The 576716-nt window shown below is 42.6% G+C and overlaps 1 protein-coding gene across 1 annotated transcript; it reads left to right on the top strand.

Moving 5' to 3' along the window:
• The first annotated feature begins 176820 nt into the window (after positions 1–176820).
• Positions 176821–459534, top strand: GLI3 (GLI family zinc finger 3). The gene is made up of 15 exons (XM_082662430.1): positions 176821–176913; positions 191165–191329; positions 271865–272107; positions 343415–343520; positions 371486–371691; positions 375442–375588; positions 380103–380304; positions 393509–393722; positions 394666–394779; positions 396839–396979; positions 444450–444599; positions 446044–446208; positions 451240–451530; positions 455946–456273; positions 457174–459534. Exons 2-15 carry the CDS (start codon positions 191206–191208, stop codon positions 459504–459506), a joined length of 4764 nt encoding a protein of 1587 aa, XP_082518556.1. The 5' UTR covers positions 176821–176913; positions 191165–191205; the 3' UTR covers positions 459507–459534.
• The last annotated feature ends 117182 nt before the right edge of the window (positions 459535–576716 follow it).

Here is a 576716-nt window from a genome sequence, read left to right as displayed (position 1 = left end):
CAATGGTAGTCATAGCTTCAAGTTCAAAGGAACCCTATACTTTGTGTTCTCGTGGAAGTGTCCACCCCACTCCCCAACCAGAGGATGTAGTATATCTAATCTAGCAATATAATATTCTGCAAGTGGGAAGAACCAATTCTATTTCTACCTCTCAGTTCCTGGACTCCTATGTTCTAACTAACAGGGTTGTAGCACCTTAGATCAACCATTTGTTTACTGCATACACTGCAACGTGGAGAAAAGTGTCCCATCTGCAGGCTCTTGTCCTCAAGCAGACCCATTAGCTGAGCTTTAACAGGCTACTCTAATATCCTATTATTCTTGCTGAATCTGGGTGATAATATGCCATGAGTGGATCCTGTGGTCATGTACTGGTTTTTGCAACTCTTTGGCATGAAATCAGTCTCTTGGTCCAGAGCATTGTGTGATCCCATGTTGACACATCTGGTATTCTGTAAGCCATTGGATTGCAGTGATGGCAGAGGCAGAAGACATACCCACAGGTGGGGTAGAAGACACAGTCACACCCTTGGTAGAAGGGATTTGATGGAATCAACCTTCCCCTAAGAGACGGGCTCATCTTGAGGGACCAGACCTCCCTTTGTGACGCCTCTGCCTCAGCTGAGGTCTTTTCAAGGAGAAAGTGGTCTTTTCCAGCAACAGGAAGAGGTCACATCCGTCAGCTGGCAGAGTTCAAGGGGGAGTTTGGGATTCAAGATTCTTAGGCTCATCCACTCAGCTGTTCCATCCCAGGTCTCCAAGTCCCACTCATTTCCTATCATGGTCCTGATTCTGACATGGCAACATATTGAACCTGTTCACATTTGTTGTTCTTAATTGCTGCATTTAAACAAATAACCTTGCTGTAGAACTCTTGTGCTTGAATTTTGTCTCTCTCTTTTTTTAATTAATTAATTAATTAATTTGTTTTTGGCTGGTTGGGTCTTCTTTGCTGCGTGCGGGCTTTCTCTAGTTGTGGCGAGCGGGGGCTACTCTCTGTGGCGGTGCGCAGGCTTCTCATTGCAGTGGCTTCTCTTATTGCGGAGCACGGGCTCTAGGCGTGCGGGCTTCAGTAGTTGTGGCACACGGGCTCAGTAGTTGTGGCTTGTGGGCTCTAGAGCGCAGGCTCAGTAGTTGTGGCACACGGGCTTAGTTGCTTTGCGGCATGTGGGATCTTCCCGGACCAGGGCTTGAACCCGTGTCCCCGGCATTGGCAGGCAGATTCTTAACCACTGTGTCACCAAGGAGGTCCAAATTTTGTCTCTTTTTAAACACATTTTAGTCTCCTATATTTGTTGCATTTGCCCTATATATTGTGATTTTTAGGTATAGGTTCTATATTTTCATTGTTGTAGTAATTATCTTTTCAAAAATACATATGGACATATATTTATCCAATCGGCCAAGTCAAAACCTAATGCATATTTTCATTCCCTCCTTAGTAAGATGAATAAATTTATGACACCTCTATTTCCTTATTCACTCACTTCATGGTGTTGCCGTAATTTGAAGTTTTAGAAGCAAAAATATTATTGTTTCCATCACATGATATTCACTTATCAAAAATTAATTGGTATCTAATTTGTAGGTTATTTAAAATAAATATTTTAAATTAAATTATTAAAATAAATAATTTAAAATAAATAAACTTTTAAATATGGTTAACAATTTCATTGCTCATTGTCACATTATTCATATATGATTTGTACATTTTGAATTCTTAATAATAATTTTCTTCTTAATTATATTGACATTGTTCTTAAGTAACAGTGTTTCTGCTTGTTTGTTCTTATACGCATTGTACACTTCCTAAAACTGCTAATCTCGTGTTACCGTGCTATCATTCAAACACCATAAGGCTTGGATTGAATATACAACATGGAGTACAAACTTTCCCCAATACACTGTAATCATTGTTTCCGTATGTTCTGGCATTCAGAGTTACAAATAAGTCTAAGACCAGCCTAACTATTATTCTTACATGAAAAAAGTAAATTGCTTTACGTTTTTCTTTGAAATTGAAGAATTTTTGCCAAGATTTGTCCAAATGCAAGTCCCTTTTTATCAGTTTTGCCTTATAATATAAGAAAAACACTTTAAATCTACATACGTACGTCTTTAGTTCAGAAAATTTTCTTCTATTATGCACATTTTTAGTCACTACATTTTTCCCATTTTTCTAGTTTCTTAAAGAATTACTACTATTTGTATGTTAAATATAACACACAGAAAAACTAAATCCATCATCCTCTCCCTTTTCTTCTACAGCCCAAGGGAACTCCAGTTTATCCTCAGAAATTGTCCTTTTTTTGTAGTGTCCACTTTTGTCTATATTGCTTCCAATCTTAATTTTCATTCTATGTCCTTTTTAGTTTCCCAGAAGTCTTTCCTCTTCTCTGCCAGCACCCTTTTCATCTTAGACTTAAAATTTCAGCCTTTTCCCAATCAGTCTGTTCTCCTTTAATTATTTTTCCTGTTTTCTACATTAAAAATTTTTTAGAAATCTACCATTCCTCTGAATCTCCAAGATAATTCTTTCTTTCCCTTTTAGACCACTGTTTTTACTCAGGACTCATTTTGGCTATAAAAGCTACATGCCCTGTATAATACAGGAATCAGAGAAGGAAGAGCTTACAGACATGAAGGGGCCTGGAAGGTGTTTCTGAAGGAAGAGGGTCTCTGCTGAGCTGGAAACTACGAGATTGAGTGGCCAGGGAAGGCAGAGGTGTTTTAAAAGAGACTGACTTGTTCTTACTATGTTTCAGATGGATAACTCTGGCAGTCAAGTGGAGGAAATGCTCAATTCGGGAACGCTGGTTAGGAAGTTCCCGAAATAGGCTGGTGAGCAAAGATGAGGCCCTCAACAAGGTCAATGAAAGCAAGGCTTACAAGAATAGAGCTTTCAAAAATACGTGAAAAGGTTAAGTCACAAAACGTGATGTCTCATTGTGTCACCGAGGAAGTGGGAAGATTCCACTATGACTGTAAAAAGAGCAGAGTTAGAGAGATGACATGCTGGGTTTTTATATACTGCGTGCGCCGTTTGTATGGGATTTCCCGGTGCAGATGTTCGTACCAAGCCTGAAGCCTAGGGGAGATGCAGGCCTAAAGAAATGTGAAATGCTTTTGACCATGATGAGGCAATAGGTCCTTCGTCTGCAAACGAGGCTAATACAGCTGCACTCACAGGATTTCTGTGAGACTTCCATGAGATGATGTATGCCCTGTCCCAGACTGATTCTGCCCATGGCCTTCTAGACATGATGTCTTAGGTCTTTTTCCTCCTTTAAGAATCTCTCTGTTCCTTGATGGACTCTGCCTTAGTCTGTGCCCTTGGGTTTCTGAATCTCTTGCTACCTTGGGTAGTAGAGACACCTGCCATGGTAATAGCTCCTTCCGTCCAAATTTCTGACTGTGCTCACTGGGTGGGCATTTGTGCAAGTCAAGCCTTGTTCCCCAGAAGGGACCTTTGAGTCCTGCCTGGCAGAGCTCTGCCCCACACCTCTGTTCATCAGAGCTGGACAGTGGGAGGAGGTGAAGAGAGATTAAGATGGACCAGAAAATCTGGCAGCTATGGAGGGTCAGGCGGCTGTCTGTGGGCAAAAGTGACTAAAGATGGAATATTATGTTACTGATGACCTCAGTGATTTGAACAGCTTTTGACTTTGCATCAGAAAAGGCTACTGGAGAAAAGGATACTGAGGCTCTAAGTTCTATGGCTTCCTCTGCTGCTCTGTGGAGTGCCTGGTTGGGGCTCCCCGGGTTGCACTGCAGAGTTTCTTAGCAGCCTCCAGAGCTCCTCAACCCTACGTGGCAGCAGGGAGATGCTGGGGCTCCAGAGTGCAGGGAGGGGGCAGCAGTGGAGGGCAGATTCTGGGCAAGGATGCAATGAGTTGTTGTGATGTTCAATGGTCAGAATCATGGCAGGATCAATAAAACTAGTAACAGAGACTATGAGATCCTTTTTTTTTTCCAGAGTAAATGCTTTTCTGTCAACCTTCTCCTGGGACCCAAGGAGTGTGAAAGGGATAAAAGGAATTACAAAAAATATAAGGAGTAAGACACTAAAAGCTGTCACCACAAATAATGATTATAGATTTTAGCATCATTGTAAGTCCTCATTCTAACCCAAAGTAGAATGACTGGACCCCAGTAAGCACCTGGATGCCTTCACCTGCACTAAAGTATTTTAGCACATGTAAGGTTTTTCCCTCTTTCTTTGCATATTAGTCATAAATTATCTCAGACTCCAAAAATTGAATATTGTCTGCAGAGGGGAAAGCAATCGCTTTCTTGAATATTGATTGATTTAGTTTAGTTGTTTAGAATATAGAATTCGGTGGGTATTATGATATACCCATCATACATATTATACACACAGTAGTATATGGTATTAAACCAATAATTATAAATATATATTATTACATGTAATTTTTTTCTATATTACCTTGGACAAATTATTTCACAACTTTAAGTCTTCATTGTAAAGCTTATCAATAAATCAATATTGCCTATCTCTTAAGTATATAATGAGAAAGTGTGTATAGATTTGCTGAAAGACAGTACGGTCTCAATAAAAGCTAAGTATTATTGGTATTATTGTTATCCTACAGGAAATGGCATGGAAATTGAATTAAGATGTCAGACTAACCAAAGTTTCCTCTCTTCTTTTTCTGTGTCCCTTCCTCCCCTTCTCTTTCTCTCTTTTTGTCCAAGATACTATAGAAAAAGTAATTTTTTTTAGAAAAATTATAACTGCTCTCAAAAAACAAAAAAAAGGGAAGCTCCCTACTTCCTTTCATATGACTATTTCTTAACCCCAACTCTTTTGACCAACTTTGTGCACATTTTGGAGTTAGTATGCTTTAACTTTTGCTAAAATATAATCAATTTTCTAAACTATAACTGAAACACAAAATGCCCATTAAGTAATTACGTTAGAATGTGAAGTGGTTAAAATATCACTTCCGGATAATCAAAAAATTAATGCTTGTTAATAAATAGCTGCTTCATATGCAATAAAATAGTACAGATGCCCTTTGTTGACATTTGGTTCACTTTCCAAAATTAGCCACATGTGATTCTGACATTCTACCTAATGTATTTAGAATATAACTTGAGAATTTTCCAATCCATCATTTTGTTTAAAATGTTACATTTGGGTTTGGGGAGGAACTGTAAATGTTTCCTACATTCATGTATTCTATGATTTGGGAATATGAAAAATGAAAAGAATTTCTACTGAGAAAGCAGTAACCAGAAAGATATTTTATAAATTCTAAACATGCAAAATAAACATTCTTTGGTGAAAAGCACAAACAATAGAGGAGTTAAACAGTAAAGATACAGCTTCAGATAGAATTAGTGAATGTGAAAATAGAGCTGAGTAATTCAAATACATGTAGTGAAGGGGTAAATCAGGAAACATGAAGGAAGTTAAATGATATGGAAGATGCAGAGAAGCACCACTATGTATCAAATAAGCATTCCAAAAAGAAAGAACAGCTAGAATAGAGGATGCGTGATATTGAAAGAAATGATTTTCTAAAAGTGAGGAAATCCATTAGTACTCAAACAAGCTAAATCCCATCTAGAAAAACTATAATAAAATTGTAGAAAGTCAAAGAGAAAATTCTTCAGTAATTAGAAGAAAAAAAGATTGTATAAAAAAGAATACAGAGCAGGAGAAGAATTCTCTGAGTAATCAGTAATAGCATAAGAAATTAGAGTATCTTCAAAGATATTATACAAAGCAATTATATCACTCAGTATTGAGAGTGAAATAAAGATATTAATAGACATATAAAAATGAAGGTATTATTTACTGTATAAACTACTAAGGAGTAGAATGGAGAGCAAAATAACAACAACAAAAGGTGAACAAACAAACCAATAAAGAGATGGTAAATCTTAAGAAGTATTGGCAAAGTTAATATTTCTCAGTTTTAAAAAAACTAAAACATCAGATATTAATAATAGAAATGGAATTTGGAGGAAAATTAAAGCGTACTAATTTCTTTGAGAAGAGAATAAAGATATTGAGCAATCTCAGACTTTGTTATAAAATTTAAAATTGATGTAAAAATTTTTCCAAAATTTAAGTCAATCTTAAAAAAAAAGAAGTAAAATATATAACCTTTAAGTTAGTAACAAATAATGAATAAAGAAAATCTCATCAATTTATAAGAAGGTAATGAAAGAAAAAGAAAGGTGCAAAGAGAAAGCACAATAAATAGTCAATGCATACTAATTGTATGGTGGAAATAATTTAAATACTGGCAAAAATAACAAAAAAAAGATGGACTATTTTAAGACTGATAAAATTAGATAAGATTAAAATAATAGCTACAGCAAAATCCAGCTATATTTTTACACAATAAAAACATCAACGTATAGAAACATTTAAAAAAGAGAGAGAACAGTTAAAAGAGATGGGTAAGCTATCTTCTAAAAGTCACAGGCTGTAACAATTGTATAAAAATATTAGCAAATCCAATCCAATCGTATGAAGAAAAATAATACATTAGAACCAAAAAGAGTTTATGCAAGGAATGCAAGTTAGGTTAAACATTAAACAATCTGTTAACATAATTTTCTCCATTAATAATTTTTTTAATTTATATGTTCATTTCAGTAGAAGTAAAATTTTAATTAATATAAACACTATTTTTTTTAATTTGCAAACTAGGAATAAAATAAAACTTCTAACCTAATATAGTAATCCATGACCAAATGTACTCCAGACCTGAGGACATAGTAGAAATAAAATGCTGAAGAATGTAACAAAATACTTAGAAGAACAAATTTCTTATATGGTAGGATATAGACGTTGGGCCTAGTGTGACCCCCTCTCCCATGCTATTTGTATAAAAAACACTGAACTGGTGATTCTGAGTTCCTTTGACAGATGGGTTTCTCGCTCCTCACAGCTGAAAGTAACCACCAATTTGGACATGGAACTCTGAGCAATAAAGGAGTCCTTGCAATCTGCATCCACTTAATTGGGCTACTTATTTCCTTAGAGGGCTTGTTTTATGGTTAGGAAACTAAAGTGAAAGCAAACCTGAACTAAGTCTGATCTAGTATTATTTTTGACCTTGGTGAAATGGTAGATTCAATCTCTCCAAATTGAGGAAACCTTACTATTGCAAGTACCAGTCAATGTGGTCAGACAAGAAATAGACATAAGGATTATGAGATTTGAAAGGGAGACACAAAGTTGTCATTATTGGCAGAAAACACGATTGTCTACATACAAGAGTTAAGAAGTATCAAATATAAATCTATTAAAAAACTATTAAATTTATTACATTAAAATTAAAATTGTTAAAACTATTAAAATTAAGATTTTTAAGGTTTCTTGTTTTAACAGCCGCATCACGCATCAGTAGCATCTTTACACGTCGGCAGTAACCACTTAAACTGTGGAAAAGGAAAAGAACCTTATTCACAACAGCAACAAATACTAAAGATACCTAGGGGAAAAGTCTTCTTAATTGTATAGAAGACCCATGTAACATCACACACAATTAAGGACATACACATTAAAACAACAGTGGCGTAGTACTTCACACACTGAGGTTTGGCAAAAGTAAAATGTTTGAAAACATCAATTACAAAGGATTTAGAGAACTGAGTAGTTATTCATTATTTGGCTGTACAACTACTGCTTAGGAGAGAACACACTAGCAATACCCATTTAAAATGAAAATGCATCTACTCTAATACCCAACACTGTGTATTTCTAGCTATACATGATAGAAAATTTTTTCACATAAATATTCAAGGAGATAGGTACAAGGATGTATAGCATTTTGTAAAAGTAAAAAATTATGAACAACCTAATGGAAATGGATAAATAAATAATGTCATATTCACACGTTGGACTCTATACAAAAGTTAAAATGAATGAACTAAACTATGTATATTAACATGCATTGACATAGTCTTTTATATTCATCTAAACTTAGAAAAAAAAAACAGGACTAGTTCAAATGACAGGAAAAAAGGAGATGCTTGAACAATAAATTGTTTAGAAAATTGGCTATTAAATTGAAAAAAATGAAAATCCCTAATTCCAACCACACAACAATAAATTACAAATTAATTTAAAAACTAAGTAGAAATATGTAATTTTGTATTTGTAAACAAAGTGGGTTTTTTTGTAATAGATATAGTCATGTGTTTATATTGTTTTATGTGATTTTAAATGAAACCTGTAAAGAAATTTCTATTCCATGGAGTAAAAAGGAAAAACAAAAACAAAAAAGTAACCTGTGGACTTAAAAGCAGAGAACAAAAAGCATTAAATTTTAAACACAACAACTATGACCAAATAATTTTTTCTAGGAAGCTTTCCAGAATACTTCTATCTAAAGATAATTTTTTCACGATTATCTAGATAATCTGGATAAAATTGTTTCTATTACCATATGTTTAATGCAATCCATTGCCTTTCCAATCTGTTTTATTTTTTCCTTCTAGTTTTATTGAGATATAATTGACATACAGCATTGTATAAGTTTAAAGTGTACAGCATAATGATAAAATCAAGAATGTCATTTTTACAACTATTTTAGTGGGGAAGGTTTTCTCGAGCCAATATTCAGAATCAAAGCAATATTGTTGGATTTGACAACGTGAAAATAAAAGTTTATGGACCCTTTTGTCATATAAAAATAAAGTACAAGTGGCCAAGAAATATTTACAACATAATATCAATTACATAGCGCTTCCATACTATAAAAGAACCACATACCCTAATGGAGAATATTATAAAACAGTAATGAAAGACAGAAAAGAACATTTGTGAGTAGAGAAAATTAATATTGCATGGATATTAATCTCTCCAACCTCATATAGGAATTCAATGCATAGCAGCATAAGAAAAAAATATGAACAACCCATTGAAAAATTTCTGAAAAAAATTTAAGAATATGAAATAGAAATGGTCAACAAACTCATGAAAATATATTCAAGTTCACTAACAAACTTCAGCAGTTTGTCACCTATCACATGGTCAAAAAATTTAAAAGACTGATACTATTCAGTGTTAGAGAAGACAAAGTTGAAACAGTTGTCCTCAGGCTTTGTTGTAGAGGTGAGAGAGTTGAACACACAATTGTGGAGGACGATTTTGCAGGATCATTTACATATTTAAATATGCATTCCTTTAGATACATTAAAAAATGTAATGGTGGTTTTTTCTGTTTGATTATACTCTGTAGGCCCCCATCACATGCAGAATGCATACTACTCCCACAGACTCTAATTAAAGTAGATAGTGTGAAAATGTATAAATGTTGCAGATCCTTTGGTTTTACTATGGGCTTAATATATGATGATTTAAGTGATATTTGGCACTAAGGTATTGTTCATGACTATCTTCCCTCAAGACCCTGAATGATATTTTCATTCTGTCAAAACCCAAAAAAAAGCAAAGCTTTCCTTCAGTATTCATTATTTTCCCACTGTTCTCCATCCACTCAAGAAATATGTTAAGATATTTAATCTAGAAATATAACAAGATAGAAGTAACAATAGTGACACAGAAGACAAACTAAATTATCAGGTGAAAACAGGAGTTCAGTCAGTGAGAAAAAAATACATATCATGCCATTTTATGTCCTTATAGAAATCTGACTTGATCACAATCAAGATAACATCAAGAGGCATGACCAGTTACATCATTCACAGTGTCTTAGGATAAGTACAGACCAGTCTCTCAGGAGATCCTCAGCCTGTCCTTACACTAAAGCTAGGACCAGAGTCCCCAGAAGAAGGATAGAAAGAAACACGGGATGTTTCACAGCAGCTTCACAATGAACAGAGTGACAGATTTTAGTGAGGCTCTTCTTGTAACTTCTCTTAATTTAGTAAATGCCACAATTCTTTAAAAATTATCAAATGGGGAGCCAATTCAATGCAAGCCAGGAACATGGCTCTCTAACAAACTGGCTTCCACCAAGAGAAGATTTTGCAGAGGTTGCAAACAGGCAACTAAAATTTGGCCTAAAATAAATTTGGTTTGGCCACAATAGTGGCTGGAGAGTTAATAAAAATTGGGCAACTGCATATAAAAATCCAGATTTTTCAGCATTCCTTGAAGAATTGTAAGATTTGGCAACACTGGACTCACATGGCCACAGTTAGTTGGCCCTGAGTATCAGTAGCCCCTTTTGGACAGGGGATAGGCAGTAGATTTTCCATAACCCTCACTAGTCTGCATAACTCATTTATGTTACCTCCTTGGTCCACTTAGGCATTTTGCTTGTGATCAATTTTCAGACTATCGTGCAGTAATTCTCAGCGCTGGCTCTACAACCAAAACACCCGTGGAGGTTTTTAACAATACAGATTTCTGGGTCTTACTATAGACCTGCTGAATGTGCAGTTGCCTGAGCCTCGCCCACTGAGTTCTGCAATGGATGAGACTCAGGCATCTGTGTATTTATGTCCCCATATCATCCAATACCCAGCCGAGGTTGAGAACTGTGAACCTAAAAAAAAGAATTTCCTGGGCTTCCCTGGTGGCGCAGTGGTTGAGAGTCCGCCTGCCGATGCAGGGGACGTGGGTTCGTGCCCCGGTCCGGGAAGATCCCACATGCCGCGGAGCGGCTGGGCCCGTGAGCCATGGCCGCTGAGCCTGCGCGTCTGGAGCCTGTGCTCTGCAACGGGAGAGGCCACAACAGTGAGAGGCCCGCGTACCGCAAAAAAAAAAAAAAAAAAAAAAAAAAGAAATGAATTTCCTGTTGGTGGGAATGTAAATTGGTACAGCTACTATGGAGAACAGTATGGAGGTTCCTTCAAAAGCTAAAAATAGAACTATCATATGACCCAGAAATCCCACTCCTGGGCATATACCCAGAGAAAACCATAATTTGAAAAGATACACACAACCCCAATGTTCACTGCAGAACTGTTTACAATAGCCAAGACATGGAAGCAACCTAAATGTCCATCAACAGATGAATAGATAAAGAAGATGTGGTGTACTAGTACAATGGAATATTACTCAGTCATAAAAAAAGAATGAAATAATGCCATTTGCAGCAACCTGGATGGACCTAGAGATTACCATACTAAGTGAAGTAAGCCAAACAGAGAAAGACAAATATCATATGATATAACAAATATATGTGGAATCTAAAAAATGATACAAATGAATTTATATACAAAACAGAAATAGACTCACAGCCATAGAAAACAAATTTATGGTTACCAAATGGGAAAGAGGGGAGATAAATTAGGAATTTGGGCTGAACATATACACACTACTACATATAAAATAGACAACCAACAATGACCTACTGTACAGCACAGGGAACTCCATAATTTATAATTACCTATAATGGAAAATAATCAGAAAAAAATACTTATGTAAGTACAACTGAATCAATTTGCTGTACACCTGAAACAACGTCAATAAAAATAAATTAATTAATTTTAAATAAATACATTTCTAAAACATTACTCCATAAACGTTTCTCTCAACTGAGCTTTGGAAAATTACTGAAAATCTATGAGTTTGAAAACCGCTGAGTCTGAGGTTAGGCTTCAAGAACAGTTCTTTTTTTCTTTTTTTGCGGTACGCGGGCCTCTCACTGCTGTGGCTTCTCCCGTTGAGGAGCACAGGCTCCGGACGCGCAGTCTCAGCGGCCGTCGCTCACGGGCCCAGCCGCTCCGCGGCACGTGGGATCTTCCCGGACCGGGGCACGAACCTGTGTCCCCTGCATCGGCAGGCGGACTCTCAACCACTGCGCCACCAGGGAACCCCGAACAGTTCTTTTTTGATGCCCTACCGACTGTAACAGTGAGCTAAGCATGGAGCAGGGTTAAAATCTGTCAATACATCTCTAAAAAGAATGTTATGCCATTTCTTCTTGGACCCTAGAAAGCACTTTTAAAGGTCAAATTTCTCTAAGACATAATCCATTGCTGCCCCAAAACAGGGACATGTAGAAATTATCTCGCCATCCTCCTTCCACAAGGAACATGAAGACATTCCACCATCAGCACCTGCTGGGCTGACAAGCATTTGTCACCAAGAGCCCTTTGTGAACCCGCACTTTCTCTGACCTTGTAGACACACACTGATGGACGGCCCAAGAAGAATCATAACTTGCAGAAGTTTCTAAGTGGAGTGATTTTAGCTCCTCTCCATCCTTGCACACCTTGTCCCCCTCCAGCTCCAATTTACTATGGAACTTGGACACATCAAAATGGTACAGGGACCAGAATGTTCTAGGTGGCACCTTCACACTCTGTCTTCTCCATTTCCTCTAAGACAAGAAAGGTAGAACTACACCATCCAGAAGAAATGATATCCTACTAGTAAGGTGTGATTTTATTCACTTACTCAGCACATCTGTTGAACATCTTCTAAGTGCTAGGCCGTATTTAGGCACTGGGAATACAACAGTGAACAAAAAGGGAGAAATCTCTGCCCTTCTTGGGGTGAACATTCTAGTGGGAGGGAAGATGATAAGTCAGATAAATGAAAAAATAGATCATATCCCATATGGTGATGAGTTACCAAGAAAAAATGAGGGGGAAAAGAACAAATAGAGTGTTGGAAAGGAGTCAATTTTAGGTGGTGTGGCCAGGCAGGTGAGGAGGCATTTTGTAGAGATCTGAGTGAGCATAGAGTGTTGAGGCCAGAAGAGCATTCCAGGCAGAAGAAATAGCAAGTAGAAAGGCCACAGGTAGCAGGTGTCCGGAATGTCCAAGGAAGATCAAGGAGGCCTTTGAAATCGGCAAGAGAATCAGTGTTGGAAAGAGGGTGTCTGGAGACAGAAGCACCTGCATGTGTGTGACCCAAACCTGGGCCACCCAGGTGTGGTGGGTTCTCGCCTTTCCATGTTCGCTTTTTTAAACCCCTTACACCTCCCACCCTCAGGACCAAGCTTCAAAAGTGATTTGGGGAAATCTTAGAAAAACTTTCAGGCAATCCTGCAAGGGTAGGCGTTTGTCAGTAAAACCCCTGGGTAAGCTTCTCCACCCCCTTATCCCAAAGTAACAGCAGTGATTTGAAACATATGTTCAAATTTGAGCATCTTTCAAAATTTCACGCTACCTGGAGTTTGCACCCAGAGACTAAAAACCTTAGTAACCCTTAGATCTGCTTATGTTCAGAGTCCCTAGTCCACATCATAGTAAATATATGGAAATACACACAAATCCCATGTTAAGTCTTTTGTCCCAAATTTGAACACATCTTTATGATTTGAATTTTCAGATTACTTTTTATTTTGATTTGGTCCTTTCCTTTTATATTTTCATATTTGGCACGACTCATCATTTTTCAGGTCTCAGCCATTGCCACACCCTTGAAAATCATCTTCACATAGACACTGTGTCTATAGGCACATGGCACCTGGTCTCACCCTGAGGGACTGCCCCATCTCAGAGCGACTGCTGCCTTCTCCCCTCTTGTGAGAATGTCCTAACCCAAGAGAGAGGTGCCCTGACAGCCAGAGAACAAAGCTTTTATAAGTCCCTTCAACTCGTGCAAGACTCTTGGTAACCCCAGGTCCTCGATAAGGTGATGTGGAATTTTACAGTCTATCAGACCTGGCTCTACACTGAGACTCGACCTCAGGAAGATGAGATCATTTGCAGTTTCTGACAACCCAACCACACTAATAGCACGGCAGTACTTTTCAAATGTCTTAGTCTCTGTCCCCCTTTACAAGCTTAAAAATGATTGAGGACCCCAAAGAGCTTTAGTTTACGTAGGTTATAGTTGTCAGTAGTGACTATACTAACAATTAAGACTGGGAAATTTTAAAATGTTTATTAACTCATTTACAAATAGAAATAATAGACCCATTACCTTTTAATAACATAAATAATATATTCCTATGAAAAATAACTATACAAATAAGATTGAGTGAGAAGATTGATGTTGCTTTATACATTGCTAATCTCTTTATGCCTGGGTTCTTAGAAAACAGACGGATTCTCATACGTGCTTCTGCGTCAATCTGTTGAGACATTGGTTTAGCTGATGTACATGAAGAAGATCCTGCCTCACAGACGTGTCCTTGGAAAAGCGAAGACCTCACAGCCCCTGTGAGATGCTCAGTGACCTCAGTGGGCTCACAGACCACACGATGAGCACTGTTGCTCTAGTGACAGGGATGAACAGGAAGCAGCACATTGTGTGTCGACATGCGCAGTTGTGGTTAAGTGAGAGAGGTGGAGAACAGTGGGGCAGCTAATACTACACCAACTCTCAAAAACAAAAAAGGAATGTTTAGCATTTGTCAATTTCTGTGGTGTAAATACCCCACACTCCAGCTCCCACGGCAATGGCTGTGTTTAACAACCAGCTCAGAGAAATTTCTGAGAATTCAACATCAACCCCAACGCATGGCTGAGAAGAACTAAGATCAAGAGAGTGCTGATAAAGAAATCATCCTCTATCTGATCATTTGAAATAACTGTGTAATTAAAATAAAAATAGTAACGAACCGTTAAAACTAAAATGGGGAAATGCTGCAGAGGGTTGATCTCCTAAGTTTCTCTCTTTGAAAGAACAAACTGGGCTTCATGTTAAGCAGGTGAGTCAGTCTGAGTCCTAATTGCAAGCAACAGAAATAAACGGTGTTGATCTTAAAGGAAAGGGAAGTTAGTGGAAGCATATTTGGTTTTATAGAATTGATAAAAGGCTGAAGAGCCAGGATTGAAAAAATGGACAGATCCAGAGGCAGAAAGTATAATTGTGCTTCAGAAAAAAATTGGTGCCAGGACAACATGATACAAGGAAAGAATTGTTTCCTTGAATGGAACAATACGGGACATAGTCAGATATGGAAAGTGGAAAGGGATTATCAAATGACACTGGGCCGGATAATGACAGAAGGAGAGAATTCAGCGGACAGAGGTATTTCCCAAGCCCCAACCGGCTAATGATTTCACTTACACTTTGGTGAGAAAGGACTTCGTATTAACACTAGAATTGCTCTTTGTTTTATGAGTTAATTATTTTTAGCTGGAAAAATATACAGATATAAAATATATATATGATATATATAAATATAAATTGTGTGCATATATATAAATATAAATGTGTGCATATATAAATGCATAAATGCATATATATGTATCTATATATTCAGTGCAAAGGTAAACGGCTTAGTAAACCGCATATAATGCATTCCACAGAATAGATTTAGTATTTCCCAAACCCTCCTTTTCTGTTGTTTTAGAAATCCAAGTTAACATATGTCTCTAAGGTATTGTTACAGAAATGTGTATTGACTACCGCATGAATATTGTTCATCCCTAATCATTAACACAGTCACACTGAGAATACGAAGTAGTAACAAATGTTTGGGTAGGGCCAAAAGTGAAAGTGAGAGTTTGGGGATATAATCGGAAAGACTTGTTTTTAGTCCCTGTCTATTAGGTCTTAGACTTTATCAATAATGAGAAAAAAAGGAACATTTTTCTATTGAGGACCAGTCACAGCGAAAGAATTAAACTACAGCTAGTCACTGAAGGCCATGTTAGGTTTTGTTGATAGAAATTTAATTAATTTCTTTTAAGGCTAAGAACGGATAATGCTGCTTTCTTCCATCAAAGAGTAGATATTGTGTTAAATACTTCCGTTTCGTATGTTTACCAGCAAGGGGAAAGGGAAAACCAAAGAAGCAGGGGCAAATTGAAGAGCAGATAAAGGAGATGGGAGAGCTCTGTGGAAAAGAAGAAAGGCGAGCATAATACTTGAGAGGGTGTGTTTCAGAACTTGCAACACAGAGTGGAGAGTGGTCTGGGGACCACACAGAAAAATCTCGAACAAACCTGTGCCATTACCCTTCTCTTCATTTCAGACTGTTCTTCCGCGGAGCTGCCTCTGAGGGGCTTTGCACTCCAGACTGAAAAGCAAATGTACTGTGAAAGAGCAATTCCTGTACGGAAGCGAAACTTACCAGGACTCTTTGTTTTTATATTCTTTAATTATTGGTCTTACCTGGAGAAAATGCTGTGCTTCCATCCGCATTTCTTTCTTTCTCAAAAACTTCTCTGTGAACAGAGGATTTGCAGTAATTTGTCAGGGAGGGCATTTTCTGAGTTTCTTGGAACTGTGGTCTTTTCTACACCTGCTCTGGGCTCTGGAGCCCTGCGTGGAAACTTCCCATAAAGTCTTTCCACAGAATAATCTATAAATCACCCTGTAGAGCAATACTAAACTTTAAAAATCAGCTTCCCACCTAGGAGTGCTGGTCGGATGAAACTTCTCCGTGTTCTCTCTTCAGCTGTGTGACTTCTCTCTTTGAAAAGTTAAACTAGAGCGAACGGATAAATGGTTCTTTTACAACTAACCCGAGTCTTCCACTTCATCACCACCACAGGTCAGATGAGGTTAGGACTTACTGTAAATATGCCCTTACAGCATCTTGGACCCCTTTGTATTTGCGGTCACCAGATTTAGCCATTAAATACATAGGGCGTGGAGTTAAATTTGATTTTCAGACAAATAACAAATAACTTCTTAGTATAAACAAGTTGGAAATATTTTTCTGAAATTTAGATTTAACTGGATACCCTGGATATTTTCTGACACTCTTATCCATCACACATGTTGCAATTGTCATGAATTAAACCTTTGTATAATTATGTGTTTAAGGTCTGTCTTCTCCGTAGAGTCTGTAAGTACCATGTGGTTAAGACTCTCTTGGTCTTAGTTGCAATCCTATTCTCAGCACCCACCCCAAGGTGGGCACAGGGTACAAGTTCACAAGGAATCTGTGGAGTGAATGAAGGTCAACTCTGAAAGGCATGGTCGTCACACACCACTGGGAAAACATTGTCCTGTCAACTTCTCTGCCAAGTGACCAGAGTAATATTACCTTAAGACTCAAGCCAAGTGGTAGATTTGACCACAGCCCGCTCTTACCCACCTCTGAAATAATTACCCGATTGCTATATAAAATATAAAGAAAAGAGATGCTGTGTGTATGCCCTTCCACACAAGTGCAAATAGCGAAAACAGCAGTAAACATGTCCAGGGAGGGAAGGAGGGACTCTCTAAATCCCAGTGCTAGGTGATAGCAGTAGGATAAAAGTGTCTGGATGCCTGACCCAGCCAAGAGAAACGATCTGTCTTCGGTTTGTCACAGCCAGCACCGAGTGGAATTTAGCTTCCAGACCCTCCCAGGGAAGAGTCCTGGTTTGCCCTTAGGACGGTCACCACATCCCTGTGCAGGGAGGGGAGACCTGATATGGAAGAGATAACAGGGCAAAAGCGGACTGATTCTTCCGCCGTCCATCCACCGTTTCACGAATAGATGTCACTTTGAAGTACCGTCTGAGTTAGGAGAAGTATAAAATAGTTGGATCAAGGCCACAGAAGGCAGCCCATAAATTACATATTTTGCTAACTTTCGCCTTTCCTCTTGGTTTAGCTAAGCAAAATAAGCTCCATGGTACTGAGACAGGCTGGGACCTGGGCACCTGGGACCCTTTGCTGCAATGTTTGCACCTGGACAAAGGTCAAATATAAGGGACTAAAAATAACTGTGTCTCTGTGCAGTTGGGGCAAATTATAGACAAGATACAGAGACCAAAAACCCAGCTGCCACTTCTGAAGAGCTGGGAGCAAAAGCAAGGGACTGTGCATGCCCCCTGCACACAACACCACTAAAGGGGTGGGCAAACTACCTAAGTCACCCCTCCAGCCTGACCCCTGGACCCATCCTACCCTCACCCCATGTAAGGAGCCAGCTCGCCCCCCATCGCGGAGCTAGCCAGCAAGCAGGGGAACCTGTGGTTAGTTCTCGCTCCCCCCTGCTGCAGCAGGGGCCCCAATAAAGCCTTGCCTGAATTTCTTGTGTGGCTTCTGATCAATTTCTATTGATTAAGGAGGTCAAGAACCCTGGTCAGTAACAGTATACTAATACCTTATGTTCTCCAAGGCCCCCAAGTGGTTTTATAACTGCTATTTGTATAAGTGCATTACAGTTTCCAGAACTATTTTGCATATATTCATCATCTCAATTAACCCCTCACAACAACCCTGGGAGAAAACTACTAGTTCCTTTCACAGATAAGGGCACTGAGGTTCATGGACATATTTGGTACTTAGTAAACACTACTGAAGGACTCAAACAACAGCACTCAGATTCCCAAATTAATGTCCTGCCACTCTGCAGTGCTCCTCAGCTGGTGGTCTTTCTGCTTCTTTCAGGCCCATGGGGCTGGACCCACCTCTCATGATCCAGGTCTAGGGTTCCTTTTCAGGCCCCAAGGTGCGGGCCTGAAAGCCAGTCTGCAGAATACTGGTGTGTTGAAGACATATTAAATCCCAACCATTATCATTTGAGTATGAATTAGTTCATAGTTTTACCAGGGAAGGATAAATGTCTTCCTGTTTTGCCTGTTTGCTTTCTGTGCATTTCCCATCTCCTCTTCCATCTGCCATTCCATAGGGAAAAAAACACAAACTTAAAGAAACAGCTCAGTTGAGGGGGGTCCTACAGATTCTCAGATGCACGTTTGCCTCCATGGACTAAACGACTGTGTATGCAGAGAAGAAGGAGGGGGGCACAGGGTTGAGAACAGAAGATGGGAGAGAAGCAGAGTCCTTGACGTGGGGAAAAAAGGCAGGTGCTAAAATCAAAAGGCCCAGGAAGCAGAAAGAAGGGACTTAGGGCCCAGCTACACTTTAGCTTTGGACGACATTCTGAGGAACTTGGTGAGGAATTTGAACAATCTGTTTGGAGATATAGATTTCAAGAGAAAGACCTTCATCTCCTGCCCAAGACATGGTTGAATAAAAGGAACGGGCTCGCTGTGCTGACACAGGCCACACAGGGATGAAAACTTTAAGGGTCAAGGCAGAACTATACTTCTATCTATGTGTTTGTAAGAAACTACCATATGACCCAGCAATTCCACTCCTGGGTATATGTCTGAAAAAAACAAAAACACTCATTCAAAAAGATACATGCACCCCAGTGTTCATGGCAACATTATTTACAGTTGGCAAGACATGGAAACAACCTAAGTACCCATCAACAGATGAATGGATAAAGAAGACATGTCTTATATATATATATATATATCTGAATCACTTTGCTGTATACCTGAAACATTATAAATCAAGTATACTTCAATAAAATAAACAAATAAATAAAAATAATAAAGGAAAGGAGAAAATATATGGAAAAAATTTTTAAAGTAGAGAGTATGTAACTACTCCCATAGACCAGTCACCCAGCTTCAGCTACCATCAGCTCAAGCTAGTCTTCTTTCACTTACGCCCCACCCAATACCTTCCCCTATTATGACTCCCTAGCGTTAGGTTGAACCAAGTCCCAGGCATAATTTTATTTTGTCTCTAAATAGTTCAGTCTTTATTTCTAAAGACAGACACCCCAGACTAACAATTTTTATTGGTCTGGACTGGACTGGACTCCATGGGATCTGCCTGAGGCGTACACGTAGAAAATGGAAAAGGGAATTCCCATGGCTAAAGGCCATGGTTAGAATATAATAAAACCATTTAATAATTTAATAACCCCACGAAGTTTTAGTCTGTTCAATAAAATTATTACAACTTGAGTACGAACAACTTTATGGGATTCACACAATGAGCTGATTCAGGAGCAGGAAGCTGGGAACAGGAGGCCCTGGACTAGGGCAACATGGCCTTGATCTCCAAGATGGCAGCACCCGCGCTGGAGGTGGAGGGGGTCTCAGAGCAGAGGGGGGCTTTTTAAGAGGACCATGCCCCCCTGTGGAGAGACAACAGCATATCTGGTTTAAGTTCTACTACATTTTACTTTCGATTCCAAATTGACATTCAATTTTTATACAGACTTATCAAAGTAGCACTGTTGTATTAGGGAGTGTATGTCATAGTCTAAATCAGAAAAGGAACATGGATCATTTCTTCCACTGTGTGTGGTGACCACTAAGGATGAAAAGTTTGCAGTGTCCAAAGGACTTCATAAGCAAGACGAAAAGACAACCCTCAGAATGGGGGAAAATATTTGCAAATGAAGCAACTGACAAGGCAGTAATCTGCAAAATACACAAACAGCACATGTAGCTCAATATCAAAAAAACAAACAACCCAATCCAAAAATAGACAGAAGACCTAAATAGACATTTCTCCAAAGAAGACATACAGATGGCCAACAAACACATGAGAAGATGCTCAGCGTCACTAATTATTAGAGAAACAAAGCAAATCAAAACTACAATGAGGTATCACCTCACACATGGCCATCATCAAAAAATCTAAAAACAATAAATGCTAGAGAGGGTATGCAGAAGAGGGAACCCTCCTACACTGTTGGTGGGAATGTAAATTGGTACAGCCACTATGGAGAACAGTATGGAAGTTCCTTAAAAAACTAAAAATAGAATTACCAAATGACCCAGCAATCCCACTACTGGGCATATACCTGGAGAAAACCATAATTCAAAAAGATACATGTACCCCAATGTTCATTGCAGCACTATTTACAATAGCCAGGACATGGAAGCAACCTAAATGTCCATCAACAAAGGAATGGATAAAGAAGACATGGTACATATAAACAATGGACTATTACTCAGCCATAAAAAGGAACAAAATTGTGCCATTTGCAGAGACATGGATGGACCTAAAGACTGTCATACAGAGTGAAGTAAGTCAGAACAAGAAAAACAAATATCGTATAATATAGCTTATATGTGGAATCTAGGAAAATGGTACAGATGAACTTATTTGCAAAGTAGAAATAACGAACAGATGTAGAGAATAAATGTATGGATACCAAGGGGGGAAGAGGGGGCAGGATGAATTGGGAGATTGGGATTGACATATACACTACTATGTATAAAATAGATAACTAATGAGAACCTACTCTATGGCACAGGGAAGTCTACTCAGTGCTCTGTGGTGACCTAAATGGGAAGGAAATCCAAAAAAGAGGGGATATATGTAAAAAACAAATTTAAATTCTAAGCTTGTGTCATGTAGCACTTATATAGCCCTTTCCCCTGCTCCCCACAGCTCAACTAATTATTGTGTGTAGAAGGGGAGGGTTGAGATTTTGATTGAAAAATCCTTCAGAATGGTAATTCTGAACCTCAGGGCCTTGGATAACTGAGAAATCTGTGAATTAGTGAATTGAGCCCTCCAAGCTATATCACACAAGCATCATCATTTTGGTTTTTATTTAAATCCAATAAAATATGTGATATGGAGAATGAGTTTTGAGCATAAAACAACACTGTCTATTTTATTCAGTAGATACACTAGTATCAGTAAGCAGCCATATGTTTTATAGATTGAATAAATGATATTTTCCCATACATACCCTCCTCTGCCAGTTCTAATGTATGTAGATAAATTTTTGATTCATTAAAAAAACCATTTATATAACATTAGTAGATTCATAGAACTTTCTCAATCAGTGTTTACTTACAGGACACTTGTACTATATTAGGGTCAACAAGACATTCTGATGTTTAAAGAGAATTCTCATATCAAAATCATGGAAAGTACAAGGTTACCATGGACTTCATGAATAAACACACAGGGAAAAATGCCTGTAATTCAAAGTCCTCCATCACCAGAAAGCTGGGAAGCAGAGGGAAAATAGAATATCTGTACATGTGTATTATGTGTGTACATATATACATATATATGCACATGAATATATACAGAAACATACATATATAACACATATATTCACGCACACACATCCCTATATACATATACATGCGCATACTTAGACACATATACAAGTATATGCACACATGTATATATACATGTATGTGTGCGCACATATACATACATGTACACATACATGCATGCGTATGTGGGTTAGGCACATGGTTCTAAAAGAAACATAAGCAAGGAAAGAACTGGCACAGTGCTGGCCTTTTCTGCACCTGGAACTCTATCAAAATGACATCTCTCCTCAGTTTCTTTTAGGTTCTCACAGCCTTAACAGTCCAGGGTCAGGTCAGGAAATAGACAGGCTAAGCAGTCCTACCAGGGATGAATGTCCTGTCTCCCTGTGTTGCAGGACTCTCTTTCTGAAGAGTTCCTGCCAAGTTTATGGGAGACAAATTGGCAACAACTTAAAGCCCATTCCCAATGCAAGGCTCTAGAGGAGAAAGTAAGCTCTCTTCCCAGGCTCAGCCTCTCCGCAATACCTCACTTCTCAAGGCCCCCCTTAGAGTAATGATGGGGAGTTGGTGGTAGGTCTCCCTCTCTCTCCTGCCAACTGTCTGGCAGCCTTCTGGTGAGATGGCTGGCCAAAACTGTTGGCAGAACTCTGAACTTAGAATTTAAGAACTTAGTACCATTTGCCTATAATTTGGGACTTTAACTGCAGTTCCCATCAACAGGGAAAATCCCATTCAAATGCTCTGATATGTTTTTTCTTTGTTATATTTGGGTTAGGTTGGTTTTCTTGTTGTTGTTCGCTTTGCCTTAGCAAATAACAAGGTACTTCTAGATATTAAAAAAAAAAAAAAAAACTCCCCCTGGAAAGCCCATCTTTGCTTTTCTAATCCCTTCTTGGCAAGTCCCCTGGATTGCATTCAATGACTGTGCTTTTTGTGTTTATCCTTGGGAAGAGCAAGGTTATAATTGCTTAGATGATAGACATCTTTCAAAGAAGCTTCTTCTTTCAAGATTGATTTTAAATTTAAAATCGGGTACTTGGGCATAAAGAAATAGAGTATTCCTTTTCAGATCTAACTTTCTTAGAATTACGCATTCTATATTACACTCCTGGAACCGGTCATTGCAGAAAGGCTTGTACGTACAGTTAGGGAGTCAGTCTCTAATATGAACCATAAGCAAATATCTACTAAATCCATGTCTATGTACACAGATTTGCACATACATGACTCCCATCCGTGTGTTCCCACTGTTACACTAATGTGCATTTTAGTAGGACCGGGCTGGAAGAGAGCTTCCGGTGGGACATCAATGCCTGTGGGGCAGAGGTGGAAGAGAGAAGAGCAACTCAGCTAGGTCGCTGGAGGCGCAGTTTCCCCAGAAGGGATATATAGATTCAGACACGCAAGATTCAAACTGCGCTTTGAACTTTGATGCAAGGGGGCCTCGTCGCATAGGAAGAGGAAGCCTGACTGGTGTGAGGATGAGAAGCAAAAGCAGAGAGCATCCTTCTTCACCGCAGCATGGGAAAAGGTGAGCGTTCAGTCCTTTCCTTCCCTCACCTCTTCATACCTATGCAGCACTGCAAAAGAGAATTTACATCCATGTTTAACTTTTTTGGAAAATTATTGTAAGTAGGCAGAGCACCGAGGATTTTTAAGGTAGTGAAACTACTCTGTATGATACTATGATGGTGGATACATGTCATTCTGTATTTGTCTAATCCCACAGGATGTATGACACCAAGACTGAGTCCCAAGATAAACTATGGACTCTGGGTGTTAGTAATGTGTCAGCGTAGGCTCATTCATTGTAACAAAGGTGCCACTGTGATGGGGGGGTAATAATAACGGGGAAGGCTGTGTGTGTATGGGGGCAGGGGATGTATGGGAAATCTCTGTACCTTCCACTCCATTTTGCTATGAATTTAAAACCACTCTAAAAAATAAAGTCTATTAAAAACTACTACACAGACCTGCCTTCTGTAACACTGGAAAAAGCAAAGCTGCATTTGACTCTGTCCAACCCACACTTAAAGCAAGAAGCACCAATTTACGTTCCCACCAACAGTGCAAGAGTGTCCCCTTTTCTCCACACCCTCTACTCCACTATGGAGAACAGTATGGAGGGTCCTTAAAAAACTAAAAATAGAACTACGATATGATCCTGCAGTCCCACTACTGGGCATATACCCTGAGAAAACCATAATTCAAAAAGAGTCATGTACTAAAATGTTCATTGCAGCTCTATTTACAATAGCCAGGACGTGGAAGCAACCTAAGTGTCTATCATCGGATGAATGGATAAAGAAGATGTGGCACAGGGCTTCCCTGTGGCGCAGTGGTTGAGAGTCCACCTGCCGATGCAGGGGATACGGGTTCGTGCCCCAGTCCGGGAAGATCCCACATGCCGCAGAGCGGCTGGGCCCGTGAGCCATAGCCGCTGAGCCTGCGCGTCTGGAACCTGTGCTCCGCAACGGGAGAGGCCACAAAAAGTGAGAGGCCCGCGTACCGCAAAAAAAAAAAAAAAAAAAAAAAAGAATATGTGGCACATATATACAATGGAATATTACTCAGCCATAAAAAGAAAGGAAATTGAGATATTTGTAGTGAGGTGGATGGACCTAGAGTCTGTCATACAGAGTGAAGTAAGTCAGAAAGAGAAAAACAAATACCGTATGCTAACACATATATATGGAATCTAAGGAAAAAAAAAAAAGGTCATGAAGAACCTAGGGGTAAGATGGGAATAAAGACACAGACCTACTAGGGAATGGACTTGAGGATATGGGGAGGGGGAAGCGTAAGGTGTGACAAAGTGAGAGAGTGGCATGGACATATATACACTACCAAACATAAAATAGATAGCTAGTGGGAAGCAGCCGCATAGCACAGGGAGATCAGCTCGGTGCTTTGTGACCACCTAGAGGGGTGGGATAGGGAGGGTGGGAGGGAGGGAGATGCAAGAGGGAAGAGATATGGGAACATATGTATATGTATAATTGATTCACTTTGTTATAAAGCAGAAACTAACACACCATTGTAAAGCAGTTATACTCCAATAAAGATGTTAAAAAAAAAAAAAAAAGCAAGAAGCACTATCACTTAAGACCTGTCTCAGGGTAGGCTTTTGCCAATAGCACCTGGCTGGGATCTCTCTAGAGGATTCTCTGCTTTGCTGTTGGATACCTGCCCCCATGCAATTGTAATCTAGCCCAGGTATCTAAGAAGATGCAGACACCAGCCCGGCAAAACAAGCAGGGGGCATGTTAATAAGTCATACCCCTTGGCTTTCTCCTGGAATAAGTCTGTTTCTCCGGCCACCATATGGAGTTGATTCACCCCCTGGAGAGGAAGGCTGCTGCTCCTGTCCTGCAACTGCTGGGAATTTTATGCCTAATAAAGGCTTCATTTAACACACAAGTATAATTACGGCTTGTATGTAATGGCTGGGAGGTCTAGAGGTTTGGTATATTTTATATTAAAATGTGCACATTCTTCCACCTGTATTTTTTAAGAAGTGGGGGAAAATAATGAAAACGTGTCCATCTCTAATGATGCGTCTACTTGCATCTTCTTGCAAATGAGATACAATATTGAGGGCCTCTCACACATAGATGTGAATTTATTTAATAAATAGGACTAAAATAGTTGTGTCAAATTCTGCTGGTATGGACCCCTTCTTCCTCTTTTCTCAAAATCTTTGACATTGAATGTGGGTTCCAGAAAGACAGGTTGCTCCAAAGACACAATTTGTGCATTCCTAGATGCACCTTAGCAAGGGCTGCAGGCGACTTTAAGAGATTTAAACAATGTAGAGATGGCCTCAACGATTACTTCATTCTTGGTCCCAGAGAGCACGTCCATTACCTCTGCTAATGCCTACATTTTGGTTTTCTTGAATGGTTTGCCTCTCAGGCTCAGAAAGAGGATTCTTTCCCATTAGTTTCCACTCCCACCTCCTCATTAACCCTTCAACTTGGAAAGAAAAGAAAAATTGGCAATCTCTGAAAACATTCTGTTTGGGCTTTTGTATGGTACTTACAGGATGCCTAAATTAGCTCAGAGGATTCTGGGCGGGCAATCCTTATTACATCTATTGTTAACTCATCAGTAGACCAAAACTGCCTAAACCAAGTTTTCCACTCAATAATTAGCCAATGGTTTCATTTGGTGGTTTCTTCCATCAACTAATTACAGCCTTCAAAAGAATGATATCACTGCCTGGCTAGAAGAAAAGTTAAGCTAATCAAAAGCCATTTTCAGAGTCTACTGAAAAGGGAGAAAATGAATTTAGGATATCAAAGAAATCATGCTGCCAGCTTTGGGGAGACAGTGAATTTACAGCTTGGACTTCTAAAACTCGTCTTTAACCCTGTGCTTCCCTAAGTTGTGAAAATATGAAGCCAGGGATATCAACAACCTATTAGGATTATTAGAAAGTCCTCAGGTCCCAAATAAAAAAGTGAGGTCAAAATCACTTCCTCAAAGTCTCAGAACAGAACTGAACTAAAACTTTGATGCCTCTAAGATTCCTTGAAACTTTTAGAATAAAGTTCTCTTTGAATAAAATGAAATAAAGTGTAGAGGAAGAATAATCTTACACTGATTTGAATATATTCACAATTTTTTTTTTATTTTTTATTTTTGGCTGTGCTGGGTCTTCACTGCTGCACACAGGCTTTCTCTAGTTGCAGCGAGTGGAGGCTACTCTTCATTGTGGTGCGCAGGCTTCTCATTGCGGTGGCTTCTCATTGCGGAGCACAGGCTCTAGGCGCGTGGGCTTCAGTAGTTGTGGCTCGCAGGCTCAGTAGTTGTGGTGCACGGGCTTAGTTACTCCGCGGCATGTGGGATCTTCCCGGACCAGGGCTCGAACCCATATCCCCTGCATTGGCAGGCAGATTCTCAACCACTGCACCACCAGGGAAGCCCCACAATAATTTTGAAGCATAGTAATTACTCATTAACGTACATTAGTTTGCAGAGGTAGCCCTGATTACTGTAAATTTCAAAGAGCCAAACCAGGATTTCTGTGTGTTCATTGGTTCCTGGGTGCCCAACAATGGTGTAAATGGACTGGTGGTTTGGAGCGTGTAGAATTTACAGACGCACATTCACTGTCACTCACTAGACCCTGACACCTCAAGGTGATGCTGCTCCGGCAACCCAGGCCTTTGCGCCTCAGATGAGCAGAGCTGTCTGCCAGAATTGAAGGAAGATGATCCAAAAACATACGTTTGTCATTTAAACCCAGAGTCTGGGGGTTATGTGATACCTGGTAAACATGTTCCAACTTTTCCTTTGTCTTTTTGCTCTTTGTACAAAGTTGAACGCATCACTTTTGGTTTCAATATCATTCAAATATTCTCCTATTCATTATTTTAAAAGTTTTGTTGTTTTGCTCAGTCTAGAATTTAGTTTTGCTTATGGAATGAGGAAGGATCTAATTTTATCTTTATTCCAAATGGGAAGTCCAATATTTTATTGGTTAATTCATTTTTTTTTTTTCCTCACTAGTTTACAATGCCACCTCCTGCATATCCTTTTCAAACATGCATATGTAAGGGTTTGTTCTGGGCTCCTTACTTTATTCCATTGGTCTATCCTAGAAACGGCCACTACACTGTCTATTACTATTATTTTAGAATAAATCTTCATACCTAGTAAAATGTGTCTTTCGTTATTTTTATTCTTGTCCAAAACTGTCCTAAATGTGCTTGACCACATAATATTTATATGAATTTCAGCATCTACTTGTAAAGTGAAAAATCACGTTGGGACATTATTTGGAATTACATTGAATGTATACATTTATTTGGGGAGAATTGCCATTGAGTCTTTCTTTCTCTGAAAATAAAACTTGGCATAGCTCTCCATCTATTTAGGTTTCCTTTAATTTTTTCCAAAATTGTCTTTTGTTCCTAGCTACCTTACAGTTTGTGGTACCATACTAATTATATCTTTTTTTATTTGCATTTGTGATTATTTGTTGCTCACATATAAGCATATAATCATTTTTACATGTAGAAACCTTGCTGAAATTTCATTATTTCAAATAATTTGTGAGAAAAGGAAAATTTATTTCTTTCTGTTTTTTTTTTAATTGATCTTAGTGCACTGCCTAGGACCCCAATTAAATGAGGGGAAAAGGCAGAGGTACCGGGTATTCTGATCTTTTTCCAGATATTTAAGCAATTGCGTCTAAGGTTGCATGTTTTTGTGTGCACCTGTTGTGGGTATCTGTGGGTTTTTTTAACTCTGTATCGAGTTAAGGAAGTTCCCTTCCCATCATAGTTGTTAGAAAAAAAGAGAAAATCTCATATAAACATTTCAGTTGAGCAAAATCTGGCTTTCCCAAAGCCCATTTCGAATCTCATGGACACTGAGTTACTAAAGAGTTTCTCTGAAGCGGTTTTGCATCTGCTTCTTCTTGGCACCCCAAGAGTATCCACTACTCTGAACCAATTCTTCTACTAATGCCTTGGCTTGTGATTTTTCACCCCTTGAGGGTTAGGATTCCAATTCAGGTGCAGGTCCAGTGATTCAATTTCTCAGAAGGATTTGGTTTCCCATGTCAGATTCATGGTATAGATGAGCTTCCTTGTCATCCCTCAATTCTGTAAAGGGAGTTTAATACTGAGACCAAGCAGGACCCTGTGGGACCTTTCTGGGGACAGACCCCTCCCATGTCCCCTGCCCCTTGCCTGTAGAAAAGCTTTAGCCTCCTAAATTCCTTCCCTGAGTTTGAAAGAGCCAATTTGATCAGAGAAGTGAGAAAATACAGAAACAAAGGAAAACAGTCAAGCGAGACAAAATAATATTAGTTGAGCCATAAAACAAAGTCAAAGCCCTTTAGTTCCTCCTCAAGGGCTGTAGATAATATCCTGAGGCATCTCCTTGACTCATTTTAGAGATACTAAAACCTCCACCAGGTGGAAGAAGGTAACTGCATGCTGACCACCAGCATGTAGACCCCAGACTGGTTTGAACCAGAAGGTTGATTATGTTAACTCTGGAATACTACCCTGTTACTTCACCGCCAACCAATCATAAGAATGTCCACAAGCTGATCATGTCCTCTGCGACCCTCTCCCTCATCTTGCCTTTAAAACTCTTTCGCTAAAAGTTTTCTGGGAGTTCAGGTCTTTTGAACATGAGCTACCTGTCCTCCTTACTTGATACCACATTGGGCATCTTGCAAAAACATTGTACTTTCCTTCACCACAACCCAGAGTCAGCAGATTGGCTTTGCTTTGCGTGGGTGGGTGGACTCAAGTTTGGTTCAGTAACAATATTCCCCTTTCTCCAGGATTATAGGTGTTCTGAAGTCCTGACTTCATACAGAGACCTCCCATTTATGCAGGAACAAGAAATAGGAACCCTCTATGGGCATTAAAACTCAAATCCATAGCCCTAACTGAGTCACTAGACCCTGGGGACAGTTGCTGCTTTGCTCATGGCTTCCTGTCCTAATGGTCAGCTCCTCTCTGCTTCAGACACACTTAATGTCAGTCGTTCTCAAACCTTTTGGTTTCAGGAAACCCTTTAAATTTGTAAAATTTATTGACAACTCCAAAAACCTTTATTTGGGTGGATTATATATGCTAATAGTTACTGTATTCGAAATTAAAACAAAAAATACTTATTTAATAATTCATTTAAAATACCAGTAACAAATCCATTAAACGTTAACACAAGTTATGTATTTTTATTTAAAAATACACTCTCCAGAAGAAACACATTTGTATAAAGAGTGGCACTGCTTTACATTTTTGCAAATATCTTTGTCTAACTTAATGAAAAACAGCTGAATTCTCATATCCGCTCCTGCATTTAATCTGTCATGATATACTGTTTTGGTTGAAATATATAAAGAAAATCCAGCCTCACACAGATCGGCAGTTGGAAAAGGGAGGAATATTTCAGCAGCTTTTTCAGATAACTATAGATATTCTCCTTTGATAACACACCTGAACTCAAGTGGTAGTTTTTAACAGATTGGTTACAGTGTGGAATCTGAAACCATGATGCTGTACCTGTCTACTCCGTAACAATAAAATATGTTTGGTCTATCTTACAATTGGGTTGGATCTTGCATTCATGGTTTTATACATTTAAAAAATATTGGTTCACTGTTTTTCAGATCTTCCAAACATTAATATATTTCATTCACAATATTAAAAAACCACCTTCATTAAAATCACCAGCTATCTCATAAGTATTATGAAAGTAGTTTTAATGTCACAGACCTCTACAAGGAGTCTTTAGGGGTCCCTAGATCACTTCGAGAACCATTGCCTTAAGTGATACAGTTATATTTGATTCACCACCTCTCAGGTTTCAGCTCTTCCATATCTGCTAATTTTCCTAAACCAGAGACAAGAAGTCTTTTCTGTCAACAAAGAAACATGCTACAGTGAGAGTTACAAAAAGCTGTCAATAATCTCAACAATGTCTTCAAGCATAAACTTTCTGCTTGCTCACCATGGGCCAGGCTCTGTTCCAGACAACAGTCTAGTGAGTAAGAGAACATGAATTAAATTTATGAATAAAACAGTTCTATTGGTTTCTACTGGAAATCCAACTTCATTTCTCTCACAATAGTCCAATAACTATCGTTCATCAAATAATTCATACTTGTGCCAAGGGTTATATGGGAACTCTCTGTGCTATCTTTATAACTTTTCTGTAAATCTAAAATTATCCAGAATAGAAGTTTGATTTTAAATTAATTAATATAGTGTGCTTCCACCAAGTTTTCTTGAGTCAAAAGTATTGCATTATGAATTCAGTTTGAGCTGGTAGCCTCTCTCTTATAAAGACATTGACTTTATTTAGAAACTTGAACTCCAAAACAGAATAATGATTTGATCACAAAGGAAGAGATGAGTTTGGAAGGAGTATAAAAATGAATTCAAACTATACTCCAATATAAAATTAAAAATTATGGGGCTTCCCTGGTGGCGCAGTGGTTGGGAGTCCGCCTGCCAGTACAGGGGACACGGGTTGGGGACACGGGTTCGTGCCCCGGTCCGGGAGGATCCCACATGCCGCGGAGCGGCTGGGCCCGTGAGCCATGGCCGCTGGGCCTGCGCGTCCGGAGCCTGTGCTCCGCAACGGGAGAGGCCACAGCGGTGAGAGGCCCACGTACCGCAAAAAAAAATAATAATAATAAAATAAAATTAAAAATTAAATTAAAAAATAAATAAAAATGAATTCAGAAACACTATAAATTATTAAAACACATATATTATTTTAGTATGTATCCTACTGCATTTCTCTCTTACTCTGTGTCAGTCTCTAAACTAAATGTACTTCTTTTAACTTTTACAGTAACCCTATGCATTAGGCACTATCAATCTCTACTCTTCACAGAGCTACTCAGAAAGTTCACTAACTTGTTTGTCAGTGACAGAGCCAGAGCAAAAGACAGTCTCTCTGGACCCAGAGCCCCTGCTTTTAGCCACTTGGCTCTACAGTTCTTATTGATGTGATTTCCAGAAATGGAAAAATTTACAGCCATTGAAGCCACCACAGTGAGCGGAGAAACGTTTTCATTGTTGTTGGACTCGGTCCCTCATTTTCATGCTACCTTTCTCCTGAAGCCACTTTTAAGGATGTGACTGTGGATGGTTGGGTTGGGTGTCTGGAGGGTGGCTTCATTGGGTGATAAATCAAGGTATCCAAGAGCAGAAGCCCAGAAATCCAAAGCAGTCCTCAGAGGAAGAAAAGAGGGATTTTAGATACTCTCCCTACCAGAAGGGAAATTAAACAAATGAATTTAATACAATTAATGTTTACTTTTTAAATTTATTTTTTTACTTTAAAAAAAAATGTTAAACATTTCATTGAAGTATAGTTGATTTACAATGTCATTTTAGTTTAGGTATACAGCACAGTGATTCAGATATATATATATACTCTTTTTCAGATTCTTTTCCCATGTAGGTTATTACAGAGTACTGAGTAGCGTTCCCTGTGTTATACAGTAGGTCCTTGTTGGTTATCTGTATTCATATATAGTAGTGTGTATCTGTTAATAATTTAATGTTTACTTTTGCTTACGTAACACCTGATAAGTTTTGTAAGCATTTTATTCTGGAGATTTTTAAAACATACTCAAAAACAGAGATAATAGACATGTAAGCCATAATCAGCTAAGTTAAACAATTATCAACATTAAAGCAATCTGGTTTAATCATTCACTCACGCACTTTTTTGGAAGGATGGCTAAAGCATTTTAAAGCAAGTCCCATATTTTTTAAAGATAACCGTGGTACAACAAAATGAACGATTCCTCAATATCATCTAATACCCAGTTTGGGTTTATATTCCCCTGATTGTCTCGAACATAACATTGTATGGTTAGTTTATTGAAATCAGGGTCCAAATAAGTTCCCTACATTGCATTTGATTGATCAGTCTCTAAGGATTCTTTTCATCTCTAACAGTCTCCCTGCCCCTCATTTTCTTTTATGTCATTTGTTTGTTAAAATAACCAGGACATTTGTCTCCTTGCATTTTCTACATTAGGTTCTTTGCTTCCTCGTGGTGTTATTTAACACATTCCCCTACTCTTTATATTTCCTCTAAACTGATAATCAGATGAAAAGTCTTGATTAGATGCTAGAGGTTTTCTTGTTTGTCCAAGAATGCGTCATGAGTGTCGCATTCTGAGTGATGCTAGATGTTAGTATTGAGTCAGTAGGCTCCAGTGCTGTCAGCCTGGTCCAGCTATTAGAGTTCCCATCGACCTTCACCTAATGATTTTAGCAGGCAGTTGCTAAGTGGTTGCCTATGTTCACTTTCTCATGAGGGGCTACAAAATGATCATCTAATTCCATCATTCCTTCTGCTTTTATTAGCTGGAATTCTTCTGCAAACTTCACTCTGAAATAGGGTTGGATTTTATTTTATTTCTCTGTAAATTCATCTAAGAGCTTTCATCTTTTAATAAGGAGTCTAGACCATTTATGTTCAGTGACCTATTTGATAAGAATCCTCTTTCTTTTTTTTCTTTCTTTCTTTTTTGCTCATTATATTTTTGTTTTCTTTTCCAATGTTTTGCTATATGGACTATACTTTGCATTTTTGTTATTCAGTGTCTTGGAGCATATATATGGTAGACAACCTATACGACTTCTTCTCAGGCCATGCCCCTTTGCCTAAGAATTCTTCTCACACCTCTGTGGGGGAGCCCTTGGCAACCGTATTCGTACAATATGACCCTAGAACACTGGCCTGACATGAATGAACTAAGGGTAGACGTTTGACTCTAACTGCGCTGATCAAAATCTCTCCCCTGGGGATTTGTAATTGGGACCTTACATGCACTAGTCAATTTGGGGTTCTTACTAGAAGTAAGAAAATCTGTAAGCTTGAGCTGTGTTTACATGTTTGCACCATTCATAGTGGAAACTGGGGAGAAGGAACAAAATGAAAAAGAGGTGCAAATATATGTAAATGTATGTATTCTAAAGCAAGAGAAGGCAAGGGGTGAGAGAAGGTGGGGTAGCAGGGAGAGGGAGAAGCCTGCCTGAGCCCCCAGGTAACCTGCAGCCCTTTGGTCCCTGAATCTCATCTTCCATGGCCCTGTGCACGTCCTGCCTTGGTTGCTGGGAGACATCCCAGCCACATATTAGGGGGACCAACCTGGTGTTGGCTTCTGGCCATGTCACATTTTAAGGTGGCTGTTTTCTCTCAGAGGTGACATGGGGCAACTTCCAAAAGGACTCATCATCGCCGACTCACTGACCCTCCACCTGGGCTCCTGGTTCTCTGGTGCCCGCACCCACTCGGATCCTCTCTGTTGAAGTCCCATCACCTCGCCTGGGGTAGAGTCATCCCCTTAAGAAGGTGGCTCTTTTTCTCACACACACCTGGCCCACATCTGATCGTAGGACACTTGTGCCTTCCACAAGGGAAGGGGTGTATCTGGGGAGGTGGTCCTTGAAGCTTCTCTCACTAGACTTGAGATTAAGAGAAGCACTTCCCTACAAATAGAACTACCATATGACTCAGCAATCCCACTACTGGGCATATACCCTGAGAAAACCATAATTCAAAAAGAGTCATGTACCACAATGTTCATTGCAGCTCTATTTACAGTAGCCTGGAGATGGAAACAACCTAAGTGTCCATCATCAGATGAATGGATAAAGAAGATGTGGCACATATATACAATGGAATATTACTCAGCCATAAAAAGAAACGAAATTGAGCTATTTGTAATGAGGTGGATGGACCTAGAGTCTGTCATACAGAGTGAAGTAAGTCAGAAAGAGAAAGACAAATACTGTACGCTAACACATATATATGGAATTTAAGAAAAAAAAATGTCATGAAGAACCTAGGGGTAAGATAGGAATAGAGACACAGACCTACTAGAGAATGGACTTGAGGATATGGGGAGGGGGAAGGGTAAGCTGTGACAAAGCGAGAGAGAGGCATGGACATATATACTCAACCAAACGTAAGGTAGATAGCTAGTGGGAAGCAGCCACATAGCACAGGGAGATCAGCTCGGTGCTTTGTGACCGCCTGGAGGGGTGGGATGGGGAGGGTGGGAGGGAGGGAGACGACGCAAGAGGGAAGAGATATGGGGACATATGTATATGTATAACTGATTCACTTTGTTATGAAGCAGAAACTAACACAGCATTGTAAAGCAATTATACTCCAATGAAGATGTTTAAAAAAAAAAAAAAAGAGAAGCACTTCCTCCATGGGTGGGGACAGAGGTCACAGCACCACCACCCTCTCTCCACCCCACACGACACACACACACCGGACAACATTTTGTATAGAAATCCACTCTGGAATTTCCAGCTTCAAACATTTATAAGCATCAGAAGGGTGTTGAGCTCAGGGTCACAAAATTAGCTCTTGGCCACCTCCTTTCCAGATCATGCTTAGATGATCAGCTCTTTACTGCCCTAGGGCTCCAGGCTAACTGGGCAGGTTTTCATTTCTACAAATGTAATACACACATACACATAGTATTTTCTAAGTCTCATCTGCTCATTCAGAACTAAGGGTTATTATTTATTCAAAATATACTAAATGAATGGGGTCAACTGGAAATCTCGCAAAACTTAAAATAATCTGAGTGTTTAATAGATTGATTCATTCTTTGATTTTTTTTCTCACTCATTTGGCTTAATATTTCTTTAAGTTTAAAACTAATACTTAATACCAACATCTTCTATTCGCCTATTCTTTAGCATTGACAACATGAGTTCAGGTGAATAATTTCATTCTACCTTCCTAGCAATCCTTTAGCGTTAACCTCATTACAGAGGCTAAGAGAACTTGATCCATTATACAGATCCAGATGCTCCTTATTCTATGCTGCTACTACAGCTTAAGTAAATACATAAATACAGTTAAAATAACACGCACGACACATGGACCCCTGCCTGAGAAAAGAGATTTTAATCACAAGTCATGTTTGTAGTGGAGTGAGCTATTACCTAGAGTGGAATCTCGGCCCCCAGAGTTGTGGCTCATGGCAGTCAGCAGGGAGGTCACCAGCTGGATGGATTAAATGACCTTCTTTATGCCAATGGCTCAATCTTCCTGGTGAGGTAGGAGTGGGACGTGGGGAGAATGTAAGAACTTTCTTGAGACCCCAAAACGGAAGCATCCCTATGTTATAAAGATGTCTGACCTCCAGTGCTCTGTAGGCCTGTGAAGTTAAGAAGATCACGTTCAGGTCAAAGTCATGTAAAAAGAATACAAACTGTGAGTACCTCCATTTCCCTGAGTTTCACATGCTGGCATTCCTCCTGAGCCGCAGATCGCACCCTGAAATGCCTTGGTCCACCAGGAATCAAAAGTGCTTACAACACACACCCAGCCTCTTATTTCACCCCATCACTGCCAGCTGGAGCTTCCCACCCAAGCCCTTTTTTGAGTTAAGATTAATAAATATATTTGACACTGAAATCATCTTTTCCCCTTCTCCCTTGCTCTGAATTCTGACTCCTTTCTCAAGGCATGATAAATACATACATAATTCATTATGGGATAGATTTGCCTTCTCCTTTTGCTGCACTTCTTCCATTTGCAACTTCCTAGCACCTTCCAGCTTTAAGAGGGAAATTCCTGCCCATTCCTACCCCCATCCAAGTCACAAACAGAATATTTTGTAAGTTCCTCCAAGTTGTCTGTATAATATTCTATTTTGCTGATATTCCAAAATACATTCAACTCTTCATTAGTTCATAACATCTCCAAGATTTTTGTTGTTGGAAACAGATCTGTAATCAGCATCTTCTGCTTCCCATACTGTTTACCATATTTATGCTTATATTTCTGGGGGATAGATTCCTAGCCATCAAGTACTGAGTCAAAAGGTACGCCTATTTTCAATTTTAATAGACGTTGTCAAATTGCTTTTCAAAATGTGCTGAAACAGTGTACGTTCCAAGTGTCATGGATGAAAATCCTCTTTCTTTCCCTGCCAGTATTACGTGTTATCACTCATGAATTTTTACCAATCTGGTGATTACGAATGATATCTGATTGTTATCTTAATTTGTAATTTCCCTGACTGTGAGGGATGTGAAGAATATTTTCCTATGTTTTTTGAATGTATCGTTTGGATTATTTGCTTGTTTGGGATTTACTTTTCTATGAAGTGTCTATTCATATTCTTTGTCCATTTTTAATTTGAGTTTTCTCTATTCATTATCAATATAAAAAGCTACTTTTTAAATACGGAGATTAAACTTTAATCTGTCATCAAAACACAAATATATCCCTATTTTACACTAATTTATAGATTTAATGTGTTTTTTCTATTAATTTTTGGGTTTTTTTTAAATTAAAGCATGCTCAACTCGCTTTGATAGTGTATTTCTTAACATTTACTTATTTTATCAACTGGAATTCATTTTTTGTATAAGGTGTTAAGTGAAAAATTACTTTCTTTTCTTCTGAAGCACTGAGAAACTTCTTAGCACCGTTTATTAAAACAGCTTTTGAATCAAGCATAATAGCACTTTAATTATATTCAAAATTCTTATGTTTTTTAGGGCCTACTAATGTCTCATTAGGATCCAGTGAGCCGGCTATTTTTATAACAAATTTTAATAATTTCAAATTGGTAGGGTAAGTTCTTCCTCTCTTCTCTCCTTTCATCTTTTAAAAAAGAAGATATAGGAAATTATATTGTGCTTATTGGGGTGAACTTTGGAATAACAGTTTCAAACTTCACAATTTTGATTACAGTGGTGTTACTCAGATAACATACTCTAACTTAGAGGCCATCACCATCTTTAGGCTTTAGGAACAAGGCTGATCTATTTAGACAAGTCTGAATTCAGATCTCAAGTTCTTATTTAGTTTTCTTTATATTTCTTATTAGAGCTGTTTTTACATATTTTATACTACTTGTTGTTTAGTGAATCAAATCCCCCTACTTATTAAAATACACTTAATTATACCTTAGCTTTCAGAGAAACTTTAAAAGTATTAATGATTCAATGCTATGAGTCTGTAGAAGGAAATATGACTCACAAGAGTTTGCGAAGATTTCAAAAATTAAATCCTTTGAAACCATAATAAATGATTCCAATGAGACATCTGTTTGAATAGGCAATTGGCTAGCAGCCACCAGTGTATTCTCTCTTGATGTCTCCCCAAAATACCCATGAAGACACAAGAAAAGTTGAAAACATAAAACAAAACTGAAAACTAAGACAGGCAGTTGACCTAATTTTAGAATTGACATTAATTATATGTCAGATAACACAGGATTGAGAAAAAAGACAACGAGGGCTTATCTCATGAAATATCTTGACTTTTCTTCATGAAATCAAAACCACCTGAGCAAAGGGAAGAGATGCTTTGCATCTCCCCAAACATGTATCCAAGGAAGCAAGGATTTAGGGTTTGTACCAAAAAGGAAATGGTATCATCATTCTTCTGCCTCCAACATGCTGATCTGGGAGTTGACCGCTCTAGTTCCTGTACTGTTTCTTTCCCTGTCTCTCTTACCTTAATGTATCTACTTATTCAAAGACCTAAAAAAAGATTCAATCAAACCACAGGGTATTTGTTCCTTGCTAACCCTCGGGGGCCACTTTGCAAAGCAAATTAAATGTCTATTACTGCCACCTGATCTCTTATGGTCATCCTTCTATGTCTCAGCCAACCGACTCAGGGCTAGATATAATCCTTAAAAAATGAGAAGCATGTGAAGTGAGTGCCACATTCACTAAGGCTTTCCCTCTCAAGGCATTTTCCAAACCATGGCAACCGGAAAATAGAGCCCAGGAAATGTGTAAAAATCTCACAGGTTGGGAGAAATGAAGATGGGGGTTTGGGATTGCTAAGGTGGCTGGTACTTGGGTGTCTGGACACCAGAGAAGAGGAAGCTGCAGAAAGGAAGTTCAAAAAGTCTGTTTAAAAGTATTGTTTTTTCCTAAGCCAACTTCTAAGCTGTGCATGCCCAAGATGGGAGTCTAGAAGGCTTGAATCAGTAGCTGCTGGGAGGCTAAAAGCTTAACAGGGATTTTAGGGGGTCACAGAGTGGGTATATATTAAAACAATTCCAGCTCAGTCAGAGTGGAAGGATCTTGGTGAACATCTCAGAGAGCACAGAAGGACCACACCCCAGGAGAAAGGACTATGCCCCAGGACTAAAACAAATGCTGAAACAGGGGTGAGGTGAGGTTCCCAGGGTGCAAACTTTCATGCCCCTGAGAGTGAATGGTTCATTTAATACTGTGCTCTGGGCAACTCACTTGCCTCATCCTAGTTTTGGCCGTGCAGACAAGGACTTCAACATCACTGTCATTAATATGCTTTAAAACACACACACACACACACACACACACAACAAAAGGATGTATAAAATGATTCAAAGGGAGGACATTTTAATACAGAATTTAAATTCTCATGAAAAAACAATATCAATATTTGAGAATTAAAATACCTAAATAAAATCATTAAAAATTAGTGAATGAACTAACAACTAGAGGGACAGAGCAGAAGTCATAATTAGTGAATTCAAAACCAGGTTGATATAAAGATAGCCAAATGGAAGTATAGAGAGGAAAAAAAGGAAAGAAAAAGAAAACCAAACTTAGAAGATAAGAGCCATATGGGACATAGTCAGAAATCTAACATAAGTGTAATTATGCTACACTTTGGAGTCACCAAAAAAGAAAAGAGAGAAACTGAGGAATTAAATTAGAACTAAAAAAAGAAAGATAAATAGAAAATCTCTTAGATATTAAAACACATATGCACACTTCTAAATGACTGCTAGGTCAAAGAAGCAATAATAATGGAAATTAATAAATATTCTGAGCTAAAAGATTATGAAATATATTCAGAAATTGTGAGATGCAGTTACTTAGCAGGAATTTAAAAGTTTAAATGCATGTATCTTTTAAAAAAGAAAGTCTTAAAAACAGTGACCTAAGCATTCAATCCAACAAGCTAGACAAGGAGAGCCAATTTAACCCAAAGAAAGTATAAGAAAAGGGATAATAAAATTAAGAGTAGAAATAAATGAGATAAAAAAACAGCATATAATAGAGAAAATCAACCAGGCCAAAAGTTGATTCTTTGAAAAAAATAAATTTGATAAATCACTAGTAAGACTGCTCAAGAAAAAAAGAGGAAAAACACAAATTATCTGTATCATTCATGAAAAGAGAAACATTACTACAGGTCCTACAGTTATTATTTATTTAAAGAATTTTGCAAAGATACTATAAACAACTTTGTGCTAATAAATTTGAAAATTTAGATGAGATGAACCGATTCTATGGGAAAAAACGTACAAAATAACATCAATCTTATATAACTTCATTCTGAAAATAAAAAGAAAAGTCATGGTAGGGGATTTCTTTTTTCCTGGGAAAGAGCAGAAGGGAACTTTCTGGGGTGAGGCAAATATCTATATTTTGATCTTTCTGGTGGTTACAAAGTTGCATACATGTGCAAAAATTCACCAAGATGTATACTTATGATTTTGCACTTTATATGAGTTACATCTCAAGAAATACAAAGCAAAAAATAAAAGTCTTTTATACTCAGATTTTTCTAATTTCATACTCTAAGGCAATTAATTTTTGACAATGTAAAAATAATTGTGATCTATTTAGGAAAGCACATAGAACGCCACTCAGCAGAAGCATACACAAAGAAAAAGACTTGATTCAATTGCACAATTGTGGCCAATGATTGTACACTTATAAATTCTAAGTACCAATCAGTGATATTAAAAAAAAAACTATTTTTCTATGCCTATGTCATGAAGATATTTTCTTATAACAATTTCTATTAGCATTTCAGTTTTGGTCTTTTATCTATCTGGAGGCTATGTTCCTATGCCATTTTTTAAAACTTTTTATTGGAGTATAGTTGCTTTACAATGTTGTGTTAGTTTCTTGCTGTACAGCAAAGTGAATCAGTCATACATATACATATATCCACTCTTTCTTAGATTTCCCTCCCATTTAGCTCACCACAGAGCATTGAGTAGAGTTTCCTGTGTGCTATACAGTAGGTTCTCATTAGTTACCTATTTTATACATAGCAGTGTATATATGTCAGTCCCAATCTCCCAGTTCATCCCACCCTCCTATACCATTTTAGGTAAGGATTCAGTTTCTTTCTTTTTTTTTTTTTTTGTATAGTGATCATCTTCTTTGCTTGTTGAAATAATTTTCTTCTTTTTTATGCATTAATTTCCACTCATACATGGATCTGAGTTCCCAAGTCTATTCTCTTTGTTTTCATGCCAGTCCTACACTCTTGCCATTCTGTGGCTTTGTCTTAATATCAGGGAGAGTGAGTTCTTCTCAAAGTTATCTCCTTGTTAACTTAGCTAGTCACAGATTTTTATCCCTCAAAGGATGTTTAGTAAATCAAGTTCTTTATAAAACTTCCAGTCAGAATTTTGTGTGGGATTGTGTTGAATTATGTTTATTATTTCAGCTCCCATATTTTATGAAATATGATACTTGGTTCTTTTTATGATTTTTTTCCTGCTTTATATTAATAATATCCCCCTTATATCTTGGACATATTATTATGCTTATTATAAATTTGTTGTTGACGTAATCTAATAATTCTCCTTTTTGCAATATGTTTTTCCCTTTTGTTGATGTTTTTTAAGTGGTTGTGTTTTTCTCTTGTCTGTTCTTTTGACCTGTGACTTTAAGTTTCCTTGGGAATATCAGCTACCTTATCCTGTAACGTGCATAGCGAAGGGTCAAAACACACACTCTAGTTCTCATCCTACTAGATAGTTTAGGGGAGAGTAGGGGTGAACCCATAGAACTCCACTGATCACCATCTCTTTGCTGTCATGCCACCAGGCAACTGTTGGGCCAGGAAGCCATCTATAAACTCATCCAAAGAAACAGCTCTGGGATTTAGGAGGGTGATGGGAGTGATGGATGTTAAAGGCCTGGGCTTGTTGCCACATCTGATTTCCTCAGCTCTGTGGGGCTTCTATGAAGCTCTGATATTTCCCTGTCAATGTGTGGTGTACTATGGCAACCTGCAACAATCTCCCAGCTGAATGGGACAGGCAACAGCCAAATGTAAAATCCTCTTGAGGTTCCATATCTTGATTGAAGTGTGGCTTACCTGGGGTGTACATCTGTCAAACACATTGAACTGTACACTTGAGATCTGTGCATCCCACTGTAAGAACACAATACCTAGGAAAGACGGGACATCTACTATCATCACCCTTATTTTACTGCTATTGAACACTGAGCTGGAAAACTAGCAATTAAAATAAGTTGTAAAACTAAATAAGAATTATAAATATTCAGAAAAAAGATATAATATTATATTTCATTGCTCTTATCGCATTTCCTCTGGAATCCCCAAAAACTCATTGAAAAAAATATTAGAACTACTGAAAGTTTAGTAAGATTGTCAGTTAATCAATAAACCCACACTGATCTATAACTGGGGGCACAGTTCAAATGCTTACAGCATTTTCACCTAATGAAAATGGATGAAAGAAAATAAACTGTTAGGAAGGTAATACAATTTTTTAAATTTTATTGATTGTGGTTTAAACAAGTGATATAAACATCTGTGATACTGAAGATTATATTTTAAATTTGAAGGAGAAAAACTATGAATGGAGAAATCAGAACAATTTTATTTTATATATATTTTTCTCACTTGGGGATGCTGTTTTAAGCCTGAAAAAATGACATATTTTGCATAAAAATATCAATATCAAGCTTTGTATTTCCATTGTAATGTGCAGAACAGAATTCAACCTTGAATTCTTTAACTGGGTGCAATATTTAATTTTATATGGTTTCATATTTCATGAGAGAAAACAGCTGCTCACAAATTTAGGAAGTTCCGCACCTAACAGAATCTTTGTACAATGCTTTTTTTATTTAGTGCAATCACATTCCGGATACTTGTAGAATTACGGAATTCTAGCGTAACGATGTAAATATGTACCACAATATTGTACTGAGTTCAGAAACTTTTCTTTGTAGCTGTTCATTCAGTCTTCTTCTGATAAAGAAGAAGTGATCACTATTGGTAATTTTTCTCAAAATATGAAGTCATCACAGTAGACTGTGTAGACTGGTTTAGAGGTTTAAGAGAATTGATTCTGCGGCCAGACCACCTGAATTCTATCCTTGCTTCAACACTCAGGAAGTGTGACCTGGGGCTAATTTCTCAGCATCTCTGGGACTCAGTACATAATTTGTAAAGTGATGAGGCTTATAGCACCTACATCAGCAAGAAGATTAAATTACCTAATATACACAAAGCTCTTAGATGATCCCAGGGCATAGAAAGTTCAGTTATTATTAAGAACCTGTTTTTGAATTCAGTCTTTTAACCCACTATTTAGAAAGTGAATATAGAAACTAAAAATGATAAAATCTTTTGGATGGCGGAATCCAAATATATATGGATGGCTGTGCATACATAAGTGTCGGTTGTGTATGTGTGTATATATATATGGATATACTCTTTATTAATGTTTGTATTCACTTGGATCCAGTAATTCTTCCTATGGGACTGTATCATGTGTCTAAATAATAATCATTTCAGTGTCAAAACAAACAAACACCAAAGAACAAATAAACAACCCAGAAACTTACTTGACTCAACAGGAGGGAGACATTATTAAGTCAGAACCTAAGAGAAACATTTGAGGTCAAGTTTGAGACAGACTCGTGAACCGGAGGCCTCAAGAACACAGGCAGCTCTCATCCCATCTTTCTCTTTACCCTAGGACAAACTCTCTGGGGAGGGGGTATGAGAAGAGCCTCTAAGAAGGGAAATAGAGGAGTAATGGGAAGCTTTTGTAGTAGGCTAAAGAAATAATCATGAATTGTACAAAGATGTACCCAAAAACTTGTTTATAAAAATAATATATGTCATACAATGTCTAAATGTATTGTCCAAATTATAGTAAAATATCTAGGCATTTAAATTACATTAGAGAAGACTATTTAATAATATGGAGAATCAGTTACTACATAATCTCTATTATTATGGAAAAATACGTATTTCAAAAAATGATAAATATGATGTGAATTACTTTTACATTTAAATTATAAATATAGCCTGCAAATGATCTGGTTTCACCAGCATGCAACTAAAAATTAAGGGGATACTGCTTTTTCATGTTCAGTAACGACAGAGAAGTGGTTCAAATGGACTACACAAAATACCTGGTCATTTCTGCCCTTTCCACAGGTCCTTTCACTCGGTGTTTCTGGGGACTCCTGGTGGTTGGTGCCGGCATCTCAGCCAGTGGTCTGGTTTCCTATATGGTTCTGTGGTCCCCTGGGACATCGCTTGCCCTCCTACAAGGGCCTTCAGCAGTCTCAAGGCTCCTTGCCTCATGCTTACTGCTCCCTGCTCTCGTCTGTGTCCCCATTGTGGGCACAGACTCTACTCCATTACCTAGATCAATAGAAAGGGTTAGGCTGTAACTTTCTATGAGACATTAGTTAAATTTCATGGATAAGTAAAGGTAATATCACAAAGGTTAAGGCTAGACATGGCCATGCAAAGAGCCCACCTACAAGGCTTGGTTGGGGGGTGGGTCCTCGAAGAGCATCCTCACTTTGTAACCTGATCACCTCCCCAGGCTGGGGACCCCTCTTGACCTGAGCCCTGGGAGAGCTTTGGGAGTCTCCTTGCCTCAGATCCTCAGCCCAACCTCCAGGAAACTCCTAAAGAGAGACTCCCCCTCCCCTTATCCCATTCCATGATTCACATTTAAAACATTTTTAAAATTAGTTTGTTTTTACTGAGAAAAAACTCACACACTAAAATTCACCATCTTGCGGGGGTGGGATGAATTGGGAGATTGGGATTGACGTATATACACTATTGATACAATGTATATAACAGGTAACTAACGAGAACATACTGTATAGCACAGGGAGCTCTACTCAATGCTCTGCGGTGACTTAAATGGGAAGGAGATCCAAAAAAGAGGAGATATATGTACATGCTTAGCTGATACACTTTGCTGTATAGCAGAAACTAACACAACATTGTAATGAAATTACACCGTCTTAAAGTGTACAATTTAGTGGGGTTGTTTTTAGCATATTCACAGAGTTCTGAAACCACCACCACCATCTAATTCCAGAATATTTTCTCTGATTCCCTTTTCAATCCTTATTTCCCATTCCTGGTATTTGAGAACAAGTTTGAGAACCTCACGTCTAAACTGGTGGTTCTCAAAGTTTAGCAATATCCAAATCCCCTGAAGGGCTTAACACACCACCTGCTGGTTTCTGATTCTGCAGAGCTGGGATGGTGCCTGAGAATCTGCATTTCTAACAAGTTCTCAGGTGATGCAGCTGCTGCTGGTCTGGGGACCACACTTGGAGAACCACTGACCTAGATATTTTAAAAACTTAGCTTTCAATCATTTTAATCTACCTTTGAGATTTAGTTTGCCCACTAGTCTTTCAGATTCCAGTCTTCTGCAGAAGGTGGGATTTTAGGATCTGTGCACTAGGGAGGGCTCTTCCCTCCACTGGGTCCCCGGGAGCTGTGACTACCACTCTGCTCCCATCACAGACTGTCTGCTGCTGTCACGCTTGTGTTACCAGTGTTGAACTTGGGATCTGTCCTGGGCTCACTTGGAGCCCGGTGGCCCTTCAGCTCTCACCGGTCCTACATACCCTGCCGGAACTGACCCTGCCTTTGCTTGCGGCCAGCCCATGGGGCTGACGGACTCAGCATCACAGCCTTTCTCTGTTGGACCACGCTGCTCTCCCCTTTTAGCTCTGCCTCTAACAGGAGGACAGCAAGGTCCCCGTGCCCCAAGGTCCCTCCAGGCTTTGCATCCTGGAGCAGAGGGATGAGAGCGCCCTCTGATGATAAAGAACCACTGGACGAGAGGGAAATGCCCTCAGCGACTCCAGGACTCTCAGATGGAGGAACCGGCAGAAGCCAGGGCTGGGAGGCGGGGTCCCAGTTTCTCAAGCACGACCTCCGCTCTCCCTTACAGCAATCATGCTCCTTCTCTGCTCTCTTTTCTGCTTAGCTGCCCTCCTTAGAGGTGGCTCCCTTTTTCTTTTCTTTTTTTTTTTTTTGATGATGTGGACCATTTTTAAAGTCTTTGTTGAATTTGTTACCATATTGCTTCTGTTTTATGTTTTGGTTTTTTGGCTGCGAAGCATGTGGGATCTTAGCTCCCTGACTGCTGCATTGGAAGGCGAAGTCTTAACCACTGGACCACCAGGGAATTTCCCAAGGTGGCTCACTTCTGACTTGCAGGTGTTATGGCATATTCCTGAACCCTTTCTGTGAAGTGCCTCTTGCCTGATCATCAGACCAGGGTGTGGTTGGGGGTGCGGGCAGCTGGATCACCTGCTGCTAGCTGAGCCACAGGCTCTCAGGCCACAACCCAGACTTACCGAATCAGAAACTCCAGGGATGGGACGCGAGAAGCTGCACTTGAACGGGCACCCCAGATAATTCTATGTACACTCAATTTGAGGTCGTCTGTACTAGGCTAATAGCCACAGAAACTGAGGGATAGAAACTGTGCTGTTGACCAGCGTATTTTCACCACATGGCACACAGCATGTGCAGGAGTCACTGTACAGAGGACTGGGTTCCACAGTGGGGATGGGGTGGGGGACAATCATAGGTATAGTGACATGATGCTTGCAAATTGTGCGTGTGTGCGCGCGCACGCGTGTCATCTCAGCACCACCTGAGTCCTCTTTGGCTCTGGAATAGACCCCTGCTTTTGCTTGGACACTGCTCACCAGAAGTGATGGGGTGCTTTAAACACCAAAGTCACAGCCTGTTGCTTGCATGAGAAGAGAGTCACAGAAACCAAGACCCACGTAAGGTCAGAGTCAGGGTACCCTTCTCTGGTTTTCCATTTTCTCTGGTTTTCCATTTTCTCTGGAGCAATTGCTGGTGGAGTGAGTGAGTGGCCAGGACTGTGCTGGCTAGATGTTCTCTCTCTGTCCTTGTGTGGTTACATTCACGGAAGCTAAAAGCACACATTACACGCCTCCACTGTGAACACAAATAAATGTTTGTTGGAGGAATGAAGGAACAACACGTGGCAGTTCATGGTCTGCAATGAACTTTCTATAATAAAGAAAAATAGCTGTCCTGTAGATCGTACTTTTCACGCACCAGGTCCTGTTCCAAACATTTTCCATATAAGACTCAATAAAATCTTTGATTTTATTATTTTTCTCTTTTAAATTAAATCTTAGATTTAAAAAAAAAAATTTCCCATTTGACAGAAGCACAGGCACAGAGATGAAGAAACTCACTCAAAGTCCCAGAGGCAGGGGCTGAGGCAGGCGCTGAACCTCAGCAGTCAGTTACAGCATCTGGGTGTTTGGCCACCTCCCCCTTGGCTCCCTGAACACATATACCAGGGGATTCGAGGGCGTTTCTGAAAGTCTTCCTCAGCCAGTCCCCCTTTCATGAGCACATATGGATGTCCCCCCGAATCAAACTGGAAAACCAGGTACAAATATTTCCAGAGACAGAAGCCACCTTCTACGCTAAGGCATGTTTCCTCCAGCATGTTTTGTGCTGGTGAGGAACTGGTGGTTGGCTGGATTGAGATAACTCTCTTTTTCTTTGAAAACCACACACACAAAAGAACCCCACAGCTCCTACTTAGTTTGCTTTTTCCTGCACTTTATATTATGTTGTATTCAGTGGAATTTTGATATTTCAAGTCATTGTAAATTTTATAGCTAAATAAACACCCCAATTGCAGGCTTTACTGTGTAGTCAGGGTTAGGTGTAAACATGAGAAGCTTTAGTGGAATTATTATAATACCTGTTTGTATTTCAAGATTATAAAAATTCTGCTTAAATAAAGTAGTACATATAACCTACATAACATTAAGTTATGCCATAATCATTATTCTACACACACAAAATTTGAAGGCATTATTCCACTGATAATGATGGAGAGTTTCAATAATTTGTACCTTTTCTAACAGAACTAGAGTCTGTTTTGCTTGTTAAAATGCACAGTGATTTACAATAGTCAAAACTGCATTTGGCAACAAGTTATGTTGAAGACAAGATAGTAGGAAATATTTTCTTGATTAGATAGCGGTTGGTGGAAATTCTTTCCAGCTTTGGCGAAACAAAAGTTAGCAATTGAAAGCATATCAGATGATGCATCAATTTCCCATAAACAGAAGACTGTGCAACCTACTTTATTGAAAAAACCTTTATGCGGAGCTAGATTTAATCTCTCAATTTGAGAAACAGTGCCATGGAATAAGACGTTTGCATGCAAAATCCACAGATTTCCAGTGGAAATATAAAACAAAGAAGCGCTCTGTTCCCTTGGGGACGGCACCTATCTTGGATTTGTTTTTTCTCTGATGTTCTTGCATGGTTTTATCAGTGGCTTCGGGGAAGCGAAACAGCAGTTTGCTTCCTTCAGAACAAAGGCTTGGAAAATTAGGAAAAACGAAGAAGATAATATATTAAAAGTAGTTCCCCTACTGTTCTTTATATTTGTTACGGATTTCCTGAGGAGTAATCATTGTTTCAGATAATTTGTCTTTGAATGATTTTAATATTTAATCTAGCAACTAAATATGACCTGACTTTATGCTTTGTTTTCTTGGTTTTTGTTTTTCTAAATCACACATGCAAATGTTTCTTGAGGAAGGCAAGTCTTAACTATGTAAAACTGAAAAGAGTGTGGACTTAAGCAAACTATCCATTTTTCCTAAGTGGCTAGTTACTTTACCAAAAATAAAAGCGAAACTTTACTAACATCTTTAAGTTTATTTGGTAATTAAAATATTTAGCACACGATATGTGTCTGATAAATGAATAAATGACAAATAGGACATGGTCCCATGGTCAAGGTCCACTAATGTAGTGGTGCATAATTGGTGTATATTATAAACATGGTGCCCAGGGAGAAAATACATCCTTTCCAGCACATGCACCTTTTTGGCTATATGGCAACCATATTGGTGTCTCCTCTTTGTTTCTGTAACAAGACAGTCATTTCATATGCTGTCAAATTTATTGATTTCTATTTTCAGTTGTTAAATGCTCCAAAGTTCTACCTACTTATTTAAAGCACTGCTGCAAAAATGTCTAGTGTTTCACAGTCCATTTTTATAAAGCCATTTCTGTCTACATATTTATTTGTGTCTTAATAGGTAATCTTAGGTAAAGTAAGCGTAATTTCTTACCAAAGCAATTTAGCCAAATTTAGTTAATTATCTGAAGCCATAATATCGTGATGTGCCTGGACGGTTTTCCCTAAATACTATTTCCCATGAAAGGGAACCAGGCAATCTTGGAGAAATCTCCAATGCCACATCTGATTCCTATAGCTGGAAATGTACAAGATAAGCCTGGATTATCTCAAGATTGTGTCAAAAAGACACAGAGCATTTGAAGAGGTTTCCCTGGCTAAAAGTGGGACAATTTCAGCATCAGAAAGCATTGATATCCTAAAACAAGTAAATACAGTGAGCCAAAGAAAAAAGTCAAGCACATATACAATACAAATACAAACAGCAATATAAAAGCCTGAGGTCAAAAATAATAATTCGGGGGACTTCCCTGGTGGTACAGTGGTTAAGAATCTGCCTGCCAATGCAGGGGACTCGGGTTCAAGCCCTGGTCCGGGAAGATCCCACATGTCGCGGAGCAACTAAGCCTGTGCGCCACAACTACTGAGCCTGCGCTCTACATCCTGTGAGCCACAACTACTGAGCCCACGTGCCACAACTACTGAAGCACCTGTGCTTAGAGCCAGTGCTCTGCAACAAGAGAAGCCACCGCAATGAGAAGCCTGCCCACCGCAATGAAGAGTAGCCCCCACTCGCCGCAAACAGAGAAAGCCCAGGTGCAGCAATGAAGACCCAATGCAGCCAAAAAAAATAAATAAAATCTTAAAAAAATAATAAGAATAATTCATGTTACAGGTAGTAATGAGACATAGGGGACATTTTAAGTTATTAAAAGTACAATTCACAATAAATATATATCAATCATAAAGATTCATGTGATAAACAATATGTCTGAATATTTAAATTAAAAATGAAACATGACAAAAACATAGTAGTAGAAGATGTGGACATATCTCCCAGCTTTTGTCAAGGGAGTAGACAAATGTTTTAAGAACGTATAAGAAATTTTATTAAGGCAATGAATAACTATTATTTTAAAAATGTTTTTAATATTTTTTTTTACCTTATAAGCAGAAAGTATCATTTTGTTTGCTGTATCCACGAATAGTTTTTAGAAAATGATCTTATTTTAAGCCACATATTAAATTTCAATTTATTTGGAAAAACACATTCTCTGTCTTCAATAAAATAAAATTAGAGGTAGTGGTAAGGGTTTAAATAAAGAATTCCTCCAATTAGAAATTTTACAATGGCATTCTAAATGACTTATAAGTTAAAGTGGAAATAAAAACAGCATATATAAAAATTTTGTAAAAATTAAAATGCCAATTCAAGAAACTTCAACAAGATGTTAAAGTTTTGCTCAGAAGGGATTGTGTATCGTGATGGCTTTATTAATCTCAATACATAATGATGTAAATGACTGTATTATTCAAAACTCAAGGACTAGAAAAAGAATAAACATTGAAAACTAAAGAAAGGATTCAGTAACTATAATTTCTACATTCATAAATTGACAAAATGCCATCATGTCTAATCAGGAAAATACAGAAAAATACAAAACTATATACAACATTAGGCACAAGAATGAGGATAGAGAGACATATAGATAAGAATTTTAAAATTATATTGACTTTAAAATGTTATAGCTATATCTCAAAAATATATCAATGTAAATTTCGGATGCAGTAAATACTTAAATATTTTTAAATCACTAAAATAAAAAAGGGAATATTAATGTTAACCTTGGATGGAGACAGATTTTCTGAGCATTACAACAAATGCAAAACGCAAAATGTTAAGCATTAGAAGACTTGAGAGTTTGTCTACAGCCAACTCTGGATCAGTGCAGACAGATTCAGTAAGTGAGTGGCAGTGAGAAGAGCAAGTGACCCAATAAAAGACCAATGAACATGTCTTTTTTGGATGCTCGAGGCCAACCATTCAATCCAGAGTGAGATGGGGCTCCCACACTGGCTTGGATTTGGTGGAAGATATTTCCAGCAATGCCACTTCCAACCATATTAAAAAAAATTTTTTTCAGTCAAGCAGGGTATATTTCCTATGAACCAGCCAGGTCAACTGGCTCAGACCCAGTGTTTTTGAGCAAATGCTTATTTGTTTTAATAGACCTTAGTTTTCAGAGCAGTTTTAGGTTCACAGCAAAACTGAGTGGGAAGTCCAGGGATCCAGGGACTCAAATGATGTCATCCAGACACGATCTGACTCCCTGCATCCTGTGTGTTGGCTTCATTTTCAGGTAAGCTTGTCTCGTGGATGGCAAAATTGGGCCCCCGGGAGCGTTAGGCCATGCTGTGCCAGTCCTTTCCCCCTGGAATTCTGTCGTGGTAAGAAAAAAAATGTTTAAAAAAAGCAGAAAGCTCCTTTTAGAGGAGAGAAAAGTCTTTGCTGAGCAGACCACCTTGAGGAGGATTTGTGGATATAGAAAGACGCACTGGGGTCATGGCCAGTTGGGCTAGAAGAAACACGTATTTTATTATCAAATCAGGACACTTTGGAGGGTAAGAGGGAGTACTATTCATCACTTCACTGGAAAACAGGTATCATCTGGCATCGTTCCCTATAAACTAAGCATATGCTCCCCTTCTGAAGAAATGAAGCCAAGAGGTAACTAAACTGTTGTGCAAAAAAAAAAAAAAGCACGATGAGATGACTAAATGACTGACCATACCAAATGTTGGTGAACCCACGGAGCATCTGAAACTCTCACACATTGCTAGCGGAAGTGAGATGGTACCTACTGGTATTTGCCAAAGAAAACTGAAGTCACAAAACCCAAAGATTTGTACGTGAATGTTCGTTGGAGCTCCATTTGTAATAGCCCCAAACCCAGAAAGAATCCAAGTCCATCAGCACACAAATGAATAAACACGCTGTGGTGTATCCATGCAATGGAATGCTACTCAGCAATAGAGACACATAGCTACTGACGTACACAACAATGTGAATTCATCTCAGAATCATTACACTGAGTGCAAGAAGCCAGGCTAAGAAAGAGGACAAACTGTATGATTCCACTCATATAAAACTCAAGAAAATACAAGCTAATTTATATACAGAAAGAATGTAGATCAGCAATTGCCTGGGGAGAGAGCTAGAAAAAAGAATGGATGAAAAGGGGACAAGGAAACTTTTGAGAATGAGGGAAATGTTTGAGAGGTGATAGTTTTGTGGGGTATGTATGTCAAACCTAATAGAATTGTACAGTTTAAATATGTGTAGTTTTGTGCACTTCAATTAGACCACAAAAAAGTTGGAAAACTTCTAAAAAATAAAAATAAGTGAGGTTTTTTTTTTTGGAGAGGAGGGGATTGGAGTAGTTTGAGCCAGGGTAGAGAGGAGGAGGTTGAAGGGGGAGTGAAGGGGCCCAAGAAGAAGCAGAGTCTGAAGCTAACCGAAGAGACCAGTGCCCATTCCCCAGTTGGGCTGGGGCCCCTGGAGAGAGGGTACCAAAATGCTGCCAGACGAATGATATCTGACAGTCTACTTTATCTGCTGCAGTATGCTCTGATGTAACCTTCATACGTACACCCTACGTCTTTAATACGAAATGGCCTTGGATGAGCGCCGTTTAGGGGATATAAGGAGCTGAATCCCTGATTCAGGATAGTGAGAAGGGACAGCTAAAATATGCAACATGAGAGAAAGATGCAGGATTCACTGGCAGCACAGAATCAGTCTGAAATGAACCAGTGAAATGTGACTTTCAAGACTCGTCACTGAGATTTGGAATTCGGCTTAAGGTCCCAGCACACAGGGAAGCGGGGGATTTGAGACAGTGTCATTGGACTTTTGAAGGCTGTTAGAGCCTGACTGACACCTGAGTTACATGACTATGTCAAAGGGCAGCGGTCCCGTCATTCCAACCAAGTGCTGCATTTTGGAGCCGCTGCTCTTTATAACCATTTTCACCTGGGGTCAAAGAGATCAAGGTCAATGGCCTTCTGCATCTCAGTCATCCGTTTCAAAGGTAAATTTCGATTCAGGGGGAGGGAGAGGTGGTGGAAGATGAGAAGGAAAAGCAGTTTTCAATTTTCAATTTCAATACCCACGGTGCCAACACTGGAAATGCCGTAATGAGCAAGACACTTGAGTCCTCTATTCCCAGAGCAGAGAAGCCAGCAGGAACATAGACGTTGAATCGGGAAGAGCGATGCATGCTAGCATAAAGAAGGGAGGAAGGGAATTCCAATGTGAATTAAAAATAACTGAGTCTAGGGGACTTCCCTGGGATGTAAAGGGTAGGATGGGATTTGAAACATGAATAGGGAATGTGCCCCACCCCCAAACACTCCCACCCCCTGTCCTTGCAGAGCAGTCCCCATTCCCCAGTCACTGAGGTTCAGCCAGGCTGCTGACAGCTACCCTGGCACCAACACTTGTGCACTGGCCAAGCTGAATATTAGTGTGACAAAGCAACATCTCCTACTGCTGTGGTCTCAACAGAAGGTTTGTCACTCTCTACCACAGTGGGCTCCTGTGTTCCCAAACTGATGAAACAACCAGGCATTGGCAGTACGGTAAGTCCCCTACGTACGAATGAGTTCTGTTCCGACAGCACATTCCTAAGTCCAATTTGTTTGTAAGTCCAGCAAAGTTAGTCTAGGTACCCAACAAACACAATGGGCTATATAGTACCTTAATATAATAGGTTTATAATACTCTTCACACAAATAATACATAAAAAAACAAACACAAAAAAATAAACATTTTTAATCTTACAGTACAGTACCTTGAAAAGCACATTAGTCCAGTACAACGGCTGGCATCCAGGGGCACGTTCACATCTTTGAAAATTCGCAACTTGAAGGTTCGTATGTAGGGAACTTACTGTACACTTGAATATTCTAAATCAGAGCCTGCCTTCCTGGGAGTCATGGCATGGGATGGCACAGAAGGGCCACAGATGGACACCGTGGGCGATGGTAATAGACATGCCTTCAGCCTCCACGTTTAGTCATGGAATGTTACTTCCTCTTCTGCTCTTGTATATAGACACTCAGCCATGAGTCCCACTGTCAGAAGCACTTTTATCTGGTTCTCTGAGTCCACTGCTCTACCACAGAGCAGCCTGTGCTGGACTGTTACATTGGTGACCCCCAGTGAATCATGCTTCCTGGTATCCTCATCCCTATGTAATTCCTTCTCCCATTGATTCTGGGCTTGACCATGTGACTTGCTTGGACCGGTGGGACATTAGCAAGAGTAAGGCAAGCACAGGTTTGATGAGCACCTGCCCACTGGGTCCTGTCCTCTCGAACTGTTCCCTGTTGGAATTCAGCTGCCATGTTATAGACAGGGAAGTTCTTGCTCTTCTGTTGGGAGAGAGGGGCCACGGGGAGAAGAACTAAGGCATCTCAACCCACAATCAGCACTGAGGCCTCAGGTGTGTGAGAGAGGCCTTCCAGAAACTTCCAGCCCAGCCCAGGCACCAGCTGGCTGAACCAGGAAGAATGGGAGAAGTCCAGCAGAAACCACAGAAGCAGAGAGACCACTTAGTGGAGGCCTGCCAACCCACAGGGCCATGAAAAAGAATACACCGCTATTGTTTTAGACTTACAAATACTGAAGTCCTTGCCTCACAACAACAGTTATCTTATAGATGTGTCCTCAGGCCTTGTTTTCCCAGACTTGTCCACACTGAGCCTCCACCAGTTCATCAATGACATCTCAGATTTTCCTACCCGGGTGCTGGTTCCCATGGGGGTTTCTGTTCATGGGTCCCCAGTCTAGTAAATTGTGTTTCTTTGTATCCACCTGTCTGGGTCTCCAATTTGGAGGCAGGGGTTTCGCCCTGTGACTCCAATTCTCCAGCAGATGTAGAAAGAGTCGTTGATTTTTAGTTTTTCAGCTTTTTACTTGATGCTATGATAGAGTGACAACTTCCAAGCTCTTTCCATGCCAGATTGGAAATTGGAAACTGGAAATCCAATGCTGGTTTTTTAATTGAGATTATATTGATAAGCAAAATTAAACTACTTGTTTAACATATTAATAGTTGGCTTTTTTCTGCTTTTATTCTTAGAACAATTTTCCTGTGGATGCTATGTTCTCTGGTACAAGTTTTTGAGTTGATCACTGAGGGCAGATACCTACCGATTTTCATTCTATGATTGCAATTTTCCCTTTCATGGGAAGCCACAGGGTAGGGTGCTCTTCTGACAGACGCGATATCCTCCAGGTTGGCAGGTAATGCCCTCAAGTGGAAGTGATCAAAGTGCTTCCCTGGTCACAGTACCTACACAGTCTCTCAAAAGGAAGCAGGCCTCCTTTGCAGGAGCAAAACGAAACTAAGTAGAGGGCTTCCCTGGTGGCGCAGTGGTTAAGAATCCGCCTGTCAAGGCAGGGGACACGGTTCGATCCCTGGTCCAGGAAAAGCCCGCGTGCCACAACTACTGAGCCTGTATGCCACAACTACTGAAGCCTACGCACCTCAAGCCTGTGCTCCACAACCATGAGAAGCCATGACAATGAGAAGCTCACGCACCACACCACAACTACAGAAAGCCCGCGCACAGCAATGAAGACACAACACAGCCAAAAATAAATAAATAAATTTATTTTTTTTTAAAAAAAAAACTAAGTAGAGGTGGATTCCACCCTCACTTTCCCCAGCTCCACTAGAGGCTGCACTAAGGAAGTGTGGGCAGATTCCGTCCATCCTCTGTTTCTTTATTTGCTCCACTTCTCCTGCAACTGATTCCATTGATGAAAAGTAGAAGCTCAGGATAACTGTAGAAATGGAGGTGCTGATGACAGCCATGGCTTGGGAGTGAAGGGTTAGGGTGACTCCCATTGCTTTGGAAAGCGGAATTTTCACGGTAAGAACAGGTACTGATTTTACAGAAGTGAGGATAAATACCCAGATGTATTCATTAGAGTCCTACCAGCTTCTTCAAGAGATAAACTGCAAATCAAATTAACACAGTAGAAGTGTGTTTCTCACTCACATTAAGTCCATTTGGCAGTTAACTGCTCCATGAAGCTCTGCTCCATGAGGTCATTCATGGAGCCAGGCTCCTCCGTCTCGTGGTTCTTCCATCCTCTGGAGCCTCAGAACCCTCTCCACTCAGTCAGAAGACAAAGTGGAGAATCATGCAGGAGGTTTTATGAGCCCGGCTGGTAAACAGGACCCACCATACCTGGTCGTATGGCCACAGCTAACTGAAAGGGATGCCGGGGAATGTAGTCTTGCAGTAAATGAGAAGATAAACATTGGGTTTGGTGAACACCTAGTCAACTTCTTTTATACCAAGATAAGGGTAGACAAGACTGACAAGTCTTTGCTTCCTACATTAGTGACTGTGTTTTAAAGGATTAATGTGCATTAGCCACAGATTGTGTTTTTCAGCATACTCTTCTGTTTTTTATTAATGTCCTAATATTTATTTATTTTTAACGTCTTTATTGGAGTATAATTGCTTTACAATGGTGTGTTAGTTTCTGCTGTATAGCAAAGTGAATCAGCTATATGTATACATATAGCCCCATATCCCCTCCCTCTGCTTCTCCCTCCCACCCTCCCTATCCCACCCCTATAGGTGGTCACAAAGCACCGAGCTGATCTCCCTGTGCTATGAGGCTGCTTCCCACTAGCTAGCTATTTTACATTTGGTAGTGTATATATGTCCATGCCACTCTCTCACTTCGTCCCAGCTTACCCTTCCCCCTCCCTGTGTCCTCAAGTCCATTCTCTACATCTGCGTCTTTATTCCTCTCCTGCCCCTAGGTTCTTCAGAACCTTTTTTTTTTTTTAGACTCCATATATATGTGTTAGCATATGGTATTTGTTTTTCTCTTTCTGACATACTTCACTCTGTATGACAGACTCTAGGTCCCTTCACCTCACTACAGATAACTCAGTTTCGTTCCTTTTTATGGCTGAGTAATATTCCATTGTATACATGTGCCACATCTTCTTTATCCATTCATCTATCGATGGACACTTAGGTCAGCATACTCTTCTTATCTAAGCCATAATTAGTCAAAACTTCCACCGAGAAAATAGTTGCAATTCATATGTATCTGACAAGAACTCGCATCTTGAATACATTAACAATTTCTAAAATCAATAAGAAAAAAAGAAAAACAACTTTTTAAATTTTTATTTTATTTTGGAATACAGTTGATTAACAATGTTGTGTTAGTCGCAGGTGTACAACAAAGCGATTCAGTTATGCATATACCTATAGGCATTCTTTTTCAAATTCTTTTCCCATTTAGGTTATTACAGAATATTGAATAGAGTTCCCTGTGCTATACAGTAGGTCCTTGTTGTTTCCCTATTTTAAATATAGTAGCGTGTATATGTTAATCCCAAACTCCTAAGTTATCCCTTGCCCCCCACCTTTCCCCTTTGGTAATCATAAGTTTGTTTTCTATGTCTGTGAGTCTGTTTCTGAAAAAACAACTTTTTTTTTTTTTAATGTTCAAAGGACAAGAAAAGGCATTTCACAGAAGTCATCCAAATGGTGCCTAACATCATCAGAGAAATCCATATTAAATGCCAAATGAGATCCAGCATAGAGCCATCAGAATGGTGATAGTTGAATTTTCAATTCTTATTTTTAAAAAACTGGAAATACCAACTATTGGAGAGAATATGGAGCAATGGGAATTCTCGTATGTGTTGGCAGGTCACAAAGCATTACAACCACTTTACAAAAATGTTTTGCCAGTCTCTACCAAACCTATATATCTAAACTGTAATCCACCAATGTCCAACTCAGGAATTGAGTGGATTCCAATTCCAAAAGAATCAAAGGTGTATATCCACTAAGAGCCTTGTTTCTGAGTTTCCATAGAGCTATATTTATAGCTGGGATTTTTAAAATGTACATTAGTAAGAGAATCGGCTAACTAAAATGGGCTAACTGATCTGGGTGGTACCTACACTGAAGTTTTGTGCATTTTCACTGTATGTAAGTATTTTTAGATCTGAATTTTTTAAACATCAGGTTTCTTGAGGAAGAATTGAGGTAAAATTTCCCCTTTTTGTTCAGTTTCATAAGTTTTGACAAATGTATATACCACCATAATCAATATATTTCCATCACTCCAAAAAGACTCTTAATGGCTATTTGTAGTCAGTTTCCTCCTTCCAGCCCCTAGCATCCACTGATCTGAGTTCTAAAGTTATGTGTTTTCTAGGTTGTCATATAAATGGAATCATACTTTATGTAGAATTTTTGTGTCTGGCATCTTTCACTCAGCGGAATTCTTTTCAGATTAATTTGGGATGCATATATCAGTACTTCATTCCTTTTCACTGTTTAGTACTAGTCCTTTGTTAACGGATTTAGCACTCTTTGTTTATCCATTCACTAGTTGATGGATGTTAGAGTTGTTTCTAGGTTGGGTCAATTACGAATAAAACTGCTGTAAACATTTACATAATTTAGCCTTTCCAAATGATGTGTAGTATCATTTTGATTTTAATTTGCCTTTACCTAAATAATGATATTGACCATCATCTACATGCTTATTTGCCATCTGTAAATCTTTTTTAGCAAAGTGACTGTTCAAATCTTTTGCCCATTATTCGTTGGGTTGTTGCATTTCTAGCAAACAGTATGTAAAAGTTACGTGTTTTGTAAACAAGCCCTTTTTCTGACATGTGTTTTGCAAGTAATCTTTCTCAATCTGCACTTACCTTTTTATTTCCTTACCAGGTGTCTTTCAAAGGACAAAGGATTTTAATTTCAATGAGGTCCAATTTATCATTATTTTAATGATTTCTGTTTTCTGTATCCTAAGAAATATTTGCTTAACCCAAAGTCACGCAAATTTCTTCTGTGAATGCAAATCAAAACTACAATGAGGTATCACCTCACACCAGTCAGAATGGCCATCATCAAAAAATCTACAAACAATAAATGCTGGAGAGGGTGTGGAGAAAAGGGAACCCTCTTGCACTGTTGGTGGGAATGTAAATTGATACAGCCACTATGGAGAACAGTATGGAGGTTCCTTAAAAAACTAAAAATAGAACTATCATATGACCCAGCAATCCCACTACTGGGCATATACCCTGAGAAAACCATAATTCAAAAAGAGTCATGTACCAAAATGTTCATTGCAGCTCTATTTACAATAGCCAGGACATGGAAGCAACCTAAGTGTCCATCAACAGATGAATGGATAAAGAAGATGTGGCACATATATACACTGGAATATTACTCAGCCATAAAAAGAAACGAAATTGAGTTATTTGTAGTGAGGTAGATGGACCTAGAGTCTGTCATACAGAGTGAAGTAAGTCAGAAAGAAAGACAAATACCCTATGCTAACACATGTATGTGGAATCTAAAAAAAAAAAAAAAAAAAAAAAAATTGTTCTGAAGCACCTAGAGGCAGGACAGGAATAAAGACACAGACGTAGAGAATGCCCTTGAGGACACGGGGAGGGGGGAGAATAAGCCTGGACTAAGTGAGAGAGTCATGGACATATATACACTACTAAATGTAAAATAGATAGCTAGTGGGAAGCAGCCGCATAGCACAGGGAGATCAGCTCAGTGCTTTGTGACCACCTAGAGGGGTGGGATGGGGAGGGTGGGAGGGAGACACAAGAGGAAGGAGATATGGGGATATATGTATATGTATAGCTGATTCACTTTCTTATAAAGCAGAAACTAACACACCATTGTAAAGCAATTATACTCCAATAAAGATGTTTAAAAATTTTTTTTCTTCTGTGTTTTCTTTTGGAGGTGATAACCAATTTTAGGTCTGTGCCTTTGCCAGTTAATTACCTCTCAGCTCCAGATTCATCCTCTTTGCCTGCTCTGTGAAAATGGATCTGGGCCCATTGCATATTTTTTCTTTGCCTTTTTGGCACTGAAGGCTTGTCAACAGAGGGTACTAGAGAGTATTTACTAGCTGTATTTATAATAGCAGGAGGCCAACGGGTGGAGATCGTGCTACTCCCCTTCATCTGCCTGGCACCAGGCTGGCTCCTTGCTCACTGGTCTCTTGACATTTTCTTCCCTCTGATATCCAGTAGGAAAGAAGAGTTTGCTTCCTGGTTCTAGAGTGCTCACACCACAGGCTCCTGCAACACACAAAACATCTCCAGGGCTAGCTCCTGCAGTGCTCTGTGGTCAGGGCACCCAGCAGCCAACAACATCCCCTGGCAACCCCTAGGGCCATTGTGTAGGTCAGTGCCTCCCTATGAACAGGTCCTAGAGGGCAGTTTTCCAGCATGTCCCACCAGCACAGCACACAGTGACTCTTTGTCATCAGGCACCCACAGCCATGTCCTAACAACATCTATATCTCAGCCCTGGAGACAGTGGCTGATCTTGATATCTGCTATGTCTCTATTGTTTAGTGTTTTTATTTCTCATGAGCCAATCCATTGTTACTTTAATCCCTGAATATAAAGAATATAAAGTCAATACTTCTTAATATTAACTTTTCCTTGTTTTGGTATGGTGTGAGTTATTAGTGAAAGATATTATATGGATATCCATTGTCCTAAAACCATTTGTTGAAAAGACTATTTCTTTCATTTAATTACCTTGGGGTCTTTGTCAAACATCAATTGACCGTACATGTGTAGGTCTATGTCTGGTATTTATGTTCTATCTCATTGATCTATTTGTCTATTAATTCATCAATACCATACTATCTTGATTATTGTGATTTTATATTAAATCTTGAAATTAGCTAGTATAAATCCTCCAACTTTATCCTTCTCTTTCAGTATGGTTTTGATCACATTTGGTCCTTTGCTTTTCTGTGTAGAATCAACTTACTGATTTCTACCAAAAAAAAGAAAAAAAAACCAATGTTGACTGAGATGACACTGAATCTATAGATCAATTTGTGATGAACCAACATCTTAGCAATACAGAGATTTACAATCCATGAACATGATATAGCCCCTCTTTTATTTAAATCTACTTTGACTTCTCTCATAAATGTTTTATAGCTTTAACATACATATCTTGCACGTATTTTGTATTAAGTATTAGGTATTTTAAGAGTTAAGGATTTTGTATTAAGTATTTCATGTTTTGTTATTATAAATAGTACTTTACATTTTTTTAATTTTAATTTTTAAAACACTTTTTTAATATTGGCTTTGTATCCTATGACCTTGCTAATGTTACCAGTTAATTTTAGGAGCTTTTTTTGGAGATGCTTCAGGATTTTCCACTGGCTTAGTCAGTTTGAGCTGCTATGACAAAGTACTATAGACTAGGTGGTTTATAAATAATAGAAACTTATTTCTCACAGTTCTGGAGGCTGGAAGTCCAAGATCAGAGTACCAGCATTGTCAGGTTTTGGTACAAGCCCTCTTCTGGGGTTGCATACAGCTGACATCTCATATTGTCACATGGTAGAAAGAGTGTTAGCTAGCTCTCTAGATTATTTTTATAAGGACTCTGATCCCATTCATGAGGGCTGCACCTTCATAACTTAATTACCTCCCAAAGGCCACATCTCTAAACACTGTCACATTGGGATTAGAGTTTGAACATATGAATTTGGGCAGGGGGGACACAAACATTCAGTCCATTGCATCTACGTAGACCGTCATTTGATCTGCAACTAAACACATATTTATTTCTTCCTTTCCAGTCTGTATGCTTCCCTCCTTTTTCTTCTCTTGTTGCATTGGCTAGTAACTCCACTAAAAAGGTTGAATAGGAGTGGTGAGAGCCAACAGCTTTGCTTTGTTTACAGTCTTAGAGTGAAAGCATTCAACCTTTCATTAAGACAAAATAATTAGAAATGTCAGCTATAAGTTTTTTTCCTACATGCCTTTCATCATGTTAGGAAAGTTCCTGTTTATTCCCAACTTGCTGAGAGTTTTATCATGAATGGATCTTAAAGTCTGTAAAATGCCTTTTGTGCATTTATTCAGATTATCATATGGATTTTCTCTTTTAGTCTGTTGATATGGTGAATTACATGGCTTGGTTTTCTAATGTTGAACCTTGCATATCAGGGATTCCCAGCGTGTTGCTTAAGCTAAAAAGCCTTGACATTCAAATTAGTTAGAACACATAATCAGTTATGATTAGTAATGATTTATCATACAAGCTTTGAGTTTTTTTTAAATAGATCTTTACTGGAGTATAATTGCTTCACAATACTGTGTTAGTTTCTGAAGATGTGGCACATATATACAAGCTTTGAGTATTATTCATTCAGTTCTTCAACAAGTATTTATTGAGACCTACTATTCTCCTGAATTAGGTGGTTAGGAAGATCTGTGCTTGGTTTTCTAATGAGATAGTCCTGACTCTATAAGTTTTTAGCTATATGACCTTCAGCAAGTCATTTCACTTTTCAAAGCTTCATTTTTTAAAAAAACAAAGCATCAAACAGAAACAATAATTATACTTGCCTTATCCTAGATTCCCACAGGGCTCATTTCTTTCAGTTCTATTCTCCTGGAACCATCTTACAGAAGGCTTCTTTGACCACCCATGAAATGAGGCTCTTCTCTCACTCCCTTACTCCCAGATTTTTTCCATGACACTTCAGGTATGAATTCATACTTTCTGAGCCTGTCCAGTACAATTTAATCTCCACAAGTTCAAAGTCTTCTGCTTTCAACACTAGTTCCCAAAGCCTAGAGGTATACCTGATAGGGAGATAGGATCAAATTGTATGTTGAATGAAGAATAAACTAAATGAGATTGTACATGAAAAGCATGTAAGCCTTATCTGGCACAAGATAGATGTTCATTAAAACTAACTATTAATATAAATATGTATTCTTCATTGTGCTTTCTCATATATGTTCCGATCACGAATTGTCAGGTCCCAGCAGATGGCACACTCAAACAGGGTATTTAAGGAGAGTAATAAATGGGTTTTTTTTACAAAAGGTGACTTTAGGTGGAGAAGTTTTAAGGGAAACCAGCGAAGGAAAGAGAGGGCTAGATAACAAGAGGGGCAGACTTTGGGGAATGGACCCCATCATAGGGCAAATGCATATAGACCCTAACATCACTCCTCTCCAACTACTGGCTGAGCCCAGAAACCAGAGGGCAAGGGAACCCCAGTGAGGTGCTCCATAACGGCCCACCTTTCAGGGAAAGAGACAGAGTGGAGAGGTGTAAAATAGATCTGGAGGGGAATATGCAAACTGTCCGGCACCCATAACACACGAACCAATTTTCCAAGTTTAAACGCTCAACCACCAGGACATTTTACAAAGTGCTACCCTTCTAGGCTACCTTTTGGCAACATCTTTTTGCCCAATCCTTTCCCTCCTTGACCTAGCTCTAGAAGGGTTGTTTGGCTGAATGTAATCCTTGGGTGAAATTGCTTTGTTCCTCTGAGATTCTAAGAAGAGCACATTCATAAGGACCACTGTAGTTCTCCCGGGCAGTTTCCTGGTTCTCTTCCTCCGATCTGTGTCTTTTGCCATCCAAAATAAAAGAGAGCTGCGAACCCGGCCGCCAATTGCATTCATGTAGCAGGCAGTATGTCTGTGCATTGTTAAGCAGCTGCTACAGTTTCCCCCAGAGGTTGCTACATTTCAGAGCTGGATGAGGTAATGGGGATATTTAGCCCAAATTAAGCTTGTAAAAGTGCTTTGGGAATCTTTGGAATGAAAAGGACCGTGCATACACAAAGTTTGCTATTAATTACACGATGTATGCCCAGGGTTGGGAAAAGATCTCTGCATGGGTGTCTCCCACTAGTAAATATGACTATTTCTTTGCTTGGACAAGATTAATCTGACAACTGAAATGCACTAAAATAAACTTTAGGCAGTATTAGTGGTAGAAAAATTTGAGATCATTCCCCTACCTACAAATTGCAAATACTGATAATTATTACATCATCGAGACTAGGGGAGGGTATAACGGCAGTAATATGTATGAATTCATTTATGAGGAGTTTTTTTGAGGTGTCAAATAACATTCTTGGAATGGTAGCTAGATCACGACAAGGTTCCTTGTCATGCAAGGCTGGTTACAGAACCATCCACCTGCAAATGAATTGCAACTTATCCCTCTGTCTGGGTTATATCTTGAAATACAGTCAGGCAGGACTCAATTTGTTGAGTGGACTGAGGGGCCTGAAGACAGTCAGACAGACTGAGGGCTGGGGCTTTAAAACCAGACCTTCCCTCCTGCAGTGGGACAGGTGGTAGGCAGCTTAGCCCAGTTACTGATGCTTGGAGGAAGTCCAGCCCAGCAGGCAGAGTTTAGCTTCTAAGAGAGAGGCAAGAGGCCAGGCCAATAGTCAATTTCAGAGAGTTTACCAGGAAGGTCCTCATGGGATAGAACAGTACAAGCAGGAATGGCAGATACATGGAAACCCAAACGGGCAAGGACCACCATGGATGTCCCTCAGCGAGCGGCTCCAGCTCAGATTTTTACTTTACAGAAGGAACACTGGCAACTGTAAGCCAGAGATGGGGGTAAGAGGCAGGAGGTCTATGGAGAAAGACACCCAGGTGCAGGGAACATCACTGCTCCAGAATTCCTATATAAAGTGCATTTGGGGAAGGCAATCTTTTTGGAAGGGGAAGTTTGAGGCTGTGTTTACTTAGAACTTTACATAAAGTTGATAAGATAACTGTTTTCCATATCACAGAACATAGTAATTATGGAAGAAAGGGGATTACAGCCCTACTCACCCACACATACTCATACACACTCTCACACACACATATACACACACACTCACAAACTACCTCCATGAACTACTAGTAGCCCAAAACTAGCCAACAGAATTAAAGTCCAGAGTTAGTGCTGGTAAGGAGACAGCAAGACTGAGGTCAGGATCTCAGCTCGGTCAGCTCTGCCAAGTACCAGGCGATGCCTAAAAGGTCCATCCTGATACCCTCCCTTTGTTTCTGACATTCACTCCCAATGGTCCTTTTCACCTGCACGTACAATACAAAGGAAAGGCTTGTGGAATGATCATCTCTGCAGCATTCTCTGAGCCATACATAGTAAGGGAAATTAGATACTTGAGCAGAAGGATGCATTCAAGACTCTTCACACCCAATATATCTCATCCACCTTCTCCCTTTATCACTTTCCCCAGTAATTAATGCCTAACATGTCCTGCTGGCCTGAGGATGTCTCTTCCAGGATTAAAAACCTCCCAACAAACAAAAGCCCAGGACCAGATGACTTCACAGGCGAATTCTGTCAAACATTTAGAGAAGAGTTAACACCTAAACTTCTGAAACTATTCTGAAAAATCGCAAAGGAACACTCCCAAGCTCATTCTACGAGGCCACTATCACCCTGATACCAAAACCAGACAAAGATATCTCAAAAACAGAAAATTACAGGCCCAGTATCACTGATGATCATAGATGCAAAAATCCTGAGGATGTTTCTTGAACCGCATCTAATTCAGGGGTGTTTGGACTCCAGAACACCTAAGCAAACTTTTTTTTTTAGTCTCTTTTTTCACAGGTTGTGTCAGTTTTATGCATAAGACTCTGGGCTGAGGACCCACACCCTGAGCCTCAAGAAGCGAGAAAACTCCAGCTTCCATTATAGAGCCGGTTCCTTGTGACAATGGCCCCTGGCATCACCTTCAACAGAATTTTCCTGACACCCAGTAAGACACCCCAGTACAGCCCCGAACCGTGGACTTGTGCTAATGGGTCAAGATTACCTATAAAGTTGGAAATAAATAGAGGTGCCCGGGCCCATCCACGGAGATCCAGTACTGTAGATTTGAGGTGGTATCTGGGCACTGAACCAGAGGCAAGAATGCAATCAGTCAAAATCCAAATGACAGCCATTATGGAATGAAAAAGATTTCTAAGAGTTCCCGGTGATATATTCTTCTGCGTGAAGGGATGAAGAGAATTTGAATTCAGGAAACACAGGTCTTTCGCACTGTATTCTGTTCTGCATGCAAAACTGTACAGCCCTCTACAGCATTGCATGTTCTCTGTGCATTTCTCCTTCGTTTGAAAACCAAGGGGGGAAAGTGGCAGGGGTGGTGGTGGTGAGATGAATTGGGAGGGGAGATTGGGATTGTCATGTATACACTCATTTGTAGAAAATGGATAACTCATAAGAACCTGCTGTATAAAAAAATAAATAAAATTCAAAAATTCAACGAAAAAGAAAACTCAGCAACCAGGAAGTGATTGCTGTCATTGCCGGCTGGGCAGGGGCACTATTCCACAGCCGCCCTAAACAGGGAGCCTCTGGCCCTGTGTTGTGTGTGGATTTCAGGGATCTGTCCTGAGTGTCAACTAAATTCGTCTTGACCTTAGAACAGATGTTTCCACTTAATTTTTCAGAGCCACAGACAGTAATCAACTTACAGCAAATCTTGGTCTCAAATACAGCCAGCCACCTGGCTTCCCAGAGCAAAACCGGCGGCATTTCAGCAAATCTCCGGATGGAGAGCTTGGAGGAGAGAAGAGAAATGTAATGCTTTGTAAATGCCAGGCGTGGTAGGTACACAGAAAGAAAACATGGATTTAGATCAGGAAGAATGCAAGATACATTCTATAATCAAGGACCTTGGTGTCCGAACAGGATCCCCTTAGGAGATGAAGCTCGGAGACGGTGTTCCTCCGATGTAATGTGCGTACAAACCACCTGGGTGCTTCTTAAGACGCAGATTCAGATTCAGTGTTTGGTCCTGAGACTCTGCATTTCTAAAAGCATCCCAGATAATACTGAGGCTCCGGTCCAACAGCCACGTTCTGGTCACAAGACCCAGGCCACAGGCCTCTGAACCACGTTCAGTAGACAGATCATCAGCTTTGGGGAATCATCAGCCAGAGACCACAGTGACCTGAAGGCCAAAGAGGAACTCGATCTTCACCAGGCTCTCCAAGGGACAGAGGCCTTCCCATCCATGGAGATGCAAAGTAATCTTGTATCCTCTCTCTCCCTCTCTTTCTGATCAGAGCCCCAAATAACCCGTCCTAGAGACTCCAATGTCTTGCAATTGTGAGTTAAGTAAAGAAGACACTAAGATGATTTCAAATTTCGAATAAAAATTGAGTCTGTTTCTTAGGCCATGTTTAATTCAAGCTCTTGCCATTGATTTTTTGGGGAGATGGGGGTTGGATTCAACTACATCATCACTTTCACCCTTTCTACACAAAGGAAGGGCTGATGAGTTGGATTTTAGGAGGAACTGGGTGAGTGTTCTGCTCAGTGCCTGCCATATTCAGTCCCCCAATCTCCTTGAGACAAATGGCAGCTGGCTTGGTTTCAGACTGCTGCCCCAGGTCCATGTGGGGACTGAATTCATGACTGGGATGCATTAGAACAACCATGGTAAAGCAACTGAGCAATGGACCCATGAATGTGACTAATGATGCCGAAAATTCAGCCTCTGTGCACTGGTGTGGAATTGAATCTCAGAGACAAAGTTTTGGGTGAAGTAGAAAAAATTAGCTTTATTGCTTTGCCAAGCAAAGGGGGACACAGCGGGCTCATGCCTCAAAAACTCTGTCTCAACCCGGGCGGGGGGTCGGGCGGGGGAGTGGGATTTGGTGAGGAGCTTTATAGCGAAGGTTCAAGGGCAGGGTTGCTGATGAGAATCAGGGTGCATGCAGGGCCTGCACTCCTGTAATCTGGCCCGAAGCGGTCTCGTGATGAGCTTCTGTGGTTATCAAACTGTGACCCCTGGAATGAAAAATGCTAACATCTTCCATTTGTTGGGGGTTTTAGTTCTGCAGAAGATCTCAAAGATATTGTTATGTGTAACCCTTGAGGTGGAGTCAGGACCCTGCCCCAAAGCTGTACTATTGTTTCCTGATTGCTCCTCCCTTGTGTCTGCATCCCCTCCCTTCTCTGATTAGCAACTGTTCAATCTGCCCTTTGAAACTCAGGGAAGCTCATTGAGGCTGGAGTCTATTCCTTACCAACAAGAAATGGGGGGCACAGAAAGGCTTCCATGACCAGGAGCTCCACAGGGTCCTGCTCAGTTTCACTAACAGGAAAAGCCAATTCTGGTAAGGCAGGGCCTCAGATCCCAGGGCTGAAAACATGATGTTTAATGCTACCCCAAGTACGATACACAATCACCTAACGCATTCACTAAAGGGCAGAACCGTGGCTGCCTGTTTGCTATGCCTATCTGAATCTTTCCCTCCTTCCACTCTGACAGCTCATGTAGCTGGCCTGATTCCCCTTATCATGGTATTTTTGTAAGTCAAAATTTAATACATATTTGTTGAACCATTTTTTCACTGTAGTCATAAAGAAGAAAAATGATTCTCTCCAAAAAAAGTCTTGCTAGGATTTATCAATGGAATATGGAATTTATCAGAGTCAAGCTGGTAGAACCCACCATGTTGCCCATCCCCCTGCTGTAGGCATGACTAATACTTAAACATCCCTGCTTATTAAGACCTTTTGTGTTATTTTATAATAAGCATTAGAGAAACAGATTCTATAACCTCTTAAAGAATGTCATTACGGTTAAGAGCATCAACAGTAAGGAGGTTCTTCTGCCACCTGATTGTATTGCTTTGCACTCTCAGTTTTAAAAGAAAAAAAGGAAACAAAGGATCACAATGCAACTACCATGAATTCTGCTTCCAATATCACACCTGTGAGTGGACATCTTTCTTAGCACATTCCCTTATAGGTCCTAGAACAGAATGACAAAACCACTATTCAGTTCCACAAATAAGCAAGTCCTAACGAGCAAGACCACCAAGTTCCTGGCACTAACAGTTTCCTGGCATTCCTTTTTGACCAATATAAATAAAATATGGTTTTTGAAAAATCTATGCTTATATTGAACATATCAGTTTGCATATTCAAAGAAAGACAAAGAGGAGCTTGGGATTCACGTACACACACTACGATATGTAAGATAGATAACTAACAAGGACCTACTGCATAGCACAGGGAACTCTACTCAACATTCTGTGATAACCTATATGAGAAAAAAATCTGCAAAAGAATAAATATACATCTATGTATAACTGAATCACTTTGCTGTACAGCTGAAACTAACACAACATTGTAAATCAACTATAATCCAATAAAAATTTTTAAAAATTAAAAGAAAAGACACAGACCACAGCAATATGGCAGCCACCAGCCATGTCCACATACATCTAAATTAATTCAAATCAGGTTATATTAAAAGTTTAATTCTTCAATCGCATTAGCCACATTTCAAGTGCTCAATATGGACAGCTAGTAACTATTTTGTATAAGTGCAGACATAGAACCTTTCCACATCAGAAGAAACTTTTGTTGGACAATGTTGGTCTAAAAGGATGCATAGCGGATAGTAACTATTACGGATATCCCAGAATATTAGTGGTGATTATCTCTAGAAATTGAGACTGGAGGGTGGTGGAAATGTTGTTTTCTAATTTATGTACTATTGGCTTCGGTTACTTTAAGGAGTCTTATTTACTTTTATTCTTTTTTTAACATGAAAATCCTCAAGGTTGGTGAGGAATCTAACTTTAGTTAAATGTATTGTGGAGCCACGTTGGGTCGATGTGTCCTGTTTCTTTATGTGCATTTAGGAATCGAGCTCTTTTTCAGTAGAGATGGAGTATGCCCATGTGAGCACTGCCCCATGATCAAAGCAGAATCATTCTCACTGTTTTTCCCATTTCTATTCTATGAATAAAGGAATGAAGGAACATAAGCTTGGAAGCACAATTCTAAGTTGAATTGAGTTTAACAAAAATGCATTGAGCTTCTGTTGTGGTCTGCCCTGTGTATCAGAGTATAAGCATGAATGTCACCCTTGAGGACCTTACAGTCTGGTGGGAAGACAGGTCTAGGAACAGATTATTCCAAGGTAGGGAGGCAGGTGTGATGACAGAGGTACATGTAGCAAGTGACAGGAATCCAAAAAGGGTCATTAGCCCCACCCTGAAGATCAGAAAAGTCATAGCTCAACTGACTTAGAAAAGGGGAGTACATATTAATGAGGAAAAGGAGGCATTTGGGGAAGGAGAAGAAATCCATGCTTGGAAAATGATATGAGCGAAGGAAGGGGTTAAAACAGAGGAGGGTAGTACACTCCCCAGGCAGGGTGGCCCCAGTGGGACAGGCCACCCTTTGGCCGAAAGGCTTATGCTCTGCCTGACTCTGGAAGGGATGGACACTGCAGTCTTGGTGAGAACAGCATGAGCTGTCACGTCCAACAGCCCTGGGTCTGAATCCCAGCCACTTTCCTTCGCAGTTAATTGAATGTGTAAGCCACCTCACTGATGCAAGCCTTCTTTCTCTCTGTGCAAAATGCCCAGTCATACCCAGCTGGCAGGATGGAGTGAGGACCAAGCAGGATAAGATGCGTAAAGCACAGCACACTGCCGGCCCTGATGCCCTGTGATGCTCTATCACTTTCTTCTTTTATCCCAATTGTACCATTTACTAAAGCATTTCATTCCTGGGACTCAGGGAAGAGGTAGAATCATGGTAACAACATCACCAGCATCATTATGCTGAGCATCCTTTCTGCTCATCGTCCCTGTGTCAAGGGCCATCACCGTACCCGTCTCTATCCTCCTAACAAATCCCTGCAGGAAGAATGATTCCCCTCCCTGCCACTTTGTAGCAGGGAAAGCTGAAGCTTGGAGTGGTAAAGTGACATTTCCAAGCTCCCACGTCCAAACAGAAGCCCCAGAACTTGCAGCACTGTCTGCCTGCGGGCAAGCCTGCCTGGGGACCTCTGCGCGCTGCGCTTCTGCAAGAGGAGTAGCTGAGCATCATTTTGAGGCAGCCGAGGATCCACTTTTCAGAAGAGATTTTGGAAATAGTTCGAACAACAAAGAATTATCATTCATGATCTCAGTTCCCTGAAGGACCGTGCACAGGACTCTGTTTTAAAAAGTACAGAGTTTCTCTTAGGATAATATGTCTGCATGATTTAATTTTGTCCCCAAGGCAGAAAGGGTAGCCTGATTGGAAAGCCAAGCTCTAGCAAGGCTCTAGCAAGCCTGGGCAGACTTCCGGCCACCCCCACCCCCCAGCCTCCAGGGGCTCTAGGTGGCTGCAGGGTGGGCTCTAGGAGACCCTAGACTCCAGCTGTTCAAATTCTGATCAAGGAGTCATTCAAATAACAATAATTGCAATGATAGCTGCAAGCAGTTTCTCCATCGACAGTAGGCAACACAGATACCTCTTCAAACCCCCGGAGCCCAGGCTCAGGTGCCGACCCAGCCTAGCTCCAAGCCAAGGAGCTGACGGGCTGGAGCCACTAGACGGGACCCTCTTAGTGTCGGCTGGAGCCCATCCACCACCCTCTCCCGCGCTGCCCTTTCCGGGCACCTCCCAGGGCCCTCTGCCTCTGGCCAGCGTCTTATTTCAAGAGAGAACAGAGGGAGCCACAAGCCCGGGAAGGACACTTTTAATCAGTTACCAGACGCCTTTGAACTTCAGCATGAGTCCCCCTCAAGGTGTGCTTCAAATTTAAAGTGGAAGCCGTGGAGAGAAGCAGTCTGAGATAATCGGAACCAGAGTGGCAAACGCCAGGCGTGCACGTGTGCATCAGCCAGGCCCCCAAGCCCCGTCCTGCAGACACAGACATTAGACACAGGACTCGGGAGCTCCAGCTCTGCTCTGAGGATCCCTCTGTAACTGCTGGGATGCGGCTACGGAACAAGAGGCCACCCCCCGCTGAGTCCCCGCTGGGACCAACATACCTCTAGGGCCCCAAACCCAGTGGGTTTGTCATCTGTGAGCAAGAGATGCTGATTATCATTCTGCTTTTTCAATTTATTTTTATTGAAGTTTAGTTGATTTACAACATTGTGTTAATTTCTGCTGCACAGCAAAGTGAGTCAGTTCTACGTATATATACAATCTTTTTCATATTCTTTTCCATTATGGTTTATCCCAGGATATTGAATATAGTTCCCTGTGCTCTACAGTAAAACATTGCTGTTTATCCATTCTCTATATAAGAGTTTGCATCTGCTCTGATTATCATTCTCAATATGGTTGTTTATTATTGGCATCCCGAGACTAAACAATTACTCTGAGGCAGTAAACATTGTCCAAAGCACTTTAGCAATAACCCCTCATTTAACCTTACCCAAAATCTTGCAAGGAAGGAAGCACCATCCCCTCTGTACAAATTAGGAAACCAAAGCTCAGAGAAGTTAAATAAACTGGCCCAGAAGACGCAGCACTGCGTGGTGGAATCGGGGTTACTAAGGACATATTGTGATGATTAGGAAAGAAGGGCTGGAGAGCAGAAAGCTGGCTTTAGAGCAAAGGATGTTTGTTAATTGGCTTTAAGTGACATCTGTGCAATTAGTCCTCATGTCGAACTGATCTTAATTTCCTCTGGGCCATGGATCTCCCATCAGGAAAATGGGACTCACGGCTCTGCCCGTTAAGACCTCCTCGCTAATTAATTGACTCACCTATAACCTCTACGTGCAAGGTCTCGACTCTTAATCGTGAAGCACTTACATCTCTCTGCTCTTTCAAAGAAAACTTCACAAAAGGCGTGCAGGCTGTGTGGTGTATGTGCACACATGGGTTAAGATGCAGTGTCTATTTAGCCAGTGATCCCCAATGCAGGCGGTGTATTGGATACTCTGGAAATCACGTTTTAAGTGATGGGGGGTGGGTGCTGAAGAGAACCTGTCCCTTTAGAAGAAATAATGAGGTCTTTGTCTAATTGCTCATTCATCACAGGATTTTATCTCAGTCTGCCAGCCCACGAAAAGGAAAAGGCAACCGCTGATTTAGCCTTAGTTCATCCACGACTTTAACCAGCATGTGCTTCTAATGAAGCGAAGACTTTCTGGGCTGGAGAATTTACTGGTCTAGAAGGTAACCGAGTGTTCCATCACCTCCTCTAATTGAACAGTAATAAAAATGTCACAAACGGTGTCAATTACCCATTGATGGGTTGCTTTCCTCCTATGTACCTTTTAAGACAGCAAGTGGTTCTGGAAAATACTCCAGGCTGCTTTTTTTTACCTCCAACTCTCCCCACACCCAGTAATATTTCTTTCACAAGTGACAAGGAGAGAGTGTCGCTTGTTGGTGTCTGGTCATTAAATATCTGTCGGAATCCCTGACTTAGGTTGGGTCCAGACACTCAATCACAGAATGGGGGCGGCGGTGGGGGGGGGGAGTCAAAATAAAAGCAAAAAGTGAGTGTTGGTTAATTATGATCTAAAAAGTCAATAAAGTCATCTGATGGCAGATTTAGGGGAACTCATTAGAGAGTGGAATTCCATTGTGGAGAAAAGCAAGCTGCTATAGCTCCAGAACCAGCGCGTTTCATTAGGGTCTTCAAATGGGATGAGAGAAATGCCTCCAGGGCCTGAGTCCCCCCCGCCCTCCATCCCAGCAGCCTACCAGTGGAGCATCTGTAAAGCATTTGCAGGAATAAGTCAAGAAGTAAGAAAAGAATAAGATAGCCACGTATCCAGCGCAAGCTGCTTTCTTCTCATTTCACAGAATGAAATCCCTTACTTAAGAAAGCCAGACAAACTTAAGGACCCTAAGGACTGCAGGGGCTGCGGCGGACACGGTGTTTTGCTCGGCCAGCATTAGGCATCTTAAAGCCATAGGCACCGGGGAGAGACGTGTGACACTTTCGTGTGTGTGACCATTTTGAGTGTGGCTATTAATAAGAAACCGAATAGTGCAAGGCTGCAGAAGATGACAGTGAAAACTCCTTGTGAACCATATAGTATATATTTGTTTAAGAGTGGAATTTGGTCTGGAACTTAAATCTCCCAAGGCAAAGCTATAAAACAGGCAGTGTTTATCTTTGGCTTCTTACTGCCAGAATCCTCTCCTTTTGGGGGCCCTCTGTTCCCCGCATGTTTGTCCTCATGGCTCAGGGTCCTGTTCCTCGGCCTCTTAAAACTTACCTATCCATCTTTTATGGATCAAGCGCCCAGCTTGTGACACCTTGCTAGGCTATGGGGGAATGATAAAAAGATGAGCAAACTGGAGTCTGTGTCTCCCGGGATCTGTTAATATTGTTGGAGAAACAAGAGATGAACATATGCCAAGCAACCATCCTACTCTGTCCGAGCCATTCCTTAAAAGAAAATGTCCGGTTCTCCCCATTTATCAGACAAGGTGATCTGATATGAGGCCGGCAAAATCTGTACCTGAACATATATACCCAGATCCCCATACTAAAAAAAAAGAAGCAAGGCAGTGAATTATAACAGTATGTTTATACTACTGGGTGTGCTTACATGGGTCCATTTCTATTGTCCAGCCCTTAGGAATCAGATTTTCTCTGCCTTCAAACATGGAAATAAAAAGCTGGCATGACATATTTCTCTGAAGATGGTGCCTTCCCTGGAAGGTAGGGATTTCACAAATCAATGTGAAATAGATGGGCCCCAAAATAGAAAAAGAAATGGGGGGGGGGGAAGAAAACATATCCATTAAAGGAGAAAAGAATTCAATTATATTAATGCTCAAGTACAAATTAAACAACTGTGAGTGTCATTTTTCACCTATGGTTAGTGTCCAAAATTGGTGAAGGGTTAGTGAAAAGGGGACAGCAGTTTGCTGCTTGGCGCAAGTGTAAACGGGGACAATTTTTTTATGGAGCAATTTTCTGATCAGTAATCGTCAAAATGTTCATAGCCTTGGGCCTGGTAATTCTCCTTCCAAGAATGTATCCTTAGAAAATAAGCTCAGATGCATTTGAGGATTTAAGCACAAAAGCATCCAGCACACATTCCCCGCCCCCAAGCATGGCTGCCTCGCCCGGGCTGGGCTGCCAGGAAGCCTCCTGCACCAACTTCCCCCCTGGGAGCAGCTTACACTTTTCAAACACACTGAAGGAATCCAGATGTGCTCCTGACCTCCCGATGGTCTAACGTCATGTCGGCCCTCGATCCTTTAACCTAAGGGCTATTAGCAGGTTTCTGCCTGTGTCTCTGCCACTTACTCTGTCTGCACACTGCCCCTCTTCCACTGAGGGTGAGTCATGAGCTTGCCTTTTCTTTCAATTCATCCTCCTTATGCAGAAATTCCTGGAGATTTTGTGTGCACATTTCAGTCCGACCAAGCATCAGCACTGGCTGCAGTTTTTCCTCTTCTTTTTCTATCAGTCATTTATTTTTTTTATTTATTTATTTTTGGCTGCGTTGGGTCTTCCTTGCTGTTCACGGGCTTTCTCTAGTTGTGGCGAGCGGGGGCTACTCTTCGTTGCGGTGCGCAGGCTTCTCATTGCAGTGGCTTCTCTTGTTGCGGAACACAGGCTCTAGGCGCGTGGGGTTCAGTACTTGTGGCTCGTGGGCTCAGCAGTTGTGGTGCATGGGCTTCGTTGCTCCACGGCGTGTGGGATCTTCCTGGATCAGGGCGCAAACCCGTGTCCCCTGCATTGGCAGGCGGATTCTTAACCACCGTGCCACCAGGGAAGCCCCTTTATCGGTTATTTTAATGGGGATCTGGAAGGAGAGGAATTAAGACACTTGTTCTGACATAACATTCTTACCCAGAAGTCCTGGGTTGCTTTTCTAAAACAAAAGAGCATCAGAGGGAGGCGAAGAGGGAGGAGAGAGGGGAGATCCATTTGCGTGGCTCCTCTTCATAATTGCAGATAAGTTGCTGCAAGTTTGTCTGTTGGTGTGAGTTATTTTAAACAGTTTGCCACTTGTCTGGATGTTACTGAGCAGGGATTTGCGGGGGAGGGGATTGGAACAGAAAGAAAAATAGCTGCAGACTTCTGGTGAAGAGTAGATTTAGATGGGACACCATGATGCAAGGGAAGGGATTGGTTTGCCAGGAAGGACCTTTAGAATCTGGAGTCAAGATAACTGGCATCCTGAGAAGTCACACAGAGTCAGTGAAGTGCACCAAAGAGCAAAAGGGAGAGAGGTTTCTAAAAGTCTTATTTTGTCCCCTCTTGCAAATTTTCCTACAGATCTGGTGGTAGCAGCCATCTCCTTTGCAATCCCTGAATCAAAGGTCCACCTTGATGAATGGCACGAAGATGTTCGGCTACACAAAATCGATTTCCTCAGAGAGCGATTAATTTTGTTGGCTATTTTGGAAAGTGAGAAGTGGATAGCCAAATGCTTTCGGCGTAAGTACAGATTTGACAGAATACAACCAGAGCTGTGCAGAAGCAGTGCTGGCTTTACAAAACCCTTTAGAACATACTAAACCATGCAGTTGTAGTTTCTTTGTCTTTTAATATTCATCTGAGGTCTACAGACTTCTTTTTTCCATCTTCAAATGACCCATAGTTGATCTTCTCTAGAGGGTCTTGCACTCTGTTACGGCGCCTCCTAGTAAAGATAGCCATGCAGATAGGGAAACTCCAGGCTTGATTTGGTGGTTATTACTTTTGAATCACTGAGAACCCTCACAAAATTGTCATTGAGTTCAACAAAATTTGTCATAACATCAGTGGTGTGCGTGTGTGTGTGTGTGTATAAAAATCTTTTTAAAACCAGGCTGATTATAACTGGAAAATGCTTGAGAAAAAAACAAAGCTGATCAAGGAAATTTGGGTGATGTTTAACAGCTGTTTCCTGGGTACATATCTGTTATATTTTTTCAACCACAATTAAATGTGATTTTAAGAATCATTTGGTATTTAAATAATATACTATGATTGTCATATGGAATTTTAATTAAATGCACATTTTCTTCTAAAATATGAAGCGTTACCACTGAGAGAAGACCTTTTCTCTCCTAAGAACATTTTTTAAGAGTAATGTTCCCTGTGATTCAGTAAAAACAAAAAAATTCTTTTCCAATATTATTTACCCTCCTCCACTAATCCAGCATTTGATGAGTCTTAAGGGACTAAAAGACAAGAATTTTAAACCAAGTAAGTGTTCTCATAATCTCCAAATGAGGATAATGAAAACAGTGCACAGAAGGATATGTTTAAGATAAAACATTCTTCAAGTAAATAGCACATAAGAAGCAGAAGTTACTTCCATTCTGTCTCTGTTCAAGGCATTTCCTATACGCCATGTTTGTAAAGCAGTCACATTCCATCTTCTTTACCTTTGTTCTCCTTCTCTTTGGGAAACTTTATATCTTATATATTTTCCCCCAGCTTTCAAAGGCTCTGAACTTCGATCTTAGTTAAAAGCGAGCTTGTAAATGGCACTGGTCAAATCAGCATCCATCCTTCCCAGACTCCAGAAAATCATTGTTTGGGTGCTCATCACGTTTGTGTGCTAAAAACCCGTTTACTTTCTATAATTTTATAGAATCATTTTTCAAGTATCATTTTTCTGGTGGTGTCCTTTTATGATTCCTGCCACCTGTTCACCTATTCTTACCTCTGGTTTCAGTGTGTGTACTGAACTATGAGCAGCCCAGGATCTAAGGATTGGTGTTGGAAATCAAACGCCTGATGCATTCAATGATAATTAAAAAATTAAAAAACTAAAATGTGCAATAATTCCCCTTCATAAAGCGGCAGGAGCTCCGGCAGCTGCCTTTTCTTTTTGTCCTTCTGTTTGCTCTTCATCTTCCTGGAAATCCAAGAACCCTTCCTGTTAGAAGCATGTAAACCAGATTTCAGCCCCATTTCAGAGTGAAAGACAGTTTGTCATGCAAGTAGTGAAAATCAGACAACTTCCAGTTATTTTTTAAAGCCAAGGGTTAGCATACGAAAGGGAAAACATTGAGCCTTGTGAGTAGCTACTGAATCTCTCTCCTATGGCTAGAAGGAGGGAGGAAATTATGAGAGGCAGGGGAGAGGCAGCAAGAAGCCTCACCTGGTCGAGAAGGATTCCTTGAACCTCAGGTTAGGTAATAAAATGTCTCTTCCCCTTGGCATAGGGAGCCTGACACCAGCTGAGCTGAGAGGCAAACAAGAAGTTGAAGTCTGTAAAACCTAGAAGGGATTCCATGTGAGCCACCAAATGCAGGGGGCAGAGCAGATATCATAGGGTAGAGTATGGAATCAAGGACTAGAGGACCAGAGAGGCAAGATCATGGCATCAAGTGCTAGAGCTCCCCAGAATGTCAACCAGTGTCCTTAGTGACATTCCCTAGAGTACCATCATGTTCACCAGGGCAGAGGGCCAGGATGAGGTGTGAAGGGCAGGGTCTGGGATGCAGCAACAAACACCAAAAGGTGGGGGTAAAGAGGTATCTCTGGTACCTGGAAAGACCACAAGAACCATATTTGAGAATTGGCAGGCGGTGCATAGATGTGAAAAGAGTGTAATCTCTCTCCTATTCCCATATACATCTCTACTGCTAAGGTAGGAAAATAAGCTTAGGATGAAAAATATGTGGAATAAAATCTAACACGTCCTTCTTCTTAGCCCACAGTGAGCACTGCTTATGGACTATGGGACTCTCTGCATAACCAAGTTTCAGAATTCTTTTTAATGCAGCCTTCTAAGTTCTTAAGGACCGCTAGGAGTTAACACTCAAGTTAAACCCACTTGCCCTCTCTACTTCATGCTGTTCTTTGATACAGACAGTCCCTGCATCTCTTCCTTCTCTAGTTACTTGTTGGCTGCTGGTGACATAGCATAGTCGTAGGGTTGGCTCACACCAGCTCACAGTGCCAAGTGTTAAATTTTCAGGAATCTTGCAAGACAGTTGTTAATCACAGCCATCTTTAAGAGTTAAATTATATAGGGAATCCCCTGGTGGTCCAGTGGTTAGGATTCCAGGCTTTCATTGCCAGGGGTCCGAGTTCAATCCCTTGTTGGGGAACTGAGATCCTACAAGCTGTGCAGTGCAGCCAAAAGACAAGAGTTAAATTATATTCAAAACAAATAAATACTCAAAACTCCCCACTTCCTAATTATTTTACTACTACCTGTGAGATTATTTACATCTATTGTATCTATATGACGGACATACAATTACCTGTGCTCTTGAAGTTATTTATTACATTTCTTGTATCTGTATGGTGGAGAGATCTGTTGTATCTTTTTTTTAATGCTCTTCCATGAGACATCTCTTCCTCACCTCACTGTTCAGTGGCAGTATTGGTCGTTCAAAATCGGCCAGGGTGTAAATACCACTGAAATAGGCAAACACTGTAAATCAGCCCTTTTTACTCCTCCAGGATAGCCTGTTATCCAACATTTATCAGCACACTACTGGAAACAGTATTGCTTGAAGTTGGGGAAAATGTTGGAGGAGTGGAAGCTAGACATTTGAGAAGACATCATCTGGTGAAAGAGTAGAGTGAGACTTGCTGTGAGGATTGGCTTTTGTGTGCTTATCTTGGTGTGCTCCATGGGCAAATCAGCACCATTTACAGGGTTAGTGAAAGGGTCAACAGTCAGTGCCTCTGAAGGCACCATTCAGCTTACCAAATGAAAAAGTGCATCACAAATGATGGATTTTTCTGTAAATTGTCATGGAGGACCCTTGAGATGATTCTCATGGGAGAAACGAATAGAGTACAGGTGGCCAGGAAAGGAATGGAAATTAATATAAATCAACAGAAAGAAACTACAAAACAAAAAGAGGAATTGGAGATAATAGTGATGATATAAAAAAATAGGTATGTGGAAGATGCCCCAAATAAATATTTTAGAGGAAATACTAATGCAGATGGAAGAACCAAAGCCATGGCATTGCTCCTTTTTTGATCATGCTTGACAGGGTAAGCCAGTGGATGTCAGTGGTGTTCCCTAGAGAATTCAGGATGTAGGTCAGAACCGAAAAGGAGGTTCAAGATCACAGAAGACCAGGTTCCCCTACCCTCTCACCGGGGCAGCTATTTTTCTCACTTCACATTGAGTTTTCTAATATGACTCCACTTGAAGAAGGGCTTCCTCTGATTTCAAAAAATGGGGGAAACATGAAAAAACTAAATATTGGGTTTCTAACTCTTTAATTGAAACATGAATTTATAATCAAAGTCATTACATGAATCCTATCCAGCATTATCATTAAAAATATTATTGAAAAACCCATTTTAAACGCAACAGCTCTAAATTATCTACCTATTCATGAACCCCTGAATGTGCTGTGCTGAATGTGGTGTGCTTCGTGCATAACTATTTTTAATGTCTTCACATTGAAACCCATAGTTTGATTAATACTTTTTTGCCATCTATTAAAACCTTCGCTAATTTTTTTAAAGTAGGAATCAGGTATGAAAGGCCGAACGAGCAGAAACGAGCCATCTCATGTAAGGTCTTTAAAATGCGGGTCTGTAATTTCAGTTGAGGGTGACGTGATTAGATTTGCATTTTGAAAATGGACCCTGATTCAATGTGGAAAACAGATTTGAAAGGGCTAAGGATGGATATGGGAAGATTAGTTAGGAGACAATTAAAATGGTCCAGATTTACTATTGTGGAGACGTGAAGATGTACAAAAGTGGATAAAAGAGATATCTGGGAAGTAAAATAAGCAAGACTTTTAAAAAGAAGGAAGTGTAAAGAATGACTCTTGGGTTGCTGAACTATGCAACCGAAAGAGAGAACTGAGTTATACAACTGAGATACGGAACTCTAAAAGAAGAACACGAGGGGAGGAGGAAAATTATGAATCCAATTTGGGTATACTGTCTTTGAGACATCTTTGAGGTTTTCAAAAGGAGATTTAAGGTGAGCAAGTGGATACTATGCCTCTGGAGCTCAGAAAGAGACATTATGCTCATAAATTTGTAATTCACATACCATAATTCACCCATTTAAAGTGTACCATTCAATGGTTTGTAGTATATTGACAGAGTTGGTAATCATTACCACAACCAATTTTAGAACATCTTTATCACCAAAAAAGAACCCTATTCCTATAAGAAGTCACACCCAATTTTTCCCTCACCCTATCCATAGGCAATTACTAACCTACTTTTGATATTGTGGACTTATATATTCTAAATATTTTATGTAAATGGAATCACAAAATATGTGGTCTTTTGTGTCTGGCTTCTTTCAGGTAGCATGTTTCCATGATTCATCCGTATTGTAACATGTATCATACTTTATTTTTTTTATAGCTGAATACTATTTCATTGTATGGGTATAACATAGATAGCACATTATGTTTACCCAATCATAGGCTCATAGACATTTAGGTTATTTCTACTTTGGGGTTATTATGATTAATGCTGATACAAACATTTGTTAATGAGTTTTTGTGCGGACATATATTTTCATTAACCTTGACTGTATACTTAGGAGTGAAATTGCTGGGTCACGTGAAAATTCCATGTTTCGCATTTTGGGGAAATGCCAAACTGTACTCTACAGTGGTTGTACCATTTTACTTCCCACCATCAGTGTATGAAATTTCCAATTTCTCCATATCCATGCCAACACTTGTTATTGTCCAGTTTTTAAAGTATAGCCATTCTTAAAGGTGTGAAGTGGCATCTCATGTGTTTTGATTTGCATTTCTCTAATGATTAATGATGGTGAGTATATTTTCATGTGCTTAGTGACCCATTGCATATCTTCTGTGGAGAAACATCTATTTAAATCCTTTACTCATTTTTAATTGGGTTATTTGGGTTTTTACTGTACATATTTTTATATATTCTAGATACAAGTCCTTTTATCAGATATATGATTTGCAAATATGTTCTCTCATTCTTTTCACTTCCTTGATAGTGTCCTCTGGTGCACAAAAATGTTTAGTTTTTTTGGAAATAAAATTCCTTTTTTCTATGGTTGTTTATGCTTTTGGAATCACATCCACCATTGCCTAATTCAAGATCACAAAGATTTAAATCTATGATTTCTTTTAAGAGTTTTATAGTTTTTGATGTTACATTTAAATGTTTGATCAATTTTGAATTAATTTTTGTATACAGAGTGAGGAAAGTGTCCAACTTTATCCCTTTGCATGTGGTTATTCAGTTACCCAGCACCATTTGTTAAAAGGACTGTTTTCCCCATTGAACTGTCTTAACATCCTTGATGAAAATCAATTGACCATAAATGTAAGGGTCTGTTTCTTGATTCTTAATTATATTCCATTGATATATGTCCATTAATATGCCAGTATCACATTGTCTTTCTGCAAAGCTGAATATTGCAACTCTGTAGTAAGTCTTGAAATCAGGAAATATGAGTACCCCAACTTTGTTCTTCTGTTTTCAAGATTGTTTTGGCTATACTGAGTCCCTTACATTTCCCTACAAGTTTAAGGATCAGCTTATTAACTTCTGGGGAAAAAACTGCAGCTGGGATTTTGATAAGGATTTCATTACTTCTGTAGACAAACTTGGGGGGTGCTTACACTTAACAATCTTGTCTTCCAATCCATAAACATGGAATGTCCTTTCATTAGGTCTTATCTAATTTCTTTCAAAAATGTTTAGTAGTTTAAAGTGTACAAGTCTTGCATTTTTTGTTAAATTTATTCCATTCCTCAATAGTTTATTCTTTGTATGTTATTTTAAATGAAATTTTTTGAATTTTATTTCTAGATTGTTCATTGATAGACATACAACTCATTTTGGTATTTAGATCTTGTATCCTGCAACACTGTTGAACTTGTTTAACAACTCTAAAAGGGTGTTTTTTTGTTTTTCTGAACTCCTTAGCATTTTCTGTATAAAAGATCAGATCATCTGAAAAATAGTAGCTCTCCTTTCCAGTTTGAATTTGTTTCTTTCTTTCTTCCTTTTTTTTTTTCTTGCTTACTTGCCCTGGCTAGGAACTTCAGTACAATGTTGAAGACAAATGGTGAGAGCAGACCTCCTTGTCCTTTTCCTTTCCTTAATTTTGAAGAATTCTTTTGCTGGATGTAGAATTCTCGGGTAACAGTCTTTTTCTTTCAACACATTGAATGCATTATCCCACTGCCTCTTGGCCTCCATGATTTCTTTTTTTTTTTTTTATAAATTTATTTATTTATTTATTTTTGGCTGAGTTGGGTCTTTGTTGCTGCGCGTGGGCTCTTCTCTAGTTGTGGCGAGCAGGGGCTACTCTTCGTTGCGGTGCGCGGGCTTCTCATTGCGATGGCTTCTCTTGTTGCGGAGCACGGGCTCTAGGCGTGCGGGGTTCAGTAGTTGTGGCGCATGGGCTTAATTGCTCTGCAGCATGTGGGATCTTCCCAGAGCAGGGCTCGAACCTGTGTCCCCTGCATTGGCAGGCGGATTGTTAACCACTGCACCACCAGGGAAGCCCTCCTCCATGATTTCTGATGAGAAATTAGCTGTGAATCTTATTGAGGCTTCTTTGTACGTGATGCTTTTCTCTCACTGCTTTCAAGATTCTCTCTTCGGCTCTGGCTTTTGACAGTTTGATTACAATGTGTCCAGCTGTGAATCTCTTTGATTTTGTCGTATTTGGAATTTGTTGAACTTCTTAGATCCACAGGTTAATGCTTTTCATCAAATTTGGGAAATTTGGGGTCTATTTGGTGAGACATTTTTTACACACTTTCCTTTAATTCTTTAAACATAGTTTTCTTTAGTGCTTTGAACATATTTTAAATAACTGACTTAAACTTTTTGTCTAGTGAGTCTAATGTCTGGGATTCCTCAGGACTCTTTCTATTGGCTGCTTCTTTCCTGTATATGGGCCATACTTTCTTTTTTATTTCCATATCTCACTTTTTGTGTTGAAAAACTGGACGATTTAACTAATACTATAGGGCAACTGTCAGATTCTTCTCCCTCCCCAGGGTTTGTTGTCATTGCTGTTTATTGTTATTGCTTTGCCACTGCTATTTTTTGGCAACTTCCCTGAACTCATTCTGTAAACTCTGAGTTGTTTGTTGTGTGTGCCATTGAAATCTCTTCCTGGTTAATTTAGCGGTCAGCTAATGATAAGACAAATATTTCCTTAAATGCCTGGAACCAATAATCTCCCAGTCTTTGCCAAGGGCCTCTGTGTAGGTGTTGGAGTATACCTTCTGCCTTTAAATGAGGACACTACTGTTCACAGGTGTTATGAAAAATGGCACAATTTCAGTAAATGCAAGTGGATGCAAGATAAGAACCAGGAATTTTTGACTTCATATGCTTCTGGGACACCACACATGTTTAAATTTTAATCTTCAAAAGTTAATGAAGAGGAGGAAGGAGTATCTACACTCATGGAGGCTCCATCATGCCACACACTAGCCAATACTTAAATAAATGTTATTTCACTTTACCTGTCCCAAAACACTGCAAGGAATCAGAAATATGGAGATGTTAAAAAATCTGATAAAGTCACACCTTTAGAAAATGCCCAGAACATAGATGTTTAATAACAGTTTATTAAAAAGATGAATACAAGTGGCAGAATCTGGCTCTAGTTCTGATGGATGACCCTCTTCTCTTCTATAATACTATCTAGCTATACTGACAGGCATGGAGCAACATATGTGATTCCTCATACACAACTGGGTTTTTTTTGTTTTTCCAGTCTATTAAAGAAGCAGACCCTGGAAGAATCAGATCCTTGCTTTGGTAGGGCAAGGAGATAAGAAAGTCAGGCTATTGCAGTGCCCAAAGCAACAGGCCAGTTTAAAAGCCTGGAGAATGCTACACGGTAAAGATAGGGCACCTGGCAAGCAAAGTCTTTGCTTTCCACCTACAACTAGGGCCGCCTAAAAGCCACTCTTCTGTTAGTCTTAAATTCGAACAATGATTTCACAACAATCTTTTCTATTTTCATCAACTGAAAAGATGAAAGATTCCAAAGAAGGTGGGAAGAGCACTTCAAAATTTCATCTCACAACTCTTTTGGATCACAGGAGTTTTATTTTCTTGGCAGTGAAGAACTGAAAGGTCAATAAAAAGGCACAATATTTTATAGGGTTCTTCACTGATGGGTTATTCTTTAAATGCCAAGGAAGGAAATAAATAACACGCCTATTTAATTAAAGCATGCCCAAAGCCTGTGCACAGCTGTGTCAGAGGCACCTCCGCAGAACTGTTAATGAGAGGGTCAGAGTTAACACATAAGGGCACTTCTACAAAAGTCTCAACAATTACTAGTCATCTGCTTCCAACTTCCTTGCCTTAATCTCCAGGATGTAAGTAGGGATGAAAATGCACAGTCACTTGATTTACCTACAAGATCAATTTGGGGGAAACAATGTGAGAATTTAAGACAAATGGTTGGAGAAGTGATGAGTTTCAATGAGTAAAAATAAAGGGTAGTCTGGTAAAGAAGGGCAAGAAATCAACGCAGGATCAAAGACAAGGCCCTGCAAAACCAGGCTCTGCCCACCAGTCTGGCCTGATCTCTGCCACCTACATACGCACTTTTCTCCATCCCTAAAATGAGCTACCTGGGTTCCCCAAGCCAGTGATAGCAGTTATAAAACACTGCCTTCACACCCAAAGCTGTTCCAGAATTCAAGGATGTGATTTCTTTCAGTTGATCTACTGTAGTTTGTTCTCCCACCTTCCCCTCCAAGAACCCTCTGCTGCTCAAACTGTGAACATACCTTGTTTCTCTGACCTTTGTGGACCAGACCCTCCATTTTTTTCTTTTTTATTTATTTTATTTTACTTATTTATTTGCCACACCATGCAGCATGCAGGATCTTAGTTCCCCAACCAGGGATCGAACCCATGCCCCCTGCAGTGGAAGTGGGGAGTCCTAGCCACTGGACCACCAGGGAATTCTCAACTCTCTACTCCTTTCAACCTCCTTGTCTGGCCTTGTCCCACACACTCATCAGAGCCCCGTCCAATAACACCTTCTTCCTGGAAGTCTTACCAAATAAATCCTGCTCATTTGCCTCAACCCATTAGCCTCTGGGGACACTCTGTGTTCACTCTCTGTCCCACTCATGTAGTCTCCGTTGACCCTTTTTATTCAACTTGCATGTTTCCTTCCTACAGGATTCAAGTACAAACACAGTACCCCGTGGATTTTTCTACTGATGCTTCCAGGGCCTTATGTTAATTCTCTGTGACTTGAAAACTGAAGGTCCTTTGACATACTGAGTCCACATTTATTTTCATAAGAGTGAATTGATTATGTGAATAAATAAAGTACTAATAAAGTACTCATTTTTGAATGATACGGTTTTGCTAATTTATAATTGTGGTTGAAATATTTGAGGTCACATTCTATTCCAGGTTAGAATGATCTGATTCTTCTTACAATATTTGGTTATGTCATTAACTTTATTAGGCCCATATTAAGTCATTTTGGTGAGTCGTTTTAAAAGCAAAGGGTTAAAACTTACAATAAGGTCTAGAACTAATAACTAATAGCTATACTGAGAACAAATTCTGACCCATGCCTACATTAGATGCTATGAGACTATAGGAGCATGACACACAGATCCAGCCAGAAGTGCATCTGTACAAAGCAGCTGGAGTTTTAGGAGGAGCCAATATCCAACACCTATCTGGGCTGAATTGTGCCCCCCTCCCAAATTAATATGTTGAAGTCTTAGCTCCTAGTACCTTGGAACGTGACCAAATTTGGAGATAGGGTCTTCAAAGAGGTAATTAAGTTAAAATGAGGTCATTAGGATGATTCCTAACCCAATAAGACTGGCATCCTTATAAAAAAAGAGAAGATTAGAACTCAGACAGGGACAGAGGGAAGATGAGGTGAGGACACAGGGAGAAGATGGTCTTCTACAAGACAAGGAGAGAGATGTCAGAAGAAACCGACACCTTGATCTTGGACTTCTAGCCTCCAGAACTGTGAGGAAACAAATTTCTGTTGTTTTAGCCACCCAATCTGCAGTACTTTGTTATGGCAGCCCTAACAAACTAACACAATACCTCTTCTCTTCTTCCAAGTTCAAAGTCCATTGAGAGAGAGACACAGGAGTCAGTCATATCAACAGGAAAACACTATGTTTATTCCTGACTGATCATGTTGAAGACCATGGCTTTAGTTCTATGACTCAAATGCCTTGGTAATACCCCTTTTTAAATTAGGCCAATTTTCCAACCAGTTTCAGGTATAGCCAGACAACCTCAGGCCCTGGAATTAGGTCCCTTACTATGTGGCACAGAACAGACCAGAATGTATGCCTCTTACAAAGACGAAGATCTGAAAGAGAAAGAAAGAAGGAGCTGAGTTCATTTTCTTCTAGAAAATTCACCAGCAACATAGGACTGAGGGTATAGAAGGAGGCCAGGAGTGTTACTACCAGAAGTTGCTAGTCATGGAAACAGAAAGAGTGGGGTTAAGTACCCCACACAACAATCCTCAGGGTTTTTGCTTTCTTGACTTGTTTGGGGTAAGTGCTAAGACTATGGTCAACCAGGGATATGACCATTTCTCCTAGGAGAGAGAAGATTTAACATCACAGAGCTGGTCTATGTGCGTACATCCCAAGCCCCATTGATTCCATCAAACATCATCAGGATTACCCGGAGAATGAGAGCAGCCAGTCAATGCCAATTGTCCACGATGGACAGTCAGGAGGTTAATTGTAGGACTGTGTTTATCATATCTGTGTCAGAGGGTGGAAGGTGGACCTCATCTATGCTGCCTTCCCAGAGAGAGGCAGCATTTGCATTTTATAATATAAAGTTTAATATTCTGATGGAAGAGGAAATGCTAAAAAGCTATTATATGGTTATTAAATTTAAGGAAAAACTGAACCATTTGTTTAATAAAATCCTGACCTTTAGAAGAGAAAAAATTATCCATAGCAAGTCAAGTTTAAGTTAAAACTATATTCACCAAAAAAGCAAGTTATTTATCTTTTATATTTGAAATTAGATGCACTTTCAATGTGCTTATTAAGTTCAGCCATAAGAGAGAATGCGTGATTATCTTCTTTTCTAAACTTTTACTGAAATAAGAGTGAAAGTGAATAAAGGTGAATTAGTCTATAGTAGCACTGAGAACAGGAGGGAAACCATCAAAACACAGATTTTTGATTAATTTCTTGAAGATACAGAGATAGGAGTGCTTTGAAAGAAAGCAGTAGCTATGAATGTGCTTAGGAAAGGCTGCAATAAAGGTGGGAAACATTGATTCTCCTCAGTGGAACCAGAGAACTTCCAAGCCCAAAGTCAGAAAGTACAGAATATAGATGTGAGCCATGTGGCATAAACCCTTGGGGTAGGTAATTAATTAAAAACTGCCCATAGAACAGCTGATCCCGTTCTCCCATTCATAGCGCTGAGAGACTGGAAATAATAGCCTCAGTCCTCATAGCAAAACTGGAAGTTTATCCTCCAAAGAGACTGAGCACTGTGCCCTGGAAAGGCTGAGACTCCAAATATTGGCACCCCAAAGAAGGGTGTTCCATGTTTGGCACCAAGGAGAATGGTCAGCCTGCTTATACTTTCTGCCCTTATACCCGAGAACAGGGTTGCTCAGCAGTGGCACTGTTGATATTTTAGGCTGGATACTTCTTTGGGAGCTCTCTTTGCCCTGTAGGATGCTTACCGGTATCCCTGGTCTCTACCCTAGTAACACAGTAGTAACCCCATTTGTGACCACCAAAAATATCTTTGGACATTGCCAAATATTTTGGGGGGGACAGAATCATCCCTGGTTGATACAGCTGCCCCTGAATGAATGTAAAGATGAGCCCTGCCCACAAACACAAAACTGGAAGTTGGAATTGAAGAGAAACAGCAGTTGGGGAAAAACATCTACACCTGTTCTTCATAAGTGTGAATGGACAATCAAGATCCTTAGATATTTGAGGAAAATCAAGTACAAAATTAAAAGGTAATCAAATACAATGATGGACCCTAAGAGAAACAGGTATTTATTATCCAAAGACAAAAAGAAAACTTTTCAAAAAATATAATTAATATGCTCAAGAAGTTTTGAAGATAATGGATCTGTAAAATTTTTTTAAAGATTTTAGTTTTAAAAATGACCTTCAGAGAATAAGGAAGATTTTGTGGGAATGAAAATATGATCCCTTCCCTCCGAAACAAATGTACACACTTAATAGAAGCTCTAAAAATTAAATTCAAAGAAAATAACTTGAAACTAGAACAAAAACATCAGAAATAGAAAATATAAAAGAAGAGTTTAAAAAGTATCAGGGATAAACTCAAAGCTTAACATCTGTTTAACAGGAGTTCTGGAAAAGAGAAAACTGAATGGAGGAAATAAAAAGGAGAAAGAGGAGATTTCCCAAAGCTTAAGAAAGATGCTAGTCTTCAAACTGAAAACAAATCCCACTCTTAGACTCATCTTAGAACAATGAGGATGGAAAAGTATCCTAAAATCTTCAGAAGGCAGAGGGATGTCAGTGTTTATTTACAAATAAACAGTAATCAGAATAGTAGAGTCCTTATGTGAATGATAGATGGAAATAGAGCAATGGTTCAAGTTCTGAGGGATGTGACTTTTTAACATAAAATTCTATGGTCAGCACAGCTGTCAGGTTTTTTTTCTACACACCTTTTCTGAAAGGGTGACTGAGGGTGTGCTGTAAAAAAATGAAACTGGGATCTAAAGAAGAAAAGGTAGGAGATCCAAGAAAAAGTGAGACTAAGCCAGAAGTGAAATGAAAATAAATTTCAGAGTGAGCTCTGTTCAGTCAAAACTGGAAATGAAGTCTAAAGTCTCTGAAAGAGCCGCTTCAAGAAGAAAGTGAATTCCACTCCATCCATAATTAAGAAATTGGGAGATTGAAGCAATATGCCAGAAGATTGTTTTTAACATGTAACCATTCATTGGCAAGGGCTACTTTGGCATCCTTACAGTGACAGTGACAAAACCACTTCTCAAAATTACAAAGGAATTCACAAAATGGGTCTGGGGTATCAGTATTAGGATTAGATTAATCTGCAAGTTTTATAACGTCTTGTCTTGGTTGTTTTGGACTTCTATGATGAAATACCACAAACTGGGTAGTTTATAAAAAACAGAAATTCATTTCTAAGAGTTCTGGAGGCTAGAAGTCCATGATCAAGGTGCAAGCCCAAGATCAAGGTGCAAGCATGGTCATGTGCTCATGAGGGCCCTCTTTCTGGTTCATAGCTGGGGTCTTCTTGTTGTATCCTCACTGGTAGAAGGGGCCAGGGGTGTCACCAGAGCCTCTTTTGTGAAGGCATTAATCCCATTCATGAAGGCTCTGCAGCTCCCAAAGGCCCCACCTCCTAATACCAACATCTTTGAGGGGGGAGTTAGGATTTTACATATGAGCTTAGAGGGGACACAAACATTCAGACCACAGCATATTCTATAAGAAGTGTAAAATTCTTAGGCCTAAAAATGGGTTTAAAGTGTTGAGAAGATGAAATAGCATAATAGCACACAAAAGCAACAAGTAAGAATGAAAGCTAGTAAGAATTCCATGTAGACACGTGGGAAAATATTATTCGTTGAGTAATCATAGCTTATTTTTAGTCACTTTGGAAGCTGTTTTTCAGTCATTATCAGCTTAATCCTCACAATAATATTAAGAGGTGGTTATGATTATCACAATTTTACTTATTAAGAGATTAAGTAACTTGCTCCAGGTCTCAAAACTGTAAGTAGCAGAATCAGCCTTCTCAATCAGGCCTGCTTGTTGTTATTATAAATTCTGGGCTTCGTTGTCTCCATTCCACCTGTATGAGGGATGTATAAACCTAACTGACCATATGCAAGGTATCAATTATGTCAGAGGAAAGACACAAAATTCATATCAAACACTTCTCTAAAAACCTGAAGCCCCATAGTTGGCTCATTCTGAGATATTATCAGGAAAAAGGAATATTTCCCTTCTTGGGTACACAACAATAAAAGGTCATCTACAATGCTTATCCATATACCTCAAGAACAACTTCATAAAATCAGAGAAAGTCCACAAAAAAGCAATTAAAATGACCAAAGGGCTAGATGCACTGTTTTATTAAGCTAGACTAAAAGGATTGTGAAATTATTGGTATAAAGAAAATCATAGACTGTAAACAAGAAAATACTGAATCCTGCCAGGACAGTAGATCAAGGAGACATCTCAAAAGTCTTTTCAAAAAGGAAAATTTAGGTAAAAGTAAAGGAAGAAGAGCAAATAACCCAATCTTAAAATAGACAAAAGATTTAAAGAAACATTTCTCCTAAAAAGATATACAAATGGCCAAAATCCTATGAAAAGATGTTCAACATCACTAGTTATTAGGGAAATGCAAATCAAACCATAATGAGATACTACTACACACCCACTAGGATGGCTATTATCAAAAGAAACAGACAATGACAAGTGTGGACAAGGATGTCAAGAAATATGAACACTCATACATTGCTGGTAGGAATGTATAATGATGAACCCAATCTGGAAAACAATTTGTCAGTTCCTCAAAAAAAAAAAAAAGGTACCATATGACCTAAGAGTTCCATTTTTAGATGTACACCAAAATGAAATGAAATATGTCCACACAGAAACTTACCCATGATTGTTCATGGCAGCTTTATTCACAGTAGCCAGAAAGTAGAAAAAAACACAATATCCATCAACTGCTGAATGGATAAACAAAATGTATTATAGCCATCCAGTAGAATATTATAAAAACAAATAAATAACTGACACATATTACAATATGGATAAAACCTGAAAAAATTATGCAAAATGAAAGAAGTCAGACACAAGACACTACATAGTATATGATTACATTTATATGAAATGTCCAGAATAGGCAAATCCGTAGAGACAGTAAGAAGATTAATAGTGGTTGCCTAGGGCTAGAGGGAAGAGGGAACATTGAATAAGAGCTCATGAGTACAGGGTATCTTTTGGGGGTGATTAAATATTCTAAAATTAGATGTGCACAATCTGTGAATGTAATAAAAAACATTGAATTGTAAAGTTTAAATGAACGAATTTTATGGTGTAAGAATTATATATTAATAAAGCTGTCTTACGAAAGAAGTAAAAGATGATTGACTATCCATTCATGATAAAACTCTCAGTAATAGAAATAGGGGGAAACTTCTTCAACTTGATCAACAATATCTACAAAAAACCTGCAAGTAGCATCATACTTAATGGTGAGAAACTTGATGCTTTCACATTATGACCAGGAACAAAGCAAGGATACCTTCTCACCACTCCTTTTCAACATGGTACTGGAAGTGCTAGCTAATGCAGTAAGTAAAGAAAAGATATACTGACTGGGAGGAAGAAATAAAATTGTCTTAGTTCACAGACTACATGATTGTCTATTTAGAAAATCTGAAAGGATTGACAAAAAAATTCCTGGACCTAATAAGTGATTACAGCAAGGTTTCAGGACACAAGGTTAATATATAAAAGTCAATTGCTTTCCCATATAACAGCAATCAACAACTGGAATTTGAAATTAAAAGCACAATACAGTCATGGACATATATACACTAACAAACGTAAGGTAGATAGCTAGTGGGAAGCAGTTGCATGGCACAGGGATATCGGCTCGGTGCTTTGTGACCGCCTGGAGGGGTGGGATAGGGAGGGTGGGAGGGAGGGAGATGCAAGAGGGAAGAGATATGGGAACATATGTATATGTATTTGTATAACTGATTCACTTTATTATAAAGCAGAAACTAACACACCATTGTAAAGCAATTATACCCCAATAAAGATGTTAAAAAAAAAGGCACAATACAATTTATACTAGCACCACCCAAAATAAAATTCTCATGTGTAAATCTAAAAAAAAAAAAAATTACAAGATCTATATGTGAAAAACTGCAAAATTCTGATGAACAAAATATAAAAAGAACTATATAAATGGAGAGATATTCCATGTTCATGGATAGGAAGACTCAATATTGTCAAGATGCCAGTTCTTCCCAGCTTGATCTATAGATCAATGCAATACAAATCAAAATCTCAGCAAGCTACTTAGTGGATATTGAAAAACTGATTGTAAAGTTTATATGAAGAGGCATAAGACCCAGAACAGCCAACACAATATTGAAGAATAAAGTTCTGACACCTCCCAGCTTCAAGACTTACTATAAAGCTACAGTAATCAAGACAGTGTGGTGTTGGCAAAAGAACAGACAACTAGATCAGTGGAATAGAACAGAAAGCCCAGAAATAGATTCCCATAAATATAGTCAACTGATCTTTGACAAAGAAAAAAAGGCCATACAATAGAGCAAAGAGAGTCTTTCCAACAAATGGTGCTAGAACAACTGGACATCCACTTGCAAAAAAAAGAATCTAGATGCAGACCTCACGCTCTTCGTGAAAATTAACTCAAAATGGATCACAGACCTAAATGTGAAAAAAAAACCCCAAAATACTATAAAACTCTTAGAAGATAACATAGGCAAAAACCTAGATGGCCTTGAGTTTGGCAGTGACTTTTTAGACACAATACCAAAGGTATGATCCATGAAATAAAGAATTGTTAAGTTAGACTTCATTAAGTTAAAAATTTCTGCTCCACAAAAGACACTATCAAGATGATGAAAAAAACCCACAGGATAGTAGAAAATATTTGCAAAAGACACATCTGATAAAGGACGGTTATCCAAAATACACCAAAAACAAACCAAAAAAAACCCCACTTAAAACTCAACAATAAGAAAGCAAACAAGCTAATCAAAACAGAATGGTATTGGCATAAAAACATATAGATCAATGAAACAAAAGAGAGTCCAGAAATAAACTCACACATATATGTCTATTAATTTACTACAAAGGAGGCAAAAATATACAATGGGGAAAAATAGTCTCCTCAATGAATGGTATAGGGAACATTGGATATTCACATGCAAAAGAATAAAACTGGACCACTATTTTACATCCACAAAGTTATCTTACATCTTAACTCAAAATGGATTAAAGACTTGAAAGTAAGACCTGAAACCTGAAACCATAGAACTCCTAAAAGAAAACATAGGCAGTAAGCTCCTTGACATTGGTCTTAGCAAAGATTTCTTGGACCCGACTCTAAAGGCAAGAGCAATAAAAGCAAAAATAAACTGAGAATACATCAAACTAAAAAGTTTCTGCACAGCGAAGGAAATCATCAACAAAACCAAAAGGCTACCTTTGGAATGGGAGAAAATATTTGCAAATCATATCTCTGATAAGGCGTTAAAATAAAAATACATAAATAATTCCTACAACTCAGTGACCAAAACAAATCTGAGTAAAAAATGGACAGGTGATCTGAATAGACATTTTTTCCAAAGAAGACATACAGATGGCCAACGGGCATATGGAAAGATGCTCAACATTGCTAATCATCAGGGAAATGCAAATCAAAACCACAATGAGATATCACCTCATGCCTGTTAGAATGGCTATTATCGAAAAGACAAAAAAAATAACAAGTGTTGGTGAGGATGTGGAGAAAAGGGAACGCTTGTGCACTGTTGAGGGGGAATGTAAATTAGTGCAGCCACTATGGAAAACAATATGGAGGGTCCTCAAAAAAATTAAAAATAGAACTCCACATGATCCAGCAATTCCACTTCTGGGTATTTATCCAAAGAAAACAAAAACACTAAGTCAAAAAGAGTTATACACCCCTGTATTCATTGCAGCATTATTTACAATAGCCAAGATATAGAAGCAACATAAGTGTCCATTGATAGGTGAATGCATAAAGATGTGTTACGTATATACAATGGACTACTACTGGGTCATAAAAAAGAATGAAACCTTGCCATTTGCAACAACATGGATGAACCTTGAGGGTATTATGCTAAGTGAAATAAGTCAGACATAGAAAAACAAACACCATATGATTTCACTTATACGTGGAATCTAAAAAACAAAACAAAACAAAAATCATAGATACAGAGAATAGATTGGTGATTGCCAGAGAAAGGGGGGTTTGGAGGGTGGGCAAAATTGGTGAAGGGAATTAAGAGGTACAAACTTTCATTTATAAAATAAATAAGTCATGGTGATGTACCGTACAGCTGATTATGATCACTATTGTACTGCATATTTGAAAGTTGCTTATAGAGTAGATTTTGAAGGTTCTCATCCCAAGGGGAAAAAAAATTGTAATTTTGTATGGTGATGGACGGTAACTAGACTTAATATTGTGATCATTTCACAATGTATACAAATATCAAATTATTTTCTTGTACACCTGAAACTGATGTACTATTATATGTCAATTATACTTCAATAATTTTATTTAAAAAAAACCAACAAGCTGATTAAAAAGCAAAAACTTGGGCTTCCCTGGTGGCGCAGTGGTTGACAGTCCGCCTGCCGGTGCAGGGGACACGGGTTCGTGCCCTGGTCCGGGAGGATCCCACATGCCGCGGAGCGGCTGGTCCCGTGAGCCATGGCCGCTGAGCCTGCGCGTCTGGAGCCTGTGCCCCGCAACGGGAGAGGCCACAATGGTGAGAGGCCCGTGTACCGCAAAAAAAAAAAAAAAGCCAAAGACTTTAACAGACACCTCACCGAAGAAGATATACAGATCTCAAATAAGCATATGAAAAGATGCTCCACATCATATGTCATCAGCAAAATGCAAATTAAAACAACAATGAGATACCACTACACACCTATTAGAATGGCCAAAATTCAGAACACTGACAACATCAAATAATGGTGAGGCTGTGGAGCAACAGGAGCTCTTATTTATTGCTGTTGAGAGTGCAAAATGCAAGTATTGCAGCTTTGAAAGACAGTCCGGCAGTTTCTTTGAAAGCTAAACATCTTTTACTATATGATCCAGCAATAGCACTCCTTGGTATCTACCCAAAGAAGCTGAAAACTTAATGTCCACCAAAATAACCTACTTGAGGATGTTTATAGCAGCCTTGTTCATAACTGCCAAAACTTGAAAGCAACCAAGATGTCCTTCAGTAGGTGAATGAATAATAAACCATAGTGCATCCAGACAATGGAATATTATTTAGCACTAAAAAGAAATGAGCTATCAAGCCATGAAAAGACATGGAGGAGCCCTAAATGCATATTTCTCAGTGAAAGAAGACAATTTGAAAAAGCTACATGCTATATGGTTCCAACTATATGACATTCTGGAAAAGGGAAAACTATGGAGATAATATAAAGATCAGTGGTTGCCAGGGGTTAGTGAGGAGGGAAGGATGAAAAGGCAGAGCACAGAGTTAGGTCAGTGAGACTACTCTGGTATGATATTATAATGACGGATACATGTCATTATACATTCTTCCAAACCCATAGAATGCACACCACCAAGAGTGAGCCCTAATGTAAACTATGGACTTTACGTGACAATTATGTGTCAACGTAGATTCATCGATTTTAACAACTGCACCACTCTGGTGGGCATGTTGTTAATAAGGGGGGCTATGCATGCGTGGGGACAGGGGATAAATGCAAAATCTCTGTACCTTCCATTCAATTTTGCTTTGAACCCAAAACCCCCCTAAAAAAATCAAAGTCTATATTTCTTTTAAAAAAGGAAAGAATCATTTTATACATTTATGGAATTCTTTTCCTCCAAGAAGTGATAGAGGCCAGAAATAAAGGTACGTCTACACACAGTGAGGTAACAAATGGCATATAATGTGTTCTGATGAAAAGTAAGGCTATTTTGAAGATTTCCATCTAAAGAGATCATAATGATCTCCCACAAAATGTTTCCTTTGTGTTAATTTTATGAGATAAAATATTGGGCAGAGTAAACCATTAGACTGATGTTGAATAATTCTTGCTCTCTTTCTCCTCACTAACCCCCCCCCCAAATTTTCCCAGCAGAATTAAGAAAGGTTACTAATTACAAGGATAGAAAAAAGAAAGAGTAACATTCCTCTTGTATGGTGGCCCTAAAAATAATAGAGTACAGAATAGCAAAGGGCCACAGGACACCTGAGAATTCTAAAAGTTTCTACATGAAGACTTTGAAGCAAAATGAAAAATATCACAGTGCAGGTAACACAATCAAAGGAAATGTTTTCTCCACACTGTTTACACTCTCACTCCCAAGGAAAACAAAACCCTCACAATCATGCACTCAAGACAAATTTTATGTGGACAGAAAATCAGTTGTTCAACTTTTTTTTAAAGAAGTCATTGCAATATTATTTCATGAAGGTTGGAAGATGATGAGCCATTGTTTGTGCAATGAATATTTAAGTGGTATAGTTTACCAGAGTCTCACCACAGCGCAGTTTTGTGTGTGCAGCACAGCTGGAAGCAAAAATGCACACAAAAGAGAAAAAACAAACCACTGAGTTATTAAGCTGAGACAGTAGAGTAACAATGAAACCAGTCTGGATTTTTTTTTTCCTTTTCCACATAAAGATACTATTTGTTTGAATAAACAGTGCATTCTTTGCATTTAAATAAACTTAATTTTAAACAGCAGAGGGAAGAGGACAGATGAAACTAAACCAAACATAAAACAAAACCAGAGATCATTAAAAAAGGGACTTCAAACCAAATTTTTATTCAATTAAGACAACACCCAACAACAGAAATCTGGGAAGGATGTTGATGCAAGGACCAAACTCTTTCTTTTTTTCCAAATCTAACTAATCAATTGAGGTGAATGGCCTCCAACTACCTATATAAATGGAAAAGATCATCATATGTCCCAGTGGAGCCATGTGACAAGAGAAACTTTAACTGCTTACAAGATGTGGTGGTTACTTACAGAAAACCTGAAAACAATGCGTGCTTCCCGGCTCTCTAACTCGTAACTGGAACCCAGGAGGTTACAAAAACAAATGCCACATTTTTCCGAGTCTAAACAAACTCCTTTGAAGTGTCATCAGCCATATGAAATGCACCTCTGTTCCCTTCTGCAAAGGGAGCATAGGGAGATTACAGAAAAAACTCCTCTGAGGAGAGAGAGACTTCCTTGCATATTTTAGAAATCCGTGGCTGCCTCAAGGGACATCCATTATCCTAATCTTACCCAAGTCTCAACTACTTCTCAAGCTCTGGCCGAAAGGCAAACCTTCTCCAACATGTTCTAATTATTGGATTAATTTTCATTCACTCAATCGTTGTTGACTCATCACCTTCTTTAGCACAGGATACAAGTACTACCCAGCGCAAACTACCACCACAATCTGCCTCTTTTACTTTAAGGAAATGTAACTTTCAGAAGGTAGACAGTAGGGGATAAACAGGAAATGTGACCCACTTGAAGCTAGGAGGTGAAGGGCTTCCAAGGAGATCCTAAGACCTTCATGACAGCCCCAATCCCTATGGCACTGAGAGGCTGGGGTTGGCCCAAGCAAAACAGTGATCAGATTTATCTTCTCTATCTTTGGCTGTAGGTGTTTCTTTGCAGCTTTGAGGACTGGCTAGAGCAAAATTTAATGGCTTTTAGAGGTGGAGCTCTTTCTGGCAACAGAAAGCCAGGACCTAAAAAATGGATGGATTTGTGAGTGATTTGATTTTGAGAAATATAGACTTAATTGTTCCTTCCTCAGTCTCCAGTTACCTTTCTCTTTTGCTTATGTAACACTAAAACCAGGAGGGGAGGTAAAGATTTTTCAAATTCACTAATGTGGTTTTGTTTTTTTTTTAAGAAATACAGAAATAGTGGAGGATTTAGTCATTTGAACCAACTTTCTTGCTAAAATAGTTAGAAAAGCAGTTCAGAATATCAGAAAATTTAAAAAAGTAGTTCAGAATATATTTGAAAGCATAGAGAGCTAATAAGTTAGTGAAAAACTACCATGCCAGGATCTGATCGAGGATAAAAACTCAGAAGAATTTTCCTTGGGGGTATTTGCTGAAAATGAAGGGAATGGCTCAAAAGCTAAGTAACATTTTAGTACCCTCATAAAATTATCAAAATAGAGATGGGAATCTAGGGCTCAACACAATGAGAAGGCCCTGGAAAACTCCTAGCACTCTTCTTAGGACCTCAAACATCTGGTCTTAGAATTAAGAATGAATTGAAATAGTCAGGTTCTTGCAGGGGATTCAGCTCAGCTTTGAATCATTGTTGGATTAAGGTGATCCCATTTTCCTAAAGTATCAGGCTTCCTAGAGTGATGGTGCCCTCACATCTCTGACAAAGACAAACATGAATTCTCTGTAGGGAAGGAGAATCTCATACTAGGCTTCAAATTATTTTTAGAAACTGCTGTGAAACTACATTGTCCAACAGAGAGTTAAAAGTAACCAGGCATACAAAGAAACAAGATACCATGAATGAAAGGCAGCAGGTAAAAAAGATAGGTGATAGAAATAGATGTTGGAGGTATACAATTCAGATTTTTAAATACTGCTCCTTACTATGTTTCAGAAGATAAAGTAATCAACACATCCCGATTTGTTTTAGTATTGAAAGTCCCATGTCCCAGGAAACCCCTCATTCCTGGCAAAATGAAGGTTTATCACCCTAGAAAAGACAACACTGAAAATTTTAGCAAAAGGACTGGAAACTATTTTAAAAATGTAAATTCTACTAATTAAAAATACAATAACTGAAATTAGGAACTCAATAAATAGGATTTATAGCACACACACACTAGAAGAGAGAAATAATAAACTAAAATTTGGTCAGAAAAAAATATCTAGAAAGAAAAAAATATCCAGGAAACAAAAATAGAAAAAGGAGACTGAGGAGTATAAAAAACAGAGAAGGGGCCTAAAATACTTTGATTTCCAAAAGAAGAGGGGAGACAAAGTGTGTTGAAATCAATATTTTAAAAGATAATGACTGAAAATATTTCTAAACTGAAGAAAGACATAAAGCCATAGAGTCAAAAAGCACTATGAACAACAGGCAGGAGGAAATCCTAGGCCCATCACAGTAAAAGTGCTAAAAACTACAGAAAAGAGAGAGTTTTTAAATTGTCAGAGGAAAGTGACAGGTGACTTACTGCCAATAGTGACAATCTGACATCTAGCTTCTAAATAGAAAAAAACTATCCAGAAAACAATGGAAATATACCTCTGAGGTAGTAAAGGAGAATGATTTCTAGGATATTGGATAATATCAAACACCTAAATCTGAATCTCTTAAAAAATACTTCAAAAACTATAAAGAACAACAAAGAAAGCAAATTAAGCCACCTATGCCTAGAACATGACTGAGAAACAAAGAAGACTACAAACATAAAATTCCATGTGGGTAAGAAAACAAACTGCAAAACCAGCAGAGCCAGCTCCAGAGCACATGCTGGAGCAGCAGCACAGGAAGCCTGAAAAAGTAAATAAAACAGGAAAGTGTATCCTGGTGTTAAAAGTGATGACTAAGGATTACATTGTATCACCACCCCCCTCAAAAATGAGTTCAACTGGGAATGGAGAAATATTTAGAATACGTCTAAGACCTAGCAGATTTCTCTGACATATGGGTAATTAAAAGAAAAAGAAAAGAGTGTAGGACCACATGTTGGGGTCTCAGGAAGATAGCACTTCTAGCACAGAGGGGGCTGATTTTAAAGTGGTGGTAGTATTTGGTGGTCATGAGAAAGGAGAGATTATAAGCAGTGAAAATTAAGGGCTTACAGAAAACAAATCACAAATTCAGAACGTATACCAACCTCTTTCCACCCCCCCCACAAAGAAAAGGGAACTATCATCTTTTAAAATTGCACATTATTATGCTAAAGAAAAGGGTGTTCTTGAACTAATAAATCAATTAAGCTACCCAAACCCATCATATCTTCCTTCAATTGTTTGTCCAGAAAAAAAAAAAGACATTTCAAAACAGCAAATAACATCCATACAAGCTAATAATAGGAGAAAACAGAAAATAAAAATCAAATATTTCAGCTGATGAAAATTCTCGCCACGAAACAACCACAAAATACACTACCCCAAACTAAAATAAATATCTTTAGGCAAGAAAATATATGTATTTTTCAGTTATACTGGGAAAATTTTTAAAACAAAAAGTAGAAGGACATAAAAACATGACCATGTGGAACAGGAGTTGACAGAACTCAGGAAAAAACTTCTTTTAAAAAAGACAAAATCCTCTAAAAAATAAAAACATAACTAGAATATGTCAGAGGGAGAATAGATTTGATTGAAAATATAACAATGGGAATTGAGAGGAATAAAAACAACTAAGAAAAAAATGACAAAAAGTCAGAGGTAAATAGGATCAGAGTGAAGAAAAATGGATGTAAAAAGACAGGCAAATATCCAACATACATATAACTGGAGTCCCAGGATGGGAATGGGGGTGGGGATAGGGGAGCAGATAAAAGAAAATGAAAGCAATGGAATTGAATACATATTTTAAACCATAATGAATAAAATTTCCTGAAATAAAAGAATCTGAATCTACAAAAGCTTCAGAAAAGAAAGAGCTCACCATGTACCTGAAAAAATTGGTTTTGAATTGTCATCTCCAATATATATTATAAATATTAGAAAAGTGTTTCTGTATCTGTAGGCAAAAAACCAAGTCACAAAGGAAAGACATGCAGGTTAGCAAAAGACATTGCCACAGAAATATGCAAGGTGAGACAGCAAAATATTCAAGGAACTTGAGGAAAAAAATTATGAATGAAGAATTTTATATCCAGCCAAGCTCTCCTTGTAATACCCATTTTACACATGCATAATCTCAGTAAATATGGTACTTACAAGCCATTCCTAAGGAAGCAAGTAGAGGATCAGTTTCATATGATTAAAAGACAACAAGATAAACTTCAGCAAAAGGGCTGTCAGTGACAATTGAATATATCAAATTGTAGATCTAAGACTAAAACAAAAGTGGGAAAAGGAAGGAAAAATAGTATGTAAATGTTATATGTTATAACAAACAACCAAAATAAATGGAAATATAGGGAGAAAAAAAGAGGAAAGTAGGAAAGAAATCTATTTTATTATTACATAGAAAATGGGGGGAGTCAAAGGATATGTTTTAAAACAGACTAAATAGTAGAAGCCCCACCCGCAAAAAAACTAAGTACTAAGGACATTATATAATGTAATAGTAATAAAGTAAGCAATAGAACAAAAATACAAACTTTCCTAAATATCAAAAGGAAGTATAACATGGAGCAAATAAAACAGATAACATAAAGAAAGAAACACAGTAAATATAACAAATGACACACAATAAATATAACATAAAATAATATGACGTACCAGTCTTACAAATAAACATAAAAGGACATAAAACACCTGTTAAAAGAAAAGACCCTCAGATTTCTTCCAATGGCAAAATTCAGCTCTATGCTGAATGCAATTAATACACCAAAAAATAAAGTGGTCCTGAGAGGCTAAAAATAAAGGGATAGGCAGGGAGGGGATATGGGGATATATGTATACATATAGCTGATTTACTTTGTTATACAGCAGAAACTAACACAACATTGTAAAGCAATTATACTCCAATAAAGATGTTAAAAAAAAGGAAAAAGATACACGCAAAAAAAAAAAAAAAAAAAGGATAGGCAAATGTACACCAGGCAAATGCAAATATTATGAAATCAAGGATAGAGAACCTGGGGCTTCCCTGGTGGCACAGTGGTTAAGAATCTGCCTGTCAATGCAGGGGACACAGGTTAGAGCCCTGGTCCAGGAAGATCCCACATGCCACGTAGCAACTAAGCCCGTGTGCCACAACTACTGAGCCTGTGCTCTAGGACCCATGTGCCATAACTACTGAGTCCATGTGCCACAGCTACTGAAGCCCATGTGCCACAGCTACTGAAGCCCATGGCCTAGAGCCCGTGCTCTGCAACAAGAGAAGACACCTCAATAAGAAGCCTGCGCACTGCAACAAAGAGTAGCTCCTGCTCGCCACAACTAGAGAAAGCCCACGTGCAGCAACGAAGACACAACGCAGCCAAAGTAATAAATAAATTAATTAAATTTAAAAAAAAGGATAGAGAGCCTGACAGCAGATAAGATTAAATTTACATGGTAAAGAAAAATATGTTCTAATGCTAATGTCAATAATTTACAATGAAGACACAACAGTTATAAATGCTTATGCAGAAAGTACAAATGACTCTTTAAAAAGCAGACTACAGTAGATGCAAAGAGAAATGAACAAAAATACATTCGGAATAGGAGATTTTGAAACAGTAGGCAAGTGGACAAAAAATAAATTATGCTATAAAAGTCCTAAACAATATCATCCATAAAATAATATTTGGGGCCATATATTGAAATTTTCATACATATATATAATTTTTGTAGTGATGTCTTCTCCAGATTTATCATATCTAATTAGATCACAAAGGAAATTTCAACAATTTCTATGCAAGTTCTAAGTAGAAATTAATACAAAATTTTAAATGTGTTGGAAATTTTTTTAAAGGAACACCTCTCTTCTAAAGGACTCATGTAAAAAATGAAAAAAGACTAAAATTGCAGAAGGTCTAACAAATGACAATACTACATATTGAAATAGATGGAATACAATTAAAGAATTGATTAGGGAAAAATAATAGCCTTAAATAGTGGCCTATCAGCAATCAAAATTGAAGAATAAAATTATAAGAATTAAATGATAGCCTCTACAAAACTAGAAAAATGTGTAACTAGACAAGGATGGAAATAATAATAAAAGCAGAATAAATACAGTATAAATTACAGAGATAAATACAACTAATGAATAAACCAAAATGCTGTTTCATTAAGGAAATAAATCGCCTACAGAAACAAACTACAAATTTCTACAGTAGAAATTTACTTAAGGAAAGGAAAGAAATGAAAAATATACAAAACAGGAAATGATAAGGCAGCAGTAACCATTAAAAGAGATGAAATTTTCAAAATAATAAAGGACTACTTTGAACAACTCTATGCAATTTGAAAACCAAGATCCAATGAAAAGAGTAATTTCCTTGGGGAAATACAATTTGCAAAAGTTTGCTCTAGTAGAGATAGAAAGTCTAAACCATCCAGTTTATGTAGAAGACCTTAAAAAGTTATCAGTAACAACCCCACAAAAAAGTCCCAAGTCAGAAAATTTCCTAGGAAGTTCTACCAAAAATCTAAACACCAGATAATCAAAATGCTACATATATTATTTCAGAAAATACGAGAGCAAAAATGAAAACCTCAAAACATTTATGAAGCTAGTATAATGATGATAACTAAAACTGATAAAGATAACATAAACAAAAGGATCTACAGATAAATTATTAGAAATAATACTTGATATAAACATATAAAATGTAATATTATTTCTATATATCAGCAATCAAATCTGTAATAACATCACTTGTGATATCAAACACACATCAACATATCTAACAAAGAATGCAAAAAATCCAAGCCAAAAAAGTATAGATATACATACATGTATATAATTATTGAGAGTTTAAGAGAATGAAAGGTAAATCACAGACTGGGAGAAAATATTTGCAGAACTGATCTGATAAAGGATGTGTATTCAAAATAACACAAAGAGCTCTGAAACTCCATAATAAGAAAACAAACGCTTCAATTAACAGTTGGTGAAAGATCGAAATGGACATCTCAACAAAGAAAATGTATATATGGCAAATAAGCACGTGAAAAGCATATCAACATTATATATAATTATGAAATTGCAAAATAAGAAAATGAGATATCACTACATATCTACTGGAATGGCAAAAAATCCAGAAAACAATATCAAATACTGGCAAAGATGTGGAAATATGGGAACTCTCATTGATTGCCGGTAGGAATGCAAAATGGTGCAGCCACTTTGGAAGACAGCATGGCAGTTTCCTACAAAGCTAAACACAGTCTTACCATAAGATTCAGCAATTAGGCTCCTAGTTGAGTTGAAAACTTATATTCACACACAAACTTTCTCATAAATGTTAACAGCAGCTTTATTCATAATCACCAAAATCTGAAATAACAAAGATGTACCTCAATAGGTGAATGGATAAACAAACTATAGTACATTGATTCAAAGGAACATGATTTAGCAATAAAAAGAAATGAACTATGAAGCCTCAGAAAGGCTTGGAGGAGCCTTAAATGAATATGGCTAAGTGAAAGAAGTCAGTCTGAAAAGGCAACATACTCTATGATTCCAACTGTGTGACATCTAGAAAAGGCAAAACTATAGAGACGGTAAAAAAAAAAATAAATCAGTGGTCGCCTGGGCTTCAGGAGGAGATGGGGAGTAATGAATAGGTGAAACACACAAGCTTCATAGAGCAATGAAACTATTCTGTACAATATTGTAATGGCAGATACACGATATTGTGCATTTGTCAGAAGTGATAGAACTGTACAAAACAAATCTTACTGAAAGTCTGGATTTTAGCTAACAATAATGTATCAGTAATAATTCTTTAATTGTAGCAAATGTACCACACTAATGTACGACGTTAATAATGGGAAACTTAGCGCGGGGCAGATGGTAATATAGCAATTCTCTGTAATATCTCATTACGTTACTAAAACTGTTGTAAAATACTGAATCTTTTTTTAAACTATACTAAGCAAACAATAAAGACCTAAATAAATATTCATGAATTAAGACTGAATAATAGATTCTATGTAATACCGGTCAAAGCCTAGCAGTTGTTACTGTTTTGGGGAGTTTGGTTTGGTTTGGTTTGGTTTTGGTGACACTTTACAATCTGGTTCTAAAACTTGTGTAAAAATGCAAAGTAGCTAAGGCAATGTTCAAGAGCAAAGGACAAGTTTGAGGACTTACTCTACAAGATATTAAGACTTGTTTTAAGCCTACAGTAATTAAGATAGTATGAAATTTTTGCAAAAATAAATAGAACAATGGAATGAAATATAGCATCCAAGCACAGACCCACATGCATAGGTATACTTGACTGATAACAAAGGTGGCACTATAGAGTAGTTGAAAAAAGATGTTCTTTTCAGTCAGGGGTGTTGAGAAAATTGAAAATCCATGTGGGGAAAAAAAAAATGAATCTTAATCCCTACCTCACTCTATAACAAATCTCAGTTCCAAACAGACTGTGGCGCCATATGCTGAAAGTAAAGCAAGAGAACTTCTAGAACAGTTCTTAGCCTGCGGTAAGAACAGGTTCCTGAAGAGTCTGCAGCTCAACTCCAGAAAGTTCAGAAACTTGAATGGGGGAAAAAATGCATGTTTAGTTTTACTAATTTATAACTCAATTTGTTATTTCCTTCGATTTATCAATATGGGCAAAAAACCACAGTAATGTTAACAGTAACCGTCAAAACGACACCAATAGCAATCACAGATATTTTCATATCAATATAGTAAGTATAGATATTACATATATCTTGATATGTCATTTACTTTTATCCCTACTTCAAAATTATTGAATATGTGTAGGTAAGTTTCTGGAGGAGACATTGCTCTGTCATAGGGCATGTTGTAGCTACTGATCTCCAAGATGTTGAATCCATTTACATCCCACCAACAGTGTGTGAGAACCTGTTTTTCAACTCTCACCAATACTCTGTATTACTTTGAGTTTTGATCTTTGCCAACTGAATATGTAAAAAATTGGCCTCTAATTTAAATTTACACTTTTTTATTTTTGCAGTACGCGGGCCTCTCACTGTTGTGGCCTCTCCCGTTGCGGAGCACAGGCTCCGGACGCGCAGGCTCAGCGGCCATGGCTCACGGGTCCAGCCGCTCCGCGGCATGTGGGATCTTCCCGGACCGGGGCACGAACCCGTGTCCCCTGCATCGGCAGGCAGACTCTCAACCACTGCGCCACCAGGGAAGCCCTACACTTATTATTAAAGGTAAGTTTGCACATCTTTTCATATCTTTATAAACTTGTTTTTCTGTGAACTATTCATCTAGATAACACAGTTCCTTGGTTCCAAAGTCAAAAGTTGTAAAATGAGATACATTAAAATTTTCCTCCTATCCCTTGTCTCCCCACTATCCAGTGGCCCGCTCTCTTAAGCAACAAATTTCATTACTCCTATATGTACCCTTCCCAAAAATATTCTATGTATAATGTGGGAGTGTGTGTTTCCCTTATTTTTCCCCAAATGGTGGTTTACCATACATAATCTTCTGCTTAAATCAAAGATTTCCAAAGACTTTTGGAGGCTTTCTCTCATCCCAGCTGACCAAGTAGAAGCATGTAATAGACACAATAATTCCTACCATCCAGATACAACAAAGGAGGCTTAAATGCGGATGGCAGGAAGAAACCAGGAGAAGGAGGTCTGTTTCTAAGAAGTGTTTTTCCTAAAGAGTCTGCCATGAAGCTGTTTCTGCCCACCAGAAACCACAGGGATAAACAGCCCCTCCCAAAGTGCTGAGAAAAAAACCCCAGCAGATGTACAGCCGTGACCTGAGCACATCGAGATGGGCACAGCACAGACGTGGGAGTCCTAGACAGCAAGGGGACATAGGATGGCCAGTCTGAGGCCAGACAGGTGAGAAAGTAGCTAGCAGGGGTGGGATGGCAGCACACCGCAAGCAGAATTCGGACTCATGAAGGCAGGCTTCTGCCCTCTGCCTGGGCACAGCGTGGTGCAAGGGCGAACTGCAGAGGCCCAGAGCTGCCAGGGTAACAGCAGCAGTGGGAGTCACAGACGCACAAAACGCCCTGTGACCAGGACTTGGCACTGAGAAAATGCAGAGCAGCACGAGATCCCGGAACAGACCACATGTGTCAGGCACCGGGGGTGGGGCTTAGTCCCACACCATTATTCCAACTGAGACGAGGCCTCCAGGCACTGTGGTCACCCAGGAGGGATGAGTGATTAAACAAGATCTTACCTGCACTCTGCCTATTGTAGTAACTAGTTATGTGCGGGTCTAAATTATTTAGGAGGTAGATTTTTATGTACTCACCCATAGGATTGTGTGATGTCGCTCAGCTTAGCTCCTTTTCTTGTTTTTCAGTATTCTTAACCAAAGAACTTCATCAGTTGTTGGAAAACTGAAATCCGTAAACTAGCGATAATTATCCAAACTGACCATCCACTTGTGCTATGAACGCCTCAATGGAGCTACCTTCACATCAGTTCGTTCTTTTGTCCTGCAGACATTGATTAGTGTTAAGTACCTACTATGTTCCAGGGAAAGTGATGGAAGCTGAGGGCATGACAAGTGAAGCAGACAGTCCCAACCCTCCAGGAATCCAATCTGTTATGGGTAAGAGAGACAAATGAAAGCAAACTGTTAAAATTCAGTACAAAAAGTTCTGCAATAAAAATATTAACTGAGTGCTTACAGAGGAAGGAGTCACCAATTCTGCCTGAAGTTTTCAGGAAAAGATTCCCAGAGGAAATGAAACATGAGCTAGGTCTTAAAAAGAGACTTTTAGGAGTTTATTAGGCAGAGAAGTGGGGGAAGGCATTCCTGGATGGGAGAAGAGTTAAGTATAAATGCAGAGTCATATCTGGGCGTTGCATCTCCAGGGAAGACTCAAAGTTCACTGTAGCTGATGCCATGGTACTCGGTGAGAGGAGAAGTTTTGGGAAAAGAGGGAAAAGTGCCAAACTGTTAAAGCATCCAGGAAACCAGCAAGACCCAGCCCAGATGGATTTGAACGAGAGGAACCAGTGGCCAAGTACCCACCTAGGCAGGAAATGCAATCAGTTGGAGAGAACACTGAGAACCACCAGTGATGCAGACCCTTGGGATGCACTGTCCAGCTAGGAACCACCTGGAATGGGATTTTGCAGGTCATCAAAATTTTGCACATTCGTGCTGAGCAGGAATTACCCCTCCCATCCTTACCCTACACCAGTGCTTTTCAACCAAGGCAGGTGGTTGAAAATGTCACAACTCAGGGAGCTATGCGTCTGTCTAGTAGGTAGAGGTCAGAGATGCTGTTAAACATCCTACCACACACAGGCCAGCCCCCAGAGCAGAGAATTATCTGGGCCTAATGTCAATCATGCCCATGTTGAGAAACCTGTGGTACACAGAAATATTTAACCACATATGGATCTCACATTAGAGGCACTACTGCACAATGGTGACATCCCTTTTCAAATCCAAGACATATAGCATAATTATTTACAGCAGCTTAAGTACTTCTTCTTCTATCTTCCTATCTTTTCCTCTTCCCCCGCCCTGAACTTTAACTTCCTGAACTGTTGGATCATCTGCTAACCACCTCCTTCTGCAATCCGACATCCTCTCTTCCATTCTTGGCTTCCTGCCCCTTTGCATCCGTAATAATACCCTGCACTATACTGTCTTCACAGCGTTCAGCATGCTCTCACCTGCATTTGGTACTTTTACCCGAACAACAATCCTGTGGGGATGAGACAGGCACCGTCAGAACATCTTGTCGGTGAGGAACCCAGATCACATAACAAGCAGAGGCAACAGTCAGACCTCCAATCTGGACTGACTCTGGCATTAATGCTCTCTTACCCACCCACCTACCCACTGCAGCAGGTTGCCTTCAAACTTTTTAATTTGAGGCTAAAAACTGCCATAAAGGGGGGAAGGATAAATTAAGAGGCTGGGATTAACGTGTACACACTACCGTGTATAAAATAGCTAACCAACAAGGACCTACTGCTTAGCACAGGGAACTCTACTCAATATTATGTAATAACCTATAATGGAAAAGAATCTGAAAAAGAATATCTATATATATATGTATATATGTACATATATACATATATATATGTATGTATATATAACTGAATTGCTATGCTGTACACCTGAAACTTACATGATATTGTAAATCAACTATGCTTCAAAATAAAAGTTTTTTAGAAAACTGCCATAAAATGCTGACCCCTGTGTAAGCAATTTTAATATTTAATGGATCTATGTGTTCAGTGATGTTTCAATTACACAGTGAGACTTAACAGTTCTGTTCGTTAGATGTCATATCTTTTTAAGGATTATTATAGATGAGAGTGACGCTCACTTTCTATTTCTTCCTTCTGTTTTTATTTTTTTAACATCTTTATTAGAGAATAATTGCTTGACAATGGTGTGTCAGTTTCTGCTTTATAACAAAGTGAATCCGTTATACCTATGTCCCCAGACCTCTTCCCTCTTGCAACTCCCTCCCTCCCACCCTCCCTATCTCACCCCTCTAGGTGGTCACAAAGCACCGAGCTGATCTCCCTGGGCTATGTGGCTACTTCCCACTAGCTATCTACCTTACGTTTCGTAGTGTATATATGTCCGTGCCACTCTCTCACTTTCTCCCAGCTTACCCTTCCCCCTCCCCGTGTCCCCAAGTCAATTCTCTAGTAGGTCTACATCTTTATTCCCATCTTGCCCCTAGGTTCTTCTGACCATTTTCATTTTTTTTGTTTGTTTTTTGTTTTTTTTTTAGATTCCATACATATGTGTTAGCATACAGTATTTGTTTTTCTCTTTCTGACTTACTTCACTCTGTATGACAGTCTCTAGGTCCATCCACCACACTACAAATAACTCAGTTTCGTTCCTTTTTATGGCTGAGTAATATTCCATTGTATATATGTGCCACATCTTCTTCATCCATTCATCTGTTGATGGACACTTAGGTTGCTTCCATGTCCTGGCTATTGTAAATAGAGCTGCAATGAACATTGTGGTATATGACTCTTTTTGAATTATGGGTTTCTCAGGGTATCTGCCCAGTAGTGAGATTGCTGAGTCGTATGGTAGTTCTATTTTTAATTTTTTTCAGGAACCCCCATACTGTTCTCCATAGTGGCTGTGTCAATTTATATTCCCACCAACAGTGCAAGAGGGTTCCCTTTTCTCCACACTCTCTCCAGCATTGTTTGTAGATATTTTGATGATGGCCATTCTGACCAGTATGAGATGACATCTCATTGTAGTTTGATTTGCATTTCTCTAACGATTAATGATGTTGAACATTCTTTCATGAGTTTGTTGGAAATCTATATATCTTCTTTGGAGAAATGTCTATTTAGGTCTTCTGCCCATTTTTGGATTGGGTTGTTTGTTTTTCAATATTGAGCTGCATGAGTGCTTGTATGTTTTGGAGATTAATCCTTTGTCAGTTGCTTCATTTGCAAATATTTTCTCCCATTCTGAGGGTTGTCTTTTGGTCTTTATGGTTTCCTTTGCTGTGCAAAAGCTTTGAAGTTTCATTAGGTCCCATTTGTTTATTTTTGTTTTTATTTCCATTTCTCTAGGAGGTGGGTCAAAAAGGATCTTGCTGTGATTTATGTCATAGAGTGTTCTGCCTATGTTTTCCCCTAAGAGTTTGATAGTGTCTGGCCTTACATTTAGGTCTTTAATCCATTTTGAGTTTCTTTTTGTGTATGGTGTTAGGGAGTGTTCTAATTTCATTCTGTTACATGTTGCTGTCCAGTTTTCGCAGCACACTTATTGAAGAAGCTGTCTTTTCTCCACTGTATATTCTTGCCTCCTTTATCAAAGATAAGGTGACCATATGTGCGTGGGTTTACCTCTGGGCTTTCTATTCTGTTCCATTGATCTATATTTCTGTTTTTGTGCCAGTACCATGCTGTCTTGATTACTGTAGTGTTGTAGTATAGTCTGAAGTCGGGGAGCCTGATTCCTCCAGCTCCGTTTTTCTTTCTCAAGATTGCTTTGCTATTCGGGGTCTTTTGTGTTTCCATATAAATTGTGAAATTTTTTGTTCCAGTTCTGTGAAAAATGCCAGTGGTAGTTTGATAGGGATTGCATTGAATCTGTAGATTGCTTTGTGTAGTAGAGTCATTTTCACAATGTTGATTTTTCCAATCCAAGAACATGGTATATCTCTCCATCTATTTGTATCATCTTAGTTTCTTTATCAGTGTCTTATAATTTTCTGCATACAGGTCTTTTGTCTCCTTAGGTAGGTTTATTCCTAGATATTTTATTCTTTTTGTTGCAATGGTAAATGGGAGTGTTTTCTTAATTTCACTTTCAGATTTTTCATCATTAGTGTATAGGAATGCAAGAGATTTCTGTGCATTACTTTTGTATCCTGCTACTTTACCAGATTCATTGATTAGCTCTAGTAGTTTTCTGGTAGCATCTTTAGGATTCTCTATGTATAGTATGATGTCATCTGCAAACAGTGACAGCTTTACTTCTTCTTTTCCAATTTGGATTCCTTTTATTTCTTTTTCTTCTATGATTGCTGTGGCTAAAACTTCCAAAATTATGTTGAATAATAGTGGTGAGAGTGGGCAACCTTGTGTTGTTCCTAATCTTAGTGGAAATGGTTTCAGTTTTTCACCATTGAGGACAAGGTTGGCTGTGGGTTTATCATATATGGCCTTTATTATGTTGAGGAAAGTTCCTTCTATGACTACTTTCTGGGGGGTTTTATCATAAATGGGTGTTGAATTTTGTCAAAAGCTTTCTCTGCAGCTATTGAGATGATCATATGGTTTTTCTCCTTCAATTTGTTAATATGGTGTATCACGTTGATTGATTTGCATATATTGAAGAATCCTTGCATTCCTGGGATAAACCCCACTTGATCATAGTGTATGATCCTTTTTTTCTTTTTTTTTGCGGTACGTGGGCCTCTCACTGTTGTGGCCTCTCCTGTTGCAGAGCACAGGCTCCAGACGTGCAGGCTCAGTGGCCATGGCTCACGGGCCCAGCCGCTCCGTGGCTTGTGGGATCTTCCCAGATCGGGGCATGAACCTGTGTCCCCTGCATCGGCAGGCGGACTCCCAACCACTGTGCCACCAGGGAAGCCCTATGATCCTTTTAATGTGCTGTTGGATTCTGTTTGCTAGTACTTTGTTGAGGATTTTTGCATCTATGTTCATCAGTGATATTGGCCTGTAGTTTTCTTTCTTTGTGATATCTTTGTCTGGTTTTGGTATCAGAGTGATGGTGGCCTCGTAGAATGAGTTTGGGAGTGTTCCTCCCTCTGCTATATTTTGGAGGAGTTTGAGAAGGATAGGTGTTAGCTCTTCTCTAAATGTTTGATAGAATTCACCTGTGAAGCCATCTGGTCCTGGGCTTTTGTTTGTTGGAAGATTTTTAATCACAGTTTCAATTTCAGTGCTTGTGATTGCTCTGTTCATATATTCTATTTTTTCCTGGTTCAGTCTCAGAAGGTTGTGCTTTTCTAAGAATTTGTCCAGCAAATTTTACAGCATACTGTAGACAGCATATATACGGGTCTTGTTTTTTTATCCATTCAGCCAGTCTATGTCTTTTGGTTGGAGCATTTAGTCCATTTACATTTAAGGTAATTATCGATATGTATGTTCCTATTACCATTTTCTTAATTGTTTTGGGTTTATTATTTAGGTCTTTTCCTTCTCTTGTGTTTCCTGCCTAGAGAAGTTCCTTTAGCATTTGTTGTAAAGCTGGTTTGGTGGTGCTGAATTCTCTTAGCTTTTGCTTATCTGTAAAGCTTTTAATTTCTCCATCAAATCTGAATGAGATCCTTACTGGGTAGAGTAATCCTGGTTGTAGGTTTTTCTCTTTCATCACTTTAAATATGTCCTGCCACTCCCTTCTGGCTTGCAGAGTTTCTGCTGAAAGGTCAGCTGTTAACCTTATGGGGATTCCCTTGTATGTTACTTGTTGTTTTTCCCTTGCTGCTTATAATATTTGTTCTTTGTATTTTATTTTTGACAGTTTGATTAATATGTGTCTTGGCGTGTTTCTCCTTGGATTTATCCTGTATGGGACTCTCTGTGCTTCCTGGACTTGACTATTTCCTTTCCATGTTAGTGAAGTTTTCAACTATAATCACTTCAAATATTTTCTCAGTCCCTTTCTTTTTCTCTTCTTCTGGAACCCCTATAATTCAAATGTTGGTGTGTTTAATGTTGTCCCAGAGGCCTCTGAGACTGTCCTCAGTTCTTTTCATTCTCTTTTCTTTATTCTGCTCTGCAGTAGTTATTTCCACTATTTTATCTTCCAGGTCACTTATCCGTTCTTCTGCCTCTGTTATTCTGCTATTGATCCCTTCTAGAGAATTTTTAATTTCATTTATTGTGTTGTTCATCTCTGTTTGTTTGCTCTTTAGTTCTTCTAGGTCCTTGTTAAATGTTTCTTGTATTTTCTCCATTCTATTTCCAAGATTTTGGATCATCTTTACTATCATTATTCTGAATTCTTTTTCAGGTAGACTGCCTATTTCCTCTTCATTTGTTAGGTCTGGTGGGTTTTTATCTTGCTCCTTCATCTGCTGTGTGTTTCTCTGTCTTCTCATTTTGCTTATCTTACTGTGTTTGGGGTCTCCTCTTTGCAGGCTGCAGGTTCGTAGTTCCCATTGTTTTTTGTGTCTGTCCCCAGTGGCTAAGGTTGGTTCAGTGGGTTGTGTAGGCTTCCTGGTGGAGGAGACTAGTGCCTGTGTTCTGGTGGATGAGGCTGGGTCTTGTCTTTCTGGTGGGCAGGTCCACGTCTGGTGGTGTGTTTTGTGGTGTCTGTGGCCTTATTATGATTTTAGGCAGCCTCTCTGCTAATGGATGGCGTTGTTTTCCTGTCTTGCTAATTGTTTGGCATAGGGTGTCCTGCAGTGTAGCTTGCTGGTCGTTGAGTGGATCTGGGTCTTGGCATTGAGATGGAGATCTCTGGGAGATCTTCGCCGTTTGATATTACGTCTCTTGTGGACCAGTGTCCTGAACCTGGCTCTCCCACCTCAGAGGCACAGCCCTGATGCCTGGCTGGAGCGCCAAGAGCCTGTCCTCCACACAGCTCAGAATAAAAGGGAGGAAAAAAAGAAAGAAAGAAGAAGATAAAATAAAATAAAGTAAAATAAAATAAATTTATTAAAATAAAAAATAATTATTAAGAAAAAAATTTTTTTTAAGTAATGAAAACAAAATGGACAGACAGAACCCTAGGACAAATGGTAAAAGCAAAGCTATACAGACAAAATCACACACAGAAGCATACACATACACACTCACAAAAAGAAAAAAAGGGAAAAATATATATACACCTTTGCTCCCAAAGTCCACCTCCTCAATTTGGAATGATCCATTGTCTATTCATGTATTCCGCAGATGCAGGTACATCAAGTTGATTGTGGAGCTTTAATCCGCTGCTTCTGAAGCAGCTGGGAGAGATTTCCCTTTCTCTTCTTTGTTCGCACAGCTTCTGGGGCTCAGCTTTGGATTTGGCCCCGCCTCTGCATGTAGGTCGCCGGAGGGCGTCTGTTCTCCGCTCGGACACGACGGGGTTAAAGGAGCCGCTGATTCGGGGGCTCTGGCTCACTCAGGCCGTGGGGAGGGAGGGGCACGGCGTGCGGGGCGGGCCTGCGGCGGCAGAGGCCTGCGTGACGTTGCACCAGCCTGAGGCGCACCGTGCGTTCTCCCGGGGAAGTTGTCCCTGGATCCCGGGACCCTGGCAGTGGCGGGCTGCACAGGCTCCCCGGAAGGGAGCTGTGGAGAGTGACCTGTGCTCGTACACAGGCTTCTTGGTGGCGGCAGCAGCAGCCTTAGCGTCTCATGCCCGTCTCCGGGGTCCGCGCTGATAGCCGTGGCTCGCGCCCGTCCCTGGAGCTCCTTTAAGCAGCGCTCAGAATCCCCTCTCCTCGCGCACCAGGAAACAAAGAGGTAAGAAAAAGTCTCTTGCTTCTTTGGCAGCTCCAGACTTTTCCCGGACTCCCTCCCGGCCAGCCGTGGTGCACAAACCCCTGCAGGCTGTGTTCGCGCCGCCAACCCCAGTCCTCTCCCTGCGCTCCGACGGAAGCCCGAGCCTCAGCTCCCAGCCCCGCCCGCCCCGGCGGGTGAGCAGACAAGCCTCGGGCTGGTGAGTGCCGGTCGGCACCGATCCTCTGTGCGGGAGTCTCTCCCCTTTGTCCTCCGCACCCCTGTTGCTGTGCTCTCCCCCGCGGCTCCGAAGCTTTCCCCCTCTGCCACCCGCAGTCTCCGCCCGCGAAGGGGCTTCCTAGTGTGTGGAAACTTTTCCTCCTTCACGGCTCCCTCCCACTGGTGCAGGTCCCGTCCGTGTTCGTCTCTGTTTTTTCTTTTTTCTTTTGCCCTACCCAGGTACGTGGGGAGTTTCTTGCCTTTTGGGAGGTCTGAGGTCTTCTGCCAGCGTTCAGTAGGTGTTCTGTAGGAGTTGTTCCCTGTGTAGATGTATTTCTGGTGTATCTGTGGGGAGGAAGGTGATCTCCGCGTCTTACTCTTCCGCCATCTTGAAGCTCCTCCCCTCCTTCTGTTTAATGACTCGATGCTTAATGAATAAACACAGTTATGCGTAGGATACCTGATGAGAGTCTTTCCAGTCCCAGCCACCTTTCTGCAAGTACTCCTTCCTTTCTTCCAGATCTGCACGGTTCAGAGGGAGCTGTTGGTACCCATGGTTGACTCCTTCGGGTACTGTCAGTGAGTCGAGGGCCTTAGAGCTGGACCAAATTGGGCCAGAGTCCTTTCCCTGAAAGTTGACATTGAGACCACAAGTAGCATTTAGCCTCTCCCCAGGTGGCTACAACACGTAACCTTGGGAGCTATCAGTTTTCATGTATTAAACATGTGGAGAAAAAAAATAAACTAGTTTGTAGAAACAGTATAATGAAGCAGATGACCAAACATAAAAAGAAATGGGTATTTATACACAAAAGAATGTAATTAGACCCCTTCCTTACACCATGCACAAAAATTAACTCAAAATGAATCATGGAATAAATGTAAGTGCTAAAATTATTGGAAGAAAACACGAGTAGTATACTTGAAAGTTGCTAAGAAAGTAATTCTTAAATGTTCTCAAAAAAATGGTAATTATGTGACACAATGATGGTGTTAGCTAATGCTATAGTGGTAATCATTTTGTAAGATATAAATGTATGAAATCAATATATTGTATACCTTAAACTTACGGTTATATGTCAATTATATCTCAGTAAAGCTGCAGGGAATATAAAAATTAAAGAAAAGAAAAAAATATAAGTAAATCTTCATGACCTTGGGGTAGGCAACAACTTTTTAGAAATCATACCAAAACCACAAGCAACAAAATAAAAATAGATAAACTGGACTTCATTAAGACTTTTGGGCTTCAAAGAACGTGAAAAAAAGTTAAAAGACAACCCATAGAATGATAGAAAATATTTGTAAATTGTATATCTGATAAGAGAATTGTATCCAGAAAATATCATGAACTCTTATAACTCAACAATAAAAAGATAACCCAGTTGAAAAGCAGGCAGACAGTCTGAAGAGCGATTTCTCCAAAGAAAATATACACATGAACAATAAGGACAGAAAAAGATACTCAATGCCATTAGTCATCAGGGGCTAATCAGAACCTCAAGAAGATACCACCTCATACCCACTAAGATGGTTATAATCAAAAAAGCAAAAAATAGCAAGCATTGACAAGGTTGTGGAGAAGTTGGAACACTTTCTTGTACGTTGTTGGTGGGAATGTAAAATGGTTCAGCCACTGTCTTTGTCAGTTCAGGCTGCTATAATAAAATAGTACAGAGTGGGTGGCTTAAACAAAAGACATTTACTTCCCACAGTTCTAGAGGCTGGGAAGTCCAAGGTTAAGGTGCTGGCAGATTTGGTTCCTGGTGAGAACCCACTTCTTGGCTTGCAGACAGATACCTCTGTCTACAACCATACATGCGGAGGAAAAAGGAGCTCTGGTCTTTCTTCCTCTTCTTACAAGGGCACTGATCCCATGCTGGGGTTCCACCTTCATGACCTTATCTAAACCTAATTACCTACCAAAAATCCCACCTCCAAATACCTTCTAGGCACTCATATTGGGAGTTGAGACTTCAACAGTTGCATTTAGGGGGGACATAAGCATTTAGTCCACAACAACCACTGTGGAAAACAGTTTGGCAATTCCTCAAAATATTAAGGGCAGAGTTACCATATGGTCCAGTAATTCCACTTCTGCTTATATATCCAAGAGAAATGAAAACATATGTCAGCATGGAAATTTGCTTACATATATTCATAATAGCCCCAAAGTGAAAACAACCCAAATATTCATCAACTGAAGAATGAATATTAACTGTGGCATATCAGTACAATGGAATATTATTTGGCAATAAAAAGAAATAAAATGCTGACACGTACTACAACACGGATGAACTTTGAAATCATTATGGTAAGTGAAAGAAGTAAGACAAAAAGGCCACAGAATTTATGATTCCATTTGTATGAAATGTCTAGAACAGGCAAATCGAGAGAGAGAGAGAACAGAGCAGTGGTCGCCATGAGCAAGGGGGGTTTAAAGGGAAATGTGGGGTAACTGCTATCGGGCATATGGGGCTTCTTTTGGGGGTGATGAAAAATCAATTCTAAAAATCTAAATCTAAAATCGCTTCTAAAATTGATTGTGGTGATGGTTGCACAACTCTGTGAATATACTAAATACCTTTGAACAGTAAACTTTAGATGGATGAATTTTATGACATGTGAATGACGTCTCGATAAAGCTGTTAGTAAATGAAAAGAGAAGAAAAGAGAACTCTAATGGTATTCCCAGGATTTCCCAATCCTGAAGTGCAGCTCTCAGGGTATGGAGACATCGCTGTATGCTAATAATGACATCGCCTTTTTTTTTTTTGAGTGCGTGGACTCAGATGGAGCTACAATATTTGCTACCAAAAGTGTGTGCCAGAATTGCACCACATGTCAAGAATGGATAGTTTTCACGTCAAAGGAACACAGTAAATATTAAAATTTGGTCTGTACTTGAGCTGATACTAACTCAGCCTTTATCTCCAGCTTTTGGTTTTATCTGCTAACCCCACAGAATTGTTGTAAAGTGCCAGTGAGGTGCTGGATATGAAAGCTTTCTGTAAACTTAGAGAAATAAGCAAATGTATGGTATCATCTAGCTTCTGAGCCTCTTAATTTTTAAAATTTATTTATTTAATTTTTGGCTGCATTGGGTCTTCACTGCTACACGTGGGCTCTCTCTAGTTGCGGTGAGCGGGGGCCACTCTTTTTTGCGGGGCACAGGCTCCTCATTGCGGTGGCTTCTCTTGTTGCAGAGCACAGGCTCTAGGAACGTGGGCTTCAGTAGTTGTGGCACACGGGCTTCAGTAGTTGTGGCTCGCGGGCTCTAGAGCGCAGGCTCAGTAGTTGTAGCATGTGGGCTCTAGAGGGCAGGCTCAGCAGTTGTGGCGCACAGGCTTAGCTGCTCCGCGGCATGTGGGATCTTCCCAGACCAGGGCTCGAACCCATGTCCCCTGCATTGGCAGGCGGACTCCCAACCACCGTGCCACCAGGGAAGCCCTGAGCCTCTTAATTTTGATAACTGATTTCTTTCCAGGTATGTTAATAGCAGGCAAAGAATGCTTTCATTTTACAGGCCAGATGTACGTTGTTTTGTACATAGGTTGATATTTAGTCTGTTAAAACCATATCCTAAGAATTGAGATAGAAGATCAGAGCCTGCTAACCTTAAAAGAACTGATAAAACTTCACTTCTGAACACACCAGCTTGGAGATCTTAGTAGAGAAGTAATTAGACAGTGGATTACATACGACCACACTGACCTAGGAGAGATCCCACTCTCGAGAGACCATCAGAGAGAATCAGCAACTGGTCTTGCCCAGAACTTCCATGTGTTCTGATGGGACAATCCAGGTCCACCACTGTCTTGCTTGAAGGTCTTTAGTCCTCTTCTATTTCTTCAGGATAAGTGTAGCATGCAACCTTCGTGGCATTGCACATACAAGACTTTACATCTGGCCCATCAATCAAGCCCTTCCCCCCACCACAGGTGCTCATGTCTCCTGCTCTCTCTCATGCTGACCTACTGGTCATTGCCTGACTGATCATGTTCCTTCACACCACCCTGCTTCTACCTAAGTCGTATCCTCCCCAACTCCTGAGTCGCACAGAGGAATGAAGCTTCTCATGTGTGAAGGTCACTTCAGTGTTATTTCTCATGTGAAAGTACTCTAATTTTCTCATGTGGGTGTAACCATCCTTTCTTCTAAGCTCTCGTCATTGTTTGTAAAGTTCTCCACTTAAACATCCATCATATTGGATTGGCATTTTCTGCAAGAAAACCGAAACTTCTAGATAATGAGACACTTTTTCCAAGTCTCTTTTACCAGGTGCCAAAGCTGGCAGGGATTCTAAACAAGTAGATAAATGCTAGGGTGTGGGTCTTTAGCAAGAGCTTGGTCAAAGGAGTAGCTCCTGGGCCAGCAGGTACCAGTGTGATGAATCAATCAGTATTCCTCGTGAACCACAGGTGCCCATGAAGTACTGGTTAAGTATTTTGAATGTCAGCCCTGGCATTGGTTACCCAAATCATCCTGCAGTAGGAAAAGCTATGTCCTTGGGCTTAGCAAAGTGTCAAAAAAGAAGTCACCTAGAGATTGTCATATCTCATTTAAAACGGTTAACCAATAAGGACCTACTGTATAGCACAGGGAGCTCTGCTCAATATTCTGTAACAACCTAATTGGGAAAAGAATTTGAAAAAGAATAGATACGTGTATACGTTTAACTGAATCACTTTGTTGTACACCGGAAACTAACACAACATTGTTCGTCAGCCGTACTCCAATATTAAATAAAAAGTTAACGATAAAAAAAAGTCAGAGCTTTAGAAATAGAAGAAGGTGAGGTCAGGAGCCAAAGAGACTTAAGAAGAGAAACCAAAGTGAGGGGAAGCACCAAAGGTACGGGGGTGGGAGTGGCGGATCTAAGTAAAGGGAACGTGATGGGCGAAAGAACGTGGGTTCTGCATTCCCAGTTCCACTCCCAAATGTTCTCCTTACTTGCTTTGAGATCTAACTACATAAGGTAACCTCTTTGGTTCCCATTTTCCAAATTAGTAAAATGGCGGTTTTATAACCTACTTTTCAGAATTGCTAAAAGAACTGGAGGAATGAACATTTCTCTTCTGTAATAAGATAATAAAGCCATATTAGGGCATGTCTACATGGGGTCCTAGAACATTTCAAAAAACACAGTAATTAGCTATTCAGCAAAAACTATTAATCGTTATCCTATGGTATCTCTATCCTGTATCTTCCTCTATCAGTATGTTTCTCAGGGTGCAGTATCATTAACTTGCTCTCAGTCTTTCTCTCCTCTGAGGCCCTGGGTTATTTGTGGGCAGGGACTTTATCCCAATTGTGTCGTACAATGCATGCCTTTCCCAAAGGAGGTGTTCCATAAGGATTTGGTGAATGATGTAAGTGAATTTACTGAATGGACCTTGGGTGAGACCAGGAGAAAACAACCTGAATAAAGTTGAGGCAGAACAATATAAGCAGATACAAAAGTCACAATTATATTTTCCATGCCCAGGATGCTATGGAAGGAATGGGAAGTGTCTGTGCTCTGCCTTTGGCTGAGTCATAAAGGATGAGTAGGAATTAGTCATGGAAACAAGATGTGGAAAGGAATTCCAGGCTGAAAGAGCAGGATGGAGGTGTGGAAATGTGAACAAATGCCAGCAGGTAGTTCGTGTGCATTCGAGGGAGGGAGGGGAGCAGAGTCTGTGGTCAGGAGTGAGGCTGTTAACCTTGCTAAGAACTTCAGATTGCATCCTAGGGTAAGGGAAAGCTGTTAATGAGGCTTAGACAGGAAAGTAAGTGATAGTATCGCCATGAAAGAAAAACAAATATGGAGCACAGATCAAAGACAACCTAGGGGAAAAAGGGAGACCAGTTTGAAGGCTGTTGCAATCCTCTTCTTGGGAGATGATGAGAGACTGAAGAGACAGAAGAGAGGACTAAAGGTGGAAAGTTCTCTGGGGTGCTTGGCTAAAGCAGGGCCATGTTTATAAGCCCAGAGCTTCACCAATGACCATGAAGTAAAGCATTAAGGGGAGACATTTTCTTAATTAATTAAGACCCTATCTTCTGAGTAATTGACATTAGTGTTGTTCTAATTGAGATATAATTTACATACAGTAAAATATACTCTTTCTAGTAGACAGTTCTATTAATTTAACAAATGGACACAGTAAACAACTACCACCACCATCAATACATAGCTAAATTCCATCACTGTAAGAAATTTCTTTAAAGCTTCTCCCCACTCCCAGCCCTACCCATCTTGTTTTCTGTTCCTACAGTTTTTCTTTTTCTATAATAGAATGCTTATAAATGGAATCATAGAGTATGTGACTTTTAAATCTGGCTTCTCTCACTTATCACAATGTACTTGACATGCTTCCATGATGCTGTGTGTATAAATTAGTTTGACTTTTTATTGCTGAGTAGTATTCCAATGTATGGATATACCATTGTTTGCTTATCTGTTTATCTGTTTAAGACTTCCAGTTTAGGGCCATTATGAATAAAGGCTTTATAAATATTTATGTACAGGCTTTCATGTGACCATAACTTTTAATTTCACTTGGCTAAGTAAATAAAAGTGGGTTTGCGGAGTACTATGGGAAATATTATGCTGACTTTAGTAGAAACTGTCAAACTGCTTTCCAAAGTGGCTCTAGCATTTTGCATCCCTGCCAGTATTGTATAAGGATTCCAGTTACCCCTGACCCTCTCCAGGGTTTGGAGTAAACATATTGTCGGTATGTTTGGTTCTGTGTTTTGTTTGGAGTAGTTGTTGCTATTGCGTTTAGCCATTCTAATAGGTGTATGCTAGTAACTCACTGTGGTTTTAATTTGCATTTCTCTAATGTTAACGATGTTGAGTATCTTTTCATGTGCTAACCTGCCATTCATATCTTTTCCTTGGTGAAGTGTCTATTTAAACCTCTGCTCATTTTTTTTGAGTTGTTTATTTTCTCATTATTGAGTTTTGAGAATTATCTGTATATTCCGGATACAAGACCTATGTCAGATGTTTGCTTTACAAATATTTCCTCTCTGTCTATGGCTTAGTTTTCATTCTCTTAATAGTGACTTTCAGAGAGCAGAAGTGTTTAATTTTGATGGAACCCTATTTATCTTTTTTTTTTTTTCTTTTATGGACTGTGCTCTGGGTATCATATCTAAGAAATCTTCTCTCAACCCAAGATTACAAAGATTTTGTTCTATGTTTTATTATGGATGTTTAATAGGTTTTTTCTTTTTTTTAATATCTTTATTGGAGTATAATTGCTTTACGATGTTGTGTTAGTTTCTGCTGCACAACAAAGTGAATCAGCTATATGTATACATACATCCCCATATCTCCTCCCTCTTGAGCCTCCCTCCCACCCTCCCTATGCCACCCCTCTAGGTGGTCACAAAGCACCGAGCTGATCTCCCAGTGCTATGCAGCTGCTTCCCACTAGCTATCTGTTTTACATTTGGTAGTGTCTATATGTCCATGCCACTCTCTCACTTCGTCCCAGCTTACCCTTCCCCCCCTGCCCCGTGTCTTCAAGTCCGTTCTCTAGGTCCGAGTCGTTAATCCTGCCCTACCACTAGGTTCATCAGTACCATTTGTTTAGATTCCATATATGTGCATTAGCACACGGTATTTATTTTTCTATTTCTGACTCACTAGTTTTAGATTTTATGTTTAGGTTTATGATCCATACTGAGTTAATTTTTGTATATGGTACCTGATAGTAGGTGTCGAACTACACTTTAGAAAATGGTAGTTTGTATTCCTCATCCTAGTCATTTTGCCTAAAAACTAAAGAAGGAATTTCCTTTTCTCCAAACTTCCTTCAATGCAGCTCAAAAGTGGAAGAGATAGGGCTTCCATGGGGTCTCAGTGGTTAGAAGTCCGGCTGCCAATGCAGGGGACACGGGTTCGATCCCTGGTCCGGGAAGATCTCACATGCCACGGAGCAACTGAGCCCGTGTGCCACAACTACTGAGCCCGTGCACCTAGAGCCCGTGCTCCACAACAAGAGAAGCCACCGCAATGAGAAGCCCATGCACCGCAACGAAGAGTAGCCCCTGCTCACTGCAACTGGAGAAAGCCTCCATGCAGCAACAAAGACCCAACGCAGCCAAAAATAAAATAAATAATTTTTTTTAAAAAGGTGGAAGAGATAACATTCGGTCCGATCCCAGATAACCTACAGATCTACTTAAAAGAATTCTAGTAGATGACTGGGTTTCCTAAACATTTCATTGTTTATCTAGAGTAAATAATCAGTGAGTCTAACTTTATCATTATAACTTGTTTTTTATGATTCCTATAAAACTATCGTAGAATAATACTAAGCTCAGGATGATTCTTTGATTTCTGCTTTTTGAATCTCCAGCTTAAGAGTTATACTCTTGTGGCAAGTTTATCTGTTGTAAGTCTCCCATGCTATTCCCTGATAAGTTATTGGGAATTAAATGAAAAGCCTAACATTCCCCACAAAGATCTAATGTGGTTTGCTCCTCTGACCCCAAGCTCTTAGCCCTGGTGATACATTAATTAAGAGGGCTGCCGGTCAGTTTTATAACTAAAATGTTGATATTTTGAGAAATAATTCTCACCACTTAAGCTAGATAGCAAAGCAGATAGCTGTAATAGGCTTATCTGTATGAGTCAACAATAACATCTGAGGTGGGTTTTTGGATTTTTTTAACAAGATAGAGAACTAAGTGCTTCCAACTAGAGGAGATGACATTTGAATTTCAAGCTACAGTGGTGTGTTTTGTATTTGGACAAGTATTTTGAGTTGAGGACTAGGTTAAACATGGGGCAGAATTTACTGGGCTGTTCATTGCAAAGGCTCTTAATTAGCATTGCCATTAGCAGAGCTAAACCTGATAAGGGGCAGGCCAGGAGGTAGCTAGTCTTCTAGTATAAAAGGAATAGGAAAATACTACTGTGACCACGAACTATCCTGGAAATAAAGAGAGGTGGGGAAAACCTTATTTTATAGAGTTCTCATGGAGAATATGACATGACTGTAAGAACTTTGGTGGACCACTCACAGGGTGCACTGGGCTAAAGCTTCCGGAGGGGAGGAAAAAAAGGTCCATGACAACACGAACCTGTAACTGCCCGCTAAGGTGTTGAGGTTCATCTTTTTTCCTGGGAGGAGTCTATGCATAAGACTCTAGGTCCTTGACAGTCCTTTCCCCGAAATGGATGTCAAATACTCAGTTTTTAAATATCATATTAAGGTCCCCCAAATTATTAGTCTGTGTGGAGGTTCCCATGTAGCCAGCTCTGCCCTTACCTTGAAGTAGTGAATGACATTGCCGAAACCTTAATCCAGATAGTTAACAGATTTCAAGAGAGATTAGTAAAGACAGATAGTATGCAATTCAAATTTGATGTTCAAGCTAAGTTCGTCCCTTGAGCTGCAACTATTTAGGCATTGGTTAGGAGAAATGTTGTATCTGGAACCAAAGGATGAGTTCGGTTTGTGGTTTGGTTGGATGGTTGGTTGGTTGGTTCGTTTGGGGGCTGTGTTGCACTTGGGGAAGGGGATGAGGGTGTCTATTTCCAGACATCTAAAATCTGATTAGATTTAAGAGGTAGGTGTGGATGCCATGGGAAGAGCTGTACACTCATGATCTAGGAGACCAACTAGAATGAAAAATGTACTCTTCACACCCTCCTATAAATGATGACTGAGAAGCTCTGGGATGTAGGTAGCAGTTGGCATTCGCCCACTTTATACGGTGGGCAGTGCTGTCGGGGGATGTGGAGCAGAGCTCAGCTGGATGGTGTCTCCCAAGTATCCCTGCTCAATCTCTGAGTCCCCCACAAGCCCCTGGGGGCGGGGGGAAGAGATGACCCACTCTTCCTTCTTACCCTATCTCTGCAGCACCTTAGGAAAAATGATTCCATCAGACATAATCAATGTCCGAAAGGGGAAGTTGAAAAGGCTGGAGGGTGAGGGCCATGCAGATCTACCCATGGCTGGTATTTGCTGGAACAATCCTGTAGTGGCTTCAGGACCTGGAGTTCACGTTAGCTTCCAATCTCCATTCTACAGTGTTTCCTTATTGGGGTAGAAGATTTGAAATGTTTCCTTTGATTTTAGGTTGGCTGCCTAAAATATAAGTTCTTCTGTAAGAAGAACTTATAGACAGACACATGACAATTTTAAGAATGACTATGACCCAAGCTGTTTGGTAAGCATGTCACCATTCTTAGAAGTAGAAGTCAGCTTCTATTTCTTTTAATTCTGTGAGGAAACATAAACCACGTACTCATAGCGTCTTGAGATGAATCATTCCTACGACAAGAATCTGAAAGCATCGCCATCCACTGGGCATCTAAACCTCCCTGGGATGCCAAGAAGAGCAGCTACTGACAGCCATTGATGTGAGCTTCAGCAAAGCACACACTCTCTGATGCTTCAGTTGCCCCAGTCTTAAAGTAGTGCCCTAACATTTGCAACTGCTACCCTCCATCCCCCAGCACACACACACACGCACACTCACAAAGCAGGCTAAATAACTAAAGATAAATAATATGCTGGTCGCTCAGTGGGGGTGAAGGGTACTAAAAGAACATAAAGGGACATTAGGAACCAAACTCCCACCCTGCACACTCAACCAGGAGAGAACTGAGCACCTATGATTATTAAATAATATTGTCTTGGACAGGAGCCAGGGCGCCCAAGACTCTCTTTCTGTAGCACCATTAAAGACGTGAGAATCAAAAGAAGGTAATTTCCCAGCTATAATCGGCCCTTCATTACAAGCCAGCTCTGGGTTTGGGGGGTGAGTAATTAGCCTCTTCCTCAGAATTACTTCCTCTCCTTACATCACCCCTACCTTATATCTTGGCTATAGCTTCCCCTCCAAGAAGCACGGAACTCCTGCAGTCACCCCCTCCATCCCTGAGAGGTCTCTGCATTTCTGTTTCTTTGCTGGCTCTAGAGCAGCTCTGATTTACTTCCATCTTTTTCCAACTAGTTCTCCTAGTGCCAGTTATTGAAGGATAGCCTTCTGCTTCTAAATACACATCCTAACAAGCATAAATCTGTAATCAGTTTGGGGACGTGATTAAAAAATGTATTTAAATTTGTTGCAGTAGTGATGGGGCAGAAGATAGGAGGCCTGGGGGGAGGATGTCCGGCCAGCTGCTCAGAGAGAGCCTTGTAAGAGCCGATACCACCGTAATGGAGTCCACATGTTCCAAGAGCTGGACCGCGGCAGGTGAGACACGCAAAGTGGATTTGGTCAGTTTTCCACAGTGTATAAAACTCAGGGAACAGAACCCGTATTAACCAAACTCACTAAAATAGTGGTTGTCAAAACCAGCATTTCTGCTCATCATTTTTTTTTTTTTTTTGCGGTACGTGGGCCTCTCACCGTTGTGGCCTCTCCCATTGCAGAGCACAGGCTCCGGATGCGCGGGCTCAGCGGCCGTGGCTCACGGGCCCAGCCGCTCCGCGGCATGTGGGATCTTCCCGGACCGGGGCACGAACCCGTGTCCCCTGCATCGGCAGGCGGACTCTCAACCACTGCGCCACCAGGGAAGCCCATCTGCTCATCATTTTTACAGGTTAACAGAGAACATGCAAGTAGACCCATGTTTCCGCCAGCTAACAGTACATTTTATCCTCCAAAACAAACCCTTCCAGGAAGACAACCAAGAGAAGGTTTGGCTAATGCCCTGCTTCTGGGAAGTGTGTCCACCGACAGGTGACATCAGCAGCTTTGGGGATGCTTGCTGAGCTCTCTGGGGAGACTGCCAGCAAATCTGTGCTTTATTGAACTCTCTCAGTGATTCTTATGCCTGCCGGTTCAAGCTCTGGCCAAAAGGCAAAGCTTCTCCAGCATGTTCTAATTATTGGATTAATTTTCATTCACTCAATCGTTGTTGACTCATCACCTTCTTTAGCACAGGATACAAGTACTACCCAGCGCAAACTCCCACCACAATCTGCCTCTTTTACCTTAAGGAAATGTAACTTTCAGAAGGTAGACAGTAGGGGATAAACAGGAAATGTGACCCGCTTGAAGCTAGGAGGTGAAGGGCTTCCAAGGAGATCCTAAGACCTTCATGACAGCCCCAATCTCTATGGCCCTGAGAGGCTGGGGTTGGCCCAAGCAAAACAGTGATCAGACTTCATCTTCTCTATCTTTGGCTGTAGGTATTTCTTTGCAGCTTTGAGGACTGGCTAGAGCAAAATTTGATGGCTTTTAGAGGTGGAGCTCTTTCTGGCAACAGAAAGCCAGGGCCTAAAGAATGGATGGATTTGTGAGTGATTTATTTTGAGAAATACAGACTTAATGATTCCCTGCGAGGTCTCCATCTGCCTTTCTTGGAGGAACTTGAACAAGAAGTTGCGCAGAAGATCCCTTAATCCTACAAACATTAGTGAGCCTCTCCTCTGTGGGAACATGGTGGTAAAGAAAGAAATCCTCTTCCTGAAGGCACTCATCATCTTATTCGGCAACAAAACATCTAGAGATGTTCAGTGCAACACAGGGCAGGATGCTAGAGCTACACACAGGCTTCTGTTAGAACACCTGGGAAGAAAATCCAGACTGGCATGAAAGAAAGTAAAAATAAACAAAGATTTCCCATCTAAGAGACTTTTCATGGAAGAATATGAACTAGCCAGATAGATACAATGGGGAAGGGTTTTATCATAAAAAAAAAACTTTGGATATTTTAATTCCCCAAAGTTAGGGAACTGGTTTACTCATCCAAATTGAAATTTGAAAGTCTCTTTTCTTTTCTTCTTTTTCTTTTATTGAAGCATAGTTGATTTTCAAATTTGTGTTAATTTCTACTGTACAGCAAAGTGATTCAGTTATATGCATATATATATTGTTTTTCATATTCTTTTCTCTTATGGTTTGTCCCACGATATTGAATATAGTTCCCTGTGCTATACAGTAGGACCTTGTTAGTTATCCATTCTCTATATAATAGTTTGCACCTGTTAATCCCAAACTCCCAATCCACCCCTCCCCCACCCCCATATTTTATTTCTTTTTAGGCTTTGGATTCTTCCTGACTTTAAACAAAACGTGAAGCGGATGTTATATGCGTAAAGCAGCTAAAAGCAAAGTTGCACTGAATGCGCTCCAAGTGGGGACCCTCAGCCCCTTGCCTGTTTCTCCCAGTACCATTTGCGGGGACCCTGGACAATGGCAGGTTAAGTAAGAACATGCAGCGCTGGGGAAAATTCTGGGAGGTCCGCTAGTAAGTGAAGGAGCAGATCACAACCCGGGCGGTCACTCTGCAAGGTCATCTTCCAAAGTGCACATTCCTAGCCTGATGGATGGACCTGGGGCAGGTGATGGGGTTTGGTGGGGGAGACATGCAGGCTGGGTGGTCACACACATGCCAGGCCCTCGTGGGACATGAAGAGGACAGGCCAGGGGACCACGATTTCTTGCCACTTTCCATCATGGAACATGGAGGAGCCCAAGAATTCTGTTTCCGTCCTTGGGCTTCCAATTTGTTTTGAAGGTTTATGTGTCAAAGTAGGAGAGAACATATTTTATTTAACAGTTGGTTGGCTTGACTTTTAACCTTGGAATATTGAGACATATGGTATGAGGATCTCTGTTTGTACTCTTGTTTCAGGCCCTGAAAATATTAGGGGTGACTTGTTTTTCTTAAATTGACAATGCCAACCCCATCATGTTTTATTTTGTGTTGTGCTTGCTGAATAAATATTTATTTAACCTTTTATTTTAAACTTTCTACATAATTACAGTTTAGGTGTGTCTTTTTAAAGCAGCATATAATTCCATATTTTTTTAGCCCAATCTGACAATTTTTTTTTATCTTACTTGGGACAATTATTTATTTAGTTTTATTATCTTCTTTTCTACTTTCTCAATATTTCTTGTGATTACTTGCTTTTTACACTTCCTTGTCTTTGTTTTGCTATATGTTTATTTATCTTCCCCAAAGATTCGAAAGGTATGCATCCTGTTGCAATTCTATTTCATATTACATTTAAGTTAAAAAAAACTCATTCCTCTATTGAAATAAAAAATGGAAAGTTATCTTTTTACTCCTCATTGTTGGAAAAAGAATCTTATTCCAGTTTTCTTTCCTTCACTTCCCATTCCTTACTAATATAAAATGAGATTTTCAAACCAGATTGTTATTAATTTTCTTCATTTTACAGAGTCCTTTTCAGAAATTATTTTTGACGAGAATTAGATCCTGTAATAATATTTATTTTTTTCTTCCAAATTTTCATCCTTGAGATCTTAATTTGATTCAACTTTCAGTAAGGAGAGCATACGTCAAGTAAGTTTTAATTGAAATTTTAGTTGAATAGCTGTAATTTCACATGCAGTTGTAAGAAATAATACAGAGCGATCCCACTTACGCTTTACTTGGTTACCCTAATGTCTTGTTGAAAAACTTCAATACAATATCATAACCGAGACATTGACATCAATACAATCGACAGATCTTATCCAGATTTCTCCAATCTTATTACTTGTACTCACTCATTTGTGTTTGTAAGTGTGTTTATTTCGACACAATTCTATCACATGTAAGTTTGTGTATCCACCACCACGGTCAAGGTGCAGAGCAGTTCCCTCGCCACAAAGATCTCTCTTGCTGCCCTTGATCACCACACCCACCTCCCCCCTACCTTCACCCTTATCCAGTCCCTAACCCCTGGCAATGACTAATCTGTCCTCCATCTCTTTTTTTTTCTTTTTCGTTTCAACAATGTTGTATAAATGGAATCGTACAGTACGTTACATTCGGGAGGTGGCTCTTTTCACTAAGCGTAATTCTCTAGAGATTAATCCCAGTCGTTGCAGGCATCCATGGTCTGTTCCTTTTGATTGCTGAGTAGTATTCTATGGTCTGTAGCACAGTTGAACCATTCATCTTTTGAAGGACATCTGGCTGCTTCCAGTTTGGGGTTATTACAAATAAAATTTCTATGAAAATTGGTGCTCAGGATTTGTGTGAACCTAAGTTTTTATTTCTCTGGGATAAATGCCAAAAGTGTAATTGCGAAATCATTTGGTAATTGCAAGTTTCATTTGATATCAAACTACCAGATTGTTTTTCAGAGTGGCTGTACCATTTGACTCAAGCAATTTTCAAAAGAAAGATCTGAATTTATATTTTCTGGGCTCTTATTTATCTCCAGATGTCTCTCTGTTGTCTTCACACATATGATAAATTGGCTGGGAAAATGTACTTGTTTCACAATAGTTTTTCCTTAAAGTTCTATAGAATTTGTTCCAACATCTTCTAATAGTCTATGTTTCAGAGAAACCTGTGTCTAGCTCAAATTTCTTTGAAGACAACCAGTTTTTCCTGTTTGGTTACTTCATATGATGCTTTTCTTTGCTTAAAAAAAACACATAAGGTATATAAAAAACGGTCTCTTTTTAACAATGTTACATGAAATATGGTGTTTTCTATCTCTATTTTTAGGCCTTTGTTTTAGCTCAGAAGAAGTTCCTCAATTGTGTTTTCGATCATCGATTCTGTTAGGTTCTGAGCTCCGCCGTTCTTTGCAGTGTTTATTACCTACACTGTCATCATTTTCTTATGTTTGTTCTTTCTTTTTACATTCTAAGAGAGCATTGCAACTTTGGGGTCTTTTTTCTCTTTTGCATCAATCATTCATTTTTGCATAGTGACAATTCACGTATTGAGCAGCTCCAACTGGATTTAACTTTTGCTCTGCAATCTTAATTATATTTCAAGCTTTCCGTATCACTCATAGCTTCCTTTTTACAACATTCTGCTGTCTTACAGCTCAGAAAATCCTCCCACTGGATTTCTCTGCACCTGCCTCAAGAAGTCGTAACTTCTCACTGTCAGTTGAAGTTACTGAGAATGCTCTTTTTTTTCCTGGTTTACATAATAAATTGTTTTCAAAGGCACATTTCCCCCTGCATTTTCAGAAGATGTTTCCTTCCCTTGTGCTGCAATATTTTTCTCATTTTTTAGTTGAAAATTTAAAATGTTTCTGAACTCACAAGAAGACAAAAGTCACCATTTGAACTATTTTAAAGCATGCAGTTCAATGGCTTTTAGTACATTCACAACGCTGTACAGTCGTCACCACTGTTTAATTCCAGAACATTTTCATCACCCCCAAAGGAAACCCAGCACTTAGGAAGTAATCACTTCCCATTCCCTCCTACCTTAGTCCTTGGCAACCACTTCTCTGTTTTCTATCTGTAGGGATTCACCCACTCTGGATAATTTATATAAACAGCATCATACACATTGTGGTCATTTATGTCTGGCTTTCTTTCACTTAGCATGTTGTTTTGCAGTATATTTTTAATTAGATTTTTGACTTTGATCATTATTCTGACCCACATAGATTAATCTGGCCACCACGTTTGTCAAGAGGTAACGTGGCTGAGTTGCTGCCCTGAGTTTTTCCTTGGTGGTTGGGATAAGCTCCTTCTCTACTCTCTATGTAGCAGGAGAGCACATAGATGTGCTGAGATTTTATCTCCATCCCCAGTGCCTGCTGGCTTTCATCAAGTGTAGTTCTGCAGGAATCAGACTGAATCATCTCTCATCTCCACTGGTTAATTTAAGAAAAGCCTGAACGATTTTTAGAAAAGGTAGTTTCTTTGACCAGTGTAAATAAATGTTTAACAATGATAGCTTTGAAAATTGGCTCCTTCTGGAAAGCTAGGGAGCAAAAGAAAAGATCTTTTCAAAACTTCAGTGTTCAGTGAATCCCAGGCCAGGAGAGCAGGGTAACTCCTGCTACCAGGTGTCCTCGAAAAAAGTTATGGACTTTTTTCTTAGAAAAGAGTAGCACATTTGTGGTTACTGATGAAATCACTGAGCTAGGCAGACTTTTCAATTTGGATGTTTCCTAATTGTAAACTTGATGTGTTGGTCTATATCTCCAAGTAGAGTATGACATGACGGCCTGGGTTTTAATTCCTTTTCTTGTTTGATATCTCTAATCAAGTTTAAATAAATAAATTTGCTCTTACGTAAAGTCAAAAAATAATTCAGTGTTCAAGATGGTTTATGTCATTGGAAGGCAGAATATCACAGGGCTGAAGAACTGAGGTTCAGAAGTCTGGCAGACTGGGTGGAAGGTTGCTCTGTGACTGATAGGAAGACAAGTTCCTTAACAATTCTGCACCTTGGTGGAGAGAAATAATAATACCTACATCAGAGTGTCTTTTGGGTAATTAAATGAGTTAAGACACAGCTGACTTATAGGAAAAAAAAATAGGTCGATGACAACTGTTAAATTAGAAAAAAAAAGGTTGATAATGTTAAATTAAAGCATACATTTTCAATCAAATCACAAGACAAATTATTCAGGTTTCATATTTGCTCTCATTTCAGAGACCCCATGATTTTTTCAGCTTTCTTTTGCATTCAGTGTTCAACTATGAAGGAAGCCAGTAGCAACTCAATATTTCTGATTTCTCTCTTCTAAACACAAAGTTTGCTCCTGATCTCTTGTTCTCTACTCCCAGAAATATCCTTGTCCAATATCGTCTACATTTTCTGGCAACTCATCATGAGCACACTGCACTTAGGCTATGATATCACCATGCTCGGTGAATGAAGTTGGAGCAGAGAAATGTGTTCCCGGTGGGGATCCATCTCTGCGTGGTCCAACTCTGCCACCTTCCTGGGGGTAGACAGGGAGCAACTGAATCATCCTCTGGAGGGGTGAGATTTTAGGTTCCCTGGGTAGTTCTGTCAAGCAGCCAAGGAGAAGAGTTACTTTCCTAACATCCATTCCTAAATTTCCTTCCAGGTGTACCATTCTATAAATCAAAGTAAATTTTTTTGTTCTTTTCCTTTTAGCCAGAGTCCTTGACTTCTAGCATTGCAGAAAAGGGCGTGTGATAGACATTTATTTATACTCAAGTTTAGACTCAGTCCCATCTGGGTAAGGACCTGGGCATATCTTCTTTTCAAGAAAGATCATTTTCCAGGAGAAAAGTTGATAATTCTTAGAAATCTAAGGCCTTCTGAAAAGACCTGTGCCTGGGAAAGCACAGCAGGGGAGACAGAGTCAGAGGATCCACATTTTAAAGAAGAGATGAAAAGGTCAGAGAGGCCTTTGGGTTTTGCACATTGGGAAGGAACCACCCACCCACCTTACTAGATAAAAGACTTCCATGCCTTCAAGAAAGTGACTGGGAAGGGATGTTTCTGCCTATTTGGGGTTTTCAGAGCTAAACATCGCAGAGGTTTTTTAAACGTCGTATGTAAGAGACAAGTACTGTACAGTGATTAGTCACATCCTGGCCGATGGTCGTATCCCATTAGTAGCCTAGTGGGCTGACCATCTTGGCTCTGATTTTATAAATGATGAAGGCTCTGAGCTTATGTGTGCCTTAATTATCTTTACATAAAAGTTTCCAATTCAGAAAATTAATATGGATGGTTAAATAATACAGTTACCCCTCACCTCCAAAGAATGCAACCATTTGGACCTCGTATTACATGGGAACAGAGTCCTACAATCAGAGCTAGCTTTGTTATCCACTGGGCATTTGCTTCGGTCATATTATAGAACTTTTCCAAGTCCTGATTTCCTCAATGCCTGGCCCACGGACCATCATAAATGAATATTAGTTACTTGTATGAATGAATGAATGAAGTATGATGATTAGCTCTGCCGACCTATAAGAATTTTGGTAAGCACCATTTGAGAAAAGATGGGTTACCATGTTTACAAACTGAAGAGTGTCATTTACAAAAGTAAGGTAGCTATTATTCAAATCAGTACTATCAGTACTAAAACTGATAAAGTATATAAGCAAATAAAAGACCTTTTTGTGACCAAAAGAATGCCTCCAAATCCAAGCACTTGATTTCTTGTATTATATTCATAGAAGAATAAAAGTGTTTTAAAACTATTACTTACTCAAAATCCAAGCACACTGAGAATATGTTTTAAAACATAACAGTTCTTTACAGGATGGTAGTTTCTGATTCTGATCAGAAGCAGCCAGCTCGAAGACTGGACAAGGTGAATGACAGGACAAACAGGAAGTAAGAACTGACAAGCTGACAGTAAGAACAGGGCCTGCAAAAAAACTATTAAAACTTCTGGATTCAAGGAGCAGATTATGATTATGTAATTTAGGTGCAAGTATCCCACTCTTAGACAACCCTATGAATATCATTTTATTACAGCATTTTGCAACAACTGACTTTATTTACAATGATGAAGACAACTTAATTGGCATGAGTATACTCTAGTTAAAAGGCAAAGAAACGATTAGGACACATCTTTGGGATAATTTCCGTTAAAAATGCTTCTTAAAATTTTGGCTGCTTTAAAGAGCAATTCTCAACATGTGGGAGAGGAGTGATTACCTAATTCTGTATCTCATTTCCTGGGACCTGGGTTTTGTCTGCTGTAAAGGTTCGTATTAAGTGAGCCTACTTACCCCAAGCAACACCTTGGTCTTCCCTCCTACATGCAGAATGTTCCAGCTCATAGTTTCTTTTTTTAATTTTCTTGTTTTATTGAAGTATAGTTGATTTACAATGTTGTGTTAATTTCTACTGTACAGCAAAGTGATTCAGTTATACATCTATATACATTCTTTTTAACATTATTTTCCATTATGGTTTATCACAGGATATTGAATATAGTTCCCTGTGCTATACAGTAGGACCTTGCTGTTCATCCATTCTCTGTATAATAGTTTGCATCTGCTAATCCCAAACTCCCAATCAGTCCCTCCCCCTTGGTAACCCCAAGGCTGTTCTCTATCTCTGTGAATCTGTTTGTGTTTTGTAGATAGGTTCATTTGTGTCACATTTTAGATTCCACCTATAAGTGATATCATATGGTATTTGTCTTTCTCTTTCTGACTTACTTCACTTAGTGTGATAATCTCTAGGTCCATCCATATTGCCGCAGAGGGCATTATTTCATTCTTTTTTAGGGCTGAGTACTATTCCATTGTATACATGTGCCACATCTTCTTTATCCATTCATCTGTCTATGGACATTTAGGTTGTTTCCATGTCTTGGCTATTGTAAATACTGCAATGAGCACTGGGTGCATGTATCTTTTCGAATTATAGTTTTCTCCGTATATATGTCCAGGAGTGGGATTGCAGGATCCTACAGCTCATAGTTTCTTTTTTTTTTTTTTTTAAAGAAGATGTTGGGGGTAGGAGTTTATTAATTAATTAATTTATTTTTGGCTGTGTTGGGTCTTCGTTTCCGTGTGAGGGCTTTCTCTAGTTGTGGCAAGCGGGGGCCACTCTTCATCGCGGTGCACGGGCCTCTCACTATCGCGGCCTCTCTTGTTGCGGAGCACAGGCTCCAGACATGCAGGCTCAGTAGTTGTGGCTCATGGGCCTAGTTACTCCGCAGCATGTGGGATCCTCCCAGACCAGGGCTCGAACCCGTGTCCCCTGCATTAGCAGGCAGATTCTCAACCACTGAGCCACCAGGGAAGCCCCAGCTCATAGTTTCTTGAAGTATAGTTCATAAAGGTCCTACTAACAAATCTGAAAGTCCATTTGTGAGTTCTTATGGGTAAGTAACATAATTTCATAGATCCTTACCACTTGGTGCTATTTATTTATAACTTACTAATGGAGATATTAAAGATAATGAAAATTTGGTGTTCAGAGACTAAAATCAGCAAGTTCCCTGAGTTTCTTGAAGATTCTAAATCAGTATTCTTCTAAATACATGACCATCACACAAGGCTCTGTGGCTTGGCAAAGATCCTACCATGCATGTACATGTAGGTTACAAAATGTCCAATTTGGGGAGAAATTTCCACTTTGTTATTAGTTGTGCTGTCTCGAGTCAGTTGTAATTTTTAATTGTTGCTCTTTTTGCTTTTTAAAATATAAATGATAATTTATCTTCTGCTAGTAGTTCATTGTGTTGTGGGTTGCTTGGTTAATGACAGCATGGTGAGACATAGTTGCATCAATAATATTCTGACATAAAACTTGCAGTTACTGAGCTTTAACACATGCGTGTCTTGGGTTTCACACATGACTCATTCTCTATAAAAACGTATACAAAAAATGCTCCCTTGTTTGGTTTTGCACAAGCCCTCTGCATTTGTGCTGTTTATACTATTAAAGTAACTATAATGAAATTACTGGGCTATTTTTTAAGTTTATAGAGTATAATATCATAATATAAAACTGTGATAGAAGCTAACCATTTTCTCCTGTAAAGTAAATAAGAAACAATTCACAGGTGCTTCTAGCAAGTTTACTTATGTAGTTTAGTCCTCTCTAATGCTTCCTTATCTCAAAGTTATTTTCTACTAAGACAGAAAGGGAGATAACGGAGCTGGGGGTAGGGAGGAAAGGAGTCTTCTAAAATCACTAAAACCATACGGCTCTCCAGAATGAATCATTCTGTGCGGATTCCAGATAACTAAAGTCCTGATGTACACGGAAAACTGTCCAAAATGTTTTTGCCCAAAAGCTTATAAACAAGCTGTAAACAAACACATGTGACTCTGTTGCCCTGCAGCTGGAATCTCCTGACTCTCCTGGCTGGTCCTCTGAACATGCAGAAGAGAATTTACTTCAGGATCGTTTTAATCAGCCTGAGGTTCTCTGCTGGTCAGAGGAGTGTAGAAATTTACATTCCCCAGAATGCACTGTCCGTCCTCAGCCCGGGATTCTCAGCTCAGATCCCTCCCCACCCCCAGGGTGCAGGCCTTTTCTAATCCCCTCCCTCTTCCTTCCAGATGGCAGGTCAGGCCCCTCAGACACCCTCGCTCCCTCCTGCAGCGTGATGTTTTGGGCCTAGTTTCTATCTCCCAGCCTTGTCTCTTTCCGTGGATATAAACAGAACAAAATCTTCTCTTTAATTTGTGACCTGAACTTCAGCCTTTATGCTGCCTTGAAGATTTTCCTTGGGTAGTCCGTGAAGGGGTGGTCTAATCACTTTTCACACCTGCCCCGGAAGGTCTGTGTCCTGGGCAGAGCTTCCAGAACATTCCTTGGAGGCGTTGTTTCTAGTTGGGCCTGGTGCTGCAGCTGATTGTCCCATGATGACAATGACAGACATACACAGAAGCTAATGCTGTTCATGAACTCTTCCCATCTCTGTCCTCAGCACACAACTTCATGGCCCTGACTATAAGATACAAAGGCAGTCTGCCCTGTACTCCTGTTGAGTTTCAGGAAGTGATGTAGAAAAATATGGCAGTGAACAGCCCCCATAAGTGATGACCGTCTAGCTTTCTGGTTGGGTCTGAGGCAGTGGTCACAGAGTAGGGAAGCCAGAAATGAAATGCTTTGTCTCCTTACTTCCATCAATTTTTTGAGCAAGAATGTTGTGTTTTAACAAGGTGATGGGTGGGTAAGCTACCAACCCTTGTTCTTAAATCCCTCTCCACTAGCCTTATAGTTTGGGAAAACTCCTCAAAGAGTAGAATTTTAACCTAATTAAAATTAGAATTTTAATTTAACCAGGCTAATTCCTTTTGTGAGGTATGTATGTGTGTGTCTGTACCATTTTAGAAATTTTAGTAAGTTAGAATAGACCAGACACTGTCATTTTTTTTAAAGTGTATTTAACAAAGTATTTAAATTGAAAGCAGGAACATCCAGTTTCAAAAGGCATTTTTGAGTGTCTTCTCCCATAGCTCTATTACAACGACTAGAAAAAAAAAAAATTAAAGCAGCTGTGAAAGCCAAGGATCACAGGCAATATTTTGGAAAAGTCTTGGAAGTATTGCTAAAATTACTACCAAGCAGATTTAGTGAGAGCTGGATAGAGAAACAGAACTTGTTTCTACGTGCTTTACCTTTTAAAATATAAGATCCCCTTTCCCAAAGTACGTAGGAAGAAGTTTAAAATTTCTCCCACTATCTACTTCTAACTGGGACATCCATGGTCTACAGCTTGTGGAGAAAAAGAAAATCTGTCCAGCCATCATTGCCAAGATACAAATGCTTCTGCTTCTACCATGTCCATTCCATGCCCCACTCCTACCAGCATTCTCTTTCTACATTTGTCTAGAGGTTCCAGTAATGGGAGAAGAAGGTCTGTTTCATGGACAGAGTTTCCTGTCCATTTGGAAGAGGCATTGTCTTAAATGGCTCTGGTACTAAATGGGAGAGACATGCAGTCCTAAGACCGATTTTCTGATCATTTGAATGACAGCCATATACAAAAACCTTTCCTGTTAAGTGGACTCTTCCCTTCTCTGTACTAAACCCAAGGGAAAACAGAAGAGAATACATTTTACTCACAGGTAGGTAGAGAGCAAGATCCCAAAGGCCATGTGCCCTGGACTGAGAGTTTTACATGCGTGTATCTGTTGAAGGAGCCTCTTTTTAGACAAAATGTAAAGGTTTCCCTAAGTCTAAGAGAACTAAGCAAAGAACAGGTAAATGAATATTCCCCTTGATTCTAGAAGAACAGAAGAAGATAAATGCCAGTAAGAAAGGAACTGACAGCATTGACCGCCCCTAAGGCTCTCCATCTGGGAGGAATCTACATGAACTCAAGTGCAAGTGCATGGGACCAAGGGTCTGGGTGGGTCTCATGTTATTAAAGGATAATTAAAGAGAAAACAAGCACACAGTGGCATGGAATGGAGAAAATGCACAAGGCACCACAAGGAAAAAGAGTTGTTTTTTGTTTTTTTTGCAGTACGCGGGCCTCTCGCTGTTGTGGCCTCTCCTGTTGCGGAGCACAGGCTCCGGACGCACAGGCTCAGCGACCATGGCTCCCGGGCCCAGCCGCTCCGCGGCATGTGGGATCTTCCCGGACCGGGGCACGAACCCGTGTCCCCTGCATCGGCAGGCGGACTCTCACCCACTGCGCCACCAGGGAAGCCCGAAAAAGAGTATTTTTATCTGCAAGTTTTGGAGGCACAGTTCACCTCTGAAAATGATTTTTGACAGGAAACACAAGGGCATTTCAAAAAAGGGCTTCTTGGTGTTCTCAGTAAAACAGGAATTTACAGCTCCTGAAAAAAGGGAGAATAGGCTTGTATGGAAAGATCAAAGATAAAGAAAAGATGCAAAAACAACAGCCCAAGAAATAGGCTGAGGGATAAATTGAAACTAAAGCAACGCTAATTTTGAAAAAGTACGAAGCAATGGAAATTAAAATACTAACAGCAGAATTAAGGGTAATTTTAATTTTATTATTCAGGATTTTTCTGCATTCTCTAAAGTAACTATCTTTTCATAAATAGGAAAAATAAAAGTAATAACGCTATTGTGTTTTAATTATAAAAAGCAATATAATAATGTAGTAGAAAAACTTAACAACAGGAAAGATGTATAAGTCACCCCTATTATCATTACATGAACTCTCTTCCTTATTTCTTTCACATTTATATTTTATATGTTTTAATCATGCTATAAATACATTGTTTCAATTTATGTTGTTTAGGGATTTCTGTTCATTTTATTTTGCTGCATAATCTTCATAAGTGTTCATTTAATGGCTGCAAAACATTCCACCCCAAAGCTATTCAGTAATATGCTTAATGTCTCTCTTATTGATGGATATTTAAGTGACTTTCAAAGTTTTAAAATATGAATGATGCTCAAATAAACACTTTTGTATATGCAATCTTTTACTTTTAGATTGGTTTCATAATTTAGATTCCCTGCAGTTATTATGGTTCTTCTTAGTCCTAACAATGACTCTTCTAAATTAGGTATTATTATCATCTTGATTTTAATGGAAGAGGAAATTCAGCCTTAGAGAAGGTGAGCACTTGCCCAAGTCCCACCGTTGATGTGTGGTAGAACCGTGTTCACACATGGCTATCTGCAGGGGCAGTTCACACTGCCACATTTCTTTCCAAAGTAGGTTCTCTGCAGATTAACATTGCTAATTGCCACGGCTGACAGTTCCCATTTCAGGGCACCTTTACCAGCAATTGGGTATTTATGTTACATTTTTGATGATTTAATAAGCCAGGGTGGGATGGAGGGGAAAATAACAAATTTTTGTCCTGATCTTGGCATGCTACACAATGGTACTCTTTGCTGATTATTAAGATCACTAAGAGGATTGTCTAAATGCAGAGCAGTGCCTTCAAATGATGAGAAACTAGACTCATTCTGACTCATAGTATAAGCGGGAGCTATTCAACACAAATCAGAAACAAAAACACAGAGCCCAAAAGAACTTAAATTGAAATTCTTGCAAGAATAAAATTAATGAACTAAAAGTAATCTATATGGCAGTGGATGCCATGCTCTAGATATAATGTATTAGACTAAAAAGCCTCTTCAAAAGTTTCCAGAGAAGAAATCCTGTGGATTCACTGAACAGGGGTTTTGGTATGAAAGCCATGACTCAAAACTGCAGATTTCTACATAACAAAATTCATAACAGCTCTAACAGTCTCTCAGATTGCCTTATATGAAAATTGTCTGTATTCCTAAGGGGAAAAGAACAGTTACCAAAATAAATTCTAAGGGAATAAGAAATAAAGTAACCTGCCTGTATCTCTATAACATTCAGATTGGAAAAAAATGTATTTCACCCCAAAGTACTCGATTCCTGATTGTAGAACACCATAGCCATCAGGTGACTACTTTATATTTACCACAAAGATGAGAGCTTTTCTACCATATGATCCTGCAATCCCACTCATGGGCATATATTGAGAGAAAAACATGGTCCAAAAGGAGACATCCACCCCAATGTTCACTGAAGCACTGTTTACAATAGCCAAGATATGGAAGCAACCTAAATGTCCATCGACAGATGCATGGATAAAGAAGATGTGGCATATAGACCACATGCACAGAAAGACAGACAAGATGAAAAGGCAGAGGGCTATGTACCAGATGAAGGAACAAGATAAAACCCCAGAAAAACAACTAAGTGAAGTGGAGATAGGCAACCTTCCAGAAAAAGAATCCAGATTAATGATAGTGAAGATGATCCAGGACCTCGGAAAAAGAATGGAGGCAAAGATCAAGAAGATGCAAGAAATGTTTAACAAAGACCTAGAAGAATTAAAGAACAAACAAACAGAGATGAACAATACAATAACTGAAATGAAAAATACACTAGAAGGGGGCTTCCCTGGTGGCACAGTGGTTGGGAGTCCACCTGCAGATGCAGAGGGCGCGGGTTCGTGCCCCAGTCCGGGAGGATCCCACGTGCTGTGGAGCGGCTGGGCCCGTGGGCCATGGCTGCTGGGCCTGCGTGTCCGGAGCCTGTGCTCCACAACAGGAGAGGCCACAACAGTGAGAGGCCCGCATACCGCAAAAAGAAAAAAAAAAAAATGAAGGTGTGACATGTATATACAATGGAATATTACTCAGCCATAAAAAAGAATGAAATAATGCCCTTTGCAGCAACATGGATGGACCTAGAGATTATCATACTAAGTGAAGTAAGTCAGACAGAGAAAGAAAAATAGTGTATGATATCACTTATATGTGGAATTTTAAAAAATAAAGGTACGAACTTATTTACAAAACAGAAATAGACTCACAGACATAGAAAACCAACTTATGGTTACCAAAGGGGAAAAGGGTGGAGAGGGATAAATGAGGGATTTGGGATTAACATATATTAATATATGGGGAAATGGGGAGTTATTGGTTAATAGGCATAATGTTTCAGTTTTGCAAGATGAAAAAGTCGTAGAGATTGGTTGCATGACAAAATGAATGTTCTTGATACTCCAGAACTATACACTTAAAAATAATTTGAATGGTAATAAATACATAATAATGAATAAATAAGTATACTGAGAACACGTATTGCACACGCACTGTATGCCAGGTTCTGTACCAGTGTATTTTAGATTCCATGTCAGAAAAGCATCTTGAAATACAAATGCCTGTGCTTTGCTTTTCTTCTCTTCCTTGTTCAGCTCCCACAAAACCTGAAGGAGAAAGAGGACAGTTTAAACAGAGAGAAAGAAATTGTCAGTGTTCGGTGTTTTAACTTCCAAAATAAGTTCTTGATCCCAGATCCAAAACAAAACTTTTGAGAGCCAAAGTTTTTGATATGCAAGAGGAAAGTTTTCAAGAGAAGAAAAGGCGATTAAGAAGCAAATAGAGAAGGCCTGAGAGTAAGGAGGGCAGAGGATTTGTGCCAGAAGCAGGGCTTGAAAAGAAGATGGCGGAAGACCAGGCTCCCACGCTCCACCCCCACCCCTCAGGCTGACAGAGTAGGTCAACCAGACTCCAAGGCTGGAACATTCCACCAGAGGAGTAGAACGGGGCTGGGCACCGAGAGCAGGTAACTCCTGCGGCCAGGTAGACTGAGCTCATCTAAGTTGCACACTTGTGACCTGGCCGGTACTGGGTCCCATTCCACCTGCCCCATTAACAGACTCTTTTCAGGAGGTGCTGCCCTGGAATGGTTGAGAGAGTGCTTAACCCCTTCACCTGTGTGTGACTGTGGGCAAGTTACAACCTGTGGGTCTTAGAAGCAGAGCTGCTTCTTGTGCACATGACTTACAGAGGAGTTGTTCCCTGGCAAAACCAGGAAGAAGTGAGGGAAGCAGAGGAGAAGGAGGAGAGGTTGGGGAAGATGAGCAAAAGAGGTGGGAGCAGCTGACATGTAGCCTTGAGAGACTTTATCTCACACCTGAGAGGAATTCCAGACGGGTACGACAAAGGAAATGGCAGCAAGGCAGGATTTAAAAACTAACTAGCTTAGAATTTACGAGAATTAAAGAAAGACATGAGTCATCCTAGAAAGTATGAATTGGGTGTCCAGAATATATACAACTCAACTGATCTGGGTGAACCTACAGAACTTTAAAGATAAAAATAGTGTCAAAATCTAACAGAGAGGAGAGACTGTTTACCCACCAAAAAAATAGCACTTATGGAGACAGCAGTTTTCTTGCAAGTAGCAAGTGAAGCCAAAGGTTTAGGAAGTCGTATCTTTAAAGTGCTGAGAAGGAGGAGGAGAAGGGACAGGGGGAGGAGGAGAAGGAGGAGAGTGGAGGAGGGGGAGGGGAGGCGAGGGGGAGGGAAGAAGAGGAAGGAGGGGGAGAGAAGGAGACGAAGAAGGAGGAGGAGGGGGAGGGGAGGGAGGAGGGGGAGGAAGGGGAAGGGGAGGGGAGGAGGAGGAGGAGGGAGAAGGAGGGGGAGGGGGAGGGGAGGGGGAGGGGAGGGGAGGGGGAGGGGAGGAAGGGGAGGGGAGAGGAGAAGGAGGAGGAGGGAGGAGGAGGGGAGGGGAGAAGAGGAAGGAGGGGGAGAGAAGGAGGAGGAGGGGAGGGGGAGGAGGGAGGAGGAGGGAGGAGGGGGAGGGAGGAGGGGGCAGGGGAGGAAGGGGAGGGGGAGGGGAGGAGGAGGGAGGAGGGGGAGAGAAGGAGGAGACGAAGAAGGAGGAGGAGGAGGGGGAGGGGAGGGAGGAGGGAAGGGGAGGAAGGGGAGGGGGAGGGGAGAAGGAGGAGGAGGGAGAAGGAGGGGGAGGGGAGGGAAGGGAGGAGGGGGAGGGGAGGAAGGGGAGGGGGAGGGGAGGAGGAGGGAGGAGGGGGAGAGAAGGAGGAGACGAAGAAGGAGGAGGAGGAGGGGGAGGGGAGGGAGGAGGGGAAGGAAGGGGAGGGGAGGGGAGAAGAGGAAGGACAGGGAGAGAAGGAGGAGACGAGGAAGGGGGAGGGGGAGGGGGAGGGGAGGGAGGAGCTATTGACCTAGAATCCTAAACTTCTCTAAACTACTATTAAGGATTGAGAACCAAATAAAGTCATGTTCAGTAGTTGAGAAACAAAAACAGATTATTACTCATGGACCTTCACCAGAAAAAAGTGCAAATGGATGAAACATAGCAAGGAGAAAAATAAATCAAAAGACCGGAATATGATGTAGGAAAGCATGAGAGTCCAGAAATATATCCTCAAATTTATGGTTATTCAGTGCTCAACAAAGGTGCCAAGACACTTCAAAAGGGAAAGTGTACTCTTTTCAACAATTGGTGCTGCAGTAATTAAATAGCCACATACAAAATGATGGACTTGGACCCTCACCTCACATTATATATAAAATTAATCCCAAATGGATTAAAAACCCAAATCTAAGAGCTAAATTATACAACTTGTCAAACCATAAGAAGTGATCTTCAAGGTACTGGGATGGACGAAGTGTTCTTAGATAGGACACCAAAGCATAGTATAAAAGAAAAAAAACTGATAAATTGGATTTCATCAACATTTAAAACTTTTGTGTTCCAACAGATAGAAAACACAAGCTACAGATTGAGAAAATATTTATAAATTGTATATTTCATAAAAGACTTGCATCCAGAATACATAAAGAACTCATAGCTCATTAAAAAGACAAATAATTCATTTAAAAATGGCCAAGAGATTTTAATAGACATTTCATTTAAAAAGATACGCAAATGGGTATAAAGCATATGAAAAGATGCTCACAGTCATTAGGGAAATGCAAATTAAAACCACATGGGACACCACTACCCACTCACTGGAAAAAAAGACAAGACAATATCAAGTGTTGGTGAAAAACTAGACCCCTCGTAAATTGCTGGTCATAATGTAAAATGGTCTGACCACTTTGGAAAAGAATTCATCAGTTTCTTAAAAAGTCAAATATGACTTACCATACAACCCTGCAATTTCACTTCTAGGAATCTACTCAAAAGAAATGAAAACATATATACACATGAAGACATGCCCGTGAATGCAGCATCATTCATCATAGCCCCAAACTGTAAACAAGATGAATGTCCATCAAGTGGCGAATGAATAAACAAAATGTGGGGCACCTATACAATGGAATGCTATTCAGCAATGAAAAAGAATAAACATGCTACAACACAGATGCATGTTCCCTATTGCTCTGTAAAAATGAGGAACAGAAATGCTGGTTTTGACAACCACTTTTTAGTGAGTTTGGTTAATACGAGTTCTTTCCCCTGAGTTTTATACACTGTGGAAAACTGACCAAATCCACTTTGCATGTCTCACCCACCGCAGTCCAGCTCTTGGAACATGTGGACCCCATTACGGTGGTATCGGCTCTTACAAGGCTCTCTCTGAGCAGCTGGCCAGACACCCTCCCCCCAGGCATCCTATCTTCTGCCCCAACACTACTGCAACAAATGAAGTACCTTTCTCTTTCTAATCACTTCCCAAACTGATTACAGATTTATGCTTGCTAGGATGTGTGTGTAGAAGCAGAAGACTATTCTTCAATAATTGACACTAGAGGAGAACTAGTGGGAAAAAAATGGAAGTAAATCAGAGCTGTTCTAGACCAAGCAAAGAAACAGAAATGCAGAGATCTCTCAGGTATGAAGGGGGTGACTGCAGGAGTTCCGTGCTTCCTGCAGGGGAAGTCACCAAGATGTAAGGTAGGGGTGATGTAAGGAGGGGACGTAATTCTGAGGAAAGTATCACATGTATAAAGATCTTCGATGCAAGAACGAGATCAGCAGGTTGTGAGGTAAACGAAGAACGCTAGTGCAGATGGAGTATAGTGAAGGCTGGAATGTAGCATGAGATCAGGATAGACCGATGATTTAGGTTTCATTATAGTAACTTTTTTGGGTTTTACTTTAAGAGCAATGAGAAATAATTGAAAAATTTTAAACTAAGCAGTAATGTGATTACATTATATGGATTTTTAGGAAAATCACTCATTACTATAGATCAAGGGTCAGCCAACTTTTTCTGTAAAGAGCCAGATAATGAATATTTTATGCTTCTGAGCAACACAGTCCTTGTCCAGCTATGCAGTGCTGTCTTTGTGGCACAAACGCTGCCAGAGATAAATGTAAACAAATGAGCTTGGCTGTGTACCAATAAACTTTATTTGCAAAAACAAGCAGCAGGCAGGACTTTTCCTTCAAATTCTAATTTGGCCACCCCTGCTACAGATGGATAATGGATTAGAGAAAAAGGCAAATCTGGAGTTAAAGAAACCAGGTTAGAAGATAAGTGAAAAATTTAAGTGAGATCATGCAATATTTATCTTTCTGTGTCTGTCTTATTTCACTTAACATAATGCCCTCCGGTTTTGTCCATGTGGTTGTAAATGGCAGGATCTCCTTTTGTTTTTAAAAGCTGAATAATATTCCATTGTATATTCATAGTAACAGAATGGTGGTAAGTAGAATGTGGTTGCTGGGGCTGGGGGGAGGGTGTCACGGGAAGTTATTATTTAATGGGTACAAAGTTTCAGTTTTGCAAGATGAAAAGGGTTCTGGAGATGGATGGTGGCGATGCACAACAATATGAACGTCTTAATACCATGGAACTATGCACTTAAAATGGTTAAGATGGTCAATTTCATGTTCTGTGTATTTTACCTGAATAAAATCTGGTGGGGGGGAAAGAAGGCAAGGGGAAAATGTCACATCTCACATTAGGGTTAGCAGTAGAATTGTAGAGTTGACTCCAGACAGAAATTACATTGTATACAATGAGGAGAGGTAGAGGGAGGGGTCAAGAATAACCCGTGGCGTCCGTCGCTGGGGAGACGGTGGTCCTCTCTGTATCTCGGTGGAGAAGTAAATGTGGGCCTGGGATGTGGAAGCACAATATTTGGAGGAAATGAGAATCATAGAATCTAAGTGTTATTGACATGTAGGTGAAATAGTCCAACAGTAAATGGTCATTTGCAGGATGCTTCAAAGCGTTCTGTGGGGAGAATTCCCCCCCAAAGACCAATAGAACGGAAAAAGGAATGCTCATATTCTCTCCGGCGTGCCTGAGGTTCCCTCCACTCTCTGGGACCATTTTAGGCTCTAGCAAATTTGCCCAGGTGGGTGGGGTCAGATGTATGGAATTTGGCCCTTATTCCATCAGCAGTGGAAAGCTGGTAGAAGGCTTCCCATCAATGGGAGGGAGCATGGGGACTTCCCTGGTGGTCCAGTGGTTAAGATTCTGTGATCCCAATGCAGGGGGCACGGGTTCGATCCCTGGTTGGGGAACTAAAATCCCGCATGCTGCACAGCGTGGCCAAAAATTAAATTAAATTTTAAAAAGGCGGGGGACGAGCATCTGACTGCCATTTTAGGACGCTGTGGCAGTGGTCGAGGCATAAACTTAGGTAGACTGTCAGTCAATCGATCAATCAATACTGAGGTCCTGCTACCAAGCACTGTGGTAAACGATGGAGTGCTAGAGGAGAAGAAAAGATGGATTTAAGAGCTAGTTTATAGAAAAAAAACAAAATGGAAGTGACTTGCTGACTGCTTAAGGGGAATTTTAGAAGAGGGATATAATTTTATATTAAAGCAAAGTTAGGAATTCGAGTGACCAGGAGAATTAGTACCCATGAGGGAAACAGGAAAATTTAGAAAGTTGGCTAGTATAAAGGCCAAGGTGAAAGATGTTACATTCTAATTGCTGTGCATTTGTGTTGACTTTGGACTTCCAGTAGGTTCCTTAGGAACCATCAGCACCAAGATGTAAGTTGATGCCAAGGGACCTGATGGATTTTTTTAAGGGGGCATAAAGAGAGAAAAGAAAGGACCAAAATGGAATTTCTCTGTCATGAACTTGTCTTGCTATGAACCAAAGGGCAAGAGAAAGATGTGAAGCAAAAAAAAAAAGGGGGCAGAGTGAGGCACTTTCCCAGGTGAAGAAGGATCACGTAGCTACGTGAAAACCATCAAGAGTTTTCATATATGAACCTTGTTTCTCTTCCAAATGTGTTCTTTCCTTCTCCACTGTCTCTCTTAGTTCAAGCCATCAGCACCTCCCTCCTGGATCACTACAATATTCTTTTAACCCACCTCCACGCTTCTGGTCCATTTAAGATAGGAAAAAAGAGAGAACCACTGTTCTTTGATTAGACAATGAAATACTCAGTGTTCCACCCATCGCAATGGTCCGACTTAATCATAGTTATTTATCTATCTATAGCTCCCACTGTTAGCTCACCCAGAGTGCACGCTTATGCCTTCTACCTCTGCATCTGATACCTGAGATGCCTAACAAAAACAGATGAGATTTTTTTCCCTCCTGTCAAATGAAGTCAGAAATGTTGGGGCTTCTCAGGAAGATGGCCAGTGATGCCTTCCAGAAGTGGGAAATACATTTCATGGGCTTGGCTGAGGATGGAGGAGGGAATGAGTAGTTAGGAAATGGAGACAGAAGATGCAGACAATCATTTCCATCATTTTGGCAATAAAAGGAAGGGGAAATACAGGGCAGTGCATAAAAGAGAAAATAGGTTCAAACCAACATTTTTTGGCTTCCTCACTTCCCATTTCCTCCAGTCTGGCTCTTCACTAACCATTTCACAGAAACTTCTCTAGCTAAAGTTACTAATAACTTTTACTGCTGAATCCACAGCACATTCAAATGCTTACCTTCCTTGACGTCGTTGATGAGCATATCCGCTTGCAACTCAGTAGGACGGCCTGTCTTCTAGAAGTACTCTCTTTCTTGTCCTCCTGTGTCATCATGCTAACTTACCTGTAAGATAGGATTTTCTTCCTGCCGTTTGGACCACCCCTTAGCTGATGCCTTATTCACCTGCATTCACTCTCCACATTGGAGATCAAAGCTTTGAACTGGGTCCCCTCGTCTTTCATGCTACATTCTTGCCCTGACTACCTCATCCATCCCAATGACTTTGAATCCCACCTATACATCAATGACTCTCTTCTCTTTAAAAAAAAAATTTTTTTTAGTCCACTATATATCCAGACATCATCACATAACTATCTCACAAATACCTGAATGTATGTTCACAATTCAGTTCTTTATACTTCTTCTCAAATCCCAGTAAAATGGTATCTACTTGCTCAAGAAAGACAACTGAGAACCGTAATTCTCTCCTCCCGCTTGTTCACCTTGCCTTCACATCCAGTTTTTAACCAGGGCCTGTCAATACTGCTTACAGAATACATAATCATCCACTTCCTTCCCTCTGTCTCCACTGCCACCGCCTGGTTTAAACCACCATCGTCTCTCACCTGGGGTGACTACAAGTAACACCTAGTGGGCTTTCAGCTTCCATTGCCTTTCAATTCATCTACCACACTTTGGATCATATTTCTACTTCACTCAAAACCCCTCATACCTTGGGTTAAAGATGAAATTCCCCCAGGTGGCCCATAGGGCCTTATAAGATCCGACCCCTGTTTGTTTCTCCAGCCCTACTTCAGGCCACTCCTATCCACACATGCTCATGACACAGCCCACGGGTTTCTCTATTACATACACCAAGTTCCCTCCTGACTGAAAACCTTGGAGATGTGATTTCCTAACACTAGAATCCATTCTCGGCTCCTGTCCACGTCCTTGCCAACTCCTAACTCAATTCACGTGCCCTCAGTTTAAATGTCCTTTGTTCAGAGCACAACCGTCTACCACTTTCCAAACAGAATTAAGCAATTTAATGCCGCCATTAAATTCTCTTCCGGTGTCCTGTGTCCTGTGTTTTCCTTCATAGCATTTAGCACAGTTAGTCTCTATACATATATTTATTTGTTTGTCATCTTTCTTCCCTACTAGCCTATAAGCTCCACGAATCCAGGAACTATATTTCATCTCTAATCAATAGCTCTTAGCCCAGGACTGGCATGTAGCAAGTACCATAAATAAATAAAAATAAATGTTTGTGAGATGAATAGATAAATAAGTGAATATTAAGTGATTGAGAATAAAAGAGAAAAAGCTTTCGAGCTTAAAGACAATTAAACCAATATCTAAATTCACACTACTCTATATAAAATAGATAACTAACAAGGCCCTACTGTATAGCAATATTCAATATTTTATAATAATCTATAAAGGAAAAGAATCTGAAAAAAATAGATATAGATGTATGTATAACTGAATCACTTTGCTGGACACCTGAAACTAACACAACATTATAAATCAATTATACTTCAGTAAAAAAAAAAAAAGATAATTTTTATTTTATTTATTTTTATTTATTTATTTGTTTATTTTTGGTTGCATTGGGTCTTTGTTGCTGCGCAGAAGCTTTCTCAAGTTGTGGTGAGCAGGGGCTTCTCATTGCGGTGGCTTCTCTTGCTGCGGAGCACGGGCTCTAGGCACGTGGGCTCAGTAGTTGTGGCTCGTGGGCTCCAGAGCACAGGCTCAGCAGTAGTGGTGTGTGGACTTAGTTGCTCCATGGCATGTGGGATCTTCCCGGACCAGGGCTCAAACCCGTGTCCCCTGCATTGGCAGGCAGATTCTTAATCACTGTGCCAGCAGGGAGGTCCCGATAATTTTTAAAAATAACAAAATAGTAAATTCAGTCACTAAGCAACTGATGTTGAACTCAAGGATTGGGGAGTCATAACCCTGAGGAACAGGTTCAGAGTACTTCACGTGCAAGGTCACTTAATTCACATAAAGCCTCTGAGCTTACAAATGAGGACGCTGGGAAACAGAAATGTTAATTAATTTACCCCAAAGACACAGAGCTGGGAAGAGGAGAAACTGGGATTCCAATCCAGGCCATCTGGCTCCAGAGCCTTCACGCTTAAGCACTATGTAATTCAGAACTTCCCAGATGGTGAGCCAGGAATGAGCTGCAGAGGTGCCAACAGAAATCGATTCGTTTAGCCATGGGGCAGCCAGGCTGGTGGGCTCGGGCGGTGAGCAGCTTTGTCCGGGGCTCCTCAGAGCATGGCAGAGGAAGTCTGATGTCATACCGCTGTCCCACGGCAGGAGTCAGGAGCACTGACTCAGGCCGGACCACGTGCGGACATCCTGATCCCCGGTGCAGCAGCTGCAGAGGGCGCCACTGTGCACCGCGGACAAGGCAGGTGCAGGCAGGTGCACCGGGGGCGTGGCCAGCAGCTCAAGATGCTGAGGGGAGAGGGGCAGAGGAGGAAGGCCGGAAACTCTGCCTGCGTCTAAGGGAATACACCTGTCCAGGCGTGGCTGCTGCCACCGTCCTTTCGGGCGCCTCAGCTGGCTGCATGGTGGCCCCCCTGACACCCCACGTGCCTTCTGCTGACTCAAGCTTCATCGGAAATGCTTTATTACTAACGGTTTGCCTGCTTTGGAAATCCATTCTCATTTCCGCCTCTGTCCATGAAAGAAAAAGAAGAGCTCTTAGATATCTTAATATAGTTTCAACTTTTCTACCTCTTTGCATGGTGGTAAAATAAAACATCTAAAACGTTTTATTACCTGCTGGTGTGAACAAATTTTCTGTTGACGGCCACCAACAGGACTTCGAAGAAATGAACATGGAGAACTCTTTGAGTGGAGTTCCTTGTGGACATTTAAAGCACCAAACCTGTTATTAAAAAGTTATCTTGGTGGAAGCAAGATCAAGTTTTTCACCAAAAATGTTGAAAAGATTTTAGAACTTTTACATAAATTTTATATTAATATCTTCTTAATACTTTTCATTTTATTTTTCTAGTCATGATTACATAATATAAAGAAAATGTAAGTAATTTTCGTCAAGCATCATATAGACACCCCCAAATTTTATCCAGTGGTCACTTTCTGTTTGTGTACAGTGAGAAAAAAGTTGAGGACTCCCTCTCTGCAGCGTTTTCTATGTGAAGGGTGTTCATTTTGTGATGCACTTACTTCATAGGTATGGTCCCAGTCAATCATACTAGATAAGCTGCAGTTACTTCTGAACCCACCATAATTTCTCTTGCTGTTTTCTCTGTGTAGAGGTTAAGAACTAAAGCTCTGGAACCAGGATGCCTGGTTTGAATCCCAGCTTTGCCACTTATTAGCTGTGTGACACTGAGATGGCAACCTAACCTCTCTGTTTTATCATGGGGAAAGGGCATCATAATAGTAACCACCACAGAATTGAGGTAATACAGATAAACAGGTCAGAATTATGTCCAGCATATAGTAAGCACCCCAAGAATGTCAGCTATGGTCATTGCTCTCTCCCACTTTCTCCTCTCTGCCCTTCCTTATCCTGCCTTTGCCTGCCTGAGTCGTACTCAACTGTATGACCTCAGCTGACATGTCATTTCCTCTCACTAGTCTTCCCTGTCCACCCTAGCCTAGGCTACCACTCCGTTAGGAGCTCATGGAGCCCATAGTATCGCCCCTGACATAGCACTTAGCGCAGTGCTTGGTAATTTTCATTTTCTTGTCTATTGCCCACCACGGCACCATTAGAGCAAGGTCCTTCAGAGCGGGAACTGTTGCATTAGCTTGTGAATTCCCAGCGCCTGTTATGGTGTCTGGTACTCAATAACCAGTCAATGAACGTTCCAAATGGAAGAACCCCATTCTGTGCTGTTTCTATAGCAATGACTCTGGAAGACAGGAAGAAGACAGGTGACTTTCCTAACAGGTGTTAGAAGTCTGATTACAGAAGTAAGTATCCATGATATTTTCTTACTCATTCTCTCAATCCCAACTTCCCATTGACCTTCATGTTGGGAAAAATAGCCTCCCTTTTTTTTCCCACGCAAATTCATTCAGCTGCCCTTTCGTGACTTTCTGTCTCCTAGCACTGTCTGTAGCTCAGAAGAAAGTCTGGGAACTTTGGTGTTAGCCATGGGCTGGGCTGTATGTCGGTAGAAGTTTCTTGATGCCCAGGCAATGGGTGGAGCATATGTCACGAGTGCGACTGCTCTGGCTGCGTGGAGGTCGGTTAAGCTGGGCTCTGAGCCAGTGCCTGAGAAAGGGTAGCAAGGGCTGGTCCACACCTCTCAGCATGGTGATGACTCCCGGATGACAGCTGCAGAAGGTTCTGGACTCTGATGTGGTCAGCAAATTGGAGTCCAGCTGCCTTAATGCAATATGTGTTTGTCAGAGCTTTCCTATTCTTGCCTCGAATTGCCTAAGTTCACATCATCTGTCGTTTCCTACACTTGGACTCCTGAAGATGTCAGGTTTATTTGTTTGTGGTTTGTTGGGACTGTTTTGTTTTCATTTTCAGGAGTAAAAATAGCAAAGGGAAAACAAGTGGTCCATCGTATGAATACTGATTTTCCAAACGGAACACTGATTTTCACAAGTGGGCCTTGTGTGATCCTTTACGTATTTCAGTGCCATGGGGTAACTGGGAAAGAGAAGAAGGAAATGAAAGGAAGGAAAGAAACTCACTTTTTTAAAGTAAAATATGTGTGTGCGTGTGTGTGTGCGCACATGTGTGTGTACTTGTATGGGGGTTAGAAGAGCAGAAAGCAAGACAGGGAGCTAACGTTTATTCAGCATCCGCTCTGCTCAGACGCCAAGCAGAGCCCTCCATGTGGTACCCCACTCAGGCCTAATGGCCACCCTGTGAGATAGGTGGTGGCCCCTGCATTTCCACACAAAGATGCAGAAAAGTTAAGTAACAACGTCAAGGTACATTTTGAAAGTAGGTCTTTTATTTATTTATTTATAGTTTGCATTAAAATTTTTAATACAGTTTTAAAGTTAATTTCCATCTACAGTTACTACAAAATATTGGCTATATTTCCCGTGTTGTACAATACATCCTTGAGCCTGTCTTACACCCAAAAGTTTGTACCTCCCATTTCCCCACCCCTACATTGCCCGCCCTTCCCTCGGCCCGCTGGTAACCACTAGTTGGTTCTCTATATCTGTGAGTCTGCTTTTTTTTGTATTCACTAGTTTGTTGTATTTTTTAGATTCCACATATAAGTGAGATCATAAGGTATCTGTCTTTCTGTGTCTGATTTATTTCACGGAGCATAATACCCTCGAAGTCCATCTATGTTGCTACAAGTGGCAAAATTTCATTCTTTTTTTATGGCTGAGTGATATTCCATTGTATATATATATACCACATTTTTTTTATCCATTAACCCGTTGATGGACACTAAGGTTGCTTCCATGTCTTGGCAACTGTAAATAGTGCTGCAATGAACATTGAGGTGCATGTATCTTTTCCAATTAGTTTTTTTTTTTTTTTTGGGGGGGTGGAGGGGATATATATACCTAAGAGTGGAATTGCCGGGCCCTATGGTAGTTCAACTTGTAGTTTTTTGAGAAACCTCCATACTGCTTTGCACAGTGGCCTCACCAATTTGAAAGTAGGTCTTTCAGACTTGAATCCCCAACCACTTTTTTCCCCACTAAGACAGGTTAGCACACACACAAGCAAGATTTGGCCCTCTACCTGTTTTGGTACAGCTGCAAGCTAAGAAGAGTTTTATCTTTTTAAATGGTTGGAAAAAAATATCAAAAGAAGAATAGCATTTTGTGACACATGAAAATAATGAAAACTATATGAGATTCAAATGTCAGTGTCCATAAATAGATTTACTGGAACACAGGCCCACCCATTCATTTACTGTTGTCTCTGGCTGCAGAGTGGAGAAGTTAAACAAACTGTGTGGCCTGAAAAGTCTAAAATATTTACTATCAGGTCTTTTACAGAAAAAGAGGTTTGCCAGCCCCTGTTGTCAGGGAATGATTTTGAAAGGCTGTAGTTGCTTCGGAAAGTTTATTAAGAAGGATAAAAAGGGCATTTCTCACTAGGCACTCTGATCTGAAGTGGAGGGTGTGAGGCCTCTGCATGAAGCATCCTGGGAACAAGTAAAACTAGACGAAGCACAAAGGAAAAGAAAAGAAAAAAAAAGCAAGCTGCAAACCCTCTGGAAAAAATACCTCTGCACCTCTAGCTCTTGCCGGGGTTGGCGTCTTCAGTGGCGTCTCCTATTGCAGGGGGACCTTCAAGATGGCAGAGAAGTAAGACGTGGAGATCCCTTCCTCCCAAAAAGTATGTTCCTACAGAACACCTACTGAACACTGGAAGAAGACCTCAGACTTCCCAAAAGGCAAGAAAATCCCCACGTACCTGGCCATGTGGCAGACAGGGTCTTGGTGCTCTGGCCTGGTGTCAGTCCTGAGCCTCTAAGGTAGGAGAGCCGAGTTCAGGACATTGTTCCACCAGAGACGTCCTGGCCCCACGTAATATCAATCGGCGAGAGCTCTCCTAGATATCTCCGTCTCAGTGCTAAGACCCAGCTCCACCCAACGACCAGCAAGCTGCAGTGCTGAATACCCTATGCCAAACAACTAGCAAGACAGGAACACAACCCCACCCATTAACAGGGAGGCTGCCTAAAATCATAATAAGGCCACAGACACCACAAAACACCCTGCCAGACAGGGCCCTGCTCACCAGAAAGACAAGATCCAGCCCCATGCACCAGAACACAGGCACCAGTCCCCTCCACAAGGAAGCCTACACAACCCACTGAACCAACCTCACCCACCGAGGGCAGACACCAAAAACAACGGGAACAACAAGCCTGCAGCCTGTGAAAAGGAGACCCCAAACACAGTAAGTTAAGCAAAATGAGAAGACAGAGAAATACGTAGCAGATGAAGGAGCAAAGTAAAAACCCACCAGACCAAACAAATGAAGAGGAAACAGGCAGTCTACCTGAAAAAGGATTCAGAGTAATGATAGTAAAGATGATCCAAAATCCTGGAAACAGAATGGAGAAAATACAAGAAACGTTTAACAAGGACCTAGAAGAACTAAAGAGCAAACAAACAGAGATGAACAACACAATAAATGACATTGAAAATACTCTAGAAGGAATCAATAGCAGTATAACTGAGGTAGAAGAACGGATAAGTGACCTGGAAGATAAAATAGTGGAACTAACTACCGCAGAGCAGAAAAAAGAAAAAAGAATGAAACGAATTGAAGACAGTCTCAGAGACCTCTGGGACAACATTAAATGCACTAACGTTCGAATTATAGGGGTCCCAGAAGAAGAAGAGAAAAAGAAAGGGCCTGAGAAAATATTTGAAGAGATTATAGTTGAAAACTTCCCTAACATGGAAAAGGAAATAGTCAATCAAGTCCAGGAAGCACAGAGAGTCCCATGCAGGGTAAATCCAAGGAGAAATATGCCAAGACATGTATTAATCAAACTATGAAAAATTAAATACAAAGAAAAAATATTAAAAGCAGCAAGGGAAAAACAACAAATAACATACAAGGGAATCCCCATAAGGTTAACAACTGATCTTTCAGCAGAAACTCTACAAGCCAGAAGGGAGTGGCAGGACATATTTAAAGCAATGAAAGGGAAAAACCTACAACCAAGATTACTCTACCCAGCAAGGATCTCATTCAGATTCGACAGAGAAATTAAAACCTTTACAGACAAGCAAAAGTTAAGAGAATTCAGCACCACAAAACCAGCTTTACGGCAAATGCTAAAGGAACTTCTCTAGGCAGAAAACACAAGAGAAGGAAAAGACCTACAATAACAAACCCCAAACAATTAAGAAAATGGTAATAGGAACATACATATCAATAATTACCTTAAATGTAAATGGATTAAATGCTGCAACCAAAAGACATAGACTAGCTGAATAGATACAAAAACAAGACCCATCCATATGCTGTCTATAAGAGACCCACTTCAGACCTAGGGACACATACAGACTGAAAGTGAGGGGATGGAAAAAGATATTTCATGCAAATGGAAATCAAAGGAAAGCTGGAGTAGCAATTCTCGTATCAGCAAAATAGACTTTAAAATAAAGACAATTACAAGAGACAAGGAAGGGCACTACATAATGATCAAGGGATCAATCCAAGAAGAAGATATAACAATTGTAAATATTTATGCACCCAACATAGGAGCACCTCAATACATAAGGGAAGTCCTAACAGCCGTAAAAGGGGAAATCGACAGTAACACAATAATAGTAGGTGACTTTAAAATCCCACTTTCACCAATGGACAGATCATCCAAAGTGAAAATAAATAAGGAAACACAAGCTTTAAATGATACATTAAACAAGATGGACTTAATTGATATTTATAGAACATTCCATCCAAAAACAACAGAATACACTTTCTTCTTAAGTGTTCATGGAACATTCTCCAGGACAGATCATATCTTGGGTCACAAATCAAACCTGGGTAAATTTAAGAAAATCGAAACTGTACCAAGTATCTTTTCTGAGCACAACACTAGGAGACTAGATATTAATTACAGGAAAAAAAACTGTAAAAAGTACAAACACATGGAGGCTAAACAATACACTTCTAAATAACCAAGAGATCACTGAAGAAATCAAAGTGGGAATCAAAAAATACCTGGAAAAAAATGACAATGAAAACACGATGACTCAAAACCTATGGGATGAAGGAAAAGCAGTTCTAAGAGGGAAGTTTATAGCTATAAAAGCCTACCTCAAGAAAGAAGAAACATCTCAAATAAACAACCTAACCTTACACCTAAAGCAATTAGAGGAACAAGAACAAAAAGACCCCAAAGTTAGCAGAAGGAAAGAAATCATAAAGATCAGATCAGAAATAAATGAAAAAGAAATGAAGGAAACAATAGCAAAGATCAACAGAACTAAAAGCTGGTTCTTTGAGAAGATAAACAAAATTGATAAACCATTAGCCAGACTCATCAGGAAAAAAAGGGAGAAGACTCAAATCAATAGAATTTGAAATGAAAAAGGGGAAGTAACAACTGACTGCAGAAATACAAAGGATCATGAGACATTACTACAAGCAACTATATGCCGATAAAATAGACGACCTGGAAGAAATGGACAAATTCTTAGAAAAACACAACCTTCTGAGACGGAACCAAGAAGAAATAGAAAATATAAACAGAGCAATCACGAGCACTGAAATTGAAACTGTGATTAAAAATCTTCCAACAAACAAAAGCCCAGGACCAGATGGCTTCACAGGTGAATTCTAGCAAACATTTAGAGAAGAGCTAACACCTATCCTTCTCAAACTCTGTCAAAATATAGTAAAGGGAGGAACACTCCCAAACTCATTCTATGAGGCCACCATCACCCTGATACCAAAACCAGAAAAAGATGTCACAAAAAAAGAAAACTACAGGCCAATATCACTGATAACATAGATGCAAAAATCCTCAACAAAATACTAGCAAACAGAATCCATCACACATTAAAAGGATCATACACCATGATCAAGTGGGGTTTATCTCAGGAATACAAGGATTCTTCAGTATATGCAAATCAATAAATGTGATACACCATATTAACAAATTGAAGGATAAAAACCATATGATCGGGTTTCCCTGGTGGCGCAGTGGTTGAGAGTCCGCCGCTGATGCAGGAGACACGGGTTCGTGCCCCGGTCCGGGAAGATCCCACATGCCACGGAACGGCTGGGCCCATGAGCCATGGCCGCTGAGCCTGTGCGTCCGGAGCCTGTGCTCCGCAACGGGAGAGGCCACAACAGTGAGAGGCCCGCGTAATGCAAAAAAGAAAAAAACCATATGATAATCTCAATAGATGCAGAAAAAGCTTTTGACAGAATTCAACACCCATTTATGATAAAAACCCTCCAGAAAGTAGGCACAGAGGGAATCTACCTCAACATAATGAAGGCCATATACGACAAACCCACAGCAAGCATCATTCTCAATGGTGAAAAACTGAAACCATTTCCACCAAGATCAGGAACAAGACAAGGTTGCCCACTCTCACCACTATTATTCAACATAGTTCTGGAAGTTTTAGCCATGGCACTCAGAGAAGAAAAAAAAAATAAAAGGAATCCAAATCAGAAAAGAAGTAAAACTGTCACTGTTTGCAGATGACTTGACACTATACCTAGAGAATCCTAAAGACGTTACTAGAAAATGATTAGAGCTAATCAATGAATTTGGTAAAGTAGCAGGATACAAAATTAATGTACAGAAATCTCTTGCATTCCTATACACTAACGATGAAAAATCTGAAAGAGAAATTAAGGAAACACTCCCATTTACCACCGCAACAAAAAGAATAAAGTATGTAGGAATAAACCTACCTAAGGAGACAAAAAACCTGTATGCAGAAAACCATAAGACACTGATGAGAGAACTTAAAGACATTACAAACAGATGGAGAGATATACCATGTTCTTGGACTGGAAGAATCAACACTGTGAAAATGATTATACTACCCAAAGCAATCTACAGATTCAATGCAATCCCTGTCAAGCTACCAATGGCATTTTTCACAGAAGTAGAACAAAAAAATTCACAATTTGTATGGAACACAAAAGACCCCAAATAGCCAAAGCAATCTTGAGAAAGGATAACGGAGCTGGAGGAATCAGGCTCCCTGACTTCAGACTATACTACAAAACTACAGTAATCAAGACAGCATGGTACTGGCACAAAAACAGAAATATAGATCAATGGAACAGGATAGAAAGCCCAGAGATAAACCCACACACATATGGTCACCTTATCTTTAATAAAGAAGGCAAGAATATACAATGGAGAAAAGACAGCCTCTTCAGTCACTAGTGCTGGGAAAACTGGACAGCTACATGTAAAGGAATGAAAGTAGAAAACTCCCTAACACCATACACAAAAATAAACTCAGAATGGATTAAAAAGTTAAATGTAAGGCCAGACACCATCAAACTCTTAGAGGAAAACATAGGCAGAACACTCTATGACATAAATCACAGCAAGATCCTTGTTGACCCACCTCCTAGAGAAATGGAAATAAAAACAAAAATAAACAAATGGGACCTAATGAAACTTAAAAGCTTTTGCACAGTAAAGGAAACCATAAACAAGACAAAAAGGCAACCCTCAGAATGGGAGAAAATATTTGCAAATGAAGCAACTGACAAAGGATTAATCTCCAAAACATAAAAGTAGTTCATGCAGCTCAATATCAAAAAACCAAACAACCCAATCCAAAAAGGGCAGAAGACCTAAATAGATATTCCTCCAAAGAAGATATACAGATTGCCAACAAACACATGAAAGGATGCTCAACATCACTAATCATTAGAGAAATGCAAATCAAAACTACAGTGAGGTATCACCTCACACCAGTCAGAATGGCCATTATCAAAAAATTTACAAACAGTAAATGCTGGAGAGGGTGTGGAGTAAAGGGAGCCATCTTGCACTGTTGGCGGGAATGTAAATTGATGCAGCCACTATGGAGAACAGTATGGAGGTTCCTTAAAAAACTAAAAATAGGGGCTTCCCTGGTGGCGCAGTTGTTGGGAGTCCGCCTGCCAATGCAGGGGACACGGGTTCGTGCCCCGGTCCGGGAGTATCCCACATGCCGTGGAGCGGCTAGGCCCGTGAGCCATGGCCACTGGGCCTGCGCGTCCGGAGCCTGTGCTCCGCGGCGGGAGGGGCCACAACAGTGAGAGGCCCGCGTACTGCAAAAACAAAACAAACAAAAAAACTAAAAATAGAACTACCATATGATCCAACAATCCCAATACTGCACATATACCCCGAGAAAACCATAATTCAAAAAGAAACATGTACCACAGTGTTCATTGAAGCACTATTTATAATAGCCAGGACATGGAATCAACCTAAGTGTCCATAGACAGATGAATGGATAAAGAAGATGTGGCACATATATGCAATGGAATATTACTCAGCCATAAAAAGACACACAATTGAGTTATTTGTAGTGAGGTGGTTGGACCTAGAGCCTGTCATACAGAGTGAAGTAAGTCAGAGAAAAACAAATACCGTATGCTAACACACATATATGGAATCTGAAAAAAAAGAAAAAAGGTTCTAATGAACCTAGGGGCAGGACAGGAATAAAGACGCAGATGTAGAGAATGGACTTGAGGACACGGGGCGGGGGAAGGGTAAGCTGGGATGAAGAGAGAGAGTGGCACTGACATATAGACACTACCAAATGTAAAATAACTAGCTAGTGGGAAGCAGCCGCATTGCACAGGGAGATCAGCTCGGTGTTTTGTGACCACCTAGAGGGGTGGGATAGGGAGGGTGGGAGGGAGACGCAAGAGGGAGGGGATATGGGGATATATGTATATGTATAGCTGATTCACTTTGTTATACAGCAGCAACTAACACAACATTGTAAAACAATTATACTCCAATAAAGATGTTAAAAAAAAAATAGCAGGAAAAGGAATCATTTTGTCCCCTAAAATATCCTCCTAAATGCTCAGAAGGATAACAGAATTATGAAATAGCTGTCGAATCAATATCTTATTGTAATAAAAATACTAATATTGGGTCACACGGATGATAAAATAACTTTTCCCTCTCCTCTATGCATATGTTTTCCCATTTCTCATAGGTATTTACATGTTTAATTTTGCAGGGTGTCGCCGGGGACGAACTTAGCAGAGAGGAAAGATGGAGCCGTGGTCCTGGCTTTGCTCCTAAGTACATTAAACTAATCACTTTGATTTAAATTTCCTTATCTCCAAATTGGGGGCTGGACAAGATAATCCCAAAGGTCCCCTACAGTCATAAAATGATAGGCCTCTGTGACTTAGAACATAATTTTAAAATGTTAAGTGATCACTGAGGTTTATAGCAGTTATGGCTTTGCATTTATGGTAGATCAGTGGCCATATTTATGATTTATTTGACTCCAAATCCTTAGTCAATATCTCAACTCCCAATTACGGCATTGTCCCTATAGGAAAATCTGAGCAAGTTTATGATGATTTGATTCTCAAGAAGATTTCCAGGGATGCATTGAGGGAAAAACTGTAGAAATTTTTATAGTTCTATAGTTTATTACCAATTTGAGATTTGAGGGTGTTTAGGAAAAGACAAAAAGTACACTGGTATGACTTTTAAATGGGCACTAATTATTTTTTCCATTAAATAATATACCTCTTATAATTGACAATGAAAATATTGAATCATTTTTTCCAGAGTGTTCCATCCATTGACCTATATGCGGATCCAGACATCGAAACAAATACTCATTGTGTTTCTTAGATGTACATATGTCTTTCAGAGCTCTGGGTCTGTTCTGATTGGTGGATCAGCTCGGAAGGTTGAGAAGTAGAACTGTAATTCTATCAAGGGCAAGTTCACATTTTATTCTGTACTGCCACTGCGTTGTTCCCTTCCTTCAGGCAGAGTTGCCGTGATTATCTGTAAAGAGAAACTCCTGCAGGGAGTCTGCCCAGAGCTGGGGCTCCAGGCCAGAACATGCAATGCCTATTTTCCCTGGGGAAACAGCTGAGCTGCAGGAATGGGTGGAAGTGTTCAGTAGCCCCTCTGCCCAATGCAATGTCAATGATTTCTACTTTGGGTTTCGTGTCAACCCATTATAAAATTAAGTACCAGGTCATGTGCAACAAATTTCAATGGAAACAGAATAAAGATGCAGAAACCTGGTAATGAATTGAAAAGAAATGGAATATTCTGCATTCTTTCTTTCTGTAACATTGTTTGCTTTGATCCCCCCTGAGATCTAAGGATGTTTGTAGCTGGATGAGCTGCTTGAAGCCTCTCAATACATTAGGTGATGACTGTACAGGATCGTGGTTAGAAGTTCTTTTTTTTTTTTTTATTTACTGGGGTATAGTTGCCTCACGATGTTATGCTAGTTTCTGCTGTACAGCAAAGTGAATCAGCCACATGTATACACTTATCTCCTCCCGTCTGGGTTTCCCTCCCATATAAGACACCACAGAACATCAAGTAGAGTTCCCTGCTCTATACAGCAGGCGCTCACTAGTTTCTCTTCCATACATAGCAGTGTATACATGTCAATCCCAATCTCCCAATTCATCCCACTCCCCTTCCCCCTCCTTGGTGTGCATAGTTTGTTCTCTACATCTGTGTCTCTATTTCTGCTTTGCAAATAGGTTCATCTGTACCATTTTTCTAGATTCCACATATATGCGTTAATATATATTTGATTTTCTCTTTCTGACTTACTTCACTCTGTATGACAGTCTCTAGGTCCTTCTATGTCTCTACAAATGACCCAATTTCATTCCTTTTTATGGCTGAGTAATATTCCATTGTATATATATACCACATCTTCTTTATCCATTCATCTGTTGATAGACATTTAGGTTGCTTCCAGATCCAGGCTATTGTAAATAGTGCTGCAATGAACATTGGGGTGCATGCATCTGTTTGAATTATGGTTTTTCTCAGGGTATATGCCCAGTAGTGGGATTGCTGGATCATATGGTAGTTCTTAATCAAGAAGTAGCCTGGAAATTCACACCAAGTTGTCTACATCAGTCCTGGGGAACCTTGTTTGCAAGCTAGAACTGACCCCAGCCCCATGCAGCTGGGGGATGGAGGAAAAACATCACGTTTTATTTCAGTGATTGCAGAATGCAGTTTAAGAAGAAGCGAGCATGGGGCTTCCCTGATGGTGCAGTGGTTGAGAGTCCACCTGCCGATGCAGGGGACGCGGGTTCGTGCCCCGGTCCGGGAAGATCCCACATGCCGTGGAGCGGCTGGGCCCATGAGCCATGGCCGCTGAGCCTGCGCGTCCGGAGCCTGTGCTCCGCAGCGGGAGAGGCCACAGCAGCGAGAGGCCCGCGTACTGCAAAAAAAAACAAAAGAAGAAGAAGAAGAAGCGAGCTCAAAGTCCTTCTACTACACCATCTTGTCCCGAGATGAGAACGCAGGTTACAATGTTCATCTTCTCCCGTCTACCAGCCACCTCTAAATACCTTGCCAATTCCCCCCTCAAAACAAAAGAAACAACGTTAGCCGCTGCATTGACCCCCAAGCTTTGAGAAAACAGACATTAGGTAGGCCTGCCCCCTGTAAAACCAGCTGAACAGAATCAGTCAAAATTTATGGTGCAAATAATTTTAGACTGTATTAGACTGTATTTAGACTATAGTAATGAAAACATTAACATGTAAGTCACTGGTCCAGAAATCAACATCCCAAATTCCCAAAGGAGTCTTTTTGTTAACATTTCAAGTACAACCTTTTTTTGATTTTGTTTTTACAGTTATATGCCTGGGATACACCAAATTTTAAGCAATATACCTGGTCAAGACTAGAGGGACCTCAAAAACGGTACATACCATGTTTTTAAAAAGGGAAGGAGGGAAGGTATGGCTGAGGGACAGAAGATGTTATCTGGAAAAATCTTCCTACTTGTTATGGTTGGTCAATCAAAATGGTACACATACAGCCAGAGGTTCCCAGGTCAGCTGCATTGCTACCAACCCAAACTTTCCTCTTCACAGTAATTCATCCCCACTCTCTGAACACCTATTGTCTACTGGATTCAATCCTCCACTCACCTGAAGCTGCTTTCCAAAGGCACCAATAGGTCCCACTTTTTCACTGAGGATCAAAGCTGACTTACTATGACCTATAATGTCATCGTGTCTAAACTCTTAGTGCTCAAAATGAGACCTTCAGGTAAACATTATCTCATCACCTGGGGCTTCTTAGAAAGGCAGGACCTCTGGTTCTACCCCAGGCCACTGAAGCAGATTGTACCTTGTACAGAGATCCCCAGGTAACTGAGATGCACACTAATGTTTGAGAGGCACCATAGCGCCTTCCTTCCTCACCTCCTCCCCAGCATCCGTGCCTGGCACATATTAGATGCTCATTAAATGCTGATTCAGGAAATCAAATTGCCAAATCTGATAGCTGCTTTTTCATGCTCATGTCATTTAACCTCTCCTTATATCTGAACAGTGGCCACTTCATTCTTTAACAGCCCTTCCTTCCTTTTTTTGGGGGGGGGGCGTGGTGTCTGGTTTATTCAAACAGTCAGGATTCCCACCAAGGAACAGAAACTGACTAGCTGGGAGCTGTGGGGGTGAACAGGGCAGGGATATCCAATGCTTCTTTTCTTGGTTTCCTTTCTACTGCTCCAGCTTCACCTTCTCAGTCTCACTTGCTGTATCATCATTAGTCAATCACTTAAGTGTCGTCATTGCCCAGGGTTGGATCACATTGTCTTATTTGGGTCTATCTGCTTCTCCTGTTGGATCCATCTTTTCCCATAATTTTCACTAATAGGTATTTAGGATTCCAAAGTATTTAGAATTTATCTCCAGCTCAAACCTGTCTGGCTTCTTTATCTCAACTCCATGTTTACGTATCTAGTATCCTCAGAATATTTCTAACTCGTTACCACACAGACTTCAAACTTGAAATATCAAAATGGTACATATTCACCCTGCCTTGCCTACTACAGTTCCCCTCATCTCTACCATCTCATGCTCTTCAATCCTGTACTTTACATGAGGTTGATGCCACCATCTCATCACCAACGTGAGGAAGTGGAAATTAGGCTACACTCTGAGACACTCCCTGCAAAGCAAACCGATCACCAAGTCCTAATTCCTACATCCAGGTTTATTGGATTCATCCCATGGGATTTTTGACATGAATCTGAGATAAGAGAGCCATCCCCTCTCCAGGGTCTGAAGCCACAAGTGGTAAACTTTCTTTTCTTCTCACCTGAGGTCATGTGTTCTACCATGTGGTTGGAGAAACCCAGTTCTCAGCAAGACACTCTAGCCAAAGCACAGAGAAATCTAGAGATAAGAGATGCTCTGAAGGTCATCTGCATCCTTTCTTCCTGGAACTTGCTCTTATATTATCTTCCTAATGATTTACCCTTTGTGACTCAAGCCATTGGATTTCTGTGACGTACAAGTAAAAAGAGACCCATGAACTTCAGATATCTGAGAGGCCACAGCAGGAGCCACCATGTTCAAAGGCCTGTGATTACAGACCAGCTTGCCTGGGGGGCTGGTGCATAACAGATCAGGTGCATATAAACCCACCCTCAGAAGGTGTCAGGGACATCATAAAATTTTGCCAGATAGTCCCAGCAGAAAGAAGATGGTCCCTTAAGAAAAAGATGATCCAATAAACCTTTAACTCCCAAAGGACTAAAACTGTATGAACTGTTGAAGATAACAGTTGTTTTGGGGGCCTTCAAAAATGTTGTTTAGAGAGGAGAACATAATATTGGGGATTCCTTTGGGTGCGAGTGTTGTAGGTCCAATGTGTTTCTATTTTTCACATCTGTACAGTGTGTTCTCTTAAAATCAATATGGCTCCATGATAAGACTCAGTTTCTCCTGTTTTACTCTTAGTAGGCTATGTATAGTGCTCAGAGACAGCCTTGTCCAGTAGAAAATATGCACTTGTTAGTAAATGAATAAATGAATGAATGAATTTTCACATGTGAGTTGATGCTGTTTTGACCATTCCTCTGCATATAGAGATAAGCTGGGAGAGAGTTAAAACTGAGGGCTGGAAAGCAGTGTTTGGGACCAGGAGGTGGGTTTGGTTGAACCCTGTGAAGATGTCAGTGGTGGGCTGATAGGACTCTCTATTCCCCTATTAAGAGGAATGGGTGTGGCGTGGGGACCCCTCTACTCGTGGCAGGGGTGGAAACAGATTCCAGGGATTCGGGTTTTATTAGATCTATGCATCAAGTCTTTGAATGAGCAATGGTAGATCTATACTAGGTGCAAGTTGGTGAGGGAGGAACAGAGGGTGTGGGGAAGGGGCCCAGCTCCAGAGAATGTGGTCTTTAAGAGTTTACTCTACGTGGGTCTCTGCCCAACCTAATTTCAATCAAGCTTGAGCTGAGGATGTTCCTTCTAGTCTCTGTGACCTTTATGGCACTCAAGCTCGCCAGCTCCTATTTGAGCAGAATACAACCAGCTTCATGTCTTTATAGTCTGTCTCTTCTCATGGCACTCCATCTATCTACCTGTCATTTGTCTATCATCTATCTATCTATCTATCTATCTTTCTATTATCTATCTACCTACCTATCATCTATCTGTTTACCTCTCATCTACCTATCTTTCTATCTATCTTTCTATTATCTATCTACCTACCTATCATCTATCTGTTTACCTCTCATCTACCTATCTTTCTATCTATCTTTCTATTATCTATCTACCTACCTATCATCTATCTGTTTACCTCTCATCTACCTATCTTTCTATCTATCTTTCTATTATCTACCTACCTATCATCTATCTGTTTACCTCTCATCTACCTATCTTTCTATTATCTATCTACCTACCTATCATCTATCTGTTTACCTCTCATCTACCTATCTTTCTATCTATCTTTCTATTATCTATCTACCTACCTATCATCTATCTGTTTACCTCTCATCTACCTATCTTTCTATCTATCTTTCTATTATCTATCTACCTACCTATCATCTATCTGTTTACCTCTCATCTACCTATCTTTCTATCTATCTTTCTATTATCTATCTACCTACCTATCATCTATCTGTTTACCTCTCATCTACCTATCTTTCTATCTATCTTTCTATTGTCTATCTACCTACCTATCATCTATCTGTTTACCTCTCATCTATCTATCTATCTATCTTTCTATTGTCTATCTACCTACCTATCATCTATCTGTTTACCTCTCATCTATCTATCTATCTATCTTTCTATTGTCTATCTACCTACCTATCATCTATCTGTTTACCTCTCATCTACCTATCTATCTATCTATCTTTCTATTGTCTATCTACCTACCTATCATCTATCTGTTTACCTCTCATCTACCTATCTTTCTATCTATCTTTCTATTGTCTATCTACCTACCTATCATCTATCTGTTTGCCTCTCATCTACCTATCTTTCTATCTATCTTTCTATTGTCTATCTACCTACCTATCATCTATCTGTTTACCTCTCATCTACCTATCTATCTATCTATCTTTCTATTGTCTATCTACCTACCTATCATCTATCTGTTTACCTCTCATCTACCTATCTATCTATCTATCTTTCTATTGTCTATCTACCTACCTATCATCTATCTGTTTACCTCTCATCTACCTATCTTTCTATCTATCTTTCTATTGTCTATCTACCTACCTATCATCTATCTGTTTACCTCTCATCTACCTATCTTTCTATCTATCTTTCTATTGTCTATCTACCTACCTATCATCTATCTGTTTACCTCTCATCTACCTATCTATCTATCTATCTTTCTATTGTCTATCTACCTACCTATCATCTATCTGTTTACCTCTCATCTATCTATCTATCTATCTATCTTTCTATTGTCTATCTACCTACCTATCATCTATCTGTTTACCTCTCATCTATCTATCTATCTATCTATCTTACTCATTTAAGACATGTTTATTGAGATCCTACCATGGATTTACTCTAAGTATCATTAAAAAGGGGGGGGGAAGAAATCAAGTTGAGTGTCTATGTGCCAGGCAGGGAATAAGTATTATCTTACTGAATTTTCTAAATCATTTTATAAACTAAGTCTTATGATTCGGCTTTACCTCTAGGGAACTGCAGCTCAGAGGGGTTGAGTAGTTTGCCCAGAAACTTATGGCCGAAAAGGGGCAGAACTAAGACTGACTTTGATTCTTTAATCCTAGGCTTCGTCACCAACACCAAACTGAATTTTAAGTGTAAGAGAGCTCCATGTTGACTCGATAGTAAGGGGATGGACTAAATCTTTTCCTTCCATTACTTCTGTAATTGGGATCTTGTGGAAATGAGGTAAGAATGGGAAAGCCCAGTCCACCATAAACCAGGAGACACTTTTGTGAAGACTCTTGGAAGGCATGCTGGAGCTGTCGGTTAGGATTCTGGGACATGAATCATTTCCCTTAGGAAACGTTGGTGTCTGTGCCCATTCCTGCTCCAGAGCATGGTATAATAGACAATACAAAATAAAGAGTTAGTCTCTAAAACCCCTAAAACCTGTTCTTAACAGAACCTTTATTGTGAAAGGTACCTTGTCCAAGCTGAGCACCCTCCCTTCCGTTTTGAGAAACATGCAGGAATTTAATTGCTGCCCAGATCTCTCTTATTTGTGCAAGCTTGAATAGAATCTTCATGGCCTGGCTTCTTCTCTGGGAGACTTTTTAACCTTGTTGACTATCTCCCTAGCACCTTTCCGACCAACACTGTGATTATTTTTTAAATGATCACATTTTTTAAAAGAAGGGTGTTTTATTCCAGCACAGCCTTCTGATAAGACCAGAATCTGGATAATCCAGGCTAACTAACCAAGTTTTGCCTTAACTACCTGGCCCATATAAAGATAATTTACTCAATTCTCCACTTCATTTTGCAAGTGCAGAGGAAATCTGACTGCAGAAGCTCAAGCACTGTTAATTCAAGTTAACAAGCAACTAAGACTGCGGTGCATTTGGTATTTCAGGCTCAACCTTGATTTTACTTTACTGCCTTCATACAAATGTGCTCATGGCGTGCCTCTCTTTGAAATGTGCTCCACAGATAGATACCACATGTAACCTTGTATATTTCTGTTCTAAAACATATCTAATATTGGTGGAGCTTAAGAAGTGGGCAGAAGGAATATTTTTTATTCGGTATGTCAAATGGTAAATAAGTGGAGCATATGTTTCTCTCCATGGTGTCTTGGGAACTGAAGCAACATGTAGAATCAACACTTTCAAATGTGATGTGAAACTTGAAGGAAAGAAAAATAAATGCAGTGTGCGGTTCTTAATTCACGCAGGAGTAAAATTATGAGCTAAGCATATACGGACACTTCATTATAATAATATGCCTTTAAAACCAGAATCTTGAAACCCTTTTTGACATCACCTAAGGCCGCGGGATTAATTTCCTGGGTCAAGTGGAATATAAGCAAAGCCAACACTGACCTTCTGTCCTGGAATCTGGCAGGCTCTGCCTATCTCCCAGCCTCTGGCCACGCTCCTTCCTCGGCTTCCCTCTGCCTGGACCACACCGCCAGACTCAGCACTGCTCTGCATCCTTGGGTCTCAGCCTCAGTCACCTCCTCAGGGAAGCCCTCCATGACTCCTCCATTTATGGCAGCCCCCCCCACCCTGAAATCTGTCACATACTGCCCTGTTCTTGTCCTCCATGGTGCCCTCTAGAGTCTAAGCTCTGTGAGGGCAAGGAATGTGACCACTGGCTCACCGCCATAGGCCCAGTGAACTTGGGCAGCCTGTCACATAGCACACGCTCCCTGCACGTTTGTTGAATGAATACATGATCGAACGGAGAATCAACCAGAGTCCCTTGGGTGTAAGCAACCCAAACTAGGAAGGAAACCTCACCTCTTCACTGAGCCTTGCCTACACAGTGATCCTGCAGGCCAGGCCTGTTGATGGTTTGTATAAAGAAAAATCTAGAGTAGCCAAGGGTCGGGTGCTGTGGACCTTTGTTGCTTTTGAAGGTTGTAGTGGTAAATGATTTCTAAACGATTGTGAGCATGGCAGAGTAACAGGTTATCTGGAATTGGCAGGTGGTTTCTTTGGGGGAGAAATTTTTCTCCCAAGAGCTCTTTGTGAGTAATAGACTCTTGAAATAGTTTTTGTGACTTTGACTATTTTGGAAAAAAAACAAAAACCAAAAAAACTGTTCCAAACAAGTCACACTTTTATAGGGGAAGTAGAACAGAGACTGGAAACCCTACCTCTCAAGTGTCTTCCTTACTGAGTGTGAAAAGGCTGTGACTGGTAACATGGAGCTCAGTTGGCATAAAAAGGAGAAAGAAGAAATCTGCTTTTCTTGGCATCTCTTAATCCATACAGCAGGCCCATCCCTTTCTAATCTGCCATCTCATTTCCTTCTCACAAAAACTCTGGGAGATGGATATCATTATTTCCAATGTACAGATGGGCAAACTGAGTGAGTTGACTTGGCAAAGTTACAAAGCTAGTGACGGTGGAGAAAGGATTTAAATCCAGGTCTGTTCTGTCTCGGAGGCTTCTGACTAATATGAAAGCCCCAAAGAAGTGAGACTGTTAGTTATTATCATAAAAAGCTGAACCATATGTTACAGGTTATGGATAGGTAGAGAAAGAGATGGAGATAGATAGAGACAAAGAGCTAGAGACAGAGAGATAGAGATGGGGAGAAAGAAAGAGAGAGAGAGAGGGTCCTATCTTCTACCTTCTGTATGTGACTGTGCTTCTCTACTCAGCCACAATGGACCCTGGAAGAGCCATGAAAGGAGTGTTACAATAACAAAGGTATAAAAGTAATCACTGGCTCGGAGCTCTCAGCTGTTGGGATAGTGGGACACAGAGGTCCTACATCCTTCCTGTCCCCCACTAGGTTCTCTGGCTGAGGAATGTTCTCCCATGGCCAAGATGAGCTCTGCTGGAACAGCTCTGCTGCTGCTGGCTGGCCTTGCTACTACTTGGGGGTTGCGACTCCATTTTTCTTCCCGTCACATTCATGTTAACCCCTCACTCTTGTCTCAGAGCTCCTCCTCTGAACCCCACGGTTATTGAGGTGGGGGAGGTCCCTCTTTCCATACAATGGTTCCCAAGCAAATGACCACTGCTTCTTGTCTTTTCCTGAAATATCCCAATTCTTCATTACATTCCCAGGTTCATGGCCTCAGTTTTGGCAGTTTCTTATGTAGCAAATACAGGAAGTTTCATTCACCAAAACTCCTCATAGGAATTCCTCCTGCTCCTTTGGAAAAGAAATACACTGATGAGTTGCCGGGTGTATGTGTGGAGGTTTAAGGGAGTAAGAGTCAAAAGATAAGATGAGCTCATGAGCTCCTATGGATGTCCTAAGCCATTTTCTAAGGAAGATGAGTCCTGGAATCTCTCAGAACACCCAATTTAGAGGCACAGAAGCAGATTGCTCTAAGAAAAGGGAAATCAGTGGGACTGGGTACCCATCAGGAGAAGATAAATTAATGTAGTAGGGGCACAGCCGGAGACAAATGAAGGACAGAAAGTTTAGAGGGAAATGTTGCCGATATCTGGTGTGATGTGTTTGATGTTACCTCCCCTCCTTTATAGCCTGTTTATAAAAACTCTCGGTAAAACCTACAGTATGTGTCAGTGGATTATTTAGGGCAAAACCAAGCAAACTCAAAATGTTTTCAGGAAGGAGACAGATGATGCAAACATGTGTAGCTGCAAGTAAGCTGTGGCGAAATGAAGAGTCCAGGGCAAAATGTACTCATGCACATGAAATCATAGACATCGGCAGACAACACGTGTCCCACGCGCCACTGCGTGTTACCTTAGCTTTATGGAAACTCAAAGAAGTACCGAGCACTGCTGCCAGGTGGCTGGGAGCTGATGACAAAGGCAGTGGGGCAGATCCTGGGCAAAGAGACACGGAAGAGGCAAGAGAAACCAGCGTGTCATGTGAATAAGCTCCTGGGGACGGAGGGTGAGACCTCAAGAAACAGATGCTGGCCACTCAACTGCTTTGTTTGAGACACAGAGAGAAAAACTAGTTTTATTTTTGAAAGAGAGGGATGGAGAAAAATCACCCTTGAGCTACCCAAATCATCACTAAAATGTACCAAGCTCCCTCCGTGCCTGCTGTAGGTGGGTTTCCTGTGGATTGGGCAAGGGGCAGTGTCATGCAGCATCCACAGGGGGGTCTGAACTTTGCTGCAATCCAAAGGGAGGGTTTTAGGTCTTCCCAACTTGTGGGATTGGCTGAGGTCCAAGCCAATTATAGCTACATCTCCAAGGTGAAGAGGGACACAGCCCACATCTGGGTTACATTTAGAATCCCAATGTTGTAGGAAGATGCAGGAATAAGTTATGCGGGTGCTGAGTGAGAGACCCTTGGAGGGCACCTGTGCGATGCACTTTACAGCATTCTCCCTCTTGGCAAGCGGCCAGTCAGCGTGGGGAAGCTTGGGCTGTCCACTCTGGGCCAACTCAGAGAGGGTTTCTTTCCCTGGGGCGCTTGCAAGACGTGTGTGTGTGTGTGTGTGTGTGTGTGTGTGTGTGTGTGTGTGTGTGTGTGTGTGTGTGTGTGTGTGTGTGTGTGTGTGTGTGTGTGTGTGTGTGTCTGGGGGTGTCTGCCTGGGTCCCCCAGTACTATCCCTACGTGCACACTGGTGGGTGCAGTGCATGCAGAAACACCACGTCCAGGAAATGAGAAGGGTGCAGCAGGAAACCTAAAGGGGCTGAGGTGCCTTCAGGACATCAGATCAGCTCAGTCTAGGAATCAGTGGTCTTGGCCCTGGGGGTGAATCGGAAGAGAGCACTTTAGGAAACTAGGAGTCAGAGGAGAGAGGGGGAGGGAGAGAGAACGATGAGTAGAGCGACACTGGGGTCTGGAACGCTGGCTCCTGCTGTATCTCCTTTGCACCCCTCCAAGGGCTGAATTCCCCTTCTCCTTGTACTGACATCCATGAGATAGCTCCAAAGTCAGGGCTTCCTGGCTGGGAGGGAGGTCTGCCTTTTCCAGCTGCTCCCACTCGTGGCGGGGGATAGGTCAGCTGGGGGGAGCATGGTTGGATGGAAGAAACCTTATTGTCTTTGGAGTCTAGTTCTCTAATGCAGCCCGGACGGTATTTCTATTCTCATCATTTCTCAAAGTGGTGAGACTCCTTAACTGGCACCTACAAACTTCCGAAAGACATACAGACAGACAGATGTTAAAGGTCCTAGTTTCAGCATTAAGCTATGTTCTCTACTGAATTCGGAAACATTTGGAAATTGGCTGGTTATGTTGTCTGTAAGGAGTCTATTTGCATGCCAGACTGAGAAGCCTCCCAGAAAATAACTCACCATAAGTGTAGACAGTATGTGGCAGGTAGGCTTGGTCCAACAGTAAACCATCACTGGTGAATGGGTGGGTGGATGGGGAGGTGGATGGATGGATGAATGGACGGATGAATGGACAGATGGACGGGTGAGTGAGTGGGTGGGTGGCTGGCTGGCTGGGTGGATGCACGGGGATAGGGATGTGAAGGTTTGCATTTTCATTATGAACATTTATTATCTTGAGTTTGTAGATGAAAAAGGTATGAATCCTTGAGCTATTTTCAGAAAAAGAAATTGGTGGGATATTCATACACGAGGACAAAATATTAAGAAAACTCGTGATCACGTGTAACTTCAAAGAACAAGAAAATCCTTCTCCCCACACAGATGTGGGCTGCACTGACTTCAGGGTGCTGAGGATGCCCCAGAACATGGTGGACTGAATGTGTCACCTCCCAGTAGGCAGCCCTACGTTGGGCAACTGAAGCAGAGGTGACAGTCCTGCATGTATGGGAGGGAAGCAGTGGAAAATGTGACAGTCTTGCATTTACAGGAAGGGAGGAAGAATATGGTGGCTATCATGTTGGGCTTTATAGAGGACTTATGCTAACTGTTCACCTGGCATGCAACTCTCCCCCTTGCCTGGCCAAGAGGAATATTGCATCCCTGGGAATGCAAACAGTAAGACGGACTGTGTAAAATGCAGCTGCCTCTGGCCACCATCCTTGGTTGCCTAAAAAACATTGGCATGAAGTGTGAATAAAGCCTAACTGAAAGATGGAAACAGGACTCGGCTGACACTGTTTGAGCCCCTGGATCCTACCTTGCCTGAAACCTACCTAGACACTTCTGGACTTTTCAGTCAACAAAACACCCATTCCCCACTTTAAATTTAACTTAAGGCAATTTGAGTTGGAATTTTGTCACTTGCAGCTGGGAGCTTATCAATACACATGAAATTGTACTTGGAATTTCCCAATAATTAATAGGGGGCTTATGTGAAGAGAGATGGAAGAGCTGTAATAGTAAGTGAGGGCAAGAAGAGTCATTATGGATAAGCACACAGGACAGGGCAAAACAATACAGAGGAGCGTGCAAAGTTTGTTCTCAGGTTCATCCTTTGTCCTCTCAGTTGCAGATCCTTCATCCTCTTCTGTCACTTTCAGTATTTTTATGGGTTGAATTGTGTCCCCCCCAAAAGATATGTTAAAGTTCTAACTCCTGTACTCTCTCAGAAAGTGATCTGATTTGGAAACAGGGTTGTGGAGATGCACTTAGTTAAGATGAGGTCATACTGGAGTAGGGTGGGCTTCTAATCTGACTGGTGTCCTTAGGAAGAGGAGAGAGAGAGAAACAAAGGGAGGACGCCATACGCCTATAGAGTCAGAGGTTGGAGTGAAGCAGTAGCAAGCCAAGAAACACCAGGGACTGACAGACATCACCAGAAGCTAGGAAGATGCAAGGAAAGACCTTCTCCTAGAGGTTTCAGAGGGAGCACGGCCTTGCTGAGACCTGGACTTCTAGCCTCAAGAACTGTGAGGCAATGGATATCTGTTGCTTTAAGCCACCCAGTTTGTGGTCCTTCGTTATAAGCAGCCCTAGGAAACTCATACTAAGATCTTCAAGTCTCCTGCTTCATCCAATTTGTTGCCAAAAGACATACAAACAAAAACTGTCTTATAAGCTTAATCATTTTGAAGATATATATATATATATATGTTTAACATATATATATATGTTAAAATGTATTAGGACATTTGCGTTTGAAAAGAGAACTGATGAAAGCTCTCAGTAAGTGACTCTATAATGGTGGAATTTTAGACATGGACGAAGGCCTGTAAATCTGTAAGGGCCTGTTTATCATTGCAAGGTTACACTATTGAGTGTCAGGGTGACTTTGGGGTTTTTAGAGCTGTCTCAGGAGCCATTGAAGAAAACAAGGCTAGAGGGCTGGGCCCTGAGATCCCACCCAACTGCAACCAGAGTAGCCTTCTTTTGTATTTTGGGATTCCATACAAGATTTCCTTTGGAAAAATAATTTTTGTGTTAATATAGATTGAAAGTCATTGCATTACGGCAGTATTTAACTCACACGAGGGCTAACCAAGTTTTTTATTTCCGCTACTATTTCTGCCAAATGTTCCCACTCACGTATATGTTTACCACTAAAGCAAAAAACTGTTCATTTCTGTCAAGAATCTAAGGTGAGGACACAGGAACACACAGGAGACACCAGCTTTATTTCTCCTCTTGTTTTTAGCTATTCTGATGGGCCTAAGGGAGAAAGATGGGCTGCTTTTTCTTTGTTCTTGTCTTTTTAAAACTGAGAATCAAGATCTTCACGATCCAAAATGTGCAAAAGACTTTTAAGTAAAAGTCAAAATATCTAGTTTATTCCAGTTGTTGATTTATTGGCTGTCTGTCTCCTTTTTATTTATTTATTTGCCATTGGGTGAACAGAGGAGGCTATCAGGATGTATTATTTGCATTCATGTGATTGAGGCAGAAGCAGTACTTGAATACAAAAAAATACTGTGACTGATGCTGGAGTATATACAGGAAGTATAATAATAATTCATTTGTGTCCCTTTCTACGTTCACACGCATTATCTCATTGGAAACCCTTACAAATCCTGGGAGGTATGTGGCCTGGTTTTCCTATCACTATCCCACAGATGGGCTCAGACAATCCTCCCGGGCCTAAGGCCAGTTAGTGGGGGGAAGCTGGGACCACCACCCATGTATCCTGAGACCCCTGCTCTGTATGATGAGTCAGTGGTGAGTTTTTTTTTTTTTCCAAGCATGGTGAGGTAGAGAGAGAAATCGTAAAATGAACGGCTAAAAAGGACCTTCAGCCCTCCTTTATCTTCACTGCTTCTACCATAAAAGCTTAAGTCAGGGTCTGCTTTTGTGGAGTCTTTGAGATAAGCAACAAGTCCCAGGAAACAAATAGTGAATACCACCATCAGTTCCCTTCAAAATTCTCCAGTTAAGCATTTGAATCTCAAAATGCTCTTCAGATCCTAATAGCTAATCGTTCATCCACCTACGGCTCTTCCTTCAGTCAAGATGCTCCTCGAGTCAACACAAGTGCACCCTGAGCTCCGAGGCGCTGCTGGCGGCCGGTGGGTGGGTGGAATCTCAGGTTACCCCACGAAGAACGGATTTAGGGATGCCACAGGGGTTTTCTTTCCTTTCTTTCTCCCCCCCCCTTTGTTTCCCCCCATGGGAACTCTCTTTTTTGGGTTACAGGTCCAGGTTGAGTACACTGAAAGGGAACAGTTGGATGCAGGCTGGCCGGTTGAGAATAGAGGGAAAATAATTTTTTTTCTGGTGTGGGCCGCTGAAAATCAATCAGGGACAGAGACACTTTGTAGCTCAGGGAAAAGCACCACGTTGGAGTCCAGGCTCCAAGCCCGGGGTCTTTGTTTTTGGGTCCTTTATAAAGTAGCCCATGGGGACAGCAGGCTGTGTAGTGGGAGCTCCCACTTCCCAGATTTGGCCCCAAAGGGCAGATGAGTCCGGTGGAGAGAAAAACCCTGAACTTTCAAAAGCATCCTTCGGCGAAAGGGGGAGTTTCAGGGTTGGCCTGGGGAAATGTACAAGGAGTGGGCGAGCCAAGGAGGGGGGGTTGTGATCTGAGAGGCCTTAAAAGAAGAAAAAGGGAGCCCAAACTGGGAGCAGGGAGAAAAGGGAGCGGGAGAACCGGGCTGGGAGGCGATGGGAGCTGGGAGCCGCCGCCGGGGCACGCGGGGCGCGGGCCGGCGGGGGCGTCCCGGCGGTGTGGCGAGCGCGGGCGGGGAGGGCGGCGGTGACCTCACGCCCGCGCCCCCTTCCCTTCGCCGGGTGGGTGGGGCCTCGGCGCGCCGAGCGGGCGCGGGGTCAAGGAGGGGGAAGAGGAGGGGCAGGCTTGAATGTGTCCGTGTGAGGATCGGGGAGGGGCGGAGGAGGCGGAGGGCGGGGAGGGAGCGCGCGCGTGGCTCGGGGCGCCCGGGCTCCCCCCCCGCCAGCCCCCGACCCCGGCCCGCGCCGCCTCTTCGCCACCGCCCGCGTCGCCGCTGGGACCCGCTGCGGGCGCGGGGACGCGGCGGGCGGGGAAGCGCGGGCACCCGGCGCGGCCTGCAGGGAGCAAGAAAGCAAAAGTAAGGCGAGCCGCACTCCTCCAAGTTTTCCCAACTTCGCCCCCTGCGGCGGCAGGCGTCCTGCTGCTCGGCGCGTCCCCACCGCGCCGCCGGAGAGGGGCCGAAAGAAAAGGGACGGGGCGGGGGCGGGGGCGGGGGAAGAGGGAGCACGAGCGAGAGCCGAGAGTCCGGCAACATCTGTTAAAACTTGGGGGAGGAGGAGCGCGGGGAGGAGGAGGAGGAAGAGGAGGGAAGGAGGGAGCGCGAGGGAGGGAAGCGCAGAGCCGAAGAGCAACTTTTCCACCCGTGAGTAGCGCAGGCTGCGCGGGTCCGGGCGGGGGGCGCCTCCAAGCCCGCGCGGGTTTCCAGGCCGGGATGGGACCTTATTCCAGAAAGTCGATTGGATGCCAGGAGGGGAGTGCGGTGGGGGCTTTCTTTCTTTCTCTTTCTCCTCCCTCCCGCGGGTGAACCAAATCAGAACTGTCACTCAGGGCCTGTGAGTCAGAAGGGATCGGATTACACGATCCCTGAAACCGATGCCGGAGCCGCACGAGCGGGCGGGAGCGGGCAGGGGCAGCGCCACCGCCACCGCCGCCGGCGCGCTCGCACCCTCGCCCTCGCGCCCCCTCGCCGCCCCGACCCGCCCTCCCCGCGCGCCCGGCGGCCGCCTGCGCCGCACCATGCCCGCCGCCGGCACCCCCCGCGCCCTGCCCGGCCGCTCGCCGTAGCCCGAGCCGCCCGCGGCCGCGCGGAGCCCGGAGCTGCCCGCCCGCGCCCCGGACGCGGGTCTATGGGAAGTTCGGGGACTTGACAGCCGCCGCCGCCGCAGGTACGTCCCGCCTGAAGTTCTTTGTTTCGCGGGGCTCCGCACCCGGGAGCCCGCTCCGGCGGCCGCGCCCGCGCCTCCGGGTCGACAGGGGGGGTCCCCGACGGGGGGCGCGGGAGGAACTGAATATGGCTGTCTCGAGGCGCCCAGATTTCGGGAGCGGCGGGTAAGGCGTCGGAGCGAGTGTTCACTTCGCCCCCTCCTGCTCGCCTTCCCAGCGTCTGACTCGGCGCGGCCATCCGGAGACGGACTGGAGAATTTCATCTCCCGAAGTTGGGGCAGGGCGGGGTGGGGGAAGAAGTTTGCAGCAGCCGCGGCGATGGGGCCCCAAGCCCCCACTCCCCACCCCGAGGGCTTAAAGGAACTCCGCTAGCCCCCGGGGCCCCGGCGCCCGCCTTCGCACTGTTGCATCCCCCCCGGGGGGCCGGGCGCGGAAGGCGGCGGGCGGCGAGGTGGGTGCGCGCGGGGAGCGCCGCGGCGGGGGCTTCCTCCAGCCTGCGCTTCCCATCCGAGGGAGGCGCGCCTCCGTCCTGAGAGAGGAAAAGTGAAAGCTGTACCATCTGTGGATGATTTGGGATTCTTTCATTTCTTTTCTTTTCCAGGGACAGCATTAAAAAAAAAAAAAGAATAAAAGAAAGAAAAAAAGAAAACAAAAGAAAGAAAAGCACTAGAAGCTGCAGGGAGTGAGCTGTGGAAGTTGGGCGGGGGGTAACCGTGGCCCCTGTAATAATCATTTAAGAGGCCGCGTTTTCACCGAGCAGAGTTGGGTATGAATCACTCTGCAGGGGACAGTTACTTTTTGCAGTTGCAGAGGGCACAGGGCCGGGAGGAGGTGGAGAGGGAATAAATATTTACCCAAACTTGGAGAGTTTGTGAAGCGACTTCTAAGCAGATTGCCAGATGCCGAAGCTCCACCGCACACCCAGGCCTTTTATCCTCCCCTGAACTTTGTGCTCACGTCCCTGATTACACCTCATTTGGGAGATGCCATCCCGAGAGCAGCTGGACCCACGCTTCCCTTGCAGACCCCGTGTAGACAGAGTATGAAGGAGGCATCCTCCCCGCAACTCCTCCCGCCCGCCCCCAGGGTCTCATCTCCCGGGTGTGCAGTCCCGAACAGACTCTGGCCTTGGGTACAGCGCTCGTGGCCCTCTGCCAGTTTATATGTACATATATTTATGTAAAACATTTTCTCCCAGCTCTCTGCCAGCTGTTCCACATTTTCCAGCTGCCATTTCAGTTTGAAATGATGGACTGTCCGCATCTCCAAGTAAAAGAGCCCTTTAGTCGGAGGTATGGAGGGTCGGCCGCTGTGCAGAGACCTGCGCAGTGCCATTTGCCGGACTGGTTCTAGAAAACACCTTCTGCTCTCCTTTATCTTCCTTCTTCTCCCCAGTTCGTCTCTGCAGAGCCGTTTGCTGGAAATTCGTGGTAATTAGGCTTTTCCCTCCCAATGTGATTTTGGACAGAATTGGGATGTTTTTGAGATCCCTGAAATAAGTGTCTGGTGGAAATCAGTTAACTTTTAAAAAGCGTTCCAGCTTGAGTGCCTTGGGCATGGCCGGTGTGGCCCTCTGCCATGGTCCTTTCTGTCTGTTTAAGGCAGGAACTATTCGTGGTCCCCATGTTACACTTTTTGTGTTGTTTGAAGTCTTAGCATATTATAGACGGAAATCTTCAAGAATTGGCCTAAAGTATTAATTTTGAGTATTTATGTATTGCTCTGTAATTTGAATAGGTGCCTTATTGATTGATTCCTGTAATTATTTCATTTAGGTTTTAAATTAAAAATTAATAATGGTCTGACAGTTTCTTAATTACATGTGTCAAGATTATTTTGAAGGAGGAAAATGCTATGTTTCAAAGTAGTGGAATAACCTCAAAATCGCTTCATCTTTCTGAAGCAGAACAGTATTTCAGTTGAGGGCCTTTATTAAAGCAGTGGTGATTGGCTTTACAATGTAAACTGTGTGAAGTATCTAAAGAATTTGTTTATGTTAGGAAATATTGGTGTTAACCTGGTACACAAACACTTTGGCCAGTTGGACTATAGTCAGACCTGAAACAAACATGAACTAACATTTAAATTAGTTGTAATAGCATACTTATAGGGAGCAGAGGTTTATTTTATACTAAAAGCTATTTAATTAGAAACTGCCTGCCTAAGGGAAGATCCTTTGAGGGTATATGATTCTTGAAGTCAGCCTAGGGAAGCTTTGGTTTCAGATGCCTGAGTAGGTCCAGTGTGAGAGGTGTCCAGTGAAATTTCACACACGCAGAAGCACTTTAAACGGTATAGATTGTATTCTTATGAAAGGCTAGTAGATTCAACTCAGATACCTATGACTTCCTGGTACCTTTAACATGTTTGTGTTCCTTGATCGAACCCTGACATAAACACATTTTTCCAGTATGTCGAAATTGCAAAGGACTACAGACAGAAATGAGAAAATTCAGTACTGATGAAGAATGACTCTGGTGAATTATTTCATTACTTATTTAATGAAAGAATCATTAATTTATCAGTTTGATGCCCAAGCCTAAAAGTTGAACTTTCCTTTGTTTCTTGGCCAGTTTTCTTAATTACCTGCATGCTGTAAGGGTTTCAGACTTCCTCTGTGCTTTGCCATTTAGGGGTCCTTACAATCTATGTGAGGTATCCTGCTTACTGAGATTCCCCTTGCCCCCCTTTTTTAAGGATAGGGTTTGGGAGTTTACGAAAGGAAACAATTTAATGATCATTGTGCCATGCACTCACTTATATGGAGACAGTAATGTACTAAGAAAAACCAGTCTTGAAGGAAAAGTGAATCAGTGAGTCATGAAATCCTCAAGAAAACCTTAGTAATGGAATGTTAATGCTTTTAGACTATAGTAGATTATCTTAAAAGTCAGCCTTTTCTTCTTTATGCAATTGTTGTAAATCCCCAGCTAAAGAATTCTTTGAAGGAGGTTTTAGTTTTGCTGGCATCCATATTCTATAGTCAGTCTGATTTGTTTTGGAAGATTCAAGAAATTTTCTGCCAACTTATATCATGAGAGTCAATTAAAATGCTGACATGACTGTAGAAGAAATTGTGCGTGCGTGTGTGTGTGTGTGTGTGTGTGTGTGTGTGTGTCTATTTCATTTGTTAAGCACAAGATTCCACTCTAATAATGACTTCAGGTTGTCTTTTCATTAAAGGCTACTAGAAGATGCTGCCCTTCACTTCCTGTTGTCATTTTTCCAGATGAAAATTGATTTGTTCTAGTTTCAAAGCAAATAAAGGGAGACAGAATAAACAACAACAGGGCAGGGGGAGCACCACAAACTTCTCTCCAGCACTTTCAGTGTATTTTTCATCTCTACTTGTATTTGATGGGCCTGTGAAATAGAGCTGTAGACTGGCGAAGACTTTAAATGAAATTTCACACTTTGATGATTTTTTTTTTAACTTTGATATATTGACAGCAAAAGGAGCTGCAAAGCTTTTTTAGAACTTGAGCGGTAACGCCAAGCAGCAGTCAAACGTCTCTGTGCATTTGTGTTTAACTGCAGAAGAAAAACATGTCCGTGGGCAGTAGAGGTTCTTATCAACCCCCTAATCCCAGATCCCAGCAAACCTTGAGGGCATGCCTCAGATCTTGCTGAAATCACTGTAGACTCGCACAGTTTGCAGATTAAATATGCTATGTGTTCCTGGCTCCAATAACAGGTTTAGGAGCTCACCAAGCTTCCTGTTTTAAGATCCTTTTCTTAAGTTTTTAGAAGCTGTTAAAGGCAATGCTCTAACAGTAAGTGGTACTTGCTAATTTAGAGACACTCTAGATATTTCATGCCCTCTTTCGAAATTGCCAAAGTTATGATTTTTCCATCTAAGGGCTGGTTTTACAGGGTTATAAGGGAGGGGAGCCGTTGGGAAGAAATTGGATGTTAACTGTGTTGGCAAGTGTATTCGATTGCAAACCTTACGTGGTGTCTCAATTGTTTCAAGGCACTTTTCCTTTGCCTCGCCCCTTAAACTTAGACTTTTTCCACTTGTAATTCTAAATGCACTATATTTTAGTGTCACACTTCTTAGCTACTCATGACCACTTTCGGGTTTTTTTTTTTCTTTAATGTGAAAGTGTTTTTTGTTCTGTGTGTGTATATTTCAGCCCAACAAAACGTCCCAGAAAATCTATGGCTCTCTAAAGAAACTGAATGAACAGGCCATTACCTAGTTAATAAGGTGGCATTGGAACATTCCAGTCCCCTCCTGAAAGGCAATATTGTGTTGAGCTCCACATGTGCATCTGCAGTATCTGGAGTTGTGTCCTCACATTAGGGTGCTTTTGCATTTTGCATACGGAGTCATAATTAAAAAAGGAAAATACTCACATCATCGTCCAAGACATGTCACATAATTCCCAAGAGAACTCGAGCCAATTTTGTGCTTAAAGGTTATTCAATGAATGAAATTGTGAAAGCCCATTTGTCAAAGTACTGCATGGTTTCTGTTAGTTTTCAAGCCCCAAATTCATTGTATGCCCGGCCAGCATCAGTCATCAGGGCATTAGCGCTGCCTCCAGGCCATGTGGCCCAGCACCTCTTCACACCATTATAGCCTTGAAAGTGTACTCTGTCGACTTGTAGAATTACTGCTCTGATTTCTGCTTGGCTGGGTTTGAGGTAAGTCCCCTCCCTACCTTCTAGCTGACTGTAATCCTTGCTTTCTTTTAAAGCTCCTTTCCAGAGATTGAGGCGAAAACTTTCTTAAGGGCCCTATTGGCATCACACTGTGGTTTCATTGCGGCGTGCAGTGTACATGTAAATTGTACCTGCAGTAAATTGGATTGATTGCTAGCCTTAAACCGCTAGTGGGCTTTTCTTTTCTTTTCTTTACTTTTTTCTTTGGGGGGGGGGTGTTGGCATGCGTGTGTTTGTGTGTGTGTGTGTGTGTGTGTGTGTATGTGACACAGGAGTATGTTTGAAACATCAGCATTTGTTGGTATATTTGGGTAATTTTTATGCTGCAAAATGAAATTAAATAATGGGAGATAAGTGGCCTTTTATTTACATCTCTGTCAGAAGGCAGTGTGACATCTTATTTGTTTATTTTCATGTGGAAATATGCAGCTTTAGCTACTTGAACTTTGGGGGGAGATTGCATAAAACACCTAACGGTATTCCAGAGTGCTGTACATTCCAAACTATGGATTTTTACGAAAAGAGACTGAAAACTCGCAGTTCAGATGAAAGCTAATTCTCCAATTGTCGTAATGAAGGAATGAAGCAGTTAAACCATATTCTCGATTTCAGCTTGTGGTATTTTAGAAAAGAATAATTCAGTCTCAGGGGAGTTACCTGTGTGTCGAGGAACCTCAGGCAGTAGCTCAAGAATGAAGCCTTCATGAACTAAGATGTCTGGAAATCTGAATGGAGCGTGGACCAGGCCACGCCACTTCAGGACAACATCTGCTGTTTGAACTGTGAGGTTCAAATGACATCCCACACCAGGGCATTTCACTGGGAGGGTGCATCGTTTGGTATAGTTTACATTGGCGGTTTTGTACATGATTGGTGGGCAGGGGCCAAAAAGTAAGACAGCTGTAGAATTCTGCAAAGTTGATAGGCTGAGTGGACCAGGGGGGAATTGTTACTGAATAAGCCCTGATTAAAAATCCTTAAGTCATGAAAGATGTGCTTTTCAAGTTGCAGTTAAGATTCAAGAATCCCCAGTTTAAAAATCGGGAGGATGAAGTATGATGAACAGTACCAGACAAAAAAAATAAGTGCCTTTGGGAGATCTCCAGCTGATTTTAACACCCAGCAGATATTGGTCTCCTATTTGTGATGGTTTAAAAGTATATTCCTATGCATAGAACATGTATTCTACTCTCTTAAGCTTGATTGTAAAGGCACACCTGATTCTAGGAGCCAAAAGTTATAGAAGTTCTCTAAGAAGGATTTTTAAATTTAGGGATTTTTTTCTTCTGAAAATGTATGAAAACTTTTAATACCTGTACACCCTAGGGAAGTGAGACAAGGGTCACCTTTGATCAGTCATGCTGTTTTCGTGATACACGTAGGTTTAAGGGAAATGCAGTTTTCATGAGCTTAGCGGGATCTATAGACCAATAACTGACCTAAAGATGTCCTTTTCTGTCTGGGATTGTCTGTCTCCAGCAAGCCCACAGAAAGTCGGGGATGCCAGCTCATTCCGTCATGGCACCTGCTATGCAGGGCACTTCCTGCAAAGCCTAACCAAAGTACACGGAACTGGTGTTTCATAGTTTTTGCAAAACTCAGAAACAGTAACAAGTATGAAATAGAGACCTTTACCCTTCAACTGTTTCTCATAAAGTCCTCCTGGCAGCAGAGAACGTCAGAGTAGCCGATGATCTTTCCTTTTAAATACACATGGCAGAAAAGTAAAACTGGCACGCAGAATGCAATTTGTGATTTTAACGCTAGTAGCAGTGATGACTTCACGTCAAATATGCTTTTCAGTAGTTGAAGTTAATTAAATATATGGGTTTCTTAAAAGTTGAGATGTAGTTAATCTACTAAAACCAAACTCAGTCCGTAGCCAGGCAATTACTTCCCCTTAGAGTAATTCCATTCCCTTTCGAGGGACGTCTGTCATGAACACTGTTTATCTGAGATTAGGAGCTTCAGAAACTGGGAAAGAAAGATCCGAAAGCAACAGGCAGCAGATTTGGGGAACCCTCTAGGCTACGAAAGACCATTTTTGGCAACTTGAACAGATAGGAGCTTTCTTACTTGCAGTTACGGCTTTAGGCTTCCGGCTTTCCTCATTACGGGGGCGGGGGGAATCTCATGTAAAGGTAAAATAATTGCACATTTAAAAATACTATAGTTAAAAATTCATGAAGATTTCATTAAGAACTTACGGAGTTGAGCTTGCCGGAAAGAAAGGCAGTGCAGACAGGGGAGGGAGAGGAAGCCTTAGGAATCTTGGGAACTGTTGGTGTGTCACAGAAGTTATGCATATCTAATTGATTTTAAGTTCAGAAAGGTATTTTGAGCACCAGGAAACATCAACCACATTACCAACCTATAAGAGGTTTTCTGTAAAGCATGATTACATGAAATCCACTGAAATGTCTCAAATTCCCTAAATTTGGCTCATGGAAACTCATGCTGTTTCTCACTTCCAGAATTGCTCAAAAGTTAAAATCAGCATTAGTTTGTGCTTCTTGATTTTCAAAAAAAACCCAAAACTTTTCCTAGAGCAGTCATGTTCTTTAGGAACTGAATTTTAATGCTGCAGGAAGGTATAACTATTTAATAGGAATTTTACCTAAACGGTTGCTCTCAGACTGGTGTCTTGAAGGAGCAGGTAATCTGCTAGTAAGTAATACAGTATGAGAGAAATGTCACTTTTCAGTGTTACGGTGGCAGCGCCTTAGAAATCCTTACACAGGCTAGTTCTTCTGGATTTTTGAAATATTAGCATATTAGGAAGATCATTCAGCTTGTTAATATACGGGCAGGTGTAAGTAAAGGTACTTTCTCTGGAGGAACGTCTTATTCCTCTTGAGCAAGGAGTTCCCTGGGTTGCAGAGAATCATTACTCACTTAAGGCCTAATCGCCATGCTGTTCAAAGTGCTGCCCCTTCCTCCTGGAATGCCTCTTTTTTCTGATCCCTCCTTGGCAATAGCTGTTTTAACCCATCAGAAACTGATCAGGTTGCCACGAATCAGGCTTTTAACTTAGTTGTTTTAAATCTTTAAATGCATTAAGAAAAAAAAAAAAAGGAAAACCCAAATTCAGGCCACTGAAAAATAAACCAGCTGGATTAGGGAAATAAATGAAGTAGTCTGCTGTTCACAAAGGATGCATTATATCAGTTTATAGCTACTGTTTCATTTCACCTTCGATTAGAAAGTCGTTTTATACAGTTCAAACATCATTTAAAACGTTGGTTTTAGCCCTGGCGCTTCCTTTTGAACATTGTAAGGGTTTAACCCATCATGGAATCCTGCTTGTATGCGCATTCCCAGGGTTCACTGCAGAGATCTGCAAGGGGAAAGGCTGATTTTTGCACATGTTCCCAGAATTGCGATTTCTCACGCTCTCCATTTACTGTCTAAAGCCTCGTGGTTAAGGTTGAACCTTGGAACCCCACTGAGGGCCCTCCTCGCCTAGAGCCCATGAGATGGGTCTGTGCCTACATCATTCACAACACCTAATCTATGTGGGGCAGCTGATGAACGAACAACATTGGGAACAGGGTTAAGAGCCGGTGAAGCGAGTTAGAAGTTTGGTGAAGTGACGCACACAGCCAGGGCTTTCCTGAAGACGTCAAGGGTTCCGCAGTGTTGTACTGTAGTGCCGAACAGAGGGTGTTGCCTTGCAAAGTGCCCGGAAAGTTGCCTCTCTCCGAATTCAGCCAGTGAAGCAGTTGTGTGACTGCATGCGGGGCGGCCACCGACCGCTGTCTGCTGGAGATGCTGCCCAGTTGTGCCGAGAGTTTTCCAGTGCCCTGGGAGCCGGTGACCGGGGTGATGCAGAGTGCAGAGGGCTGCTCTTTGGGCGGCGGAGGCCCTGCGGGGTTCCGATCGTCCGGCCCCTGCTCTGCGCTTTCCGGGGGGACGCTGCCGGAGGGCGGATCCGAGCGGGGCCGGCCGATTCCGAGGAACCAGCGCTGCGCGGCCGGGCGCTCCGGGCTCGGGGCGCTGACCGGGAGCTGCGGCCGGGTCTGCCCGCGCCGGGGAGGGAGCAGACGGCGAGGCGGGCGCCCCGAGGCCTCCGCTGCACCGACTGCGACCGCGTGCGGGGAGAGGGGCCCGCACGGCGACGCCGGGATCCCGGCGGGGGGGAGGCGGCTGGGACGCGGAGACGCGGCCGAGATGTGAAGACGCGGACCCTGGAACCGTGCGGGGAACAGAAAGGAAGCTGGCGTGGAAGCGCAGGTTGCGAGCGCTCCCAGGCAGCACTGACCACAGCCCACTGCTTACTAAATGGAAAAAGAAGCACACAAATGACAACTTATCTTTGCAAAGATGAAAGTTCTTGGGTTTTTTTGGGGGTTGTTTTGTTTTTGTATTTTTTTAATTGCAGCTCCAAGTGGCCACTCTCAAGAGAGGGCCAACCCAGGCTTTGCAGGGGTGGGGTGGGGGAGTGCTGTTTCCAATGCAGGTCTTCCCCCCTCCCTGCCATTTCTTCAAATTGGTAATAAATGTTGCAGCTTTTCTTTGGCTGCCTTTCAAGTGGAGACATGCACTACAGCATCACCTGGTCAGTGGCTCCAGGATAGGACGTCTCGTTTGGTAGGAGGTTGACGCAAGTTCAGATTTATAATCTAGAAAGGAAAGACCCTCCTGTGGGCAGGTTGCTAGTAGGAGAGGGATTACTTTTAAAAGAGGGTCCGGAAATAATTGTGCCCTGGGTTTAGGCCTCGGGAAAATTACAGAAGGATCAGGGACAGCTGAATGGGGAAAAGCCATGACTGTTTGCGTTCAAGAAGGCATTTTCATTCCTGCATTTACCTATGAAACGTCAGGCTTTAGCAGGTCATCTTAGCAGAGCGGTTTTTCCTGGCTGCAGGGTTTTTTGTTTTGTTTTGTGTTTGTTTTTCCCATATACCCAAGCTGCTGGGACTCAAACATCAGCTACAAATAGTTTTTCTTTTTGCTCTTTTTCTTCATAAGCATAAAAAGTCAAGGGGCATGCCAGCAAATCTTGCATGTAATGTTGCAGTGATGAAAAGGATTGAGGGAGAACAGTTTGGCCCTGTAAGAAAGGGAGCAGGGTCTAAAAGTCTCATTTCATTCACATCTAAAAACCAGTGGCATGTTTTCCTCAGAGAAAGATCTTTGAAGTGAAGCAGAACCAAAAAGTTCTCCTTGAGAGTTACGTTCTAAATAAATTATACTTTATTATTTAGGAAACGCCAGGTTTTATAAGGAGTCCTATAGGCTACGGCCCTAGTTATGTATGTTTTAGGATTCCATCAGGAATTTTTACGGGTCACTTCTGTACCTCATGCTTTCCTGTATCAACTCAGGACTGAGTTTCCCAACTCGGCTGAGTAGTCTATGAAAAAATTGCCACCCCAGCTAGAAGCAAGCACTCTTTTCTGCTCCCTAACTCTTGGTGCAGAGTTTTGATGAGGTGTGAGAGTCTAGAATGTTAAAACTTTCTCCTTTAGGGCTTCCCTGGTGGCACAGTGGTTAAGAATCCGCCTGCCAATGCAGGGGACATGGGTTCGAGCTCTGGTCCGGGAAGATCCCACATGCCGCGGAGCAGCTAAGCCCGCGCGCCACAACTGCTGAGCCCGTGTGCCACAGCTACTGAAGCCCACATGCCTAGATAGTCTGTGTTCCGCAACAAGAGAAGCCACTGCAGTGAGAAGCCCGCGCACTGCAATGAAGACGCAACACAGCCAAAAGTAAATAAATAAATAAATTTATTTAAAAAACCCAACTTTCTCCTTTGTAACTGACAGGGACAAAGTTGGGTTTTTATCAGTAAAATAAGCTGATATAATTTATAGGGATATACAGGAAGCAGATGTCTGCCTTGGCAAGTTGCCATTTTTATAGCCTTGTTCCAAGCATAAACCACACTTTTAAATAATTAGTTACTAACTAATGAGATCCAAAAATAAGTTGTCAAAATAGAAGAAGGGGGTAGACTTTTGAGTGACCAAGGGTCTATTTTTTTAAAAATCCATTTTGAACAGGGGGTGGGGGGAGGAATTAGTGTTCTCCAAGACCATTAATTAGTGCAATTTCAATCAGCGCCTGGGGCTTTACCTCTTCTCACTGAGCCTCTCTCTGGTGATGAGTATTTGGAGGGTTTTTATTGCTTTGTTAAAATGAAGTCTTTCGCTTGGGGGAAAAACCAACAACTCCACAAAAACCAAGTTTGTCAAGGAGCTTTGGTGACTTGTCTCTTCGCTACTATTAATTAGTTCCCTCTCCTAAGGAAGAGACAAGAATCCCATCTCTTCATGGCTTTTTTTTTCTTTCCCCACTCTGGTCCATTACCTTGTTTCTGTGTCCAGTATTCGTAAATTCCATCCAGATTCCACCGGTAAAACTGTATTTGTGTTTTGAGGGAAACAATTATAGTAAGTGCCCCCTTTTCTCCAAAATGGTTGAGAATGGAGTGTTTTGATTAATTAAATATTCCTATTAAAGTTTTTAGTTTTGATATAATTTGCCAGTTTACAAAGAAACACAGGCTATAAAAGAAAAGCTATGTAGCTAAATCTATGACAATTAAGATTTAAGACACTGCTGAACTGTCTGGGTCATGGGATCATTGCTGGATCGCTTATTACTCAGTAAATATTCTTACAGGTATGAGGTGCTGGGTAGATAGCCCGGCCTTTGGAGTCTAGGGTCCGGAGGGGAAGACGGACATTCAACAAAGATTCCCGACCGATGCAGAGTTCATTATCGGGATGGCAGTTGGGATAGGCTCTTTTGGGCTGTTGGAATTCAGTACTTCATCCAATGTGCCAAGACTTCAGTGAGGACCACCTACAGTATTGGGTACAGAGCAGCAAACAAAAAATAGGTAGAGCAGTTGTCTGCGAGCTTCACTGAAGCTGATAGTCACCAGTGCTGTTCAGATAAAGGTTCCAGGGGTCACCTCAGAGACATCAGGGGTTGGACCTGCAGCTCTGAATGTTTTGCAAGCACCGAAACAAGGCTGATGCAGGTGGCTTTTGTACCACGCTGAGAAACAGTGCCATGGAGTGGGTTGAATTGTTCTCGTGGCATGCTTTAAAAATGATCTTTAAGTCAATTTGGGGGGAGCATGTAAAAAATTTAGAGAATCATTCTGAGCTTGGTAGAGCTAGAAGGGGTGGTTGAGAATTTCTCCTTCAGGGGTTCTTTAACTGGTTTGGAGGGCCTGTGATCCCTTGGAAATCAAATGGACAGTTTTTGGTGCACTTAAGGGGATTCTGGGGGGAGAGGGTCCGTAAGTTTTAACATATTCTTAAAGAGGACTGGACACCCCCCATTCCCACCCCCAAGGTGAAGTCCCACTGTGTGACACTGTCACGTGACAGATGAGGAAACTGAGGCACTGGACAACTCCAGGGGGTGCCAATCAAGCCCTCCCCTGTGGACTTGTGTACCGTGGCAGCCTTGAGAAAAGAAGGTCTATATTCCTTCACTGTTGTGATCTATGGGGGCTCTTTTTTTTTTTTTTTTTTTTTTTTTGGTGGTACACGGGCCTGTCACTGTTGTGGCCTCTCCCGTTGCGGAGCGCAGGCTCCGGACGCGCAGGCTCAGCGGCCATGCCTCACGGGCCCAGCCACTCCGCGGCACGTGGGATCTTCCCGGACCGGGGCACGAACCCGTGTCCCCTGCATTGGCAGGCGGACTCTCAACCGCTGCGCCACCAGGGAAGCCCCTGTGGGGACTCTTTGAGGGATGTTACTGCATTCAGAGTGGATCTTATAATTGATCTGTACATTTAACCTAGGGCGTCTTTTTGTCTTTTTTATTCTAGAAAAGCTGGTGTAAATAACTTGTGTGTTTTACGGTGAATGCCACTGGATAATCAAGAAAAGAAATGGAAGTTACTGGAAGAACTGGTGCTCCAGGGCCATGAGGCCTCTGGGCCTTCAGCTTTTCCAGTTACTTATCCCAGATTGCAGTTCCTTTGCAAGTTTGAGTTAAGGATGACTAAAAATCTTCCGTCTGGTACTTTAACTCTTTTAGTCTGTGAAGCACTCGCTTGTTTTATTTCTCTCATCCTTGTTTTGATGGAACACGGTGGCCTCCGCTAAATGTAGAAAACAGGCAGGTGACTCCACCGAAGAAGTGCCCACAATCTAGAGAGCTTGAGGGAAACGTGGTAGAGAGGAGACTTGTCATCTTCTCTTGTATTCTTCGTAGGTGTAGATCATGACTGCCAAAAAAGAACGGGAACCAAACAGTGAAAATTGATGAATGATGAGTTAGGGCGATTATCACATGAATGAAGCTGGTGAAAGACAGACTAACTGCCCTTGCCTTTAGCTGAGTTTTAATATTTCTTAAGTGGTTCCAGCCTTTGCTGTGGGTGATCTTTTGCCTTTTCCTGTGGGATCCAGAGTGTGTTGTTCTATCACCTTTGTTTGTTTTAAAAATGTAACTTAAATGAATGGAAACGTTCTGCTGTTTTAAGAAAGCTTAAAGTGTATGGTTTTCCTGAAAGAATTAGGTTTAAGAGGCATGTTGCGATTCACATATCTTGGTGAGGGAAGCAAAATCATCGACCAGAATTCTCTGATTCAGAATTTGGAGTTGGGCTTGGATGGGAGAAATTGTCGGTCACTCTTTAAAACATCTAACTAATAACTAAAAAACTTCCCTGGCTTGGAAAGTTGTCCTACTGCCCCTTCATAGAAAAGTGGCCACTTTCTTATAAATGTCGGAGACATTTGTAGATGTGGCTTGAAGGAGTAATGTGACGCTTGGATTTCTCGCCGTAAACACAGCTGAAGATGGAGATATTTAGACCATTTAATAACAAATGCCCAGTAGGATTTGGGGAGAAGTCCCACATTGTGGACAAGTCCCTTTCTCCTCCTTTTGCACGTGTAGACAGAATTCGCCTGGCTTGTTACTAGCACTTTGAGGCCTTTTTGCAAGAAAGCCAGCGGGTAAGGGGCTTCCAGATTTTGAATTAGCTGATGCTCCAGGCACCTCCTCAGGTGACAGGTGAAGTGGCCTTCGGAGTGGGATTTCCTTTTTCCCCTTCTTATTTGAAATTGATGGCGCTGCTGTTTTTGTAGGGGTTCCTGGTCGCCCAGAGCTGAAGTAATGAGAAGGCGTCATGGAGGCCCAGTCCCAGAGCTCCACGACCACTGAGAAGAAGAAAGTGGAGAATTCCATAGTGAAATACTCCACTCGACCAGACGTCAGCGAGAAAGCCGTGGCCTCCAGCACCACTTCCAATGGTGAGCGGCCACGGGGATTACCAACAGTCAAGCCTACAGTCCTTTTCTGTGCTCTGCATTCCTTGCAAGTTGAGCATTTGCACCTGGACCCGTGTTTGTGCTCTGAGAGCTGAAGAGCGCAGATGGAGGTGGAGGTTGGGGTGCGGGCTCGGGGTGGCCAGGCTTTAGCCATCTCTGTTTTAGCGCTGAAACTACACGTTTTCTTCCAGATTTGCTAATTCGAGATGTAAATGTGATAGGTTATTTATTATAGCAAGTTCCTGTTTTGGCATTTTGGAAATCATCTTGATGAGTCTGGCTGGGGTTCAAAATACTCTGCATTTCACATGGAAAGTCTCTACTCGTCGGAATAATCAGTTATCAGTTATTACAAAAGACACAAGAGTTGCCTTGTCCAAATTAGTGATAGGGTCCCCTGCAGACCCCAAACCCTAAGGAGTCCGCTCGAAAGGATTTTAAAAGTTGTTAACGGTTGAGCCTCATCTAGTTTCTGAGTTGCAGGTTTTGCTGTTGGCATATAAAAATTTAACGTCCTTAATTTGCGTTTAGAGATACAGAAAGCCAACTGTTTTACATGCTGTATGTTTTAATATTTTAAGCAAAGTGTTGAGAGGCATTTCAATTCAAGCATGGAGCACTGAAAATAAATTCCAGAGGCCCCTCTGGTAAAAACAGACTGAATAAGTTAAGAGTAACCTTCACTTCCTTTCCCTGCCTTTCGGCTCTGGAAGGCCAGCAGCGCCTTGGCTTTTTGTAGATTTCATAGCCACCCCTGGCCTCTGCGAATCGCTCTCCGCTTTGCCATGTGCCCTTAGGAAGAATGGGCTGGTCTCAGTCCTGGACACTGCCTACCTGGGTACAAGGTTTTGCATCTGCTGAGCCAACCTGCGCCCTCCCTCCCTGTGCATTTATATTTTATTTATTCCAAAAAGATTTGACTAGGCTGATTTCCACTTTTTTTTAATTTTATTTTTTATAATTCTTAAAATTTATTTTTGGCTGTGTTGGGTCTTCGTTTCTGTGCGAGGGCTTTCTCTCGTTGCGGCGAGCGGGGGCCACTCTTCATCGCGGTGCGCGGGCCTCTCACTATCGCGGCCTCTCTTGTTGCGGAGCAGAGGCTCCAGACGCGCAGGCTCAGTAGCTGCGGCGCACGGGCTTAGTTGCTCCGCGGCATGTGGGATCTTCCCAGACCAGGGCTCGAACCCGTGTCCCCTGCATTGGCAGGCAGATTCTAAACCACTGCGCCACCAGGGAAGCCCCTCCAATTTTTTACATACAATGGGAGAGTGAGAATCCGCTTTGGAAGGTAACAGCCCAGAAGTATAGGCTGTGAGGGCAGACATCCAATAAAAAAGCTGCACCTTCCTGTCTGAACTGTGCCATTGCCTGGCCCTGCCCTCTGTGCCCATCCCGGTCCACAGTGTGTGCTGCTCACTTTTCTCCTTCCCCGATGTCACCAGTGCGCACTGCTGGCTTGACCGGGCCAGGGGAGGGGCTGGCATTAAACCTTTCGGCTAATGAGTCCCATTTTGAATTGATCCTTCAGGGAGATCTATTTATGTCTGAGTTAAAATAATGAATTTACTTTACATACATACGAAACTGTATTTCTTTCTTGATTCGTGGTCTTTCAACTCAGGACTAGAGCTTATTTTAATAGAGCCAGATTTTTGCATTATTCCTGTGATGAGGTTATAGAAGGCATATTTTCTCCTTAAAAAAGCATGCTGTGGCCCTTGTTCCTTTTCTCTGGAATTTGTAAAAATTAGACACGTCTATTTCAGAAATAGAATCAGTCTGTGCCATGTAGGTGATTTGGTAATTTTAATAGCAAATTTGTAGGAATAATCGCTTTCTGGATATCATGCTTCACGCAGCATCAACGTTGGGTGATTTTTATAGCAGTGTGTGTGAGTGTGAGTGCGTGTGAGTGAGTGAGCGTGTAAGTGTGTGCGTGAGAACAGGCTGCACCACGTGGAGCCTCCGTAAACCACTGTCCTTTCTGGGAATTTCAGCAGAGTAACAATAGCGATCTGTCCTTACGAAGGTGCTGCCACTTGGGCGATTCCGGCCATTGGACACCTGCTGGGCAGATATTTGGTGCCATTGCCTTTGTCTGGAGCTGCTCTGACCATGAGTTCTGCCCATTAACCTGCTTAGGGTGACCAGGAACAGAACTAACCTAATCAGCCCAGCAGCCAGGAAGCCACTGGGGAACACGTATCCAGGGAAGAAACAGTCATGGTTTATAAAAGTTAGTCCTTGAGTCCGAAGTAACCACAGAACTGACTCCGAAACCGAATTCCACGGGCTTCCCACCCTGATGAGCTCGGGTCCTTGAAGCACCTCCTAAATGGGTGTAAGACACGTCCTATCTTGGGGCAAAAACCTCATTAGTCAGGTTTGCAGGGCTTCTGCGTGAATGATAGCTGTCCTAGAATCCTGTGAGCTCTGACCATTTTTTCAGTGTTCTATTTCTTGTAAGAGATTGACTCCTTTTTGTTTTGGAATAAAATAAAGAGCCAACCAAATAAAGAAAAATGGAAGTGGTTTTTGAAATATCAATGGCAATCCTGCTGGAAGATTCCAGGAAAACCAGCAAACAAGTTTAAAGGTGGGAAAAATTGAAACAGATAAACCTTTTTCTTTGTGATTGCTTTCCATAAGCAATGCGAATAATTGTAATGATTTTTTTTTTTTTTTACAAAGTCCTCGGCAGGATTCATCTAACTAGTTCAGAGCCTCTTTATGGCCCCAGGATCATGCTTAGGAGGGTGTGGAATGGCCCAAATTCTCTGTTTTGCCAGCTTCTACCTGGTGGCACGCTGCCCTTTGCTCTCAGCTCTGGTCACACAGCTAGTCTGGGGGCTTTGGTCTGTGGTTTGGTTTGGGTGTAAGAGCTGGTGTGGGGGGCAGGCTTTCAAAGGTTGGTATACTGTCATTGCTATGGTCATCCATCTGTCTGTCTATTCTGTCTGTCTCCCGTTCTGTCTTTTCTCTGCAAACATTTCAGAAGGGCTTGGATACCTCCACTGAGGCTCTTCACAAAAAGGAAGTGAAAATTACTTGGATCCTATAATAGGTAGTACCAATTGCTACTGTTCCCAGGGGGTTCTTAGGCTTTCCTTACAAAGTTCTGCAATTCAGAGACTTGTAAATGAACAATGAAAAATGAGTTCCTCACCAAGATATATTACGGAGGTAACCTGTGTATTTCTTCTCCCATCCACAATTTCAAGATTAAAATAAAACAAACAAAAACGTTTCGCTATTGGCGCTGTTACGTTGACTTAATTAACTTTTCCAGCCATTATGTGCTGCAGTTTATTCCTGATTGTGAGCCTTCCAGCCAGACCATGCACATTCCTCTGCATGTCCTTACAGATCTGTTTTCTTACTTTTCTCAGCCAGGTATCTACTCCTAGAATAACAGTCATACAGAGTTCTGTTTAAACGCACACATACACACGAACCAAAATGTATGGTTCAAAAAACCTTAAACGACATTTTGAGGAAGGATTTGCCTTTAAACCTTGAAATTTAAAATAACACAAGTGAAAAACTGTTCTAAATCTTCTATGGGTAAAACACAGCCAAACTGATTTTTGTAACGTTTAAGAACCTATATCAACATATGAAGCATTCAGTATACTTACTCAGGAACCACAGTGTTTGCTTCATGTGTTATAGTTTGATTTTAAGCTCTAGTGTTATTTATGAAACATAAATGACAAAAGAGAAGACATTCAGTTTTCTGAATATTTGTTCAGTGCAACTGACACGTAAATGATCATTTCTGGCGTCCAAGATGGTGTCTTTCACATATAAAGTGTGCATTCATATCTTAGGTGTCATGGTTTACTTAAAAATCTCAAATCTGTTAACATGCTAGTACCTTAAGTAAAATGCCTTAATGATCTGTTTTTTTCAGGTATGGATTCATTACTTTCCAAGCTGCATATTGTGTTTTGTAAATAATAGACATGTTTTAATCTAGGTGTTCCAACGTATTAAACATTCTCATTGTCCTATAAAATTTCCTTTAACGACTTGCAAATACTGACTTTTCAGTGTGAAATGTTTTATTTCATTTTTGGCCTATGATTTTTTTTAAAGGAGTAATCTGATATTTCTTATTAACCTACCACTCTGCTTTAAAAGAGAAAGCAGCTAATAATAAGCATATGTAGGTCCTGCTTTGGGGATCTTTTATCAGATCTGATAGTTATTGGGAACATACCTTAAAGTGATAGAAAGCAGAAATTATCTTAATGGTGATGCAATATGAAACCAAAGTTGATAGATTAGTAATGGAGAGGAAGTTCCCTGTTCACTTTGATTCTTTCAAAAGGAGGGCTTGGTTCTCCTCTGCTTAAAAAAAAATTCTTTGAGGTTTCTAAGGGGAAAGTGTTGTGGTTTGCAAATATGTAAGAGATACTTTTTTTTTTTTTTAATTTTAACTTTTGGTCACTTCCTGGCCTTGTGATTTTCTTTCAGACTGTCCAGTAACTCCTATGAGTGTTAATCAGGATATCTGTTGGTCTCCTGGCTGGGAGTAAGATAGCTCAGAATTTTGTTAAGAGTTGGGAATTCATCGGCTGTTCACCACCAAGATCTCTTGTCTCTTTTTGTCCTTTTTTATGGTAAGAGTTTATGTACCTAATTCTGCTCAGAAGTGGGTGGACAGTTCACAGCAGAAAGCCTGTAGGTTGTGAGTTTTAGGTTTCCTGTCCCTTTAGATGTTCAATCCCTTTTTTCTTGGCCACATCCCATTTCCTAGCACATGACAGATGGACAGATAGATGGAAAGGACTTTCAGATAACGTGGTTTCACACTGTAGGGTGTTGGATAGGAGCATCCCTGGGGTTTGGGTTGAAAGTTTGGACTGAGTTCTGGCAACACCAAGGACTAGCTTGGTGCGTGTGGGCAAATTCACTTCTCAAAGTCTCAATTTCTTCATCTGTTTAGCAAGATACTAATTAGACCCACTTCACAGGATCTCCAGGCGGATTAAGTGAGGCAATGCCTGTACCTTTCTGGTAGGACTGCACACGGTAAGAGTTTAGCCATCGTTATTAAGACAAAGCATGGGGATGAATTAAATGTTATGAATCCAAAACAAAACGATTGTGTTTTCTTGAAAATATACATAGGTTTTGAAATTAAGGGGAAAACGTTTGGCAAAAGTAATTTTAAATTTGCTGGACTCTGTCCGAAAAATAGTTCAAGGTGTTTCACAGAGCCCCCAAATGACCGAGTTTACACATCTTAAGGAAGAACTATTAAAAATTTTTTTTTTTCTCTACCTTCTTTCCAAATGCCTTCTCAAGCCAGAAAATAGGGAAGGCAATTTTGAGAAAATTTATTTTGATTTCTTTAACCTTGAAAACTACCATTGATTATATGTCTTAACACTAGAAACAGCATATGGTACATCCCTTTTCTTGAGTCTTTTTTTGGGGTAAACTGTTTCCTTTCAGGTTCGTGGTACCCATTTATAGGGTAGTTTGTGCTGCATTAAATTTTATGCTTTTTAAAAGAGCTTTCATGTTTTTAAGCCAGCTAACTCATGGCAAATAATCTGATTCTCATAAGAGCGCTGACTCTTTTGAGCTCCAGACTCATGTGTTCCTTTACCTGGCAACCTCTGTCTTCTTATTTTGGCTGAGTGTATCAGCTTCCTGTGGTCATCCAGGCTTGAAACCCCACGGTCACCTTTGACCCCTTCCAACCTCCGGCTTCCCGTGTCCTACCAGTTTTGAGGTCCTGGTAGATTTTCCTCTGTAATTATTCACCCACGTGTCCCTTTGGGCCACCCTACTGCACAATGCTATTTCAAACCTCACTACCTCATGCCTAGACAGTTAAAGTGACCTTCTCTCCAATCGCTCGGCCCTGATTCATGGAGTTGCTCTTACCCAATTAATCTTTTTACGGTTATGCCACACCCCTACTCTAGAACCTTCAGTGATTCCCAGCTACTTATAAAATAAAATTCAAAATCCTTCGCTTAGGGCTTCCCTGGTGGCGCAGTGGTTGGGAGTCCGCCTGCCGATGCAGGGGACACGGGTTCGTGCCCCGGTCTGGGAAGATCCCACATGCCGCGGAGCGGCTGGGCCCGTGAGCCATGGCTGCTGAGCCTGCGCGTCCGGAGCCTGTGCTCCGCAACGGGAGAGGCCACAACAGTGAGAGGCCCGCGTACCGCAAAAAAAAAAAATCCTTCGCTTAATATTGAGTTATCTTCCAAAATCAGACCCCAGTCTGCCTCTCCAGTCTCTCCAGTCTGATTTACTGCGACTCTGCTTTCCCATCTATAACCTGTGCTTTAGCCAGTTGGAAGGGCTTCTTGCCTTCACACTGCTCCTGCATAGAATGACCTTTATTCTTAACATCGGGGCACGTTGCATGTTTACCTTCTTCTCAAATGCGACTCTGCCCTCCATCTTTCCATATGATCTTGTGTCCTTTGGGGAGCTACCTAATAACACTTGGTTTTGGGAGGCTTATTTTATTTATTACTATTTTAATCAATAGACTATATTTTAGAGAAGTTTTAGATTTACAGAAACATTGATCAGAAAGTACACAGAGTTCTTGTATACCCCTTCCCCCCCTCCCAGTTTCCCCTATTAACATTTTGTAATGGTGTAATACGTTTGTTACAATTGAGGAAGTAATATAGATACACGATGATTAACTACAGTCCATGGTTTCCATGAGGGTTCATTCTTTGTGTTGTGTGTCCTATGGGTTTTGACAAATATATAATGTCCTGTAGCTGCCATTATAGACTAGTTGCACCCCTCACATTTCCCTATGCCCCATTTATTCATCCCTCCCACCTTCCACATAACACTTGGTTTGTCTTTTCCCTGCCTCCACCTCATCCTCCTTTAGTATTTTGGGCTTGGAGGGCCGCAGCCTACACAGTACACAGACCTGCCGGAACTTTCCTCGGCTCAGTGGGGCAGGGGGCATGTGCAGAGCGGCAGTGGTGTGGATGCCAGGGTTCGACCCTGGCTCAGCCACTTTATCACTGTGTGATCTTGGGCTAATAACTTAACATCTCTGAGGCTGGCACAGTAAGTACTCAAACATGGTAGCTATTTTTAGGAATAGTAATAGCCTCTTCTGGATAAAATCTGGCAGGATTTAATATAGTGACACTTTTCATCTCACTCCTTTCAACACAACATCATTTGTTAATAATCTGTGCATGGTTAAGCTTGAATCCGATGGAGAGAGTTAGAGGGTGTTGGCTTACAGAAAATCTTTAAAATGTGGGGGCCATCAGGACCTAGCTTCACAGACAACGAAATGATAGGAGCTGGGATCAGGAAACAGTACCTCAAATCACTGATCCTGAAATTGGCAGAAGTTGGATTTAAAGAATCACATTTTCAGACCTACCCCTCATTCATAAATACGCCTTCCCATTATGGGATAAAGTCAGTAATTCTGTGCAAATGGGCTTCCCTGAGGGCAAGGCTGCTCTTTTCTCTTGCGTATAGCTATTGGATTTCTCCTCCGAAAACAATTCTTGGGTGCTCCGGGAGATCAGGAATAAATCTCAACCCCTTCTTGCCACAGTTTTCCAGACTTGGGAGTGAAAAGAAGCCACAGCATTATGTGTTCAGCTTGTGGGAAGTTTCTGGGTTGCCCTGATTACTTGTGATCCAGTGATGTGAGTATTTCACATTTTCAGAGAGAAATTGGTCAGAATCAGAAACAGGAACCAAAGAGTTGAAACTCGGGGCCAAAATGCAGCCTGTGGGAGGGCAGTGTCTCTCTGGGGAAGTATCTCGGTGGCCTTCTGCTGGGTACCACTTTGAGCCCCTACTTGGGGGGAGGGCTTTTGTTCCAGGGCTGCTAGAGGGTGAGACCGGGAGCGTTGGGAACCACGAGGGTCCCAGGCAGAGAAGGAGGTGGGTGATGGTGAAAGCAAAACCCTTCCCTTTGTCGTATTTACGTGGAAATCTTGCCAAATCCCCCTGCTGTAATTTCTGTTTTTAAAACTTTACATACAGCACCATTTACTTTTTTTTGGTGTACACTTTTGACAGATCCATAAAGTTCTGTAATTGCCGCCACAGTCAAGGCACAGAACGAACGGTTCCAGGCCCGTCCCCCCCAAATTTTGACAAATACTTGTTTTTAAACTCAGTGTAGTAATAGTTACCTTATGAGTCACTGATCATAATAGAAAGCGTTAGAACTGTAGAAGTTGCTTGATGTTATGGTTTTTTTTTGTTTTTAAAAAAATCCGTGAGTTTTTAGATCCTGTTCGCTATACTCACTGTGAGTTTTCTTTTCCTTTCTATCTAAATATTTCATATAGAATTAGTAGTAGAACTAACATGTTCTTAAACACTGCCCAGAAACATATAACCTTCTGTCTCTGCCAGTCTGAGTCTTTTTTGAGTGTCCAGTCAATGTATTGTTTCCTTTTAGGCCAGTTGAAGATGCCATTTTATACTTAAAACTACAAGGCAGTCATATTAATGAGGGTTTTTTGTTTTTGTTGTTTTGCTACCATGAATGAGCAGGAGTGTGTTAGAATGGGAACATTTAATGCAGCTCTAACCTAGAAGGAAAGTATCCAAGGCTTTGTTAAGTCTTTCTCTTTTTTTTTTGGTAAATCATTCTTTTCCCCTTTACTTTTATAGATAGGACTTCATCTCAGGTAGGGGAAATTTTTCTATAAAAGTTATTCTTACTCTGACTTAGGCTGCTGTTCTTTTTCACTCTTTTTTTTTTTTTTTCTCTTTCTTTGACTCTTTCCTCTTCTTGGTCTCTTTCTTTTTTTTTTTTTTCTCCCTTTAGTTGTAGAAAGTTGAGTTCCATCCCAATTATTAAATCTTAGGAGACCATTCCCACATGGTTCCGTAAATGGTAGCTTCATCCTGCGTTCTTTCATCTCTTCCCCTGCTCTCTGGCTTGACAGTTGAAAAGGTCTGACTGTGCCACACAATGGTTTGATTGGTTTCTCTGGGGGAGACTTTTCCCTGCCTCATCATTCGCCAGGCAGGTGGACCAGAAAGTCTCTTGATTCTTTTGTTGCCTCTCAAAGTCCGAGGTCTTTGACTGAATAAATCCGCCGTCATGGGATAATTTGCTAAAAGGAGTCTGAAAGATGTGAGAGAAAAGCCTCCCGACTTGGGTGCTGCATTAATGAAATCACGGGGCCTTGGAGTTTGCAATTGAAAAATCACCAGGAATGCAATGGGTGGAGACGGGGCTTCTTTTATTTCCCATAATAAACTTTTAGTTCTATCATTTAAAGCACGCCTAGCCCTTTGCTGGCCCACTGGCCCGAGTGTGGTTTTTTTTTTTTTTTTTATACCCATGTTTCAGGGGACAGCCCTGTCCGACTGAAAGCCATTTGGGTGCTGTGTCTAGTTAGTCATTAGATTATTACTAGTAGATGGAAAGAATTCCATATGACAGGACTAAGGTTGAGTTAACACAGGACGAAAAGTAATTTACAGATAGGCTGTCCCCAGCCATCTTTGTAGTGCCTGATAAGGTTTCATTTCAGAATGGATAGGCGACATTTCCACTTACGGGCCCATTCTGCGACACCTGTGATAACAGCTTCTGGATCCTAATTGAAATTGGTTTCAAAATGGATTTTCACTTTTCTCTGTCTGTGGAAAATATTGAATGGACTCAGAGCTGCCACAGAGAACCCCGGACCTTGGAAAATGGAGCGGGAGGCTAGGATCATCTTTCATAACAGTGTCGATGATATGACAGTTTTGTTATCTGTCTTATTAATGAAATCATTGATCATCTGATGAGGGAGATAATAAACTACATTTCCCACCCCCCCCCCACCAGTGTTCCCGAAACGCAATTAGATTCGGATTACCAATAAGGAGGGGGGGAAAAAAAACAAACAACTATGGAACTCAAGTCGTCAAGGTCGATGAAAAGTTTTCCTTACCCAAGGGACCATTTCAGATCAGAACATTATGAGTGATTGCAATCCAAGTATTTTGAAATTATAGAAAGCCAGCGTTGTATCTGAAGACTGTCTTTTTGTCCAAGTCACCAGCATTTTTTAGTAAAGACCTATAAAGTGAAATTCACAAGTAGAAAGGGCAGTTCTGAATTAAGTGCTTTTGTAATGGGGAGAATGGGGCAAAAATCCCCAGATTCTGTCCTCCACCCCTAGGGTGAAGGGATTTGGGGCTTGTCCTGGGTGGGTATAGTGGGCGAGGAGGACCAAACTGAAGGAAAAGTAGCTTATTGTCTGTCCCTCTCTTAAAGCGCTCTGGGAATCCTAGTAAGATGGGAATTCGGTTTGGGTTTAATGAGGGGGCTCTATTGTTTGGTGTTGGGCTGCTTTGGAATGTGCTCTCTTGTTCCTCTCCAAGGAGGGGAAGAGATGCTGATGACTCTCATGTTTCATGGTGAATTGTATTCTTAGGTGTTTCTCCATTCTCAGAGCCAGCAAGGATCAATCCAGTCCCATCTGAGCTTGAAAGAGGAGCTGTGATCAAAGGCTCTAATGATGTCACTGGTCTCTGGTGATTGATTAGGTACAGAAGTTCTAGAGAATTCTGCCTTTCCTTATCATTTCCAATTCATTAGTGTCTACCATTAGGGTAGCTAGCTCTTCATTTCTGTAAAATTAGAGAAAAGAATGATATATTAAAAAAAGATATATAAAAAGATAAAAGAATGATATATAAAAATGATATATAAAAAAATGATATCTTTTTCTTCTGGATCTGTCTATCTATGTCTATTTTTTTTTTAAGTTTATTGGAACCATGGCTGCCTTTTATAAGCAGTCTTCCCCTTTAAGTATACTGCAGAGAAGTAGAGTTCGCTATATAAATTGGGGTAAGTATTTGGGAATTTAAATTGGGATAGTATTTGAGAGTGAAAACAGTCCCATTGTTTCCAAAGCCGTTTAAGCATATATAGGTAATTACATGTTAGGTCAACATTAAATATATTTAAATATTTTATTACCTTGGAAATTTATGATTTTAGGACTTTTTAAGTTCTTTTAGTTATTTTTATGGAACTATCTAACATTTTTCCTCTTGCCATTGAAAAAGAAAAACCAATGCATTTCATGCCAAGAGGTGACAAATCTTACAACTGGGGAAGATGCAGCTTGAAAGAAAATCATAAAAAAACCGAGAGAGAGCCTGAGAGATCTCTTTCTGGAACTGCTCTTGACTGTACTGTAACTATTGGCTTAGATCCACCTGGGGTGGGGATTGATTGCAAAAGCATTGAAAAAAATTCTGTTTTGGGAGGCTCTGCAGCCCAAGGAAGAAAAGTTGAATGGAAAATGGAGAACGTGAATTATATTAAAGTGACTGTTACCTTCTATCGTTTGCTGTTGATTGTCCAGGCCTATTGCCTCCTGCTTGCTTAGAGCTAATTTCTTTCATAGAGAACTTCATTTTGAGAACTGCTCTCTGAGTAGGACTGATAAATGTGTTTATAGTGTAGGGTGAGTATCTAAAGAGAAGTGATCATGCAAATGAGCCTTTGGGAAGAGATGGTGAGGCAATTATGAATACTAAGCTTTAATGGATGTCAAAGACTCCCCTTTCACAGAATATTTTTGTTCTATTGGCAGTGATAAGAAAAAGAATCCCAGACTCTTGCCCGTAACCAAAAGAGAACTTCTAGAAAGAATACAACAAAGGCATGGTTAAAATAATGGGACTTCCAGCAATGTAAACATTTTCTGGTAAAACAGGAATCTAATATTCAGTTGAAGATTTCTTCCAAGCATTTAAAAACTAGAAAACACACAGTGGCCCATTTCACATTAAGTTTAAATCAAATCTGTCTTTAAAAAAACTAATGTTTCTAGGCTTGTTTTCAAATTCTGGCAAGATTTAGAGCAGTAGAAAAGTTCCTTTCCTATAAATGTTGACAGCAGTTCCGGTGGAGGCTAACAATGTTTTATAAATAGAGTTTGCTTAGCAAAAACCATATGTACGCCTAGTGAAATAAGCTCACATTTATTTATGTTTTGATTTATAGAAAACATGTGCCCCTTAAAGCCTTTGGGCTCTTTTCCGCAATTAAAAGGAATCATGCTTGAGAAAAATAGCTACCGTCTTAACGGGAAACTTTTTCACATCAGTTGAAAGCATTTTCTTTGATCACTTTCACACAAATTGAGAATATTTTCATCCATCAGCTTGACCCCCAAAATTGGGTGAATTGAAAAAAAGATGTCTATAAATATGTACACATACACACACGTATCAGCATATATATTGGTTGAATATTGGGGAATCCCAGATTTTTAAATCTTGGGTAATAGGAGAGTGGTAGTGTACAGTTTTGTAGCAGGAATTATTTTATTTCATTTTTATTTAAAAAATTTTATTGATGCTTATTCTTGCTGTGTCTAGTGTTGGTGCAGCATGCGGTGGTCTCCTGTTTGGTTTGATTTGGGTTTTTCAGACTGAAGACGGGCACAGATTCTGTGTGTACCTGTTACTCGGCCTTCATCTAGCTAAAACAGCTGAAAAATATCTCTATCTTGATTCTCTTTCGAGCAAAACAGACAATAAGGCAAAAGAAGGATAAGAAGGTGGTTTGCAAATCTCTCATCCCTGTCCTTTGAAGAAAAGACTTCAGAAGTCTTTTTTGTATTTTTTTTTTTAAGAAGAAGACTGTATAATTTAGTTTAAAAGATGTTCCTTTTGCTTAGTGATCTTTCAGGAAGTTCAGGATCGGGAGCGTGTTGCTGAGAAGAAAAAAAACCCTTTTTTACCTTAAGAAAGAAGTGGTTATATTTGCTGGGACCAGGCTACAAAATACTGTTCTGTTTCTTTTCTAGACTAGACTGGATCAATGGTTTTCACACTGCTGGGGGCGTGGGAGGAGGGTGCGGAGAAAGTCAGTGTTTAAATTTGAGAACTTCGGGCTTCCCTGGTGGCGCAGCGGTTGAGAGTCCGCCTGCCGATGCAGGGGACGCGGGTTCGTGCCCCAGTGCGGGAAGGTCCCACATGCCGCAGAGCGGCTGGGCCCGTGAGCCATGGCCGCTGAGCCTGTGCGTCCGGAGCCCGTGCTCCGCAACGGGAGAGTCCACAACAGTGAGAGGCCCGCGTACCGCAAAAAAATAAAATAAAATAAAAATAAATATGAAAACTTCATGATACGTGAGTATACTAATGATACAAGTACAAATCTTACATGTAAGGGCTAGTATAATTTGGTACCTTGTTTTAACTGGGGGGGGGGTTATTTTTAGTTACAAGTGAGAGATTATATGTGCTTAAAAAAGTTAAATTAAAAAAATTTTTATTGAAGTATAGTTGATTTACAGTGTTGTGTTAGTTTCAGGTATATAGCAAACTGATTCAGTTTTACATATATGTGTATATATATATATACACACACATATACATGTATATATATATCTATATATAGAGATAGATTCTTTTTTCAGAATCTCTTCCATTATAGGTTATTACAAGATATTGAATATAGTTCCCTGAGCTATGCAGTAGGTCCTTGAGAGTTAAATTTTTAGAGAAACTCTTTCTCATGAAGGTGATGTCAGTGTCCCACACCCTAGGAAAGCCTAGCTCCTAGCACCATGCACTCAGGAATAAGTACCATCGAGTCTGGTGGCTGATATCTCTAGGCCAGCATGGCATGTAAGAGGAGTGAACCATCTTTTCCAGCATGGGGGCTTCATTGGGAATCCAGGAACCCTTGAGGTTCATGCTTCAGAGTATGGGCCAACCCTCTGAAATTACTTTATGCAAGACTTTATGGGCGTGAGCCTATATCCTCTTTGTTCAGGTTCTTAAAGAGACTTGTAACCTAGTATTTGCCAGAGCCACTGGTCTGCAGGCAGGCTTTGGAGCTCTGACTTCCTTCAGGGAAATACTGATTGAATGATTAGAATTGCTCTTTGAAAGGATGATGGTCTATGAGAAGAGAGCCTCTTAAGGGTGAGGGGAGATGAAAATGAATCTTTCTCATGTAAAATGTGATGTGATAACCATAGTCGTGACCCAGCTTACTTTATAGAGGCCACACATTAGGAAGTCAAAAGACTGCTTCCACATCACTTTATTGTTTTTTTTTTTTTTTTTTTTTTTTTTGCGGTTCGCGGGCCTCTCACTGTTGTGGCCTCTCCCATTGCGGAGTACGCGCAGGCTCAGCGGCCATGGCTCACGGGCCCAGCCGCTCCGCGGCATGTGGGATCTTCCCGGACTGGGGCACGAACCCAGGTCCCCTGCATCAGCAGGCGGGCTCTCAACCACTGCGCCACCAGAGAAGCCCCACTTTATTGTTTTAAACGAGGAACTTGAGTATCTGATTTAAAGAGCTTTTCCCCACGAAACTCTTGTGTCTGTGACATTCACCTAAGGTTCCCTAGGAATTTAGAAGAGTGAAAAAAGACAGGAAAGATGTCAGGTAGATGAGAGGCACTTGAAAGGGATGAGTTAACATAATCTAAGTTGAAAAAGGGAAATCCACCATTCTCTTTAATCTGTATCAGTCACATGTATGTGTCCCTCTTGGGTTAAAAGCCACCGAAGATTGTGTTTAGGCCAAGATGTGTGGTCATATTGTTAAGTCAAAATAATACCAAGTATTTTGGAGGGCTGTCTATAGCTATTAGTTTCAGGTGCACGGGTAGGGAGATTTTTGCCCCGTTTTGACTGAATTGCGGATAATTACACAGAGTTGCCACAAAAGCAGTGGATCCTCTGAAATCTGAGATGTGCGTGTCCTTGATTTAGACCTGGTATCATTCGTTACTGACCTGATTTCCTGCACTGGTCTTCCTGGGAGTACTTGGGCATGGCTGGAAGGAACATTTGACTCTTGTGTGAGACTAACTCTTCCCAGACCACAGTCCTCTTTCAAACGTCCCAAACATCCTCCGAGAGGGGTCTGCCTAGTTCTCTGTTTGGCATCTGGTTTGATGTCGTTACATTTTATCACGGCCTCGCTGAGAGCTTTAGCAAATTTCTTTGATGCTAATTTAGTCGCTTTAAACTCTGGAGTGGAAAAAAAAGAAACAAAACCAAGAATACAATAAACTTTGATTGCTAGTCTCCTAAACGCTGCATCTCTCAAGTAACCCATATTTGTCGTTATTTTTTGAGAACGGAATTTATAGGGGGGAGCTGTTCAGATACAGCCCAGGGAAGGGGGCAGAGCCAAAGGCCAGAAGACACCGCCCTTCACAGGTTGCCTTGGGGAGATGCTGCACCCTCCAAGGAAGGTGAGATGGTTCTTTATACTATAATTAGTATAATTTTCAGGGAATTCCTCAGAATAATTAGATAGATTTTCAGGGAATAATTAGAATACTTTTCAGGGAATTCCTCAGCAGGCCAGTGGTTAGGACTCGTCACCCTCACTGACAAGGACCTGGGTTCAGTCCCTGGCCGGGCAACCAAGATCCCACAAGCTGTGCCTCCAAGCGTCCAAAATCATAATCATAATCATAATCATAATGCATTTTCGAAAGCGTTTCAGTGAAAGTGGAACGTAAAGGGGTATGGAGAGTGAAGGACGTGCTCACCACAGCCCGAGACCTTAGAACTACCTTTCTTATTCTCTGCTTTCCTCTCTCTTGAAGTTTTTGTGTGTGTGTGTGTTGAGTTTTATAAAAGGAATACCTGCTCATTGGGAAATTTAGAAATGCACAAAGAAAAACATGGGCGTGTCCGGGAATCTCACCACCCAGAGATAACCTTGGTTAACATTTTGGTATATTTTCAGGTTTTTTCCCTCCATTTTCTGTGTCAAGTCCTACAGGTTCAGGTGACCATATGTTCGGGGGATATTCCTATGTCATGTGCTACTTTTCTCCAGCCTGACTTTGATGGGGATGTAATTTATTCACCCACTCCTCTTATCATTTATGTTCTTATTCCACTTGTAAATAAGGATGTGGTGAAAATCCTTAAACAATCTGTATGCTTTGAATACCTCTTATCAAATTAACTCCAAGAAATGTCGCAACTTATATTTCCATCAGCTGTTGATGTGTGCTCACTTTCAGAAATGCTTATTAATACGAGTGAAATCTTTTTAAAGAAAATATCGGTGAAAACGTCACCTCATTTTTAAAATGTTTTTCACTGAAGTGTAATATGCAGAGAGAAGAGTGCACATAGTGTAAGTGAGCAGCTTTGATGAATTTTCCCGATGTGAACACATCATGTAAACAGCACGCGGATCAAGAAAAGAAACACTACCAGTTTTTCTCTGGATATATGCCCAGGAGTGGGATTGCTGGATCATGTGGTAGCTCTATTTTTAGGTTTTTAAGGAACCTCCATACTGTTCTCCATAGTGGCTGCACTAATTTACATTCCCACCAACAGTGTAGGAGGGTTCCCTTTTCTCCACACCCTCTCCAGCATTTATTGTTTGTAGATTTTTTGATGATGACCATTCTGACTGGTGTGAGGGGATACCTCATTGTAGTTCTGATTTGCATTTCTCTAATAATTAGCGATGTTGAACATCTTTTCACGTGCCTCTTGGCCATCTGTGTGTTTTCTTAGGAGAAATGTCTATTTAGGTCTTCTGCCCATTTTTTGATTGGGTTGTCATACTGAGTGGAGTAAGTCAGACAAATATCGTATGATATCTGATACCCATTACATGTGGAGTCTCAAAAAAATGACACAAATGAACTCATTTACAAAACAGAAATAGACTCACAGAAGTAGAGAACAAACTTATGGTTACCAGGGGGGAAGGGAGGGGAGGGATAGTTCGGGAGTTTGGGATTAACATGTACACACTGCTATATTTAAAATGGGTAACCAACAAGGACCTACTGTATAGCACAGGGAACTCTGCTCAGTATTATGTAACAATTTAAATCGTTTGAAAAAGAATAGATACATGAATGTGTATAACTGAATCATTTTGCTGTACACCTGAAACTAACACAACATGGTTAATCAACTATACTCCAATATAAAATAAAAAGTTAAAAAAAATAAAATAAAAATAATCCCCCAAATCCCCCCCCCCCCCACTACCAGTGTCTGGAAAGGATGTCTCGGTTCTGGTCAGTTACTTCTCCGGCTCCAAGGGCTGGCTCTGTTCAGCCCTTCTACTGCTGAGGGGCACCTGGGTGGTTTCCAGCGTGAGGAGGGTTGGCTGTTAGGTACCTGCCTTTTGGTGGACCTGTGTGCACATTTCTATTGGTTAGGTACCTAGAATACAGTTGCTGCATCCTAGGGCTGCATATATTTAGCTTTAATAGATACTGTTCAATAGTTTTCCCAAGTGCTTGTACAGAATTTTTCCTCATTCTTGCCAAACTAGGTATTTTCTGTATTTTTCATCTTGGCCATTCTGTTGACTGTGTAGTATTCAGTTGTGGTTTTAATTGGTTCCAGATGACTAAGGGAGTTAAGCATCTTTTTAGGTATGTATTGGTCATCTTAATATGCTCTTTTGTGAAGACTCTGTTGTGTCTGTTGGAAACTTTTTAAAAAATTTGTACTTCTTTGAGGGTAAATAATTATTTAGTAGTTGTTCTCTCACTGATTTGAAATGATACCTGTATCTGACATTGCCTTAAAATATTTTATAGCTTCTTATTCTGAACTCTTTTATGCTATTGACCTGTTTGTTCTTTAGCCAGTAAGTACCACACTCTCAGACGTTATGACATATATTTTATTTGAGAGTGCCGTTATCTTTTATGATTCTTCCTTTTCAAATGCTTCTTGGCTCTTTTCCAAGTTTTTGCTTCTAGAAGAATTTTAGGACTTCTTTTAAAATTTGCAACTACTTGTTTATGAATTCATCCATACGTAGTAAAAGTATAAAAACATGAACGGATGCAATTAATTTCAGCAATAGAGGTTGCCTCTGGGGAGAGTGGAAGGGGAATGAGATGGGGAGGGTTCAGATGTATCTGTACCATCTTACTTCTTGAAAGAGAAAAGGTTTTAAGCAAATGTGGCAGAATATTAACATGTGTTAAATCTGGGCGGTGGGTATCCTGATGTTACTTATTCTCTGAAATATGTCATGATGAAAAGATTCCCCTTTGGGATTTTATTTGGAATTATATTCAGCGAGCTTATCTAGGCTTTGTAACTCTACTGGCTATAAGAAACAGCATTGATTGCTTTTCTGCCTCATTTTCACAAGGTTACTCTCTTCCCAGACGTACATCAAAGCGCACATAAATGCACACTCTCTTTGGCGCCCGCGTTCTGCATTCATCTTCAGAAGTATTTTTTTAAAAATCTGTCACTTAGGGCTTCCCTGGTGGCACAGTGGTTGAGAGTCCGCCTGCCGATGCAGGGGACGCGGGTTCGTGCCCCGGTCCGGGAAGATCGCACATGCCGTGGAGCGGCTGGGCCCGTGAGCCATGGCCACTGAGCCTGCGTGTCTGGAGCCTGTGCTCCGCAACGGGAGAGGCCACAACAGTGAGAGGCCCGCGTACCGCAAAAACAAACAAACAACAAAAAAAAATCTGTCACTTATAAGAAAATACGTCGGAAATCACAGTTGGCAAGACCTAACAGGTGTTTGCTTTCTTTTCACCTTTTATACTTTAACATGTCCTGGAAGCAATTTAGTTTTACTTTTGTCTCATCTGTGTTGAATTGAAAGTTGCAGGTACATCGATAAGTACTTGGGTTAATGTAAATACCTCTTGTATTCTCTCAGGACAGATCTGATGCTCCAGCTTCTTGGCATCAGGCTAGGTTTTTATCAGGCGCCAGCAGCTGCCCTCTCTGTGCCTTGACAGTGGTATCTGTTACGTGGTGGCTTTTTCTACTGAAATCAGTCAGTGCCAGGATCAAGGATTAGGAGTGGGTTGAGGGTCTCTGTTATTTGTTTGTTTGTTTGTTGTTGCGAGAAGATTGATTCAATGGAAAAGGCCAAAGGAATCTTGGTACTCTCATTTTTGACCTTGGAGTAACCTTGGTTCACTCACGACTCGGGCGTAGAGGATGTAAGTGGATGTTGGTTGTGGCCAAGTGGAAGAGAGAGATCTGTGAAAGGTCCAGTGTCAGTTCGGTGTGTGCCATGTTGCCACGATGCACGTGGATCCAGCAGAACTCATAAAGAGAGGCGAATCACAGACCTTTAAGGACACCAAGTAGCAGAATATTCGTGCCTTTGAAGATAGGAAGTGTTGCCTTCAAAGGTGTAATTCCAGTAGCTCCTTAAGGCTCAACTTCACACACTTAAAAGCATGCCCACAACCTGTTGCCTAAAGCTTTTGGAAATAATTTAGAGACATGATTCTTGTTTATTCTCCAAATTTCAGATCATCCAGCATTTTGTTGCCTTTCTGTCTGGGGAGAGACACATTCACCAGAGTGATGACAATACGCACAGAAAATTTGCCAGCCCCCAGAGAAATTCGAACTTCCTCCCTTTTTCCCCACAGGAGTGTCTTGGGGAATGGCGCATACAATAGAACTTTTCATGTCTAGGCCCTGCCCAGGGGATTTCTGTCTAATAAGAACCTTTTCTTCTTCTTTTTTTTTTTTTTCTTAAGCATACCCATATGGAACAAAGCTCAGGAAGAGGTTGGGGACCGAATGCAGGGAAAGAAAATATAGAAAACCCTGGAGCATCTGAGTTTCCCGAGTTTCCTTTGCACCCAAGTCCAGGCAATTATAAATGAAAGGTTCTATTTTCCTGATGTCCCGCCTGTAGTCAACATTCTTGAATAAAATATGCTTTCTGCTCTAAAGATACTTATAAGTGAAGGTGTAACCACACTGATTTGCTGCAGTATAAATGATACCTACCGAGTATCGAGGAAAGTCTCCTCACTTGAATTAGATCTTTTAAATGTAATTGGTTAAGGCAGGGGTAGACAGGACTCTGGACGGTGAGGGCTGGAGGATAAAATAAAGAAGAAAGATGTTCCAGGTAGAGGGAGCTATGTAAGTAAGCAGCCACTTGGAAGTAAGGACGTCCTTGGTGATTTGGGGAATTGATTCCAGTCAATGTAGGTTGCTTATTGGATGGGCATGGGTTGAGGGTAGGGAGCCTGATGATTGAAAATGCTACTGAAGAGGCATATGGAGTCCATATGGTAGAGGCCCATGAATGCACAGCTCAGAAGTTTGGGCTTCATCCTTAAGGAGAGAGGGAAGAGGGGAGTGACAGGGTGTCATCTGCCTAAAGATAACACGTTGGTCCGTGGTGAGAAGGATGGCTTGCCCTGGGGGGAGAAGGGAGGCATCCCGGCCATCAGGAGGCTGCAGTGACCTGGTGGCGAAGTGGAGGGCAAAGGACACCATGCAGAGGAAGGCAAAGGAGAAAGTAGGATTGTGGACAGAGAAATGAGCACGCCTTGGAGGAAGTAATCCGGTTGTAAATGTTTCGATTTCCGGTGTTTATCTGAACTGAACATCCAGAGGCCAGGAGAAAGATGAGGCCTGATGATAAAGATTCGAGATTCATCTCAGAGGAAGGTAGGTGGTAAAGGCAACAGGAATGAGGGAATGGGCTGGAGAAAGGACCACGTCTGTAGCTAAGACTCAGCAGGAACATGGGATGGGGAAGAAGAGATTGAGATAGAGGACCAGGACCAAAGAGGCTGAGGTGGGGCTTCCCTGGTGGCGCAGTGGTTGAGAGTCCGCCTGCCAATGCAGGGGACATGGGTTCGTGCCCCAGTCCGGGAAGATCCCACGTGCCGCGGAGCAGCTGGGCCCGTGAGCCATGGCCACTGAGCCTGCGCGTCCGGAGCCTGTGCTTCGCAACGGGAGAGGCCACAGCAGTGAGAGGCCCGCGTACCGCAAAAAAAAAAAAAAAGAGGCTGAGGTTTTTAGGATGGGGGGAGAGGGGTGTCAGAGAGGCCAGGAAGATTGAGGGCTGGGAAGAAAACACCGTCTCTGGCAGTTGGCACTTGAAACGCATGCAGCCGTCAAGAGCAAGGTGGACTAGAGGGCAAGACACAGCGGATGTAAGTATAGGCGTATGGGAGTGTGGGAAGGGGGGGTGCCGTGAGCGCGTCACTCTTTAAAGGAAGGAAAGGGGGGAAACAGCTGCTGGAGCAGGAAATAGAGGCAGGTTTAAGGGAATGTGCTTTTAGGATGGAAGGTCTGAGTCTGATTGTAGGTGCGGGGCGGTGAAGGAAGAGGGAGCAGAGGTGTAGGGACGGTGATGCTGAGCGGTGAGGCTGTGCAGGTGCCCTGGGCACAGTGCCTCTCCAGCCGGCCTGCAGTTAGGACATTGGGATCCGCAGCTCTGGCCTCGGGGCTAGTAGTTTAAGCTCCTGGGTGGTTCCAGTGTGCATTCAGACTGTGAATCTCTGCTCTGGGGGATGAGGTGGAAAGGGAACCTTTCATCTGAGAAAGATGGGACTCCTGGGTAGAATCTGTGGATAAAACTAGAGGGGGCGGGGAGGGAAATTAAGAGATGCTCCTCCCACTTTTTCCCATTTTCTCAGTGAAGGATGATAGAAAAGTACCGGGGACGGTTGTAGGCCAGGCAGATCTCTTGTGAGGAATGGGAAAAGGTGCTGAGGACACGTGAGGAGGGTTGTCTAGTCGCATCGGGGGCCCAGCTGTGGTCAGGCAGGGTCATTTTATGACTGCATCCATAAACCCCATCCATTCGTGGCAGCTTCTAGCAGAGCAGAGGGAACAGGTGGCTGGCCTAGTGTTAGGGGTTGGCAGCCCAGAGGTCTAGAGGGTACAGGGAAGGATGGTTGTGTGTTTCCCATCTGCACTCTCACCCCGTCCACCTGGTGATACACATGTGCGTCCGGAAGGTTCACAAACTTCAGTCTTTTTCTTTCGTGCGAGGGTACAGTTACAAGGTAGCCCTTGTAGAGATGAGACCTGTAACCTTGCTTCCCTTCATAGGATGCTAACCAACTCTGCTAGCCTATCATTGACATAGAATGAATCAAATCAGTACTGACTACGGCCCTGACATGAATTGCTTGCTTTTAGTAGAATTGCTGTCTTGTGTGTGTGTGTGTGTGTGTGTGTGTGTGTGTGTGTGTGTGTGTGTGTGTGTGTGTGTGTGTGTGAGAGAGAGAGAGAAAGAAAGAGATCTTATGAATTTCAGGTGAGGTCAGATTTTGGGGAAAACATTAACCAAAGAAAGGCCAATCCTCTATCTTTGAAATCTTGTTATAATCTGATTTACTGTAAGTTTTAAGCATTAATTAAAAAAAAAACCAAAAACACAGATTGCTTTTCACTTGGGTGTGTATCTAGATCTACTCTGATCTCATATCTTTTTGTATGGAATTTTAAATTCTTTTATAAGGGAAGCATGTTAAAATAGCTGTTGTTTTGGGTTTTGTTCATGCATTGCTTAGCATTTCTTAAAATGAGTGGCTAGGATTTGAATTTGTCTCAACATAGAAGGACGCTGGAGAGATACTTAGAGCTGAGTTTTATACACACACATTCACCTACACACACCCACTCACTCATCTTCCTTCCGTTCCGCAGTTGATGTTGCTTAAAGGCTTGGAGCCCAGCAGGAGAGAACAGTCAAGGAGCATTGACTAAGGCCGGGTGGGGGAGGAGTAGTGATCTGACCTCATGCTGACGATCTTGGCAGCTAGAGAAGGAAATCTGCGCCCTGAAGGGCCCATCAAGTAGCTGGGTGTGTCAAAACCATGCAGGAGGTGGCAGGTTAGTACCGGCAGAAAACGGCCAAGGACTAGACCAGGAGCACAAAATAGCACTTTCCCCACCAGCTGCCCCTTCTAGAAAGCAGATTATTTTTGAACTTATTTACAAAACAGAAATAGACCCACAGACATAGAAAACAAACATATGGTTACCAAAGGGGAAAGAGGGGGCAGGGATGAGTTAGGAGGTTGGGATTGACATATACACACTACTATATATAAAATAGATAAACAACAAGGGCCTACTGTACAGCACAGGGAAATCTACTGCGTATTTTGTGATAACCCATAAGAGAAAAGAATCTGAAAAAGAATATATATGTATGTATAACTGAACACTTGGCTGTACACTGGAAACTAACACAACATTGTAAATCAACTCTACTCCAATAAAAAAAAAGAAAGCAGATTATTTTCCTGGGAGAATCCACTGGTAGGTAAGTGGAGAAGGTCAGCATACAGGGTGCCTGGAAGGAGGAAGCCAGAGAGGTCTGAAGTACAGGTGATGCCCCCGCAAAGCCCCATGGAGACCCCCAACACCCAGGCATCCCTTGCCCTGTGGGAAGACTTGCCCTGTGCACTTGCAGGACCAACTAGGCAATTTCATGGTTTCTACTTCTTTCTTTCTTATATTAATGATGCTGGAGTGACAACTTTGGGGATTTCAGTGTGGGGACAGATATACACGTGAAGTCCTAGTAGTTGCTTCCTGAAAAATAGCTTCAGAGGAGCAGGGGGCCGAGCCTTAGGCATCTTTGTTTCCTTGAACCGAAATAGGTTCAGTGTTTCGGAATTCAGAAAGCATGACCATCTTATTAAACCAAAGAAGGAGCTTCTTGTGGACAGCATGGATGTCTGGGAAGGAGGGCAGGAGTTAAAGAAAGAACCGTTCTGGTTGACGAGCTCCCAGCCTGTGCCTTATACTTCCTCACTGCCGCCACGGCCCGGAGTTTGTGTTGGGTCTTTCAGAGAAATTTCCTGTGCTTATGCTGAGATGTCATTCCATTCACCGCAAAACCCAGCCTGGGTCCCATTTTACAGATAAGGAAACTGGGGCTGGGAGACTGGTTTTTCCAAGGTCTCCTGGCTGGGCAGAAGCAGGCCTGCCCCGGTCTCCTGCTCTCCTGGCTCTTGGCCTCTTGACCAAGGTGGGATGGGGTGGGGACCGAGGAAGTGGTGGACTCTTATATTTTTGCATCTTGAATCAAAGATCAAGAATGGCAGTATATGAGAAGTGATCATTTTCTGTCGGGTAAAGTTTAGTTGCCAACCACTATGAAGTTCTCACTATATATATATGTTGCGTGGATGCCACTGAGTGTGTGTTTTTTCTGTTTTTGAATCAGCGCACAGCATACATGTTTTTCCTCTCTAAAATCTGTGTGCTTTTTTTGCCTTTGGATGGAAAACTGAAACATATGATTCCATCTCAACGCAACAAACTGAAAAAAGGACTACTTTGAAGTACAAATGGCGGTATCCGAAAATACTTTAAAAGGCACCGAAAACACTCAGTTTGAGGCAGCCATGTCGCGTCATTGCTGGTGGCCAAGCTTGGCCAAGCGTTCGGTTTTAGAAGGAGGAACGTCACCAGTTTCACAGCTGTGGCAACAACAATTTCTCCCTCGCTGGTTGAATCTGTCAATTGCCTAGCAAGTTTTGGCTACTTCTTTTTTCATTGCTATTAGTTAATACTGAGATGTTCATTATCCTGTCGTCTTTCAGATCCTAGAACACGTAGACCAGGGGACCCTTCCATCCTGCTGGGAAAGGTTCATGCATTTTAGTGTCTCCTTGTGTCTTCAGACAGGCTCATCTGGAACCAATTCAGATATAAATGTCAGTTTTTTTCCTGAAAAGTCTTGCCTGAAGGAGCTTCTTCTGTTTCATTAGCCCACGGTGCCCAGGAGTCGTGAGAGAGTTAGAAGAAGCCGGGATACCTGTACGACCTCTCTCAATCTGAATGGCCAGACCAGAGCCCAGTATGAGAAGCATTCTTTCAGACACAAGAAGACAGTTCTTGCCAGCTTTATTTTCAGTGTATAGAATTCATCATTCTTAAATTCAATATTTGAATTTAAGTTTAGGTTTGAGTCCCATCTCCACCAATTACTATCTGTGTGATTTTTGAGCAATTCAATTGAGCTCTCTGAATTTTAGTTCCAGCATCCATAAAACAGATATAAAAATATATCCCTGGGGCTTCCCTGGTGGCGCAATGGTTCGGGGTCCGCCTGCCGATGCAGGGGACGCGGGTTCGTGCCCCGGTCCGGGAGGATCCCACATGCCGCAGAGCGGCTGGGCCCGTGAGCCGTGGCCGCTGAGCCTGTGCGTCCAGAGCCTGTGCTCCGCAACGGGAGAGGCCACAGCAGTGAGAGACCCGCGTACCGCAAAAAACAACAACAACAACAACAACAAATGCCACTAACACTTTTTAACTGGCTAGTGATTTTCATCAGTTTTGCAGGTGAAAAGGTAGGGTTAGTGGAAAGCTGACTTCAGAATCTTTGGGGAGCAAAGCTTCTCGGGACATAGTTGATGTTAAGAGAATTAGAGAGGTTTTCCAATCCATTCCATTCTCTGCCTCCTATGGGGTCCTCCCTGAAGAGGCAGGAGGATGCTGAAATGATAGCCCATCTGCGGTACAGACCTGGGCCCTGCTGGGGGCTGGGGCGAATCTGCACGGACGGTGCTTATGTTGTGGCCACATGTATCCGCCTCCCTGACCAGCAAATGCCCAGATGCCCCTTACGGCCACTGCCCAGGCCGTGTGTCTTCTCCCCCGTCTCCCAGGTCACGTGAGGAGTCAGTGTCCCATCAGGATGAGGTGCGGAGCAAGCATACGACGGATAAGATGCTTCAGATGTGAAAACGGGTCACTGGAGTCATACTTCTAATGAGTGGGCTGTATGTCTCAGATTCATTACCATTTTTGTGGCCAGCATTAAAAGGCTTGTGTGAATCCTTCCCCTCCCTTTTTGGTTTTTATCAGAGAGATGTTTTTCTTTTTTTAATGTTCTTTTTAAAAATATTTTTAAAAAATTGAAGTATAGTTGATATACAACGTTTCAGGTGTACAACGAAGTGATTCAGTTAATCTGTCTATCCACCCATCTATCTATCTTTCAGATTCTTTCCATTATAGGTTATTACAAGATATGGAATATAGTTCCCTGTGCTATACAGTAGGTCCTTGTGGTTTACCTATTTTATATACAGCAGTGTGCATCTGTTAATCCCATACTCCTAATTTATCCCTCCCCCTTCTTTCCCCTTTGGTAACCATAAGTTTGTTTTCTATGTCTGTGAGTCTATTTCTGTATTGTAAATGAGTTCAGTTGTATCATTTTTTTTAGATTCCACATATATGTGATATCATATGATATTTGTTTCTCTGTCTGGCTTCACTTAGTATGGTAATCTCTAGTTCCATCCATTTTGCTACAAATGGCATTATTTCGTGCTTTTTTATGGCTGAGCAGTATTCCATTGTATACATGTACCACATCTTCTTTATCCTTTCATCTCTTGATGGACACTTAGGTTGCTTCCATGTCTTGGTTGTTGTAAATAGAGCTGCTGTGAACTTTGGGGTGCATGTATCTCTTCAAATTAGAGTTTTCGTCTTTTCTGGATATATGCCCAGGAATGGGATTGCAGGATCATATGGTAGCTCTGTTTTTAGTTTTTTTAAGCCACTTCCATACTGTTCTCCATAGTGGCTGCACCAATTTACCTTCCCAACAGTGTAGGAGGTTTCAGAGAGATATTTTTCTTAATGGTTACGAGCTCTAGTACACAGGCACCCCTCGCCCACCCAAGGTGCAGGAATCTGTGAACCATCGCTCCTAGAGATGGCGAAGACTCTTAGGTCTTGAAGTCCATCCTTCTTCGATGTACACATCTTTCGGTAAGAGCCCAGGAAGTGCTGCCGCCATCACTCCTCAGGAGGGATGAAGCCTTCACAGGGCCGCCCATTCCATTTTCAGAGCATTTTTATTATTAGAATATCCTTCCTTGTGTGGCGCAAAGACCCACCTCCCATCACTTCAGCCGCATCTGCGCCCTCCCCTCCCTGCTGCCTTCGAAGGCACTTTAGGTGATGGATTTGGGAAGGGCGAGTGATTCTCTGGCCTCTGCATCCACACGAGTTAGTGCTACTGTTCTCCCACAGATACGTACAAACATCTGAAGAATAAGGCGCTGAGGCCTCTGGGGTGTCTGAGTGTTCACTGTCTGTCCCCATGAGCTGAACACGCATCTCAGAACGAAAGCGCACCGTATGGCTGAACGATGCTGCTCCCGTTACCACGTGAGATTGGAGCTGGGTCTGGGTAGCCAGATTCCACAGCTGATCGTGACCGAGAAGCGCATCCCTAGGTATCCTTTCCCATCTGCTGCTAAGCCATAGCTCTGCCACCTTGGACTGCAAATGACTTGAGTATTCATGTTTTTGGCTGAAGGATAGGTCACTGTATTTACCCTTATTACATTTCTTCTTCACCTCAGCCCATCATCACAGGATAAAACTGATGTCATGTGGCTTCTGCCCTCACAGAGCTCCCCATGTCGCAGCTCCACAAGGCTTAGGTAAAAGGAGGGGGCACACACTCACACCACACACGCACACCACACACACAGTCTTTCATTCACCTGTCCTCTGATTTTGAATGACAGCCGTCACACATAATAACTCACGTCAAATTGCTGTGACTATATGGCAACAAACTGATTGGAATGGAGGAGGAGAAGCCTAGGGGAAGCATGGGGGGTTGTGCCTCGCCTGCCCCACCAGCCTTGCAGCCTGCTGCGGAGACAGTGGGATTGAAGGGAGGGGGGCAGAAGCCGTCTACCCACCTCTGCAGGTGTGTACTGAGGAAAATCAGAGTTCTACTGTGCTTTTGGTGTGCTTTCTGTCAATTTATTAGAACTAGGTACCTTGCCTGGGGCCTGTTATTTACCTTACATCCTAATGTCTGTGTATCAACAATGGAAAATTTTCATCTGCTCCCAAGCAGGCGAGCAGCCTGAAAATCATTTTCAGAAATTTTAGAAATGTTAGTAACCCAACTTTGTGGTGAGCAGCTCAAACCACATCTAACATTTGGATCAAACCGTACGCTTTCAAAGCACGGCCGCCTCTCGCATGTCTCACTGGCATTTTCTAACCATTCTTCATCTTTGCAGTGTATTCTTTTGTTTTTGGTTATTGAGTGATTGCTTTATAGATGCCATTTGTTATCTATCATCATAGGAAATTTAGGAGGAAAACACTTTGTCATTCTGTTTGGCAGTGAGATTGTCCCCAGTCTTTTCCTAAGTTTTTTTTTAAAAGAAACTTTTTGAAAGAGGTTTGAGGATTGGAAGCTATGCAGTTTTGATACCATAGATTGTGCTTCATCTGACTGTTTCTAAACTATAAGGGTCTAACATTTCCTGTGCAGGAGAATGAATCTGTGTACATGGTGTGTGTGTGCGCGCCTGCACATGTGGCTCTCAAGGTAGCAAAGTTAGATCCTAGAAGGATGTACTGATTTTTAAGGATTTAGATACCAGATCAATCCCTTGAGGGGAGTTCTGCAGCCTTTATCATCTTGAAAGGCACCACAGCTATTTGCCTAGAAGGCCTTGGTTCCAGATCTTGCCAAACCTCCATGCGATGAGGTAGAGGACATTTGGAGAACAAAGAAAACTTGTCTTGGCCTGTGAGTGCAGTAATGCAGTCTTCCCACATCCCCTGGGTTCAGCACCCCCGGGATCGGCTCCAGCACTGAGGCAGCTCCTGGGATGGGTACCGGAGTTGGAAAAAATCCCACCCCGTGGGCTTGGTCCTGTCCCGTGCCCACCTGCTCACCTCCAGTGCTTCCGCCTTCCTCCCTGCCCCCGCCCTGTGCTCCCTATCACATTTCCCTTTCTTTTTTCTTCAAAGAACGTAGCTCTGTGAAGTTAGTTATTTTACTTTTTATAAATCTGCGTGTTTACTGTCTGTCTCCGCACCAGGATCTGAGAACCAGCAGCCCCCTTGGTCTTCTCTACATGGTACCTCTGCTTGGACCGGTGGCCAGCACAGGATAGGGACTCAGTAGATTCGTGTTGAATGAATGAGTGGGTCTAAAAATGACCTTAAACCACAGCTGGAGGGATTTAGAATTTTCACTCCTTTTACAGGACACAGTTCTACAGATGATCGATCTTCAGGTTTTGGTGGGTTCTGTTTAATTTGCCGAGCAGATGTGTGTGCCGTATGTTTTGGACAGCTACACCTCTAGTTACCAAAATCACTCTACTTTGCTCCCAATTCGGGTCTATCTTTACCATCTTTGACTGGTTTCCATGGAAATAGCAGTGTAGGCTTCATAAAGATTATGTGGAACCTTCCAGAAACATGGAAGGAATCTTCAGGGGTCCTCACAGGTGCTGTAACACCCGGTCACATAGGGTTTTAGTCCAGAATACGAAGGCAGGTGCTTACTTTCAGGACTGAGATGGGGAAGTCTGAGATGGCCATCAGGCCTACGAGTAGTGAACTGTCCTCTTGCTAATGGGATCACTGACGTGGTCCATCTTGATGTGAGCAGAAGCCAGTACCCTTCCCTGTATACTCAGCAGGGCTCTCAGCTCTAGTAGCAGGATATTTGGTTTTGCTTTGATGTTATATAATGAAGAGTGACTTCGTGGGTATCTGAACATACAGCTTCAGGGCTGTCCAGTGGTCAGATACCTCTGCTCTCTAGCAAGTAACTTTGGTTATCTAGTGAGTCAGAGGATTACAATAAGAAAAGGGCTTCCAACGCAAGATCCCTGCATTCTCTAGAAAGTGGCCATTGTTTTAGGGCTTTAGCTCAGCTGGGGAATCTTCCTTACTTGGCCTCACCTTGCTTTGGTGTCTGAGGTGCAGTGTCTTGACTGGTATTGGTAAATTAGAGAAAGCCTACAATGGAGTAATTATTTTACATAATTACTCATTTGGCTGCATAGACATTGGATAGCTGCTCATGGGTTGTGAAGACGTGATCTTTCTACGGATCCCAGGAAATTTTATGACATTAATCTTAATGTCATAAATTTTATGACCTTAAGAGGGATACATGTATGGGGAGAGCTGTAGTGGGAAATGGTAGGTTATATAGGCAGAGAAACTTGGATGTGAGTCTCGGTTCTGCCCTTAGTGGCAGGAGCTAGTAAGGCCCAAGGAAAGGTACTTTCTAGGCCTCAGTTTCCTTATTTGTAAAACGGGGATAATAATACTTTTTGAGGCTACTGTCAGTAGTAATAGAATGATGCCCATCAAGGACCTGCAAGGTTGTCAATTTCATGTTCAATTCTCTTGTGCTGGAAACTTTCACTCTCTGGCTTCTTTCCCATTTTGTTCCAGAAAAAAACACGTTGCCCACCAATATTAAACTTGATTTCTTTCTTTTTCTTCTTTTCTCCTCTTTCCCTTTTTCCTCCCTTGATGAGAAAGTTACAGGATTCTCTAGCATCTCAAATGAGACATGAAGACACCTAGAAGATGATCTCTTATCAAGTTTACCAACAGAGTTTTTAGAGAAAAATGGGAATCTTCATTCCGGAAACAATAGTTTTCATCCGGTTCATAAGTCGAAGCTAAGAGGAAATTGTAGCAGTAATTTGGAATGACAAAAGTGGTGACCTCTTTAAAATTTATGTAAATCAAATCTTTAATGCTTTTAAAAGTAAATACTGGCCAGTGCTTTTGTGTAATATACTTTTTGGTTGTTGTCCCATTTAAACATAGATTTTTAAAAGGTCTTTTTTGGGAAGTACATCTTCTGTCATTATTTGTTAATCAAGACTCCTCTGTAAGAAGATAAAATATTTAGTCCCTCCTATGTCTGCCCTCCCCTCCACATTTTCCAAAGCTCTTATCTAACCCTGGTGAGAATTGTTAGTTAAGTTGGAAGTGCTGACCCACAGTTATATTTCTTTACCACTTTTTTGCTAAGAGAGATTTACAGTGTATCTATCAATACATTTAGATGTAGGTCCCTTTAAAACATATTTCCCTTATTTTTTTAGGACAAGGAAAATATCTTTAATCCTAACTAATTGAATGGAGTCAGCATTGTTTTCTGAAGCAACTTGGGAACCTTAATTAATTAATTAATCAATTATTATTAATATCCATGCTATCTTATATTAGCGAGGCTGGGAGGCCGTTTTTGCTTTTTGAACCATTAATTTTTGTGTTTAACTTTGTTTAGCTTACTAGAGACATTCCACCTGGACAACCTGGCAACAGATGATGTTTGAAAAGTGATCAAAATGGAAATAAATTCAATTATAGTATTGTAGCTAGAGCCAAGATACATGGAAAATGACATAGTATGTCTGTTGACTTGGCTCCTGGGTTCTGGAGGAGGAAGACAGCACACCAGATTTATTGAATCTACTCATCCATCCATCCATCCATCCATCCATTTGTTCAGTAAATACTTTTCAGAAACCTCCTCTGTCCCAAACACTGTGCTAAGTACTGAGGGGTGAATTAAACAGAAATGATTTCTGCCCTCAGGAAATGTCTAGTCTGTATACTGATTAATTAAGTTAATTGCTTTCATAATGCAGACCGCAGGGGCACTGGCGCTATTAGGACTGCAGTTGGGTATCAGGGAAGACTTCCTGGAAGAAGGCACATTCAAGCAGAAACCTATAAAGTTAAAAAAAAAAAAACAAAACTGGGTGAAAGCAAAATAAGAATGGCTGAGTAGGTACAGAGGGAAGTTATGGTCCAGACAAAGGGGTTGTAGGTGAGACTTCTCAAAGGTGCAAGGGATCCTTGTGTATTCAGGCAGCTAAAATAACCTTAATGGAACTGGGGACTGGACAGGGAGGTGGTGAGTATTGATAGACGGGGTAAATAAATAGAATCCTGGTGATGCAGGTCCAGGAGGTCTTTTGTGGATTTTATCTTAAGGGCAGAGAACAAAGGGTTTAAGTGTGGAAGATAGGATTATATTGGGGTTATATCAGTGTATCTGTCGTGTATATAGTAGTAGGTTAGGAGGGCAGCACAGAAGATAGGAAGACCTGTTGGAAGCTACTGCTTTAACTCACATGCAAACTGGTGGTGGCTTAGAATGGATTGGTGGCGGTGGGGATGAGAGAAGTGGAATGCATCAGAGACATAGATTTGGGAGGGTTTAATAGGACTGTGGAGGTGAAGGAGGGAGGGTCAAGGATGCTACCCAGTGCTCTAGCTTGGGCTCCTTGTGGAGATGGTGTACCGTTCACTGAGACAGGAACGGGAGCAGGCTGGGAGACTATGACGGCCTCAATTTGTCAGGTTAAGTTTGAGGGCATCTAAGTGTTTGGCACATTAGAAAAGAGGCCTGGGTTGGAAATGCTGATGGTCATTGAGAAAGCATGAGCTCACAGAAGCAGAACAAGAAGAGATGAAAGTGGGCCTGAACCCCGTGGGAGAGCAGCGCCTGACGCCCAGATAGAGGAAGAAATGCCGTCTTTCCAGAGGCACTTTGCTAAATGAGAATGGGATGGATCTTCTGAGAATGTAAACCATGAAGTTGGGGCCTATCCTTTCTAATTGTAAATATTTATGAGCCTTGTTTCCTTTTCTTAATTCTGTCCTAAGTTTGTTATCCTCAGTTTGATGTTGTACAGGCAAAAATGTGCCTATGATGAGGTTGATCGTTATTGGAACAAATAGAGTGGGTGTCAGATGGAAGGCTTTTCTAAAAGCGATTTGCTGTACAGAATTGCTAGTGGCTGGGACTAGGGCAAGGGACTGTCCTTTATGCATTTTTAAAACATAAAAATCGATATTATTGTCATGGGCAAAAAAGTAAAAAATACCCGCAGGAAAGACTTAAGTTATTTGCTGTGTTTGTATTTCTGGAGAGGGAGGGAAAAGAATAAGCCTTGGGACTTCCCTGGTGGCGCAGTGGTTAAGAATCCGCCTGCCAGTGCAGGGGACATGGGTTCGAACCCTGGTCCAGGAAGATCCCACATGCCTCGGAGCAACTAAGCCCGTGAGCCACAACTACTGAGCCCACGAGCCACAACTACTGAAGCCTGTGCGCCCTACACCTTGTGCTCTGCAGCAAGAGAAGCCACCGCAATGAGAAGCCCGTGCACCGCAAAGACCCAACACAGCCAAAATAAAGAAAGAAAGAACATAAACATTAAAAAAAAAAAAGAAGATGAAGTCTTTCAGGGGCAGGGGATGGGAGACTTTGGCTCTATCTGTTTTATTTCCTTCAAATTATCTGATGCAAATATGAGAACCTGTTAGCATTGCTTAACATTTGAGTTGTAGGTGACATGAATAACTACCTCATCATTTTTAGTCCTTTTCTGTACCTTTGGAATATTTCATAATTTAAAAAAAAGAAACAGAAGTACGGTGGGATGTTGTATGCGCCGACTGCCTGTTGAGTTTGTTTAGCTCAAAGAATCCAAGGAGACCAGACTAATAACGAGCAATAAATAAATAAATGTTTAAAAATAAAACAACACATGAAAAGCAATGGGAGTGTCCAGCCATGCAAACACATTTCTGTGTTCAGAAACCTGGCCTTTGGTGGACATAGATGTTCAGATAGTTCTACACAAAAGTTTCAAAACTTTTGTTTCAGAAACAAAACCAAACATCCATGCTGCTTGTTGCACATGGAGACGAAGCCCCACCGAGAGCAAATTCATCTTAGAAGGAGGTCTTTGCTTTTCGCTTACCTTTTGCTACCAGTAGAATTCCGGAGTAATTGGATTCAGGAGTTTTTTTTTTTTTTTTTTTTCTTGGAGCTCCTGATCAAAGCTATTTCCATCCAAGTGAAGGCAGGATGGCGCTCAGGAGACGGTGCTCTCAGGCTGGGGGGCGTGGGGTGGGCAGCGCTTTCAGTCCAGGAGATAGAAGCTTCCTCCAGGGATTTTTAAAAAGTCCTTTTGAATGGGCTCATTGTTTATAAGAACAGCTCCTTAATGGAAAAACAAAAAAGGCAAGAGGGTCTGGAGCACGCTCTCTGCTTTCCTGTGCCGGTCTCATTGTTTATTTGATTCATCAAGTCTCCAGTAGTTGCTCTGCTCTGTGACCTTCCTTGAGCTATTTCTCTAGAGTATCCATTTACTTTATTTAGAAACATAATATTTAAAAAAGCTGGAGCTGAGTCAAAAAATCATCACCTATTTGATGTGGCTGGTCCCCTGTCTTTTGAAACTTTAAACTTGCCCTGAGGCTTACAATCTCTGCATCAACAATGTTTCTGGGTCCTGGCTTCTGCTTCCAGAGCCAACTGATCGGAACCGTGGTCCTCAAAGAGCTAGGAAGTGGGGCAGCAGCTCTGCCCACCCCTATAGGCCGGCTTACACACACCAAGAGGGCACAGTGCCGGAGAAGTCGGTGCAAAGGTACCAGCTGAAGGTACCCTGTCTTTTGAAACTTTAAACTTGCCCTGAGGCTTACAGTCTCTGCATCAACGTTTCTGGGTCCTGGCTTCTGCTCCCAGAGCCAACTGATCTGAACCGTGGTCCTCAAAGAGCTAGGAAGTGGGGCAGCAGCTCTGCCCACCCCTATAGGCCGGCTTACACACACCTAGAGGGCACAGTGCCAGAGAAGTTGGTGCAAAGGTACCAGCTGAAGGTGATGCTTGGATGATGGGGGGAAACCTGGTGGACGATGTGGCCCTGAAGTGGGACAGGAAGCATGGGCTGGTGTGGTTCTGTGAAGAGATGTCAGGGAATACAGAACTCATATTGGGCATCCCTTTTTTTTTTTTTTTAATTTTATTGAAGTATAGCTGATTGACAGTCCTTTCCTTTTTTAATACAGCTGTCGAATTCTTCCTGAGCTCTGCTTCTTCAGATTAAACATTCTGAACCTCTGCTACCTTTTTAAGAAGTTTTCTTAAGATAATTTTTCAGTTATTTTTTTTAACATTTGTTCTCCCACCTTCTTGCTCTTTTTTTTTTAACTTTTAATGATAAAGGTTCTAACTATAAAGAAAGTTTGAAGACCAAAGAGTAGATATCAAATATCATTTCATCAGTTGAACACATTAGCTGTTTTAAATTTTAGCATATTTTCTTATGAGTCTTTACCTGTCTGTCGTTATTAGGTTTTGTGGGTTCTTTTGTACTTTCTTTATCTTTCTTAAAAGGGGCCACCAAAGGTGTCCGTAGAACTCCATTAGGAAATTGCTTGTGCGAACAAGGAACTGTATGGACACAAGCCTGGAGATGACAAAGACTAGCATCTTAAAGGAGAATTTAATCCCCGTTATTAAAATTTCTTGGCTGGATATTCACTTCGTTTTCCTCTAGAGGAACTTTAGAATCACGTTATTAAATTCTGCCTCCCACCAAGGAAAGCACGTCAACAAAAGTAATATTTTCCTTGTAGAATGTGATTGGAATTACATTAAATCTATTTATTATTTGGGGGCTAATTGACATTTTTATAAAGTACAATTTACCTGTTGTGAAATATGGTGTGTCTTTGTTGAGAAAGGGTCTTCTTGGTGATTGTCAGAAAGTTTTTAATTTTTTTAACATCTTCATATGGTTTGCATGCATTTCTTGCTCTGTTTATTCTTGACATTTTTAAAAGCTTGAGGTAGGAGTGTGCCCTTCAGTCTATTTATTTATTTGACATCCTTAATTTTTTTTTTTTTTTTTTTTTTTTTGCGGTACGCGGGCCTCTCACTGTTGCGGCCTCTCCCGCTGCGGAGCACAGGCTCCGGACGCGCAGGCTCAGCGGCCATGGCTCACGGGCCCAGCTGCTCTGCGGCATGTGGGATCTTCCCGGACCGGGGCACGAACCCGCGTCCCCTGCATCGGCAGGCGGGCTCTCAACCACTGCGCCACCAGGGAAGCCCCTTAAATTTTTTTAATTGAATGAAAGAGTCTTTAAGTTCTGTCGTGCTTTACAATTTTCAAAAGTTTCACAGCCCTTCAGTTTAACTGGGAGGCAGAGGTGAGATGGAGTGGAAGTGAGGCCTTTTTATTCACTGGCCCGGTCTCATATTGGCTCTGTCATGTGCTACCGTGTGACCTGGGTAGGATATGGAATCCTTCTGAGTCTCGGCTTTCTCACCTATCCAGTGTGGATCATAATGGTGTCTACTTCTTAGGGTCGTAGTGAAAATTCAGTGAGCTAATAGATGTTAAGGGCTTAACACCATTTCTGGCAGTTCATACGTGTTCAAAAAATATCTATTTCCGTTAGCTAGTAATTGCTGGTAAATAGGAAAGCTGTTGACTTCTACATATTTATTTTCAGTTGTACGGCTACACTAAATGTCTTATTTGCTCTAATAGTTTTTCTGTTACATCTTCTTGGCTTTCTCGGTTAGACTATAATACTATGTGCCAGTAATAATATTTTTCTTTGCTTTTCAATTGCTGTGTACTTGATTTCTGTTTTATATCACATTGAACTGCCTTCAACTTCCTGGATAATAGAGATTAATAGTGATGATAACCATCTTGGCTGTTACTTTAATATTATTCCTATGTTTTTTTTATCATGCAAAGGAAATATCTTTCTGGTTTGGGTTTGGTACTTTTTTTTTTTAAATCGAGAATGAGCGTTGAATTTCATCACACACCTTTTCAGCATCTTTTGCTTTTATGATACATGATTATTCTCCCTTGACCTATTGATGATCTTTATATATTTTCTCATAATATTTCTTTCTTAAAATTCAATTTATTTAAACTTAAAAAAAAAAATTCACCCATTTCTCCCATCCGCCTCCACCCTCCGCCTGTGACAACAACCGATCTGTTCTCTGTATCTATGAGCTTGTTGGTTCTTTTAAATTAATTTTTTCTTAGACTCCACGTATAAGGGAGATCAAACAGTATTTGACTTTCTCTGTCTGACTTACTTCACTTAGCATAATGTCCTTGAGGTCCAACCATGTTATCGCATATGGCAAGATTTCATACTTTTCATAATTTTTTAAGGCCAAATAATATTCCATTGTATATATGTAACACATCTTCTTTATCCATTCATCTGTCAACGGACACTTAGGTTGTTTCCATATCTTGGCTGTTGTAAATAATGCTGCAGTGAATACAGGGGTGCATATATCTTTTTGACTTAGTGTTTTTTGTTTTCTTTGGATAAATACCCAGAAGTGGAATTGCTGGATCATATGGAGTTCTATTTTTAATTTTTTCGAGGAACCTCCATACTGTTTTCCATAGTGGCTGTACCAATTTACATTCCCACCAGCAATGTACAAGGGTTTCCTTTTCTTCACATCCTCACCAACACTTGTTATTTTTTTGTCTTTTTGGTAATAGCCATTCTAGTAGGCATGGGGTGATATTTTGTTGTGGTTTTGATTCATATTTCCATGATGATTTTTTTAAAAGATTTTTTTGATGTGGACCATTTTTAAAGTCTTTATTGAGTTTGTCACAATATTGCTTCTGTTTTATGTTTTGGTTTTTTGGCCCCAAGGCATGTGGGATCTTAGCTCCCCGACCAGGGATCAAACCAGCACCCCCTGCATTGGAAGGCAAAATCTTAACCACGGGACCACCAGGAAAGTCCCTCCCTGATGATTGACTATGTTGAGCATCTTTTCATGAGCCTGTTGGCCATTTGTATGTCTTATTGGGAAAAATGTCTATTCAGGTGTCCTACCCGCCTTTTAATTGGCTTGTTTGGTTTTTTGCTATTGAGTTGTATGAGTTCTTCATATAGTTTGGATATTAGCCCCTTATCATATATATGATTTGCAAATATTTTCTCCCATTGAGGATGTTGCCTTTTCATCTTGGTGATTGATGGCTGCCTTTGCTGTGCAAAAGCTTTTTAGTTTGATGCAGTCCTACTTGTTTATTTTTGCTTTTGGAGTTACATTAAAAAATTATCATAAAGATCTGTGTCAAGATGTTCAAGTGTCTAATCCATTTTGAGTTAATTTTTGTGTATGGTATAAGATGGTCCAGTTTCAGTCTTTTGCATGTGACTGTCCAGTTTTCCCTATACCATTTATTGAAGAGACTGTGCTTTCCCCATTGTGTATTCTTGGCTCCTTTGTTGTAAATTAATTGGCCGTGTATGCATAGGTTTATTTCTGGGCTTTCTTTTCTGTTCTATTGATCTATGTGTCTGTTTTTATGCCAGTACCCTACTGTTTTAAACACTATAGCTTTTGAATATAGTTTGAAATCAGGGTGCATGATGCCTCCGGCTTTGTTCTTTTTTCCTCAAGATTGCTTTGGCTATTCTGGGTTCTTTATGGTTCCATACAAATGTTAGGATTGTTTGTTTATTTCTGTGAAAAATACCATTGGAATTTTGATAGGAATTGCATCGAATCTGTATATTGCTTTGGGTAGTATGGGCATTTTAACAATACCAATTCTTCCAATTCATGAGCACAGAATACCTTTCCATTTATTTGTGTCGTCTTCAATTTCTTTCATTAATGTCTTGTAGTTTTCAATATATTTCATAATATTTCTAAAATCATGTTTCCTGATATAAAATCTGTTTGATTCTAGACTTTCTAGACTTGATATGCTAATATTGTATTTAGAAAGTTAGTAGTTTTGTCTATAAATAGTTTTAATTCTTAGGCTTTCTTTTTTTTTTTTTGTCCTCACAATATTAGATTTTGGCATTTGGATTGCATTAATTTTTGAAATGAATTAGAACTTTTCCCCAAAATGTTTTCATCTAGAAAATTTTTTCTAATGTGAAATCATCTGTCCTTTGGAAGTTTGAATAAACTCACACATAAAACTATTCATTGGAAATATAGCGGGCCTCTCATTGTTGTGGCCTCTCCCGTTGCAGAGCACAGGCTCTGGACGCGCGGGCTCAGCGGCCATGGCTCACGGGCCTAGCCGCTCCGCGGCATGTGGGATCTTCCTGGACCGGGGCACGAACCCGTGTCCCCTGCATCGGCAGGCGAACTCTCAACCACAGCGCCACCAGGGAAGCCTGGAAATAATTTTAAATGACTTTTCAGATTCTTCCATTATTATTGGATCTTTTATATTTTCCATCAATTTTGGTCACTTAGATTTAATCAAGATTCTAAAATTTAATTGCATAGAATTTTTGTAGCTTCATTTTAAAAGGCAGCTCTTCCTTATCTATGTTTATATCTCCCTCTCAAGTTGTGCTTGTATCTTCTATCTTTTAGTCTTATGTAGACTCGCCAGAGGTAGTTTAGTTTATCGTGCCCCTTCTCTACAAACAACCTGCTTTGGACTGTATTTATAAATTCTAATAATTTTCAGTTTGATACTTCATAATTTTTGCATTATTATCATTATTCCTGCTTTTTTTTCAAATTCTAAAAATTTAGTGTGTGATTCCATGTATTGGGTCTTACAATAGTAAGACAGTATTCATGACACCAGTTTTGTTACTGCATAAAATGACTGTTGGTAATATTATTTGCAACTGTAAATATGTATTTTATTTTCCCTATAGATTTGTGAGGCATGAAATTGTGTGTGTGTCTGCACACATGTGTATCACATGGGTATGAATGTTCATTATAGGATATATACCCGAATCTATCAAGATGTAAGATAATATGGTATTATAGCTTTCAAAGACTTCAAAGATAGGTCGATTTTAGACTTTTGGTTCTTACAGTCCAAGAAAGGAAATGGTTTATTCTGTTGTTACCAATAAGCAGGGAGGAAAACAGACTCTTGCTATTCTTGGTAATTTACTCCAGGACTCTGTAAGATTTTGGTAAGAATATTATCACTTCTGTGTCATCAGGTTTTACTTGCTATTTTTTAACCTATTTCCTCTTCTTTATCCTTCAAAGCCATTGGAGTACGAAGTGGGTGTTCTTAGTGATATTTTATATGCTTGACGATATGTATTATATTATCTCCTATGTCTAATTTTCTCCACCAATCATTTTATCCATTTTTGGCTGATTGCAGCTTCTCCTGATTGCCTTTTATAAATGGAGAATAGAGGGACTTCCCTGGCAGTCCAATGGTTAAGACTCTGTGCTCCCAATGCAGGGGATGCGGGTTTGATCCCTGGTCGGGGAAGTAAGATTCCGCATGCCACGCGGCACGGACAAAAGAAAAAAAATTTTTTTAAAAAATGGAGAATAGAAATAAACCTTTATTTTTATAAGAGTTTGATTAACGCTTAGGACAGGAACACTGAAATGTTCACTGTTGATTCGATTGTTCACATTAGTGGTTTTGTGTCTATTTCTGTCTTTTTCTGACAGTTTGACTTTCTGTACCATCTACACGGCTTGAATGAATGTTTAGGATTTCTGTACATTGCATGTTCTCTCTTGATTGATGGTCATTCTGTTTTAAGTTTGTCGTTCCTTCCAACTATTACACTGGTGGGTTGCACCAGAATTTATTTGATCAATCCTTTATTGTTGCTTACAGAGTCAGCTTTTTAGTTCTCTTTTTACTGTTATAAATAACAGTGCTGTGGTGGCTATCCTTGTAGCTAATTTTTTAGCTCTGATTATTTGTATAAATTTCTTAAAGTAGAATTGCTGGATCAAAGAATAGTCACATTTTGAGGCTTTGATACATATTCAAAAAGCCTAAACCAGCTTCCCCTTTCACCAGCCACGTGTGTATTGATATTTTTAATCTTTTTATAGTGCAACAGACGAAATGATAGAGACCTTTCTAAGTAGTTTCCTCAGGCTGTCGTAACAAATTACCACGAACTAGGTGGTTTAAAACAGCAGAAGTCTGTCATACAGAGTGAAGTCAGAAAGAGAAAAAGAAATACCGTATGCCAACGCATATGTATGGAATCTAAAAAAAAAAAAATGGTACTGATAAACCTAGTGGCAGGGCAGTAATAAAGACGTAGACATAGAGAATGTCTTGACTTGAGGGCATGGAGAGTGGGGGGAGAAGCTGGGGTGAAGTGAGAGTAGCAGGGACATATATACACTACCAAATGTAAAATAGCTAGCTAGTGGGAAGCAGCCGCATAGCACAGGGAGATCAGCTCGGTGCTTTGTGACCACCTAGAGGGGTGGGATGGGGAGGGTGGGAGGGAGGCTCAAGAGGGAGGGGATATGGGGACATGTGTATGCATATGGCTGATTCACTTTGTTATACAATGGAAACTAACACAGTATTGTGAAGCAATTATACTCCAGTAAAGATCTATTAAAAATAAATAAATAAATAATCCAATATGTGTTTATAAAAAAACCCAAAAAACAGAAACTTATTCTCTGAGTTCTGGAGGCCAGAAGTCTGAAATCAAGGTGTGGACAGGGCCATGCTCCCTCTGAGGGCTCTGGGGAGGAATCTTGCGTTGCTTCTTCCAAATGCTGGTGGGTGCTGGCCGTCCTTGGCTTGTAGACACATCACTCCAAACAACCTCCATCTTCACGTGGTGTTCTTCTGCCTCTCTCTCTCTCTGTGTGTGTCTGTGTGACTGCTGGTCTTCTTCTAAGGACACCGCTTGGATTTCGGGCCCACCCTAATCCATCATGACCTCATCTAACATAGCTAATTACATCTGCAGTGACCCTGTTTGCGGATAAGGTCACATTCTGAAGTTCCTCCTGGATGTGAATTTGGGAGGGGACACTATTCAATGCAGAACAGTTGCCTTTATTGTTTTTTGGTATTCAGTTAAAAGAAAGGAATGGAAATCTGATTAGAAAAGTAAAATGTTACCCAGCAACCATAGGAATGATTGATTACAGAACAGTTCCCTTTCTTTTATGTTGATATCATCTTCAGGGATAAACTGGATAAGCTTGTTCTTGATGTCTTCTTCCTTATTAATATAGATGTTAAATAGCTATATCCTACATGCCAAACTTCTCTATAATATTTTAAAAAATAAAATCTATTGTGTGTTTACTTAGGAGGCAAATAGCTTTCCTTATTGTTTTATTGCTAACCTTTTTTTATTTTTCTTTGCGGTACGCGGGCCTCTCGCTGTTGTGGCCTCTCCCGTTGCGGAGCACAGGCTCCGGACACGCAGGCTCAGCGGCCGTGGCTCACGGGCCTAGCCGCTCCGCGGCATGTGGGATCTTCCCAGACCGGGGCACGAACCCGTGTCCCCTGCATCAGCAGGCGGACTCTCAACCACTGCGCCACCAGGGAAGCCCTATTGCTAACCTTTAATGCTACTTAGTCATTTTTATTCTAGACAGCCCAAAACATTTAAAAGCTTTCTTTAGTGCAGGGGTCCCTGACCCCCGGGCCGTGGACCGCTATAGGTCTGCAGACTGTTAGGAACCGGGCGGCACAGCAGGAGGTGAGTGGAGGGCGAGTAAAGCTTCATCTACTGTTGCCCATCACTTCCCCATCGCTCCCCATCACTCCCCATCGCTCCCCATCACTTCCCCATCGCTCCCTATCGCTCCCCCATCACTTCCTCACTTCCCCATCACTCCCGCATCACTCCCCATCACATCCCCATCACTTCCCCATCACTTCCCCATCGCTCCCCATCACTTCCCCATCACCCCCCATCACTCTCCATCACTCACCCATCACCCCCATCACTTCCTCATCACTCCCCATCGCTCCCCCATCACTCCCCCATCACTCCCCATCGCTCCCCATAACTCCCCATCACTCCCCCATCACTCCCCATTGCTCCCCATTGCTGGTATTACTGCTTGAACCATTACCCCTCCAACCCCACCTCCCCTGCCGTCCATGGAAAAATTGTCTTCCAGGAAACCGGTCCCTGGTGCCAAAAAGGTTGGGGACCTCTGCTTTAGGGAATTCCCTGGCGGTCCAGTGGTTAAGATTTGGCACAGCACTGCTGTGGGTCTGGCTTCAGTCCCTGGTGGGGGAACTAAGATCCCACAAGCCACAAGTCTTGGCCGTAAATAACAAATAAATAAATAAAAGCTCTCTTTATCTATCCTTTTACTTAATCCTAAAATACAGAACTCATGGAAGGGAGGTGTAGTGGATTTTAAAAGCTGATATGATGTAGAACCAGAAGTCAGGTCTGTTTGAACTAACTGAAAATTGAGGTGTTTACATCTAGGATAAGTTATTTTTTTATTGAGGTATCGTTGCTGTACAATATTTTATAAGTTACAGGTATGCAATATAGTGATTCACAATTTTTAAGGTCCAGTTATAGTTATTAAAAATATTGGCTATATTTCCCCTGTTGTATAATGTATCCTTATAGCTTATTTCATACCTAATAGTTTGTACCTCTTTGTAGGATATGTTATTTTTAAAGATGGTGTTGTCTAGGCTCACTAAGCCACCTGGATTCATTTGTTGTGAATGTCGTGGGCCTTCCAGTGGCTACACAGAATGGAGGACTTCAATTTCATGTTCCGTAGCATGGTCACGTGGACGGGCCAGAGGTGGGGTCCCCGAGTCGGGTGGTCCTCATCCCACTGCAGTTTTCTCTGTGTGGTCGTGTGGTTTCCCAGCTTTCTCTCTTCTGGGCCTTCTTTTCGCATGTGGCATTGCCTTAAAAATGGCAGAGGATATTTAAAGTTCCCTTTTCCAGTAAAGTCGAGAGCTTCCTTGTCTTTACTGTAAATCTGCACTGCTGTGCTGGTCCCGGGGGATGCTGACCGCAATGGAGAGGGCAGGTTTTAAGAAATTCAAACTTTGGGTGAAATAGAATACGTAAAAATTCTGTTATAATACCGTGCAATGGATATTATGGTTGAGAGGTTTTAACAGTGCTATGGAGAGACAGAAGAGCGAGGAATCACTTATTTCATTGAAGTGGGTCTTCAGGGGAAGCTGATGAGAGGAGATAAGGTCTGACTGGTTTTTTTTGTTTGTTTCAAATTCTGGCTTCTGCAGTATCAAACAGTGGTTTGGAAGGATGCTACTTGGTTCTGATGTGCCGAGTCCCATTTTAAGGCGGAATTTCATACCTGGGATCGCTGGTGACCTTAGGCTTGTATGATCATTTGCTTAATGTATAGTGACAGTGAGGCTAAACTCTCAGTCTCTGCTCCCATCAGGCCCCGTCTACACTCGTCACCAGCCAGCTATTTTGAAATCTCTGCTGTTGTCACTTATATGTGGAACCTAAAAAAATGATACAAAAGGTCCAGGCACTGGTGCATCCTGACAGCAGGGACAGGTCAGGACCCTAGGGTCTGCGAGGCTGTATCTGTATAGACGGTCAACCAAGAAAGCAAGTCCTGTGTTTTGTTTTATAATCACGGTTCTTCGTCCTTGACTAGTAGTGTGGTCCCCGGAGAGGAGGACTGTTGCAAGCTGGAGAGGACCACTGGTGGGGCTAGAGGGTCATGCACATGTGCCCCGGAGCAGCACATCTGTACAGCATCGGATTGCGCAAGGGAAGCTGAAGCACATCTGGGCGCTTCCAAATTGCACGCAGAAAGCATTTGGATATTTGTACTTCCTTAGCGCTGCAGACAGAAGCTAAAGCTCCTCTGTAGCATCTGAGAACTGCACCCAAAACATCCCTGAGCATCTTGCCATCATTATTAAAAAAATATGGCTTGGAGTGTGGGATCCAAACTGCCACTTGAAAGGCTTCCGAGCATATTTTTGAATCCTCTCGGAATGGATGCTGGAAAAGAAAGCAGGGGAGCATGAAGGAGTGATGGGGAATAAGAAAGCAGCCGGGGTTTGGGGGGGAAGCCGCTTTTTAGACGACTCCCCATGAGTCTGAGAAAATAATACGTGGCTGAGTTACAGAAAGAATACCACTAGTAGATTTTTTCCTTTTTTTTTCACCTTTTTCTTGAAATATAATTGCCATGTAACATGATGTTAGTTTCAGGTGTACAACATAATGGTTCAATATATGTATATACTGCAAAGTGATCACCACAGTTAGGTCTAGTTAACATCCATCACCACATACAGTTACATATTTTTTTCTTGTGATGAGAACTTTTAAGATCTGCTCTCCCAGCAACTTTCAAATATACAACACAGAATTATTAACTATGGTCACTATGCTGTACATGCAAGGTTACATTTTTCAACAGCTTTATTGAGATGACTCACACACATACCGTCCACCAATTTGAAGTTCGCAATTCAATGGTTTGGGGTATATTTCAAGAAATGTGCAACCATCATCATAGTCACCTTTAAAACATTTTTATCGCCTCAAAAATAAATAAATCCCGAACGCTTTAGCTATCACTCTCCTCCCCCCGTCCCTCCCACAGCCCTGAACACCACTGATCTGTTTTCTGACTCTAAATTTGCCAATTCTGGCCATTTCAATAAGTGTGGATTCTGACGGCCCCAGGAAAATGTGGTCTGAAATGTCTACAGGAAGAGCATGACCACAGCAAGGTGGGCCCTGAACCCTGGGCACCATAGTTATAAAAAGCGGTCGGTCCAGGCAGAAGAGGGGACCCAGTAGCATAGGGCAGAAGATGCCAGGTGTGCGGACCTTCCCAGCCTGCACACCTGCATGCCTGGGCAGATGGGGGCCAGCGTCCACCTTAACGGCGAAGTTTGTGTGGCGGGTTACGTGGCCTGGGAAGCAGCCTCTGCGATGGAGTCTTGCCTGCAGGCTGTTTTTTACACAGTGTGCCTGAGATGGTCCCTGTGGAAGAGGGGGGAGGAGCAAAAGCGGAGGCAGGGAGAGGTCGAGATGCAGTGCAGGCCGAGCCCCAGCTCTGGCCAACCCCACAGGGAATTCTGCAACTGGAATGGACCGTAAGAGGTGTCCCGAGTTGGGCTGAGATGGCCAGACCTTCATCCTCTCGCATTGATGAGTTATCAGGTGAGGGCTGCTCCAGGAACAAGGGCGACCTGGAGCAAGACAGCTCTTGCAGCTCGGGCAACCCTGCACGGGCTGAGCTGAAGGGTGTTGGCTGACACCAGCTGGGTCGTTCAAGGACGGGGGATCTGGGTTGGGCGTTTTGGTATCCACCGCTGTATATGTTGTGGCTCTGTTCCTTCGTTCGTTAGCTTGCTCGTCCATTCATTCCGGAAAGCAGTCCATCAGCCACCATGTTCACTGCCCACTGACGGAAACCAGGCGCTGTCCTGAGTCCACTGAGCTCAGCACCGAGGACCAGGCCTGCCTTCTAGTCGAGAGACAGTCTGTGTACAGGGAACGCGAGGGTACCAGTTGGACCGGGTGCTCTGATGATCAGGAAAAGGCTGAGATGGTGAGGGACCGAGGGGCCATGAACACCAGAAGACACAGCCATGGGGGAGCCGTGGAGAACAGCGTTGCAGGCCGGGGGGATGGCGTTTTCATTTCTCTGTCTAAAACTGTGCTATGTCCAACGTGGTAGTCACTAGCTATATTTGGCCATTCATAAGTGAAGAGCCTCAGGCAGAGAAAGACAAATACCGATGCTATCGCTTACATGTGGACTCTAAAAAAATGGTACAAATGAACTTACTTACAAAACAGAAACAGACTCACAGACTTCGAATACAAACTTAGGTCTACCAAAGGGGAAAGGTGGGCGGGAGGGATGAATTAGGAGGTTGGGATTGACAGATACACACTACCATATATAAAATAAATAACAAGGACCTACTGTACAGCCCAGGAAACTCTACTCAGTATTCTGTAATAACCTATAAGGGAAAAGAGTCTGAGAAAAAACAGATATATATGTATCACTGAACCACTTTGCTGTACACCTGAAACTAACACAGCATTGTAAATCACCAATACTCCAATATAAAATAAAAATTTAAAAAAGTTAAATAAAGTAAAATGGAATCAAATGAAATATTCAGTTCCTCAGTCACACTAGTCGTATTTGAAGTGCTCATAGCCACATGGCTGCCGTATTGGACAGAGCAGATATGGAACATTTCCATCATCATAGAAAGCTCTAGACAGTGTGCTCTAAACCTTAGAATCTAAGATTGACTTGGAATCTTGGGGTCACATTGTAAACTGTGGTGCTCAGGAGAGTCAGAATTTTTGCAGAGAAACTTGTAGGTGGGCTTAAACATGAAAAAAGAATGCTACTCCATCTAAAGGAGGAGATGTAGGGACATATGTATATGTACAGCTGATTCACTTTGTTATACAGCAGAAACTAACCCACCACTGTAAAGCAATTCTACTCCAATAAAGATGTTAAAAAATAAAATAAAATAAAATGAAAGGACCACTCTGAAGTTCCACCATCCGAAGATGATAGTCTTATTTTTCTGGCCCGGTTAATAGATGGAACCATCAGTTTCTGGAAAGTTGGGTGTGCTGGCTGAGCTCTCCAGCTTGTTAGTGCTTGATTTTGTTTAGCAGGACGTATAAGACCTTTTCCCTTTTTGTAAGTATTTCCATCGTACTTTCCAACCCAGGCCATTAACTGTCCGGAAAATGGGTATAATAATTGCAGAGGGATATAGTGTAGGCTCATGGAAGTTTTTAATCACATTTTGAAATTACAGGTGAAAGATGTTTGTATAGTTATCCTAAGAGATCTATATAAACTAGAAATAGCCTTTGGACGTTTTACTTGGGATTTAAATCATGTCAGCCATGATCATCTGAATTGCATCTGGAGCTTCCTTTTGTTAGGTAGTAATAATTTTAGTGCAGATAAGAAGTCATGATACTCTGACATTATCTTTAGAGGATGCCTGTCTTCTAGATTATAGGAGTCTTCAAGCTACAATCCGAGGATTCAGTCCAGTCCACTGCCTCTTTGTGTAAATAGAAATTTTTTGGAACACAGCCATGCCCATTTGTTTGGACATGCTGTAGCTTTTTTATTGAAAAATCACATAGTTGTAACGAAATGATGTGAAAAACTGAAAATATCACTTTCTGGCCTTTACAGAAAAAGTTTCAGCCACTGGTCCAGATAATGGGCAAGTGTTTCGAGTACCTTTGCAATTTGGAAATATCTGTGCAGGCCCAGGTTTGCAAAAAGTCTTTTAAGAGTAGTCCTGAATTTCCTGATGCTTCTAAAATCTTTTACGGCTATATACGGTTTTTTTTTGTGGTACGCGGGCCTCTCGCTGTTGCGGCCTCTCCCGCTGCGGAGCACAGGCTCCGGACGCGCAGGCTCAGCGGCCATGATTCATGGGCCCAGCCGCTCTGCGACATGTGGGATCCTCCCGGACCGGGGCACGAACCCGTGTCCCCTGCATCGGCAGGCGGACTCTCAACCACTGCGCCACCAGGGAAGCCCACGGCTATACACTTTTGAGCTGTGATTCTGCTGTATAATTCTGAGCTGAGATTGTCTCAGACTGTTTCTTACTACTTATACCAGACATCCCTAAATTCCAAGGGGAACTGGATATTGAGGAAGCCATCGAGTTTATAAAAAGGATACAGGTCTTACTTCCTTTTAAGCGTCAGTGATATACCTCAGCCCTTGGCAATATCAGTTATGTGTTATCTTTAAGTGAACTAAATAGTATCAGGTCCATATAAAATATTGGGTCTTTAAGTATGTAAGCACATCTTTTCAACATTTTTGGTAATGTTTGCAGTTTACGATGACCATTCCTGAGAAATAAGCATGCTGTTAGAACGAAATAACATTATTCCACTCACTCTCTTTAATTTTTATTTAGTAGACCGTATAAAGGGTAATCACACGTAAAATGTCACTTCCTGGGAGCATCCTCCCCCAGTTCTTTTACTTTCCCATTCTTTCTGGAAGACTGTCTTCTACTCATCACTCCAATAACTCTTTCTTCTGCCTCATTTCTCAGCTGATGATGTTACTTTTCTCCTTTTACTGATGGAAGCCAACCTCCTGCAACCATGTCTACTCAGCTCCCAGCCTCGGTGCCCTCACTGTCGGCTGCCCCTGTTCTCACAGGTGATACCTAATGCCAGTTCCTCCAGATGTCCCATCTCTCCCACCATCACTCCCATCATCCTCCGGGCCATCACTCCCACCACCATCCTCACTCTCTTCTATGTCAGCTATTTTGTTTTTCTGCTGGATCGCTCCTATCAGTATATAAACGTCCATCCTCTTAAAAGAAACAAACAACACTCCTTGATCCCCATCACCGCCACCAACTGCCACCCCGGGTTTTTGCAGCAAATTTTCAAAGAGTTGTTGACATTCACTGTCCGTGGCTTCTCTTCAGCCATCCCATTTTACACCTGCTCTGGCCTTTCCCCAGATCTCTCGCTCTGTGGCAGCTGCTTTGTCAAGTTCATCAGTGACCCCACGTTGCTAAATCCAGTGGGCAGTTTTCAGTCTCCATCATCTTGGCCGGTCAGCGGCGTTTGACCCAGCTCGTCACTCCCTCCTCCTCCGTGTTCCTTCTTTCCTTGGTATCCAGCTCATCTCTCCACCTGCTTTCTGCTTTCTGTCGCCTGCTGGTCTGTCTCCTTTGGTGGCTTCTTCTCTTTTCTCCAGACTTTTAATGATGGGGGCCCCAGAGTTCAGTCCCCAGTCCTCTTCTCTCTCTCTCCACTCATCCCTTTGGTGAAAGCAAGCAGCCTTAGGAATGGACGTGACATCGGTTTCTTAGCTCCCAGATTTGTGCTTTCAGTCCAGACTTCTCTCCCAAAAAGCCCAGACTCATATATTCAACTATGTTTTAGACATTTCTGTTACAATATCTAATAGACACTTTTAGCATGACATTGATGAACTGAGCTGATTGCCAGCCCCCTCCAACCTGCTGGGCCCCCCATTTCCGATCTCCTGTTGATGCCAAGGCCATCCTTCTGTTGTTTAGGCCCAAATGTTGGAACCATGTTCTGTGTGTCTCTCTCTCCTTCACACACACACACACATGCACACACGCACCCCAAGTCCAGCTTGTTAGGAAATGCTGGCTGCTTCACCTTCATGAACCACCTGTTCCCTGCTCTCCACCTTGCTGGGAGCCACCTTCAGCTCCTTCCTGGATGACATCAACAGCCCCTGGCCTCCTGCTCCCATCTTTGCCTGCCTACCGTCTCTCATCAACACCGAGTCAGAGTGAGCCTTTAAAAACATAAATTGGATTACATCACTCTTCCGTTCAAAGCTCACTAAGCCGGTCACCATTTCACTTGGAGCCAAAGTCCTCACAAAGGCCTCCCAGACCCTGCGTGCTCTGCCCCTCTGCCCACACTCTCCCCATCACTCTGTCTGCTCCATCCACACTGGCCTCCCTCTGGGCTGTTTCCTAAACACACAGGGAAGCTCGTGCTCGGGGCCTCTTGATCTAGCTGTTCCTTCCTCTTCCATATCTATTCTGCTTCCATGCCAGTTTTCCAGGGAGGTCCACCACGATTGCCTTGCTTCCTTCCCCCGCGTCCTACCCCACTCCCATCACCTGATTTTGCTTGTATCACTCTACAGCAAGCCCCCTACATACGAACCTTCAAGTTGCGAACTTTCAAAGATGCGAACGTGCGTTCGCATGTCCAATCACGTAAGTTAGTTCACGTGTCTGATGTACATTGTCACGTGTGTGCATCCTCTACAAGTGGTTGTGCTTTTGTGTACTTTACAGTACTGTATAGAGTACAGTAGTACAGGATCTTTAGTTCAAGCCCAGGATGTCCAGGAGCAAGTGTAAAAGCAACAGTGCTGTAGCTGGTACTGCTGAGATTCACGACTCAGGAAATGGCAAGGGGATTTTCTTTATTTGAGGAGGCGCTGTTAGTTTTTGAGGCACAGGACCCAAACGTAGAACGGTACACGAAGGTTGCAGCAGCCATTCAGAATGCAATCCAGTGCTACCATGTCATCTGTGATGAGAAAAAAAGAGCTACTACCCAAACATCACTGGATTGTTTTTTCAAGAGGATAGATACAATTGAATCCAGCAAGGAACCTGAACCTATGCCATCAACATCAGGCATGAGTGAAATTGCAGCTTGCCCTCCGTCTCCTATTGCTGGCGATCCTGCAGCTCTACCATCTCCCACCTCCTCTCCCTCCTCCAGTCAGTAACTCTTCCTGCCTGTTCACTCGATGCCAGCCCCTGGATACCAGCTGTTGTACTGTACTGCTGTACTTTTCAAGGTACTGCACTGTAAGATTAAAAATGTTTATTTTTTGTGTTTGTTTTTTTATGCATTATTTGTGTGAAAAGTATTATAAACCTATTACAGTACAGTACTATATAGCCGATTGCGTTAGTTGGGTACCTAGGCTAACTTGGTTGGACTTACGAACAAATTGGACTTAGAACCTGCTCTTGGAACGGAACTCGTTCGTATGTAGGGGACTTACTGTACTTTTTATTTTTCCATATTTCTTGCCACCTCTAATATGCTGCCTGTTTCCACTACTGAACTCTGAGCTCCCAGTGAGGGGGGTCCTATCTATTTTGTTGACCGATAAGGCCCAAGGGCCTGGGACGGGGTCTAGTTACTAGATTCTGGTATGCAGTAGGAGCTTAATGCAGATGTGTTGAATGAATGAAGAGGCCTTGGTTCAATCTGACGGAGCCCTTTGATGTGCTTCTCCCGGAAGAGCTCTCCTTTCTTCTTGAGAGGGGATGATCAATTCCTTGGTGATCATAGGCGCCATCTTTTTGTTTTATTGTGTTCTGCCTTAGGTGGTAAGAACAGGCAATCTTTTCGAAGGCGTACGTTCCACGTGATCAGGACCGTGGGCTCTGCAGTGCTGGTAGCGGCCAAAGGAACGTTCACGTGTGACTGTGGACGTCAGCTCCTGCAGCTCGGTGGCCTGCAATCTGCTCTCACGACAGGACCAACTGACTACTTACCGCAAACTGGGGCCCCAGCGGAAGCTATGTGCCTGAAACTTGAGCTAATGTTTAAAACGTTGTGCTTTGGGGGATGCACGTTTTTGTCCTGTCTTTCCCCGGAACTTTTTGTTTCAAAGCAGAGCAGTGGTGTGGGTGACCTCTGGCCCCCTGTGACATTTGCCTGCTATCATTAGCAAGCATCCTCTCAGCTGCGACCCGGCTGGGTCCTCCATGTCCTTGGGCCCAGGAGGCAGCGCATCTGCTCTCTCCACTTGATTTCTCAATTGGGCGGCGCCTGAAATCTGTTTTTGCTATCATTTGATGATGTGTCTCATTCAGTTAGTAGACCTTGAGCCCATGAAGGCCGAGCTATGTGGTATCTGTCTTGGGACAACTGACCTCTGGCCCAGTCTCACCCATGTCTGGGTTTAATGAATAATGTTCATAGAATTGTGAGTATAGATATTGCCTGAAGCACAGCCTCTTCAGAAGTTCCACATGAGGCAGATGGAAACCGTTCTGGAGATGGATGGTGGTGAGGGTTCTACCACAATATGAATGTACTTAATACCACTGAACTGTGGTTAGGATAGGGACTTCCCTGGTGGTCCAGTGGTTAAGACTTCGCCTTCCAGTGCAGGGGGTGCCGGTTAGATCCCAGGTCGGAGAACTAAGATCCCACATGCCTCCGGGCCAAAAAACCAAAACATAAAACAGAAGCAGTATGGTAACAAATTCAATAAAGACTTTAAAAATGGTCCACATCAAAAAAAACAAAAAAGGGTTAGGATCGTAACCTTTTGTGTGTTTGACCACAATACAAAAAATTGGGGGAAAAATTATGCATGAGGCATCCCATCAGCATATGATACTGTTGTATTGTCTTACTGGACAAGCCGAGAGATCAGGAGGCTCGGAGAATTTCTACTGGGGGGCGTGGAATTGTTGACATTAGTTTTGCGCTATTAAAAATACCCCTTGGGCTTCCCTGGTGGCGCAGTGGTTGAGAGTCCGCCTGCCGATACAGGGGACGTGGGTTCGTGCCCCGGTCCGGGAAGATCCCACATGCCGCAGAGCGGCTGGGCCCGTGAGCCATGGCCGCTGAGCCTGCGCGTCTGGAGCCTGTGCTCCGCAACGGGAGAGGCCACAACAGCGAGAGGCCCGCGTACCGCAAAAAAAAAAAAAAAAAAAAAAAAACTCCTTTCTTGTCTCTGCTGATTCATCTGTGTTTTATAATTTGGTTCACTCTATCGTTTGTCTTTGGTTTCTGTATCTCTTTGATAAACTGCTTATTCAGGATCCTCCTTCCATCGAATTGAACATTTAAAATTTCTACATTATAAAGCCACAGACAAGTAGAAGTGGAGATCATGGATCAAAGGCTTGGGTCCTGGGGTCAGACTGAGTTTTTAACCCAGCGCTGCCCTTTACTACATGTGTCCTTGGACTTTTAGCACCTCAGGAAGGTCCCAGGAGGAAGGACCAAGCCTGTCTCATCGGCTGTCCCCATGTGCCATGTTTTGAATATAGATATATACTAGACAAAATTATTCTACTAATATTAATTTTTTGGTATAATAATGGTATTGTAGTTCTATAGGAGAATATCCTTATTCTTAAAAGACATGTGCTGAAATAGAGTGGGAAAAACAACAGCAACCTGTTTTTTTCCCTCCATTCTCTACAATTGTTTAAAGAATAAAGTCCAAAGTCAAACCTGGTCTTGTTATCCTAGAAATACTTCTGCCTTACCTAGAAATACTCCTTAGGATTTTTATAAACAAAAGGGTTTTGATTCTAAATGCAGTTTTAAGTATTGTTTTCAATTTAAATGAAAGTCATTTGGATTTCAAGCATCCCAGGACAGTGCCTTCATTTGGACCACGATGGTTGTAAGTATCCTAGAGAATTCACAAGTCAAGCAACTCTTTCATGTAAATGTGCATACTTTTTCAGTCTAGAGCAGGCCGATATGACATTTGATATAGAAATAAAAAGTTGCCAAACTTATTTTGGTATTCTGACTTGAGCTCAAGAAATGAAAAGGGGAGAGTAGAATAAATATATTTCATTAAAAAAACAAGCCCCCAGTGGGAGCTCAGCACGTTCGTGAACTGGACAGGAGTCAGTGAATAAACAAACAGGGGCGTCTCCTTACTGTAGTATGTGTTTTCTGTCCAATAGCTTGGCGGATGCCTCGCGATTGCGGGAAAGGTTTCCCAAGTGCCGAGGGGAGAGGGCAGAGCCTCTGTGTTCTTCCTGGTCCCCGGGCCTGGCCTGCTTCCTCAGCCCCCTCTGGGCAGTGGAGCCTCGGAGCTGGGCAGCTAGAGGATGCGATGATCAATAATCCACCTTCAACCCAAGTCCAGAGCAGGCAGCACAACTGGCTGAAGACTCAGGAGGTAGCTTCTTGGAGGAATTCCTCACTGAACTAAGTTTTGGACCTTTTATTTTGCTCAATAGCCTAGGGCTAGAGAAGCAGGTTGTCAGAGACACATGAAAGGTGAGGAAATGGCTGGGAGTCCCTTTGCATGACCGATGGGCTTGTGCTGCCTTGGGCATCTGTGTGCATGAATTCCTGTCTTATTCTGCTTTTTTCCCACTAACTGTGGAGTTTTGGGGGGCCAAGCTGGGCCAAGCACCCGGAGAGAGAGATTCTGAAAGAGGAGAAAGTCACATATGTGTGTGTTTGTCAGGGGGAGTGGCGGGGGGAAAGATACTTTCAGGATTCTTGGCCCCAAGGACTGCTTTTGATCCTGGATGGGGGCAGAGGAGAAAGATTAGAAAACTGAGCCGACAGATCTGTTTTCTTGAGGAATTTTGTGTGATCTATGGGCCTAAACAGGATTTGTTAGGACCTCGGGGCAAAGGAGCGCACAGTACGGTGGAAGGGGCGTTCTCTGCGCCTCTGCTTGGAACCTGGCACCTTGGTGAATCTTTGCGGCCACCTTTGGGTCAGCACCAGCTTCTGTGGACTTTGAGTAAAAATGTTAAATGCAGTTGAAGTAGGATTTCGGTCAGGCTGCCCAGGGCATCTGTGTGCTTGTTGGTCACAACGCCTGATTTGATAATCTGGCTGGCCAGCCTGTGTGGCCATCCTTCTCCATCATTCTGTCTGTGACTTGAGCTCAGTCGACAAGTTCAGACCTGCCGCAGTAAGAAGGTTCTGGGGCTTGTACTGTCCAGGGTTGAGCGCGTGTGCTCTGGGATTCGACAGACCCAGGTTTCATCGGATGGCTGTGTGACCTTGAGGAACTTCCTTTCCCTCTCGAGCTTTGGTTTTCTCATTGGCAAATGGGAATAATAAGATTGTGATGAGGATTTAAGGAAATCGGAGCTCTGAAGTGTTTGTGCAGCCTGACATTCAATGGCTAGTGGTATTGCTGTTCGTACTGTTATCCATCTTAGTGTATGAGTTGGAACCCACTTACTCGTATAGAATGGCTTCTGCTTTTCTATACAAGCTGGTAAGCACTGAACTCATTTCCCGCCCACAGGTTGTATAAGGGAGGCTGCTATCACTTACATTTTTCAAAATGAAGAAACAGAGGCCCAAAGAGGTGGAGTTTGATTCCTCAGCTCACAGAGCTGGACTGAGTTGCGGCAGGCGAGCATTTCGGGGGAACTGGTCCAGAGCACTTCGTTCTGCCAGTGTCACGGGCACACGGCAGCACTTAAAAACATGTGTATCGCTCCGTTGGTCACAGACACACAGGTGGATGGAACATCACCTAGGTGGTGTGGTGGTGTTTTTTTTTTTTTTTTAATTGAAGTATACTTGATTTACAGTGTTGTGTTAATTTCAGGTGTACAGCAAAGTGAATCAGCTATACATCTCTCTCTCTCTTTCTCTCTCTCTCTCTCTATTCTTTCTTAGATTCTTTTCCATTATAGGTTATTACACAATATTGAGTAGAGTTCCCTGTGCTATACAGCAGGTCCTTGTTGTTTATCTCTTTTATACATCATAGTGTGAATATGCTAATCCTAAACTCCTAATTTATTCCTTCTCCCACCCTTTCCCCTTCGGTAACCATGAGTTTGTTTTCTACGGCTGTGAGTCTATTTCTGTTTTGTGTATAAGTTCATTTGTATCAATTTTTAGCTACATATCAGTGATGTCCTGTGATATTTGTCTTTGTCTGACTTACTTCACTTAGTTTGATGATCTCTAGGTCCAGCCATGTTGCTGCAAATGGCATTATTTTCATTGTTTTTATGGCTGGGTAATAGGTTTTGGTCATCTAGTAGTTTTTCGAGGTCTCTCTTGGACCTTAATATACTCGAAAGGTTGCACAAGATGTGCCTCTCAGGCAGCAGGCTGCCTTTATATAAATCAGGCAGGACAGCTATCCCAGGCCTCTGCAGACAGAGTGCCTGTCAGCATGGGGGGAGAGGTTGGGCTGAGAGCTGACATCTGGAGATCACGTGTCACCGGCATCCCCTTAATCCTCACGGCAAGCGCACTGCCATCGTCACACTTTGCAGATGAGGAAACGGCGCTGGGGAGATCACTCGTGCGCCGAGGGTCGTGAGGGCCAGGGCTTGAACCCTGGCAGCCAGGCTCCAGACCTGCGCTATCACCCTCTGTGCGGCCCTGGTGGGGGCGGGGCGGCTGACGCACAGTTCATCAAAAACGCACTCGGAACCGACAGATGAAAGAGGCGGCCTGCGAAGACGCGAAGGTTCCTTTGTGAACCGAAACGTGCTTTAGTTTTCTCTGTGTCAGCAAAGAGCCACCACGAACTCCCAGGTCGCCCACCCCGGCAAAGGGCTGATTTATGAGGATTTGCTCAAGTCTACCAGCTGGTTAACGACAGGACGCTTTTAACGTTTCAAGGGGAGGAAATGAATAAATAGGCATTGGGGGTGAAGCCAGGCAAGTCCCTGGGGTTGGCTGAAAGGTGAATTCAGTTGAAAGAAGTTTTGACACAAAGCTGACATCTCTAGACCCAATTCTGAACCAGACCACCCAGTAAACAAAGAGTCAGGAAATTAGAATTTGGGGGGTCAGTTCCCCATTTCTCACAGAGAAGGATCTTCAAAAGAAATCTCTGTGTGTCTTATTGGGGGGTGGAGGAGGTTATGTGGTTTAGGTGCAATTAGTCAGACGGAAAAGAAAAGCTAGTTGCCCAGATAGTAACAGGTAATACGCACCTTTACTTCATTTTAAATTTGATAAAATAGCCATTTGAAGTTTTTGAACACTTAGACTATTTATATTTTATATTATATCCTATTAAAGACTTGTGCAATTTGCAAGCCTTTTATCCCATAGAGTACATGAAACCATTCTACAATTTTTTTTTTTTAGTCCAATACCATAAGGAATCTACTTTCCATCGCTTTTTTGTCCTTTGGAAGAAATATAAAATGAGGGTGTTTTTGTAGAATTAACATAATGGGCCAAGATTTCTATAATTCTTCAATGTGTCTCAGAAAGAGAAGCCATGAGGCAGTGGTCCAGTGTATAATGACCAAAAAGATAAAGTTGTAAGAACTGAAATGGAAATGGACAAGGTCTGTTTTGGTCCTTAGGTTTTCACAACCATCACTTTTCTTGGGTCGCTTCCACACTGGAGTGAACACAGACCCCTCCTGAGGGCCATTGGCTGTATTTCGGTGAATGTTCCTAAAGAATTCCCTGAGGTTCTTTCTGCTTTGGGAGAATCAGTGACTCAGAAAACCCTTTGTGCTCATAAGAGGAGCCAGTCTTCTGGCAGGCCCATTTTGGGATTCACATGAGGAAAGGGAAGGAGAACTGGAAAATACAGGGAAAAAATGGTAGGAGACTATGATAATATTTATTTGCTTCTAAATCTGAATAAATGGGCAGCTTTCCACAAAAGCAAACATTGACTACAAACTCGTTATCCAGCTCTGTGCAGGATACTCATTCATTCATGCTGCTGGACTGATTGCAGAGACTCAGAAAGTAGCACTCGTACAATTAAAAAAATCCCTTTTTAGAAATTAGAGCCAGACTTGGGCCTTAGAAGTAAGTAACTTCTAGTTGCTTGGGATGTAATGAAAGAGAAGGGAGGAAACGCTCTCAGTGTGTGTTAGGCTTTTCGATTGATTCCTTTAGAACACTTCTTGCCCGTGTGTCTGTCCAGGGCAGCTCTGCGAGCCCAGCCTGGTGCTCATGAAAGGCTCCGTCTCTCCAGGTGAGTCAGGCATTTCATGAGCATCTCTGGGGCATGTGCCTGGTGCAGCGTCAAAATAAAAAATAAAGTGTTAACAGTAAATGATGATTTGTGTTCCCTGTACTCCAGAGAAAATCCCAGGTCGGCTGCTGAAGGCTTTTCCCTTCCTCCTGGGCAGCCGGTGGGAAGCCCAGGTCCGAGCACGGACCGGGAGAGCTGGGATGCCTTAGTGCTGTCCGTCTCCACTGCACACATTACTGAGGTACAGAGCCTCTGAGATGGGCTGTGACCAAGAAGGGGGCCAGTAAAAATGTGTGCAACCCATACATTTACCAGGATGTGGGATGATTTTGAGACCAGTTCCTCCCTTTAGCCCATTAAGCATTTAACACTTTTTCATTTTACCAGCTAATTCTGCTGGTTGACAGAAATGCCTGTCTCCCAGACTCTCCAACTCTAGGGATACGCCATGGTGACCACCATGATTGTTCTGCATCTCGTCACCCACAGGCAGTGGTGGGGCAGGGAAGGCACGCAGGGGATCTGGCTGAACTGAGATATTTGAACTGGAACAGCACGTGTGAATCCTGCAGAACCCGCCCTCCTCTACTTTTGGAGCAGTTAACGGGATTTTATTCTTAGAGTCAGTGTGAGGGCACACTCTGTTCCACTTTTATGGGTGAAAAATACACCCTCTTCTCCTACCCTCCCTGCCAAAAAAGCATCATTAAAATGTAAGAGAGAGTTTTTGGTAGAAACAGTGAAACCAGATCATGCCCCAGTCTTGGGTCCTTTCTTTATTCTCCCCTGTATCTTCAACCTCGACATGGATAATAAATGTCACATGTTTTCTGCATACCCTTGGAAGGAATGCCTTTGGAAGAAAGCTTTGGAAACTGTGTAAACTTGAGTGTTTGTGAGAAGCCCCAGATCCCAGGGCCCTTATTCTCAGTTCTCTATTCTTTTTATCTCATTACACTTTCTGTGGCCTGTAGCATGTGAATATGGCTCTCTAATAACAAAAGTGGTACTTAATCGATATAGAAAATATTGAAAAACATAGCTAAAGAAAACAAAAATCATCCTTATTCTATGACTCACGTGTGGATGCAAATGAACATTTTAGTACATTTCCTTCTAGTCTTTTTTCTACACGTATGTATCTTTCACATGGCTTCAGCATAGCGACATAGGAGTTGGAAATTCTCCTATTTTATTCCTTAAGTACTTAGACTCACTACGTCCTTCTCAGTTCCTCATAGGAAAGGACTTTTAAAGTCTTGAAGTTTTCACTTAGGGGGAAGGTTCTGCCCCTTACAGAAGGCAAAAATATGCCACTTAGTGAAACCCATGATACGGTTACTCCTACGATAGAAAAGGCCGTGAAATCGTATCTCATCCAGACTTCTGAACAATCTTTGAAAGTTTTGCAATCAAGGTTGCTTTTGAATCTGACACTTACTAGGAGCAGAGGTGAGAAGCTGGGCGGGGTGAACTGATAATACAGTGCCCAGAGCTACATAGGGTCAGGAGGGCCCGGAAATGGTGTGAGTTGGCAATGGAAGACATTGCGGCTTTTATAGAACCATGCAATTGCACATAGAATGATTAATAAATAACCGTGTGCTGAGTCAACTGGGTCGTTGCTGCAGGGAAGAGAAACAAATGAATCCTCACAGGTTATATTTTGTCTGGGGAATGAGGGTTAAACTGGGTATGAACTCACAGAATGTCTGATACCTCCTTGCCACCCCCAAGGGGGGTTTAGCAAAGAAATGCCCAAGCAAAGACTTGATTGTGGCAATCACGGTGAGAGTTCTGGCATTTCTTTTCTTTACCATTAACTCATATTTCAAAAAGACCAAAGGCTTTCTTAAAGGGCCAATAAGCACTATATAGAAGAAATTATATTAGGGCTATAATATTTAAGCTTGAAACAGCTCTGAAAAGACACATTTATTTCTGAATTAATCATTCTTTTAAAGCTTTTTTTTTTTAAATTTTAGAAATAGAAGAGAAGTAAAAACACTCATCATCGACTTCCCAGTGATAACCATGGCTACTAACATTTTGGTACCCACTCCCTGCTCTCTCCCCTCCCAGCCCCTTTTCTCTCTGCTTTGTGGAGATTATTAATCTCCTACTGTAGTCATTTAGGAACTTCATCCTTTCTCTTATAAATCATGTTTCAGTGAACATCCTTGTAGCTAAGTCTTTGCCAGGAACCTAAATTACTGCTTTGGGTACGTACCCAGCAAGGGCAGGATTGGGTCAAGCAGTATATGTAATTAAGATTTGTCACAGAGGTGTACAAAGATGTGCGTATATAAAATATACTCCTTTTACCCACTGATAACAGTGTTTTCTCCATTACTCAGCCTTTACCAGCACTTCCTAATTTGGTATCAAGGCAAAACCACAAAACAGTATCATATTTCAATTTTCACTTCTTTCATTATGTAATGAAGTAGAAAACTGGTTGCCATTTTCTTACACATTTAAATTTCTTCTTCAATGAATTGCCTCTGCGTGTCAGTTCTGTCCCACCCCCCATTTGGGGAGTTCTTTTTATGATAGAGTAACATTAAAAAAAATTTTTTTTAATTGAAGTATAGTTAATTTACAACGTTGTGTTAGTTTCAATTGTATAGCAAAGTGGTTCCCTTATACATATATATATATACGTGTATATGTATATATATACGGGTATATTCTTTTTCAGATTCTTTTCCGTTATAGGTTATTACAAGATATTGAGTATAGTTCCCTGTCCTTTACAGTAGGTCTTTGTTGTTTACCTGTTTTATATATAGTAGTGTGTATATGTTAATCTCAAACTCCTAATTTATCTCCCCCACCCACCCCGCCCCGCTATCCCCTTTGGTAACCGTAAGTTTGTTTTCTCTGTCTGTGCCATCTATTTCCTTTTTGTAAATAAATTCATTTGTATCATTTTTTTAGATTCCACATATAAGTGATATCATATGGTATTTCTCTTTCTCTTTCTGACTTGCTTCACTTAGAATGATAATCTCTAGGTCCTTCCATGTTGCGGCAAATGGCATTATCTCGTTCTTTTTTATGGCTGAGTAATATTCCACTGTATATATGTATTGATAGCACAACTTCTTTATTCATTCATCTGTCGACGGACATTTAGGTCATTTCCATGTCTTGACTATTGTAAATAGTGCTGCTGTGAACATTGGGGTTCATGTATCTTTTCAGATTATGGTTTTCTCTGGTTATATGCTCAGGAGTGGGATTGCAGGATCATATAGTAACTCTATTTTTAGTTTTTTAAGGAACCTCCATACTGTTCTAGAATAACAGTTTTTATATTTGGCAGATATAAGCTACCTAAAATACACAGCCACAAGTTTCATATTTAAGAAAGAACGCTTATGAATGGGAGCACATGAGACAGAGCTGAAGAAGAGGACATTTAAGAACTGTCTGGAAGTTTTTAGAACTGATACTTAACCACTTTTTCCTGAAGGAAATACGCATGTAGAAAAATGCTCATATCATAAGTTGCATAGTTCGATGATTTTCACAAACCAAACATATTTATGAAACCAGCACCAAAACCCAGAAACAGATGGTCACCAGCATCTTTGAGCCCCCATCCCTGACTTCTACCGGCATGGACTAGCTGTGGCTGTTTTTTGTACTTTATAAATATGTTATCTGGCTTCTCCTCTTTTGCTCTACATTATGTTTACAGGATTCATCCACATGTTGTGTAGTTTTGGGCGTTCATTCACCTTGTCCTATGCTATTCTGTTGTATGAATAATGCCACAATTGACAAATCCTTCCTGCCATTGATGGGCACTGGCAGTTTCAAACGTTTGGTTACAAATGGTACTGCTGTAAATATTCTAGTTCATATGTTTCGGCACCCCTGGTATTGGGAGTGGAGCTGATATCTTAACAAACTTTTCATGGGCTCACATGCTTCTTTTGTCCTCTCCAACTACCTCTCGAGCCGAGTATAGAGCAGCATGGACTTGAAATGCAAGTGTTTCTGTTTTGGCTTTTCCTGCTGTTCCTTTTAGTAAGGATGAGAGTAATGAAGTTCCCTTAACAAGGTACTGATATAAATTGTGGATAATGACTGTTGGCTTCAGCCTGGGCTCTCATCTCTACATGAAGAATTACATTTTCCATTCTGTTATTTTCTTCTTCAGTCCTTGACTCACCCTAATAAATGGAAGGTTCAAATTGTCTTAAGTGGAAAGAGTTTATTAATGTATTGGTCTTACAAGCAACCTCTCTCGGTTTACTAGTTAAATGAAAACCACATCTTTGGGGCAAGAAATTGGATGGAGGCCATGTGCGTGCGTGACTTGAGGTTGAGATGTACCAAATCTAGATCACGCTGCTGTGTGATCTTCTGGTAGAATTAAATAAAAGGCATTAAAAAAATTTATAGCTGCCTTTTACCAGCTTTATGTCTGATTTTTTTTCTCTCTCTAGATTCTTTGGCTGACATGAGTTTTGAAGTTCTGCCATATTCACTTATCAGCCTATGGCAAATGCAGTCCTACCAGAGTGAAGATGAAAGGCCCAGAATTAAAAAAAAAAAAAAAATCCATGTGCTACATAAGAATGCCCTACCTTTTAAGGAATTGGAAGAGTTACCTTTATTTCCCTTACCCCTCCCTTCCTCTCTCTCTCTTTTTCTCTGAATGTGTAGAAAAAGGTTCAATTCTTAACTTCTTTTTGTTAGTCTTTAATCATCAATTGTATGTATATCTACTTAACGGTCATCAATGCTTTCCAAAACACATCTAACATGACAATTCAATGTCTCAAGGTGGGCCAAAATGTTTGTTGCCGTATTTCCAATGTTGTGGGTATCTCTGTAAACTACGAATCACTTTGTATTTCTCTCATCTCCATGGGCTAAATTTTCATCTCCACAGCAACTCCCATGAGGTGAATATTGAACGCATGAAAAATCTCCGCCAAGTCTGGGGTAGGGTAGTTCCTATCCGTTTCTCTGGCCCTTTATCTGTTTGCATATTTTCATTCTCCTTGCTTTAGTGTCCGCAATGTTTTATCTGTCCTTGAAGGACACCATCCTTAAATTGATGAATAGCAAGATAATCTTCTTCATTGATAACCTGGCAACAGTAAACAGGGGCTTAAAAGAATCAGAACCAGCCCCTGGCAAAAGGCTGCCATAGGTGACTCCCCTCTGTCGCTCACTCCCTTGTTTGTCACCCCACCCTGGTTTGGAGCTGTGTTTTCACTTTGGGCATCTTGTTTCTTGGGGTCCCCTTGCCAGGGCCCACATGGACACCCCAGTGTCCTTTCCTCTGGGGCTTGATTCTAATCAGATAGATGCTGAGCTGCCAGCCCTGGAAACAACATCACTATAAGACAGTAACTGCAAGTCCCACCCCATTCATTCAATTATTTATTCATCCCCAGAATGATGCTCTAGTACCTGTGGTATGCCAGGCAGAAGAGATGCCAGAGCTAGCAAGATTCAGCCCCTGCCCTCTAGGAGCTTATATTCTAGTAATGGAGATGTACAAGTATATAGCCCATTGCAGAGTAGTGTGAGAGATACCTTGTAGGTGTCGTGTGGGGAGGGAAGCAGCTCAGAGGATGGGGAAGGAGAGGGCTGAAGGTGGTCCCTTTCACTCGGAGCCCTTATTCAGGCCCGGAAGTTTGGGGTTGGTTGTGTAGACCCCTGAGCTTCCTGGAAGGTTTGTGAGCAGAGAAGCGACATGTGTTTCTAGAAGGTTTTTAGGCATTGGAGTGAGAATCATCTGGACTTTTAACATTGCTTCGGTTTTCAGAAATCCCCAAAGAGTTTGCTTTTGCACTTTCAAAATTAAGTTTGAATACACGCAATTTTAGGATTCACAACATTTCCGTTTCCCAACGCTTTTGTATTTTCTTCTATGGTTTGAAGCTTCTTTGCAAGACTGGGTTTTACTTTTTTGATTGAATTTTTCAGAATGTTAGGCTGCTCAGTAATTTTATGGAATCTACTTGCTCACTTTTTTCTTTTTGTAAATAAAATGATTTATTTACTTGTTAATTTATTTTTGGCTGCGTTGGATCTTCATTGCTGCGTACAGGCTTTCTCTAGTTGCAGCGAGCGGGGGCTACTCTTCGTTGTGGTGCGCGGGCTTCTCTTGTTGAGGAGCACGGGATCTAGGCGCGCGGGCTTCAGTAGTTGTGGCACGTGGGCTCAGTAGTTGTGGCTCACGGGCTCTAGAGCACAGGCTCAGTAGTTGTGGCGCACAGGCTTCGTTGTTCCGTGGCATGTGGGATCTTCCCGGACCAGGGCTCGAACCCGGGTGCCCTGCATTGGCAGGTGGATTCTTAACCACTGAGCCACCAGGGAAGTCCCTACTTGTTCACTTTTAAGGGGACTTTTAGGTGTTGCTTTCTGCAATCAGCCTGGCAGAGCACAAAAGAAGTTCAAGACTTGATACCACCAGTAACTAGATTTCAATGAGACTAGGCCTAAGCATGGCACAAGTGGGGAAGGAGAACCCCACATGCACCAGCAGTGTATTTTGATTTAATGACATGATAAATTGTCCAGCTCATTTATATTTCATGACCTGATCATTGAAATTAAGCTAATTTGTGACTTCTGCGTTCTCACTTTTCATTGTTTATGTGGAGAAATGATTCCATATTTGGGTTTCAGGAATATGTATTTATGAGGGGGATATTTTAAAAAGTAATTGAATAAAAATCCTCCTAGCTCCCATGAACCTCTTGATGTTTTTGCAAATTATTTCAACTCTTAAAACCTTCAAGTAGAACAAATAGCAAGACACTTCACATTGGATAAGGAAGTATTTTACCAAAAGTTTTGGTGGTTTCTGTGGTTTCTGTAGTAGGGTTTTGCTTAAAGCCAAAGATTTGCAACTGATCTGCTCTACCTGTCAGGAGCTGCAATCTATGAGTAAGCTTTAATTCCTTCATCATTTCATTATTGCTTTCTCTTGCACTAAAAAAACTGCTCCTAGAATGTGGAGTTTTACTGCATAAATCTAAACCTGTTTTTAGATTTCTTAAGAAATGCATTGAAACACGGAAGTATGCAACCATATTAAAACGCCACCTTTCAAAACTTTATAGTGCAAGTGTATGTACAGGTTTTTTTTTAGTGATTGTTTTCTGTTTATGCTATTAAATTAGAACTTACATTTTTGCACACACGTTGATTTTTCACCCCACAATGAATTTCAAGTCCATCCAGATAGACCCATTAAAGGAATTTACAAAGGCCTGGGATATTCACATTTTGGAGCCATTCAAATGTATTCTTTCTTTATTCGTTTATTTGTTTGTTTATTTATTAAAGTGTAGTTGATTTACAATGCTATGTTGGTTTCAGTTGTACAGCAAAGTGATTCAGATTCTTTTCCACCATAGGTCATTACTAGATGTTGAATATAGTTGCCTGTACTGTACAGCAGGTCCTTGTTGTTTATCTGTTCTATATATAGTGGTGTGTATCTGTTAATCCCAAACTCCTAATGTATTCCTCAACCAACCCCAACCCCCCCCCCCCCCCGTTGGTAACCACAAGTTTGTTTTCTATGTCTGTGAGTCTCTTTCTGTTTTGTAAATAAATTCACATTCAAATGTAAAAGATAGAAAAAGACAAGTACACAAAGGTTACTTGAAAAGAGTGGGTGGAAGTTTGTGTTGAAGCATCAGGGCAGAGAGGAAGCCATTAAATTGGCCAAATGAGAATTCTTGGAAACCTTACAGACAAATTCAGGAGTTAAGTGCAAGCTACAGAAGGTCAAGGAAAAGAGACGCGGGGGTCAGGAGAGTTTAGGATTATTGCTCGGTGGTTCTGGTGTATACAGAAGAGAGATGGTGTATTGGATAGAGGTGGTGTGGGGTCCAACGAAGACTTTGTCGGAGAAAAGTTGAACAGAGAGAGGCAGCTACACGACAGAGGCAAGTTGGTGATGCGGATGAACATTCCTTGCCGGCACCGGGAGGGGTGTGACAGTCAAGGGTGAGCCTGGAAGGGCACTCTTTAATATGGGGCAGACGAGGAGCAGAATGAAAGGAAAGGCAGGTTCCCGGAGGTACGCACCTGTCTTGGTTTTATTCCGAGTAATTTATGAGGTCCTTGGCAAGGCAGACTATGGCCTGACTCTTATAGAAAGGGGTCAGTACCGCACAGAATCCGTGTTTGGGTGGCAGATCCGTAATTTGTGAATACTGCCGTTATCGGACAGGTTTGTGGTGTAGCTTTGGAGGTGAGGTTGAAAGTGTAAAAAAGTGTTTGCTTCTTCCTCTTCTGGGCCACGCCTCCCCAAGAGTCCAGAGCCCATAATGCTTAGGAAGGAAGACAAATAAAGATGAGCTTCCTTTACTCATTGCTCTGTGAGGCTGGCTGCTTGAGAGCCCAGGGGAGGCAACTTCTCTCTGGCTTGAAGTCGCAGTGCTTGCTAACATTCTGTTGAATGAACTGAGAGAGGCATTCATTTTACAGGGAGGGGATATTACATTGGCTAGCTGGACCGTACTAGGATTTTTCTTCCTTTCCCTACAAATGATAGAATAGACTAAAGAGACCCAATAGAATTAGTAAAATTGTCCAGGACAATAAAAGTGCCTGGATTATATGTTTTGGTTGCTGTTTCCTGCAGCCCTTCTTGAGAGCTTTAGTAGAACTGGACCAGACAACGAGAAGAGGATGGAAGAATTTTTATCTGAATGGCTTGGCAGGAAACGTAAAGGTTTTCTGCCAAGAAAGAGGAATTTCCACTTGTGTCAGCAAGATGTGAATGAAAGAAGAAAGAAAAGTGCAAAAAGAAATAAACAAAAAATCATACAGGTGCCTTCAAACCCCAAGGCGCAAGGTTTTGGAGCTCCAGAATCATCGTTAATACTATGCTGTTGAGTTGAATGTATCCCCGAGGGGTTAGAGGGAAGTTGACCAGCCTCTTTGAAAGTCTGAATTAGAGGAGACTCAGCAAAGACTTTCCCAAACCGGATCTTGTCCAAACCTCCTTCAAGAATGTCTGCCTGGTCTATACGCCCACACCCAACAGCTGAACAAGCTCCTTTTCCTTTCCAATAGCCTCCTCCCGACATTGACTTAACTGTCCGTTGGTCTACAGCACCAACCCTGTGGCCTGTGTTTCTCTTCTCAGGTGGTTCCAAGTCTAGAAAAATCACAGTCATAACGGCTGCAAGGGCAACAGCTATTCGTTTTTACTGGTCTGCTTTGCTGGGACACACGGACACCTTGACATGGTTGCATCTGTATGAATCCAGTGTAGAGAGTGGCTGGCCTGGGCCAGTTTGCATGCTTTGTGTCAACTCAAGCAACCCTATACCCCGCTGGATGCAATTTCTCACACAAGTTGCCGAAACACTTTCTCGGAACTCTGACTGAATTTGCTTTTGCCTTTTGGTTGGGAGATTCCCAGTTTGGTGGGAACAGGAAGTCTCCAAGCTTGCCGCTTGCAGGTTCCTCCTCCATCCTTATTAGCAAAAATACGTGCCAGTCTGGGTCATCCTGCCTTCAAAAACAGATCAGTAGGGATTATATCTGGCTCAGCAGAGGGCACGTTCCCTTGTATTTAAAAAAGGCACGTTAAGTAGCTTGATGTGTGGGAAATGACCTGTGTCACCTTCAGCTTTCAGGGAGACTGTGGCACTTTTGACCGAAGTGTACGTGTTTGGTTTGTGATTGTTCTGAAAAGAACAAAACTCAAAACAACTGCAGACACACCCTAAGTTGGATAAGGAAACCGATCTTGAATCACACACATCTCAGATTTTTTATTTAAAATTCATTACTTATCACAGTGCTTAACACACTGAGAGAGGGAAAAGTCAGGAAATGTTTTCTACCTTAAGGTTTATGAGAAAGGCCCAAATCTTCTTTTCCCCGCCATATAAATTGTCAGGTTTAGAATTATAGGGAACTGATTTGATCGCCAGCTCACTGACCTGTGACTTTGGGGAAGTTCATCTCTCTAAGCCTGTTTCGTTCATCTGTAAAAGTAGGATGATGTTAGTACCCACCGTAAGGTTTGGAAGCATCAACACTATTGCTTTGAAATGGTGCTGCCTTATTTTTGGTATGTATTTCTCAGGTGTGCTTCATCGTTTCACTGATGGGGGTCCTGAGATGGGCAAGTCAGGGGTTGGCACACTTTTTCTGGAAAGGGCCAGCTAGTAAATATTTTAGGATTTGCGTGGGCCCTTGGGCCCTCTGCTCTTATAGGGATAAAGCAGCCATAGACAATACGAAAATGAGTAAGCCTGGCTGGGTTCCCATAAAAGTTTATTCATGGACACTGAAATTTGAATTTCATATACTTTTCACGTGTCATGAAATATGCTTCCTCTTTTGAATTTTTTTTCAGCTATTTGAAAATGTTCAGTCCATTCTTAGTACACAGGCCATGCAGAAACAGTCTGTGGGTGTAAGTTGCCAACAATCATCCTGAGAGAATTTGCCTGATCATTTTTAGTATTGTTCAGGGAGAAACAGCAAATGTATTTCTTGGGAAGGTTCAAGTGTCTCAAGTCATTGGAGCGAACCAAGCAGAGAAGAGATTGATATTTTCAATGCAAATTTCAAGCAGGCATGCTTTGTAAATGTTGATTATGGGCCTGATCCAAGATACATTGAAAAAGTGGGTGAAAGAGATGGCCAGTTAAATTATAGGTCATTAACTTGGATCCTCTTTCTGGTTGTGAAACAGCGATTATTCTCTCCCAAGACCTCCAGCCTGGTGATTGGCGATGGCTCATTTTATATAAGGGGAAGCAGCAGCCCAGAGAAATCCTGTGACTTGCCTGAAGTCCAACCAGTGTAACAGTAGAATCAGTCCTGGAAACTTAGCCATCCACCTCCTGACCCAGGGCACTTGCATCCCACTGTCCTGCTTGGCATGATTATCAAACAGATAATGAGGAGATTAGTGCTGGTACCCGGCACTCATAGATGCTATAATTTATAAAGATCCTTTTCATATTTTGTTTAACCCTCAGGAAACCCTGGCAAGTAAGCAGGGCAAGTTTTATTGTCTGCCCGTTAAGTGAGGCAACTGACAATCTGATATAATTTAAGTTACCCAGGGTCACACACCCACGAATGCTAGAGGCAAGTCTGGGACCCAGGTGTTCTAGCTCCTTTTATTATATACCATGTTGCCTTATTATATATGCGATACGGCACTTGATGTCATTAATAGCCAAACATTAAAAAAAAAAATTGAAAAAGAAAGAACACCCTGCCCTGGCTCCAGCCCCTGGCGGGGATTTTTAAGTAGAGGTTTGTGTTATGAGAATTTTTTTGCTTTCAGAATGCTGCACGTGCCTCCTGTAAAACGTTGAATTAGATGATTTGATTTTTGGTAAGTGGCCCATGTACGTTTATTATTTATTTATTTTGGTACTTTTTGCTTCAGCTCATTTTGGCTAAACAAAGCACTGCTGTATTTTTATTGCATAGCCCATCATTAAAAGAAATTGAAAAGACGCGTGTTAGTTTGCATAGTGCACGGATGGAAATCTATCTGGCACTTTTAGGAACGGTCACAATTCCTAATAGTGCATTTTAAGGAGTCTGGTTTTGTTCTTGATTAAAAAAAAAAAACTCTCTGAAATTTGCTATAATTCGATAATCGTCTTTCTTGGGGGAGAGGGTCTCAGCTCACTGTGACCCTGGTGTTATCGACTTACACAGCACTCCCTTCCGGCCTGTGGGAGGGGAAGTATACTCGGGGGCCACATGACGGGCCTTTCATTTGTTGGTAAATAATCCACGCAAAGCTGCTCCCAAGCGCACGTTTTCCCCTCTTCTCTATGAGCCATATGCTTCTTTAATCATTCGACTTACGCCCCTTGCCATAAACTGCACACAGCTTTAACTGTTGGCACTATTGTTAACTTGAACACAAACCAAATACTCAGACGGCTTCTGGCATCTAAGTCCCCAACACAGTCCCCCAGAAGATGGTGGTAAATGTTCCTTTGCACAAATAGCTGTTCAGAACCTGGAGACCCTGGATAACAGGTCCTTCGGTTACAGACTGAAGTCTCCTTTCCTGATAACTTGTATAAGAAGAGGTAGAATAATTTTAACAATGACGATCATCTTCACTTATACGTATAAGGAAATGACAAGCGAATCAGTGCTCAGCTTTCAGAGACTTTACGGTAGACACTTGGCAGGAGTCACTCATCACGGATAATAGATGAGAAAGTCCCCAAGACCTGGCGCTGAAGGATGGCCTGAGGCGGCTTGCTTAAACTTATTAAGCCTCAGGGTACTTACCTGAATGACTGGGCGGATGGGACTGAGTACCTGGTAGACTGGTGAGCAGCCAATGGGATTAATGCCTTTGCACTGGGCACACGACCTGGCTTTTAGTACAAGCTCAGGAATATGAACAACAGCCGTGGTTTAATGATAATTTCGAATGCACTTTCCCTTTATACCTTTCAGGGGGTGCCCTGGTGAAAGCTGAGTTCCCAAGTTTAGCAGGAAGTGATGTCAGGGCATTTTTGGTACTTGTTTGGAAGGTACTCGTGTATAGGTACAAAATAATTAAAAAGTCGCATAATTTTAAATAAAGGAATTTATTGACATCTCCATAAATCGCAGCATCATTGTAAGGTGTTATCAATGCATGTGAAAATAGCCTAGCTGGCGCTTACAGTCTTAACAGGTGGGATAAGTAGTTTAAAACAAGACTACAGGAGATAAACGTGTGGGATAATTTTTCAATATATGTGTACTTAATTTGGACTTCTCTAGAGAATTATCGTGAAGATCATACTTAGGATAGAATTAAAACCAAGAGTAAAAGAAATCGGCTATATCTGCAGTCTCAAATGGTTGGGAAATACAGAAACATAAAGGAAAAATAATCCATAGAAATATTTTCATGCTATCTTGGTGCGTTTTTTAAACTTAAAAAAATGTGCATAGAAATAATTATGTATTTGTCTTCCTCCCTTAAAAAATTTGGAGGCATGGTGGTCTAGTGGGTGAGTGGACTCTGAATTCCAGTTCAGGCTCTAGCTGTGTTTTCTTGGATAAATATGCCTCAGTTTTTGTATCTGTATAATGAGAAGCACAACAGTATTTACCTCATAGGATTGGCACGTAACATCTTAGAACAGTACTTGGCATTCAGTAAAATCCTTTCCTTATACTCATTAAAATCCTTGACTGCACTGTATTTAATGATATAGTATTCCATCCTATCATAAGATAACGGACCTTAATTTTGTTACTGAGTTTTCCCTACTGTAAATAACACTGTGATGAATATCCTTGAATATACATTGTCTTCTTTTCCGATTTTTTTCCCTTAAGATACATCCTGGAAGTGGGATCATTTGATACAGCCGATGATGGAAATATTTTAATAGTGTGAGACAGTGACTATCCCTTTGTGTCCTCCCTAATACTCAATATTATTGCTTTTGCAATTTGACTGTAATATTCCTCATTGTTTTGGGGTACAGGCTTTATTAGCAAAGGTGAGTAAGTTCCTTTAGGGTAGTAGTTAGTCTCCAGTGTAGCAGAATCCAGTCTGCTACCTGTTTTTGTACAGCCTACGAGCAAAGAATGGCTCTTCACATTTTTCAATGTGATGTGAAAATTACATGAAATTCAGATTTCCGTGTCCGTAAATAAAGTAGTGGGACACAGCCATGTTCATTGGTTTATATCTTGTCTGTGGCGGCTTTTATGCTGCAGCGGAGTTGGATGGTTGAGAAGTTCGCAGACGTATGCTAGGGCATTGATCAGAATTCAAATTCAAATTTATCTTATATTTCTTGACGCTGAGTAGAGAGGTCCAACAGCTAGATCTTTACGTGGGAGCTTTAGAGTTCGACTGCCTGGGCTCCAGGCTCTGCTTGTGAACCGTCTGTGTAACTTGGGTAAGTTAACCCAGCTTCTCTGTACCATAGTTTCTTATCTGGCAAATGAGCAGAATGACATTGTCTTTCTGATCAGGATACAGTGAAGAGTAAGCAAGACAGGTGAAGCCCTCCCTATGTCATAGTAAACAAATTTTAGCTGTATTTCACTGGTACATGGTTAATGGATTTGAATTGGTCGGAAGAATGAGTGAGACTAAAATTACTTGTATTTTGGAAATGTGGATGAATTTGGTCTTTTGTTTCCTTAATCGCTTTTATTGGGACTTCTTGAATATAAAAATGCGTTCCCCTGGTGGTGGGACATTAAGTTCTCCTGAATGTGTCTGGAAAGCTAGCAAAAGGGCAGAAGAAAGGTCTGACTGTGTCCTGGTTTCTACTCTCATGCAGAGGAGAGTGGACGATTGGTGTCTGCCCCGTCCAGTTGGTCAGAGGAGGGTAGAGCAGTGGGGGTACCAAAGCATCCTGTCTTGGCTGTGACCATAAACATGGGCTTTGGGGGAGATTAGGTTTTGTGACCATTCCTGCTTTACTCATAGTATCTGAGCCATTCCTGGAAAGTGTTTCCCAAAGTTGCAGACCTTTGTGGCTAAGTAGCTAGAAGTAGGCTGACCTCTCTAGTAAGAGCGTGAAGAATCAAAACGTGGTGTTTTCATTTGGATTTCTCGAATGCACATTTCATAACTAAGGTCAAAGTGGGCAGTGGCTAGAGGGACCTTTTGTGGTTAGAAACCTGACCCCAGGCAGCCCCTGGCCTTGCCCGGAGGCTGGGTCAGCAGAGGCAAGCGCCCTGGACCATCCCTAATCTTGTCCCAGCGCGGGTGGAACCTCCAGCTCCTTTCAGTACAGTAATGATATTCGCTTGATATTTAAATGCCCTCTCTGGAGGGTCTGATTCCTCCCATGGAGTAAGCGTGGTCTTTAAAATGTTATTAAAAATATAATACCACCATATGCTCAGGCTTTCTTAGTACCCCGCCTTCTAAAAACAAAAAACCAGGCAACGTAAACACACCAGATGAAGCCAGTTAAATTTGTGCTCACCCCTGCAATTTAAAATATGGTGGAAAAGTTAGGAAATGGGACTTTGATGTAGGGACGGGGACAGGGTGGGCGCGAACCTGGGAACTGCCATTCAAAAGTGCGGCCAGAAGAAGCTGTCACACACAGAGATTTTTTCCTGCCTACCTTGAAAAGAAGAGCAGGAATTCCCTGGAGGCCCAGTGGTTAGGACTCCGCGCTTCCGCTGCAGCGGGCATTGATTCGATCCCTGGTTGGGGAACTAAGATCCCACAAGCCGCCTGGTGCGGCCAAAAATAAAAAATAAATAAAGGAAGAGCAGGCCCTGCGTCCTCCTGCTGGACAGGAGCTGGGGTAGATCTCCAGGGCGATCGATAGGCTTGGTCCCATTGGAGGATGCAGCTGGCAGCAGCAGCCTGGACCCTCTAGCCTTGTGAACAGACATTTCACTCTTTCTGTTATGACTGTGGGTTGCAGATGTCATTATGGAAAGTTAACTGCTCAGGTCTGTAGGTGCAAAGCAAGGAAGAGGGACTCTTCATTCTTTGCTTATAAAACACTCAAACTGGGCCTTCCCTGGTGGCGCAGTGGTTGAGAGTCCGCCTGCCGATGCAGGGGACGCGGGTTCGTGTCCTGATCCGGGAAGATCCCACATGCCGCGGAGTGGCTGGGCCCGTGAGCCGTGGCCGCTGAGCCTGCGCGTCTGGAGCCTGTGCTCCGCAACGGGAAAAAAAAAACACTCAAACTAAGTTCTCAAAGAAATCTCTAATACTTCAATGTTCCTGAGACTGTTACTCGCAGATAGGCATAAATGCACTATTAAGCAGAAGGGAAAAAAATGGGGCCCTCTTGAGAATTTATTGTACTGCCTTTGATGTCACTAATTAACTCACTCTGTGTAAGAAGCGACTAGCAACTAATAGCAGGCTAATAGAAGAAGCTTCATGACATTTTAGAATTCTTAATGCAAGGAAGGGTCTTCGCGAGCTCAAGGAAAACAAGGAAGATCTCTGTTTTATAGGAGAGCCTGCCGGGACCCTCAGGGGCCTGTTGTGGTCTTTTTTTTTTTTTTTCTCTTCCGAGGTACAGGTGGGGCTTGACTAGTGCTTTCTGTCTGGAAGTTTGAAAGCTGGTTCGTAAGGCTGGGTTTGTGCTGGGTGATAGTGGACCAGGTCACAGCGACTCTTTGCTGTGCACATCATTAACGCCGAGAAGCATCCTCCCAGAGGTGGGCAGGGGTGTGGACCTCTGATTGGTGAGGGTTCAGAGAGAGGCACAAGGAAAGAGAATGAAAACCCTATAGGCCACAGGGCATGCCTGGTGAGGACTCATATGTGAAGCTGATGGTGTGATTGGCTCCTGATTTTTCAGATGGCAAGGAGCCCTTATTGTATGATCTTTTTAAAAAGGCAAGAGGCTGCTTGCTCTCTGCTGCCCTGGAACAGCCATGTCAGGTTTGCCCTTCCGTTTATCTAAAGTCTCATCTTGCTTTCTCTCCACTCTTTCTATCCCAGGAGCCCCTTTTGAAGCTGGGTGGAGCTCTGTAAGCTGAGTAGTAGGGAGTGAGGCCAGAAATTGCCTTGGGTTCAGTTCTAACCTACACTTGGGAGCAAATAGTTTCTGGTGAAGGGCTGGTGGGATATGGGTCAGTCTGGACTATGTTTTGTACTTTGGCAAAAAGAACTCTAGAAATGTTAAAACAATTATGGCATTCGTACTACTCTGATTGAGGGCGTTTTGTACTCTCTCTCCTTCCCCCTTGGGATCTCCTGGTTGACGAAAGTGGGAAGAGAGAGCTACCCGTTAATCCTTGAGCCCATGATCTTTGAGGGAGGGTTGCCACTTGAATTTCTCCAAAGCTTCACATCCCCCGGCAGCCCGCTCGTGTTGCAGGCCTTGCAGTCGGTTTAAAGGTTGCAGACAAAGCGGAGAGCTCTCCCCCATCCATCTGGGCCACTCCCTCTATCATCACTCATTGTGAATGGGAGATGTATGTGTAGCCGCATAAGGGCGACGTCTGACCCCAAGGACATTGGAAATGTTCTCAGAGAAGGCATTGTTTACTCCTCCCCTTGGAAGCCAAACTCTGAGACATTCTAGGGAGCAGCCTCTGGCTTAGGCATCCCTGCAATCAGGATGGAAAGAGGCAAGATTCTGCTTATAAAAACTACAGGAACTTCCCCCCAGCCCCCAACTTCCTGGCATAATTCTACAATGCTTACGAATGTACTTAGCCTCTTCTCTTTCATTTCTGATCTCTCTTTGGTCAAAGTCTTAGAGAGAATTCTGAAACAGGGAGGCGAGGACTTGGGTTCCACTGGTTTTTATTCAAAGAAAATCAGAATGTAAATAGCCACAGAAATAAAAGCTGACAAGATGCCACCAATGTATAATAGGAAAACATGAAATAATGCTCTTTCCAAACACAGCCTGGCAATTTCCTGGGAGGAGAGCAGAAAACGATGCTCTGTTGCTTGCTCAGAAGAGGAAGCTGGGGCCCCAGGCTTGTGGGAGCACATTAAAAACTGCAGCAACACACAGATGCCATTGGTTGAGCCTCAGCGTGTGAAAGGGTGTGTGTGTGTTTGTGTGTAGCCTGTGTAGGGCATATGTGTGTCTTCATGCCTGTGGGGATAAGATGCTTCATGGTACTAAGACCCTGAGATTGGATGTCTCCCTGTGGATTTGTCACTGGGACCCTCTGGGTGCTTCCCAGGAGTAGACTTATGTTGATAAAAACTTAATAGGAGAGTATCAAAGGTTTGAAAATGTCTGTGCATCAAAATGTAATTACTTTTTTCCCCCTTTTATGGTGGTTATGGGGGTGGAGGCTGGGAGTGCATCCAAGTTCCAGGTATCATTCCCCAAACCTGCCTGGGAGCAGACGTCTCGTCCTGTTAACAGGACTTTGTGGCCTCAGTAAGGCGTGGCTGGGATTCCTCTTACATCACTTACTCATCAGGGATGTGGCTGCCTGTTTCTGATTAGGAAGCTGGACCTAACACCTTGTCCTGCTGCAACAGTGGGTTCTGGTGAGGATCAAGTGAGATGATCTAAATGATAAAGCGCTCTGTAGTGGAAAAGGATTATTTATTTTCTTAAGGAAGGGGGCGACGTCTGCTGGTGAGGGGTCAGGAATAGCCCTCTACGTGTTGATGAAGCCTCAGCCCTGTGTTTTAATCCATTTGAAGACGACTTGATAATATCGTTCAGTTTGCAAATGATGAGGTTTCACAAACGCAGACCTTATTAAACACGGAAATATTATTTTCTTGTTCGAATCCCATTCGCCTCGAAATCTTTTTCGAGTATGCAGTCTTCCCCCCCCCCTTAACATTTTGTGGCTTCTGTCCCTCTCCCCAGCCGCCCTGTCTTTTGGGCTCACTGAAATCTGAGTGCCACTTTTCTTGGAAAACCTGATATTCTGACTTCAGTTTTGTAATTTAATGATGGAGAGTTTCCTTAGTAAACCAAATTTAGAGTCCTAGAATGCTTATCTTATATCCAGACCTTGAACATAAAAGGCATTTTATACCGCAATTGTTCATTTAATGAGCAATTGCAGAGTGCAGGCCGGTTAAGGGATTGAGCTATATGCACTATTATTGCAAGAAGTATTCCGAAATACCAGAAATAGGACGTAAGCTCTGATCAGGGAGACTGCGAGCACAATTACCTTCTTTTCAAATCCTTCTGTGACACTGCAGGAGGAAAAAGGACTTTGAAACTTGAAAGGAAAGAGCTTGCTTTCAACCTCAAAAGCTAGGAGGAAAGGGCTCTGAAATTTGCTCTGAATTCCCAATTCACCATTAGCCTGTTTCTTCCTTTAGCCTCAAGGCATTCTCCGCTTTTTGAAAAGATGTTAAGAAATTCAGTCACAATAGAGAGCCTAGTTCTGATGTGTTTCCCTCGGTCCATTGAGGTCTGGGCTCCAGCCTTTGTGTGCAGTGAATTGAGCTGAGCATCTAGCTGGTTGGAGAGAGGTGAATGAGCAGTTGCTGTGCAGTGGCGAATTCTGGCATAGAAAGAAGCTCCCCCTCTTCCTTTATTTTCCAGCATGCATTCCTGTACAACCCTTGCTAGTGGCCATATGTGGCATCGAGCCTGTTCTTAAGTCAATACGGGATCCTTGGTTTATTGCAACTCTTGTTAAGTTTGTCTTGTAATTGAAGCTGCTGTTGACCTTGCTTGGGGACCGTTTGTAAAACCGTTTATTTAGCATAAACTGAAATAATAAACCCTCCTTCTCTCGGGCTGATTGTGATAGGGTGACATTAGTTTGATTTAATGATTAGCCAGCCTGACCCTTCTGCTGGAGAGAGCGGGCTTGAATAGAGAGAGTTCACTCCGAAGCACTCAGAAAGAATACTAATGAGCTTGTTAAATTTAGCATGGCTCCAACCACTTTTAATTCCTCTAATGGGAGCAAGCACTGCCTGGGAGAGGGAGAGGGCCAAGGCTCAGGGGGGCAGGGAGACACCGAGAATGTTCCTCGAGGGTCTGCACCGCTAGAGAAAGCCCACCGAGAGAAGTTTGCAGAAAGTAGCTAGCCAGAGCCTGGGACGAGTTGTAAGTATTTTGATCTCTTTTGCTCTGTGTCTCCTGTGTCTTGGGGGAAGAGAGGAGTGATGCTTCTAAAACGGGATTTCAAGGGACAGCTTAAAATCCGTGTTCCTTTCAGAGGTGAGCACGTGTACCTCCCGGGAGTTCCTCATCCGCTAATTCGGTCAGGGGGACAGGAGGTGTTCGTAGTTAGTGATGCAGCCTAGGGTTTTACTTTTCTATCTGAAGAATCCTCTGAAACTGTTCTTTCCATTCCGAGGCGAAAGAGCACTTGTTTCCTGGGTCGCGAGGAGAAATCGTCCAGGAGTTTGTGAGCGTCCACAGGCGTGTGTGTGTTGAGTCCTGCTTCAGGCAACACGATTACTTCCTTTAAACCTTCACTGTAAACGGTCTCAGCAGCGTTGGCCACGAGGCCACTTCTGAGTTTGGAGAGTTTATGGCACTAAGCGTGTCCCATGCCATGTGGGTTGCCTTTGGAAGAGCGTGGAAGATCTGCGAGTTTCTCAAGTGAGATGCAGGGGCAGCTCTCCCTAGGGGGTTAGGAATTCCTTAACTTCCCCTGGAGCACAGCTCTACAGAAGGCAAGGGGGTCCCAAGTGGGATCCCGATGACAGTTTTGAAAATAATTTTCTCCTGAAGCTTTTAGTGAATTGCATGTCTCAGTGTGACCCCCGAGCTAGCAGCTGTTGAACGGAGAGAGGCATGAACAGTCGCCTTGTGTTTGGCTGTTCACGTCCATTGGCAGATGCTTCTGGAGGACTGGGCTGTTTGCTTACATTTTTGCAGCCGACTTCTGCTTGTTGCCATGGTGGACAGTATGTTTCTGTCAATAATTTGGCCTGGCGTAGCCTGTCTGCTCTGACTCTCAAACTTTATTGAACAACTCAGCTCAACTGAGCAGGATTAGACAGCTCTCGTCTTTTTGGCTTGCTGAAGTGGTTGCTAAATTTATAAGAGCAGGCAGGAATATTGCTTGGAAAGTTTCCTTTCCACTGTAGAGTGCACGCCTTCAAGCCTCTTAGCTGTCTGTATTCTGGGGCATGTGTACTGTCAAGTTTTCATCTGAATGCCCCTCAGAATCAACTCAGTACACGAGATGAACTTCATGAAATAATCGTCTGCTGGAATGTTCTGGAGGGGGAGGGGAGGTGAACATTTGGGAGCATTGACTCTTGTATAAGTCAGTCTGATGAAAGTTTCCACGTGAAAAAAAATTCTGGCCTGCATTGTACTTTACTAAGGGAATTCATTCTTGTTTTCAGTATCAAATGTTTGAACTTTGCCGATTTCTTGTTATAATTTGATATTCACGCATGTTGTGTTAACTCTCACGAAGAAAATAATTTTTAGCTAAAACGTCACCCCCCACCCCTGTTTCCACGTACCCCGCCGCACGACTTCCTTCGCCCACCGGTGGGGAGAAGGTGGGAGGGCTGTGATCAGACCGTGCCAATTACTCAGTGATTCGCGAAGTTGGATGCAGATGCTATCCGTAGAGGCATCGTGTCGAAGAAACTCACTCTGTTATAGGGATGCCGTTTTAAGAGAAGAAAAGTTAATTTCTTCTAGGAAGATTAAGTCAAGGGAATCCTGTTTTAAACCTGGAACAAATTAGTAGGGCTTGGTTAGTCATCTTGCCCAGAGAATGCTAATTATGTGTCACAGCCCCATTTGATAGGGGCTTTCTGGTTTTCCAGATGAAGGTGCCTTCTGCAGAATTTGCCCCTCAGCGCTATACGGTTGGAAGTGGGAATTTGTGTAGGCGCAAATTAGTGGAAAACATGACTTTGGTCATTTGTGCATTATAGGAATTTTTATAAAACTGACTAAGAGTTTTGAAGTGTTTTTGACACCTTTCTGCTTTTACGTCACTGCAAACCCTCGTTCTATAGCCTGCAACTTTACTGCTGATGAAGTATGGGAGTGGCCTAGGGCCTAAAAGTATTAGTCAGAAGGGAAAATAAAAATGTAGGTTTTTTTTTTTTGAGTTTGTTTTTAAATTAGCAAAAGCATGGTTGGAATTGCTTTTGTAAAGATCAATGGGTGAAAATGTGGGATTGCACCATTTTCTTTTTTAGTAGTTACTTGATAGATTAAACTCATAATTTATCCCATCATTACAAGGTTTTGGGGTGAGGATCTGCACAGAATAACGCTAGAATAATATTTCACAGTTATCCAGCAGTAGTCAGCAAAATTACTGTAAAGTCCAGAACATACCGCATTGCCTGTTCAGTTTTGGAAGTCATTTGCTAGGCTAAAAAAAAAAAAAAAAAAAAAAAATATATTGCTTATTTCTTCAAGTCCCAAACATAGGCAGAAAAATGAGAGTTTCTACTGGCTTTAGGTAGTTCAGATTATTAGGCATCACAAAACAGTAGTTGTTACTTTAGTTTGTATTTTCACGCTCATTCAAATTTATAGCTATTCTTCTGAATTTGTCAAAAGAGCTGTGAAACTGCTAAAGCATACTTCTTCTGTTTTGTTCAGAGGCTCTCAGCCAGACACACCTGCTTTCTGGGATACTTTGAAGAGAGGTTTGTGTATTGAGATTAGATGAGTTCAAAATCTGCTCATCTAAATGGTACAACAGTATTATTATTTATACCCAAATATAGTTTTTGTTTTGAGAATCAGGAACAGGAAACAGCTTTCAAACGAGGTGTCTAAGCAGTGTCCCAACAGCTTGGTTTCTATCAGCACTTGTCTGCCAGAGCACAGTCTGTGGATTAAACACAGAGCTTGTGTGGGCGTAGTTTAGAGTGTGTGTATGATTCTAACAGATGAAGCGGTCCACTAGTTGTGGGTTCCGATCGCCCGCTCAGTTTGATTTTATGCCTCGGCTCTTTGATCTGCTATTACAGAAAGGTCATCCAATCACATTGGCAGAGAATCATAGTGGACAGATGGAAAGTTCTTACAGATGAAAAGGAGAAGTATTAGGGAGCTGGCATTTCAGCAAGCCATTGCTTACATGTTGGAAGTGACGTCTGGAGCCCACCAGAGCATGGATGTAGATCAGTGTGACTGATGCCCTCCACACCCGTAGCCTCACCCCGTTTTCGTCTTAGCCCTCAGCTCTGCTCTGTGGGCGGAAGCAGGAAGTGTCCTGCAAGGGGCACTGTAGGTTTCCATGATTGGCATCTGTATCCCTTGGAACCAATGGGTTTTCTGTCCCATGTCTGGCTCTGTTTCATCTCTCAGTGGGTCACAAATCTGACTTCAAAAAAACCCCAAATCCCAAGCACTTTGGGATCGCTTTCTAACGGGTCCTCTTCTGAGGAACAGAGGTCCCTCGCTTCCCAGATCACCCGGAGACCTGGCTTCCTCAGACCAGGGGAAACTGGACATCCACAGCCCTAGGCTGGCGAAACTTCCAGTTCCATGTGGGACCCGCGGGGATACTGAAGAGTCCCCGCTGCCAGTCTCCCTGGCAGATTCGGCTGGAAACCGGGGATGAGAATTTGCTGACCCCCTACATCTCAAGTGAATAGGCTCATTTCCTGCCCGCCTTCCTCCTTCGATTTGTATCTTGGACCCTCATTCATAAGCAGTGTTGGCTTGAGACTGTCCCGTCGTGGTGTAGCTTTCAGAGTTGCCAAGAATGAGAAATAGGCTTCTTTTGCGGGGGTAGATGGACGGAGAGGGAGCCCTAGTTGATGGCCGCTCACAGAGTTTCCGTTTCCCTTCCTTCTTCAGAGGATGAAAGTCCTGGACAGACCTATCACAGAGAGAGAAGAAACGCAGTCACCATGCAGCCACAGAGCGTGCCGGGGCTTGGCAAGATCAGCGAGGAACCTTCGACATCCAGCGACGAGAGGGCCTCGCTGATCAAGAAGGAGATCCATGGGTCCCTGCCCCACCTGGCCGAGCCCTCCGTCCCCTACCGCGGCGCTGTGTTCGCCATGGACCCCAGGAACGGCTACATGGAGCCTCACTACCGTAAGTGGTCCCCTCCCCGTGGCACTTGCCGTAGGAGCCGCGGCAGGCTCTGCGTGTGTGGGCGTGTGTGGGCACGTGTGTGCGTGCGCTTAATGAATGAGGTATTTGGCGTGTATTAATTTATACAAATGGAATTTATACAAACGTTTAATTGACTGTCTGCTTTACTGCTTACTTCTCCCACATCCTGTCCATGCCTCTCTTTAGGGAAAGCCATTTCCGTGCATCCCTAAGCAGCTCTCAGGCCTCGCAGGGGGTTGGAGGGCCGCCGTCAGGAAGGTGTCCATCTGTGGTTAATCCACGTGGACCTTTCCCGGGAGCTAGAACCAGGTTTGCTCCGCCCAAGTAGATGCTGCTAGAGGAAGACTGGTAGAGGGGGGCAGTTACTGAAGTGGGAGGCATTAGCAGATGTCTTTAACGGCAGCCATTCCCCCTTTTCAGTGATTTGTGTGTGTTTGTTTTTTTGCTTCATTGTTGAGGAGGAACAAACCTCTTCTAACCAACCGAGGCTGAATCCCTTCCTATGGAAGATTTTTCCATGTGTCCTACCTTCTTCTGGAATCAGCAGACCAGAAGACCTCGGAAAGCTCCTTTTCCATCACTCACAAAGTTTAAGAAATTAATGAGGGCTCCGAACACACCTATACAACGGTTTTCTCCCAAGGCAGAAACGTAAAGGAACATATACAAGGGTTCAGTTTATTTCTGGCCTGGTTCTAGTTAAAAGACATGTAATTCGGTGGTGGAGTAATGAAGTTCACATTGAGATGCTCAGGCTTGCAGCTCTTGATTACAGATTTATCACCTTGCCAGGATACAGACCTGCTCCGACTCCAGATGGACCATCGCGCTCCAGGGAGGGGGGACTGGTTTGCGTTTCCCTTTTTCCACATCGTTCAGAAATTTTAGTGTTTTAAGGCAAAAGGTCATTAGCCAGATGACTGATGAGTGAGGACAGCTGATTAGTGCATGGTTTTTGGCTCAAGAAAGTGCCCAGGATAAAAGCTAATTTCATCCCTTCATTAGTTGGCTTGAAGCAGAGGGGAATGTTCACTCATCAGGGTGCAGATCAAAGAGCTTCGCACAACCTTCAGTCTCAGTAAACGCTCCTTCTTCCTCCCCCCAACGAGAGTATATGGTTGGTAAGGATGGAAGATACATTATTTTCTTCGGTGGAGGGAGATTTCTTTTAAGTGGTCAGAGGCATGGAGGAAAAGGTCTGATGGCTTCTTGTTCGCTTTTAAAAAAAGGCTACAACTTCTCTGTTTAAAAAGTGCTTATCAGCCCTGTGGTTACAGTTGTTACTTTTACGGATACAGAAATAAGGAGGAGGCGTAATGTGTATGTTCCTTTCCTTCCCTCTTTAGAGGTTTCTCTCATTTTATTTGATTTCTCCTTTATTTTCGGAACGAGAGTTTATAACAGTGTGGGTAGGGTTTTTCTCCGAGCACATGCCTAAGTTTTCTACGTTGTATTTTTGTGGATGGGTCTGCATTAGATCTCATCCATGCAGAAAATTGGAGGGACTGTACGTACTCTCGACCTATGTTAATATTCCCGGAGAGTGCGCTTACTTTTGAGAAAAGATCGAGTCCAGATTATTCGCCACACGTTCCCTGTCTTGTTTTTGCCCTTCCATGGGAACACAACTTTCCAACTTTCCCCATCTCATATTTGTGTTGTGTGTTCGATTCTAGATGCCCACTAATTGGTGAGGTAGTTAATTGGTCAGGACAGCTGCCCGAAGTAGGCAGATGACTGCTAACTTTCTGTCTGTGCCGTCCAACTTGCAGCTTGCCCTCGGCCCGTTTGTTTTAACGGTTTGCCCATTGAATTCTCTCCCCGTCGTTTGAGGGGCCAGGATCTCTGCACATCTGAGGCCCTCCTCCCCTCTCGGTGGTCCGTGTGTGCGACCCCCCCCCCCCACTCCCGGGCCTCCAGTGGAGTACGAACTAGTCCGGGGCATTGAAGAACTCTCGGTGGCTCTTGGAACTGTCCACTGTCACCTGTTTAGGGGACATCGCACCCATAGGTTGGTTATGCTTCAGCTTTTCCCACTGCATTTTCAAATCACTGTTAAAATCACACGGTAATTTATAACCGAGGTAGGTTGTCTGTCACCAAACGCCATTTTGACCCACCCTCTCAACGTACTCACTCATTGGACGTGAATAAATGCTATCGTTACATACATCGCATGGATGGGGAGACCTAGGGATTATAGCTCAGCAACCAGGGCACTCAGGTTCCAGCCTCGCCGCCTACTGGCCGTGTGACCGTTGCCAAGTAGGCTTGTGCTCTCAGGCCCCTCTAAGGATCCCTTCCTAACTGTTGAATGGGAGTGATGTAAGACCCCCAGTCCCATGGCGTCCTTGTGACAATTAAGCGAGACAATGCCAATAAAATACTGAGTACCATCTCTGGCTCATGGCGAATGCATCGGAATCATTACAGTAGCTGTTTCTCCTCTGCCCCATCTTTCTTCTCCTGTTCCTTCCTCCTTCTTGCCCCTCCTTCCGTTCCGTCGTCATCATCATCATCCATGCCCTCACCACCATCTGTAAGTGATGCGTTCACTCTCCAAACCGACGTGTTTTTTTGTTTTGTTTTGTTTTGTTTTTTGGTACGCAGGCCTCTCACTGTTGCGGCCTCTCCCGTTGCGGAGCACAGGCTCCGGACGCGCAGGCTCAGCAGCCATGGCTTACGGGCCCAGCCGCTCCGCGGCATGTGGGATCTTCCCGGACCGGGGCACGAACCCGCGTCCCCTGCATCGGCAGGCGGACTCTCAACCACTGCACCACCAAGGAAGCCCCTGACGTTTGTTTTTTTTTTATCAGAGTTGCAGTTGTGTTCGGTTCAGTGCAGACTGGCTTGTCTGCACCAGACCTGCTTTCCTCCGTCCCTGAGGTTAGCATCTTCTATAAATACAGATTACAGATGGAGTGAGTTGTAACCCTTAGGGAAAGGGTGTGCGGTTAGCAAGGGGTGCCGTGGCCCTGTGACCAGAATCCTTTCTCGATGAACCTTAGTGGACCGACTATCATTTTTTTCCTGTTTGGGGAGTAGAGAAATTTTAAAGCTTTTATGTGAGTTGGAGTTTTAACCTTTTAAATTCCTAGCAGAAAGTGTTTTATGTAACAAGTACAAACTTAATACATGTGGAAAAATAAAAAGTATAGGGTTAGGTGTTCATGGTAAATAATTTAAAGATGTCCTAAAACTAAGCCTCAAGGGGTCAGTGGGATATGACTTTTCTAGAATCCTGTTGGCTTATTTCATCTTCTACCAGTATAATGAACGTTTTTTTAGGTACCTTGTAATAATATTTATCCACCTCCCGTGGATTTAATTATCCAGATAAACGACTGATGGGAAGCTGAAACTGACACATCTTCTAAGAATCTTTTAGTGTGTGAGAAAAGTACCCTCTTTTTTAAATGAGCCGTAAAAGTTTGGCCACGTTTCTTTACCTTGTCTCAGTCGGCAGCCTTGTCTAGAACATAAGTTCATTGCAGACCTTCGGTAGCTGACGGTTCAGAGCATCTTTTCAGGCCGTTCCCTTTTCCTTTGAGTCGTCTGCCAGCCCCACCAGACGGTCGGAGGGGAAAGACTCCTCTAATCCAGTGTATCTGGGCATGTGAACTCTCACAGTAATTCCTGCGTTTCTCTGTGGTTGGAAAATGCAGACGTTCCAAGATGCCTAATTTGTGCTTCTATATATACTAACTTTGTATTTCTAACGTGTGGGCAGGCTTCCTGTAAGACCGGAAAAGGGAAAATCGCTTTTCCCCTCAGAAGGACATCTGTAAAATTTTTATTGCACAACACTCTGTTATCCTTGGGTAGGCAATGTTGCATCTTCACAAATTGCACTTAGGCGGGATTCAAAGTATTTTCGGTTTTGTGGGTTGCACTTAAAAAAAAAAAAGGAAAAAGAAAACCCCAGGATAGCGGACACTTCAAACATTTGCAACATGTGTTTGGAATAAAATCCTCACTGGGGGATCGGGGGGTTTGTCTCGCCGAGGGTAGCTGTGGATGGGGTGTATGTCAAGGCAGGAAAGTTGATGTTCAAGCTGCATGGCTCAGACCTGGGGTGGTGCTGACAGGCTGGCTGCTGCAGGATCACTAACGCTTTATAATTGGGGAGAGCACGGGAGGGGCCAGATTTGGGGAATCTGACCTCCTTGTCCTGGAGTCAGGATAGGATCCCCATCTCCGGCCCAAAGATTTCTCAGCAGTTTTATTCTACTCCTGCTTCATCTGTAGCCAGATATTTCAAACCACCATCACCCCCCGCCCCCCGCCTTCACTTAACCACTGTTCATTTCTTCTTTTATAAACTTACAAGGCAGGTGACATAATAGTTAAAGCATTCCTGTACCCTGGCCGACACTTAACTTTTATTCTCTTCCCCATTACAGAAAACATGTGTTGCATTGTCTTCTGTCTCACTGTGCGGAGTCCAGTTTTTTTAACGGTCCCTGCAGGGGTCTTGGTGGGGAGTTTCTTGGAATCACCAGTCATGTCATACAGATCCCCTGCTGGTTTTGTTAAAGGCGGGGAGGGTTTAGAAAGATGCCCCCTTTTCTAAAATTTCAGGTCTCTTTTACAGTTTTATAGTTGTGTGAAGACTGCTTTGCTTCTGCCCCCAACTGCTCCCAAGCAGTAATTCCTCCTGGAAAATATGATTCATTCCTCCATGTAAATGCTTTGATTGAAAACATACCGCTGGTATTCTTCCTTATGTTTCCCAGCTCGGATGACAGAACTATTAGTTGCTAATTAGCAAAACCTGAGGAATTAGCTTAACGAAAAGAAACTGAATTTTTAATTGGCTGGCATTTGTCTTCTGTGGAAAGCTGATGTGCTGAGCCCACTTGCCTTCTGACGTGCTAAAAAAAAAAAAAAAAAGGGCATGGAAGATGTTTCTTCTACCTGTCTGTCTTTATATTGGGTGACTTTCCACACTCTTTAGAAATACGTTTGCTAAGTGAGGGGAAGGGAAGAGGTGTATTTTACATATTTAATAGACGTACCTGCTCATGTTTCTTTTGCTCTTGGAGTGTCATCTGGAGGCTGTGAAAGACAAAGATGCCTACGAGGCACAAGTGAACAGTTTGGTGTTGACCAAACTGCAAAGGCGGTGACAGTTCCCCGAGCACACAGTTCTGTTCTCATCCAGGCTGTCGTTTCTGTCTTTGGAGAACAGTTGACAAGCCAATCAGGAGTGTTGGGATTGTTTTTTTTTTCCCCCCTTGAAAACTAGAGGGTTTTACCAGAAAGACTGAGGTTGGGTCATACTCTGGGGGCTTTGCCAAGTGTCTTGTATCCTGGGCTGGTCGTCTTGAATTGTAAGGAAGCTGGAGTGGGGAGATGCAAGCAAGTCTAGGAAGTTTTGCAGAACTTACTCGTGAGCTGAAGAATAGCTCCCTGCTAATTTTTGTCCTCTTAGAAATTCAATGTAAGGATCCAAGCTTTCTTTCAACGACCTGGAGGTAATGTTTTAAGACCAGCAACAGTGAGCCAGTTCCATGGATGTTTTTTTACAGAGCTACATTGCAGTGCAGCTCTGCAGAAAGCAGTAGAAATTTAGGGATCATTTTGAGGGGGCTGCAGATTCCACTCTCCCCGCTGAATCTTGACTACTCTCATACTTGACGTGACTGTGATTCCACGCATGGGTCTTCTGAGATAACGACTGAAACTGGGACCCAAAGCGGAGAGGAGCATGTGACCTTTGGAAAAATGAGCTATTGATTTTATCCACTGAATTACTTACTAGGACATACTTATTAGAGGGGACCAGGGAGAAGCCCGAAGGCCATTCCTCCAGGAGAGGAATAGAAAGGAAAGGCAAAGGGAGATCATGTTCTAGAGAGAACCCGTTGGCCTGTCGGTGCCCTGGCCCTGCCCTCTCACCCTCTGTTGTCCACATAGTGCCCCCTGCAGGCAAGTCTGGCTCCTGAGGTCCACTGCTCAGGCCGCCCTGCTCACACTGTTGTCCTCCCAGAATAATTCTTGGCTTTCCTCCTCACCTTCAAGTCCTACTTATTCTTTACTAAAGATGCACTTCCTGTGAAAGACTTCTCTAAGTCCTATCTCACAAGGATCTTTCCCTACCCTGCACTCCAAGTTCACGTGTAACTCTCACCCTGAAACACATCACAGCTATATCCTTGGGTGGTCCGTGTGTGTTGGCCGGATCTCCTTTAGGATAAAGGCGATAGTCCGGGCAGTGCTTTGTTCTTCTATCCACCAGAGTTCCTAGGCAGGACTGGGAGGGCTTGTTAATGCAGAGAAGGGATGAGCAGTTCCTTGATTGGCCTCAGTCACACCGGAGATGAAGTTAGTCCAGCGCCTGCCGGTCAGAGGTGGCTCCTTGGCAAACTGAAGAGACTGAATCTTCTGCATCCGTTTTATAATTCACCCGTTATAGGCAACCTCTGATCCACACTGGCTCCCCTCCCCCATCCTTTCTGAACGAACGTAAGCAGGGTTTCAAGTGTTTATAACACATTTATACATTTATAAACATCAAGAATACTTGCTTCTGCCCACCTATAGCACACTTAAAGCTGCCAGGATGCTCAGACCAGGTGGGATGCGGTACTTTGGAGGAGATTGACACTTTGCTCCCAGAGTTAGATGAGGACCAACTCATTGTAAACACCACGGGATTCTCACAGGAGATTCGCCCCTCCTGTGTGTTTTGAAGCCTGTCTGAAATCGAAGGGGTAGGTCTCTTTTCCTGTAGCTGAGGTGACCATGATATTTGTTTTCCCCTTTAGCAAATTTCGGTGATTCGTCTCTAGGCAATTTACGATCTCGGTAGCATCTTTCCCACTCATTAGTGTGCAAGTATGCGTGTAATCCATGGTAGTGGAATCCTCCATCGACAAATAGATCGGGATCGTGAATCCAGTTGTTTAAATATTCCGCGGAGTTATTTTCCTTTTCTAATTTGGCCACCCGCCCACCACCCAACACAAGCGGCAATATTTTTAGTTGCTTATGATTTCTTTCCCTCCCCCCGCCCCTCCCTCCTTCCTTGAGAAAAAGCACGAGAAACACAGCAATGCCTGCCATTTCATAGCCATCTGCTAACAGCCTTCCAGCCTCTTTTCTAACAGAGGCAACATTATACTTGGCCCCCTCCTTTCTGTTGTGTAATTAAAGAACGTTACCTTTGATGTCTCTTGAAAGCTGCATCTCCTGCCTTGCTTTAGCTTTCTTGATCTTGTACCTATAAATCTGTGCTGTATCTGCATCCTGCTTAGTGAAAGGGCTGGATTTTTCTCTTTGTGCCTTGTGCAGTTTGGTTTAATATAGGCAACCGGTCTGGCATTTTACGGCTCTGTCCTTCTTACGTTCTGATAGACTTTGGATTCTTGTGGAACTCTTTGAAAAGTATCCAACTTTCAGTCCTTTTAGCTTTTACATGTGGGTCTCTACATTGGGTCTCTCCTAAAATGCACTGTTCTTATCTTCCTAATATCTTCCCTTCTTTGGGGGGCCTCCTGGCTTTTTGTTAACCTCAGTTTTTGATGAGTTTCTTCCTCTTAGAAAAAAATGAAGAAAGTTCTTGACTCACTGAGCTGTTTGTATTTTTGGTTCCCCTGTCAGTCATTTGTTAGTGAATCATGCTTACTGAATGTCTCTTAAGTGGTGACAAGTGTTGGACAGAAAGAACAAGGTCATTGCTTCATGGAGCTTCAGGCCAATGCGACAATAAGTCAAGTAGATAAGCCCTTCCTTGCCTAAAGTCAGCACAAAGGATGTATCATAAAAGATAGATGCAGGGCCCCTGAAGAGAAGGTAACACACATACCTCACCCAGCCTTGATGGGTCAGGAAGGCTTCCTGGAGGAAGTGACGTCTCTACCTGTGATAGAGAGGTAGAGAGGAATGTTTTTGAAGGCGTGGAGGCCAAAGGAAAACATGTCACTTGTGAGGACCCAAGAGGACTCTGGGGTTGGTGGGTGGAGCTCAGGTCAGGGAGTGGCAGGAGACAGGCTGAAGAGGTTCGGGCCAGTGGGCTCCCTGGGAGCAGATCCTCTTCTGCATGAATCCACGGTGAGCCCTAAGACTTGTTTCATGGCCTTTGCGTATTTAAGCAGATCTTTGGGTAACTATGCTTCCCATCACCAGCCCAGGATTTGTTGCAGAGTTTAATTCACCTCCTCTTTCTGATTTGCCACTGTGATTCCATCCCCAGCCCCTCCCGACTTCTCTGGCTGACTTATCCCGTGGTCCTCAAGGACGTGCTGCTGCTTCTCCTGAGTCGTGTGTTATATTTTCTTTTGAAGACAACAAAATCCATTTCTACTTGTTCTCCAACTGCTGAGCTTTTCTGTATTAGGTAACCCTGATCATCACAATAGCTGGGTCTCAAAGTACAAATCCCAAACATTGGGAAATAAATGTGGTTTCATTTCCAGTGAATCAGGAGTGTTCTGTAGCAAGACACGTTTTAACTTCAGAATATAAGATTCACCATAAAATTAAAAAACTTGAGTTTTAGTTCATTGAAAAACACAAATCCCCTAACGTCCGTTGAGCTAGAGGAATTGTGCAAAGGGCCCACGGCAAGGTTGGCGAGAGGGGCCAGAAATAACAAAGTGAAATTCTGCTGGGAAATCAAGTAGCTAATACCACTGGGAGAAAATGAGAACAAAGACTTCCAGGGGTGGGATAAGCCCGCAATCTGGCCTGGACAGAAATAGTCTTAGGGGAGATGGGGGGACCCCTGAGGAGGAACCGGGCCTCTCCATGGAGGGCTGCGGGGCTAATCAGCCGGCATTGTGTAGGTCAGAGGAAGCCCACTCTAGGAAGCTGGGTGTTTACTCGTCCACTTGGGGGGGGGGGCAGAATCTGCATCCTGACTGTGTTTGTGACTTGTGAGTGGGATCAAAGGGGGCCCTGCTTTCTAGTTTAGAGAGGAGCAGAGAAGTGTGCATGGAGCGTCCTGGGAAACAGACACCACCTCTTCTTTCCATTTGCTTTCGTGAAATAAACCTGCATTCGAATTCGGCAAGATTTCAGATTTCCTCCCCAATCCCTGTTTTTCCCCTTAAGGTAAGGAATGTCATAAGATGCCATCACTCCCCCCCACCCCACCACTCTCCCCCAGCATCTGTGATTCCAGCTTGGCCCGACAAATCTGACCACATAGGTTGACTCTTTTGAGCAGATGTGTAGTTCACGTCTATATTTAATGTACAGGATGTACATCCCACAGCATGTAATGCTGTAGGATGCATTTCTGTATAGCCTCTGTGTTTTATCTTTAATGATGTCTTGCGCATAATTTTTGCCCATCACGTTCCACAAATGATGATATAGAGAGATGGTCAATGAGCGGTTGAAGGCACCTGAGTGCCTCCAGTGTCCCCAGCTATTCTGATCATGCCCCAGCTTCAAGTCTTACTCCACTGGGTACACGATGCCTGATCTTCATTCTCATTTCAGAAACTCCATGCATCTTTTTGAGAGTCTGCTACAAGTCAGGCACTGTCTAGGTCCTGAGGGGCCAGCATTTGCCAAGACCGATCAGGTCCGGGCTTTCGTGGAGCCCACATTCCAGCCAGAGGAGATACACACCAAACGCAGGGGCAGAGACGTCAGCAGGGTGGCACAGTGGGTGCACTGAGTCCACTAAAACAGGTGGCGTGCTGGGGAGAGACTCGGGGTGGAGCACGGCACCTTGGAATGGGCGGGCAGAACAGGGAAGGCCTTCCTGGGTGGTGTTTTTGCAGCTGAGACCCAAGTGATAAAAAGGAGTCAACCTTGGGAAGGTCCAAGGGGAGAGCATTCCGCTTAAAAAGTGGAATTCGTGGGTTTGCCATGGCCACGTCCTGGATCAGAGAGAAGGGGTGTGTGGTGGGCAGGCGGGGGAGATGAGTTGAGGGGATCTTTGTAGGCAAATGGAAAGCCAGTGGAGGGAGTGACGTGATTTGATTTTTTACTTGAAGGGATATGTGTGTGGGGATTGTCCTGAAGGGGCGGAGTGTAGAATTATGGAGACAACTGTCAAGAGGTGTTGCAGTAGCCCAGGTGGGAACTGGTCCCTCTGGCTTAAAAATTATAGGGGGCAGAAATCAGGCCCTCACTTTGTGCCATATGGCATGGGCTTCGTCCTTGAATTCATTAAATCCCCGCAACAACCTTATGAGAGGCCACCATGATTTTCCCCAGGGACAGATGAGGAAACTGGGGTCCAGGAAGGCTAAGTCACTTGTCCATTTGTACCTGGTTCAAAGTGGCCGAACCAAGATTCGAACTTACGGAGTTTGCCTCCAGAGCTCAAATCCTTAGCTCTTGCCCCATAACTGCTGAGACTTCAAAATGGCAGTCCAGGTCTGTACAAGGGCCTGGGCAGGCTGGCTCAGCAGGGAACTTAGGGATTCTTCCAGAACCGGACGGTGGTGTTGCCAACGGTGACGGGCAAGGGTCTGGAGGGTCTTGGGAGGGCAGGCTGCCTGCCACGCGGGTCTCTAGGTCTCAGATCCTAACATGGAGAACACAGGTGTGCTCGGGGCTTCCTTTGCCCTTGCTATGTTCCAGGCGTGGCTACGTGGGAGAGAAGGAGAAACTGCTTCTCAGCTGAGACTCTTCCAAAGAATTGGAAGTTACCTATGACCTGAACATGGGGAGGCCTCCTGGTCTTCTGTGTCTCTATTTTGGGGGGATAAGTGTGTGGGGAAACAGTGGCAGTCACCACAGGCCCATGAGTGGAGCATTGATCGTGTGCCAGGCGCTGGGCTAAGGACCCCATAACACGATCTCATTTAGTTTTCGCACAAACGCATTTGGCACCTGCATTAACTGAGGCTGAGATCTGGAGTGATCACGTGGCTTGCTCCCAGGGCCAGTGTGAGTCTAGATTCCACGGCCCAGGGCTTGGGAGCCAGTGAGGGAGGCCCCACGTGCACTGCTCTCCTACTTGTCTTGTGAAATAAACTCTCTCCCCACCGTGTCCCTGTTTCCCTGACACCTGCAGGGGCTTTGGGGCCATAGGCTGTCTGTTGGATCAATGACGGATTCGTTCGTTATGTGAACTCTCCATTCCGAAGAGCAGCCTCTGTAAGTAACTGGGGCTTTCACGTGTCACCAGAATAATGCAGTATCTGGACCCACCTAGGCCAGTCTGGGGACAGCTTCTCCAGCTGCACTGAGGCCACCATGCCATCCCTCACCTGTTTTCTCCTGTGACATCAGAGCAGTGGACTGCCCTGCCCCACCCAGGGGAGGAAGCGGCAGGGGAAGAGCATCCCTTATTTATAAGTATGCTTGGAATGTTTATATCGGAGAGGGAGAGAGAGAGAACCATAGTCTTTTCACACAAAGGCATCTTCTTGTCCCACTGATACGGGCAGTTCCGGGTCTCCTGGCTTTGGTGTCTCAGATACACTGAAATAATCCTGGGGAACAGCAGTTAAGCCTGATTAAGAAGCTGGAGGAATGATTTTTGAGAAAAGGTGAAAAGGACTGAATACGAATAACAGAGCCAGTGCAGGCTAAAGAGACACATAGAGACTCAAATGAGGAAATAGATGCTAAGGAAAGAAAAGACAGAAGCAAATGCATGAAGACAGTCAAGGAGGAGACCAGGGGGATCCCTTTCTCTCAAGGACCTGCAGGCAAGACTGACGTTTGCTTTAAAGACTAATGTGAGTATCAGACCCTGTCTGCATAGGGTTACAGTTCAGGGGACTTGATCTGACTTGAGATAAATCTGGATCTGGTAATAAAGATGCAAGTTGTAATAATGCTTCCCCTGTATCAGGAGAATACGAAACATTAATGTGGAGACTTTCAAGAGCGACTACCATCCCCTGAGATACTTATAACTAGAGCAGTCTAAAAATTATGGACAGTTGCTTTAAGGTTTTTAGAGAAGGCAGAGGGATGACTTAGATATTTTTATTGATTCCCCAGTGTTAACTTAGCACCACACACAGTAGAAATACAAAGTATGACCCTGGCTCTCGATTTTATATTCTGGGGAGAGATCGCACGAAACAACACATGAAAACAATTAAGCCCCATATCAACAAATATAAAATAGCAGGATGAAAGGCACGACCCGGGTCCGGGGAGGGTGATTTCTGATTCCAGCGGGGTTTTACAATAGAGCTCTGACTCCATGGCACATTTAAATCCGGTATGAAATTTCTCCTAATTAACATTTCCCTTCTTCCTTCCAAATATCAAATGTATGGACTCTAGGACATTCACATAACACATATGCCAATGCTGCATTTTCTTTCCGCCTGACCTGTTCCAGCTGTTACAAACTTTCATGTCTGACTTCCATTAATTTATGAGGAGTTCTGAACTGCAATCTGAAATGTTCCCCTGAATTTTTGACTTTTGGGGGCGACAGATTTCACGTGAGTTGATCATTACCCTTGCTAACATTTCAGCCAAGCATGGGAGTTTATTACCCTCTAACAAGCTTTCCAGGGTCCTCCAGTGATGTGTGCTTGCATGCGCTGTCACGGCTCCCGAGGGGGTACATAGATAGGCTTTGTCACCGGTCATGTCACCCGCCCCCCCCCGCCACCTGACCGATGGAACCTGAGCGTCCTCAGTGGCTCTCGTCCGGCACACAGTTCCTGCCCTTAAAGTCTAAGAAGCTTGTAGAAAATAGGTTTTCTGGGTTTTTAGAGGCGTGCCCTCTGATCTCGGGCAGGCAGAAGTTTTAGTTGGCATTTTCGTGCCAACGAAAATGCTCCTTCCCTTTCTTCTCCATCTTCGGGTTTTTTTTTTTTTTTTTTTTTTTCTGCGTCATGCGGGGTCCCAGTTCTATGACCAGGGATCAAACCCACAGCCCCTGCAGTGCAAACGCGGAGTCTTAACTACTGGACTGCCAGGGAAGCCCCTCTTCTCCATCTTCTGATGGTTCACAGGAACAAGGAACTGAGTCCAGGTCATGAAAGGTTCAAGGGCAGTTTGGGGTCATTCGCACTAGATTTTTCTTCAACGTGAGTCCGTTTCATGCTTGGTTATGCATCTTAATATTTCATATTGGTGGCCACGTGTTCTTAGTGTCTGGGAACATGCTCACTAGGCTGTGAAATGGCCCACCTGTGACCGAGGTGAGTGGTCCGCACTTGCGCTAACCACCCCACAGAGGAAGAGCTGGGAGACCTGGCTTACATAGACCTGCCTTATAGACCTGCCTTTTTGGAAATCCAATAGGATGTTCTTTAAAAATCCATTCTTTTTGGTAACAGCACAGCCTTGTTCCTTTCATGCTAGTCTCCTTCTGTTAATGTTCAGATTTTCTGAAGTTTTCTCTCGTAATGAGTCACCAGGTAAGCGTGAGTCTAGGCATGGATTTCTTTGCTGCTGCCTTCTGTCTCGAATATGAAGATTCCAATTAGAAACTCTGTTAAACAGAGTCTGATATGAGGGCTGTGATTGGCGCCTCTTCGAAGAGTCGAGGTCCTACAGGGTGACGTAGTGTGGAAGCATGGGCACTCCTGTCACGGGAGTTCCCGACACGAGTGGGTGGTGGGCACTTGGTGGGGTTGGGAGTGAGACCCGGATGCAGGTTGGCTAGAGGCTCTGCATTCTGCATCCTGTGATGGGTTTTGAAGTTCATGACCTTGGAGGCATCAGCCATACTAAAGATGTGTGTCGTATCCTTACTTGTCCTACGTAGCTAATAATATCTGAGACCAAGGTAAAGTAGTTCTCCCCGAGTACTGCTTTATTTGATTGCCAGCCTAGTTTTACAAAGAGCCGAGGTAGAAATAGATTCTGAGAAGTTGGAGCTTCATTTTCTTTTTTTTCCCTCTCTAATCTGATGGCTTAGGGATTATGAGATGAACCGGTTTGCGGGGCAGAAATAGAGACACAGAGGTAGAGGACAAACGTATGGACACCAATGGGGGAAAGCGGCGGGGGGAGGGGGGCGTGGTGGTGGGATGAGTTGGGAGCTTGGGATTGACATGTATACACTAATATGTATAAAATGGATAACTAATAAGAACCTGCTGTATAAAAAATAAATAAAATTCAAAAAAACAAAACTTTGTTTTAAGTTTTATTTGTATTTTTAAAGAATTTCGTTTTTAAAAATTTTTATTGGGGTATAGTTGACTTACAATATTGTGCTAGTTTCAGGTGTACAGCAAAAGTGAATTAGTTATACGTATACGTATATCCACTCTTTTTTTAGAGTCTTTTCTCATATAGGCCATTACAGAGTATTGGGTAGAGCTCCCTGTGCTATACAGTAGGTCCTTATTAGTTATCTATTTTATGTATAGTAGTGTGTAGATGTCAATCCCAGTCTCCCAGTTCATCCCTCCGCTCCCACCCCTTACCATTTGGAAACCATAAATTTGTTTTCGACATATGTAACTCTATTTCTGTTTTGTAGGTAAGCTCATAAAGAATTTCATGCTTTAAAGTAAATATTCCTAAAAAAGTGTGGTTTTTTTCTTTTAGAAATTAATATTGCGGGTGGCCTTGTGTTCTGAAACTGGAGGAGAGGCTTTTCGCATTGGAAATAACAGTGGGATATGGTGATATGCAAAGGATTAAAGCAATTGATTCTTTTTTTAAAAAAATTGAAGTATAGTTGATTTACGATGTTCCAGGTGTTCAGCAAAGTGATTCAGTTTTATATATAATGTATATATATACATATATATTCTTTTTTCAGAATCTTTTCCATTATAGGTCATTATAGGATGTTGAATAGAGCTCCCTGTGCTCTACAGTAGGTCCTTGTTGTTTATCTATTTTGTATTGCAGTGTGTATCTGTTGATCCCAAGTTCCTAATTTATCCCTCCCCTTCCCCCTTTGGTAGCCATAAGTTCATTTTCTATGTCTGTGAAAGCAATTGATTCTTTTTTTAAAAAAAAAAAAAACATTTATTTATTTATTTATGGCTGCGTTGGGTCTTCGTTGCTGCACACGGGCTTTCTCTAGTTGCAGCGAGCGGGGGCTACTCTTCGTTTCAGGGCACGGGCTTCTCATTGCAGTAGCTTCTCTTGTTGCGGAGCATGGGCTCTAGAGCTCAGGTTCAGTAGTTGTGGCTTGTGGGCTGTAGAGCGCAGGCTCAGTAGCTGTGGCACACGGGCTTAGTTGCTCCGCGGCATGTGGGATCTTCCCGGACCAGGGCTCGAACCTGTGTCCCCTGCATTGGCAGGCAGATTCTCAATCACTGCGCCACCAGGGAAGTCCCACAATTGATTCTCAATAGAGTGGTAAGTGTAAGTGAAGATTCTTGTGTTCATTGAGGGCTTATTTGATTTTAAACACCTTTTAGGGTCTTTTTCTACTCACAGCTAAATGCTTTACAAAATCAACCTGTGAATATTGGCTCATCTCTGTCAAGTGATGTCTGATTTAGTTGAACAGTTAGAGCTGATATCCTGAGGATGCCAAAATGGAATGTAACTTGTGGAGCTAAAAGCCTCCAGTCCACTCAGGAGTTATAAAGGGATTTTACTAGGATTCCACCCCAGAGTGATTTTCCAAACTGGGAAAGCTGAGTCAGGTACAAGCAAAGGTACAAACTGAACAGGAAAAACTGATTTGTAAAAGTGTACCCTTTTTTTTCTTTTCATATATGGGGATTATTTGATTACTCCAATATTCGTTTGTTATTATCCCTAGAAAAGATCCGGAAAGAAACCTTGAAGTTCTCTTTATAATTTAACATTTTATTATGTTTTTATTAAAATTACATTTATAACGCATGCTCATTTCAACAAATTATAAAGTTCACAAGAGCTTAGGATGCGAAGCTAATGTTGCCCCACCCTTCTTGCTCCAACCCCAGGCCAAGGACAGTTTTTGATATTTCTGTTTTAATTGTTTTGATAGACAACAGTTACAGCTCCAGAATGTGCCAGTACCCTAATTTCCTGACATATCAGCTCTAGATATATTTTACTCAGTACAGTTTATTGACTCTCCAATAAGACAGTTAACTTTTAATTTTCTAATACTGTGCTTCTTCTCCTTTCAATATTAATATTATATTAGTGCTAATTGTTTTGCCTAATGGTGATTTTTATAACTTTAAAGACTACCTTAAACCTCTGTTTCTTTTTTTCATCAACTTTTCATAGTAACTTTATTTATTTATTTTTTAAATTTTTGGCTGCGTTGGGTCTTTGTTGCTGCGCGCAGGCTTTCTCTAGTTGCGGCGAGCGGGGACCACTCTCCGTTGTGGTGCGCGGGCTTCTCATTGTGCTGGCTTTTCTTTGTTGCAGAGCACGTGGGCTCAGTAGTTGTGGCTTGTGGGCTGTAAAGCGCAGGCTCAGTAGTTGTGGCGCACGGGCTTCGTTGCTCCGCGGCATGTGGGATCTTCCCGGACCAGGGCTCGAACCTGTGTCCCCTGCATTGGCAGGCGGATTCTTAACCACTGTGCCACCGGGGAAGCCCTCATAGTAACTTTTGATTTTCCAGTTCAAAAGATGAGGGATATTAAGGTTGCCCGCCTCCCCCTCCCCTGCAATCTCCTGAAGCCAACCTTTCCTATTATAGTGTCAAAGTTGTAATATCTCCATGTATCTTACAATCAGCACCTCATCTGCTATGTTTCTGTTCATAAGTTGACTTTAAAAGTTGAAAAGCAATAAAGCATCTCTAGCCTTACAGCTGTGGCAACTCTCCTCCCTGTCACACCGTAGAATGTTAGGATCTCACTTACCTCTTTGTGGTTCCTGACAGTGATGTGTCCAGTATAAAGAACAAGTGTTTTAATAGCTTGCATGCCTAGTGTATTGCATTTTTGTAGTTGCTTTAGCTTTTCCTCTGTTATTTGCCTTTATAATATCCTTACGTTTTTTTCCCCAACCTCCCAACCACATCTTTTGCCCTTAAGGTGGAATATCCAGCTTTCCTGGGCACTTCGTTCTCCCAGGTAGTCTGGACCAGGTGTCTCAGGACATCCATTCACAATCAACTGGGTCGGAACCACTGATTCCTGGGTCTGACAAATTTGTCACTCTAAGTTTATTCTTTTATTTTACTGGAGTACATCAAGTAACTTTTCAACAACAGAGGATGTACTTTCTGAGTTCTTGCCTGTGTGAAAATATCTTTATTCTGCCCTTGCTTTGTTTGATCCTTGAGCCAGAATTCTAACTTTAAAAATCTGTTAACATAGAAAGTTGTAGATGAAAAGTCTGATGGGACTTCCCTGGTGGCGCAGTGGTTGGGGGTCCGCCTGCCGATGCAGGGGACGCGGGTTCGTGCCCCAGTCCGGGAGGATCCCACGTGCCGCGGAGGAGCTGGGCACGTGAGCCATGGCCGCTGAGCCTGCGTGTCCAGAGCCTGTGCTCTGCAACGGGAGAGGCCCCAGCAGTGAGAGGCCCCAGCAGTGAGAGGCCCACGTACCGCAAAAAAAAAAAAAAAAGTCTGATGCCTGTTTGATTTGTATTCTTGTGTAGGTGGCTTATTTTTCCTCTCTGGAAACTTTTGGGAAACTTGGTAGTCAGAACGCATGTCCCTAGATGTATGTATTCTAAAATAAATTAAATTAAATTAACTTTTTGCTCGTTTTGCTTATCACTTGGTGGACCATTCCAATCTGAAGATGCATTCTATATCTCTGGGATGATTTTCATTCTATTATATCTTTTATATCCACCCTGTTTTCTCTGTTTTTTTCTGAGACTCTGCTTTAGTTGAATGTCTGACGTCCTGAGTTTTTTCTCTTTGTCTCTTATCTTTTCTCTCACTGTTTGCTCTCGGTTCTGTGTTCTGGGAAATTTGCTTGAATTCATTTTTCAGTGCTTTTGGTGACAATTTCATTTCAGCAATCATATTTTTAATATCTAAGGGCTTTTTAAAAAGAAAACTCTTTTACGGCTCCCTTTTCTCAGCATCTCGCTCTTGTCTTTTGTATGCAGTACTTTCTCAGAACCCTCTAAAAGTTTCCTCCAGGGTTAGGTTTTCTTGTTTATCTTGGTCATTCTTGTTTATGCCCTTCCAGCGCCTCATAAGCCTAGCGATTCTGAGTGTATGTGTTTGTGTTAAAACCTTGGGGAAGGAGGCTACCCTGGTTTCCTTTCCTTGGAGTGAGTGTCCTAATCGTGCGTATCTACGTCCAGGATCATCCTTTGGGAGATGAAGCAGGGCTGTCCACATGCCAGGGCGGGAAGGGCTTGATTCTGGGGAGCAAGGAGAGCCAGCGTGGCTTGGACCGATGAGGGGTCATGGCAACCTGCAGTGGTAAGAGCTGGTATGGCTCTCATGGGGAGTGCATTTGAGTGAGAGACATGGGGCTGGAAGAAGGCTCCAAAATCCATAATGAACTCGCTTTCCCAGTCCAGTGCATTTGTGGGGTTTTTTTTGTTTAAACTTTTTATTTTATCTTGGAGTATAGTTGCTTAACAATGTTGTGTTAGTTTCAGGTGTACAGCAAAGTGATTCAACTATACATATACATGTAGCTATTCTTTTTCAAATTCTTTTCCCATTTAGGTTGTTGCATAGTACACACTGCTGCGTTTAAAATGGATAACCAACAAGGACCTACTGTATAGCACAGGGAACTCTGCTCAACACTAGTGCATTTGCTTTTTGAAGAAGAAACATAAAGCTATAGCTCAGGAATGTGCCAGCCACCTGTGCAGGAGACAGGCACAGGAGAGACGCCGGTGTTCCATGTAAAGTTCTGCCCAGTCAAAGTCTCCTTGGCTGGACTGACCACCACCTCTATCTTTGCTCCCTTAAAGAATAATCTAGGCCCCCTCTACAAGCCTCAGTTATAATTCCAGTCTTATCTTCTTTGCATCTTGTAGAAAGTCATTGATATTTCTTGTTCTGATTTTATTATAAGAGTGTGGGTTCTAAAGCCAGACTGCCTGGGTTCCAATCCTGGCTCTGCCACTTCCAACGGTGTGATCCTGGGCAAATTCCTTAGCCTTTCTGAGCCTCGGTTTTCTCATCTTGGCAATGATAAGAGCAGCACCTACTTCATAGGCTTGTTTTGAGGATTAAATTAGTTAATATAAATAAAGTTTTTAGAAGCGCCTCGCACAAAATATGTACTCAGTAAATTTTATTATTATTTGTTCATATTTTTATCATCCGACATCCACTTCCATCTATTTATGCCAGAGAGTTCTTCAGAGGGGTGGGTGAGAAATGTGTTTGCCCAGACTGCCATCTCGAACTGGACGTGGTAAATTAAATATTTTGCCTATTTGATCTGCTGCAAAAAGATCTAGAGTCGGTGAAACTTAGGGTCTGGTCCCAGCTCTGTCACCTTCTGACAGTCTGACCTTGAACCGGCACTTAACTCTGGTTTTCTCATCTTTAAAGTGGGGGCACAAATGGCAACCTCTTAAGGTGGTAATGGGAATGACGTGAGAGAATGAACTCAAACACCTAGCGAATCGCCTTCCCTTCTGGGAAAGACCCTTGCATGGTCGCAATTACTTTCACCTCTCCTCTGTCTTGGTTCTCACCCTAAAGAAGATACTCATACACAAGGAGAGTGTAGCTCATGGACTTTCCTCTTCCATTTAGGATCTCTTTTGATGCCACTGAATCCTTCTTTTTAATTTACTTTTAGCTTTTGGGATGCCTTTTATTCTCTTTATGATTTAAAAATTTGAGAAGCTTGAAAATAATGGAGTTGAACCCTAACATCTGGGTAGAGCCCTACTTCAATAAATACAAGGCATATGGTCATTGTGACATATTTGATGGAGTAATGTACAAGAAAATTTAAGTAGTACAGCTTCCCAAAGGCAACTAACATCCCAGCCAAAAAGTCTTTAAAAAGTCTTATCCTTCCCACAGGAAGGGCCAGTCATTCATTTCCTGAGAAAAGTCTCCCCTCGTTTATTTTTTTTACCCAAATAGACTTTTTTTAAAAAAAGCAACTAATACGGTAGTTTAGTAGAAATTTAAATTACAAATAGTTCAACTCTGGCTAACATCATAACAAACAATTAAAATGGATGATATCATCAAATTAGATCTTAAATTGAGTGCCCATTCACTACAGACTCGCTACACAGGAAAGTTTTTCTCCTAACATCAGTATATATATATGTTCCCAGATGTGTCTCTTCCCTTTAGTTATTTCTTTTTTGCATATTATGTCTATTTTAAAGCCATTGGCTAATACACTGTGTTTTTAATTTATTTTTTAACATGCTCTATTTTAAGGTCCCCACAAAGAAATCATTAACTTGGAGAAATCAGTAATATTATATAAACTTATCTTGCGTTTAAAATGGAAAAGTTATTTTCAACCTGTCCCAGGTACTGTCAGTTAAGTTGGTGCTGTATTGAATCGAGTCTGCATGGTGGAAGCTGGCCATGTTTAAGAGATGGGCGTAGTGAACTGTTGAGGATACACGTGTGCTGGATAGAAGGGACCACAGTCCGCAAACAGTTTTACAAGTCAGATCTCATTGAGATGAGGGCAGCGAGTGGATTTCTGAGCTTTAAACACATACCGCCCACCTCACATGAAGTAAATGTCATTGTGTTCCTTTTCTTAACCATGCATCCCTGAAGATCGTGTAATGGGCTGTAGAGTCAGGGAAAAACGTCTTTACCCTGGCTTGGACAGAAGAGGATGAGGCAGGATAAGACCTGGGAGCAGTGGTCCACCCCTTGCAGGGGCCCTCAAGCCCAAGGTGAAAAGGCTGCTTACTGGCAGGGCTGCCTGCAGTGGTGAGCCGTGTCAGAAGTGGGAAGATAGGCTGTCCATCAGAGAGCAAGCCCATGGGGTGGAAAGCTGCTGAAAAATGGAAAAGCTGGACATCCCAACTGAGAGAGCTGGAATCGGTTAGTGAGGCCAAGCTGGGGGCGGGCAGTGTGAGGACGTGTGGTTGGAACCCGGGCTGGCACTGAACTGACCCTCATTGTGTTCTCCTGTGGGGTCCTCAGAACGCAGACCAGCAGGCTATGGTAGAAGCTATAGAATTGCTGGTTTATTTCACATGAGGTATATACTTTTCCAAAGTGTTTAACCATTGTACACACAGAACACAAGACCATGATATACGATAAGATAGGGAGGGTATCTGACTTCTTGCAAAAGAAATATCATGTGTCTGACTCTTTCCCTTTTCCCTTTGGCTACCGGGAAACTCAGATTTAAATGTGCTGCTCAGCTATCCTAACTCTATGAGATCTATGACCTGCCTATTTTCTATTTCGCTTTCTCTAGGTCTTGACCATCTGGACTGTTCTCTGACTGGATTTTTATTTAGTTAGCATTTTCTACCTTTTTTGCACAGATTTTTAATGCTGTGTGAAATCTTTGGTGAGAGGAGGCCACATATTAAAATAATACCACCCCTAATCAGTCGCTAAGGAGTGCTAGAATTTCACTAGACATGAGAAATAGTCACAGAAATGAGTATTATTAAAGGCATATGTGGAGACAGATTTGTGTGACAGTGTAAGTAGGTTGTTGAGAAAGCTTGTATTGAATGGATTTGGATGGAAGCAGTGTTCCTTTCCCTTAAATGGAAGACCTTTTCAGAGATACACAGACACTGCCCTTCCTCTTGGTATGATTCGGAAATGTCAGATTCTTCCAGCCTCTGAGAAAGGCCCCACAGGAAACTAGTTCAGCTTTTAAACTTTTCTCACTTGTGGTATATGAGTGTGTTTAATATTTCTCCCTCCAAACACCTTTTTTTTTTTTTAAGTTCTTTTAAGTTGAATCAGGTTTGGGGACATTTGCTTGTTGCCATCCTTTTTTCAAGTCCCAGTGTGCACTGACTTGGTAAGCATGTTTTAATATTTAAGAATGTGTAGTCCTCCTGTTAAAAAATGAGATTATTAATCAGTTTCCACAGGATCATTCCTGTGTTTTCAAGTTATCACAGATATGCAGCTTTGGGATTTTGGCTGCCAGCACCATTGAACCCCGACTGTAGAGCTCCTCCACATAAACTCGGTCTAGTTACACTCTCGAAAATAAGAGGCTTGTCTCCCGAGGACCGCTCCCTATTACAGGCGGAGTATAATCCTTAACATTGTTTTTCTTTGCTTTCAAATGGCTGGAGACAGTGAGTCAGGAGTGAGAACTCCCTTTGTTTCATGTCCTGTGCATGGCGGGGGAAGAATGTAGCAGGGCAGAAAATGAAGAAAGACATAAAAGGATCTCAGCTCAAGGAGGTCAGATCCATCAGAGGCTTAGCGTTGCCTTCAAAGATGCCTGGGACAGGTGGCAGTTCAAGACAATCACAGCGGCCGCATCCGCTGGAGCTGAGATAAGGGATTTCTCCGGCAGTCTGCTATCTGGTGCCCGTTCGCTTTGATGTAACTCTGCTAGCAAGACTTTGGGGAACGGGCGACTGCCTGCTTCTGCGATAGTCTGCTGTTGTTCAGCCTTTTAAGGTCTCATTACAGTGCTCCTTGAGGATTAATGCTCTTTACGGTTTACATGGATGGTTTTGTCCAGAGGCGCAGCCGGGGACCCATGGTACCACCTGGACAAGGCACCAGGGCAACCTCTGTTTTCCCTCTGTCGTCCCCGGGTTGCTGATACTGAAACCGCAAACCTTCAGCATCCTTTGCTTCCCTTTCTGGCAATGGCTGAGGTTTTTGTCTTGCTCAGCTTGAGCTCTTCTTTGGAGGCAGTGAACCATTATCACTAAATCATCAGCTTCTGTTACTCATTCATTCTGCTTTTCCAGCTTTTTAATGTATATTGTTTTCCCTCTACTCCCCGGTCTAGCCTGTCCCTTTTTAGAAAGAAATCATGATGTTGTTTGGCTCTAGAGTATAGTGAGTTCTTTTGACCCATTGCCCTGAAAAACACACTGTGTATAGAAAGATTCCATGGGTGCACCTAGGAAAACATCTATTTGCATAAATTGCATATGTTTGGAACTCTTCATTATAACACACACAGAATAGCAGCTCGACAAAACTGTCTCCCGAATTTCATAAGTAAACTTTGTCCTGACACTTTTCGACTTTTAGTCAAGCAGAGCTTTTCACAAACCCTCAACTGGCACTTTAAGGGGGCAAGTGGGGAACTCTGAGACGTGTTTAAAGGGGAGTAAGTGGAGGACTGACTTTTGGTCCCTTGATGCCACCCTCAGCTTACTGTACTTGGGGACGGGACAGTTCTGGGAATTAGTAGTGGAACATGGGGACTTCTAATCCCTTTGTTGGTGGTTCAGGGTGCTTTCATTGTCAGTGGCTGAAAGGTAATTAACATCCAACGAACTACCTTTTCCCAGCTCCTCTGGTGTCAGCTTGGTTGTTCAGAGAAGGGGGCACTTGGATTGAAACTAGCCCCCTGACTGGTCATCGCTACCAGACTAAGTGTCATCCACATGCTACTTTGTGCAGGTCAGACTCTTCCCAGATTTGAAATAATCTTAAAGTAACAGAAGCCAGTTAATCCTCAGCAGTCAATACAATGAAGGAAAAAGATGTAGTCATATGGGCCACCAGACATCACAGAGATAATAAGCATGTGCTTGTCTTTTCTGCAAAGGATTGTTTTGTTGTGTGTTTACATTGATTGAAACTTACCAGTGATCAAAAGGAAAATCACCACCCACCCCACCCCCCGCAAGAGAGCAGTTTTGGGGGGTGACTTTCTTACCCGCACAAGTGTCTAATGGAAGGTAAGACAATGGGAAGAGGCAGTTTGGGGGGGTGGTCACACAGAGATGATGACGTGATGGGCTTCTGGGGCCTTGCCTCGAGGGGGACTCTTGAAACTGCAGCATCAGAACTAACTTTGTGGTCCTTATAGAGCCATGAGGAATCCTGAACTTCACGCCAGACCTGCTGAGTTAGAATTTCCAGGAACTGAGTCTGAGATTCTGTGTGTTTAATAAGTTTTCGTACAATAAGAGTGTGAGACCCACTGCTTTAAAAGTTAAAGCATGATACAAATGAACTTGTCTGTAAAACAGAAATAGATTCACAGACATAAAAAACAAACTTATGGTTACCTAAGAGGAAAGGGGAGGGGGAGGAATAAATTAAGGACTTGGGATTAACAGATGCACACCACGGTGTATAAAATAGATCAACAACAACGACCTACTGTATAACACAGGGAACTATATTCAATATCTTGTAATGACCTATAATGGAAAAGAATCTGAAAAAGAATACATATATGTGCATAACTGAATCACTTTGCTGTACACCTGAAACATTGTAAATCAACTATACATCAATAAAAACAAAACCAAAAACATATATATGCACAAATTTTTTAAAAAATTATATTTTCCTCTGTGTTAACATTCTAAATAATTTCTAGGAAAAGCAATAATTCTTGAGTTTAGAAGACATTCACATCTTTATTTTAACTTCTAGTATCAATCTAAACCATGGTGACATTTGTTAATTTCTTTCTCATGTTTATGTTTGAATATGGATCATCTAAGAAAAAGTTATTTCGCACATGTTTCTAATTAATTCGTAAACCACATAAAACATAAAAATATTTTTGAAGATATTTTACATTTCCAAGTTATGTAGACTATTAAAATATTCTTCACCACACTTGGATACTGGAATATGAATGAACATATTTTGCGTACAAAATTTTTACAATATTAGAGATACATATAGAATAAAATTTGCACGATAGTGCCAAAAATAAAAAGAGTTAAAGGTCAGATGTCTGTCTCAGTATCTTTAAATTCGCAATTGGTAAACATTTAGATTTTCTGTCTTAAAAAGTTTCTATAAATTTACTCACCTGATTGTTACATATTATATCCCTATTTGAATTACACTTTATTTCTGATAGTTGCTTAAATATAAATCTGAATACTTACAAAACAACTTTACTTTTCCTATGTGGTAAAGAAAGTTGGATACCAAATTATTTGATGCTGTGGAAAATTTTTATGTATTATTTTCCGAGTATTGTGCCTAAACTGAATTAGCAACTGGCTTAAGGATAATTTGTACAGTTGTGTTTCTGTATATCTGAATTTCTCTTTAAGGAATAGAAACATATACCTTTGTATGCATTTTAATACACTTGTGTTTGAATGTGTGTTGTCACCAAAAACACAGACCCTACTAAATACAAAAAGACTGTCATTTGCTAAAATACCAACCAAATTTATGAATTATTTTTCTCTTGTTCCTTTTTTTGGCCAAGACTTTGCATTTGTTTTAACGTAAGGTCTCAAATACTGAGACTGCTAGTTTCAGGATGTAGAAATGTTGATTGAGTTTGATTATCTCCAGAAATGGGAAAATATAGCCATGACTGGTGAAAAACGCTGGCCTGATCTGTCTAGTGATCCCACCACAGTGGAAGCTGTTAATTAAAGAGCTGATTAATACATACTTCAGGCATACATATTTAAAATAAATGCCATAATGGACTTAACAATCAATTTTCTTTTATATGAATGCTAACATTTTGTTAATATTTGTGATAAACACTCCAGAACAGTAGCAGTGTGAAATAAGTTTGGAGTAGGACAAGTTCAGTGTTTAACATCCAAGTTTTTCCTTTTGTCCAGTTTGTTTGTAAGGTCTCAAAGATACTCCTGTTCGTTCTAGTAAAAATATTCCATATTCAATCATTTTTCACCCTGCTACAGTTTCTAGGGAAATCTGATCCTCAAAAAATGTGATGTCTTTTCTGATACGTCATTTGATACATAGCAGATTTAGTAAGCCTGCGTTTCCTTAGTCGGTTTTAATAACTGCTCATCTTTTAAAATAGGCCAGTTTTATGCATGCTTCCAATAAAGGAAAGATGGGTGCTGATGACTTGGTTGCTCAGAGGAAAATCCGATGTGATTTTGGAAGCAGAAAGAACACAGTTCAACTCTTCAGCCATTTGCTTACTGAGATATCTTGTATACCTCAGTTTTCTTACTGATACCAAGTACCTTCTTCAGAGGCTTGTTGTGCGGGATGGAGCAGATCTGGAGACCTTTTTGGTGTGAAGTATCTACTTCTCCTAAGCAACTTTAGTACAATATGATGACTATAGTTGACACTGCTGGGTGGTATAGTTGAAAGAGAGTAAGATCCTAAAAGATTAGATCCTAAAGTTCTAAGAGAGTAGATCCTAAAAGTTCTTATCACAAAGAAAAAAATTGTTGTAACTATATGAGGAGATGGGTAGCTATTAACTACGCTCACCGTGGTCATCCTTTCCTAGTATGTGTGTGTGTGTCAAGACATTATACAGTATACCTTAAACTTACAGGAAGCTGTATGTCAGTTATATCTCAATAAAACAGAAAACAAAACAGACTACTCTGGGCACAGAGCAAGTTAGTTTCCTGCCCCAGCAGTATCACTTTTGGCCAGTTTGGTCATACATACAGGCTTGGTGTTTCTTCTCTAATAAAGATCATACAAAGTCTGATTTTATGTGATGGTTTTATCATCAGAAAAAGTATGTAAAAGCCAGGACTTTCTCTGTAAAATATTTCAGTTAAAAAAGCAAGCTGTTTGATTTTCTTACCTGGCCCATTGTATCGAACAGCATTTTTCATTTTGTCATTTCTTGATGGTCACGAATTTGTTTGCCTTCATGTCACCTAATTGGAGGCAACTTGTTTTAAAGATGCAGATGCCAGTCTGCAGGAGACACGGCCTCCATCAGGGCACAGCGGCTACCCTGTTACTGGTCTCACCAACCATCCACGTGATGCAGCTGCTTGGGATCTTTTCATTTTAAGATACGGGACTTATTAACTACGGATGTGAAAATTAAGAAAATGCAAGGTGTCCTGCAGAGTTTGCAGCCTCGAGGCAAAGAAGAGGCACCCACCTGCCTGCATGCCACTGTCGGCGTGTTCTGGTTTTACCCCAGGGATTAGAATTTTTGAAGGGCAGCAGCTAGTATTGAGTGAGTGCCCTGTTGCATACCAGGTGCTGCCCGGGTGTCCAGGGCCACTGGTCTTGAAGGAGGAAGGGGCTGTGTGAGGACGACGCAGCTCTGAAAAGAGCAGATGTCTAGACAGGGTGTTCTTGTCCCCCGGATGGGATCGCAGCTCCCATCCGGATCCTTAGCAGGCTTCAGATGGAAGGAAAGGTGAGAGGGCCCTTGTTAATCCTAGACGGAGGCAGTATGTCTTCAACCAAGTGTATGAGTGGATGGTAACTGACGTTTGTTGGCTAAAATAACATACACTGATATTTCATTTCTGCGAGGAAAGAGGATGAAATGTAATCTAGTTGTCATTACTTGCTATTTTTTTTTATACCTCCCACCTCTGCTGCTCTGAGCTTCTGCCCATCTGTCTGCTAGACCAGTGGTCCTCAAAGTGTGGTCTCAGACCAGCAGCATCTGCATCCCAGAGGGAACTTGTTAGAAATGCAGTCTGGGGCCCTGCCTCAGACCTGCTGAATCAGAAACTCTGGGACTGGTACCCAACAATCCATTTGAACAAGTTCTCTAGGTGAGGCTGACGCAGCTACTGTTTGAGAACCTTTGTGTTAGAGCATCTTGTCAAATGATTGGCGTCCCTCGTTCGAATGGGAACAGCAAAGCAGGGAAAGAGCTGTGGTCCAAGTCGGGAAGAGGGAGGATTTTCACCTGCTTGGTTTCTTCTGACTCTTCAAACCCAAAGCAACTCATGGGAGGGGGATTCAGAGACAGGAGCCAGTGAACCTAACATGTCTTTTTTGTTACTTGTTTAAGTCCCTCCCTTATTAACCTATGACATTATGAGCCTGTCCTTTGATATCGTTTGAACATGTATCCGATTAGCCCTTAGGTTTGCAGGCTGCAGGACAAGAATGATCATGGAAATTCCATAGGAGAAAATGGTAACTGTTGATCCCCCAATAATGGATTCGTGGAAACTTAAGAATTTAAACAGAAAGTTAAAGATTCACAGGATGAAATCAGCAGGACAGATGCAGAGCCCTGGGTGCGCTTGAATTCCAAGTTAAGTCAGGGCCAACAGCCATGGCGTATGTGTCCAATTTCAGCTTCTTCCCTACAGCCTTTGAAATACCGTTTTGGCCTCTTAATTTAAAGAAATGAAAAAAGCCAAACACTTTATTCTCCTTTACAAAGCATCAAGGAGAGGGGGACCAATAAGCAGGACGTCGCTGGTGGAGTTTAATAAATACTGGTTTACTGCAACCCACAATGGAAAGCAAATACATGCAATTACTTGCAAATTTCTTCAGTGTTTGTCCTTATAAATCTCTGCCTAAACCTTCCCAGCTGGGAGTTCAGTTAGTCTTTCTGCTGTGGAACCAGGGCTTTGTTCTCCTGTTCAGCCTCGGCACGGTCTGGAATAATTCAGAAACGTATTAGCGAGATTGCCGCTCCCAAAAGGCATAAGGAAATAACCTTCACTCCTGGCCTTAGGGAAATCAGCCCAATCAGGGTTTGGGTAGATTTCTCGATTAAACAAAGAACTAACTGTGCACAAATTGCACCTTAACAATTTCTGAGGAGTCCACCTTAGAAATGTCTTGCAGATGGAAAGCTGAGATTTTTTAATCAAGGCAGTGGGGCTGCTCAAGTCAAAAAGTCACCAGCATTTTCCCACTGCTCCCCAATTAGCAACCCCCCAAATTAAATCGAAAGTTGCATTTATAAGCAGTCCACTGCTTTGAACCCTCTTCTCCGGGTTGTCAAACATAGAGGGAAAGAACTCCCTCTGTTCGTGCAAGGGTTCCGGGGGGTGTGTGGGTGTGTATTTGTGCGTCTGTATGTGTGGATGACTCAGTTCGTCTGGAACACATCCCAGGGGGCTTTGGGCTGTCAATTTTTATTCCAGCAAATTTCATATTGGGAACCGAAAAGGGGGATAGAGAGTTATTGTGCTTAATGTGCTTGTGACTTTATGTGCTCCTAGTCAAATTATTTTGAAATCAAAATCGGGCCCCTGTGTTGCTGTGGAATGTTGTTTAGAATAAGCCTTTTGGAAAGATTTAATAGATTTCTGCTGATTGTAAGAGATGCTCATGCCAAACCACTGCCCTCGTGACATTTTTAGAGAAATGACTGTGTATTTTGATGGGGGTTCTGGGGATAAGGGAAGGTGTGTCTAGATCCATCCCACTTGTAGTACTTTTTGCTTTAATTCAGCGACGAGGTCCATGCTCAGCTAAAAACAGGCGCTCCCAAGCCATCGTGCTCATGGGAAGAACCTCCCAAACTCCTGTCACTGAATTTCAGAAGAGGGCTTATGTTACATGAGGTCTGGTGAGCGCATCCTGGCCCTAATTAGACAGCCCTACATCCTTAGTGTAGTGGGACCACCAAGAATGCTTGTCAGTGTGGTTTACCTGCTCTAAGGTTTTGAGTTCTGTTTTGTGGAAAGAAACTGCAGCCCCACTGATTCCACGGAAACTCTTGCGATTCCTCGTGGGAATCAAAACCCAGTCTGAGAAAAACAGAGTTTTGATATTTACAAATGGCTTTCCTCAAATGTTCTTTTTGGTTTTCTTAGAAATGCAAGGCATTGGACAAATTCATCAACAAGGTCCCTTTCCCTAGTAATAAACGTCAGAGGGAACGACTCCTTTACAGAAGTCAGAAGACCTGGGTTCAGCTTCTCGACTTTGCAAGGTGGGCTTGCTAGCCCGGCCCTCCCTCCTCTCCCAGCCCAGCTCCACTGCTTTTTCCACAAGGGAGTTGATGCGAGTCCTGCCGGCCTCACGCATCTGGAGACCTTACGTGAGAGCAGACTGAAGGTTTTTGGAGTTTCGGGATGCTTTCAGAATGCTGTTTTTTGCAGTTTCTGTTTCCAAACAGTGGTGACAGTCTGTCATTCCATGCTGACAATATCAGACAAGCAAGTTAACCTGGTGGGAATGTAACTGTGGAACTCAGAACGTGGCTGGGACCAGCTGGGGGTACAGTGTGTGAAGATTTGGGGATGCCCAGCTGGTGCATATTATTTAAGACCGAGTGGAACTAGGATGCCCATTTTCAGTCAGGGCTCTGCCAGGTCCTGGCTTTGTGACCTCCGACGGTTGGTTGGTTTCCTCTAAACTTCAGGTTTATCACCTGGAAATCGGGGAGAAGTAGATTGTCTTCCCAGATCTGCTGGGAGGAGGTGGCCAGGACTCAACACCATGAGCTGTGTAAGAGCTATTTAGGTTTTTTTTTTTGGCCGCACTAGGCGGCACGTGGGATCTTAGTTCCCTGACCCGGGATCGAACCTGTGCCCGCTGCACTGGAAGCACAGCTTCTTAACCACTGGACCGCCAAGGAAGTCCCTTTTCTTTTCTTTTCTTTTTTTTTTTCTGTATAAGCTATTTTGGAGTTAACTTCTGCATGAAAAAAACCTAAATCAATCAGTGGTGAAAAAAGCCTTTGAATATATCTCATTAAGGTTATTAAGCTTTAGAGAGAATGCGAATATTTGCAAACTTGAGCTTGGTATTTTGCGCTTCTATTTTTAAAAGCATCCCCATATTAAAGACAAATTCATCGTATCTTTCTGTGTTTCATGCGTGACAGAACATTCTGGCAGCTCTTGCCCATATACCTGCATTTGCAGTGTTTGACAACGAACGCTGCTGTTAGAGTGTGCATTTAACAAACTACGGTGTGGTCCTGACACAGAGAAGTCTGTTACTGGGGGCAGCGTATCCTAGACCACAGAATCCACAGTGGCATGTGGGGCATCAAAGTCCCAACTTGTTTTTTGTTTTTTAAATGGCATTTCAGTGTGCACCAGCTCCACACCCATCACTTCAAACTCTTCCATAAATTAGCATGTATGGCCTGTGAGATCATACGCTTTACCAGAAGTACTTTCATGTCACCTGGCAGCTGCAGCCTGAAACATCATTTGTTCCATTCACCAGCAAAAGCAGGCAGCAAGCAAGTCAAAACTATTTCTCTTGAAGAGTCCTGCTCTTTTTTAAAGCTTGAGTTTCAGACATCTCCCCCTCCTGCGCCCGTTTCAGGGAGACTGGATCGCTCCCATCACATGGGAAGGCTTCCCCGTTTGCGGTGTTCAGTTGTCATTTTTCTTAAAACCGAATTGCAGCTATTAGTGTCTAAGTGGCTTGACATTCTCAAAACTGTTACTAAAAAGCATTTGGTCCTAGTACCGCAACACGTAAAACTACCTGTCAGAGAGCTGCAGGTGTTATAAATCAAGGACTCAGACGTGTAAGGGTGCATCTGGGTGGTGGGAGTGAAAACACTGCTTAGAAAGGCATCCGTGGAATAGAACTGCAAGACCCTTCATTTATTCCTCAGTCCTCTTTCTTTCCTGTGCCATTTGCCTTCTTCTCCTTCCTCCTGTCCTTCCGACCAACACATTGAGTGAAATCTCAGCGATCCATATTCCGTGACAGGAATTTTTTAATTTCAGTTTTTTTATTGAAGTATAGTTGATTTACAATGTTGTGTTAGTTTATAGCACAACGATGTTGTGTTAGTTTCTGCTCTACAAAAAAGTGATTCCGTTATCCATACATATGTGTGTATATATATACATTCTTTTTATATTCTTTTCCATTATGGTTTATCACAAGATATTGAATATAGTTCCCTATGCTATACAGTAGGACCTTGTTTATCCATTCTAAATGTAATAGTTTGCATCTGCTAACCCCAAACTCCCAGTCCATCCTGCTCCCTCCCCGTCCCCCTTGGCAACTATAAGTCTGATCTCTATGTCTGTGAGTCTGTTTCAGTTTTGTAGAGAAGTTCATTTGTGTCATATTTTAGATCCCACATATAAGTGATATCATATATTTGTCTTTGTCTGACTTACTTCACTTAGTATGATGATCTCTAAGTCCATCCATGTTGCTGCAAATGGCGTTATTTCATTCTTTTTTATGGCTGAGTAGTATTCAGTTGTCTATATGTACCACATCTTCTTTATCCATTCATCCGTCGATGGACATTTAGGTTTCTTCCATGTCTTAGCTATTGTAAATAGTGCTGCTGTGAACATTGGGGTGCGTGTATCTTTTTGAATTACAGTTTTGTCTGGATATAGGCTCAGAAGTGGGATTGCTGGATCATACGGTAACTCTATTTTTAGTTTTTTAAGGAACCTCCGTACTGTTCTCCATAGTGACTGTACCAATTTACATTCCCACCAAAAGTGTAGGAGGGTTCCCTTTTCTCCACACCCTCTCCACCGTTTGTTATTTGTAGACTTTTTAATGATGGCCATTCTGACGGGTGTGAGGTGGTACCTCATTGTAGTTTTGATTTACATTTCTCTAATAATTAACGATGTTGAGCATCTTTTCATGCATGACACAGTAATTTTTAAATGCCAACACCAAACATTAGTATTGGATCAAAGACCTGAAACTCCCAACAAAGTACGAAACTCTAGCTGGTAGATTGAGCATTCACCCACAATTCAAAGTGTGCGTCAGTGCATTGGAGCCTTTACCCCACCCCGGAGGAAAAACACTTTTTAGTTCATGAGTGAGATCTGTCTGTGGATGGCCTGTCATTGGCCAAAGTGGGTGCCTTGATAACTTCATGGACAGGCGAGAATTGCTCTCAGTTGCCAAGATGGAAGGGGCTTCAAAATGACACACTCAACTATTGCGAGACCATAGCCTGACCTCTTAGCAAATTATGGGATGTTGAAAGGGATATAGCTTTAACCGTGTGTGTTTGTGGATTCTATTGGTGTTTTGATATGTTTTGTATTAATATTCCTGAAAATATGACAAAATAACCTACATAACAGATGAAAAACCTAATTTGATTTGCAGAATCCTTTGTCCCAGTCTGGTAACTCCTTCCTCTCAGGGGATCTATCTAGAATTTTTTTAATTGTTCATATAACAATAAAAGCAAGTGGGAAACTTTTATGAATGGGTTAAAAAAAAGCTTCCCACATATTTAGAAAGGGGATAAAAACCCTTCAGGTTAATTGAGTTCTCTGCAGAGCTAAAACTTGGGCCCGATCCTCTGGGTGTTGGTGAAGGTGTGTAGTTTATTTAGTGTATTCACCATTTTCAAAGGCCCAGAATTTCTTAGTATAAAAGTAGTTTACAGGGCTTCCCTGGTGGCGCAGTGGTTGAGAGTCCGCCTGCCGATGCAGGGGACGCGGGTTCGTGCCCCGGTCCGGGAAGATCCTACATGCCGCGGAGCGGCTGGGCCTGCGCGTCCGGAGCCTGTGCTCCGCAGCAGTGAGAGGCCCGTGTACCGCAAAAAAAAAAGAAAAAGAAAAAGTAGCTTACAAGTGGTTCATCTTGCCCCCTCTCCTCTGTTTCCTCGATGTCTTTTAACTGACACTCACGTTTGATGACATCAGATTAAACCCTGGAAGCTCATGGGTTGCTGTTCAGCAAGATTTTAGAGGTTTTCATTGAGCACTTAAATAGGGGACCTAGACTTGCTGGTGTATCACATGGAAATTGTTCTTCTCATTTGAATTTGAGTTTTTCTGACATGTGACGTGTTTGGGACCCAATAGTTTCCATCAAGGCAGGTTTTGCAGCAATGTATGTTCATGGAAAAGATTTTTTTGTCATGTTTTCACCTTGTTGCTTTAGAACGATTTCAAGACACATCTTTACCAATTAAGGAAGTATCTACAGTGGTCACCTCTGCACTGGTGCTGAGCTCTCCACTGAAGACTGTTCACTGACAGTGTTTTCTTCTTCAGGACTTTTGAGGGAAAACCCAAGACGGCCCCCCACAATCTCTAGCTCAGTCCTATTTTTAATATCGTTGTGGGTAGGTGTGACACATGTTAGTTGCCACCAATCCCAAATTGTATAATGTGCTATGAAAATAAAAACCTCACTGCCAAGTCCTTTTCACTGTCAGGTGGGATAAGAAATAAGTCAGGGCGTAGAACGACTTAGGTGTGCCTTTGATCGCCATAAAAGGACCTCATTTAGAGAAGAAAATTTTTGTTGCCCAAGCAACTTAACACGTACCTGGCTTCACAGTCTACCACTCTTCATGAGGCTGGCTCCCTGGGGCACTCTGACCGTAGAGAGCTGGATATACAACCTCCACATAACGCATACCTGATGGAGCGAAGCAGCATCCAGGTCATGTGAGCTGTCAGGTGCGTGGAGGACGAGAAGAGAGACGATTTATACAGCATTCTATTTGGAGAAAGGAAAATGCAGGATAGCTAGAAGATTGTGAAAGCGTAGGAAAATGATTTGGGGCCCAGAAAAGGGGCTTGCATTGTTACCAGTTTTTGTCCTCTTTCTCTTGTTTCCTCATTATTGAAAATCACATGTTGGTGATTTCTGTTTCAATGATACCCGGCCCCAGCTTACACACAAGGGCACATCTACATGGATGGATTTCTGCAACAGTTAATACTGGCCAGGGAAGGGCCCCTGAGCAAAACATGACTGTAGGGTTCTGGGGCTTCCACGTCACAGTAAGAGAGTGTCACCTAGAGATGGCCGAGGGACACTTTTCTTCTTCCTACACCTCTTTGCCCTAATAAGCAACTCAGTCCTCCACCAACGTTGCTCTTAAGAAAGCACTTCTGTATTTCTCACGTGTCATGCTTCATACCCATCCTTCCTCAGGCTCTATTGTCCCTGGATACCTCTTCTCTCCCCGCCAGGCTGGGATGCATGGTCTTAGTTTCCTCATCTGTAAAACGGGATGACAGTAGTACCTTCTTCAAAGGGTTAACGTGTTTCTAGCCCATAAACCCTTCTGGCATTTACCCCGTGTCACATCATCATTATTTATCAGTTAAATGAATGTGAGTTGGGATTGGAGGTATATTCTGTGGTCATGTAACCTAATCTAGCTCCCTAAATCCCCAAAGAACTGAACCCAAGCCTTGCCCCTCAACAACTGAAGTTCCCTGCTTGACTTCCTTGTCTGACGACGGTGAGCACAGTTTCCTGGTGCCCAGATATACACAGTGAGGCATAGTCCATTTCAGGAAAAAGACTTGGTTTCCAGAAAGGGTTCATTATCTCTTCATTAGACCCCGGATACATCAGGGCCGTATCAGCCACAGGAAAGGTATTGGTTTTCATCAATACCATCAGACGTTTCCCCAGTTGATGCTCATAGGTGTTGGCGGTATCCAGCACATTCTCTTTTTTCTCAGGCTCTGCTGTCATCCTTGGTGGTTTTACGTTGTTCCCATCTGGCTCGTGTTACCTTGATCTCCGAGGCATTATACCCTGGTGCTGGGTCCCAGGATGGCCAAGCTATGGATCTTTCCATTACAGAGCCTGTGCCGTGCCCTGCCCATGGTGGGCCATCCAGATAGAGCCCTTCCAGTTTACCCAGTGTGTCTGCCATCCTGGCCATCACCTTATGGACTGTGCTGAAGCCTGAAACCCTTGCCACCTGCTTTCAGGTCCTTTTTCCCGGATGAAAGAGTGTGATCGGACAAAGGGTAGAGCTGGGTGAACTGCTCCAGTACAAAGGGTGCTTAACGTCCTGGGTACTTAGAGGGGCTCTAGAACTAGAGCTCCTCTTGCTGGGTCTCAAGCTCCTGACATTCTAAACATTTTCTCCCTTCCTTAGGCTTCCCCTGTCCCCTTAAAAAAGATAAAATTTCTTGAAGTATCTCTTCCATCCTACTCCTGATGTCCGGTTCACGCGTGCACTGTAGTGACAGTCTTCTGGCTTTCTATTAATGTTGCTGCCTTATTACTCTCGAAATGCCCAGAGATGCATATTGCCCTCGTGCTCCATGGCCCTGTCTCCCCTTGGCCTGATCTTCAACTGCCACTGGGCACCCGTGAAAACGTTCTCCTTTAATCAGACTGTTTAGCTTGCTTCAGTGCTGCCATTCCCCACATCAGGATGCCCTCTGATCCCAACACCATGCATAGATGCCCTGCTCCTGTTCAGGCCTCTGCCCGGTCTTACTCCTCCCAGAAACCTCTCCTGTAAAGCTTAGTTTGGAGGATAGCTGAAAGGCCTCAAGTTATTACTTTGTCGTTATCTATTCCAACCAACTGTGCGGCGAGTCCTCAGTACTCTTTAATACTCCTTCTCCTACTACGACTGATAGCAATGATGGAGGAAAATTGACGCTTGGAGAAGATGACTAGCTTTCCAAAGTTGGCAAAATTATGGTAGACCTGAGATATGAACCCAAGTGCGATGGTTTCCAGAGCTTGTGCTATGCCGGATGCTCCGATATCCCCACTCTCCCGTCTCCCCAGACTCGCTTGCTAGCAGCCAGCAGCGGGATCTGTTTGGTGAAGGAAATGTCCAGGGCATCGTGCTGTCTGCTGAACCAACCTTCACTGAATAAATTAACATCCCTCTTTAGGAACAGATCTACTGAAAGAAAGACAACCTGCCTGTGCTATTGATTTATCGCAAGCCCCTTCCTTTCTCTCCATCATTTAAGGCCGGTGTACGGCTTACTTATCTTTTAATCAAAATAATTTTATTTTGATAATCGTTGATAGTCTTTTCATAATATTTGGTCATTTTATTTTAATAATAATTTTATTTTGATGTTTTTGTTTCAGAGCATCTTAAGAGAATTGGCAGCACTAATATTCACAAAAGCAACCGATGATTGGTTTCCTGTGCTGTATGAGTACCAGGAGGGCAGGCCATTTGGTTCCCTGTTTGTTCTGAATTCCTTGGTTTACTCTAGTTTTCTCTCTCTCTCTTTTTTTTTTTTTTGCGGTACGCAGGCCTCTCACTGTTGTGGCCTCTCCCGTTGCAGAGCACAGGCTCCGGACGCGCAGGCTCAGCGGCCACGGCTCACGGGCCCCGCCGCTCCGCGGCATGGGGGATCTTCCTGGACCGGGGCACGAACCCGTGTCCCCTGCATCGGCAGGCGGACTCTCAACCACTGCGCCACCAGGGAAGCCCTCTAGTTTTCTCTCTGCACCCTGGGCTTTGCCTTCACTGGACTTAGCACAGTTTTTAATGACGTAATTACTTGTGTGATGAATTAACATCTGTCTCCCTCATTCTCGCTAATGGCAGGAGGGCAAGGGCCACATCTGTGCAGCTGAGGCTGTGTTCTGAGTGTCCAGCACGGTGCCTGGCACAGTAGGTAAAGTCCATATTTGTTGACGTTTAGATAAATGAGTGAATGAATGGATGGATGAGTAGGGACGCACCCTTACTCAGGTATCCTATGTAGGGTTTGCAGGAAACTTGGTTGCAAGAGGATTTTTTTTTTTTTCTATCCAATTAGATTCTAAAACTGAGAATTTATTTATGCTCAGAAACTACCAATACACTTTGGAAATACTTGAAGGAAGAAGAAAGATGGAGGTTGGTTCCTCTACCTCTTTGTTACATATATTTTCTATGAGTTTCTTTCACTTACCACTTTGTAGCTTTTGGCAATGTTCGCGCCTACGTTCAGGCAACATATACGATTTTTGCTGTTGTAATAAAACGAGGCACTGTGTAAGAAAGATATGCATATTCCTCACACGTAGTCCCATTAATAGAAAAGTAGTACTTGCTTTCCTATATTGAAGTATCCAAAAGCAGACTAGCCAGCATCCTGTAACAAAAGTACTCGGAATTTTTTGTGTTCTTGGTCAGTATTCCCAGGTGTCAAGATGAAGTTAAAATCTTTCTTCTTCCAGTGGAAAAACTGTAGTTCACAGTGACTGCTAATAGTGCTAAGTTTAGAGTGCTGTGTTTCTCTTCACCAATAGGCGGTCTAGTTCCGGGATATGGGGTTTGTATCTTTATCAGTATGTGTTGCTTCATCTTATTTGCTGATTCTTCATTGTTCTGAAACCTCTTGTCCAATGGTGTTAGTCTCCCTCCCAGGAAACAGGTTTCTCTGGACAAAGGCCGTTTCCACTCTGCTACGTTCTGTTCATTATTTTCACTGTCAGCCCGGAAAGCTCAGCTGGAAAAGGCCAGTGCCCACTGGGTTTCCTACAGTCATCTCAGTGTCTAATTTTGTGGCTTCAGATGCAATACGTTACACTGTTATTCATTCCAGTTTCTCGTGGCTCTCGGGTGTAGATCAGCCAAAAACATCAGCTCTATCTTATTACTGCCCATGGGGTCCGTGTGCTCCTTAAATTTCCTGAAGTGCTAGACTTTCAGAAATTCTACTTTCTAAAACGTGGGATTGCCTGTTCGTGGAAGCAAGGTTGTTTCTCATCTGGATCTCAGCTGCTCTGCAGTTCCCGGGATGCACCACAGATACACTTGTGGACACTGTTAGTTACCTTAGCGTTGTTGGAGGGGTCGGATTAGGAGTTAGGCTGAGGGTTAGGGTTGGGGTTAAGGTTAGGGTTAGCAAGGGCCTTTTATTCAGCTTGGAAAAGAAAACCTGGGCGGGGTGGGGGGGGATGATTAGATTTACTTAAACAGCCATCACAAGGAAAAGCAATTACACTTACTGTGAGTGTCTTCAGAATACAGAGCTGGGACTGATTGACGGGTGAAAGTTAGAGGGAGGCATACTTGCCAGTGTGGAGGGGTCGGAGTTCTCGTCCGTAGAGCAATGTGAGAGGGGAGTGGATGGCTTTTTCAGACACCAAGTTCTCAGACACCATGTTGGGGGTTCCTGCAAGGCAGTGGATTAAACAGGTAACTCTTCAGGTACCTCCAGGTTCTGAAATCCCATGGTTTCATTATGTTAAGTTAAGCCATTTTAGGACAGTTTTCTTTTCTTTTCTTTTCTTTTCTTTCCTTTTCCTTTCATGGAGCAGGGATTGTTGATTCTTTTTGTGGTTCAAGTTAAAGAAGAAGTCTTATCATGGGCCATTTCCTATCCTATTGCTTTGAAATGGTCACACTTTTAGTCCAGTTGTGTTTGGACAGGTAGGGTCGCTGAGTACAGTTGTCCGGGCTGTTCACTGTACAAAGGACCTAGCTAAGAGGACTGAACTTGAGCAGGTACTCTGCTGACCAAACTATGCTTCTACTCAGAGGAAGGGTCCATCTTTCTAATTTGCAAAAAGATACCATCAGCTCACCAAGTTGAGTGCCAGGGGACTGGGTCTCCCCTGAAGAGGCATAGTTTTCTAATATGTGTGAAGATATTGTCCATATAGCAGCTGCCCATGAGTCTGGAGAAAGGTATACCATTTCATTTCATCAGTGGTTCATCAGAACTGACAAAGTTAAGCCTAGACACACCTGCAATTTTATTGGTGGGCTGCGCTAAATGCAGTGCTGAACATTGCCACTCATAGTGACAGATTCCATTCAACTCATCAAGCATTCCGATCTTGGAAGTATCTTGAGGATTTGCTGCACTTTCCACTTTACATTTGAATATTTGGCCTTGTGGGGACATGACCCTGTACATTCTCCTTCTGAGCCCAGGAATTCTTTTTGACTCTTCTGTTCAGTGTCGACCTGTAGGAGCAATATATGTGGTTGAGAAGCAGTTGGGCATTTCTGAATGCCAGGCACCTACAACCTCCCTGGATTCTCAGGTGTACCCTCACCAGACTGTGAGTGTGCCTGTGATGAGGATAAACATTAAAGAATCCGATGCACCACAGGCGAGATGGGTTATTTGTAAAAAATAAAAACGGCAACAAACAAAATGAAACAAAACACCCCTCAGGTTGCTACTACAGAGGAGCGGTTCTTTGAACAGGCGCCAGAGATGCCAAGTGTCCCCAGAGACAGGCTCCTTCAGTGTTTCAGCCCCCTCAGCTGTTGTGGCTGTTCCTCCCTCCTCTGGAATGTGCAGGAAATGAACGCGACACACCCACCCATTCACAAAAAAGCCTTGAAGAGAGCCACCTCCCCTCCACAGTTCTCTTCTGCCAGCTCCTGCTCTGTTCGCTGGCCCCTCCCCCTCCGGTCCCCGTCCCTCACCCCCATCCTTGTTCTCAGGCTGTAACAAGGGAGGAGCTGGGGCCTTGCCTGGCCTGCTGCATCAACCCGGTTGTACCATGACGTATTTTTATTTTATTGAGGCAAAACTGGTATATAACATTACATCAGTTTCAGTACGAAGTGATCACCATGGTAAGTCTAGTTACCATCCATCACCATACAGTTGACCCCCTTCATCCTTTTTGCCCATCCTATAACCCCTTTCTCTTCTGGTAACCACTGGTCTATATGAGTTTTGTTTTGTTTTGTTTGTTCATTTGTTGTGTTTTTTAGATTCCATATGTATGTGAGATCGTATGGTATTGGTCTTTCTCTGTCTGACTTATTTCACTTAGCATGATGCTTTCAAGGTCCATCCGTGTTGTCACAGATGGTAAGATTTCATTACTTTTTATGGGTGAATAATATTTCATTGTATGTATATACTGCAATTTCTTTATCCATTCATCTATCCCTGGACACTTAGGTTGTTTTCATATCTTGGCTATTGTAAATAATGCTGAAGTGTACGTGGGGGTGCAGATAGCTTTTCAAGTTAGTGTTTTCTTTTCATAAATACTCCCAAAATGGGATCCTCTGCCCATTTTTAATTGGAATGTTTGTTTTTTGCTATTAAGTTCTTTGAGTTCCTTATATATTTTAGATATTAACCCCTTGTCAGATATGTGATTTGCAAACATTTTTTTCCCATTCAGTAGATTGCCTTTTCATTTTGTTGATGATTGCCTTTGCTGTGCAGAAGCTTTTTGGTTTGAAGTAGTCTCACTTGTTTATTTTTGCTTTTGTTATTTTTGCTTTTGGAGTCAGATCCAAAAATTCAAGGCCAAGACCAATGTCAAGGAATTTACCCCCTATCTTTTCTTTTTGGAGCTTTATGGCTTCAGTTCTTACATCCAAGTCTCTAATCCATTTTGAGTTAATTTTTATGTCTGGCATAAGACAGTCGTCCAGTTTCATTATTTTATGTGTAGCTGTCCAGTTTTCCCAACACCATTTGTTGAAGGGACTGTCTTTTTCTCCATTGTATATTCTTGCCTCCTTTGTCGTAAATTAATTGACCATAAATGTGTGGGTTTATTTCTGGGCTCTCTATTCTGTTTCACTGATCTATGTGTCTGGTTTTTTCTTTCCCCCCCCAATACCATACTGTTTTAATTACCATAGCTTTGCAATAGTATAGACTGAAATCAGGAAGCACAGTGCCTCTGGGTTTATTCTTCTTTCTCTAGTTGCTTTGGCTGTTTTGGGTCTTTTATGGTTCCATACAAATTTTTTCCTGTGAAAAGTGCCATGGGTATTTTAATAGGGATTGCATTGAATCCATAGATTGCTTTGGGTAGTATGGACATTTTAACAATGTTAATCTTACAATCCATGAACATGGACTATCTTTCCACTTATTTGAGTCTTCTTTAATTTCTTTCATCACTCTCTTATAGTTTTCAGTGTACAGGTATTTCAACTCCTTGGTTAAATTTATTCTTAGGGTAAGTCAGAAAGAGAAAAACAAATACTGTATGCTAACGCATATATATGGAATTTAAAAAAGCAGTACTGATGAACCTAGTGGTAGGGCAGGAATAAAGACGCAGACGTAGAGAACAGACTTGAGGGCATGGGGGGGAAGGGGAAGCTGGGATGAAGTGAGAGAGTAGCACTGACATATATACACTACCAAATGTAAAATGGATGGCTAGTGAGAAGCAGCCACATAGCACAGGGAGATCAGCTCCTGCTTTGTGTCCACCTAGAGGGATGGGATAGGGAGGGTGGGAGGGAGGCTCAAGAGAAGGGGATAGGAGGATATATGTATACATATAGCTGATTCACTTTGTTGTACAGCAGAAACTAACACAACATTGTAAAGCATTTATACTCCAATAAAGATGTGGAAAAAATTATTCTTAGGTATTTTTATTCTTTTTGATGCAATTTTAAGTGGACTGTTTCCTTAATTTCTCTTTCTGATAGTTTGTTATTAGTGTACAAAAACACAATAGATTTCTGTATGTTGATTCTTGTATACTGCAACCATACAGAATTCATTTATTAGTTTTAATAGTTTTTTGTTTGTTTGTTTGTTTTGTTTTGTTTTTTTTGCGGTATGCAGGCCTCTCACTGTTGTGGCCTCTCCTGTTGCGGAGCACAGGCTGCAGACGCACAGGCTCAGCGGCCATGGCTCACAGGCCCAGCCGCTCTGCGGCATGTGGGATCTTCCCAGACCGGGGCACGAACCCGTGTCCCCTGCATCGGCAGGCTGACTCTCAACCATTGCGCCACCAGGGAAGCCCCAGTTTTAATAGTTTTGGTGGAGTCTATAGGGTTTTCTACATATAGTACTATGTAATCTGCCAATAGTGACAATTTCACTTCTTCCTTTCCAATTTGGATGCCTTTTATTTCTTTTGTCTTACCTAATTACTGTGGCTAGGGCTTCCAATATTATATTAACTGGAAATGGCAAGAGTGAGCATCCTTGTCTACTTCCTGATCTTAAAAGTTTTCACCTTTTCGTTCTTGAGTATGATGTTAGCTATGGGTTTGTCATATATGGCCTGTATTAAATTGAGGTATGTTCCCTTTATACCCACTTTGTTGAGAGTTTTTCTCATAAATGGATGTTGAATTTTGTCAATAAATGCTTTTTATGCATCTTCTGAGATGATTATATGATTGTTCTTCAATTTGTTAATGTGGTGTATCACATTGATTGATCTACAAGTGTCGAACCATCCTTGCATCCGTGGAATAAATCCCGTTTGATTACAGTGTATGATCCTTTTAATTTATTGTTGAATTTGGTTTGCTAATACTTTGTTGGGGATTTTGCATCTAGGTTCATCAAGGATATTGGCTTGTAGATTTCTTTTTTGTGGTATCCTGTCTGGTTTTGGTATCAGCGTAATGCTGGCCTCATAAAATGAGTTTGGCAACATTCCCTCCACTTCAGTTTTTTGGAAGCATTGAGAAGGATAGGTATTAAATCTTCTGTGACCTCTTTCTTAGGCCAAGCGCTCTTAGTTCCCTGAATTTAATACACTCTGCTCACTGACAAGTTCATTTATGACTTAGTGCCACTGCATTTATCTGTCCTGACACTTTTGCATTTCACTTCTTTCTTCAGAACCCTTCACTGTTCCTTAACTACTTCAAATCAGTAGTTTCCAAATTTTGGCAGTAAAGTTTAAAAAAATCCTGTGGGAGAGACCACCCTAGGGATACCAAATACGGACAAGAGGGCTGGGATGAGTTGGGATGCTGGAAACATAAAAAAAATAACAAAAATATCATCTGCTGTTGCCATCAGTTCAACAAAATGGGCCCCTTTCACACCATAAGGGCATTAAGCAGAGAACATTCTTTTAAAAGGAATAACTTTAACTGTTGACACCTTCACCACTTTTATTCTAATTTCTTTAGCTTTCTTTTTTTTTAATTTATTTATTTATTTATTTTTGGCTGTGTTGGGTCTTCATTGCTGCACATGGGCTTTCTCTAGTTGCAGCGAGCAGGGGCTACTCTTCATTGTGGTGCACATGCTTCTCATTGCAGTGGCTTGTCTTGTTGCAGAGCACAGGCTCTACCTACGCGGGCTTCAGTAGTTGTGGCACATGAGCTTAGTTGCTCCACGGCATGTGGGATCTTCCTGGACCAGGGATCGAACCCGTGTCTCCTGCATTGGCAGGCAGATTCTTAACCACTGCACCACCAGGGAAGTCCCTCTTTAGCTTTCTTTAGCCTCTATTCATCCAACATAAATTCAGATTTCCAGCCACTATTTGGAGGCCACTGCTGCAAAGGATTCTAAAATAATGAACTCTTCCTTCCAGCCACAGAATAAAGCCACCAGGGAGCCCAGCTTACCTGGGCAGGAAGCCACCAGATGGATGTCTTGGTCAGGGTCTGTCCCTGTTCATGTGGCCATAAAACCAGAAGTGACCGAGTTTCTGTTGTTCCTTGATGCTGACTTAATCCTCTAACCCTAACCCTAACCCTATAACCTGCTGTGACTGGGGATCCTGTTGCTCTGCTGCTGTGGCCTCAGTGGTGGCAGCTCAAGGGTCACTGACAGATGTAGGGATGCTGTGAATCTGATCAGGATGGAGGGTGGGCCCTGAAGCCTTACACAGGAATCATCCCAATCCTGAGGCCACGTACGTGTTCAGCCTCTGGACCTTTCTTTCTCAGAGAAGGTGAGAAAAAGAATATTCAAATATCTGCCCACTTGATTAGAATGTTAAAAGAATCCAGTGAGATGGTTTGTGTAGAGCATTTGGCACAGGGCTTGGCCAGAGTGGAAGCTCCAAAATGGATTCACTGGAGGCTCCCCCATTATCTTGGGTCGCGTGAAGCTACGATCAGAAGTTGGATGAAAGCCACAGTCAAAGCACTGTTCCTAGCCCTGCTTTTTTTTTTTTTTTTTTTTTTTGCGGTACGCGGGCCTCTCACTGCTGTGGCCTCTCCCGTTGCGGAGCACAGGCTCCGGACGCACAGGCTCAGCGGCCATGGCTCACGGGCCCAGCCGCTCCGTGGCATGTGGGATCTTCCCGGACCGGGGCACGAACCCGTGTCCCCTGCATCAGCAGGTGGACTCTCAACCACTGTGCCACCAGGGAAGCCCCCTGCTTCCTTTTTAATGAGATACATTTGGTCTTTGAATCATTTCACTGGATAAATTGGAGATGAGATAAGAAATTCAGCTATTTACAGCCCTGTAGGGTTCTACAGATATGTCCACACAGTTCTGATTCTCCTAACTCAAGAGGTGGGGCTTACTTTTTCTTCCTGGACTTCGTGACAGTTCTAGCAAATAGGGTATGGCAGAAGTGATGGCATGTCCCTTCTGAAATTAGGTTATAAAGGACGGTGGCCCCCATCATGGGTGGTTTTCTTACTGTCTCTTCGACTACCCATTCTGGGGGTAGACAGCTGCCCCATCACAAAGCCTCTTCGGCAGGCTATGAAGAGACCCACGTGGAAGAACTGGGCTTGCCAGTGACTCTGCATGTGACCTGGGAAGCACATCCTTCCCAGTCAGGCCTCAAGATGACCACTGCCGGGGTTAGCAGCTTGACTGCAACCTCACGAGAGATCCTGAGCCACAACCACCAAGCTAAGATTACACACGCACAGGAACTGTGAGACTGTAAGTGTCGTTTTCAGCTGGTAAATGTGAGGTCATTTGTTACACAGCAAGGGATGACTAATGCAGGGTCTAATCCGTAGAGTGGAGTTGGAAGCATTTTGATTTTGGAATCTGATGTATGTTCCTCAGTTGAGTCCCTGCACTGCTATGGTTGGTTCACTGAGACAGCACCCATGTACCTGTATTCAGGTGGTTTTTAGGACTCAGCTTTCAAAAGGACCTTCTCGACTTTGGGGCAAGCCAGAGAGGAGTGCTCTCTACCTGTGGTTCAGATCCCTGTTTCCAAACCTTCTGAAATTTACTTCCTAAGCGGAAACGTTTAGAATCACAGGCAACCTAATCACAAGCATAGGAAGAGAATTGGGGGGTAACCTGACCCAGAGCCTGCCTCCAGCCAGCCTCCTGACTTTCCTGATGAGGCCCTAAAGTGACTCACGGTGCTGCTACAGCTGCTCAGCGGCTAAGTTGTGGGTTTTCTTCTCCCATCAGCCAGGGTTATTTGATGGTAAGCAACAAAAACGGATTGCAATTCTTGCACCAATAGGAACTGCTGGGATGACATCAGGAGTTTTGATCTATCAGAAAATCCAAAGAAGCAGGTGGCTTTAGAGACCAGGAGTGGCAGGAGGGCTCTAAAGAGGGGTGGTCTCTTCCAGGGGGAACGAACTCCAGCCATTTCACCTTTTCCTCCTCCTGAGGCGGTTCCCAGGAGAGACCTCAGCTATCAGCACCAGGTGCCCTGGCTGTTCCCGGATGGTGAGACTCCTGGCTTTTTGACTGACCCCCCCTACAGAGCCTAAATACAGTAAAGGAGTAATTTCCCAAAGGAAATCAGATTTTTGGAGAAGAAAGAATGGATACCCTCTGGCCAAAAAAATGACTGAGGCCTCCTGCCATGTGCTTCTCTTTCCTTAGATGTTCTGAGAATTTTTTTGGCGGTACGCGGGCCTCTCACTGTTGTGGCCTCTCCCGTTGTGGAGCACAGGCTCCGGACGCGCAGGCTCAGCGGCCATGGCTCACGGGCCCAACCGCTCTGCGGCATGTGGGATCTTCCCGGACCGGGGCACGAACCCACGTCCCCTGCATCGGCAGGCGGACTCTCAACCACTGCGCCGCCAGGGAAGCCCCTGAGAATTTTTATATCCTTTGTTTCTTGTAAATATTCACCTCTACTCCTGCCCAACAGGAGAACAGAACGTGGACTTCTCTCCAAGAGTTGCTGATGTACCCTGGCCTTCCTAAAACGAGATAGTGACATTTCCTAGGGCTCCCATAACAAAGTACCTCAGACGGGGTGGATTAAAACCACAGAAATGTATTCTCTCACAGTCCTGGAGGCTGGAAGCCCGAAACCAAGGTGTTGGCAGGGCCATTCTCCCTCTGAAACCTCTAGAGAGGATGCTCCTTCCTTGTTTGTTCCAGCTTCTAGTGGCCACAGGTGTTCCTTGGCCGTGGCAGCATCACTCCAGTCTTTGCCTGTCTTCCTGTGGCCTTCTGCCTGTGTGTGTCTATGTCCGAATCTCCTCTTCCTAGAGAGACAGTAGTCCTATTGATTCAGGGCCACCCTAACGATCTCATCTAACTTGATTACTTTCACAAAGACTGTGTTTCCCCAGAAGATCACATTCACACATTCCAGGGGTTAGAGCTTGAGCGTATCTTTTCGGGGGACATGATTCAGCCCACAATACCAGGTGACTCATGACATCCTTATTCGGCAGCATACAAGATGGGCACATGTTGCTGAATTTTCACAATCATCAGGGACCTTTACTTGTGCTTTGGCTGCACTGGACAGCTCGCAGAACACTACTCTTAGCTTCTTGAGAAAACATTTGGCGGGGATCCCCTGGTCTTAACTGACTGGTTTTGATTTGCACAAAAGCGAGTATCATGTTCGTGGAGATAAAGTACTCTAGTGTGTACATGCTTTTCACAGAAGCTTCTAGAATATCAGACTGTGTTTTGAAAGCATGTTTTTTTTGTTGTTTTGTTTTTTGCGGTACGCGAGCCTCTGACTGCTGTGGCCTCTCCCGTTGCGGAGCACAGGCTCCGGACACGCAGGCTCAGCGGCCATGGCTCACGGGCCCAGCCGCTCCGCGGCATGTGGGATCTTCCCGGACCGGGGCACGAACCCATGTCCCCTGCATCGGCAGGTGGACTCTCAACGACTGCGCCACCAGGGAAGCCCACATGTTTTGTTTTAAATGTTATTTATTTATTTATTGGCCGCGCGGCTTGGGGGATCTTAGTTCCCCGACTCGGGATTGAACTCCGGGCCTCAGCAGTGAAAGCGCAGAGTCCTAACCACTGGACTGCCAGGGAATTCCCATTAAATTTTACAACATTATATATTAATTTTGAAAATTGTGATGTTACAGCAGAAAACAAACCTAGTTCATAACAAATATTGTTACTGCTAAAAAAAACTGTTCTGTGCGCTCTATTTTATGTATTGATTGATTGAGTCATTAATTGGTTGGGGGATGGATTTTCTGTCATAAATACAATATGGGAGATGGCGCTGGATTCAAAAGAAGTGATCATTCAAGGTTAGCGTCATGGTCAGAGGGTGAAATCTTGCCTTGCATTTGTATTTCCCACACCTGATTTTTGACCCTAAGCTCATCAGACATGAGGTTGGTATGGGTACAGCTTCCGGTTTCTCTGCAGATGGCGATTCCAGGGATTCCCTTTGTGGGTGATATAGAAATCGGTGAAGGCTGAAGTCTTTGGGGGCAGAGCTCTCCTGGCCTCTGCAGGCCATGCTGCTGATGGGGGTGCGGCTGTGAGAGGGGTCCAGTCCCTGGAGGGGGAGCTGCAGAGACCATTTTCATGGATGTCCCGCTGTTAGAGTCCCAGGACCACACATGGATGTCACCCCTTCTTTTTTTTTTTTAATAGAAGCTCTGCTTTATTGAAGTGTCATTACTTTTTCTGGTGTTGAGGAGGCCCACACTGCACAGCTTGCACGATCTTAGTTCCCTGTCCAGGGATTGAACCCGGGCCCCTGGCAGCAGATGCTTGGAGTCCTAACCACTGGACCGCCAGGGAAGTCCCCAGAAGCCACCACTTCTGTTCAACCAGCCTTAGGTGTTCCAGCCCCACAATACGTGAGGAGACTGAGTAGGACATGGCCTGTGACCTTTGCCACACGTCCTCTCTGGCGCCAGGCAGGATAAGGAGAATCCTGTGCTGGCCTCGTCTGAAGCACAGTGTTGATTCTGGGTTCTCTTGGGGTAGCTCAGCAATCGGATTCATTAGGGAATTAGGGACATTTAAAACTTTTTCAGTAAAAAGCACTATGAAAAACAAGGCATGCTGCTAATGAAAAATGGTAGAGACCCTAAATTGACAGAGCACTTTCCAGGTCACAGGCACTTTTATATGCAGTATCTCAGTTTGCTTTGGATTCCGGAAATGACCTGTGGTTGGATACAGCAGGTTTGAGACCTGAGAAAGTGGACGTTCAAAGAAATGGGATCATCTGTGTAACTTATCCCTGGAGATGTCCTCAGAGCTCCTTGCTGTAGGTTCCACGGGTCGGTGCACCAGGAAGCAGCAAAGAATGGATCGCCTCCCAAATTCCATAGGGGAGGAAATGGGGACTCAGAAACCTCCAGAGGCAGGGCTCCAAAGGTCCTGAATCAGTAAGTGGTTGAAATGGAGCTGACACTTGGGGCTTCTTTTTCCATTATTATGGGTCTCTCTTTAGTACATTCTAGAGACAGAGAGATGGCGGGGGGCAGGGGTGAACTTTTTTTATTCTTTCTTTTTGTATTGAAGTATAATTGAAGTACAGTGATTCAGGTGTACAACAAAGTGATTCAGTTTTATTTATACATATGTATATATACATAATATATATATATAATATATATGCACATTCTTTTTCAGATTCTTTTCCATTATAGGTTATTACAAGATACTGAATATAGTTCCTGTGCTATAAGTAGGCTCTTGTTGTTTATTTTATATATAGTAGTGTATATTCTATATATAGAATTAATCTCAAATTCCCAATTTATCCCTCCCCCTTCTTTCCCCTTTGGTAACCATAAGTTTATTTTCTATGTCAGTGAGTCTATTTCTGTTTTATAAATAAGTTCATTTGTATCATTTTTTAAAATTCCACATGTAAGTGATATCATATGATATTTGTCTTTGTCTGCTCACTTCACTTAGTATGGTCATCCATCCATGATCCATCCGTGTTGCCACAATGGCATTATTTCATTCTTTTTTATGGCCGAATAATATTCCATTGTCTATATGTACCACGTCTTCTTTATCCGTTCGTCTGTCCATGGAGTGACCTTTTTTGTCTTTGGATTCGGGTTGGTTAAATGTGTGTGGAAGTGAAGCCTGCATTCCCTCCAGCTTTCTGGTGGGCACTCAGCATACTTCTTCCTTTCTCTGTGGGTAGCAGCAACTGGATACAGTGGAAAACAGATACGCCCTAGAGCCCTGACGTTTGGGGTTTGGATCCTAGCTCCTCTGCTTGTCAGCTGTGAGGCTGGGGGCCTTGTGCTTGGTCTCTCTGAGGAGGAACCTCCTTACCTGAGAAGATAATATCCTGTGCTTCCTGGGATTGGGAATTGAATAAGGTGAATAAAGATGATTTTCCTTCCCTTGGGTGTCGAGTATAGAGCATCCCGTGCATCTGTTCTATAGGGTGTCACTGGGGTATCCTGGAAGGACAAGGCAGGAACAGAACTGAGATGCTTTCCTCAAAGCTGTCACGGAAAGGAACCGAGGGTCATAAAGACAAGTTCCACGCGGTCATGTCAGTACTCACTTCAGGATGGAGAAAATGGCATGATAATTTTTAAGAATCTCTTTCTCTTTCAAACCTGCCTGGAGGTAGAAGGCTTGGGAGAGACATTTGGTTAAAATTTAGATCAGTACGTGGAGCTTGCCAGTCTCACCCAGTAATGTCTAGGAGGGGAGATCCTGGCCATTTCCTTGGTCGTGGAAGCCGCAGGTGGGGTGGGCTTCCTGCTTCTGGCTCTGGAGGGCTAGGAGGGCTGCTGATACCCAGGGGAGGGACATGGCCTGGGCCTCCCCCGCCTCCCCCTCCAGCATCCTCTCCTGTCTCATCGGAGCCTGGGTGAGGGCCTGTGGGGCTGGGACCGTCTGGGGTCTGATGCCTGCTGTTCTGAGTCTCGCATCTTCCCCTCACGCCTCTCCATCCTCCAGGGGGAGTGACTGTCTCTAATAGGGTGGCTCTGACAGATGCTGTGGGGATTCTGAGTTTGGGATAATGAGCTGTCATATGTCATTTCCCTTAAACACAATAGTACAAATATTTTGATCAAACATTTTCTCCAGCTGTTGAGCGAAAGCAATAAAAGCAGCAGGGAGTACCAGTGAATTCACTGGTTTTTGAAATGTTTGAGCCTGGAAAAGCTGTTTCCTGTTAACTCTTTATGTCTCTGCCTCTCTGCACGCTCCTTTCCTGGCCCCTCTGATTCCCCACAGCATGTGTAGGGCTGTAAATAAAGAGACCGAATTTAGGGCCCTGAAGGGGCTGAAATTGACCACGGCTTTTATTAAACGTCCCTTCTGCTGGCCTCAGAGCAGTCGCAGCTGCCGTCACCTCCTAAAACCCGCTTGGCCCGGCCACTGCAGCCAACCCCCAGGCCCTACGTGCCTCTGCCTCTCTCCCCGGGTACAGTCTTGAACCCAAGGACTCTGGACTCACATGCAACTGTTAGGCGACAGTCTTTTGAGACAGACTACTGCTTAGGAGCTCCTGGAACTTGGTTCTTCCTCCTGGTTGGAATCAGGTTCCTCGGTTGATTTCCCTTGTAGATTTCTCGGTCTCATCCTGTTTGCTCTCTGCCGCTCTGACCTGGCTGCTGGAATCTCTTCCTTGCTTCTCTTTAGAAAGAAAGGGATGCGACCCCATCATGAGCCTTTCAGGGGGCAAAGGAGGTGCAGTGAGGGATCTGGGGGGACCCTGGGGCACAAGCTCCTGGCTGATCACAGCAATTCTGCTTGGCGGTAAGAAGGAGGCAAGGGGTCTGACCATTCTGAATGCATCCTCCTAGCAGAAGTTCCTAGAAGAAATAGGCTGTACACCATCTTTTTTTTGTTAAACTCTGACCGCACTTTTAAAAGAGCCCTCTGTGTCACTACTCTGTAATAACCTATATGGGTAAAGAATCTGAAAAAGAATAAATATATGTATGTGTACAACGGAATCACTTTGCTGTGCACCAGCAACCAACACAACATTCTAAATCAACTGTATACTCCAATAAGGTTAACAAATAAATAAATAAATGAAAGAGCCACCTCTGACTCTGCATTGCCACTGGGTCTGACGTTCCTCACGTGAGCCTGGGGTGGAAAAGATCGGGGTTTTTTACCTGACGCTTTTTAAAGTGGCGCTGGCGGTCCAGTGGTTAAGACTCGGCACTTCCAATGCAGGGGGCAAGGGTTTGATCCCTGGTCAGGGAACTAAGATCCCACATGCCTCGGGTGCAGCGAAAATAAATAAATAAAGCGTCTTGGAAGCCCCTTTCCATTCTCTCCCTTCCTTGAACGGGGGCTAACCTGCTTCCTGTCCTGGGTTCTAGGATAGCTGACGCATCCGTGCTGTCCTCTGACTTGTGTCTTCCAGCCCAGGCTGTGACTGCTGTCATTCCCCTCCGCTTACAGTGTGCTCAAATGCCTCTCAACTGTTAAAAAACGCCCACACCAAACTCCTCCCTGACCCTCGGTTTTCTCTAGCTGCTGCCCCGTCTCCGGCCCTCTCTTCTCCCTCTGCAGCCACACTTCTGGGGCGTGTCACGGTCTCCACGTCCCCAGCTCCCACGACTGCATCATCCGCCGCAGTGCGGGTCCTCTGCTCTCAGGAGGTGCCCCTTCACATCCCCTCACTGCCGGCTCCCCAGGGGCTCTGATCCCAGCTTAGCTTCATCCTCCGTCCCTCCGGACGTCCTCTGATCTCGTCCGGTACCCTCCCCCTGTCCGATTTCACTCACTCCGTTGGCATCCACTGCCCCTGCGATGGCATCTCCTACTCCAGGGCAGACTTGGCTCTGGGATTCCAGACCTGAATCCACCTCCCTCCACACCCCCAAACCCCACCTGTCCCACCCTGAACCCGTTGCTGCCTGCTGGTTCTTCCCAGGCCTCTGCCTACCTTTTCTCTCGGTTCCCACCACTGTCAACAGGGACCCTAGAAGTCAGCCCAGCCTTCTTCTTTTCTCTTCTTACCCATATCCATTCATCCTTCTTCACTGGAGTCTCCAACCATTCACTTGTAGTCCCACTGCCCGGCCTCAGTGTCAGGGCTTTTGTATCTCTTCCCCACCTAATTTCATCCACTCCAACCCGTTCTCCACCTTTCCACCAAAGTAATATTTGCAGAATGCACGTCTGATCATTTCAGTCTCCTGTGTCAGCCCTCGCGACTCACTGGCACAGCATGCAAGATGCTCCGTGGCCTGGCCTTGTTTTCTTCCACGCGGCTCTAGAACCGTGGTTCTCAGAGTGCGGTCCCCCGGACCGGCAGCTTCAGCGTCACCTGGGAACTTGCTAGAAAGGCAGATTCTCACTCTCCTCCCCTCCCCAGGCCTCCTGAATCAGAGACTCTGGAAGGTGGGCCCCGCCAATTTGCCTTTTAAGGAGGCCTCCGGGTGACGAGAGGCACACTGCCGTTTGAGGACCAGTGCTCTAAAGCGGTTCTGGGTCTTCAGGGTCACCGGACACACCCTGCTGCTTCACGCCCTCTCTCTGTGGGTTCTCTCAGCTTGCTCTTACTCATCTTTCTGCGCAAGGCTTTTCCTCAAGGAGAGGAGGTTTCTCTGACCTTCTTCCCTCCCCACCGGCCCCCCCATACTCACTGCTCACCTGAGTGCCATCTTTTCACCAGGACTCTTTGAGCTGGTGTCCTTGTTCCTGGCTTTGTGACCAGTGGATCGCCAAGCTTCTCTTGGGCAGAATGGCCTATTATTAGGCTCCCCCTGTTTCCAGGGCCCCCATGGTGCCTGGGACCCAGCAGTGCTGGTTAGGCTTGTATGTGAATCCATCTTTACTTATTCATGTATGGAGTAATCAACCAGTGATTGAATCCTGAGCTGGTATTTTTAGGGAACGGGTGAGGGAAACCGCCCACCTCGGCCAGGCACGGTAATAACTGCTTGCATGAGTTGTCTCACACCAGGAGGTCCCGATAAGGAGGACACGGCTGCTGCTGAAGACTAACTGGGAGAATTCGGGAGGGGCCGAAAGGAGGGAGGAGGTCACAGCCCATAATAAACCCTGCCAACTTCCCAGAATCCCTCACGCAGGAATCCCTCTTGGCTGAGAGATGCACGTGCCACCAGGAAGGACCCTGAGTCAGACCAAATATGGGGCAAGCAAGATGATTGGCCAGGGACAACCTGGAAAGCTAACCCCATCACCGTAAAACCAGAGGCTGCGAGCCACGTGGCAGCGCGGTCCTCCTGGGTTCCCTTACCCTGACGCTCTCTGCCCGGGGGGTCCCTTCCCAATAAAGTCTTTTGCTGTTACAGTACGTGTGTCACCTCAGACAATTCATTTTCGAACGTTAGACAAGAGCCCACTCTTGGGCCCTGGAAGGGGTCCCCCTTCTGATAACAGTATGACTGAAGCAGCCCAGGAAAGAATTCCGGGTTCTAGCTATCCTAGCTCAAATGGAAAGATTCAGAGTAGTTGAAGAGCTGAGAACAGATGATTTCTCAAGGAAGCAGTTATTTGAAGGACAGCACAAGTGAGGTGGTAACATTACAGGAACGACTGTGACTCTTTCCTATAACTTTCCTTTTACCCAAGATGCTTCTTGGACAGAGTCACTGTTCCTTGTCCCTGACATTACTTCTCCTTCGTTCCTTTCTCTTTTCCTTCATAGGATAGCACAGAACTATGGCAGATTTTCAGTGTTGTTTTTCCGCTTTGAAGAAGGGCGTTATGGCATAGGCTCTCAGTCCTGAGTTTATTTGGTCATGTGGCCCTTTAATGATTTTTTTTTTTTTGCGGTGCGCGGACCTCTCACTGCTGTGGCCTCTCCTGTTGCGGAGCACAGGCTCCGGACGCGCAGGCTCAGCGGCCATGGCTCACGGGCCCAGCCGCTCCGCGGCATGTGGGATCCTCCCGGACCGGGGCACGAACCCGTGTCCCCTACATCGGCAGGCGGACTCCCAACCACTGCGCCACCAGGGAAGCCCCCTTTAATGATTTTTTTTTACCCCCCCGAGGACCACTGGATGTGGATAGGGAAACAGGGAGACTTCCTTTTGGGGGCACAAAGATTTGTCTTAAAGCTCTAAGACATAAGCATTCCCCTGCTCTTTAGGTTCTGCATTGGTGTGTGTGTGTTTTTCTTCTGTAGATTTATTATATTAGCACTTAATTACTCTTCATGACAGTATTAAATTTCATGAGTGATTTATAGTTTTAATAGAGATTTGTATGATTTATTGCAGTTGGCATTTGAGGTTTACCAACTTCTTAAAAGCCATAAGTACTGGAATTGCTTACTCTGACCCTTTTCGGCACAAGCAGGACATGGGTGAAACCACAAATTCAAGTATAATGGGGATGCGTGCCTGGCCTGGACCATTTTTGTTTGATGTTACCGTCTCCTATTGTGATATGTGTGTATGTGTGGGGCAGTGGTGGCAGGTATGTGTGTTCTTAGAGAAAAAAGAAAGTGGATCCCTTCTGTTTTTTAATTTATTTTTTATTTAAGCTTTTTATTTTATGTTGGAGTATAGTTGATTAACAATGTTGTGTTAGTTTCAGGTGTACAGCAAAGAGATTCAGTTAGACACATACATATATCTATTCTTTTTCAAATTCTTTTCCCTTTCAAGGTGTTACATAATATCGAGCAGAGTTTCCTGTGTAGGTCGAACAGTAGGTCCTTGTTCGTTATCCATCTTAAATATAGCAGTGTGTATATGTCAATCCCTAACTCTCTAATATGAGCCCCAGATGGTTTCCTGTGCCCTGGATGGGTGGGTGTGACATGAAGGCCTGAGATACAGTGGCCTGGAGGAAGCTGGGGACAGGTGTGGGTCAATCCCATCTGCCATGGGGTTCCCAGCTCAGGCCTGCAGGGCCCGGCTGGAGCAGTCATGACCAGCCTGCTGTCCACAGGTGCTGCATGCTTCAGTGGGCCGCCTACCCCATTCTGGGCTCTCACAGCTACTGGAGAAGCACCAGTTTAACCGGCACGTGACCTGTCCCCCAGTTTACCCCAAGTTTTTGTTGGGAGAATGTTGACTCCTGCTTCTGAGCTGGAATCCTGAGAACACGCCCAGCATGGTCTTGGCTCTCTTGTCCTGGTCCTTTCCTGCACTTTCTCTCAAGTGCTATCCCTGGCTGCCCTGGCCCTGGTGTTTTGCCCAGGCCCAACTTTGCAGCTGTATCTCAGATGAATATTATTTCCATGGGATGTGGGTTCGTTATTTTAAACTGGGGATAGGTAGCTGCTCGCTTGGGCATTTTCCTAGAAGACTCGATCCGCTCGTACTCCTAGAGAAAAAGGGTGTGCCCTCCAGGCTCTGCCTTCGCCAGAGAGAGGCCCAGTTGGATAATCCTCTAAGGGCCCTCAGCCTCTGGGCCGATAATCTCTTCGGGGTTATCTGTTAATTACCAGTGAATGTGTGAAGTATTTGTGAAAAGGCTTTTGAAGTGAGCTGCACGCGTTGCCCTCCCTCCAGGGCTGCAGCCCAGGCCTCCTTCCCAGGGCAGAGGGTTTCTGGGCCCGGTGCGGGTCCCCCTCAAGTGCTGGTATTCTCTTGCTAAATTGTTTGCCTTTCTAATGAAGTGAACTGTTTGTTTGACTCTGCTTGGAGGAAGGTATTTAACTGGGGGACTAAAGTAAACGTTGGAGACATTCAAATAAGCCACGCATCTCTGCTTTGTGAAGTGAAGGAAAACAGTTTGGCCTCCTTCACCTCCGGGAAGAGTCGTTAAGTTACTGTTTAAGTAATAAACGGAGCCCGGCCAGTCTGGGGCTTTTCTGCTTGCCCCGGCGGGACTGGGAATTTCTCTGCCAAGGCCACAGAGGAGGAGAGAGCCGCTGCAGTCTAGCAGTTAGTAATTGTGATTTATTTATGTGTAGAGGGACGTCTGGTTGGTTCAGTCTCGATGAAAACAAGCCAATTAGCCCCTCTGGATGGCTGGGGGATGGCGGGGTGATTTTGCTAGCCATGGGGAAGGCTAGAGGGAGAGTGTCATGGGGGATCCAGCCTGGGTCCACCTGGCCAAGCCAGCTGGGGACCTGCTACATGTGAGCCGGGTCCCCGATATCTGGGAGAAGTGTCTGAGATGATGCGGGGATGATGGACCCCAGAGGATGTACGGCTGAGACGGGGCCCCCAGAAGGAAGGCCCGCCCTTCTCCTGCCTCAGGACGTGGGGTGAAGGTGTCTGTGAGTGATGCCCTTTAGCTACTCGTGGCTTTTGTTATGGGGAAGCGCGAAGTGGCGGGAGTACCCAGGAGGGGAAGTGTAGCCGTATGCAGGGCAGGCTGCGTCACTGGTGGGACCCAGTGTCCAAAGAAGATTCCGGTCCTTGCTCAGAAATTATGAAGAATTTCAAGAGGGTGACAGCAGAGCATTAATCCAAGCGTGGGGCCTTCTGAATGGGGGCCCGGGCTGCATGTCCAGGAAGCTGGCGCTCTGGAGAAGGCTTGGCAGTCAGGCTGGACCTGAGGTCCAGCTTTGTCAGTTCCTACCTGAGGGCTGTTCAAAAAGCAATATTCAACTGAGTAAATTTTAAAGATCTTAGTGGCATTTTCCATCGATTTATGAATAGGCAGCATCCCACCTAGCGGAGAGGAGGGGGCTCTGAGGAGTGGTACAAAGTAAGAGACTTTTATAGGCAGAAGGGAGCGGGGACAGAGAGTTACACTAGCAGAAAGTGGAATGGTTGCGACAGAGGTCATTTTCCTTGAGGGGACGGGATGACGTCACCAGTGCCGACCAGGTGATTTCTGATTGACCAGGTTAAGATTCCATTTCTGGGGGAGGCCAGAACTATAATTCGGTCTCAGCTTGGTGGGTTTGGTGGAGCTTAGCATAAGCGACTCCACGTTGGGCACGTTGTCTTGCTTTTTTCATAGTGCCTTTCACTTCCTGTCTTCTCTGATGACTGCTCATTGTGAAGTAGGGGTAGTTATACCTACTTCACTGGGTTGTCTTGTAATGTAAATAAAAAATATCTGAACAGCGTTTAGGGTAATCCTGCACACAGAGTGAATGCTCAAAAAATGATAGCTATTTATTATTTGAATGTCTCTGTGGCTGTCATTTTTTCCCCTCCCCTAATGGTTGAGCTGACAACAGTGTATGGCTGGTCTGGAATCTGGGGACAGGGTTGAGTATTTGCCACAGAAATTACTTAAAGACAAAGGATGGAGAACCTTCACATGCCTCATGATCAGTGAAGGCTTGAGCGCAAGGGAGGGACGTGGGTGAAGCAATCAGATCAGGTCCAAAGCTGAAGAGGCTCATGTGGAGATGCCAACTATCAACGTCCATTTGGGTGTCTGGATGGAAGACGAAGGACTTAGAAATAAAAAGAACCCCTAAACGTGAGGTCTTTAGATTTTATGAACAACCTTCACCTTTGTCACTTGGCCTCTTGGACAATTCTGTGGAGTAAAGAGGGCTGCATCTTACTGGCTTTATTTTATGAGTGAAAAAAAATCTCTATTATGATGATAGTCATTTGTTTCTATGTACTTCTATAAAATGTGGTTTAAAACGGGAAGCCTTTTCAGCTGCACGTGCAGATGGAGAACAGACATGCCTTATAAGGGCTGCAGCGCGCATTGTTCAGTGTGCTGCGTGTTTGGCTTTCTCCCGATTTCTGAGAAGGTGAAACTGAAGGATGGGTTTTCTAAGGTTTCGTACTGCGAGGGTGATACATGTGCAAATGTATATTGGCTCCGGGATGACCAGTAGGGCATCATCAGTTTTGTCTATTGAGTGGTATTAGTTATTAAACCCATGCTCTGTTTTACATACATTGGGGTTCTCATATGATCACTCTTTGAGTCTTTGTTAATACTTGCAAACAGCAAAGTGTGAGAAGCATCCTTGCTCCTTAGAAATGTGTCTGGGCTCCACTCTCTGACAAGTGGAAGCTCATTGAGAAGGTGCAGGATGGGGTCCTCTCTGTAAGGATGTGCCCACTAGTACCGGGGAAGGTGCATACCCATGTATCGGGGCTATAGTCCCTGGGACTGTAGGTGGACTGGGGTACCAGAGGTAGGTATGGACTCCAGAAGTAGACCATGTTGTCTGTCCTCAGGGGCCCATAGGCACAGATGGACATCACTGAAGTTTAGATACTTACCAAGTATAGTTTGTAAAGACTGGGTCCCGTGTAGTTGGTCTGGAAACCAGGGTCACTTTGGGGACGGGAAGGAGAGGACCCACATGGAGATCACATTGAAAACATATGGAGCCTGGGTCTTTTGAGACAAGGTAAGAAGCTGTCGAGTCCTGATGGAGGGCCTTGGGGAGAACTGCCAGTTAGGTCACCCTCTGAGGCAGCGTAGCTGTCAAGCATCACAGCAGAGGTAGGGGGTAGCATGGAAGCAGAAGGGGCATAGGCTGTCCTGGTGGCAATAGGGGAGGAGGGCAGGAGAGCTTGGGCCTTAGGGAAACACAGGCAGCAGATGACCCAGACAAAGCCCTGCTCAGTGAAAGCAGTCTCGAGCCCACTGACCTCTCCAGGAAGGAGTGCCCACCTGAACACACTAGAAGGTTTGTTGACACCCCCCAGATCTCCATTGCTCCCTGTCCTGAAGTAGAATGCTGACGATGTGGATTCCTCTTGGAGGTTTTTGAGCAGTTCAGCTCGTCCGGACGGTAGGAAACATGAGAGGAAGAGGGACAGGAATGGCCTCTGTCCTCTGTGGACAGGGCTGGGGTTGTACCAGAAGCCCGGGGAGGCCAGTGCCTCTTGTCTGCAGTGTAGCTTCACTGTCCAAGGGCATTGCCATGCCAGCAGATGCTCTCAGGGACAGTGGGTCAGAGAAATCCTGAAACTCATCCGGCATCCCGAAAGGAATGGGGCTAAAAAAATCAAGCTAAGAAGTCCAGTGAGGGAGGGAAGAAGGGAAGGGTAGCCAGCAAGAAAGGAAGTCCCAGGTGTGAACCCTGGGGAGTGGAGGTCGGTGGTAGTTGTGGACCCCCGTGCATGCAGCTCTGGGCTTTCTGTCCACACACCCAGGAGCGTGCACAGGGCAGCATCAGGGTGGAGGAAGGGGTCCCAAGTGCAGCTCGGGGGGCTGTGCGTGGACAGGGAAGGAAGGAGGTGGTCAGGTAAGTCACATGACAGTGGCCGTTGAAGGGCTGACAGTCAAATGGGCCTCACGTTCCAATGAAAGTGGGCAGAGAGTTCAGGTGTGGTATTGGGATGAACTTGAAATAGGTTTTGATTTTATTTTTCCTTTGAATTTTCTCCTTTCTTGGTCCATGCTATCAGTGTAATAATTCTTTTTTTTAAAATTAATTGTTATTGGAGTACAGCTGCTTTACAATGTTGTGTTAGTTTCTGCTGTAAGGCAAAGTGAATCAGCTACACGTATACATATATCCCCTCTTTTTTGGATTTCCTTCCCATTTAGGTCACCACGGAGCACTGAGTAGAGTTCCCTGTGCTATACAGTAGGTTCTCATTAGTTATCTGTTTTATACATAGTAGTGCATATATGTCAATCCCAATCTCCCAATTCATCCCACCCCCCCCTCAGTGTAATAATTCTATAAACTCAGCCTTTATTCATGGGCCAGAGGAAGCCTCACGTATTGAGAGCTTCCAAATTTTGGCTATCTAATCATTAACCGTGGGGATGCCAGAGGTGCAAATACCACAGCTGGCACTCTCTTTAAGCAGAAACTTATTTCCCTCATATGATACCATCTGATACATGCTCACATAGCCGACGTCTTTGAGGGCGTGTGTACCATGTATGCCTAGTGGCTGATGTAAGATTGCAGGGAAAAGAGACATCTAAGAAAAATCGGGAATGTTTTGGTACGTGCGTTCTTTCCCCCTTAGAAATGGGAGATTCTCTCCCTCTTCTCCCATTTCCTTGCTCATCCGTACAAGGGAATCACTTCACGTCGAGTGCTTTATTATTTTGCAATCCTGGGGAAAGAAGCACTTAAATAAACTCTTCGCTTAAAAGCTTTGTGTGTTCCTGCTTCATGGTGCTTTAGCGGCAGTGAGAATTCAGGGTTTAAGGGGCAGGAAAGTGGAGCCTTTCAGGGCTCCCAGTGTGCAATCAACGTGCTGGAATTTCAATGGATTCCAAAGGCGTAACAATAATAGCATTAAGAACAGACCAGGGCCTTTGATGTTATTGACAATAAAAGGGGGAGAGGGGGCTAAGCGGCCCCTGTCATTTCTGTCATGAGCTTTTAAACTTTTGACCTCTAACCTTTTGTGTCAAAGAGCTTTTTCCATATGGGTGTTAGCGGCCTGCTCAAGTCTCCTGAATTCACTGGAGCGTCCACGTTTCCTTGGTGGGAAAGGACATTCAGCGTCTTGGAAAAGACCCAACGTGGGGCGGTTATCGCGGAGTGTCCACCATTGTCTGCTCCATCTTAGGGGGATGGCAGGGTGGGATGGGTTGAGGACACCACACGTCCACATGAGGTGACTCCAGCCTGGCGGGAAGCGGGCAGCCTTGCAGGGATAGAAGGTGAACTTCAGAGCTATGATTTAGCTCAGGGTATGCAGGCATCTGCCTGGAGTTGGCTCTGGGCATGGGGTGCCTGGAAGCTGCGTGGGGAGGATTCGGAAAGATGGTGGGGCCTTTGGGGTGCCCTGGTTTGGCCTGTTAGGTAGATGGAAGGGTCCTGCAGTGCCAGACGGGCCTGGTTCACTGCGGCTATTATTTGGCCTCAGTTTCCTTTCTTGTCTTTCCTTCCTCCTTCACCTTTCTGATAAGAAACATGAATTGAGTTCCTACTGGGTGTGTGGTACAGTGAGCCTCTTCTGCCCTCGAGCCCCAGACAGCCTGGGAGGGAACGCAGATGGTTCTGGTCTGACAGCAGTGTCAGGGCAGGGCCTCATCCCCAGGTGGCCTGGCATGGTCCAGGAACACAGTGAGTGCCCCTCCTGTGTGTGTTTATCCACCACAGCTGTGCGTACAGCGTGGGCTTCAGTGTGAGGGAGAGCGTCTGAGTAGGAACACAGGGCCTTCAGCGGGCTTAGCATCAGGGAGAGAGGAGATGTGGGTAAATAGAGTTTGTCCGGGGCAGTCCCCAATAACCTGAAGAATGAAGAAGGGAAGAAGGAGCAAGTGGTTCCCACAGGGACTCAGGGAGGCTTGACTGAAGGGGGTGACATTTGCACTGAGTCTTGAAGAGAGAGTTGGATTCGGAGAAGGGGGAGAACTTCTCAAGCAAGGCGCAGCATAAGCCATATCAATGAAGGCAGCCCTGCATCTCGGACGGGGAAGTACCCTGAATGTAGCTGGGGGTTGGGGGCCTTGAATGCCATGGTAAAGGGTTGGGCGGGGCTGGGAAGGCTCTCCTAGACCACTGCAGATCTGGGGAGCAGGAAGGACCATGGTCCAGTCTAAGGCTTAGGGATGTAAGTCTGGAGAATATAGTTTAGAGAAGAGATGATACGAAGCCTGAGCTCTGACGGTGTCATGGTAAGAAGCAGAATGGCTAAGAGTAGGGGCTTTGGAGTAAAAAGGACACCAGCTCTGCCACTCTGTCCCTGCATTTCATTTCTTTGGATAAGGCCCTTAACCAGGTCCCTTGTCTGGAAGAATGGGCATACTCATTCCTGCTCTCCAGGGTCAAAGGAAGAAATAGATGAGCTCATGAGTGTAAAAGGCTCATTTAGCCCAGCACCTGACATATATTAAAGTATTCACTAATTGTCCTTATACTCATGATTGTTTTAGTATTATTAATTTCTATTAATGGGGCAAACCTTCGGAGACCTTTAGTTGTTGATGGACAGGAGCTAAAATGGGGTGGGTGGTGGAGGAAGAGTCTATAATCTACTCCGCGACAGCTTCTCGCCTGATTTTGAGCGGAATGAATGTGGACCTCATTCATTATTTAATGGCCACGCAGACTCTGACCAACACACCCTGAAGGTCACTGCTGGTTTTCCAGTGCCTTCAAAATATTTCTCAGGGTGGACTTGGATGGGTGGTTTCTCTTTGACTTAGCGGCATTGTTCTCTGCTGTGGAATTCTGGAGAGAAAGGTAAAGGTGAGCTCTCTGATGCTCTGAGCCACAGCCCAGGCAGTTACCACGCAGGAGGCCGGGTTTGCGTGCCTGAGAGCTCTTCCTGATTCCTGGTTCGGAGCAGGGTTTGAGCATCGAGGTGGGGCTCCACGATGGTGTCTGGGGCTGTGCTGGGAGTGCCAGCTCTGGTGGTGGAATAGAAAAAACACCAACTTGCATCACAAGGCTTTGGTTTCTGTGACTTTGGGTACCTCGTTTAGCTTTTCTGAGCAGATAATGGAATATTCCCTTCGTAACCCTCAGGATCGTGTGATAATAGGAAATAAAGAGAAACAAGACTTAGGGGGATAATAATAAAGCCTTGGAAGTAATGATTTTAGGGGTGTCAAGAGGATCCCATGAAGAAACGGAAGTGAGTTTTATGAAATGGAAAGCATTGTATTCCTTTGCTTTTACATTTTGCTACCTGCTTCTGCTAATTTTGCAACATTGAAAAAAAAAACATTTGGAAGCTCTTTTTTGAGTTATTTTAGACAGGACACAGCTTCTAGATCTCATCATCAGTGTTAATTGTTGGTTTACTAGCTAAACCAGGCAACCTCTGAATTCATTGTGTCTCTAAGGCTTCTGTAGTTACAGCTGAGATACCAGATGCTTTCCTGGAAACGTTTCATTCTCTGCCTTCACTTCATCAGCGTTAAGAATCCCAAGTGCGTTGGGCTTCCCTGGTGGCGCAGTGGTTGAGAGTCTGCCTGCAGATGCAGGGGACGCGGGTTCGTGCCCCGGTCCGGGAAGATCCCACATGCCGCGGAGCGACTGGGCCCGTGAGCCATGGCCGCTTGGCCTGCACGTCCGTAGCCTGTGCTCCGCAACGGGAGAGGCCACAACAGTGCGAGGCCCGCGTACCGAAAAAAAAAAAGAATCCCAAATGTGTATTTTTGAAGCTATGAATTTGGCTTTTAAATTGTGCTATACAAAAAAATGGTCATTCACATAAGAATTTGTCACTGGTAAGAATTTCCATGCTTTCATAAGAAAATACACCATTAGCATAGTTCAAGTAAATGGATTTGTCACTTTTAAATATAGTGGCTCCTTATATGTTTTCATGTGATCTCCCTTGGACAGTTTTGCAGTTTCAGTATAATGGCTGTAAACCTTCTCTTATTTCTCTTTGCTGCTTTTCCCTCTGTTTATTTTTTTCTCTGATCTTGGCAGGAAAGCTGGAAACAACAAAAATATGATGGCTGCGTATATATGGGATCATAGGCAAGGCGCATTCCACAGGCTGTGGATGGAAGGATTTTATTGGTCGGTCAGTAGGCAGATGTGGTCTATTTCTGCCATTGGGAATCCAATGGATGTGATTTTTAGTTGAGAAACTTGCAAAGACTAGTGGATAAAAGAAATTAAAAGGGACCAGGAAGGGGCGAGCTCAACTGTTTGTTCACTACCCAGGATACGTTTGAGGTGGTAAAGACAGATTTCTTGTTAATTTACTTGCAGAGGGCTATTTGTCATTTTCTTGTGGAAACACATAATTATGTTTGTAAAAGGATCATGGCCTGGATGGATTGTGATATGACCAGAGTGTAGTGCTGGGTAGCACTTAGATCTATTTAAAATATTAGATTAATTTAATATATCTGCATGCTTGGCACAGAAGAAATAATAGATTGCTATCTGAAAAGGACTTCCCTGGCAGTCCAGTGGTTAGGACTCTGCACTTCCACTGCAGGGGGCACGGGTTTGATCCCTGGTCAGGGAACTAAGATCTCACATGCCATGCGGTGAGGCCAAAAAAAAGAGGAGTCAGGAATGTTGGGTGGTTGCCAGAAGTAAAAATTGCTTGGGTTTTATACATAACATAGTTTTGTTAATCAGCTTTCTACGTAACTTCGTGTATGTTTTACTTATAAGGAAACTTAAATTTGCAAATGTTAAGTGTTTATTGCCATCATTTGCTAGATTTACAGTCAATTTCATCCATTATCATTTTTATCTTAGAATTTATTTTTGATAAATAAAATCACAGGGTAAGTATCCTTTTTCTGAATAATTGTCAGATTGGACACTTCTACTGTAGAGATTTTTTAAGTCACACAAATAGGCATATCGGTATTTCACACATACAGTGTTATCACTCAGAAACTACGTATCCATAAAAAAAAATGGTGTGTGGTTTTTCTGAGTTGTAAACATTTCTGAGAATTACTTTCTTGGGATATGCTAAGGACAGGGTTTGTCAAACTGTTTTCTGTAGGGCCAAAAGAAATATATTAGGTTTTGTGGGCCATGTGTTTCTCTGTCACAGCTCTCCAACTGTGTCTCTGCAGTTTGCAGTTTGAAGGCAGCCATATGCAGTATGCAAACGAAATGGCACCTGTATTCCAATAAAACTTTATTTATAAAAACGGCCCAGGGTCTTCCCTGGTGGCGCAATGGTTAAGAATCCTCTTGCCAATGCAGGGGAAACGGGTTTGAGTCCTGGTCCGGGAAGATCCCACATGCTGCGGAGCAACTAAGCCCATGCACCACAACTGCTGAGTCTGCGCTCTGGAGCCCGCGAGACACAACTACTGAGCCCATGTGCCACAACTACTGAAGCCCGTGCGCCTAGAGCCTGTGATCCGCAACAAGAGAAGCCACAGCAATGAGAAGCCCGCACATCGCAACAAAGAGTAGTCCCTGCTCGCCGCAACTAGAGAAAACCCGCGCGCGGCAACAAAGACCCAACACAGCCAAAAATAAATAAATAAAGTAAATAGATTAATTTTAAAAAAAGAAATTTAAAAACTGCCCAGTGCAGGAGTTTCCCCCCCATAGCGTATGCTCCACAAGTTAAACTTCCTGCCATGGTATAAAGAGACAAAATTATAGATCTTTTTTTATGCAAGGCATCTATGAGATGTCTCGAGTATACTATAACTGCATTTCCTTAAAACTTGCACCGCATTACAGAGGGTCTTATAAACAAGATGATCTACACTAACGACTCTGGAGATGCTTCCAGCTGCACACAACATGCATGTAGGACTGGAAAGAAGATTCCTGATACTCCATGAAGCGCTTGCTTCATGGGATGATGCCACCTGGATGTCCAGCAAGCCCACAGCTGGTCCCTTTGGGGTTCCACGCCTTAGATTCTGCTCATAGCAGACCAGCAGGGCCACATGCTTTAGACATTCCCGGTCAGGCATCCCGGGGCTGTCCTCAGAGGGGCAGACGAGCCCCTTGTTGGCGCTGTGTTATCCACAGGCATATTCCTGTCCACGGTATAATCCTGTCCACAGGCAGGAACACAAGGATGTCTGAATGGGGAGTCAGTCCGGGTGTGGAGTCCGTCCACATGGTGATGTGTTCCTTAGGCCACTGAGCCCTGGAAAAGGTCTTGCAGGTGTCAAGGTAATGATTGGAGACACTCAGCGGGGGGAAGAGGCAGAGATGACACTTGGGTGCCACTCCACCATCTCATTGGAGTGGTGAGGGCCCCTCTCTCCCCCTCTAGAGACCTCTCCTTTGACAGATGCCGGATGATTCCTTTGGTTTTGGCAAAGTGGATGTTGCCCACATTGGGTTTTAACATTTCTACTGATGGCAGGCAATTGAGTGAATTGGAGGGGACTGGACATTCCTACAGGCAGGGCTGACCCTAGTGACAAGAAAAATCATCTCTAGTGCAGGTCTAGAGTAAATTCCAAAGTCAGTGAACAGATGACTTCAGGATTTAAATAAGCCAGGAGAATTTATGCCCTGGGCAGTTTACTCTTGTGGGTCTTCCTGCACTGTTTCCTGGGCACTTTCAGGCCACTCAAATATCATTAGGTGAATTATTCCTTCAGGGCACAAACGGAGGGGACTTTGATCTCTCTTTTTTTAATCTACAATTTTTGTATGTAAATTTCAAACCTTAAAAGACAGTTTCCCAGAATGGCCTCCGAGAGATCTCATAGCCTGAGGATATTAAAACTATTTCTTGGGAGAAGGATGCAACAACTGAAGGTAAACCTCCCAGTGTCTTTTCCTGGCCACAGGTTTTATGATCAACCCAGGCTGTTGTGAGGAGACCTAAAAATCAATGCCTCTCATTCCTAATGAGAGGCTCACCACACAGCCTGACGACAGCCAGTGTGAAATCGAATACTGACAACTATACCCAGCACAAATATTGTTACTATGCATTTCAGTTTAAACATGTGTCAAGCCAGTTACATATTTATGGGGTTTAAAGACTCTTCCACTCGTGCCTAGGATAATAGGCACTCTGCAAATCTCCGTTTAGTCTGAGAGGAATTTGGTCCAATAGTCAAACCTCTTGCGAGTCTGTAATAAATCATCTTTGCCGCCCAAAGCATGGACAGTTGACTGCTTCCCACTGCTCCCCAGACTTCCCCCACCTGGCAGAGTGTTAATTCCTTCAGTAAAATTGATTCCCCCAGTTCTGCACATTATTCTCCCTGTCTTCCATTTAGCCCGTTAGTTTGCTGACAGCAGAGTACACAGCACTTAGCAGCTGGTTTGTGGAACCATCAGTCAGGAAATTGTATGATAAATAGGAGGGAGCCAGGTTTAGCGGCACTTCCTTCTGCTTCAGCAGTTTTTGCCCGACTTTGGAAAAGTCATCATGTGGTGTTTTGTCAAGGGCCAGAGCAGGAGATGGCTGCGGTGCGGTGACTTATTACACATACCCCTGAGTTACGATGCTCTGCAGCTGTGCTGCTCATGTGTAAATAATAAACCGGGAGGTGGGTAATTATGGCGGCTGCTGGCGACACGGGCCTGTTCTCGTCCTGTGGGTTTTCTTGGACAGCTTCTTGGGCTCGTGATGGAATATACTGCGATCTTCCACACAGAAACGACCAGCTGAGATGCAAGGGAAGCACTCCATGTTTGAGGAGTGGCAAGCATTTTCTTTTTTTGAGAGGTGTGTTGGGATTAATGTCATGTGATGCCACATATGTTAAAGGACATGCTCGTCCTGCTTTTTATTCTTCGTTTTTACTGTTAAGCTGTGGTCAAGCGTGTCTTGAATTGGAAGAGGGCTGTTCCATTGCGTTTACCAGAAAGCGGCTTAAGAGGTGTGATTTCCACTGATAACTGACATGAGGTGTAATTGTTTGCACAGACTTTGTTGGTCCAGGAGACCAATAGTAATTGTAGTTATTTTCGACTAAATCGAGAAGGAAACAAATAGAAATAAAAATGCTTAAACTAAAATCAGATGTCTTTGATGAAATCAGATCATATCCATATTTTTTGGCTCTCTATTTAACCTGATTCCAGAATATGGAATTCATAAATTTCCTTGGGACATAAATAAACACTTCGAGTAAACAGTGCCGCAAGATGCATCGCATACTTTCATTCAGAATTAACTTTCAAACTCACAAAGCACACTCAACGGTGAGAAATGACTACTAAATGCCCCAGGAATTCCTAACCCTAACCCTAACCCTTTTCTCTTAAATATTTTTTCAATGCTGGGTCATTTTCTCTCTCATTCTGAAAGAAAGAGAGAGGGTGAGAGAGAGTGAGAGCGACAGTGAATTTAAATCCTGTTAATTTCTTAAAAATAAAAGGATGGCAATGCCTTTAAATATCTGTAATAGTCTTGTAGTTTTCCTTGAGGTAAAGATTTCTATTGCTTGGGTACATGCTTTTGATTTTATTGAATTATGTGCCTGGTTTTCACCCCCTATGCATGTAATCTTTGCAATGTTATTATAAATACTCATATAAAAAAATAATGACTGTTATTTCCTGGATATATGAGGCATATATTGAATGTAGAATCAATTCACACATTTTGAGCCCTGGTGTGTATGAAAAATCTGGATTTGTGCTTCTTCTTAATTCACAGCTGCACCCACATAGAGAAGAGCAGATACAGTTAACACCCACTTATCTGTTGCAGAGAATTTAATCACACAGCATACAGCCAAGAGCCAGGAAGTAAAGAAGTGAAAATATCTTCCAACTCTGACATGGTTGTCACAAAGTCCCTCAAAACGCCATATAGGGCTTCCCTGGTGGTGCAGTGGTTGAGAGTCCGCCTGCAGATGCAGGGGACGCGGGTTCGTGCCCCGGTCCGGGAAGATCCCACATGGCGCGGAGCGGCTGGGCCCGTGAGCCATGGCCGCTGAGCCTGCGCGTCCGGAGCCTGTGCTCTGCAACGGGAGAGGCCGCAACAGTGAGAGGCCCGTGTACCGCAAAAAAAAAAAAAAAACGCCATGTAAAAGGATGTGTGGGAAAAACCTTAGCAGGTGTGTCAGACGGTATGAATGCTTAATTTACACCCAGTTCTAGTAGGTTTATTCCTCCAGGTTCCAAGAGCCCCATGACACGTGTTAAGTTTGAAGTCTGCTGGAAACAACCTTGTTCGAATCAGCAGTGACCACTAACAGGCGAAGAAGAGAAAGAACTAGGCTTGGGTGTGCTCGCCATCTCCCTGACCCCCGATCCCCGTGACCTCAGGCCCACCTGATCCCGAATGCCAATGATTCATTTGGGCCTGTTCGAAATTTAAAATCAGGAAACATTCACTGAGTAGGTGTCAGACTTTCAAACTCATGAAAAAGATTACTCCACTCACTTTTACGTTGTTTTAGGAAAGATACATCATTTTCTAACAAAATGGTTAAATGAAATAGGACATTTGGGCTCTGCAGGACATTGCTGGGTAAACTTTTCAACTTAGCACACAAACTATCAAGATTTGTGTTACCAAAAAAACCAATTCCAACATCCTCTCATATTAAATCCTAAGTGGTGCATTTAAAATATAAATGATGTTTTCATATGGACTTTATAAAATGTATAAAGTGTGATCAGGCAGTCAGCACATCCCTCACCTGTTGAATTTGCAGCATCGTTGTACGTTATGATATCATGGTGACAGTGATGAGACATTACTAAGATACTTCCTTTTCTCCTTTGTATCGCTCCCTCCCTGCTTTATCGTATAACAAGCACAAAATACAGTGAGTAATTGACATTTTCAGTGCTGTAGAACCTCTTCTTCTGGGTTCTAAATCTGGTTTTTTCTCCTAACCATATTCTTAGATTCTCAAAGGAAGGCAACAGGGGCAAAGTCTCAAAAAAGGAAAGTAAGACATCATAATTATTATTTTTTAAGTTCTTTTGTTTACATTCTAAAAGATGCTTGTTGAAGAAAATTTGGAAAAAAGAGAAATGTATAGGGAGGAAAATGAAAACCACTTGAATTCAACAAACACATGTATAATGGTCACCCCCAGGACTTAAGGAAGTTCACAGTGGGAGGTGCAGTCACACCCTAATCTATGTTTGATACACCCACTCCCCTGCCCCGCATGGAGGTTCTGTGTCACTTTTTCCATCCGTCGCTCAGAGCCTGTGTGCAGGGCATCATTTGGAATTGCCTTTGCCGCCTACCACACTAGGCAAAATCTTCAGACTTTTAGCAGAAGCTCAAAGCCCTTCTGAGGCACGTTTGGTGTACACGTCAATTCCTGGGAGTGTTTCTTGAGCAGCAGCGACATGATAGGTACATGCCGGCTTCCAGGACGACCACATGTGGAGGGTAGCATTTGCAGGACAAGTTCCGAGTTCCTGTATGTTTGCTGTCTTATCGGGCTCTGAGCCGTGGAGGCTCACCTCTTGATTTTGGATTTCTTTACTGCTTCTTGAAACTCAGGAAAAACTTTAGTCTCGGTGGTGCTTCTCATGGTAAAATCTGGTAAAACTATTTTCAGTTCTTGCAGTGAATTACTATTTAGAGGAAAAAAAGCTTATTTTCAGATTTGTCAGAGGTAATCAGGGCGAGTAAATGGAGGTAGAGAACTATTGTAAGTACGTGCATACACGGGAACCCCAAAACAGTGATGGCTGAGAGCGGGAGGGGAGGCTGGTGTGGGTCCCAGGGGAATGCTGGGGCTGCAGGGGTGGGATCTTCAGTGTGCGCCAAACCCCCCTCTGTCAGGCCAGGTAGCATTTCTCTGGCCAGCCTATACATTTGCTGCCCCTGTGTTGGGATTCCGGAGGCCTGACCTAGAGCAAGATGGAGGGAGAGCATGCATTTAAAATTTTAAAAAGTGTGTGTGTGGCTTCCCTGGTGGCGCAGTGGTTGGGAGTCCGCCTGCCGATGCAGGGGACGCGGGTTCGTGCCCCGGTCCAGGAAGATCCCACATGCCGTGGAGCGGCTGGGCCCGTGAGCCATGGCCGCTGAGCCTGCGCGTCCAGAGCCTGTGCTCCGCAATGGGAGAGGCCACAACAGTGAGAGGCCCGCGTACTGCAAAAAAAAAACTGTGCGTGTGTGTGTGTGTGTGTGTGTGTGTGTGTGTGTGTGTGTGTGTGTACACGTGCCATGGATTCTAGCAGAGACTTTTGTTTTTTTATTTAACACCTTTATTGGAGCATAATTGCTTTACAGTGGTGTGTTAGTTTCTGCTTTATAACATAGTGAATCAGCTATACATATACATATATCCCCATATCTCCTCCCTCTTGTGTCTCTTTCCCACCCTCCCTGTCCCACCCCTCTAAGTGGTCACAGAGCACCGAGCTGATCTCCCTGTGCTATGTGGCTGCTTCCCACTAGCTACCTGTTTTACATTTGGTAGTGTATATATGTCCACGCCACTCTCTCACTTCGTCCCAGCTTACCCTACCCTCTCCCTGTGTCCTCAAGTCCATTTTCTACATCTGCGTCTTTACTCCTGTCCTAGCAGGGACTTTTGAACATGACTCTTTTCCTTACAAAGCATCATGGGTATGGGAGAAATGAAAGCTAGTAGTGATATTACGTCTTTGTCTGAAACTCTCTTGACAGTGTCATTTTAAAATTAAAAAGTGGGGAATTCCCTGGCGGTCCAGTGGTTAGGACTCTGTGCTTTCACTGCCGAGGGCCCGGGGTTCAATCCCTGGCTGGGGAGCTACGATCCCACAAGCCGCGTGGCGAGGCCAAAAATAAAAATTAAAAATAAAAAAGCGTCTTGGAGTCTGTTCCTCTTGGCTTTGTGGCGGCCCTTGCCCTCTGGCCGGCCTCTCGCAGGGTAGAAGCACGTGTTGTTTCTCTTTCTTGCTTTCCTGCTTGCGTCCAAGTTGTATCCAGAGGCTTTACTGCCTCGGGTGCTGGTATTAGTATCTGCCTGGTTCTGAGCTGTAAAGAATTCTTCCACACATTCTTCAGGTAGATTCGGCATCAGTTGTGAAGACTGTGTTAGCAGTGTGGTTTCATGGATTGGCATTCCATTTCAGAGGGGTCCATTTATACAGGCTGTACTTTCTTTCTTTTTCAGACCCTCCTCATCTCTTTCCTGCATTCCATCCTCCCGTACCAATCGATGCAAGACACCATGAGGGCCGTTACCATTACGATCCGTCTCCGATCCCTCCATTGCACGTGTAAGTATTACCACTTTACCCGTCAAAGAAACAGCACAAAATTCTGGCTTTCACCATCTCAGGATTTTTGTTACCAGCACAGCTACTGGTCTTTGAAGATGTGATAGAAGTCTAAGATTTACTTTTGAAATACAGCAAGCCTGTATGTTCCTGGACTCACTGAAGCAAATCCCCGCTGCTTCCTGAAGAATGCCTGTCACACTAGGTGGCTGGCAGGTATTTCTTATATAGTTTTGCTGACATGTGTTCCGTGGGCTGTAAATACTAAATTAAAAAATTGGGCCTAATGGAAGGTTACCACTCAGGATGTGTATCTGGTCGAGAGCGGGTGTGAAGTTTTTCATGCTCCAATTTCTGTTACGGGAAGGTCCTGTTCCAGGGATGAGGATGCATCGTAATGAAATGTTCGTGGTAAATTTTCATAGCCCCTGTGGTGTGTACACCAACGGTCACTTGATTGATGGGAACGTCACCCAAACAAAATGGCAAATGTCATCGAGCACATAGTTTACACAAAGATAAAAGGAGAGAATGGGGGTGATAACATACATTAGAAAAGGAAGAAGAAAAGCCAGATATCATATATGAGGCTAAAAAAAATGATACAAACGAACTTATTTACAAAACAGAAACAGACTCACAGACCTAGGAAACAAGCTTATGCTTACCAAAGGGGAAAGGTGCAGGGGAGGGATAAATTGGGAGTTTGGGATTGACATATACACGCTCCTATATTTAAAATAGATAACCAACAAGGACCTACTGTATAGCACAGGGAACTCTGCTCAATACTCTGTAATAACCTAAATGGGAAAAGAATTTTAAAAAGAATAGGTACATGTATATGTATAACTGAATCACTTTGCTGTACTCCTGAAACTAACACAACGTTGTTAATTAACTCGACTCCAATATAAAATAAAAATTAAAAAAGAAAAAAAGGAAGAAGAAAATATCCTGGAAATTCATGTGATCTTACTCAGGTTAGGGGGGAAAGATGATCAGGTAGTCAGGATAGCCCTCACCTAAACTAAAATGGTCTTCGTTTGCAGTATTGTCCAGAAAACTGATATATACTATTAACAAGGGAAGTCAATCTTCGGGAGCCGCTGACCGTTATGAATGGCCTTGATTTTCCATTTAGTCATATCTGGTACTCACCCTTCATTCTGAGACAGTGAAGTTAGAAAAGCCCAAACAATACTTTGAAGAATACTGCTAGTTATTTGTATGGTAGATTGCATCTCCATGGCTCTTAGTTACAGCTGTGTAATTACATATACGCCAAAGAAAAATGAAGTTGTTTTAAAACAAGTCCTCCTCTGTGAACAGAATTAATTGATATTAACAACCCTAACTATATGCCCAAGTACACATATAATATTTTATCCACAGTTTTCTGGATCTATCTCCCATTACTGAATTGTAATTTCAGAGCAGATTTGCCTGGAGGTAAGTCATAAATCTGTGTTCAGATTTCTATAAGCATTAAAGGAGAAGTGGATATTTAGGGAGAGAGAATGCAGAAACTTGTGACTTTATTCTTCAACTTTTCACCAGAACACAAGTAAGTATTTACAGGCTTCTAAAGCCTGCTAAAAATACACTCAAATAAAACCAAGACGCCAATTGAAAGCCCCCTAATACAAAGGGAAGGAAATTATCATTTCAGGCCGAAACCTGCTATGGAATGCATCCTGTTCTACCAAAGTTGTGCAGTACAGATGGGACCACAAGGGTCTCAGACGAGGATCTGCCCTGTGGTACAGAGCCAGCAAGGGCCCACCGGGCCTGGGAGATGCAGATGATTTCTCCCAGGCTCCAGTCTCTGAAGTGCTGAAGTAATTTAAATCAGACGTTCTATGGGATTTCAGAGTGCTTCACTCTTAAAAGTTCATCTTACAGAGAAATTTCAAAAAGTGAGTTTATATGATAGAATAAACTAGTTCCTCTGCATTCATTATGGTTTGCCTTGTAATTCAATTCAAATATGAATTTATCAGTAAAAATCTCAAGTCTTGGTTCTTTGGCAGAATGTAAGAACAGCAAGCCCTCGTATAGATCACACTGTATGTTCTAGGCCCTAATTGCTGTATCCAAAGAATTAGCTCGCTAGAGATAAAAACACCACAGGATAAGGCAGGTCAAGTTTGGAGAATCCTAGGGGAGAGGGCTGCATTTTCTACAGGACTGCTGAGCGGGGATTTTTATAGATTTTAATATAGTCAACCCTTTGTGTCTTCCGGTTCTGCATCTGAGGGTTCAACCAACCTTGGATTGAAAATATTGGAGAAGAAAATTCCAGAAAGTTCCAAAAAGCAGAACTCGAATTTGCAGCACACTGGCAACTATTTTCAGAGCATTTCCATTGTATTAGGTATTATAAGTAATCTGGAGGTGATTTAAAGTATCCAGGAGGATGTTCATAGGTTACACGCAAACACTATGCCATTTAATATAAGGGATTTGAGGATCCACGGATTTTGGTATCCGTGAGGGCTGTTGAACCAGTGCCCTTCAGATCCCGAGGGATGGTCGTCCTTCCTGCTTTTTCAGCCAAGCTTTAGGATAATTTTGGAGCAATTGACTAAATTGTTCTCTAGCTGCCTAAATGTTTAGTTACCAAAGATTCATGATGTACGGCTTGTAGATAGTCCTGAGCCTCCCAACACACGCTCTGGAGGTGCTAGGGGAGCGTCATTGCTGGGCACAGGGCGTGCTGAGCACGTGCTTCGTGGTCTCCTGGGACTGCTCGGCGTAGCGGGGTCCTGGGTGGAGACACTGAGCTTTTGGAGTAGGCTCTGGGAAGCTAGGGTCAGTCTCACCTCTTTGCCTTATAATGTGACATTCTGTCTGTATCACCCTCAGTGGTCTCCCCTCCCTGCTTGGCAAACACTGGTCAAACTCCTCAGCCTCAAGGCCTAATTCAAAATCACTTCTGCTGGCTGTCCCAGAGGCTGTTCCTCAGAGAACCTTGTGTGCCTTTATCGCAGCCAAATCCTCTTGCCTGGTCAGTTATTGTTTAGCGGTCACTGCCCCTGCTAGATTTTAGGCATTGCCTAGCCCTCGGCCAGGCACTCAGTAAAGCATGCTCAGTAGACCTTCAAGGTCATTTTAGGCGTGGAGGGTAATCTAGGCAAATACAGCTTGGTTACTAAAATCTTAAAAGCGCATCTTTGCCAAGGGGCTAAAGCAGTAGCCTGGAAAAATAAAATGATTTTATCTAGAAGCTGAATTCCAAAATGCTTGTTTTATAATTAGCTTCTAGAAAATGAGATCAAGTGAGCTTACGGAGTTTTCAGAATAAATATTTTTAATTATAAGTAGACAACATCTGGGGATATTCTCATTGTTTCGTGCACAGGATTGTTCTTGTGGTGTCAACTTCAACAATTAAATTGTAAGTCTCCTGAAACAGGATGTGTGTTGATGATGGAAATGCCAACAGGTCTCTGTTTAGAAGGATGGCAGACACTGCGATAATTATGCTATCGTATCCTATCATTAATGATTCTATTGAAAGAGGTTTGTAAATTGCTCCTCTTTTTAGATAAACCAGCCTGTATTAAGGCGTCAATGATATGGTGCAGAATTAAATTAGAATCTCAGAAGATGAAATATGTTCTGTATTAGCTGTTTGACACTTAATTTGCCTCTGAATGAGTACAGGAAATCACAAATTAACCTGCCTTTGTTTTTCCAACCATGGCTTATTAGGTGTTAGAACAACTGCAATTACAGCCTAATAATAACCACCAAGCCTTATAAATATGTACAGAAATGCGTCAGTGTGTGTTAAAGAGCCCAGTTTGTTAAATGGAATGCCTTTAGCTTACCCGATTTACTGTCACAGTGTTCTCCAGAGTGTATGGTCAGGCAGTGTTAGACAGAGTATAGACATTTAAATTGTTACAAATACAGTACTGGAAATAATGTTAGAATGTATTAGGATTTCCTTTCTTAATTCGAAATCATGAATTCAGATGTGGGATTTCTAAGGGGGACATGGAACGTCAGTGTCATCTTTCCCTGAGTTGTCATGTAAAGGTTGTCAGAAAAATGTATGATTCCTGCCTTATGTTTATTTAATTCAAGTAGTTTGAAAATTAAGAAACACTGGATATGGGGAATGTTCCCTTTTCTTCTGAAAGTTATTCTCCACGGAATTCACCAGAACTTATGTTCAGCAGCTAATTGGAGTGTCTTGTTCTCTCTCAAATCATTTGCTTTGACCACAGAGTCCATGTTTTATTAAGCCATGTAGGAAAAAGTACAATGTTTTAGAAAAATATCAATGAGTATACTTTATGACGTTGCTGAGATCGTTTGGAGCGTTAATGATAGAACCTGAATCTGTAGCCACGTGGTCAAGGCAGAAATTTCATGTGGTTATTTCTACTTCTTGGTCTTCTCTCTGCTTCCTGCTCTGCACTGTTTCCATCAGGGCTGTGGGGTTGCATAACTCCAGGAGCTATCGTTGTAACCTACGGAAATTGATGGTGTTCTCTAGGCTAAGGATTACTACTTGTTTTAAAATTCCACTTGGAGACGCAGACATAGAGAATGGACTTGAGGATATGGGGAGGGGGAAGGGTAAGCTGGGACAAAGTGAGAGAGTGGCATGGACATATATACACTACCAAACGTAAAATAGATAGCTAGTGGGAAGCAGCCGCATAGCACAGGGAGATCAACTCTGTGCTTTGTGACCACCTAGAGGGGTGGGATAGGCAAGAGGGAGGAGATATGGGGATGTATGTATACGCAAGAGGGAGGAGATATGGGGATATATGTATACGCAAGAGGGAGGAGATATGGGGATGTATGTATACATATAGCTGATTCACTTTGTTATAAAGCAGAAACTCACACACAATTGTAAAGCAATTATACTTCAATAAAGATGTTGAAAAAAATAAAATAAAATAGATAAATTTTAAAAATAAAATAAAATAAAATTCTACTTGGAAATTTAGACAATGGGAATATTACATCCCTCTCCACTAGAAACAGTTGTATCTTCAAGTGACTACTTTCACATTAATGAAGAAAGCGCTCTTTCTCTTGCATTTTGAGTGTGTGCTTTTTTTTTCTTTGCTTTAGTGTTAGAATGCATTTAAGCACGCTTACTTTTGAAAGTAATTTTTTTGTTTATTTTGTTTTGTCCTTTGGCCACACTGCACGACGCGCAGGATCTTAGTTCCCTGACCAGGGATCGAACCCGTGCCCCCATGCAGTGGAAGCACAGAGTCTTAACCACTGGACCGCCAGGAAAGTCCCCAAAATATCAATCTTTTCCATACAGGTTTTTTGAGCCCAAGTTTCCCCATTTATGGACCAATATGCATTGCGGACTGTCCGTCTGCTTCTGCTGAGCTTGGCAATTCATTTTTAAAAGCAGGATCAGCCTCAGTTACTAACTGATTACAATAATTCGAGCCCCACAGATCTTGACAGTGGAGCTGAGAGCTACCCTTGTCTCGTGCTGTGGATGCGAGCAGCGCTGCATCCCAAGCCAGCACTCTGACAGTCTGTCGCACTTCACCATCCACTTAACTAATTCATTTTACAAAATCAGCTTCATCTCTTCTCTCCTGGGGGAAAGGAGTACTCATGTTCTCTTCTACTCAGCAGCTCTTTCTTCTCTGAGTTGAGTCAACGTGCCTCTTTCCAAGGCTGCCTGACTCACTGGAATTATTTCACCGAAGTGTGAAGAGCTGCTTCTCCCACTAAAAGTGGTCCACTTCCTGGCCCCTGGGGAGAGGACAGGACACGGTAGATCATTAATATGAGCTGGGAGAGAGAGGGATTTGGAAATAAATGAGGCTCCCCCCGCCGCCACCATGGTTATGACTGCCTTTTAGGGTTCCGAGCGGGGAGACCAGTAGCAAGTTTGGAGTAAGAATAAATACATTTCTTTCCAGACAGAGGAAGCGCTAGGAAAAGATAGAGTATTATGGTAAAAGCTTAGAGAAAGAAAGTGGAAGTGGATGACCAGAACTACTACTCAGTTTCCCTCCGTCCTCTCCTCCCTCCCTGGATTCAGCACCTTGTGTGAGTTGCTTAGTGGGAATTCATCTAATAATCATTCAAAAGCAGCCTTCAACCTAGCCATCTACTTAAAACTTGGTGATGGGCTCATAATACGTAATAGTGATTTCATTATTTTCATTCACAGGGAAAGCCTCCAGTAAAAATGTAGAGATTGAGCAAAACCTTGTGTTTGTATTTGGGGGCATAACTTGTTTGGAATATTTTAATAGTACAATTTAAAATTAACACAGGCAAGTCCTTTTCCCCCGTGTTTGTGCTCTACCGTAAACGTTATTGAGACTGATAAAGTGTGATGACATATCAGATTTCGGGCATACCTTTTTTTGTTGTGCTTTGCAGGTATTTAATTTTTTTACACATTGGAGGTTTCTGGAAACCCTGTACTGAGCAAGTCTATGGACACATCTTTCCAACGGCATTTGCTCACTGATAGTTAGCATTTTTTAGCAATAAAATATTTTTTAATGAAGCCATGCACATTGGCTTTTTCTTAGACATAATGCTATTGCACACGGAATAGACTATACTGGAAACATAACTTTTATGTGCACTAGGAAACCAAAAATTCATGTGATGTGCTTTATTTCCTTTATTATGATTATTATTTCCTTTATTATGATCTGGGACCCATAATATCTCCCAGGTAGGCCTATACAGCAAATACTGTAGCTAACGTTTTGTAACGCTCACCTCCACCCTCTAAAATAAGAAAAGAAAAAAGAAGAGAAAAGAGAAGAAAAGAAAATAAACTAGGTTATACTCACATCTCTTGGGGGCAAAGACCACCTGTGTATGTCTTTGCATTTGCTAGGCTGAGCCCGTGCCTTTGCAGAGTGGCTCCTGGATAAATATTGTTTTCCATGGTGATAATGGCCTCTCCTTTTTTAGGCCAGTGCAGGATGACTGCCATCCTCTTTCTTTTGTTTTTCTTGGTTTACTTTGGTAGAGCGTGTCACCTCATGCCAACAAAGCTAGCACACTGAGGACTCAAAATCAAAAACTTGATTCCTTCTGAAGATGATGTTAATATAAATACCTACTGCAATGTCAGATGCTCTCCACTGCCAAGTGAATTCCCTGATATTAAATTAGTTACTGGTTGTGAAGGTCTGAGGTCACCTTATGTGACTAGGTACCATTGAACTTAATGGCTGCTTCTCAGGCCCCTCACGTGGAAATAAAATTAATGAAATTATCAATCTTTAATTGATAATGTAATATGAATACCAAAATTCCAAATATAAGGGGGAAAAAGAAATGACAAGACCATTCACATAAAAAATACAATAATGGCCATAACTGACTTTTTTTTTTTTTTTTGCGGTACGCAGGCCTCTCACTGCCGTGGCCTCTCCTGCTGCGGAGCACAGGCTCCGGATGCGCAGGCTCAGCGGCCATGGCTCACGGGCCCAGCCGCTCCGCGGCATGTGGGATCTTCCCGGACCGGGGCACGAACCCGTGTCCCCTGCATCGGCAGGCGGACCCTCAACCACTGCGCCACCAGGGAAGCCCCCATAACTGACATTTTTGACTACTTACTGTGGGCACAATTTTAGAAACTTTACAAAACTATCTCACTTAGTACTTAGAATATTCAGCCCTAGGATGGCGTTATTATCACTAGCCTCCTTTCCAAGATATGGAAACCTTGACACAGAGAAGTTAATGGTTGTGCCATTATTTAAACCTAGACATCAAACACTGCACTCCTTGCACTTGACTTTCATCCTCTGCTCATGAAAACGAACACTGGGGCCTTTGGTGCTCTAGTTTATACTTACTGGATGAGCCCAAATAGTTCTAACAATACCTGATAGGAAATTTTCAGTGTCACTGGCTGTCATCGTCTTCTGCAGAATTCTAAGATAGGAACATGGCAGTGAGGAGAAGAGCTGGAAGAAGCCTTGTCTGTAGCAAAACAAAACAGAATTAGATACACATCAAGGTTTGCTACTGTAGAACTTGTAACCCCCAACAGCTGGACATTTATATATCCAGCTACATGGAGTATTGGGTGAATTGTGATTCATCCACTTGGTAGAATATTGAAAAAAAACAGTAGCATTTGAGAAGACCATATGAAAACATGGATAAATAATGGTCAGCGATTACAGCCGTGTACCCTATAAAATGTAAGCCATGTTGGATGAGATCATAACGTGTATCTGCCTGGAACCTTCTTCCCTAAGATGTCCATGGCTTGCTCCCTTACTTCATACAATTCCCTGCACAGGCATCTCCTCATCAGAGAGGTCTTCAATGAAGAACCATCTAATGAACAGGGATTGACAAACTATGGCCTGTGAGCCAAATTCGGCCCATGGCTTGTCTTATTGGAATCTAGTGACTGCCGCTTACTTACTATTGTCTATGGCAGCTTTAGCAATCAAGGGCAGAGATGAGCAGCTGAGATAAAAGACATGGCCCGCAAAGTCTAAAATACAAACTTTCCCAAGGCCTGATCTAAAATAACACCCCCTTTCTAGCCTCACTACCCGCTTTCTCTGCCTTATTTTTCTTTTTTTTATAAGTGATGCCATGCACCATATTTTCGACTTTCAGGCTTTCCCACTGCTATTCCCAACATTTCTTGTTGCATATCGTATCAGTTCACAAAAAAGAAAATAAGTCTTATTGTTTGGGTATCATTTCTTATGATCAACTGAAAAAATGTAAAGTCTGCCTCATTTTCAAGCACTACCGTAGACCACGTACATCCACAGTTCCCAGTCTAAGTATGAAAATATTGGTGAGTTTCAATTCCTAAACTTTAAAAATTTTGATGAGCTGGCGGTATCAATGCAGATGAACCCACCCACACTTTACTTTGCATTAAGAAATGAACATGAGGAAAATAAATGGTACTCCAAGGGCATACTACTTTTTTCTGTTTTGCAATAGTCCTTTCTTTAAAAAAAATTATTGAAGTATAGTTGATGTACAGTGTGTTAATTTCTGCTGTACAGCAAAGTGGTTCAGTTGTACATATATATGCATTCTTTTTCATATTCTTTTCCATTATGGTTTATCTCAGGATATTGAATATAGTTCCCTGTGCTCTACAGTAGGACCTTGTTGTTTATCCATCCTATGTAGAATAGTTTTGTCTTACAGTATTTCTAATGACTGAAATATTGAATTCGGTCATTGGTTACAGAGAAAGCAGGCCCTAATTATAGTGCATATTCAGAGAGTCTGAGAGCCAGCTTCTTGGATAAATTCCTGTGTTCTTTGTGCTGGGCTCAGCAGTCCGGCCGGGAGCAGATATTGACTGAAGGTATTCACGGCCACTGAACCAGAAGCTGCCAGCTCTATAGAGCCTGCCGTCCAGCCTGTTGCAGGGGCCTGGGGGGCACTAGACTGTAACAGACTTTTTTCTTTGTGTACAATGCTTCCACTCATGTTAAGCCTGGCTTCAAAGAAAACAGAAATTTACTGCCATCGTTGTATTTAGTTTTCAAAGTATGCATTGGAGAAAATTGAACTTTCACAGAATTTGTCCCAATGGGAAGGCACTTTCCGGTTAGTTTTTAGGTGATAAATACCACCCAAACCCAAGCTGCCTGCAGCTCTTCCTCTGTGGCCATCCCTCCCTCACTTAGGTAACAGAACCTGCTTTTTCCAAACCTAAACAAAGACATGCCATTTCCTATAGCCGCTCAGCAGGCTGAGTTCATTTCAGACCCTTCCCCAGGGGAACAAAGGCTGGGGACACAGGGCTGCCTGTCACTCATTTCTTTTTGTTATTGCTGCATCTCCACCCCTGCCCCCAGTGAAATTCATACAGAAAAAAAAAAAAAAAAAATACAATGTTCGCAGATTTGTTTCCAGGAACCTGCCTGCTAACTTTTTGAATTCTAAGTAACAAATTAGCTAGATTTTTGCATCTTTGGTGATCCTAGCCAGCTAAGCATACTAAAAGGAAAGAGCAAGAGGAAAGTCTGTTTTCAGACTCATCCTCTGAGTCCAAGGGTAGTGATGTGTTGCAGAACATGCATTAGATAACAGTATTGAAAATAAATTTGAAATAAATATATGGACCATTTTTAGTTCCGATGTGATCTTTGTCAGAGGCATATCGGAACAGTAATGGGCATCGTGACATTACAGTAAAAATTAACCAGTTAAATGGTGCATTGGTCCCATGTTTACCTCCTGCTTTAACCCAGCGGAACTGGTGACACTGTATCAATGTTTGTAACACTGGTGTTGATAAACGTCAAGTGTAATGAGAGATCTATACCCTTCACCTCCATCTCTCCTCTCCCACGGTCTTTGTTTGTCTCCCTGTCTCTCTCTCTCTCCCTCCACACAGCTAGGGAAACTGAACTCAGAAGGGTAGGAAGTGGCAGGAACTGCCTTAGGGCATGAGAGTACAGTCCTCCCTTTGTATCCGTGGGGAATTGGTTCCAGGACCCCTGCTGGATACCAAAATCTAAGGATGCTTAAGCCCCTTATATAAAATGATATGGTATTAGCATAACCTATGCACATCCTCCCATAAACTTCACATCATCTCTAGATTACTTATAATACCTAATACAGTGTAAGTGTTAACATAAACAGTTGCCAGCATGCTGCAGTTTCCAAGTTTTGCTTTCTGGAACTTTACAGAAATTTTTTTTCCCCAAATATTTTCTATCCATGGTTGGTTGAAACCCATGGATGTGAAACCCCAGATACAGAGGGCTGACTGTACCTTTCCAGTAAAGAAAAAAAATAAGGATCTCTAATCCAAAGCTATAGATTTTCTAACATTCAACCACTAATATTCTGGGTAATGAAACATCCCACATGTTTATGAGTTATAGATATTTAAAACTTTCTTATCCAACTACAGAGAGATTATAATTTCATTAAAAATTTTGCCATTGGGACTGTTATAGGAAATAGGAACTTAGCCTCCATCTGAAAATCTAATTCATTAATACCAAAATGAATGAGCGGCAGGCAGTTGAAGGCATTCTTTTACAAGTTCACCTGTGAGGGTCCCTCAGCGCTGGTTGCTAGTGGGTACCTGTGAATAGTTCCTAAGGAACCTGACACCGCCCACCCACCCCCCAGGCCCCAGTCATTCCTAAGTAGTAAGAGCTTCTGCCTGAGGGAGTTATATTAACTCAGTGCATTAAATAATTCCCAGGGCCTGACAAGGTTCATGTGTGTCTTCTACTACCTAGAATGAGTTTAGCACTAACTAGAGAATCACCATCTTCCAAATACATTCAAATAGTATTCAAATATTGCCAAGCTCACCAGAAGTGAACAGTATCTTTATTATGTAAGGTGGGAAAAGAGATGTACTGACGGTTAAATGACCTGCCAAATGATTTGCAAAACAAATCACCAAACCCTGTTGCTTGAATATGATTTACATTTTGAAGACAGGGTCCAAAGAAAGCATTGCTAGCTTCCTAAAATGCTTCTTGCCTCCATTCAAAGAGATCTGTGACTCCCCCATGAACAAAATCCCCATCTTCCTAGCATACATGGTTTTCAACATAAACTGTGCACACCCGTGAAAGTTTTCAGAAACAGATTCAAAGGTTAAATCAGGACAAAAGGCAGTCAGACTTCTAAAGAGGTCTCTGATTTCTAAAGGTTTTTCCTACTGTATTTACCTGGGATATAACACATGAAAATTAGGATTATATGAGATTGTGTTAATATTAACATTTTCAGTTTCTTTAACATAAGCGTTTTCTGTTATTTCACTATGCACACACACACACATATGTATACTCACATACATATATACATACACACACTATATATATATACACACACTCACATACATATATAAACACACACATACACCCCCAAAACACACACACATATATATATATTCATATACATATATACACACGCTATATATATACACACTCACATACATGTATAAACACAGACACACATATACACCCCCAAAACACACACACACATATATATTTATATACATATATACACACACACTATATATATATACACACTCACATACATATATAAACACACACACATATACACCCCCAAAACACACATATATATATTCATATACATATATACACACACACTATATATATACACACTCACATACATGTATAAACACAGATACACATATACACCCCCAAAACACACAGATATATATATTCATATACATATATACACACACACTATATATATATTCACATACACATATAAGCACACACACATATATATTCATATATATACACACACTATATATATTTACATGCTCACATACACATATAAGCACACACACATATATTCATATACATATATACACACACACTATATATATATATATATTTACATGCTCACATACACATATAAGCGCACACACACACATACACGGTGCTGACGTCTGTCCATTTTTCTCATGGTCATCTCAGCCTGTCCGGGAGCTTAGCTGATAAAAGACTGCATGATCTCTTCTTCATGGAAGTAGTCAAGAGGAGAAAAGAAAGTAAGCCTGAAGTATTTTAATCTTGTTTTAATGATCAAAATCCGGTCACTCAGACTTTGGATCTCAGGGCTGCTGAGATACATGTATCAATAGTTACTGGATGGAGTGAAGAAGAGTCCAATTAAAGAGTTTGCCAGATGTCAGGGAATCGGGGGTATGGGGGTTGCTGAAAGCAGAGGCCCAACCTCAGGCCTAAGGCTGCACTGAGCTCTATGGAGGGATTCTCTCCAAGTCGACAGGCACCCGCACCCGGGTGGTGATGTCCCTTGCTGCTTGTGAGACTTTTCAAAGTGAAAGTCCTTGAGCCCTTCATGAGTCTCTCTCCATCTCTGGGGTGTGCAGAGCAGGCTGTGTGTCTCTGACCAAGACGGGTCGTACACTGGTGAGGGCCTTCCCGTGACCTGAAACACAGTCAGAAATTACACTGCACCATTTTTAATTTGGCTGGACTTCCCCACCTCCCCCCATCTTTGGACCCAGACAAACATAGGACTGTTCCGTTATTTTGATTATTGTTGTTTGGTGTTTCTTTGTTTGCTGGGAGGAGGAAGGTGAGAGGAAGTTGAATTGGAAAGACAGAAAACTAGAGTCTGGTCCCTTCTCCCCCAGTGCAGGAGGGAAACGTCCTTCAGGGTCTGTTTGCTTTGCAAGGGTGTTCTTTGATGAGGTCTTTGTCTGGGGGACCCCACTGAAGTCTCAGTGTACTCAAGCTTTAGAAAAGGCTATTGGCCCGTCTTTGTTTTCTTTGTTGAACTGTTTATTTTGCTTTCTTCCCACGAGGTTCCCTGGCCTCGCTCTGATAGCGCTTTTCTGCATGAATTACATTCCTCGGAGCCAAGTCTCCGAATTCTTCCAGCCCATTTGATTCCGGCCTGGGTGATTAGTCCACAGCTTCCAAGTGCCGTGGACCTCTGCTAAGCAGAGTGCTTGTAAGTGCCCCTAACACGGAGACCTAAAGACATTTTGTAACCTCATTAGCGAGAGAGTAGTGCTTCATTCTGGTTTAAAAACATAGACACAGACCTACTAGAGCATGGGCTTGAGGATATGGGGAGGGGGAAGGGTAAGCTGTGACAAAGCGAGAGAGTGGCATGGACATATATACACTACCAAACGTAAAATAGATAGCTAGTGGGAAGCAGCCGCATGGCACAGGGAGATCAGCTCGGTGCTTTGTGACCGCCTGGAGGGGTGGGATAGGGAGGGTGGGAGGGAGACGTAAGAGGGAAGAGATATGGGGATATATGTATATGTATAACTGATTCACTTTGTTATAAAGCAGAAACTAACACACCATTGTAAAGCAATTATACTCCAATAAAGATGTAAAATAAATAAATACATTATATGAAAAAAATAAAAACATAGCTGCTGTTGAATCATCGCTAGCTTGAAACTCACGGAAGGAGGGTACTAGTCCCTTCACCGTGACTCAGGCTCTTGAAAGAGGACAGTTCAGGTTCATATTATCATGCCGAATTCAGTAACATAAATTGTCCTGGGCCGGGTGGGAGGGAGCCCGCTAGCTCCATTCAAGTTAAATCTACATCTGGAATTTCATAATTATTTTGTACAAAATGCATGTCTGTGTAGAAATAACGAACAACAATAATGAAAATTATGCAGATATCCTAATCATAGCCGTTATATTTTCTTGTGCGTATATGTTTTCTGAAGTACAATTTATGACTGAGACAGAGATGGGCAGTGAACAGACTTACGAATTACGGTTTTTTTAACCTCTACTAATATAGTTTAAATATTTGATTCTTTAATGAATTATGCCTTCATGATAGATATTGTGAAAGCATTGCGATACCGCCAGAAAAACTTCAGCTGTCTTAAGAACAGAATTCTCTAAGGGGTCTGTTCACCTGTTTTGAACCATTTTTTAACCCATGAGAAACTTGACTCTGACACGCAGGTAGGGTGTGCTGTACCTAACAGGGAACCTCCATTTGTTGACAATGTGCCTGGAAGTGGTTTTGACTTGAAACTTCCCGAAAGAGGACCAAAGAGTTTTTCAGAGATGACTGAACATGCAATCTGTGATGAAAATTATATGCAGTGTGAATGCCCGTATAGACACAGAAGCTCTTCCTTAAGGAACTGGGGAAGGTCCCGAGCCGTGTGGCCAGGGCCTGGTTCCGGTTTCTTGGGATCCTTTATCTTCTTGCTGGTCCTGGTTCGAACTGAGCTCTTGGTGTCAGTTGGAATGGCTGCGTACTGCGGGGCCCAGTCTTTCTGTGAGAGTCTGTGTTCTCTTCGGCAAATAAATGCATCCACTCTGCGGGATCACGGTGCTTCTTTACACGGGGAGGATTTGTTTGGAAGATGGGAATTAAACCTCTTTTGGCTACAAGAGGCCCTTCCTCCTTGGAGTGGGCTCTGAAAACAGATCCCCCAGGGAGCCAAAACACAGCTGTTGGAATACTTCCTGTGTAACACAATGAAACATCCCTTACAAGTAGGACTGGATTACAGCTTTGCTGAGTAATCGCCTCTGAGCATTCCTCCTCTCCACCCAATAGAATGGTGGTGACATTAGCCCATGATAATGCTTTTTTTCCGGGTTTCAAAGTGTAATTCCTGAAAATGCCAACCTAACTCGATTCCAACCTAACTCGATTGGCTTCGGATGAGCCTCTGTATAAGCTGTTTTCACAATAAATGTGGGCCTCACTCATTTCCATCTCGGCTCTGCCACAGATCCACTGGGTCCTTGAACACGGGCCCTGACCTCTCTGGGTCTCCTTGTTTTCATCTGTGAAGTAAAATCATTGGATTAAATGATCTTTCAGATGCCTTCTAACATCCCACGGTTATGGAAAGTTGAGGTTTGTTCATGGTTTTTTTCCTTAGAAGAGGAATCTATGAAAACATCCTGGCCCTGATATGTACATGCCCACATGCCAGTTTTTTCTCCTACCCTCTTTCCTCCTGTGAAGATCTGCTGGGAGAGTCTTGCACAAACTCTGGTGGTACCTCCTGCTTTTTTCCCCACACTCTCTAGTGATGCCTTACACATCCCTGGGCCACCAGCGCACAGGGCCACTGGGCGCCTTGTGTGCCCCGTGAATCTGTGAATGTTCAAATCAATTCCCTTTGGAGTGAAAAGGTCACTGGAAAATCATACTGTCCTGGTTGTGTAAAAGCCTCAATAATGCTAAAATATAAGTGCATTTAAGCATGGATGTACATACTTGTATTTGTCTTGGAGTAATTTTCCTTTGTGTTTACAATTATAGACTTGATTTGAATCCAGCTTGGGTATTTGCTATCAGATTACCTACTCTGTCCAAGCCCAGTTGAATTATTCAGTCCCATGTGAATCAAGTATTCAATGAAGGAGCAAATAGATAGCACATAACACAGCCTCTGGCACGTCATAAGTGTTTGACAAATGGCAGAATGACCGAATACGTGGCTATCACCATATTTAAGCCATCTATTCTAAGTTCATCTTTTCTGCCCCTTTTAACATCTCTGAAATTGGAATGTATCTTACAGTCTGTTGTATTTTACGATTGCTACTAGGAAGTGGCAGTCGTGAGGAAGTTTCCAGTATCTCTTTTTTTAAATTTAATTTAGTTTCATTTTGTTAGTTTCAGGTGTACAGCAACAGGTATCTCAATAAACTTACTTTGCCTTAGATTTTCCTTTTTGTGCAAGTACTGCAGTGATACATGACAAAGCCTCTGTCCGAATAAGCCTGAAAGAACTCTTTTCATAAGTATAAAGTAAAAATTGAAGGTGATAAGGAAGAACCATCCTTCTGAGTGGTTCCTAAAATAATGCTGGGTCTTTAGATCAATAGCATCTTAGCTTTGATGAAATACAGTATAGATCATATATATATTGACTGTGTAGGTTTGTAATCAACCAAAAAATTATTTCATCGTCGAGGATTTTTTTCCCCCAAGAACCCAGCTGATGTTTCCTCAATGTTGTAATAAAGGACCCAGTTGCAGAGTGTAAAGTTAAAATGTAAAGAGAGTGTTTTCAAAATGCTCTTGCTGCCTGAATCATACGAAATGAAAAAGGAGGCCAACTTCAGCCTGAAAGGGTATAAAGCGAGGAAGTATATGTTGCCTGCTGGTTGTGTTGGTGTATTCGTGCAGATGCATAGCACAGGCTCTCAGAGGGTAAGACTTCATGATTAATGGTGTTTATTCTTGACAGAAGCCTCCTTTATTTATCTGCAATACAGTTTAGCGATTTTATCAGGCACCTGAATGAGAAATATTCAGTCATACCAATATTGCAGTGTAAATTGAGTAGAGTCACTTTTTATTATATCTTTCTGCCTTATCATCTGCACAGTAATTTTCTAGCAGAGGTTTGATATGGAAAGGCTGGATTTAGCTGTACTTGACACAAAGCCTCTTCAATTTCCCCTAAAAGTTCAGGCTGCTCTTAGAAATGTGTGTGTGTGTGTGTGTCTGTGTGTGTGTGTGTGTGTGTGTCTGTGTGTGTGTATAATATATAAACCCTCTCTGTTATCCAAGCAATTTCAGGATATGAAAGAATAAAGATAAAATGCACAAACCTGGATGGGAAAAGTGTTGTTAATATAAAAACCTCTAATAGCCATGAACTCACTGGTAAAGCTCCTTTAGGGTTTAAGCTGAGGCTCAGTACCGAACTGTTTACATGGTCGCAATTTTTGCTCATCCATCATCATCCAAATCCAATCAACATAAAGCCAGACGCTTTCATTTCTCCAGGGAGAAATATCAAAGTTGAAGACCAGAGTGGCCAGGGGCAGGGGGACATCAGTCGCAGTGATGATGGCAATGCCATTCAAAAGAGGGAGACGCAAGAGGGAGGAGATATGGGGATGTATGTATACGTATAGCTGATTGACTTTGTTATACAGCAGCAACTAACACACCATTGTAAAGCAATTCTACTCCAATAAAGATGTTAAAAAAATAAAAAATAGAATGTGGAAAAAAAAAAAGAGGGAGCAAAAGACATAGAAGACAAACTTATGGTGACCAAAGGGGAGCAGGGGGAGGGATAAATCAGGAGTTTGGGCTTAACATATACACACTACTATATATAAAATAAATAACTAACAAGGACCTACCATATATAGCACAGGGAACTATACTCAATATCTTATAATAACCTGTAATGGAAAAGAATCAGAAAAAGAATATATATATAACTGACTCAGCTGTACACCTGAAACTAACGCAACATTGTAAATCAACTATGTTTCCATAAAATTTTTTTTAAAAAATGAAAAGAAGAGGGAGCAAAGAAGGAAAATGAGACTCAAGTGAAGTGTCACTAAATGTTCAAACTAAACTTTATTCAAGTTACAGACTTGGTAACATGAATTGTCACAGCTGCTCAAAGGCAGACGGACACAAATGGTTTGAATCATAGAAAACCTTGGATTTTAGGACCAAAAGATACTTTGACCCTGGTGGGTGGAGTGGAGATCGTCTCATCCAGATCTTCACACTCTACAGATGAGAAAAGGAAAGCCCAAAGAGCTGTCTTCAGAAAGGCTGTGGTCCCATGCAGGTTCTCTGAGGGTAATCTGAACAGGTGATTTCCACACATCATATAGATATTCCCAGTAAGTTCAATCCATCCTTACTCGTGGTGTCTGAAGACTTGCTTTCATGGGGAAGACCAGAGTGCCGCCAGAGGCTGTGTGCTTCCTTTTCCAGTGGTCAGACGGGTTTTCAGCCTCTCATGATGTTATTCCCTTTGCCTGCAGCAAAGTTCTCCAAAGCCAGGATGACAAGAACCCTAGGCCGTTGCTGTGTCCTTATGTAGAGCTTAATGCTTCTTTCCTATGGAATGATATAGACAAATTGTTCCCCCAGGACATTAGATCATTAGATATACACCTTTCATATTTAACTTATTTTGGAAAAGTTTGACACCCTCAGTATGTAACTGAAAGTGGGGTCCGGCTGCTCACCGCTCAAAAGCCAATAAAGAGGCAAGGTTGGTGGAAAGGAAAGTTTGCTTTATTTTATAGCCCTTGAGAAGGAACTAAAAGTCCTTGACTACGCTTAACGACTAAATTATTATTATTTGGTCTCCTTTGACGGCTTTCCTCTGTTTCTCCATTTTCTCACTTCTCTGATGAAACTTATTTTTTGGCTAAAGTTTTCCACAGACAAAAGGCAGGCAGAGGACATGGGTTGCGGGGGCGGAGCAAAGACCATAGGGTCCTGTTCCATTTCAAGAAGGGTTAAAAGTCTAGAATATCAAGAAGCGCACCTGGGATATAAAGTCTTGATCAACATGAAGTAGAGTCTCACAAGATCTAATTCCAGTTAAATCTAAAGAGATGGCACTCTAAAAGGGCCTCTTACTTTCACCTTTACTAAGCCAGAGGCCCCTAGCAAACCTGGGGGATCTTCTTCTGGAGGAGAGCTATTTAGATAATAATAGTTCCTTGATGGACATCTCTGTTATCACTTAAAATAGGGGTGATTTAAAGCATGAGGGAAAGTGTGAGTCAGAGGCGTCTTGCCAAGGATGATAAGAGACAACCCAGTAAACACTCTAGTCTGTAGTTAACAGTCATCATCATAATTACAAGGATTATGATGATGATGGTCCCAGAGAAAAAGTCCACACCAGCTCCTGTCCTGGAAGACACACCTGAGCTCAACGTGCCAGACTGCTGTGGATAAAGGATTTATTCGAGCTGGTTCTTGAAGTAATGTTTACAAAATTATCAGTTAAAACAGAAGCCTCATCTCTCCTTGGGTCAGCATTCCAGATGCACCCTGTCTTTGTTATAAATGTCCTCCGTACCATCTGTAAGAGGACTCAACATGAAGCAAGGGTTAAACTGTGGAACCTAACTTCCTATTTCTAATTAATTATGTCCACTCAGTATCTGAAGCCTCCAGCTGGGAGCGTCTCACTTAAATCCTGGCGTGGGGCTCTTGAGATGTTTTAAGTATCTGTTGACGTTAAATGGTGGAAATTTCCAGGTAAATGATACAAGCACAGGCTTGTTTGTTTAGTTAATTAAATCAGCAGTTCTAATTGAATCTTGTGTACTACTTTACTGTCCTTTTTCCTTATACCTGGCGGGTATTGTGGCTCAAATCCTACCAGAGGGTGTCATGGTTGATAGAATTCTACATTATCAGAAAACGTTAACACCTGAAAGAAAGAAAGAAAGAAGGAAAGGAGGAAAGAAAGAAAGAAAGGAGGAAAGAAGGAAAGAAAGGAGGAAAGAAGGAAAGAAAGAAGGAAAGAAAGGAAAGAAAGAAAGAAAGTAAAAAGAAAGAAAAGAAAGGGAAGAAAGAGAAGAAAGAAAATGTAACACTGAGGAACAAACGCCATAGGACCCAGAGATTTTCTAGATGCTGTAATTTCATGAGACTCAGTCCTTGGTCACTCCACACTGCTGTGTTTCAACATCTTTCTGTTTTGAAGTGTGTTTTCTTCTTGGAAAAGGACATTAGTTTGCCATTTTGCCTGCTGTTTGGGGGGTATTGGTAATTCATCAAATTCCAAACAATTCCAATCTATTAGAATCAGTGGAAAGTTGGCAGGAATGTCAGAGAAATCAGACTTCGAAATTTTCGTCCCCTCATCACCACGTTTTCTTTTTTCATGGCAGTGAAGTTACAGAATAATCATGCCCTTGAATTTACTTTCAAGGGGGAAAAAAAATCCCATCCATTTTACTATGGTCAGGTAAAGTCACTAATCTCTTTGCTTTGTCCAAAGAGGTTCGGGGGGACCCTCCTAGATGACACCAAGGATGTCAGGAGAGCTGAACCCAGGCCGGCTCCAGAACTGAGGAAAGGAATGCACAAGGATGCAATGAAAGCAGCGTGGCTTTAGCCTTGACCACCCAGAGCTCTAGTAGCAACAGCAGCAGTAGGAATGAGCGTGTTGGTCATAGGGGCCAACATTTACTGAGAACTTACCACGTAACAGGTCCCCGGCTAAAGGCTTTATGTATATTTTCTTATTAAACATTAAATAGTACAGCTCTTGGGCTTCCCTGGTGGCGCAGTGTTGAGAGTTCGCCTGCCGATGCAGGGGACACGGGTTCGTGCCCTGGTGCGGGAAGATCCCACATGCCGTGGAGTGGCTGGGCCCGTGAGCCATGGCCGCTAAGCCCGCGCATCCGGAGCCTGTGCTCCACAACGGGAGAGGCCACAACAGTGAGAGGCCCGTGTACTGCAAAAAATAAAAAAAATAAGAAGGTCATTCTCAAATCCCTTGAAATGATGTTTCCCCATTAAAACAAATATTTCTCTCCCTTTCTCTCTCTCTCTTTTTTTTTTTTGTTAAAGAAATCAACCATAGCCCTTGAATTCTCCCTCTCAGAAAATATTCAGCCCCTTAGCATTAACGTGTACATTAAGTGATGTCCCTTCACCTTCAGTGGCTACTTCTATCCAAATCTTATCTACTCTTGGTAGCACAGTTCATGTTGCATATTTTACGTAACCAGACGGCATCCTGGAAGACTCCTGTTGATGGATTTTGACCCATCAGATAAGACTTGTTCTCTATACACTTTATGTGTGTGTGCCTTCGCCTCCCCCCATTTGACTATAAACTCTTTGAGAGCAGGGACCAAATGACCATATATTATATTTCTTGAAATCCCCCAAAATCATAATGGATTCTTAGTAAATGTATTTTCAATAAAATGTATATCGAATGAACATCTCATTGAAATATTCATCTGTGTGGTTATACATGTAGCTTTTCAAAATTGAAATCCAATATGGTAAACTTGTAAAAGGCCTAGGTCAGTTAAAAATTCATGGGAAATACTCTTTACCTGCAGAGAAGATGAAAATGAGATTTGAAACTGAACCATCTTATCAGCTAGCAATTTCCCTGGCAGTTCCATGGAGCAGATATTTCCAGAGGTGTGGACAAGGTTAAGGGCTCGGAAAATGATAGTAGAGCCTCCAGGACTAGCAAAAGTTTGAGGAGGTTACCAGCCCTAGCCTGAAGGTGCAAGCAGAGGACAAGGGCAATGAGGGCTAGAGCCAAGGAAGAAGGGTCGCACTTGGGGAGCGGGGCCCTTGCGGGGAAGAATGCCAGCAGCAGAACTGTAACTAGTGGAAGGAAGGGAGGGGAGTTCATACCCTGACTTGTCTCCCCTCTGCCGCCAGTTCCTGCCGGTGCATCTGCGTAGTGGAATCCCGAGGGAAAGGGAGCCTGCTGATTCAGACCACAGAGTGCAGCCTTCAGGGCATGCAGAGGTTCCGGGTTGAAGGCTGGCAAAGTGGGAAATAACCAGCACACCCATGTGTACATTGCAGGGGCGCGTGATGATTCCGGGGCAGCAGTTATCCGAAAACTCACCTTGAATAGAGAAAAAGACCAAGTTCAGGACTATGCAGATTTCCAACGGTGTCTAGTGTATGAGCCGCGGACATTTTCGTTATTTGTTTCTGTCGCTGTATGGAAAGCAACATGTTTTATTACAGATTTGGTTTATTAGAACTGTGCTTATTGAGTAATTAATTAGTTGATTAAAAATACATTGTAAGGGGTAGCTCCCCTTTGTTGCCTGTTAAGCCACTACTTGAATATGAAGAGTGTGTACTTTTTACGGAAAGAACAAAATTAAACAAAAATTAACTTATGTAGAAAAAAAACCCCCAGCATCTCAGTCTTCGGGTAGTTGAAGCTCTCATGCGTACCGCAGAATGCAAGGGGTATGTGTACATTTCCAGTGTTCCAAGCAACATGAAAGCGAATTGTAATAATCCAACCTATAAACCTTCTTTAATGCTCTCATAATGGGTAATGCAAGTGATGGAATACTGTGATTTTAATCTTGGCATTTTAGTAACCCAATAAGATAGATGAAAAGGCAGTAACAAATTAGATTATATAATGATATTTCATTTTAACTAAGAAGTCCAGTTACTCTCTGCAATACATGTTTTTTTGTTTTTTAAGTTTATCATAGTATAATGTTTAAAAGGCTCTAGTAAGAATCTCTACTCTTTTCATTGTAATCTATTTTCATGACCTTATAAAAGGATTAATCCAAAGTTAAATTATTTCCACAAACAAACACAAACTTTATATTACTTTATTGTCTTTGGGGAGAACATAAAAATAATTCCCATCTGCTTTCTTGTCTGAAGCTATACTTCATTTATCCATTGGGCGATATGGAAACAAAATGGCAGCCACGCCTAGGGTCTTCATGGCCTTGGGAAGACAGAGAGGTGGAAGCAGTATAGGGGACGTTATCCCTCGATGGGCAGGCTGGGGTCTTAAATGCATGAGCCAAGATGCAGGGGTCATGGAACCATAGCTCCTCCCCTCGGTGATGCTCTGGCCACCCAGAAAACCCTCTACAACTTGGACATCTTTTTCCTAGAGAGCAGTTTTATGATTTAGTTTGAGGGGGTCACAGGCCTATTTCTATACTCTTTGGCTACAACATAAATAGCGTGGGATCCCTGTTCTTGGAGCAGTTCTAAATTTCAGTGTTCTTCCCGGAATGTTTGTTTGTTGTTTGTTTTTTTTCCTCCATGGTTTGTGTTTGCCTTCCAACCATGGAGCCACATACAGCCCCAGAAAAGAGAGAACCGAAAGCTACAAAGGCAGAGAGAGTCATGAGAGGCCAACAGTAATCTTCAATTCAATCTCTGTGTGTATCTACTAAAAATATAAACCGAGAAAGTGACACCTATAATTTTTTTTCCTCGTGCGCCTGTAATCCACACATGAAGATGTTTAGCAAGCTTGACAAATATTTACCAGGTCAACTTTAGGGTAGTTTGTGAAATGATATATGTCATTTATATGGAAAACTTGGTGACTGCCTTCCTGACATTTCCCACCTCTTCTTTCTTCAGTAGAATTCACCCCTCTCGCCGTCAACTTGAATGGCTCTTTCTTCCAGCGGTGAATACACATCTGCCTATTAAATGTAACGTCTTCCCTTTCAGATTTGCTTTACAGTTAAAAGCAAAATAAATGACAAACGATCTAGATGCCAAGAATTTGGAAATGACTCTGTTAGGGAAGGTTAAAAGCAGCTTTATGGAAAAACTGTAGTTTATGTATGTTTACATCCATGTCAGGTGGCTGCCACGGCCATTGTAGTGTAAGACTGGGTGCTCGGCTTTGATGACTTAGAAAGCCATTCTTGTCAGTCTTCAGTGCTAGAGGAGGGTCATGCTAGCCCAACTCACAAGAGCCTGATTTGGAGACAGAATGAATAAGTCATCAACTTTCAGTGAGAAATTGAACAGCAAGGACATGAGAACACCAGTCTCCAAAAGTCTTGCTCTTTGGACATTTGTTTGCTGAACTGAAAACAGGTGACACACAAAAAAGTTGATGGACGGTTCTTGCAACCACCAAGAACTTTACTGAGTGCCCTGTGCCAGTGGTGACAGCAGCCCTGGCAGAGCACTGTCATTGTTCCACGTTGTGTATAAGGAAACACGCCTCAGTGACAGAGTCAAGGATGAGCCTGAGTTCAAGTCCAGGTCCTTCAGAGCTCTTGCATGTAACGATAACTGAGTTCATGTTCTTAACCACCTTGTGTGGTGTTATGATTTTGAGTGGAGGTCCTGGGAACCCCGAGGAGATGCTCCCGGGACACGGACAGGTTGGGGAACAAAGCAGACAGGTGTGTTCACACCATACGATTTGCTTTGAAAAAAGGGTTCCAATAGTTCAGTGTTTGAAAATCACATAGTATGCTATATTTGCCATCCCTCATGTGCGTGTGTGTGTTTATGTGTATGTATGAGTATATATGTACATATATACATTTGTCTCTGTTGTATATGTGTATATATTAGGAGTGGAATATATTAGTATAGTTTGTGAAGTAAGTTGTATGCACGTATTCAGCATTTATTAGATACTAGCTCAGTACATGAGGCTCTAGTTATATTCACTTGCCAAGACCCCCAGGAGGTAGGTATCCTCCCCATTGGACTATTTAGGACAAGAAGGTGGTGAGTATCACGGCCAAGGTCCCACAGCTGCTGTCCCATCCACGTCGGTTCCCCTTCAGCCCTGAGCCCTCCCATCGTACCACTGCTCTGATGGTCTGACTCAGCTGTCCCGAGAATTCCTGATGACCCTTCCCTGAATGACCCTCATTAAACATCTTCCTGTTGTATCCTGGGGGTGGCTGGCCTTTGACTACTAGATGGTTCTTTTCTTTAGGGCAGTTGATATCTTGCAGCTTTCTTTTTTTTTTTTTTGAATTGGAGTATAATTGCTTTACAATGCTGTGTCAGCTTCTGCTGTATAACAAAATGAATCAGTTATACATATACATATGTTCCCATATCTGTTCCCTCTTGCATCTCCCTCCCTCTCACCCTCCCTATCCCACCTCTCTAGGTGGTCACAAAGCACCGAGCTGGTCTCCCTGTGCTATGCGGCTGCTTCCCACTAGCTATCTACCTTACGTTTGGTAGTGTATATATGTCCATGCCTCTCTCTTGCTTTGTCACAGCTCACCCTTCCCCATCCCCATATCCTCAAGTCCATTCTCCAGTAGGTCTGTGTCTTTATTCCCGTCTTACCCCTAGGTTCTTCATGACATTTTTTTTTCTTAAATTCCATATATATGTGTTAGCATACGGTATTTGTTTTTCTCTTTCTGACTTACTTCACTCTGCATGACAGACTCTAGGTCTATCCGCCTCATTACAAATAGCTCAGTTTTGTTCCTTTTTATGGCTGAGTAATATTCCATTGTATATAATGCCACCTCTTCTTTATCCATTCATCCGATGATGGACACTTAGGTTGTTTCCATTTGCAGCTTTCTTAGTTGCATTCCTGTCTGAAAGCATGTCCCACCATCTCGTTGAGAAATAGGTGACTCCATGCCTTCCCAGCATCATCTCCGGAGGGGAGGGACAGGCATGGGTACAACATTCACCAGAGTGCGTGGAGTTTCCTGACTTCGTCTCCAAATCCTGGAGGGACCAACCCTCTTCTCTGCTGTTGCTCCTGAGGGGTGTGGAAGGGAGGATGGAGCCTGAGCATTCCTGCTGGGGAAGATGTGTCCAGATCTTGATTCCTTACTCATCGACTAGTTACCCTCAGTCTTCCTGTGAGAACAGGTTAAATGAAAGTGAAAGGGGGGGAGGCAGACATCAGGCATCCACAGATCTGCGAGGAGAGAAAAGCATCAGCTGTCTCCTGACTTGCCTGCTTCTTTGGGACTGGTGAGCACCCCAGCCCGATATCTATAATCTTCATGCTGTTCTAAGTGCCGATTTTTTTCCATCCATGATTCTGCAATGGAATCTAGGCTTCTGGGAATATTCTTACTACCATGCTCAATTCTAGAACTTGAGACAAATTACAGGTTCCAATTTTTTGCCTAACGAAGAAACCAATTAGCAATGTCATTGCTTCACTGATTTTTAGTTCATAGTGTTCAGACTGAGTTTCTCGTGGATCCTAAGAAAAGCTTGTCTAGGAGGTATCATCTCATGGATGTCTTGAAATGTCTGCTTTTTTATATTTCTGCGGCACCTGTCTCTCATCATAAATCTACAAATGAGCCTGTTACTTGATAATCATCACTTGCGAATCGGATTGGAAGGATTGATTTTCCTTTGTGGTAGAAAATGAATGAATGAATTCGAGCGTCTGGTGTGCTCTAAGGTAGTGACAGGTCTAAATGGAGCGTCAGACTTAACCAGTGACACAGAGCTAACTTATTTTGTAGTAAAGAGCTAAAATAGGATAGACTCATAGGTCTTGCCAATTTCTATTTAAGAACAAGGAATTTTTACTGATTTTTGAGTGGGTATGGAAAGCCTCAAGTTGTTTGGAAAAGAAATAGCTATTTTCAGGTGGTGACTTCTCACTCTGCCAACATGTAAATTTAGAAAACTCTGGATTTTTATTTTATTTCACCCAAAGTGACATCTGAAGAACAAATAAAAAGCCTCTTTTTTTTTTTTTTTTTAAGTTCAAAACGAAAAAAAGAGTAAGAAGGAACAAGTAAGAAAATCCTCTCCCTCCCGTGTGTTTTAACCTCTTTGATTTTCTACTGAGAAGATTCACGATCTGAGCTTTGGGTTCATTTAACTCGGTGCCCTTCGAGGAGCTGGCTTCTCCCAGGACTCTGTTCTGACGGGGCTGGGGGCCAGAGCCCAGCTGCGGCTGCATGTGCCTTTGCTTGGGAGGCGGGAGGAGAGAATGTGTTTGTCCTCCCTTTCCTTTCACTGCTGAAGCCAGCGCCACAAGAGGAGTTTGCAGTTCTCAGAACATCCCTCTCTATCACGGTCTCGCCTTTTTATGGCCATATTCTCTGTGAATGAAAAAAGGGAAAGTACAAGTGTTCAGCCCGTCAGAGCCAGTTCACTGGATTATCCACACAAAACGTTTTCTATTAGAGGAGGAACAGGGCGGCGAGGGGGGGTTCCACAGACCGGCCGTTCTAGAAATGCCTGTCCCTGGGGCTTGGGGGTGGCTCTGGGGAGGGAATTCCCTGGAGTGGATGAGGTATGGTGGCAGCAAGGTGTGCCTTAGCATTTATTTTCATCAGCCAGAAGCTTACATTCTACCTTGGCTCATTATAACTAGGGCATGAGCTTGATCAAAACCCTGACCTTTTCCAACTTTCTAACCCCAGGAGCGCTTCGTTACGGATTGTTCACTGAACGCGGCTGATCAGGAAGCCAGCCACGTGCAGAACGGCTGTGAGAGGAAGCTGCCTCCCAGGGCTGCGGCTCACGGAGCAGGGGGGCTGCCTTCAAAACAGGGAAACCCATATCTGTGAAACTGGGTTTGCTCACAACCTCAAGACCCAGAACGCTCAAGCCGGAGCACCTATGTATAGAGTGTCAATTTCATGTTTCTTACAGACTTTTGCAATTAGTCTCTTTTCTCATTTGTAGGCATCTCTGCCATGTGCATGCACAGACTCCCAGACCAGAAGAATCTTCCTTCATTTCTTCTCTCTCCATCCCTCCCTTCCTAGCTTCCTTCCTCCCTCCCTCCCTCCTTCCTTTCTTTCTTTTTCTTTCTTTCTTTCTTTTCTTCTTCTTTTTTTTTTTTAATGCAGTACCATGATGGTGAGAGAGACGTTCAATGGTAAAATTAACATCCAGGTCAAATGGAAAATAGAATCACAGCAACTACTTTAAGCTCAGATGCCTGTTTAGAATTTCTTCTCATGAGGAAAACCAAAGGGCTTTATTCTCCTGTATTCTGAGTGCCAGGAAACTTCTCAGAGGTCCGTTTTCTTTGCCCAAATAATTGCATAGTAGCATTCTACCTACACGATGTCACCATGATCTTAAGGTCCTAGTGCTGGAAATGTATATGCCTGATCTTCTTTCCCCCAAGACGCCTTGAGTTCACATAAAATTTTACTTATTTTCTTTCACAGACAGCCTCTGCCTACGGAGCTCTTGGTCTCATGCGTATACCTCTTGTGTGTGCTTTTCTTTTTACCTAGGCCTTCTGCCTTATCTAGTAGCCCCACGTATTCCGACCTGCCCTTCATCAGGATCTCCCCGCATCGGAATCCCGCTGCAGCTTCTGAGTCCCCCTTCAGCCCTCCGCATCCCTACATCAACCCCTACATGGACTACATCCGGTCCCTACACAGCAGCCCGTCCCTCTCCATGATTTCGGCCGCCCGCGGGCTGAGCCCCACAGATGGTGAGTCTCAGACCAGCCTGTCTGCTTCCATACGTCATGCCTCTGCAGGAACGTGGCATAGAGTAACTGATGCTTCTTGAGTCCCGTGTGCCAGGCGCTGTGCTAAGTGATGTGATTACGTGCTTTCATTTCAGCCTCATGACACCTCCATGAGGGTGGGATATTATGTCCATTTTCAGGTGAGGATAAGGGCAGAGGGTCCAAGTAACCTGAAACCTGGTTCACTGGCTAGTAAGTGGCAGAGGTGGTACTCAGAGCCAGAATGCGCTGACGCCCAAATCCTTGCGCTCATTCACTGCTCTGCTCTGTGGCTTCACGTATATTTGGATTGGCCCTGTTGCCATTCCCACACTGTGCATGTGTAACCAGCACATTTTGCTCCCCTTCTGATGAACGCTTTTCTGTGCTGCATGTCTGAAGGACACGTGTATACAGATGTGTCCACTGGAGCCACACTTTGCAAACTCCGGTGCGCATAGGTATCCCCTGGGGATGGTGATAAAATACTGTTCTCTTTGGGGTGGGTCCAGGTGCAGCCTGAGGTTCTGCACTTCTGAGAAGCTCCCAGGTGATGTCAGTGCTGCTGGTCTAGGGACCACGCTCTGAGCTGCAAGGTCGCAGAGAACGTGATGGGCCGGCTCTGTTGTATGCGCCCTCTGTCCTTGACCAAATGAACACTGCAAGAGGGATGCGGTGGGACAAGAAACAAACTTTGACTTTAATTCTCTTATACTTGATGTTCATCTTAAGCTCCAAATTCCTGTTGTTCTGTTGGCCTCCCAATTACTTGTCACCTGACTGTTTTAAATTGGACCTGTGCATTACACAAGTGCCCAATGATAAAATGCTCCTTTGGTTCAGGAAGAGCACTTCCCATCTCACGCACACATGTACAAACTCATTTGCCCACAATTGCTAGCGTCTGAGTTAAGGTCCAGGATGGCGTAAGCTGTATTGATGACAGGTAGAGGATTATGAGCTCTCTGCAGCAAACCACAGATCTCTGATGCTTGTGCTGGGGCACAGAGACACACTATGCAGTCTGTCTCACCCAGCAGCACGGTCCACATTCTCCACTCAGACGCTTCCCGAGGCTGGCCGTGCATGGTGGGGATAGTAGATGGAAGCTTCCTGAGGTTTTTCAGTAAATATCCACTCATTCATACAAGAAGCTGTGCTCCAGCAATAGCTGCTGGCTCACTTTTCTCCCTCTGATTCAATGCAGTGAATATACTTGCAATGTCCCTAATGAAGAAATTTTGCCATTTCAACAAGATTCACACTGTAAAAAGAAAACTGTAAAAGAGTGAGATTGGAGTTCGTTCTGCTTTGGATTTGGTTTTCTAGTGGGAAAAATGGAAAGTCACCTCCATGGAATACTTGGGGGTTCATGGAAGTGACTAATAAGAACAGAGGGAGAGAGGGGTCGAGAGGTCAGCTGACGATGGGCTTGGAATGTTGCCCGGCTTCTGGACATTTAGTGGGGCCACTGAAGTTGGTACCTCTAGTTAAAACATCTTGTCATCTGCTTTCCATAGTATTTGATGATGAATATGACTAAAATATTCTTTGGTTGGTTGTTCTGCCTCTCAGGAGTCCAATTAATACCCAAGTCAGGTCACTAATATTTGTCTCTTGTGGTCTGTGATTTTTGTATATATCTCTCTGTCTTTACGACGTATGAGAAGTATGTGGACACATATAAAAAAGAATGAAGTAATGCCATTTGCAGCAACATGGATGGACCTAGAGATGATCATACTAAGTGAAGTAAGTCAGAAAGAGAAAGACAAATATCATATGATATCGCTTATACGTAGACTCTAAAAAAAAATGACACAGGGCTTCCCTGGTGGCGCAGTGGTTGAGAGTCCGCCTGCCGATGCAGGGGACAAGGGTTCATGCCCCGGTCCGGGAAGATCCCACATGCCGCAGAGCGGCTAGGCCCGTGAGCCATGGCCGCTGAGCCTGCGCGTCCGGAGCCTGTGCTCCGCAACGGGAGAGGCCACAACAGTGAGAGGCCCGCACACCGTAAAAAAAAAAAAAAAAAAAATGACACAAATGAACTTATTTACAAGACAGAAATAGACTCACAGACATAGAAAACAAACATATGGTTTGGGAAAGGGGGTGGGAGGGATAAATTAGGAGTTTGGAATTAACAGATTCACACTACTATACATAAAATAAACAAGGACCTACTGTATAGCACAAGGAACTATATTCAATATCTTGTAATACTTATAATGGAAAAGAATATGAAAAAGAATATATATGTGTGTGTGTATAACTGAATCACTTTGCTGTGCACCTGAAACTAACACAACATTGTAAATCAACTCTACTTCAGTAAAAAAATTAAAAAGTACATGGACACAAATGTAAAGCCTACACAGACCTATCACTAGAATGCTAGTGTTTCTACATCATAATGATAAAATTAGCTTTTATTGATCGAATGCTATGTGCTAAGCACTTTCCATGCACCATTGCCTTCACTGCTCCCAGCAACTTCCTGTGAAGCTGTAAGAGGTGGAGCTGGGATTTGCATCCACATCTTAGTGTATTTGGAGACCACCCTCAGAACTGCTACAGCGTCCTGCAGCTTTGGCACATAAATTGGCATGCAGAAACCGATCATTATCCCACTGCTATAGAGCTGACGCTTGCCAGTAAATTGCTCCAGATTGATAGGTGTATTTCTTTTTGATTTTGTAATGAAAAAAAGAGAAAAAAAAGAGCTTTAAAATTATGGAACACAAAATTGCAGCTTGCCACCGTCATGTGTTATTAAAGCCAGCTGTGCTGCCTTTTCCACTGGTGACCCAGGGTCCTCCAGTTCCTGAGAGCTGACTCAGACCCTCCTGCCAGAAGGCTTAAGGATGTATGTTAAGTATGTCGTGAAGGACGTCATGGTTATCTAAGTTGTTTACGACTGTAAGAAATGTGAAAAAATAACTGTGCACATACAGTGATTTGATACGACACTTTTTTTTTTAAGATTATTTATTTATTTTATTTATTTTTGGCTGCGTTGGGTCTTCATTGCTGCGTGCGGGCTTTCTCTAGTTGCAGCGAGCAGGGGCTACTCTTCGTTGCCGTGCGCGGGCTTCTCATTGCAGTGGCTTCTCTTGTTGCGGAGCATGGGCTCTAGGCGCGCGGGCTTCAGTAGTTGTGGCACACGGGCTCGGTAATTGTGGCTCACGGGCTCTAGAGTGCAGGCTCAGTAGTTGTGGTGCACGGGCTTAGTTGCTCCGCGGCATGTGGGATCTTCCCAAGACACTTCTATTTGGGGGAGCAAAATAGGGGAATGAGTGTACAGATACATGCACACATATATTGGGTTGGCCAAAAAGTTCGTTTGGTTAATGAATACGTTGTTCAATAAAGTTCTCGGTGAAAATGAAGAATGTCTTTTATTTTTACTTAAACCCGAACGAACTTTTTGGCCAGCCCAATACAATTTAATCATTTGGAATTCCTGGTGATTCTTCAAACTCACTTCGAAAGTTTTATCATGTAGTTTATTTTTTCTATTCTTTTCCTTCAGTTTTATTTTCGAATCAGTGATATCTGGGAGACTTCAGTGAAAGCACGATTTGAGTTCAGGAAGTTTTCCTAGAAAGAACCGTAAAAGGAATGGCTGATGTGGGCTGCATGGCAAACGGACTTTGGGATGTCTCAGGAAAAGCTTCTTTTTGGCCTTCTTTCAACTAATAACCATGTTTTCTTGTCTCCTCTTCCATCCAGCCCCCCACGCTGGAGTCAGCCCAGCGGAGTACTATCATCAGATGGCTCTGTTAGCTGGCCAGCGCAGTCCCTATGCAGACATCATCCCCTCCGCTGCCACCGCCGGCGCAGGGGCCATCCACATGGAGTATCTTCATGCCATGGATAGTAAGTGGCGGGCCCCTCTTCTGTAGTCCTGGGCATGGCCAAGCTAACTCATGAAAGGGAGAGGAAGATACAAAGATGGGTTGCTTACCTAACTTTTCAAACCGGAGGAGGAGGAACCACCAATACTTGGGACTCTGGTTGCCTTGGTTTCCCAGGAAGCTTCCACAGATGTGGCCATCCTGAGACTCCCGCTTAACTCACTTCATATCAGTGAACTGGAAGATACAGGCGATTGTAATTTAGCAGATACACAAAAACCTAGTCAGCCCTGATTGTCTTGGTAGCAGAATAAGGGAACGTGTTTGATTAGATGAATGTGCTTCGTCCAGCCATTCCTTGGTTTTATAGATTTTATGCTTTATAAATTAACTAAAAAAGAGACCTATACTTGGTTTTACATTTTTCATTGACTTATTTTTTTCTCATTTTCCACATGTTTTCTTTACATTAAAAAATTCTATCTCATTGAGACCTTTTACGTAGGAAAAATAAAAACATTTCCACATCGGGAAGGCCTACTTTTAGCCCTCTACCTAGCAGTGGAAGAAAATGGGAACATTGGTTGTACTTTATATCACTTTATTTTGGGTCCCTCAAGGCTTATGACATGTCCTTTGTGTCACTTCTCTAGACATATAAACAAGAGCCTATGATTATCATTTTTCAGAACATCCAAGAGTTCTTATTTATTCGGATTCTTTAAGTCCACATCCGTTTGCCAGGTGCAGGAAGTGAACCTGAAACATCAACCAAGGTGTACATAACGAAACCCTTTGAATACGACGACAGTATGAGTTTGAGTAGGACATATGCTCGAGGTTTTGTTTGTTTCTTCTAGTAGCAGTGATTAATTTTGATTTTCCATGTAGGGTCTGTTTGGATTCTTCTGTGACAATGGGTGGACCTTGGTCTACTCTCTATTAGTGGTTGATAATTCAGTTCTCAGATTTAGAATAGAGAGAAAATGATTGGTCCACAGGGCATAAAATCTACAGCCTTGGTCCCCTTACTGTCATGAGCTAACTTAGCTGTGTTACATACGAACACAGCTTGAGTGGGTTTCCAATGGGGAGCTCATTACCACACACAGAGTAAGAGAAATGTGTTACATCTTCCGCAGGGATTTTGTTTTCCGCTTTGTAGAAGAGAGAGTTTCCATTTCAGATTCATCATAACCACATTTCAATTAGGGATTATTGGGGAAAAAAGTTGAGTGTTATTATGCAAATTAGTTATTTAAAAATCTGCAAATAGAGAATTAAAATAAGAGAGAATCCTTGAAAGGTCAGCCCATATTGCCTTCTCTATTTGATGAGAATGTGTTTAGTCAGGCAATGGCAGTTTTTATCTAAATAAAGGATGAAGCTACCCTTTTACTTTGTAAAAACTAATTAAAGGCATTTTAATTTGCCAGAGTATGTGGTAAATTGATTGTCATTAACTAGGAATTTAGATGTCCTATCATTCATCACATAAAAAGAAACCTCCTTTTTCTTTGTCAGAATCTTTTATTAGAATAGAGAAACAAAACAATTAACAGAAAGCCAGATAGGAGAGATCTGTGTTGGAACAGTAAGAATGCTAGGGCTTAGATTTAAGAAGGAAACCGTAGGATCAGTGAAGAACTGGGCCACTTCTCTTTCAGCAGTTTTGAAATCCACACCTCGTAGTTTAGCTGTTCCCTTCAACAGATGACCCCAAGTCACTGCCCCAAATGCTGACAACTTTCTCTTTCTATGCTTCGTTGTTAGGGGGTTGGGAAGAGCATGATAAAGGGTTGGAAAGTGCGTAAAGTACTATATCCCTGCCCTCTAAAATAGCTGAAATAGCATTTAGTTTAATAGAACATAACCAGAATGTTATGTTTTAAATTTAAATCATAGGAGACTTTTGCAAGGGAGGAGTGAAATGACTTTAAATTCCTACATTGGCTCTGCAGTAGCAAAACCAGAGGCAAACTGGGATCGAGCTGGTCATTCTGATCCACTGTTACAGCTCTTCAGGACTCTTCCATTAGCAGAAACGGCAATAAACTGGATTCAGATGAGCACCTGACTTTTAAATGGGCCTACCTGGGTGTCAGCCAGCTTCAGGATAGAGTATTTATGTGTTGCACATTAGAATGAACAAGTCTGTTTTATGGCTCTAATTCTACTTTTTGGGATTCTAGTGACCTTTAAAGACAGGAGAGCAAGTAATCCCTATAAGGAATATCCTAGAGAAATCCTAGACACTCATGAAAACCACACTATTTATACTGGTGGAAACTGACTTAAATAAGTACCCATCTTGGAGGGAAAAGCAGAGGAGCCGGACCATCCAGGCCCTGGGCAACCTGGAGGCTTCCATGGAAGGGATGAAGCCAGGCCCTGGGCTCTGTCCTTGGATGACGTGATGGGGATATAGGCCTCTGGTGTTTTATAGCCCTCAGACGGCCTCCTTATCTATTTTTAAAAATCAGGAAATCAGCTCTATCTGGAATGTCCTGTTACTTCTAACTCTGCCAGGGATCACTGAATCCCACTGAGAATGGTTACTCTCGAGGATGATATGGAAACTGACCAGAAGTCTGGTTTGTCCTTGGAATCCTTTGGAAGTGGAATGCATTTCTTCACTGAAAAACTTTTAGGATGAAATTAGCCTCTCATAGTGAGTAAAAAGGAGACATTTATGTGTAAGGCAGATGCCATAATAAAAGTAAGATGCTGGTTTAAATACTAAGAGCTGTGAACATAGTGGGATTGTTATTTTTGTACGACCCTGGCCTAAGTCAGGTTGGTAATGAAACTATTCTAAATGAAGAAATTCAGTTTTCAATGTGCCTGAAAGAAAGCTTTGAGTAGGTACCACATTTGTCATTCAGATTGGTTTTCCAGTTTCATATACATGGATGGTACTAAGTTCCAGTTTGTGATTTATTTTTTATTCACTATAAAGCATATCTATTCATCTCTATAATATTATCTATAGAGTCTTTCATATCCATCTATTACACTTCATTAAATTATCCTAAAGCATATGTTGGATTGTTATCTTGTATCCAGGTCCATCTCTGGTGAAGAAAATATTCCCAATGAGTTTTCTGGAGACCAAGTGCCTAGACTTTTTTCTATAAAGAAGACTTACCTTCTACTTCAGTTTTCCGGGGACCCCAAAATTGCCATGTCCCTGTAAGCAGGTGTACCCATGCTTTGAAATAGAAACCCTCCGTTATTTCTTAAAAGTATCATGTTTGATTTTCCTCTTACCTAGTGGTATTATGTTCTCATTCTGTCATTAAACTTTAGTTTGATGACTCTGTAATATAAATGTGACCTTAGAAAAGGCAGGAGTGGGCCTGTGGGCCACATTCATAGCTCTGCCCTAATTCAAATCTCTACCACCTACCAAATTGAAGGCAAATGGACATTTAATTTTTAACTCTCCATGTAAAAAGCATTGTATTAAGTTGGCAGGTGTTTAAGTGTGATTTACTAACCTCCAGAATAGAACTTCATCAGTGGAATCTTCTTGAAGTCTCAAAACTCTTATAAATGCAGAGAATTAATTAATCGATTGACTGATTGATCTAATAACCAGAGGCTTAAAATTGACTCATGTTATCTTATTACAATGCTTGCAGGGTTTTTCTCCCCCAACCTTGGAAAATCTGTAAACAAACCACGTCCCAAGCTTTTAAATGTTTCTTGGGACTTAGGCTGTATAGATTATGGGGAATTTAGGGCAGCATTCCTCCATCTCGGCACTACGGGTGCCAGACGATTCTTCATGGCGGGGGGGGGGGGCTGCCCTACCCATTCCCGGGTGTGCAGCAGCTTCCCTGGCCTCTAGATGTTTCTAGCACCCCGTGAGTTGTGATAACCAAAATATCTCCAGATGTTGTCACATGTCCCCTGGGGGCAACATCGCCCCCCTGCCCCCGCCCCGCATCGAGAACCATTAATTTAGGATAACGTATTTATCAGTTTTGTCAGTAAAGCCGTAAGTATTCCGTGGATCAGATAACTACAGAAATCATGGGGAAATGCGGGCATAACTAAGCTGGATTTTTTTAATCTTAGGATACTTTAATTCATTTTTTTCCCTTCGGCTCATTGCCTTAAAACGGTGTGCATTGCGGTGGGGAGGGTGGAGTGCGGTGCGACTGTGGGAACCACTGTCTTTGTCGCTGGCGGTGAATTAATGATGAGCATATCTAAGCAGCTGTCAGATTCATAAATCACTGGAAATGAGCGGGAGAACACATAAAAAGTCTCTCCCTTTTGTTTAGCAATTTATCATTTTGTCTGCACATTAATAAACAGAGCTCCCCTGAGGTAAGCCCCTGGAAGATAAATATTTCTCCCTAATTTCCTCAATTGTACCCAGTAGATCACAAGTGGAGGAGAGAGGTACTTGTCAACGCCAGTCGCCGGCTTCTTATCCTTCATTTCTTCCACGCGGGGTAGTCGGAGCAGATAATGGGTACAGAGTCCAGCCGCAGGTAATCAGGTTCTGTTTTGTTTATACAACAGGCACCAGATTCCCCAGCCCCCGGCTGTCAGCCAGGCCAAGCCGAAAACGTACACTGTCCATATCACCACTGTCCGATCATAGCTTTGACCTTCAGACCATGATCAGGACGTCTCCCAACTCCTTGGTCACCATTCTCAATAATTCCCGCAGCAGCTCTTCAGCAAGTGGCTCTTACGGCCACTTATCTGCAAGTGCAATCAGGTATGTATTTTCCCCAAATCCATGATGTGTTTCTTTAACCAAACGTCACTGCTCGCCTGCACCTTGCGTTTGCGGTACTGACTACCTACAAGGAAGGATTGCAACAGGACACCGGGGAGGACCCGGGATGCGGATGCAGGTCACATTTCACTACGATGAGTTCCAGAGCCAATTATTGGGCCGAAAAGAATTATTTTGCAGACATCAGTTAGCAGCCCATTTAGAGAAATCGTACTTATTCAGGAATGAAATCCCCTTCCTAGAGACAGGGAGTAATGGCAATCTTTTTATCTTCTTACTAGTTATAGTTCCCTAGAAGGAAAACCAACTTTGTACCTGATTTGGGCACACTTGCGAGGACAGGGACAGAAATCAAAAAAACAGAAGTGGGACTTCCCTGGCAGTCCAGTGGTTAGGACTCCACACTTCCACTGCAGGGGGTGTGGATTCGATTCCTGGTCGGGACACTAAGGTCCCACAGACCGTGCGACATGACCAAAAAAGAGAAAAAAGACCAGACGTGAGTCTTGTCTCACGGGGGAAAAGTGTGCATTGGGAGGAAGAAAGAAAAGGGGACAGAAGGGTTTTAAGTCTAAAGGAATTGATGGGTCTTCCATGATGACTATACATATTAGGGAAACCCTAACAGTCCAGAAAAAGAAAAAATGTGTTAGCAATAGTCACATACCATATTTACTAGAAATGATGACTACCATTATTTTTTGTCCTTAATGTTTCCATTACGGTTTTAATTCTTTGCTTGTTCAGCTATCAACAATCCTCCTTGGCAGGCAAGTTAAGGTTGAAATATTATAAATCCCCATTTTGATATGATGTCATTTTCTGCAGCATGTGTCTTTTAATATAGTCAGGAAAGTGTGGAAACACGGAACAGAGCAAATAACTCTGCTTGTATGATAGCAGTCCGTACTTACAGAGGGGATTGTTTCAGGATTAGCCGATGTAGACACGAAGGGAGGCTTTGGAGTCGGGCAAAACTGTAGTCAGATTCCAGCTTTGCCACCAGCTGTGCAGACCTTACTTGCCTGTAGGCTCTGAAATTCAGTCTTCACATTAGTAAACTACAGACAAGACAGCCACTGTAGAGGAAAGGGGTACCTTTTATTAAAGCTGGTGTGTATGGGCAGGGCCTGGATGAAGACCCTGCCCACGGGCAGAGCCGCAGGAGAACTACTCCTGGTGGTCCATCCGGAGGATGAGCTACCGGGGCCTGGCCATGCTACCCCCAATGTGATCACCCCAGTCTGTCTCCGAGGAAGTACGCCCATCTCCAAACCACGGCCTGGCTGTTCTGCACTCCTGGCAGATTTCCCTGGGCTCAGAGGTGGCCATCGACCTTATTTCAGTTTGCTGAAATCATATTATTATGTGGCTCGACTAGAAGTCATAGCATCAAAGTGGTGGAAATGAGGTCCACAGTGAAATTCACAGGAATGATATTCACACAGAATCACTTGGTGAGCGTTTTTTCTTCCCTTCTGCTCTCTGCCCAGCTACCGTGACTTTTCACAGCCTCTACAGGACTTAGATTCGAAAGCGGTACACAGATAGTCTCAGTGCTGTCTTTATTCTTACCCTGGCATCTTCACCCGTTTCCTCATCTCCTCGCCTTTCCCAGGTAATCTAGTACCAGTCCTTGAGAGACTGTCAGTATCCTGACTTGGAATAATCATTGTCCCCTGCCTCCGAGGAGCTACCACAGATCTGATTATTCTCATTTGAGCTGGAAGCAGAGATTCCTAAGTCCAGTCAGGCCCCAGGAGACCCGTTTGCAGTCAGGTGACCAGGGCCGTCGGGCACACAGGTCTTTCTTCCCTTCAGCGCCTCACCAGTCTGTCTTCTCTCTTGCAATCTGACCTCTCATTCTTCAGTACACAGCCCCTGTGTGCTAGGATAAGATGTAGCTTCTGATGCATATAAAGTAATACAGATAACCCAAGATGAGATCGGCTTGCTGGAACAATACAATAATTAGAAGAATTACGACCGGCACCACCTGCCAGTCCTTTAGCCGGAGTAGCGTTAGTGCTTCACTTGCTCTGTTCCAAGTTTCGCTTTGTGAAATCTAAAAACCGACTGGAGGACTCCTCAGTAAGTGGCAGGGCCGGTGGCTGACGGGAAGGGAAGCAGCATGAAGAAATCTACAAAGGGTAACTTTCTCAAGAGGGAAAGATACAGGAGTGCATCTCATCTCTGCTTTGTACCCAGGGACACAGCAGGCACAAGAAGCGCTCACTGTTTTCATCTGACAGCAGTTTTGGAAAGCGTAGTGTTGTTATTCTTGTTTTATGCATCAGCACGGAGGGTTTTGCAAGAGGACCAGCCCTCCAATTCCTTGCTTTTTAGTTTGCCCCAAACCCGTTTGACTTGCACACTTACATGTTTTCTACTCCTAATCTGCTTCTCGTGTTGTCAGTGCATATAGTAATGGGGTCAGTTTCTAAAGATGTTTTTCAGTGTGTAATGACACACATTCAGTTTTCTAAAAAAATCTCCTTCACGCGTGTATCCCAGTTCAAATGCTATTCTCTAAGAGGCTGGTAATAGTAGGGACCACCGTTCGAAATTCTTCTGTTTACTTGCTCATCTGGTAGTTGCTATACGTCTCCCTCTACTAGAATACAAATGCCAGAAGGTCTAGGACTGTGTATGTTTTGTTCACGGCCACACTTCCCAGCTCACAACATCTGTGCCCTGTCACCTTGATACCACTCAACAAGTATTTCTGGAGTGAATAAATGAAGGAGCTCTTTAATGAGCCATTAGAATTCTAATCGCCCTCCTTATTAAAAGGAAGTTTCCATGTGGTGGATGAATAATGCTGGCTTTCGGAAGGTTATAGTGTATATGGATAGTATATCGTATATCCGTAGGTTGACAGTTACATGGAGATACAGAGGGATGGACACAAAATAAAGGGATAAGAAAGCAAATGTCCATCCTCAGTTTGTATATGGTTCCTATGTTTATGTATTTACTTAATAATTCAGACTGCTATAAGAATTCCATATAAAGCACATATTTATTCACAAAAGCTCAGCTACATCTTAAAACATAGTACTTGATTACGGCTAACTGATTAAAACATATTGTCCAAATGTATAGCAAAAGTCTTTTTTATGTCATAACTGAGAACATCATTCAGAAAAATAACTCCGTGCACTTAAAAGGATGTTGTGAAATAGTTAACTGTCTCAAAAAGTTCTAACTTCTCCATCACCCTGAAGACTCCTGTCTAAGACTAGCTGATTCACATTTATCCCATACAGCCTGTGAAGCCCCACCCTCTCTGGTTAAGGCTAGTATTATAAATATCCAGTTAATGGCGTAAATTGGAAATAGTTTGACCTCTGCTAATACCTTCCCCTAGAAATCGAGCTCCCATCGGAGGAGAAAGTGCTTCAACTGACCCTCATCTTCCATCTTCTAGCAAAAGTAAAGGGAACGAAGAAATGAGTAATCTGTTCATTTCTAACCCGCCAGTTACAAGCTTTCTCACTTTGGGTTTAACGGCGAAAATGAAGATGGCTTCATATCCTTAGTAGTTTCAGGTCTGGTTCGGCCAGGACAGACATCTCAATGAAGATGAGAGCTGAGTGCCCAGAGCGCAGCTTCACAAATCAGTGCGTGTTTTCTGTGGCTGGCACTGACCAGCTCTGCCCGGTGACCAGAGAGCAGGGGTCTTTTCTTCTGCGCGGCGTCAGCCCTCCCAGACATCAGGCCCCGGAGTGAGGATGCATCTGGCAGGTCCAGTGCCACTTCCTGAGAATGGTAGGAATCACCTCAGCCTCCACAGCAGCTTGACTCTGCGCTGTTACCTGCCATGAGTCAACTCATGCGTGTCAAACAACACGAGATGACTTGGGTGGGAAACATCAAAGAATCGATGAATCCACAGCCCGATGACCAGGGTCCTTGAAACTCTCTGACTGCATCTTCTAAAAACTACGAGACAACCTTCTCTTCCCCTAGAATCAGTGAAAATAATGAATCCTCACTAAAAAGGATAGTTTTCATTTACTTCCAGGTGTGGCCGTTGGTTTGAGGTAGTCTTCCATTTAATCCGTTACTCCTTCATGTCGCAAATATTTGACTGCATACTCAACTGTGTGCTGGTTGCTGTGCAGGACGTGAGGGCTGCAGAGATGAATGAGAGACACGATTCCTGTCCTCACGGAACTCACGGAAGGGAAAGGCCTCCAATCAGCACAAGGTTGGAGGTGGGCAGGGCCAGACCGTGAGCAGGGTGGACCGCTGATCCCAGAACCATAGGAAGCCTTCAAGGCCCCGGTGAGGCTGCATTGTTTTAAGGACCGGGAAGTTTCACGGGCTGAATCAAAGGCGCTCAACTGCTTACGTGGGCGAAACTGCCAGGTCTAACTGAATTTCCTCTCCTGTTCCCCTTATATCCTTCTCTCTTAAAAATCCTCCAATGAGAGGTACGACTAAAAGGATTGGAAGGAGATGCTATTTATAAGAGGCATATAATAATGTCTGGCGATGTTTTTAAAGCGTTGGTGATGCTTTTTCTGACCATTTCTACATGGCTGACCAGTTACGTGATTTGGGTGCTTCAGGCCACATCTCACTGGAGAGTGTGTTACTGCTATATATGTTCTCGGAGGTTTTGTCTGTTTAGTGGCAACCCAGCGTCTAAAGCCTTTTAGGACTCTTGCATCCTAGAAAGCCTAATGTATTTTTGTCCAAAGCAATATTGAAAGAGTGCATATGCCTCAGTGTAAACATTGGGATGATACTTAACTCATTTTGTGAGCATGTGGGTCCTTACGCGTGGGCTCATTACTTCTTCCGAGGCTGCTGGGTTTTCCAGTGAACTTGCCCCGGGGGGCTTTTATGGATGGACGTGGAAGCTTTACTTTTTTACTTTCAAATAGAAGCACGTGCATGCGTGTGTGTCCCTATAACGACATGTATACAGATGATAATGGCTGTTGGCCTGTTCTCTGCAAAACCGGGAAGAATTGTTCTTCCTTTGAATGGCAGCTGTGGTACAGTAAATTCCACAGCTGGAACCAGAAAGTGGACGACCTCATTAGTGTGACAACCACAAAGTAACCACAAAGTTGGTTTTGATTAGATGCCTCCTTCTCCCCCTTCCTCTCTCTTTCCTTGAAGCCAGTTTCTGAAATTTGGGGGCCCCCATGTTACAGTGTGGACTGTTGCCTGACTCCACCTCCAGTACTGGTTTCATGAACAAGAAATAGGAGAGATGGGACACTGAACAGGAAATAGCGTCCTTGGATTCGTCAGCCTATAGAAAACTGGGTTAACTGCAACATGAAGTTTTTTTTTTTTCTCTTTTATCAAAGTATAGTTAATTTACAATGGTGTGTTAGTTTCAAGTATACAGCAAAGTGATTCAGTTATACATTTGTGTATATATATTCTTTTTCAAATTATTTTCCATTATAGGTTAGAATTTTTTTTTTTTTTTTTTTTTTTGCGGTACGCGGGCGTCTCACCACTGTGGCCTCTCCCGTTGTGGAGCACAGGCTCCGGACGCGCAGGCTCAGCGGCTATGGCTCACGGGCCCAGCCGCTCCGCGGCATGTGGGATCTTCCCGGACCCGGGCACGAACCCGCGTCCCCCGCATCGGCAGGCGGACACCAGGGAAGCCCCATTATAGGTTATTACAAGATATTGAGTGTAGTTCCCTGTGTTATGTAGTAGGGCCTTGTTTACCTCTTTTATATGTAGTGGAGTGTACATGTTAATCCTAAACTCCTAATTTATCTCTCCCCTGCCCCCTTCCTGGTATCCCCTTTGGCAACCATAAATTTGTTCTCTTTGCCTATGAGTCTGTTTCTGTTTCGTAGATAAGTTCATTTGTGTCAGCATGTTTTATATTCCACATATAAGTGATATCACATGATATTTGTCTTTCTCTGACTGACTTCACCTAGTATGATAATCTGTAGGTCCATCCATGTTGCTGCAGATAGTATTATTTCATTCTTTTTCATTGCTGAGTAGTGTTCCATTGTATATATATACCACATATTCTTTATTTATTCGTTTGTTGATGGACATTTAGACTGCAGCATGAAGTTTCTTAATCCAATGCCCGACCTGAAGAAATACATTATAAAAGCATCACATGAGTTTCTTTTAAGGAAGTCTTAAAAATTCACATCTGAAGAAAACTGACCAACTAGGGCAGTTGAAAAAAAATGTGTGTATAGGTCGTTAGCATTGATTTTACATTTAAAACTTTTCCTAAGAATATATAGCTGCCACATACTCTTCTCTCCTCTTCACTTTGGGTAAGAGATGGTGACTTTGTGACTCAGGCCTTCCCGTGACCACCCATGTCAGGGCTCTGCTCTGGTTTAATTCTCTCATCAATCTCAGGCCAGCCCAGCTCCATGCCTGGTCCTCCAGGTCAGGGAGGGTTTCCGGAGATGAACCTGGAAACTGATGATGAGCCTTTCGGCTGAGTTCCCGGCAACCTCCCTCGTCCTTCCCCACATTAGCACAGAGGAACCCCAGCCCTGAGACTCAGTGGAAGGAGATGTTCCATGCAGCTCTAAGGAAAAACTATGATTTTTTTTTTTTTGAAAATGGGTAAATGCCATGTGGATTGACATCATTAAACAATAAAAAGAAACTTTTACCTGTAAGCATGCAGTGGCTGGGTGATCCATCCTCTTGCCATCTTTCTTATACTTCCGATTTATTTTTTTCTTTTTTGGCCATGCTGAACGGCCTGTGGGATCTTAGTTCGCTGACCAGGGGTGGAACCCGTGCCCCCTGCAGTGGAAGCGCAGAGTCCTAACTGCTGGACCGCCAGGGAATTCCCCCGAGTTTTTTGACATTCACTTTTAGTTAGAAACAGACCTCTTCAGTATTGTAATTGGCTCTATCTGCCCTCCCGATATGAAGGACTACAGCGGCTCACATCATGCTGCTTTATTTATTGTACTGGTGTTCAGTTATCCAGCCCATCCCCCATCCTCTTATCCTCTACCATACGCAGAGTTCCTGAAGTGTTTTTAAAAGACATTTCAGGATTGTCTCACATGCTATTTTAATTGGTTTTTATCCTTTTGACTTGAATATTAATGACTTTGAAATGCCTGTATGTATAATAGGGTTGAATACATCTTAACAAATGATCTTCTACAGTATGAACTTTTAGTGTCCCCCACTAATATAGCATTTCTGTAATTAAATGTGAATTTACAGATTGATCAGAGAGGCTCTGTACAAATGTTGACGCACATCACTTCCTTGGTGTGAAAAAAATAATGTTTGTTGTGAAAGTCAGTCATGATTATGAATCTCAAAGTTGTATGTATTGATTATAGTTAATATGTAACTTTCCAGTTACAAATAATTATTTTATTCTCTGGATATATAAAAGGGATCTGTAGAAAGTATTCAGCTAAAACTGGTTGAATTAATGAATGAGTGTGTGGATTTGACAATATTTATTTTTTATTTAAAAAAATTTTTCTATCGAAGTATATTTGATTTACAGTTGTGTTAATTACTGCTGTATAGCAAATTGATTCAGTTATTCAGTTAAACATATTATGATGTTTATTTTAGTTGTTTAACATCCTGTCTTTCTAATTACACCCCAGATTTCAACCAGATTGAGCATAGTTGTTGAGATTCCCAGACAGAAGAGTTCCAGATAAGGGAGGGGTTACTGGGCTATTTACTGCAATATTCAGAAATAAGACCCGGTTTGCAAAATTTGACCCCAGTTTGAAAAGTGTATTGACAAAATGTTACTTCGGATTTGTGATGGAGAATAAATACGTCAAAACTTTCTTAACGATTCAGACTTTGGGAATTTTAACATTAAATTTTTGGAAAATAGAAGAAATAGTTCCCACTCAGACAGCGATTTGCTGATCACTTTTAACTCAGCTCAGAGCAAAGAATAAAAGGGAAATTGACCTCAGTAGTTACCCTTATTTAGCGTTCGGTCCCCAAGTCACTGCCTACCATGTAACGAGTTCTCCTTTAAGGTATTTTGTAAAACTAGGACTTCAGTAGCCGTAACTCGGTTCTGATGGGTGAAAATTATACTTGGTGGGAGGACACCACACACACTATAGTCAGAGATCGAAAATCCACACTTTTCTCATTTTCTGCTTTTTAGAAAAATACAGGACAGATTAACATTTGAATTAATTTATTCTGGCTTTCTTTTTTCTTCCTTTTATAATTTTTCAAAAATTCTATTGGAGTAGAGTTGATTTACAGTGTTGTTAGTTTCAGGTGTACAGCACAGTGATTCAGTTATACATATACATATATTCATTCATTTTCAGATGTTTTTCCCATATAGGTTATTGCAGACTGTTCTAACTGTTGTCCTAGAAGACTGTTTCTCCAAGTGTTCTGTGAGGAACGCTAGTCTCTAAAATCTCCTCCAAATGTTGCTACGAACCATATCGGGGCTGGGACATTTGGAACACACATTCAAGTATTAAGCAGTTCCAGGGACCCCCGGGGCTGTATTCCTCAGACTTTATCACCTTGGTACTTCTTTTTCCTATCCTCCCTAACACTTACTTTTGGGTGACTGTGTTAGCACATTGCTTGGGAAGATCTGGGCCATCTGACACTTTCTAGCGATCTTATCGATTAAATATAGATTAACAATTGCAAGTCACATTCTTATAAACGTGTGTTTTTAATTATCCCATCTCTCATGTAGTCATCTAGAAGAGAAGTAAATGCTATAAAATTTTTTTAAATTATACTTGATTAAATGTTGAGTGAAGAGAATTCAAAAATCAAAACATAAACTTAATTGCTCTTCAGTTGATCCAGAGAAAAGAACAGGGTGAGCAGAAATGTAAAGGCTTTGAGGTCATAAAGTTCAGGTGGACCATGTTTTAGACTAGACTGTGTCCTTCTTTTTTTTTTTTTTTTTTTTTTTTTTTGCTGTACGCGGGCCTCTCACTGTTGTGGCCTCTCCCGTTCCGGAGCGCAGGCTCAGCAGCCATGGCTCACGGGCCTAGCCGCTCCGCAGCATGTGGGATCTTCCCGGACTGGGGCACGAACCCACGTCCCCTGTATTGGCAGGCGGACTCTCAACCACTGCGCCACCAGGGAAGCCCGACTGTGTCCTTCTTGAGAGGAGACAGAAGCGATGTATAAAATTTTTCAACAATGTCAATACTTTGTATTTCTAGGAAATTATGGAACGAATACATGAACTGTTTAGGAAGATTTTTTTTCGGGGCTTCTAAAAAGAGAATTTACTTTTCAAAAAAAATTCTGACCTCTGTAAACCAGCAGTCTGTCCTCAGCAGCTGAAGTTCTATAAAAATGCACAGAGGACCTTTGTACTGTTACTACCTTTGTGCTGTTTTATAAACACGTTGTCAGATTGCTTTTCTTTGAAGTGACTGTTCTGAGTTCGGTATGCAGAATAATGGCCCCCAAAGATGTCCACATCTTACTCCCCGGAAGCTGTGAATATATCACCTTACAGGGCCGAAAGAATTGTGTAGCTGTGATTCAGTTAAGAGTTTTTGTTTGTTTATTTGTTTTTTTAATAGTCTTCGTAGCAGCTTTGTGTGTAATAGCAAACCACAACACCGTGAGATGCAGGAAAAGAACATGCATAGAACATATAAGGAGCGTACATAGCAAGCGTGCTATACTTAGACTCTAAGATACTATTCAGCAAAGGAAATGATTGGAGCTCAACTCAATGCAGCAACATGAAAAGATATCACAAACACAGTTGTGACCAAAGAAGCTGGATACCAAAGGTTACCTCCAAAGGTTACCACATAGACTTTAACACATCTGAACTTACAGCGTGTGGCCCAGTTTTCCCCAGTTTTGAACTTGCCAGTGGAATCATGCAGTAGGTAATCGTTGGTGTCCAGTTAAGGGTTTTGAGATGAGGAGATGATCAGGTGGCCCTAGTATAATCACAAGGGTCCTTATAAAAGGGAGGCAGGGGGGTGTTGGAGTTAACAGGGAATCAGAGGAGGAGGTTGGGTTGAGGTGGGACCGTGAACCGCGGAGGGAAGCAGCCTCTAGAAGCGGGAAGAGGCCAGGTGCCAGGGATTTCCAGAGAAACGCAGTCCTGCCCACTCATCTGAGAATTCTGACCCTCTGGAGCTCTAAGATGGCAAGCGTATTTTGTTTTAAAACAACGAAGTTTGTGGTGATGTGTTGCAGCAGCAGAAAGAAACTCATACCTAATGGGGGTGGTTCGGTCACTCACTGACTCATCTCGAGGGGCTGCCCCGTGCCAGGCAGTGTTCCGGGCACCAGGGGTCAGTGGGGGACAAGACAGACCAGAGCCCAGATCCCCTAGACCTTCCATTGCAGAGGGAGGGAGAGAATATGGTTTCAGAGAGCCTCATCCTGCAGTGAGAATACAAGTGTCAAACAGCAGAGCATCATGGGGCGAGGAGCTGCAGAGGGGGCTTGTTTTGATGGGGGCCTCAGGCTTAGGAGGTCCCTGTGTCTGAGGAGGTGACACCTAAGCTGGAATTTGAGTGACCAAAAGGAAGCAGCTAGGCTGACCTCTGGAAAGACACAGCAAGTACCCGGATGCAGAGCTTAGGAAGACAGCTCACTTGGGGTCAGAGAGCAGGGGCTGGTGGCCCCGATCCCCTGGCCCCCCCGCCACCGGTGGGAAGTTCTCGGACGTTCTTTCCATGCATAGGCTTTGTAATTCGGAGCAAGCAGCCTTCCTTCTAGGAGCTGATGACAGCGCCCGCTCTTGTGGGGTGACACGAGGTCTTCCCCTGTGAGCACTGTTGCCCAGCTCTTTGCACGCAGAGGAGAGAGGGTTTCCCTTGGCAGTCCCTCCTTATGAATAATCAGGGACTGCTAAAAATCGCTGGTCCATCCTGTATGTTCTCATATCCTTTGGAATCTGATAGTTGACATGGATTTTAGGGAAGGTTTATTCCTGTCCCCTGGTTTGACCAGCAAAAACGCAGCCCCAAAAGGGGATGTTACCCACATGGGTTGAAAACTGTCGCAGCCTCTCCTGCATCTGAGATCAGAGACTTTGCACCTGGGGACAGGGGCTGCAGCACCAAAGCTGGTTCTTCCTTTTGTCTTCTACATATTTTTAAAAGTAAAAATCGACCTGCTCTGTCTGGCTCTTAACATTTGTAAATTGCATTACATACAAAACTGAGGGCATTTTCTGCCTTGTGAAACGTTTTCTCGAATGGTCTGGCTTCTTAATTGGGTCCTGACTTTTTTGAGCCCCCCAATATTGGGCCCCCCAGAATGAGAGGTGTACATGACCCAAGGGACCCCCTTCCCAAGCCCACCTGCTCGTTCAAGCTCATGAAACTCAGGAAAGATGCAGGGAGGTTTGTGCAAAGTCCATATCACATTATAAATATGTGTGTAGTGGGGTCTTTTAGTTTTCCTTTGTTTTTTTAATGAACAGAATAAGGTGGTTACACTTAGTAATACCCATTCACCAAAAGGAAAGGGGAGGGGTGGGTTAAATCATTGTGTTTTTTGATGAATGGCTTGTACACCAAAAAATAAATTGGACCAACTGGCATAGAGCTCAGTGAACATGAAATCAGCTATTAGAAGAAAGCTTGTGAACAAATTCTGAGGCAGATATGCATCTTTTGATTAACGCCCTATCAATCATCCACACAGCTACCTTAGCTGAGTCTTGCTGTAATCATTCATGGTTGCTTTCCGAAACACTGGCAGAAACTATAGCGCTGCAGAAACAGAATATTATTAGTGATTTCTCCCTAACTTACTGTGAACAATGACTGTTTTCACCAGGTTTCTGCTCTCCTTTATTAAAGAAATACAATACAGAATGAAAGGAGAGTTCCTCCAAGCCCTGTGAAATTCTCCTAGGGCATTCTTAATGATATTCAGTCTTAAATGGGCAAGCTATTGTAATGCAAGGCTCTCCGTAGGAATAATAGTAATGTAATCCCATTGAAACCACCTTTTTGTGGATTGTAGTCAAATGGGCAAAACGTGGAGTCCCATTAATGAAGGGAGTATGTCTTTGGCGTTATTACTTAAAGTTGTTGAAATGGTTTGAATTTTGTTATTGTAATTATTATAGTCTCAGTTAATGCGCTTAACAGCAATAGTAATTAACCCACCAGATTGGGACATTTGCACGAATTCTACCTTTGACTTTGCAAGAAACCCTGATTCTTTCTGGGCCTTACACAGCAGGATGGAGAGAATATCTACGTGTATATATATATATATTTTTTTTTTTCCCCCACTGAGTGTTTTTAAAGGAAGAAATTTTCACAAATGCAATTACAGTGTTTCACGCATTTTTTTAAGCCATCGGCAGATTCCTCGAGAGCGCTTCTTTCTTTTAAGAGGATTGGATTCCTAAACTATGGTGGTGCAGAGGACGATTTGGCACCGCCCACTAGCCCAGAAATCTTTAGGTGATGGTGTGACTTCCTTAGAACTTCCTGTAGCCCGGGAAATACTCTGGCATAATGAAGTGGTGACAGGCATTAGCATGTATAATGGGCGTTAATAGACATTTAATGCTCCTTAGCTGCAAGAGGGAGCGGATGCTCTCCCATTGGAATATTCCTCAATCAAAGCCCATTGATCACCGATTCCAGCCAGGAGAGGTTAATCCATCAGCTTCTGTAACCAGACGGCACTGATGGAAATTCTTTAGGTGGCATTCAGGATGAACCAAGCTTTCCATCTTTACAAACAAATGAGTGATATGACAAGCATGGTGTTCAAAACACATTTAACCAATTGATTTTCTTTCTTCTTGTAATAAGATCTGGAGACTTATGAAAGCGTGCAGGGGGAGCATAGATGAAAAGAATTGCTCCGCGCACGGGAACGTGTGGGATGCGGAGCTGAGAAAAGTACTATAAAGCATGTAGTCACCCATTCTCTTTGTTATAGAAAGTGTGTTATTGCAATAAATAGTTGTTATTGAGCCGATGCCTTTTGCTTCCGTTCTGCTGAAGTTTATCTCAGGTCTGCGTGTCTGTGCCAACGCCCATGCGTGTCCTGTCTGAGCCGTCAGCTTTCTCTAGGAAGTTTCAAGATGTTCGTCGATCATTTTTACCTTCTAATTTAAATGCACAGCCCTGATGCGATTTGGGGACAAAAAACTAGGTATAAAGGTGCACTGGTCTCTGTGTCCCGTGTAAATGATGGTTTTCCCTTTATCTCCCACCCGCAGCCCTGCCCTGAGCTTCACCTACCCTTCTGCACCCGTGTCTCTCCATATGCATCAGCAGATCTTAAGCCGACAGCAGAGCTTAGGCTCGGCCTTTGGACACAGCCCTCCGCTCATCCACCCCGCCCCAACTTTCCCGACACAGAGGCCTATTCCCGGGATCCCTACGGTTCTGAACCCTGTCCAGGTCACCTCCGGCCCTTCCGAGTCCTCACAGGTGAGAGAGACAGCTCGATGACCTGGTCTGTCTTGGGAATCATAGAGGAGAGCCACGGGGCCACATCAGCTATGAATACGCGCAGGCCAGTGGCATCCTCACCGCTTCCATCCTGCAGCCTGTGGTCCAAACCCAGGGCTGTCATCTTCAGATTCTGTGCCGTGTGTGTGCACCTCAAGAAACGAGAGCTTCTTCCACTAGAGTCATTTCAGCCTCGGGCTTCCCTCTGACCCTGTGCTGTCTATAGCCCATTCAGGAAAAATACATCCCATGAGTGGGTTGCTGTCATCCGGTCCCTTTCCCCTGCACTATTAGAGTTCGTTAAAGCCTGGATCCCAGCTCTTTTCCTCTAGCCTTAAAAAGCCCCAGGGAGTTGCTACTTAAGAGTTAAAAACAAAGAGCTGTCTCATGAATGTATATCCTGGCTTTTAAAATATATATATATATTGGAGTATGATTGGTTTACAGTGTTGTGTTACTTTCTGCCGTACAGCAGAGTGAATCAGTTATACATATACATGTATCCACTCTTTTTTAGATTCTTTTCCCATGTAGGTCATTACAGAGTACTGAGTAGAGCTCCCTGTTGCTATGCAGTAGGTTCTTATTAGTTATCTGTTTTATATATAATAGTGTGTATATGTCAGTCCCAATCTCCCCTTTATCCCTCCCTCCCCCGCTTCCCCCCTGGTAACTATAAGATTGTTTTCTACATCTGTGACTCTATTTCTGTTTTGTAAATAAGTTCATTTGTACCATTTTTTCAGTATGTCCTGGCTCTGAACACATGTTCTGAACTCTGCTACGTGCAAATACGAGCCCTATCTGTCGTCATTCTGGTGCCAAGGACGCTCGCTATTCTCGACTTGTGTGTTTTAGCTGTGGTCCTACTCATTGATCCGAAGTTAATTTTTGTCTCTGTCCCTGCCAATGTGACCCACAGAACAAGCCCACGAGTGAGTCCGCCGTGACCAGCACCGGCGACCTGGTGCATAATAAACGCTCCAAGATCAAAGCTGATGAAGACCTCCCCAGCCCGGGGCCTCGGGGCCAGCAGGTGAGGGAGGCGCCGGCTCTGGCTCCCTCCAGCCTGGCGTCTTTTCACAGCATTGGCTTGTCTACCGCGTTCTTGGCCTTGGGCGTTACCCACACGTTTAACAAAAGGCCAGGGCTGGAGTACAACTAGGTTTGTTTCTCCAGCTCAGAAGCAGACACACGAAAACGCAGGCAGCTTTGTGGGGTATAAACTGGAGTAAGTGGGTGGATGTGTTTATTGTTGACCAGGGATGTGAACGGGCTTCAGTCCTTGGCCTTGATCTTGGGCCAGAATTACAAGCTCCTGGCTCTCAGCCTGAGCTGGGCAGACCAGGGATATTCCTTATAATGATCATGTTCTTTTTTTTTCTTATGTTGCCACTTGCTACTGGCCAGGAGACCCTGCATAGCCAGGAGGGATCCAGCGACAACTAACCTAACCTAAGGCTACTTAGATTCTTGTTCTTTACCCCAAGTCCTGAAAGGACAACTTTAAAAAATTCCAGTCTTGTCTCTGCTGTTACGTAGATCCTGAGCCTCAATTTTAAAAATGTGTAGATTCGGGCTTCCCTGGTGGCGCAGTGGTTAAGAATCCACCTGCGAATGCAGGCGACACGGGTTCGAGCCCTGGACCGGGAAGATCCCACATGCCGCGGAGCAACTAAGCCTGTGCGCCACAACCGCTGAGCCTGCGCTCTAGAGCCCACGAGATGCAACTGCTGAGCCCGCGTGCCACAACTACAGAAGCCCGGGCACCTAGAGCCTGTGCTCTGCAACAAGAGAAGCCAACGCAATGAGAAGCCCGCACAGCTCAACGAAGAGTAGCCCCCGCTCGCCACAACTAGAGAAACCCACGTGCAGCAACGAAGACCCAACGCAGCCATAAATTAATTAATTTAAAAAAAAAGAATGTGTAGATTCTGCTCGTAATCCTATCTTGTAGGTTCCCTGGGCCTGATACGGAGCTCAATGAGTATAATTCCCAGAGATAGGGGTTGGACGAGAGTCTGGATGTCCACAGAATCTGGACCTTGCAATGTTCAGGCTGCTTCAGCCCCAACCTGAGAGTGCTTAAGCCCACGTTTCCTTTTTAGGGAGCACTTGGAAGATGGAACGAATGGGTGTCATGGGCTCTGAGAGCCATCCTTCTTCTTGCATGTTGCTGGTTATGCCTAAACACTTGTATACAGCTTTTACCATCTAACCTCAGATTAGATCCCGAATTTGCACACCTCATCATCTCCCAGAATTCTGGAAATCCTTTGTCTTTTCATTTCTGCAAAGCTGCCTTAGAAGACTAGAAAAGACTTTACCGACAAGCTTTAGATGCTATGGTTCTTGGGCAGGGAGTGTACGCTTGGAGACCGGAAGGTGAGCCCAGAAGACATCATCCCTGTAGAAATCCACACAGTGCCTCTCACAGCCTCCAGTGGCAGGGAGAACAGAAACAGAATTAGCAGTAAACCATTTCCCTGGATTCCAACATAGGAGAATAAACAAATTAATATGCTGAAAAGAATTTAACCGAAAGAACAGCCTTTTGGATAAAAGACTCCATCACCTAGTTTCATTGCTTTTCTTAAGAGATGACATCTTAGGTTGCTCTCACCTTGGTATTCAGGACAGCAAAGTTTGGCCTCAATACCTTACCGACATTCTGGTTTGGACCGTTGCCTTTAATCACAAGTTAACAACCTTCGAAGGCATATTGAGTAAATCTGAAAAAAATGCACACAAATGATTCCATCTTTGGTTTCTTCAATTCACAAAACCCAGCTGATAGACTTGGGCTCTATTTTATTTTCCCCCCAAAAAATTGCATCCGGAGGAAGACAAGCCTACATCAGGTTTTTCATTTCTCTTCTTTTTTTTTTTTTTTTGACTTTTTATTTTATATTGGAGTAGAGTTGATGAACAATGTCGTGATAGCTTCAGGTGTCCAGCAAAGTGATTCATTTATGCATTTTCCCCTTTAGGTTGTTACATAATAGTGAGCAGAGTTCCCTTTCTCTTCTGTCTGCCATCCCATCGTGTCTGATTTTGTCTCTCTTTCTCCTCCCTTCCCCACCCCTGCCTTTCAGGAACAGCCTGAAGGGACAACCCTGGTGAAGGAGGAAGGGGACAAAGAAGAAAGCAAACAGGAGCCTGAAGTCATCTACGAGACAAACTGCCACTGGGAGGGCTGTTCTCGGGAGTTCGACACCCAGGAGCAGCTGGTGCATGTGAGTGAAGGGGGCCGGGAAGGGGGCTTTACAGCTATGTGACCTTTCCTGCGGGGTCAGTTCCCCTGACCCCATGCTGAGTCAAGTTTCTCAGCTAGCAGCCTAGCAAACTGGAGGGGGCTTGATGACTTTCTGAGAATAAAGAGAACTCTGAGCCACGGTGCTTGACCTGTTCAGTCAGCTAAAGCTGAGTGTAAAATTCAATAACGTCTTCAAGAGAGAGTGTAATGACTCTGATCCCATAAGCGAGAAAACACTGTTTTGAGTTAGCGACTTTGATGGTTATTGAGTAATAGTAAGCTGGACATGAATTATTATTAACCTTTTAACCAAGTTTGATTTTAACCAAGACCCAGTAGCAATCGAAAAAATCATAGAGGTGGGGGAAGTCCTTTTCCTCCCTCCTCCCTTCCCCTCCCCGACCCTCACCAGCTAAGGAGTCTCCCATGATTTTAGGCGTCAGTTGGTACTTGCTGTGAGAAGTGGGTAATGGTTTGCGATAAGCCGTTAGCACAGTTTCTTGACTTGAAGCCAATCCTTGCGGGCCTCACAGTTCCATGGAAAAAGCAATATATATTTTAAAATGTGTCTAATGATGTATATTTTTGAAAACTGCAATGTGGTCCGACTGAGAACCTCAGCTCGCCTTCCCACACCAGATTCAGAAATCTTTCCCGTACTCCCTTGCCAGTTATTTCAAATAATGCAGGGTACCCCCATCTACATACCTCATTAGCCCTGTTTCCTTGGCCCGTGCTTCGTCTTTGTTTGGTACTTTCTCAGGCCAGTAGAATCTCCCTGGCACATGGGGCCAGGAGCAGTTGAGATGGAAGGGCATTCGCATCATCAAGGATGACACGATGTCAAAGCACAGGGTTGCATTAAGGCATTGGGATGGTTTGCTGTGTGTAGCCCTTTCATAAGCTTTAAATATGACAGCAAATCTGACAGTAACTTCCTCATGACCCCCCCGCCCCATCATCTACACACACCATACACACCCCCATTCCATTCTCTTTACTTTTACACTCACTTTTTGTTTTTAGATGATCTATATCGCTTGATAACCCTCCTCCGTTTAAACACTAAGATTATACAATTCCTATTCGTTCTTATCCTCTAATATATACCACATGCTGCAGTTACATTATAGTGTCAAATATATGGTTTGCCAGGTTTTGAGATCCATCATATACAGAATGTTTTGAGGGCTTACCATGACCTCAGGGTTTCCCCCCCCCCCATTTCTTTTTTGATCATGTCTCCTTGTAATAGTATAGAGAGAATTCTAGATTTCTCTGCACAGCAAGAAACTAGAAAGTCAAGTGTTTTTAATTAAGGTATATTTCCAGATTTTTCCATGAACTTAATTTGATTCTTTCTCTTTAATTTGATGCAAGTGTTATTTTTAAGCCAAGCCTGACTTAACAGCCTTTTATTCTTGCTGATTGTTTTAATGGAAACCACAGACATTGTAACACTAAAGGGAAAAAAAAAAAAAAAAAGCTTGGAATTTTTCTTTTAATGTGGGGAAATAAACCCAAAGAAGAAAGAATGCCAAAAATACCCTCAGTGATAGAGTGAGTGAACATCGTACATGAGAAGAACTGGTGGTACAAAACCTGCCGTCATAAACGAGATGCTGCTAGGCAGTGCTGCTTGCCTTTTAAAACATCCTTCTGAGAGAGGACACGGTCTCATGGTGCCTTTTCTGTGGATAAGTCATTGCAGTTTCCAAGGAGCGCTGTGATTTTTGTTCAGCTGTTAGCAAATGAGGAAGGAAATTCCAAGTCTACATTTAAAAGAAATTGTGTTCCTCATCAAAGGCCAGTCTTGAGATAACATGTTGGGGGGTTGTGGTTATACCATCACATTTTCCCTGCCTTCTATGTCACATGAAAGCTTTTCAAAGACAGTGGTTATTGCAGGTATTTGTATTTAATCTCAGTGGCAAAAGGTTTTAGGTAGGGATGATGCTTTAATAGAGAGATCTGAGTAGTTTTAAGGCAAGGCTGCTTAACCTGTCAACTAAATGGCCACCATGTTGTCTGCTTTCTTATAAAAACTAGGAAATGAATTACATATACACCGGAATTTTTTTATTCCAAATTGGCAAGAAGAAATTCGTGTCAGGATTAGGAGAAAATCCAATGTATTATCTTTACGATATTAATTTTAGTCTGAGATAAATTATATGAGTTAAGGAAACTTAGTTAAGTGAATTAAAAATTTTAACTTACAATAACATAAATAAAGGTACTGGTTTATATCACTTATTCTCTGCCTTTTCACTCATTATCTGACGTGTAGAAATTCCAAATTTGTACGTGTAAATTGATTTTACTTCACGTGACAGACATATAAGTGCCTTCCTACTCACGGTGAATCTGGTGGCTTCGGCAGTGGCCTGGTGTATTATTTTTTGTAGACTGAATGAATAGCTAGTTGAAATCCACCTAATTACTTGGGTGGCAGATGGAAAAAAGACCAGTGGCAAAAACCAGTTTTTTAAGGACAGAGGAAGCATGAACTATTTGCATTGCTATGACTCTCCTTGGAGAGAGGACATTTTGTGAATTAGTTGAATTTTCCTGCTACACACAACCAAGAGGCAAGGTGTTAAACCATTCTGATGCTCTGCCTTATTTATAGCCATGACCCATTCTTTTTCCCCCTCTTACAGTTAATAGAAAGATTCATGATTCTTCATGGTTGTCTATCTAGTGTCTGACAGTCCCGACTGCCTGCGAAAGCAAGTCACTATCTATAATTGATATCCTCCCGTGGAATAGGGTGCTGGCTGCAATTGAAGGGCTTTGCTGAAAGCTCTTAAATCCTGACAAGTTCTCCCCTTGTTCTGGTTCAGTCGCTGAGCTGCACGGTTGGAATTCCAGAGTCATTTGAACTTGGTGCAGAAGGGAGACATGTGTTTCGCATTAGCAAATCAGAGTTGAAGAGGAGAATTAGGGACTCGGCCGACTTTGCCCGCCAGGTAGTCTCATTTTCAGCGTAATGCACTCCGTGTTCTCTTGAAAAGATGACCCCATCCCATTACTGTCCGAACAGATGGGCTAAATATTGCCTTTGCCTTCTCTTCTCCTCTATTTCAAGCCCCTGTCCTTCTCCCGTAGTGTGTTGATTCCAGGTTTGCCGTGGAGTCTTTCTCACTGGGATGTTTAATTAATTTCTCTTCCCAGCAAGATAATTATAATTGGACTTCATGACTCTCCAGCTAGTATTAAATGTGTCATAAATTTACTTCTATGCCCAGAAGCTAAGGAGACAGATGTATATTTTTGTTAGCTGGTTTTTTGTTGTACTTTGTCCCCTTCTTAGTAGCAGTTAAAATAAGAGAGTAAGAAGGATATAGAGTACAAAAATTAATTAAAGTGCTTTCGATTAAGACGGAATTTATTATTGATTTGTCAAGATGCCAGCCATTTCTCTTCCCTTGATAGCTGGAAAGCGCAGAATCTAACATCTCAAAATAATTTGAAAAGTCCACACTTCCCCTTCAATCCCAAATGAATTAGATCCTCTTTTTTTGCTGTCGTGCATTATATATTCCCAAACGCACGACTCTTATATCTGATTCTGAAAGTCGTAGAATATCGGTTCGCCCAGTGTGGTTTCTGTTTTTGTTTTGTTTTGTTGGTTTAGCTTTTTTTACTATGGAAAACAACTCAAATTCTGTCTGCTGGCCTTGCTTCTCACAGAGATGAGAAAGGTTTCCCAACCTTCCTGAGACCCGTTTCCCTCTTGCATTCATTCTGTCCCGGAAGACAGTTCCAGCTCTGGCCCTTGGATGCTTGGAAAATATCCAGCATGCATTGCCTGCAGCCCAAGTTAGTCTCAGGTCCTTTGCTTCTGAATGGCGTTGTGTGTACCACTGATGTTCTGAGAGGCTTAAGAAGAGGAGAAAGGAATACATGTGAAGAAAGAGGAACATGTACCTCGGTGTGCGTCACCACTGCCAGGCGTCTAGTTATGCTTGAAAACATAACTGCTGGTATCCGAAAGAGTAAAAATAGTATAATCACCATAGCTAATGCCCACCTGTTTGCTCTGTCACTGTAATTCGCTTAACTTCTATTACACCAACCCAACCCTTTCTTCCCGTTTAAGGAATAACACATATAATATTCTCTCCAAAGGTCAAATTATTTTTTTACCAGTTTTATTCCGCTTATTCCAGATAAGAATAACCTTATCTGCAGGGAGGGCCTGGGCAGTTACACTGTGCGGGCTCTTGTCTCCTGCCTGTAGGGCCGAACAGCAGAGAACACGAGAGGTGTTTATGTGAGTCCCCAGCTTCAACTGGGTGGCATGTACGTCGCTGTACTCCTTCATTTGTATCATTTAAACGTGGTGTCAAAAATTCACCCTTTTGTACAATGATTAGCCACCTCCTTGGATTTTAAATGCTTTCATATGCTGCGGATTTTGATCTCTAAAAGCGTGCTGAAGTTTCCTTTACGAGAAGAACACAGTTATAATCACCTTTGCTGCCATGTGAACACACATTCTGTACATCGGCAGCATGAAAATGAAAGGCTTTCTTCTTAATATCGTAGAGGTTTAGATACAAAGGAAGCACACCTAATCTGCAAAGAATTGATGCGTCCGTAGGAATACGGGAGAGTGTTAGGATGTGGTGAAGACATTACTTTCATATTAATACCGTGTTCCCAAATTTGCATTTTAAATGTTTTCCAGCTAATTTTGATCCCTTTGCGTAAGTTGCATTGTGTATCTTTCCCTAAGAGAAGATGGAGTTTAAGATGTGATCGGGGCCTCCGATAAGAGGCAGACATAGATTTGTGTGCACATAAAACCTAAAATGAAGGAGTGAAGATTTTGATCTCATTTTCCCTACATCGATGCTAGTTAATTTAGTGACTCTAATTATTTGGAAATAACTGCATGGAAAAATGGAGACGAAGAACCAGCAACTTCAAAGCCATCCTTTGACAATCGTGCCCCAGGGGTCACGTTCTTTTTCAAGTTACTGGCTAAATTGCACCTGCAGAAATTGTTCCCATAAAGACACTCGGGAGATTAGACTGAGTGGGGGGCATGGAGGGCTGTGTGGTCCACCAGTGAGAGCCTCCCGGCACCAGCGGAATTCTGAGTGGCAGCGCCATCTCTGCCCTGACCCTTGGGATGACCTCCCTGGAACCATTTGACCCTTTAGAACGTTATTTTCTCACTTATCATACTGTGAAACAGCCGTGAAAATAAGTGCCGTCCCCCACGTCCAAGGCCAAACAGAGATCTCATGCAGGAGGCCTAATGAGAAACAGACAGAGGGTCTCAAAGAGGTGACTCGTCTCTCTGTTTTATGTATTTGTGTTTTGCAGGGCAGAGTGGGGGAGGGGTGGGCAGTGGCGCTGTTGGGTTTTGTGGCCTCTGTGTATTAGCTCTAAGGCTTATTTCATATTCATTGTTGCTGAACTGAGGTGTGCATTTGACCGAAGCTGGAGATCCCGTTCTCTTCCCCCAGTGTGGTTCTAACGGATGGGACTTGGCCGAGACATTTCACCTCTTCCAACCTTGGTTTTAGTAAAAGCAAGGGAAGGGTTCAAAGTGGATCGTCCTTAGGCTAAGAATGGCAGGCAGGTTTCATTTCAGGTACAAACCTACTGGCCGGCAGTCACTTGGGGTGCTGAGCTGCGCTCTTCCCCACTTGCAGCTGCAGAGGCAGGGGGGTAAGGATGATGCAAAGCCTGCCATGGACGAGGTTTCGCAGCAGACAGGTACTCACTGTATGTTTTCCGAAGTCCTCCAACTCTGTAGATTAAGTGCACTCCAGAAGAATTGTGGTTAATTTTTCTAGGGGGTGGTATGTTAATTACTTGAGCAATGATTGTATTATTAAAATTCTCTCTTTACTAACGCTCCTTCACCCGTGAATGAAGAACAACAAATCAATATTTTAAATAAGATACAATGGGTATCGAATCATATCTTAGTTACTTTCTTAAATTTGCTCATCCGTTTTAGACCCCATGAAATATTTCATCAAAACCTTCATCCGAATAACTGTTTACTGCCTTTTGGGGAGGATTTTTCTATCAAAAGCTTTTTGATTGGTTCTGAATGATACTCTAGGTGAGATTCTGGATTCTGCTAATAATTAGTTCCCTGGAATATTCTGTATGGACGCAATTTATACAAGAGAAGATGGTGTCACTTTGGGCTGGGCTGCCTACCTCACTAAAGTTTACTTGCCAATAGCAGATCTTGCTGATACCACGTATCCTCTTGTTTGTCAGCAAAAGTATGAGCTGACACACAGCAACTCACTAGAAGAGGGCCTGGGTGCAACCTTCATACTACCCACTGCCCCAGCTTTGCGGTGGGCACCTGCTAGCGCAACTTAGACCAGAGCCTCCTGGAGTGGTCCTTCTCATTGGGAGGGGGAGACAAGGAAACATAAAAGCATAGTAAACAATGTAAAGTTGGACCTCATGAAGCCATAGAGTGTAGTTGTGATTTTCGGGGCTCAGAAGAGGAAGAAGTGTATGAGGGGTACCCAGAAAGCCTTCTGGGAAACGTGGGAAATATGGTTAAGGTCAAAGCAAAGCAGACCAAATATGCAGGTCAGCTTTTGAGATATGATGACAATGGTGATGGTGATGATGATGATGGTGATGGTGATGGTGATGATGGTGATGGTGATGGTGATGATGACGATGGTGATGGTGATGATGATGATGGTGATGGTGATGGTGATGATGGTGATGGTGATGACGATGGTGGTGATGGTGATAATGATGGTGATGGCAATGAGGATGAGGATGGTGACAATGAGGATGATGGTGATGATTTTGTAAGAAGAAATAGCACCTTATCTGAAAGAAAACTTTGGCTGACCACTGTTCTCCTGCTATAGTACGATGCACTGCGTTTCAAAGCTGACAGACCTGGGTTCAAAACCTGCTTTCCACACTAGGCATGTTACATTCCTTCTCTTGAAACAAGAATAGTAATAGTATTTACTTCATAAAACAGTTGGGGGAATTAGCTTAAAAATTATGCTCAATAAAGTGTTAGTGCTTCTCCATATAAAAGTAAAAAGTGTAAAGGTATTTACCGGCTGCTAAGTGCATGTGTGTTGCCTGTGAAAACATGGTTTAGGCTGGTATTCGGGCAGTGTTTGCGTTGGCATGTCACCGTGAAGTGACTAACTGCATAAAGATGCTGACCGGGCCCCCAGTTCATGAAACCTAGGAGAGAAGGGCTGGAGAAGTCCCTGGGTCCCTTCCTTGTACTCCAGATCCCTCACTGGACTGGCTTGTGCTGTGTTGAGGTTCAGAGCCTCATCCTGTTATGAGTTCAATTGTGCTGACATCCTTCTGAAAGTTCTCCTTGGTGGTTGCCCTAAAACGAGGCTCCCCAACCTGGGCACACGGGGGCAGGGGGTTCTTTGGTGTGGGGACTCTCCTCTTCCTTGTAGGACTGTTAGCAGCATTGCTGACCTCTGGCCACTGGATGCTGGGAGCGCCCCTCCTCCATTGTGACAACCAAAAATGTCTCCAGACATTGCCAAATGTCCCCTGGGAAGGGAGAATTACCCCCAGTTCTGCTCTTTCCTCTTGCAGTGTGGGAAGAAAAAAGCAACAAAAATTTAAAAAGTATATTTGTGATTAAAGATAAATTTTCTCCTGCTCAAATGTACTTTAGAATGTTCGGATTAAAAAGAAAAGATAACCTCATTAAACAGTCTCCAGCAAAAGACTATATGTATTATATATATATTTATAAAAAATATATATATATACACATTCTGTATTACATTTATAGATATTATGTGTGTGCATGTGCACGCATGCATGTGTGTGCATGTATGTGTTGTGTGTGTGTGTGTGTGTGTGTGTGTGGTGTGCATTAATTGGCAGAACTTAGTTTTAAAACCACATTTGCTAAGGTTAGGCACACACAGTAGTTCTCAGGAAGTCCCATAACCAGCCAAGCCCTTTGTCTTGGTGGAGAAATTCCATCACTGTTTTTCTTTTTTTTGCAGACCGAGGGAAGTCACTCAGACTTCAGCTTCTGAGACCATGGCAAGCAGGGTTGGAGATCAGGCTCCTGCTTTGACATAAAACAGAGCTCAAAGAACAGAAAGCAATTTTCTAGTGCAAGGACTTTTTGAAGATTCAGAGACATTTAGGCTTTTCTAAGATTAGCTAAATACTGCCATAGATGGATTTTTTTTTTCGTTTTTAGAATGATTAGTGTTGGCTAGAGAAGAGAACTGTAAGTGGCATATTCTCAAAAGACTATGTATAGGCCAAGGCCTTAAACTTAAGCCATCCCCAGCCCCCGAGTTGACAGTAAAACTAGCATCAGTGAGTGAGGGTGTGGAGAGAATATTGGATGGTGTGTTGGAGATTTATCTTTTATCCCTACATCTGCCAAAAGTTGCTTCTGACTTTGAGTAAGTCACCCTACAACTTCAATCATTAGTTTCTCATCAAAAATGGAGATAACATCTATCTGATTCTCCTCACAAGTTTTTTTGATTTGTTTTTTGTTTGTAAGGATAGAATGAGATCATGTAATGGAAGTGCTTTGTAAACTCTGAAGCATTATTCAAATATAAGGAAGGATAGAATCCATGAGAAGTAGCATTAATAAATCTACCTAATGGAGAGATTAAGGAGACTTTTCACCAGAATAAAAAAGTTTATAAGTATGTTGGTAATTCAGTTGTGCCCTCTCACCTCTGTAGGCTGTTGATCTTACCTGTTACAGTACATCATCATCATCACCACCTAGTGGCTGCTATACAAATTGCAGGCATAGTGTTGAGAAGAAAAAAGTCTCATGCACATCAGACCTATGGACTTCGGGTTGGGGTTGATACACCTTTTTATGTTTATCCCTTTGAGTAAGGAGAACATACAGGGCAGGATGTTCAGGAAGAAATAGAGCAGGCTATTAGGAAGACGATAGATGTACAGGCAGAGCAGTGGGAAGACAAGTAAAGTGAAGGTGCAGAAGAAGGACTGAGAGAAAGGTCTTGTGGAGATCAGATTTGAACATGGTCTTGAAAAGGAAAGTGGATTTAAATAGGGAAAGACCATTGCAGGGAGGAGCTGGAGCTTCCATGTGGAAAAGACAGTAGGAAGAGGTTAATGGATGCAGAATATATGGGAGAATTTTATCTATGAGTCGGTTATATAAGGCTGGGGTTTTTGACACTTCTTGGGGTCAGAAATATAATTACAAAAGGATTCATTCTGTGCCTTTGGACTGAAAAGTGGTAAGTAATGCAGTTATGTTAGAACCAAGTGTGTCTGGAAGGCAGAGGGTAGTGGGAAGTAAGGTTATGGAGCAGAGAAGCACCATTTCATGGGTGACCTGACTGCTAGATTAGCAGTCTGACTTATGTTCCAGATGGAGTAAGGAGGATCGATGTTTCTGATGAGAAAGTTTGAGCCCGCATGAGCTTTAGAAAGATGAGGGCTGAGCTTTGCACAGCTGTATTTGAAGAGGGCAGGGGTACGAGTGGGGCAGGGCCGGAAGTAAGACTCAGAAATGGGAATTATTTTAACTTATTTTTTTAAAACCTGGGAGTAGAGTTCGGAGATGTTTCACAGTTATGGTTTTCGTAGCTAATGTGGGCATTGTAGACGTTGTTCAGAGATCAGTTCGAAGTTTCCGGTTGCTGACTGGGCACCTGGGAGATGGTTTTGCCCATGAAACTCCTGTCTCTTATGTGAGTGGACCAGGTAGGTTCATTACTTAAAGTTCCTCAAATCCTGTTGTCTCTCTTAGAAGTAGATTGACCAGGGTTGCTGGGAGAGTGATCTCTGATGATTTTTGGAAGATGCCTCCTATGGTGTTAGTCAAGATTTTAGCACCCGGGTAGCGATGGTTTTATTTGCTACTATTATCAGTTTTCTTTCTTTGTTGTTTTGTTTTTCTCTGTGCCTATTTTCTGGTTATGGGTACATGATCTCAAGTTCTGAAAATGTCTTTCAAGTCAGGAAAAGGAAACTGTGCCAGCCCTCTTCTGTCAGCTTCAAAGGATTTGGGGGTGGGAGATCTCTTTACACACCTGGTCCAGCCCTGTCTCACCTGCTCCCTCCGTTTCACCTTGAGGGACCTCGGTTTCTTGGGTGTTACCTTCAGCAAGCGTGATGTGTCCCAAGGAGCCAAGCTTTCTCTCCAGGATGAGCAGGAGAACCCTGGCTCAGGAAGAGCAGGTCTTCCCCAGCATCCTTCCCTGGCGGTAGTGAAAGTGTTCACCCTTCCCTCTCCTGGACCACTTGGCCGGACATGGTGCAGTTCCTACTGGCCAGATAAAGCAGTCAAACAGACTGCAAAGAAAACACAGCCCTCCTTGTATTCTCCTTGTGTTCAGCAGAGATAACTTTGCTGGAGTTTCAGTACTGAGTCATTTGGCTTCTGGCAGGCGCTTTAATTGCTAAAATGCAGATTTTTTTTTTCTTGATCAAGAAGGGATTATTCTTGTTATCAGTCCAGAGCATCTTATTTCAAGATGAAAAGCCTTTACTGAATTACAGATGTACGTTTGTACAAAGCTTTTCGGCGATTGACAACTCAAAGAGAAAGTATGATTTATTAGCCTATAATGGCTAACCCTGAGCTATGGTCTAGGTTCTCCCGATTTGTGAAATTGCTTAATATGAACTGCCTTTTATGCCGTTCAAGCCTCAGGTGACTCAAATACATGTAGTCTCCATTACAGGATATGTTACGGAAGAGGGAAAAAGAAAAGCGGGGGAGGGAGGCAAAAGGAGAGAAGTGGCTTCTAAAATTCATCTTGGTGGTGCCTTTTACAGTAGTTTGGCTGATAAGCTGACAGAGGAAAGATTAATAACGAGGCTTGTCACTATCAGTACCTGCTTGTCGATTCTCTGTAACAGGGCTGTCTGTTCAGCATGGAAATTATTGATTAAATAAAAATTGCTATTAGATTGTGATGTGATCCATAATCACAAACAATGGTGGACATTCCTCTTTTAGATCCTCAGCCATGCATCAAGTTGTTTCTTTTTTTCCCTTGCTGTAATTTATATCGCGCTGACACTTGAGCTCATTAGGACTAGCCTTTCTGCTCGGAGGCAGGAAAGCACGGGCATGCGCAGACCGGCCAGAGTGGGCCGGAGGATGGAAGGACCATTCTGGTGGGGGGCCTGGCCAGTTCATCCACTGGGCAGCAGCAGGGTTTTTGTCTGTTTGTTTGTTTGTTTAACTCTCTTTTTTAATTGTGTTAAAATACACGTAACATAACATTTACCATTTGACCATTTTATTTAACTTTTTTCTAGTTTTCCTGAGTATAATTGAAATATAAAATTGTATATGTTTAAAGTGTACAACATGATACCTTGATATACATATGCGATGTGAAATGATGAACACAGTCAAGTTAATTAACACATCTGTCACCTCACAGAGTTACCTTTTATTGTGCTGTGATGAAAACACTTAAGGTCTACTGTCTCAGCAAGTTTCAAGTATACAATAGGGTATTCCTAACTATAGTCACCATGCTGTATATAGATCCTCAACTTACTCATCTTATAAATGAAAGTTTGTACCCTTTGACCAGCATCTATTCATTTCCCCCACCCTCCCCCAGACCCTGGCAACCATGACTAATACTGTTTCTATGAGTTTCACTTTATTTTTTATTTTTTTAGATTCCACATATAAGTGACACCGTACAGTATTTGTCTTTCTCTATCTGACTTATTTCACTTAGCATAATGCCCTCCAGGTTCATCCATATTGTCTCAAATGGCAGGGTTTTCTTTTTTTAATGGCTGAGTAATATTCGTTTTTTGAGGAAGCTCCTTACCATTTTCCATGATGGCTGTACCAATTTATAGTCCCACCAATAGTGCACAGAGTTTCCTTTTTCTCCATTTCCTCACCAACATTTGTTATCTCTTGCCTTTTTGATAATAGCTATTCTAACAGGTGTGAGAGTATATCTCACTGTGGTTTTGATTTGCATTTCCCAGTGATTAGTGATGCTGAACACCTCTTAACGTACCTGTTGGCCATTCGTATGTCTTCTTTGGAAAAATGTCTAATCAGATCCTTTTAAATTGGATTATTTGGGGTTTGGGGTTTTTTTTTTTTTTTTTTTTGCTATCAAGTTGGATGACTTCTTTTTTTGGATATTAATCCCTTAGCAGATATGCGGTTTGCAGTTTTTTTTCTCCCATTATGTAGGTTGTGTTTTCATTTTGTTTCCTTTGCTCTGCAGAGCTTTTTAGTTTGATACGCTCCCACTTGTTTATTTTTGCTTTTGTTGTCTGTGTTTTTGGTGTTATATCCAAAAGTCATTCCCCAGACCAATGTTAAGGAGGTTTTTCTTTCTGTTTACTTCAAGGAGCTTTACAGTTTGTGGTCTTTAATCCATTTCAAGTTGTTTTTTTTTTCTATTTCTGTGGAACATGCCATTGGAATTTTGATAGGGATTGCCTTGAATCTGTAGATCACTTCGGGCACTGTGGGTATTTTAGCAATAGTGATTCTTCCAATCCAAGAACAGACTCTTTCCATTTATTTGTGTCTTGTTCAACTTTCTTCATCAATATCTTACAGTGTTCAGTGTACAGATCTTTAACTTCTTCCTTTAACCTCTTTTAAATTTATTCCTAGCTATTTTATTGTTTTTGAAGCTATTGTAAATGAGATTGCTTTTTAAATTACTCTTTCAGGTGGTTCATGGTTAGTGTGTTAAAACACAACGGATGTTTGTATGTTGATTTTGTATCCTGAAACTTTGCTAAAGTTGTTTATTAGTTCTAACAGTTTTTTGGGTGGACTCTTTGGGTTTTCTATACATAAAATCATGTCATCTGTAAACAGAGACAGTTTTCCTTCATTCCTTCCAATCTTGATGCCTTGTATCTCTTTTTCTTGCCTGATTTCTCTGTCTGGGGCTTCCAGTACCATATTGAATAGAAGTGGTGAGAGTGGGTGTCCTGATTTTGACCATTTTGAAGTGTGCCGTTCAGCGCCATGTAGCACATTCACAATTTTGTGCCGCCATCGCCACTACCTAGGTCCAGAACATCTTCCTCACTGCAAAAGGGGACTATGCCCATTAAGCAATCACTGCTCTTTCTTCTTCCTCCACAGCACCTGAAAACCATGAATCTACTTTCTGTTTCTGGTTTATTTGCTTATTCTGAACATTTTGTAGGAATGAAATCGTATAATATATGATCTTTTGTGTCTTCCTTTTACCACTTACCAGTGTTTTCAGGGTTCATCCACGTTGTAGCATGTGTTAGTGCTTCATCCCTTTTTATGGCCGAATCACGTTCCATTGTCTGACTGTATTACATTTTGTTTATCATCCTTTTATCTGTGGAAACAATTTGGATGTTTTCCACCTGGTGACTACTGTGTTCTTACGAGCATTCGTTTTTCATTTCAACATTTATTTTCCAGTCTTTCAGGTGTATTTCTGCGAGTGAGACTGCTGGCTCATATGGTATTTCTGTGTTTAATTTATTTGAGATGCTGCCAAACCTACAGCAGGTTTTAAGCTGTCTTGCACAAGCTCTGCCTTCTCAGGGGGTCTTACCGCTAACCTCATTAGCCCCTTGGATGTACTCATTATTCTGTCCCCACCACCACCTCCCCACCTTGCCTGGGCTCTGCCTACCCTCCCTGGGCTGCAGGCTCAAGCTGGCTGTCTGGGTGCTTCTCTCCAAAGCGACTGGTGGCTCTACCCTCTGTGGGCACGTGGGCATCACTCGGCAAAGAGGACCATACATCTACTGTCACCACTTTTCCCCCCAAAGGGGTGGGACTGTTTTGGACAAATGCATAGACTAAATATTCAGAGCATTAGGTCATGTGGGCTTGGCCAAACAAAATAGACTGACAGGTTGGCCAAATTTTATATTTAAAGGGTGATTCAGATGAAGTTCTGTTCAGGAGGATTGACCATAGTCCTTTCACAGTAGCTTGTTTGCGGGTTCATAGCTGGATATTAACTTTATTTGTTTTTTGTGGATATTAATTTTATGATCGCTTCTAAATGTAGAATCTTAAAAACGACCTAACCCACTACCTGCCTTTTTTTAAACCAAGTACAGTGAAGTCTAGAAAGGGTCAGGACCTTATCTAAGGCCACTAAACTGGTTAGTGAGTGGCTTTGGTACCGATTAATTTGTTCACTCATAGACGAATTCTCTTGTTTTAAATGGTTGCTTGGCACATATAATGAAGGCCTGGCCTTTAGACTTCCTAAGCTATTAAATTTATGCATTCTACCATCCCCCACTTCACTCACCTCACCCCTGCCCCCAACACACCGTCCGCCTCTGTCTGTCTGTCTATCTGTCTGTCTCTCTCTCCGTTTTCCTCTTGCAGGGGAAAGCTGCCTCCAGCACACACACACATGTACTGCAAGTTGGAAACCACTGAAAGTAAATATAACTCTTCATCACAAACATCAGACCCCTTTAATCCAAACAGAGGTGAAAGTCAGATGCCCATCTAGGGCTGATCATCTTGACTCAAGGTAAAACTCATGCACTCATCCAAAACATGCATTTGTCTTTTGCTTGAGAGAGAATATGTGTGATTGATTATATTAAACTTAGGACTGGAAACAACACTGCAAGGAGGCAGAACTTTTGGAACTTGAAACCCCAAGCTGACAGTCAGCACTCCCACCCCGCACTTCTGCTGTTGTTTCCTAGTTTGGCTTTAAGCTGTAGCCCTTCACATGGACGGAGGCAAGGATGGGACTTCTCCAGGGTGGAAACAGCCAGCAGGACAGTCCCTTGGTACCAAGGCTCAGTACCAGCTACAGAGGTGCTACTCAGACTGGACAGCCAAGCTTCCTGATGGGCCTGAATAAAGAGCACGAGGCCGTGGAGGGGAAGCGAATGCAAGAGAGTTGGGGGTCACCCAAGAAAGCCCTTCTGACTGAGTAAACGCAACTCCTCGAAGAAGGCAGGCACCAAGTGTGCAAAATATAGATCCCAGTGGAATTCTTTGATAAAGTTAGACTTTAAGTCATCCATACAGAAGCTAGAAAGAAAGTGCATACGTGGAGACAAGAAAGAGGTGTGGCATAGACATATCTGACCCGCCTCCAATCCAGTGGCTGGTGGGCAGGTTGAGGGCCTCAAAAGGGCTGCTGTGGAATCTGGGGAAGGGGAGGCGTATTCCTTGGAACTCATGGTTTAGAGGTGACACAGGGCTGTGAAAGCCAAGCAGCTCATTTTCTAGTTTGCTCTTGCCTTTGTGTTCATTTGAATGAGCACGCACTTGGGACTGGGAACTAAGGGTCCATCAGCGATTCACACGAGGCCTGTCCTCTGGGGCTTCCCATCCAAAACGGGGGGACAGCAGGAAAAAGAAGAAGAGTGTCTGTCCAACTGAAAAGGGATGGAGATCACGATTGGCAAAGGGGATCAGAAGCCAGCCGAGTGACAAAATCTCTCAAGCAGAGAGGTTTATCCGATGCCAGGGGACTGAAGTTCATTACAAATGGAACCAGGAACCAATATGAGAAATTTTTGAGCAGCTACAAAAAAGTGGGTGACGGGCTGGGAGATTGAAGTTGGTGATATCATTCAGCACTTTCAAAGAGAGCAAGAGAATGAATTCTGAAAATGACAGGCGGAGGATGTCGAGTCAATGCTGGAGGAAATTATATTTTTATTGTTAAAAGTTTTTTGTCTTATCACAAGATGAAATAGTAATCACTGGGACCCTCTGGGATCACCAAGAAAAACATTGCACTGGACTGGGCTGATGTTTTCTTTGGCAATTTTGTGAGGCTGGTTGGCCACGAAAATGCAGTAAATACATGTTGGGACCTCAGCAAAACATTTAATAAGCACCTTTGGCCAAGACAGAGAGTGATGGTTGCACTAAGCAGCAGTTAAGAGGCGTATTCATTGGGCTTGCCCCCAGCCCCGTCTTGCTTAGCAGTTTGATGTTTGTTTCCAGGACGGAGTCATAGAATGCAATTATCATCAAAGTTGTTTAGGAGGAGTTTTCAAATCCAGTTAATGCCTGAATCAAGATCCTGAAAAATCAAACCACTGAAATCACTCCATGGAGATTTAAAATGATGATAATAACATAGGGCCTTTAATGAACTCTAAATTCACTTTTACTAGACACTGAGATTTGCCCCCAAAACTGGCTTATGGAATTCTCAACTGCAGAAGAAACAGAAGTACACTTCATTAGAGTCACGCCCAAATTGTTTCAAGAAAATACCACTGAGCTCAGCATTCCGACTTCTAAAGATAATACTGATTGGATCAAGCAGAAATAGACCCAAACATGCCTTGTGAATAGTGGTTGATAGAACCAAGGAAGAGAGATTTGGGGGTTTCAGGGGGACAGAGAGAGCTGGGGGCATGATAACCGCCTTCAAATATTGGTGGGTGGGTTGCCATCCTGTAGAAGATGGATCTGATCTTTCCCCGATGCGTAGAAACCATAGGGAAACAGATTTAGGTTTAATATAAGGAAAACTAATTTGACAGTAAGAGCTGACCAGAATGCTACCCCAGGAAAGAGAGAGTTCCTGAACTCAACCTTAGGTATTTAAATTGGACACCATTGGGTGTGGAGTGTTATGAAGGTCATTCAGAGCCTCCCTGGGTTCTGGACTAGATGAATATTAGCCCTTTTAAAGTCTGAGAGAAATTGTTTTATTTTTTAGACATTTCCTGAAGCCAGTCATGTGCTGTGTTCAGAGGAGGAATAGGTTGGTATTTGTCCTTAACTAAGAATTCATGAAATCATCTCAGTTTTAGAACAGTTCTAAGTCTTTCCTCTCTATTTATTCCAAGCTTTTCCTTTCCTTACTTAAAAATATTTTGTTATAAAACATATTACTAATTAGTAAAATGAATTAGCTGGACAAAGCACTTGAAAGCTGAATCTCTGAGTTCCTCAGATGACAAACTCGGGATAAGAATTTGGGGAGTCGTCAGGCCAGAGAGTTCCCTTGTATTCCAGAACTACCTCTAATCCAAAACGTCTTGGAATTTTGGGTTTTTTTCTCATTGTGTTTTAGTATGACTAGTCCTGCGTTGGTTATTATTTATGAAAACTTCCCGTAGAATTTGCTTTAGAAATGGGTCTTGTGTGCTGCGTACTTTTAGATCACATCCATTTTTCTTTTCTGAGATACTTTGCGATAAAAGCGTTAGTGCTAAGGCCATTGACATGGAAAATCATCAAATGTGTTCGAATACTAGAAAAGGAATTTTTTTTCCTCAAAAAATACCTCAGTTCCCTCTCGGATTTGGACTGTGCCTATGTGGCCTGAGTCTTTTGCAACATGAAGGATATAAAACTTAGCCTGATCATTCAGTGTTGGCATCCTTTTTTTTTTTTTGTCCAGACTGCAGTCCGTATCAGAGCAAGGCCCAGTCTTGTCTTTGTGTTTATTGCAAGCACGCAAGAGATTACATAATGCACTTTAAATTTTCTGCTCTTTCTGTTGTGTAGCAACAAACAGCTCTTGCTGGGTTCTGCTTTTCTCCTTTTTTCCTCTTTTTTTTTTTTCTTTAATTTCCTTCCTGCACCTCATTATCTTGATGATTTATTTCACCCATCACCTGTGTTCTGGGCAGAGCTAAGGCATCTGCGGGGATGTTGATCGCTCCTCAGTAGCTAACGAACCCTTCGTTTTCCTCCTTTCTTTGTGAATCAAGAGATAAGGGTGACCCCTTCATTTTGAGGGGCTGAGCTCAGAACATCTGGAGGATTCCCATTAGTGTGTTTTTTAATAAATTTATTTATTTATGGCTGTGTTGTGTCTTTGTTGAGGTGCGCAGGCTTCTCACTGTGGTGGCTTCTCTTGTTGGGGAGCACAGGCTCTAGGCGTGCGGGCTTCAGTAGTTGTGGCATGCAGGCTCAGTAGTTGTGGCTCGCGGGCTCTAGAGCGCAGGCTCAGTAGTTGTGGCACATGGGCTTAGTTGCTCCGTGACATGTGGGATCTTCCCAGACCAGGGCTCAAACCCGTGTCCCCTGCACTGGCAGGTGGATTCTTAACCACTGTGCCACCAGGGAAGTCCCCATCAGTGTGTTTTTAATCATCAGAAATTCCTGAAAAACCTTAAGAAATTAGTAAAAAGAACCAAATCAAAATGAACCGTTCTTTACCTAAAGTACTAAGAAAATGTGAAATGCACTTACCAACCACTGTTTCCATGGCCTTCCCCTTTAGGGGTCCAAGCATCAGTAATTTCTCCCCTGAGGAACTTGGGGGCCATCTGTTTGGTCCACTTGAAGGGACGGATGTTTTCTTTGGAATCATGTGTTCCAACTTGGGAATAAACCGAAATGACCCTGGCCGCCGAAATCTGGAGGTTCCGTCCCTGTCGGGACTTTTTAGGCCTGCCCCCTAATATCTGCAGGAGTACAAATATGGGCTCACATGCTGTGTACCTCAATACTTAGAAGCTGTAAGTCAAACTAAGAAACCGTTCAATAAAATATTTTATACTTTGACCTGGTCTAACATGTCGTCCGAACAACTGGGAAGGCCAGATTTAAGAGAGGATTCTGAGTCCTGTGCCAGGATGTGGTGGCCCAGGGATGACTGTCTCCCACCCCCACTTCTTTCCCCCTCGGGCTCTGGAGAGGCATGGAGACTCCCACCTGCTGGTCCAGACCCCATCCCTATCCCCCCATAATAGCTAGCCTTTGGTCCAGGGACACACATACTTGGGAAGATGGCCTGGTTTGTCTTCCGAAGGAGGGACCCCAAGAAGGGTCCTGTCCAGACGTGAGAATCAGGCACAGAGTCTGTTTGTGCAGGGAATTCCAGAATCCCAGGATCTAGAGTGTGGTCCAGAAGAGGCACTGGGCTCCATTCAGGCCTCTCTGACTCCTGTTCCTGGGGGATAGGTGTTCGGCTGGAACAAGCTGGAACCAGACCCTCTGAAGCAGGGTTGCTGAGTCTGGTCTGCATACCAGCGGCCAGTTCATGGACTGTCCCTGGTCTGTAGGGAGATGAGGAAACTGGGTGCCAGGTGGAAATCAGAGCACCTCTTCCTCCATGGAGAGCATATTGCTTCAGGGCTTCCCTGGTGGCTCAGTGGTTAAGAAGCTGCCTGTCAAGGCAGGGGACACGGGTTTGAGCCCTGGTCCGGGAAGATCCCACATGCCACAGAGCAATGAAGCCTGTGGGCCATAACCACTGAGCCTGCGCTCTAGAGCCCGCGAGCCACAACTACTGAGCTCACGTGCCACAACTGCTGAGGCCCCCGCGCCTGGAGCCCGTGCTCCACAACAGGAGAGGCCACTACGATGAGAGGCCCACGCGCCACGGCGAGGAGTGGGCCCCCGCTCCCCTCAATGGGAGAAAGCCCGCGCGCAGCAACAAAGACACAACTCAGCCACAAATAAATAAATTTATTTTTTAAAAAAAGAGCATATTGCTTCCAAAAACTGTTAGTCGAACTGAGCAGCATGCTTCGCCAGTCTGCGATCAGACACACACACTTTGTCTTCATCCTTGAGGAGCTCTCCTGGGCCCCCTAGGGCCTTTCCTGGCTGAGTCTAACGCCAGCCCGGCTCAGTGACCTTGGCTTCTGCCGGTCCCTCAGGTCGTTTCTGGGCTAAGAGTCTATGATATCTCCTGTATTTTCATCTCCCTGGATGCCTTACATCTTCCCTCCTTTCCCTAGTAAAACTCTGTAAATAGGTAGAACTTCTCCCACCCTCATGAGTCCGGAGCCTCACCCTAGAGCTGGTAGGGCACTTGGGAACCTGCATTTCTAACCAGCTCCTGGACAAGCCCTGCTCTGCCCTGCCGCCGCTGGCTCTGGAGCAGGTGCGCCACTGGGGCTGGGGGCTTGGGGGGGCACGAGAGCCTGGCCCCCTGGGCTATGTGGCTTAGAGCTCTGGTCCCTTACACACTCTCTTAAGTACAGGAGAATCTGTATTTTAGTTTAGAACCTGTTCCCTGCTTAATTTATTAAGTTCATTTTGCAATTGACATATACACACTACTTACTATATTTAAAACAGATAGCAACAAGGACCGACTGTATAGCAGAGGGAACTCTGCTCAATAATCTGTAATCACCTAAATGGGAAAAGAATTTGAAAAAGAATAGATACGTGTATATGTATAACCGAATCACTTTGTTGTACACCTGAAACTAACACAACGTTGTTAAGCAACTATACTCCAATATAAAATAAAAACTAAAAAAAAAAAAAAACCTCGTTTTGTTCTCTTTTGAGGGGTGACACATTCAAATGAGATGTTAGTGGTAAAACAATTAGCTTCTTTATGGTAGAAAAGTGCATGAGATTTGATTCTAAGAGCTGTAGTATCCTTTGGCCATGCTGAACTCGGGGCTCTGAGAAGGAAGTGATTTGAAGTATCCGCTTCCTCCTGCCAAAATTGCCTAATCCCCCTCTCCTCTGCACCCCCGTCCCTTCCATCAACTCTTTTCACCAACTGGAGCCTCCCAGCTGACTCGACTTTGGAGACTAGAGATGAGCAGTCAAAGGGAGAAAGAGAAATTGAACAGGAAGCTGGGGAGGTAGTAAAATAAATGTCCTTGCCTTCAACCCACATCCTCCCTTCCCACCCTGGTCAGTGGTTTGTTGGGCCAGAGCCTAGGTGGATGGCCTCTCAGTAACAGACACAAGGAGGCCCCTGGTGAGTAAGCAGCCCTTTTCTAGAGCCGGGTGTCGGCTGCTTCCTGCCAAGTGTGCAAAAGATCAGCCCTGTCCTCGCCCCGCGGGCCCAGTGGAAGTTTAAAGTGCTTCTCCTGGCGTGAGTTCTTGGTCCTTAGGCACCATCCATCCATGTGTGTAGGCCAAAGAAATAACCAGGGCAGTGCAGGCATACGATGGTATCCATTCGAGTCTTGTTAACGCAGCGAGTAATTACAGAGGATGATGATGGCTTAGGTCTCCAGCATTTTATTTTGTTCTCAAAGCTCCCAGCTTCATTGGAAGTCTTCATTCCAATACACTCATGACTTGCAGACCTGTCATTTGGATCTTGGGATTAAGGGCTTTGTCTGTACTCATAAAACGTTATAAAGCTGCTGGCCTCTATAGATGCATTTAAACTCAAAGAATTCATCAGTTCCAACATGCTGGAAGTTTCTTTCCAAATGTTTTAATTGCAATGCACTGTAAAATTTAAGAGGGTTCGGGGAGGTAATTAAACATATGCAATTAATGTAGTGTCTAATGGCTCTTCCTGTTAATTTTCACAGCCCAAATACTGTTTTTCCTTCATATCCTTCCTTCATATCCAGCCCCATGTGCTCCTTTGCTATTAATCATACACCAAGGCCACACCATCCACAGGACCTTTGCACCTGCCATTCCCACAGCTGGGATCAGTCTTCTCATAGAATCCACAGACCTTCCTCTAAGCCTCTGCTGAAGTTCTCATGGTATCGAAGAGGTCTCCCCTGACCGGCTTGTAGAAAATGACTCATGTGACCCCTCCATCACTCCCTTAACCTGCTTTGTAACTTTTTACATATCTCATAATCTGAAACATTACTTTTTTAGATTAAAAAATAAAATTATGGAAGTATAGTTCATTTACAATGTTGTGTTAGTTTCAAGTGTACAGCAAAGTGATTCAGTTATATATTATTTTTCAGATTCTTTTCCATTATAGGTTATTACAAGATTTTGAATGTAGTTCCCTGTACTATACAGTAGGTCCTTGTTGTTTACCTATTTTATATTTAGTAGTGTATATCTGTTAATCCCAGACTCCTAATTTATGTCTCCCCTACCTGTCCACTATCCCCTTTGGTAACCATAAGTTTGTTTTCTACGTCTGTGAGTTTATTTCTGTTTTGTAAATAAGTTCATTTGTATCATTTTTTTTTAGATTCCACATGTAAGTGATATCATGATATTTGTCTTTCTCTGTCTGACTTAACTTCACTTAGTATGACAATCTCTAGGCCCATCCATGTTGCTGCAAATAGCATTGTTTCATTCTTTCTTATGGCTGAGTAATATTCCATTATATATATATACCACATCTTCTTGAAACATTCTTTTTTAATCAGTGTACTACTGTCTGCCTTCCACCACAAGGCTGTAAACACCATGAAAGTAGAATATTTTTTTACTCATTCCCAAGACTGGCCTGGCATATAGTAGGTATTCTGTACATATTGTTAAATGAATGCATTAATGAATATTGATTTTCTCCTTAACACCATGGCTTAGAAAATTGTGTGTGTTTGAATTCGGGGTGAAGAATACTTTTTCAATCAGTTAAACACTTTGCTATCCATTCTTAAAATAAACTTTAATAGTTCTAGAATATGGTGACTGTTATACTGATGATATACAGAGGAGAGCCCTTGAAGAAAAGACTATATTCACCTAAGTATTAAATAAGGTTTGGTATTACTCAAGCAACATGGAAACATTAAAGTTCAGATGACTGTTAAAAAAAAAAGACCAAAATAATCCATAATGCCTTCAAAATCAACAAAACCAAAGGCAACTTTTATTAAAAATTTTATAGGTTTTCTCTCTTCTTAATCTATTTCTTAGAAATTGAGAATATACTGAGTGTATGGGTATGTGAATTTATATTTTGTACCCTGATTTCATCATATAGATATAACCATAATCACCTAATCATTGCTATTTGACATCTAGGATTTTTACAACATTTTTTCACTATTGGAAATAATAAACATCTTTGTGTAAAATTCTTTGCTCCTAATTAGAATTGTTCCCTTCAGATAAAATCTTTAAAACAAAGGAACTGAGTTCAACAGATTAATTTAAGGATGATTTTTGACTAAATTTAGAAGAATATACCATTGGGATTTTGCCTGGAATTTTGTTAAAATCTCAAACGAACAGAGTCTATTATCCTCTAAAAATTCAGTTTTCTCATGTAGAAATGGGATATATTTTTTTATTTCTAAGCCTTCTAACTTGATATTTTTCTTCTCTTTTTCTTACCCATTCCTAGGCATGAAATTCCTCCCCCCCTCATTCATTATTGCTTTTAATAGAAATTTTAATTTAAACTTTAAATTAAATAGAAAATTAAATTTTCTATTTAATTTTAATTTAAATTTTAATTTAATTTTAAGTTACATAGACAATTTAATTTAAATTTTAATAGAAATATTGCTTTTAATAGAAAAGGGACTGGGTTTGTTTATTTTTATTGTGTGTACACTCAGCCTCCTGAATCTTGGTGTTCCTAATGGTTCTGTATTTTATTGTCCCAGGTTTTCTAATAATACACTTCTATCACCTGCAAATAATAATAATACCTTCTTTCTAATAGGTATATATTTTGTTTCTGTCTCATTGCATTGGTTATATTTCTTGGTAGCTGCTGCTTGGTGCCTGGCTTTAATGGGAATGTCCCTCTAGTTTTCAGTCTTTATATAATCCGTTCATTTAAGATGGATACAATTTGCGCATGTGAATGAAGTACCCTTCTTTCTGTTCCTAAATGTATACAGATTTTATCTTGAATGGTTATAGTTACTTTATTAACTTTTTGCCACCTAAAGAGATTACCGTGTAGTAGGATATAGTTCTTTGTCACTCGAGAATATGCCAGATGAGTTATTCTTCTGATACGTTACAGGATTTAGTTTGTTCTTTTTATTTATAATTTCCCCATTTTTATGACTGAGATTTATATCTTTCTTTTCTTTTTTGTGCTACTTTGGTATCAAAGTCACTCTAGATTTTTTTTTTAATGTTCTTAGTCATTTTCATCTTTTCCATCTCCAGAGAGCATTGCATAGCATAATAGTCTGGTCCTTGAATGTTTGAAATAACATTTCCGTAAAACTGTTTGGATCTAGAGTCTTTTGAGAATAAAATCATTGGGTAACTTAAAATCTTTTTCTTATGGTTTGAGGAACTTCGCAGTTTTTTACCACTGAGTCAATTTGAATTACGTTTATTTTTCCAGAAAGTCACCCATTTCATTGATATTTTCATCTTTACTGTTTTCACGCTGTGGTTATTTAAACTCTTTGATAAATGCCCTTTGTGTGCTTCATTGTACCACCTTATTTGTTTATTTGTTTGTTTGTTTTTGTGGTTTGTATTTTCTCCCACCTGCTTGGGTACGTCATTGGTTTCATCTTGTATTTTTACTTTTTCCCCCCAAATCCGTTTCTGGGATTAGTTACTAATTCTACTGTTTAAATTTTAATTTGTATCTTTTTATTTGTTTTTATTTTTAAATTATTCTCTATCATGCTTTCTTGGGCTGATTTTTGCTTTCTCCTTATAATTTCTAAAATGAACTATTATTTTTTTCTTTTTAAATAATAAATGCACTTAAAGATGTTAACTTTCGCTTTAATTCACTTTGACTCTCATAAAGTTTGACAGTCCTGCTATTTCAAAATCGTCTGTAGTTATTTTTATGGGTTATTTCTTTCAGTAGATAAGAAGTCACTTAATTGTCAAATATATTTGAGCCCCTGCTATAAGCCAGGCACTGTTCTAGGTTCTGGAGATACATTTGTGACCAAAAGAGTCAAAAATCCTTGTCTTTATGGACCCTGCATTTCAGTAATAATGTAGCTTCTACTACTACTAACAGTCAGCAATACTTGGTTTTCAGTCAGGTATTATGTGCCAAGCACTGTACTAAGAGCATGCTGTGTTAACTCATTTCATCCACTCATAACCTAAAATCTCCATTTTATAGACGAAGGACCCAAGTCATAGAGTTTCCGTAGCTTGTCCACTGTCACATTGCCAGTACATAGCAGAGCCAAATGGCTTCTTAATAACTATGCCAACAAGGACACTATGGTTTGTGTGTTCCCTGGACCTAGGATTTTGTTTGTTTATTAGCACATTTAAACTTGTGTTAATTTTATCTAGTCAGTAGAGATTTGGGTGTGTGCAATTTCTGCTTTTAATATTTTGTGGAGATTATTTTCACTGTGTAATACACATTCAGTTCTTTGAACATTCTTTCGGACAAGTACCAATAGTCTTAGGCAATGTTCCTTCATTCAACTGTCTTAATGGTGTTAGTCAAAATCTTTCTGTCACCCCTATTTCTTTGTCTGCTTATTCTAAAACTGGTACTGGTGCATTAAATCTCATATGATTATGTTTCTAGCTATATTCTTTATAATTTTAACAGGTTTTGCTTTCTATATTTTGGTGCTTGGTTATTTGGTAGAGAAAAGTGTTGCTTTCCTTTAAGGATTGTACTTTTATCAGTACAACGTTGTTGTTTAATTTGTTTAATATTAAGATTAATATCACTAATAGCACACCCACCTGTTTATTTTTTAACAATTTCTATAATTTTGTTTTCAGTGACTCCCTGACATTTATAGCTATATTTATTACCATCTGAGAGAGTTTGCCTATAGTGGGTAGATTTGAGACATTTATTTTGAATGTGAATTTTCGTGTTTTTTTTTTTCGTGTTTTCTCTGTATGTGTGTGTGGATGTGTGTCTGTATGTGTGTTGCCATATTTTCTTTATTTTTACCATGGCCAATTTGAAAGTTAATAGAGTGTTTTAAATATTGGTATACTTGCCTATACATTTATTAAATACACAATTAAATGCATAATTTCTAATTACTGAAAAAGAGATATCAAAAAATCCCCTACCTGCACGTTATTTTGCAGGACAAATAATTTATTATTTAAGCAATTCTTTCTCTCCTTTTTCTATTCTTCCTTGCGTTTGCCAATTTAATTTGGGCTTATGGACTCAATTATTATACATGTATTAATTTTACTATGTAAGTCACCTCGCTTATGGTTTTATATGTTTACTTTTTTTAAAAATCAGTTTTATTTATTTTTGGCTGCATTGGGTCTTCATTGCTACATGCGGGCTTTCTCTAGTTGCAGTGAGCAGGGGTTACTCTTCGTTGCAGTGTGCGGGCTTCTCATTGGGTGGCTTCTCTTGTTGCGGAGCACGGGCTCTAGGCACGTGGGCTTCAGTAGTTGTGGCTCGCGGGCTCAGTAGTTGTGGCTCAAGGGCTCAGTAGTTTTGGCCCACAGGCTCTAGAGTGCAGGCTCAGTAGTTGTGGTGCACAGGCTTAGTTGCTCCACGGCATGTGGGATCTTCCTGGAGCAGGGCTCGAACCTGTGTCCCCTGAATTGGCAGGCGGATTCTTAACCAGTGTGCCACCAGGGAAGTCCCTATATGTTTACGTTTATAACAGTCTTTTCAACAATCTTTATACTTTGCCCTGAGTGTTCATTTGACTTCTGCTCTTCATCCTTTCATGTAATGGCTTCTTTCTTGAGATCTTTTCTTTTTTTTCCATCTTTTTGTCAAGAGGGAAAACTTTTTAAAAATTTTCCTTCCTACATTAGTAACAATTTAGATGAGTCAAGTTTTGGGGGGGGAAATTTTATTTTCTCTTATACCCCTATAATTCAACATTTTCCACTAATGGGTGGCCAGTGAAAAGCTGGATTAAACATTCAATCATTTCTTGCCACTGGATTATCCAGTCCTTTAATATGTGTGCAGGGCCTCCAGTCCTATTTCTGACCAGCATGTAGCAAAGTTCTGTTCACCTGTGTTTTCCTCTATGGAAGGATACTGCTATATCTTGTTTCTGTTTGTTTCTTGAATTTTTTTTTAATGATGCCAAGTATATCTAGGTCTTTCTACACTCATTTCAGGTCTGGTTTATGCTTAGGCCATTTCATTTGCAATGATTTGGTTTACCTCTACTTTCTTTCTTATATCTTTGTCTTTGGGGGTGTATATGTGTTCGTGCTCCACACCTTGATTTGATTTGATGTGGTTTCTCTGTTCCCCGTCCAGTTCCCTGCTGCGTCCATAGTGGACGCCAGAGGATGCTTAAACATCTTCCTTCCCGCCAGCTTCCCACCTGCTTGTTTCTTTACTTGGGTGCTTCTTGTGTGCAGGCATCCTGGCTTCTTTTATCCTATTTGGGAATAGCAAGCAGCTATTTCTAGTTTTCTTTCCTGATTGTTTTTCAATTCATTCTTTATAAACTCTGTCCTCACTCTGAGTCTTTCACAGTCCTTCGCTTTTTGCTGGTAAGAGAAAAACGTTCATGGCCCTCCTGTGACGGTGGACGTTGTTGGCATCTACCTGAATGTAAGGTGTGCTATTCGGCCCCTAGGGTGTGGCAGATTTCCCATCTCCGCCCATGCCTTTGTTTTAGGCTTTTTTTTTAATTACTTTGTGTTTTCTGGGGTTTTTAAAATATTATTTGTAGAGTTTCAAATTGAAATACATTCATGTAGTTAAAAAGCCACAAGTTGTAACAGGTATGCATCAAAAACCTCCATCTTTTTTTTTTTAGCAATTGATATGATAATTACACATCATTTTTATTTATCCATTAAAACTGGGATCCCCTAGAGTGCCCTGGTAGGAAAGAATGTGGTTAGACTAGTATTTTTTGTTTGTTTGTATGTTTGTTTGTTTTGGCTGAGCCTGGGGGCTTGCGGGATCTTAGTTCCTCGACCAGGGATGGAACTCAGTGGCCCCTGCAGTGGAAGCGTGGAGTCCTAACCACTGGGCCGCCAGGGAAGTCCCAGTCTCCATCTTTTCTTGGTCTCCCAATTCTCAGCTCCCTCTACAAGTAATAACTGTTCTTAATTTTTGTATCTGTCTGGAATTTCTTTAGGGGCACATTAGCAAACACACATATAAAGTCTTACTCTCCGTCCATGCTGTCCGTCTCTCAATGCTATGAACAGAGGGTGTGCTTGGATCAGGTGGTCCCTTCTGTGAACAGGTGGACTGTCCCTTCTGTCCGTCCAGGTGAGAGACCACTGTTGGGTCTTCTCTTGTGGGTACAACGTGTCAGTTGTGGACCCCCATGCGTAGCCCTCGGGTCCACGGCAGCTCAGCAAGGAGGCATAGACCATGATGCTTTCAGCGTGTGGTTGACCCCCTCCTACTTCTGGTTCTGTAGAGCAACGTGACTCAGTGTATCCAGTGATGGCATAGACAGTCTAGTGATAGGTAATTGCCTAATCCTGTGGTCCATACAGCCTCAGGAACCCAGGGCCAATGGAATGCAGTAAAATCAATGAAAACCTTTTTCTGCCTTTTTGGGTATTTGTGAGGTCTGGTTCAGAAGATATATCCAAAGAACCACATTACTTAAGTCAAGACTCTGCTGCTTTAGTACCAGGTCTATGGCGTGAGTCTTCAGTGCTACCGTTGTTCTGTATACAGTGGTGGAAGCAGGCATTCTCGGTCATTTTTGTGTGTCTCCCATGTTAATCGAGTTGGTTTCCTTTTTTCTTATGCCATCTGAAGTTAGACCTTTTTTTTTTTTTTTTTTTTTGGCTGTACCACGCGGCATGTGGGATCTTAGTTCCCCGACCACGGATCAAACCCTCACCCCTGCATTGGAAGCGTGGAGTCTTAACCACTGGACCGCCAGGGAGGTCCCTGAAGTTAGACTTTTATTGATAGTAACTTCCTATCATGCAATTAGGTCCAATGGAAAGTGAAGAAAATGGTATGGTACCCTCTTTTCAACAAGAAAGTCCACTCATCTGAATCATCTAATGTATAAACTAAATCAACTTGCAACTTTTTAGGTCACTTGACACTAAATATAGAAAACTGTGGATACACTTCAAGGAGAGTTCAATCATTGTGCCCATCATACTCCATAGAAGCTGAAAACCGATGTGGGAGGAAATGCAGGAACGGGAAGGGCTATTGAAGTAGATTTGGAGTGAAAAAGAATACTCTCAGGCAGAAGAGAAAGAAACAAAATAATTAAAGTTGTTAGGCCATATTCACCTCAAAGCTGTACTTAACAAAAAGGCGATTTGACTGTCGATGTCCGAAGTTGAAGGATAATTTGGTGAGTAATGTAGAAGGTGAGAATATCCGTGGCCTGAGCATGAAGTTAGCTCTGTCAGTGTAATTTCTATGGAGCCAATATTATGTTAACACCATGTAGAACCTCTGCCAATAAAATTAAGTGCTCTATTGAAATGCTGTGATTCATTATGTTACTTCCTTGCTAAAAGTCATGCATTTTGTATTTCATAGTCTGGTGAGAGGTGTTAAAGGTGAGAAATGGAATTTATTTTTGAGGCACTAAAGAAGGGAAAGGTTATGTAACGGATGGTTGTGGAATAGGCCCATTCCTGTTTCATTACCAGTTTGTTTGACATAACCCACATCCTGCTGGGGTGAGAAGCAGCTGTTGCGTCCACTCTTGGGCATCCTTTGAATGGTTTTTACAGGCTTTCTGGGCACTTCAGATAAGATGAAGTAAAGGAGCTGGTTTTTAAAATATGTACAAAGAAAATACAGTGTTCTCTGTCACATGCTTGGAATTTGAGCCCGTGGTGAGACTCCCTTAGAAGAGGTACCATATATTGATTACTTCTGCCGTCTCAGTTTACTTGTAAAATAAATGAAGTCAGCCCTTCACCCAAGTCCCTAATGACCACTTCCATCACTTACCTCCTCTTTCTAAGCATTACCCTGAGATGACCTGGCGGACCAGCTTAATGACAACATCTGAACCAAAAAGAATGCCTCATCCTTGACTCTTGCCAAAAGAAAGGAAGTAAAAAAAAAAGTCTTTGGGCAGCAGGCACCTAGGAGCTGTCTTGTGCCCTAGAGCCTAAGTTTCCATCCAAAGCACAGCAAGAAAAACATGGATATGAGAGTTAGATTGAGAAAATCTTTTTAGTGCATCTAGCCGACTCCAGCTACAATGAAATATGAGGAAACTGAGATTATGGGGTCGTATCTTGGATTCATGTCGTTCAGCTGAGCACCGTTTCCTGAGCACCTGCCGTGCGGAAGTCACAGTAAAGGCCAGTGGGGCACCAAGATGAATGAGATCCAGTCCTTCGACTCAGGAAGCAGCCTGGAAGGGGGGAAAACCACGCTCGTGCAAAATAAACCCATCCCCAATGTAAAGCAGAAGGTTCCATTAGAGAAATCTCAGAGTTAGGGCACACTTAACCCTAACGTCCAGCTGGGACGCCAGGCCATCCTTTCCCACCTCTTTCTTTCTCGTTGAATTTCCATTGTGTTGTACGCTTTCTTTTTTGCTCGTCTAATCCTAGGACTGCTGAGAGCAGCAGTGGCTCTGATACTCCGTGATCTAGAATGATCGTGGGCTCCGCCAGGGAACGTCAGTAACATTCACTTTAATAAAATGTGAACATTGCCAACCCCTCGGTCACAGGCAGCCTGGCGTAAAAAAGTTGACCTGCAAAGTTGGCAGTCCAGCCATCACATAGCCGCTTTTAAGGATGCTGTAAAAATCCTTTCCATAAATAACGTTGAAGAGGCGGGGCGGGAGCTGAACTTCTCCAAATGTCCCCTTTCTTTATCAGCCTCCCAACCAGTAAGGCAAGGATGCAGTTCTTTCCTGGGAGATGGCAGTTGAGGTTTAGATTATGTCGTGTATGGAAACATCAGAGGGGGAAAAAGCCCAAACCTAAACTCCCGTTTAAAAAAAAAAAAAAAAAAAAACTTTTTATATACCCATAAAAGGGAAATGGGAACCGCGCACAGCACTCACACCTGAGATGCCGCATCCCTCCCTGCAGCTTTGCAATATGAATAAAAATCCCGGTCTTCTGCCCATCATTTCATGGCCCGTGGACTTGCACAGGAAATCAGGGAAGACTTGTAAAACACTGCATTCACGGAGCTCAAAGTTTTGCTTGACCACACTTACCGCATACAGATGCATCGACTCAAATCGGAACAAGATGTGATCTTACTGAGAAAGAATCCTTATAATATCACGTTACCTCCCCCTGAAAATTCCCCTAAGCATGTACAAAATGCAGAAGACCTAAAGGAGGGTATCGAAGAAAGCCTTTAAGGCTGAGAAGCAAACTGCCTTTGCCTTCCTTGTATCATATTATATATACATATTACAATTATGTCAGCGATTAAAAGCATTGTCATGCCACATTATGAACTGTTTTTATGTTTAGGATTAAATAACTCTCCCCACACCCCTATGGATTCCTTTTATGTCCTCAGGGCAAATCCTTCCTCTTGGGTCAGGAATGTAATAAGGTAGGTTTTCCTCTCTCTGGGATATTGTGTCTGTCTCACTGTGTTTAAATTGATGCAGAAAGCTCTTCAGAGCAAAATACAGTATTTTCTTTGTATATGAGCCAGCAGTTGACTAACCCACAGGGAATTCTCTGTGTTGAGCATTTTAAAGGTACAGGTTGGGAATGTTTGAACGGCTGACGTTCAGTGAAAACCACTGGGGAAGTGTATCGGCCATGACTATAGGAGGAGATGCTTTCTCAGGCAGTCATGAGGGGAAAACCATCATTATTCTAAACCAGTAATTTTTAAGTGAGAAATTACCTTAGGAAAATTACCCAGCTCGTTTTAATAAGAATGGTTCAAGACAGAAATAAAGAGGATTTGCAGTTTGTATAGATGTGTGTACATGTAATTTAAAGGCATTTAGCTTCTGAAAATGAATTTCCTAAAAATAGCCATCCTTCCTCCATCAGATGTTATGAAGTGTTAACACATCCCTTCTGGGAGTTGAACCACGGACCCTGGGATCCAAAAACAGCAAACTTAGCATTTGAAGTAAAGGGAAATTTCTTTTTGATTTGATAGCTCCTTCCAGACCACCAGTTGCTAGAGGTCAAGGCCATTTCCAACCAAAGATAACTTATTTAACTCTTGTAATGCTAGTTATTGGTTTTGATAGTACCCTGGGTTCTAGGATCTTGGAATACACACAAAGTATAAACAGGATACACTGTGTGTGTGTGTGTGTGTGTGTGTCTGTCTGTCTGTCTGTCTGCAGGAACGCATGTGTTTTCTTCTTTCCCTTCCTTCTTTAAGGATACAAGGTCCCTCTCTCCTGTCAGTGTACTTTCTGTAGCATTTCATTAAAAAAAAAACAACTCTGGGAAATCCCCCCTCTGGTGAGCTTTTGGCCCTTTATTTCTGACACACGATCCAGCTCTTTTTTGGCTGTGAATTCGCCACCTTTTTTCTAAGTTCCGTCCCTGTGTAGGTGGAAAGTTTAGCCCTGCATTCTGTTCTTACTGCCTATGCCAGGAATTCATGGCACACTCTCTGGTAAGTTACCGAACCTCTCCCAGTGTCAAGACAAGCCTCTTGAGGGAGATAAAGAATGGGGAGGAGTGAGCCAGACAGAGAGACGTTGGACGAGCAGGCGAGGCACGAGCATTTGTGTGAACAAATGTACTGCGCATATAGCCTACAGGCCATGTGCCCAGAAACAGCCAAGATGGAGGACAAAGCAAGAATGGCCGTGATGCCTGTGCCACCTCCCATGGCCCTGTGCAATGGACTTGATGCCGAAAACTCGGCCCCTGTGCACCTGTGCCAAATCAAATCTTGGAGACAGAATTTCGGGTGAGGTAGAAAAGAATAGCGTTATTGCTTTGCCAGGCATAGGGTGACGCCATGGGCTCATGCCCTCAAAAACTGTGTGTCCCCAAACTGAGGGGCCTTGATGAGAAGTTTTATAGCAGTGGTTCGAGGGTTGGGTTGCTGATAAGGATCAGGGTGTGTGCAGGGCCTGCATTCCTTTAATCAGGCCTCAGGTGGTTTCCTGATGCGCTTCTGTGGTTCTTGACGGTTATCAAACTGTGACCTTCTCTCTGGAATGAAGAATGCTTCATCAGATAGTTGACATCTTCCATTTGTTGGGGATTTTAGCCGTGCAGAAGAGCTCAAAGATACTGTTATGTGTAGCCCTTGAGGGGGAACCGGGACCCTGCCCCAAGGCTGCACTATTGTTTCTTGACTCTCCCTTGTGTCTACATTCCCTCCCTTCCCTGATGAGCAACTGTTTGAACCTGCTGTTTGGAATTCAGGGAGGGTCATGGAGGCTGAAGCCTATTCCCTGCAAACAAGAAACGGGGGACACAGAAAGGTTTCTGTGCCCGGGAGCCCGACAGGGTCCTGCTCTGTTTCAGTACTTGTGGTTGAGTTACCTGAAAAGTGAAATTCACAGAAGTCATTCTGCAGACCATCTAGAAAAGATAACAAACATATAGTACACTGTTACTTGAAATAACCAGGTGACAAAATTTGGACCAAACATTGAGTCTCCATTAGCTTCAGTCTCTGGTTTGGGGGCAAGTGCATTCCCTATTGTTCCCCTATAGAGTGTTAACATTCATAAACTTTTAACCAGTTTCTGTGCTGTTATAATCACACTGTATTAATATTCTGTTCAGATATGCAATGTGGAGACAATTAGGCGAGCCACCTATATGTCAGAGGCATGCATTCGCTTGAAGGGGTCAAATGAAACTTTAAAAGTTGCATGATTACTCAGTATACACTGGCCACATTTTCCTAGGAAAACGTGCTTATAAAAATATGCTTTATAGAATCAAGCCCTCAAATTAAAAACATATTTTTAGGAATAATTTAGCACTTCTTGAGAAATGAAATTCTTACTTTGGTGGGGAGGTGAAAGGCAAAGCAAAAAAAAAAAAAAAAAATGCATAAATGGCTGAAATTCAAGGAGAGTCATCCTCCCCCAGGAGTGATTTCACCATCTGAAAAATAGTGCGAGGAGGGCTGGCTTCCCAGTTCTCTTTTGGAGAGCCCACAAATCACTTCGTACACACATACCCTTAATTTTTTAAATGTTTTTAAAAGTTGCCAGGTTGAAACCTGCATCTCAGTGTAATGCCTTCCTCGTTTATTTGTCCAGCTGCAACTCTATAGGAGCAACCTTACTTCCTTGTTTCTGTCTCTTCAAGCACTTTAGTCATGGAAGGGGGCAAAATTTCCATTTCATTAATGAGATTTCCACAAGCAGATTAAAGAGGAAATATGCCCTTCAGTCTTCTGTTACTTAACAGCATTACATTAGGAAGAAACCTCAGTATAAACTATCCACAAAAACAATAGCCAGGGGGCCAAATTCCAGTGAGATAGAGTGTAGCTTAATCACAAGGTAACTTGGCCTTTTTCTCTCTCCTTCATGGGAAGCTTTATTGAATTATTTCAAAAGAAACCTATGGGAAAACATAAGATTATTTGCTTTCTACAAACAGTGGAACATAACATTGAAAGTTAGGATTACCACTTAAATGTTAGAGCCTTTACCCCAAAGTTACGTCAACATTGTCATGGTGGGCAAAAATAAAGCTTAGAATTCCTTTTCTTTAATAATGAACAGGAACCAACTAAGATAACTTTGAATTATGTCATTACTAGTTCAAAATCTCAATTTACAATTGAAATATAAAAGGGGGCTTTGCTTGGTGGACCCTAAAGGCATATAAGATGCTGAGATTTATCCGATTGTTGGGAGTTGAGGAATCACAGGAAATTGCTTCTGTTTCCTGTGGCTTCTGGTTCTTAAAGCACAAACCTAAGAGGTTGGGAGTATATTGACGCCTGGGACCGCATCAGTTCTAAACGTGGTATTTCCAATAATGCATTCCGCCAACAAATATTAATTGAGCATTTACTATATGCTGGGCACAGTTCCAGGCACTTGGGAAACATCATTGAACAAAATCAATAAAAATCTCTGCCTGTGTGGAATTGACATTCTTGTGGGAAGGCAGACAATAAATCATACACAATCTCTGTATGTAAATTATAGTATTTAGGGGTGATAAGGGGGGGGATAGAGCAGCAGGAAAAGTGGGGTGGACAGTTCAGGGGGGAGGAGGTTGTGTTATAAATGGGGTGGTCAGTCTCATGAGGGAAGCAGCATTCCAAGAAGACTTGAAGGAGGTAAAATAATCTTGAATTAGTGGCCCCATCCTAGATGTAACCCAGGTGTCTCCAAGCTGCCTTTCCGGCCAGGTTGTCCAGCCTCTGAAGTGGCATTTTCCTTTAAGGCATTGGCTCTGCACTTCGTCCACGTTCTGTCCGGTCTCCCCCACCCTGCATGGTCTAGGTGGTCTTGGATTCCCTCTCATTCCATCTCCTATCTTGCTGGGCACTCGGTCCCCACTGATGCTCCGTTTCCTGCACTCTGTGCACAGGACTGCAAGATGCCGGTGGTCTTTACTTCTTCAGCTCTGCCTATCTCCTTGATGAATGCTGTTACACAGAACTGAATTTTATAGACAGCCTTGGGGAAAACAAAAAGGGTTCAAAACAGCAAATAGCTTAAAAAAGGAGGACTGCCGACTTCTATCAACCATTCTCTAGCCCCTTCCAGCCTGGGAATGACAAATGAGCCAGTGGTTTCCCTTCTTAAGTTCACGCTCTCCACATGTTCCTAGACATTTTCTCTTTCCTATCTGATCTGTCCAGACTTACTGGAACTGAGAAGCTGCCTCTGGAAGAAAACAGCTTTTACTGCTTTAACTCATCTGTCAACATCTGCCCAGGAGTCTTCCAAATCCACCCAACACGGTCGATGTGCCCCAGTCGCCGCCATTTTGTTCTATCTCCTTTGTTTTCTCCTTTATTTCCTTTTTTGTTTCCCTATCTCTTCAACACCGGTCTCCCATCCTTTCTAATTGCTGTCCTTCTTCATCCTCTGTACAGTCTCCGTAGGTCAGGGATTTTCAAACTGGGCTTTGTGAAATCCTTAAAATTCTGGGTATTGGGGTCACCAAAGACAATATGGGGTAGGGAAGGGAGCTGCCCTCGTTCTTCAGCTACAACCTTTCTTTGTTTCTTAAATCTTTATGTTTAGACTTGTCTTCTCTATCGGAGATGTCCTGGAAGCACTTCCAATATGTCATGTCTCAAACAGGAACAGAATCTCTCTCAAATCTGTTTGACCTCCCATGCCAGTTATTGTCTCAGAATCTTTCAAGCTAGAAACTTTGGTACCACCTATTATACCTCTCTCTAATTCACCCTGCACACATTATTCCAAGGGTCTTTCAAATGGAGCCCCTTCCCGCCATCCTCATGGCCTCTGCCCTCAGTTCAAGGCCACAGATCTCTCTTGGGTAATTAGAGCAGCTCCCTAAATGGGTTTGCTGTCCAGGTCCTCTATGACACCTACTAGAGTTACCTTTTCTAAACACGAATCTGATCACTGCCCTGCTTAAACCTTCTTTTTGTTGCCTGGGGTCTGCAGCTTAAAGCCATTCACCCTGCCTCATGGAGGGTAGCATGTGAATAAGTTAAGAGTTGATTGAAAAATGGTAAATTGCTCTACATGTTGAAAGCTTGCTAAAGCTGAGAGGTCTAGGGGTTTCCTTTTTATTTTGCTTTGGTAAGACAGGCCTGGAAAAGCTCTGGGCAACGGGCCTGCTAGTTTTCTATGATGTGGGGACTCGTGCATTCTTCTGGGTGGCTTACTTAATTGCAAAGGTGTCCATGATGTGAAAGCTAATTTTTAAGCAGTATTCCTTTCTGCGTTCTGACAGCCAGTCTTGGACAAGAGCCAGTGGACGTGTCTTATTCAGTCTTGGCTGTTCAGCGTCTAGCGCGGTAACTGTCATATCATAAATAAGCATTGAGTTAATAGTGAATGAATGAGTCAGCCCAGCAGGACTGTGGGCAGATTTCCAAATGGATAATTTTGCCTGGTTGCCTGCCTCCTTCGTTTCTTCCAATAGTTCTTGAGATTTGCCTGTGTTTGTACCATCAACAGTCACCACTGCCTTCTTTGCACACACACGCACACCGAATCTTTTTCTGATGGCCGAGGAACTCTCCTGCCACTTTTCACGCAGGAGGATTCTTCCTTTGCAAGGTGATGGGCAGAAGACCTTCAGGTAGGGTCATGGCCAAGGACGTCGTTTGGACTGGGCTGGACCCAGAATAACTTTTCTATCCCATATCTTCAAAGGATTTCATTAAAACAAAAGATACTCGACTCTTCTCCAGATACTAAAAATAGATTTGAAATCCAAATACGTTTTATTGCATTTGTTATTACTTTCACAAAGATTCTAGCCATTAAAATTATGACATCGAAATGAACAAAACAGGATGCCGGCTCAGGGGCTGATTGCTGGAATGTTCAGAATCAGACTTGAGTGGAGGGAACACGGTTGCTTTTATAAGGGTAGTGAAGAGTCAAAGTCAAATCGCATCTTTAATTCACCTTTATTTTTTCTGGAGTTTTGAATTTTCTCATAATCACACTGTATGTTTAGGCTCTTTACAAAGAGCAATGCCTGGATATTCAGGTTCCTGGTGATTGCTGCGATCATAAAAATTTAAAAGTTGGCAACTGTACCCAATAGTTTGTTATAACCTATAAGCAAAAAGAATCTGAGAAATAATAGATGTATACATGTGTAACTGAATCACTTTGCTGTACACCTGAAACTGACACAACATTGTAAATCAACTATACTTCAGTAAAAAAATTTTAAAAAGAAATTTGATCAGAAAATACATACATACATACATACATACATAAAAATTAAGAGGTAATTAAAGGCTGATACTTTGTATGCCTCTAGATAATGGTACTCTTAATATTTTATATCACAAACAGGAAGAGTTTGTATCTACCTTTGCATTCAGGGAGACTTTAAAAAAAAATGAGTCTTCCTTCTTCTTACAGCTAGTCACGGAGTGTGTGTGTGTGTGTGTGTGTGTGTGTGTGTGAGAAAACATTAAGCTTCTCACATTAAAAGTGCAAGATGTGCTGTTGTAATTATATGATTGTACCTATCTAACCTACCTTTCAAAGTTTTATAACAGAAGAATTATTGTGACAGTAAGTTGCAGAGTGTAACTACTATGCAGATACTAGTTGGAATTCTTAGTACACGGAGACACCACCCATTAACCCTCCTTTCTGTCTGTGGCAGAAATCCAAGCCCACAAGGTGGAAGGATTTCAATGCTCTAGGACACAGTTCGGCTTCTGAAATCTTTTGCTTGGCAATAAAGGCCGTTGCCATGGATGGTAGTGCTTTCCAGATACAGGGGACTCTTAGAAATGACTCCTACATGTGAATGACTGATTTCATTTGGTCCTTGGGAGAGGACCACCTTCCCTGGATCCCTTGTCCCTGCCATTCTTCTCAGCCTAGGAGGTGGTTGAGGAACAGAAGGTGGGGCCTTTGCCAGAGATTCCGGCCTCTTCTGTTTTGGAGCTACACTTTTGGTCAGAAAGCTTGACACTCACTGTTTGGTGGATTTGTTCATTGCAAAGAGATGAAATAGAAGATGCTTTTGGAGAGACTGGTTTTCCAAATTATTTCATTCCATGATTACACAGTTGAAATTGTCTTGCCTGTCTGGAATGAGTAGTATTCTTATTATTTCTAGAACGGGTACTACTCAATCCTTACCTGCTTCACTCTTTGGATTCTTTTTTTTTTTTTTTTTTTTTTTTAACCAGGCCCCCCAATCAATTTGCTTAGGGAGAGTTTGTGTTTTTATTGCCTTTTGGGCCGAAACAAAAGTTGATATTTAGAAGAAGAAGATAAATAATTAAATGTGCCCGGTAACTTGAGAAATGATGTAAACAGAGTCTTAGAAGCTTGGAGGGTGTGATGAAACCACATTACATCTCTATTTAAAATCTCAATGGGATTCTCAGCTCTTCCAAGAAAAGAAATTCTGAGTCCTTCTTCAACAAAAGCCACCTTATTAAACTGTAAGAGAACCCTCTCAAAAGAGAATTACATCCATGTTTTAGGAAAATAACTTAGAATTCAGAGAGCAGAACTGTAAGAGAAAGAGCGCGTCGGTTCTCACAAGGAATTGGAGACCCTTAATCCATTTTCAAGAATGAGAATGTTTTCTTTTTACCTAAGTGAAATCAATAACATGAATCAATAATATATACATTTTTCTTTATAAACATTCTTCTCAAAAACTGAAATCTCCTTAATATTAGATCATTTTAATCATTAATTAATATACTGGCTTAATATTAAGTTTGAACCAGTAACACATGCACTTCTTATGGGGGAGGGGGTATCAGCTTAGATAGATTATATCACAGATTATCCATTTATACCTAGTTATTTTCTAATTCAGTGTAACAACAAAAGTAAAAACGTAGAGATTCTGAATTACCCGTGCTCGAATTTTCCACGAGCATTTAGTGAATCTTAGCATATAGCATGCATTAGGAAAATACCAGTTTTTCCCTCATGTGCTACTTTGCATTAAATTCCTTGAACGTACATATGAATTTACCTATTAGCGTACGATGTTTTCATTTTGTTTTGTTTACAACTCTGCACATAGTTTCATTTTCTCCATCTTTCTACTCATTTTTACAACTTGAAAGTTGGTTTCCATTCTCTAAATTCAACACTGCAAAGCGCTTTGTCCAGACATTAACTTTTTTAAAGAACACTGCCTTTCTTACCCGTAAAATAAAATAATATCATTACAAATTTATAGATAGAAACAAGATTTTAATAACTGTCAGGGGGACTCCTTGTTAACGAAGAAGCACATATATTTATTTCTTCTCAACCAAGAAACACATTTTAATTTTTATATCACCCTAATTTCTAATATTCACAGATCAGAAATAGGAAAAAATTCTACTTTTAGGAAGAGAGGGCAGTTCTGTACCCAAACTCTTGAGTCCTTTTGACGTTTTTCTGTATAATTTTATACTTAGATCAAAAAACTGAAAGATACTTGGGTATTTTTATTAGCCAGTGTGAACTGAAACAGTCATTTTGTGAGGTCTTCATGAAGATCTCTCCCACAGCAAACAATTATAGCTTTTTAAATACTCTGCCAGGAAGAATGATGAGTGCCACTGAAACCATTTAAATTATTTTATTTATCTAAAATTAAAGTGCATATTGAGATAAAAGGCCTGTTTCAGCCCTGGTAGTCTCTGATTCCTGCTTTTTTCACTTCTGCCTAGTAAAGCCTTAAGGAATCCTTTCACAGGTTCTCCCTAATAAAATCCATGTCATGACAGTTGTAAAACTCCTGCAAATGTTACGTGTGTCAAAGAATACACAAAACACGGCTTCCCTGGTGGCGCAGTGGTTGGGAGTCTGCCTGCTAGTGTGGGGGACGCGGGTTCGAGCCCTGGTCTAGGGGGAATCCCACATGCCACGGAGCGGCTGGGCCCATGAGCCACAACTGCTGGGCCTGCGCGTCTGGAGCCTGTGCTCCGCGGCAGGAGGGGCCGCGATAGTGGGAGGCCCACGCGCCGCTACGGGGGATGGCCCCCGCTTGCCACGGCTGGAGAGGGCCCTCGCACAGAAACGAAGACCCAACACAGCAAAAATAAATTAATTGATGAATAAACTCCTACCCCCAACATCTTCTAAAAATAAATAAATAAATAATAATAATAATAAAAACACGTGGGTTCTAGTCCTAGCTCTGCCACTTACTCTCTCAACTTAAAAAAAAAAAAAATACACAAAACAAGAAGGTGTATGCCACCTTTCAGATGGAAAGTTTTGAGGGATTCTTGGAGACAGTTTTCTTTTAGGCAAAGCATTTCAACCCCTCCCTTGAATCAGTCTGAATGTACTTGATTCTAAATTGTTTTTCCCTCTCTCTCCTTTGCAGAAAAATCTCTGGGCTACCAGGTCAAGAGCTAGTCATAGATTGATATTATAAAATCAGGAAAGCAGTTGAAAATTGAGCTTCCTTAAAATTGTTTACCTGTTGCTACCCCATCCCACGCCAAACTAGAAGCCTTTCTTAACATACTTCCTGAGCCAATCCCGAGAAGTTTCAAACGATCAAGTTCTGTTAAACGACATTTGTGTGCGGAGAGAGATCATATTTACCTGAACGTTATTTTTCTATAGACCGTAACTCTCTGCTTTTACATGTACCTTGTGCTGTGAAAATCTTGGCAACTTAACCTTGTAGCAACTCTTTTAAGTTGGTGAAAAAGTTCCGTGTTATTTGAGAAACACTAAATACTGACAGAAAGACCGGTGTGTAATGTATATGCCCGGGGGAGCCGTATGGAAATGATGGTGACGTTTGAGTGTGAAGCTTTACATATCCTGCCTTCGCTGTGTTTAGGTGTGTTTAACCGTAATATTTTCATTACAACAGTGGAAGGAATTTACCTTCCTGACGTTAAGGAGCCTGGCTTCTTTAGAGAATGAATCGCAAGCAACAGCAAGGTGTTTGCTGATTAACCTTAGCCCGGCAGAGTGTGAACGGGGAGGTGCAAACCTTCCACACGCACCTTTGAGCCACGCTGTAGCCTCTTCTCCGAGGAAGTCGCTTGGAATGGAGGATGCTCGCCCATCCACAGGACGATGCTTTCTGGGTGGGAGTCGGTGGGGAATCAGGCCAAAGGAGAGGGAGCTAGAAAAGGAAGCAGAAGTGTGCTTCCAAGGTTCACAGACTGCTTGAATAGCGCTTTATTTGGGGAGCAGTGAACATTCGGGATAGATGGACAGCATGTGTGTGTTTCCTCTGAAGGGTTAGGAATAGACTGAGGACGAACTGTCAACTCTGAACTCAGAGTGCAATAAGAAACAAGAAGAAAGGACCCGGATTAGCCCAGTGAAATCCACCGTGGGCTTCCATTTTGCTGCTGGTAAAAGAAAAGCTTCAGTTTCCCTCCTGCACCATTGCAGCCTCCGAGGTTGACGCCAACGGGCTGGGCTTCCCAGAGAGAAGCCCTGAAAACAAAGATGTCCCTTCCACTTCCCCAATGGCCAGGCCAACTGGAGTGATTCCCCCCACCTTTCTCCCTGCCCCCAAAGCTCCATGGGGAGTGCAAGAGACAGGAATCCTGGGTCTTAGCTCATCTTGCTACAAACATGATCACGATGGCCAAATACCAGCTTGGTTGGTTGGCTGTGGGCTCCTGAGATGTTTTATTTGCTTTATTTGTTTCATCAGCCATCAGTTTCCTGGGGCAAATGCTTACAATCCCATTTCATTGGAAAGCTCAGAGTCTGGATTCAGCCTTTCTGGGGGTGCCTGGTCCCGGCATCTTCGTCCTGTTTATTCAGACAGGGAGCGTCCGGACTGGCCCCGCGGAGAGGGTTGGCATCCACCACCGTAATTTACACCATCTATCTCTTTCTGGCGCTCAGGCCTCTGGCAAATTGCATGTCTTTGTGCTGGATTAGTTTGGAATTTAATCATGCATTATTTTCCTTCCAATTAAATTATTTATATATTTGATTAACCTTTTCACTGCCAGGAAGGCAAATTTTCAGTGAAACCACAAATAAACACAGGCCCATCAAATTTCAGGCCGGCGTCCCAGGGGCTCGACCTGTTTGTTGAGTGTTAAGAATTCGCTGCGTACGACTCTTCTTAACTACCTAGGGTTTTGGTGAGCAAAGAAGGGGTGCTTTTTCCATCCAGTCCCAGGACCATGATGCAGAGGGGGACATCTGTCTATCTCCCTCCCCTCGTGTTATCCCAGGACCCTGACTTTTATTCCTTTTTACTGCCTTCTCTTTGCTCTGGCGCTGAAACATACCTCCTTCTAATTTTACTTCCTCAGGCTTCAGAGCCAGCCTGACCGAGACTGTCAAGGGCTCTGTTAGCCCAGAAAGGAAACTTTGAAGTCATCTCGTTCAGGGAGAGCGAATGAATGGCCCACAGGCCAAATCTAGCTACTGCTTGTGTTTGTGCAGCCCATGAGCTAAGAATGATTCTTATAGTTCTAAATAATTAGAAAAAAAAATGTAACGGATACCCCAGGATATGTGAACTTTTCAGCCTCCATAAACAAACAGCTGCACCGTGTGCTGTCTATGCTGCTCTCCTGATCCAGCAGCAGATGAGAGCTGCCCCAACAGAAACGTTTTGGCCTGCAAAGGCCTGAAATATTTACTCTCTGGCTTTTTACAGAAAAAGTTTGTGGACATCTGATGGAGTTCATCACGCTTATTTTACAGACGAGAAAAATTAAGGCCCGAATAGGTGAATTGTCCAAAGGTACACAGCTTATCACAACTTGGTCTGGGGGGCATCTTCCAATGCACCCACCCCCACATCTCCGAGCTCATGTTTTATAAGATCTGCCCTAAGAGGAGCCCTCCATGAGTACCCCACTGCAGAGGCCAAAGCAGCTTTTTTAGCAGAGTAAATATTTAGGACATCTGGACGTGTAAAATCTATGATTTCTTAGAATTTTAAATTTCACCTGAAATCTAGCTTCGGGAAATGTTTTAAGCTCAAAGGTGCAAAATGACATATACACACTACTTACTATATTTCAAATAGATAACCAGCAAGGACCTACTGTATAGCACAGGGAACTCTGCTCAACATTCTGTAATAACCTAAATGGGAAAAGAATTTGAAAAAGAATAGATACATGTATGTATATAACTGAATCACTTTGCTGTACACCTGAAACTCACACAGCATTGTCAATCAGCTCTACCCCAATATAAAGTAAATATTTTCATGAATAAATAAATAACCTAAATAAACAGAAAGATTTCTGTGTTTCTTTGAAGTAATTGATTATGTCTGTGCTCAGTATTTGGACCCTAAAGACAAGGAAGGTGGACCTGTTCCCTGCTGGCTGAGGTCATAGAATCTCATTTAAAGAAAAATAACTTGGAATCTCAATCCAAGTTGGCCCTCAAGAGCGGTTTCAGAAAATTACAAAAGCATATTAGACAGGCCTTAGGTCTCCTCTACGGGGCAGAAAGGGAAAATTCCCAAGGTGCTAACCTTTCTGAAAGTGACATTGCTTCCACGGTCCCGAGAAGCTTGCCTGTCCCTCCCCACACGGAGACAAGACGGGGTGCTGTGTTTACTGATGGGCACTGGATTCCCGCCACTGGGATTTTCAGATATTGTCCCAGAGGCCAAGGCCGATGCAGCTTGGCCAGGTATTAATCTGAAATGGTTTGCGCTTTGCAGTCACTGGCCTCACCAGCCTGTTGTCAGCTCTCCCCTCCCAGCTCGGTGGCAGGTACCTCAACACCCTGGTCGGCAGCTTCTACAACATCTCAGCCACTTTTGGTTACTAAAGTCCCATCCGATTTAAACCTCTAACCTGCTGTCCACTCAGAGCCTCCCCTCCATACACCAGCCAGGCTCACAGCTCTAGGGGGCTGGCAGGCTGTTTCTTCTTCCCCTACCACACCACCCATCCAGGAGGGGCCCTCTTCCCTCTCCTCCTAGAGTCTGGCTCCCTTCAGCATGATGGGGAAGGCAAGAGACAGGGTCCATTGCTTCACTAGCTGCTGGTGGTGCTTCCGTGTCCGTCATCCCCGTTCCCCTGAGTGACTCCAGGTCGCTTGGGGCAGGCGTCCAAGTGCTGGCTTTCTGGTGGGGTGCACTTGAGTTCTATGCAGGGGTCTATCCTACAGTCTCCCTGCTGGACACCTGACCCAGCACTCTGCATTTTAGGTGGGCCCAAGCTTGGCTACCTCACTGGTATCCACTGGACCCCTGGAAACTCGTGCCTTCGTACTACACCAAGCACTGGCAGTGCTGGAAGCCTCCTGCCTCAGCCTGGCCCATCCTTACCTGCCCTGCGTGTTCCTCACCCTGTTCCTCAAAGGCACTAAATTCTGTCCTCCTCCAGGGGCTTCCGTCCATCTTTCTCCCCACCCACACCCTTACCTGCACACCTGCCGAGTCTCCACTCATCCTTCAGGTCCTACTTTAAACGCTGCTTCATTGGAGAAGCCAACCCTGGTCTCTGGTGTTCCCCACGGATTTGGGACCTCCTGTTCATTGTTTTTCTAAAACTCTCTTATTTCCCTTCAAAACGCTGATCACAACTGTAATTGTACTATAGTCCTTTAAGCCATTATCCGTGCCCCTCCAGTAATTCCGTGTCTCTCCAGTAATTCCGTGTCCCTGCCCTGTAATTTCCTCAGGGCAGGACTCAGGTCTGTCTGATTCCCCAGCACAGGGCCTGGTGCGGAGTGGTACCCAGTACATACGTGTCCATATATGGGCGATGAATGAAATGTCGGCAGTCGCTGAGTATTTGTTTTATTCTCCCCGGCAAGACGGGGTTCTCACTGGGCTATCATTCGAATCGTTCAAGTCTTTTTGAATTCTTGATGGTATCTTATTTTAAAGTAATAGAACACCTGCATTAATACCTTACTGTACGGATACTGGATGAAATGCATTTGAAGTAAGCTAGGCAAAAGCATCAAGTATAATTTCTCTGGTCCAGAGAAAGTTCAGTCTCTCACATGAGCCGATCAGTCCGACAGATATTTACGGAGGACCCGCCAAGTACCCGGGCCACTGTCGGTTGCTGAGAATATGAAACCGAAGATCGCGACTCAAGGAGCAGGTTCAACCCAGATTCTCAGACCGTTTTCCAGTTTTAACTTTGCCTGCCTCCTTTTTCCCATCCTCCTTCGCTCCCCCCCTTCCTTCCTTCATTTTCTTTTCATGCCTCTTCATCCAGGAAGCTTGATGCCTAATAACTTGGAAAAAAACGGAACCAAGAGCAATTTGTATGGAGTGGACTTGTGTGATCATTCATTGCTTTCCCTGGAAAGGAGAATTCATAGAACCTCTCTGTATCATGTGGGCTTAAAGACTGGGCTCCAGCACCCACCTGGGACAATCCTGGGTGATGTGAACAGATGCAGACATGTTCTCGAAGCATAAATTTAGAGATGGCGTGTTGTCCCCTAGCCGGCACATCTGTTCTCTTCATCCACGTATGTGCCCCTGCACCACGTTTTTAAAAAATTTTTATTGGAGTAGAGTTGCTTTACAATGTTGTGTTAGTTTCTGCTGTACAGCAAAGTGAGTCAGCTATACGTATACATAGATCCCCTCTTTTTTTGGATTTCCTTCCCATTTAGGTCACCACAGAGCATTGAGTAGAGTTCCCTGTGCTATACAGTAGGTTCTCATCAGTTATCTATTTTATATATAGTAGTGTATGTGTGTCAGTCCCAATCTCCCAATTCATCCCACCCCCCCTTCCCCCCTTGGTATCCATGTTTGTTCTCTATGTCTGTGTCTCTAGGCTGTCGGACAGAGTGAAGTAAGTCAGAAAGAGAAAAACAAATATTGTATAATATCACTTATATGTGGAACCTAGAAAAGTGATACAGATGAACTTATTCCCAGCATCACGTTTAAGAAACACTCATACTGAGGCAGTTGGCTTTCTATAAGAAACACACATCTGTCTGCCAGGGGTTGGGATGCGGTCGTGAACCTGAGTGATTCTGTGTGGTTTCCTCGTTGTGTTCAGAGCTCCTGAAAGAGTCCTAGTTGTCTGCCTGCGCCCTGGGCTGTGTCACCCACTCTCCCCTGTTTCTCGGGCTTTCTGAGAGCTGTTCTAGGAGAGGAGAGTACACAGCAATTGCTTTTCTCTGCCCGCATCCAGTTTTAAACTCCCCAAACAGCACAACAGACTGCTTTTTTTTTTTTTTCCCCTGCGGCAGCCAGCTGCCTAGTGGAATAACTGAGAAAGGTCGAGTGATGGTGGAATTTTACCACCAGCTCCCCAGAGACCACTCAGTTAGGAACCAGAGCCTACGCAGGAAAGTAATTAAACGTCATGTCACTGTTACGGGGCTCAGGGAACCCAGAGGAGGTTTCTCTCATTGCACACATTTTTTAGTGATGTGTTTCCACGTATGTGGGAGAAAGGACTCACAAAGGCCTTGAATTAAGGCAAATAAAGTATAGAGTGACCAGAGAATGAAAACAACAGTATCAACCTAGGGCACACACTGCCTCCGTCATCCGTGACTGGACATTAAAATCATAGACTCATCTTCCTGGAGTAGACTTGAATTTGGTCCAGATTAAGAACCACCTGTTCCTCTGGCGCTGCTGTAGATTTCACGTGTCTCCCAGTTGTAGGACATTTGATGTATGAATCCAAGGAACTCTATCAAAAAATGATCCTAAAACTTTGAATTGGAATTCGGGGGAATTCGTCTTCATTTTAAAAACCCAATTAACAGAATTCTAGAGCTGGGAAGAACCTTAGAAACTAGGGAATCCATTCCTTTATTTTGTGTATGAGGACAGCAAAGACCCTCAGACACTAAGCGTTTTGTTGACCATCACCTGGCTTTCATCTTCAGCATCAAGGACATTTCTCTGTGATTCTTATCAAAGGGGTGAGTCCACTAATTGGAACTAAAGTGTCGTTTGAAAAAGTGCTTTGGTTTTTCTTGGTCCTTGTTACAGACTGTGTGTGTGTGTGTGTGTGTGTGTGTGTGTGTGTGTGTGCCCTTTCTGCAGTCTTGAGCCATAGCACTAACCCAAGGTGCTACCCAAGGCCTGGAGGGAGTGAGGGCTGGAAGTCACCTCTGTGGTCAGTTCACCTTGACCCCGACTTGGCCGATGAAAGATAACGGAGGCCCAGAGAGGACGTGGGTGTCTCACTCCGTTTCTGCTCTTCTGATGTCCTTGATGGACTTTTTCTGGGACACCAGGCTTCTTGCAAACCGGGTCACTCCTACAAGTTAGGAAGTATCCCTCCACAGTCAGTAAGAGCAAATTTACTTAAGAAACATCCTAAATATAGTAAAGGTATATAGTAAAGGTTTGCAGTGTAGTAAAGGTACCGTGGAGTCTTTAGGACTTAAGGTTGGAGGATCTGGGGCACTCCGTTCTTTTGCCTTCAGAAAAGAGTAGGACATTTCCATTTTATTTCTGTCTTTCTTTTTCCAAACTCCAGCATATAAATAACGACCATATCCATGGAGAAAAGAAGGAGTTCGTGTGCCGGTGGCTAGATTGCTCGAGAGAACAGAAACCCTTCAAAGCCCAGTACATGTTGGTAGTGCACATGCGCAGGCACACGGGGGAGAAGCCTCACAAATGCACTGTGAGTACCGAAGGGGCGGGGACCAGCTGTCCACTTAGGGGAGTCCTGCACCTGTGGGCCCTTCCTTGTACTCCAGGGGCCATGCGAGGTGATGAGTGGTGGGAGAAGAGGGTTGGAGTGCTGTTTATGATAAACTCCTGGGGTCTTGAGAGGGGTTTCCAAAACGGAGGGGAGGTGAGACATGGAGAAAGGATGCTGACAGCTTTGGGGGATGCTGGAAGGAATTGATCTAGACCCGCCCCGTCCAACACGGTGGCCATGAGACACATGTGCATTTGAGATGTGACTAGAGCAACCACAGAACTGATTTTTAAATTTTAACTTAAAATTTTAAATTTAGATAGCCCCACGTGGCTAACAGCAACTGAGTCAGACAGCCCAGCTCTGCAGAGTGGCAGGCAGGCAGGTGGCAGTGGGGACGTGCCGTCTGGCACTGCGAGTGAGCATCGGGCCACTGGACCTGACCCAGCACCAGTGCCTGTCACACCAGAGCCTTGGGGAGCACGGAGAGGGGCCAGTTTCGACTTGAAAAACTTAAGTTGACTTTTTAAAACTATAACCCTTAATGGCTTTAGAGTTTTTCCTCGCCCTCCTCGTCTGTCCCCATGGCCCAGTACAGACCTATGAAGGGTTGGGATTCCCGCAAGGCTAAGGCTTCTTTCACTGAGGTGCCCGCCAGGCAAGGCTCAACCCTGGTACTTTACATCTTAAAGGCCCTTTACAAACAGGATCAAATTCCCTGCCTTTGTAGGCACACAAAGCCATATTAATGAACTTTGTGCTGAATCTGAAATCAGTGGGAATTCAAGGAGATCCCTGAGCAGATAATGAAACCCATTGTCCACATTGAGTGGCCTTTAAAAAAAAAAAAAAAAAAAAGTCCAGGATTTTTACTTAGCCCTGAAAACGCTTTCTCTCGAACGACCCTGAGCCCCATCTGAATCCCAGTAAAGGCAGAGTTTACTGGACTTTTGTTCACTGGTTTTGAAAAGCCGCCAACCCTCCAAACGTCCCCGTCTTTTTTTTTTAATTAATTAATTAATTAATTTTTGGCCGCGTTGGCCCTTCGTTGCTGCGCGCAGGCTTTCTCTAGTTGTGGCGAGCAGGGGCTACTCTTCGTTGTAGTGCGCGGGCTTCTCATCGCGGTGGCTTCTCTTGCTGCGGAGCACGGGCTCTAGGCGCGCAGGCTTCAGTAGTTGTGGCTCGCGGACTCTAGAGCGCAGGCTCAGTCGTTGTGGCGCACGGGCTTAGTTGCTCCACGGCATGTGGGATCTTCCCGGACCGGGGCTCGAACCCATGTCCCCTGCATCGGCAGGCGGACTCTTAACCACTGCGCCACCAGGGAAGTCCCCCAAACGTCCCTGTCTTTCATCCACGCGGAGCGAGTGGGATACATCAGCCGTCATCGTGTGGGATCATCCAGATTTACCTGTTTCCTCCTCAGTTTGAAGGTTGCACAAAGGCCTACTCGAGACTCGAAAACTTGAAAACACACTTGAGATCTCACACTGGAGAGAAACCGTACGTCTGTGAGCACGAAGGTTGCAACAAGGCTTTCTCGAATGCCTCTGATCGCGCCAAGCACCAGAACAGGACACATTCCAATGAGGTAAGGCCCCTCCAGGAGACACGTGTTGGGTCCAGAGCTTGTGGTGGAAATAAAAAATCCTCTGGGGAATGTACTTGGAAACGCAAGCCTGTTCCGTTGTATTTGCTTCTGGCCACTCCCAGCACGAGTGGGTTTGGGGCCCCAAAGGTAGGGCTGAAACCTGGGCCCGGATGGGAGAGACGTGCAGGGTGAAGGGGGAACGAGTTTCACGTTGTTCGGTACTGCCACCTACTGGTCAGACAGCAGGAGCATTTAACTTGGAATTCCATCCACTCGCTCTGCCTGGGAGAACAGGAATGCGTTCAAAGGACGACCCTGTAAGCACCAAGGAGAGATTCAGAAGCAAGGTGTTGACAGCCAACAGCTTACTGCTAAGACAGCCACTTTTATTTGCTTTCTCCAGGTGGTATCTTCAAAGGCGCTTATATCAAAAAAGACTTTTGCAGAGTAACCCACCTTGGCTAAATAGGGCTTCCAGACATCCTAAATTCCAAAGGATCTTGGAAGCTAGAAACCCAGAATGGTTTCTAGTCAGTTATTTAAGATAATATATTGAGTAAGGCTTCATGGTCGTAGTTGGTTCCTGTTGTGTTGTTATTTTTAGATATTTATCCCCCCAAATTTCAGAGAAGCGTAAGAATGAGCGAAAATGATTTCCAATTCATTTTGTTTACATTTTAATGCACGTCTGCCTGCAGACCTCCAATTTCTCCTTGAAGATCTAGCTTAGATTCTTCCTCCTCTGTGAAGTCTTCTCTTGAATGTACCAGAGATTAACACAAAGGCTCCCCACGTTTGTGGTAGAAATAGGCTAGCTACCCAGAATTTGTTCCCATGAGATGTAGTTCTGCCCCACAAAGTAGGTCATCAGTTTGCTTGAAATTGTGTGAGAGGAGCATTTTGACCTTGGCATGACTCTCATCTGACCCTACAAAGTGCCGATTAGGCCCATTCTTGATCTTCCAGATGGAGAGCTGGGAGAGGGAATTTGGTAAAAGTGGACCATTCAGCTCACTGGCCATTTGCTTGAAGGCGGCAGAGATGGTCCTCACCAAGTTTCTTTTCAACCTAACTGACAGAGCAAAAACATCTCTAAGAGGATTAGCCACACTAAAAAAAAGCACACTCACACATAAACTCACACACATGAGCTCACTTATACAGATGCTTTCTGAATGGTTCATAGTAGAATAAGGAAGCCTGAGTCCTTTAGGATCTCATTATTGATCCAGCGTTTGCAGATGTTTTAGAGGAGATGCCACATCTCCATCTTTTACGTCAAAAATGCTTTACAGTGTGCGATAGTTGCGGTATAATCCGCTGTACTTGTTTTGTACCAACTTCTAGGGGGTCTAGAAGAGGCAGATCCATAGAGACAGAAAGTAGATTGGTAGTTGCCAGGGGCCGGGCGAGGGGGAATAGGGGTGACTGCCAATACGTGCAGGGTTTCTTCTTGGAATAATGAAGATATTTTGGAATTTGATACTGGGGACGATTGCACAAGATTGTGAACGTACTAAATGCCACTGAATTGTGCAGCTTAAAAGGGTTATTTGTATGGGATGTGAATTAAATCTCAATTTAAAATGTTTTAGGGGATTTGATTAACTTAGAATTTAATTAATATGTTTACATTTCATGTATTTAAGTACAATTGTGACTGGAAACTTAGAGGGCATTCATTCCTTAGATTCTCTCCTGTTACTGTGGATCAGTTTGGGCCCTGGGTATGTTAGGACTTTACATATAAACATAGTGACAGAGCTTTGTATCTTTTTATGGACTTCAAATGTGTGCCCATGTCTCTTTGCTTTAATTAAGTGCATTATATTTAAACATGAATTCTTCTGTGCAGTAAAAAGTGCAATGTTGTAGAGAGTTTAATATCCATCATGAGATGAAAACATACCTTGGTCCACAATATCTTTCACCAAGGTTGAGCAACTTACCTAAAATAAATTATTAACATTGGCCATAAACACATAAATATAATTTTATTCACAAACACGTAAATCATTTTTTCTGTTCCACATAGAGAAAGCCCTCGTTCTTGCGTATGAATGATGGACGGTTTCAGATACACCAAAATTAAGTGTATCCAGGAAATCCAGACTTGCATCATCAAGCAATTGTAGACAAATCTAGATGTCTTCTTTCATTTCTTTGCTCTTTTATTTGTATCTTAGTTCTTTCACCGAACAAATATTGATAGCTAGTTATCCGCCGAGCACTTTGCTATTCTAGACGAGGCAAGCAGGGTGGAATAGAACAGGAAGGGAGCGATACCCATTCGGGTAATCTAGGTCTCCTCCCTCTCGCCCCCATGGCTGCCCTGCCCATTTAGGGTCACTGAACCATCGCAGTGGCCTCTGACCGGGCTCCCTACTCCAGAACAGGGAGCTCCCGTTCCTCCCCAAACCAGACGAAGCCAGTTTCCTGGAGCTCTGATTCGGTTGTATCTTCCTCTCCAGAAAGTTCCAGTGGCTCCGTTTTTCCCATAGGAAATGTTTAGACTCCTTAGGCTTGTATTTGCTTTCACTGGACCCAAGCCTTCCCTTTCACCATTCCCTTGACCTCTCACAATGGTGACCATGAATGGCACCTTCCAGACAGCCATGCCTGCATGCCTGAAGTGGTCCTGCTGCTGGACCTTTGCTCTGGCTACTTTTTTTTTTTTTTTTTTTTTGCATCCTCTTGCCCTCATTTTTATCCTTCAGCATCTTGTTTGTCTTTCAGGACCCAACTACGACGCCTCTTCCTAATCAAATCTCTGTTTATTGAGCACTTATTATGTGCCCCACATCACATCGTGGTAAGCACCACGTGCACATGGTCTGATTTAGCCCGTACCCTGACCCCATGATCCGGGCGTTATACCCAGATACAGAAACGAAATTGATGCCTCCCACGATCATCCCAAGGGTGATCTGTCCACATCTGTCCACATCCTTCTCTAGCATCCACACTTTGTACTGTAGATAATTCATGCTGTCTTATTTTTCCTACCATATTTTATACCCCTTGAGATTTGATCCTGTCTTATGAAACTTTGTGCTCAGAGTCTTGCCTATAGTAGGGGCCATTAAATGTTTACCAAAAATTTTATTTGGATACATTCTACACAGTCAAGTAGAATAAGTATCCCCACTTTCACAAAATACCTTTCAGTTCAGGGAGTCAAGAAGGCAATGACAGTACCAAAAGTTAAGTATCCAGGACAGGAAATACAGGTAACTCAGAATCCTGACAACATTTATCTTTACCTACCATTAGATTGCATTTCAGTCATTCATCACAACAGAATCTGGGGGCCAAGAAACGTAACTGAGTTAATGTGTTTTCTTGTGAAGTTAAGTTTCCTGACCCTGTGTTCTTGGAGTTTTTTTGTAGGTGGCTGTTATATATGTCCACATGCAAGGGCACATGGGCACACATGTACTTGTATGTTCTGTTGGTCCTAGAAATGCAGGAGCTCATGAACATTAGCAGATTCATTCCACCTCTAGCTGTGTTCCCATTTCCAAGCTAACCCGTGATACGTACTGCAGATATTTATGGGAAGAGTAGCTCTTCAAACATGTAACACTGGCCTGGCTTTGTGTTCCCTCTCCCTACCCCATGCATTCCTGTCTGTCTGTCACAGCAGCAGAGTGAGCAAAGCACAGGACCGAGGTCAGATGCTATACGGTAATAGCACTAATCATCAGAGCCATTCTTCTGTCCCTAATGCATAGAATTTGATGTGCTCATTTCATTATATATATATGCTGCAAATCACACAGGCTCCTGAGTAGAAGTAATTTGTGGTTAATGGGAATCAATTCTACCCAAAAGAATCGCAAATTTGGAGGTGAGGTCTCTCAAGATAATTTCTGGAATCTTTATTTCACTCCTCTAGGACATTTCATCATTTTAGGTAGCTCTCAGTCTGTTCTTGGGCTTTTAGGGAAAAAGCATCATTCTATAAGACAGGGAATCTTTTTAATATAACTGTAATGGATGCATTATATTAAGCATGACTTTTATGACTATTGTTTACCTAATAGCACATATTCTGGTATACACAGAGGTAAATATAGACTCATATAAGTATCCTTGAATATATTAGATTTCAAGGGAAGTAAACGAAATCACAGTTCTGACGTTGGTCATGAATACAATGCCATGAGTTCTGTGATGCGAGTAAATACTCAGCTATAAGGGTCCATATAATTTTTTATGACTGTATCTGTAGGCTTGATCACTGGCCCACGTAGAAGAGAAAAGTAGCATGAACTAATTTCTAGATCTTAGTACTCGCGAGCAGAGCCTCATGCAGGAATCCTCGTCTCCAGGACGACATCCATCCGCCCTCATCGGTTTACGAGTAAGCATTCGTGAGCACTCGGACAGGGCTTACGACTTCGAAGATCAGAAAGGTCCTGGATATTCTGAGCCCTGAACAACCCCCGCAGTTGTAATACAACCCAAAGGAAAGTATTTTAGTGATATCTAACCCGGGAGAGGCTGCAGGCAATTTTTTTTTTTTTACTGTGTCAATGTGTAAAGAGCTCATTTTTCAAAGGAGGTAGAGTGATATTAGGTCTGAGAACCAGGACATTTGTAAGAAAGGTCTTCACACCAGCTCTCCCCAAAGCGTTCTTCTCATTAAAGGATGGGTGTCTTTTAGCCTTCTTCTGTTATCATCAGCAGTATCATCACCACCATCCTCATCATCAAATTATCCCTTGAGCACCACGTGACACCACGATACTTCTTCCTACTCACAGGATAAATGCTTCCAAGAACATAAGCGCAATTTACGCGTTCTCCGCGCACCCTGAGCACTCTCTAAAATAATAACATATTCAAGCTGGATTCTTAAAGGTTTATTAAACCTTTGCACCACTTAGAGGGTTTTGAACACCTCACAGCCTTGTGATCGTGCTTTGAAAGAATTAAAAATATAACGAGTAGCCACAAAAGACCGTCGGGCGGGGGAATAACCGCTTTGATAACAACCTCTTCTTTCATCCTTGGGGCATTTGGCAGAAACCGTACGTGTGCAAAATCCCCGGCTGCACCAAGCGCTACACAGACCCCAGCTCCCTCCGGAAACACGTGAAGACCGTGCACGGCCCAGAGGCTCACGTCACCAAGAAGCAGCGTGGGGACGTGCATCCCAGGCCCCCGGCGCCACGAGATTCCGGCGGCCACTCACAGTCTAGGTCACCCGGCCGGCAGACTCAGGGAGCCCTCGGGGAGCAAAAGGACCTCAGCAACACTACCTCAAAGCGGGAAGAATGCCTCCAAGTGAAAACGGTCAAGGCGGAGAAGCCCATGGTATGTCATTCGCTTTCCTTCCGGTTTTCCCCAACGTTCTCCCAGGTGTTTAAAGGGGCCAGGTAGGGCGCTGAGGGCAGGGGTGAGGGACGGACTTCACTGCCCCGTTCTCACTGCATCCCACTGTTTGATTTCCGGAGGTCAGAGCTCCCTGAGCCGGATGGCCTACCCCAGGTTGATCTGCACGGCAGAGCTCAGCTCAGAAAAGAGTTCCAGGGTTTCCTAACTGGTTTTTGAAATCCATCTGGAAGCATCCCACCTTGCGGCAGGTCGACAGACACCACAGTGCACCTTTTCAGCAGGTCTCTAATGCAGAGAATCCTCCGTTCAGTCCTTCTGTAAACATATTTCCTGACTTTTTTGCCCTGGTGACCCCAAGATAAATAAGCCACGGCCCCTATTCTTTATGGGTCTGTAGTCCAGTGGGATAGGGAGACCAAGAAACAAACGCAACTCAGTGTGATGGGGCTTTAAGACAAGTCCGGGTCACAGGGTTCGGAGCCAGTGCACTCGAGGACACGACGGGAAGGCAGGGGGCAGGTGGCCGCCAGGTTCAGTGCTCAGAGAGGCGAAGGACCGCATGCTGGAGAGCAAGACCAGGAGCGGCCAGGCCCCAGCCTTGGGGCCCCGGGGGAATGTGCTAGAGGAAAAAGTGGGGGAGGATATAAAGGGATTTTTTTAGGTTTTCTAAGTTGTTAGAAAAGACAACCCCAGTGCCAATCTAGAGACTGGTTGATAGACTTCGAGACCGTATCTGCAGTGGTTCCTGAACTGAGGAGGTGGAAAGCAAGGGAGGGATTTGAAAGATGTCATCAGCAAAAATCATATGGTTGGATGACAATAGGAGACATGGATTAAGCTACTGTTGCAGCTCCTTTCAAACTTCACTTGGTGATTTTGCCTTATGCCTGGGCCAGAATGAACTATCTAAAATTTTTCCAAAGACAACGAGAAAAATGAAGAGAGTAGCGATCAGAGGAGATATAGTACATTTGTATTTGGCATATGTATAATGCGGTCAGCTCTGCGCTTTGGGTTCTAGTCTGTCAATCTCGGGATGTGGAAGAAACGTACTAGGTAGAAGTCACAGGTTTAGACTTCCAGATGCATGGAAATGACCAGACAGGCAGATTTCTACTCAGTTCAAAGAAGCATTTGCTTAAAATTAGAAAAGTCCAAGAATTGTATGGACATCCTATGAATTCCTAAGTTATGTCACCATGTAGCGGTATGTCTGGGCGGGAATTAATGCACATAAAATTTCAGAATCGATAGAGTGGAATTTAATGACTTACTGAGTTTGTCTTTAAACTCTTACGAGTCTTAGAAAGTGACACTAAGTCTAGCCCAAAATCATGCAAATAATCTATCCAGATGTGTCATTATTTCCCAGTGGGTAGCCCTACTTTGCTTTTAAAAAAACACCTTAGTAAGAAGTTTATATACGTGTTATGACTGATCACTATACTTTTGAATTAATCAATTTGTAAACTGTGTTTTATGTACTTTTTTTGGGGGGGAGCATTTATCAATTTCCTAAAATAAAGTCCACCTATATAATAATTGTGCAAAAGATTCAACCGTTTATCCTCAAGTGTTTAATGAAACAAGGAAAGTGAATTTGTGGTCTCCTAGATTATGTCATTGAAAGACAATGATTTAATGTTTTTAGGACATCCTAGGAACCCAGAATCTCTTGTACTTTTAATGTACATCCATAGCAAAAAAAGTTTTAAAAAAAAGAAAGAAAAGAAAACTTATCTCTTCTCCAAACACCCATGCTTTAAAAAGAAAATTGGTAGAAATAAAAATTTACAGTGGGGCTTCCCTGGTGGCGCAGTGGTTGGGAGTCCACCTGCCGATGCAGGGGACACGGGTTCGGGCCCCGGTCCGGGAAGATCCCACATGGCGCGGAGCGGCTGGGCCCGTGAGCCATGGCCACTGAGCCTGTGCGTCCGGAGCCTGTGCTCCGCAACGGGAGAGGCCACAACAGTGAGAGGCCCGCGTACCACAAAAAAAAAAAAAAAAAAAAAAATTACAGTGATTTTGCTCAGTGACATCTGAGGTTCTCCAAGATGTGAAATATTTTATAAAATAATTAAATCATAGAAACAAAGGGCTGGAAAGAGTTCACAGAGACTGAGACTAGACCCCTTATATTACCGGTGTGGAAACTGAGGCTCAAATTTCCACGGGAGACCATTTTATGAATATGTACACACACATGTAAATATAAGTAGATATCTTCATAGGCATTTACTAAGGTACAGATATACATTTCTAATATTCTTTCTTCAGAAACTTGTCTTTGATTTGCTCATCATGCTATAAATTAAATTCTTTCTCCTTTTTTTCTTATTATTCCAACTTCTCTTCTGTGTAATGCTCCTAAATGTCTTCTTCTCACTTCCTAAGGACAGTGGGTAATAAGGTGAGGGAATTTTGGCTTCTCTGCTCTCTTTGTTTTGTTTTCATTTAACTTTTATTTGTTTCACTTTTCTTTCGTCTTTGTCCTTTGTGATATTTTTAGTAGTGGACGTTACTCAGATATGTTTCCAACATAGAAGTGATGTGTTTTGAACATTTCAGCATGTGGAAATGTGGAGTTAGATGTTGAAATCCATCATTCTATTTGTCTAGGTTTTCATAATAAATCACACTGGGGCCGACCAAGCAGATGTTCTCAAAGACTATTTAATTGTCATATTGACTAGTGTAAATTTATGCTTGGACCAGACGTGCACCATCTTCTTAGAGCAAGATCTGAATACACTTGTGGGCAATTTAATCTATATTGAAACGTCTGCGCTCCTTTACGCATTTTCTAATTGTAGGTGCGTGTGAGCCTTCTTCCAGGCCCTGTGGAAGTGTGAGCCTGCATGTGCGTGTGTACATACACACAGATTCACACACACACACACACATGCTGATTTGACAATCCAAGCATAAAAGACATCCAAAGCCCTGGATGATCTAAGTTCTCTGCAAAGGAGCAGGTGGTCTGGCCGCTCAGGACACTGCAGAAGCAAAAACGTAAAACAGGCTTCATGCATTCACGATCACGTTTGTGTATCTTATTTTTCTCTGCTTGGTTGCCCAGAACACGCTTAGTGTACCATGTGGTGCTCGCTTAGAAAGTGTTCATTTGCTTGGGTGTATGTACTGTGTTCTCAGAAAAACTGTTCCACGGAAAATGACGGTGTCCAGACCCCTTGCTGACAGCGCTGTGGTTCCACCAGAGACCACAGCCGTCTATACTGGAGTGTGTGTAGTTATCTGTCCCTGCTCTTGGGCTGCTGTCAGGCTTTAGTTTTTAGGTAACACCGGAGAGGGTGCTACAGAAGAATGGAAGGGAGGCCGGTCTGGGAGTCTAGGTCATCACAATATTCGCTTTGTGACTTTGGGCAGTCACTGAACTTCTCTGAACATCACTTTTCTTATCTCTGCCTAAAGGATTAGAGTGTTTATCCACCAGGGCACCACTGGAATTTTAGATGGGCCAGTTCCAGGTTGTGTGGACTGCTCAATGCAGGCCATTCTATAGAGGGCTCCCAAATGTGGAGACAGTGAGCTTTCCAGTCCCCACGGCCAGGGGCCCGTGGAGGGCGTTCTCTCCCTGAGAACCAGTGGACCAGATTAAGTTCCCATCGAGTTGCAGAACTGGCTTACCCAGTCCACTTGGTTGGGGTTAGGGAAACCGGGCCCAATTCTCCTAGTGCAATGCGGATCCTCTCTGGCTATAGCAGAAGCCAAGTGATTGAAGTTTTCCCTCTCACAACTGCTTTTACCTACACCCTGCTTGGAGTTCTACAAAGCAAGAAAATGTAGAAGGAAAGTAGAGAGGTTACAACAGCCTGGAATAGTATAGAGGGGCTGGTTGGAGGGGAGTTAACGTGTGCTCTTGGAACATGTATTCCGAGGACTAAAGCGATTATAATAACTGCTAACGCTCTCCGAGGCAATTAATTACTGTCATCCAGGTCTTTTTGAACTTCGTGTGTTTTCAGGGCTTTACGCCTCTTTCCCACAACAATCCCTAGGATAAATAAGTTGTCCCCATTTTCTGGATAAGCAAACTGACGTTTAGAGTGGCTAAGTAATTTGCCCAAAGGATAAAGTCATGGAGGTGGGGCGGGAACCAACAAGGAAGTGTGATGCAGAGCCGGCATTTGGGGCAGGGTTCCGTGGCTGATACATCATATCCGGCACCCCCGCTGTCCATCCCCTCCGCTGCACGTCCGCCTGCGGCGCGGCCACCGAGGTTGAGGGAGGCCGCTTCCACTCACCGGAACGTAGTTCTCCTCATCCCACCCACTGAGAATCCCGCAGGACTTGGTCTGCGTGATCGCTCGTCCTCCGCTCCCTGGCCTTTATCATTCGGCTGACCTTTCTTTCCTTTCCTCTTGACCGCACAGACATCTCAGCCAAGCCCTGGTGGTCAGTCTTCATGCAGCAGCCAGCAGTCCCCCATCAGCAACTATTCCAACAGTGGGCTCGAGCTTCCTGTAACCGATGGAGGTGGTATGGGCGACCTCAGTGCCATTGACGAAACCCCAATCATGGACTCGACCATTTCCACTGCAACCACAGCCCTCGCTTTGCAAGCCCGGAGGAACCCGGCAGGGACCAAATGGATGGAGCACGTCAAGCTAGAGAGACTCAAACAAGTGAATGGAATGCTTCCGCGACTGCATCCCATTCTACCCCCCAAAGCCCCTGCGGTCTCTCCTCTCATAGGAAACGGTGAGCTCTGGCCAGTCCTCGTGTCTGTGCAGGGTTTTCTGTTCTTTCAGGGGCAGCCGGAGCACTAAGCAGACCCGGGTCCTTGGTTTTTGCATTTGCTTGTTTCCCCACCAGCCCTAAAATGATGCTGGAACCATAAATATTAGTGTTGCCTTTCTGGAGAGTCCATGTTTTAAAAGCAGGCAGTAAGAGGTTAATCCTGAAATGAAAAGTAAGACTGTGCATGACTCGTATTCTGATGGTGAAATCATACCTCTTAGACCAGGGGAAGGAAATCCCAGCCACAGAGGCATCCCGGGTTAGCACCTGTCTCTGGCTTCCATAGTCTGCAGCCAGGAGGTCAGCAGCCACTTTGACTGATGGCCCAGTTCAGAGAAAGGCAAGCCATCTTTGTCACCGTCGGCCCCCAGTCCGTTTGTGTTTCTGAGATCACACTCAAAATCTGCAGCATAGCCCGAGGGTGAACCTCCCCCACCCTACCTGCTCAGGTGCGCTACACCCGCATAGGATGTCATGGGGAAGCCCTGAGCTTACATATATGCCTTCTGCCCTGGTACTTCCTGTAACTTGAGCACTGTATATACTTCCAGGGACCCTTCACTTGGCCCTTACACTGCACCAGTGAAGGAGCTTAACTCATCCAGGGAGCTGTTCCTGTTTTCTTTAAACCAGGCGTGGGCCATGTACAGCTCCCACCTGCTCTTGTAAATAAAGTTTTATTGGCACCCAGCCTCACCCACCCCTTTACTACTGTCCCCAGGCCCTTTGGTGCTGCAGGGCAGCGATGGGTAACCTTGGCCGAGGCCGCCCGGCCCCAGAAACCGAAAAGAGTCACTGTTCGCCGACACCTGTGTTAAGTCATCCTGAAATGAACCCCTGTCTCCCCGGCTTTCTGTGCAGGCACGCAGCCCAGTACCAGCTGCAGTCTGGGCGGGCCCCCGCCCCTTCTCCCGAACAGAAGCGACCTTTCTGGGGTGGACATCACCATGCTGAACCTGCTCAACCGGAGAGACAGCAGCGCCAGCACCATCAGCTCCGCCTACCTGAGCAGCCGCCGCTCCTCCGGCATCTCGCCCTGCTTCTCCAGCCGCCGGTCCAGCGAGGCGTCCCAGGCCGAGGGGCGGCCCCAGAACGTGAGCGTGGCCGACTCCTACGACCCCATCTCCACCGACGCCTCGCGCAGGTCCAGCGAGGCCAGCCAGGGCGACGGCCTGCCCAGCCTGCTCAGCCTCACGCCCGCCCAGCAGTACCGCCTGAAGGCCAAGTACGCCGCTGCCACGGGCGGTCCGCCTCCCACCCCGCTGCCCAACATGGAGAGGATGAGCCTCAAGACCCGGATGGCCCTGCTGGGCGATGGCAGGGAGCCCGCGGGGACCCTGCCTCCCGTACATCCTCCCCGGAGATGCAGCGACGGCGGCGCGCACGGGTACGGCCGGCGCCCGCTGCTGCCCCAGGATGCGCTGGGCAATGGCGTGAGAAGAGCCAGCGACCCGGTGCGGACGGCGTCCGAGAGCCTCTCCCTGCCCCGGGTGCAGCGGTTCAACAGCCTTAACAGCTTCAACCCTCCGGTGTTGCCTCCATCCCTGGAGAAGCGTAATCTAGTGCTTCAGAACTACACGCGGCCAGACGGGGGCCAGTCCCGACACTTCCACGCGTCTCCCTGTCCCCCGAGCATTTCTGAGAACGTCACCCTGGAGTCCCTGGCCATGGACGCCGATGTGGGCCTGAACGATGAGGATCTCCTGCCCGACGACGTGGTGCAGTATTTAAATTCCCAGAACCCAGTCGGGTATGGGCAGCACTTCCCGGGCACCGTCTCTGATGACAGCAAAGTCCCCCACGGGCCCGGCTTGGGGAGCGGACCCGGCGACTTTGACCCCCTTGGGCTGCCCGGCAGCCACGCCAGCCAGCAGTATCGCGGGCTGGAGCCGCCCTGCACTGATGCCGGTAAATCCGACCTGCCCATTCAGTGGAACGAAGTCAGCTCAGGCAGCGCCGACCTGTCCTCCTCCAAGCTGAAATGCGGCCAGCGGTCCACAGCGCAGCACGCCCGCGCCTTCGGGTTGTACAGCCACGTGGGCGTCCACCCACAGAATCCCTTGAGAAGCGGGGCTGGCCCGACTGGGGGGTATCCGACCCCCGGGGAGCACGGCGGCTCCTTCGGGGGCCCGGAGCACTTGGTGAGCCACGGCGGCGGCGGCGGCGGAGCTGCGGGCACCAACGGGAACGCCTTCCACGAACAGCCCTGTAAGGCCCAGCAGTATGGGAACTGCCTGGCCCGGCAGCCCGGCTTGCTCGACGGGGCCTGCGGTGCCGGGATGCAGGCAGCAAAGCTGAAAAGCATCCCTGTGCAAGGGAGCGGGAGCCAGCCGGATTTTGGCCTGTCGGCACCAAACGAGTCAGCTGGCAGCACGGTGAACGGCATGCCCAGCCCAGACCCGGTGGGACAGGGGTACCTGGCGCATCAGCTCCTCAGTGACGGCATGCACCCCCAGGGGGCAGGCCGCCCCGGGCAGCACATGCTGGGGCACGGTAGCGCTACCTCACATATCCACGTCTATCAAGGGCCAGAAAGCGGCCTGCCAGGGCCTCCCAGCACCGGCATCCAGCCGTCGAGCCTGGCAGCCGTCAGGGGCTACCAGCCGTGTGCCAGCTACGGGGGCAGCCGGCGCCAGGCTGGGCCGAGGGGCGGCCTCGCTCTGCAGCCAGGACAGCTCAGTGACCCAAGTCAGACCTGCAGGGTGAATGGCGTCAAGATGGAGATGCCAGGGCAGCCCCATCAGCTCTATTCGAATGTGCAGAGTTACTCTGGTCAGTTCTATGACCAAACCATTGGCTTCGGTCAGCAAGACATGAAAACTGGGTCCTTCTCCGTGTCAGAAGCCAACTGCCTGCTCCAGGGGGCGAGTGCCGAAAACTCTGAATTACTCTCCCCAGGTGCTAACCAGGTGACGAGCACAGTGGACAGCCTCGACAGCCACGACCTGGAAGGGGTGCAGATTGATTTCGATGCTATCATAGATGACGCGGACCACGCCAGCCTGATGTCAGGAGCCCTGAGCCCCAGTATCATTCAGAACCTTTCTCATAGCTCGTCCCGCCTCACCACGCCACGCGCCGCCCTCCCGTTGCCAGCACTGTCTCTGAGCACCACCAACATGGCAATCGGGGACATGAGTTCTCTGCTGACTTCCCTCGCGGAAGAAAGCAAATTCCTTGCAGTTATGCAGTAGGCATTAGGGGGGGAAAAAAAAAAAGACTGCCAAGAGACCTGAAACTTTAGGAGTTTAAAAGATTAAATTGACCTTTTTTTTTTTTTTTTTTGGCTGTTTCGTTTTTGTTTTTTTTAGTTCTGTATATGTTTTAGCAATCTCATCTCACCTAACTGGGATGTGTTTCAAGTATATTCCTTTTATGGAAAAGGACTCTGAAAAACCCTAAAGTATTCTAGGGAGAAACTGTCTTCCATTTCAGTTTTGAATCAGTATTGTTACACTCGAAACACCCTCTTTTTTTAAAAACTGTAAGCCTGCCCCCCTCCTTTTTTTTTTAGTAAACCGGTGTAAGTGTGTGATGTGCATGTTCTTTCTTTCTTTTTGGAGAGAGGGCAGATGAAAGGATTTGACATGTTTCTCTGTTACTCCAAGGAAATAGGAACTGGTGTGCTTGTGACCAAGGGGTTACACTTCCAGCTTTTTTCCATTTTCCTTTACGTGTGTTCAACGTTTGTTTTCGTGTTTTGTTTCTTTTGTTTTTTAATTCCCACACTGGGCACGAGAATCAGAATATGGAGAGGGAGTTCGGGAATCTCTTGTGAGTGTACTGTATCAGAGGTCACAGGTTTTTGAGATGCTCCTTGCCCACAGTTCAGTTCAGAGCATGCTTTAGACAGATACACACAGGTCGAAATTTGGAACTCCTGCACATGACATGGTGTGCCCACCACTGGGGTTTAAAATTCTTCCTGTCCATACGTGAGCTTGGGGTGGGTACGTCTGTACGACCTTGCCTCCTGTCTCTCTTTCTGTCCATGAATGTTCAGTGCTCTTCCAGGGAGACGGGGAAGGGCGCTGGGTGACACTCAGACATATGCTGTTACTTTCATCTGTTCTGGTAAGAAGGTAGGTGGACTGGAGATTCAAGCTACCGTGGAGAATTTGTTTGGGGAATATTTGTGGGTTTGCGTATTTGTTGATAGTTCCATCTCTTGCCCCATTTTCATAGATAACTGAGAATTGATGATATCTAGTTCTGAGTATATAGGTACTTTACCCCACAACTGGCTATGTCCTTAACATATGTTAATTCCACTATCGCAAAGGAGTATTTCTATTCTAAGTGCCCTATTTTAGGGGATTTATAAAACTTGGTTGTAAAAGAAAAAAGCTCACAGACAAAGATATTTGGAATAAATCGCTTCAAATATTTTTAGTATTTAAAAGCACTGGGGAAGAAGTTTTGTAGCTGTGTGGATACCTTTCTTTTGCACCCTATCTATGAAGTGATGCATCCATTTAAGAAGTTAAGTGTTGTATGCAGTTTGTCCTTCATGTGGACTTAATCTGGACTTTTTTGGATTAAAACATTTAAAGATTTAAAAAGTGCAGCTACTCCCCAGGTGCAGTTGCTACACATAAAAGACATACTAGGTGTGCACAGAGTATGTGGATTATCCAGCATTTTACTTTTAAAAATACGTAAGCTATGAAAATAAAACATCGACACCTCAGGCTACCTGCTGTATTCTGTCCCCTTGACCCTGGAGTTGGATTTTTCCAAAGTGATTCATGAGTCCATTATGTGGCTTTTTCCCTTTATTCCTGCCATTTAAATTGAGTGTTAGACAAAATCAAATAAAAGTATTAAATAGAAAGAATACTAGGAGCAGTCCATTTTTCTCATGTTTACGTTCTCTCATTTGGACCAAGAATCTCAGTGTGGAAGTAAAATTGCCCTTTGGGACTTTGGCTAAGACAGTCGGTTTGCTTTCAAGTAAATGAAAGCAGAGAGATGCTGAGGTTCTCCGGCCATCCCCACCCTCTTCCCCGTGCAACACCTACATTTAAATCAAAGGAAACATCCACTTCAGAACAGAGTCTAAAATCAAAAGACAAGTAGTGATCTGAACGAGGAGAGTTGAGTCTCTACCACTTTTCAATGGAAAGATCAAGGCATTTTCTGTGTTCTTCAAACAGGTCATGATCTGGTTACAAAATCAGTAATCCATTCCATGAATCTTGTTTTTGCCACGAACTCAAAATCTCCAGGTCCTGGTCTGAGCTCGCACGCCCCTGTGGCTTAATCCAATCCCTGTCTTCCTTCTCCTCCATCTGAATCCTTTCCCCACTAGCATTCCTAGATGTGTCCTGCATTTATCAATTGCTATAATTTCCCATGTCACCTTTGCCACTACGTGGAAGGATGGATGGAGCCTGGGATGAGCACGGTTGTCACCTCGTGCCTCTGTTTTTCCTTTGGTTTCTGGTGATTCTCCGGGTTACCCCCTATCTTTTTCTCTTCATACTTTGTTTTCTTTGCTCCCGCCTTCAGATTTGCGGGAGACACTCATGCTGCAGCTCAGTATTTGGCTTCTCTCAGTATGGAAATCTCAGAAAGATGGAGGAAAGGAGAGGTGGAAGAGGCAAGTGTATGTTTTCAATCTGTTCTGATAGTGTAAGGAAGATCTGGGGCCACTTACAAGTGTCCCGTCTGGACATGGATCTCTGCAGACTTGGCGTCTCCTGTGATGGAACCCATCCCCAGCCTCCAGTCTTCTCTCCACTTCCCTGTCCCTTGCATTTAGGGAGATAAGACCAACTCTCTAGGGTCCTGGCTACTTCCTAATGCAGGCTCATACACGGTACCGCCGTCTGGCATCCACGTTAAGCATGTCGAATCCATTTTGTTTTCTAAAGAACTAATTAGACTGTCCCTGCTCCTCACTCACCGGCTCACCCTCTTGAGCTGCAGAGTTTCGATTCTTGCGATGTATGTGCCTTATTTTATGTTAATGTCGTCGAAGCGAGGGACCACTTGGTGTTGCCCAGTCAGGGCTCGAGGCTGCGTGCTCCCCAGACGAGAGCACACGATTGTAGCAGAGTCTGAGCTGTCTTGTAACCTGGCTTCCCATGTTGTTTTGAACTGATAGGAGGATGTCCTCTTCTGACAAGTTACTGTTGTGTATCCTGCAAACGTGTAAGATAAAATACGAGTTCATTGTTTTCACCTTTTTTAGATTTTTTAAAAAATAAAATGTGTAATCCTTTTTTTAAAAGAAACACGTGTAAATACATTTAAGTATTGTAGGCATAGTGTTTGGACGTGGCCGGCCCCGGGCCTTCCTCGGATTAGCCTGCAGCCCGTGCAATGCCCACCCGCGCCCACCTCTAGCCCGGGGCTGCCGCCCCGCCACAGATGGACTCTACTTTTGCTTTCAGAACCACTTAGTCTTTTTATAACAAAGAGAAAGAACAATGTTTCTTACAATGTCAATAAAAAACTCTTTGTACTGAAATTTCTTGTAGGTGGTTTATTTAATTCACAGTTGAATGGGAAAAGGGCTTTCTTTGGAAAAATCCAGAACCTGTTTAGACCCAGGCCCCCTGACCCCCGACTCACACACACACACACACACACACACACACACACACGCAGAGGGAACTTTTGCTCTGAGACCCAGATTCCTCATCCCAAAGATGGAGAATGGGGCAGTACACCCTGCTAGGGTGTGAGGACAGGGGACCTGGGAGGCACACCAGTTGTAACCTGGACTGATTTTCTTAATTTTCTCTCTGCCAAACTCTAGGAGGAAAGACATGAATAGGTTTAATGTCTAACAACTTGTCCCTCTTTTATATATTATCCTCTCATTTCAGAGATACCCTACCACATGTCAAGAGAAAATCTGACATGGTAGAAGCCTACCTTTATGGGGTTTTTAATAACTGACATCAGACAGAAACATAAGCTGTTTCTCTCATTTGTCTTTTCTTGTCAGCTTGCGATAGTTTTCTCCAGATCACTATAAAAGACTCCAAAAGAGTTCCCTTTCTCTTCCTGAGTAGTATCAGGTGTCTTTTGAGCCACCAGCTGAAGGCATTGGTTGTTGCTGGGAAGGACAGGTGGTCCTGGTTGTCACTATCACAGGGCTACGAAGATGGGTGCAGCCCTCACGCACAGGTGCACACACACGCACAGGTGCATTAGCACTGTCTCAGGGAACCTCCTGTCCCGTGGGTGGTGAATGTTTCTCTCCTTGTCCTATAGCAGAGATTGTCCAGTCATAGGGATGTTTCATGCTTTTCTCATTCACAAAGGAGAATTTCCTCCCATAAATCCAAAATTCTTTGCTTTCATAACTAGATCCTTCCCATAAGGTGTCCAAATGCGTTCAGAAAAAAATAGGAACTTATGCCCTGTCTTAGGTATAAATTGACAGCTTACAAAGAAGCGTATGAGGTAGCAAGTTAAATAAGACAAATGAGGCTAATAGAAGGAAAAAGTATGAAATGGGACACTCCTGGGAATGAGGCGTATGACAGACTCCTGTAAGTTCATGTGAGCAGACCGCAGGTACCACTCACAGCTTTGTTTATAAGATGCCTCCTGTAAAGGAGATGTGAAGGAGGCAGAGTCAGGTAAAATGGCAAAGCTGCAATCCATTTGGTATTTCATAAAGATTTATATTAAGTCATTTTGGTTCCAAGATGTTATGTGTTACCCAGAAAAGAATATGACAGGAGAATTCTGGTATTAAGATGGAAAATTTTGACCAAGTGCCAAAATGTCTTATTCATCCCTTTTTTTCCTCCATGGCTTTCTCTTTATTTTCTTGGCAGTTTTCCCCCTTTGGTTTGTTACAAAAAAAAATTCAACTGAGTAAATCTGAAGATCTAATCGGCTCTATTAAACTGCTCATGAGTGGAGCACCATATCCTCTAGGAGGCAGAGAGAGACGCCTAGGTTTGCGCAAAATGGAAGGCTTTTATGGAAAAGAGAGTGGGACAAGAAAGTCATTAACGAGAGAAAAATGAAAGTTCACTGGAGGAAAGTGAGCATTGGGATGATGACGGCCCCTTGTTGGCTGAGCTGCATTTGTTCATGGTCGGGAAGAAAATCTTCCTTCTTCCTACTGGAGCAGTAAAGTTGTTGTACTTCCTGTTTGGGAGTACAAGGTTGTCTCTTCCTGTGGGGGTCTGTAATTGACATCTTCCTGTTTGGGGTAATTGACAAGGAGTGGTAGTATTCTGTACTCCGGTTTTCTCTGAGGTTTCCCTTTCATTAATTTTCACAGGTTTTACTTTATGGTATAGTCACTATTCCAAATACAACCTGAGCTAATCTCTCCTTTAATGTTAGCTTTCTTAAAATTTCAGTTTACCAGCATAAACCTGGTTTATGCCTTCTCTACCTAGTTATTCAAACTCTTTTCTATTTTTAGGAATAGTCATAGAATCTAGAATAGAATCTGGTTTTAGGCTTTTTTTTTTCTTTCCATATGGTTTGTGGCCCATACTCACCCAGCAGGGGCATGGAATCTTAGGTTCTCCAAATTTTCTCACCCTTCCCTGAATCTTCCACTCCCTCCCTTAGAGCTTCCAACCTTCCTCAATGCCCAGCGGTAGGTTATGATGGTCTCCACCTTCAGAGAACTTACAGTTTATCTGGGGATATTAGACAGACAAGAGTTACACATTCCATTCGTTCAGCAGCGCTGCCTTGATGTCTACTATCCCATTCAGATTCCTTGCTAGGGACTGGAGACGGGAAGATGAATAAAGCAGCGGATCCGTAGGCTTGTGTCGCAGTGGGAGGGACAGACATGTAACCACAGAATACAACGGCGTGCCATAACAAGAAGACGTTCAAGGGCAGGTTCAGTTTGGGGCGTTATCCATCTGAGGTGCATATGGCCGGGCTTCTCAACCTCGGTATTGTTGACATTTGGAGCCAGAGGATTCTTTGTGGTGGGGGACTGTCCCATGTACTGTAGGATGTTTAGTGGCATCCCTAGCCAGTACGCACTACCCCCAAGTTGTAACATCCAAAAATGTCTCTGGACATAGCTACATGTCCCTTGGAGAGAAAATAATTCCAGATTGAGAAGTTCTGGCTTAAGGAGTGAAAATACAAGGAGACACATACTATAGGCAGGTGCCCGGAAGAGAGATTTAAGTACCAACCCAGACTTGGGATCCTGTGGTATACAGGAGAGAGATGAAGCAAAGGGTAAGAGCACCATTAACAGGCACAGGGATTGAACAAGAGGGAGACTGAGGGGCTTCCCTGGTGGCGCAGTGGTTGAGAGTCCGCCTGCCGATGCAGGGGACACGGGTTCGTGCCCCGGTCCGGGAAGATCCCACATGCCGCGGAGCGGCTGGGCCCGTAAGCCATGGCCACTGAGCCTGCGCATCCGGAGCCTGTGCTCCGCAACGGGAGAGGCCATAGCAGTGAGAGGCCTGCGTACTGATAAAAAAGCAAGCATGCAATTAAGCTGCGACATCATGCTTCCTATCCTCTAAGAGACATTACAATTTCAGTGGTGTCATGGGCACCTCGGAGAGTATGAAATACGTTAACTCCAAGGGAAAGAGACTGGAGAGGTGGAAAGTTGGATTTTTCTTGTAGTTGTTCCCCTTCCTTTCTTCCATTTTTCCTTTTTCCCTTCTTTCTTTCTTCCCTCCCTTCCTTCCTCCTTTCATGCAAAAGGCTTGACCGTGTTAATCATCCAATAGGAAAGAGGCAGAGGAGAGGAGGTGCTTGATGTCGCGGTGAACAATGTAAGCATCATTGGAACTACCTGGACCGCAGGATGGAGGCTTCTCCAGGGAAATGAGGGAAGGACTGAAGGATGCAGGCAGGTTTAGACAGAAGCGAGGTATGGGTACCTCGAGGCTGAGGGAATTCAACAGTGACTTAGACCTGTGAAGACACAGGATGGCCTGGCACATGTCAGGAAGGCCAGTGACCTTGAACTGGGCCTTCAGAACGAGTAGACAGTAAAGAAGGGAGTGGAAGGTAGGAGGGAAGCATGAAGTCGTGTGAGGCTCACCCGTTCACACCGCCTGCTCCATGCCTACAGGATCCAGATCCGATTGCCCGGGGGACAAGACTCAGGTGGGAGATGATTGTGATCTTTGGGGGGAAAATAACTTAAATACCTTTTGGCGGTGACGGTGGATGGCATGTGGAAGGGAGGGGGAGTGGAGGTGATGCCCTTGGACTCAGACAGGAAGAGCCCAGAGCTGCTGTGCCTTAGGGAGACAGGAGAGCGGGCAAGCGAGGGCCCCTCCCCATTTTCTTCCCATTCCCCAGGAGGTGGGGTCCAGCCCAGCCCTGCAAAGGCAGAGCAAGCCCAAGGGAGCTGGAGTGCTAGGGAGAGCAGGGACCAGCAGAGCTCTCCACCGCTGGCTCGTCACCAAGTGAACAAGAAACTTTATGTGGTATTTCCAGTTAAGAGTGCATAGAGGGTTTGGTTGTTCTTTTTTTTACATTTTCATATTAGGAGACTATTTTAACAAAGTAACAGGCGTGCTTCCCCACTCTTATCTCTGCTTCCCACCTGCCACGGCAGCTCTACAGGGCTCAGCTCACACCTCCTTCTTGCTTCTCATTTCCCTTTTGCTGGAGATTTCCCAGGCCCGGGCTCCGTGAGTACGTGTGAGGTGGTCTGGAAAGCTAGCCAAGCAAGCTGGAAGAAGTACTGGCAGACCCGGAGAGCCGGCCAGCCTCACCCCAGCGCCGGCCCCTCGGGAGAGAGGCCCGCGGCTGCCTGGGTCCACAGCCACCGCCGGGCCAGGGCAGGGAAGCGGGGTGGGTTGGCTGTGCTCTCTTCCCGAGATGCTCCTGTCTGATCGGGCTTCTTAGTCAAGCTCTAGCTGAAGAAAGATTCCCCAGCCACCCCAACTAGAAGCAGCTAAGCCCCTAGCCTGTCCCTGCTTTGAAAAAAGCTCTGGAGTTGGCATGAGGGCTTCTGATGCCAGTGGTAAAGGGATAGCACAGGTTCTCTGTGCCTGAACCATTGAAATAAAAGCCCCCAAAGATGTGTTTGGTCGTAGTTTTGACCCAGTGCATCCCTGGTGTCTACTAATTTCCCTGACTGCCAGCTGGAGGGCTTAGGAAACTTTATCTTCTCTGAGGCCAGGGGGAGGGAGGCAGGAGAGAACCCCACAGACTTCTCCTTCTTTGCTGGGCCTGCCTTGGAGCCCCTGCACTCCTACAAGGACGCCTAAGGAGATGGGAAAGGGTCAGCTTGCCCCTGGAGCAGCCCCGCGGGCCTCCAGATCAGTGATCTTCCCCCGCAGCTGGGAATCCTCCGGTGTTCAGTCTCAGCCCATGTGATCCGTGCTCAGCAGTTGGGCCCTGGCTCCTCCCATTTGGCAGGCGCAGGCCCGCAGCCCTCAGGGCTTGCAAGGGCCAAATGCACTGCAGAGGTGTGATTCATTGAGTTCCCAGAGGAAAGAGAGGCAGCCAGCTGGCAGAGGAGTACTGAACAGCCAGTCCAAGGAATTCCGTTGCTGTTTGGACGGCGATGAGCAGCTAGCTACCTCACTTCTCCTCCTCCCCCGCGGAGGCGAGGGGATGGAGGCCGGCCAGGGCTTGGGGGGCAGAGGAAAGGAGCCAGGCTGGCTTCACTGACCACCAAGATAAGGGTCTGTAGCCATGTCCCCAGGGAGTCAAGGCAAGAAATCCTTGCATTTTCATTTGAAGATGATTCTGGGTGCCCCCAAATGTTTATCCGAAACACCCCAAGATGCATTGCCCAGAGGTAATGTTTTAATAAGCATCAAACTTGTTAGGCAAGAAAAATAATATTGGCTAACAAACAAAACAAGCCCAGCGTGTACGTTACAGGTCAGCGATGGTCTAGTCTCCCGGATAGGAGATTTCTTTCCCCTGCACGTTGACTATCTCAGGCTCTCCGGGTGTCTACCAGTTACAAATCCATGGTAGAGTCATTCTTAACCCTGTGACATTTAAGAAACTGGCTGCTCCTTGAACCCAGGCCCCTGGACACCTCCCACTTGATCCACACCCTACACAGATGATGTCATGAACCATCCCGGTAAAGATTTCCTCTGAAGTTCACGCAAAGAACCAACCCCAAGGACCCCATCCAAGCTCCCTCCCCTTCCAGCTTAGCTTCCTGCATCCCTTGAATTGAAGTTAACAGGTAACAGGGTGATCCTTTTTCAACTACCTCTGCCCTACCTGCAGGGCAAACAAACAACACTGTCTCCGAATCCCAAGGCAGTTGGGAGAAGAACAGAATGTTCCATTGACTTTCAAGACAGAAGGTCAAGGAACAGCCTTTCCTTGGGTTGCCTCGACCTGGGCTGTCTTCACTTGCTGTGCAGTTTTAGACGATTTAGTATCACTTTCCACTGTTCCGACTGAAAGGCCGACGGCTTCCAACACGGCGGCCTTCCAGCTGGTTGGAAAGGCGTTCTGAGGCTCTCTTAAATCAACTGGGCTTAACTTTCAGCCAAAAGGAAGGTTTTCGAAAATAAGCTGATTTCAGTCCCTCCTTACTGGCCTTGTGCACCAGGATTCCAGCTTCATTCAGACACAGGGTTTCCCTTTCAAAGAAGAAGTACAAAAGGGGTACAGGCAAGGGGGTTGCTCTGATCCCACCCCCAGCTGGCCCCTCCCCCTGGATGGTGATGTTAGCACAGATCCCATACGTTAAGACCTCAGTCTTCTACAAAATTGCCCCCATTTCAGAAAGCCCGCCATAGGTTCAAGGGGGTCCCCAGGTCACTTGCACTTCTGACTGACTAGCGACAAATGTAGGCGTTCCCGTGACCCCTCGGGTCGATAATTCTCCAGAATGACTCACGACTCAGGAAAGTGCTCTACTTATGTTTACAGTTTTATTACAAAGGATGCAACTCAGGAAGAGCCGAAGGAGGGGATGTATAGCTTGAGGTCTCTGGGGGTACCCTGAATGCAGAGCTTCCGTGCTCCTCCACGTGTGGAGTCAGCGCCTGTCACCTTCTGGGCACGTCAGTGTGGCCCCCACGGAGAAGCTCCACTGAGCCTCGGCGCCCAGAGGTTTTATCCAGGTTTCATCACGTAGGCACAATTGATCAAATCACTGGCCACGTGATTAAAAGCAATCTCCAGCCCCCATCCCCTGCCCAGACGCCAGGCTGGCTCAAAGTCCCAACCCTCTGATTTCATGGTTGGTTTCTCTGGTGACCAGCCCCCAGCCCTGAAGTCACCTTGGAGACACCAAGTGTCACCTCATGAACATAAACTCAAGTGTGATCCCACGGGCTCGTGAATAACAGAAGCACTGTTATCACTGGGGAGATCCCAAGGGCTTAAGTCTCCCCAAATTCTTTACTACACAACAGAGAGCTCCTTGGAAATGCCTAGAAAGGCAGCTCTGAGGTCCTGGCTCACCAGAGAAGAGCCAGCCCTGGCTGGCATGGGGACAGAGTGCCAGCACCTCCTCCGCTAGCTAGATGTCATCCTCTGAGCATCAGTGGTGTCATCTGCAAATGTGGCTTAGTTATTTCTGTCTACCCCAGAGTTATCACGAGGAGGGCTTCAGATGGTGGATAGAAAAATGCCTGGCATGTGGAGGAGCCAGCGAGCATTCAATGCACATGTTTATCCCTCACCCGGGCAATGATTCCACATGATTGAAGTGCAGGAAAGGAGACCCACAATGTACAGGAAGATGGAGGTCCCCAGAGCCAGGGATCTTACAAAGGGATGCATTTACGCCTTTACCCGCCAGCCAACCTGACTGCTTGCCAACTCTTGACTCACAAAGCCAACAGACGTGTGCACCTGGGTCAGAGTTCTCAGACTGAGAACAGAACACTAAAAAGATATTTCCGTCTAGACCGACCTCAGAGGAATCAACAGGTCCACAGAAGCAAATACTGAAGCTGGTATTTTACCCAAACGTCTGAGATGCAACAGGTTCCTGGTAAACAGTAGTGCTAGAATTTGGATCTTTTTTTTTTTTTTTAAAGAAGATGCTGGGGGTAGGAGTTTATTAATTAATTAATTTATTTTGGCTGCGTTGGGTCTTCATTTCTGTGCGAGGGCTTTCTCTAGTTGTGGCAAGCGGGGGCCACTCTTCATCACGGTGTGCAGGCCTCTCACTATCGCGGCCTCTCCCGTTGCGGAGCGCAGGCTCAGTAGTTGTGGCTCACGCGCCTAGCCGCTCCGCGGCATGTGGGATCTTCCCAGACCAGGGCTTGAACCCGTGTCCCCTGCATCAGCAGGCAGACTCTCAACCACTGCGCCACCAGGGAAGCCCTCTAGAATTTAGATCTTTTAATCCTGGGAGAGCAAAAGAATATGACTTATTTACAAGTCCTCTGCGGACTTGTAACGAGTTCCGTTCCGAGAGCATGTTCATAAGTTCAATTCGTCCGTAGGTCCAACAAAGTTAGCCTAGGTACCCAACTAACACAGTCGGCGATATACTGCTGCTTTTACACTTAATCTGGATATCCTGGGCTTGAAATAAAGATACTGTACTACGGTGCTCTCTACATTACCGTACAGTAAAGTACACAAAAGCACAACTACTTGCAGAGGATGCACGCACATGACAACGTACGCCAGACACGTGAACTAACTTACGTGATTGGACGTGTGAATGCACGTTAGCATCTTCGGAAGTTCGCACCTTACTGTATTTATTTATTTGTTTGTTTGTTTTCTTTTGGTCATGCCACGAGGCTTGGGGGATCTTAGTTCCCTGACTAGGGATTGCACCCGGGCCCACGGCAGTGAAAGTGTCGAGTCCCAACCACTGGACGGCCAGGGAATTCCCCAAGTATGACTTTTTAAAAAGACATTTTATTACCATGTATACACACACACACACACACAAATACATTTACAGAATCCAGACCCACCCTGCTGCCCTTTCCGTCTCTGCCCTCCACCACAGCAGGGCAGCAGGATCCACGCTTCTTCGTCTGGTCTCAAGATCAGAGCTCAGAGACAATCCCCAGGGAGCCTCACCAAACACTATTCCAACTTCATCCTCAGCTAGTTGCTTGCAGTAGTTTTGAAAGCGGAGGATCATTTCTTCACACTTATTTTATCACTAATTTTGTTCTTTGGATGCTTCAAGTATTTAGAATTTAAGATAAATTATCTTCTGTAGAATAAGACCCAGTGGTTAAGTCTGATGATTAGAAACATATCCCTGTTCTGTGCAAAGACAGCCACTCAATATTTTGGTGTGTCTTCTCCCAGACTTTTTGGTGATGCATTTCTTTGTTCCAAATAACACTTATTTTCTTATTATAAAATGAATACATACTCTTTGTGGAAAACAGAAAAAAAAATCAGAAAAAAAAAGTCAACCACCCAGAAATCACTGCTGTCAACTTTTTGTGATCTAGTTCTGGGTCTTCCTTATACAGGTAACATTCAATGATGAACATTTTTCCATGTCATTAAAAATTATAGTAAAACATGTGGCTATGGGCAAGGGAATGGAAAGACCGGTGACGGGGGGTCAGGAGATGGGACCATTGCTTCTGTGCCAAGGTCCTCCTACCTCTCGGCTGCAGGCTGGCCACATTCTTTCTTTCTTTGAGCTTGTGTATCTGTAATACCATCACGATTTTCACACTCAGCCTAAGATACGGAAGAGGCAGACAAACGCTGCTCTGTGCCTGGTGGCTACTGGAAAAATGGGTGATCAATGGGCAAGAAATGAGGCACACTCATTAAAGGTGGAGTCACAAGAGCAGGGGCTCTGGCACTGAGACCCAGTGAAGCTCTCCAGCTGCTACAGCAGCTCAGTCCCTGAGCTCCCCAGGAGGCAGACAAGCCGGATCAGAAGATAAAGGAACGTACACTACAGGCTGCTGAGGACGAGATGGGTAATCCGTGCCTCTCCACTTACCCCAGGTCCTACAACACGCAAGGCTGGAAAATGCTCACCAAGGTTCCAGGGTACCTTGATAATCTTTCCGAACCTCCGCTCACTCCTGCAGGCCACGTGCGCATATGCAAAACCGCAGCGGAAACCTGATTGGCTGCTGGCAGCGTCCGCAGGAAAGGCTAGGGATGCGCTGAGGGCCAAGGACCCCGTTATCTCAGCGGCTGGAAACAGTCACCTGCAGCCCCGCCCACGCTGCCTGCCCTCTTGTCACTGTCATGGGCACCACCCTACACATGCTTCCACAGGCGCTGGCAGGACAGGGGTCTGCGCCCCTGGAGGTGGCTGAGGTACAGAAATGGGGGTGTGGGGAGCCGGCGGCCGAGGTTTCGGGGGAGAGCAGACCGGCTGAGGGGCCTACAGTCTAGGTCACTCAGGGCAGAGCGTTGGATTCCCCTGGAGCCTCCGTATCACCCTCTGGCCGGAGCTTGGACCAGAGGCGGCTGACAAGCGAGACCCAGGGGAGCGTGGCCTGGGGGTGTGGAACTTTGGAACGGGGTGGGGGGCTTTTATGATGGAGACACTTTGAGATGGCCTGAACCACGGCCGAACTTTAACATGCTGGTGCAGAGGCGGTGCCCGGCCACACCTCCCCCACGTTCCCTTGCCTTCCTGTGCATTTCAGCATTGCAGTCTCCCACCCAGTCCCTCCCCGCTGCCCCCCTCCATGACATCCACGCCACCTGCTGCTTTCTTTACTTGGAATCACGCACAGTGTCTGCACGTTAACCCCGCAGTGTCCAACAGCTGCCTGAGTGGCCCTTGGTCCAACATACTAACCCGCAGGGGCTATTGGTTCAGTGCCCGGCTTGGCTTCCTTGCACTTCTCCCCGGACAGCGGGACAGACAAGCAGAGGCCTCGGGACTTCCAGAACTAGCCCCCCAGAGAGTCAAGGACAGTGTTTATTGAGTACTTACTACCGGTGTGTCCAAAAAGAACATAATAAGTTCTTGTCTTAAGGACCTGTCTTAAGGACCCCACAGTCCAGATGGGAAGAAAGAAAAGCACGCAATAATTCCTGGAGACAGTGAGACGTGTTGTGAGAGCAGAGGCCCGGGGTGTCAAGGAGGGACAGAGCTGCCAGCATCAGTGAAAACAAGGCGAGCAGAGTCTTGTACGCTGCCGGTGGCACCAGGCAAGCAGTGCACGTTAATACTCTGGACGTCAGGGAAGGGCTCTAAGGATACAAGCGAAGGTTGGGACGGGTAGGTGTCTTTCAGAAGATGCAGGGGTGGTGGAGGAAGGTATAGGAATTGGTGTGAGACGGCAAAGTGGACCCCGCGGCTGGGGGCAGGAAACAGACAAGTCTGGCCAGAGAAGGGAGGGGATTGACAAGAGCAAAAACTCAGGGCTACGACCCCCGATGAAGGAACCTGGGCTTGGTCCCGAGGACCAGAACTGAAGGGAAACTGCAGGTAAAGTAGGGGGTGTGCTTTGGGAGAGCGTTTAGAAGGCAGAGTAAGTCAGTGGTCCCCAGTCTAGAAGCCATCCCTTTGGGAGTAAGGAAACCCCAAGTACAATGAGAACAGGCTGGTCTTTGGGAGTTGAGGATCCAAAGGCAGGGTCTGCTGCACCGCGATGGCAAGAGAAAAATTTCTGGTCCTCTGCTGCCATCTCTAGCTCCCGAGGTCGATGAGAGAAAAGAAGGTGAAGTGCACGTGCAGAACGTTCAGCCATCAGATACAATTTCTAAAATTTGACCGCCACTTTTCTCCCTCCCTGCACACTCCCCTCATCCCACATTCGGAGAGCTCCCCGGGGGCACAGCCAACCCGGAGGGCGTTCAATAGTGGCTTCTCAGGGGGCAAAACTGAAACGTCTCAGCCCCTACATTCTGAGCTGCTACTGCCACCCCGTGGTGGAATCAGGAATTACACCCACTCCTCCTACCCGGTTAAGAGCCCCCAAGCCCACCTCCACCTCTACCTCTGCCCTCTGGCTGATGGAAAAAGAACAGGTGGACCCAACGCATAGGAATTGTTTCCCTGTCGGAAAGTGTAATGGAAAGGTTGAACGTTAGGTAAAAAATAGTATCTTGGGAGAGGGGGGTCTTAGTTCAAATGCGCCTGGGAATTCTAAATTTTATGAAATGAAACTTATTTAATATAAAATAGATGACCAACAAGGACCTACTGTATAGCACAGGGAATTATACTCAATATTTTGTAATAACTTATAAGGGAAAAGAATCTGAAAAAGAGTATATATATCTATATCAATCACTTTGCTGTCCACCTGAAACTAACACAACATTGTAAATCAACTATACTTGAATTAAAAAAAAAAGAAGTAAAAAAATAACTTATTTAGAGAAACATCTCTCTCGCTGTTACTGTGATTTCCCTTCATCGGAACCAGAGACACTGTCTTTGTTTTTTTACTAAATACAAACAGGAGAACTTCCCTGGGCTGCCTGGGTTGGGGAGGCGGGTGTGGGGTGGCAGTAGCCCCACTGCTGACCACACCTGCGTACAGTCTGGATAGAGCCATCCAGTCCAGCGGACTGGGACAGCTCTCAGCCTCTCTGTTTGCCCCGTCCCCGGAGTGATCCAATCCAGTATTTCCTAGAGTGTCCTCGTGTATTTATCATTTCCCTTCTCTTTTTAGAGCTGTGGCTCCGTTGTTTGGAAGGCATAAACAGGACGCCCTCGGTCAGTGCCTCCATGGAACGGGGTGTGAGCAGACTTGCAAGGAACCACGAGTTGCAACAGGATGAGGATGAATTCTGGAAACACAGCTATGAGTTCAAGCCGCACCCCAGAGGTGCAGGTGACTCTGAGTGAGTTATTTAACCTCCTGTGAGCCTCTGTTTCCTCATCTGTAAAATGGGGCTGCTCTCTATCTAGCAGATGGGTTGTAAGGATCAAACGAGGTGTGTTTTCTCTCTAGTGCACTCACTCCAGACCATTTGACAAGGTCCTCTTCCCCTTATTCCCTGGACTGTTTAAACTAATGGGCTGTGACCCCTATAGTCATGTCCAGGTAATCTTTTCCAACACGGATGTAAGAGAAGTCTGTACAGCCGGAAGTATGTGGCAACCCTGCCCTCCCAAAGGAAAGGACAGGTACAGGTCGTGGTGACAATCACAGGTCATGGTGATGACCGTGGGTGCCCTAGAGGAAGCCCACGGATGAGGAAATTAAGGAATTTGAAGAGCAGAAGGTAAGAGAGATTAAGGCAAGTGCCCAAGGTTCCCTACCTGGTCTTACAGAGCGAGGTGGGGTGCTCAGCCAGGGTGGGGGCAGGGCTCACGCATCCGCCAGTTCACTGGGCTGCCTCCCTGGGGACAGCAGATGAGGGGAGAGGGCTACAGACTCAGAGGGAGGAGGGTCTTTTGACCCTGGACGTGCAGGGCGAGCTGGATCTGTGGGTGAGAGGCAGGTGGGGTTTCAGGTGAGGTGTCGCAGCAAAGGCCAGGGAGAGGAGATGAGAGCGGGCAGAACAAGGTCATGGGCAGTCGGGGTGAGATGGGGCTGCCGGACCCAGGGTGCTGGGGAAGGGAGCCCGTGGATGGGGGGGAGTGGCACGAGGATGACTAGCTGTCCTGAGGCCATGCTGAGGGCAAGGAGACATCGTGTGCAAACGTCCAGGAGGTCAGGGAGTCGGAGCGCCTGTGCGTGGGCATCTCATACTCAGAGTTCACCTCTGATGGCCTTGTTCATTTCTCAAAACAGAAATGATTTACTTCTAGGTGAAAGGAAGGAGAAAGACAGAAAAGAAACATAATAGACTGTCCCAGACAGGACCCAGCACCTTCAGGATAAAGGTCAGCCACCCCTTCCTTGCCCATTGACGGGTAACGATCGATCTATGATTCTTTGTCTTTATACCCTTCTCCGAGTTGTCTGGGCAACCAAGGAAACATTTTCCTGCCACTAAGAATGCCTCAGTATTATGTAACAACCTAAATGGGAAAATAACTTGAAAAAAGAATAGATACGTGTATACGTATAAGTGAACCACTTTGCTGTACACCCGAAACTAACAGTATTGCGAATCAACCATACTCCAGTGTAAAATGAAAAGTTTAAAAAAAAAAGAATTACTCAGACTGCAGCTGTTGTGGACTTTTTGGTCAGGAAGTTCAGTTTTATCACTCCGGGGAAGTTCTGTCAAGAGAGTCAGTGAGGTCCATGACTTAGAACCAGCGAAGTGGAGGCCTGTTTTTTTGGAATAAAACTGCTTTGAGGTGTGGAAGAAGGGAGCCCAGGGAGAAACGGTGGTCACACATCGCCCCCTGGTGTCCGCAGCGTTTATTGCATGTCAGCTGCCTCTAAAGGCCGGGAAGGGCGGCAGGACGTCCAGGCTCATCTTACCTAACAAAACTCCTTCCTAGGTCTTAGGCGGGCCTCTCACTGCTGCGGTCTCTCCTGTTGCGGAGCACAGGCTCCGGACGCTCAGGCTCAGCGGCCATGGCTCACGAGACCAGCCGCTCCGCGGGCATGTGGGATCTTCCCGGACCGGGGCACGAACCCGTGTCCCCTGCATCGGCAGGCGGACTCTCAACCACTGCGCCACCAGGGAAGCCCTATGTAAATCTTATCTAGAGAGGGAAGAGCAGAACAAGGATAAAACTGTGCTTGATAAAGACGTAAGTGGTAAAGTCACTCATTTTTGTCAAGAGGGAGACTTGCAGTGTTTTGTCATTGACATAGCGATCTTGGCTTTGTCTGTGCTTAGACGAAAGTCTGGAGCAGCCTGGCTTTGTCTCACTTTATCAAGTTCTAAAACTGACCTTGCCTGACACCGATGCTGGCTGACATTGGTGAGACTGCCGGGGACCCACCCACGGGGGGCATAATGCAGACCAGCTGTGAGTGCCAACAAGCCTCTACCAGCTCTTAAGTGCTGGACCAGTTCTTGGATGTCAGGGGCTGATTTTCTCCTTTCCCACACGGATGCTGGGGAGGTTATGGGGATGCTTTGGTGGGCTTGTGATCCCCTGAAATTATGTGCCACATTTCAGAGTGAGAGCATGAATTCTTACAGTGAGAAAATCCATAGAATTTATTGGATTCTTTAAAGTGGTCTGTAACCAGAAAAGATTAAAAAACACTGGCCCAGGTTAAAATGTGAAAAACAACAAATATGAAACCCTGATGCTCCAGACATTTTAGGGGCAGCTAGAGTAAGAGGCTAGAGGATGCCGTAGGGGCTGAGGAGCCCTGATGAGACAAAAAGGAAACCGACCAAGACGGTTGAGTGCTTGAAGCCCCGGGCGGTGGCGGGGGGGGGGGGGGGGGGGGTGGGGTGGGGTGGGGGGTGGGGGGGGGTGGGGGTGGGGAAGCTTCAGATGCCGCCTATGTCTGTATCAGCAAGGACCACAGAGAAGTCGGGAGAGGTCAAAACCAGATCAAGTTAATTACACAGTTATGTCCTGGGGCTGAGCCATCAGTGTGGGCTACTATCCCAAGAGATACTTTTGTAAGAAAAATCGGTATTCATTTTCCCTGAATGGTTTAGTCATCGACCTGCACGAAATACCTTATGGTTTTCGGTTGCTTTGGGTCTGTGAATTTGAGGCGCCACGTTTCCTTCTCCAGAGGCAGGGTCAGGATACAAAGGTCATGGGTCTCTGTGAGTTACTGAGAAAGCCAGGCCGGCTGTGAGCCTCCTGGAGCTGGCTCTCCCAGAGCAGCTCCCTGACTCACCCCATCCATCCTTCAGTGAGCTATGGAGGGTGACAAGAAGTGGAAACTGTAAAACTTCCCAAATGAATGCTTCTGAAGCAGCCATCAGGGAAACAGGAAGTTGCACACCTCATAGGTCTGTGTCTCCAACTTATGGATGTGTTCCCTTCATTCAGCCAGGAAGAATTTGCTCACAGCTCTGCCCCACCTGGGAAAAAAAAAAAAAAAAAGCCAGAGATGGGTTTTCCTGAAATAGAGTGGTCTCTCCTCATCGACGACGTGGTTCCCAGCTTCTACCAGCCTCCACTTCACACGGGAAGAAGTGGAGGGGGAGAGGTTAGTTCTCCTTCTGACTGTATTGGGAATATTTCTCAACCAACTCAAGGACTCTGATTATGACCCATGATCAAGATTCCAAGTGAGAATCCATTACTTGCCATCCAATTTTGTTCCTCTTAAGCCCAGAATATTAGAAAGATTCTGTAGCTAATATTTACTGAATACTTACTGTTTACCAAATAAATACTCGACACACATCAGCTCATTTAATCCACACAACTCTATTCTATAAGTGTTATCATTATCATGATTCTGCAGATGAGAAAGTGAGGCTTGGAGAATTTAACTCTAAGTCCTACGATTACTTATTCCATACATACTGTATAGCTCTATTCCATAAGAATGTTATTATTATAAATATTCCCCCTATTACTGATTCAATAAATAACAGTATGATTCCCATTTTATAAAAGAGAAGATGAGGCACAGAGCATGTTACTAACTTGCCCAAAGTCACACAGCTAAAGCTCTAAGGGGGATGCCACTGTCATATATGGGGATCTCTGCCTTTCCTCTCATGAGCAGCATATTGTTGACTAGTACTCACCTTTCCGGCAAATGCCAGAGGCTCAGAAGAGCTCAGCTGGCTGTGATGGGGGTGCTCGGTCAGGCACATGTGGATGTGGCCTTGGTCTTTCACAGCAGGACCTCGGGCATCAGCAGTGGGCAGTGGTACCCACGTGGGGGTGGGAGGACAGCTCTCAGATCAGGGTGTCTGTGCAGCGCCTCCACTGGGGGCTGTTATCTTTTTCTCATTCTGCAGATCACATCCCTGCCTGAGTGGGATGAAGATGGTTACCATTCCAGTGAATTTTCTATTCTATCAGTTAAGCTGTTGAGTGTTTCAATTATGTAAACTTTCACTCAGCATCTAAGAGCTGTGTGAATAAACCTGCCAGACGCAATGATAATACTGAGAGTCAAAAAATACATATCGTAATGCCCAAATACCAGTGGACCCAGTCTTGGATCTGAAAGTCTTGTGAAATGAGTCCTGGAACTGAAGGGTCTGAGGTATCAGGATGTGTGCATAGATGCCCTGAACAGATAATCTATGCCCTCTATGCCCTTTGGAGATAGAGGACTTGGAAGAAAAAAAAAATCTATATCTATATCTATCTATATCTATGTATACATATGTATGTATATATATACACACATATTTTATATATAGGTTGATATAAAAATATAAATATCTATATGTGTATACATATGTATGTATATATACACACATATTTTATATATAGGCTGATATAAAAAATATATATCTTGGGCTTCCCTGGTGGCGCAGTGGTTGAGAGTCCGCCTGCTGATGCAGGGGACACGGGTTCGTGCCCCGGTCCGGGAGGATCCCACATGCCGCGGGGCGGCTGGGCCCGTGAGCCATGGCCGCTGAGCCTGCACGTCCGGAGCCAGTGCTCCGCAACAGGAGAGGCCACAAAAGTGAGAGGCCCGCATACCGCAAAAAAAAAAAAAATGTATACATATGTATGTGTATATATACACACATTTTATACATAGGCTGATATAAAAATATATAAAGAAAGGAAAATACCTCCCATATGAGCAGACTGGAACATGAAGATGTTTCCTGAGCACATCAGCATTACAGAACTTCCATAAACTCCTTGACCTTGCCAAATTGGCAAACACCAAGCATTATGAGCACTTATCCATGAAGTTGATTTTTTTCAACTTTTTTATCTTATATCAGAATCTAGTTGATTAACAATGTTGTGTTAGTTTCAGGCGTACAGCAAAGTGATTCAGTGATACACATACCTGTATCCTTTTTCAAATCCTTTTCCCATTTAGGCTGTTACATAACATTGAGCAGAGTTCCCTGTGGTATACAGTAGGTCCTTGCTGGTTATCCATTTTAAATACAGCAGTGTGTACATGTCTTTGCAATGTACATGGCTATAGCATGGACTTCTGTAAGGCAATCCGGAGTGGCTGATGGGATGTGGCGGCAGAGTATTTCGATGGCAAAATGTAGGTAGAGAGAAAAGAGAGGATTCTCCATGAATCTGAGTCTCTGGTTTGAAATGGAGACCTCACTAAATATCACATTAGCTATACATCAGAGCAAATATGATACTATATCTATCATGAGGCTTCTATTTCTTCCCCAATACACTTACTTTAAAGAAGTATTAGCCCAAAATGTGATGTTTAATTGAAATGTACTCACGTTTAATTTGTCTGTCACCAATTATATTTTCCTTAGAAATTAAGGCTTGAGAATGTGTGGTTATAATCTTCAGATATATTAGAGAGCTGTACTGAAAACTCTCTGGAGTGGTGTAAGCAGTTAGGTTAGGGCATCCCCGGAGAAAGGGAACCAAGCATGGCTTTCTTGACATAAGAGAAGCCATTTTGGCCTAAGACGTTTTGTGATCTAAACCTGGCCACAGTACTTGCCCTGGAGCAGTTCTCAGTAATTAACAATCTTAAGGGAACAAAGGAATGCAGGAACAGAAAAAAAGGCGTCAAACAATAGTGCAGAGATAAAGCAGATTTCTAGTTCCCCCTCAAGGGATACACATAATAATATATCTTGGAGTTCTGCAGGAACTAAGACCCCCATCCAAGTGGAGGACGGAAGGATGGTGTTGACCCTCCAGACTTCAAGCCACTAAGGCTTGGACTCTGTCGACCTTTGCCCCAATTCTATGCTGAATTCTCCTCTGCTCAAACCCCTTCATGAATATGCATGTGACCTTAGCTTAAAATGTCCCCAATTTTGCTGTTCGGGTAGACACTGCTTTGGGGAAAAAACCCAGCGTCCTCCTTACTTGCTGCAAGTAATAAATCCTTCCTTCTCCAGCACTTTGGTTTGGCTGTGTCTATGGGCTCGACACCCACCAAGAGGTGAACCCAGTTTCTGGGTAACAATGGTACATCCCTCGGCTGATGTACAAAGTGAGAGGGGTGAGCTATCTGCACACCTGAACTTCATGGACAGCAAAGGATGACACGTTCTCAAACACGCCAAAAACTGATGGGTAAGCAACCCCTTGACAGCCAAATAATTTTGCTTGAATAGTGTAAATTTGGTCTCCTGTTATTTTGCATATCGTGGGAAGGGGGAAATTGACTTTTCATGGTGGGAGCAGACGGCATTGTCAGGATGATGTGCGGTGACACACCGGGTGACACCGAATCAGGCTTTGCTTTTGCAAGGCCAGGTGGAGGTACGTCTCTGGAATGGAGTGCGAAATAGTACAAGTGAGAAAGTGGAGCAGATAGGATATGCAGGTCCAAAGTCCAAGATCAGAGATGCGCACGCACTCTCTAAGGAAGGGCAGAGAAAGTCAGATGCAGAAAGCCAGCAGCCCAGGGACTGTTAGCAGAGCCTAAGAGCACTGGCTGGATACAGAACAAAGAATTAGGATTCTTAAAAGAGGAATAGAATGAGGTTATGGAGGGAGGTGCCTGGAGGGCAGGTAGTTCTGATGAGAAACCACAAGAATTATTCACAGAACCCAAGAAGTGAAGGATCTGCGTCCTTGACCGTCTAATTGCAGGCCAGTGGCAAAAACTGACTCCGGCTGGAGGATGCAGGTAGGCTATAAGAGCAGAGGAGGGAACTTTCAGGTTACAGAAGGGAGTGGAGACAAGGGAAGATCAGAAAGGGACGTTTGGCAATAAAAGTCTTTCCCAGACAATCGAGAAAGTTCAAACTATCCAGGGTTTCCTGTTGGCTTCAATCTGCACATGGTGGCACCCTTGAGTTTTGCACTTGGATCAGAGAGTGTTCTGGACTGAAATGACCCAGGTGATGGAAAGACAGGGAGCCTATACAGGCCACAGTGGCTTGATCTTTGACTCCCTTCATCAGCAGGGCGGGGCTCTCAGCTTCAGGTACTTGAGTTCAGCCTTTCCACTACGAATCCAAAATGGCTGGGGCTGGGGGGACACCAAGGCACGTGGAAGGAGGGAGGGACGAGATTAGTAAGATGAATAAAAGATCTAATGCGGAGAAAAATCACCCTGACTGCAGTGGCGAACTTAGAGTCTGAGAACGTGGCCACTCTGAGACCCTGTGTGCCTGTCTAACCCTTCGATCTATGAAAAACCCACCTTTATTTAGTGAGTTTGCTACACGAGCTTCTCAGTGTCATCAACAGAGCAGTTGTTTCCCTTTAAGCTCACCGTCTATCAGGACATGTTTGAGGAGTTTAGATCACAGCGCCTAAACACGGAGCTCATTGCCTGAGCCTAACAGCCCTGATGCTCTAATAACAACACCACTAACGTCACTCTACTACTACTACTAATAACCTCACAACAGCAAACACCTACAGAGCCCTTGTTACTTGCTGGGCACTACTCTGTGCGCTTTGAATGTACTATTACCTTATGAATCCTGCAGAAACCTTAGGAGGTTTCTGTAAGAAACCTTAAGGAACCTTCTGTAAGTAACCTTAGAAGGTTTCTCATTTTCAGTAAAATGAGAAAAAGTCCTCATTTTACTGTTGAAGAAACTGAGGTTCAGAGAGGTTAAGAGACTTGCCCAAGGCCACACAGCTTAGACTATTTGCTGGAGTTAGAATTTGAGACTAAGTAGTCTGGCCCCAGAGTATGTGCTCTTAGCCCAATACATGATCTGAGTATAGACAGGTGTGATCAAGCCCACCTGGTAGAATGGAATATGTTCCTGGACAGCAGTGGACGCTGTACTCTACCCCCAAGAAGCCAGCTTGCAATGTACCTCAGAGGCCTTTATTTCTCTTAATTTCAAATTCCTCAAATAGCGATAATAATACCTCTCTCGCCTACATCGTCGGGTTTTGGGTTATAGCACATGAAATCAGTTTAGGGAAGGGCTTGGTAAATTGTGAAGGAGTATGAGGTTGCAAGTGGTTGTTATGGCTCCATGGAAACTTCTTATCACAGCACAGTGAATGGCCAGCCTAGCGTAAGACCGTACGATCACTGTCACTCACAAAGGGCAGCATATTCATTGTTCTATGTCACTGGGAAAGTAAAAACAGGAAGCATCCCAGCTTCTGGAGTGATGGGCTTGAGTCAGAAGACATTACCCTGACCCATTATGATAACTTAATTATGTTCTCTTTGGGAAAGACCATAAAAGGCTAATGTACTCCGGGTAGTGATGACATTAAGGGGCACTGGTGAATATCCATCATCTTTGGGGTTATTACACTACATTCCTTGCACTATCTCTCAGGAAGATTTCCAAAGAGCACAAAGAATCTTGCTCTCTGACTTGTGAGTCTTACTCCAAAAGTAGGCATGGTCCTAGATAGAAACTTTCTCCTTCAAAAAACGAATGTGAGTGCCTCAGAACTCAAGGCCACAAGTTTAATTTCAATTCACATCTGGGTGACGCAATCCTCTACTAATGACTGTTCAAAGGCTGAAGAGGAAGACATTGGTGAAGTTGGGAAGCTCCCGGGAGACACATCAGCCTCAAATCACAGCCACAGCAGACACCATCTAACGGCCTTGATGACTCTTCAGTAGACACATGGAAGATATACATCATAGAGAGTAAATTCGAGTGAAAAATAGGAGAAAACACATGTTCAGAAGAAGAAATTTCCTGAGGAACATTCGTTTAAAACTATGTCATTTAAAAGTTCAAGTATTGCTGATAAAAAACACATATTCTATGTTTGTTGGATAGAATGCTCCATATTAGATCAATTAGGGCTACCAGATCTCCAAGACCCATTAATTCATTTAGTAATTTTTCATTTAAAAGATAATAATCACAATAAATTGATATTAACAACAAAATAAAACAAAGAAAAAATAATAAACACAAAACTTTTAAAGATAAATATTTAAGAAAATATGTGATCACTCTTATTTGTTAAATTTTATTCTGTATCTCTACCCTTGCTTTTCTTCTTTCAGAAGCATATTCCCTGGAAGTTCTTTTGAGGAACTCTTTGGATGGTAAACTTCCACAATCTTTATAAGTTTGAAAATGCCATCATTTTCCTCCCACTCTTCAATAATAGTTTAGCTGGGTATAAGCTCCAAGCTTAATGGTTATTTTTCCTCTACTCTTGGAAGACATCTTTGAGAAGGCTGCTGTCTAATTTTCATTCCTTTCTAGGAACTATTTTATCATTTATTTTATCAGTCTCAAAGGCTTTAAGATTTTCTCATTATCTGATTTTATTTCCTTTATCTGTTTTATTTTATTTTATATGGTATAATGATATTGATATTTCTGGGTGTGAGACCGTCTTTATTCTTGGTATTTGGTATCTATTTTCAATCTCAAGACTTTCTTATTCCTCATTTCTGTAAAATTCTTTTCTAATGTTGCTTCTTTCCTACCATTCCTTTCATTCTTTTTCGTGGAACTCCTTTCAGACATAAGCTGAGTATTTAAATGATCCTCCATGTCTCTGAACTGGACTTTATTTCTTGCTCTGTTTTTTAAATCTTTGTGTCTTTCTGTGATGTGTTCTAGTCTTAATCCTGTTAGATACAGAGGGCAATGCTCTTGTCCCCCTATATGGCATTAGCAACCTAAGATTGTGATGTTTTTCATGTGAAAATAAAGCACATATGTCTGTTGAACAACTAAAGTTGTAAACTGAAGACTGAAACTCTTATTTAAGCAAGTATCGCACTGCCTTATGGGCTCCAGTAACTCTTTAGCATGCCATGAAGGAACCATTCCAATCTGACCTAAGGCCTCCAGACACACCTCCTGCAACTTGCACATGCTTTCCCTTTTTAACTGTGTAGACACAACGTTCCTTCATGACTTCAAGTCTTTGTATATGCTATTTCCTTCTCCTGGGATGCCTGAACACCTTTTGAGACCCACTTCAAAACCAACATTTCTGTGAGATCATTCCCAAGTTCACCAGAATCAGCACTTTTCTCCTTGCTCCACAAAGTCTATAAAATCACAACATACTGTAATTTTCTACTTACAAGTCTATTTCTCTAAGGAGACTTTAAGAGCTATTTGAGGGCAAAAAATAACAGTCTCTGTATATCCAGCAGATCATTGCCTGTCAAAGTTGTCATGAAATGTTTTTTGGATAAGTTTTCAATGACAAAGAGAATTCATTATGGTTTAAAATGAATCTCCTTCTTCTTCTAAATTTTCCTCTGGACCACCCTCCACTGACAGTTGGAGCTGCTTTTGATTTGGTAGTGTTCTTTTTTTTTTTCTCCCAGGAGGTTGCAATCACATCCTGCACAGAGGAACCAGCAAACCCAGCTCTGTCCTCTCATTATATGGACTCTGACGCTCTTTTGCAAACGCTTGAGTTCAGCAAGTTCCCAGTCATATTCAGCAATGACACTTCCCCTGTTGCATTTTGAAGCCAACACGAGAAAGACAATCTGTTTGGTTTTGATTGGTTAACACTCAACTGGTCAAAAATGTGTTTTGTAACACATAGTTCATGTCCAAGAGGTCTTGCGAGATTTCCAAAGCTTTTCCCACACCATTTTTCTTCTCACTCTCAAAAAAAGAAACACTGTTTTGCCAAAAACAGATTACCTCAATTCTCAAAAAGGACTGCTCTTGACTAGGAATCTTCAACCCACGAGAGTTCATTCGGGGCCTCATCTCGGCCAAAACTCACATCCATGTTGCCTGTTGCATATCTAATTGGCCTCCGGCTCAAGAAGCCAAGCTGAGTAGCATCATCACCTCTGCATCCATCCCTCAAGGCTGCCGGCCCTGAGTCAGCGTGGACTGGAGATAAACAGGACACTGAGTGGGAAAGTGGACCCGGGAAACGCCTGAGGATCTACATACTGGAAATGTTCTCTGATGGCCAGCTGTGGTCACAAGCACTATTGGCCACAGGGCAGCCTAAGATTCTTTTCTTTTTTAAGCTAAATGAGGACTGGTTGGACTTCACCTCAAATTGTATCTTGTCACCAGGTAGAACTGGCCTGGAGGAAAAGACAAGCAAAATTCCAGAATAAAGAACTCCCTGTTTATTCACAACAGGAGCAACTTCACATAAAACCTGAGGTTCTCAATCATTAAAATGCCTTTAAAATGGTTTTGTAGAAAGGAAACAAGAATTAATGTAAAATTGTGTCAAAACAAAAAAAAAGTGTAGGGGAGGAATATATTAGGAGGTTGGTATTAACATAAACACACTACTATATATAAAATAGGTCATCAGCAAGGACCTATTGCATAACACAGGGAACTCTACTCAATACTCTGTAATGTTACAGTGTAATATTCTGAGAAAAGAATCTGAAAAAGAATAGATATATGAATATGTATAACTGAATCACTTAGCTGTGCACCTGAAACTAACACAACATTGTAATTCAACTATACTCCAATATAAAATAAAAATTTTAAAAAATTGCTGTGGAGAAAAAGAAAGAAAGAAAGAGTTGGAAATGTATATAACCTGTAGAAATCAAAAAAGTGACTAAGTTATATTAGTTAGTCATAGTTGAACTGTTATAAACAGGATGCTGAATGATGTTTTTCTCAAGGAAGGTCAAACTGAGAGACATAGAGTATCTTTCTCACCACGCTAGCCTCATTGACAACTGCCAGAGATATGTCTTTTCCGGAACAATACCAGAGCCTCCCAGAATCTGACCTCTGCCTCCCCAGTGCCATCATACCTACTACTTACTGTCAGAGAACTTTATCTGAAGCGCATATCTGGTCATTCCAGTCTGCTACTAAAACCCTGCTTAAAATATCTTACCTTGACCTCTAGAGTCCACCATGACCCACTATATCTCACACAGCTCCCCACATGCAGCCAGCCTACAGTCTGGCCAAAGCAGGCTAAGGGACATAGGTTATACACACGATTATTAATAAATCTAGTGAGTGTTACTAAAGAAATAAAGGAAGGAATACAAATATATTTAAAAAACAGACACTAAAAAATAAAGTATGTGTATAGTACTAGAGATGAAAAGTATGGTCATTGAACTGAAGCCCTTAATAGGCAGTTGAAATGGTAAAGATTGTAGAGAGAATGAGTGAATTGAAGGACAGAGCAGGAGAAATCACCGATGAAGTGGCACAAAAAGATGAAGAAATAAGATGTTAAGAGTTATGGAAAAGAGAGGATTCAACATTTCTTTAGTAGCAATTCTCAAAAGAAATAAACTAGAGAGTGAGATAGGAGCAAATTTGAAGAGGCTATGATTGATAATTTCCCAGGATTGAAGGAATACATAAATCTAGGATTGAAGAGCCACGGCTTGAAGAAGTAAACCCAAAGTTGAAAAAATATATATCCGCACATCCACACATTATATCAAAACTTTAGAATTACCAAAGAGAAAAATTCTAATAACAATCAGAAGGAAAAGACAGATTCTTTTGAAAGGAACAAAAATTAGACCAGCAGAAGGGTTCTCAACAGCAAAATGAGACAAATCAATGAGAAAATATCTTCAAAGCGTGGAGGCAAAAAACCTGTCATTTTAGAATTCTACACACCATGATATTATAATTTAACAGTGAAGGTGAAATAGAGACATTTTTGGACAAAGCCTGGGAGAATTTACTACTCACAGGTCTATTATTGGCTATAGTTCAGTAAGAAGTGAATTTAATCCAAAGGAAGGAGCGATATGTGGAGATGAACTTGAATGCTATCTTGGAGGCAAAATTGACTTTACGTAACTCCCAGACCAGGGCTCCTGATAAAGTGGAGAGAAGCAAAATACGCTCTTGGGAGAGTTTATTACAAGTGCTGCTTTCAATTTCTACTGTCATTTCAACATTTTCTCAATGTTGATGAGAACTAAGGGTATATTTATTTAGCCCTTAGTTCACTGGGTTACTGATTTCTAGCAGCTGGGTGCCTCCAATAAGGTTTGGGAATTTAACTAAACAGTTATTTTGTGTCAGGGTAAAAGTTGGAGTCACTCCAATTAAATTCTGGAAACATCTTAGCAGAATCTATTTATGGCAAAAACACTGGTTCTTCATTTTCATTTCTGTGTTCTAAATTTACAATCTACTTGTAAGTTTTGTAAGGATTCCTGTAGGGACCATTTTTATCATTAACAAGATGTAGAAAGAGCACGACACAGAATAAGCAAGGGTATTTCCAGTCTCTCCATATTGGCATTATGAACTTGTACAAGTTACATAACTTCTACGAACTATAATTTTCCTCATCTGTAGTATGGAGATAATAATCATTTCCTCTCTGAGTTATTATGACAATTAAGGAGACTATTGTATGTGCACTCCTCCCAGCTACATGTCATATCAGAAAGTCCAGCACTGGTGCCCAGGAAAACTGTTCCCTGGGACGCAGGAGTGTAGGAGTGTAGGCCTCACCTCGCCTTGACTCTTGTGTGAGTGCACAGCTGACAGTAATCCCCCCAGCACCATGCCCACCCCATCCACCTCTTTAGAAATCTGAGATTTCAGGTCATGGGAACTGTGTCCAAAGCCACTTCCTTTGACTCTGTGGAATCTATATCAGTTGTGGTCACTGAGTGTACAAGAAGGGGGTCCTCATCTGGGATGAGTGTTGTCAGACAATTTCTGGTCATGGGCATCACGCATCCTAACCTACCGAGTTTCCCCAAAAATGTGTCATAGACGTGTGGCTTTCCTTCTCTTTCAGGTCAGTTTCCCCCATAGCGTCTGTGACTCATACGAGTAACACACGTTCTTCTCGTGGGAACTGATGTTTATTCACAGGCCTGAGCAACACTCTGCCTAACCCAATGGTGTAAGGATTTTAGCTTTCTGAACAGAAGCAACTTACATAACTAATGTAGTTTAGGAGAAAGAAATTCTCAGCATCCTCTGGTGGTACCATACCCTGTACTATGGAAAAATGACTTGGAATTGACTATTTGGGTCCAGTGACAGATATATGAATGGGGCTTGAGTGGTCCCTTTGCCTCTCTTCCCAGCTTAGTGGTGAAAAAGAATATTTGTTTATATGATGTGAAAGGACATAAAGGAAAAGGGAAGAGAAGGAAGGAACTGAAGGAACCTAGCATGGGCCTTGCATAGAGTCTGTGCCAGGTTGTGGAAGGTTCTGGGCAGATGTTACCCTATGATGCTCCCATTTTATAGATGATGAATCAAGGAGGTCGAGTAACTATAAATCCAGTGCTTTTTCTAGTATACCATCTTGGGATATTATAGTTAGCCCAGCTTTGAATTTCGATTGTAGAGGAAGCCCTGTGTGAGTGACACTTTAGGATACTCAAAGGACTTAATCCCTGCCCTTTAGGGACTTATGATCTAGTAGGGGTCAAAGATCATAAGTGCTGATTGACAAACAGATGCTGATTGACAAATGGATGCAATGGTTCCCAAGAGCAAGCAGCCTGCCAGACCTTCCTAGAGGGCATTTGGAAATTAGGGTGACCTGGGCTGCCACTGTGACTGGAAGGTGCTTTAGGCTGAATGGGCAAGGGCTGGTGATGCTAAAGATCTCTACTGTGTGAGACAGTTGAACAAAAGGGAACTTATTCCCTCCCCAAATGCCAAGCTTTGCCTGTGGAGGAAATTCTTGTTTAGATAGAAGCTTAAAAAAATAAAAGTAGAACTACCATATGACCCAGCAATCCCACTACTGGGCATATACCCTGAGAAAACCATAATTCAAAAAGAGTCTTGTACCACAATGTTCATTGCAGCTGTATTTACAACAGCCAGGACATGGAAGCAACCTAAGTGCCCATCGACAGAGGAATGGATAAAGAAGATGTGGCACATATCTACAATGGAATATTACTCAGCCATAAAAAGAAAGGAAATTGAGTTATTTGTAGTGAGGTGGATGGACCTAGAGTCTGTCATACACAGTGAAGTAAGTCAGAAAGAGAAAAACAAATACCGTATGCTAACACATATATATGGAATCTAAAAAAAAAAAAGGGTTCTGAAGAACCTAGGGGCAGGACGGGAATAAAGACGCAGACCTACTAGAGAGTGGACTTGAGGACATGCGGAGGGGGAAGGGTAAGCTGGGACAAAGTGAGAGAGTGGCATGGACTTATATATACTACCGAATGTCAAATAGATAGCTAGTGGGAAGCAGCCGCATAGCACAGGGAGATTAGCTCAGTGCTTTGTGACCACCTAGAGGGCTGAGATAGGGAGGGTGGGAGGGAGGGAGACGCAAGAGGCAGGAGATGTGGGGATATATGTATATGTATAGCTGATTCACTGCAGAAACTAACACACCATTGTAAAACAATTCTACTCCAATAAAGATGTTAAAATAAAAAAAGGAAATGCTGTAAGAATTTGGAACAAAAATAATTCTGGATTCATGGAAGAAAAAGTCTGCATCCAGGAGGAACTCTCAACTGTACTTTTAAGGAGAGATTGGATTTAGAAGTTAGACATGTGGCAAGGAGACTTTCTAAGTAGGTAATACTTGCATCATTTTTCCTGATACAACATAGCAGTGGTGATGATTGACGAGCTCTGAAGCAGGGAATGGAAGGGCAGGATGGTTAAGGAAATGTCTAGCAGCTTGGTGAAAATGCATGGAGAAGAATGCCATTGGCATGGTTCAGACCAAGTCCAGTCTGGGCCTGGAGAAGGAAAAAGTGAATCAGAGGTTTAGAATTTAGAGCTGGAAAGGAACTTGGGTGTTATCTAGCCTTGTATTTCATAAAATATTCCTCAGAACTCTTGTCTCACAAGATGCTCAATGATGAAAAAAAAAAACCTCCCATCAATTATGTTTAAGAAATATAGAAAACCACATTCCCCTGGGTAAATTAGAGCCCAACGCATCTGGGAAGTCCTATGCTAAAGACACCTGCTACCTGAGGTTTTCCAAACATAATTTTACCTTTAAACACTACTTATATCTAACAGTTCTAATGTTCTGGAAAATTCATTCTGGGAACCAATGATCTAGTCTTATCCTTACGTATCACAAATAGTAAACTGAAGCTTCTGAAAGCTAAGTGACTTCTCCGAGGAGAGACCCAGAGCTAAGGAACTGATTTCAGTGGCCCTTATCACTTTATAAATTTTAAAAATATACATTAATATCTATTCTGCACATAATGGAAATGAACATTACATATCTAATTACTGTTTACTCAACAGAGCATTAAACCCATACACTTGAGAAAAATTCTCAGCCGAAGAAGGATTTTTAGAGACTAACTTTCCATCAAGGAGCAACTCCCACTCCTGCACGCATCCTGGATCCTGGATTTTATACTTTACAAGAGTTTCGTTCTTGCTCTCAATCTGCGTTTTTTGCAGATTTTTTGCAGATTTTTGCAATAACGAGGCACAGTTGATGTTCCAGGCGCTGTGTGAAGGGCTTCGTGTGCATTTTCTCTGTTAATCCTAACAACAGTTCTACAAGCTAGTTGACATTATCGTCGCATTCGAAGCCAAGGAAGCTGCGACTCAGAGACGTAAGGAACTCGCCAAAGTTACAGAACTCCTAGGTGAAGGAGCTGAGTGTCTGACCCAGGTCTGGCTGACTCCAGAGCTTATGGGCTTAACCACTATATCGTCACAATATTCAGGAAGCTCTGTGGATTTAGAAGGTTCCACACTGACGTCTCCAACTGTTCCATATCATCAAGTCCCATTAGGAAAAGCAAGGGACTCAATGGCTAAAGAACGCATACTAAGGCACTGACATGTTGAGCAAGCCTCCAGCCTGCTAGTTATTCTATGGCCTTCTATAAATCATGAGGAAAAGAGGTGGGACTTTGTGTCGTCAACTTGGAAAAAGACAGCAGAAGCCAGAGTTGCATCATCAGGTTAGGTCTGTGACTGACCACCTACTTTGTCATCACTTGACCAGTTGAGTAAAATAGCCCATGAGAGGAAACATCAAGGACTCACATGCACACATACAGGCATGCTATATTTTTGCCTTCCCTTTTATTGGTGACCTCTTATGGAATGCTGTGGGAAAACACTCAGTTCCTGAAGTTCCATTGACTACCAATGAAGATGTCTAGACTAACTCTTGCTAAGAAACCGTAATTCAGAAAGACACAGACCCTGCCGCAATTGTACTTGTGAATTTCATTTTGTTTTCATTTTTTCTAAGTGAAATTGCCTCAGAAAATTGGAGGGCTATCTTACTTGCCATGTGTAGAACTGATTAGATATGAAAATAATTCATCTTCTTATAGGTAGACATTGGGATTAACCTTCAAGGAAAACTAACATCAGAGTAATAAAATCTTCCACGTGCAGAGTGTACGTTCAAAAACTATGGTCACACCCATTTCCTCTCTCTGATCCGCACGAGAGCGTTTGAACGCTGGCAGGGCTGCTAGTATGAGTCTTTTTCCTAGCCATTCATTCATCCATCAACTATGTATTGAGTGCCTATTTTGTGCCAGGCGCTGGCAATGCACTAGCAAACGAGGTAGGTAGGTTCTTTGCTCTTAGGAAACTTGTATTCTACCAGGGGTGGCAGTCAATGAAAGAATGAATACATAATAAGTAATTAAATAAGGAAATAAGATGGAAGAGTCATAGGTGCTACTTAAATGCAAGGGACACGTAGGTGCTGTGAGATAGAGAGCCTGGGCAGATACCTCAGATGGGGTGGTCAAGGAAGGATCTCAGAGCAGGGACATTTTAGCCTGAGACCTAAATGATAAGGAGCTAGATCTGCAAGGATAGGGCCACCCATTCTGCATAGAGAGGAAAATTGAGACTCAAATAGATTCAGTGACTAAAGATTATATAGTTAGCCCATGATGGACTTAGACTTCAACCTTAAGTTTCTGAGTCCAAGACCAGTGCTATTTCTGTCCACCATCTCCTTCGACAGTAAACATGGCAAAATACATAAATAATGCTCATCACTGCTTTTGTATGCTAGGAGCGCCAGGTTAAATAATATAAATGGTCATTTTGATAATTTAATACTTACATGTTGATTATTAAATTTCTTCTAAATGAGTAAGGCAATTGTAGTTTGAACTTTTAAGAAATATGTAGTTAAACTGGACCCCTGCCTCGATGATGGCTTATTTTCTGATCAAAAGGAATTTATACAACAGTATTTCCAAGAGGTTCTTCCTTCTTTCTGCCTCCTTCCCTCTCATATTTAAGTATCTCTTGGTTTCAGGCAGGAACAATGCATAACAGCCCTGACTATTCTGCCCAATCCCTAGGACTTATAATTTCTCGTTTCCTCTCTACTAGTAGCATGCTGGATGATGCAAAATATTTGAGACTCTCTTTGCAAATCTATTAACAGGATTATAAGGCAAGCCTTTTTGGTGGAACAATACTGCTGTTACAGCTTGAAAAATTACCCTGGAGTTCATGACCATAGGTGATTAAGGAATCTTTTAAAATTCCTTAAGTGAGTTTAAGTGTTGACAAGAATCCTTCCAGGATGGGTTAAATATAAATTCAAGAAGGGGGAAAAAATACATATATATATAATATATATAACACATATGTATAAATGTGTATACATATGTAATATGTAATTTATATATATTACACATATGTATATAAAGACAAGAGCTCTTAGAGGCTCTTTCTGATTCTTTGTAGGAAAAAGAAGCAATTAATACATGTACATTTAACAAAATCATTTGGTATTGGGACTTAAAATTTTCATTCAAATTGCGAAAGACACAAAAATATCATGTCTAATAAACACCTAATTAAATGATAGTCATAATTGACCAAAAAACTTGTTTAATTAGTTTTTGTTGGTATTAATTCATATAAGTATACAATTTTAAAGTAAATTAATTTTATTTATTTATTTTTATTGAAGTATAGTTGATTTCCAACAATGTATTAGTTTCAGGTGTACAATATAGTGATTCAGTATTTGTATAGATTACACTCCATTAAAAGTTATTATAAAATAATGGCTATAATTCCCTGTGCTGTACAATCTATCCTTGCTGCTTATCTATTTTATACACAGTAGTTTGTATCTCTTAGTCCCATACCCCTATCTGGCCCCTACAGCTTCCCTTACCCCACTGGTAACCACTAATTTGTTTTCTATCTCTGTGAGTCGATTCTATTTCGCTATATACATTGGTTTGTTTTATTTGTTGGATTCCACATATAAGTGATATCATGCAGTATTTATGTTTCTCTGTCTGACTTATTTCACTAAGCATAATATTCATAGTCCATCCATGTTGCTGCAAATTGCAGAATTTCATCCTTTTTATGACTAATATACATTATACCATATATATATATATATACAAAAATAAACTCAAAATGAATGAAAGACCTAAATGTAAAAGCTGAAATCATAAAAATCCTAGAAGAAAAGTAGGCAGAACACTCTGATATGATTCGTAGCAAGGTTTATTTTTGGATCTGTCTCCTAAGGCAAAAGAAATAAAAGCAAAAATAAACAATGGGATGTAATTAAACTTAAAAGCGTTTGCACAGCAAAGGAAACTATCGACAAAACAAAAAGGCAACCTACTGAAAGGTAGAAAATATTTACAAATGATATGACCACAAGGGGTCAATATCTAAAACATATAAACATCTCATACAACTCAATATCAAAAACATAAACAACCTGATTTAAAAAATGAGCAGAAGGGCCTTCCCTGGTGGCGCAGTGGTTAAGAATCCGCCTGCCAATGCAGGGGACAAGGGTTCGAGCCCTCGTCCGGGAAGATCCTACATGCCGTGGAGCAACTAAGCCTGTGCGCCACAACTACTGAGCCCACGTGCCACAACTACTGAAACACGTGTGCCTAGAGCCCGTGCTCCGCAACAAGAGAAGCCACTGCAATGAGAAGCCCGTGCACCACAACAAAGACCCAACGCAGCCAAAAGTAAATAAATTAATTAATTAATTAAAAAAAATGAGCAGAAGACCTGAACAGACATTTTTCCAAAGAAGTCATATGGATGACTGACAGGCACGTGAAAAGATGCTCAACATTGCTAATCATCAGAGAAATGCAAATCAAAACCACGAGATACCACTTCACACCTGTCAGAATGGTCATCATCGAAAAGTCTACAAATAACAAATGTTGGTGAGGCTGTAGAGAAAAGGGAACCCTTGTAAACTGTTGGTGGGAATGTAAGCTGGTGCAGCAACTGTAGAAAACAATACAGAGCTTCCTCTAAACACTAAAAATAGAACTACCATAGATCCAGCAATTCCACTCCTGAGTATATCAGTAGAGCCAGAAAAAAAATGAAAACACTAATTTGAAAAGATACAAGCACCCTAAAATCCACATTTTAATGTGAATTACTTCATACACTATACACTTAACCTTTTTGTTAATATTAATTCATAAGCTATTCAATTAACTATTTTAACATGAATTCCTTCCATAGTTTTTAATGTATTCACAAGGTTACATAACCATCACCAGTATCTAATTCTAGAACACTGTTATCATCTCAAAAAGAAGGCCTCTGGCAACTAGCAATTGCTTCTCTTTCTTTACGGATTTGCCTATACTGGACATCTCATATGAATGAAACCAAACAATAGGTGGCCTTTCGTGTCTGTCATCTTTTATTTAGCATGTTTTCAAGACTCATCCTTGTTGTAGCATGTATCAACACTTCATCCATTTTACGGCTGAATCGTATTCCATTATGTTGGATATACCACACTTATTTATGCCTTCGTTGGTGGATGGACATTTGGTTTGCTTCCTTTTTTTGGCTATTAAGAATAATCCTGCTATGAACATTTGTGTACTCGTTTTCGTGTGGACATATGTTTTCACTACTCTTGGGTATATACCTAGGAGTAGACTTGCTGGGTCACCTGGTAACACTCTGTTTAACTTTTTGAAAAATTGCCCAACTGTCTGGCACAGCAGCTATACTATTTTATATTCCCATCAGCAGTGTATGAAGATTCCAATTTCTCCACTTCTTCATCAACACTCATTATTATTTTTTTGCTTGTGGTTATTTCCTTGTGCTATCTCATGAGTGGTATCTCATTGCAGTTTTGGTTACATTTCCCTAGGGATTAACGATATTGAGCATCTTTTTGTGTACTTATTGGCCAGTCGTACATTTTCTTTGGAGAAACCTCTATTTCAGTCATTTGCCCATTTTTAAATTGGGTTCTGTTTCTTTTTATTTTCAGTTATAAGATTTTTGTGTGTATTCTGGATACTCGACCCTTGTCAGATATAAATTTTGCAAATATTTTCCCTAATTCTGTGGATGTTAATTCATTGTTATAGGTTCTGTACGGTTATGGATCTGGACTACAATTGTTAGTATAGCATTCGTGTATTATTTTTGTCTGCATATCACTCCTTCTTCCCTCCTCTTTAGCTGACGACACTCTCCTCTTCCCTTCCATCTGTGAGTTTCCAGCCTAATCATCCTTCCTTCCCTCCCCAGTGCCTGATTCCCTCATGTCCAGGACCCAGGCTAAGCCAATTAAAACCCATCGCCAGAATTTTTCACTTTGGTTGGAGGCTATTTAAAGATCCTTTTCCCCTCTGCTCGAAAACCTGTGAGTATGTAACAGAACTGCTTTCTTCATGTTCCCCGCATGGCAAAAAGCCCTTTGGTAGTAAGAGAGTGAAATCCACAAGCAGAGAAGCAAAGCAGAGAAAGACAGAGCTGTGGCTGTCCATTTGTCCCCAGCTATACCCCTGACCTTCTTTGTTGTGTGAGCAACTAAAGTCCTTTTTAGGCTTGACTGAGCTGAAGTTATCTGTCACTTGTAGTGTAATACTCACTGACTAATGGAGTATGTATATGGCTTATCAAAGATATTACCAGCAACTCTTGCATAGCGAGAGTTTGTAATCGTTAGTCTGTGGGAAGAAATGCAAGGAAAATATAACTGGGTAGAATTTGGGAAAACACAGACTAACACATCTGGGGAAACAGGATAGTATGTTTGAGTTTATGGGAAAGAGACTTGCAGGGAAAAGAGTCATTCCAAAGTAATTGCAATGAATGGCAGTTGACAGTGAATCATACTATATGAATCGATGATATGAAATGACAAGTAGAACAGCCTTTGAGGTATGGAAGAGATGACAGTCAAAGGTACTGTGAGTCACAGACATTTGTGTTATGCATCCTTTGCAGAGCCCTCCATGGAGACCAGTTGTCAGAACCAGCTGGCATGTCTCACATATGAATGTGACTGTTTTTTCTCCTTCTCCCTTCTGTGTCATCTCTCTGTATCTTTCTCTATTCTTCCTCTATTCTCCCCTAACAATCTATCCTTTGGTCCTTCTTTTTTTTTTTTTTAAAGATTGAAAAGACCAGGTAGGTATTATGAATAAACAGAACCAACAAGTAATCCTTCCCTCTTTCTTTGTTAGTAATTTTCTTTTTTAAAATTAATTTTCATTGAAGTATAGTTGATTTACAATGTCGTGTTAGTTTCTGCTGTACAACAGAGGGAATCAGTTATACGTGGGGCTCAAATCGCCCCATTCCAGGGACTATTACTGTTACTTTTCATTCTGTTGTCAGTGTGAAGCTTGCTAAGAATGATGGAGGATTTATGGAGTGTTTCTGTGATCTAAAATGCACAGGCTTGGATATGGTGCACAAAATCCTGCCTATGGCAAGCAGCAAAGTGCGTCCTCTTAGAAGACTGTCTCTGCATTTTTGGATGGGCTCTTTCCTCTCTGGAAATCAATGAATGCGTTGGACTCAATGGGAGGGTAGGTGAGTGGTCACTTCAAGATACTGGAACCAGTGTACTGCAGGAATAAAACAGTACTGGGTTAATATCTCAAAAATATCACCCACATCACACATGGATCTGTGCATAGTTGAGAAGGAGATGGAAGAGCTAAACCTACACAAGAATAGTTGCCCACGTCTTTGTCCTTTAAGTGTGAAATTAAAAATTATAGAGTCTAAGTAATAGTAAATTTCCTAAGACATCCCCCAAGAAATGCACCATTGTATAATGTAGAGCAGTATGACGGTACAAGAGGATGCAGGCTCAGGAAGAGGGGGAGAAATGTCTGACACAGCCTTCTCAATCATAACTCATCTAACTAAGACAGAAAGACTCTAGTATTTTAATATTTTTTCTCTATAAGTTGCTTAGATTCAATATTTAAGATCCTTCATATATTTTTTGACTCACAAGTGTCAATGTTTCCTGTTCAAAAGTGTAAGTTTAAAACCCTCTAGAGCATTGTTTGGTTGAGTTACAACCCCGGGGTCATGTGGAGCCCACCAACAATTGTAGTTGAGATTCTGGGGTTGAGAGTGAGCAAAGGAGAGTTAACAGTGCCCCCTACGACCTGGAATATTGTCAAGTATACTTCTGTCTGGGAAACAGCATATACTTGCTTCAGGAAAGGAGTATCTGAAGCTTGGGTCTTGAATGAATGATTTTTTTCTTTTGTCTGGTTGATCTATCCATTGTTGAAGGTGGGGTATTGACGTCCCCCACTATTATCGTATTGCTTATTTCTCCCTTCAGATCTGTTAGCATTTGCTTAATATATTTAGATGCTCCAAGTGCTCCAATGTTGGCTGCACATATGTACATGATTATATTTTCTTGATGATTATATTTTCTTGATGAATTGAGCTTTTTTATCATAATATATTGATCTTCTTTGTTTTTTGTTACAATCTTTGGCTTAAAGTCTATGTTATCTGACATAAGTATAACTACCTCTACTCTCTTTTGGTTTGCGCTTGCATGGATACGTTTTTTCTATCTTTGTCCTTTGAGCCTATATGTACCCTTAAAGCTAAAGTGAGTCTCCTGTAAGCAGCGTAGAAGGGGGTCTTGTTTTTTTTTTTTTGTTTTTCGTTTGTTTGTTTTATTCATCCATATACTTCTTGTCTTTTGACTGGAGAATTCAATATATTTACATTTAGAGGAATTGATAGGTAAGGACTTACTAATGCCCTCTTATTGTTACATTCCTCTTATTCTTTTCTTCCTCTCTTGCTGTCTCCCTTTGTGAACTGATGATTTTCTACAGTGGTATGCTTTGATTCTCTTCTCTTTATCTTTTGTGAATCTCCTGTAGGTTTTGGCTTTGTGGTTACCATGACGCCTGTATCTCATAGATATAACATCTCAGATGTAACAGTCTATTTTATGCTGATAACAATTTAACTTCAATCACATTGAAAAACGCAACCCTTTTACTCCCTTCTTTTACGTTTCTGATGTCACAGTTTACATCTTTTTATATTGCATATACATGAACCATTATTGTACCTTAGCTATTTTTAATCCTTTTATCCTTTAACCTTTATGCTTGAGTTAAGTGGTTAGCACATAACCACATTACAGTTTTAGGGTATACGCTTACTTTTAACAGGGTGTTGTATGTTTTCATGTTACTCGTTAGCCTCCCTTTATTTCAGCTTGAAGAAATCATTACATCATTTCTTATAAGGCATGTGTAGTGGTGACGAATGGTGCATGGAGCCTGGTGGATGTCAGGTTAGCAACATGCAGGTGCGCATGTTGGGATCCCTTTGCGCTGGAGGGATCAGCCCTGAGTGCATGCACAGCAGTGAGGGTCAGCCGCAGGGGCCCGGGCTGGTGTTTTGCATTCATGTAGCCACGAAGGCCTTGGCTGCTTGCAAGTGCAGATCCCAGGATCCGGCAGGTAGGGGAGGAAGTGGAAAGGGACTCAGGTGACTGGTGCCTGTCAATGCAAATACCTGTGTGGGGCAAAAGCTGGTGAAATCTGCAGGGGTCCATGGTGGCTGTTCTAGCCATTGGTTTCTTCAGTGGCGAAAGCTGATGGGGTCGTCCACAGAGCAGATCACTGGGAACTGGGGTTGGTCCTGCTTCTTGCCTGATATTAGTGACCCTTGCCCCTTTTTTCCTTGTCCCCAGTCATCTCTATACTTCTCAGCTTTGCTGGCTTCTCCAGAGGGACTGAGGTAGTCACAAAGCTACTCATGGAAGCATTGTTTGAATAGCAAGAGACTAGATACAAGAAAATGCTCATAAGCAGGGCTAGTTAAAGAAACCATGGGGCATTCATGCAATGGAGTCACTCTATGCAGCCATAAAGGAGAATAGGGGCTCCTTTGTGTATCAGTATGAAATGTATTCAAGACATATTCTTAAATGGAAAAAGTACAGTGCAGAATTTTGTGTAAATATGTTACCGTTTGTGTAAAAAAAGGAAAAACATACATGTAAGCATTTTCCTTTGGCCTTGGTGGGGTTTTTTTTGCCCCCGCAGGGGAAAAAAAAAAAACTGAAAAGAAGGAGAGGAACTTTGGGAAGGAGGATTATTTGTTGTTTCCGGAAAATAGCACAGTGAGTTTTCTCAGCTTAGGTACTTATAACAACAGGTGATCCATGACACTTTGTATATTAATTCCAGATGTTATGACAGCAATCTCAAGTTCAGGAAAGCTAACAAAAGAAACTTTCTCTTGCCTCTTCCAGACTTTGATCCCCCCATCAATGGCTCGGAAGAGGTGTACCATCCACCAGAAGCCCTGATGTTAGAAATGGAGATAACCAAGTCCTTGGCAACATATATTCTATTCTGAGTGTGAAATATGTGTGAGGATATTGTGATACGGGGAAGATAATAAATCATGGGATCTGTACCCCCAGCATGCTCAGAATATTGTTGGAGAGACAAGACAAACATTCCTTGAGAGCACTAAAGAGAGGAGGAATCCACTAACGTGACTAACGTGAGTTTTCTTAAATCCACCCACATATCTGGATTGATCGGGAAAAGCCAATAAAGATCCCAAGAGATTGTGTATAGAAAGCACTTTGTAAACTATAAGGTCCTATTTGTGTGAAATGAAAAATATTGCCTGCTATGTCAGTAAACAAAAGATGTTGTCGTAGGCATCAAGCAATCCCGGAGGGTGAGCCCTGTGGGAACTCAGGATGGGGACAAATGGGCTGCCCACTGCCAAGCTCTCAGCCACTGCAGTCACCCCCAACTATACACCCTGAGGGGATTCAGGATGGGGAAAATCAGGATACTGCTCCTAGATAGTTAAGCTGCATATCAAAGGCATGACTTCAATAAGCCCAGAGTCTTGCATCTTCCCATATATAGAAAACTGCTAAATTCTTTAACTTGAGATATCTGATTTTCTTTAATTAACAGTAATCTTTTGAAGTTCCGTCTACCTGATATTTGTTGCAAAAAGTCCTGTATATCCTGGCTTCTCCCTTTACCTCTTGGGAGCTGTCCCTCAGAGGCTGTGTTCCAGGAACAAGTCCTCAGTTTTGTCCACCAAATAAAACATAACTCTCAACTTTTAGGTTGTTCTTTCTTTTTTATTTCAGTTGATAGTAGGTACTGTAATTTACTTTGGTTGTGCTTTTTTTTTTTTCAGTCGACAGTAGATACTGTAATTTACTCTGGTTAGAGAAGACTTCACAAAGGAGGTAGGTACAGAAGCCTGAGCCGGAAGCATGGGTGGCAGGTGGCAGAGGGGTGAGGAAGGGCCTTGCAGGTGGGGAGATACAGGTGTTGCTGGGAAGCAGGAGTAGGCGTGGTCAGGAGAGGTGGGCGAGCTCTCCTCACAGCCGACTTGAAAGGTTGGTGTTGGTCTCCATGTTACAGCTGAGGACGTCAGGGAGCCAAGGTAGTGAAACCAAGTAGGACCCTGTGGGGCTCCTGGGCGCATAAGCCTTTCTGTGTCCCCTGTTTCTTGTTTGTAGGTAATAGGCTTCAGCCGCCATGACCGTCCCTGAGTTCCAAAGGGCAGGTTCAAGCAGTTGCTAATCAGGGAAGGGAGGGGATGCAGAGACAAGGGAGGACAAGTCAAGAAACAATAGTGCAGCCTTGGGGCAGGGTCCTGGTTCCGACTCAAGGGCTACACATAACAGTATCTTTGAGCGCTTCTGTAGAACTAAAATCCCCAACGAGTGGAAGGTGTTAACTACTTCATGAAGCATTCTTCATTCCAGAGAGAAGGTCACAGTTTGATAACGTCAAGAACCACAGAAGCTCATCAGGAAACCACCTGAGTCCAGATTAATGGAATGCAGGCCCTGCACACAACCCTGCCCTTGAACCATTGCTATAAAACTCCTCAACAAATCCTCCCCAGCTGCTCACCCCCGGGTGAGGACACACAATTTTTGAGGGCACGAGCCCGTGGTTTCCCCCTTTGCCTGATAAAGCAGTAAAGCTAACTCTTCTACTTTACCCAAACTCTTGTCTCTGAGATCTGATTCGGCACAGGTGCACAGAGGCTGAGTTTTCAGCACTAGTGAGAAGCTTGGCAAAAGACATGGTTAATGACAGTCCAGGTCTGTAGCTCTTTCCACTTACGCTATGAGAATCTAATCTGAGGTTTCAAGCTCAAAGTCACAGCTCAAGGTCAACCAGCTCCGGGCTTCACATTTTTCTTCTGAAACTCAACCTGCTACTCTCAGCTGGCATCAGCAGAGTGCGCGGCATGGAGAAGCGAGCTTGGAGGAGACCCATCTTGTAGGTCTTGTCGTGCTTTATAGAAGCTTCTGGGAGAGCAGGGAGCACGGAGGCCCACAGACCAGACTGCCTGATGACCTGGAGGGCTGATTTCCGGTCTTGTTGTTAAAGAGAATTTAGGGAGGCCAAAAAGACACAAAGCAGCAAGAAAAAAATTAAATGAAAGCAACAGAAGAAATAAGGCAAAGGGAAGATAGGAGAGAAAGAGGACTCTGGAAGCATGGTTACTCCACCCAATACATGCTGTAGTTTCCGTGCATTTGCTGGAACGGACCCTGCCTTTGGCGCTACACTGCGTGAACAGGGAAACAAAACCAGTCAGATGATCTGTGGCTTCTCTGGCCACACAAAGGCGGATGGAGGCCTTGCTTTGTCACCTTACACCCAGGAGAAGGCAGAGGAAGTAAGGGAGCCTGGCCTCCCGCCCTAAAGACATTGGCTGGCAGCACAGGCTTACAGAGGGGCGGGGCAGGGGCTGGGGCAGAAGCTGGCCTGCAGTGACAGTGAACCAGTGTTGCTGAGGAGCCGTCAGAGGTAGAGCAGCCCAGCCCCCCTGGTTCTTCTAAGCCTGAGACAGCTGGCCAGGCTGCTGGGGAATCACAGCACCGCTGGGGAGCCTATTCCCGGCAGGGCCCCACTTGCAGGCCTGCGGGTGAGCCTTCCAGGCGCTGCTCTTGGGAATCCACCCCATCTGTCCTGCCCTGCAATCCCCATTCCTGGGTGCTTAGCTGTTCAGGCGGCCGCCTCGCTGGCGAAGAGGCTGCGCCCCAGAGAGAGAGCCGGGGAAAGGGAGGGCCCCACTCGGAAGCTAAGGCAAACAGATCAGGAGCAATCTGGACTCTGCACCTGCCACATGGATGAACTGTTCTGTGTCCAAGGTTTTGCGATTAGAAAAACATGACTTTGCTGCCTGGAAGCTCTCTGAACGCAATGCTGAGATGCAAAGTAGAGGGGAGAGGAGAGGAAATGATTCCCTTCCTCTCTCTAGTTTTTTCCTACTTTATACTCTCCACCCTCCTCCCCCCAGATTTGTAAAACGCACACGTGCACACACACACACCCTGATGGGTTAAGTGAAAACAGTGCCCCAGGCGGGTTGAAATGCTGTGTTTGCGGGGTCCGCCAGGAAGCTGGTGCTCTTTTCCTAAGGAGCTGTAGCTTCTTACTCTGGCCTGCAGCCGCAGCTTCCCTTTGGTGTTGCCGAAAGCACTTAGCCAGCCTCCGACAGAGCCCAGCCCCCGGCCTGCACAAAGGAGCTGAGTCATCCTTTATGGCTACATTGGCTCAGCGGTTCCCTAAGCCTCTCTCAGGTGGTCAGGAGGGAGCCTGGAGTTTCTGGGAGCACAGTGCAGACTCCAGGGGTGAAGCTCCCTCCTCGGTGGTGGGCTGAGGCTGGCAGGGCAGCTGAGAGCCCTAAGCATCTGGGTCAGGAATACTCATTCTCTCCGAGCTCCGAGCCCTCTGGGCCTTGCGGGGTCCATTTACTTATCTGTGCTGCAGGTGGTGGCTTTCTTAGTCCTGACCCTCAGCCACGCCCAGGAAGGAACTGAGTGCGCTTAGGGCCTGTTTGGGACCACTCTTGGTCACGCTGAGGAAGGGAGATCCTGTTTGTGTATTTCTGTGCAATATATGTGTCCTCAGCTGAATAAATCTTCCGCAGAAGCAAAGGCTGATGATTTGGGAGACGCGTTCGTTTGCACTTAGCAGGTGGCAACTTAGGACCTGGTGTACAGTTGTTCTGCTTATTCTCTGGCCCAAGGACATTAAGTCCTCGCCCATCTGGAAAGTCATCTGTTTACTCAAAGTCTACCGATATAGAAATTAATCACTGGGCTTCCCTGGTGGCACAGTGGTTAGGAATCTGCCTGCCAATGCAGGAAACACGAGCTTGAGCCCCGGTCCGGGAAGATCCCACATGCCGCGGAGCAGATAAGCCCGTGAGCCGCAACTACTGAGCCTGCACTCTAGAGCCCGCGAGCCACAACTACTGAGCCCGCATACCACAACTACTGAAGCCCATGCACCTAGAGCCCATGCTCCGCAACAAGAGAAGCCACCACAATGAGAAGCCTGTGCACCACAATGAAGAGTAGCCCCTGCTCGCCGCAACTAGAGAAAGCCTGCACACAGCAACGAAGACCCAACACAGCCAAAAATAAACATAAAATAAATAAATTTTTAAAAAGAAGAAGTTAATCACATCCAACAAATACCTTCACGGCAAAAACTTGACTGGTGTTTGACCAAATATCTGGATACCTTGGCCTGGTTAAGTCAACACATCAAATGAACCCTCACACAGGTGATCCAGTGAGTCATTTAATGCCTCCTAGCCTCTGTTTGCTTCCTATTAATGGGGATAATGTAGCACCCACCTCACAGGGATTTAGACAGAATTAAAGGAGACCGTGTCCGATGAGCAGCCTTGACATTGCCCCGCTCATGGTAGACAGTAGTCTTGCCTTCAAGCCTTACCCTTATTCCAACCATGTTTTCCCCCAAAAGAAGGGCCGTGTGACAAAAGAGATTCCAAGCGCCCAGGCTTTCCTGCTCTTTCCACACGCATCTCAGTGGAGAGGAGGCTCTACTCTCTTTTCCCTGTCCCTGGAGGCTGGCCGAGTGTGATCCCTTCATTCCATTTCTGGAAAAGGGGGTTGAAGGGATGGAAATTGCTGAGGTCAAAGTCACATATAGACTCCTTAAAGGAAGGATGGGAGAAAGCTAGATCGGAATTGGAATTCTGCTCCTAGTAGATTTTGTACCCCAGTCCCCCTTCCAGACTCTGGCTCCACACAGGCTCTGGAATCACAAAGGCCGGAACCCAAGGTTTTATTTCTAGCAAGGGGCCTCTGAGTCTGAAGACACTGCTGGTGTATGTGCACATATGCTGCTGTGCCTTTGGCTTTTGTTCTCATTTCCTTGAAATAGAGATAATTTTGTGTGATTAAAAAAAATGCTTAAATGTGAGACCCATAGACCTCCTTCTATTTTAAGCAAAATTAGCTTTCTTTTTCTGTAAAAAAAGGAAGAAAAAATATTGCCCATCATGTGTGTGGCCTGAACACAACCCTCCAAACATCTTAAAGGTTATCCATCAAGGTTTTTAAAAGGAAATATATTATTCTTAATTGTTCTTATCTTATTATTATGTAATACTTTATGGATTTATTTTTTAACTTATCATCTTATGCCAGAAAGGGCCATTTGGCTTATTTTTATTGGTAGACTGAAACAAAACTAAATATGTGGGACTATGTTTACTATTTTGGACCTTATTCTCTATTACTTTACCTTTCAACTTGAAAAGGAATTTTGTGCTACGGATAAACGTTTGGCCCCGGTCAACGGTGCTCCCTTCAGGCCAGGAGGGAACGCCTAAGAGAATTCCGGACCAGCAGGCGGCCGTATATTTCTTGCTTAATCCTGTGTGCGTGGGCGAAGTATCAGGCAAAGGTATAAATAAAATGTTCTAACTCCGCATATGGTATTTGGGGTTGAAAAATCCTTCATAAACTTTTTCCATTCCTATCAGCAGTTTTATTCATTATGGGACATCCAGTAACTCTCCTTTTGGGATTATTTGAGAGGCAGCAACAACTTATGAAAAGAGCATTCCGGCTGTAAGATTCAGTGTAAAGATTGACTGCCTGTGGGCGAGTAATCCCCATATAGCCGATCTAAAATGTTCAGTGTGGTTTCCCCCTTTCGTCGGCTTTCCTGTCCTCAGGTGCATGGATTCTTCAGTAGCGTAGCCATAATGACGGGAAAATGCCTTCCCCTTTCCCCCCATTGGACCAGGATCAGGTCCACGGGCTAGCGGATGGGTTTTCTCCCTTCTGTCTGTACCCAGCTTGTGTTTTTACTAACATGGGGGTCCACAGCAGGAAATCAGGCCCAAAGGATATCATTTCAAAAATTTAACAGTGCATCACTCTGGCGAGCTCCCTGTCTGACACATCACCACTGGGTGTTGGATGTTTGGACAGATCAAGAGGAGGGAGCATCAGACCAGATGGTGCCACACCCTCTTCTCTGTCATCTTCCATCTCTAAGCATCACCAATCACCTGTCCTTTCGCTACAAGGACACTGCCTCTGCTTAGGTCATTTCTGTTCCTCCAGACAGGTGTCCTCAGCTGCAGTGAGACCACATTCAACATCCTTAGAGAAGGATCTTGCAGCTACTAAACTAGTAAGTGTCAGCCTCAGGGCCTCTCCCTACACAGTCCCCCTTCCAAGAGCCAGAGGAGCCCTAACGATGTGCTCACATAGTCACTTATATATTTTAAGTGTATTAACAGTAAGATAAATGCACTCACCGTTGGTTAAGACTGTTTTCTGTTTCCATTCCAACTTCCCCAACCTAGCTACTGTGGTGGGGTTTGTGTAGTCACAGTCATGTTGGGGCTCCAGCTAAAAAGAAGTGGAGTTGGGAATACATTTGGTTTGGGTTCAGTAGGGGATACTTTTGTGACTGGTGGTGGTTTCCAATTGCAGGGAAGTTATAGCGAGCCATCCTGGTGTAGAAATGACCTCTAAGAATACTCCTTTGGCTTCCTGTGCTGAGGTACCCAGCTCTGGGACACGAGGTAAATTGAGTGTGTCCTACAGCCTCTGACACCGAAAGTTAGTGCAGCTTCAAAGAGAAGCAAAATTTAAGATGCACAGAGCAGGAGGCCAGTCTGTAAAGATTGTTACAAACATCCATTACATAAAATTGTAAGCAGAGGACTTCGTTTTCAGTAACAACCGGTCAAAACAGAAGTTCTCTCCTTTCCGGAATAGAATACATCATGCTATGTATACAGTTATGAAGACACCATACCGTGTTTTTCTCTTTTAATGCAAAAGAGATTTCTTGGAATTGCCATGTTTTAACCCATGTTTGTGGTGTGTTTTTTCACAATCTAAAATTTGTATTTTGTTGTGGTTTATTCTCATTCTAAATAGGTGTTTGCTTTTATACCTAATTATATATCCTCAGTTTTGAATCCTTTGGCTTTACGAGGGCTCCCCGATTGTATAATCTTCAGGCTCCAGAAAACGTTCAGAAGCCACTGACTGTCCTCCAGACTGTGGTCAGGTTGGTCCTCTTACAGCAGAAGTGCACCCTGGTGATGACTGCGTAATGTGAACACTTGGGTGACTTTCATTTTTCATAACCTGCACAAGCTGTCCTCCCCTCCCGGGCACCGGAGATCCCTCACGCCCAGGGCTCCTGGAACATGCTGCCCCGTTTGGCCTTCACCTCCTTTGACCGCGTGGGTCCCCCTAATGACAATAACTCCTTCAGTAGTGGTTTGTTCGATAAACTTCTATGCGTCGTTCACCAAGCAGCGAGGCAGAAGATCACTCAGGTGAGTCGGAAACCTGCCAGGACTCGAGTTGGGTGGCATGGCCGGAAGGGCTGTAAGTGTTCACACATGGCTTTTTCACAGAAGCTGGGCTTGGTCTGTTTGAAGGGCAAGAGCACAGCGGCCAGTGGGAAGCGTACCTCACATCCCTGGGGGCTGGCTCCTTGGCTGGCCTCCAGCAGGAGCTTAACCCCTGGTGCTGATGAGAGCTGGACCACTATCGTATGCTGGTAATCATTGACAGTAGTTCCCAAAAAAAGCCTTGTGAAAATGTTATGCCTTATGTAACAGCAGAGTAACATAAAATATAATACAACTACATTTCATAAACCATTTACTATGGCTTTGTAACAATTGCATAGTCATATTTTAAGGGACAGGTGAATTCACTACTTCCTGAAGTGTACTGATGCTCCCCTTTTGTCTTATGTAAAATGGAGTAGTGGTACCCATTTTTCTGCCTCGTAATACACTTGTCTAGGGATGCCTAGACAATTAGAAAATTGGACTACATTTCTTAAGAGTTAGTGTTTTACTAACTCAGATCAGTTTTGGGGACCCTCTCTTCCTTAGAGGTAAATGATATTAGTTCACTGTTAAATGAAATAAAGTGGACATTTTAAAACTAGGGCCATCAGAAGGTGGCCCAACACTGGGATGCGAATTCCTCCCTTTCTGACCTTCTGGTCTCCCCTTAGGCTACATCCCAGCTGCAGTGGCCATCTGGTCTGGGTCCAGGCACCTTCAGCTCCCCTCCTGCCCCTCTCACCCTCTCACCCACACTTCCTGACACTCTTGTTTTGTTCCTCCTTTCGAAGCCAGAGCTGGGGAAACACCCCAGAGAGAGTCATTTATTTCTCCTTTCTTCTTCATTTATCAAGGTTGTCTCACTATTTTCCACCCTTTGATTAGTCCGCTGAGAAAACGGTTTCTATAAATAGACGTCAGCTTATATTTGTGACTCAAGGGTCCACATCACATGTGACAAAACACAGCAGCAAGTGCGGTTGTAGACGCTCTTTGATTTCCGGCGGCAGTATTATTAGCAGCAACACTGATGATGACAAAGCAAAGGCTGATTATTGTTTACACGGTAACTAAAGCCTTTTCAGGCAAGCACTTCTTCCCTATTCAGTGGGTGCTTTCATTAATCACAGAGCTGTTATACTAAATGAAGCCATTTCAGGTGATTTTCTCCTCTTCATTTCCTTTCTCGGCTTCTGTCTGAGTGTATAATCCAATCTTCCCTTTAGTTTAGGAATTTACATGTAAGGAAGATTAGGCCAAGTTACAATCCCCACCCTCAACCCCTTAGAAGGCACGCTAGGAATCAAGAAAAGACATAAGGAGACTCTGGGAAACTTCCAGGCCAAAGAAAGCAAATGTTAAATCTATCATTCTTTGTGTCCTTGGACAACTTTGCAAAGCTCTCCTGTGATTAGCTTTTTGGGGAAAAATGAAAACACATTCCTTTGCATCCCCAAATGCATGCACTTTATCTCTTCTTCCAGATATCCAACTGGCCTGTTTGAAGCCCACCCTCAACCCCAGTCTCTCTTACCCGATCTGGGAAACAAAACGCTACACCTCTCCTCACTCCCAAGAGCTGCGACTCTGTGTGGATAAATCTGCTCTTCAGATTTGCTGTTTCTGATATTATCTTACTTAGTTAAGCTGCAGGAGGAGTCCTAAGAACATGGTCTGGTATGGTATGTACCTGTCCTCAAGGCAAGCAGAAGTTCACCACTGCTCTGTCAACTTGACCGTGAGGAATGAATCAGGTAGGAACGCTGCCCCTGGCTTCTCCTGTCCAGGTTCAGAGTTTTATCAGTGAGATCAGGTTGGGAGCTGGAACCCCTGAAGTGTACTTGCTCAGTCAGGGCTGAGAAGTTGCCAGGACTCCTAGCCTTACTTTAAATGCCTACCGGGTGATGGGGGCTTTCGGGCCACTGGAGGACTGACATGAGATCGATGACAATTTCCCCAATACAGCATCACCCAGTTGGACTTGAAACCAAATGATAAACACCAGAGAATCATAATCACCCAGTAATCAAGAGTGAAATGGTTTCAAGGACATTGACTGTTATTCCAACAAAACAGCCATCCAATGTTCAGCTCTAGAAAATTCTGATCTTGCTTTCATCTTTTGTAAGTAATAAGGGTTACAGTAGGATCAAGGGTGCAGGCTGGGAGTGTAAGATAAATGACAACGTACCACGCCTTCCAGAGAACACAGAAAGGAGACTATTTATTTTATGCAAAAATAGTTATAACTCTTAGATATGCTCAGCAGATCTATTTTGCCCCCAAAGATAAGTAGCCTTTCTTTCTCTTTCACATAATTAATAGTTTCTTATCTGTAGTTCCCTTGTTTAAGTTCTGCAGCAAGGCAGAGTAGAAGCAAAGCAAGGGAATATTTGATATGTTAATTATGAGGTTATGACATTATTAAGTGTACCCCGAATACAAGTGGCCTCAAAGATTCTGCAATCTGTGCCAAAAAGGAAGCACAGAGCTGCTGCAAAACATTCAAGGAGGGACCATTTCTATAAGTTTCTTATTTATCCATCATTCCTTTGAATAAAGCTGAGGAGGTTCTTTCACCTTCTTCTATCTGGCCACACTTTAAATTTACATATTGAGTAACTGTCTCTGGGAGATGGAGGGAATGGGCCCACCACCATGCTGTGAGGTTAAGATGGGAGGGATGCTTTAACCTAGCAAGACATATGCTGAACACACAGGGCTGCTTGTTGGCCTATGGTTTCATTGGGTCCCCAGAAGCCCACATCAGTTGAGAGCCAGTAACAGGCCAAGAGGAGGTTGCCTGAGAGAAGCAGGCAGGCTGGCCTTAGCCTGAGAATTTCTTTCTGTGGTACCTGCACAGGGAAGGAGGGGCCTGACCAAGAGGCAAAGGGAAGTTTTTGCTGCTTCCAGTTTCTGCAATAACCTGACTTGGACTTTAAGCCACTTCTTTCTAGAGGTGGAGCGAGCTCCTCCTGTTTCTAGAGGTGGAGCGAGCTCCTCCTGTTTTTCTTTCTCTTGGGCTAAACCACTCAGTGCCAAAGTCTTCAGTCAAATCGATGATTTCATCTTCCTTTAAATCTTGTTGCTTGCCACAAATTGTGTTTTTTTATTTTGAACTTGAAGGAGAGAAGTTTGAAACAAAGCACTTTTTTCATATTGTACATCAGATATTCATTTTATCTGAATTCAAAAATGAATCCAATGAGTAGAAATAAAAATTCTGCCCACTTTCTAGGGCAAACCATCTCTCCCATACATCTTATAATCAGCCACTGTGTTTTTATTTTTATTTATTTATTTATTTTTCACATCTTTATTGGAGTATAATTGCTTTACAATGGTGTGTTAGTTTCTGCTTTATAACAAAGTGAATCAGTTATACCTATGCATGTATCCCCATATCTCTTCCCTCTTGTATCTCCCACCCTCCCTATCCCACCCCTCTAGATGGCCACAAACCACCGATCAGCCACTGTGTTTTACACACACGTCTGTATGCCCAGCCCGCCTCTAGTCCAGGGCGTTTCAAAGACCAGTCTGATTTTCTCACACCTGGCAGGCAGGGGGCGCTGTGGCCCGGGGGTGGTGGGAACTTCTACTCTCCGAATGCTTCTGCAAATTCAGCTGCCTCTGGGACCTTCTCCAAAGCATTTCCCTGCTCTACCCCACCCTCTCCACGTCTTTCCACTCCATCCTCCCTTCTTAGTTCCCAGCGGTGTTCTAGAATCTCTCCACCAGGGCCCAAGCCCCACCTGCATCTGTCATCCAACACTGGACTTCCACAGAGCCTCTTACTAGCTGACCTGGCGACACTCTGCACATGCTACATGCGATTTTTCCAAATGGCTGGCCTTTGACAAGCCCCAATTATATTTTGTCAATCGCTTTTTTTCTTCAATTTTTCAATCCCTTGTGTTTTGTTTTTTTTTTCTTTGCAGTACGCAGGCCCCTCACTGTTGTGGCCTCTCCCGTTGCGGAGCACAGGCTCCGGACGCGCAGGCTCAGCGGCCATGGCTCACGGGCCCAGCCGCTCCGCGCCATGTGGGACCTTCCCGGACCGGGGCACGAACCCGTGTCCCCTGCATCGGCAGGCGGATTCCCAACCACTGCGCCACCAGGGAAGCCCCCTTGTGTATTTTAAGAGGAAATTTAATCTGCTTCTGGTTCGTTTGCAATTACAGTAACTCATCGGAACCTTGCGTGGTAAGACTTATTTGATGTTCAAGAAGTCTTCTGAACTTTCTCAGAGGACTTTAAAGACATTCTTCCTAGAAGCTGGAAGTAGCCTTTGGCTGGCTATAAAAAACTTCAACATGACATGGGGTGCGTTCAAGAGCTAGATGAGCTCAAATGTGTTTTCTCACTCCCATGAAGCAGTGGTTCGGGGTGGACTTGGTTCTTGAATGCCCCAGGAAGAACTTTAACTGGAGCTGCTTCTGCCTGGAGGGCAGAGTCTCCTGGAGGGCCAGCAGTTACAGGGTGGGTTGAGGAGGGGGGCCTGGAGAAGGTGACTTTAGAACTTCAGCCCTTTAGGGTAACCCCTGAACATGAATGTGACTGAAAAATCCCACATCCAACCCTCCCAGTTCCTGATAAGTCTGAACTCAACAAAGTCCTTAGACACATACACTCACACACACACATCCCAGTGAAATAACCAACAAAACCGGATGGTGGCAGAAGTGGGGACTGTGGATGCAAGTAGGTCTTTGGGGACGGAAGTCCCTGGAAGTGGAGCTGACTGTGGAAATGATGTGTGGACAATTGAAGCAGGGGCTGGAGTTTCCATTCCAGGCCATTGTAAGAGGAGTGAGGAGAATAATTTTAACCGCTCTTGCTGTGCTCGGGAGGGGAAACTGCACACAGACTGCAGTGTAAACTGGACATCGGGAAGCCTAGACTTACAGGAAGGCTGCAGACAAGGACTCAAGGACCTGAGGAAGGGCTGGGGAAGCAAACGTCCTGCTGAGTGTTCTCTGGGGAACTGTGTCTCTAATGGTGCCAAACAACCAGTACCTTCTGCTCACTCTGCAGAATCCAAGTGGAAACTGGGGCTTGGCTGGATCTGCCCCTGTTTGCTACGCAGTCAGTCTGCATCGTTACTAGCTGGAGTCCACTCTGATTGGGCAGTACCCCTACTGAGTCAGTGGTCAATTATCAATATTTTGTAGCTTTCTTTTCTGATTTAAACCTTGTAATCCCATCCTATAGATAAGCTTCTGAGAGCATCTTTGGGGATGCAGTGACAAGCAGAGAATTCTTTTGATTAATTCCACAGGCGGCTCCACTTCCAGCAACTTCCGTCCAGACACGTGTCTTCCACCAGAACAATGTTATACAGAGGACATGGCAGGAGTCACAGCAGAAGAAGTTACGAGAAAAAAAAAACAACGAAGTAAAGAAGAGAGATCCAGTTTGATCACAGTTAGTGGAGACAAGCTACAGACCACCCTCTGACGTACACCATCCCTGATTCAACCGTGTTGAGATTTGGATTCTGAGTGAAGTCAGATAGGAGATTTCTCTCCGGGGTGAAGGCTGCTGCATGTGGAGAGCTGTGGACCCCTTCTCAAAGCAAGCAGCAGGGCTTCCCTGGTGGCGCAGTGGTTGAGAGTCCACCCGCCGATGCAGGGGACACAGGTTCGTGCCCCGGTCCAGGAGGATCCCACGTGCCGCGGAGCGGCTGGGCCCGTGAGCCATGGCCGCTGAGCCTGCGCGTCCAGAGCCTGTGCTCCACAACGGGAGAGGCCACAACAGTGAGAGGCCCGCGTACCGCAAAAAAATAAATAAATAAAATAAAACAAAGCAAGGAGCGGTCAGCTCAGTTCCCGTCCTTGTCACCCGAACCCTTTTACTTCCTCACCACATTTCTAAATCCTACTCACCCCTCAAGTCCAGCTCAATCCCCATCTTTCCACGAAGACTTCCTGGGTCTCCGAAGTCCCCGTGGTGCCCCTGTTCATCTCTCTGCCCTGCATACTGGTAGATCATAAAGTTTTATTGACGTTTCCTTGCACTGCTATTCTCCTTTTTATAGATGTCGGGCTGGTCTCCTCCAGTCACATGGTTAAATTCTCCAGGACTTAGGGTTGTATCTATACCATGTTGGTTTCCTACCAGCCTAGCAGAGAACCTTCATTAACCAACTGTATTAAAGGCTGTGAGGCTCCCTGAACCCTCTGGACCTTAAGGTGGCTCCAGGTGGCCACACTGACTAGTTTTAGGGTGGAAAATAGACTCTTGGGCTCTGGAGGAAAGAGGCAGGGAACAGGCTACAGCAGAAACAAGAACTTCAGAGGCATCCTTGCTGGGGGAGCAGTTGTGTGTGAAGGTGGGTGCAGAGAAGGGCACTTATCTGTGTGTCCAGTGCAGCAGGGGAATCGAAGTCTGTGGCAGAACAAAAGCAAACTGACTCTTTGGCTTTAGGTGCATCTGGCCAGATAATATGAGGCAGCCTGGAATTGCCACCATCCCCACTGGAAGTTTTTTTCCCCCATCTGCGACCTTTTACCCAAATAAGGATGCAGATCAACAACACGGTGGGTGTTGGGCTTTATATTCTCGTCCCCTTTCTCTCTCTCATGCAGAATAAACACAAGTGACCCCAAGGACGGATACTATTATAATTAGCATCACTATCATTTAAATCAAACTCTACTTAATTATACATTTTTATGAAATGAGGTTTGCCCAATCTCAAGTCTAGGATCATTTTCGGTCACTACCTGAGACCCACTATTTATATATAATGCCACCTTATTTTTAATTTATTCTTTTCTATAATTTTTACTGTACCCGTAACTCCACATATTTTATCTACATCAGGGATTATCTATGCCCAGCAAAGTGGGCCAAAAGGGAACACGCTGTGAAAGAGAGGGAGGCAGAGACGTCAGGCGAGAAAGATTTGCAGAAAGTGTGAGAAGCCAAGTGCCTTGTTAACTTCCCAGTTCTACTAAGAGTCAAATCAAATGGCAGAAACATTGATGCTGGGTTGGAAGATATGGATGTAGTTGTTCATCTGGACAAGGGCAAGGTCACATATGTCTTTGCGGAGGAAGCGAGATTGGAGTTCTTTGAGGAGTGAGTTGGAGGTGAGAAAGTAGACACCGGTGAGGACAACTTAATACAACAAAGTAGTGAATGCAACCAAAAAGAAGCAGACTCACAGATACAGAGAACAAACTAGCGGTTACCAGTGGCGAGGCGGGGAGGGACAATACAGGGATGTGGGAGTGGGAGGTACGAACCATTGGGTGTAAGACAAGCTCCAGGATGCATTGTGCAACACGGGGAATATAGCCAGTGTTTTGTAATAACTGTAAATGGAAAGTAACCTTTAAAAATTGCATAAAATTTTTTTCTTACTTTACACCAAAAAAAAAAAAAAAAAGAATGCTTAGCTATGAAAGAGAGAAGATGAATGAGCTAGGAAGGAGTTTGCTTTGCTTTGTGGACTTTTCTCCTTAACGTTCCACTATGTTGCAGGACTTGTTCACTCTCTTCTCCTCTCACCCACATTCTGGTCTGTTCCTCCAAAATATCTGTTCTTTTCTAATGCTAAGGACCTTTGTTCTCCATACCAAATCAGACTCCAAGCCCGCCTTTGCATTGCCTCACCCAGCAGGATCACCATGCTCTACCCTGGTGTCGTACTCCTTAGCCTGACCTGCTAAACCTGGAAAGGCTCCATCCTTAAAAACAGGAAAATCTAGATGAAGCTTAAAAATTAGCTTTTTTTTTTTTCTCTTAAAATAGTTCCAGTCAAAAATAATTACTTAGGCAGGTCTCTACCTCCACCCTCCTCCATAAGTAAAAAAAAAAAAAAAAGTAGAAAAATGTATTCTATCCTTCTCTTTAGCTATTTAGCAGATGGCCAAGGGCTGTGTGTGTGTGTGTGTGTGTGTGTGTGTGTGTGTGTGTGTGTGTGTGTGTGTGTGTGTGACAGAGAGAGAGAGAGAGAGAGAGAGAAGAGAAGGCATTGGCTAGAAAGAAATTGAGAATCAGTCAGAGGCACCTCTTCATGTAATTATTCTGCTCTCCAACTACATTGTTGGCAGGTGTGTATGCAAGCATCTTGCATCACCAAATTCCAATCCAGGCCTGAAAGTTACAAGACAGGATATAACAGCTGCTTGTGCTTTCTTTTCTTATACATTTGTTCTAGTAGATTTTCCATTAATCTTAGGGTATTCTGGGTGAACACTTTTAAGTACAAGGAATTTTTTTCTTCTTCCTTCTCAAGAGTTATATGTTAACTTTTATTTCATGTCCAATTTGCATGGCTGGGACTTCAGAACAGTGTTAACTAAATTAAGAAAAAATGGACATTTTTGTCTTGTTCCTGAATTCTCATGTTTCAGCATGAATTTTGATATTGGCTTAGTATCCATATTCTTCTTTGTGTTATGAAAACATCCACTTATTCTTAGTAGAGTTTTTGTTTGTTTTGTTTTAACATGAAGAATGGGTGTTGAATGCTGGAGAATGCATTTTCAGGATCTACTATAATGCTAACATGATTTTTTCCTTGCACCCACTGAGATAAACTTTGGAGTTTCTAATCCTAAACCAATCTTGCATTCTTATAATAAATTCAACTTGCTCACAAACACTTATTTGTTGGTTGTTCTTGGACTAACTGGGTTTTGTTTAAAATGTTTAGGATTATGTAAGACAATTATTTAGTGTCCATGTTTACAAAGGAATGTTTATGTTATCTTCTATTATATTGTCAAATTTTAATATAGCAGCTACATTAAAATGAAGTAGATTGCTTCTTATAGTTTTCTAAGTACTAGATTACTTATATAGCATATTAGTTAGAATAATACTAGCTAGTCTCAGAGCTTTAACCCAGCATGTTCATATCCAGTGTGGGTACCGTTAGATGTGGGCAGGTGTGGTGTGTCCTGGAGCTAGCTCACTCAGGCTCATGAGAACTGACTACAAGCATCTCCTCGTGACAATGTGTCTAAAATCAGCCCTACTCAGAACATTTACAGTAAGAGAGAGCATGGAAGGTCCTATAGGTCCTTTTATACATCAGGCCTGGAGTGACATCCTTCATTTCTGCTGACATCCCATTGGCCAGAACTTGTCACAGGGACCCCCTTAGATGCAAAGAACATGAAACAGCTGAATGTCATCCTTCTATGTGTACGAGTAGGTCTCCTTTGGGACATGCAGTTCGGTCCCATGGACTGTCTATTATGGTACCAGGACTAACTATTCTTATTACTATAGCATCACATTTTTAGATCAAGTTCTTCCTTACCTGTTTTTTTTCCCCAATATTTTATTTGCTATCTTTGGCCATTTGTGTTTCCAGATTGATTTTAGAATTCATTTGTCAAATCCCAAGAAAAAAGATTGCATTTATATTTTATTTAAATTGCATTTAGTTTATAGATTATTTTGGGGTAAAACTAACAAACTGATGCAGATATTATACGAATATGTTAACTAATATTAAATAACTTTGTAATTCCTGGAATTAAACCTCCTAGGTCACTTTGTATTATCCTTTTAATAGACAGTCAAATTGAATGGATACTGTTTGATTTAGAATTTTTACATGTAATTGACAAACAGGATTGGCATCATGTCTGTCTGTCTGTCTCTCCTTCCCCTCCCTTTTCATACCATTGTCAGATTTTATTATTAACTTGAGAAAACTAATTGAGAATGGTCTCATCATCCTTTTTTCTTCTTTATAATGGCCAGGAAATTATTCGTTCCTTGAAGCTATCTGATATTAATTTTTTTTTATTTTATTGATTTTTATTTATTTTATTTTATTTTTAAATTTTTGGCTGCACTGCATGGCAGGCAGGATCTTAGTATTTGAAAGTTGCAGAGAGTAGCTCTTAAAAGGTCTAATCACAAGGAAACAATTTAACTATATATGGTGACAGATGTTAACTAGACTTACTGTGATGATCATTTTGCAATATATACAAATATCAAGTCATTATGTCGTACATCTGAAACTAATACAATGTTATATGTCAACTATACCTCAATAAAATAAAGAAAATAAAATATGATTCCTCTAATTACCAGTGTCAAAAATTAAGCAGTATCAGCTGATCTCCCTGATGAGCAAAGTAAATATTTTAACTTCTTCTGACCCTCTCCCTCATCTCTTTCTTATTTTAATGTAGAGTTTGCCCAGAGCAGGCACTCAATAAATGTTTAAATCAATGAATAATTAGAAAATAGACAAATGTGATTAATCAGCCCTTCTCCAACACCAGCTACAGAATGTATATATTCATAACGCACCACCTTCAGATGGATAGTGGGTTTCTCCTCATTCAAATGGCAAGTTCACTGAGGGCAGCGTCCACTATGGTGCTAGGCATTTAAAATGTCCCATGTGTGCTTATGAAATGAATGCAAATTATTCATGAGAAAAGAAGTCTTCCATTGTATTGGTAGGACATCAGAAATAAGAAACATAGGATTGCCTTGGTCTCCATCTGTTGCTTGTTGTCTAGTACTAATGGCGAATGGAAACTTTCATCCAGCCTAACACTGACTGAATAGTGTGTCAGTTTCACAAAGTGTGCGAATGAGGGAAATTTAGGAAACACAAAATAACTGTTATATTCAATGTCAAAGAGGAATTACACCCCGTCTCTGGAAGTGGAGGCTTTGGTACACTTTGTGTACCACCATCTTTTCCCCACAAATTATAATTTGCAATGTAATGTATAATAAGGCTACCGCTATCCTGGTTTGCCAGGGACTGAAGGATTTCCCAGATGAGGGGCTTTCAGTGCTGAAACCAGGAAAGTCTTAGGCAAATCTGAAAAGTCTCAGACAAATCAGGAGGAGCTGGTTACCCTAAGTATAGAGCCGAACACATATAGCATGCTTTATATCATAGATAGTAAACAGCATATTATATAACAATGAAGATGCAATGAGACCCAGCATTAAGCTGAAATTTTTGAAACGCAGGTTATGAACTGACTATAGCATTGTTTCCACAGCAGGTAGAATTCACGTATCAAGTGATGTTTTAAAATGGTGTAAGAGTGTTTTGATCAGTGGTCTAATTCTGAATCACTGGTGGTATTTATAGACTTTGAGGGCAAGGATGCCCATGTCGATCAGTTTGCCATGGTGATTAACCATCGTCACCCAGGTTTATGAGACCATGTTGGAACCTACGGACTCTTTCTGACTCTGGTCCGCTGTCATCAGAAATGCCACAAATTTACCAAAAGTGCCAAGTCACTGGACCCATGGGGTTAGTTCATTTAGAAAACAGAACTGGATTTCCTACCAAGATCCAGAAAAACATTGAAAACATAAAACAGCAAAAATCTGTGGCGTGTTTGCAAAAAATGAAAACTCTAACCCTGATCTAAACCAGACTGTTTTCCTCCTGGCTCCCTCCCTTTTTCCCCTAATTAAGCTAACTGGAAAGGAAAGGCTTTCATCAGACCAAAACGGCAATCTCCCTACCCTAATCTCTAGGACAAAACAGAGAATCTGGTCTGGAATTGAATTTGAAATATTAAAGAAAAATGACTACCAGCTTAATGCTGTCACCGTTCTGTGTTTATTTTTCTTTCTTTTATGTCTGATGTCAAGGAGAAAATAATGTCATCTGCTGGAAATGTGAGCGTGTTTGCATTTTGAGATAATTAGAATTAATGTTGGAGGGCCAAACTAACACCAAACAATCCTGTGCTTCCCATGTGTGTAAAACATTTTGTAATGACTTTCACTTAATCTGGGAGCCTGGCAGGCTGCCACAAACCACCTAGATCCAAACAGCAGAGTTTCTTTCTCAAAAAGAACAAAACGTATATGCTGGAAGTTAGATATCAGAACATCAGGAAAACAGAGCTCTACAAATCCCTTTATCCATTTGGGTTTTTCCTCCATCTCTTTCCTTCTTTTCCAGCTCGGGTGGCAGTGCTTCTAGCGCTTTTAGCGATGATCGTTCATCTCACGGCTAGTGTAAAGGCAGGACTTTTAGAGGAAGGGGCAGAAATGAATTTTCCTCCAGGAGCTGTAAACTCTGGGAACCTCGTGCTGAGCCTTCATCTGAGAGATTCATTGAGAGAGGCGCAAACATAATGGTCATTTGTGTGGGGAAGACAGTAGTTGACAGGATGTTTGACTTTTCGATAGGCTGTTTTGCCAACTGTACACACAATGTGAATCGTGCATAAAAAAAACTCTTGCTTAAAATCTTTCAGTAGCCTCTCAACACTCAGAGGGTAATTCCAGACACCTAAACCCCTTGGCATGAGGCCCAAGGCTTTTCTTGCAATAGGTCATCTTTCATGCCCTGGTTTCTTTTCTCTGCTGCCCATCCCACATACCACAGGTCACAGATATCAAATGCTTTGCAGTGCGCCATTCTCATTGTGCTGGTCCATGGACACACGCTTCCCTCCATTTGGAAACTCCTATTATCCTTCATGCATAACCAAACACTTAGCGTCTAGTGTTGGTGTTCAATATTTTTATTGAATGAATTCCAAAATTCAGCTCCAATGTCATTTCCTCTGACTCCCCAGGATGGAATAAGGAGTCTATTCTCTGTGGGTCCACAATTCCTTGAATGTGCTTTTGGTTCAGTGGTTCACAACCAGGTGTGATTTTGCCTCCCAGGAACAGTTGATAACATCTGGAGGCACTTTTGGTCAGTACACTGGGGGGACACTACTGGCATCTACTGGGTGGAAGTTAGGGATATTGGTGAACCTTCCATGCTACACAGGACAGTCCTCTACAACGAAGAAATATCTGACGCAAGATATTAATAATGCCAAGGTGGAGAAACACTGTTTAGCATCTCATCTTTTGAGATAGTCACCTTAGGGACATCTGTTTACTCTATGAGACAGTAAGCTCGTTGACATCAAGGACTATATCTTAATTATCTTTGCATCCCCATTATCCTTCACAATGTTGGGCATGTACAGATGCTCAATGAGAGTTGAATGAAACGGATAATGGAAGAAAGAAATGATGCATTGCAGACGTATTCAGTAGTGATCATTCTCTAAGGAATTATGAAAAATAAAGATATGGCTTGTTCCTAGACATGACCAACTGAAAGATAAGCTCAAAGAAGTTGCCCAGTTTCCAGGAAGTGGCATCTCTCCACTTTTTCCACTTCGAAGGGATTGCTTTCTAATGATGCGTAACCAGCAGTGCCATGTTGGAAAGTACCTTCTGCCTCGGGAGAAGTAGCTTCTACCTCATTGCCCTTTTCTTAGCTCCTAAAATTCATTTCTTAGCTCCTAAAATTCTATTTTCATGCCAGCTCTTGAAATCATGGTCTCTTTGTGATTGGTGTAGCTACAACATTTCAGAATGCCCCATAAATAGGCCCCATTTGGGAGCTTTTGAAAGTACTATTTTGATACCTCCTCCGCATACTCACTTGGACTCCAGCCATTTGTCAGGGAAACCATTTGAAAAGGCAATTTGGAAGCCCACCCACAGGATCCCAGTAGCTTTTTCTTCTCGCTGATGGTATTAGGCTAAAATTGGTCTGGTTTTGACCTTACCCACCCCTCTGACTAAATAAGTAGATTATGTTTAGAATAAGAACTTGAAGCAAAATGGTCCCACTGTGAAGTCTTTGCTCCTCAGAAAACTTCACAGGGACCTCCTCTTCACTTTGCAATTCCTCCACAGAATTGTGTTTTGCTTGGAAACACTACAAGCAAATTATGTTCAAAGTTGGTGTCTGCCGTAATGAAAATGTGAGGGGTACAATTTTCATTTAAAGTTTGTCTTCCCAGGAGGAATACCCTGTTTTGCTGAAAATTTGAGTTGGGATTATCCTTACCAACCAAATAAAAGCATGCACAATTCTGTTTAGATTCCCACAAGAATTAAGTTCACTCCACATGGGCAAAACTTTTCTATCTTTCCTTTAGAGAATTCTACCCAATTGTCTTCTTGAAACGTGAATTTATTATATTGAAGACTATGCATTTAATGTAATAAAACAATTTACGAAACTTAATGAATGTTTCACAATAGCCCTTTGTTTATTTGAAAGCATAACAAACAATTATTACATATTACGATGTGCAAACAAGAGATGGGGATTCACGGAAGGATAACACAGGAAATTTACATTATCGCCAAGAAACTTTGATTGGGACCCCGGGAAGCGTAGAGGCAAAAGGCCTTACGAGAGAATATGGCAGTGAATGGTTGACAGATGTTATTTCAGCGGCAGAGAAATGAGGAATTCGGAAAATGAGGAAAATAGAAATGTAAATTTCTTATAGATGCTTCATTAAAGAAGAGGAAGAGATCAATGTTTCTTCATACCCTCTTCCAGACCCTCGTGTAGCTTTGTCTCTCTAGTTCGGTATCCTCAAAGCTGGACTGGTTTATCATGTGTCATCTCCGTTCTCTGATATCATCATCTTCTGGGGGACAGACGATGTATTGCTCAATGCCGGATCTCTGTAGTGGATATCACAGCGTCTGCTACAGAGATTTCAGTGGACCTTACTTTAAGAGAAAGTGATAACTACCCATGATGCCTTACATACACTGGGCAGAAGTGCTCACGTTAATAACATAAAAGAGGAAACAAGACATCAGAGAGTGTGCTATTCAGGTTCCCCCCCGGTATCCGAAAGTAGAGTGTTCCTGTGAAACCTTCCGTAAGCCGAAATGATAAAGGGAAGAAGCAATTACTTTAGGACACATCTTGCTAAGGGCTGCACAAAATAAATTGAGATAAAGCATGGATGCTTACAGACACAGGTCAAGGTGATGGTGGCTTGATGCTGAGATGCTGAGTGTAGTTCCCGGGGGAGGAGCCTGACAGGGCCGCTCTCACTGCTCAGAGCGTCTGCTGCCTCTATAGTGACTAGATACAGAACAAACCCTGATGCTATTTTTGCTTTTTGCCTTTTTTCGTAGAAGTGAAACATCCTCTTCCGATTTCTTTCGGTTAGTGAAAGCACGTACTAACGTGGGTCTTTCGTAAAAAGAGGGTGCAAGGAGGTGGCACAGTGGATCGTAGGTTTGCAAGAGTCACCCCCCCACCATCTGATGCTTCCTTGCACTGTGCCGAAGTCCAATTGCTTTTGTCCCCTTCTGGGCTTATAGAGGATAAAAATGTGCCGTGTGTCCCCACTTTCGGTAGCTTATTCAGTTTTATTCTCCCATGAACATTCCTGAAATGACTAAATTCAAAACAATTTGAAAGCCACCTTAAAAATAAAATTGAAATCCACAAGTCAGTGCCTTCGTCTCTTTCTTCATGGCCTAATTCACAACTTCTTTAGAGTCTGGAATTTACTCCAAGGCAATTCTGCAAATATTCTGTGCTTAATTGCAGCTTGGAGTTTGAGATCATTATTCATGCTCATGAACTGCGTTGAATTTACACATAAATTTTACTTGTCCCATTTACTAATTACTGAGAAGGAGTAATGTGACGGCATCTTAATCTAGGAAAAACATCTCAAGCGCTTTTGCACACGTTTTACATTTAGCATAACCTAAAACACATTTCCCCACAAAACTTTCCCCCTTAACTCTTAAGCCCCTGAGTATTTCAATGGAAACGCAATACTTTTTATCTGGATTCATTTACACTCTCATTTACTCATCAGCATGGTGTTTTGTAAGAGATATTTAATATTCTCCAAGAGCCCTTTTTACTTCTGCACATTTCAAAGTTTTTCCTGTAGGAAACACTGTGTTCCAAGCCATAAATTGAGCCTGAATCCAGAAAACAGGAGTTGGGGGAAGCCGTAAATGCCAAATGAATTCCAAGTGGTACTGAGCTCAATTGCCCATTACCCATATGATGTGGTTTCCACAACAGGAAGTGAGTAGCAAGGGTGAAGGAGACTGAGCCCGGTGACATTGACTGGGATTCAGCGCTCATGCTTAGCAAAGGGTAACGTGTGGTCTCACTCTCACTTTGTTGATTCTAGGACAGCTTCAAGAAACAGGTGTCACAACTGATGAGTCCTCTCTGGGAGTAGTAAGCTGTCCAGAGTGACTTTCTCCTACGGGAAGGAAAGGGCCAGCATGATGAGTGAGCTGCCTGTCACAGTGGCCAAAGGACGCTCCCACCCATGACCATGTGCAGCATCATAGCCGACCTTACCCTTCCTGAAACGGATCCAGGCTTAGAGCTGACTCTCCTGTCACATTTCTTTTGATCAAAAGTGTTCGAAATCAATTCTAGTGAGCTCTTTTAAAAATAAGTGTATTGGAAAGATACCAGGCCTCCCTTGAAATTCAAGGAAAAGTTGAAAATGCAGCTCCTTAAGATGTGGCCAAAGGGACAGTGTAAGGAAGCTGCTAGGGGCCCAGGTGTTGGGCTGAACCCTGCAGGCCTGCAAGCCCTGTAGTTGCCCAGCCTCAAGACAGAAGAAAGAGCCCAGTGACGGCGACAGAGACGTCAATGGTTTAATTCATATGGGGATCTTACATGTGTGAAGCAAGGCCCTGGAGGGATGCCCCACCTGTGTGGCAGACATTGGGCAGGACGTGGCATCCGTCTTCGCTACCTGGGGGAGGGAGAAGTTACCAGGTACAGAGGGCATTTATGCCAGGTTGGCTCATCAGTTACCAGGGAAACCAGCAGAGGGACAAACCCCTTTGATAAACAATCATAGTAGCACTAGTTCTGATCTAAGGATTAGAAGGATCACTAGCTGGGCCGGGGGCAAGTCTGTAGACATTTACTGATTAGGCTCTATTCATAAGAGGGAAGGTCAGTCACGTGAGTAGGGTGTGGGTGAGGCAGGGACTGGTCCAGCAGGGGATGTACAGAGAGCAAGAGAACAGCCATCCTGAGTGGCCTGAACGTACACCAAGGCTATAGGTGGATGGGGCAAATCACACAACATGAAATACAGCCTAGCAGATGCCCAGATGGTATCTAGCGGTACTATTCTAAACTAATCCTTCCGCAAGTGACCACCCTTCCGGCTGACTAATCTCTGGTTTGTTCCTTTTCTTCTTTTCTTCAATATGGAGATCGTGGCTTCCCTATGTTCTTCGGTTTAAAAAATTATGTTATTCTTATAATTGATGATTTGTCTGTAGAATTGACTATATTATTATCACCTTCAGATTTAACATTAAAAAGTTGCTATTGCCTTCTGTATATAATCTGTTCATGGCTTCTCCTGAGACTTTGGGTTCCTAATATGATGAAACTATTTCTGTAACTGATTCACACTGTCCATTAAGAACAAGCCTCAGTATAGCACAATTTGAGTCTTCAAATTCCCTCCCAGTCCAAATGCTTGTAATTGTTGGACTTTTCTTAGTGACAAGCACGCCCCAGTGCTTGAGAAGCCTGGTTCAATACAGATCAGTTAGTTTTTCTCTTTTAATTATTTACTTTTCAGTCAAAACCAACTGTTGACTTATTGGATCAATCAGTATACTTCCCCAAATGTATATGCACATGAAGCTAGCACATCATTATTAGATAATTAGATAGAGCCATAATTTTTATATATATATATATATATATATATATATATATTTTTTTTTTTTTTGCAGTACACGGGCCTCTCACTGTTGTGGCCTCTCCTGTTGCAGAGCACAGGCTCCGGACGCGCAGGCTCAGCGGCCATGGCTTACGGGCCCAGCCGCTCCGCGGCATGTGGGATCTTCCCGGACCGGGGCACGAACCCGCGTCCCCTGCATCGGCAGGCGGACTCTCAACCACTGTGCCACCAGGGAAGCCCCATACATTTATATTTTTATAAAATTAATGAGAACCACTAAAAATTTGATGATAGAAAATTAATAGTCTGTTTTGAATGACTTCAATCCATGCGTTTTAAACGTGATAAATTTTTGCTGGGACTTCCAGGTGGCCAGTGATACTGAAGGCTCAGATTCAAGGGTTGGTAATGAGAGAATGCAGAGACTCTAAAAGGCTCCCTGACTATAAGACAAGAGAATCCACGCATCTGCTCATCAGTCACATTGGCTTCCCAGCCTCCCTAGGTAACGTTTACTCCTAGCAACCTCAGTCCTTGTAAAAAATCTTATCCTCCATCTAAAAAGCCGATCTATTCAAGGGCTGCAAATAAAAGACAGCCTTGTTAAAGGCTTTTCTGTTGTGTTTGCTAACAGGACTCCACAGTGTTCATCCTTGGGAGTCATCATGTCCACGTTCTTAGGGTTGAAAAATCAGAGAAGTAACGTATTCTTTCTCTTCTCTCTGACTTTACTGGGTCAAGAGAAAAACCTGTAAACAGAGCTTGCTTTAATCATCGGCCAAACACATGGATCCAAGGTTTTCCCCCAAGGGGAGGAGATCTTAGAGGCAGTCCTAGGGAATAACTTTACCCATAAGAAGCAAAACATAGACTTAAGCAAGCACCTTCTCCTTAGGTGGACACAGCTTCAAAATTTTAAATATCTAGGAAGACGATATTCTTAAGGGAATAAGCATTAAGGATAAAGGTATGTGTTAGTGGTAGAGAGCATTGAGGCAATATAATATAATATAATATAATGTAAAATAATATTTCATCTATTCTCAATATGGGACCACACACTTCCACAAATTAACCTGGGTCTGAAAGAAAGTGATCTCTGTGGTCAAATGAGAATTTGAATTTAAAATGCTTTAAAATGGGTTCCTCACCAATTACAACTTTTTGCACAGAAGGTCAAGAAATATATTATGGTTCAAAAATATCTATTGTAGGGCTTCCCTGGTGGCACAATGGTTGAGAGTCCGCCTGCCGATGCAGGGGACACGGGTTCGTGCCCCGGTCCGGGAAGATCCCACATGCTGCGGAGCGGCTGGGCCCGTGAGCCATGGCCGCTGAGCCTGCGCGTCCGGAGCCTGTGCTCCGCAACGGGAGAGGCCACAACAGTGAGAGGCCCGCGTACCGCAAAAAAAAAAAAAAAAAAAAATCTATTGTAAAACTATCTTAAAAAAAAACTATCTTATAACCATAAGGTGAAAGGATCTTTCAAGATATAGCTGCACAATGCTGGTTTCACAAATGAGAGAGATAAGGACTTAGAGAATGAATTTTTCAAAATGGCATAACCGTTATATGGCAGATTTCAGAGCAGAATTGGATTTCATGACTTCCCATATTCTTTTAATTTTATTTTTTATTGAAATATAGTTGATTTACAATGTTGCGTTAGTTTCCCATAAACAGTAAAGTGATTCATTCATATATATATATATATATATATATATATATTCTTTTTCAGATTCTTTTCCCTTATAGCTTATTACAAGATATTGAGTATACTTCCCTGTGCTATACAGTAGGCCCTGTTGGTTTTTTTTATACATAGTAGTGTGTATATGTTAATCCCAAATTCCTAATTTATTCCCCCGCTGCCAATAGTCTTCTCCAGTTTGATTGGGGTTAATGTATGAATTCTGATTTAAGGACTTATAAAAATTATTTACAATTCCACCATCAAGTGCTGTCTGTACTCTCTTTGTACTGAGATCTCACAGAGGTTAGGAAGAAGAGTAACAGAATTTATGCCCTAAATAATGTGTGACCTAAATAACAATATGAATATCAGGATCCATCATCCTTTGAAAATGTCAATTCAAGTAAAATATTTTTCATAAAATGTTATCAATGACTTTTGTTTTTTTTGCTGTACGCAGGCCGCTCACTGTTGTGGCTTCTCCTGTTGTGGAGCACAGGCTCCGGACATGCAGGCTTAGCAGCCATGGCTCACGGGCCCAGCCGCTCTGCAGCATGTGGGATCTTCCTGGACCGGGGCACGAACCCGTGTTCCCCGCATAAGCAGGCCGACTCTCAAACACTGCGCCACCAGGGAAGCCCTCAATGACTTTAAAAAAATAGAGTTTTATGTTTACTTCCACTTGAATACAAAGAATAATTCAACATTTGTGGGGCTAACGTTGAAAATAAGAAGGCCTTTGTTCAGTCTCAGTTTCTTTACCTGTATTATGGGGAAAATAATTCTTAATTTGTCATGAGCAATATGGGAGTTCCATGAGATAACGTGTGCAAGGCATCTAGAATCGTGCCTGGCACACAGTATGTATTCAGCGAACGCTTGTTTCCTTGAGGAATATTAAAATCCTTCTAATATCTCTGACTTGACTACTTCAAATCTTTTTTGAATAAAACAGGGCATAAATTCATTGATACACAAAGAGAGCTGGAATGAATTCTACAATTGTTGGTTGAAAATATGCATTTAGTTACTTTTACTTGTCTTGGGCTGTGTCAACATGGCCACCTGACTTCAGATCTCCAGCCCTTTGTGTGCTGGCCTTTTATGAGGTTGGCTTGCAGGTATGTTGGGGAACAAAGAGCCCAAATTCACCTCTCTGTACGTTAGTTGGTCCTTCATATACCCACTGTACCGGGTTGAAGGGTGTCTTCCACTCAAGATCTTATTTGGAAATAGTGTCTTTGCAGATGTCAAGTTAAGATGAGGTCATACTGCATTAGTTTTGGACCTAAATCCAATATGACTCTGTCCGCATAAGAAGAGAAGACAGAGACACAGAAGGAGGATTGCACATGTGAAGGTGGAGGCAGAGATTGGAGTTATGATGCCATAAGCCAAGGAATGAATGACAAGGTTGGCTGGCAACCACCAAGCAGTGCAAGAAAGATTCCTCGCCTAAAGTCTTCAGAGAGAGCATGGCCTTGCAGACTCCTCGATTTCAGATTTAAGTCTCCAGAACCATGAAATAATGCATTTCTATGGTTTTAAACCATCCAATTTGTGGTAATTTGTTTCGGCAGGGAAATGAACACACTTGCTCATACAAACTCATGGGTGTTTGGCAACGATTATGCAGACCATCCTCTGCACTGGACCAGTGAGATTTGTATTCCCTTAGTAATCCTCATTTGTGCCCAAATATAGGACTTGGATTTGTGTCATCTACACCATTCCTGTTATTTCCTTCAGAGAGAGAATGTTGAGAGATGAGGTCACCTCTGGTGTCTTTTCCAAGGAGTCCAGACTAATTTTCTCCCCTTGAATCTCAGCACTCAGGCTTTCCCTGAGATAAGTTTCCAGTTCTCATGAAGCAGAAAACTGCAAAATCCAGAAGGCCTTGGAGAGATATCATTAATGTGCAAATCTCTGACAACTGACAAGTTCAGGCAAGAAAATATTTTTGGTGACTTGACCTTGTGGATATTAAAGTGGGTTTCAGGATTTGGAACTTCCCTATTTGAGTTTCCCCCTTGACCATCTTCTATAGTGATTGCACAAGACTTGACGTGAAAAGCAGGCTTCTTTTCACCCAAGCATTTTGTTTCCACAGGATTTTTCAGTTCATGTCAAATTAAGCATGTGTGTTCAGACTTAGGTAAGGGTCTGATTTCATTCAGACAGTGTTACATGGGAACACAAAGGGCGGGGTGTGAAAATATAAATAAATCTCCTCAGAACTTACTGGAAGCAAAGGAAGCATACATACAAACATACATAAATTCGAATCCATGTTTCTCATTGGACTCTTTTATTCCAGTTTTCACTGTATTAATAGACTGTTGCAATAATCTTCAAATTGGGCCTCTATAGCTTTTCTCAGCCAAACTGTACTTTTGACAAACAAATCTGCATACAGCCCAGGGCTGGAATGGAAGATCGGAAAATGAAGAAAGGCCAGACTTCTGTCTTTGAGAACTCATGTTTCTGCAAAAACCAGGTGCACACAACTTAGGATAAACTATAAATGTAAAAGGACTATGGCTATAGAGAAAAAGATCACATAATTTTTCTTGAGAGGGTCAGTCTTCAAGGACAAATGAAAGAATATTTGAACTGGTCTTAGGAAGTAAGCAGGTGTAAGAAAGGGGGGGGGAGAGATAGAGAGAGAAGAAACAGGGGGAGAGAAAGAGAGAGAGAGAGAGAGAGAGAGAGAGAGAGAGAGAGAGAGAGAGAGAACCAAGCCTCTTAAATCCATGTACCTTCCTGGAAGCTCTGTGTCAGACTAGATTAATCTACCTGCTGCTGCATGGCTCGACCCATGTCATCCCCCGGCTTGTGAAACATCACTGTCTTCCCTGACTCTGACTCGCCACCCATTGCTTCTGCAGTGCAGTCCTGACACCTCAGCTGGAATTTAAGACCTCGCACCATCACATCTCAGTTGTATTCCTGTTACACCCATACCCCACCCGCTCCTTTGCTGCATCAGCAGACTGGTGCTCAGGACTTTGCCTCTATGGCTCCAGGTTCACCCATTCCTTCCCCATTCTCATCCCCACTGCTAGTGTTTCAAAACCCAGCTGGGCATCACCTCCTTCAGGAAGTCTCCCTTCTTTCCTTCCGGTAAAGGTGTTCTTCAGGTTTCCAGATTCCCAAAGCACTTCATCTGACCCTCTCCCACGATATGTGTGATAGGTTGTGTTCTATTTCACACATATTCGCTGCTCTCACAACTGCACCCATCCCTGTGTCCCCTCCCTGGTGCCCCATTGACATGAGATATGGCTGGTGACTTCCTCAGACCCTTGGAATGTGAGAGGGAGTTGATCTCAGGAGGTCTTGGCCTGCAGCGGCTTGAAGCAGGATTTTGGTTCCCGGCCAAAGATTGAAGCCAGGCCACGGCAGTGAGAGTGCTGAATCCTAGCTATTAGACCACCAGGGACCAGTGGCCAGTGACAAGGCCCCTGGCCCGTTGACTTTGTAGAAATGAATTCCCACAAAGAAACGGAAAGTAGGGAAACAAGTAAAGTGTTTATTAGGAGGAAAAAGTACGTGTGAACAGGCGCACATGGGCCAGCTCAGAGAGAGAGAGTTGCGCCCTTGTGCTAGTTTGAATCACTTATATGGGGCATTTCTTCTGGGTTTCCTCTGGCCAATCATCTTGCTTGGCCTGGTTCTGAGTCCGTATTTGGTTTATCTCAGCATCCTCCCACGTGTGCACGCACATCTCTTAGCCAAGATGGATTCCTGCAAAGAGACCTACGGGTAGGTTGACATCATTCCCTTTTGACCTCCAAGGAGCATTGCTGTGCATATGTAGTCGGGAAGGTCTCCTTGACCTCAACAATGAGGACTATGTGGTCTCTATCTTTTATCTGGGCAGGGCCCAGCCTCTCCTGTTATCCTCCTGCTATTATCTTCATCTTGGAGCATCTGTCCACAGGGGACAGACACCAGAGGCTCAGCCTGGGGCCCATCTATCTCCTGCCTCAGAGTGACATGTCACTTCTGTGCAGAAGCTTTACAGGCGTCCACATGGTGTGTCCACGGGACCATGTCTCAGAAGGGGCTGCTCCTTCTGCCTGATTCCAGGAAAATTGGCAGCCTATGGACCCAAAACATGGCAGATCCATAAAGGACTTCCCCACACAGGAACAGATGAGAGCCACTGAGAGCTTGTGGTTATATTATCACAGCGTAGTCTCTCAAAAGATGATTTCTACAACAGGTTTCACATTCTACCTTACATGACCAATGTTTTTATATGTGCCTTTTCTTCCCTATTAGAGCGTGAGCTCCCTGTAGAATCTGTGTGTGATCCATCTTTGGGTTATCGCTCTCATCACGGTGCCTGCCATTCAGTAGTTGCTCATTGACTCATTTAGCAGACGAGTGAGTGACTGTAGGAAGTATGTGCGTGTGATGCATGAGTGTGCGGGGCTAGGGGTGGGAGGGCTGTGAAGATGAGAGGAAGAACCAGCCCATTTTCTAGTTCAAGTTAGTCCTGACTCTTTATCATTAAGGCTTCCTGCCCTGCTGGGCTATATTATCAATTAGTCAGTTGGAAGTTTAGTTTTCATTTAGAGATTTAGTTTATAGTCTTCAAGACGAAGAGCAGAATTTATTTTGAGAGGATAGACTCTGAAAAGGGTATAACCAAAACATTAGATTAACAAAGTGATATTTTAAGATAAAGGTATGTTAACATCATAACCTGATATGATAAAAATAACAGTTTGATAACTAGAACACTGTCAGCCCGTCATGACAAGATGTAAGTTGCTGGAGTGAAATTTGCTGGTGATCCTAGCACTTGTTGGGTCAGGGGACACTTGTTCATTTCTTATGGAGCAGAGCAGGGAGAGAGGGAGAGAGACAGAGACAGAGAGAGTGCAAGGCCAGGCATGTGGCTGTCTTGGGAGTCGTCCATAAGAAAGTGAAGGAACCCAACAGTAGGAAGCTGAAGGTTAACATGAGATGCATAGGGGTTTTCCACTTGGAATGGAATGTTTCTTTCAGGATCAAGGTAATCAGCATAAATAAAGTCCTTGGTGGTGGAAACTCCAAAGAATGAGGAAAGTGTCAACAAGGGAAAGCATAATCCTTATTCATCTGCCAGACCCAAGGGTACAAGGTCAATAAGGCTTTCATTTCTTCTTTCCATTCAATCCTCTGCCTGTTCTGACCTGATCAGAAAACATCTAGCAAGTGCAGGGTCAGTGGAGAGGCAAATGTCAGTAAGAAAAGAAAGAAGTGCTTACCATCTTCCTTGAGACTGCAGCTCTCAAGACTAAGGAGGAAATAGAGGACATTGAAAACTTTGGTGTTTTGATTAATTCTTGGTCTGGACATTCTGACTTCAGAATCAAGACTTTTATAGTTATCAGTTAAGATCTACTGCACGTCTATTTTCTAAGCAGAAAATTCTTGGGCCATCTCAAGTTTTCATCTAGGGGCAATGGAGGGTAACCTCTTTAAATAATTGTAATGAAATAATGTCAGATGAATAACAATATTAACATAACGTTAAATTGTATGTCAAGTCCATGACAGTTGTGCATATTCAAATACAAGTTAAATCCATTTTGGCAACAGAATTAAAGACCCATTCACGACAACAGCAAGGTTTACCACGTGGAGAGGGGCACCTGGTAAAGGAAGAAGGAAACTAGAAAACCTACTGAAAAGGGGGTTTGAACCACCTGGTGCCCCTTGGAAGCAGGTGTCTTGAGGGACTGGGAAGTCTCTGGATTTATAGAGCACCAGCTCAGGAAAAAAGCAGATGGCTTTCACCCAAAGAAGGACCTAAAGGCAGCACCAGTGATATTCTCATTACCACTGTAAATGTTAGCTAAGCCTCAACTGTCTGTATTCCTGCTCCCCTTTCCAACTTTAGGAGAGGGAATGCGGAAGAAGGAAGTCTTGCCAAAATCTGAGAGAGTAAAGCATTGTCTGAATTCCACATTCGTGATGCAATTTCAACAGTAGTTTTAATTGCTGGTTCAGGTAACACTGGGCAAGTCAACGAGGGAATGATTGAAGTACAGAGGAAATGTTTCCTGAGTTACCAGGAAAATCCTAATCCGAATTCCTTCCATCCTCACTCTGCCTAGAGTGGCAGCAGGTAAGCCAGGCTTCCTTCCCAACTTCCTGCCCCACTTCCTGTCATTTCCAGAGAGTTGCTCAATTCTGATGTCTTTCTTAGAATGATCTTACTTCCTGGCTCTATTCTCCCCAGACAACTTTTTCTTCTCACTTTGATTAGGGAGAAGAAGAAGTAGGGTTTTATGGGGCCAAAAAATGCAGGGACCTGCAGTGACCTGACACAAGAGAAAAGAGAAAAGAAATCTGGTGAAACTGCTAAGAGTCAGGCACTTCAGATTCTTTCACACTCTTCCTGACCACTGAGGGGGGTGGTAGAATCTTACACTTTAAAATGCGTGATCATTGCAAATCTATTGCATCTGTGTGTCCCAGCACCAGTGTCATGTGCAGGCTGGCTCCTCACAGAGCACATTGTGGTTGGAAGAACACAAGCTTTGGGGTAGGACAAACTCAAGCTCGAATTCCAGCTCTGACAGCTGTTGGAGTTTGCACATTCACACACTCAGTCATTGATTACTACAATACCCTTTCTTAAAGCACCTTCCATGTGTGGAGTGATGGGGAGATGCTGGGGCCACATGGCTCCAGGAGATGAGTGCCTGCCCTCTAGTAATTCTTAGCGTAGTAGGGGAGATGGCCATTGTGACAGATAGAGTACAGTGTGACTAGCACACAGATGGAGATACGTGGAGGTCTTCCTGCTACCCACTTGCAGATGGAACACCACTCACTGAGGCAGAAGTAGAGAATGAATGAGAATTTAATGGCTGGACATTGGCTGAGTGGAGGATACTAGGTGTGTGTTAATTCCCAGAGGATTGGAAAGACATGGTGCACTGTACACCCTTGGCACAGAGTGGTAGCGGGAAGAGGTTGGATGTAGGGATGGAAAGGCAAACATGGGCAAGGTCATGGGATCATGGAAGGCCCTATAAACCATGCTAAAGAGTTTATATTTTATCCTACATACAATAAGAACCACTAAAGAGTTTTATGCCAGGGAAAACCGTGATCATATTTATATTTTAGAAATATTTATCTAAGGAAGTATTTGAAAGGACAGATTGAAGCCATGAGGAAAGTTAGGATATTATTGCAACTGTTCAGGTGAAAAATAAAAAATTTCTGAACTCAAGTGGGAATGGAGAGGAAATGTCTGAAGTTGAGTTCCCAAAGTAGCAGACCTGAAGATAAGACTTTGAGTGCATGTGGTTTATTTGGAAGAGTACAGAAATAGAGGGGTAAAGCCTGGGAAGTGGCAGAAAGAAGGAAGCCAAGAAAGGCTGCCCAAATGATCAGATTACCTCTCTGAATTTACCCGGGAATCTGTACAGAGTGCACTAATAGTTGCCCCATCCGAGGGGTGGGGAAGAGGGGGTATTCATCCACTAACTTCTGTCCATCATTGGTTAGGAACCTCTCCTAAGGGAATTAGCTCTTTGACGCACTAGGCCTGCTTTACACATACGCAGAGAAGTAGGAAACAAGCTTGACATTCTATCCCAAATGCCAGCAAACAAACCTAGTATTTATCTAGAAAAATAAACAAATAAAAGAATAGTCAAGAAAATGTTGAAAAAGAAAGAGAACTGTTTAGGAATTTACCTACCAGTTACAATCTGCATTGTGCTTTCAAAAATTACAGAGAAAGTAGTGTGATTCTCATGCATAAGGTGATAGTTGGAAGAATGAAATGGAAACATGGGAGTTAACAACATGGGAAAATGTCCTTAAAATGCAATTAAATTTTTAAAAAATTGGTCTTCTCAGTCTATCATCAAAAAGAACACAAATAACAAATGCTGGAGAGGATGTGGGGAAAGGAGAACCCTAGCACATTGTTGGTGGGAATGTAAATTGGTGCAGCCACTGTGGAAAACAGTATGGAGGTTTCTAAAAAAAACTAAAACTACAACTACCATATGATCCAGCAATTCCACTCCTGGGTATTTACCCAAAAAACACTAATTTGAAAAGATACATGCACCCCCATTTCATAGCAGCATTTATTTACAATAGCCAACATATGGAATCAACCTAAGTGTCCATCAACAGATGAATGCATGATGTGGTATATAGAGAGAGAATGGAATATTACTCAGCCATAAAAAAGTATTAAATTTTGCCATTTGCAGCAATGGATAGACTTGGAAGGCATTATGCTTAAGGGAATAATTCAGACAGAGAACGACAAATACTGTATAATATCACTTATATGTTGACTCTAAAAAATACAACAAACTAGTGAATATAACAAAAAAGAAGCAGACCCACAAATCTAGAGAACAAACTGGTGTTGCCAGTGGGGAGAGAGGCAGAAAGGGGCAGTATACAGGTAGGGGATTAAGAGGTAGAAGCTATAATGTATACAGTAAGCTACAAGGATATATTGTACAACATGGGGACTATAGCCAATATTTCATGATAACTCTCAATAGAGTATAACCTTGAAAAATTGTGAATCACTCTGTTGTACACCTGTAACATATAATATTGTACAGCAACTATACTTTAATAAAAAATAATGTCTATTCAAAAGAAAGAAAGAAAACCTAAAAAATATTAACAGAAATATCTGTAGTTTGTGGATCGCCCATGAGTTTTCATATTCATCTGCCTATTTGTATTTTGTAAGTTTTCAGCAATGATTGATATGGATTTTAAAATCAAGAAAATGTCTCGTTTTCAAAAGAAAAAAAAAAAGAAAAGACAAAGAATCCTGCCAGCTCCAGGAGAGCATCCATCTGCCTTTTGGAAAGGCCCTTCCATGAGCTGCCTCAAGCCGCTTTGTGCTCTCTTCTCTGTGTGGGCAGAAACAGAATAAAACGCTGATCTTGAGGAAACGCTGGGAGATGCTATCAGAGAGAAATTAAGAAGTAATTTTGAATGGAGATTGGAGGATTTGTCAACAAACTGGAGGGAATCCAGAGAGGAACCGAGGAATAACTGAAGACCTGGGGCTGAAGGCTGGACTTGCGAGTAGAGATGAAAAGAATATGTGTTTAGCTTGGCTAGATTCTAAGGAGAGACTTAGAAACAGCATTGGAGTCCAATCAAACCGCCGTTAACTACTGCCAGGCACATCCTCATCCTAAGTGACCCTGAAAGGTCAAAACAACCTCTTAAAATTTCCAGTGCTTTTTAGTTCAACCTGAGGTTAGAGACCGTATCTTCCACACAGCACAGATTGCTTTTGCATGGATGCCAAGAGCTTGTCTTCGAAGTGCATTAAGGATGCAAATACTGTGGAGAGGAAGTGAGTCTCTAAGGGCAGCTCGAAAGCATCCCCATGACAGAGGATGCTGACGGGGCCAGAACGAGCAGGGGTTTTTCCCAGGTTTGTATGGCACGATGCTCTAATAAAATGGTTTATTCTTCCTGTGGTTCACTTTTCATGCTTGTTTTGTGTTTATCTGGGGAAACAGAGGGCCACTTAGAGTGATGGCAAAAGAGAGAAGCAGAAAGAAACAGAAAAGTGAGGCCAAGTGAGTTCCTGGGAGAGACCCAGGGAGGTGCCCAGAGGGAGAGAGGGGTTGATAAGCAGCCAGAAAAATCGTAATTAGATTGGGATAAAGACTTGAGGGGAGAGAACCGGAACAGGCAGCCAGAAGGGAGGGGAACGACAGAGAGGGCCCAGTGGTCTGTCCTGGGTTGGGGAACAGTAGGAGGTCTGACCCACTGGTACTAGTCAGACCATTTAAAGGAGAACAGAGATTCATGGCAAGGCAGCACTGTTTGTTTTTAATATGGACTTGTATTTTGGTAACAGAAAGGGGAAGAAAAGCAAAAGGGAATTTAGAGTGGAGCTTGGGAGCTCTGCACTGAATCTTGAGAACCTCTCAGAGAAAGGCTGTGATCAACGGCCTGTGGCTGAGCTGGGGCTGCTCCGTCCTGCTCCTAAGGATGAACCTTGACCACAGGGAAGGACATTGTCAGGCATCGTCAGCCAAATGTAGGAACTTTTTGCTTTGGTTGCAGCACTCTGAGGCACTCAAACCCTGACACCAGGGCACGTACTTAGGAGGTTTTTTCGATGGAAGCTTCCCAACCTTGCCTGGCCAACGATCTAGACCTCTCCAGCATTGCACAAAAGCATGCCTTCGTGGTTTCTCTTGCTTCATTCTTGTCCTGCTTGTTTAGGAAAATGTCACTAAGTAATAAAAAAGTAAACATTTGTACTTATCATTCTATGGTTTGATTACAAATATTAGGAAAACCTCTTAAAGGAAGAGGTTTAAAAATTCTCAAACTTAAATTGCTTTTTTCACTTAAACAGCAATATGGACATTCACTAGGAAATACTGCCATTTCAAAATGACAAAGATGCACAGTACAAGAAAACAATGTGTCCTGTCCTAGAAAAATACATATTTGTAATATTGGCTCGAAGCCTGGTATACCTAAGTCTCTTCATTGACGATGCCCACGTCTAGAGATCAGCTGAATGACCTGCTTACTCTTGGGGGTAAGCTTTTCTGGATTTAAACATGGTTCTTTTGAAATACGATGCACTCATACGTTTGTAATTAAATAAATATACCCAAATCAGGGATGTGCACTCAGTGATAGGAGTGAAAGACCCAAACCATTTGGGTACCACTCCTGTAGACTACAACGTATGGTGGGGTTTCTTTGAGCACAGCACTAAGGAAGAGGAAAGTTACAGAGAAACCTGGGTTAAGGTTAAGAAGCCTGGGTTAAATTCATTAGAATCACCTTAGGAATGTTTAAAAGATACAGACTCTTGGGATTTATCCCAGCGCTACTAAGTAGGAACTTCATACTGAGACCTAGGAATCTGTATTTTTGAAATCCTTTTAACGTCTAGACTAGGATTGTGAAGAGTGGGCTAGAGCACATTCTGTTTCTTGCCTCTAGTTACTGAATATGTTCGAAATGTGGTTACCAATTTAGCATAAAAAACTACCTCCGTCAGAGCTCAGCATGTCTTTTAGAGGCAACTAAAGTGACCTCTTCCATAATGAATGAGATGATTTCTCCTGACATTTGGATCACCAATTCTGTCTAATAACTTTGGAATTCACAGTTGGTTGTACAGTAGATGCAATTCACACGTCTTCTTGAATAAAGATGCCACAGAGATCCTACTGGCATTTTTCACCATGTCAAGTTTATTAAGGTGAGTTAATAAGCAAATACGTCCTTTTTTTTCAGGTGAACGTTACTCTAAATATTTACAAAACATGTAAATATTTCAGCAGCTCTCTTGGGGCCCCAAGCCTGTCGGTTGTTTGCTTCATGAAAATGTAGTTGCTGACTTTTCCTGAGTAAATGAATTTTAGGGTATCCTGAGATGTTCTGCGATATGGAAGAAAGGAAGAGAGAGAATGGGAGCAAGGTGGTGGGGGAATGTTGGCCATTGACTCACTGTCACCAACACTGAGTAAGACTCTTGACCTTTGGGTGTCTCAGTGAATGAACCCACATGGGAAGAAGCAGTGGGAAAACGTAACATGGTCAAAATGGCCACGAGGTCTCCTGGGTAAATACATGATGATATTGGAGTTGAGAGTTCTTGTGACCTTTTGTGACTTCTTTAGTCTGGGGAGTCACGATCATTGCAGGAGCCAGCCTTGTCATTTTCACTTTGTGGTGAGCGGGGAGCTCTTTGATGTGTAACTCTGGGATCACTGTGGGAGCTAAGAAAAGAGTAACCCCTCGTCACCCACCCACAGCTCCAGTTGTCTCCGGAATAAGTGGCAGAGAGGCTTCGTGCAGTCAGTTTTTGAAAAATCAGTTCTCTTGTACCCATTGTAAAGGGTGCAGTTGGAAAAGTTTTGACACATGTACACACCTGTGTAACCACCACCTCAGTCAAGATATAGAATCTTCTCTTCACCCCCAAAAGATTCTTTGTGCCCCTTCTCAGGCAGTCTCCCTCTACTCCCAGCTCCAGGCATTTCTTGATAGTCTTCTGCCCAATTGTGTTAGTCAATGGACAAGTGCAGCAACTTTCCCAGGCCTGGGAGTCTGGGAAAAACTACTGGAGTAGAAGGTACCATCCAGGAGTCGAGGGAACGTAGGTAGGCACAGAGAAGGGCGAAATGAGCACCAGTGTAGATCCCAAGACTAGATACTGAAGCAAGGTTGTCTTCCATCCCACTAACTTTCCTGGGGTAATTTTCCCTGGAGAAGCAGCCTTGCAGGATGTAGGAGGAGATTTACCAAGTTGGAGTAAACATGATCACATGAAGGAAGTGCACCAATCACACAGTGGTGGATTGTGGGTGGAGCTGGGGTGGACCCCAGACACACAGCCCCTGCTGGACTGAGGCACGCATTCCTCCAGCTGCTGGACTGCTGCCTGGCTTGGCTCACAGCCACGTCTCTCTCTAGGAACAGCTCTGGGCTGAGAGAGCAGCCCTGCCCATGGCTATTACCTTCGTCCCTGGGGACAGCCTCCAGGTGAGGACTGGTCAGATGTGAAGGTACAGCCTCACTCCCTTGCCTCAGTTTGGGAGCTCTTGGGAGGGCCATCCCAGCTCCCATGCTCACTGTGGAATCATCTGTGGTCCTGATGCAACTTCACTGTCCTTCACCTCCTTTCTCTGCCCATCCCCTTTGTCCTCCCTCCCTTACAACTGATGCCCAGAGTGCATTCACCCATGTATCGTTAATAGTGCTCTCAGATCCTATTTCTGAAGACTCTCAACAATGACACTCGTGTTTATGCAGTGGTCACTGTGCCAGCCCTAGCTTTCCAGAGATCATCTCTCTAAACCTGCTCAGTAAGTCTACAACACAGCTACCCTTAGGATCTGCATTGTAAGGTGAGACATCTGAAATCATCTGTCAAAGTTCACAGATATTAAACCTGCAGTGGAAATGGGGCATGGCAAAGAGCAGTGCTTTGGAGCTCTACCAGACCAGACTTTGTGAGTTTGCAGGATTTAGGTCCTCCAGGTTGGGGACCCCTTTTGTGGCCACGGGAAATACCCTCCTTCCCCAGCCAGTCTTTGGGAGGTATAAGCGAAGGCAGGATACCTGGGTTTGCCATCATAGAAGAATGGCAAAGAAGCATAGTCTAGTTTTGCATTTTGCAAGAGAGATTTTTGGTTTTGTATTTTTGATGTGAAAATACTGATTTGAAAATACCTTTTCCCCGCTGTGCTTTGCTTTCTGTCAAGTTCAGTACCACCAAGACCCAAATGAACATTACTTGGCAAGCTGCCAAACTAAACACCTCCCAGCCAGGCGCCTAATAATGGAAAGGAGCATGTGGTGGGAAAGATTCTTATGGACGTTTTGTGGAAATAAACTGATGAAGTTGCAAAAACAATCATTTCTTCCTTGCTCCTTAAATCTCAATAAATGAGATGAAATCTACAAGCTCGCTTTTGCTGTTGAGTTGGAAATTTTAATTCCAAATGGTGAGCTTTGACTAGTAACATCTTAAGGGGTTCAAGAAAGTTTGTATCTTTCTTAGGGAAGCTCCTGTATTGTAAAAAAAAGTTCCAAAATACTGGACATTTTTCAAAAGTGCATTATAACTAGCTTCATATCTATTTGTTGGGGCTTATAAGGTATCTGGGTGCTGTTGTATGAAAATTATAAATAATTTAAAAATTATTCATTTGTACATTTAAAAAAAGTAAAGCCACCCACTTTACCATGAAAACTTCAGGAACCTGGAGTAAAGTCAGTGATATTTGCAAATTCTCTATTCCTTTGACTTAAATGAATCATGTCTTTATTTAAGTCCTCAGAAATGAACGTTTCCAATTGTATACACACATCTATATTTCTCTGTACTGATGTCTCAGACAGATCTTCCTTACTTGGGAGATACATATTTGTGATTATTTACATGAATATCATCTGCATTTAGGTTTTGACAAAGCCAGGAGCATGGTTCATGCCAGCCACCTCCTTTTTCTTTCTGTAGAAATAATGTCTGTTTTACACCCGTGTGTGGACTGACTGGAAATGCATTTATTTTGAAATTAATTAAAGGCAAGGAACTTTTTTCAGAAACCTGTCACAAAGGCCTAAAAATTTTAGCCTTTTGCCTTAAAAATAAATAAAAATAAAAATGGACTTTAGGGCTTCCCTGGTGGCGCAGTGGTTGAGAGTCCGCCTGCCGATGCAGAGGACACGGGTTTGTGCCCCGGTCCGGGAAGATCCCACATGTCAGGGAGCGACTGGGCCTGTGAGCCACGGCCCCTGGGCCTGTGCGTCCGGAGCCTGTGCTCTGCAACGGGAGAGGCCACAACAGTGAGAGACCTGCGTACCCCCCCCCAAAAAAAAAAAAAAAAAAAGGACTTTAAAAAAGGACATTTTCTGAAGACTGCTTTGTTAAAAAAGAATGGTCAGAAGAAATGAATTTCCAAAGTTTTGCAAGCATGGTCACTGGTGGAGGGGAAATCCTGTCTACTGGACAGACTTCTTTTACTTTTCTCATAACTAAGACGTTTTTCCATTCGAGGAAGGGTGAGGCCAACTCCTTGGAGCTACGTGGAACTTTCATTCACGCACCATGTTGAGTTCAAGGTGCAAAGTCATGAAGGGTAATTCATATTCATAGCGACCTCTTTACTCAGATGGACCTACTGGGGGAAGTCATTAAATATTTGCTGGTGAAAATTTTGCTTAGCTCAATGTTTACATGTAAAGTTCATAAAAACAGCACTACAGATCTGGGTGGGGATGAGTCAGATTCAGAACTAAGAAATTTGTAATCTGTGAGTTTCTAAAGAAATCTTTTGGAGCCAAAAGACAAGGAAGTATCACAATGGTCTCGTTTTCTAGGATTTCACACAATGCCTCTTTTTAAATATTCCACACTGCTTGAATAATACTTATACTCTTTGGTTTTATTTCAGAATTCAGCTTTACCCTTGTTTTTCCCCAGGCCATACTGGCCTAATATAATTTAATTCATTTCTTTCAGTCCCCATTCATCATGTATTCATTTAAGAGATATTTGTTGATTTTCTACTATGTATTGGCCAATGGGGATTCAGTAACAAACTCTTCGGACTTAAGAGCTAAATCAAGACAATAATTTTTGGTTGCGAGAAGGGCTAGTTAGGAATAAATAACGGTATTAGAGGGAGTAAGAGGTGGCAGTTGAAGTAGGAAAGGCTTGTGTTATAGGGTGACAAGGGGTGGCCATATCTAAAGCACAGGAAGGAACCAGCTGTGCAGAAAGCCCAGGGGTGCCTGGCACCCCAGCATGCAGAGGGGACCAGGTGGGAGAGCTCTGAGATGCTTAGGGCTTTGGCATGTTCTGAGAACAGAATGGATCCATTTTCGCTTGAGTGTAGGGAGTGAGATGAGATTGGTAAGAGGCGTAGATTCTCTTCCAGATGCAATGGACGCCCTGAAGAGGAGGAGTGATGAGCTCTGACTTTCATTAAATCACAGTAAGAATAACAACCAAAAAACCCAACAGTTAAGGGCTTCACATACACCCCTGAAATTTTTGGTCTTCTACTCCTTACAATTTTCTCTTTGTCATCAGGGAACTCCTAGATATCCTTATATGTGCTCCTAAGTTTCCAGTTTGTGGCATCTGCTTTCCTCCATCCTGACATTCTCAACACTCACAGAACCTCCCTGATCATGTTATGGCTTCATCCCACTTAGCTCAAGATGCTCTTGTCACTGGGTTGATAGCATACTTCCTGGAAGAGGCTGTTGCCCTATCATTTTTTCATGCTATCAGCTCTGTAATTGGCTTTATCAGTGTTCCTTTGCTACCTTCCATCAGTGCCCACAAGCAAGAGAAAGGACATACACTCCTTTCACTTGTGTTCAAGGGTGCGAGGGTATGGGAGACAGGTAGGACCGGCTGGCTTGGGAGCCAGCCATGGACGGGGAAATATGATGGAGCGCTATGACAGCAAGTGTTGAAGAAACCTATCCACAGCAGATTCAACGGTGGCACACACTTCCCAGAATGCAGGAGAGGTAGAATCCAAGAGCACCTGTTTGAGTTCTTGCAATTCCAAAACCGGCTGTTGAGGATACTCTCAATCTAACTCTTAAGATTTCTAAATCAAAAACTACATCTGAGAAACGGTTTATTCATTTATGTTCCTGGAGTATATTGGGGGAGGGATTTGCAAGTGGTGCTAATAAATGTGCTCAAAGATGTCACCCGGCATGTAGTGATGGTGATGTCGTGGGTTTCCATCTGGGAAGGTGGAAGTCCAAGGAAAAGGTGTCAGTTGTATCTGATGGAAGTTCTCAGAATTTGTTGCATTTTGTGGGGTGGGTGAGTCCTATGACTCACCCTTCCTCTCAGGAGTGGGAATCTTTGAATAGTGTCCATCCACACATCATGAATTTAGTCCTGGGTTTGACCAGACTAGAGCTGCCCTGCTTGGCAATCTCCCCCACCCTTCTAAGGGCGGATCTAATTGTAGCAGGAGAAACTCTGTGATTCTCTGTAGCCTTGGAAAAATAGAATGAATAGGGAGTGCTTTGGTTAGAGTTTCCTTAGGAAAAATTATTGTAGGGAATTTGTGGAAAAACACTGCTTTGCAATCTCAGAGCTACGCAAAATATCGGGTAACTAAATATAGAAGAGTGTTCACAATCTTGCAGGTCCTGACGTCTGGCTAAAAGTGAGTTCTGGGAGGGGGTGATGTCTTCTCTCTTTCTTTTCTTCTCTCTCTCTTTTTAATTTTTCTTCCTTGGTCAGCCTTGTAAGCTTAACTACGGATGATTATCCAACTACGGATGATTATCCAACAAGAATCTTAATTGTTGTTCTAACACAAGTTCTTACTTAATTTGAAAGAATGTTTGGTGTTAATGAAATTTCCCTCTGAAAAAAAATAATAGCTGACATGAAAAAGGGGCTGTTTCACAGACTAAAAGAACTCACAGATGCATCTTTCATGAAATGTTTTACAAAGTGTGTCAAGGTCAAAGGAATGTCACAATCACCCAATGTTCTCCGTATGAATTGTAGAGTAAGTCAGTTCAAGGCTTTTGTGTGGTGGGTTGGAAAATCTTGTTCTTTGCGCCCCCTGAAAGAGAGCTTTATCAATATAAGGAAACTGAAATGGATGTAAAATAAATCTTCTCAACTGTAAGACATGTAAGGCTTGAAATTTACTTCTAAGTAGAATCATTAAAATATATTCTTTGGTGATACAACTTTTCTTCCATTTTTTAACCTTTCTTCCCTAAGGCAATTAAAAATAATAAAAATTTGTAGAAAAAAGTGGGGAGGGATACCTGTAATCATTCTCTTTCTTCTTTCTTCTTTTCTTTATATGTATGTATAGTTGATTCTCCTTATCTGTGGCTGTTACGTTCTATAAAGTACTAAAAACACTGAATTAGGGAATACTGAGCCATTGCTCCTAGGATAAATGCAAGGTTAGCTTCCTGCAAGTTTCTGGGCACAATATTTTCATCAACTGATCAATATGTAACCCAGTTTTAAGTGTGTTTCTGTTTAAAGACATTTTGTTTCATATACATTATTGGTTTCTGAACATGGAACTCATGGCTAACAACTATAACTTATGACTAAATGAATCTTAATTAACACACATATTACTGCAATTTGGAAAAAAGTTCAGAACCCTGTCACAAAGATTTTATGAAATATGCTGGCCCTTGGCATAGGTTGGTCCTCAAGACTCCTTGGATTCCAAGAAATCTGAAACTCTTTGTAGGCTGGTCAAGCCAACAGAAGTCTTATCTAGTAGAAATCCCTTTTCTTGGAAATTCTTCAGGACTCAGACAGAGGTTGACTAGGATCCTAGCTTCTGGGAATTACTAGATTATTCGCCTTTGAGAAGGATTGAAAAATAGGAATTTCCCCTTTATGAAATAATTGTCATGAGGAATCAAGCAACATGCTCTCAGTTTGAGGGGTGTTGATGTAGATTTGCTAAACTTCCTAATTTTACACTTCCTAGAATGTTTCAGTTTCCACGAAGACAGATGACATTTGTATTTCACTCTAGCATTTATGGGTACTTTAAGGAACTAGAAACCGGGAGACAGGGGACTCACAAAAAACTCTTCTCTCCTTTTGACTAGTTTACTTCTGCTTGCTTCCCCCTGCCCCTAAGGATAATTTTCATCGTCATTTTTCGTCCTCTTAATTCAAAAGAGAACGACTCTTGGCCTTCCTGACAGTGACTCAAAATGAAATGAAATAAAAACGTATAACTGACTTTATGCAATCAAGCATAAGATCTTTTCAGCTGAATTTATTTCACCTGTAATGGATTTCTAAGATAAGCAAACCCAGAAGATACAGGGTGGTCTGGTTGGTGTAAATTACTTGATGCCTTTGTTCTGTTTTCCTCATTAGAATGATCATGATAATGGTAATTATTCTCCCTGATTTATTGGAAAGATGCTGCATTCAGGCATGCTGTTTTTAAGAGGCTGCAGAGCTAATAGAGGGGTCACATGGCTTATTTACCTAGAGTACATTGTTGATGCCCTGAGTTGCTAGAGGGACAGCTTGCGCTGAATTGATTTGTAACCAGTTTCCCTAGACCTCATAAGTTTTTGGCGGCAAATACTTTTGTTACCAAACCAAACTCGGGTCCACTCACTCTTCTTCTTCCCACTTTGAATCAATAGAAGTCAGCAGGACTTTCGTCACCTCTCACTTCCGCTCAGTTCAAGTTTCTCTCTGCACATGTGTGCACATGTCATTTGGAGGCAAACGGAAAGGCTGGGTTAGATCAGTCCCTGCGCCAGAGTGTTTCTTCATTTCCTAGACTGGGAGTGGCAACCGAGTGCAGTTTTCCATATGGACCAAAGCATCATTCTCTCTAAATTCATCTACAGTGCATCCTTATCCCACAACCTGTCACTGTGCAGCTCCTGCCTTCAGTCTGGGTTCTAACTGTTGGACGCCGGCTGCTGAGGACGTACACTGTACAAAAAGCCCACGGTCATGTTCACGAGCTGTGACGATGGTTCATCCATTTCCTTACTTTCTCATTACACACCCATCTACTTCCACATGATCTTCTGTTTCTGTGAACACAGACACACACACACACACGCACGCACACGCATATCAGCTTTCTCTGTTTATTTCCTCTGAAGTCACATTGCACAAGCGTGAAAGCTGAAAAAATCCCACTTCCTTACCAGCCCGTTGAAACTTTCCTGACTACAGTCCCAAGTAACCACAATAGGCAATGAGTTAACATTGCAGTTTGGGAGAATTTCCCCACCCTCCTCTCCTGTCAATGAGGCATAAAGTTCCCAGCCAATTTCTCCATCCGACCCTACCATTCCCGGAAACCTCTTTCCAAAGACATCAATGGGAAGATGTGAAAGAGGGGCTTGCCTGAGCATGGAGACAGGGATCTGATATGATCTAGTGGCTCTCCCAGGGGACCAGGAGTGACAACTTGCTGCGTGGTTTTGAACTTTGTCACTAGCTTCGTATAAGGATGCAAGCCCCTGAGTTCTCCAAACAAAATAAAAATAAAAAATAAAGAGAAGTTACCGTTCTTTTTTGGAAATATTTTGAGCGTGAAAATTTCAAGCATTGGCCTCGTACATAAAAATCCCAGTTGACCTGAGATAAAACTATAAGCCACGATTTCAATAGGAAGAGCTTTTCTAAACACACTCATATACATACACAATATAGCCAACAGCCAGAACAAGACCTAATCTCTCAAGTGTTAAAGGGCAAACATCCTTCCCTTCTCCCTACTCTCTCTCAGCCTTGAGTCAAGAGGATGGGCTGCATGTTTTAAGTTAGATACAGATTTAGTGTTTTGCAAACTGGGTGAGAAAAATTCTTAGGATTATACTTTCTTGTGAGTCAGGTTACCATGCCACATGTAATAGTATTGTGCAAAGCCAACTGCCTCTGTAAGACGCAGGGAGTTAAGACTCTAATAGTGATGTGGTATGCAGGTAGAAAATGGTCAAGGCTTCTCCATGATCTTTTATGGGGCAGAAATTATTCACTATGGCATAGAAGCTCAGGAATTCAAGGGAATGCAGATTCTCAGATCACACACCCCCCACACAAACTTTGAACCAGGATGGGTGCCCTCTTTGAACTATGACACCAGGCACATGACATTGCTTAAGCAATGTCCATCACAAGGGGATAATTATTTCCTTTACTTTGTAGCCTTGTTAACCACAGAAGTTCAACCCCATGACATTTTCTACAGAATGAGAACAAATAATCCTAAAATTTATATGGAACCAGAAAAGACCCTGAATAGTCAAAGCAATCTTGAGAAAAATGAACATGGAAATATCATGCTTCCTGACTTCAGACTATGCTATAAAGCCAAGTAATCGAAATAACATGGTACTGGCACGAGCACTGACGCATAGATCAATGGAACAGAATGGAGAACCCAGAAATAAACCCATGCACTTATGGTCAGTTAATCTATGACAGAGGATGCAAGAATATGCAATGGAGAAAAGAGAGTCTCTTCAATAAGTGATGCTGAGAAAACTGGAAAGCTATGTGCAAAAGAATGAAATTAGAATATTTTCTCACACCATATACAAAAATAAATCTAAAATGGATTAAAGACCTAAATATAGGACTGGAAACCATAAAACTCCTAGAAGAAAACATAGGCAAAACTCTCCTTGACATAAATCCTAGCAATATTTTTTTAAAATCTGTCTCCTCGGGCAAAGGAAACAAAAGCAAAAATAAACAAATGGGACCTAATTAAACTTGAAAGTTTTTGCACAGCAAGGGAAACCATTCACTTAAATTCAAAAACTCTGTGGTTGAAAAAAATTCCGAAACATCCACACTTTATAGTACAATATATAACTAACACTTAGGACAAGACATGAGACAATCACAGAGCCATAGAAACCTCTCTGTGTGTTCCCAAACAGAATTCCTCATTCCCTAGGAGAAATAACCATGATTCTGACTTCTGTGATAATCATTTTCTCTTTTTTCTTTACAGTTTTACTACCTGTGTAAGCATTTCTAAACAAGAGTTTAGTTTTGAATTATATATAAACTGAATTATATGTATGATTTCTTTTATCTTGCTTCTTTTGTACAAATTATGCTATAAAACGCATCCACATTATTGTATAGCTTTAATGCAGTCCTTTTCTCTGCTGTATAATATGCCACTATCTAAATAGATCACAATTTAGTCACCCATTCTCCTTTTGATGAACATACAGATTTTCCCCCAGGTTTTAGATATTATTAGCAATCTGTAATTGATGTTCTTGTTCTTTATCTTGGTGCACATATGCATAACTTTCCTTTGAATTTGTATACGTGAGTGCACACACACACAAATGTACACATATTGGAGGTCCTTGCTTTGCACAGAACCATGTTAACTAAAACATGTACATATCAGAACTGCGTCCTTACTTTGCAGGTTCTGCATTACTTCAGTTGCCATGGAAGTATGCAAAGTGAGGACAAAGTTTTAATATGCAAAAGTATCACAATACAGTATTATGCCATGCAAGAACCATCTGTAAATACTCACATATCCCTGGGAGTGGAATTCTTGGATCATAGGAATTCACATCCTCAAGCTCATTAAATAGTACCCACCTGTTTTCCAAAGTGGTTGTATTAATTTACTTTTCTGTCAGCGTAAGAGTAGACTTTTTCCCACATCCTTACACAATCTTGGCATTTCGCTGATTAGTTGTGAAGGTGAGAGCCTTAAGTGTTTTGTTAGCTGTCTGTATTTCACTTAGATGAAATGTTAGCTTATCTATTTTTATATCTTTCTGTTAGGTTGTTTTTCTTCCCTTATTTACTTATAAAGGTTCTTTATATATTCTGATATGTTCTTTGCTCATGTGTTGTAAATATCTTTTTCAATTTTATGGTATTATTTGATGAACAAAAGCTCTCAATTTTAAATGGAGTTAGATTTAATAATATTTTCTTTTATAGTTATGCTTTTGTGATTGCTTAAGAAAGTCTATCCTACCCTAAAGTCTAGAAGATTTTTACTTAAATATCTTCCTAAGAATTTTAAGATCTTGATTTTGAGATTTAGGCACTTAATTCATGTGGAGTTGATTTTTGTTTATAGTTGAGGTATAAATTGTGCAGACAATTTTTCCATATTCATTTGTAAGAAAGCTTTCTTTCCATAATAATCTGCCGTGCCACACTGTCATATTTCAAAAGCCCTTGAATATCAAATGCAGCTGTTTCTGGATTCTTTATTCTCTCCCACTGGCTAATTTATTTACTCCTGGACAAACTCTAGGTTGCCCAGTTACTACAGCTTTATAATGAGTCTTCCATAATCACTCTCTTCAGAAGTGTTTTTGCCATTCGTAGGCCTTTGTTCTCTCAGTGACACTTTAAAATCAACCTATCAAATTTCATGAGATTTTAATCAAGGTTGTAAGAAATCTACAGATCAAGTAGGGTCAATTTGACCTTTTCAGGGAACTAAATCTTCCTGACCATGAACATAGTATTCCTTTCAATTTTTTCAGATTTTCTTTAATACCCTTGAGTAAGGATTATTTTGTGTACAGGTCTTATACATATTTTGCTACATTTATCCTCAGAAACTTGACAGATTTTTCTACAGTAATTTTCTGTTGTAAATGTTATTTTTTTAAAATTATGTTTTTGAAGTATTTATTGCATAACTGCTGGTAGGGAACCATTCCCTTTAAAATTAGGTAGTAGATAATGTTCCTCCCTGTCACTTCTATAGTCAACATTATATCGGAGACCTTAGCTAGCACAATGATACAAGAAAAGATATTAAAAGCATTATGTTTGGAGAAGAGGGTCATGATTTACAAACAATATCATTGTACACATAAAACACAGATGTATCTATGGATAAATTACTTTAAAAATAGATGAATCATCAAGTTGACCAGATATAAGACTGATATATTGTACCTCTTAGTAGTATTTAGATTCCATATGACCAAAATGTAATATCTAGGAGACATGGGGAAACATATGTCCTGGTACAATAGCATTCTATAAAAATGTGTTCTGTTTTATGGGTTTGGTTTACCATTTAACCAATTCACTGTACAGAAGCCAGAATCCTTACATTTTCAGATGGGATTCAAACAAGTTAGTATCTGTCTATACCAGTATACAAAGGGGATTATTTAGCACAGAACTTTATAAAGACCACAAAAAATTAGTTGAGAATGACCGAATCCACGCTATGGAATGAGACTATACAGAAACTACTCAATTATAGTGAGAAGAGTCATTATATTAATACAACACACTGCAAGTAACAGTTTTATTCTGACTACAACTTCTAATTCCTTCTAGTAGAATTGGTGAGACATGTAAGGATGGTAGAGTTAAGGGTCTTTGTCTAAATTCCATTCATTTTGCTGTTGTCGTTGGCCAGATTCTGGATTTTCTGCTGATCCCTTTCTTAGTGTCTGATGTGAATTTGCATTGGGATAGTCACCTCTTTACAACTCTTAATATCAAGCTAGATATTAGGGGTCTTTTGTTTTGCTTTGTTTTCAATTTCTTAGCATTATTTTCATAAAAAGCCTATATCATGCTCTACCCCAGATCCATGTACTTGCGGACTTTAAGAGCTTCTCTCCTTCTTTTCTTCCTGGAAAAGGCCAGCAGCTGCTGCTTATTATAAAGGAAATCGTTAGTCTGTGTATTTGTGTAAGAGTTCATCCTTCTGTTCTAGCTCACTGTTTTCTCCTCTTCCCCTTTCAGGTGGGATAAAAGCAGTTTCCAGATTCCTAATAGCTCTGATTCTACATGGAAAACTGCCCAAATTCATAGTGGCCAGGAGAGTCCATGGCATCTCTTTATCCCATTTGCAAACTTCTCAGTACAGTGGGCCCTCCATATCTGCAGGGTTCCCAGTTCACGGAATTTTATATAAGGGGCTTGAGCATCCACAGATTTTTGTATCTCCAGGTGTCATGGAACCAATGCCCCACAGATACCGAGGGATGACTGTAATGACTTTATCTCACCATTTTACAGTTTAAACTTTTCCATGCCTACTGTTGGGTGAGTTGCAACCCCCCTCCATATCTCTATTTTAAAAGTTGCTGAGCTCTGTTTACATGGCTTTGATTAAAGCCACGTTTAAAAAATACAACATCTCCCTTTTGTTCATTGCAACACTATTACGATAGCCAGGACATGGAAGCAACCTAAATAGCCATCAACAGAGAAAAGGATAAAGAAGATGTGGTACATATAAACAATGGACTATTACTCAACCATAAAAAGGAATGAAATTGGGTCATTTGTAGAGAGACATGGATGGACTTAGAGACTGTCATAGAGAGTAAAGTAAGTCAGAAAGAGAAAAACAAATATTGTATATTAACGCATATATGTGGAATCTGAAAAAATTGGTATAGACGATCTTATTTACAAAGCAGAAATAGAGACACAGACATAGGGAACAAATGTATGGATGCCAAGGGGGAAAGGGATGGTTACCAAGGGATGAATTGGGAGATTGGGATTGACATATATACACTATTGATACCATGTATAAAGTAGATAACTAGTGAGAACCTACTGTATAGCACAGGGAACTCTACTCAGTGCTCCATGGTGACCTAAATGAGAAGGAAATCCAAAAAAGAGGGGATATATGTATACATACAGCTGATTCACTTTGCTGTACAGTATACAGTAACACAATATTGTAATGCAACTATACTCCCTTAAAAATTAAAAATATAAAAAAAATTAAAAATAATAAATTACAATCTCAAATTACTTGCATAAAGGTATGGACACAGTTCTAATAGAACTACTTTTAAAATTAAAGAGATATATTTTAGACCAAAAAAAAATCAACAGAAAAAAAACAGTAGTGGTAATGAGAAAGATAAAATGCCTGGGAATAAAATTAAAATTTTGATGTTTTCAAGGTAGTGGATTTTAAGCCTCCTGCAGACTCCATCTAGAAAACACCCTCAGTAATTACTGACCTAGTAACTACTGCACATCTGTTCTGGACTTCAATTTGTAAGATCCAAATGCCCAGGAAGCTTGGCTATCTTACACTGTTGTTGATGTAATTGTTTGCTGTTTCAATACTCCTGTTTGCCAACAAATATCATAGGAACATTCCCACTGTCACAGTTGGGCCATCAGAGGATGATGGAATGTTATTCCCCTAAGTCACAGGATGGCTCAGGTAAGAACTGTTCTAAGCACACAACACTGAACAGTGCATTTCCTGAGAGGATTACCTGGATGAGCATAAGGTTATCCAGATAAACCTGTTTCTGCTTATATCTCTAAGAAATACAGGTTTTCCTCCCTCAGCTTCAAGGAGACACTGACAAATCTATTATTTCTCTATATTAAAAGTGGCATAAATGAAAGCAGGTTCAAGCAGTTTAAAAACCATCACAAAAAGAGCATGAAAGTATGGAGGAATCATTCAACCCTAAATTGCAAGAACTTCATATTTTAAAACATGGATGATAAAGCTGGGCATACGCTCCCTTTCTTAGTGGAAAAAAGCCCAGTAGGCTCATGTCAGATGAAAATTATATTTCTTTACCTAGTTCTCACAGGCATATTTGACTGATGATTTAAACTAATGAGGCAGTGACAAACCTTCACTTTGCATTGCAAATGGAGCAGAGAAACACATGATTCAGTAGGAATACGGATTTAATAGCTGTGAACATAAACTATACCACGATAAAGGTCAGAATTGTGTTTTCTCTTTCCATAGGAAATAGAATCAAAATATTAGTAAAGGCATCCCTTTGAAATTCCTAGATCATACCATAAATAGGAAGAAACCTTGGCAATAAACATTATCTTTTTAAAAAGTCATCCTCTTTGCAGTGGTGTGCTGGTTTCTGCTTTGCGGCAGGGTGAATCAGCCATGCATGTGAATATGTCCCCGTGTCTCCTCCCTCTTGAGTCACTCTCCCATTATACTCTCATAAAGATGTGAAAAATAATAATAATTTAACTTCTATATGTTTAGGTTTGTTTGTTGTTGCTTTAGAAATTGTTGCTTTGATTGTTGTTCTATTTTTTTTTTTAATTTGGGAGAAGTGTAAGAGTGGTTTGGCTATTTCTCATAAAAAAATTTGACTCTTCTAAAAACAAAAAAGAAAAGTCATCCTCTTTCCTGACTCTAGAACTAAAAAAGGATTAATGTTATTTATATGATACCTAGTTTACATGGGAAGAGAACTTTAGGCCTGTAAAAGTTTTTCTTTAACCTTTTCAGCATATATTATATGAAAATAATGTAAAATTTAAAAAGAAAACACATTCAAATTAGTCTTGGTTTATTTGTATTAACCAATCTGTTAAGTGTTTCTACACTTTCTCCGCTGAATGTGTTATAAAGAGAAGTCTTCGGAACCTAGAAGGTTGGGATGACACAAAATAAAACTACAATCTATAGACTTGTAAAAAAAAAATTTTTGCAAAATCTATGTGAAAAAAATTTTAAATCACTGACAGACAAAAAGGGCATATCATATTCTTGGGTAGGAAAATTCAGTATCTTAATGAGGTCAGTTCTCCCTCAATCAATCTATAAATTTAATGTGAGCCCAACAGAAATACTACTGGGATAATTTTTAGAACTAGATAAACCGATTTTTTTTTTTTTCTGCGGTACACGGGCCTCTCACTGCTGTGGCCTCTCCCGCTGCGGAGCACAGGCTCCGGACGCACAGGCCCAGCGGCCATGGCTCACGGGCCCAGCCGCTCCGCGGCATGTGGGATCTTCCCGGACCGGGGCACGAACCCGTGTCCCCTGCATCGGCAGGTGGACTCCCAACCACTGCGCCACCAGGGAAGCCCGATAAACTGATTTTCAAGTTCATGAGTAAAATAACTGTGAAAGGATAGGCCAGAAATTTCTGAAGAGAAAAATTAATTGGAGGATATTAGGTATATTTATGATGTAAATCTACAGTAATTAAAACATCATGGCATGAGAGTATAAATAAGCAAATAGATAAATATTATTGCTCAGAAACTGATCCAAAGACATATGGGGACTTAGTATGTGAAAAAGTCATCACTGAATATTAGTGAGAAAATATGGGTTATTAAATTAGTGATGTATTCAACATTTGGATATTTATTAGGGAAAAATACCATACTGGATTCTTATCTCTCTCCTCACATTAAAATGAATACAAAATAGGCAAACTACAAAAATACTGGAAGAGAATTTTCAACTCATCTTCATAGGAGGAAGGCCTTTTTCAACATGGCAGAAAAATCAGATAAGAAACTACTGATAAATTTATAAATTTAATTAAAAAACAATAAAATAGTTCTGTCAAGATTTCTTGTGCTATTTGAATATAATTATGAATTCTAATGCTTAAATATTACTCTATCTGAATAAGTATTTCTATACTTGTTAAAATAAAAATATGGTTGGGTAGAAGAAAGATTTTATTACTCTCTCAATTAAATGCTGGCTACTTGAACCGCAAGACCATCTTCATATTTTGAGTTTTATTTTAGTTTTAGTTTTTGTTTCTCTCTCTCTCTCTCTCTCTCTCGTTTTTAAAGACAAAGTAGCCAGAAGGAATAGGCTCTTGAATGCTGGTATCATAAATCCAAGCCTATGACGCAGGTCCTATAAGATCATAGCACCACGTTACCCTGAAGGTAAACGGCATCCTTGTGTTTCATCGGAGTGATGCTTCGTAAACTTGTCAAAGTTTCTGTAGTTATTAAGGAGAGAGAGAGAGACAGAAACAGAGGGAGAGACAGAGGGAACTCTTGGGCACTTTCAGTCTGATGCTCACTCATTCATTCTGTCATGTCTTCAACAAATATTTATTGTAGAGCTATTGTGTAGATGCTGCTGAGTGTGGGGAAGGTTGTTGCCATCCCTGCCCTCATGGAACCAGCAGACTCTCAGAAAGAGAGGAGAGGTTTCCTTTTTGAGTCAAAGACAAATATGTAAGTTGATACTTAGTAGACTTGACATGATGTATATTGCCTGGGTCTGTTTCAGATCAGCTTGGTCTTTCTAAAGTATGACTGGGACCCAGAGCTTGTGCCATTAGTCATTTTTTGAAGAATTGGCAGTTGAAAGTGATCAACGAATTCATGCTATTGTTTAATCACGTTCTTATAAGCATTTTCTTAAATTCCAGACTTGGTAATAATTTTATGAGTTGCTAAAGGCACTTTTTCTATTCACTGCTTATAGTGATGACGACAGTAACGTGTATGTTTAGAGTGACAAATTTAATCTAACTCATTATCAGATTCATCTCTCCATCTATTTTTGTGGGAATATGACTAAATGAGGAGAAGAAAGTGATTGTCTGCTCATTTTGGGGTTCTAGGATTTTTTTTAAGCATCATACGTGAGTTTCTTGTTATTTGATTAAAGAATGTATTAGGGTTACTTAGATGAGATACCCCTAAAACTATATAACTGGGTATGCCTGAGTTTTCTCCTTTATATTAACTGGCTGTTAATTTTTTGTCTGTTAATAGATATCCAACTAACTTTGCAAAGACCATTCAAAGGCCTTTCCTAGTTCCTTGAACTCTATTTGCTTTCTCAGTATCTTCTCCCTTTTGGAGCCCTAAAGTAACCTAGTAAGTAATTCAAAGGTGAGTCAGGTACTGGGTAGCATTTTCAGAGCAGAATGCTAGCCTGGTAGGGTGTCCTGGTTTCCATACAAAAAAAGTCCACCATAGGTCATAAAACTAAACCTGTAGTAACAATCACTAATATTTAATAAATCATCAAATGGTTTGAAAACCTGTTCAAATATTTGGTACCACCCACAAAAGCAGTCATAATAAACTGTTTGGTTAGCAAAATCACATAACATAATTGTTGGCATTATCACGTTCATTTGTTTTCTTATTCTCTCTTTTTGGAAACAAAATTCTTGGTTTGAAAAACAACTTTCAGTGACATTTCCTATTTTGAGTTGTGATGTGAATTTTAAGTAAAAAATAAACTTGAGGCAGTGATAAAAATGACATTGGACCTTTTCTAAAAATAAGAGATCACAAACTATAATTTTAAATGAGTCACTGCTGATTAATATAATAATAATTTCATAGGGAATTTAGTGCAATGTGTACAGAAAAGCCACTATGGAAACTCATAAAAGTGCTGTGGTTTATCAAAGTTTTAGATTAATTTTTTTGTAAGAGAAATGACTTGGAAACTATAAACATGAGCTTGGGTTTAGCAAGGGGAATTTTGGATTTTCAAAGAAGTAGCCAAGGTCCTGACTTATTTATAATGGCCAGGACATTAGTTTCTAATGTCCTAAGAAATATTGAGTGTATGTGCTTCAAATAATGTTAGAAATGGATATTCCAGCACCTGCCAAGAACGTTGCCATTGTGTCTGTCCATATAATGGGTGTTTGGATGTTAAAAGCCTTGAATTTAATATGGAATCTGCTCTGGCCCACATGTCAGGGTCAACAATTTGGTCAGCCCAGCCAAGTATTAGAAATATGTAGGAAAAATAGCCTCCCAATTTTAAAGCAGCTTTATCCAACGTTAGTTGGTTATATATTCCATGGGAATTCTACAATATAACAGGGGGCTTTGCCCTTGTGATAGCCACTGGCCACAGGGACCCAACTGCCGGTGAAAAGTAACTTCCAAGATCCTAATTGAAATCGGCATTCAGAGCACCTCTGCTCAATATCTCAACATCTGGGAACAATACGTAAGTTATTTTGTTGACAGTTTCCTGTATAAACTAGATTAAAATCTCAGGCTGTTTCTGGATAGGAAGAAGGTTAGGATTAGGTCAGTGGTGCTCCTGATGAATTGGGAAATCTTCATGGAGGCAAGTTTTAAGTTGCCTTGAAATGTCTATGTAAAACTCATCAATCGGGGACCAAAAGAAGATCTCACCGATGGGACCCAACACCTACCAGGTGCAGGTAAAGGTGTGAAAAACACCTCGCACCTCTTAAAACGCCTTCAAATTAATTTCAGCTGTTAAAGCTTCCGAACCCACAATATGTAATTTCTCTTGCTGTGGGGTTGCAACCATCATATATCTTAATTATGCAGAAGGAAGTTAAGCCAGGAAGGATGGGTGATTTCCCAAAGACTTGGGAAGAAATTTAATTAGAACGTTAATTAGACCTGGTAACTTTCTCTTTTCCCTTAAGTTCTCTTTTGATTGGAGACAAGATGGTGGAGTAGAAGGACATGAGCTCACCTCCTATCACCAAAACCACAACTAACTGCTGAGCAACCATCAACAAAAAAAGACTGGAACCTACCAAGAAAGATATTTCCATAAGTTCTTTTCTGGTTTTTCTGGTTGGGTGAGGAAGTACCTACTTGGGTAAGCAGGTACCCAGTATAAACTACCCCATTGCCAGAAGGAGCCTCCTATGTCAGATGAATATCTGGGCAGCAAATACCTGCTGATGAAGAGATGCAGACAGAGACACACCTGAAAGAAGATAATCATCATATCTTAATAGTAGACTTCGTGGTTGACACTCCCTCCCTCCCCCAACTGTTCTATCCTTCACATGAGTCTAACCACTGAAGGTAATTTCCCCCCTGGCCAGTATTTGGTTCAGGAATTGTTGAGCCTAAACCTACCAGGGCCAATGAAATGTCAGGAGAGCTCAGGATAGCTTAAAAAATCTAGTTGAGAGAGGAGAGCAAGAAAGGGAAAGAGAATACACATATACATACGGTTATGTGCACAAACATAACGGGTGGGTATGGAGAGGAAACACCTCCAACACCACTGAATACCTCCTCATCTCCGCATCCCTGGGCAACCTCAGACATGAACAGAGAGGGATGTTTTCTTCATTGCTACTGGGAAACCAGCCTTAGAATAAATTGACCTTGTTGAGACAAGTAGAGCAGGGAGATGCAGATCCTTAGATCTCGTTGATGATGACCAAGAGCTACTACTTCAACCCTCCCTGAAGCCCTTTAACTTCTGCTCTTCCTGTAATGTGAGTTAAAACATTTTCTCCTTTGAGTTGGGTTTCTACAGTTGTAATAGAAACCCTAATCAACGTACTGTAATACTTATTAATTTGCTTCACATCACATTGCTTTTTGGGGTCTGGGTTCTGGTCAGTCACCTTCCCCACACACCCCAATCTCTTTTTTTTTTACACTCCAATCTCTTGTCTGCCCCTCTCTGCAGCCCAGCAGTTGACCACTTTGGGCTGCCTCCCTAGTTCTGGTGCTCTCTGGCTTCCAGGGGGGTTCAGCCAGTGGGAATCGCCAGCAGGATACGGGAGGACACAGGAAGACACTGGGGTAACATTCCAACCAACTTAGAAGCTGCCTTTCTGTTGGCAGCTGTGCCCTCCATGACCGTAGCTCCCAGAGGGGGATTCTCCTCCTTGGGCCCAGGAACTCTTTCCTGCCTCGTTTCTTCATCCCCGGGTGGCAACAGCTTCCCTCTGTTGCCTACCTCTGGCTGCCTCAGCATCTCTTGTCCATTCCTTTAAGTTTGTCCATTCCTCTGCAGGTCATCTTTCATGAAGTCTGTTTTTTTCCAAAAATATGACTGATGTAGTCTGCCTTCTGCCTGACATTTTGCTTTCATTCATTAGAAGTTATAAAACCCTCCAACCCTGAACTATAAACTGTCGCTATTCAGGGCAGAGATCGGGGTTTGGTGGGGAATTTGCAGGCTTTCTCCTTCTGCTTATTGGTTGACTTTGGATGAGAGAGGGAGTGGCAATTTTTAAAAGCAATTATTTGAGGTTTTGTGGACCATGCAGTTTCTGGTGTAACTGTCAACTCTGCTGATCTTAAAATAAATGGGTGTGGATGTGTCCCAATGAAACTTTATTTACACCAACAGGTGGTGGGCCAGATTTGGTCCCTGGGTTACAGTTTGTCAGTCTCTGAGTTAGTTCATTTGATTTATGACCTAAAGTACGGGAATAAGATGTTAGTCTCCTTGACAGTTTCAAAACAAATTGCTTTGGGAGGCATATTAGTTTTTTATTAAAAAGTGACTTGTATATGATGTCATTCTAGGCAGATAAGTTTTATGTCAAATACAGCATGGAAGAAAACTTTCTTTTCTCTACCAGCAGAAAGCCACTTCATGGATGCCATGCTGTGACCAGGATGTGAGCTCTCACCATGGGCTGGCCCTTCCCAACTCCCCTCTGGAGCCTGAGCTAGACGATTAGGTCCAGGGAAAGGCACGGGGTTTTGGAAGCCACTTTATAATGCTTACTAGGTTTTGTCAAGCATGGACAGGGATGAGGCATTCGCCCACAGTTGTTTCTGAGGCCAGAGGAAAATTTAGATTGGTAAGCTCCTGAAATCTCAGGTCTTCCTAGAAGCCTTCTTAGATTTTTCAAGGTCAAGACTGCCTCTCCCTCTGTGGTGCTCTCATAGGACTCTCCCTGGACACATCTTGGAGCTGTTATTACATTTTGGTGCGTGGTAAGTAAGCAGTACACATATCAGCCTTCAGGTCCTAGGTGGTATGGGTCTAGAGGACAGAGCTAGACTCAATCGTCTTTCCAAGTGCCAAGCACTGGGCCTCACACATGGTGGCGGCTCATAGCTTAAGTAATTGAGCTCTGTTTAATTTCTCAATAATTCTATTTAATCTTAGGCATACCTTCAACATTGCCTAGGACAAGAACATAAAAGGAGGCTCATATACCACATGGCTAAATAATTTAAAAGTTACAAATATCATACGATATCACTTATATGTGGAATCTAAAAAAAATAAAAAGGTACAAATGAACTTACTTACAAAAAGAAGTAGAGGGCTTCCCTGGTGGCGCAGTGGTTGGGGGTCTGCCTGCCGATGCAGGGGACACGGGTTCGTGCCCCGGTCTGGGAAGATCCCACATGCCGCGGAGCGGCTGGGCCCGTGAGCCATGGCCGCTGAGGCTGCACGTCTGGAGCCTGTGCTCTGCAGCGGGAGAGGCCACAACAGTGAGAGGCCCGTGTACCGCAAAAAAAAAAAAAAAGAAGAAGTGGAGTCACAGATGTAGAAAACAAATTTATGGTTACCAGGGGGGAAAGTAGGGGTAGAGATAAATTGGGAGATTGGGACTGACATATGCACACTACTATATATAAAATAGATAACTAACAAGAACCTGCTGTATAGCACAGGGAACTCTACTCAACACTATGTAATGACCTATATGGGAAAAGAATCTTAAAAAAAAAAAAAGTCGATATATGTATATGTATAATTGATTCACTTTGCTGTATACCTGAAACTAATACAACATTGTAAATCAACTATACTCCAATAAAAATTTTTAAAAAAAAGTTACAAATTGAACCATGTCTATGGCCTGGCTTGTCATTCCACCCCTGGGCCCACTGCCTGCTCGTTGGGAGTCACACTTGTTTTTTTGGGCAATGCTCTCACCCGGGCCAGCCCTGCTGTCTTCAGCCTGAGAGGTTGCATGGACCTCCCGGGGCAGAGCAAGGGGGAAGCCGGGCCCAAACTCAAGAGTGCTGGGCTGGCCTGGGGGAATCTGGGGTGAGCACCTACCCCAGCTTCCTCGGGAGACAGGCTGAGCTGGGTCATTTCCCTTAGGCTACACTTGTCTGACTCAGGTCTTACAGGTTGCTCCAAGGGGCTTCTAGAGTCACACAATCTTAAGAATAGGTCAGCAAGAGAACAAATATCTGGGGAACTGGTCTGCTAGACGTCTACTTTGGGTGATGGAGGGTGGCCAACTTAAATAAAAGCACATATTCTGCTCTCCTGAGGCAGCGGCTGCGATCATAGCCAACCCTTCCCACCCCTACACCCTCTCCTTCCTCTCTCTCTCTCTCTCTCTCTCTCACACACACACACACACACACACACACACACACACACACACTCACACACACACAAGCATTTTCAACCCTGCTTCCTCTGCCCCGGAGGAAGTTCGGAGCGGAGTTCATTTCCGCTCTCACTATTGTCTCCCATAATCCATATTTGTTCAAATAGGGACCAAACTTCCTAAAATCTCTCGGCACAGACAAGGAACATGAAGGAGCTTTTATTGTAGAGTTTGTGATCTCTGGTGCACAGTGGGCAGGGACCATCTTCACCAGGTCCAAGGGCAGCACCAGGACCCAGAAAGTGCCCTTGGAGGATATCACATGCATCTTCCCAGTAAATCTGCCCACTGAACAAATCATTCCCATTAAAGCTTTGTGCTATGGTTGGGGTACACCGGGGTTCTGATCCACCTGCAGGGCTTGCTAAAGTGCAGTCTGCTGGAGGCCACCTTCAGAGTTTCTCATTCAGTAGGTAGGTCTTGGGTAAGACCCCCAAATTCACACGTGTAACAAGTTCCCAGTGGACGCTGCTTGTCTGGGGCCCACACTTTGAGAACCACTGGTGTAGATGATTGTGTAGTCAGTGGAGAACCCAAAATAGCCATGGCCCTCATTCCGCAGACAGGCAATGGGTTACCCTAGCTGGCAACGACCCTAGGATATTGTTAGAAACTTGATCTTTAGTAGCTGGGAAAAGAAGGAAAACATGTAAAGCTGCAAGCAATTTCCAGTCTCTAAGGGTAGGGACATGCATTTACCTCAGAGGCAAATTGTTGCTTTCGGTCTGGGAAAACCACTTGAGTCTGCCATTTATTTACAAAAGTATAAATCAAATATTCACCCACCGTTCTAGAGGGAAATGTTAAGTCAGGATTAACCCAAACACAGCTGTTTGAGACTGAGAAGTTAAGTGTTCTATTTGATATAAATTTGGGGGGAGCATTGGGTCAGACTTCTGTCTGGGAGACATAGTTGTCTGGTGGGGCGGGGGGCGGGGTGGGTGGATGGGGGAGGGGTGCACGTTCCAGCATTTCTAGGCCTGCCTCATTCTAAGGGCGCTTGGATTCGAGCTGTACAGTATTGTTGCAGCTTTGTGTGTGTGGTGGTTGTTTTCCAGAACTTGAGCTGAGACCCAAGGACTAAGAAAAGAGGGGCAACTCCACCAAGCGTGTGGTGTGTCTCACACAGGGTTATTTCTGTCAGAATAATCCACCATGTAATGAAGCTTAGCTATGATTTTCTGTTGTAGTTTTTCTTGCTGGGGTTTTCCTCTGGAGGAAATTAATATTTTTAATGTTAGTCTAATAGGTGGTTCAGCCTGGGAAAATAAAAATAAGACGGGGGGAGATGTACGTCCTCTGAGTGAGGGAAGGGATGCTCCTCTCTGGGCCTAGGGGTACTTGGGTCTGGATTGTGAGGCCAGCTAGTCCTATTGGTGATGGTGGGAAGGGGACACAGGCAGACTGCTTATAAGGGTCCTTGAAGACAGTTCAGGACTGTGGACTCTGAAAGTCACCAAGTCTAGTCCAGGGTTGCACTTTCCTTCTCTAATATCTGAGTTTTTGGTGAGGTATTGTTCAAAGTTGGGGTTTAATCTTTGTTGGGACATGAGGGTTGTTACCATGGAGGTAATTGGCCAAGAGGTCAGGGCTCCTGTCTGTGGCCACTTCTCAAGGAGAGTGGACCTCCTTGAGAGGGTAGGGGTTATCCAAAGATTGCTGCAGGGTGGAGCAGAGAAAAAAGGGGTCCAGCTATGCACAAGATGACACCATGGTGAGAAGGGACAAAGTTCTTTCAGGTTGGAGCTCCAGGTCAACCATAATTTTGAAGTCGTGGCATGATAAAACTGAATATTTGAGCAGCCAGTGGAATATAGTTGGTCGGTTTGGTTAATAACTAGACGTAATTTAGAAACAGGCATTGTATGTGAACACCCACCCTAAAGATCAGAGACAAGGAGAAAGTGTTGCCTTCCTTTAATAGCATAAGGTAATTCAAGTCCTCCTGACAAGTGAATATATCCAAATAGCTGTCTCAGCAAGAAATGGAATTTTTTATCTGGAGATCTTAGATAGGAAATGAAGTTTCATTGTATAAGCTTCAAAAACTCCCTCTAATTAGGCAATATGATTTCCATCAATTCTATTAATCTTTCATGGCACATAGATAAAAACCTAAACATAGAAGGAAATAAAAGCATGTAAGAGCAACAGAAGGGGTTGAGTAGGTGCAGAAGGTCATGAAAGAAAATCAATTTTCCTGTAATTTACTTGAGAGCTCCAAAAATAACAAACAAATATCAATTTGGAACCAGATTCTTTCCTTCTCCATCATGGCTTCCAGGGACCAGAAGACCGGACAAGGCCATCCAGAAGGTGGGACGTCTTGATTTTAGCCAAAGTAAGCATGCTTGTGCAGAAAACCAAAACAATTGGGGAAGAAGAAGCCAACATGTAACACATGCTGATTCAGTGAAAAAGTGAATTTATATCTAGTACATCAAAGGGTTGGATCAAGGACAGCACAGCGAGGATGCAGGAGCCTTGGAGACCATCACCAATTACTCACGCTGGGAGGCAAGTGGCTTATGTAGAGCGCAGTCATCTACTGCTTAACGAGAGGGAGTAATTATTTTCTACTGAAGGAGTTCTGTATGTCCATTGGTTTCTTGATCTTAAAAATCACAAAAGAAATGAGTATATTACACAACTGTTTTCAGGAAGATGGAAACTATTATTTTCTTTAGTAATTGCCCTTTCCTGCTGTACACCTGAAACGAATGCAACATTGTAAATCAACTATACTCCAATAAAATTAAAATTTTAAAAAATTCCATGAAAAGAGGGAAAAGATTATCATGCATTAAGCTAATAGTCTCTTTATATGGTAGATAAGGGGGCAACCAGAATGACCATCTGTGGTTAAGCAGGAAGTGTGGTTATGTTGGGGGAAGGGGTCACTGATACTCCTCCTTGACTTACCATGACCTCATACTTCTACCCTGTCTGCTGACAATGGTGTTTATAACACATGACCTTCCACTTAAGAGTAATAAATCTAGACCTATTTAAGTAAAAAATAAAAAAAAAAACTCTTTCCTCTAAGAATTACAGTAACATTACATGGGACATACAACTAAGTCCAGACCTTGTGTACAGAACAAGGTGCAATCTTCATTGAGTTGTTTCTTGACCTATGCCTCAGTGTCTCCTTTTGCAAAAGATTTATATTGCATTGAGACTGGGAAACATTTTTTAAAAATTTCTTTACCCCATTAATGTGAAAATTTGAGGGGCATTGTTTTCCACTTAGAATATGTTATAGACTCACTGACATTAGATCGTGTTTCTTGACCGCACTATTGCCCCTGCTAACACAATTTCCTTGGGAAAATCTACTGGTGTGTCATTATCATTTAATCATCCTTTTCTCCTAGAGACTTCAGAGCTTCTTTCCAGTATTTTCCTATCCGTGTCCAGGACCTCCATCTGAAGCAGTGATGATTCTTCTTTGAACAATGGAGATAGTGTAGGACACATGAGTGAAATTTGCCCAGAGTCCTGCTGTGGGTCAGGGTGGAGTCACCCTTTGATCTTTGGGCTTTAGACTCTCAACCAGGGCTTCCTGCCTCGGCAAGAAGAATGTCCCACTTCTGATGGTCATGGACCTTTGGTGGAGTTGACCATGTGTCACTATTTGTTATGGGGAAGATACTGTTTCTATAGCATCAAACAGTGACATGTAATAGAAGCATTACAGGAATGTTCAAGAATTGAGGAGACGAAGACATTCTACTTGGCTGGAATTTTTCACACTAATTTTTTGTCACACTGCAAATGTTTCTCCTTAGTTTGTAAGACCCTTGTATTCCAGAGGCTACCAAACAGTTCTGATTAGCTGATCTTTCACTCATCAGAATAGTTGTTTTACAAGCTCTGTTTTGCTGCCAAAGTATTTGGGGTGACGTTTAAAAGAATATTTTGAAAGAATGTTCCTTTGAAGTTCTGAAATTGTCTTTTTGGCAAATGTGGATGGAATTTACATTCTAATTCAACTCTTCACAGATAATTCATTAAGTTTTTTGTGGACTCTCATCTCGGATATCTCATTATCCATCTGGCAATATGATCTTTTATAATATGAACCAAAATATAAGCTGTTGAATCTACTGTCTGAGAAGAAAGCAGTAGAAAAGTGTGCCCAGGATCCCCAAAGCACGAAGTATAATACGTTTGTACACGTGCCACTGAGTGCCGACTTTTCAATGCACCACAATCCATGTTTGGAAGAATAGAAAGCATGACCTTTATTTTAAGGAGTTTAACTTTGAATGAGGAGAAGAAAACTCACAAAAAGCTAATACACACTGTACTGGAGACAAAGTGCCACAAAAGTAGAGAGGAGGAAAGATCATTTCATGGGAGACAAGAAATTCTTCGTGGCTAAGATTCCCTTTGAACTACCAGTGATTGGGGGTGTCAAACTGGGGGAAGAGGCCCAGGGCTCTCACTGCAGGGGGACTGAAGGAAACAGGAGCTAATTCAGGAAACAGTTATTGATCTGATGAGACTGAAGCACAGGTTTTCCACCTTTGTTGCCCTCTCCAAAAATTCTCATAAAGCATTAAGGGGAGAGAATCCATCACAGTGTACCAACTGTAAAGATCTGTGTGGTCTTTTTACAGCCCCCATTTTATAGCTAGTGGATTGAAACGCCTGTCACACGCCACGTGCAAAGGACAGAGTGGCTGGTTGCAATTTAGAGCATGATGGCCTAATGGGCCCTGGGGATGCTGGTTGGCATGTAGGTCACCAGCAGACGGGGGCACACCCTTGACCTCCTCACCATGCCCCCGGATCTGTGCCTGCTTTTCAGGTCTAGAAATTTGCCTTTGCCTCTGGGAACACTTTACTGTAAAAGAGAGACCTATCACTTTGCCCGGATTGTTTGCAATTCCCGATCAGCACGTTCTCTTCCGGTGCAGATTTATTAACTGACTATAGGGGCTCTATCATTATGGCGAATGGGATACTTACGTTGGTTATTAAAAGGATGTGTCTCCTGATGAGTATGCAAGACTTACCATTGAGGGCTGGGAAGACAGGACTGGAGATGTGTTTCCATTTCCATGTAAAAATAAAAAGAAATAAGCTTTACTAACTTATAACATTAAGCCTCTGGGTGTGCCTGTCTGATTCTCACGGCACCCTCTCCAAGTGTGGGTATGAGGCCACAGGGACAGCAGGCAGGGCCTCAGTCTTTTGCTATCACTGAGACTTACATTTATAATCTTACTCTATTGCATTTTATTTTACTATATTATTGAGTTTAAACTAAATAGCAAGTATTTTTTAAAAATTCTGCAAAATCGTGAATGGAAGCTATTTCTAATAATGCAAACCCAAATAAAATCCTAAAAATGGATAGGGCAATGACCTTTCCTCCAAGCCCTTCTGCCACATAATGAAGTTAAAAACACGACAGCATATTGTAATCTGTTAGGAAATTGGCCCAAATAATTATAATTACCAAGAAAACTTTTTAGATAGAAATTTACAAGACCTGTTGTTGAGGATAATCTGGCTCTAAGAATATATTGTGCCTGGAGATATTATTAATAACAGTAGTGAGTAAATGTGATTCATAAATAAATACATATGTATTGAGATATATACTTAAAATGTTACAGACACTGACTAAGGGCATCCTCTTGTCTGTGTTAGACACCCAATAAGATTAAAAGCACCCCGCAACAAGGACCTACTGTATAGCACAGGGAACTATAGTCAATGTTTTGTAATAACCTATAATGGAATAGAATCTGAAAAAATAATATATAAATTATATATATCAATCTATATAATATAAAATATTTTATATAAATATAGGATATATATTATTTCTGTGGACATACTTTTAACCCATTATATTTTGATTTTGTTGAGCCTTAAGTGAGAGAGATCCCTGTCACCATACTGTTCCCAGGGTAGAAGTGAAAGTCATATTACAAGATAACGCTCTCAAATAAGATGGCAATAGCTACAGCAGCCTGGAGATGTGTTCCCATCCCGAACTTCTCACCTTTGATTTGGAGTAGTGATTTAGTGGTTAAGAAAACAAATATAGGGCTTCCCTGGTGGCGCAGTGATTGAGAGTCCGCCTGCTGATGTTGGGGACACGGGTTCGTGTCCCAGTCCGGGAAGACCCCACATGCCGCGGGGCAGCTGGGCCCGTGAGCCATGGCCTCTGAGCCTGAGCGTCCGGAGCCTGTGCTCCGCAACGGGAGAGGCCACAACAGTGAGAGGCCCGCGTACCGCAAAAAAACATATATATATATATATATATATATATATGAGAAGGGCATGGAGTATACCATTTCATAATGAAATGAGTGCTTCAATCTGTGATGACAAATGTGCTTGTCATCAGTCCAAGTCCTTCAGTGGATTACCTGGTACATCAATGCAAAGTGGGCTTAATTGTTTCCTGCAAGTGGTGGCAAGCAGGTTATCTGAATGAGCTAGTTGAGTTTACCAAACACCTTACTTTTCAGGGAGCAAGTATGCCCCCGAGAAGGTGGCTCACTGTTCCTCTGCAATTGATGTCACCCTACAAGAACTGTTACCTTCCCTTTAGTGCCTTGCCTGTCTCCTTTAAGGAAGCTTGCCTCTCCCTCTGCCTTTGCCGTTCAATGTCTCCGGATGGAACTGTACTTGGGGAGGTTGGCTAATGGGATCTCTCTCTGCATTCTACTGAGGATTTTAATCTAACTCTTGGCTTCTCTGCAGGATGTAGCAGGTCCTAATTGAAGCCCAATAACACAGAAATCAATTTAGAGGCCAGAGCCCTGCTTCTGGCAAGTCTTGGAGGACTGAGCCTCTTAGCTTGATGAATATAGCTCTTTTTCATTCCTGTAAGCATCATAGAGCAAGACCAACTAGGTTCCTGCCAGCTCGCCTGTTAGCTCTCCCTCATAGGACAGTGGAACCAGGAAAGTGTCTCACCGTATGTGGGAGGGTGTTGAAATACATGGAAGAGTGGCAGAAAGGAGGCTGGACACCAAGACTAAACATTTTGGTAAGATTGAGGAGTTGGCTTTTGGGAGGGAGGTACTTTAATGGAATTAGGATTGGTTGCTGCTTATCGCCATCAACAAGGTTAGGGATGAAGGAATGAGCGCAATAGCATGGAATTCAAAAGAACAATCCTGCATATGCCATTCCAAATAGAGGTGCCGGTGATCAAAGTCAACGTTGGTGCCAAGAAGCAGCTCTTAATGGTCTCCACCTGCTTTAAACTGTCTTAAAACATTCTGAAAATTTCCCTTTTCTTTTCTTCATGAGAGAATAGGGGATAGGAGTGTTGGTGTGTGTGTGTGTGTGTGTGTGTGTGTGTGTGCGCGCGTGCGTGCGCGCACGCGTCCACACGCATGCACGTGTGCAAGTGTTCATGTTCTCATAAGTACACCCTCGTCTTGGCCCATGTGTGTTTGTCATAAAACTTGAAAGAAGTACAAGTTTTAGCTGGAAGGAAAGCTTTTTATAGCAACGTTATAAATCACTTCAAGGAGTGATTCTCAGTTAAGAGCTGACAGCTCCCTCGTGAAGTGACCATGCCAGGCCTGCCATTCAAAGAAGCTTGGAGACCAGTCTCGTTTGTCATCTAAAATGAAAGTGATATGTTCTTGGGGATGTCACATGAGAAGGCAAGATGGAATGTTCCTGCCATTTGCACTATCTTTGGATGAAACAAGAAGGAGGTGTTAGTATGATGTAATATATAATATTGAGCAGGAAGTGATGAGCAGTTGTATACTGGGCTACTGTCTGAGGCAGAGTGGAAACGGAACTGCTGTTTATTGTAACACAATGGATGCCTGACTACCATGTTTCTCTTCAGTAAAGGAGCCCTTTGCAGTAGGGACTCCAAGCACAGAGTTCTCTCTGTGAACTCCGAGCACAGAGAGAAATTTAGACTCAGATGTCTCAAGCTATGGGTGGAAATCCATAGCACAGTTGTTGTTAAACTTGACAAAGTATCATGGAAGTCAACAAAGACAGTCACAGCAGCCCATTGAGAAAGGCTCCTCTTTAAGCAACAGATTAAGTCATCGGTCTTTGAAGCAGGAAGTGGACCTCCCAGAATACCAGGCCCAACAGTTATGAATAATGGAGGACACACAATGTCTAGACCAGATAAGAACTCATCCCAAATCCCTCTTTCTGTAAAGGGACTGGAGACATATCAGAAACCACTGTCATCTCCATTAGAGTTTATGGATATAACTGTGAAAACTTAACTGCAGTGAAAATTAGAATGAAAACAGAAAAGCAGTGGATTTTTTTTTAAAAAGGCATTAAAATAATTTTTAAAATAAAAAATAAATATTGATTGCCAAAAAGCTGTTGTCTTTTTCTTGCCATATCCGTTACTTTATGGAGAGACAAATGTTAAAACGAGCTTATTAATAGAGTAAACAAGTCATAAACAATGTCAGTTAGAGGCAGAGGCAGTTCCAGGAAAAAGGATGTGGATGCTGTGCTCCACCCATTATTAGAAATCCTTGCTGAAGAAGCCTCTGTTACCTTCAGGGCTAGCAAAGACACTGTCACGTATTGCTGTTCCTGTGCCTCCTCTAAGCTGAGGCACGGGGCCAAGGTCGGGCGTGCGTTCACCATTTTCAGTGTAGCTAAGAATCTTCCTTCTAACTGGAACTGTGATACCCTCCTGCTTCTTTTCATCTGCAATCCTCCCAACAGTGTTAACCAGTGCCTTCCTTGCTTGATGTCATGTAAGATCTAAAAAATCAAAAACGCTGGGAAAATACACACAGTCAGAGGGGAAAATGTCAGAAACTACTGCATCCTTATTTTTGAAAAGTACTAATCTCTGCCTCACTTTACTCCTTTATCTGATGAATTTATACACATGTAATCTACATATAGCTTTAATGGATCTGTATCAATCTTGAATAGCTTGAGAAATGCCTGTGATTCTCATGACAGAGTGCAGGATCTATTCTCTAATTCTGGGCATCTACACAACCTGAATCGGTAGGCTTTCCCGGAGTTTTCGCCGCCGAGATCCTATTGCACATAGCAGACAAGACCAAGGTAAGAAGCATCTTTGCACCCCTCTGCTTCGTGAGGCTTATTTCCTTCTGGGCAGGCAGTGTGTTCAATGGCTCCACCAGATGGGATGCTGAACGCTGTCAGCACCTCTTTCACCCCAATGTGCCTCTGTGTGGGAGAGGAAGCCACGCAGGAGACGAGGACGAAAGAGGAGGACAGGGTCCTCTTTGAACTAAAAGTGTGGCACTCGTGAAAGCAACAGGAAGAAGTTTGAGTTCAAGAATTTGGAGATGGGGATGCAATGCCTCATTAATCAGGGGAGGTGGACCTGGGACACCTGGGGTCGTTTCCTTTTCCTGGACTAGACGGCAACGTTGCAGATGTTCCCACCACCCCGCTCCCCCACCACCCCCGCTCTGTTAATTTCACTGACTTAACACTTTTGCAAAATGAAAAACAAAATCAGGGCTCTTGCTATTAGAGTCTCGCTCTTCTCTGTTCCAGCCCGATATGGAGAGGCCCAGAATGGTCCCCCCCGTCCGGTGTCTTCAGTCTCCTTCCCACGTTCCCCTCTCTGACAAGGCATCTTAAATCTGTTAATAAGTGAAGGGAGACATTCCTTAGCCCCAGCCTTGCATCCTTTCTCTGGGTCTTCCGTCCACCTTTAGTAACACGGAGCTTAAAGTGCCTGTTTGATGGCAAAGCTGGGGAAAAGGTTGTCTCTCTCATCCCTGTTACATGTACTTTCCCGTAATCTAGTGATTCTTCCTGAATAACTGGTCTCCCTTTCCTTTTTAAGGTCCTGTCTAACCGCCCTTTCCCACTTGATTCTTGGGTCTGCGCTTTCAGTGATGTTGCCATGCAAACACCTCAGCGTTCTTCTTCCCTTGAGCAAAACTTCTCAGGAACTGGCCAAAATGTGAGCTGGAGCTACCTGGGGGTACCGGTCATATGTTCAACACATGTAGAGGCCGCAAAAAGCATTTTCTCAGTACATTTCTTTACGTTAATGCACTTCGAAATCTAATAATATTTCATTTAGGGGAAAAGTAAATTGTTCTCTGTCGATGAGGCAGATCATTACTTTCCCATTTGCTGACGTGAGCGTGCATGCTGACCCTCATAACTCAGATGCCACAAACACACCCGTCAGTGCCACGTGACGTGAATTCTTTTTCTGATAAACAGCACCCGATATTGTGCTGATTCAGGTATGGTACGTCACCCAGACCTCTAGTAAGCCATAATGCGTATTTGTAAAGTTCCTAGCTGGTTGGGAAATACGGTTTATAATATTTCTTTCCCTCTGTGAAGCTAAATTATTTATTTCAGTCAAACTCCTAGGCATTTCGTGTTTAGACTGTTTGTGAAGGAGCAGCAAAACATTGTGGTTAAGAGTTTAGGCTTTGGAGTCAGAAAGATCTAGATCAGAATCCAGGCTCTGTTATGACCAGCTGAATGGCTTTTTGCAACTTGTACGCTCTTGGAACTCCTCTGAAAGTGAGCGATTGTCAGACTGGCCTGGCAGAAGCTGCTTGTCTTTTAGAATGTTGGATTAAGTAATGCAGATGACATCAGCTGTATAGCACCTGGCATCTATAAAGATAACTTATTGATACATTCAGTTAATTTAATCCTAGGGCATGGTGGCGAGGCACCATCTGCAGGGTATTCAGGAAGTAGTCACCTTCTTAATATCATCATAACCTCCTAGGAGAATATTCCATCTCTACGTTGGACATCTATAGGCATCACACCCTGTGGTTGTCCCCCTTTATCTCTCACATCTCAGTGCACATCTTTCTCTCCCAGGCATTCAGTGTCATCCTTGACACCATCTTCTCCCTCTTCCCTAAGCCAATCCACCAGCTAGCCTTATGGATTTGTCCCCTGAAATTCACACTTCTCTCTGTATCTACAGCCACCAATGCCTCTTGCCCAGGGTACCGCACAAGCCTCCCAGCGTCTCTTCTTATGTTCAGCCTCCCTCCTCAGCTGCTTCTCTACAGAGTAGTGATCTCTGAAAAAAATGCAATTGGAAAAAAATTCCCCCAGTCAAGCCTCTGCTTAAATCTCTTCCTTAACCTTGTCCTAAGACCAAGGCTGCTAAGCTGATTCTCCAGGCCCTGTGGATACACCTCTGCCTATCCGCCTGGCTTCGTCTGCGTCCCTCTCCTTCTGCATCCAAATACATCAGTGTCCTCCTCCCAGCAACAGGAAGCCTTGACCGAGCAACGGTTTCTTTTCCCTTCTTGCAGCTACTTTTACACTTATAATCAGGAGAGAAGAATTCAAAACTTCCCTTTTTTGTTTTTTTCCCTAAGGGCATGGAGATGTTTAGTGAATTCATATTTTCCAAAGACATTTTTTGGAGAGTCTCAGATGAAATGTCAAAAACAAGCCCAACGTATTATTCTGATTTGAACTAGGTCCAAACAACGTTGGGATTTCTAGTAGGACTGAAATGATTAAACCAACAGCCATTCCCTTAGCATGTGTGAACTTCAATCTCAAGGCCAAAGTCTAGCTAGAAAAGTGCTGACGTTTTGAAATGTTATACAGCAGAAAAAGGTAGTGGAATGTTTTGGTAACCTCAAAAAATATTTAGTTTGGGATTCAATCCCAGGTGTCGAGGCAAGTTTGTCAGGTGTTGGTGATGTATCCAAAGGTGGATACATAACTCACCAGGGACCAGGAGTTTCAAACCCCCCTTAGACGCGAGGATCCCAGGGTCTAGAGCAGAAAGCTGTTCTATAGTAATTTCTGCTTGGTACCCCAACAGAGCCCTCCTCCTTTATTCCTGCTGCCGTTCTGATACCTCCATGTTATCCTCATTCATTCCTGGCCAGTGCCTGGAGGTAAGCCCAGAGGGAACCAGGTAACTAATGAGAGCGAGGCTGGAGTTAAGCTTCAGAGGGTAGTGAGAACAGGCACCGGAGGGTGCTCAGCTATCCACAAAAGTCTCTATACCTGATAGCCACCTAGGATGCGAACTCCCAATTCTTCTGATGTTTATAAGTAGCTTCTGGCTGATACGCAGATGTCATATCCCTGCCACCCCACGGGTGGACAGTTGGTAGGGACATGGCCAGAGATGGTTGGCGTGTGTGATGCTGGAGTTTTCTCATCAATTCCCTCTCTAGCTGCATCTAAATTTCACCGGCAAGAATATTGGAATTGTTAACTGCTTTTGATTTGGGTCGATTTATTTCAACTATGGAAGGCTTCAAGCTTCAAAGGTAAGCTTTTCTACTTCTACCAAAATCCATTGGCCATTTATGGGAATGGAATTTTATGATGCTTTTTTTTTTTAACATCTTTGTTGGAGTATAATTGCTTTACAGTGGTGTGTTAGTTTCTGCTGTATAACAAAGTGAATCAGCTATACATATACATATGTCCCCATATCCCCTCCCTCTGCGTCTCCCTCCCACCCTCCCTATCCCACCCCTCTAGGTGGTCACAAAGCACCAAGCTGCTCTCCCTGTGCTATGTGGCTTTATGATGCCTTTTGAAGGTTAAAGGAGGTCTTCCCAGGCCCTTTCGATTAGGTTAGGTCCCTCTGATATGCCCTGCATAGCACTTGCTCTTTGTTCACCACAGTTAGCCCACCTGTGATAATTAGTTTAATATCCTTATTCCCTGCCAGACTGGATGTACCATGTCTGCACATGAGCCCTGCCCATCTTACCCACTGTTGTTGTTTCCCCACGTGTTGTACATATAGTAGGCACTAAATATGTGTATGTGATATAAAAAGATGATAGATAGATGATAGATAGATAGATAGACATTTGATCTATCCATCTATCTAGAGCATGGATGAAAAAAATAAGCCAAAACCAGATTATATGCCATCAAATGGGACATCCTACAATATTAGTATATTAGTATGGGGCTTAAAATGATGAAATTTACTGCTGCATTTTAACCACGGAATCTTAGAACCTACTTATATCAATGTAAAAATAATAATTTATAATAATAAAAATACAGCTAATGTGTAAATGATACTGACAGTATGCTACAGTAATGTTCTAGTACTTTACCTACATTCAATCACATCATTCTCATCACAGCCGTAGGAGGTAGGTATTATTATCCCCAATTTACAGATGAGCAAACTGAGGCTCAGAGAAGTTGGAGATTTGTCAACTGGTAAGGGGAAGAGTGGGGTTTCCACCCAGCTCTGGTCTCTCAACCCTATTGCTTTAGATTGGATAAGATTCCATCCCAGTCCGGAGGGAGTTACCAGCAGTTACGTAGCATTTGAAAAGCTAAATCAAAACACAAGGCAATAAGATCTCTGTGGAGACAGGGCATGAGTAATTGTTACATGAATTGTACTCCATCCTAAATGCCACGGTACAGAGGAAGTGGGGAGAGAGGGCCAGGGCCTGCAACAGCCTGGGAAGGTTCCATGGAGAGCAGCTGACCCTGAACGTAGTCCAGAAGGATGGGTGCAGTGTGGATGGGGGGAAGGGTAAGGAGAGTCACAAAGGATAAAGTGAACAAATGTGCCACGTTGAAAGTTTTTTTTTAAACATGGATTCAATATAATAAACGAAGTACTGTCCCAAAACACAGATTTTTCTCTGCCTCTGAGAAGACTGTGGGATTTGGAGTTGCATAAGTAGCGACGTTTTTCCCCACGTTTGTTTTCTCCAGCTATAAAACGGAATTATTACTTGCCATGTTCCTTCCCCTTATAGATGGTGAAAGGGTTAAAGGATTCCATAAAGTGTTAAGGGCTTCTTAAAGGAGTTATGCAAGAACAAATGATCATCATCATCACTGTTTTTGCTGTTGGTTTTTATTATCATTATTGTAAAACTGTTCCCAGGGAGGCGTAACTTTTAGGGTGGTCACAGCCTGCTCCATCAACTGTCTGCATCGTGATCCACCTGCTGGAAGAGGCCGGACAGAACCTTGGCCTTTGCAGGTCCTTCTTCCAGCAATTCCTGCCACGCCAGAAGGTTCCCTGTGGCCAGAATCTGCTACCCGTCTCTCTTTGACCAGGACTGGCTCATCGCTTATGCGTTTCCCCCCCCCCCCCAGCACATACACTGTTTTAGAAAATTAATTAGTTACTGATATTTAAATATCAGTACATTTCAGATATGAATCTAGAATTCCAGCTTCCCATCTGCAGAAGAACTGGCAACAATGGGCCCACATTTAGCGCCCGCCGCAGCGAGAATCAGCGGGTCCATTGAAGGTACGTCCATGCCCTGACCAGGCCCCACGTGGCCTTTGTTGTCATGGGGGTGATCGCCAGTCCTGCGGGCAGCTGGGTCTTTTGGCTACACCTGTCTATTTTCCACCCAAAGGACTGCCAGGTCTGGGGTGAGCTGCCAATGAGGGCCACACTAGGTGAGGAAGGTGGCAGGGCTGGGCCCAACAGCACAGATGTGGCATTACTGATAGTCCAAAGGGACTGAGACAAAGAGAGAAAGAAAGGATCTGAATTTAGAGCCTGGAGCCGAAGACCAGAGCCAGGAAGTGGAGGTGCTAGGCACCTCCCATGGGATAATGGAAGCCCACAGCATCAGTTCTGGAGAACGTTCTAGGAGCCAGAGTGTCTGCTGGGCATGCCCTTCTATAACACTTTATTTTTTTATTTTAATTTTTATTATTTTTTGCTATCTACAAGAGACACATTTTAGTTTATTTTTATTTATTTATTTAATTGATGTAGAGTTGCTTTACAATGCTGTGTTAGTTTCAGGTGTACAGCAAAGTGACTCAGTTATATAGATATAAAATTTTTCAGATTCTTTCCCATTATAGGGTATTATAAGATATTGAATACAGTTCCCTGTGCTATACAGTAGACCCTTGAGGCTTGCTTACCTAACACCATTTATTTTGATTAGATAGTTCATACTTGTACATTACAGACACTGGGAAATTACATACATTTGTGGTTTTGCATATGTGCACACCTACACTCACACCCAAGCCCCCACCAGTGATCCTGACTTAGTAACTGGGGTGGGAGCAGGGTGACAGCCTTGTCTGAAAGCTCCCGGCCCAGCACTTCCAACATGTGATGGAAACCACCACTCTAGGTGAGCTAAGCTTCCTCCTGACACCCTATTTCCATTCAGTGATCTTGGTCTGACCCCAGAAGTTGAACATTCTCTAAATAACTCAGTTCCTTTTGCATAAAACTCCTTCCACTTTCGGTTCCCTGATATGGTATCTGGATGGATGAAAGCAGTTTTCTGTGTCTCTGGTCTGGCTGGTTTCTCTTTGGGGCCTATGGATGACATCTTTTGTCCTCCTGGTCACTTGCAACTTGAGCTGGTCCCTGGTGGAACATGACCTGGCCACCATTGATGTGGTCAGGGTCTGACAGCCTCCCTGGCTGACATAGCCCCAGCCTGCCTCATGTAAGTGCATAAACACCTCAGGGCCAACGCCACTTGTGAAGACGAATCCGTCCTCTGTACCCCAATAATGAATTAAATCTCAGAGACAGAGTTTTGGGTGAAGTAGAAAAGAATAACTTTATTGCTTTGCCAGGCAAAGGGGGCCACAGCAGGCCCTCAAAACTCTGTGTCCCAACTTGGAGGGCTTAGTGAGGAGTTTTATAGCAATGTTTCAACGAGGGCGTAATCAGCTCACGGACATACTTCTGATAGGTTAGTGGTGAGGCAATTGGGAGTCACCATCATCAACCTTCTGGTTCCAACCGTTCTGGGGTCTTCATGCTTGTG

This window comes from Grampus griseus (assembly GCF_964374135.1).
Source record: "Grampus griseus genome assembly, chromosome: 9".
Lineage (NCBI taxonomy): Eukaryota > Metazoa > Chordata > Mammalia > Artiodactyla > Delphinidae > Grampus > Grampus griseus.
Note: the sequence above shows the minus strand (reverse complement) of the source record. Positions and strands in the feature narration are given on the sequence as shown.

What these genes read in the sequence shown, in the direction of transcription:
- GLI3 (XM_082662430.1), top strand. Translation starts at nt 191,206, where the DNA reads ATGGAGGCCCAGTCCCAGAGCTCCACGACCACTGAGAAGAAGAAAGTG. An exon ending in CCGATCCCTCCATTGCACGT is followed by an intron (nt 343,521 to 371,485) that starts GTAAGTATTACC and finishes CTTTTTACCTAG; the next exon opens with GCCTTCTGCCTTATCTAGTA. An exon ending in CGGGCTGAGCCCCACAGATG is followed by an intron (nt 371,692 to 375,441) that starts GTGAGTCTCAGA and finishes TCTTCCATCCAG; the next exon opens with CCCCCCACGCTGGAGTCAGC.